The following is a 576716-nucleotide window of genomic DNA, read 5'->3' as shown; positions in this document are numbered from 1 at the left end:
TAAATCATTCCTTCCTGTTCAAGTATTCTTGCTGTATCAGGAGGCGGAGGCTCCTGCCAATAGAAATTGGGGATCACTGTTTCAACCCAATGTGTTATCAAAATATGAAGTGCCAACCCTGAATTATTCACTACCTCAAACTTTACTCAGACTAAAATTACCAACTTTAATCTCTTTTTCTGTTAACCAAGAATATATCTGGGAAGCTATTAATATTCATTAGGTAATTGGTTAGCTTCCATTTTCTGTCAGGAGACATCAGGAGGTTTTAATGTTGCTAAATGTTAGTCACTCTCAGGAAGCCCAGTTGTGAGTGGGCCATTAGGCAAAGTGACAAGAAGAAAAGGAAATGCATCTTGGATGTAATTATCACTGTGTTATAAGATTGGGGAGAAATGCAAAAGCATCGAAAATAACATGTAAATTAAAAAAACCCATACTCTGCCACATGAACTGTATCCAAGAGGAGAGACACACCATCAAGGAAAAGATTAGTACATTGGAATTCCGGAAAGCAAAAAAAATTGCACAGGAAAAGATTTCATGAAGAAGTAAAAAGGAGCAGCCACAATTTGGATGAAATTATTTTAACACATGAAAAGTGAAAGATTTGCAGCCTGTGAACAAATGATTTATATAAATCTGAAAGAATAATATTAAAGCAACCAATATGAAAAACTGGCAAGAGTTTGAATTCACAGGCAGGATAGTCAAATGGCCAAGATGACATATTCTGCTTCAATAGTAAAAAGCACTATAAATGCAATTAATTAAAATGACATTTAGTAGATTCACAATAAACATTAATACAAGTGAGTAAACAGTAAGTCTCCTTCAGTACTGGTATGATTCTAAATTGGCCCACCAACTTTGAGATTTTTACAGTAAAATAAATTGTTTGTAATACTATAGTTTTCCATACTAGCAAACAATCTAAATTTATAGTTTTCTATACTAGCAAACAATCTAAATATCCATCATGTATTTAAATCTTAAAATAGACATTTAAGCTTTTGACAAAACTAATCATCAAGAGAAGAATACACACCAAAATCTGGTTAAGATGATTTTAGAACAGAGGCAAGTGATTAGTGTCAGGAGAACTATTTGAATAGTACATCATGTGTATCTGGATTTTTTTAATGTTATTTATATTTATCTGAAGAACATGCTATAACATGCTAAAACTTATTTAGGCTAGGTGGTGTTTTTTCTGAGTGGTTTTTTTTAAACTTGTGTACATTTTTAACAAATTAATATTTTCTATATGTTTGGAATATTTTCTAAATTCAAAATCCACTTGTATTTTTCACAGCCCCTGTTGCATCATTTTCAAATTCTAAAACTTATACCTAAAAATAGCATTCCAAGTTCAGGCTACCCAGCCTAAATTAAAACTAAGGCTAAAACTGTTTTTTTCCAGTATGCATTTTGTGAACACAGACTAATATTTTAAATTACATTGTAATGTCATCCTATAGCTGTCCCATATTGTTTTTATGCCATTGACTCAGTCTGTAGATTCACCATCTCTTCAGTACTCTTCTCATCCTCACATGACATAGTGTGCAGGTACAAATCACTTTTTTGATCTCCACTCATAAAGTGAACATTGGTAGCTGACCCGGATATCTGCTGTTGTGTAAGTGCCATTCCAGGGACATTGAAAAGGAGGAATAAGTGACCTAAATTAGGGTTCTGACCAAATTATTGCTTTGATACTTGAGCTTTTAAGCTAATATAAAAAATTAATTTGTCATTAAATAGTGGAGTTGAGTCTTTTAGTTATAAGTGAAAATTTCCTAATAACAGAATTACATCAAGAAAGATTAGTATTACATGAAATAAATCCTAAATGTGGAATGTGTTGCAATCAGGAAGAACAATAAAGTGTACATACTGAGTTAAAAATCAGCAATCTTTACTATGTATAGAATTCTTCTCAAACAGTGGTTTATTTTTTCCTTGATAAGCAGCATATGCTGCAAGGTAACTGCGTTAAGACAGTTGGCAGAAGTAGTTTAATATGCTACATTGTGTTCACAGGGCATAGCCTTCATGATAGACTGTTAGAATGAATGTTTATATTAAAGTTGACCATTCTGAGATCATAGAGAAAAGAAAATTTTGCTTTTCTGGAAAAAACCTTTTCTGAATATAATCTGTAATGCATGTTGGCTGAGTGTGGAAATCTGATCATGTATACAGGCTTAGAAAAACCCGATCTCTGTCCTAGCTGGCCGGTACCAGCAGAAATATGGAGGAAACATCCATTGCAGAAACAAGTTGGGGACCAGGAATAGCAAACACAACCCAAAGCACCTTTGTCAGACTTTCTACCTTCAAAGGGTGTTATGATGACTCATTAAAGGGATGTTGCTGGGTTCTACCTAGAGGAAAGAGTACATTGCCCTTTCTTCACCACCTGCCTTACGCTTTTATACTGTCTGAGTAATAGATACCAAAGGATGCCTAAGCACTGGACAGTGCCACTAAGCAAAGTAAAATTCTAAGGCTATGATCTAGGCTCAAGGAAGAATAAGACAACATCTCTGGCTTTGGTCATTAATATAATACAGTAAAGCATGTGTTTTTAAGAAGGCCCGTTTGTTTTTAAAGAAGGTGTCTATAGAAAGAAACCCTAATTGGACATATTACCCTTATTATTGCGCAAATCAAAAAAATCTTAGTTTCTTAATTCACTTTAACAGCCTGTCACCCAAGTTTTCAGTTTAGTTTCTGGGCAATCACGTCTTTCTTCTCAATTTCAACTAAAATATGCAGCTGGTCTGAATCGCTTTGAATCTTCATTCTGTGATAAATATTTAAACCTCTCCTTGTTACATTTTCCCCATGAATTTGTTTCTGAAAAGTCACTAAATTTCCTTTACATGATAGCTATGAAGTGGCAAGTGGGTTAGCAGCTCACATAGCTCAAGCCAGACTGACCTTTTATTCAGTGATTTGTTCTGGGAAATAGAGTTTAAAGGATAATGCATGTTCAACTTAAAGTAACATAAGGTGAGGGCAAATCATTCACTAGATTATTAGATGAAAGATACAGAAAATAACACAACAGCATCCACTAGAATGCTTATGAGAGGGAACCACATGTCTATCTACAGATACGTATGGTGGGCAGCACTGAGGAGTCCAGAATACAACTGGTACTTGTGCCCTGAGTCACATATGTATTTTGTTTCCTATAAATCACAACTCTGAAGGCTTATCATTTTGGAGAATTCATACAGGTGAAGCAATTTGAAAGTACAAAATGCTATTGAAAAATCTATTATTGCTGGAGATAAGCATAAAGAAAATATGAATCTCTTGGGGAAATTTCCAGTGACCCTACAGAGCAGAACCATGAGTTAAATAAAATATGTTTTATTTAGGAATGAAAATGACCCTGGAGAATGCTATAATATGTCTATAACAATATAAAGTAACAGTAACACTATCCAATTAAATCCATATAATACTTTTGAATTTAAACTGGCAAATATCAATGAAAAATAGTCCTTTAAATTGTAGCACAATGCAACAAAGCATTACCTTGAATAAATTATTTAAGAGCAGTGCAATATCATGTTAGGCTCATTGGCTGCAATAAAGGAAATTATTCTGATTTATCTTTGTCTTCAAGTGAAACAATTAAATAACTTTTCATTATTTCTTCTTATTAAAATTCACTTGACAGATGGATTATATGGGAAAAACATTTGCTTTTTACAAAGCATTTTAGTGATGTGGTATGCCTAATTTTTCAAGTAGATCTACTGGCAGAGTCATAACTTAGTCACAGCTCTCCTGACTCCAAGGTTAGAATCTTTTCTAGAGACTGTGCTGACTGTGATGATGGATTAGAACACTCTCTCTCTCTCTTTCTCTCTCTCTCTGTCTCTCTCGCTCTCTCTCTCTCTCTCATACTCACATACTTGCAAATGCTAAGTAGAGGGAGATTTTCACTTAGGACATGATGAGACAGAAAATGAAGTCAGTTGTTTTACTGAAAAAAAGTACCAGTGTTTAGAACTCTACCTCTCACCTGTATATGATCACTTGTTTGTCTTGTGATTATAAATCCTACATATTTATTAATAAAGAGAAAAGAGATTAGGTTGTGAGGATGAGAGGACCCAGTTCTATAGGACATAACAATTCCTGACAGGGAGAGTGATCTCAATACTGTAGACTAGTTCAGATCACATTTGTAAGACTAAAGTCTTTGTGTTGCATGACATGAGTTACCAGGCCATGAACAACTATTTTCCCTGTAAGTAGGCATGACAATTCTGAACGTATAATGGAAAATGCAAAATGGTGAAGGTGAGAAATGTACTTCTGTCTCAGAAAGGAGATCGGAGACACTGGCTGTGTGTATTGTGAAGGTTAATTTTATGTGTCAATTTGATTGGGTCGCTGGTTGCCCATATATTTGGTCATATGCTATTCTGGGTGTGTTTGTGAGAATATTTTTGGATAAGACAAACATTTGAATTGATAGAGTAGATTGCTTTCTGTAATGTGGGTGGGCTTCGTCCAATCAGTTGAAGGTTTGAATAGAATGAAAATCTGGTCCTCCCACAAGTAACAGAAAATTCCTTCCCCTTGGCAGCTTTCAAACTGAGAGCATTTTCCTGCCTTCACACTCAAATTGAAATATCAGTTCTTCCTAGGTTTCCTGCCTGCCTTTGGATTGGAAACATCAGCTTTCCTGGGTCTACAACTTGTTGACGTATCCCGCAAAGCTGAAGACTTGCCAGCCTCCATAATTGTGAGTCAATTTTTCATATATCCTATTTGTTCTGTTTCTTTGGAAAACTCTGACTAATACATGTATTTCTATATGGGGAGAATTGTTTATGTATTACAGAATTTTTTTCTGTTGGCAACATCCCTCCTCCTCATTAGATAGTGCATGTGTTTGCTAGTTACTGCTAAGAAAACAAGTGAAATAGTTCTACATATCTATGCACCTGTATCCTCATTGAATGGACAGTCTCCTAACCTTGCCAATAGACATAAGATCATTAAACTCTCCATGATACCACATAAAGAAAGCTTGCTCAACCTCCTTAGAAAGGTGTTTACACAAAATTTGATTTTCAGATTTCTGATGCCAGATTGATTTATTATGCTTCAGATTTATTTATCATTTAGGATTTATTTTGAGGAATCCACTAATTTTAACATTTTAATAAACATTCCTTAGACTGATCCCTACAGAATCATTAAGAATTAAACAGACCAAAAAAAAAGTAGGTTTTTATTTGTGGAGTTTTTTGTTAGTTTTGGGTTTTGCTTATTTCTAAACACATGTGCAAAAAAACACTTGAGGAGAAAGAAGTTTATAACATGTATGAACTGTGCAGAGAGTCATTTTGAAAAGACTTTCCTGTGTAATACAACTGACTTCATACAAATCGAGGACAAAGAATGAGCAGGGAAAAAGACATTGCTGATGTCTAAGAAGCTACATGAATGCCTGAACAAGATAGGGTTTGCTTATGCATGAGTCATGGTTTCAATATGAGGTTATTATAATAGAATCTGTTGTTTAATCAGACCAGCATGACCTCTTATAACCCATGGGTATTTGTTAGTGGGCTGCCAGTCTTAATATATTGAAAGCTAGAGCTATAACAAGTTTCCTCATATGGCCCTGAGACTCTTGAATGCCTCTACAATCCTGTCTTTACAGAATCAAATGAGAAAAGTTCTCTCTTCTTTCTAAGATGAAAAACATTTAATTTTGTAAACCTGTAACCATCAAAAGGCACATCACTTCCTCACCATTTCTCATCCTGGCAAGAGGAGAGAAAATACACAACATTCAAGCAGATAAATAATAAAGAGAAAGGTTCTTGGTGACATCCTTCAAGGCCTGGAATTTTTCGTGTCAGCACAGTCCCTGAACATCAGAGTCAGCTGACACCACACTTTTTATTCTAAAACAACTATAAGTTCAGTTCTGTTGGGGTAGACGAAACCCAAACACAGCTGTCTTTTAGAATGAAAAGCTAAATTATCTAAAGATGTGCTATTTTTTAAAAAATGTGATTGTTTTTCCTTTGTATTCCATACATGAGTGTATCATTTCTACATCATCTTCAGTGTGTGGGAGGAACTCAGGTCCTGGCATAAATGTCAGTAATTCTACATTTTCTTTTAGTGTCAAGATTCATGAAATACCATTTGTATAGTGTTTAAAAATGCACGAGTTATTCAACAATAATCGGAATCTGAGTTATTACCTCAAAATTCCTTTTTAAAAAGAATTTGTTTATTTAGGTAAAGTCTACAATACTGTATATCATTTAGAGGAATAGATACATTTTCCACATCCACCACCAAAGTGACCACTATCCTCCACTGTAGTCCATTGGGCCCCCTCCCCTAATTGTTTTCCATCATGCCAACCTCGCCTCCTGGTAGCCTCAATTGTATACTCAGATTTCTAGAGTTTCATTTGGTTTAATTTTGTATTTCATCTGAAGATTTTGTTTCTCTATATTCTATATATGCATGAAATCAGGTTTTTTTGTCTTTCTCTATCTGACTTATTTAGCATAATCTCCAGTTCCATCCATTTTGTCACAAAGTACAAAATAAGTAGTATTCCATTGTGTATAAATACCACAGCTTCGTGATCCACTCAACTGTCCTTGGGCACTTAGGTTGTTTCTATAACTTGGCTGTTGTAGTGTTGAAATGAACATAGGAGTGCGTATATCACTTTGAAATCATGTTTTGTATTCTTCCATCAGTTATCTAGCAATGGCATTGTTGGCTTGTGTGGAAAGACTTAAATGGTTTTACAAGGGAATTTTGATTAAAAACAAAGAAGTGAGAGTATAGAACATGAAACCCCAATAGCCTTGAGTTATTTATGGAGGTAGCTTTCTGTGACAGTGTTCTACTTGAAGTGATAGTCTTTTCTGATTAGAATATAGGTCCTGAAGTTGTATGATTAAGTGATATCTCTACAGAATTTCTTGAAACAGGAATGTTATCTGATTGCATATATGTGGAGGTGGTCTAACTCTAGGTTATTTTGGAGCTGATATTATATTTATAATACTTCAAATCATGTTCTGGTCCTTATTCCTTTTACTATCTCCAGTTTGGAGTATGATACTGTCATCAGTTGGGGAGGATACAAGGAAACTAAAGGGAATTTATTATTGGACACTCCTGTCTCTATCTGAATAATGAGGTTGAGTGTTACTGATAAGAATACATTTTATAGATATTAAAATGAGGATTTAAAAAAGCAACTTTGTACTCATTATCCCTCTGGTGTAACTGGGTCATAAAAAAAATAAGTGTTTATATAAAACCTCATGATGCAGTTTTGAATAAAGGGAACAACATCTTTTTCTTTTTGAAGCTTTATTTTTATTTATTTATACATACAAGAACTGGAGTTTAGGCCAGAGGTGCAGGGAGTGAGAGGATTCACCAGACAGAGTAGGGAGCAGAACAGGCAGAACTACTGAAATACACTGCTGAGGGGAGCAGCGGGCAAGGCAGGAGAGGTCTGCTGCACCATGTAGGTAGCTCCCTGGGCAGGGATTGAACTCAGGCCACAGGAGCAATAAATAGCATGATAATGCTGAGACTTAAGTCCTGCACCGCCAGGGAGGCCCAACAACCTGTTTTTATAACATCAAAATTGTTAGAACATTTATCAAAATAAAATTGATAATCCTTTCCAGAAACAATGTAAAAGGATTTGTAACAATCTTTAAAAGTGATTTCATTCATGATGGGTCCTAATCAAAGCAAAGATTATGGAGTATTACTTCTTTGAGTATAACATTTCATTAGAATTTCATTACATGAGGGGAAATATATTTCAAATTAAAATTGAATTAATCTCAAATGTCCTTATATTCTTAACTTTGAATTCAAATTTCTTTAAATCACTGTTTATATTATTTTCCTCTTATTTCTTTGAATAGATTTTTAAAAATTTATAAATTAACTTACTGTAATGGATAAATCTTATTTGTATAGAGAAGTTAACTCTTATATATACATGTAATTATTTCTGACAATTATTTTTTTTTTTTTACTCCAGGTGACTATTTTAGTATTGATAATGATATAAAGTAATTTAGATTTTTTTTCATGATGGAGTGAGTTTTAATGAAGGATATGATTGCCAGCTATTCTGGGTCACTGATCCATTTGTAAATATGATCTTTTTTTTTAACTTATTGACCAGAAAAATGCACATCTGAACCTTGCATATACACCATTTATTGGGCACACTGGTGATTTAGAACTTAGATTTAGAAATGATTTAAAGTCAAACCTTTTTCAATGTTAATTGTAAAATCTAATCGCTGCCATCCTTATTTGATATTCTATGTGGATGGACTCAAAAGTATAAGGTAACTCATTCTGAATGATTAATGAGTTGATTAGTTATTTGATCAATTTCTTAGGAAGAAAGAAATACAGTAAGTGTTCCCTAGGCCAGAACTCTGATTAGAAAGACAAACACAATAACTTATTTTACAATGAATTATTAAAAAATGGTCATAATGTTCTAAGAGTTAGAAACTCTACTTAAATAGAAAAAACTTATATTCAACTCATTTTTGTTTTCTTAGAATATGCAACTTTTATACTCATAGTGTAATTGGAAAAATAGGTTTCTGTGTCAATGGAAAGAAACTTATTAGGTTAAAAAAATGACTATGAACTTGCTTACTTGGAGTGGCATCAATTATTGGACATTTTCCTTTCCTCAAAATGTTTGCATTTATAAAGAGCCAAAGACTGAAAGTGCATGCAAGATCACAGATAAATAGCCTTTGATGCTCTGTTCATTAAATTTTCTCTTAGATTTTGTAATTATATCTTATAATATGGGTTTCAGAGTGAGACATGTTAAAATAAGGTCCTGGTTCTACCAATTGCGATATAACAGCATACATTTTCTCATCTGTTTCCTCGCTTGTGAGATGAGTTTCCTTTCCTAAGATGAGTTTATGTGCTTCATAGGACTTTTGTGAAATCATGAATAGAATAATTTTAAGTGTTTATCCCAATGCTGGTAACATGGCAATCATTCAATATGGTAACTAAAAATAGTATTGTATAGTATTATTTTTGTAGTATATGATAACTGCAATATTAAGCTAGTAACAGTGTTTGATGCAAATGCAGTCAAAATTCTTCCAGAACCTTTTCTAATAAAATTATGGATAGGTAGGTAGATGATTTATTAACTGATTAACAGATAGACAGACAGCATGTTTATATGTGATACAGTGTATGTTCTTAAAGTATGGCCCTTGCATCTCTGGAGGTCTTCCAGATTCTCTCATGGAGTTAATGACCTTAAAACTATTTTCATCATAGTACTAAGACATCGTTTGTCTTTTTCATTCTTGTCTTCTCACAAAAATAGAACTGGTTTCAGAGCTCAGAAGTCAGAAATAGGTGTAAGAATCCAACTGCTTTCTATTAAGCAAGACATTCAAGAAATTGTGCAAAATGCAATGCAGTGCCACTATTCTCACTAAATTGATATGTTTGGGGAAAAATAGCTATTTATATGAATATGCTATTAATGTAAATAGACAATGGATCCTTAATTGTTGCTTTAAATGATTTAACATATACACATATTAAATATATCTGTATTTCTAATAAAATGAATAGATATAATACACATACTATATCTTCGATATCTTGAAACTAAAAAGATTGGGAACTTCTGCTCTACAGATTACTTTGTCTTGTGCTTTTTATTACTTAACAAATCATCAAGAACATTTATCCATCTCCTGTTATAATACCACCCCTGCATTTCATTTCTGTGTGGCAGAGAAATATCTTTTGTTTATATATTCTCAATTTATTTAACCCAACTGTGATAGACTGATTTTTTTAACAGAGAAGATGACTGCAGGTTAGAGTATGTTTTCTTTGGGCAGAAAGAAGAATTTACTTAAGTTATAAGGATAGAATTTTCAGTGGGGCTTCCACTGTTCTGTGTATTCAGTTTTTTTTTTAAATAATAAATTTTATTTTTATATTCCCCCATACAATTGCAAACGCCCCATTCTGACCCCAATCCCTCCCCTCCCGCCCCCCACCCCCCAAAAAGTGTCTCTGGTTCATAGTTTTTTGTTGATTTTGATTTTCACTTTCTTATATTCATTTTCCTGGTCCCTTACTTAAGTTTTCTAGATTCCTGCTATGAGTGAGACCATCCGGTATTTTTCTTTTTCTTTTTGGCTTATTTCGCTGAGCATGATCCCTTCCAGCGCCATCCATGTTGCTGCAAATTGCATGTGTTTATCTTTTTCGAATGCTGAGTAATATTCCATGGTATATATGTACCACATCTTCTTGATTCAGTCATCTATTTTTGGGCATTTGAGTTGTTTCCAAAGCTTAGCTATTGTAAACAGTGCTGCTATAAACATAGGGGTACAGGTGTTCTTTGGAATTGATGTTTCTGTGTCCTTTGGGTAAATACCTAGGAGTGGAATTGCTGGATCATATGGAAGCTCTATGTTTAGTAGGTCCGGAAATCTCCACACAGCTTTCCATAGTGGTTGGACCAGTTTGCACTCCCACCAACAGTGCAGAAGAGTTCCTTTTTCTCCACACCCTCGCCAACATTTGTTGTTGCTAGTTTTTTTAATATGTGCCATCTCACTGGTGTGAGATGGTATCTCATGGTAGTTTTGATTTGCATTTCCCTGATGACAAGTGATGTTGAACATTTTTTCATATGTCTGTTGGCCATTTGCATTTCCTCTTCAGAGAAGTTCCTTTTTAGCTCTTCTGCCCATTTTTTGACTGGATTATTTTCTTTGTTGTTGCTGAGTCTCATCAGCTCTTTGCAGATTTTTGTGATCAGTCCTTTATCATTAGTGTTGGGTGCAAAAATGTTCTCCCAGTTGGTGGGGTTTCTCTTTGTTTTTGTTATTGTCTCTTTTGCTGTGCAGAAGCTCTTTAATTTGATGTAGTCCTAGCTGTTTATCTTTGCCTTCACTATCACTGCTTTGGGTGATGTGTCTGTAAAGATGTCTTTGATGTGCAAATCCCGTAGTGTTTCGCCTATATTTCCTTCTATGTATTTTATGGTTTCAGGTCTTATGTCTAGTTCTTTAATCCATTTTGAGTTGATTTTTGTGTATGGTGTGAGGTAGTGGTCAAGCTTCATTCTTTTGCATGTAGCGACCCAGTTTTCCCAGCACCATTTATTGAACAAACTTTCTTTGCTCCAATGCATAGTCTTTGCTCCTTTGTCAAAGATTAGTTGACCATAAATCTGTGGGTTTATTTCTGGATTTTCTATTCGATTCCATTGGTCTGTATGTCTGTTCTTGTTCCAATACCATGCAGTTTTGATGATTATGGCTTTGTAGTATAGTTTGAAGTCTGGGAGTGTGATGCCTCCATTTCCTTCTTTTTTTTTCAGTAGAGCTTTGGCTATTCGGGGTTTTTGGTGATTCCATATGAATTTCATCAATAATTGTTCTATTTCTTTGAAGAATGACATTGAAATTTTGATTGGAATAGCATTGAATCTGTATATTGCTTTTGGTAGGATGGCCATTTTAATAATGTTTATTCTTCCAATCCATGAGCAGGGGATGTCTCTCCATTTCTTTGTGTCTTCTTCTATTTCTTTTAACAGTGTTTTATAGTTTTCTTTGTATAGGTCCTTTACCTCTTTTGTTAGATTTATTCCCAAATATTTGATTTTTTTTGTTTTGATAATAAAAGGGGTGGTTTTTTTGATTTCTTCTTCTTCAGATTTATTGTTTGTGTATAGGAAGGCTACTGACTTTTGCGTGTTGATTTTGTATCCTGCCACTTTACTGAATTGATTGATGAGTTGAATTAGTTTTTCTGTGGAGATTTTGGGGTTCTCTATGTATATTATCATATCATCTGCAAATAGTGATAGTTTGACTTCTTTTCCTGTTTGGATTCCTTGGATGTCTTTCTCTTGTCTTATTGCTCTGGCTAGGACTTCCAGTATTATATTGAAAAGCAGTGGTGAGAGTGGACATCCTTGTCTTGTTCCAGATCTTAATGGAATTGCTTTCAGCTTTTCACCATTGAGAATGATACTGGCTGTTGGCTTGTCATAGATGGCCTTTATGATGTTGAGGTATGTTCCTTGTATCCCAAGAATTTCAAGGGCTTTTATCATGAATGGGTGTTGCACTTTGTCGAAAGCTTTCTCAGCATCTATTGATATTATCATATGGTTTTTATATTTCTTTTTGTTGATGTGTTGGATAACGTTGATTGATTTTCGGATGTTAAACCATCCTTGTGTCCCCGGAATGAATCCAACTTGGTCGTGGTGAATTATCTTATGGATACATTGTTGGATTCTGATAGCTAAAATTTTATTGAGGATTTTTGCATCAGTATTCATTAGGGAGATTGGCCTGTAGTTTTCCTTTTTTGTGTTGTCCTTATTCGGTTTTGGTATTAGTGTAATATTGGCTTCATAGAACGTGTTTGGTATTGTCCCTTCCTTCTCAATTTTTTGGAAGAGTTTGTGAAGGATAGGCACTAATTCATCTCTGAATGTTTGGTAGAATTCATTTGTAAATGTGTATTCAGTTTTGTTTTGTTTTGTTTGGAGCTTTATAGCTGTCGAATCCCTGGCTAATTTGATAACCATGAAATGATACTGGATCAATGGAAAGACAGTTATTAATTAGGCATTTTTTTATCAGCTCTAACAACTTGTGTAATAATGATAATTATAAGGCCTCCCCAGTGGCGCAGTGGTTGAGCGCTGGGTTGCCAAGCTGGATTGCGATTCCCAGCCACCAGGCGAGGGTCCCACATGGCACACAGACCTCTTCTGCAGCCCGCTGCTCCCCTCGGCACTGTACCTCGTCAATCTGCCTTCTGTACTCTCCCCTCTGAATCTGGCGAATTCTCTCACCCTCCCGCGCTTCTGACTGTACCCAGTGCTTCTATAAATAAATAAATAAATCTTTAAAAAAAGATAATGATAATAACTATAGGGAAAGAAACCAATGGGAAATACCAAACACAATTGCCCTTAAGTCCATGAGCACCTAATCACTGTACATTAACAAGAAGGGTCCCTTCCATTTCACTAAGCACAAGCTGCAGTTTAGTTATGAGCATTGTTCAGTTATACTTCATTTAATGTTGAACTCTCTAAGTCTTTCACTGTCAGTATTTTTCATACATTTAAGGAAATTGAGCATGTTATCCTGGTTTTGCAGGATATTGTATCTCCATGTTAGCAATCTATACAATAAAATCCAATGTTATGGAGAGAAAGCTTATTTTTTGTAAATAATATAACCTGACTTCTGTTTTTGAGGAAAATATCTCCTTTGCGTTTATATTAATTTACTATTAACAGTTCTAACAATTGAACATGTAGTGAATACAAAGTTATTCTCTTAGAGTTCTAGAATTCAGGATTCTAAAACCAAAATGATAGAATGGCTGCATTCCTTCTGGAGAATCAGGATGCAGTATATCTTGTTGCATCTTCTAGTTTCTGGAAAACACCTGCATTATTTATTTTAGGACCCCTCCCTCTATCTTTGAAACACATTGATCTCTAGTGCCATAGTTATCTCATTTTTCTAATTCTGACACTTTTGCTTCTCTGTTAAGGGACTTTTAAGTCACTGGGTCCATCTGTAGTTTCCAGGGTAATCTCCCAATCTGAATATTAACATCTGCAATATCCTCTTTCTTGTAAAGAGACATATTCACAGTTCTGATGATTAGCATGTGATGATTAGTATCTTTGAGGGCAGGTGAGGTGGAATTATTCTCTCTACCAAAAAGTTTAATAGGCAATTTCATTGGAAAAAAAGATATATGAAAACTGTACCGATGTATCTCATTGCCTCTTTTAAGTACATGCTATGATATATATTAGATTTCCCTAAGTACCTGTGAATTAGAATGATTGAATGCACTTTACTACTACAAAGTATGGTAGTAAATAAGAAATATCAGTTGATTTGCCAGAAAATAATTGTCAGCTACAGAAATCTTTTTTAAACAGTTTTTTGTTTTGTTTTGTTTTGTTTTTTTGTGGGACCCTCGCCAGCGGCCAGGGAGCAAAACGGTGCTGCAGAGGCTGCAGGCAGCCTCACAGCCCAGCGCTCAACCGCTGCACCACCAGGGGAGGCCCTAAAAAAGATTTATTTTTATTTATGCAGAGATGAATTGAGAGGGATGAGAGGATTCACCAAAGGCAGAATAGGGAGCAGAACAGGTAGATCTACTGAAATATACTACTGAGGGGAGCAGCAGGTAAGAAAGAAGAAGTCTGCTGCACCATGTGGGTTAGCTCCCTGGCCAGGTATCAAACCCAGGCCACAGGTGTGATAGCATGGTAGCACTGAGACTTAACCCCTATGCCACCAGGGAGGCACCTACAGAAAATCTTGCTTTTGAGTTTCATTTGCCTGTTTTGTTGACATTTACATATATGAAGAGAGAAAGAGAGTTTTCATTGCCATGAAAATCACTATATTAGAAAGAATGATATAAAATTCTTTTTCTGCAAAGAAAGCATAATGTTTGCAGTACAGGAGTTACCTATGTTTGGACACAAATACACAAATAAATAATGTCATAAATCCTTGCACAATAAGACATCTACAAGGAAGCATTTTCTAAATGTAGAATAGCAGTACAAACAGTGCAAAATGAAAGTTCAGAGATGAAAGAAATCTGTTGTTCAGAAGTGTTTTTGAAGGTCTGTGTCTGCAGGGGAGGTCCTGGTAATAGGGTCGGGGTTTGGCATTGGAGGAATTCCCAGGCACATGTAACCACAGGGAGAGGCAGGGGATGTTTGTGACATAGTGAACTCTTGATTGAATTGGGTGATTCACAAGAATATTGAGAAATGAAGTTCAAACAGTAACTTTTGGCCAGATAGGAAAATGTCAAATGACAGATACAGATTTTGGATATTACTATTTAGATATCACGTAAAGATGTAAGAAATATAAAGTAGCAGAGAAACAGTAAGCTGAAAGTTAGACCCTTTGAGTTTTGTTAGTGGGGTGAGAATGGCCACTGTTCCTGTCTTTTTCTGTTTCTGTTATTTAACCAACAGGACTACCGACAAAACAAGATTTGCTAGACCTGTTCCCATATTGGTTTGAGGATTATCTGAGATGGCACATGCTAAAATGTTTTACATCTGTAAAGCAGCATACAATTAAGTGCCTGATTAATGTACTAAGTAGACAATTGATACTCTGACATAAGCAGATGCTTTATTTGCTCCATTAATAGTTGACACAGATGCTTTTTGGTTATCACATTGTGAGCAGGCATATAGGGAGTGAGGAGAGTAAACGAAAGCATTTCTTCTTCTCGTAGAGAGCTGTAAAACAGTAAATTATTTTATCTCTCAGATTAAGAAAGCACACAAATAAACAAGGTCAGGATAAAGTTATATTCTAATGAACCAGATCTTTACAGTGAGTGCTTATGATTTGATTCAGGACTCCTACTAAATTTGGTATCCTCATTCAAAACTGTTTAACATCAAATATTTATGCTTGTAATATCTTCAGTTCTATGTTGTCTCTTGCTGTTCTGTCTTCCATTAGAAACTGTAACAAAAGAATAGATGTATATGCAGATACAAATTGGTAGAGTCTTACATTTTACCAGTTCAAGAGGTAACACTTTTGAGTTTATGCCTACCAGAAAAAATGTAAATTTATAGTGCTGTTCTTATGGGAACCCTTGAGTGGAAATGTTCCTTCATTAAGAAAAAGGAATGTGATCAGCACATTGGAATGTAAATTTCATAGGCACAAGGGTTTTCTTACAGTACTTTAATAGACCTTAACTTCATGGTTCCTTTAGTTTAAGAATTTATCAGGCATCAACAACAATTCCAGGCACTTCCCACAAGCCTATAAATAGATAAGAAAATATTAACAAGGTACAAGAGATTGCCTTTAGATTTTTGAAACAAATCTATAAATCACAGTATTAAACGAGGCATGATTTACATTTCCAAGTGGTAAAAAGCACCTTTGAGATTGTTCTCTAGTTTTATTTCTAGCCCCAGCCCACTGTCAATCTTGGCCACTGAAAGAACCACACATGCACAGGATTACTTCTTTCCTGGAACACTAGACAGGTTCCCCCCTGCTTTGTACCACTTTCAGATTACTTTTCAAGTAACTTTCAGATTGCTTTGTTTTTGTGCTTGTTTGTTTTGTAATATAGTGAACTGAATGCTCTCCTGGGTTTGTTCTCCACCCTGATACCAGTCCTCGATTTACTGCGCTCTGTTGTTTGGCTCTAGATAAGACAACATTTGGGGGCTATCAAACATAAGAAAGTCATTTGAAAAGAATTTGGAAAACTGTTTAATTACCAGTGTAAGTTGTTCCCATTTGTAATGGCATCAGCACCAGCCTAGTCTGGCAGTTCCTTGGATCCATTCTCAATACACACAGGAGAGTAAGATTAGAGACAGCAGAGAGAAAGGGTATAGCCCCCCCAACCCCCAGTTCTTAAGAAGTGTTTTTGTTTATATTAGACTTTAAAAGTTAGGAGGTAGAGGGTTCAAGGGTGGTGCCTCAGTTGCCTCATCCAAAGGTAGTGACAACAAACTGTCAAGATCAAGAAGATAATGAATATGAGATAATAGCTGAAGGTAAATGGGCTATGTAGAAATGCATTCCCATTATTAGGTTTTTTGGACAATGGGAAGAAAAAAGAAAAATGCATAAAACAAAGGAATAAGTGGGAACATTCAGTAGGATGTGCTTATCCTCTGCATTGGAGTCAAAAACCATAAATAAAATACCACCTCCCTTTGCAGCCCTGTCATCCTTATATTATTTCTAGTTGCTCTGGTTGCAGGGTATATTGGCTCACTGCATGTATTTGATTTGTGATTCAGAACTAGATGATGAATCAAGAAAGTATTCTTTTGCCTGAAGTTTCTGTGACTGAAAACGCACTTGGAAAAGGCATGACTTTTGTCCATCTTTCATGGTAGCAAATTTAGTGACATGGGCAATGTAGTAAAACGAGGATGAAAAGAAGATGAGACACAGTTTGGTATCTAGAGACCAAGTCCATCAGACCCACAGCAAGAGAAAAAATCACAAAGATTGCTTTGTTGTGTTTTGTTTAAAGAATTTGGCTTTGAGGATATTGGCATTTTTGCTGTCACCACAGGAAAAATTTCTTTGGGAAAAATATCTCTTCTGGTGAACAGTGCTCAAGGTGACCTAATAGGTTTACAATTTAAACAAGAAATGTCAACAGCTGAAATGAGGAGAATAATGTTGATACCTCGGAGAAGAGAACACAGGGATTTAAAAATAAATAAGGTTGGAGATTTTGATGGTTGGCACAATTTCCTCAAAGAAATTATGTTCAATTACAGTTCAGACTTGGACATTATTTTATGGTTTGTAGGTGGGTTTTCAATTCTCTAATCAATAGTAACAATCCAGTAAAATGGATTCTTGCAAATTGTGAGGCTGAAAAGATGCCACTACTTGTTCACGTTTCTGGAGGAGAGGGAATTTTCTTTTTTCATGCGTTTGTTGGGGGAAGGTTAAAAACATTAAAAATAACCTCTAGTGGTATTAAAGCAGAGTACAACTAGTCTTTAAAATTTTTCCTAGTAGGCATTTCATGACATGGTTGCCCAGTGACTGAGCTGTAATATACCCTCAGCAACCTTCTAAGTAAGGGGCTGTTTTGACTTCCATAAAATGAGAAAACAGAGGCTTAAGAGGTTGTTTTTTTCCTTCTCTACATGTTCAGAAATTGAACCTACACTGCTTGACCCTAGGCCTCAAGTCTTTGATTATGAGCATTCTTTAGTTAGTTATCTGGGCTCTGGATATTTTTATTATTTTTGTACTTGGCTACACTTGGAAAACTCTATATTATACAAAATTAAAAAAGAGGGTTTTCTTTATTGCAAGACTTTTGATTGTAGATTGTCAAAGGGGTATATTTCATAGCATTTCCCACATGGGTGTAAGAAAATCTTAATTTGCCATGCATCTTCAGGGACTAAAGAACAAATTTTAGAAATGTCACAAGTGGTAGCTAAGTGTGAATATTAGTTGCTTTCAATATCTTAACTAAACACATAGCAAAAGTATAATTTCAATAACCAAAGAAAGTTGGGAAGGCAATAGATATTTATGATACTTAAGCCTTACCATTTAAATTTACCAGGTGAACTCATGAAGTAACTCAGTGATTGATAAATAGTATTGATTTTCACCAGACTCTAGTTTCAATACCCAGCCCTGCCACTTACAAGCTATTTAATCTTAGATAAATTATTAAATTTCTCTATACTTCATTTTTCTCATCTGCCAAGCACAAATAATAGTCAGTCTCAAAGGATATTGAGGATTACATGAGTGAATATTCCTAAAGTATTTGTATCAGATTCCCTTTCATGCAGTAACATCCATGTAGAAATTTATTAAATCAGTGATAACTTATCTTGTGGATCTGTCATGGATTTAGGCTTTAGTAAAAATAGGAGCCAAAAATTAATCCAGAGAACACTTTATTTAAATGAATTATAACACCTTCAAAAAATAACAATTAGGTGTCTATAGGTTTGATAATAACTTCCCTAAAACAAATATAATTTCACTAGATTTACATGATTCTAAGAACATGATTTGAAAGACTGAATCCTGTCACTTACAAAGATCAAACAAATTATCTAAATCACTCTGAATTATGTGTTTTTCACTTATTCCTCAGAAGAAATAGTCTTACCTAATATTTAACCTTGCTCTTTAGTATATTCCATGCAATGCAGGTAATGCACTTTACCATAGTAAAGGTATTAGATAAATCACCAGCACTCTATTCTTGTGAACAAGATGATGCTGTTGCCTTAGTAAGTATTAGGGACATGGCAGTTCACTGGTCTCTTGCAATACTGACCATTTAATACTGAAATGAATACTACCATGTTAGAATTCATAGTCTTAGTCTCAGAAGCCAAAGCCCAGTTGGTATCTAGTGACTGAAGTATGTGTCATATAACACATCTGTTCTAGAAGGCTAAGACCAAGGCATTGATTGATATATTTAAGTTTTTTTCTCCAAGAAGCTATGTGAACAGCAACATAATTGTCAATAGACTTGTACTCTAAAATTATATGAAAATAGAATACCAATTCTAAATAAGAATTTAAATTTTACAAGTGTATGTTTTCATAAGTTCCCATTAACTCATTTTACTGTCAACTGTTGAGTAGCTGAATAATGTTTCTATATTGTTTACAGTTTTCCTTTATTTTCTCTTCTAGAGATCTAGTAGTTTTTATCTGCTAATAGGTTAGTAAATCTTTTAGCTGATTTATTGCTATTTTAAAGTAACTGAACTAACTAAATTATTGGACTTTAAGAGTTGCCTGTTAAAGCTTAGCGAAAGTGAATTCAGGATGCCTTTGCCCTTTCTCTAGTTCCTACTTAATTCAAATTAAATTTAAACTCCCTGATGAGAAGATAATATACTCTTCGTTCACTTCAAATACCATTATTGTATTTTTCCCACTGTAGAAATGTTCTGTATGTGATGAGGTGGGAGTTCTTTGTACCACTGTATCACATCTCAGATGTCCACTGATTGTGCTCAGCTCTAGAGATCTGTTGTTAGAGGAAGTCCAGAGTATCTGTGATTGTTAGGTGGCCTGAGATGGCAGGAAACTGGTCTTCCAGTTAGAAGCTTAAGTTGTCTTTTGCCAGGTCATTGTCTATATGTACGTCATGATACATCCTCTGCTAAGAAGGAGGCTCAGCTAAATGATCTGCAGAACCATTAACAGTCAGATTACTTTCTAAAATCTGCTCTAATTTACTCACTAAGCAGTATTTATCCCAAAACTGCTGTTTTTTTTTTTTTAAAGAAAAGTGTTATTAGAATCTTTACTTTGTGTGAAAGACCTTTTATTTTGACACTCATGGCTAATTCCAAACACAGACATGGAGAATTCTTTAGGTCACTACATAGAGTAAGAATTTACTGTGTGTATCATTCAGCTGATCTAATAGGTACTCTGGGTACCTACACAGTAAAGGCAAATACACAAATTCAGGCAGCTTACAAGTATTCAGCCTACTGAGCAACCTGGCCAGATGACATTGGCAATATATGGCCTCTTTTTGCCAATGCTTCCTTTCCCTGGAAGTCTACAAAGAGTTAAATCAGTTGCCACAAAGTAAAATTAAATTTGTTGTAAAAGCTGTCACTGTAAACACAGTATTGCATTGTGGGCAGACTTTTGAAATTATGTCATAAGTTTCTTTGTCTATTAAGAGTCTAGAATACGTGATACATCTATTAGTCAATAATTTTCTATTGACAGCTCTGTATATCAGTCCTTTGGTTTAAGGCTTCTAAATCAGGTTTCTTATGTGACACATGCTTTAGTTACTAGCTACTGACTTGACTTTGATCTTTGAGACTAAACCTGGATTCTAACTCTATAGTGTTAATTTCAGGCTCCACCCACTACTTTGCTCTAAATACTCCCTTTGCAAAAGGATGCCTTTTAAGTTGATCATAAGAGAAATGCATAAAAGAATAAAGAAAAAATGTAACATCTACATATGTTAGGCTTCAAGATTCTGACATAAAATACGAAGATTAGAGCTAATTATCTCTTAGTTTTAATATTTTAATTCATATTCATTGAAATAAAATACACATTTAAATAATATAATTTTGACATATCACCCATAACATACTAACTGCATGCATGTAAAGTCTGCTACAACACATATGTATTGAGGTCTAACAAATTGTTTGGTGGTTGAGGTATGTTTTTGTTCAATAATCAGATCATGTCACATACAATGGGGAAAGTTAAAGCCTGGAGGGGGCTGTTATAAACTACTAGTAAGGGCTTTACAAAACTTGATTTCTCTTATAGGAGGAGGCTGGTTTCAGGCTAAAATTCAATATCTCTTTTCTCTCAATGGTCCCAATCTCCTTTCTGGAGAAATATAATATAAGGAGTCACATTAGGAAGTAGTAAATGTGCTGGATTTCTGATTTGCCAAAGTGTTCTGGGAAACCACTTAAGTTCTCTTAGCTGCAAATTCCTTATGTAAAAATTCACATGGTTGGAAATAATTTCAAAAAATTTTGCAAAATCAACAGTCATTGAAGTAATATTTTAAATGTGAATAAAGTATTTTTTCTTTATCTTTATTCCTCTATGCATTTGTCTCATGATCAATTAAAAAGTCATCCTCTTACCCTGTGAGTGATTGGAGTAGGTAGTAAATAGAGCATGAATGCTGTGGAACTGTTATTCAGTCTTATACTCATCAATCAAATTCAAGTCAGTAGCTAGTGATTGAAATTTCTGATTTTTGAGGGTTTTTATCATAAATGTATGTTGAATATTATCAAATGCTTTCTTTGCCTCTATTGATGTGATCATATGACTTTTATCATTCTTATTGATGTGGTGAGTCACATCAGTTGATTTTTAGGTATTGAACCATCCTTGTGTCCCTGTAATAAATAATAAATCCCATGTGATCATGATCCTTTTGCTGTGTTGTTGAATTCCACTACAATTTTGTTGAGGACTTTTATTTCTATAGTCACCAGGGAGATTGGTCTGTAACTTTCTTTTCTATGTGGAGTCTTTGTCAATTTTGTATCAGAGTGATGTTGTGCTCTTAGAGTATGTTTGGAAGCTTTCCTTTTTTCTCAATTTTTTGAAAGAATTAGTTCATTATTGAAGAACAGGCATTAGTTCATCTTTGAAAGTTTGCTAAAACTCATAAGAGCATATTATATTGTCTGGGACCAGGCTTTTGTTTTTGGGGAGACTTATGATTACTGTTTCAATTTCCCAGCTGCACAGCCCTGTTCTAGATGTGTCTGCTCCCTGCTGATGCCTATCCTTGGTATTCCTGAAGAAAGCAATTGCGTAAGGATCCTGTTCATCACCATCTTCCACCTACTCAATATTTTTCCATTCTTTAACTGACGTTTGTTTTCTTTATTTTATATATGTGTATATATACATGCATATATATAAAATTCATATACAAAATGTATGAAGAGTTCATGCAACACATAATAAGTTAATTCAAGAATGTTTACTACATCCTATTGTATCAAGCTCTTCATGACTACAAGTTTAAGGAAAAGTATAATTGCCAGAATGATTATAAGTAAATGTGTTATAGTACATATTAATTTTATTCTTTCTGTTTACGTAAAATACACAGTTTACAAACCAATCAATTAAAATTAGTCATGCAATAACTGAATTATAGAGGTTTAATGTTATTGTCTCCATTTTTCATTTAGAAATGAAACTGCAGAACTTGTCATACTTCTATTACAATACACATGTACGCTGAAACAAACTTCATTGCTCTTAATTGAAATTGTATCCCATAATGGAGAAAAAATTTAAAAGTAAAGCAGCGTACAGGACTTTGGATATTATTCTACACAGTTTTATGTTGGTACTGACTCCATGAACTTTCCTTACTTCCCGCATATCCTGAAACCTTCAGGTTTAACACCGTGCCCTTTCAGTAAGAGATATATAAGTGTAATGAGCCGTTAAAAAGAGACTTTCTTCTCAAGAATTATTTTGGGTAAGGCTAATTGAAACTGTAAAACATGCAGAACTACACATCTGTTGAAAGACCAAGGGTGATATTGTGGTTATTGCTCACAGGCGACTTGCCTTGAAAGGAGTCTGAAGGGGTGCCAGGCTCATAATGATCTGGGTCTGGCCTTCTGTGATAAACCATATCACTTCTTACTACTTAACTCAGCCAGCATTAATCCAAACTCTGGGAAGAGAACATTCTAGAACTTCACCTAGGTTCTTTTATTTAAGACACTCCAGGTAGGGGGATATAGCCTGTAGCCACTAGAGGGCAGCAGAGAGCCAGGAGCAGAGGCAGAGGTAATGATGCATTGAGAGTTGAAACATCAATCCATAAAGAAGAACCTGCTGTCAGCTATCTCAGCCCTGAGTCAGGGTCCCACTTCATTGAAGAAAAGAAAAATAAGTGCTATCCTCAAAAAGAGTTTCAGATCATAATATTCTGTGCATCATGATGCTTATATAAAGTTTGAAATACCAAATGAGATATGTTACAAAGAAAATGGAGATAATAAAGACTTAGGAATTAGACAAACGTTGATGTATTTAACTAATATTTGTTGATTGCCTGCTACACACGATCCAGGATTTGTAAATAGATATAATAAACTCCACGGAAGGAAATTGGCATAACAAAAATAATATTTAAGGCAAATTCTCATGGAAGTAGAGATATACATAATTTTAATACTAATTTGGACAGGGTAGAATTTTAGTCCTTCCTGGGAGACATTATTCAAGATAATAATAGTTAACAAAAAATAGGAAAGGTTGAGATAATAAGAACTAAGGAGAAAAGAATAAATTATAATGAAAGACAAAGAAGGAGACTGCAAACCTGAACAGCATAAAATGCATCTGAGACATAAATGAGGGAGTAGGCACAGTAAAACAAATAAGTAAGAACATTTTGGACCTACTAATTACATAACTGATAACCATCCAGAAAATTGAATCTGTAAATTGGAGTAAAATCAAGGGTATTTCTCTCTCTTTTTTTTTTTTTTATTTATTTATACAAGCACTGGGTGCAGTCAGAAGTGTGGGAGGGTAAGAGAATTCACCAGAGCTAGAGTGGGGAACAGAACAGGCAGACGGACGAAATACACTGCTGAGGGGAGCAGCGGGCGACAGGAGAGGTCTGTCGCACCATGTGGGACCCTCGCTGGTGGCAGGGGATCGAACCAGTGCTGCAGAGGCTTCGAGCAGCGTAGTAGCGTAGCGCTCAACCGCTGTGCCACCAGGGAGGCCCAAGGGTATTTCTCTTTTTAAGTTAAAAGGGGAAGGAAAAGAAATTAAAGTAACAGATGAAGTCAATGCTTTCACACACTTGAAACTGAAAGGAAAGAGAAAAACAAGTTTGTAGAGGGGTAACATTTTCAGAAAGGAAAGTGAAAATTTTAACAAACTGGATCCAGTCATTGGCAAGATGTATGTTAAAAGCTTTACAAATTCAACTTGGATTTATTTTAGGAAGAAATAGCTAAAATAAAAACAAAAACATAAACACAAAGCTCGTTGTGTTTAGAATGCTAAATAACAAATTGAAACTTAGGCTAAAACCATCCCCACAGGATCACATTATAATGAAGACTTTATAGTACTTTCAATATCTAACTGGATGGAATCCAAAATGGCCTAACTTATACAGTTCTGGGCTATTGTGGTTTATGGGCGTAACAAGTTTCATGTACTAATTGTGTTTGGTGAGTTGGATATAGCACAGGTAAGAAATGTGTTCATAGGGGGCATTTCATCAGGCTGCTTGGAGAACTTATAATAACAATAGATCGCATTTATAGACAAGTATTTTCTCTTCAGAGCTCTAAGCACTCTATCTTTCTCTGAAAGTTCTACATACTTATTAACTCCTGCACTACCCTTGAGGGGAGAAGGTGGTAGATATTGTTCATTTTCTTTTTTTCTGGCAAAGATACAAAGAGGCAATCTAATGTGTTTATAGAGACACAGCAGGGCAGTACTTGATTAGCTTAATCTGTATTTATGAGACAGATCTCATCAGAGTGCCAGCATCTGCAGGAAGCATGATCGTTCAGCCTGAAGAACTGATTTACCTACTGATTATGTAGAATGGAGGGAAAAGATCATGTGTTTATAACTTTTTTAACACAAAGCTGCATCATAAGAAAAGTCTTTTTTTTCCCCAAAGATTTATTTATTTATGCATTCAAGAGTTGGGGTGGAGGCCAGACATGTGGTGGGTAAAAGGATTCACTAGAGATAGAGTGGGGAGCAGAACAGGCAGATCAACTGAAATACACTGCTGAGGGGAGCAATGGGCGAGTCGGGGGAGGTCTGCTGTGCCATGTGGGTAGCTCCCTGACTCTATTGAATCCTCTCACCCCCGCATCTCTTGCCTGTGCCCCAGTTCTTGTATGCATAAATAAATAAATCTTTGAAAAAATGGGATGATTTTAAGTTATTATTGCCTAAAGTTTATTGTTGCATTGGGAGAATGGGTGGGGGACTCTTTTTTTTTACTTTATGTTTTTTGTACTTTATTAGCTTGAGGTTAGCCTGGTACAATGATTTTTTTGATCCTTTCTTGTTTTGTAAGGGAAATCAAGCTAAGAAAGGAAAAGCCTCATGCCAAGAAAGAAAAAATAAAAGGCAAAATATGAGAAAATCCTACTCATAAAGGAGAGTTTTTTTCTAGTTCATTAATTTTCCCTTGGAATCAAATAAGTAAAAGCAAATTAAATATTAGAATGGAATGAGTACAAATAAATTAAAAATTAGAATTTGCAACTGAGCATCTTCACTTTTCATTTTTGTTACTTTCTTGCACAACCAAGACAGTGGTTTTTCACTCATATCATGAACAGTGTTCTGAATATGTGTGAAATATAATAGAAAATAAAAATAAACCTAACCTTTATTCTGTTAATAATTGGCATCAAAAAATATCATGTTAATACATTGTTATTGTATGTATTCTGCTATGTATGTTTTTTTTAACATTTCAATATTTTTTTTAATTTTTTTTAAATATTAAATTTTATTTTTATATTCCCCCATACAATTGCAAACGCCCCATTCTGACCCCAATCCTTCCCCTCCCGCCCCCCACCCCCCAAAAAGTGTCTCTGGTTCATAGTTTTTTGTTGATTTTGATTTTCACTTTCTTATATTCATTTTCCTGGTCCCTTACTTAAGTTTTCTAGATTCCTGCTATGAGTGAGACCATCCGGTATTTTTCTTTTTCTTTTTGGCTTATTCCACTGAGCATGATCCCTTCCAGCGCCATCCATGTTGCTGCAAATTACATGTGTTTATCTTTTTTGAATGCTGAGTAATATTCCATGGTATATATGTACCACATCTTCTTGATCCAGTCATCTATTTTTGGGCATTTGGGTTGTTTCCAAAGCTTAGCTATTGTAAACAGTGCTGCTATAAACATAGGGGTGCAGGTGCTCTTTGGAATTGATGTTTCTGTGTCCTTTGGGTAAATACCTAGGAGTGGAATTGCTGGATCATATGGAAGCTCTATGTTTAGTAGGTCCAGAAATCTCCACACAGCTTGCATAGTGGTTGGACCAGTTTGCACTCCCACCAACAGTGCAGGAGAGTTCTTTTTTCTCCACACCCTCGCCAACATTTGTTGTTGCTAGTTTTTTTAATATGTGCCATTCTCACTGGTGTGAGATGGTATCTCATGGTAGTTTTGATTTGCATTTCCCTGATTACAAGTGATGTTGAACATTTTTTCATATGTCTGTTGGCCATTTGCATTTCCTCTTCAGAGAAGTTTCTTTTTAGCTCTTCTGCCCATTTTTTGACTGGATTATTTTCTTTGTTGTTGCTGAGTCTCATCAGCTCTTTGCAGATTTTTGTGATCAGTCCTTTATCATTAGTGTTGGGTGCAAAAATGTTCTCCCAGTTGGTGGGGTTTCTCTTTGTTTTTGTTATTGTCTCTTTTGCTGTGCAGAAGCTCTTTAATTTGATGTAGTCCCAGCTGTTTATCTTTGTCTTCACTATCACTGCTTTGGGTGATGTGTCTGTAAAGATGTCTTTGATGTGCAAATCACGTAGTGTTTCGCCTATATTTCCTTCTATGTATTTTATGGTTTCAGGTCTTATGTCTAGTTCTTTAATCCATTTTGAGTTGATTTTTGTGTATGGTGTGAGGTAGTGGTCAAGCTTCATTCTTTTGCATGTAGCGACCCAGTTTTCCCAGCACCATTTATTGAACAAACTTTCTTTGCTCCAATGCATAGTCTTTGCTCCTTTGTCAAAGATTAATTGACCATAAATCTGTGGGTTTATTTCTGGATTTTCTATTCAATTCCATTGGTCTGTATGTCTGTTCTTGTTCCAATACCATGCAGTTTTGATGATTATGGCTTTGTAGTATAGTTTGAAGTCTGGGAGTATGATGCCTCCATTTCCTTCTTTTTTTCAGTAGAGCTTTGGCTATTCGGGGTTTTTGGTGATTCCATATGAATTTCATCAATAATTGTTCTATTTCTTTGAAGAATGCCATTGAAATTTTGATTGGAATAACATTGAATCTGTATATTGCTTTTGGTAGGATGGCCATTTTAATAATATTTATTCTTCCAATCCATGAGCAGGGGATGTCTTTCCATTTCTTTGTGTCTTCTTCTATTTCTTTTAACAGTGTTTTATAGTTTTCTTTGTATAGGTCCTTTACCTCTTTTGTTAGATTTCTTCCCAAATATTTGATTTTTTTTGTTTCGATAATAAAAGGGATAGTTTTTTTGATTTCTTCTTCTTCAGATTTATTGTTTGTGTATAGGAAGGCTACTGACTTTTGCGTGTTGATTTTGTATCCTGCCACTTTACTGAATTGATTGATGAGTTGAATTAGTTTTTCTGTGGAGATTTTGGGGTTCTCTATGTATATTATCATATCATCTGCAAATAGTGATAGTTTGACTTCTTCTTTTCCTATTTGGATTCCTTGGATGTCTTTCTCTTGTCTTATTGCTCTGGCTAGGACTTCCAGTATTATATTGAAAAGCAGTGGTGAGAGTGGACATCCTTGTCTTGTTCCAGATCTTAATGGAATTGCTTTCAGCTTTTCACCATTGAGAATGATACTGGATGTTGGCTTGTCATAGATGGCCTTTATGATGTTGAGGTATGTTCCTTGTATCCCAAGAATTTCAAGGGCTTTTATCATGAATGGGTGTTGCACTTTGTCGAAAGCTTTCTCAGCATCTATTGATATTATCGTATGGTTTTTATATTTCTTTTTGTTGATGTGTTGGATAACGTTGATTGATTTTCGGATGTTAAACCATCCTTGTGTCCCTGGAATGAATCCTACTTGGTCGTGGTGAATTATCTTATGGATACATTGTTGGATTCTGATAGCTAAAATTTTATTGAGGATTTTTGCAACAGTGTTCATTAGGGAGATTGGCCTATAGTTTTCCTTTTTTGTGTTGTCCTTATTCAGTTTTGGTATTAGTGTAATATTGGCTTCATAGAACGTGTTTGGTATTGTCCCTTCCTTCTCAATTTTTTGGAAGAGTTTGTGAAGGATAGGCACTAATTCGTCTCTGAATGTTTGGTAGAATTCATTTGTAAATCCATCAGGTCCTGGGCTTTTGTTTTTGGGGAGGTTTTTGATTGCCATTTCAATTTCGCTGCTTGTAATTGGTCTGTTTAGGTGTTCTATTTCTTCTTTATCTATCTGCTATGTATGTTATACATAAAGATTCTGAAGGAAATGAGAAAAAAAAGTTTCTTTCGCTGTATATTTGGTCCATTAAATAATCGAAGCAATAAGAAATTTGCAGCTAAAATAATGGGTGAGAATTTTTGTTCTACTACTAATTATGAGACCTAAGAGCAATTTAACCCTTCTGAGCTTACATTTCTTTTTCATTCCTTATCTTTAAATGAGAATAATAAGTTATTCCCTGCCCTACCTTACTCTCCCTGTTATTACATACATAAAGCTTCAGGGCAAGAGTCCTTCACTATTAAGAAGGGCACTTCTTCCAGTCTTAGCTGTCACTGAGTCCCTCTATAATCTCAGGTACACAATATTCCTGACCCTTCCTCAGTTTGCTTACCCGTAAATGGAGAACAGAACTAGGTATAGCTTACTCCTCTTCAGGTTTTTTATTTGTTAATTTGCATTCAAAGTTATTTCAAACTTAGTGAAATATACATAATATTTAGCCAACTCATGATAAAAACACCTCCCATATACCCTTTACACAGATTCGCCAATTTTTAATGTGTGCCATAATTGTTTTTATCATTTCCCTTGCATATAGGGATGTAGGTAATTTACATAAATATATAGATACAATTATTTCTGTTATCGTTTATCCATTTCCATAAATGATTTCCATTTATTTATACTTCATGGAATATTTCCTAAGGTATAAAATTTGCAAGTTGTTTTTCTTAAGAAATAGCCCAAAAGTATTTTATAAAAGAGCAATCTTCACAGGAAAGTATGGAATTATATTTTTGTGGATTTAGCGATACCTTATCTAGAATATAACTAGATGAAATCTAATGAGTTCCAGTTCTCATTTATAACAGGTAGAATTAAGTATACAATTTCTAGTAGTTGAAATCGGCAATGATTTAGACTACTGGATAGGGAGCATATTTCATGCATCAAATACAGTCATTGGGGCTTAAGTTGATCAATAATAATAGCATTTTAATCATATAGGCAAATGATCTATTGTAATAAAAGATGATTAGTTCTGAGAATGCTCTACTGAGCTTTTTCCAGTGGCATCATGATTTTTGGTGTGTATGTAGTCACCTTTTTTTTTAAGATTTATTTATGCATACAAGAACTGGGGTACAGGTCAGCGATGTGGGGGGGCAGTGAGAGGATTCACCAGAGACAGAGTGGGGAAAAGAACAGACTGATCGACTGAAACACACTGCTGAGGGGAGCAGCGGGTGAGTCAAGAGAGGTCTACTGTGCCCTGTGTGTAACACCATGGCCTGCTGAGAATTGAACTCATGTTGCAGTGGCTGCCACGAGCTTCATAGTTTGTGTCTTAACCCCTTGCGCCACCAGGGAGGCCCTATGTAGTCACTTTAACACATCAAATTTGCAGAATATATTTAATAATCCTTTAATCAGAGTATCATCAATTGCAAAGCATGTATATCTCTGCATAAGCCTTTAAAGAGTATAGAAAATTATTTACATGCTACCCACCAATGAGAAACAAGTAGCCGTAGCCATGTCTGGGATGTTTACTTGAATTGAAGTCACTTTCAAGGAAGGTCTTAAGTATTGATGACCTTCTATTGAGACATTGTTAAATGCTAGCTATCACACTCCATAAAAAAATAAAAATAAAAAAATCACACCAAAAAAAAAAATCTAGCAAATTCATTTGAACTGGAACAATAACTGAATTAGCTCTTGAGAGATTCACTCCACAGGAAAAGAAAATGTACCCACTACCCCCTCAGGATGCCAAATTTTGATGTTGACTATTGTTTCCTTTTCAGTTGCCATAGTGAATGATAGCCTGGATTGCTAAGATTCCATGCAGAAAGAGGCTTTTTATCTTTTTAAAATAAACCTTGATTTCCAAAGAACAGTACTATATGTAAAATATAGTATTTTGAAGCTTTCAGGATTTTGATTATTGATATTTTCTGGAACATGCTTACATGTTCTTTTACTAAGGTTTTTTTTTTTTTCTGAAAATGCTCTTACTGATTTAATACATTATTTTAAAATTACATTGTGGGGTGGAGAGTAAAAAAAAATCACATTGCAAAAATTGTACTTCTAAGTCTTCAACCACATCAGTTGCCAATCTGCAAGGATCATCCTAAATGCAGTGATAATAAATTATAGTTAATAATTCTGCAGATAATAGTTTAAGGCCTCTTAATAATCTGCCAAAGTCTCTATTTTTTCATAGATATTATTTTATATTCTTAAATTCTACAACTGTAGTTTATGTTTTGAAGCAAATACATATACCTGGCCTGATCATATGTTCTCTCTGTTATCTGTTATAAAAAAACATACTAACAGACATTTTTGTATTAAATGATTTATATATGGCACAACCTGAAAACTATCTCATGGCAGAGACTCTTGATAATTCCCTTCTCTGGTAGAACTAGAATCCTCAATTTTATTTATTTTTTTTAAAGATTTATTTTATTTTATTTATTTATTTATACAAGCACTGGGTACAGTCAGAAGCGCGGGAGGGTGAGAGAATTCACCAGAGCCAGAGCGGGGAGCAGAGCAGGCAGAAGGACCAAAGTACACTGCTGAGGGGAGCAGCGGGCGGCAGGAGAGGTCTGCGCGCCATGTGGGACCCTCCTCTGGTGGCTGGGGAGCGCCGGGGATCGAACCGGCACTGTAGAGGCTGCGGGCAGCTTCTCAACCCAGCGCTCAACCACTGTGCCACCGGGGAGGCCCCAGAATCCTCAATTTTAATATGGGTAACTGACCACCAGAATAAAAACTAAATTTTTAGGCAACTTTCAAAGAGTTTGGTCATAGAAGTAACTTCTAACATGTTAAATGAGAGAGAACAATGTATGCAACTTTTGGGATATATCTTTGAAAGAAAGTGGTGCCAATTTTTTTTCCTATATCCACTGTGCTCTGGGAACATAAACATATTAACTTAAGTGCAATTTGGGACATAAGGCCAAGGGCTACAATGCAGACATGTTAAGTCAAAAACCTAAAAACAGCCCGTCTTTGAAAAATATAAAATCCTAAGTTGCCTCCATCTGGATCTAGTTTTTCCCATATGTGAAAAAAGAAATAAGTTCATATATCCCTTAACCTATTTTGTTTTTATATTCTAAATAGTTTGTTTTGGCGTAGTTATGGATTCACATACAGTTGTAAAATTAGTATAGAGCAATCTTATAAACAGTTCAGACATTTTACCTCAATGGTGTCATAAACACAATCAGGAAGTTGCAACTTTATTTTGGGTCTCTGTTACAAACTTATTTGATGAGTTGATATTGTTCTGGAATGTACATTTGGATCTCTATTACAAATTTAAACCACACATTTAGCCTAGCTGTTATACTTAATACTACAAACTACTAGAAATAAACACAGGATTAAATATTTAAGTCTTTTAAAAATACTTGTCTTTGCATAAAATCAAAGAATTATCAAAATAAAAAAAAAAGAGTTAACACAAAATGAGAGTATTAATTTCTCATTGAACTAGTGGAAGCAAAGTTGGCCTGGGTAGAGGTAATAAGATGCCAGTCTCTATAAATAGTGAAAGTCGGTTTTACTGCAATCTACAAGCTGAAGATATTGCCTGTCGTCAAAAGATGGAGACTGGCTGAATCTTCAGTGAATGGATAGACCAAATTAATCAAGGCAGGAGGGTTGGCCCAGAAGGAAATAGCTGTTCCTCAAGGAATTCTGATCAGCTACCGTGCCCACCCACAATCTGGGGACCCCACTTTCACAATCTGGATCCATCAGAAACCTCTGAAGTATAAACCATTTACATAAAAATGATTTGAAAAATCAGCCCAGGCTAATGTTCCTCCTCAGTCTTCTGGAATAACTGTCTGTCCTTTTAAAAGGAGCATGTCCTTAATCCAAGCCTCACAAACTCTCATCACACAAGAGCTCACAATTGGAAAGTACCATGTACATGAAAAACCAGTCAGCCATGAGCAAGAGCAGAGTCAAGAAAAGCAAGATTACATTTTATATTAATTTCCAGGGATGCCTTTACACATTGCCAGGAAGTTGATGGCTTAAAACAACAGAAATTTATTCTCTCCAGACCAGCCATCAGGGCTGCCTGCCTTCAGAGCAAGTTTTGTTATCTGAAACCAGGTCTTCACTGATGAAGTAGTTGATACAAAAGTAGTTGCAGGCAACAGAATCTTAAGGTGGGGGAAAGAGAAAAAAAAAAATCTCTTTTTCTGCTTTGAATGGCATCCATTGTTTGTGGTGGACAGTGTTAAACATATTACTTAAAGTTTCACCTATGAATGTTCGACTCTGGCAGGCTAAGTGGTAGCTTCCTATAGGCTTTAACAACCAGATGACATTGGAAAAACATTGAGATAGACTGTTTCTAATAATACTGAATATATCATAAGAGTGAAAATAATAGATTCAAGGTTTTAAATTTTTGACTCAAGGCACAGTCATAGAGACAGGAAATGTCTAGGATCCCTCTAATTTCTTTCCTTAATTAGCTAGAGGGCTAATATAGACAGAGATCAAACAAAATCTGATCCTGTGAGATGCAAATTGCAAGAGACTAAATCCACAGACTCGCTAGGACTCTTCTATGCAAGTTGATTGGGAAAAGAAAATATCCCCCAAAATAGAATTTGATATTTGAATGATTTTAGAAGTGCAAGAATTCTAAATGCCCAAATCCCAAAATGCCTTACAGGAAAGCCAAAAAACATCCCTTTATCACTGAATACAGATCTCTTTATTAGAGGGCTAAAATGACCTCACAGGTCACCTTGGAAGGGAATACCAATTATCTTCTTGCTCTACCACTACTATCTAATTTCCTCCAGAACTATATTTAGTTTCAGTTCCCAGCATGCCACAGAAGCCAATTACAATATCAAGCTAAGGAGAAGAATATTCACATGTCAAAATCATTGCAAGACTGTGGTAGATTGTATTTCTGTTTAAAATATTTTCTAAACCCTTTCCCTACAGCAAATTAGCACACCCCTATCCACTGACTTATGTGTAACCATATGACTTAATGGGGCAAATGAAATGCGAGCAGAATCAGTGTAAACTTATGTAAAGCTTTGCAAGCCTTTGTGTGGTCTGCCACCAAGTGTCTTTTTACCTGCCACAAAACCAACAATTCACTAAAGATCTTACTCCCACAACTTGGACTTTGGGGTGACGATTACATAAAACAGACTGTGGTCAACCCACAAAGGAGACATAACATGAGAAATGTTATTACATATATTGTATGTAAATGTGTATGTTCACACAATGATATGTAATCATAGTATAACTTAGCCTAAACTGACATTCAAATATTTATATATTTATATCAGCCAAACTTGATAAGGGGAAGAATACATTTTATTGATAGATCAGATTACACTGATTGCTATATCTTATCAGAAATTGACACTTCTTATTCAAACATAAGAGAATGCCTCCAATGTGTTCATTGAATTGATTGGTGATCTGTCAATATATATGAGAGAATTTCTATTATAACCTTATTCAGTATAGAGCATATATGTATATACACATTGATTTTATATATATTTATATATAGTTAAATTGTTTTCAAGTATAATCTGCTACTCACTCCATCATGTCATCTCACAAAGAGGTGCAGAAGAACCCCTTTAGAAGAGTACAGCATCCTTGAAAAATCTATAGTGACTGCATATTAAAATGTGAAATGATGCAATTGAAATAACATCTCTTATTTCATTGTGAATGTTGGTATTTGAGAATAGTAGATTCCTTGTAACTTTAATTGTCAGAGGAAAGATAGTCATGATTATAGTAACATAGCTGGAATGGAAGTTAAACGTTTAATCCATTGGTATCTTTGATAATGACTCAATAATTGTGTATTTCTTGAACTAACATAAATGGGAAGATCATTAACCTACCTCTGCTGCTTAATTAACATAACTCTTGATGCACAAAGGGTTGTCTCCATTCAGTGTGATATTATTAATATGGTGACTATGTAGTTTAATTTGGATTTAAATACTTTTGAGATTTGAAGATAGAACACTAGGCATGAAACAGAATAAGCATTTTCACTTCATGACACTGTGAAATGTCTAGTCAAGGTTCTTACATGGCCAGCTGGGAATTGATATTAGTGCTCTGTCTATAAAAAACAGATTTGAAATTGGTCAAAATGTAGAATTAGCCATGCATAATAGAGTAACTTATATGCATAAGCAAAAAATAGAAAATATTTCCATATAAGTGCTTTTCCTATGTGCAAAACTACTCATAACATTAGAGTTGAAACATCTAAAATATTTTATCAACTTAAGTGGAAAGAATTCACTAGATGCTTATTTACCATTATTATATTTGAAAATCCTAATCCATTCACAGAGAAAGATAATGTTATTGTGCTTCCAGTGACCTCATGCAATACTATAATATATGTAACTTGTTTTTTGAAATTTCTTAAATTTTATTATAAAAGAAATTATTGCTCATTTTTATCCTGCTAACAGTGCTAATGGGCTTTCCCCCATCCTGATAAAAATTTAAATAGAAGAATGAAAATATATTTGAAATGCACACTTTTTTTTCAGCTCTACTGCTTTTATTCTTTTTAATTTATTGTTTATTACTATTGAAAAACTCATGCAATTTGCAGCAACATGGATGGAGCTGGAAGGGATCATGCTCAGCGAAATAAGCCAGAAAGAAAAAGAAAAATACCAGATGGTGTCACTCATAGCAGGAATTTAGAAAACCTAAATAAGGGACCTGGAAAAAGACTAATTATAATAAAGTAAAAATCAACAAGCAACTATAAACCAGAGATAAACTACGGGGGAGAGGGGAGAGGAGGGAGTAGGATCAAAACAAGGGGGGTGGGAATTGTATGGGGACTATACCCAAAATGAAAAAGCATACATTGTGCAAAAATGAAAAATGATGTAAAAATATATAAAATATATGTAACTTGTTTTTTAACTGAGTTTACATTAGTCTACTATACTATGTATGTATGTAGGAGTACAGCTTCATTTTCTTTTGGTTTATCTATTCCTTTGCTTTGTTTCTTCATGTTCTACAGCTAGATGGAATTATCCAGTATTTGTCCTTCTTCTGACTTATATCACTTACTATAATCCCCTCCGGTTATATAGATAGCTGAATAATGTTCCACTGTATATGTGCTATGTTTTCTTACCAAACTATTTGCCAGTGGGCACTTGGGTTCTTGCCATATTCTGGCTATTGTAAATAATATTACAGTGAACATAAGGTTGCACTTACCTTTTCAATTAATGTTATTATATTTTTCAAATTGATACCTAGAAGTAGAATTACTGGATCATATAATAGATAATAGATCTACTTTTAATTTTTTGAGAACCCTCCATACTATTTTCCACAGAGACTGTGCCAGTTTACATCCCACTAACTGCACAATCATTCCTTTTTCTCGACATCCTCACCAACATTTGTTGTTTCTTTTTGATACAAACCATTCTAATAAATATGAGGAGGTGATTGTGGTTTTGTTTTGAATTTTCCTAATAATAAGTGTTAATGGGTGTTTTTTCATATTCTTGTTGGCCATCTGTTTATTTTCTTTGGAGGAATATTCAGATTTTCTTGTTTTTTTGTTGTCGAGTTGTGTGAGTTCTTTATATATCTTAGATAATAAACTTTATTGGATGTGCGCTGTGCAAGAATTTTCTTCCATTCATTCAGTAGGACTTTTTTTGTTTTAATAATATTCACTTTCACTGCATAGGAACTTTTTTTTTTTTTTTGTGTGTGTGCAAGGCACTTTTTTTTTTTTTTTATAAATTTTATTGTTATATTCCCCATACAATTGCAGCCCCCCATTCTGACCCCAATCCCTCCCCTCCCGCCCCCGCCCCCCTAAAAGTGTCTCTGGTTCATAGTTTTTTGTTGATTTTGATTTTCACTTTCTTATAGTTATTCATTTTCCTGGTCCCTTATTTAAGTTTTCTAGATTCCTGCTATGAGTGAGACCATCTGGTATTTTTCTTTTTCTTTTTGGCTTATTTCGCTGAGCATGATCCCTTCCAGCGCCATCCATGTTGCAGCAAATTGCATGTGTTTATCTTTTTTGAATGCTGAGTAATATTCCATGGTATATATGTACCACATCTTCTTGATCCAGTCATCTATTTTTGGGCATTTGGGTTGTTTCCAAAGCTTAGCTATTGTAAACAGTGCTGCTATAAACATAGGGGTGCAGGTGTTCTTTGGAATTGATGTTTCTGTGTCCTTTGGGTAAATACCTAGGAGTGGAATTGCTGGGTCATATGGAAGCTCTATGTTTAGTAGGTCCAGAAATCTCCACACAGCTTTCCACAGTGGTTGGACCAGTTTGCACTCCCACCAACAGTGCAGAAGAGTTCCTTTTTCTCCACACCCTCGCCAACATTTGTTGTTGCTAGTTTTTTTAATATGTGCCATTCTCACTGGTGTAAGATGGTATCTCATGGTAGTTTTGATTTGCATTTCCCTGATGACAAGTGATGTTGAACATTTTTTCATATGCCTGTTGGCCATTTGCATTTCCTCTTCAGAGAAGTTTCTTTTAAGCTCTTCTGCCCATTTTTTGACTGGATTATTTTCTTTGTTGTTGTTGAGTCTCATCAGCTCTTTGCAGATTTTTGTGATCAGTCCTTTATCATTAGTGTTGGGTGCAAAAATGTTCTCCCAGTTGGTGGGGTTTCTCTTTGTTTTTGTTATTGTCTCTTTTGCTGTGCAAAAGCTCTTTAATTTGATATAGTCCCAGCTGATTATCTTTGCCTTCACTATCACTGCTTTGGGTGATGTTTCTGTAAAGATGTCTTTGATGTGCAAATCACGTAGTGTTTCGCCTATATTTCCTTCTATATATTTTATGGTTTCAGGTCTTATGTCTAGTTCTTTAATCCATTTTGAGTTGATTTTTGTGTATGGTGTGAGGTGGTGGTCAAGCTTCATTCTTTTGCATGTAGCGACCCAGTTTTCCCAGCACCATTTATTGAACAAACTTTCTTTGCTCCAATGCATATTCTTTGCTCCTTTGTCAAAGATTAGTTGACCATAAATCTGTGGGTTTATTTCTGGATTTTCTATTCGATTCCATTGGTCTGTATGTCTGTTCTTGTTCCAATACCATGCAGTTTTGATGATTATGGCTTTGTAGTATAGTTTGAAGTCTGGGAGTCTGATGCCTCCATTCCCTTCTTTTTTTTTCAGGAGAGCTTTGGCTATTCGGGGTTTTTTGTGATTCCATATGAATTTCATCAATAATTGTTCTATTTCTTTGAAGAATGACATTGAAATTTTGATTGGAATAGCATTGAATCTGTATATTGCTTTTGGAAGGATGGCCATTTTAATAATGTTTATTCTTCCAATCCATGAGCAGGGGATGTCTCTCCATTTCTTTGTGTCTTCTTCTATTTCTTTTAACAGTGTTTTATAGTTTTCTTTGTATAGGTCCTTTACCTCTTTTGTTAGATTTATTCCCAAATATTTGATTTTTTTTGTTTCAATAACAAAAGGGATGGTCTTTTTGATTTCTTCTTCTTCAGATTTATTGTTTGTGTATAGGAAGGCTACTGACTTTTGCGTGTTGATTTTGTATCCTGCCACTTTACTGAACTGATTGATGAGTTGAATTAGCTTTTCTGTGGAGTTTTTGGGGTTCTCTATGTATAATATCATATCGTCTGCAAATAGTGATAGTTTGACTTCTTCTTTTCCTATTTGGATTCCTTGGATGTCTTTCTCTTGTCTTATTGCCCTGGCTAGGACTTCCAGTATTATATTGAAAAGCAATGGTGAGAGTGGACATCCTTGTCTTGTTCCAGATCTTAATGGAATTGCTTTCAGCTTTTCACCATTGAGAATGATACTGGCTGTTGGCTTGTCATAGATGGCCTTTATGATGTTGAGGTATGTTCCTTGTATCCCAAGAATTTCAAGGGCTTTTATCATGAATGGGTGTTGCACTTTGTCGAAAGCTTTCTCAGCATCTATTGATATTATCATATGGTTTTTATATTTCTTTTTGTTGATGTGTTGGATAACGTTGATTGATTTTCGGATGTTAAACCATCCTTGTGCCCCTGGAATGAATCCAACTTGGTCGTGGTGAATTATCTTATGGATACATTGTTGGATTCTGATAGCTAAAATTTTATTCAGGATTTTTGCATCAGTGTTCATTAGGGAGATTGGCCTGTAGTTTTCCTTTTTTGTGTTGTCCTTGTTCGGTTTTGGTATTAGTGTAATGTTGGCTTCATAGAACGTGTTTGGTATTGTCCCTTCCTTCTCAATTTTTTGGAAGAGTTTGTGAAGGATAGGCACTAATTCGTCTCTGAATGTTTGGTAGAATTCATTTGTAAATCCATCAGGTCCTGGGCTTTTGTTTTTGGGGAGGTTTTTGATTACCATTTCAATTTCGCTAATTGTAATTGGTCTGTTTAGGTGTTCTATTTCTTCTTTATCTAGCTTTGGGTGATTGTAGAGTTGTAGGAATTTGTCCATCTCCTCTAGATTGTTAAACTTGTTTCCATATAACTGTTCATAGTAGTTACTGATTATTCTTTTGATTTCTGCTGTGTCCGTTGTGATTTCTCCTCTTTCATTGATGATCCTGTTTATTTGTGCTTTCTCCCTTTTTTCCTTTGTGAGCCTGGCTAGGGGTTTGTCTATTTTATTGATTTTTTCAAAGAACCAGCTCTTGGTTTCATTGATCTTTTGGATTGTTTTTTTAGTTTCAATTTCATTTATTTCTGCTTTGGTTTTTATTATTTCTTTTCTTCTACTGGTTTTGGGGTTTTTTTGTTGTTCTTTTTCTAGATCTTTGAGCTTCGAGATTAGGTTGTTTCTTTGCGTTCTTTCTTGTTTCTTGATGTGAGCTTCTATTGCTATATATTTTCCTCTTATTACTGCTTTTGCTGCATCCCATACATTTAGGATATTGGTGTCCTCCTTGTCGTTCAATTCAAAAAATTTTTTAATTTCTTCTTTGATCTCCTCATTAGTCCAATGGTCTTCCAGTAGTGTGGTTTTTAATCTCCATGAGGTAGGAAAGTTCCTTGCCTTCTTTTTATGGTTTATTTCTAGTTTGATGCCTTCATGGTCAGAAAAGATGGTTGATATGATTTCAATCTTGGTGTATCTGTTGATGTTTGTCTTGTGCCCCAGTATGTGATCGATCCTGGAGAATGATCCGTGTGCGCTTGAGAAAAATGTGTACTCCGTTTTTTTGGGGTTTAGTGTTCTATAGATGTCTGTTAAGCCCAATTGCTCTAGGTCTTTATTTAGAGCTTTGGTTTCTTTACTTATTTTTTGTCTTGTTGATCTATCCATTGTTGATAGTGGTGTGTTGAAGTCTCCCACTACGTATGTGTTTTCTCTGATGTCTGTTTTCAGAGAGGACAACAGTTGTCTGATATATTTTGGTGCTCCTTCGTTTGGTGAGTATATGTTAATGAGTGTTATTTCTTCTTGAAGTATTGTCCCCTTGATCATAATGTAGTGACCATTGGGGTCTCTTTTTATCTTTTTGAGTTTGAAATCTGTTTTATCTGATATAAGTATAGCTGTTCCTGCTTTCTTTTTTGGTCCATTTGCTTGTAGGATTGTTTTCCATCCTTTAACTTTGAGCCTATTTTTATCTTTTGTAGCTAAATGTGTTTCCTGGAGACAGCAAAAGGTTGGGTTTTGTTTCTTAATCCAGGCTGCAACTCTGTGTCTTTTTATTGAAGAGTTTAGTCCATTTACATTTAGAGTTAATATTGATATGTTAACATCTGTATTTGCCATTGTGTTTGTCTTTCCTTTGATTTTATTTATTTATTCTTTTAATAACTTTTTTTTTTTTTTTGGCCTTCTTTCATTGTTATTCGTCGCTCTGAGGTTCTGGCTTTAGGACTCCTTGTAGTATTTTTTGGAGTGGGGGTTTAGTTGCAATGAAATTCTGGAGTTTCTGTTTGTCTGGGAAGGTCCATATTCTTTCTTCAAAGAGGAAGGAGAGCTTTGCGGGATAGAGTATTCTTGGTTGGCATCTGTTTTCTTGGAGTCTGTTGACTATGTCCCTCCACTCTCTCCTTGCCCGTAGTGTTTCTTCGGAGAAGTCTGATGTCAGCCTGATTGGTTTTCCTTTGAATGTTATCTGTTTCTTCCCTCTTGCCAGCTTCATTATTTTTTCCTTGTCCTGGATTCTTGGGAGCTTTACTATTATGTGTCTTGCTGTATTTTTCCTTTCGTCGTGGAAGTTTGGTGTTCTTCTTGCTTCTTGTATATCAATTTTCAGCTCCTTCTTCACATTTGGGAAGTTCTCTTCAATTATCTCTTTGAATATTTTCTCTGTTCCTACATCTCTCTCCTCTCCTTCTGGTATTCCTATAACTCTTATATTTCCTTTCCTCATGGAGTCAGATAGTTCCCGAAGTCTTTCTTCGTTCCTTTTCCTTCGTACTTCTCTTTCCTTTTCTGTTTTGGTTCTTTTTATTTCTGTGTCTTCAAGATTACTTATTCGTTCTTCCATTTCATCTATTCTGCTTTCATTGCTTTTCCCAGAATTCTTTAGTTCTTCCATTAATTCTTTGATCTCCTGCATTTCTTTTACTTCCCTCTTTAGGGACTCAATTTCTTTCTTCTGACCATTGTTTTCCCTCTCTAGGGACTCAATTGCATTCTTCTGATCGTTGATTATTTTTCCCTTATCATTGTTTTCCTTTATGACTTCTGTCAGTTTTTTAATCACGGCAATTTTAAATTCTCTTTCTGGAAGGCTCAGAAATTCTTCCAAGTTATTGTCGTTGCAATCTGGGGGCTGGCTTTCTTTTTGTGGTGTGCTTTTTCTCTGGAGAGTTGCTAGGTTGCGTGTGGTTCTTCTCCTCCCTACTGTCTGTTTTCTAATTTGCCGTATGCGTTGGGACACTGTGTTGTTGGGACTTGCCGGCATCTTGGGTGGGCTTCTCTGTTCCCCTCTGGTTCTTCCAGGAGTCATCTGTCAGTTTCAAGCAGCCTTTACTGGAGAAAGGTCCCTGTTCTAAAATGCCGATGTGGGGACACACTCCCCTGTGCGCCTGGTCTGCCCCGGCGGTGGGTTCCTGCTCCCCTCTGGGCTTGGACTGCAGGCCAGAGGGGGTCTGGCGTGGGCGAACTTCCCCCGCTCACCTCTGGCTCCTGAGGAAGCCTTCTGCAGGTAGTCTTTACTGAAGAAATGTCCCTGTTCTAAAATGGTGATGTGGGACACACTCCCTGCGCTTCTGGTCTCAGGCACACTCTTCTGCGCGCCTGGTCTGCCCCGGCTGTGGGTGCTCTGCTCTCCCTGTGGGCTCAGACTACTTGTTCAGAAGGGGCCCGGTGTGGGCTAACTCCCCAGCTGGCCACTAGCTCCTTCAGTAGCCTGTGCTGGGGTCAAGTCGCTAGGTGGCACCAGAGATCTCTCCTAGAGCCCTTGGGGAGCTGATTTTCCACCCCGTGGGACAGGGAGCAGAGCGGGGATGGTAGGGTACACCTCAACGGCTTTGGGGTGCTGTGTCTGCCTTGTGCCCCACCGTCGTGGGGAACCCACGCCCCTAATTTCGTGCCCCGGGTCTCAGTTCCAAAGCCCTCAGTTCCAGGACGCGGGCTGTAGCCCAGATCAGTGGCGCGGGAATGGCGCCTTTTGAATCCCGCTCCCCTGCCTGGGCGCCTTGTTCCTGCTCACTCAGGGAGGGCCTCCGCCCGGGTCTCAGTTCCAAAGCCCTCAGTTCCAGGACGCGGGCTGTAGCCCAGATCAGTGGCGCGGGAATGGCGCCTTTTGAATCCCGCTCCCCTGCCTGGGCGCCTTGTTCCTGCTCACTCAGGGAGGGCCTCCGCCGTCTCCCCGCAAGCCTAGGTCGCAGGCGCGGGGACCTGGGCAGCTGCAATCCGAGCCCGCTTTCGCGCAAGCTTACCGGGCGGCTGGGGCTGTGTGCTGGTGCTGGTCCCTCCTGGTGGGCGGGGCTCTCTTTAATGGCCACCTCCGCGGTGGATCCTGCAGGGTTCGCCTCAGCTCCCGTTCACGGGGTGTGGTGGCTGCAATAGTTCCTTTCCACTCACAGTCCCGCTTGCTGCATCCGTTTTTCTTGTTGGGCGTTTTGGTTTGTTGTTTCCCTCGTCTCTGCCGGTCTCGGAGAGTGCCGCCTCTGTGGGCGGGGGAGGGGAGCAGGGTTCTGCGCTTCCCTCCCTTCTCGTCCTCTTTTATGGCAACTTTCTTCTTCGGGCAGTTTGCTGGAGTCGTCCGTTTATCTTCCGTGTCCCAGTTCTCACTGGGACCTGCCACTTTTCCTCCCTATTAACTTTTTTTAATGGGAGATCTTACTCGCAGCGTCTCCTCGCCGCCATGTTGCTCCGCCCCCTCTGCATAGGAACTTTTCAGTTTGATGTAGTACCATACGTTTATTTTTTGCTTTCATTTCCCTTTCTCTTGCAATCAAGTCCCAAAGACAATCTCTAAAGCCAGTGTCAGGGAGTATATTTCCTATGTTTTATTTTATGGCATAAGGTGTTTCATCTAAGTCTTTGATTCATTTAAATTAATTTTTTGTGTATGGTATGAAACAGCAGTGAAGGTTCCTTCTGCAGTGACTTTCCAATTTTCCCAGCACTACTTGTTGAAGAGACTTTTCTTTTTCCTAATAACTTCTTACACCAAAATTCTCTTTTAATGATTTACATTTTGAAAACTAAATTCACACTCTTCACAGGAAATAATTTAAGTAGAATAACTGGCGCAGACTTCTTGAAGGACACAGAATGGGATTTTAAACTTTCAGAACCACATTCATCTGCCTGCTACTGCACAGCAGCTCAGAAAATATATAAACTTTATAAATACTGTTTGTGAATGTTACACTGTGTCCTTCAAATGTATATACAACCATTTCAGAGAGATGCAGGAGTGAATTACTGAAAACTTTAGACTGAAGTATAAGTAGTCACTCAAGTGTTGCTCTTGCTTTGCTCTTTTTTTTCTTTTGATCTGTAATAACTCACTTCATATAGAAAATAACTTGTTCTGAATGAGCTTCTCTAAGTATTTTGAAGACTTTATCTCATGCCACCCACTTAATACCACATCTCCAAGTTCTGGCCTTGACATATTCATTTTCAGGATATAGCAGTGACTGACAACTTCATCATTATGATCAGGCTGACTTTGTGGAGGAGAATAACAGGGCTGAAATGCAGCCACATTCTCCCATCCCCACATCATTTTTCCCCCTGCTTGAAGTGCAACATGAAATTTCATTTAATCATTATCGTTTCTTTCTAGATTGTCATTATTTGTTTTAAGATTTCTTTATGCGTACAAGAACTGGGGTACAGTCCAGAGGTGCAGGGGGGCGGGTGAGAGGATTCACCAGAGACAGAGTGGGGAACAGAACAGGCAGACTGACTGAAATACACTGCTGAGGGGAGCAGGAGGCGAGACAGGAGAGGTCTGTTGTGCCATGTGGGTAGCTCCCTGGCTGGGGATTGAACTCGTGCTGCAGAGGCTATGGATAGCTTCATAGTGCTGTGCTTAACCCCTTGCACCACAAGGGAGGCCCTAGATTGTCATTTAAAATGCAAAATGTCCTAGGAAAAAACTGAGTACCAAAAAATCTTACAATTTTTCAGTCACTTTCTGTATACGATAAGAAATAGTCAAAATAGTAAACAAGCTTCATCTCTTAGTATCAAGACAGAACTTCAGAGAGGAGACAGGACCCTAAAGTAGTGCTGAAAACTAAAGAACATTGCATTATTTCTCAGAGTCAGACTATTTATTATTTTTGTGAGTATAATAGCAGTGAGAATACACTAATAACTGTTCTTTTTTTATATATATTTTTAAATTTATACAAAAACCAGGGTACAGGCCAGATGTGCAGGAGGGTGAGAGGATTCACCAAAGACAGAGTGGGAAACAGAACAGGCAGACAGACCTCAGACACTGCTGAGGGGAGCAGCAGGCAAGATAGGAGAGGTCTGCTCGCCATGTGGGTTGCTGAGGCCGGTGGGGATTGAACTGGCACTGCAGAGGCTGTGGACAGCTTCACAGTGCTGTGCCCAACTGCCTGCGCCACCAAGGAGGCCCAACTGTTCTAATTTCTGTTCAGAACTACCTTCTGTCTGTCTGTTAGTGATGAGGATATATTTTATTGTTTTCTTACAAATGTTCTCTTTGAATATTAAGAGTGTATAGCAACAGTATTGTTAATATTGAGTGGCCAAACATTAGAAGATAATCTAATATACTTGCATCTGCTCATGGTTGACAGCAATAAGCATCCTAACACTAAATAGTGAAATGTGCACAGTGGGTGTGGACATTGCTGCAGTCTTAAGTGGCTCACTAAGTCTTGATTGTTATGTGCTCTGTACTTTATTCAAAATAAGCTAGCAGTGAGTGATTTTGAGGGTGGAAGATTTGGTGAAAGAGGAATAAGTTTCTTTCCAGAAAATGTTCAGTTGGAATAGCAGTTGCATTTTCAAAGGAAGAAGGCAAAAAAGAATATATTTGCTCCAGCTTTCTTTTGAAAGCAAAGTTCCTACAGTCACTTGTCTTTCCTCACTGTCCTGGCAGACAAAGGTTTGTCCTCTGCTGTGTCTTCGTAAACATACTTCCAATTATGTCACCCTCTAATCAGAACTATCTAATATTTCCCATCATAGTTTTTGTGAAGAATAAAACCAAAATTTTATATCTTATTTCAAGACCTTTGATATGCTTAATTTTTAAGAGCAGTAATGAAATTTGGAATCAGTTTTCCCCCGAATCTTGAATTTAAGAACATAGCAGTTTCACAAACATACTTTGATTTATGGTCACTTTTCAGATCTACATTCATAACTGTGTATTTGGCAAGTTAATAAACTTCTCTGTTCTTTCTCTTCATTTATAAAATGGTGATAACAGTACATTTCTTAGGGGTTTTTTGAAGATTAAATAAATAAAGTATTTAGAATATGAGCTAGCACATAGAGTGCTACCTTGGCATTACTGGTTATTAAAGCTAACCTCCAAAGGTCAAAATATCAAATAAGTATTTTTAAAAATAATTATTATGACAAGAATAAACTGACCCACAGGCAAAGACTGCTAGTTGCTTATCCAATGTCAATTCTGCCCTTCTGACTAACGGTATCTGATTTTATTCTGGGAAACAAAAGAACTGAATAAAAGGTTGTATTTCCTAGTCTTCTTTGCATCCAATAAAATATAAACAGAAGCCATCAGATTGGGAATCGAGTATACTTTTTTTAAAGATTTATTTATTTATGCATACAAGAACTGGGGCACAAGCCAGAGATGCAGGGGATGAGAAGATTCACCAGAGACAGAGTGGGGAACAGAACAGACAGACTGAATGAAATACACTGCTGAGGGGAGCAGCGGGCGAGTCAGGAGAGGTCTGCTGCACCATGTGGGTTGCTCCCTGGCTGGCCGAGGATCAAACTCGCGCTGCAGAAGATGTGGATTGCTTCATAGTGTGGTGCTTAACCCCTTTTGCCACCAGGGAGGTCCCAAAATTAAGCCTCTATCATTTAAAAGCCTCTTTAATGTGGATTTTGAATGTTTGCTACTAGAGTCAACCCTGACAGATACAGAGGCCTATGGTGATTTCACTTGGCCCGCAGCTGCAATAAAGACTGATGATTGAGTGAAAACAAAATAAGCCTCTAAAATAATCTAAATTCAGAATTTACCACAAAGCTTTCAATGAGAAACATTTTTCAGTTGGTTATTTTGGGGAGGTAAGAAGTTTCTCTCTGTTTTATGACTATGTTTCTCCTCTTTATCATCAAACAGAATTCCTTTTGTTTATTTATGAAGCATATAGCAAAATTGAGTGCTTATGCTTAATATTGTTTTTTCCAGTGTTATGAGCCCTCAGCTTTGATCAGAATTTTTGTTACCACTGCATTCTTAGGTCATTGTGCAATAATTAACAGTGGACTGTCACAGTGCTTATTATGTTCACAGTCATAAAAATACCATCTCGTGTGTGTGTGTGTGTGTGTGTGTGTGTATGTGTATGTGTATGTGCATCTTGGCAGTGAATGCATGTGAGAGTTAAAGATTAGGGGAAAGAAGCAACAGTAGCTTTTCTTATGTGTTAGTTTCAAGGTTCTTTTCAAAGATTCCATGAAATCTTGACTATTTAAATATTACTTTTATATTATTTTATATTTTTATTTAGTTTATGTCAAAGAAATTTTACATTATATATATATATATATATATATATATATAGTGCTGGCTTCCAGTAACTTCTAAGATTTATCATTGTTACACTACATGTAAACCAACAATGCAGTCTTTCAGATACTTAACACAGAAATGCATTTCTTATATAAACTTGCATAGGTCCAAAGAAATCTTTTCAGTATGTGTAGTGAAGTGCTTTAAACACCAATATGACATGATGTTATAGGCACATAGAGAAGACAATAGTTAATTTGGAGGGAACATTACAAAGAGAAGTAGAATAAATCTCTTTGCTACTGGAAATACACTTTTTAAAAAATCTAGAAAATTATTTGTATTTCAACTATTCGTTTATGCATAAATGAAATAAGGACCTTGAGAAAAACTGTCCAATAGAACTCTCTGCAGTGGCAGATATAATCTGTGTCTGTGCTGTTCAGTATGTCAGACACAAGCTCCACGTGGCTTTGGAGTACTTGACCTATGGTCAGTTGCAACTAAGGAGCTCAAATTTTAATTTACCTTTAGTTAATGTAAATGGAAACACCCACATGTTGCTTATTGCTATTTTTTGGGTAGTACAGGCATAGGGGACATTGTGAGAGTTTTATAATCTTGTGTCTAGTTTCTATGATTTTTTAAATATATTTTTATTGTGGCAAAGCTAGATATTCTAATAGTTAACATTAATACCAGACCCTAGAAAGTTTCTCAGCCTCTTTTTATTTTTTGTTTCAATATGCTTGAAATTTTTTAAAAATACAGTTGGGTAGAAATAGGCCCATATTAAGAATAGTTAATTTGAGTGAAAACAGACAAATTTTTTCTTAAAAAGAAAGTGCATGTTATAAGATGTTACTTCAAAAAAAAAAAAAGAATTCCAAATGAAACTCCATGTTAGATGTGCAGAAAGATTTTTTTTTTGTAGATCCCCACCATATATCATAAAGTTAATTTTCTAGGTAAGAGTTCTCCCTAATAGAGTATGATATGATTATGAAAATCACTTGTAAATTACTATTATACTATTACATATTGTTATAGTTGGTAGCAAACATCCAAAAAGTTTGATAGTTGTTGATTACCATTGCTATTAAATACAATTAAAGAAGATTTAAGAAAACAGCTTCACAAGGCCAGTGGCATGAACTAATTCTTGTCAGCAAGACTCTTAAGAGCTGTTAATTCAAGGCTTTTAAGAAGCCGGAATAAGAAGAAGATTGTAATTGCACATGTATAATGACAGATGACTTCATGACAAATGTAAGGTACAATTGATCCTATAATATTAAGTAAGAACCACAACTTGTAAATCTGTTCTTAGCAGTCATTAGGCCCAAGGTGCACGTGCTACCTGGTATTTCGTAATGTTGATGAGTGAGTGATATAACCAACCTATTGCATAGTTACAGTTGGTTTAGTTGTATTCATATGGAAATAAAATAAGACATCAGCCAACACAGAGATGATGAGAAACCTCTACCTTATGAAAAAGTCATGAAAATGAAAATGAAAACATAAATATAGGAAGCCAAAATGCAAAAGCATTAATTTTTTTTTAAGCACTTGTGTGTCAAAACTTCTAACTCACACCTGCTCTAAACAGCATTTGCCATGTTTTGGAAAAATGCATAAAACATGCAGCAAAACAACAACACATCAATCAAAGGTATTGACACAGAGAGAGCATTATACAACAAAAAAGAAAAAAAAAGTGAAATAATGGTTTCCAGACACCACATACTAGGCAGAGTAGGACAGCGATTCTTGAAAGAAGGAAGTTGACATGAGCCCTAAGATTGCCCCAGTTTGGTACCGAAGGGTAATTTTCAAGCCTCAGCACAGGACCAGGGGGTAACTGGGCAATCCTCTCAGTTAAAGAGTCAAAGCTTGGTATCTATGGCAACCAGTGTGACTGGGGTTTGCAGGACAGAATAACAGAACCTGGAGCTCTGCCCAGAGACTCCCAATGGCCTTGATAAATGAGTATGATAAAAATACCTGAGGCCTAAGGATGAACTACCTAAAAGAAACAGGACAGGGCCTCCCTGGTGGCGTAGTGGTTGAGCTCTGTGTTGCGAAGCTGTCCACAGCCTCTGTAGCGCCAGTTCAATCCCTGGCCACTGGGGAGGGTCCCACATAGCGTGCAGAACTCTCCTGCCACCCTCTGCTCCCCTAAGCAGTGTATCTCATTGGTCTGCCTGTTCTGTTCCCTGCTCTGGCTCTGATGAATTCTCTCACCCTCCTGTGCTTCTGACTGTACCCAGTGCTTGTATAAATAAATAAATAAATAAATCTTTTTAAAAAAAGAAAAAGAAAAGAAACAGGAGAACCCAGAGGTCTTACATGGGCCTTGGGATTATTTGTGCTCTGCAGCCAAAGTGAAAAATTGCTCTTGTTCTTTCCAGTTTTTTGACAAAGAAGCAGTGTCAGATTTTCTTCCTAGTGTCAAGCTGTATATCCCCCTGTCCCTCTCTGCTCAGCCTGGGACACTTTGGCTGAAGGGTAAACTGGGTTCTAAAGCCTGGCTTCTGTCTTTCAGTTACAGCAACTGCCTTTTGTTCCACTTGATCCACGCTTTCTCTCTCTGCCTAGGATGGAAAGGTATGAGACTCAATAAAAAAAATATATTAAATCAATGAGTTCTAATATAAAAGTGAAGAAAATAATGTAGTAATTGAATTTCTCAGAGCCTTGTCATTTTTTCAACATGGTGTCCTTTAGCCAATATTTTTATATCTGATTTAGTTCTGCAGGATTGTTAAAAAAAAAAAAAAAGGCAAAAACTAAAACTATGGCCAACCCAACAGCAACAAAGACATCTATTTACTCTCTCCACATTTTGAGAACTCTAAATAGATTAGAGAACTGTTATAGTCAAGACATACTTAATTTAATCTTCATAACATACTTAATTTAATCTTCATAACAAACATGACATGGTTATTACGATGAATTCCATTGTGAAGGTAAGGTAACTGAGACCCAGAGAAGGTAACTGATCTATGCAAATTCATGGAGTTTATAATTCATGCTGGTATACACTTTGTCTTGGTCCAGAGTCTCTCTGGAAGATTTATGGAAAAATCTTCTAAAAGTTACTTTTTAAGCCAGTGAAATTAATGACCAAGACCAGAAAGGAATTTGTCTCTGAAACAAAAGTGGCAGAAAAGAATGTCTACTTCGAGGGTTCAGCTCTCAAGCACACTCATTCATGGATGATCATCCATGACATGATTCACCTTAGAGAGGTAATCAGCATCAGTGAGCACCACAGCATTTCCTGTATCCCAGGTTATGGGCACTGACTCCCCTGACTATGAGTTACCGACTAAGTTTTATACCCTGTTATCTATTGTTCCTTCCTTTAGCTTGACTTTCATACATAACTCAGGGATTTTATGAGTTAGGGAATGGAAGGCTGAGGTATCAGGAACACAGGTCTCCTCTTCATCACTGATAATAGGTTTTGATTAAACACAAACGGAGTAGAAGTCTTTAGTCTTAGATTCTAATAATTCCAAGGTATTTTATTTTTCAGAATTCATGTTTCCCTTCAAGAGAAATTTATGACTCACCATCTGCCTCCAAGTTATTCTAGCATCTCCTCTCCTCCTCTTTCCCCAGCTCATACAGTGTGTTCTAGCACACCAATCTGCTTCCTGTTCTCTGGCATGTCCTTGTATACCTTGACTTCACATCTGCCTCTCTACAGTAATAAAATTTTTGCTTCGGCTTTCTGAGATACTAATGATGTACTAAGTGTAGGCTAAAATTTGATTTCTTCTGTGGTATTCTGGATAGTCTGGGGTAGAGAGGACCTCCTTTCTCCATCAGAGGGTTATCTACTCTAATTCTTAGCACATTATGTTATAGACATTTATTTGTCTGTTTCTTAGAGTTTGAATTCCCTTTTCCATCTTTGAATCCCATTGAACAGCACTTGGTTGACATTCAATAATGAAAGATGAAGCCAGCCAACAAAGAGTATTTGTTGCTCTTAGTCTTCAAACTATTACAAACTTCTGAAAGTTGCTTGAGTTTTTCATTCCTGGATTCTCCTGGATTACTTTTGCTCTTCTGATATTCATGTTTTCATACCATAAATGCTTCTCTGGTATGTCTAAGCATGACAATCAGCTGAAATGACATTAGAAAGTTATTTCTATTAGAGTTGCTTGTCTTAATACAAAATGTTTAAAAGTAATTAAATTAAAATAATATAGGAATGAATCTGCAATATACTTTATATCTCCAACCTGAACATCTTCCTTAAACTAGCCAAAGGCTTCCTTGGTATTTCTACCTACATGCTAATAACTTCTTAAACTTAATAGGTCCCAAACTGGGGCCTCCCTGGTGGCGTGGCACAAGGGATTTAGACGCAACCTATGAAGCTATCTGCAGCCACTGCAGCACAAGTTCGATCCACATCCAGGGAGCAACCCACATGGCACAGCAGACCTCTCCTGACTCGCCCGCTGCTCCCCTCAGCAGTGTATATCAGTCAATCTGCCTGTTCTGTTCTCCACTCTGTCTCTGGTGAATCCTCTCACCCCCACACCTCTGGCCTGTACCCCAGTTCTTGTATGCATAAATAAATACATTTATTTTAAAAATAAATTAAAATTTTTTTTATCTTAAAAAAAAAAAGAGGTCCCAAAGAGAACTAATCTTCCCTTCCACATGTACTTGTCCTCCAGTCTTCTTTATCTCCATATTCTTCACTTCGAATTTTTCACGCAAAAACCTGTATTCACCTTTGACTCATTTCTGTTTTTCAGAATCATATCCAATTCATCAGGAACTCCCATCAGCGCTTTCAAAGTACATCTAAATTCTAACGATCTCTTACTACTTCAGTTAGCAACTCTTTTCAAGACACCATCATCATCTCCCACCTGCATGACTGCTGCAGCCTCCTCAGGGTCTCTGGTTCTTGTTGTCATCCTTAATCTCCTGCCCCTTAGTTCTCTCTCCACATGGAAAGAGAGTAATCCTAGAACAGTGGCAATTAGATGTTTTTCTTTTTCTCAGAGCCCTCCAAATATTTCATGTTGCCTTGGGAACAAATCCAGTATTTTCTCATGGCAAGTCTTTCGGGTCCAACAAAATCTAGCCCCCTTCCACTATTTTCCTCTCTGACCACATCTCCTACTGCTTTTCCCTTATACCATGCCCTTCTAACCACACCGGCCTCCTTGCTTCTCTCATGCAAGTCAGACATGCTCCTACTCCAGAGTGCTTGTCCGATATGCTTGTTTTTCCTGGAATTCTCTTCACATGAACATCTGGATGGTTCACGCCTTCATTTTCTTAGGTTTTTGTTCAAACTCAGTTTCTCGTGAGATTTTCCTGGTCACTCAATCTGAAGTTACAACATTCCCACTGACAGTATCCCCTTCCTTATTTTTCTTATTAGCTTGTCATGTCTTAGCATTATCACGACCCTTATCATACTGTAGATGTTTACTGTACTTATTTACTTTGTTATTTCTCCCTCCAAACTAGAATACAACTCTATAACATGCATTTCTATGACATGGATTTTTTTTTTTAATTTCCAAAGTGTGGTTCTAGATCCTATCTAAAACATTGCCTGACACAATAGCTACTCAGTAAATATTTGGACAAAAGGATGAAGTTTATAATATGCAAAAATAAAAAGTTTAAATTGGGTTGCTTAGGGTATATTTTATGAAATATAAAATATTGCCCTATAAAATTTTCATTTTGGGACTCAATTTTCCTATTAAAATTTGTTCAACTGTTGTACATAAGAAAATTGTTGTTTCTACCTCACTCCTCTTTTTGACCAAGTACAAAAAATACTCATTCCTCAAATATATTTTTCAATAAAATGTAAAGGCAATGTGTCAAATATATAGGCAGATGATAACAACTCTTAATTGACCTTGGTGAATAGGAGAAATTAACCCGCCTATTCAGATTACTCTATAAGAATATCATCAAATTTGACAGAATACTCCCAACTAAATTTGCTAATGCAAATCTAAGTATAGTCCTTACATTAAGACACTAGAATTATGATTTATCTGCATTATTCAGATCACATAAAGAATGTTGAATTCCTTTCTCAGTGTTGTATTTTAACCAGAAAGGGCCAATTTAAAGTACATGTGGAGAGTGTAATCCAAGAAACTATAACTGAACAAGCCTTAAAGACTGAAGTAAAGATTAAGCAGAAACTTGAAAGTTGTTCCTCACTGTAAAATGCTATATCATATAGAAGAGAAAAGAAGGCAGATCAAAAAAAAGAAAATTCACACTGCCAATAAATACAGGAAATATGTCTGACTTTAATAATCAACAGGGACATACATGCAAATTAAAATCACACCGACCATATTGGGGGGAAAAATTAAATCTCATAGTACAAGTGTTAGAAAGATTTAGAGCACATTCCTTTGTACCCTGTCAGTGGGAGCATAGATTGGAATAATTACTTTAGAGAACATTTTGGTAGTTTTTAGTAAACCTTAGGATGCATCTGTCCCATGATAGAGAAATTGTACTTATTTCTGTATATTTCAAAGAAATATAGTCCTGACCTAAATAAATTGAGTCCTGCCTTCTATAAGAGCATTGCAGCTAGGAACCATGTAGACAAGGCTGTGATCGTTTTCAGTGTTTGAAACATGAGAGATGTTGTTTTGTAAACATGATAAGGGTCAGGAATGACCTGTGCAAGTACAAGCTGACAGTGATGGAAATTCCAGGCCAACGAAAGGATGTGCTTTCTAATACTTAGGTCTATCTACTTCTGGCCCTTTGATCTTCCTGTCACATGAGAATTGAAACATGTTCTAGATGATCATCACTAGGGAGAATTATGCAAACAATATATGATTTGGGTGGAGATTAGACTGCTAAATTCTAATTTTGACATTCTGAAATCTTGTGATCTAAGGTTTCTGTTCTAACCAGGCTTAAGTAACATGACATTACTCATTCTGAAAATTGTCCTTCCTGCTGTTTGAACATCCCGGCATGTGCGTTGGACTTGTCCTACCTTGTTCCCAATTTGAAGCCCCAATTTAGTTGTTAGTGTCTTACGGCTGTGCAACGAGTGCTGCCATCTAGTGGATGCCCTTTCAACCTAATGGTTGAAAATTTATATCAATTATGTCAAGAAGCTTAGCTGCAAGCATATTGGAATGAAGATATTTATATACTTCTCTCTGAGCTTAAATTATTAATTCATGAGAAAAGTATCTTTTATTTATTTTTTTAACAATACTTTTTTTTTAAGATTTATTTATTTATACAAGAACCGGGGTACAGGCCAGATGCGTGGGCGGGTGAGAGGATTCACCAGAGACAGAGCGGGGAACAGAACAGGCAGATCTACTGAAATACACTGCTGAGGGGAGCAGCAGGAGAGACTGGAGCGGTCTGCCGAGCCATGCGGGATTCTCCCCAGCTGGCCAGGATCAAGCCTGCGCTGCAGAGGCTGCGGACAGCCTCACAGCACTGCGCTCAACTGCCTGCATCACCAGGGGAGGTCCCCAAATGGTAAGTTTTTTTTTTTTAATTTTTTTTTTAATAGAGGCATGTTTATTTATTTATTTATTTGTTTGTTTGTTTGTTTATACATGCACTGGGCACAAATGGTAAGTTTTTAAAGGATACTTTGGGCCTCCCCTGGTGGCGCAGGCCGTTGAGCGCAGTGCTGTGAGGCTGTCCGCAGCCTCTGCGACACAGGCTCGATCCTGGCCAGCAGGGGAGAATCCCACAAGGCGCGGCAGAACTCTCCTGTCTCTCCTGCTGCTCCCCTCAGCAGTGTATTTCAGTAGATCTGCCTGTTCTGTTCCCCGCTCTGTCTCTGGTGAATCCTCTCACCCTCCCACACATCTGGCCTGTACCCAGTTCTTGTGTGCATGAATAAATAAATCTTTAAAAAAATAAAAACTTACCATTTTCTTTTTATCCTACCAGATGATTATAAAATGTGAAATTGAAGTAACTTCCTTGCCACTTATAGTTCCTAAAAGTACATGAAACTATCTTGAAATACAAACTATTGGAAATGGATTCCTACATTAAGCAAACTTAAATAGGTAAAATAAATGGAAAACAGGAGAAGAAAATAATAAATTATCGGACATTGGCAGGAATATGACATTGCCAAGAACAAGTAAAATATAATAAAGACAAGTTCTGCTTGAGATGCTTTGTCTATTCAGGGAAAAATAAATACTGTCCAAAACAATTTTTCTCTGCATAGCTTCAAGAAAAAAAGGGTGGAATAAGTATTGAGTTATTCTCTGGTTGTTTGGCTGTACATGTTATGTGTAGGAAGCAATGATAATTTTCTTTGATAAAATACCAGTGAGGGAGGCATAGGAGCAGCTTCTGGTGATGGTACGGGATGGTCTTATGGTGTTTATTCATATATGAGTTCTGACTGCTGGATGCTCTAATGCTGTAGAAATTCATCCAGTTGTGTCTTCATGACTTTTACAGTTTTTGTGCCTATATTTGAATAAAAGTTAAGAATTAAATCATGAATAGTTTTCATGTAATCCAATAATATTTGAAAATTTGATGCTTATTGTCATAATAGCACATAGTATTAGTGGGTCAGTATATTTACTCAATGACTAAATGTTTGACATTAAGTGCTTCAAGTTTGTTATTGTTACATAAGCAGTATACCCCTGTATACTTACTCCAGTGTGGAGCTCCCTGGTTATTTCCTTATCATAAAATTCCAGATGAGGAAATGTTTAAAAGTTAAGAACTGTTTTTCAGAAAACATTGGTGGGATACTTTATATTTGGCATGAAGTAATAAATTGCATTCTGCAAAACTGATGCTCTTGAAGATATTATCTCTAGATTATCTTTTGAACAAAACCATAACCCAAAAAGGATGGGATAAATGTGGAGTTGCCTCATGCTGTAGTCAAAAAATCCTGAAGTGTATTTATTTGTTTTAAAGTATATTGCCTTTGGCATTAGATTTTTCCATCAAGGGTTTATTCAAGGCAACAGTGCATGAAAATTTCCACATTATAATCTTCTAAGCAGTCTTTTTTTGAACAGTATTACAATAGATTTCCATTCAAGGCAAGGGAAAATGCCTACTTTTTCCAAGCCCCAATCATATTTTATATCTTTTTTTTTTTCATTAACCCACCTCTCCAGGCAGCTAATTTGTTTCCTGTTCCTCTTCCATGTCACCCTCATTCCCATTTCCATGATTTTATTAGTTTTGTTCCCTGAATCCAGATTTTCCATTTTCGACCAAACCACCCATACTTTGAAGTCTAGTTCAAGGTCTGTCATCTTCACAAATGCTGTTCTGATTCTTGCCATATTTGGACCAATTCTTTACTGAATGTTTCGAGCTCTTGAGCCTAAACTGCTAATGTGCCATTTGGAAGAAGCTAATGTGCCATTTTAAATTTCCTTTGTTCAAATCAAATAGTGTGCACAGACTTTATCTTCTTGGTTAAAATGCATTAGCAGACATAGCTGTCTCATTCACACCACTGTTTCAAATCCCAAGCGAGAGTTTAGTTCAGGTGTTATTTTTAAGAAATGGTCAATTGATCAGTTATTAAAGATTTCTCTTCTCACATCAGCTATACACATTGGAGTATTTTACAGTGAAACAACACAAAGATATATTTTAAAGTATGTGAAAATCATGCAGTTTTAAGATTCAGTTTGGGTTATACTTAATAGACACTGTTTGCACAGGAAATCTGCTAAATGTGCTCTACCCCATGTGGCAGCCATAAGCCACAGGTGCCATCGAGTGCTTGAAATCTGAATCATCCAAATTCACATGTGCTGTAAGTATAAGATGCATGTCTGATTTTTAAGTTTTAGGACAAAGATATAAAATATCTTATTAGTGACGTTTATATTGATGGCATGTTGACATGATCTTGTGATAAATTATATTATTAAAGTTAGTTTTTTGGTTAAATGTGTTTTTTTCCTTTTTAATGTGTCTACTAGAAAATTTAAAGCCATGGTTTGCATTATATTTTTATTGAGCAACAATCCCTAAGCCCTTTGAGGATATAATACATTATTAAAATATGAAGAAATATTAGAAAGTACCTATTAGATTTGTTCCTATCTGCAAACAGAAATTAGAAAAATCCACATAGAAAAGAAAAGCTTGCTGGAGCAGATCATAGAGAACTAGAGTTAAGATATGAAAATGTTTGTCACACTAGTTTATAGAACGTCTGGCGTTTAAGTTCTGATTGTGAATATATATTTTTCTTCCTCCTGAAATATTTGCTGCATATAACTCCATATTGTTTTCTTTTTTTCTAACTTTCTGGTGGTTCTGCAAAAGATACTATGGAAGATTTTTAGTCTTTATTTTATCAAGAATAAAAACTGGAGATGTGAATATTGAAATTAAGATTTAGATGAGTTTCTGGCTTTCTTTTGGAATATATCAAACCACTTCTTTGAGTCTATTTTTTATACAAATATTTACTGTTCTGTTAGATTATGACAGCTCCATCATTTAGGTTTTCTTCATACTACCTGTATTCTTCTTATTTCAATTTATATTTGTCTTTCTCTGATTTATTTCATTCAAGTTCCATAATTTCTGAAGTGTATACAAAGAAAAAATGATTTTTATATTAGGCAAAGGAAAAATGTGTATGTGGGTATGTATATGTGTGTAAAATCCTTACTCTTAGATATCACCAAATTGTATTTATTGCCATTACCTCTAGCCTTCCCTTTCAGTATCAATTCACAAAATCCAGGTTATCACCTTTATTTCTCTCACTAAGTTCACCAGTTGCTTTTAAATTGTGGATTTCAAAATACTTTACTCAGCCTTTTTGGGTCATATCATATCATATCATATCAGCCTTTTTGGATCAGATCATATCATATCAGTTTCTCATATCATATCATTTTCTCATATCATATCAAGCAGTTCTCTGCTTTCATATTTCTCCCTGCCTCATCATTTCTTCTTGATCTTCTTTGTGAAGTTTACATGCCAGAGATATATTGACAGTTCTCAAATCACTATATTTGGGCATCCTCTCTTGAGAGGTAGATTGTACATACAACCAACGAGTAAGTTGTTGTGGAACCTTATATAGAAATGAACACACCCATGTCTGAATTCATCTTTTTGCTAACAATACCTTCCATCCAATTACTCGAATCAATTGTCTGCAAGTGATTGTATATTCCACCCTCTTCCTTACTTATATTAACTCCACTCTTAACCTGTCACCTGTCAATTTTAGCTCTTAAATATTTTAAATACTCATTTCCTACTTTTTATTCCTTCTCATCACTGCTCTAGTGAAGGTTCTCATTATCTTCCTCTTACAGTACTGTCATAACTTCCCTACCAAATATATCATCCTACCCACAATATATCTTCTATTCTTTTTCCAGCATTAATTATTACAACATGAAAAACTACTTATGTTTTTCCCACAATTAATTTATTTAATGCTTTGCCATCATCCAGAGCAGTATTTCTCAAAGCAGTACAAACCATCGCCATGAGAATCACTAGATCAAAGATACTGCAAATGTGCTAAGAGTTTTATAAATTCTCCAGGTAAGAACATCACGCATAATACAGTTTGAGGAACACTTCCATTGAAAGAAAGCAAGACATTCATTGCTCTTCACTGTCTGATTGAAGTCTCTTTTCCTAATCTCTTTATCATTTGTTCCAGCAACTGGCTTGCAACCCTCTGAAGTGACTGTTTTCTCCCGTAAATTTACTTCTTTGCACAAACTGATCTGTCAGCCTGAAATCCCTTTCCATACTTATTTATTGGCCATTGATATTCAATCTTCAAACCCAAGCATTTGCCGTTGGGAGTTATTTTGAATTTTTCTGTCCTTAATGTCTAGCAAGCATCTAGCACAGTAGCTATACAAAAGCTACCCAAGTCCACCATCCTCTACTGCAAATCACTCGAGTTAATTCCTAAGTTTCTTATTTATGTTTATCGTCTGAGTCCTTTATGCCTTTCCTTCAACTTCTCATTGAGTGCAAGGATTTTGTTCTCTGCTCTATTTCCTGTAACTAGAATTGGGGAAGACACACAAAAGTGTGTTGACTGACTTAAGAATTTAATGTTAGAACAAACAGATAGCATATCCTCAAATTTCATGATGGATGAGGAAACAACCAACTCTGGAGAAAGAACACTATGATTCTAAAGAGTTGTTCCAGGCCAGACCTTTTATTTTTAAAGCAGTGTGAACCCATCTCTTAGTGAATGCCTTAAGCTCTGAGTTTGCTAAATAGGAAAACAGAGACTTTGGAATGTTTGAATGGCTCTCACACTTGTCTGGGCTTTACAATGACGTTTGGGGATAAAATTCACTGAGCGAGTGTGGGTGTGAGGCCCCAGCATCAGTGGGCCTGAAAGCCTCACAGTGATTTCAATGAGCCAGCAGGTTGAGCTCCTTTAAGTAGGTGAGGGCATGGTATAGCCTGAGTTTCCTCTGTCCATGACCTGAGTTTTCATGTGCAAAGAGTGACATTTACTAATGTTTTTATGTCCACTTGCAACAGCTAAGTGCTTTTCACACGCCGTTATTGTTACTGGTAAAAATATTATGTTAGTTTGCTTTAACCTGTAGTCTGAATAGAGACATTTGAAACTGGCAAAATTTCACATCATGCACATCTGGGGAGCCAAACAAAAGCATTCAGGTGAATGCATTTTGTTTTCATTTCTCCAGACACACATTTTCCCACCTTTCCCTGAGCTGAGAACAGCATGTTCCTGGACACCTTTCAGAATCTTCATCCTAATACCTTTCTATGGGCCAGTGGGTTCCATTAATATGGCATTTGTGAGATGCCGAGCAAGAAAAAGACAAACTGGCCCTGACTCATTCACAGACCAATAGAGCCAGTTGCTTTTTTATCTCTCACTATGATTCTGTCACTGCAGAGTAAGCCTGTGAGCTGAAACAGAGAGGCAGGAGGAGCAACAACACAAAGACTCAGAGGAAAGCAGTCTAAACCAGTGTTGACATTCCAGCAGTGAGGAAAGAGTCTGAGGTATTTTGAGTTTGTAGAGAAGAGTCCAAAAAACAAAAAGCAGTACTATATTTAGTTAATCTAAAGAAAAGTCAGCATTTCTTACCCTATAGTCAAAATTTTCCATTTGACTCCAGCCTCCTTTTCCAACCTTTTGATTTTTTCCTTGCATTGTAATATCCAGACAAATTGAACACACTTACTAGTAGTCTCTATACAGTGTGTGTTATTTGTTTTGCGTTGCTGTGCTCACAGCCTAAAACCTACCTTTCTCTGATAATGCAGTCTCAAATCTTAGCTCTGCTTCAGGATCACCCACAAATGCCTTCATTCATCTACCCAGGTGCCATGCAAGCCTGTTCCAAATGGCATGCACCCTCTTCCTGCTCTTAATGTCCATGGCATGCTATGTGCTGGGCACTATTTAGAATTTTCATCTGACTTTTGGAATGATGGTTTTATCTTTACATATATCTCTGAGTTCTGTCATGATAGATTCTGAGATGGATTCATGTCTGTAGCTTCCTCAGTACCTAACTCAACATTTGAATTCTGGTTAGGCACTCAATAAAAATGACTAATGAAAGAAAGATGATAATAAATGTTATTTTTAAAATGCATGTTTTTTTCCCTCACAAGAAGGAAAGCACTGACTCTTGAAAGAGTATAGGAAGTCCCAGAAATTCTTATGTTGCCTTCAGAATAAATTTTTGATGTAGAACACATATGCATACATGTGTAGTCAAAATCATAAATGTAGTTAGCATTTGTGATGCTACAACTTCTATTCATGGTGTTTTATGTACAATATCTTTTTAAAACTTGACAGCAACCCCCGAGAGAGGTATTATTCCATTTTAAAGGCAAAAAGCTGAAGTTCAGGAAAATGAATAGTCCAAGGTTAATATAAGGTTAATAAGGCTAATATAAGACTTGAAATTGCCTTGTTGATCCCTAAGTCCTTGCTTTTTCCATCATGCTGCATTGTGTTGCATCAGACAACACCACACTGACAAATGGGAGTCATGGAGCAGGCTACATAAAGTAGGATGCTGCTGAAGAGCAAGATCCTGGCCCTTTTATTGACACATGTAATTGATTGTAAGGAGATTAAGGAGATTAAAGAAAGGGGAAGGGTGTAGAAGATTAGGGATTGTGAGTCTGCCATCCAGGCACTTCTAATTTACTTGATGATACACCCTAATCCCCAGCCATGGTTCTAATCTTATCAACAAGGTGCTCCACTGATCAGCTTCTGGGGTCCCTTGTCATACATCCGTCCTTGGCCCCCCGGGCATTCCCGGTCATACCTCATGATGTATAAATCGGGAGTATATGTTATGCATGGGTCCTCAGCCCCCTGGGCATTCTGGACATACCTCCTGATGCACATGTTATGGTCCTCAGCTCCCCGGGTGTTCTGGACATACCTTGTGATGCATAACCTTCCCTGTGTGATCCAGCTTTGTGCTCTTGTTTGATTTGAAGGGCTTAAGGGTTGGGCTCCTGTTCCTAACTGGCAGGACCACTTTGACCTTGTTTAGGTGACAAAATGGCGGCCGAATAGGCTGCCTAGGAGTAGCAGACCCACAGCATTTTGTGACTGTATGTAAATTTGAAGTGCCAAAATTCCTTGGGATTGCTAAAAAATTTCACCAAATCCCTAAGGTTTTATAGAATACTGTCACTAATGTGAGATCAAAATATATAAAACAAGACTTCCCTATCTTATATAGAAGAGATGCTTCACTTTCAGTGTTATATTCTTGTTATATATTGAAAAAAAGCAGATAATTACAACCAAAGCTGCTATTATGAAAATGCACTATTTTTGAGTTGTGAATCAATTTTATCAAATATGTTATAGCTTATTAAATAAATAGCCTTCTTGCATTTTGTTTATTATATCCAGAGTCAAAATTTTTTTCATTTATTTCAAAATACATGCAAATAAAAAATAGGAATTATTTAAAGGTATATGGTGTACAAAAAGCTCTCTTGAATCCTGTTCATAAAATGAGTCCTGAATTTTAAACATTTAAGTCAGGTAATCAGAGTATGAAAAAATGATTCTGGCCTCAATTTGATAGCTCTTGTTCCATCTTAATATCCTTTGGCAATTTGGAACAGCACATTTTACTTATGTTAACCCAAGGCCATTCTAAGGTTGATTGGCATCCTAGATTGGGATGATTTTATTTTGACACAATTTAGTCTAGCTATGCCAATTGTCTCTATCTGCTGATGCAATCACCCATGTCAAAGGAGTATTTTCATTTGAAGAAAAAATAAGAATGGCTGAGTAGAAATAGTTTTGCAAGTTTTAAAAATATTAGGTCAAACAAGTAGTTGAAGCTTCTGAAAATTGACAGTGATAGTATCGTGTAAAAAAGATACCAGATCTCTGTATATAACTTCCTTTTGTTACTTCTCAAATTTTAAGATGAAATAATTGCTTGGTTTTCATAGTTTTTAGGGACTGTGCTTAGACAATGTGCAAATATACAGAAGTACATAGCGTGGCTTCATATTACTTCTGGAGTAAACAAAGAAAATATAGACTATAACTATTTACCAGCACAGAGTTTTCAAATATGTTTGAAAGTTAAATTGTTTGGCACCACAGCTTTATAGAATGAAAATTACTCACAAATGTAATCTAAGCTTTACATTTGTAAGTACTGGAGAATCAGACCTGCATTTTTTAAATGCATGCCCTTGAGAGACTTCTATAAGAGAAGGAATAGCAGCTCGAGTGTGTGAATTCACAGTATGTTGAGACTAGCATCTGTAATTATTCCCTGCCAAGATCTGTCAGTGCCCATAAGCAAGTGGCTCCACTGTGAGATGCAGATTCTATAAATGGTGTCCTTTTAAACAGACACATAAAAATTTATATCCATCAATTTCAGGAAATGATCTTTACTGTAGTTAAACAAGTAATGATTTCTCTAGGGTCTAGAAAAAGGCAAGGTCAAAATATTGTGCTTTTCAACAGACCAGTGTATTTTATTTTCCCCCCTGGTATATAAATTGTAGCATTATAATGCTAATACTGAGCCCCTGGGTAGGCACTTGCATTCCCTAGTACCATTAAATATTTTTTAATCCTTCAAAAATAAAATCTATGCTGTTTGTTTCATGCATGGTTCACTTATTCGAAGTAAAATAATGTGCTTGAACAAGACTTTTGAAAATGGATTTGAGAAATGTCTTTTAAAACTTATAACACAGTCAATCCTAGTTAAAAATAAATCTACAAAACATGTGTATGACCATTTCAAAGAGTATCATATCATTTTTTGAAGCACTAAATAAATTAAGAGATTGACCATGTTCATGGATGTAAAGGTCAAAAATATAAGAAAAGTTCCTTCTCAGTAGAAACTCCAAAAAAGCATTATTGCAAATCTGGCAATTAAAAGACAAGCCTCATAAAACAAATGCTTCAGACCAAGCAGTTTTTTGTGACCCTAAGTGAATAGCAGAAGTAACATTATGTGAATTTTCAGGATAGATAATAAAAGTTATAATATGAACCTTGCTTGCTAGACTCCTAGCTTTTAGAGCTGTTAGCTGTCATATGAACTATGCAATTGCAGCAAGGCATCATGTTATCAGGAAGTCAAACTAGCCCATGGTGAGTGACCCCATGGGTAGTCAGAGAGGATATGAATGAGAGTTGCCCTGCTAGTTCCCAACTGCTCCATAACCTTCTATTTTAACTTATCACTATCTCACTGCAGCTGCATCAGAGACTTGAGCTAGAACTGCCTGCCAAAATCTTTCTCAAATTCCTGACCCACAAAAATTATAAGATAGTAAAATGATTCTTGTTCTTTTTAAGCCACCAAGTATTGGAATGATTTGTCATGTAGCAATAGTAGCTGATCAAGAGTAGAGGCTATAAAAGAGAATATGCACAATTAGCATTGACTGAAGTATCAAAAATAAAGGAATATAAAGTCTTACCAGGAAGGGATAATTCAGCACATCATATAGAGCATGCAATTATATGATAACATAATAAGCATTAGTTGAAAGAAATAATATAGATTACCTATATAATTGTGTCAAGATCACCAATAGTAACTGAAAAAAATCAAGTTAAAATATAACACCCAATATGGTCGTACTTGTGTCAAGAAATTCTACATGTCTACATGCGTAGAAACCTGTTTGAAGGTATATAAAGAAAATTTTTTAACAATGGGTATCACCTGGGAAAGGAGTCAGGTTGAAAAAGATGGAATTTGAACAGTGAATTTTGTGATGTAATCAAGCTGGAAGTAGGTAAACCCTGTGCCATTCGCCAAGTCCACCTTGCTACATGTTTTTGTCCAGTATAGCGAGAATACACCTCCATGCATCTGTTCAGGTACTGCTGCAGTTGCCTTTGCACTGCAACTGCAGGGTGGATTAGTTGCCACAGAGACTTTGTGACCCACAGAGTCTTCAATATTTACTATTTAGTCCTTTGCAGAAAAAGTTTACTGCTTATTGAGATGATTCTTTGTTTAAATTTCTCACAGTGAGAACACACTGTTAGATAGTTTACATGTTGTTAAAATAGCTTGTATGTTGAGGTAAAAATACAGTTTGCTTATGTCTATGTTGTGTGTGGTCATCCACAAACTTAATTATCTCTAGTACTTAAAATAATACAGGAACTTTGAGATGGGAATTTACCCCATCTTTCTACCACACGTCAACCACTACCAATATCCTCATTTTCCAGTTTCTCCTATAGAAACCCAGCACAAAAAATAAAGGTCTGTGTGAAAGCATATTAAATTCCAGTGTTAACTACTGACTAACAATATTAAAGCCAGTCCTATTGGGTGTCTTTACCTTCTTTGGTTTCTGTGAATTGGTAAGGAACCCAGTAGTAGCCACTTAACTCATCTTTCCTGTCTAAGGGAGAGTGAAGACCTCTGAGCTTTGATATCTGTGCTGTTGTACCAAGGCTTTATTTAGCTCATAGAACAACCTAAACATTATATCTTATTTTGGTGGATAAAGGAAGGCTAGAAATAGGAGACAGCACCCTACCAACCCTTAACTCCATCTCTTCTTAGTTGAAATGAAACCTTAATATTTTTATTTAAATATATGAAATTCAGAGAGGGCAGTAAGGTTTAGAAATCAGTTATTATAAATCATGGTAGTTTTTTTTAATGAAAGGGCATGTATGTTTATGTTTTATTCAAATGAATATTGAGCAATGGTTCTATGGTTTGTATTAAAGTTCTAGACATCAGAGACATTATTGCCAGTGAATATTAATATGGCATTTAGTAACTTATTTCATGATTGACAAATTGTATCGCATCTATTTTCTTATAGTACACATATAAAATTTTAAGATTATTTTAATTCTTTATTGTTAAGTAATGTAACTCCAGTGTATACCTGTATAAAGAATGTCTTTTTTTTGTACACACACACACACACACACACACGCAAACCCCAAATCATGCAATTTCAAATTTCCATTTTAACATTATACATAACAAAATGACTTGTACTAATTCTCTTGCTCTTGTGTTACCTTAGAAGAAACATTTGTATTTTGCATATGGATCACAGAAAACACAAAATCATACACATTCATTTTATGAGGACACATACTAAGACTAAAACATATCTTAAAATAAAGAAGTCACCATAGATTGAAAATATACTTTGGGGTTTATAGTGAAGTTTATAAGTTTATACTCAAAAGTTATGTTCCAAACCATCTAGTAAATGTGATAAAAAAACGATTAATTGCACTGAGTCCATGTTAATGTAGTATCAATAGAAGTTCTACTATAAATAAATTCAGTTATTAATTTATGGTATCTCTTGTTCTCTATATTATCATAGAGAAATAATACTTTGAAGAAAATGGTACTGATTGAGCAAATTTTCTGAAAATAATTTCATAAGAAGTCTGATTAAAACAGAGACTTTACAAATTTTTGTTCTATGTTGTTTTCTTCTAAGTAATAGACATTTTGTAGTTCTTTAGTGGAATTGCTTACTCCATAGTGACCCAGTTATTAAAAAAAAGTAATAAAATATGTTTATTTTTTCTTTCCACTAATTTTTACAATTCTGAATACAGTAAAGAAGCATAAAGTATAAATGTGCTTAGTAACTTCTAAAATATTCTTGTAATAGCCTATAACTGAATTCTTCCACAATATACTTCCTTTAACTTAAAAGTAGAGAAGTTAAGATGATCTTTATTCTGCCTATTGTCACATATTTCCCATGCCAGTCTATTTAGTTATACCATGTTTTTCTTACTGAGGTAAATTGAAGAATATTTTATTCCTTTTATTTTTTAAATGCCTTCCCCTTCTAAATAATGGAGGGAAATTTATTAATTGCCACAAAATTTCTTCCTACAACAATGAGTGTACACAATTAAAGCAAAATAAAGTAAAACACATGGCAAACTTACAAATGTAAGAATGTAGTAATCTCAAAACCAAATTCTTGTCATAACTGTCACAAATCAATCTTTTAATAATGATCCATTAAATCAAAGATACACACATTTTATTTATATAAAGGTTTTTAAGAAAAACTTTATAATCCTATAGCTGTAATATTTAAGTTAATATGTAATTATTCAACATAGCCCAAATCAAAATCATTTATTTTTCTTCTAAATCAGACATATTTTAATTTTCAATTAATCATTCTGAATAATATCATATTTTCAGATGGTCTTACTATTTTCAGTTGTATTTATTGAAAATAAATGACTATCAGCTGTAAAAATTTTATAAACCTTTGATTTTTACACACTGATATAAATTACTTAGAAAAAATGAATTGTTGAGTCCAAGACACCTATAGAAAAGATAAGTCTTTTTGATTATAATATTTTTAAAAACTCAATCTTGCAAAATCACACATTACTTCTCTTAATAAATTTCAATGTTTTTTTTTTAAAATATATTTGTTATTTTCTAAAAGGAAGACTATGAAATCTTTGTGAACTGGAACATAATTTTTTTTTTGTTTGTTTTGGTGGGACCCTGGCTGGCGGCCGGGAATGAACCAGTACTGCAGAGGCTACAGGCAGCCTCGCAACCCAGCGCTCAACCGCTGCACCACCAGGGGAGGCCCAAACTGGAACATAATTTTAAAGAATCAACAATTTTTACAGGGTCAGAACCTGATGCTTTGAGGAAAGGCTTGTATCAATACTTGTTCCCTTTTTTGGAGATTATTGTAGGAACATTTGAGAAATTCCTGAGCTCAAACATACCAAGTGAGACTGAAATAAAAGATTTCTCCCTGACATTGACTCCCCAACTTTAAAAGTGGTTTAACAACAATCTAAACATGCTGATTTTATTGCTTGCTGCATAAAACAGCAGGCAGATCACATCAGCATAGACTTAATGGTGAGACACAGCAAGACTAAGAATTGGACATGTTGATGTAAGAAACAAAAAAATTTATGATAAAACAATTTGGGGGAAGTACATCCTAAGCATTGTGAGATATGCATATTGAAGGGCACTCGGGGTGGTACAGCAGACGCTTTTTCTCTATAATCACTCCTTTGAGTGATTACAAACAAAGAGATTTTATTGGTGGCAGAAAAAAACCCTGTTCTCCAAAATTTCTCAACCTAGTGTTTAGAGCTAAATTAGATTTTAGGTTTCATCCTATATTTCATTATCATCTTGACAAATATTCAAAGAAATGTAATTTGGTATAAAGATCAAAACATCTATTTTCCTAAATTAACTAGTAACATATTGTTGTACTAATTGCACCTTTTTTTTTAAAGATTTATTTATTTATGCATATAAGAACTGGGGTACAGGCCAGAGGTGGGGGTGGGGGGTGAGAGGATTCACCAGAGACAGAGTGGGGAACAGAACAGGCAGATTGACTGAAATACACTGCTGAAGCAAGCAGCGGGTGAGTCAGGAGAGGTCTGCTGCACCATATGGGTAGTTCCCTGGACGGGGATCAAACTCCTGCTGCAGTGGCTGTGGGTAGCTTCATAGGTTGCATCTTAACCCCTTGCACCACCAGGGAGGTCCTAATTGCACCTATTTTTACACCTATAGCAGGAGTATCTGTAAGTAAGCCCATTTATTTATTTCATAAATGTTTATTTGGGGCCTACATATCCCATGTAGAGAATTGAAATCTTGAACAAAACAGACACAAATCCTACTCCCAAAGAGGGTATGAAATATTGAAGAATATGGATATTAAGTAAATGACAGTGAATTTTATAAGCTGCTATTAATAATGTGCCATTATCAGTTCTCCACATTCAACTTTTTTCAAGAAGTCATATTTACTTTCTGTCTATTTTTCCATTAAGGTAATGAACATAATGTAACTATGCCCCTACTCTCCCAATTATATATTCATTTTTTTCCAATAATGAGGACACTGAAATGGAGTGAAATGACAGTCAAGAGCGAAGATGGGGTCATACAACAGCTTTCTGCCTATTAGCGTGTCGTGCGGCAGAGAATCACTATGGCATGTTCCCACAGTTCTGCAATAATACACTCATGTAGGTCAAGTGGGAGTGGAGAACATAGCTCCCCAGAGGGTGACTGAGGAGGAGAGATGAGATTGTATTTATGTGAGAGCATGGAACTGTAGAATACAGATGGAAATAGAAGATATGTTTTACTCACCTCACAGCCTCTTGTTTATGTACATAAAATATACAGGCCAGAATATGCTCAACTCTGCACTTAAAAGGACTCACTCACATCCTCTAAGTCCACCTAGTTACCTGAGTTATCTTTTTTTTTAATTTTTTTTAAAGATTTATTTGTTTGTGTGTTTGTTTATTTATTTATTTATTTATTTATACAAGCACTGGGTACAGTCAGAAGCGCGGGAGGGTGAGAGAATTCACCAGAGCCAGAGCGGGGAGCAGAGCAGGCAGAAGGACCGAAGTACACTGCTGAGGGGAGCAGCTGGCGGCAGGAGAGGTCTGCGCGCCATGTGGGACCCTCCTCTGGTGGCCGGGGAGCAGCCGGGGATCGAACCGGCGCTGCAGAGGCTGGGGGCAGCTTCGCAACCCAGCGCTCAACCGCTGCGCCACCGGGGAGGCCCAACCTACCTGAGTTATCTTAAAGGGAATTGCAAAAAAAGAAAAACCTACAATTTCTTCTAATAGGTACTACTGGGGATAAGGGAGGGTGCATGGAGGAGTCTAACATATTAGTGATGAGGACGGACTTTTTTCTGTCATTTATATTTTCTCATTTAATCTCTACCCCAACTGTATGAGTTATGTATATTTATATTCATTTTATAACCACAAGTAGGATAAGAGATTTAAAAAATTGTCCAAGATAACCAAGAGTAAAATTTTAAGCCTGGATGTGTCTTATCCTATTATAATGAAGGACTAAAATATTTCAATAAATACTTCAAAATTACCAGCAAGTCAATGCATAATGAATATATGTTTTTCTTTCCATAGAAGGCAGAACCTGACTGCATTGCCAATAGTAGATTTTAGACTTCTGTTGTGACTTAGCAAACCATTCATTATTCAGATTATTCAAATTGTAATAATTCATTCCTTAAATTTTTGTTCTAGGTGTTTGTTTCTGTGTCAGATTCATATGAGATGACAAGAAATCTATGCTAAACTCTGCAGTGCAGAATCATCACTCAAAACTACCAGGGTTCATTTTGCCAGTTCAGCAAATTACAAGTGATAACACCTTATATGCTTAGGCAAAACATTTTAACTTAAATTTACATATTTTAAAGCCACATATTGATATAGCTGGAGATTTTTTTAATAGGAATTAACATGAAGAAACTGATAGTTTTTCTGCCAACTTTGGTTTATTGAAAATTAGTATACAACCAGCAACCAACTAGTGTTGCTAGTTTTTAATACAACAGAAATTAATATCTATGCTAAAGAGACACAGTCTAAGATAAACACTTCATTGGTCTATGCAAGATTTTACATTTTTTTCAGAATTTCTATTATCCTAACATATATTAAAACTTCAGCAATTATAAGCCTTCTTGTACCAATTCAATAACAGGCAGATCAGCAGGACAGAATAGAAAGTGCCCAATGCCTGTAAGAATAAATACAGATCCAGAATGAAGTAAAATTATTTCACTTGGAAGGTAAAATGTTCAATTTTTAAACAAATTATGTTAGAACAGTTGTCTAACCATTAAGAAAAAATGTTAGAATCCTAGCCTACACTCCAAAATAAATCCCAGATATATTAAAAATGTAAAGATTAAAAAATAACTCTGAAATGCTAAAGATGAAATAAGTGATTGTTTCTGTAGTATTCAGATATAAGTTCTGTGAGTGTTTTGAAAAAATGATAGATATCAGATAAACTGAGTGAGGACAGACCTTGGAGGTGGGATTAGATTCAGTATAAGAGACTAGATTCAACCCTGCATCTCCTCTTTGGCTGCTCATGGATATGTGTCTGGGGTTCCATGGGCCATGCCTCTAGCCTCTAGTGCTAATTGTACCACATCAGGAAAGAAATCTTCTCTCATAACCTTTGATGTAAGTGACTGAGAGCAAGGACACATTAGAACTTAATGTCACCTTATTACCTGCAGCCTTGCTAAGCCGCAGATCTGCACACCCACATTTATTGCACACTCACACACATATCTTTAAATCTTCCACATATCAAAGCAATAATATTTGAAAGTGTTTTTAAAGTCTCTGTGTGTAGCAGGTTTTGAGTGTAAATCAGTCCCTCCATAATCAATAAATCATGCAACCTAACAGCTTTAACTCCAAGAGATTTTTAATGTTTTACTCCTTCAAATAAACATCATGACCTTTTTGAATCTCTTCAATATATATTCTTTTTTGTTGTTGTTGATAAAGGTTGTCATTCAGCACCTTGCTGAACTAGTCCCTCTCCTGGAAAAGTGAGCCCATAGGTTGATGATATTCACAATGTGACTTCTGAGCCAGCAGCATCAGCATCACCTGGGAACTTGTTAAAGATGCAGATTATTCAGGCTCTTCCAAGACTACTGAATCAGAAACTTTGGGGATCTGGTCCAGAAGTCAGTAGTTTAACACACCATCCACGTGACTTTGGTATACACTCAAGTTTGATTATCTCTGTTATAAGTATCCTGAAGGCAACCAATTCATTTTGATGCTTACTTAACCAGCCATAGAGATTCCTGATCACCAACTTCAAACATTATCCCTATTCCTCTCCTATGAATTATTTTGGTTTGCTTTTATTTATAACCCATATCATTATTGACATCTTATTAAACATTTGGTTTTTATCTGTTTTGTCTTCCCTAATATGACAGGAAAGAACATTGTTTTTTCACTGTTTTGTGCATAGCATCTATAATAGTGCACAAGAGGTATTTAATATATTTGTTTTCTGACTGAATGAATTGATGGATGCATTCTGTTATAATATGGCTGACCTAACACAACATTATGGTACATCAAACTAAGAATCTTCTCGAGAGATCTGATCCTGAAGGAAGAACCAGGAACTATAAATCTGACCATCTAAGAAAATAGGTTCGAAGACAAATTGTTAAGTTTAGTAAAGGAAACCTCAGGTCTAGGAGTCCAAAAGACTATAGTTTGAATCCCTAATTACTAGTCTCAGTTCCATTAATATCTTTGAGTCACAGTTCTTTTACTTGGAAAATAAAGAAAATAAAAGTACTTAACTGAGTAATTATGAGAATTCAAATGATAATTTCTAAAAGTGCTGAGTACAATGACTAGGGTATTAATATTAGTGCAGACAAAACCTTTATCCAATTTTTGAATCTTATTTTGAGCTTATCTCTATACAGAAAACATAACATTAGAATATAAATGCTGTCTTGAAGAATGGAAGTCAACTTTTCCCCCTTATGATCTTAATGTTCCTACACTCCTGAAAATCAAAATCTCCTAATGGTAATAAGATTGGCACTGTATTTCCTTTAATAGACATTGAGAACCTTCATATAATTTATTTGTTTTGAACAATCATAAAATATTTACCTAAATCATAAAATAATGATTTCTCTGAAAATAAGTTGTGGCTATAAAATATTATGCTGACATAGATGATGCTTAGTAAGTTTTTGTTAATAACACATTTTCTAAAACTGTAAAATATTAATCTTGATTATGAAAGTCTTACCGGTTTTTCCTCATCCCCTGCAAAATAAGCTATAGGTACACACAGATATAAATTTAAAAATGTGACTTCTCATTTTTTTTCTAAAAACAATCACACTCAATGCTTTTGTTTAGTGAAATGTTATTTGTACAGTTGAAACCTCTAAATGGTGGTATTATTTCCATTTGGGTATCTAACAGATATTCCAACATTATCAACTTATTTTGTCTAAAAGGAAGTTTTGTTTCTACTAAAAAACCTTCCTTCTCATTCTCTCCTGTCTCAGAAAATCACACCATCACCCACACAGTTCCTGCAGCCAAAATTACAGTAGTCAACCTTGATCTCTCGCTTTTATTCCTTCAACTACTATCCAATTTAAAAGAAAGTCTTGTGGTCTCTGCCACAAAAGTACATTTTGATTCATTATGCTTCCAAGCCCCTATCACCTGGAAGTGGACTATTATAATTGATTCTGAATTGATCTTGTGCTTCAACATTTTCCATATAAAGCATGCTTCACACAGCAGTCAGGATGATATATTAAAATTCTGATTATATTATATTAAATAGTTATTGAGAGTTTAATATATGAGAATACTGTGACAAGCATATTACTTCTTATTTGCTCCTCAAAGCAACACTAACATTTGATCCCATTTTACATATGTGGAAACTGAACAAGTTCAGCCAATGTAAACAATCAACAATTCAAACCCAGGCAGTATAACTTGAGGGATCATATCATTAAGCAATATATCAAGAGTTTTTGATATCATTCCTCTCCTTAAATTTTTCAATGGTTTTCAACAGTTCCAACACACAATAATGTGATTATCATCCACCTCAAAGTTGTATTTTCCCCCAAAGATTACTCAACAAATCCTCAAAAAAAATTATCTGTGAGTGGAAAATCTAAACAATTAATTCTTTGAGGATTCACAAATAAAAATCATATATAGGGGAAGCTGATATTCACATATCTATATTTTATCTGGCATTTACATACATATTTTAAAAATATGTGTGTATATACATTATTTCAGTGCATATGTATTATTTGATAAATATGTATATGTGTATGTAAATATATGTGTATTATATACACACACAATTATATATGCATGTCTGTCTCCAGTGGTTATATCTGTCTATATCCATATCTATCTATATGTCTATCTATCTGAAAATCTGTAAGGGACAGGGAGAATAAGAATAATTCCTGGTGTAAGTGAGATACATTGTTTTAAATGTTAGAGCTTTTTCTGGCAAATAATTTGCTTTATTTAGAATCAAAGGGGAGAGCGGCTGATATGTATGGTAGGAGTGGAGGATAGAGGATCTGACACTCATAAAATATCTCATAATACAAAATTTTCCTTCCCAAAAATACAAAATAAATTTAAATCACTTCCTCTAATCTAAAAAGAAGAGACATACTCAAAAATATCTAGGAGCAAAGAGTGAAATCCATTTTATATTACTCTTATTTTTAAATCTTAGGATCTATAGGCTGTCAGTTAGTGTATTAAGTGCTTTTTCATGTTCTATTTAAAATAAAAATAGAATGCATACACTCAGGGAGACACAGAGTCTTAAGGCTTTAAATAGGTTTACTTTCACTCTGATTTATTCTCATCTCCCTAAACTGAATTTATACTTGTTCTCCAAAATGATTGGCATCTAGAGTGACCCCTAAAGTTTAAGGGAAGTCTCCTAGATTTGTTTCAATAAGCTCAGTAATCCAATTAATTGATGGTAATACCTTTAAACCTGTAGAATACAACTCCAGAAGAGTCAAGTCAACTCAACAGCAGCCTGGAGCAAATGCAGTGCAAACCATAGAGCTCTCCATGGTCCTGCCCATTATGCATGGCTAATGTATCCACTTGTCTCAGACAAGGAAACATGACATTTATGTGGCCACTTAAAGATGTATTGAATCCTACTGCTTTGATTTAATAGTTAAACTACCTCACCCAGTTGCTTTGAATTCTAATCTCATTCATTTTTTTCAGAAGGCCTCCAATCAATCTCATAACCTATTGTATACTTTGTGAAAGATCACTAAAAATTTGAGAAAGCAGTTATAAACGAGACTAGAAGTCTATTTTGGAGAAATTTCACCGTGGTATATATAGTATCATACCCATGCAAATAATTAAACTTAAAATGAGAATGACACTAAGTTAGAAAAAATTAATGGAGCGATGTGCAAAATATGTGGTGGCACAAACATAAATTTCTAAAAAATAACATTAAAAGCTAAAAATGTGGAAAGTTGTGCACTCCGGTGCAGATATAAAACAATCAACTAACATATTTATCATATTTTTTACCACATGTAAAATTACTGGAGCGTATCATCCAAGTTAGGACAAATGTATCACTTCTCTGATTTTTTTTATTGGTATTAAGATGGTTTAGCAATAAGCATTTTTCTAATTTTTGTCTAGAAGTTGCCATTGTTCTTGAAGTTAATTGCTGTACTGGTTTTCTAGGTTGCTGTAACAAAATACTGCAGACTGTGTGTAAGCAATAACAAATTATTTTTCATTGTTCTGTAACAAGAAGTCCAAAGTCAAGATGTCAGTGTGTTTGAATTTTCCTGAGGCCTCTCTCCATGACGTATATGATTGCCTTCTCACCGTGACCTCACATGGTCTGCCCCTGTGTGTGTGTGTTTCCCTAGTGTCTCTATGTGTCCAAATTTCCTCATCTGATAAGCGTACCTGTCAGATCAGATTAGGTCTCAGCCTAATAGTCTCATTTTGATTTAATCACCTATTTTAAGGACCTATCTTCAAATACACTCACATTCTGAGTTACTGGGGGAGTTGGGGCTTTAACATGTGAGTTTGAGGCAGGATACAATCCATCCCTTAATAACTGGAAAAGAAAAAAGCAGTAGGTTTTATTCAATTTATTCCCCAGTTTTCACACTGTGTCTCTAACTTTCGCTCTGGATTCTGCCCCCAGGAGCAAGATACATGTCTCCAGATGTTCTCTTCACATTTTCAAAAGCTGAACATAAAAATGTCTGCTAGTTTGACTTCACTGCTTAGTGTGATAGAGGATCTAGAGACTTTTTCAACTTCATCTCAATTTCTGCTTAAGAAATCTTATGTCAATCCTCTTCTTAGTCCCAATTTTAGAGCCACTTGAAAAGTTACAAGTGCTGTAGACTTTTGTGAGTTTGGGTTGTGACATGGTATTGATTGCTTCTTAGCTTTCTCCCTTTCTGGTTTAGAGATCAGGTTTCTTATTGAGTCAAGATCCTTTGGTCACCTGCTTCTTAGCATCTAGATTGCATCACTCCTACAGCCTCTTCCCTTCTCTTTGTCATTGATTAATTTGTTCATTTTTCAAAAACTCTTCCCCTGTTTGATACTGGAGTAGGGTTTCTAGAAGTAAATAATTATTTTTGTTATTCAAACTGCTATCTGGTCACAAGTTATATTAAGATATTTGTAAGTGTGAATATTATACACAAAATGGGTATTATTCATGAAATTCCTATTTATTATAAAATACACATTTGCAGTATGATAGTTATGTTTGGCATTCAGTGCACATTATAAAGTATGCCTCATAATTAGGTGAAGTTAGCTTTTCTCTCCTTTTCTATAGTTATTTTCAATTTAATTTCTACAATTGTTAAAAATCAGAACTATGTGGGAAAACTAGAGGAAAGGTGTTTATTGCATAGTCAAAGAATTGGTTGCAACCTTTAGAATTATTATAACTTCATTTAAGTTTACTTTATATCTTTCATGTTTTATATTATTGATAAAGATACTATTAGAGAGGAAAAAATTAAAATTGGGTTTTCCAACTCAATATTTAATGTTTATTGAGAGCATGAATAAAAGGAATAAAATTCTTTATATTATTTAAATTTTATTTGTGCTACCAATTAATTTCATACTTAGAAGAGCTAAAATTTTTTTAAAAAGTCATTAACTAAAGGAGCAGCCACTATATTATGCAAAATTATGCTAGCTAGTCTGGTTGGTCCAATCTGGAATTATATGAAGAATTTCATGATCAAATCCTATAGTTTGCTTGGATTTCTCCTAAAATGTTTCCTGAGATTATTTCCATAGATAAATATTTGAGGGTTACGTCAATCCAGAAATAATATACAACATAACAACACATTACTAAATAAACAAATGCAGTTTGTGCCATTGATTTTGAGAACATAACAATCTGCTATATAATATGCATATTTCAATTTTAAACTTTTGCATGTTTAACCTGAAAACTTCCAATTGTGAAAGCATAACAATCATGTACATCAAAAGAATAAATCAAACTTTTCCAAAACTGCCAGGCAAGCAATTCTAAAAGATGAAAGAGAGAGAGAGAGAGAGAGAGAGAGAGAGAGAGAAATAGAGAAATAGAAAGTGAAGATACTAGTGAAAAGGTTGTTGTGATGTGTGGCAGGAAGCTAGGAAAATGGGATGAAGATAGATAAAGAAGTGGTCATATAGGTACTCCCATATATAGGTCATATAGGTCATATAGGTACTCTGCTAGGTACTTACTAGCAGAGTAAGTATTTAGAAAAGCCCTGCTGTAAAAACAGTGCTTGGAAACATTTTTGTTATTGACACAACCCATTAATGTGATGAAAACCAAAAAATTATTAGAATCTAGTTTGATAATAATACTGCATATTATTTCTGAGAGGAAATATATGAATAGAAAATATAGTTTGCTCATCCTGATGAAAGTTCCCTATTTGAAGATCTACTTAAAAAATAAATCACTTGTATTTTCTAATATCACAATTAAGACAAGAGAATTTTGATACATCTGCTCCCTTTCTTTTATTTCTTTTGCCAAAAATATGACAAGTAAGAATTTCCACTGAAGATGAGTGTTTATAACATATTGAAACAATTATGTTCATTTTCCTTTTCCATCCAGATGGATTCAAGAAAATGGGTATTAGAATTTAAAAAATCATGGTCACATTTAGATGATGATTTATTGAACACGAGTTAAAGTCTTTCTAAGGACAAGGACAGCCTTGGCTCTCACAGTGACTTCTGAAAAACCTCCAGGAAAATGTTCAGAAATAAATAAATGGTGTGTAATAAAATTCCCCAAGATGCTTCAGTACACCCTACATTATGTAACTCTATATTTTCACACGAACATTCCTGAGGTTGCGTGAAAGACAGAACATTGTGGGGGTAGAAAACCTTGGAATGTTGTGAAACTGACATTTCTATCACAAGAGTAACTTTCTGTGCGCGATATTTAAATTTCCATCAAATCAGGCCATTTGATGAGCTCTTCAAAATCTCTTCTAGGTCCAAAATGGCATTTCTTCATCACCTTTATTTAGAGAAGCAAATAGTATCTACATTTTAATATAAATTTAAATCATATTCTTAGACAGTTTCCATAATTTGAAAATAGGTGAGTAACAGGCATGAGTTATTGGTGAGTGGGCAGATTCTCAAATCTCATTCATTCTACTTGTTCTCCAATCCCCCCCCCCCGCCCCCCCAGCTTAGAGCAAGTGAAATCAGCCAAAAGGGTCCCGGGGTTGTCACGATTTCTTTTCTAAATCACCCCTTCATTGTAGCTCCTCCATTAAGATGTCTTCACATGCTAACTTTTTAACAAAGTTAATCATCTCTCATCATCTATTAAGTCAACATTCTTCATTAAACGTATTCATGACATGTTGCGTATCTGGAAAATTTGGAAAATGAGTCACTGAACTCGTTTCCTATCTTCAGTAATCTGGAATTAAAGGCTGTCAAGGTAGGCAGATGGGAGATCAAAAGAACACTTCAGGAAAAGCAAAGCAGGTAAGCTGAATATCAAAGAAGTGGATATACATGCTAATAAATATCAGAAAATGGATCTCATAAGATCATATGACTGTACTTTTAAAGATTGTATGAATATTAAAAAAGAAACCAGAGATAGTATTTAGGTCCGAATTATTGGTCCTGCTCATGATTATTAGGAAAGTTATCTAAGATTGATTTTATCTTTGACACTGTCAGCCTCACATTCTTGAAAAGTTGTTCATAGGGTGCAATATGCATGAGGACTATGATACTTAAAAACTTAAATATTTGAGTGATTGTTTTTTGACATAGAACCTAAAAGACACAGCTTGTGTATGCAAGACCATTGAAGAGTCAATGGGTAATTATACCAAGGAAAAAGGAAGTTACATTGCAAAAGAGAAGAAATGGATTAAGAAATTACAAACATTTTCTTTGAAAGTTGCAAAATTAGTTCAAAATTTTAGAAAAAGTTTGCATTTTGAAAATGGTATTTACTTTTGAACATAAGTTGAAGAATAATGGAAAGCTGCCAGGAAAAAAAGTTCATTATGAGGAGAAAGACATTGAAAGCTCTTATGCTTCCTGTTTCTCTGGACTCTCAAAGCTCCAGCATTAAAGGAACAATGGTCCTTAAAAGCTGAAACTAAGGACTCTTTGTTATGCTCCCTGCCTGATTGGGGTTGAGGAGCAGGTTCTACCCAGGCACTGTAAGACTGTGAGTGGGAAGTGCTTTGAGTTCTTAAAAGAGATATGTTTTATAAATACTATTATTATTAAAGCTGTTATTAAGGCTGATCCCCTGTTTTAGCTGAAGCGTTTCTGGAGACAGTGGGTGGGCAGCAGCCCGCTTTACCGCCCTGCCTCAGCACTTAACTTCCTCTACTTTCCTTCATGCTCAGCATTGGAGGTCTATTGTTTTGTGTTTTCTTTCTTAAGGAGCTTATCCTCCCTGTTTCTCAGAGAAGGTCAGTCCCTAGAGAGGGAGACAATCAGGCAGGAAATCTCAGAAGAACAAATCAAAGTAACAATTTTAGTAAAAATAGCTGGATTTAGCCCATGATAAAATATTGTGTTTGGGTATTTTTTTTTTAATGGAGTTTGCCTGGTGCACACATTCATGAGTATGTGCCTTTCCTACACAAACAGGGACCCAAAGGTGGCAGCTGGCAAGGAGATTAAATTTGCTGGCTTTCAAGCATTAAATATTCAAACATTCTTATAATTCCTCTAACTGCCTCTTGACCACCTGCCTTAGACTGTCAGATGAGCATTAATGGGTTGTATCCATCTTAATTTTTTCACACGTGGTTTGGCACATGTACAAGTTCTATGTACCCAAGACAGCCCATTTTATAGAAATGTTTTTGGATTCTCTCATTTCCCTATTTAAAAAAAGTGTTTGTAATGTCATTTATGCTGTCCAAAATTTAATGTCCTCCCACACACATTTTAATTGTAGCTTACACCTGGGAAGACTCACAATCATAATTGAAGCATATGTGGATATAGGACAAATATGCCAGCAGAGTTGATGCCCAAAGGAATCTCTAAAATGAGAAATTCACCTTAGAAGATTTAAGGTCAGTGTTGAATCCTGCCATGTTTAATCACACTGACATTTATAGAACTGGATATTTTCTAAATTTTAGACACTGTGAGATCATTATTTCAAACAGCACCCAAAAACTCATGAAATTTGTCTTTTACGAAACATGAAACAAAATAGTTCTTAGAGTAGCGTTTGTCCAATCCAAAGGAAATGTTCTCATGCCCCTCTGTATTCTTCTGGACTGGCAAGTAATTAAACAAGCATTAGGCAGGTTGATAAGAGAAAAGGTAAAAAAAAAAAAAAATTAACAACCCATATATTCTTGCATACACGGGAGAGACCCTGCATGACAGATACATATTTTGGAGTGGGAGATTTTGCTCCCCTATACATTTATATAATCAGTTCCAGGTCCTTGAGGGGGGGATTTTTAAAGGTCATCAGTCCCAGCCCTCTCAGTTCAGAGATGTAGGAACTGATGGCTGGAAAGGTGAAATTTCTTCTAAATGTCAGACTATTTGTGGCAGAGTGAGGACCAAAATCTGTTTTCTGAATCAGACAATTTTCTGATCACAATACATCCTTGTTTCATTGTTTTTGAGATATGAGAAAAAAATTCTATAATGAAAATGAAAGTTTTAATATTCAAACAAAACAGCTCATTTTATTAGTTTTTAAAGAAGTATTTGGGGGGAAAAAGTATTTGGGAACTCAAGTTCCTCTTGTTTTAGATTAATATACTTTTATGACAACAAATATAAGATGAATGGACAAATTTTAATAAAATAGAAAAAGGAAAAGTATAGAAAAATATACAAATTAAAAATTACCTTCCAGAAAGAAACAATGTATAAGAACAAATAATCTCCTACCCCAAATTATGACCTCTTTTGGCAAGAGGTCATTTCATAGGAAGGTCTCTTTTTTTTTATATTTATGTGCAAACTTCTCTAGGTAAGAGTCTCTCCCAGGAACATCTGATCTTATCACATTTTAATGGAGAAGGCAGAACTTAAACCTGCATGTCTTTGTCTACTGTACCCCCTCTACTGTACCTCCTCTCCCCCAAACTCCCTAGCTGGCCCTCTCTCACCACCAAAGACCTCTATCTTGCTAAACTTTTTTAAGATGGCATGTAAAGCCATGTGGTGAATTAGTCATGCTGTGTCTCTCCTATACACAGGAGGTATTATTAAGTCTTCTTTTTGACTTATTTTCTTATCAGTCTGTCTGATGCTTATTTGATTATTTGCCAGCCTAGCAGAATCCCAGAGGACTACAAAATGATTTCCTTTGTATCCATACATATACATGTACAAGTAAATAACATTGAGTTGACGATGGAAAAACATTTTATACATTCATTCTGTCTTTTAACTTTAGTTCATGAACATTTTCCCATGTATATGTGTGTGTATATATATATCTATATACATATTATATATATGCATTATACTCATTTGATCAAAATGTCAAACCATATCCCATTCTAGGTATATCATATTTCACTTTTTTTTCTTGTTTCCAGAGGGACATAATACCTATTATGAGACAATAAAGTACAGCATCTAAAAATAAATTAATTTGCATTTACACAAATGTCTAAAACTTGCATTTTGATTTTGTGGTCATTTTTACCTGAAAACCTGTATATTCAGAATTGAACCCAAGACAGAGTGATTATTATTCTCTTATCAGGAGATATAAATGGCTGTAGGGGAGTCTTATGATCAATAAGATAATGAAACATATATATGTAATATGTATTATATTGTAAATTAAGTGAAAAAAATGGCAGTGAAATTGGGAGATATAGCTACATTTTACACAAATAAGTCAGAGAAAAAAGAAACTATAAAGAGTACTGAAATAGATTTCACTTCTGAAGAAAATGGTATTCATAATGTCAGCAAAAATGTCATTGCATCTATAATATGTCAAGCATGGTGGGAACAAAAAGGTACTTGAAACATCATTCTAGTCTTCAAATAATCCACATCCTAATAGGGAATATCAGGATACCTGAGTGACTACAGTTGTGTAATCTATCAATGATTTTGTGAATATATTCACAGGGGTGTAGAATGACAGGAATGATGAATTAATTTTTATTCACACTGGGGGAAGGGTGTAGAAGATGTCCCAAGAGAAATTATTGAAAAATTACTATCCCGGGAATAACAGATAGGCTCCTCAATGAAGCTCTTATTAATAGATAATACATGGCTTGTTGGAAGATAGCATTCAGTTATTCATCAGTCTTATTCTACAGGAATTTGTAGAACCTATGCCATATGTCAGACAATTTCTTAGACATTAATAATATAGCTGTGAACAAGACAGTCAAAGCCTGACCTTCAGAAATGAAAGCGAGAGTGAGAGTCTTAAATCTGGAACTCAAGGTGAAATTGGGCTAGATATGTAACTTTGACAGGGAGTCATCATCACATTTTTTTTTATTTAAAACCACAGCACTAGATATACACATGTTGAACTAACGAGTGGTACACTTGAAATTTATACAGTGTTATAAACCAATGTTACTGCCCCAAAAAGAAATAATAATAATAAAATTATTTTACTCTACTAAAAAAAACATACACTGAGTAATATCATCAAGGAAATGGGGGTAAAAAACAGAAGAAGGAGAGCATATGAACTTTAGGGTCTATAACATGTAAAGTGTATAAAGAAAAACCAGAGTTGCTAAAGGAGACCGAGAAGATATGGCCAGTGAGTTAGTCCAGGAAATGTCCAGAAAAACCATGGTAGTGAGCAATCCCAGAAGACCAGGAAGAAAGTATTTCACAAGGAACAGAGTTATCAACTGAGTCACATAGTTTATCACATGAAACTGGGACAGAGAATTTACTATTGGTTCTAGCAATAATCAGTTTATTGGTTACCCAAAGATTTTGGATGGACTGTATATATCATTTTAAAGTCATCATCCATAGAAATCTTTTTTTTTAAGATTTATTTATTTATTTATTCTTATTTATTTATACAAGCACTGGGTACAGTCAGAAGCGCAGGAGGGTGAGAGAATTCACCAGAGCCAGAGCGGGGAGCAGAACAGGCAGAAGGACCAAAGTACACTGCTGAGGGGAGCAGTGGGTGGCAGGAGAGGTCTGCACGCCATGCGGGACCCTCCTCTGGTGGCCGAGGAGCAGCCGGGGATCGAACCGGCGCTGCAGAGGCTGCAGGCAGCTTCTCAACCCAGCGCTCAACTGCTGCGCCACCCGGGGAGGCCCACATCCATAGAAATCTTAATCTTACTTTACAAGGCAATAATTGCACAACATCAAATGATGTTGAAATTTTGAGTAAGATGAGAACTGGTTGTTTAATATTGTGTTTGATAAAATGGCTGTCACTGAAGCCAAATATTGGGTTGGATAAAACAGCTGTCATTGAAGGTATTGACAACAAGGTTTTCACCGGAGTATTGGAGAAGAAAGCTTGATTAGTTTGAGAGAGGATGGGAGGTGGGACATTAAAGACAATAAAGAATGTGAAAAACAATTTCATAGAATTTTTAAATAACAGACCACAGAATACAAAGGAGTAAGATAGGCATGATAGGGAACAACCAGTTTCCCTTATTCAACCACTGCTATTGCTCCTGGTTATCCTTGTTTTTGTTTTGTTTTTTCCTTTCTCCTTTTTTTCCTAAATCCCCATGGCAAATCACAAGCTTACCGAAAATCTCTTGCAAAGAGCTGTTCTGACAGTTATGGGACTGTCATCATGCCAGTAATACCAAACAGTAAGAATGAAAAAGTTGAAAAATCCCCACTCTCCTAACAAGCACTTTCTTGGGAGTTAGAGGTGAAAACAACTACCTGAGCCAAATTGCAGGTCGTCGTCTTCTGTTGTCCTGCTACTTTGACCCAATGTGCTACCTGCTCTTCAGATCATTCCCAGAATGCTTCATTGAGTAAGGCCTTTAACCTCTGTTCTAGGAGAGAGACTTACCCTCCAGGAGGGTAAGTCCTGGAGAGAGACTTACCCTCCAGGAAGGCAGATAAAGATGAAAGTCATTCCTCTTTGTTTCTAATGAAAACAATTATATAAAGAGGGAAAGATTCATGAAAAGAGAGTGAGTAGATATTGCTGTACTAATGATGGTGTATCCAAAAGACAGGACCCAGTAAAAAGGCAAAAAATATTAGAGGAGGCAAAAATAGAATATGTTTGCAGATCATAAGAAGATTTGCTAGTGGGGTGGTAAGGAAATTCTCTTCTGAGAATTGACTTCTGAGAATAAAATAGGCTTCTATTTGTTCAATGAAATAAGGGAGTTATGACATAAGAATGAGAAAAGAGGAAGGGAATGCTGGCATTTTAATGAAAGACGAAGAGGCAAGATGATATATTCTGTGTCATTAATACCTAATATGTTGAATTATGATGCTGGAGTATGGACTTGTTAATTGACTGGGAAAAAATAATAGGCTTGAAAGGCAGTGCTGGGAGAATGATTAAAATAAAGTGCTGAGAAACAATTTAGATTCAGATGGCAAATACATTGAAAAAGTGTTTGAATGTTATTTTTAAACCAATGAGGACACACGATTTTAAAGAATTACAGATTAGATTAGATTATAAATGTGCTGTCACATAATTTTTTGACAATATGTTCTTGAAACATTTATTCAGTTTTCTCTTTAAATATTGGTGGTTATCACTCTAAGTGTAAAAAATAAATAATTTGTATAGATTCTACCTAATTACTATTTGGTATCTGACTGGTAAGCCAAATAAACCAATTTATTTAATGTATTAATTACATATTTGTTCATATATTCCTGTGAAAATGGGAATATTTGGAAACAAATTAAGTTCTATTATTTCTAAAGAAGTATGACTCAAAACAGCATGCCTTCCTGAAAAGAAAAATAACATACACTAATTGCTGATAACTTGGAAATAGAAAAGTTTACAATGAAAAAAATAAAAATTATATATAATCCTAAAATAAAGATATAAACATTTTAAGTTATAGCATGTTCCATTAATGTGTCACCATTCGTTAGAAAGATTTTTGTACATGCAAATTATATTTGTAAAATTTATTAATGAAAATTAAAGGAATAGAAGAGGGAACACATAATTTCAACCAAGCAGATACTTTTAGAAATTAGACAAATGAAGCAATTTATAATTGTGACTCCAACATGCAAATATTTGAAAGGTTTTGTGATTACCTCTCTGAATAAAGTTCATCTGTCTACTTTCCACCACTTTAAATCTGTCATGACATGAACCCAAATTAAAATAACCTTTGATTCTCCCTGAATCATAGGAAAATATGTATTATATTACTTTGGGAAACCTCAGATCAAATAAAATCAGGTCAGGTTAACCATATGGCAGTGTTTTTTTAAGCTTCCTGCAAGTCCTTTGATCAATGCAGCTTATTATTGTGATGTAGGTTAAGGTTTGCTGAGTTAGAAATTGTATGAACTGAACCAGGGATTTGGTACTTTTTAGTAAGCTTTATTTTTTTTTTAAATGAAGGCAATGTATGCAGAACAGGAGACAAAATGGTTTAGAAATAATTTCTGAACCTACTTTTTCTTTTCAAAAAAACTTTTTTTTCTGGATTCAAATGGTTTGGAAAAATATAGCTTTAGGAGAAAATAGTTTCCCATCAAAATCACTTATCCTCAAGGTAACTGCCCAGTTTAAAATCTTAAGACAGAAAACCCTTAAGTTTTCCTGTATTTTTTTTTGGCCTGAAGGTGAAATCTGATATTATAATAAGACAATCTATTTTGTGTGTGGATTTTTTTCCTCACTTGTCAAATTCAGAGTCTTCAAGTACCGTAAGATCAGCATCTGCCCAGAAAATACTGAGTTCAGAGAGAGAGAGATCTAAGAGTAAAATAAAGATTTCAACTTAATTGTATCTTGCTTCAATATCACCCTACTGGGAGCTTAATTAAGAGTCAAGCATGAAGAAATAAATAATTATCGAAAATTTGTGAAAAAGATTACTGTTTCTCTTTTAGGTAGCATCATCCTAGTTTTAAATGCTGGACACATATTTGGTTCTTATCACAGGGTTGATGAGAATAAAGTCAGTTTACTGAAGGGTATTAAATCCAGTGATATTTTTCTTTTTCCTTCTGACTAATATCAGATGGTTTCACTTATAGCAGGAATACAGGGGAACCAAATAAGACATCAGTGTAAAAAAATAATAACAATACAAAAACACAACAATGCAAAAGCAGGCAATTATAAATCAGAGACATCCTGTAGGGGATGAGGAGGGAGAGGGATCAGAGGGAGGGAGAGAGAAGCACAGGGGACTGTGGTGATGGTGCACGGGTACATTGGTGAAGGAAATTCTATGGGGACTCCACCTGGGGAGCAGGGGAAGCAAATATTGTTTAAAAACTAACAATGATGTAAAATAAATAAACAAACAAAGCAACCTAGTGATTAGTCAGCCACAGATGATAAAGTGAGTTGTCAAAATGTGGAACTGTAAGAAGTCAAGCAAAAGGAGAAGCTTTGATTTTAGTAGATTCTAAATAAAAGAACATTGAAATTTTGAACTGAGTGTTAGCCAGAAACCTGGAGTGTGATCTTAAGGAGCAGGGACAGTCCACATAACAAGGTAAGATTTTATTTCTTCAATAAATCACAGGATGAGCTCAACTTATAGTTCTAAGGGTTTCATAATGAGAAGGGGTAAGTAAGAAATTCAGAACAATGAGATTTTAGATGTAGTTTAAATCTCAAAAGAATTTCAGTGGAGAAGATATAACAGAATACATCGCCTTATGAGTCAGTAAGTTTAAAAATAACTAAAAGTGAAGGAAAGTCTAATATGTAGAAGAAATATTTTTGATAATCATTGACTCAAAAAGGAAATCAAATATGAAAATTTAAGATCTTTGTAGTTTATAATTAAATGTCAAGTATCTATAAATCAATAAATCAAATGAAGAATAAATGACTCATTTCATATGAAAAAATAGTGTAATCCAGGCCTTAATATTAAAAAAATCAGAAAAGCATCAAAAACAAAGTAAAGAAAAAGGAATGACAAAAATAAGGACTGATCTAACTAGAAAAATTGTATGAATTCAAAACCAAATCTTTGAATGGTTGAGTTAAATATATTAATTATATAAACCTCTTAAACATCTGATTAGGGAAAATCGACAGAAAAACAGGTAGAATTAGAAATATTCTTTAAATACATAATACAGATCTTGACAAAAGTAAAGGAACTACAGGAAATTATTTGCAAATCTGTTTGAAAATCTAAAGGAAATAGATTATTTCCCAGCAAAATATAAATTATCAAAATTAATTCAGGAAGTGAAAACACTTGAACATGTTCATTTCTGTGAAAAAGTTGCAAAGGTGATCTAAACATGAAAAAGACCAGGACCAGATCTGTTCACAACTGTACCTTATTAAACTGTTAAATAACAGAGCATTCCAGGGCCTCCCCTGGTGGCGTAGCGGTTGAGCGCTTGGTTGCGAGGCTGCTTGCAGCCTCTGAAGTGCCAGTTTGATCCCCAGCCACCAGAGAGGGTCCCACAAAAAATAAATAAATAAATAAATAAAATAAAAATGAACCATGGAAAATGTTGACTATCTTTAAAAAAAAAAAAAAAAAAAAACAGAGCAACCCAAACTTATTACAACTCTTCCAGTCAAAGACAAAAGGAAAGAGCTACAATTTACTTTATAAAGCAACAAATATTCAAACCAAAACTTGTTAGAATATCCCCCCAAAATATGGTATTTACCTACTTCTTTTATGAATACAGAGATAGAAACTTTTTTTTTAATTTCAAGCAAATCCTCAAGTATCTATACATCATTACAACATAATGAGGAAGGCTCAATTCCAGAAATGTGAGTGGGTGAAGCAATAACAAATTGATCAATATGATTTATTAAATATGTAATCCAAATTTAAAAGATACTTGCATAGATGACAAAAATTTGCTAAAATCAGAAGTAATTTCTATAAATATAAAGCATAAACTACATAAATATGACTAATTATTAAAATATAAAAATTAGAAAATTTAAGTGATGAGCTAGTAAAATCATTTAAAATCAGGAATTGAATAAGGTGACTCTTCTCACCACCATTATTTAAAATAATCCATGATTGCTCAGCAAAATAAGTCAGAAAGAAAAAGAAAAATACCGGATGGTCTCACTCATAGCAGGAATTTAGAGAACCTAAATAAGGGACCAGGAAAAAGACTAATTAATACAAAGTAAGAATCAAAATGAACAAGCAACTAAACTATAAACCAGAGACACACTGGCGTGTGTGTGGGGGGGTGCATGGAGAGGAAGGATTAGGGTCAAAATAAGGGGGGCGCAATTGTATAGGGAATATAGCCAAAATGAAAATGCATACATTGTGCAAAAATGAAAAATGATGTAAGAATTATATAAAATAAAATATTAATAAAATAAAATAAAAAATAAAAAACGTAATTCACCTCAAAAAAATAATCCATGAGTAACATTTTTTTAGCTATACCATCAAATGTAATAAGGCAATGTAAAGAAAAAGTTTTATATTGATATAAACCATAAAAAAATACCAAAAATTATTAACACCTTTCTTTTTATAAAACACATATACACATAAATACAATTTTCAAATAGAATACCTGTATGTACATTTCTAGGACAAATGTAAATGAATATACAAAAATATAAGAATTAATAAAACAATATTTGGTGTTATAAGGATAAATAGGACTATTCTAACTTCTTTCCAGTACCTGGTTCATTGAGATTGAGCACTTAATGATGCCAGATATATAATACATTCTTAATTATATACACTGAAGGCTTAACCTCATCAATGCTAGAAAGTTACTTCAAAGATTTTTATCCTAATACTACAGAAATCATTTCCATAGATCAAGATGAGGACCCTAAACTCATTCTTCAGGCACCCCTAGCTATAGAAATCTCACCTCTCAAAACTGTGTTCCATACTGAGCTAAAATGTCTTCCCACAATGTCTATCCATGACCCACAGCTCTATTCTTTGAAAGCTTATAACACCTCCTTTAAACAGCTATCCTCTTTCTATCTTTCATTAACATTTTGTCTAGTATCAAATCAGGCTCTAATTTCTACAACATAGTCAGAAAATGCTACTACTGCCTTTGCTATTTTTTTTAAATATCATTTGTGAATAAACAGATTTTTTTTTTGCACAGACTTTGTAGCTGAGGCTCAATGATACAATGCTTAAGAGATGGAACCTACATCTGTAGAATCTCTTATAACTGTCTCTGTCTTTTGCTTCACCCCTTAGTATTTTCTAAGCATGGCTAACTGAGGCAAACTTGAAAATAATATTCCATCTAATTCACTAAGACTTGCCATAAGGTTCAACATTAGGCACTCATATTCTTTCTGTTTTGAGATAACATAGGAGAATCAGTGTTTGAAATTACATTAGGAAAAAAGTAGGGTGCCAAATTAAGGAATGCCCGAACTGATGATGAGGAAGAGGAGGAATAGGGTGATGAGGATGCAAATGCATCCTCTTGTACACTAACATCATTTTTAAAAGTGAGACATTTTGAATCAAAATACAAAGGAACTCAGTGCAAGTTGACGTGTCATCTAGTAGTTTTAGAAAATGTGTCTTCAGGGCCTCCCTGGTGGCACAAGGGGTTCTCTGCACTATGAAGCTGTCTGCAGCCACTGCAGCACGAGTTCGATCCAAGGCCAGGGAGCTACCCACATGGCACAGCAGACCTCTCCTGTCTCCCCAGTGCTCCCCTCAGCAGTGTTTTTGGTCAATCTGTCTGTTCTGTTCCCCACTCTGTCTCTGATGAATCCTCTCACCCCCCACACCTCTGGCCTGTACCCCAGTTGTTGCATGCATAGATAAATATTAAAAAAAAAAGAAGAGGTGTCTTCAGTTTATCACAATGAGTTGAGTAGGTCAGACTACAAAATCTACTTCAGGTGAGAAGAGTACAAAGAATGATAAGTCCAGATACAGTTACAACTGAGGCAGTAAGTAAGTAGTGCAGAGGACATGAAAGAGATCAGGACACAGGGAGTGTGTGCAGTGTCCTGCTGCCCCCATTTCTTCATGGAAGCTGGTACAACACTCTGCCTGGACCCAGTGCTCCTTTGATGTAAAGACCAGTCTTCACAGGGCCCCTTCGAGCTGTGGGCTTCATGCCCTTTATTTCATCCCTGTAGTTTGGAGGAAGGGCCACATCTGTATTTAATGATTCATCCTATGATAACTTGGGGAGTTGGATTTTATGGTCCTGAGACATACTTCCTGTCTGTTTGCTCCTACTCCAAAGAAAATACTCCTCTACTCCAATAGACAGAATTTTAAACTTACGTAATTGCACAGCTTTCCCTTTCTCAGAAGTTTTGCCTTGGCTTATCATGCATCAATTCTGGGAAGTCATCCTCTTTCTTATAAGTGAGAGATTAAAAAAAAAAATGTACCTTTTATCAGTCTCACCCTCTACCACCCAGCCTCTAACAACCACTTTCCTACCTGTTTCTGTTAGATTTTTTGGAAAAATTCCACATAGAAGTGATACCATGAAGTGTTTGTCTTTCTGTCTGACATCTCATTCAGCATAATGCCTTCCAGGTTCACCCATGTTGTTGCAAATGACTGGATTTCCTTCTTCTAAATTATAAATAAAATTTTATTTCCCATGTTTTCTTTTCCCTTTCATCCATCAGTGGACACTTAGGTTGTTTTCATACCTTGACTCTTCTGAACAATGCTGCAATAAAATTGGGAATACATGTCTCTCTTTGAGATAGTGATTTGGGGGTGCTTTTTTACATATACTTTAAAAATGGGATTGTTGGAAACCCAAATGCCCAAAAATAGATGACTGGATCAAGAAGATGTGGTACATATATACCATGGAATATTACTCAGCATTCAAAAAAGATAAACACATGCAATTTGCTGCAACATGGATGGCGCTGGAAGGGATCATGCTCAGCGAAATAAGCCAAAAAGAAAAAGAAAAATACCGGATGGTCTCACTCATAGCAGGAATCTAGAAAACTTAAATAAGGGACCAGGAAAATGAATAACTATAAGAAAGTGAAAATCAAAATCAACAAAAAACTATGAACCAGAGACACTTTTACGGGAGCGGGGGCGGGAGGGGAGGTATTGGGGTCAGAATGGGGGGCTGCAATTGTATGGGGAATATAACAATAAAATTTATAAAAAAAAAAAAAAAAAAAAAAAAAAAAAAATGGGATTGTTGGAGCATATTGGTATTTCTAATTTCCTGAGGAATCTCTGTACTAGTTTCCTTGTGACTGAACCAATTGACACTCTCCACATCCTCCCCAAATTTGGTATCTATTTTCTTTTTGATTATGTACATCTTAACAAGAGTAAGGTGATACCCCATTGTGGTTTTGATTTGCAGTTCCCTAATGATTAATGATACTGGACACCTTTTCTTCTACCTGTTGGCAATTTATAAATAATAAAAAAATATTTATTGGGATCTTTTGCTTGCTTTTTAATTGGGTAATTTGATTTTTATATTGAATAGTATGAATTCTTTATATATTTTGGAAATTAGCCCTTTGTCAAGTAACTGGTTTATATATATTTTTTTTTCCTGTTCCATAGATTGCCTTTTATGGAGGCGTTTTAGGTTGAGGTAGTTCTACCTGTTGATTTTTGGTTATGCCACATTTGCTTTAGGTGTCAAATCCAAAAATCATGACTAAGATCATTGTAAATGAATTTAACCCCTATAATTTCTTCTAGGAACTTTATGGTTTCAGGTTTACATTCAAACATTTTAGTGTTGATTTTGTTTATCATACATTGATTTTGCATATGGTCTAAGACACTCATCCAGTTTCATGTTTTTGCATGTGTCTGTTCTGTTTTCTGAGCACCATTTATCAGAGGTACTATCCTTTCCACACTGTATATTCTTGACTATTTTCTTATAAACTAATTGACCATATATGCACAGCTTTATTCTAGGATCTGTATACTGTTTCATTGATCTACGTGTCTGTTTTTATGCCAACATCTTAGTGTTTTGATTACTCTTTTTTGTAATATAGTTTGAAATCAGGAAATATGATTTATCTTCCAGTTTTGTTCTTTTTCAAAATTGCTTTGGCTGTGCAGGGTCTTCTGTGGTTCCATGCAAATTTTAGGACTGTTCTATTTCTGTGAAAAATACAATTGGAAGTTTGCATCCTACAACTTCACTGAATTCATTTATTAGTTCTAACAGATTTTTGGTGGAGTCTTTGGAGTATCCTATAGTACTACCATGTTGTCTATAGAGAGAGACAATTTTACTTCTTCCTTTCCAGTATTGGATGCCTTTCATTTATTTTTCTTGCCTAAATACTCTGACAGAGTTATTCAGCAGTACGTCAAATAGAAGTAGAGATTGTGCACACTTGTCTATATCTTAAAGGAAATTGTTTCAGTTTTTCACTATTGAATATGATAATATCAGTGGTTTGTCATGTGTGCCTTTGTTATATCCAAGTGTGTTGTCTATAGAATCAATTTGTTGATAAGTTTTTTTATCACGAATGGATATTGAATTTTGTCAAATGCTTTTTATATATCTGTTAAGCAATCATATGTTGTCTTTGGAGAAAAAACAAAGGGTTAGAGGTAAATCAAACCACAATAAACCCTAGAAATATGACCACAGAATTGAGGCTACCAGAAGGGGAGGGGGAATGGATAAGGGCAAACTGGGGTGGGAACATAATGGACTATTGTGGGGGATTATGTGTGCCTTGGTGATGACTGTGGTATGGAGAATACACCTGAAGGGTATGATCCTATACTTCTAAATCATAGACAGTGTTGTAAACCTATGTTGCTTCAATTTAAAAAAAAATTAAGTATATTCAGTCCCCTATGGCATTTGCTAGTAAGACATTGAACAATACCGTTTACTATTCAGAGTACATACTAAAATACCAATAGTCTATATTGAGACTATATTTATGCCTTCAATCAGGAGTCTGGCTTTATATGCAGCTAAAATTTCTTTAAATTGCTGCATTTCAATGTAGATAGCAAAATCTCTGTTTCAGAGATATAAAAATTAAGTGACTTACCAAAGATTGAAGAATAATAACCTAATAACTCTGGCAGGGATATGTCATGTTTTTACTCTGTAGTAGGCATTATTCTATGCAATATCAGTTTATTAAATTCTCATAAAGACTAGTTTATATGAGCTCTTACTGTAATTATTTAACTGATGGAGCAAGGAAGGCACATAGATGTTATATTTGCTTAAGCTCATTTAGCAAGTGAGGTTACAGGGCTGACATTACGATCCAAACCTATACTCTCTGCCCTTTAGAAGTTTATAATTAATGGTGAATAACAACTTATAAATGTAAAGTATACAGAAGTAACATGGAATATCTCTCTCACCCCTCACCACACATACAAACACACACACGCAAAAACACATGCAAACACACTGTCCTTGAGCTTGGTGTTCAGACAAATCTGAATCAGTTAACCTTAGTTTTAATGATTTATTCATCTCAGAAGAAAATAAAGTATCAGTTTTATTTTATTTCAGTTTTACCAATTTTACAAATTCATGATGATAGAATATTCATATACTATCCTAGATGCCTGCTGGAGTGCTGAATAAATGATGGGATAAATACATGATTTAATTTTTATAGATTCCAAGATGGCTTCTGCCCCATTTTGATCCAGGGGCAGCCAATACTGAACTTCCCTCTCCACTGTACCCTGGAACAGGACATATTGTCTAGATTCTGAAAAAAAAAAAAAGACATTTGAGATATAGTAGAAAGTAATATGGACATGATACGTTACTATGACTGTGAGGATCAATCTTGTGGGAGGGTGTGCTGTAGGCATTTTAGATTGCCCTAAATATAGGAGATGATTTCTTAATGATTTTTAAGATCTTCAACGTCAGTGATCAATGGTTCTAAAATAAAAACCTTTCAGAGAAGTTTGCCAATTTATCTCATTTTTGCTACCAACTAAAATTATTTTGCAAAATGTCTTTGTTCCAAACAAAGTGTACTTCATATGTCTAATTTCCCTTCCCAAGTACCACTCTGCCAGCAAAATCTGTGCTTATGAATTTTTATCTCAGCTTAGTATTGGGATCGAACAAGAAATAAATAGGTAAGAATGTTAGAATACATTTCTATAAGATATTGACAGTAATGCCCCACATAATCTGAAATATCCAGACTCCAACACTGTATAATCATGAAAAAGAGATTAAATGGTTGTTTCCTGTAACATGTAATTATGTTACTTTAAATGAGTCACCTTTCCACACTTACATGAGTAAGATAGATTTAATTCTAAAGAGTCAAAGATACATGACATAGCCTTTGTTTATAAAAATTAATTTCAAAATTGAGTCAACTATTAGAAATGTTACTTTTCCCCCCACATTTCTGTTCATTTAGTAGACTTTTTGTCTTTTTCCTTATGAACAAATCCTCCACATCTGGTAAGGCAAATTTTTGATAGTAAAAATAATACAAGTATTTTCTCCTTGTGTCTTCTTATTTCCTTTCCCACACATTTGTTTGGATCTTTACAATTTTGCACTCTCTAAACAATGTGCTGGATTATAGTGTAGAAAAGAGAGAGAAAGGATGAGATAAATTGCTCATTCCTTTGCTTTAATAACAATTTCTTTTCCACTTAAAAATATTTCACAAGGAAGGATGTGTACAATAATAAGTATTTTAAAAAAACAACCATTGAATTAAATTACACTGTTGTAGGGAGGGAAAAAACATAGAGCTCATGGAGCATCCTAAATATCTATTTGAACAATGTCAAGGATTTAAAATACTTTTGTACTGAATAAAATTTACTGACACATCTATCAATAAGAATATTTATTTTACACTAAAATGTTCTGCCTTATTTGTAAAAGTAATACATGCTGGGCTTCATTGCAATTTTCTTTAAATATCTGCAGTTATATACATATATATACATCTATATAGAATATGTGTATATATTATATATATATAGTCAGTAAAAGATTGGTTATTACTAAAAGAAATGAAACATGGAAAAGTAACAAAATAAACTTAAAACTACTCTTTATTCAACTAAGTTATGGGACAATTAAAAAAAGCAAGAAAGAATGGGGATGACCATAGAAAGGAGGAAAAAGGATGAGACCAGTTCCTAATGAATTATGAACCTGACAAGAGACTTGATGGAAAAACTGATGTCAGTGGACCAAGGCAGCAGGTAATAAGAGATAAGTGAGTTCTTAACAGAATCAGTAAGAAGCTTGGAAGTTAGGACACAGTAGAAGTAAATATGGACACATGGGAAAGACCACTAGTTTTTAAATCTGGTGCATAATGATCTTAATAAATAGTAATGAGTGAATAAAGTGAGGAATTTCAAAAAGTGAAGATCATCTTATTGTGCATACTTTAGATTGTAAACAAATGTGATTTCTTTTTCTATACCTGAAAGAAAATGTTTGACTACATGTCACACAATTACACAAGGAATAAAAAACACACCACATGTGATGGACCTGTTTATTTTAAACCTTTAATAAAGATAGTGTTTCATTTTAATACCTTTATTATTTTTAATACCTTTATTATTTAGTTTTTAAGAGCTTCTGAATTGATGCCCTTCAAGTAATAACCAGCTTTAGAGGATGTTAGAACCAAATAGACTATAAATGAGTTGAACTGGTAATATTCTTAGCTTGAATTTTTCACCCTGTGCAAGAAGACTCTAATTTTGAATCTGACTGATATCACCGACATACATTTTGTTAGCAAAGGGAAGGAAAGTGTGGGAAGCAGGAATGAGTGGAAATAAAATCAGCTTCATTTTGCATCATATTTCTCCTGTGAAAAGCACTAGTCCCATTCATGAACACAATCCTTCTTTATTTTATTGTCATTCTGATCTAGTTAGGGATTGATGATATTGTATTCACAGAGCAGGGGTAGAATATGAGGCACCAAATCATTGTGGTTTTTCATGCTCAAAATGTTGCCGTGTCAAAGTGCTATTAAGTGACTCCTAGTAAAAGTGAAAAACCTGGTATTCTTTTGCAAACTTTTGTCTAAAGCTTTTATTACTGAAACAGTAATTACCTAGCTTCAGTTTATGTGAAGTTTTGTTATTAAAAAAATAATGCTTCATTCTGATTATATATATAGATTTTTACATTAATGTTAGTATCAAATTCAATATTAATCTATAAAGTTTCAATATATTTATTTAAATATTGGGAGCCAGCATCTTTCCTCTTTCTTTAATATTATATTACTAATATATTTTCAGTAACTCTTCTCACTATTTGTCTCTATTTTGCTACTGTATTTCCTAAGCATGCACAAAAGCAGAGTAGGAATAAGAGATAATAGTAGATAGACAATAAATAGACACAATGCAGTGGGGTTAAACTATTTTGTAAATAACCCAGACACAATTTAATGACTATGTAAAATAAATTTTAGAAATTTGGAAAACAATAATTTTCAAGTTTTCTGCCTATTTTCTGCTTTTATATATAAATCAAGCGTAATATTGAGGTGGCAGAAAGAACCATTTAGTAAAATAAAATACGTTTCACCATCTGATATGAATCTAATGTACAGAAATGATGTGTGGCTCTCTAGTTTCTACTTTCAGACCTGGTTTTATAGGAAATTTGTGCTTCCTAGTTTGGCTTGTATCTGTGACTTCTTGCCCACCAAAAATGAGTCAGACTAGATTGAATAAGTGAATTCAAGATGGAAATACACTCATTTCCATGAAAAGGATGATAACAGATGATTCATTTTCCAACAGTTCCCAGGGCAAAATTGGCCTTGTTAATAAACATAAAATATAATAAACTCATTTCTGTAGACTCTAAAGGACTATGCTGATTTTACCCCCATATATGTATACAATGCATATCATAACCAGAATATAGTTAACGTAAGACACATGTATGTTTCCTGAGACAAAAAAAAAAAAAGATCAGTCATCAGAAAGAAAGCTGATCATGATATTCATTATTTTATAGGACATATACTGGATATATTATACCAAAAATAAGTTACCATCATTTTTATATTTGCAGAGATCTGAATATTCTTATACAAGTTTTTACTTGTAAAATAGTCATGATGATTCTAAAGAGAAATTATCATTTCAGCATTAACCACAGTTTTGAATTACCTTAAATTATTTTCCTTCTTTTTTAGCTTCCAAACCATTGAAAAAAATTTTGAAAGAAAATTCAACACCTCACATTTTTAAATATATTTTCTTATTAAAAAAAAAAAAAAAACCTAGGGAGTCTTTGGCAGGCTTGATAATCTTCAAGCAAAACCCAGTATTTCTCAGGAAACCTAAGCTTTATTTTTGGAAAATCGAGTCAACATGCTGTCAGTTACCTCCTCCAAGATGCAATTACAGTCAGCACTAAATAATTTTGAGCTTCCGGCAAGAGGCTATATTCAAAAGGTTTCCACAGACCTCTAAGCAAATTCATTTCTTCTACATTAACTAGCATAGCAAAACCTTACCCAAGCTATTTTCTGAGAGTTAGATGTTGGTAGAAAAATTTGGATATTAGCTGGGTTATATTTTTGAATAGTGCCTTCAAGAAGAGAAACATTAAGATTAATTTTCCTTATATACATTGCCAAGAAATTCTTTGTCACCAGTTTTAATTTTCTGAAAAGAGAAAATCTAAGTCACCTCTAGTTTGTTGTAACTTTTACTACCACTGTCTTACTTTTCACTATGTGTACTTAAATTGCACAATCTTTACCTAACTCCCAGATTCTTAACAATGTATGTATCCCCAAAAATATCTCAAAAAAAAAAAAAGAGAAGGTATGAGATGACTCCTGTTATTCCCATGGTATATTTATGGAAACTAAGATAAGGACATAAAAATTGATTTATCAAATGTCTTAAAGATGTTTAGTAATATAAGTGGCAATTTCAACCCTTGTTTTCTGTTAAATCCCCAAATACAATTGTCTTTGTCAAACCAGAAGGAAAATGTACTGAGAAGACATTTCAACAAATGTAAGAAAGACTGTAATTGATATCTATAGCCTCTGTACTGAGAGGTACTGCTGAGATCCCTTTTCTGAGGTATGGCACAACAAATAATGCAGAAACAAGTTGATTCCAGCAAATACTAGATAGAATATGGTTAATGGATTGATTAAATATAAAAATTTTAAAGATGGGCTTTAATATAACCAAGTACTATTTTGCATTGATCCATGCCACATAGAAGAAAAACTGGAGATATCGAACTAGATGTCTTGCAGATAATAATTTGATGTTCTAACATTCTACCACTCAATAAAATGATTTCACTTTAAATGTCTTTTCCTACTACTCTAGTCACTCTAGGTTCATCCCATTAAGCCAGACAGATAATGTGCATGATCAGTAACAATACTGAAGGATAGAAAGTGCTATTTAGTGTCAAGTTCGTACCTGTTTCCAACAAAGACAATGTTCTACAATGGGTGTGAAGGGAAACCAGTGGAAAGTTAGTATGCTTTATTCACTGTTAAGTGATGCATTGTTAAGAAATACCTGGACAGGTATTTCACGAGGGTATTATATGTGATTTATAATATGAATTCTTTCCTCTAAACACAATGCTTATGTGAATTTAGTACTACTGCCCCACTATTGGATATGATGGTAGAATGTTTAACTTTAACTTCATTTATGTTTATTCTGTCATGGCTTTCCCTGCTTTAAACTAAGAGGTTTTATATATACGTCAGTTCTTACAGGGAAGTAAAGTTGATTCCTCAAAAAACTCATCTAGAAATAATGAACTTACTATAAGCTAGTTATACCTCAACACCATAATTCCAGCTGTATATGTTCCATTTAGAATTATACACACACACACATGCAGATAAAAATCCTTCCTAATAAAGATAACCACAATCTACACAAATTTTGTATATTTTTGTTTACTTAATTTAGAAATTTTGACGGTCCTTAAAATTAAATCTTATCAATAAAATCTAAAAGAATATGGGCTTCCCTGGTGGCGCAGCAGTTGAGCGCTGGGCTGCGAGGCTGCCCCAGCCTCTGCAGTACCGGTTCAGTCCCTGGCCGCCAGCGAGGGTCCCACATGGTGTGCAGACCTCTCCTGCAGTGCCTGCTGCTCCCCTCAGCAGTGTATTTCATCAGTCTGCCTGTTTTGTTCCCCGCTCTGGCTCTGATGAATTATCTCACCCTCTCGTGCTTCTGACTGTACCCAGTGCTTATATAAATAAACAAAGAAATCTAAAAATAAATAAATAAATAAATAAATAGAAAAGAATCTTAAAAAAAAAAAAAAAGAATAGAGAAGACTGGGCCTCCCCTGTGGCTCAGCGGTTGAGTGCTGTGTTATGAAGCTGCCCCCAGCCCCTGTAGCACCGGTTCAATCCCTGGCTGCCAGGCAAGGGTCCCACATGGTGTGCAGACCTCTCCTGCTGCCCACTGTTCCCCTCAGCAGTGTACTTCAATCCTTCTGCCTGTTCTGCTCCCTGCTCTGGATCTGGTGAATTCTCTCACCCTCCGTGCTTCTGACTGTATCCAGTGCTTGTATAAATAAATAAATCTTAAAAAAAAAAAGGTCTTAAATGTTTAAAAAAAAAGAGAGAGAAGACTTTGAATATAAACTTTATCTTGATTTCATATAGAAAATATTTCACAGAAAAGGAGACATTCAGGAGGGGCGGAGCAACATGGCGGCGAGGAGACACTGCGAGTAAGATCTCCCATTAAAAAAAGTTAATAGGGAGGAAAAGCGGCAGGTCCCAGTGAGAACTGGGACACGGAAGATAAACGGACGACTCCAGCAAACTACCCGAAGAAGAAAGTGGCCATAAAAGAGGACGAGAAGGGAGGGAAGCGCAGAACCCTGCTCCCCTCCCCCGCCCACAGAGGCAGCACTCTCCGACCGGCAGAGAGGAGGGAAACAACAAAACAAAACGGCCACCAAGAACAAACGACGCAGCAAGCGGGACTGTGAGTGGAAAGGAACTATTGCAGCCACCACACCCCTTGAACGGGAGCTGAGGCGAACCCTGCAGGATTCGCCGCGGCGGTGAGCGAACGGCTCCGGGCGCCATTAGAGAAGAACAAAGACCCTGGGAGACACGCACACAGCCCGGGCTGCAGGTAAGCTTGCGCGGATAGCGGCGCGCTCGGCGCACTTGAAAAGCAAGTGCAGACCAGGATCGCGGCTGCCCAGGTCCCGCGCCTGCGACCTAGGCTTGGGAGACGACCTAGGCTTGCGGGGAGACGCGGGAGGTCCTCACTGAGGTGAAGGTCCCTCCCTGAGTAAGCAGGAACCAGGCGCCCAGGCAGGGGAGCGGTGCAAAAGGCGCCATTCCCGCGCCACTGAACTGGGCTACAGCCCGCATCCTGGAACTGAGGGCTTTGGAACTGAGACCGGGGACACGAAATTAGGGGCGTGGGTTCCCCACGACGGTGGGGCACAAGGCAGACACAGCACCCCAAAGCCGTTGAGGTGTACCCTACCATCCCCGCTTTGCTCCCTGTCCCACGTCCCACGGGGTGGAAAATCAGCTCCCCAAGGGCTCTAGGAGAGATCTTTGGCGCCACCTAGCGACTTGTAGCCAGCACAGGCTCCTGAAGGAGCTAGTGGCCAGCTGGGGAGTTAGCCCACACCGGGCCCCTTCCGAACAAGTAGTCTGAGCCCACAGGGAGAGCGAGCACCCACAGCCAGGGCAGACCAGGCACGCAGAAGAGTGTGCCTGACACCGGACGCGCAGGGAGTGTGTCCCACATCACCATTTTAGAACAGGGACATTTCTTCAGTAAAGACTACCTGCAGAAGGATTCCTCAGGAGCCAGAGGTGAGCGGGGGAAGTTCGCCCACGCCAGACCCCCTCTGGCCTGCAGTCCAAGCCCAGAGGGGGAGCAGGAACCCACCGCTGGGGCAGACCAGGCGCACAGGGGAGTGTGTCCCCACATCGACATTTTAGGACAGGGACCTTTCTCCAATAAAGACTGCTTGAAACTGACAGATGACTCCTGGAGGAACCAGAGGGGAGAAGAGAAGCCCACCCAAGATGCCGGCCAGTCCCAACAACACAGTGTCCCAACACATACGGCAAATTAGAAAACAGACAGTAGGGAGGAGAAGAACCACACGCAACCTAGCAACTCTCCAGAGAAAAAGCACACCACAAAAAGAAAACCAGCCCCCAGATTGCAACGACAGTAACTTGGAAGAACTTCTGAGCCTTCCAGAAAGAGAATTTAAAATTGCCGTGATTAAAAAACTGACAGAAGTCATAAAGGAAAACAATGATAAGGGAAAAATAATCAACGATCAGAAGAATGAAATTGAGTCCCTAAAGAGGGAAGTAAAAGAAATGCAGGAGATCAAAGAATTAGTGGAAGAACTAAAGAATTCTGGGAAAAGCAATGAAAGCAGAATTGATGAAATGGAAGAACGAATAAGTGCTCTTGAAGACACAGAAATAAAAAGAACCAAAACAGAAAAGGAAAGAGAAGTACGAAGGAAAAAGAATGAAGAAAGACTTCGGGAACTATCTGACTCCATGAGAAAAGGAAATATAAGAGTTATAGGAATACCAGAAGGAGAGGAGAGAGAAGTAGGAACAGAGAAAATATTCAAAGAGATAATTGAAGAGAACTTCCCAAATGTGAAGAAGGAGCTGAAAATTGATATACAAGAAGCAAGAAGAACACCAAACTTCCACGACGAAAGAAAAAATACAGCAAGACACATAATAGTAAAGCTCCCAAGAATCCAGGACAAGGAAAAAATAATGAAGCTGGCAAGAGGGAAGAAACAGATAACATTCAAAGGAAAGCCAATCAGGCTGACATCAGACTTCTCCGAAGAAACACTACGGGCAAGGAGAGAGTGGAGGGACATAGTCAACAGACTCCAAGAAAACAGATGCCAACCAAGAATACTCTATCCTGCAAAGCTCTCCTTCCTCTTTGAAGAAAGAATATGGACCTTCCCAGACAAACAGAAACTCCGGAATTTCATTGCAACTAAACCCCCACTCCAAAAAATACTACAAGGAGTCCTAAAGCCAGAACCTCAGAGGGACGAATAACAATGAAAGAAGGCCAAAAAAAAAAAAGTTATTAAAAGAATAAATAAATAAAATCAAAGGAAAGACAAACACAATGGCAAATACAGATGTTAACATATCAATATTAACTCTAAATGTAAATGGACTAAACTCTTCAATAAAAAGACACAGAGTTGCAGCCTGGATTAAGAAACAAAACCCAACCTTTTGCTGTCTCCAGGAAACACATTTAGCTACAAAAGATAAAAATAGGCTCAAAGTTAAAGGATGGAAAACAATCCTACAAGCAAATGGGCCAAAAAAGAAAGCAGGAACAGCTATACTTATATCAGATAAAACAGATTTCAAACTCAAAAAGATAAAAAGAGACCCCAATGGTCACTACATTATGATCAAGGGGACAATACTTCAAGAAGAAATAACACTCATTAACATATACTCACCAAACGAAGGAGCACCAAAATATATCAGACAACTGTTGTCCTCTCTGAAAACAGACATCAGAGAAAACACATACGTAGTGGGAGACTTCAACACACCACTATCAACAATGGATAGATCAACAAGACAAAAAATAAGTAAAGAAACCAAAGCTCTAAATAAGGACCTAGAGCAATTGGGCTTAACAGACATCTATAGAACACTAAACCCAAAAAAAACGGAGTACACATTTTTCTCAAGCGAACACGGATCATTCTCCAGGATCGATCACATACTGGGGCACAAGACAAACATCAACAGATACACCAAGATTGAAATCATATCAACCATCTTTTCTGACCATGAAGGCATCAAACTAGAAATAAACCATAAAAAGAAGGCAAGGAACTTTCCTACCTCATGGAGATTAAAAACCACACTACTGGAAGACCACTGGACTAATGAGGAGATCAAAGAAGAAATTAAAAAATTTTTTGAATTGAACGACAAGGAGGACACCAATATCCTAAATGTATGGGATGCAGCAAAAGCAGTAATAAGAGGAAAATATATAGCAATAGAAGCTCACATCAAGAAACAAGAAAGAACTCAAAGAAACAACCTAATCTCGAAGCTCAAAGATCTAGAAAAAGAACAACAAAAAAACCCCAAAACCAGTAGAAGAAAAGAAATAATAAAAACCAAAGCAGAAATAAATGAAATTGAAACTAAAAAAACAGTCCAAAAGATCAATGAAACCAAGAGCTGGTTCTATGAAAAAATCAATAAAATAGACAAACCCCTAGCCAGGCTCACAAAGGAAAAAAGGGAGAAAGCACAAATAAACAGGATCATCAATGAAAGAGAAGAAATCACAACGGACACAGCAGAAATCAAAAGAATAATCAGTAACTACTATGAACAGTTATATGGAAACAAGTTTAATAATCTAGAGGAGATGGACAAATTCCTACAACTCTACAATCACCCAAAGCTAGATAAAGAAGAAATAAAACACCTAAACAGACCAATTACAATTAGCGAAATTGAAATGGTAATCAAAAACCTCCCCAAAAACAAAAGCCCAGGACCTGATGGATTTACAAATGAATTCTACCAAACATTCAGAGACGAATTAGTGCCTATCCTTCACAAACTCTTCCAAAAAATTGAGAAGGAAGGGACAATACAAAACACGTTCTATGAAGCCAACATTACACTAATACCAAAACCGAACAAGGACAACACAAAAAAGGAAAACTACAGGCCAATCTCCCTAATGAACACTGATGCAAAAATCCTCAATAAAATTTTAGCCATCAGAATCCAACAATGTATCCATAAGATAATTCACCACGACCAAGTAGGATTCATTCCAGGGGCACAAGGATGGTTTAACATCCGAAAATCAATCAACGTTATCCAACACATCAACAAAAAGAAATATAAAAACCATATGATAATATCAATAGATGCTGAGAAAGCTTTCGACAAAGTGCAACACCCATTCATGATAAAAGCCCTTGAAATTCTTGGGATACAAGGAACATACCTCAACATCATAAAGGCCATCTATGACAAGCCAACAGCCAGTATCATTCTCAATGGTGAAAAGCTGAAAGCAATTCCATTAAGATCTGGAACAAGACAAGGATGTCTACTCTCACCACTGCTTTTCAATATAATACTGGAAGTCCTAGCCAGAGCAATAAGACAAGAGAAAGACATCCAAGGAATCCAAATAGGAAAAGAAGAAGTCAAACTATCACTATTTGCAGACGATATGATATTATACATAGAGAACCCCAAAAACTCCACAGAAAAGCTAATTCAACTCATCAATCAGTTCAGTAAAGTGGCAGGATACAAAATCAACATGCAAAAGTCAGTAGCCTTCCTATACACAAACAATAAATCTGAAGAAGAAGAAATAAAAAAGACCATCCCTTTTGTTATTGAAACAAAAAAAATCAAATATTTGGGAATAAATCTAACAAAAGAGGTAAAGGACCTATACAAAGAAAACTATAAAACACTGTTAAAAGAAATAGAAGAAGACACAAAGAAATGGAGAGACATCCCCTGCTCGTGGATTGGAAGAATAAACATTATTAAAATGGCCATCCTTCCAAAAGCAATATACAGATTCAATGCTATTCCAATCAAAATTTCAATGTCATTCTTCAAAGAAATAGAACAATTATTGATGAAATTCATATGGAATCACAAAAAACCCCGAATAGCCAAAGCTCTCCTGAAAAAAAAAGAAGGGAATGGAGGCATCAGACTCCCAGACTTCAAACTATACTACAAAGCCATAATCATCAAAACTGCATGGTATTGGAACAAGAACAGACATACAGACCAATGGAATCGAATAGAAAATCCAGAAATAAACCCACAGATTTATGGTCAACTAATCTTTGACAAAGGAGCAAAGAATATGCATTGGAGCAAAGAAAGTTTGTTCAATAAATGGTGCTGGGAAAACTGGGTCGCTACATGCAAAAGAATGAAGCTTGACCACCACCTCACACCATACACAAAAATCAACTCAAAATGGATTAAAGAACTAGACATAAGACCTGAAACCATAAAATATATAGAAGGAAATATAGGCGAAACACTACGTGATTTGCACATCAAAGACATCTTTACAGACACATCACCCAAAGCAGTGATAGTGAAGGCAAAGATAAACAGCTGGGACTACATCAAATTAAAGAGCTTTTGCACAGCAAAAGAGACAATAACAAAAACAAAGAGAAACCCCACCAACTGGGAGAACATTTTTGCACCCAACACTAATGATAAAGGACTGATCACAAAAATCTGCAAAGAGCTGATGAGACTCAACAACAACAAAGAAAATAATCCAGTCAAAAAATGGGCAGAAGAGCTAAAAAGAAACTTCTCTGAAGAGGAAATGCAAATGGCCAACAGGCATATGAAAAAATGTTCAACATCACTTGCCATCAGGGAAATGCAAATCAAAACTACCATGAGATACCATCTTACACCAGTGAGAATGGCACATATTAAAAAAACTAGCAACAACAAATGCTGGCGAGGGTGTGGAGAAAAAGGAACTCTTCTGCACTGTTGGTGGGAGTGCAAACTGGTCCAACCACTGTGGAAAGCTGTGTGGAGATTTCTGGACCTACTAAACATAGAGCTTCCATATGATCCAGCAATTCCACTCCTAGGTATTTACCCAAAGGACACAGAAACATCAATTCCAAAGAACACCTGCACCCCTATGTTTATAGCAGCACTGTTTACAATAGCTAAGCTTTGGAAACAACCCAAATGCCCAAAAATAGATGACTGGATCAAGAAGATGTGGTACATATATACCATGGAATATTACTCAGCATTCAAAAAAGATAAACACATGCAATTTGCAGCAACATGGATGGCGCTGGAAGGGATCATGCTCAGCGAAATAAGCCAAAAAGAAAAAGAAAAATACCGGATGGTCTCACTCATAGCAGGAATCTAGAAAACTTAAATAAGGGACCAGGAAAATGAATAACTATAAGAAAGTGAAAATCAAAATCAACAAAAAACTATGAACCAGAGACACTTTTAGGGGGGTTGGGGCGGGAGGGGAGGGATTGGAGTCAGAATGGGAGGGCTGCAATTGTATGGGGAATATAACAATAAAATTTATTTAAAAAAATAATAAAATAAAATAAAAAAAAAGGAGACATTCAGAATCAATGCAAAAATGAAAAAAAAAAGTGCCTTCTTAGTAATCTGGGAAATGCAAATTTCAGTCATGAAATGATATTTTACACCCACCAGCTTTCTTTCTTTTTTTTTTTTAAGGAAGTTCTGCTTATAATGCATGTTAATTGGTGGGAGAGTAAATTAATACAGAACCTTGGAACATAATTTAGTATTATCTTGTAGATTTATGTATGCGCAAATTTGGAGCTCAAGAACTATGTCTAGGTAATTAGAGCCCTGTAAATATATATGTGGTATTGCTGGATCCCAAGTTACAAGTATTCAAAATGACTATAAACATAAGATTAAATATATTTTGGCAGAGTCACATGATGGAATACTATTTAATAGTGAAAAGGAATGGTCTGCTATAGATGTGGAAAACAGAGTGAATACATGTTTCCATATCAATGTCCACTTAGAGTTTTAAAGAGAATTTGTTAAAGTTTAATCCACATGACATAAAATTAGCAATTTTAAGTGAATGAGTCAGTGATATTAATGCATTTACAATGTCAAGAATCAACATCTTTATCTGGTTTTAAAGTATTTCCTTCACCCTAGAATCAAACCTGTACACACTAAGCAGTTTTGCCCCTTTTCTTCCCTTCCATCAAACCCTGACCAACACCAGTCTTCATTCTTTTTCTATGGATTTGCCCCTTCTGGACATGTTTTAGCATTTATCTGCATTTCATTCTTTTTATGGCTGAACAATATGCAATTGTATGTATATACCACAACTTGTTTATCCATTCATTTGTTGACAAACACGCGTGCTATTTCCACCTTTGGGCTATTGTAAACAGTGCTGCAAGGAGTATGTGTACACGTGTAATTGTTTGAGTACCTGTTTTCATTTCTTTTGGGTAAATGTCTAGTAGTAGGATTGTGAGTCACATGGTAATTTTCTTTAACTTTGAAAGAATCAGAATGCTATTTCCCATAAGAGGTGAACAGTTTTTTATTTCACTAGCAATGGGTGAAGATTCCAATTTCTGCATATTCTGAATAAAAATTTTTATAGTATCCCCTGAAAATTTTAACTCTATAAAATACAGCAGTTGAAGTATTCATTGCTTTTAAAAACAAAAACAGTCAGAAAACAAGAAAAAATAAAACAAATACCAAACCACATTTCCTGTATCATTCTCCCCAACTCAGCCTCTCCTCCTGTGTTTTAGAATTCTTTTTTGGAGCATAGTCACACATAATAGGTAAATATATATTAGAATACTCAATGCTATTAGCAGAGTGCTAATATAATATAAAAAGAATTGTTTTAAATTTAAAATAAAGTATGCATTCTGGTGGGGTGTTTCTATGAGAAAGATCTAGAGATTTAATTGACGACTCATTGACTGAACCAAACTTAAATGTCCTCTCTCAGTTAAAGCATGCTTACAGCATTTAATGAATCAGAGTTTACTCTTTCAAAACCTTAATTGCATGCACAGTGATGAGTAACTTTCTTTTCACAATCAAGATACTCAACAGACTGTGTTTGTTGAAAATAGAAAGTTATAGAGAATAGGAGAAAAAAGAGAATTAGCAAAGATGATAGAACTAATAGAGAAAAGTAACAGTCCTTTAGGTTTTGTTTTGGTGAACGTAATGCTCTCACATTTCAAGGATTTAAAGTGGTTAAATAAATCAAGCACACACATACAATTGATCAAAATTCTCTGAATAAACTCATATACAGCTTAACTATTCTAGAGAATCTATTAGTAGATTAAGAACTGCTGAAAAGATTTGGAAGCAAACAGACGTTGATATACTAGATAAAATCTGTGCTGATCATTTTTCCAAGTACACGTACCTCATTTCACAAATATCCTGTGAGATAAGTGACATCATTATTCCAATTGTACAGTTGAAGTAAGCAAGTCTTAGTAAGTTTAGATTACTTCTATAGAGTCACACATTTTGAAGGCACACATCAGACTTCAAATTCAACCCATCTGGCTCCAGTATCTATGTCAGTATCACCTAAAATAAAAAGATGCCATCTAAACTTTTATGCCCCCACTGCCATGATCATCATTCCACATTTATTTTTAAAACAAAGGTAATTTCATTTCATTTTTCCCAATTACAAAGTAATATTTTATCAGTTTAAAAGAGATAAGTATAAAGAAAAAAAGAAAACCTACAATGCTATCACACAATGAACATTTCAATATGTAGTCACATTTTTTCTAAGGATGTGAAATCATATATTTTGAGAGAAAGAGAGACAAGTATGGTAACCCCCACATACAAAATACCTGATAGTATTAGCTCTTTTTAAAAATTATAATCATTATTATGAATGCCTGTTGCTATACTTCATTTATTGTCATTGCCATAAAATATTCTAGTGTACAGATATATCACCATGTTTTCATCATTTCTGTTACTGGTGGATATCTGGATTGTTTCCAAGTCTTTGCAAATAATGTTACTATAAGCAAGTCTTGCTTTAGATGTACCTTGACACACATATTATATCCTGGTTCTCTGGGTTGGGAGGAAAAAAGCCTAATTTATGGTTTTCAATCATGTTCTAATGTAAATGCACCGTGGTGAGCAATTTAAGATATTACTGGTTCATTGAAAATTTTCTGAAAATTCAGCAGCTGGTTGTATGTCAGTACAGTTGACCTGAACACACCATTGTCTGAGCATATTTATATTGCAATAGATTATAGATCATGTATGTGATTAATTTTAGTAGTATGCTAAATAGTTTTCCAAAGGAATAGTACCAGTTTATACCCCTACACCAATACATGAGAATTTGTATTGTATGTCAGACTGTTAAATTTTTGTCATCCTAGAGGATATGTGATAATATATCATTATAGTGTTGTTTTCCCTGATTACCAGTGAGCTTGACCACCCTTTAATGGAATTATGGCCATTTTTTATATTCTCATGCCTCTTCAATCATGTGCTTATTTTCCTCTTAGTTGTCTATTATTTTCTTAACCAACGTTAGATCTTTGGTCTTTTGGATACATCAATGTTTTAAGTGTTGAGAATTTCTTCACCAACAACATAGCTCACATTTTCACTTTCTAAATGCATAAGATTGCGTTTTGATGAGCAATCTTATGTACTCAAATTAATTCATCTTAATTTCTTGATTAGAGTTTTGCTTTGTTTGATACATAGTTTAATTATCTGAGATCATGAAGATGTTCCCTTTTATTGTTCCCCAATACCTTATTATTTTGCCTTTCATATATTGGAGGCATTTTTCCACATAAAAAATATTCTGGGCCACAAGTGCAGGGATAGAGGGAGGCCAAGAATCAGGCACCAGCCAGACTGACGGACTCACTCTGAGTCCCAGATATGCCACCCCATAAGGGCAGAGCCAGGCGGCCAGGTCATGACCCTCTTCCACTTCAGATACTGCTTTGCCCTGGCTCCTCCTACTTCATTACGTACAAGTGTTGTGGCCTGTTCAAAGACAGTGTCATAAGGAAGTGTATCCAGGCTGAGGTCAACTATTTCTTGATGCAATTGTACAAGATTCTTTATTTTGTCTATTTTTAACCTCGGAAGTCAACATCGATGCTTTCCATGAACAGTTCAAGGCCAATCTGAATGTGGCCAACCTTACATGCCTAGCCCTTGGCATATCCTGGGATGCCATCAAAGATGAGTACAAGATCATGGCTGCTGCCCTGGACTGGGCCACCACCCAGCTCATCAAGTCCAGCACATTCTACTCTGGGTTGGAGCCCAGACATCAAGTTTGACTGGAAATACATCCAGATAAGCACTGACTCCATCAGTCTGGTTCATTGCATCATCACATCTACCTAGGCCTGGATGATAACTTGCTAAGACCTGTTCCACACTTTCTGTTTGGCCGTCCTGCTGACGCACCTAAGTGTGTACAAGACCTTTTGTTAGGGAGACCTTTGTCCACCTCTGTTCCCTGGGAAGCAGACAGCATTGCAGGCTCAAGGACACCACCACCGGCGCTAGTCCTCTGCCCCCCGGCCCTCTAAGATGGCCTTTTCAGTGTGCACCCCAAGACTTGTTTTCCCAAATATGCACATACCTGTTTTCTCCCTAGGTTTTGGTGAAATAAACAATATTTGGAAAGTAAGAAAAGAGAGATTGTTTTGTATATGACATGCAGTAGGAGCCAAGTTTTATTTTTATGGCTGTAAAATGCCCCAGCATGATTTACTGAAAAAAATATTTTCCTTCTCCAGCTCTGGAGTAGTACCATTTTTATAAATTAAGATTCCACATATGTTTGGGTCTTTTTCTAGGATCTCTATTTTATGCCACTGCTCTATTTGTCTTTCTTTACATGTACATCATACTATTTAGAGTAGGTTTATAAAAATTCCGGAGAGAATAAGCCCACTCATTTTGTCCTTCTCCAAGAATATTACGGCTACCTTAAATTTTTTTAAACACATTTGAGATGTAATTGAGTTACAATAAAACTGCTCATAGTTAATAATACATTGAACCATGATTCCTGTTTACAGTTAACAGTAAAAACATTTTCCAACATCAATGCATTTCAATATCATTTTAAGATACACAGTACACATTATATGCATGAGCTGTTTAATCATCCATTCACTAATTCTTTCCAAGAATAAAATATGACAATAAAATTAATAAATATAACATATAATCATTACCTTGTATACTAAATTAAAATACCAATATTAAAGCCATCAGGCTCATCTTTGTGCAAGAAACTTTGATATCACTCTGATCATTTTCTTAGTGTATTACTAAGAAATACAAATATGGGTAAATAAAGCTGAATTTTCTAGATAAAAGGAAGTGTTGTTTTTAGACTTTTCATACACATTCTCAAATTGATTTCTAGAAAGTATATGTCTATTTGGATTCCTAAAAAAGATTAATACCTCTGTTTTACCATCCCTCATTACTACTGAATGACATTTCCTCAAATCTTTGTCAATGTGATAAACAGATATTATATTTATATAGTTCTCTGTTTCGTATGATATTGATCAATTTTTTATGTTTTTGGACTTATATGAGAATTATTTAAGCCCTTTTCAAGTTCCCTTTTAAATATATGTGTTGTTTTTGAATTAGGTCTTGAAAGAAAGAAAAAAGAAAAGAAAACATTGAAAAAATATTAGTATTTGCTAATGAATAAGGAATATATTAAATACTTTTTTTGTCCAAGATTCCTTATACCTTTCTTTAAGCATCAAAAAAGAGCACAAAGACAGTTTTCTAAAGTTCTCATTTTCTACAGTTTTGTTTTTCAACATGAGAGAGTCAATTTTCAGGAGGAGTACAGGTGACGGCAGGAGAATACCCAGGAACTGTGACATCCACCCTCTGCTTTGATTGCTCTTTCTTCATTTGGCATAACCTCCCTCCCCCAATTTGGTGCTCAGATTTTTCTAGATCAGGATGTCCATTATTCCTTGCTTTTATTATTCTATTTCTTACAATTTAAGCGTGTCTTCCTGCCTGTCCTGATAACAGTACTAAAAAATCTAGGCATTGCTAAAGACTCTTTAAAGTTATATCATCTATAAATAATGTCATTTGGGAAAATCACTATTTAACTATTAGCTAATCAGTGAGGTCCCACTGCAACTCCACCTGGAATGTGCTATTTTAAGAGTTGCCCCTTAGAGAAACAGATTTCCAAAACAATCAGAGCATCTGCCTGTAAGACTTTGATTTATGGCATTTATTTACCACTGGTGGTCTTTTCTGCATATCTCCTTAATGATATTGCATGTTCTTTACAAATACACAGATAATGATCACCCTTATATACCAGGCAATTTCTAGGCCTGGGTGTAGAAAAGAGAAAAAAAGACAGAAAATAGCTATCTCAATTTATAGACTAGTTGTCTCTGAGTAGATGGCTTCTTGCTTTACTTCACTTCCAACTACCCTGGAAATAGACATTCACATAACTGAGATGTCTACAGAATATCTAACTTTATGTAATTCCTCTGGCCTATTTTTTTCAAATAATCCTAATTCTCTTTATATGGAATATCTTATATATAGAATAGGTTCAAGTTTCAAATTATGCCTTTAGATCAAGGAAGATTTGAGATAGATTATTTTTAGTGTTTCATCTGACAAATATTTATGGGTGGAGTTTTATGGGATAGTCACAGTGAAGACATGTGAGGGAAATTAATGATATGAAATGAAACTGCTATTAAAAAGATATCAGTTAATATTTATGGAACACTTACCATGTACCTGGCATTTATCTAACCCATCTACTTACAATACATTACTATGTAAAATAAATACTAGAGAAAAGCTAAAGACAGAGGTTTGAATAACTTGTATTAACAATGCTGAAGCAGTGCAAAGATGGTTGGAGATGGGGCTGGGCAGGTGTTAATAGCAGGACCTGGATTTGATTATGTTATGTTATGATTGCAGATATTGCTTAAGAGTGTTCTAGAGTTTGTTTTCAGACCCATTTAAATTAGTCAAAGTCGTCATATATCTAGTCTAATGTTAAAAGAATGGATCATTGGAATTCCAAGGCTTTCAAGACTAGATGAAACCAAGTGAAAAAATGTGAAAATAAAATGTGTGTTTCACAAAAAACAATAATTGTTTTGATCTTTTATATAGTGACCTTTATATTTTCAGGTTTATCTAAATATCCTGGCAAGCACAGTGCTCTTGGAATGTTTTACTTTGAGGAGCATTCCTCACTAGGACAGCTACCAGCCAAGTGGGCTGCATACTAATAAGTGTTTAGAGCCAACTATAACTGATTGGGTCACTGGAGGCAAACCCACAAACTGGATATACAAACCTTCACCTTGGAGAACTGACTCCAACTGTCAGTCTTATCCATGTCACCCTTCAGGAGCTGTTACCAGGGGTGGAGGGACGTTGTCTGTGAAGAAAGTTACTGTGCGATAGGAGAACAGAAAGCAACCAAAAACATAATTAAAACTCTTTCAGAAGCAGGCCAATGACCATTTACGGAGCATTTTCTTTGTGCCAGGGGACCTGTGTTGAAGGTAACAAGGGCTTGATGCTGTCAGATTGTGCTGGAAGTGCATATGACTGCCACCACTGCATCCTACCACAAAGTGCACTCTGTCTACATTAGTGTCTTTTTCATTGAAAAACTCATCTTAAAGTTCCTGTCTTAGTGAAAAGGAGCCCCAGAAGTGGAGTTCCATGAAGACAGGGAAAACTAGATTTCACATCACCAGTCTTTCTCTGAAAATTCACCATTTCCTGGTACTGATTCCGATCACCTGTCTCAGACAACTCCAGTTCTTCTTTTATTTAGATGTGTTAATCCAAGCTTAGATAAATATGATGCTTAAAATGAAAACATTTTGTTGGAGTAGGGGGGCATCTGAAGAATTTGTTGAAAGCAAAAGGATAGCTAAAGGCAAAAGACACACAATAGGTAGCATCACTCTAGAACATCTGATTTACAATGTGGATTTTGCTCACTTCCAATGATTTACCAAATGGCCACCTTCTTCTAAGCACCTTCCTCCAAAACAGAGCTCCTCTTGTCTGTATCATGCTCAGAGTAACAAGTCTCAATGTTTAATAGTTCTCCATTAGTTATCTTTTTTCGTGGGGTAAGTGATACCAAAATTAACCTCCCTATCTCAATGTGTTCAAATATCTAGGATCTTCATAGGACAGTTACTTGTCCATGTGGTATGGACAAGATTTATGTAAAATACACATATGGTAACTAAGGGAACAGTGGAAAAAAGCATGGAAAAGAATGCATTTTAAAAAAATATTTTTTTTTTATTGAGTTAATACTGCTTTACATGGTTGCTTCCATAATAAAAATGTAGCATCCCCCCCTTCAGGCACTTTTTTGCTATCTTTTCCTTACCTATATTCTCAAATGTTGGACAGCCTTTCCCCGCCAGAAAGTGGGCTTTGGGAATATCACCAGAGGCAATTTATGCTTTCAGCTTTTGTTAGTGTTCGGTGATATCATTGTCTGAACAAGATAGAGCTTAAATGTGATATGCAAACCACTATTTATGCCCTTTAAATGATGACTGAAAAGAAAATTATTCAGCCACCTGCAAAAAAGGTGACTGATTAAAGTGCTGGAGTGACTTATCCCTTAGTCTGAACTGGTCTGATAGTCCTACAATGTGGAATAGAAGTTAGAGAAGAGTCTATAACTGCTGGGCCTGAGCATGTAATGAATATTCACTAACATAACTGTAACTCTTGCAACTAATGATGAGCTATTATGTGCACTAAAAGAGAAAGTCTTGAAAGCAAAATGCAAAAGCTGTTAATTAAAAACAAAACATCTCAAATACAGAGTGTGAGGCAGTTATTGAAATTGTAACAGAATTTGAAAACAAAGATCGAACCTCTGGAAGCTATTTAGATAGGGTTATGAATATTGCAATTGGTAAGAAGAACAAGCAGTATCTAAATTTACATAGGTGTCTAAAGAATTATCTTACAACTCAGACAGTGATAGAAAATTGACTTCAGGGATATAAGGAACAACTGGGGCTGAAACAGCAGAGCTGAGGGACTGTAATCAAAGAAAGGGGATAAGGGAATTACTCATAGGGCTCTTGGTGCGGAAGATCAAAGCCCAGGATAGTTCATTTCTACTAAAAATCTGTGAAAGTAACAATATTAAAACGTGAATTGTGACTATGAAACTGGGAACTGTTGAGGATAGTCAAATATACGAGATGTTCAGTTGCGGGGCTGGGAAAGAGGTGATGAAGGTTTAATTGTTGAGTATGAAAGTAGAAATAAGATTTCAAAATATTTTTTTTCCTTTTCAAGCAATGCTAAAAAGTGAAGAGATACTCCTTCTGAATCAGTAATAAAGGCCATTGTGGTTTTCTCCTACATAGTCTCTGGATTCTGCTATATAGACTCTGGATTCTGAATGGATTGTTTGAGACATGAAGGAAAATATACTCTCTCCTGGTTAATTGTTCTTATTTGTGTATTCATTCCCAACCCCTGGGCCTAGTTCTAGTGACCTATTGACCTTGAATCTTTCCAGCTCAGTTTGTTTTTTTTTTTTTTTTTTTTTTTGCAGCAAGAGAGAGACTAAACTCCATTTGACAGATGCATAAGTGAGGCCAAATTTTTCAAATTTCTCAAGACCATAGAGTTAAGTTCTGGCAATCGTCATCTCTGTAAAAATCACTATCTGCTGTGAATAAAGCAGTGTGTGATCCTTACAAGACAGACCACTACTAAATAATCTCCCTCGTCATTCAAGCTAGCAATATTACCAAAGAATCAGAAGAAGGGAGGAAACGGTATGGAGAAAGTGGGGATTGGGCAAGCTTCTAAAGGGCAGGAATAATTTGAACGTAGAGAGAAAAGGATCCAGGCTTGCAGCTCAACTGATCAATGTGGTTGAAAAATCATTTAGTTAATGGAACAATAATTTGTAATGGAGAGATAAGACCAAGGAGGTACCTGAGATGTGCTTTCCTGTAAGACAGAGGGTTTCAAAGCTTAGTCATGGATCTCAGAAAAAAGTAAACAAAAACAGAATTTTCATTTTTCCCAGTAGGTGTAAATGTCAGTTAATGTTGCTGTCCAGTTTCACTATTTTCTAATGGACAACTATTACAGTCTTTTTCATGCCCTATTTTTTCTCCTTGTAAGCATTTAATCCTTACCTAACTATTCTTCTCTGTATCTTTTTCCATGGGAAATTTTTATTTCTGAGGATTGTTTTATTTATTAAAAATATGCAACATTCATTTTCTAGAAAGAAAATTAAGGTTTAAACATCTACCATTTAGGTGAAAATTTTGAAATGTTCCCTTTGCTCCCCAATCAATTATAAATTTGCCAAATGGTAGGCAAATTAGGAGAAAATGAGAATGCTAAACTTTGTGCTACATTAATTACTTTTATATGCAGAGGGATTTTTTATATAATTTTCTCTGGAGTGCTAGAGCTCCAGGGGAGCTACTTCAAACTGAGCAATTATACTTTTATTTGTTTTATATTTGAAATCCTAAATAAGTGTCTATTTGGGGAAAATGGTTTCAATACTAACCCATTGTTATTCTGCCCTGAGTTCACAACTGTCTCTCCTTAAATGTTGTTTTTAAAGGATTGACATGATGAACTCAAGCTTTCAAGCACATCATCAGTTAAGTAAACTACACTTAATGACTAACTCACAGATCAAGGTAGATTTTTTTTCTATTTGAAATATTGTTAGAAAAGTGGAACAACAGACCTGAAAAGACAAATAACATGTTAAAGTCATGCTAAAGACATGTAATAATTAATAAGCAGAAGAAAATCTCAAAATTCTGTTAGTGTACAATTCTTAATTTGGATATTAAGTGTTGTCATGTACATATGCAGAATTTCTAGTATGAACACTGAAAAAATAATACTTGTTAAATTTCTAAAGAAGTAGAAGGTTACAACTGAATTAAATGAAAAGAAAAATGCAACCAGTCAAAGGAAAATAGGTGAGAAAAAGAGAAATATGTCAATGGAAAAATAAACAAAAAAAAAAGATAGAAAAAATTTGGTATCATTATCCTAACAAATTAATGTAACATACTAGCCAGATCACAAAACAGATATTGACATTTAACCCTGCTACTATAGAAGACAGTCAGGGAAAGCTCTGGGCATCCAGGATGCCTGAGAGAGACATTAGTAAGAAGGAAACACTGGAACACTAGAAGCTATGCAGATGCACTAGCAGAAGCTAATGTAGCCGAGCACACTGCATAAGTATCTGGACTTGAGGCAACAAATTATGGCCAAGCAGGTCGCTTCCATTTTTCATCTGAATAATTAACTCACCACCATTTATGAAGCTTACCTTGAACCTCATTGGTCCATGAGCTTGACTGGTTCATTTATGATCCAGGTCCCAAATACCAAAGAGAAGCCTAGTGCCTGCACAGACATGACCTGCCCTGAGGTCAGGGCAGGCTTGTGGGCTAGAGGCAGCTTCAGTGGGATAGAGGCACACAGCACCCTGTACTCCTTCAGCAGGTGGGGTGTAACAATGCATAAAGAGGAGGGATGTCACGGATCCTGCAACAGCTCTGGAACACTGGAATCACTCCATGTTGGACCTCCACAGGCCTCTCTGCTGGTGGCTCCAGGGATCCCCAGCACTATAGTAGGCCCAGTGCCACTATAATGGGGCCCAGTGCTCCTCTAGGCGACCCCAGGCCAGGACCCTCAGGTCTTGAGGTTTATCTCCACCATCACTACCGCCATCACTGCTGCTGCTGCCTGAGCTTGCTCTAGCACTGGCGACCTTACCATTGCAGCACAGTGGGGCTGCAGACCTTGGGGCACCATAGCATGGGAACCACAGCCATTTACTGCTGCTGAGCTCCTTTGGGGCAGCTCACTCTGGAGGCAGCAGTCCAGTCAATGAAAAGCCCACCACCCCCACAGCTGCTTACAGAGCAGCCTAAGCCAGCCACAGCTGGGGAAGTGGATAGAAACCACCGCTTCCACTCAGCCTCCAGGAGTCCAGCTCTCAGGTGCAGGCCAAGGTAAAGCTGCTCATGCCCCTGGCCTATTGGCGCTGCGCCGCAGGATCCCTGTTACAAACTGACTAGAAGATCCAATGGAGCATTTCCTCCAGTGTCCCCGTGGAACATCTAAGAACTGAGCCACCTCTCAAACTAAATGCTGGCACTCTGTGCCCTAAGCATTTCTTTTCCGAGCTACATAAAAATGCAAAACCACAAATGGCAGAATCCTTTGCTAGCTGACTCATTTCCTTCATGTTAAGGTTATGAATATGACATAGCTTTCACTTAAATATTAAATTAAAAATTGAAATGTTCTTTATCTCAGAGATTTTCTTTTGAGGCCACATATATATTAACATTTCCTTTCATTTCTCCTTGACTGCTCTCTTTACAAATCCTCAAGCAGGGAAGAAGCTTTCCTAGATAAGGGTTTACAGGTTTGCCATTTGAAAGACATTAAGTAAATTTCCTCTTTTCCTGAAAGCATGCATCTAATGCTATCTTCTTTTTCTCTTCTGCTTTCAGAAATCTTTTATTGGACAATTCATTTGAATTATTAGCTAAATTGATTATATTAAATATGGTAGTATGTGAATGTGTGCCTACAGATGTCCTTTACTGTTGCAATTTTTTTAAAGATTTATTTTATTTAAATACAAGAACTGGGGTACAGGCCAGAGGCGCAAGAGGGTGAGAGAATTCACCAGAGGGAGAACAGGGAGCAGAACAGGCAGATGGACCGAAAACATTGCTGAGGGGAGCAGCGGGAGAGGCAGGAGAGGTCTGAGTGCCATGTGGGTATCTCTCTGGCTGGCTAGGAGGCGCTAGGAATCGAACCCACGCTGCAGAGGCTGCGGACAACTTCACAGCATTGTGCTTAACCCGCTGTTGAGCGGGTAGGAGGTCCTACTGTTGCAATTTTATCAAAAGTTTTTCAGAGTCTCTTTGCACAATGGATGTTCTTCAGTGGACTTCTCATAGAGTGAAATGTAACTTGCATCATATTTTCCCAGACTTTTAGGACTCTATAGTGCCTGCAAGGCACAGGGCAGGTTCTCTTATCAATTCCAGAGATGGTCAAGAAGAGTCCTGAAACTCTCAGTGGCTTTTTCAGGCTTTTAATGATCTTTCTACACTATTTGTAGTGAGGCAACCAGGTGCAGGGCAGGCAGGGGAGCCTGGGGTCCAGGATGCTGGCAGGCCTCCCAGCCCCCACGGAATCTTTACTCTCTGGCGTTTTCTCCTGGTATCCTCCCCTCCTGGCCGTTCTCCGATGCAGCTTTTCTCACCACCTGGTATATCCTCAGCCTCCAGGCCCAGGTGTGCACACCTATGCCACCCACACCATACTCCAGGGTTCATAATCCTGCACCCTTGCAAGGCCACAGGTGCCAGCCATAGCTGCTAATGGCAGGAACATGGAGGAAATCTGATAACTTCCTTTTACCCTACAGACTCCCAGTTATATAGTAGCAAAATTCCAAATATTGTAGAAATTAATTGGTCTTCAGAAATTAAAAACAATTATTAGCTTGAGTGGCAAAAGATGCAGTATGAGTATTTTTTAAATATTTTTAAATTGACTCCACCAATTTAAATTGACTCCATCTGCCCCCAGGCCCCATCCCTGCCACCCTTCCCTGATTCCCTCTGACAATCATTATCTTTGTCCTCTTCTTAGTTTACTTGGTGTGAGGTGGAGGAAGGAAGGGGGTTGTAGGGTCAGGAAGGGACACAGTGCAGGTTTTCTAGGATCCCATGCAGACCTGGTAAAGGAGGAGTCAGAGTCCTCAGTGTTTTTTTGCAGGTCTTTTATTGGGGGTTCACCAGGCATATGGCAGGCAGGAGTGCTGGGGGGCCGGGAGGTTGGCAGGCCTCCGTGCCCCCAGCCCCCAGCAAGTCTCCACTCTATCTGCGCTCTCCGGCCTTCTCTCTGCTTCTCTGCTCTTCCATTCATTCTGCTGCTTCTCGGCATCTGCTGGCGTCCCCATGATGCCGCCCTTAAAGCCCAGTCTCAGCCCAGGTGAATCCCATCTACCTATGCCCACACCCTACTCCAGGTGCCGCCATCAGGCATGCATTCAGGACCACAGGGTTCCGACATCTATCCTAATGGCTGGAGGGCAGAAAAGCCTGATACCTTTTACCTTACCCTACAGGGGTCTAGGGCTTTAATATTGGATTTTCACTTGAGGAGTCACAGTGGACACCTCTACCTCTGCTTTGCTTGCAGTAAGCTGCGTTCTATGCTTAGGTTGTCTTCACGCCCTCCCCGCCTCCCGATGTTCCCTTCTCCTGGGAATCATGATCCATGAGGCTTAGGCCTCCCAGTGGGAAAGCAATATTCGGACCTCGAGGCTCACTCTCTCGGAATAATTTGCACCTGGCTCAGAGGCAGTGCTGGCGTGCAGTGGGCGCACTTTTGCCTGCTTCTCACTATGGCGGCCACGATGGCCCTCCTGCTCCGGCTCTGGCCTCGGCTACGGCTTCTGCAGGGCTGGGACGGGCACGCGCCCTTGGTTTGCCTTCCCCGAGGATTTGTGAGTTCGCTCTAAAGTCCTTTCTGGTATAGAGCTTTTTATGGAGTCTGGCCTGGCTCCACAGGGCTTGACTTTGATCTCTATCGGGAGGGAGCTTTCGGTGGGGATGCCACCCCAGTTGTAGGGTCCACAATTTCCCAGGTTGGAATCTGCTGAGGTGCCACTGCCCCTACTTGGGCTCAGACCCTCTCTTGTGTCAGGAAAATTTCTCCAAGGAATTTTGCAGTGTCCTGGGTTTCCCTTGCATGACTTGGGAAGTCAACCCCCAGCTTTGACAAGCTCCCCCTGTCCTCTATTTTTTCCCCCAGCAGCCACCAACCTGAGTTCTTGAAAGCCCTGGGGCTCTCCTAGAGCTGTATAGCTGTTTCAAAGTGTTGGACTCTTCTAGGTTTGCATGTAAGTGTTTTGTTCTGGTTGTTTTCAAGGGAGAGGGTCTTCCAGCCTTTTTATTATACCATGTTGTGAGCAGAGTCTCTCAATATTAGTATTTAGGAAAGAAATGGATGTTGGTTGACTGCCCTGTTACATGCACCCACTTTTCCTCACCTTATACAATACAATTTAATTCTCATTATCAATCTTGTGAGTCTTTAAATTTTTCTCTTTACAGTTAGAATTGTATCTGCTAGTGCATCTGCGTAGCTTCTGTACAAAGAAAGCAGAGGTAGGGAGATGCGGTTTCATGCAAATTTTACAAGTAAAAACTGAAGCAGTGAGAATCAAAATCAGATTTTTATTTCCTGTCTTTTATCTTTTTATATAATCCTTCCTATCAAAGTTTTAAATTTAATTCTGGCCTTCTAGTCTACCAAAGCAAAAATAAGGACATGTAATTCTTATTACATGAAAAAAATGAATGTTTCACAAGACATCAAGTGAGAAATATTTTTGTACTACCATTAACTTATTTATTCACTTGTTTGTTGACTCTCTTTCCTATTAGGTCTCTGGCTAATGTTTTATCAGGTTGTTCATTTTCTGATTGATACGTTTTAGGAGTTCTTTGTATTTTGGACAACCACCTTCATCTGATTTATGCTATCTTTTGCAAATATTTTCTCCCAGTCAGTGGCTTGTCATCTAATTTTCTTAACATTGTCTATCATAAGCTGAACTTTGAAATTTTAATGAATTTTCAGCTTATCATTTTTTTTTTATGGCTTATGTCTTTGGTATTATACCTAGAAAGTCACTGTCATACTCAAGGTCATCTGGCTTTTTTTTTCCCAGAAATATCTGGAAAGAATTTACCTATTTTAGAATTAAAGTGGTGACTACATTCTCTAGGGAAAAAATTATAATAAGATAAAAGTCTTACATATTGGAACTATTGTTTCTTTGATGGAAAAAAAACACTTTTTCTCTTCAAGAAAATGTGCAAGTCTTCACTTCAATTGCACCCATTCCTTTAAAATTATTTGTTTTTAACTTATCTCTCTTTTGCTCTGTGTCTGTCTGTGACATACACATTATTTAATTTTTCTAACTGATGCCATTAAGTAAGTAGGCGGCTGATTTGAGAAGACAACTGACATTTAACATAATAAAGATAAAACTAGTAAGTAAAGATAAATTTCACAAGTCTGTGGTAAAGGGAAGACATGGCAAAAGGAGGCAGAATATCAATAGGAATAAGATAAATTTCTTAAAAGACAGAACAGCTAGGTATATATGATTTGGAAACAATTGGTGTCACCAGAAATCATAGTGTTTGTTATATTTGGGACTCATAATCATTGATATTCTGACCAGAGTTTAATACAAACCTCTTGCATTCTCTGCTTCTGGTGCCACAAAACAGCAAGTTCAATTAATTGTGATAGGGCTGGAGGGGATGGACGGAAGCTAGATGAGGGAGCAGCAGTTAAAGAAAAATCTATTGATATTATAGATAGTAAAGTAATATTACCAAAGAGGGTGGTATTAAGTGAAGTCTATAGAGAACATAAAGAAGGTTAAAAAAAAAAATACAGGTGAAAGATGGAGAAAGATCCCCAAACAAAATTCTCCAATTTCTGGAGACATTTGGCTGCAGTATCTGTCACTCTCTGGGCTTGGAACTGATTTAGCTGAATGAGAAGCCCCTCCCTCTCTCTCCCTTTTATTTTGCTTTTATCCCATAATAAAGGAGTCATCTTTCAGCAGCGGTAACTTTTCTTTGAGTCCCTCTCCACTCATTTTCCCCTTCTCTTGGCTTTCCGTGGTTATCTTTTGCTCTTCTTTCATACTAAAAGCCATGACAGGATTTCAATTTGGTATTTTTAGGCATGAACGCATCAGGAGACATTAAGAGTAAGAGACTACTAATCTTTGGAACTACCACTGACACACACTGATTAATTATTACTGTATGATGCCACTTAAAATATGGTGTTGCAAGACAATCGATGTAAAAGAAGAAATATTGAGCCGTGGAGGGAAGAAATGTTTATGGAGCTGAAAAAGTCAAGGAAGAATCTCATGACAACAGTAGAGTCCAAGAGTTTTGATGTCAGAGAAAGAAAAGTGTTCAGTAGTAGAAATGAACATTGAAAGTCAAAGTTAGGTCCATTATAGTTCCTATATTTTGATTTAACCATAATTTGAAAAGCAATTCTAGCTTAGTTTGCATATTTTTCTCCTTTTGACTTTTAATCTGAGACATTTATTATGTGCTTTATATAAAACTATCTTTCTTCCATTTCCCAATATTTTCAGATGGAACTCTTAACTAAATTTCCTTCACTAGGAGTCAGAATGATGACTTTTGCTCCCACTTGTGGGGGCACATGACATAAGATGGTGTTTTGAGACATAGGGATTTGAAACATTTCCCTATTTCTATTTTATGTCCCAATTTAAAGCATGCATTTTTAAGGAATATCTCATTCAAAGCTTAGAAAGTTGGGTTTGATGGAGATATAATGAAATGGTAGTGTCACCAGACTAGACCATTGCCCCAAGATAAGGTTCAGCACTCCTGCTGAAGCATAAAAGGAGGGACAAGGCAAAACACTGATTTTCCAAGCAGGAGACATGTATTCAGTGACAATGTCTTATCACAATTAATTTACTTTTAGTATACAAATGAAGAAGGCAAGAGTAATTGCAGCCCCTGCAGATTAGGAAACATTGTTCTCCTGGTTCCTTTTTTCTAGACAAGTACAAATCGCAGTTGGCAGCTGCTTGCTGAAGTGAGTGTTTAATATTTCCTTCTGTCTAAAGTTTATGTCTCTCCCTCTTTTCCCATTATTTTTTAACAACATTGTTTCTTATTCTCACAACAGCCTCTCTCTCAGCTTCTTCTCCCATGTTCTTCTATTTTTTTTTTCATTTACTTAACTAAGACAACACAATGATTTCCAAACCTGACTGTACATCAGAATCAGAATATTTGATTAGGAATAATGAGTTTTGGACACTCCCCCAGGGTATTCTAAATTCAGCAAGATTTCACTGGAATCTGATGAATATCAGCAGTATTAAAGTCCATGTTTTTTGAAAGATTCATATATGATTATTATTTGCAGTCAGACTTAAAGATCCTTAATGAATATTCTTTGAATTATCCCTAGTCAGCTTTCTATTGGTTATTTAAAGCGAGAGCAGCTCTGAAATGCAAAATAGATGTGTCATCCACTTCAGAACAAATGCTCCCACACAGAGGAGTGCATCTACCTGCTCTCTGAACCCCCAAATAGCATGTGATCTCAGACATAGATTCCACATGGAGTGTTTTTTCTGATTCCCTATAGTTTTGATGAATGCAAGATTAATCAGACAGAGGGCCTCCTGCCCAGAGAGGTCATTTTGAAAAAAGTAGACTTTGCAAAGTCTCCATTTCATCAGGAGAGAGGCTTTTATAGATGAGACAACTGCCTGCTCCTTTCTTTGAGATTCACACCCCTTCTTAATCTTATGCACAATTAAGAGTGATATGACCTTCATTACCTGTCAGTTTTGTGGTGGTTGATGGAAACTAAACTTCTGGTGGTGACAACATAGTAGACCCAAATGTGGACTACAAAGTCCTATACCTAAATGATATACAATGTCATACCTCAATTTATATATATTTACAGCATGTCCTTAAATAACATGGTTTTGTTCAATGTCATTTCCTTTTAACATAGATGACAGAAAAAAAATCCATCTTAGCCCAAGTGGAAAGAAACTGCATTCATTATTCAAAGATCCACTTTAGTTCTATGTATTTTCACTTAAATTTGTAGTTTCCAAGAACCTGTTCATGGCATTCCATGAGGACTTAATGAATATAAAATGTGATAGCATATGAAAATTTTACAAATTAGAAAAAATTTGAGCTCTTTTACCTATCAGTACCTATTAAAATTTTAACTACAGGTGTGCTTTGCTGTCTTCTGGAATGCTGTTTTCCGAATATTAAAATAAATTCACAAGTATAACAACTTAAATGAGGATGTTTTAAAAAGGTAGATACTGTGCTTTGCAACTCTCTCTTCAGGCATTTCCCAAAGTGTCTGGTAACAGTCTGGTAAGCACAGAGGCATCCTGGCTCTTAGCAGGGTGGTGCTCCAGTGAGTGGAGCTCAACCTGAAAGGGCCACACAGGCCCTCCTGCTAGGGCATGAGGCACCTGTAATTGCAAACTATTAAATGACCTGAGAGCACCGTGTGACATCACACCAACATTTACAATGCATTCAGAAAACTGTATCATGATACTTTATAAAAATATTTATGGGACAATGTAAGGATGTTTTGGAAAATATGCATGCAGCTTTCAGTAGAGTGAAAATAGAATTCCTATATGAATTTTATAGACAAAAGGAAATGCAAATACATGTTTGTATTACCAAGTAGTATCTATTTAAATTTTATAAGTATAATACAAGTTTTAGACGTATAAAAAAGAACACTTAAACTCCATGAGCTACATTAACATTATTACTTATATGTATTGATAGGCAAATTAACTCATCTTTATTAACTATGATATTTATAATACAAATTGAGAGGTCTTGTCTGAATTAATCTTTTTTCAAAATAAAAATAATTTTATCTTTTTTCTTAAAAAAGAAATACATAGTCATGCTCATTTAAAAAATAATTTAGAAAAAAGAATAACATAAGCCCTTCAAAATACAGTACCCAAAGATATCCACATCTCCCACAACCATATTTCTGAAACACACTGCTGTGTCTGTCATGTTACAATTGTTTGTGAATGATTTTTATTGCAATGTTGTTGCTCTGCTACCTTAAAAGCCTATTAAAATTTTAAGACCTATGAAATTTTAAAAAGGAATATATAAAATTGACAAAATTATTTCCCTTTTGTATATATCCAATTAAGTTTCCATTTTGGATACATCCTTCAAGACATTTTTTATGTACATGCATACACATATATGCACACACACAGGGATTAGACTGTTTCATAAACTTCTTTCCTACAACAACTATATGGAGAGCAATATGGAAGATTTGTCCTTGAATACAGACATGCAAAGTCACTCAAAATAAATACAGAACATTTCTTCTTATGGCTGACTTATACTTTGTTTGACAAATATACTAATATTGAATATTTAAAACACTCTTACTTTGTCACTGTCAAAATATGTATTTACAACTTTATCATACATATACCTTTGCTTGCCTGTATGCCTTCTAATCAAGATATAGTTCTAGCAGAAAAACTTCTTGGCCAAATTTTAATTTCAGAAACATATTTGCCCTACAAACATTATGTCTAGCCTTTAAAATTTGCACTGTCTCTGTGGCACATGAGAAGAATGAGAATTAACCAGCTCAAATCACACAGCTATTAAAAGGACTGAAATCTGGATTCAAACTAGGATTAGTCAAGGTGGTTGCTGATTTCATCTAAAAGGTGTTTAGAAAAATGTATTAAACTCAAATTGACTTGATACAATCAAGAATTAAGTCCAATGATTCCTGCCTGCCATTTAAGATAACAATTTCCAAAGAATGACTCCCAAGACCCCATGACACATATAATAGGAATCCCAGGTCTTCACAAGATTTCTGATGAGTATTGAATATTCTTTGATTATCACTTTCTTAAGGGTGAGCTCTGCAGAACTCTTCTTCAGCATTGTTCAATAGCTAGTGTGTTTTGGCACCACTCCTAACCAGGACTGGACCCTCAGATTCCCCCAAACCGCAATAATACAAGAGAGTTGCATGTTAAACGAAGACAGAACATTACCATGGAGGAAGGATAGAATGGCTAAAATAACTAATTTTAAGACTAAATACAACCCAGCTTTTATTTTAAAGCTTTGCTCTTGCATTCTTTCTAACTTCTTACTGTCCATCTTTCTCCATAAACCTAATTCTGGGGCATGATCAGGTCCTCCCCCAATGCTCTCCCCTCCCATTTGTTCCTCTCCTGGCTGAGAAAAAGAACTGCTAGAGAGACTTTGTAAAACTGTTGTCACCCAGCCTCCACCCAGATGAGATAAATTAGAATCTTTAAGGAGTGAAATCACAAAATGAATATTTTTCTCAAGTTCCCTTATTATGGGCCTCCCTGGTGGTGCAGGTGATTGAGTGTGGCACTGTGTAGCTGTCCGCAGCCTCTGCAGTGCCGGTTCAATCCCCGCTGGCCACGGAGCAGCCCACATGGTGAGGCCGACCTCTCCCTGTCGCGCCGGCTGCTCCCCTCAACAGTGTATTTCAGCCAGTCTGCCTGTTTTGTTCCCCACTCTGTCTCTGGTGAATCCTCTCACCCTCCCACACATCTGGCCTGTACCCCATGTGCCCTAGCACATGATCTTTTCATACTTGAGAAGGTGATTTTCTAAATAATTAGGAAAATAAAATTTTTCCTAAGGGAAAATCTGCCATTCCTTGAAGGCATCTGGGTCAAATGCCAGTAATACTCTCAAACTACAGAGGTTTTTCTATTTCTAGTTCATCTGTGAAGTTGTCTTCAACATTTTTAGTAAAAAATAGCCATTTCTACCGTCAGCAGATCCCATGATATTTGTGACACCACTGGTGGAAAAAAAAAAATCTATTGAAGTTCAAAAAGTCCAAGTTCATCAAATTCAGTCAAATTCCTCTACCAGTGACCATAAGGTGGTGGTCCTGGACTTAATCACAGGATTTAGGGGTATAAACTGGTCAAGAGCCTTAAACAGAATTTGCCTCATTATCAAACGTTGCCCAAAAAGGACTGGCCTCCTTCAGAGTGGGTTCTATGTAAGTTTTAATAGAAATAAACATGTCTTTCTTCTCTCTGATTTTTTTCTTTCATTTTCCTGCCTGTTCCCCCTTCCCTTGCCCCCATTATGAAAGTACCTTCTTAGGATTTTCCAGATTTTTTCCCTCTATAAAGTCACAGGATTAGGTGACTTCAGCCAGCAAGTGGAATAGCCAACTGTCTGGCCTGTCAAAGAAGCTAAGTCCTTCTGTATCAGTCACACAGAGTAAAAGGTTACTTTTGTATAAAATCTCTAAGGCTGTTTTTTCCAGTCATTTCACATATTATCTTCTATTTATTTTGCAGAAGATCATTTTATCTTCCACAATCACATTTTGAAAACTGCATTGCGGTGTCTGTTGTGTTATAATTGTTTGTGCATGGCTCTGTTACAGGGTGGTGGTTCTGTTTCCTTAAATATTTTTAAATATTGCATCTGTATTTCAGAAAATAAGAAAGGAAATGCAGAAATAATTAAAATAGATTGCAAGGATGTGAGGTAAGAGTAAACCATTGACAACATAAGTCATTCCAAGTTTCAGATAATCTAACTAAGGGATTATTCTTATTTTCCTACTTCTTCCTTGGTTTCCAACTCCAAATGGTGGCAAATTTTAGATAATGGTATTCTCAGTAAAAGAAAGAACACTCTTGTATCAATGTCAATGTGTAGGCTTAATTTTTTTAAGACTATTTTTTGGGAGGAGTTTCAAGTCCACAGCAAAATAGCACCATAGAGATTTCCCACATAGCCAGTAACTACTCACATATATGGTTTCCTGATTATCAGCACTAATCAGCAATGGGTTGCATTGTTCCCAAATATGAACCTATTTTGACATATCATAAGTACCCATAGTCCATAATTTACCTATCCTTCTGGTAACCTCTTATAGTCCAAAAAATTATTTTTGTTTTATTTACTTCATATGCTTATTTATTTCCTTTGTATACCACATATCAGTGAAATCATACAGTGTCTTTTTCTGATCAACTTATTTCATCAAGCATGTAAGTCCATCTGTGTTGCAGCAAATGGCAGATTTCTTTTTTATAGCCATATAATATTCCATTATATATGTACCACACTTTCTTATCCTTTCATCTGTTGATGAGTATGTAGACTGTTTCCAGGTCTTGGCTATTGAAAATAATGCTGCAATGAACATGGGGGGTGTATATATCTCTTTGAATTAGTGCTTTTGTATTTTTTGGTGAATAGACAGAAATGGGATAACAGAATTGTATGGAATTTCTATTTCTAATTTTTAATGAGTCTCCATATTCTTTCCATAGTGGTTGCACCAATTTAGACAAAATAAACAAAAGTTTGAAGAGTTCCCTTATCTCTATATCCTCTATGAGAAATGTTTCTTTTTCTTTTTTTTTTTTGATAATAGCCATTCATTTTACATTCCAACAGCAACGAGTTCTTATTGCTACACTTTTTAGACAGTCCTTGGTGTTGTCAATGTTCCAGATTTTGGTTATTGCAGTAGGTATGCCCCAGATTACCTAATGGGTTTTTCCTAAGGCATTGAAGGTGAAAGTCTCAGAACTCTAAATGTAAGACATGAATTTAAAGATATCTTTTAAAATTCTTTTATATTTCTACTCAATATAAAACTAAATTCCTATCAGAAACTACCCTTCCATGTTTCTCAGCCATTTGTCCATGAATGTATCCTCTTCCTTGCTTTATTTTTTAAAATTCTTTCAATCATTTAACCGAAAGTGGAAATGCCTCCTATATTTAAGGAACTCAAGTAAAAGACTGGCTAAAATTCAGATCTATGAGCAGAAATGTCACCGTTCTTCATTATCATATACAAAACAACTGACAATGCTGACACAGAATTTTAACTATTCACTTCTCATTTGGCCTAGTAACAGATCTGAGTACATATTACACTGAAAAGATACAATCTAAAGATTATTACATATTTATTTTGATGTCTCATCATAGATTGTATAACTTTTTTTTGGTGGAATTCAAATGCCCTATGCCCTGTACCACATTCTGAATAACAGTCTTATCAAGTCCCTGTGTTAAGTGAGTAAGGCATTATCTTGTGACAGATTGCCTTGTATGCCCCAGAGCTCTTGCTACTGCAAGATTCTATAAGTATCTCCTAACCTTGGACATGTCCCTCTTACAACTCAGTCAAGTTCTAATGGCAGTGGGGAGGGAACTAAAGACAATGGAAAATGAGTGCCCTTCTAATGCAATAAAGGGGATAAAAGAGCAATTAGACAATTATACCAGACATCTGGAAGAGTGTAATTATACTTAAACAGAAATACAGTATAACTGGAATCTGTAGACTCAACCTGCAAAATTTGAATATTTGAATGTTACTTTTGTATATCTAAAAAAAAAAGAGATATTTCAAGTAATCAGTAGTATTCATAAAGTGTTTAAAATTCTTTCCTGGATAACTCATTTTAACCAAGCACAATAAAGCCAAACCAACTTCCTTTCCCTTGGCATATTAAAGACAGTTCCGCTCTTAGTGACAAATCTCCTTTTGAAAAGTAATTCAATTGAAATATTTGTAAGAATGTTTGAAACACAAATTTTCTCCCCCCTTTCACTTCTCCTCTTTCCCTTCTCTTTGTCTTTTCATTTCCTTCATCCCTTTGTACATCTGCACCAAACACTACGAAGCACCTTGAAGAGAAGTGATTAAGAGCAAAAAAGCAATGGCAGATGTAGCCACAGTGACTCAGAGGAGGCCCATGTGGATTGGAAAAGCTCACATCTCTCATCAGAGAGAACCAAAGCTAAGGAGTCATGGCCAATAATATCTTTCAGATATAGTCTTTCTAGGTATTACTGTATATCTATAAACATGTGAAATTATTTGGTCAGTTAGTTGTTGGAAGTTGTTGTTCTTATTTGGTAGTGTTAGGGTGCAAGGGATTTCCTCAGTCTGGATGAGTAATCCAAAGAGCATCAGATGGGTTAGCAAAAGAAAAATCAACCTAATAAACTATGTATGGAGAATGTACATGTTGTTAAATTCTAAAGAAAAATGGAGTGGATGAAAAGTATTTATTCTGTGATTAAAGCATTAAGCACCTGGAGTATAAAGGACAGAGCGGGGAGACTTCACATGACAGACAGGAGGGGTGGCCTTGTCCTTACTCTGAAAGTAAATATAATATTCTCTGAGAGGATGTTCATTGTCAAACCTATCCCTGGTTGATACCCCTCAAACTATATTCTTGTAGGTCATAGAAGGGGGAATAGTGATTGCTTTTTCTATTAAGAAAAGAGTAAAAGACTAAAAAGTTTCTAGGGTTTTAACTGCTCTTAACTCAAAATAATCTGCATTCTTTAATTAATGATAAAATACTTCACCAGACTCACAGTCTCCATTAACCTTTAGTTCATATCAAGGTGACACTTATTGAAAAAGGCCTAATCAGGGCATGACAACATACAGTCTCATTTTTGGGAGACTGTCCCCACAGTAGTGATACTAATTTATTCTTACCTGATAAATCTGCTTACATTCCAAGTGTAAAATCAAGGTTGAGTGAGCCCCAAATGCATTTTTAAAGCATTCATTTTCCCAAACTGCAGCTTCCTGATGCTACAGTGGGTAGACATATAAATAGCCAACAGATAAAATGTGACGGATAAGAAGAGAGTTCATGGAAAGTTTTCTCTAGTCGATGTTTTTACTTTTTATCCTTTAAAGGCCTTGTTTTCTATGCTTGCACTAGGGAAAGGGCCAAAGAGTAAAGATGATTGCTTACTTATCAGTTTTTTTGATGTTGTCCCCTATTCTGTAACTTCTACAATATTGCATTTCAAAGTAGCAACGTATTTATCACCATAGTAAAAGCATCAAAAACAATTAATCATGAAAATTAACTATAGCTACAAATAGATAAACAGATATATATATATATATATATATACACACACACACACACACACACAGATATATGTGGATTCAAATAGAGAGAGAGATTGAGACTCATATTGCAGGACAAATTCTCTTCTAAGGGCCTCTGAATCAGATGTGTATTCATCAAGAGTCCATATAAACATAATGATGATAGTGGGTAGCAAGTAGTATTGGGAATTTGAAATGTGAATGTCATACAAGTCTCTGCCTGCTACTTTTTGGTTCTTTGCTTCTTCCTCATCTTGAAACCATGGGAAGGATCTAGGCAGTTACTCAGGAAATCTATTTTCTTATCTTCCCTAAAATCTCCCCCCAACTTTAATCCTCTTTTTAAAAAAAGACTCGTTTATTTATTTATGCATAGAAGAAGTTGGGTGTAGGCTAGATGTATGGGGAATGAGCGGATTCACCAGAGACTAAATGGGTAGCAGAACAGGTGGATCTATGAAATACACTGCTGAGGGCAGCAGCGGGCAAGACAGGAGAGGTCTGCTGTGCCATGTGGGTTAGCTTCCTGGCCAGGGATCAACTCAGCCTTCAGTGGTGATAGAGCTGAGACTGAAACTAGGCCACCAGGGAGGCCTAACTTTAATCCTCTTTTTCCTGAATTAGGAAACACATCCTTTGCCTTATTTCTACCTCAACATAAATTATGTTGTTTTTATGGGACGCAGGGTAAGCGTTCTTCATCTACAGTCATCACTGTAGAGTTCTTGTGATAGAATGAAAGGAGGGGAGATTTAAATGTGATTTCTAGGGTAAAAGAATCAATGAAACTTTACAACTGTGGGGCATAGGGAGAGAAAGGAAATCAGTAGTAAATCAAATATTTTGTCTTAATATCTAACTAATCATTGCAGAAGTTTATAATATAAGCAAATTGCCTTAAAAAAAGACTTCAGTCACAATTGGTTCATTGCAGAATTGTTTAAGTGGACAATTTGATCTAGTCTAAAGAAACCATCATTAGATATTATTAGTAGATGTAAAATTAAAGAAAGATAGTGGTTCAATTATCCAACAGGTCTTTTTCCACTTGCCTTCAATTTCAACCTTTATTTACTCAGACAGCAGTAAAGAACTTTATAATAGAATATTTTGATAGAATTAATTTAATTCGTTTGATGAAATGACAATTAGTCTTTCTTGAACAGTGATGATTTTCTAAGTGAGATTAATGAAAATCATAATAACTAACAATGCAATCACCATAAGCTTTTATCATTTTTCAACTTTCCCAGAATGTAGACTACAAAATATCTAAATATACTTGTTTATTTTAACAGCAAAATAATGTCCTGAATTTGGTGTTTGCTGAGGTGAAGAGATTGAATACTTCTGACCAATGCCTGGAGTTTTTTCATTTCACACAATATGACTCATTATGCTTGTGACCAAAGTAATTTCTGTAACTGGGGGCTGACCTCAGGAGGAATATGGGGTACAGATATTTCTACTTAGTGTTCTGTCTACTTATATTACTATGTCTTTTAGAAGGATGGCACATAATGAAACAGAATTCTTGTTCTGAGAATGGATTCCCCTGTGTAACCTGGATCAAATTAATTTACCTTAATATCTTCATTTACAAAATGGGCATAATAATATCTTCCCAATAGGATTTTAGTAGGAACTATGAAAAATGGTTTAGCTCACTGACCAGCAGATTAGAATCTTTAAATGAAAGTTATCATTATAATCATTCCAGTATTCTCTTGATTGATGATCATGAAGATTTTTTTTAGTTTTCTGATTGAACTATTATGATCTAGTACCAGTAAGGACAAGTCTAAAGAGAGAGTTATTTGTACAGCCTCCACTGCCATTTGCTATATTGCCTATTCTTTATTTGGATAACAAACCTAAACCAATAATGGCCACTTCCCAATTATATTTATTGTCCCTCCTTTGAAAATGCAATCAGAGAAAAGACATATAAGCCATGATAGTAATTACCAGATTGCTTATGACAGATAAAAAGCACTAATTTACAAATGACTGAAATAATCATCAATAGAAAATTTTAAAAACTAATTTTACTTCATTCTCAAAATAGGAAAAATATAAATCTTAAGGAAAATGAAGATTATATGCTTTGCTACAAGATAATAAAAAATCATGAAATGCTTAATACAAAAGTTTTAGGGAAGAAATTGTATGGGATAATACTATTAATATTTTAAATTAAATTTTATAAGTACATCATATATAGCACATGCATACATATATACTTTATCGTATAGAATTACCATATTATGTAAAGATTGTGTTTAGAGTGTAAGAATAGAGAATATTTTCCTTGATATTTTGCATACTATTGTATTATTGTCCTGTGTTTTAGAAGTTGTAGCACTTAAGAATCCTTATTCTCACTCCACAGGGCAAAAAATAAATCATCCCATCCCCCTCTGAGTTCTTCTCAGGCTGGACAGATAATAAAAGCAGTGTCAGATAGGTTACCAAAGGAAAACAGTGAATTCAATATCATACATATGGAGAATGCACATAAAATCTAAAGAATAATAGAGTAGACTAGGAATATTTATCCTGTTTTAGGACTTGGGACATCAAGGAGAGGGAAGAGGCGACTTCACATAAAAGACAGGAGGGGAAGAGTAGATATGAGATAGAATATGTCTACTGATAAAACTAGAGCTGGGTGAGACCCTTCCAAACTATATTCTTCTGGGCCATAAAAAGGAGAACACCGATGGCTTCTTCAGTTAGCATTTACAGATCTCTTCAGTTGGGGAGGGGCTAAGAATTTGGATATGAATGGAAGCTTCTCTTAGCCTTCTGGGCCCTTAACTGTTCTTAACCCAAAACAATCTGCTTTAAGTAATGACAATAGATCCCCTCTGTCTCACAGAGTCTTCACTGACCTCTGGTTCTCATACCAAGGTGCCAAAAGGCCTTGGCTGGACCTATTAAGAAAAATCTGACTCTTTTGGTGGTAATTGTTAGAGGGAAATGGAGGAGTAAATTCCTAACCAAATGGAGAATGATCTTAACAAAGGTGGAGTTTTCTGGACTCTACCCCCCCATCTCCACATCACCATCAAGATCTTCAGAGTCCAGCATTACAAATCCCAGCATACCATGAACCTTCCTGAAGTAGGAGATTGGGGGCCACTGAGAACTAGGGAAGGGGCTGAGGGGCTATGTTGGACTTAAAAGACTGAGCACATACCCACCCCTTCTCACTTTTATGGCTGACTTTGGGGTACAGCCTTTTCTCTGCACTGTCACCTTCTGCAGGTAAGATGGACTGCAGCTGGCTATGGGCTGGCCTATAAATTCTCTCTTGCTCCATTCCCTTTCCTATATAAATAAATCCTTTTTTTATTTCTCTCTGTGTGTCCTGCAGTCCTAAATATGGGTGAGGACTCACTAAATGAGCCATTTCCTATATTTTTCAGTTTGTCCTACTTCAGACTGCACCCTGAGTAGGAAAAATAAATAATTCTAGTAAAAGTAAACCACTCCCTTTTAGATGTCATGATGCCTCTGCTTACTATTTCATCTTTCTTAAGGGGTTGACTAATCAAATCCTCTAGAGAAACAAGAATTTAACAAAAGATAGGGTACAAAGCAAGATTTAAAAAAGGTTCATGTAGAGGCTATAAACGAGATTTTACAAAGGTATGTAAAAAGTGATAATTATGACTAGAAAGGGTCTTGTACTCAAAGGTGTTTATCTTTTAAATCCACATGGAATTATAAAGCTAATAAATCTATACTGCCTCCTTCAGGTTCTTATGAGTAACAGCTACTAAAAAAGCTTCAACCAATTTAGGTCTATTATATCCCTTGTAAGAAATTTGTTTTTTTATTTGTTTATGTATTAAGTATTTATATATTTATAGATAACATTGGTTTTCAACATTGTATCTTATTCATAGGTATATGTTCATACTTCATCAGATGTTTATTACCTAAACACCCCCCTCCCACCACTAAGGCACCCATAGTCTTCCACCATAGTCCATTGAGCCCTTTCCCCCCTTTTTTCTCTATCCCCCCCCTTTTGGTAGATTCCATTATTTATTTTTTAAAAAATTTCAACCCTCTCTATCTCTCCACTTTCAAACTTTATGATTATCTGAGCTCTGTTGAAAGAATTCATGAATTATTCCAAGAAATCACTTGGTTATTTGGAAATCTAAAAATTTATCATTATTTATACATTCATTTTAAAAATTAAAAATGTTTATATTATGAACATTATTTGATAGTTTACAATCAATGAAATTTTTATTTAAAAATTAAATATTCGGGTCCTCCCGGTGGTGCAAGGGGTTAAGACGCAACCTATGAAGCTGTCCGCAGACTCTACAGCATGAGTTCCATTCCCCAGCCAGCCAGGGAGCTACCCACATGGTGCGGCAGACCTCTCCTGACTCACCCACTGCTCCCCTCAGTAGTTAAGTCGATCTACCTGTTCTGTTCCCCACTCTGTCTCTGGTGAATCCTCTCACCACCCCCCCACACCTCTGGCCTATACCCCAGCTCTTGTATGCATAAATAAATAAATTTTAAAAAAATTAAAATTAAAAATTCAAGAAAAATATGGTATTCATACAACATTTAAAATATATGTCCTTCTAAATGTTTCTATTTCATACATCTGGATTTTTTGTAGTGTTGTCATCATAACAATTTCTTTTTATTATGGCTTATATCTTGCATATTAAAATGGGACCACTGACACATTTTAATAACTATTCTATTCCATTATGCTTATATGTCATGGCTTATTTTACCATTTTTCTGGTTAGACAGTTCAGTTGATTTACATTTTTCACTATTATTAAATAATAATATAAAATTTCTGATATATAAAGTTTTTTAAAAAGTGGTATTTGTTTTAACCTAAAGTGTCCCAGAAATGACAAAAGTATGTGCATATATTAAAGATCTTAATATATGTTGCCAAATTGCTTTCCAGAGTAATTTATTCCTACTTACTATATATGGATAAGCTTGCTTCTTTCTGATTATTGACTTTTAAGGGTCTCAGGAATTTTTAAAAATTGCTCTCAAAGCAAGAGCTTTTATTTTTTGTATTGCTGAACATTTTTGTATCTTACTTTGTACCAATGGTATTTTGTTAATATCATAAACTGATGAACTGTCAAGAGAGTATATTCAGTTGTCAAAAAGTATAGTCTCCAAAACTGAAAGAAAAAAAAAAAGCAAAAGTGAACCTTATTTTTGGTGCCTCTGCCTACCTCTATCATTTCTCATTTTTAAAATTAAAAAGATTTAATAAGTAAAAGCAGAGACATAGGCAGAGAATAAAGAATAAAAGAAGTTTCAGAGAAATATGCTACACTGATCAATGCTACAATTAATATTTAAATATATATGTATGACTAGTTTTATATCAGCTAGTATAAGAATATATTTTAGTGTACTAAATAAAAGCTCCATATATATGTTTTTTTCTTTTAACATTTATCATTTTTAAAATTTTTTAGACAATATTTGCTTCTCCCCACCCCCTCAGATTGATTCCTCCATATATGTTTTATAACTCAGGATAGAATGCAAGTAAAATGAAAACCAAAAAATTAATAATAGTGATATAAATAAGAAACATTTTTTAATATTAAAATACTGGTTCTTTTAAAAAAGTCAAGGAGGGGAAAGAAAAACATAAAAGTAAAAAAGTCAAGCAAAAACAGCAGAAACTAAGTGTGATTTTATATTGAAGACTCAAAATAGATCAAAGATTTAAATATAAGAACAAAAACTATAAAACTTTTAGAAGCAAACTGGCAAAGTGATTTCATCACTTTAAAATCAAAAACAGAGTAAAATAGAAAAACTGGACTTCAAGATTAAAAACTTTTAAAAAATGCTATCAATAAAGTGAAAAAACAACCTACAGAATGGGAGAGATATATACAAATAATATATCTGATAAGGTTTGAGTATTCAGATTATATTAAAATGATATGAACAGACATTTCTCTAGAGAAAATATAAAGATGGCCAACAATCACATGAAAAGCTGCTTTGTATCATCAGTTTTTAGAAAGATGCAAGTCAAACTATGATATGTCACTTCACACCTACTGGCATGGCTGTGATAATAAAGACCCTATGATTAACTCTCCTCCTTAGCCCCACCTATTATGGTCAGAGGCTCTGTGTCCAACTCCAAGCTCTGTGTTAAACAGATTAGTTGCACTTTATGTTTATCTTCTTTATCTTCTCTAGGAAAGGTGTTCTATAAATATTCCTATATCAATTAAATAACAGCTTTCTTATGTTTTGATTGCTGACATTTAAATGGTCCCTAATTAGGTTTTGCTTAAAGGAAATCCATTGGCTATATTTCTATCAGTATGTATTTTAATATTGCCAAATATAAGCTTTTAAGGTTTTTTAGGACCTCTCCACAAAACAGGAAAAATATCACTTTTGTAGCCATTTTATAATGCAATTATTTTACTGAAAAATTGGTGACATTGAACTGAAAGTCCTAGTTCATCTTGGGAAGAATTACTTTTGAAAGTCAAGAATTATTTTTAATTCAAAAATTCTGTAATTTGCCCCTTTTTTGATGAAAGTAATAAGAAATGATACAACATAACCAGTTCTAATTTCGGAATTAATTCTCTTAGGCAAAATGAGATTCTGACTACCAGAGAGAAAAGATAATTCTAAGGTAGAAATTGGCATTTCCAGTGTTATTAATAAAGTGATTTGCTTTTGCTCTGGTCTCCACCTGCAAGACAGTATTTAATTTTCCTATAATGCATGGGGCTTTACAGGGAAAGTTCTACTTATTGTGGTGATAATGGTAATGGTAGCTGTTTTTAAAATAATTAATACTTATTCATGAATGCTACCCAGTATTCTTTAAATTCCCAAAGTCATCAAGGAATGGCATTCCTACCATTGCACCCAGTATTTGGAGGGAGGGAGGGAGGGAGGGAGAGAGAGAGAGAGAGAGAGAGAGAGAGAGAGAGAGAGAGAAAGAAATTGGAAAATGACTTTATAGGGAACTCAGAAACTTGGTGGGTTATTTGCTCCTAGATGCTATTGTAACTCCCTGTGTCAAAAGAAAGCTATAGGTACACATCAAGCATTAAAGAGCCAGTTAGAGTTGTTGATGTGAATACAAGATGGGGAGATGTGATTCATCACAGAGAACAGGCCTAGCCGTCTTTTTCCTAGAATAACGAGATTCTTTCTTCCATCAATATCTCTTTGGTCTCTCTTCGGTTTTAGGTAAGGACTGTGATGATCGGATCACAAAAATTTTATGTACCCAAATGGTGCTGAGATGCTTGCCTGCCAGGTCAGAGGAAACATGAGATGATTATGGCTGGTGGTGAGTTTTTTTTTTTTAACTGTTTAATGTCAAGATGCTTCTCTCTCAAATAGAAGGCTATGTGACTATACTATACATATCCCATGAAAGAAATTACTCTGGATAAAAAATTGTGTTTTTATTTTAATTCTTTATATATCTTTCTCAGATTGGTTATCAATCTTCTTGGTACACATGAAATATAGTCCACTGCCATTTTGTCATGCAATAACTATTTCAAACACCAAAAATGAAAATTAATATTTAATTAATAATTTACTTAGTAATAAACTGTGTACCAGATCTGTATTTGCTACTAGGGTAATGGAGCATGGGCTTTCTGAAATTAAATAGTGATGGTGATGGCACAGCACTGTGGATATACTGAAAATGGTATAAATATAGTGGTGTGTGAATTATATCTTAATAAAGGAAAAAAATAATTGAAAGGATGCCTTTGGAAAGTCAAGGATGAAAAGGTGGATCCAGGGAGCTCAAAATTTTACAGTTTTCATCACTGATAATTAGTTCTGCAGCTTAAACAGGTTATAGTTATCATGTTCATATATGATATCATCTCACTAAGGATAATAAAGGCCATTCTGAATTAAATTTGTATCATTGCAATGTCAATAAAAAGGTTTTAAAAGTTTATTTATGATTCTTAAATAACAGGATGTAAATTACAAAGTGATTAGACAAATTGACTTCAGCTATATTTATAAATGCAAATGCATTCACATTTAAGGTTAATACTTAAGGTTAATACTCCTCTGAAACTTTCTTGCTTGACTTGAATATTCTATTGATTTGCTGTCTCATGGTTTACTAGTGTACTATATAAAGACTTTAATTTCTAAAGAACATTGTTGTTTATTCTAGAAAATCTGTGTGCCCTATAATACATGAAATTTTAATTGAGACATATGTTATATAATAAATAATCTAGCCTGGCATTGTTCTATTTGCTTACATAACAATATCTCAGTTGGCTATACTCATTCATTGTTAATTAGAAAGGGTACTGGCAGTGTTTCCATAATATTCTTAGCAAATAAAATAAAGGAAAATCAAAAAGCTTAAGAGACTCTGAACTATTCCCAGAAGTACTACTTCAGTATTTAAGTATAAAATCAGTTTATTTTTGGATGCTGGGCTCTCCCCTTAAAAACAAGGGGAAATCTGCCAGCTTGCTAAGTGTACATGCATCATCGGGAAGAGGGAGACCCACAAGAATAGCAACATAGCCAGGCCAGGAACTATATAAATATTCAAGCTTTCTAGAGAATGCCTTTGAGAAAGTCTTTTTCTTCCCGTTGAATGTTTTAAAAAAAAATCTTTCAGATATATGAGGACTTTAAATGTTGTCTTGAAGAATTGCAAATTTACCTGCAAATTTAGAGGTGTGGCATGTAAAGGATGGCTATTTTAATTTTGCAGACACTGATAATATTTCATGTTTATCTTGTTTCATAGTCCCCAGTTCATAAAGTCCAGGTTTTTCATTTGGTATTTGAAGGTCTTTCTGGAGCTTTAATGGATAGCTTTTGTTCCAGTTGTCAAGTGGTAGAAAGAATTATAATTCTTATGGATGTTGGACTTAATATTAACAATTTAAGGACTGATTTTAAAATTCAAATTTTCAAAGAAAATTAGTCAGATGTTGATGTGGACCTGTAAAGAGTATTCCTGAAAGAACAAAAGTGTAAAACGTATAGATGCTTGAGACCAATTGGGTAAGTTATTCTCCTTGAACTATTCCGTATCTTTATACCCTTCCTCCATCCTACTCCATGCCCCAGAATTGCCTTTGAGCCCACAAGAGGCATGGAATTGAAAGCCAGAGGACATCTGGTGAGATTACTTATTCTCCATCCCCCAGCTCCCACCCTGCTCAGACACACTTTGGCTGTGGTTGTGAACCTTTACTGAAAAGCCCCAGTGAGTTGACTCCTTCTACATCTTCAGCTCCAACTACATTTCTCTCAACTTACAGTTCTCTCTGGAAAGAAGATAGAGAAGCTGGCAGGGACCAGATCATAAAGGGACATAGATGCTATGTTAAGGAATTTATATATTTTTGAATATATGGGTTCACTGAAGTATGTTTAATTTTAAAAAGTTAAGATTTGGCTTTCAAAAAGACAACACTAACAGCAATGAGGGAATAGATAGAAGAGTCTATAAGAGGAAACGTCATCTAGAATTGAAAAACAAAATTGTGATGAAGTCTGTTTTGAGTGGATTCCCACCATCGAGTTAATTAGCACATCCTTCATCTCACATATTGACTGTTTGGGGCGTGTGAGGACACTGAGTTCTACTCTCTAGCAAATAAAACTCACAGAATACAGTATTTGAGGAAGACAAGTACTGCATGGTCTCAATTATATTTGGAATTAAAAAAAAAAACTCAATGATACACAGAACAGATTGGTGGTTGCCAAAGAGAGGGGTGAAGAGTGGGTAAAACGATGAAGGGAGTCAGGAGAAACACACTTTTGTGCCTTTCAATTTCCAGTTTTTATGATATGCTTGAAAGACCTTCAACTTAAGATGACTGCAGCAGTAGGTTCAGGTTGCCATAACAATAAGCCTTGCTCTTAGGTTAAAAAACAGAATTTAATTTTCTGACAGTCTGGAGACTGACAGTCTGAGGTGTAGCTGCCCACATGGTCAGGTTCTGGTGAGAGTTCTTTCACTGGCTTGCATATAACACCCTTCTCACTGTGTTCTGAATGTGTTTCCTCAGTGCCTGTGTGCACACACAGAGAAAATGCTCTCTCTCTTCCTCTTCTGTTAAGGCCATCAATCCTATCAGATTAGGATCATAACCTTACGATCTCATTTAATGTTAATTACCTCCTAAACATCCTGTCTCCAAATACAATCACATTGGAGAACTGGGTTTCAATATATGAAATTTAAGTAAGGTGCAGGTGGAGGGGAGAGAGAAATGGGGGGACAATTTGTGTCACTTCTGATTCGTTCAGACATCTAGATATTTAATTAATCTGGAATTTTATTTTCACACCCATGTAGAATTAACTGCTGAAACATAGATTTAGCTTTTTTATTTTTCCATCTTTATATTATTTATTGAAGAACTCATTCTTATCTCACTAATATGAAGTGTCAATATTACAATAAAATAATTCAACGAGGGCCTCCCCGGTGGCGCAGCGGTTGAGCGCTGGGTTGCGAAGCTGCCCGCGGCCTCTGCAGCGCCGGTTCGATCCCCGGCTGCTCCCCGGCCACCAGAGGAGGGTCCCACATGGCGCGCAGACCTCTCCTGCCGCCCGCTGCTCCCCTCAGCAGTGTACTTGGGTCCTTCTGCCTGCTCTGCTCCCCGCTCTGGCTCTGGTGAATTCTCTCCCCCTCCCGCGCTTCTGACTGTACCCAGTGCATGTATAAACAAAACAAACAAACAAATAAATAAATAAAAACATGCCTCTATAAAATAAATAAATAAATAAATAAATAAATAAATAAATAAATAATTCAACGAATGCATGAACTATCTGGATTAGCTTCTTGTTCATTGATTAATTTGTTCTAGCACTTATGTTTTAATTCCTGAAGGCTTACTGTATACTTTGACATTTGTCAATCATTATAGTGGCTTTAAAATTTTCCAGGATATTTTTATCCAAATTTATTTTTTAGATTGTATTTTTTTAATGAGATAATGTTGGTCATAGCACTGTATATAATTTAGGGGTACATGTTTCGCACCTCTTCAGACGCATGTTACCATACCAGGCCCACCACCAAAGCACCAATAATCCTCCACCATATCAAATTTAGAATTTGCTTGCAGGATTTCACTTAAGCAATAAATGATTATTGTGAATTCCAGACATATTTTCTATTTCAGTAAGCTAATAGTTTCATCTTATGAGCCTTACCTACTTCAGGCAGGACTTCAATTTGCTGCAGTGCATGTGGCAGAAATTTACCACCCCAGCTACAGTCTCTGTTTTCCTGTGTCATCGGGCTTGTTCTAAGTCAGCATCCTCCCTTATTGGGTAAATATGGCTCCCCAAAGCTTGAAGATCCTATTATAAAACAATCCCTCTGAGGAAAGTATCTCTGTTCCAAAGGTTCCTGATATAATCAATCATGATCTTTTTTCCTTTGCATGAGTAATATGTCCTGCTCTGAGCTAATCTCAATCACCAATGAGATAGAACATTTGGACTGATCAAGTCCAGACTTGGGCCCAGTACCAAATGGGTTGTGTGAACGACACAAAATAGAAGTGGAAGAGATTATTCTCAAGGTAAAATCCAGATGTTATTATCAGAATAAGGGAAAACTGATGCTATTAGTCAAAAGTGATATATGCCTACTATATCATCATGGTACCTTATTTCCTTTATTACTTTCTCCTTCCTTATAAGTGATTTAACTCTCTAACTTGTATGTATTTTTTCCCTTTGTGGTTTCACATTCTAATAGAAAACCCTTCAAAGAGTCACTTATTAATATTTGACTGCCCAGAATCTGAAACTGCATCGATAATGAGAGATTCTCACAATGTTATGAGTCTCATGAAATCAAAAAGAGCTAAATCCTAGACTCTGGCAACTGATTCATGAACAACCAAGGATGTTTTCACCAGGGACATTGAAAAGGAATAAGAAATAGATGCAGATTATATTTTATCTTGTCAATTGATGGTGGGCTTTGGTAGCCAGTAACAATGGGGACAATAGTGATTCTAGTTTCTGTTGCAGGATGAGTACCACTGTGCTAAATAAAACTCCTCTTGTAGGACAGTCACAGCCAGAGTGCTTCCTTTGATTTCTGCCTGTTTCCTGAGCCCTATTGTTCAATTTTCCCATTAGGTATCTAATATCCTTTAAATATTTGCATTTTCTGGCTAATTTAGCTGGAATGAATTTATAATACTTCAAGCAAAGACCCTGACTGATAATAATTTAAATTTTGTACATATTTCTATCTATATTTATCACTCATAGAATTAATTTAAGTGGTAAAATAGATTAGATGAAATTATGATAAACAATTGACATAAAATTTGTTGAAATAAAGAAGAAATTTGTCTTTGCAAGACTACCAAATAACATAAAAACAAATCTGAGTAAATGTTATGAAAAAAAATAGAATTTTAATCATGGACTGGCAGAAAGTGAACAGAAGGAAAAACAAAACCAACACTTAGATACATAAAAACTTGTATGAAGTTGAAGATCATAAAAGAGAAAGGCATTCAAATGGGACACCTGAAGGAAATAAAATAGAAGTAAAGATGCAATAGGATTTGGAAGTATGTGCTAAATGGGCGACAGATAAGATCAAATGTAGGTACTGAAGATAATAATAGCATCGGAAGAACTAAAACAAATATTAAAGCCATGGGTTAAGAAAACTTTGCTAAAATAAAGATTTGAATTTATGTTTACCTTTCACAGAAAGGTTTTCAGTTTACCTTTCACAGAAAATAGTGAATTATCAAGGCTCAAGAGATATATCTTGGTAAAATTATAGGAATTTATTGCTAGGACAGTTAAGCAAAAATTCAATATATTTTAAGGGGAAAATAAGTTGTCCTTAGATTTCTGAATATACAATAACATAGGAACAACATAATATATGTTGTCAAAGAAAAATTGCACTGGATTTAAACTGACAAGGAAGATTTTATTTAGGACTGTTGCCTTTGATAATGCAACTCAACTTTTTTAAAACAAAAGGTAGGAAGAGTTTTTAAGCACTCCACATTTTTAGGACAATATTAACAATTTTTACAATACTGTTTTCATTAACTGAACATTTTGTTGTAATACGTAATAAGGTCAATTGTATGCCATCAAACATTTTTCCTGAAAAGTTATTTTTGTTGTTTTTACCCTTTAGTGCTCTCAGATGAAATGTACAATTATAGAATATTCTGTGAAGTTCCACCAAACAAAGCAATCATTCACTACTGATTTCTTAAACTGTAATCAGTTTATTGATATTAACAATAAGTTATAAGCTTAAGCCTAATAGCTGATTATGATACAGAAATAACTAATGATAATATACTGATGTTGGCAGTATTTAGTTTTGTGTTTTATTTTGTAATATGGTATATTTTGTACTCTTGTTTTCTATTGTAATTCTGAAAATGTTTTGACATTTCATTATACATATTAAACACTTATATTTTTTAAAGATTTATTTATTTATGCATACAAGAGCCAGAGTACAGGCCAGAGATGCGGGGGGTAAGAGGATTCACCAGAGCAGAGTAGGGAACAGAACAGGCAGATTGACCGAAGTACACTGCTGAGGGGAGCAGCGGGCGAGTCAGGAGAGGTCTGCCGCGCCATGTGGTTTGCTCCCTGGCTGGCCGGGGATTGAACTCATGCCGCAGAGGCCACAGATTGCTTCATAGTGCAGTGCTTAACCCCTTGCACCACCAGGGAGGCCCAAGCACATATATTTTTAAGGCTTTATATTAATGTTTATTGTTACAAGATATGTCACATAATATTTTTAGTATCTGCAAAATTTCTAAAATTATAGTACTAGTAAATGGAAAGTTGTAATATCGACATGAAGAGTCAAAATAAAATAACATTCAAGTCTTGTTTATAAATTTTGTTTAAAATTGACTCCCTTTTTTTTAGGTAGATAATCACACAAACTGCAAGAAATTAAAAAAAGTCCTTAATTTTGAAGACTGTATTTTTGCTTACAAATATTATCATGTTGGTGAAATGTGTGAATCTTGAATTAACCTTTATTTGAAATGAACACTCAGCAGATGCTCATTTGATAGCTGTTTGAATATGTTTCATAGATCTAGCTAAATCTCAGTTAGCAATTAAATCTATTATATAAACATACTGTATACTAATCAATTGGAAACATAAGGACTTAATTATGAGGGAATTGGAAAAGTATAGCAAAGACATTCCTCTAATTATTTTCATCCTTAATTTATTCTAGCATTATTATAAATAGAAATGTATATAATTTCACACATTCATTTCACTAAAAGAATATGCTATCAAGTTCTGGAGAAATGCAATTCAGCATTAACTTACATAGGTTTGCTTTTTCTTGTTAAGTTCTCCGTGAAATGTTACCTATTTTCTTTCTACAGAGAATGATGAGTTTATTAACCTGAATTCTTCCAACTGTTTTTAACATTATAAATCAACAGACTTTGTAGTCCATAGATAAACTCTGGGTTTCTCAGTTCCTCACCCCTACAACTGCCTTTTTTCCCCCCTTAAACAAATACCGGATACTGAGTTAAAGTACCCTTGAAGGTACATGCCAGGATGATATTACACTATATCAGTAAGAGTTCCATCTTGAAATCCAAACTATCAAAATAAATATGTACATGTACACATAGAAGAATCAAAAACTAAGATTGGCTGATAAACTCAGTTAAATTTGACTTTCAGAGCCTCCCCTGGTGGCGCAGGCGGTTGAGTGCAGCACTGTGAATCTGTCAGCAGCCTCTGCAGCGCTGGTTCGATCCCGGCCTGCCAGCAAGAATCCCACATGGCTCGGCAGTCCTCTTCTGTCTTACCCGCTGCTCCCCTCAGCAGTGTATTTCAGTCAGTCTGCCTGTTCTTTTTCTTGCTCTGTCTCTGGTGAATCCTCTCACTCTCCCGCACATCTGGCCTGTACCCCAGTACTTGTATAAATAAATAAATAACTCTTTAAAAAAATAAATTTGAGTTTCAGATAAACAATTTTAGTATAAGTATGCACTATTTGGAACATACTAATAACAAAAATTATAAAATTACAAGTTGTTTTCTAAAATTCAAATTTAACAAGGTATCAAATATACACATATACACAATTGCACACACAGAAATAGCAGAGAAAGTTATGTTTTACCTTAGATTTATCAATTATAAATCATGTTTTTCTAATATCTGTGTCTTCTTTATGAAAATTTATGATTATTATTCAAATCCATATCCCTATCCAGAAAGAATGGATAAATTGGCAATCTAATTATACTAATTCTGTTTTTTGTAATTCTTTTGTAATTTAAAGATTTGATTAAGACCGCAATTAAAAATGGAGCTCATATAAAGTATCTAGGAATCTTAGTCATATAAAATGAAGTCTAAAACTAGTAAATTAAAATTATAAAAGGCAAATTTCATTTATTAATTGAGATATAGAAACTCAGTGAAAAGGAATAATTTTTCAAAATATTCCTTTGTAAATAGTCACCCGCATTTTTAAATTTAGCTGTTATATTCTCAAAGATGGAACATAACTTCCATTTTATTGTGCCCCTTCTCAAGAATAGTAAATGTTACTCAAAATCTCTACTGTTAAAGGAATGGTCCTTTAGACAGAGACTATGAAGTACTATGTGTGAATTGCTGTTTTTGTTTTTCAGATTGTGCTTTAAAGTAAGTCTTAGAATATTTGGATAGGGTTTATCTGTCACAATTATAGATAGTTTTGGCATTGAAACCTTCAAGTGACACATAGAGAAAAAATTGCAGCTCTATTTACATATTGTTTAATAAAAAACACTAATATTTTTAAAAACACTAACCTACTATAAAAACCCACCAGGATTTTTTCTGTATTTTATTTATAACTTCTAATTATTTAGCATCCTTCTTTTCTCTCTTATCAGAATGACAGATAAAATGATGTATTCAATGATTTTCAAAGTTATTTTTTCTAAATATTAAGCATATATAACAAAACAAAAATCATATATATATTCTTCAAAAACATTTTCAAAATATAAACATACAGATGAGTGGATCAAGACAATGTAATACATACACACACACACACACACACACACGATGGAATACTACTTAGTGATCAAAAAAGATAAACTCATGCTATTTGTGGCAACGTGGATAGAGCTGGGAGAGATGATGCTAAACAAGATGTATCAGAAGGAGAAAGACAAATACTTGGTGGTGTCACTTATTTGTGGAATATAGAGAAACAAGACAATGTCAGATAAATCCAAATTCAAAAGTTAACCCTTGGAAGCAGACTCAAACGGAGACATTCAGAGGAAGAAGGGAGGAGGGAAGGGTGAGCGCAGTGAGGAGGGAGCACAGTGGACTACAGTGGTGGACTAAGAGTGCTTTGGTGGTAGGAGAGCTCTGGTAACAACACTGGAGTAGGGGGATCCTATACTTCAAAAATACAAATAATGTAAACCAACATTACCCCAATACAAAAATAAATGTAAAAAGAGATGCATGTATATAAATGCAGAATAATCAATCTCAGCACTTAGTCACAATGCTTGTAAATCAATTTCTTAGCTGTGTCTGTCTTACATATAACATTAGGTTTGTTCTCAAAGAATGCATTTTAATATGGTTTTAGTATTTTAAATTTTTTATAAAATTAGTACAGACTTCCTCAGTGGTTCAATTTTATATTCAATGAATTTTAATTGTTTGCTGGCATCTTCAATTGACTCCTCTCAGAGGGTAATAGTTGTCATTGTAAATCCTCTTGTGACAGGTGCTGAGATAGATACCTGGCAGTCTCAGAGCAAATTATGCAAAAAAAAAAGAATATCCTTAATTCAATTTTAACTAAAATGCATGAAATAGTGTCACAGGTCCTATCATTTTATCTTCATTCAAAGAACTTTTCAGATATGTTTACAATTCAAAGCTCATCAAGTGTTTTTTTTATTATGACTCATTTAAATATTCATCCAGATTACATCTAATGGAGCTAACATGCTATCAATTTTCATATGTGCACAGGAACCAAAACTTGAAATTAAAACTTAATAAAATTTATAAGAATTATTATTTGATCTTAATGAAAAATGATAGTGACATGAAAATGCAATTTTTTTCCAGTTCTATGTGTAAAATGATTGTTTTGGAAAGACAGTGATTAGCTATTGAAGTAGCTATGAATGCTTATCATATTTATTTCTTGTTTTTCATGTGTCCAGGGGCCTCTACAAAGAATCATAAATGTTGAAAAATGGTTTGTGCAATGTAGCATTAATCATTCATTAACTTCCTTGAGAAATGCAAATTTCATACTTTTTTATTTTATGGTCATTTTGATGCTTTGAGCTCATGGATGCTTAAGGAAAAACATTCAAAAAGAGAGAAAGGAAGTATTGTAAATTCATACTACAAAATCACTGTAGTAAGAGATTTCAGATGGCTCTCTATAAGCTCTTTGGCAGAACCACTTAGCCTCTATTCCCTGCACATAGTTCACATACAATTAACCTGTAATTGCCCGTATTTCCTACTGGCCCTTCACACTAGCTGCCTGCAGGCCTCATGCATCTTTAAGTCAGCAACAAGACACATGCAACAGGCCACAGCAGCAGAGTGGAACACTTCTTCCACCAAAACTGAGGCCCCAAGCTGTACTTTGCCCTGGCTTTTCCTGCCAAAACACACTTTGTTTTATCTGCATGTACCTGTCAGTTAATACTTAAAAGGGAAAGAGATGTCTGTTTAATTCTGAAAAGATTTGGTGTAGGACAGATGGGTCTTTGTTAAGGTTTAATGATCTGTTCAAGTAAGAAATCTATTTACTGTGCACATGTCTCTAACATTTGAGATGAAACCATGGCAGAGCTAGAAGTACAAAGTGAAAGAATACTAAATCTGACTTATTTTAAGGTGACTACTAAAAACTTGCTATTTTAATGTGATAAATGCAAAACTAAACAGGATGCACAGGAAAAAGAAATGAACTAAAACTATCCCATGTAAAATAGGATGATGGTCTTCCTAGCACGTAACCAGTATGTGTCATCATCTGGGGATGCAAATTTAAAAAGAAAATAATGCCTCTCTCACCCTTTGAAGTCAAGGATTACTTATTCCCAAATTCTGTGAGCATTCAGGAATGTGTCTAGAAATGTATGTTGGCTCCTAGTGTGGTGTCCAAACATCTTTCATGGAGTCTTATCACTTCTTCCCTAGAATGGGTGAAGATATTCCATCTGTGAGCAAAGGTACTGCTCTTCATAATATCTAAATGGTAATAGGTTACTGACCTTAGACTCATGCTTGAAGCCACGAGGCCAGGTAACAACTTGACACATACTTGGTGTGGTTTTTTTTTTTTGAGCTATGTTTCTCTCCATGCAGTAGGTATTAAATGATCTGACCCATGGGGTGTTAAATGATAAGTAGGGGGCTCAACTATCTTTCTCACTAGAAATATTTAGTCTTTCTCATTTAAGGTGTTTTATCACAAAAAATAGAAATATGAAAATAACTCACTCTTGCCCTCCAATACTGACCCTCTTTTACATGATTCTTCCTTTCAGCTATCCTTGTTAGAGTATTAGCTCTTCCCTCTTCTTATTGTAGAATAGTGAGATCCAAGTTTGATTTTTGGTGCTGAATCCTCTAAAGTGACCTTTGAGTCTGTTTTACTTCCAGACCATCTATAATAGGTTGACTTGGTGGTGGCATTCCCATGGGATCCAGACTACATCCTTGGAGTGCCCCAGGAGGAAATAGAGTAAAAATCTCATCTAGTCATTAAGCATGACTTTGTCTTTCTTTCCTTGGAGACACTGTGATGAAAGGGACAATCCCCTTTCATCCAACAGCAAAATAAAAATTTTCCCATGTCTCTTAACCAAATAGTTTTGCTAGTCATTGACATCCTCAATACCTTATAAAGAATTCTGACATTCATCAGATGATTTCTGCTAGACAGCACTGGTCTAGCTAAAGAAGCACTGGCTTCTCAACAGTCTTATTCTTTTGTTTCCTGGCTAGAGACTTTCGCTTCGGCGCTTTGAAAATAAAGTATTCTGAATGCAGTGCTGTGCCTGGACCACCAGGCTTTAGAAATGTTTTTCCTCTCCAATTTCTACCCCTCCCCCCATGCTCTGTAGAATCTCTATCATTCTGACATTTAATAGATTAATAGTTAAAAAGCATAATTCATATATAACTCCTTTGTAAAGTCATTTCTATTCCCTAAGGTAGTTATTTATGCTAATTCTGTGCATTATGCCCACATTCAATGGTAGGTATATGACACTACACTGTAATATTTATTTACACATAATCTATTTGCTTGCCTCCAATACTTGAGTTCAGGGACTATGATAGATAGATATAACACAGTACATAGTTTTCGATGAATTTTTCATGAACTGAATAAAATAATATCCTTACTGTCGCCTCATGGGCAGCAGCATTGGGAGTGGTGTGGGACAAAGGAAAGAGTCTAAGTCCAAGCAGTGAGAGGCCTAGAGGGGCTTACACCTTAAGGGTGCAGCCCCAATCCTTGGCCAGTCTCATATTTATTTAGAACCAGGTTCAGAGAAGATGGGCAGGTACGTGGTGAAATGTACATGCATGAGGGTGTGTTGTGGAGGATGTGCCGTTGTGTGGTGCAAGCTAGGGTGGAGTGACCCGATTGTTTGGAGGGGCTCCATAGTTCCCACTAATCAAAGCATACTATCCCTATTCCCTATTCTTACCTAACTTACTGCTAATCTTTTTTTTAAAAGATTTATTTATTCATACAAGAACCGGGGTACAGGCCAGATGTGTGGGAGGGTGAGAGGATTCACCAGAGACAGAGTGGGGAACAGAACAGGCAGATCCACTGAAATACACTGCTCAGGGGAGCAGCAGGAGAGACAAGAGAGGTCTGCTGCACCGTGTGGGTATCATACTGGCCAGCTGGGATCGAACCCGCGCCACAGAGGCTGCGGACAGCTGCACACTGCTGCGCTCAACTGCCTGTGCCACCAGGGAGGCCCTGCTAATCTTTACAAGTAAAGTGTTCTAGCTGGTCTTGCTTATCTGGCCATCATGTCTGCCTGCTGTTTTCAGAGTTCATTCTTCCTATCAGGCCTGTTGCCCTGGTAAGAAGTCACCTGCTTGACTGTATGTTTAGCTTGACCAGCAGGACCTCTGGGCACCAAGAAAATAGCTCCAACAAAAAGAGGGCTGGGGATTCCACACTTTCCTGTTAGTAATTTGAATTAATTAGTATTACTGTATACCATGTTATCGTTATAACATAATAGTGACATTGAGAAGTTACAGATACTAACATAGCTAAAATAATGTATTGGTTTAACAATAATGTAGAAAGTTAAACTGAACATGGTTATCCACAATTATATAATTATCATGAACTATAGTTGCTTTTACATAAAAGAAATAATTTTACATACAAGCAAGAAAGCTTTTCTGAAAGTTAGTAATTGCTGACAATTATTTGAGTACTTAATATTTGTGTGGCACTGTGTGAAATACTTTAAATAAGCTACCTCATTCCATTTAGAACAGTTGCAGAAGGGTAAAGTCAAAGTAACTAAAATAGATAATGCTGTACTTACTAAGTGTTTATTAATGACTTATTCCTCCCCAAAACATAAGTTTATACCTGATCTGAAGTTAGTCCACAGCACTATCTTAGCACTCTTTTACCATCCTGATTGTATTTATAGGAGTTCAGGCTGCTAACTTCTTCAGGGAAAAGAAGAATTTATTTTAAAATGCGGTATCTCACTGGTCTACATTGTTAAAAAGATAAAATAGCCATAAAGAGATAAAATGATTCAGACTGTTTTCAGCAGATAGGTGATTTTCTGAACCAAAATGAAAGCATTCTAATTTTATAATAAAAAGGAAGGTAATTAAATGAGTTCAGTATTATATAGTGAAGGAAGCAGAACTTCGAAAGGCAAGAAAATAAACTCAGAAGAATTTGCAAATAAAATATCTATATTGAAAATTCTGGACAAAGATTTTTATAGTTTTGTGTTAGTTCCAATCATCTCAGGCAGTGAGGGGGAGAATTTTCTTTATATGGAAAAGGAGATAAAATAACAAAATGACTTAAATGAAAGGCTATAGCTGAAAATACATATAAGCAAATGCATGGGCACTGGAAAGAGAGGAAGAACAATTTGAAGAGGTTAATGATATGTCTGTGCATTATAAAATATATGGTTCAAATTCAGTTGTCCCCCTCCCAACACCCCCCCGCATGTCCACCTCTACCCTCATCCCATTCACAAACAAACATGGATGATACAAGCTGTGTAGGCATCTGCTTTAAACCTGTCAGTTTTATCTATGAGTCTTAGAATAATTCTTACAACAGAATTATGCTCAGTGAAATAAGCCAGAAGCAAAAAGGAAAAATATCAGATGGTTTCACTTATAGCAGGAATATAGGGGAACCAAATAAGACATCAGTGTGAAAAAAAAGTAGCAACAGCACAAAACACAACAAAGCAAAAACGGACAATTATAAATCAGAGACATCCTGCAGGGGAGGAGGAGGGAGAGGGGTCTGAGGGAGGGAGAGAGGAACAGGGGACTGAGGTGATGGTGCACAGGTGCCTTGGGGAAGGAAACTCTATGGGGACCACACCTGAGGGGGTGGGGGGAAGCAAATATTGTTTTAAAATGAACAATTATGTAAAAAATAAAAGAATTCCTACAACATTTGTGGCAATGGATGCATAGAGATTTCTGGTCTCTGAATTTGATGTTCGTTCTCTCTCTCCCTCTCTCTCTCTCTCTCTCTCCTCTCTCGCTCCCCCCTTCCCCCTCCTTCTCCCCCTGCCCCATCCATTTGTGCTTTCCCCTTAATGCTTTGTTCTATTTCCTTAAATTGAATAATGAAACATTTTTTCTCCATGCCCCCTGTCCAATCACATAGAAAACACCCTCAGCAAAATTCTCTTTGGGGGTGAGTTCCAGCTTTGGAATTTTGGGTCTTGATCTCTGTTCTCTTACCTCTAGAATGCTAACAGAACGGCCTATTTTGACCCAGTTTTCAACAAAAATTTATCATACATTTGTCAGGTGACTATTATGTGCCAAGCTCTTTCTGGCTCCTGGAAAACAGATGCATGAGCCAAAGACCACTTGCTTCTGCGGCCCGCGGGGGAAACTGGACGAGCTCTCTGGCACACTGCTGCCTAAGTGAGCAACAGAAACACCGGCAGATGCTGTGGCAGCAAACTTTCTGCCTTGGCAAGATCCAAGAGTGAGCTTTACCCCAGGTGTAGCCTAACATTAAAGCCAGTACCTGCCAAGCACTGGATATAAAGGTGCTGGTAAAAAGAATCCATGTTACTTTCTCTCTGTTCCATCTTTTTCTCCTTCTTTGTTCTATCTCCCTATGACCTCAGCCCTTTCTTGGTCTGTCCTTGCTACTAAACCTGTGTTGCTATCATATTGCCACATTCTATGTTCTGTCACTGCCTTTTGGCTTCCTTCTCACCCTCTCTCAAGAAAAGCAAATATAAATTGCAATGAAGATTTACTCTCGTTAGAAGAGAGCAAGAAGGAATAGGAAAAAAAAATGTAGAAAACAGAATATTTATCTTTATAAATGAAATAATTCAGATTTCTAGTTCAAAACAATTAATGATTAATGAAGGAAAATTTGAGACTCAGCTGTGTGCACATCTACATACACTCACGGCCACACACAGCCATCACCAAGAAAGGAAAATGGAGTCATTTAGAGCTGTTGCCCCTCCCCTGGGTATTATTAGGCTGGAAACTTAGATGCTGAAAAAGATGCTACTGTATCTTCATAGTGAATCATGCTGACACTCACTTACAGTGCCACACAAATCTCAACTTCATCCTGCACATTCAAGACCAAGATTCTGTTGTTAAGAGACTACTGCATTCTCTACAGAGCACTTCTATTTCACAAAGATTTCCCACATACTCACCTAAAAGTGTATTTTAAATAGATACAGCTGGTTCCCCAGGAAGGAGTTCAGTGTTACTAGTTCAGAATAGCAATGATAGCTTCTAGCTTCATTTAGCCTCACAGATCTGTTATCTGGAAAAAGAAATAAGAGGTAGCATGATACATACAGAGGTGTGTACAAAACTGCTTTTCCTGGGGGGCATTTAGGGAACTGACAAGCATTGTGTTAAATCTGCCCTATGGATCATAACTTCAACTAGAGAAATACTGTAGATGTTAATATCTAGAAAAAAATGATAGGTAAAAAAGAAAGAAAAAAGATCTTTCTATCAGAGAATATCTATCATGCTAAAAATAGAAGTTAAAGCCTTTATAGGATTTTCCGCACAGCCCTTTATAAAGGACATACATCCCCTCCACCTACTATGTAGGTGATGTATGTAATGCGGGTTATTATCATATGTGAGAATACATTTAAATGCCAAGTCAGCTCAAATAAAAATAACCAGACTATTTCATACCACTGCTATTAAAAATAAGGACTAGACTGCCACAAGATTGCTGTTTGGTCTCAGAATTCACTGACGGTATATAATGAACTAAGATGAGAAGATGTCTATTATAAATAAGAGCATAAAGTTAAAAAATAGCTTATTTCTTGGGTATGTTAAAGTGAGAGAGAGTGAGACAGAGATCGAGACAGAGGTCGAGTGAAGCAGTAGACACCAATAGTCTGTTTATAGACTTTTCTTCTAATAATCATGTATGTGGCAAATTAAATGACCTCCATATGAATTAATTCATAATGGATTGAAAATATCCAAGGGCAGGAAGACTTCTGGGAAGGTAGGAAGAGACACTTTCAGTACAGCACTGCTGATGGCCTAAAAGATCTTTGACCTTTTCTTCCCTTATAGTGATGCCAATATCTGCAGCAAGGATATTAGATCAGCAACATGAGAAATATTCTCTTTTCATTCAATGGAAGTGAATCTGGGGAAGTAATGCTAATTTACCATCTATGCTAACACTGATAGAAAAATCTAAGAGTCACAATAATGTGATTTACGTCTTACCGAGGAGCATTTATTCAAAGTTCCCGTTCATATTTTGTCCATTTGCTCCATTTTGTATTCAGTGACATTTGAGCCTTTAAAAGAAGAGTATCGGGGGGCTTCCCCTGGTGGCGCAGGCGATTGAGCGCCACACTGTGAAGCTGTCCGCAGCCTCTGCAGTGCAGGTTCGATACTGGCCGGCCAGCGAGGGTCCCACATGGCGCGGCAGACCTCTCCTGTCTCGCCTGCTGCTCCCCTCAGCAGTGTATTTCATCAGTCTGCCTGTTCTGTTCCCCACTCTGTCTCTGGTGAATCCTCTCACCCTCCCTTGCATCTGGCCTGTACCCCGGTTCTTGTATAAATAAATAAATAAATAAATCTATCTATCTTAAAAAAAGAGAAGGGTATCAGGTTTTCCTACACACAAGCATGTGTGTCTGCACAGGAGTAGAAGTGCTCACAGTTGGCACAGTTGGGGAGACACACACTTCAGCATTTCTCCAGACCCAAGGCTGAATTCCAGTAGACACCACACTGTTTAGCTGAATCTGTCAGAAAACCAACAATCACTGATTAGAAAAACCTTGTTTACCAATTGGGTGAAACCAGGAAGAGGGTTGTTGCCACTCCAGTGGCTTCTGTTCATCATCACCAAAAGGAGCTGTCACCAATGGGGCATAGGGCGTTACATACCTAATGACAGTGGTGCACTCCTTTAGTCACCAGGCACAGCCAGACGTGACAAGAGTCAGCTCTATTTTAGTACAGAATCTCATTCCATGCAGGTGAACAGTCTCCAGGAGGATCAGACAAAATGTATTCACTGATGGAAAGAGAAAACGACACAAAGTAAAAAGAACACAAACATAGCAGCAGGGACTGATATATATAACAAGGGCTGCACAGCGTCTCATGAGGTCTATTAAATAGAGACCAGCTCATGGGAACTTGTGGATAAATGCAGGGCAGAACAATTGCCAGATTATTCTCCATAATCTACCCATGCTTGAGGGTCCCCATCTCCTTGACAGGCTCATAGGGCAGAGCATCGTCAGTGATTGGCAGGTGCAAAACTTGCTGGGCTTCAGCCCTGTGGGTTTACCCTAATAGGTCACTGCCTCCTTTTTCACTGGTTCATTTGATCACGCTATCTAAAAATGCCACAAATGCTGTACCCAACAGAAGCTTTAAGAAGCTCCTCCTTCTTATCTCAAGGTTTAATGAGTTAAGTAAGAATCTGATTTTAATTTGATTTGAATAAAACTGATTACAAGAATCTGTGTTTTCAGTATCTTGGTTCTTTGGTCTATGGGATATTCTCTTTGATATACGTTCTTCTAGACCTGATCTTTCATTTACTGCTGTTCCCACCAACTCATGTACTTGAGGTCAGATTTATCTGAAAGGGATTTGGGCTTGTGCATCTATCATTATGCCTATTTAATTTCTTCGTAAGGATAGGAACAATGTGTTAACCTTATCAGTGAAAACTTGGCCCTCTTTATTATCAGATTTTCAGCTTCCATTAGGATCATAGCAAGCTAAGCTAAAGAGGGAAGAGGGGGGGAAAAAAAACCCTTTTTCTAAAGGTCAACCTTCTTAATTAAATGAAAACGCAGGCAACAGCATTAGAAAATGAAGTGAGTGTAGCCTGAACTCTTCCTGAGGAGAACTTACGGAGGATCCAGCTGATCCACAGAGAACAGTGCAAGGTGAATTATTCCCGGATGCATAAGAGGCTGTGGTGTTGAAGAGGTGGTTCCTTTTTTGCAAACAAATAGAATAGAATTGATCATGTATGACTAGCTTTTATGCTATGTGTCCAGCCCACCTCACTTGCACCTTCTTTTTGACATCCTGCACCACCAAGGCTGCCAGTTCCCTGACACTTTCTGCTTTCCGTCTTTTAGCTGAAACCAAGAGTAGAGAAATACATAAAGAGGTTATGGGCCAGGTTCTTTCACAGACCAAAGTTCCCATAAACCCTGTAGCAGATGTATCAGCCTCTCCATTTATAGAACAAACTGAAATTCAGAGAGGTTAATTATTTACCCAAGGTCACATAAGAAGGAAAGTATCAGGCTAGGTTGGACTGTTTGTTACCAATGTTCATTCTCTTTCCACAGGAGCTAATGTTTGTATTGCTCTGGTTCTGTTCCCTCTGCTTCCATCGGGAATATCCTGGATGGGTCTCTAAGGACACCACACCCACGCAGGTGGAGGTTCAGAGACTACTCTAACTAGACTTTCAATCTGGTTGTATCCTGCCCCTCCCTTGATTGTTGTTGACCTTGTTGCTGCTGCTGTTGTTTTTCAGTACATCCCTGATCCCTTCTAGCTATTCAGGGGTTCTGTGAAGCCCTCACCTGAGTAAGTAAAGCCAGAGGCTTTCAAAAGAAGAGAGGAAACTTAAAACTGAGATCCACAGTTTATTCTAATTCCCCTCCTTTGATGGCTATAGCATTCTTACTGACCCCTTAACATCGCCCTGAATAGTGGCATTATAACATTGCTGTCCATTTCAAAAAGTAACGAATTCTGGATTTGTGATTCTATTAATTGATTGCATTTATAATCAATTAAATAAATACATTGATTATAGTTCTTGATAAGTATACAGGATCTCTTAATTTGTTAAAATTATTGCATAATCCTGAAAGAGAAAAATCTGTTTTAATATAAACATAGGATTACAATTAATCATACTTAACCTTTGGATTTAAAGGCTTTTTCAGAGAATGAATATTTGGGGGGCACATTTGCTGCACTACACAATTCTGTGGGGCATACTTTACATTGAGCTCCAGAGGGAGCCATTGAGATTTATGATGCAGTGGCATCATCTAAAATAGAATGCAGTGAAGTGATAAAGTTTGAAGCAATGGTTTGCATCTTTGGTTGCAATTAGAATTGCCAAGGGAGTTTTTAGGACCAATGTCTGAGCTTCATTCTAGCCAATTAAGTCAAAATCCCTGGGGGTGGATCTAGGCACCAGTGATGTTTCAAAACCACTGGTTTATAGCATGAAATGTGGATATATGGGAGACCTGAATTTAAATCCCAGCTTTAAACTTTCTAAGCTTTATGTTCCTTATCTATATGTGAGGTCAAAAATTATTCTTAGAGTATTATGAATATAACCCCTAGCACTGCACGTCTCCTTTAGTAAGCATTTTTAATGATTAGCAATGATTGTTATTATTAAGAAACATATCTCTGCTGCTTTTATTTTTTTAAAAGATTTATTTATGCATACAAGAACTGGCGTACAGACCAGAGGTACAGGGGGTGAAAGGATTCACCAGAGAGTGGGGAGTAGAACAGGCAGATCCACTGAAATAAACTGCTGAGGGGAGCAGCGGACAAGACATGAGAGGTCTGCTGCACCATGTGGGTTACTCCCTGACCAGCCTGGGGATCGAACTCGTGCTGCAGTGGCTGGCTATAGCTTGATAACGCTGTATTTAACCCCTGTCCCCCCAGGGAAACCTGCCTGTTAATTTTTTTTTTTTAAGTTAAAGAGGATAATATACTACCAGTTAATCCATTTTTCTCTCTGAGATTCAAAGGTATATAAAATATCATTAATATAGGATGAGTCAGAAGATAATCCATTCAGTCTAACCTGCAAAATTCTACTAGACTCTGAACAAGGAGAGTCTACTAAAGATAACGCTGGACCAAAGTCTGGAATGGAAACTGTGTTACTGAGTTTTGTTCTTGGCTAATTTAGCTTTCCATTCTAACATGCTCTACTTTATCTCATACATCCACATTACTTCAGCTCTCTCTCAGATAGCACGTCTGCATATAGTGACCTGTTAGTTACCTCTGAAGAGCTCAAGTACTTCAAATCTAACCTTCTTCTAAGCAAAGTCCTTCACAATTCAAGCCCAAACCAACAGCAAATACTATTAATTGCATTTTATTGATTTACTATTTCTATACTTTTTACTCTTTTTTTTTTTTTGCTATGCTCCAAACTTTACTTTGAGAAGACAAATTACCTCTTATTTTTGTTCAAGAAAAGACTAAAACTAGTTAAACTGAACAAATGGAAATACTCAAAATTAAAATAATTTATCATCTTTTGTGGCCAGAGCAAGAAATGACAAGTACTAACTAAAGACATAGTCATCTATTTATTAAACAAAAATCGTGCCATGATATTATGGCAAAGGGATAAACATTGGATTATAGTTTTACAAATTTTAATGTTTATAAAAATATAAATTCCAAAAACAATTTTCTCTGCTGTTAGAAATAATGTGAACTTCCTCCTCCTTTCTGTCTGTTATGAATTAGAAATAGAGGTACCTATAAACTGTAAGAGATAGGTCAAATAGTATTCAGTGTGGTCTTTTGGGATTTTTATATGTTATCATGTTGTCTGCAAACAGTGATAGTTTTGTTTCTTTATCAATTTGGATTTCTTGTATCTTTCTTTTACCTAATTGCTCTAGTTAGGCTTGATGTAGTAACATACACCTGAAAAGTTATGAAGTTGTACTCCTAAGTCATATATAGTGTTGTAGACCAACAATACCACCATAAAAAAATACATTTTTTAAAAGAAGCCTAAAGGTAACATTTTACTGGATAGGTCAAATGGGGTAACAATTCAATTCTCAATATATATAAACAGATAGATATCAAAGTAACTTCTCTGACCACAATGGGAGTTAGAAATCCATTACAGAAACAGAACTGGAAAATTCACAATTTTGTAGAAATTAAGCAACATTTCTTTTTTTTTTTTTTAAGATTTATTTATTTATTTATACAAGCACTGGGTACAGTTAGAAGCGCGGGAGGGTAAGAGAATTCACCAGAGCCAGAGCGGGGAACAGAACAGGCAGATGGACCGAAGTACAGTGCTGAGGGGATCAGTGGGTGCGGCAGGAGAGGTCTGTCACGCCATGCGGGACCCTCGCCGGGGGGCCGGGGATCGAACTGGCACTGAAGAGGCTGCGGGCAGCTTCACAGCCCAGCGCTTAACCGCTGCACCACCAGGGGAGGCCCTAAGCAACATATCTTAACAACCAGTGAGGAAATTACAAGTACTAGAACTAGCAGCATTGTGGAATCTAGGACATGTGGGAATCACACAAATTAAGCCAAAATGGTTATTGAAGCAAAAACCAAAGTGAACTGGTAGAAATAGCTGGTATTACAATGGCTGTATGTCAAAATACCTTTGTTATTCTCAAGATATATTCTCTGAGAAAAGAAATGATCAAGGAAGACAAGAAGTGAGAAGTACAGATGAATAAATGAGGAAAGTCATGAGAAAAAGGAGAACTAGAAAGATGAGGGAAAAGCAAGACACTGTGGTGGTGACTTGTAATCAAGCGGTAATAAGCCTCTACATTGGTTACTTCTCTCCAGTTGCAAGACCAACTCTGGACACCTTTCATGTTACTTTTTGACACTTCACTTATCATTGCAAGAGACACTGCAGAACCTCTTCAGAAAACCGACAAATTACGAGTAGAACTATCTTAGAAAGGAAAATTGGGCACAAATTGATGGGTCATTATCTCTGATCGTGAAATAGACACATAATTAAGAAGGTCATCAGAAGAAACTTCCTGTGATTGAGTTATAACAGTGCCTCTCAACAGTGGTCACACATTAGAATCACCTGGGAAATTTTAAAAGTTAATATCCAGAACTTCCCCTAGAAATTCAGATTTAACTGACCCAGGTCATTTAAGCCTATGAGTTCCAGGGCCTTTACAATGGGAAATGGTTATTCCTTTCCAGACAGACCAAAAAGCAAGTAAGCCGCTGAAGTAGGCCTTGCTGTGTATGTTTTTAAACTTCTTAGATGATTATAATGTGATTTGGGACTTAGGATCATCTTTACAAAATTTCCAAAGTATGCTCCCAGCTAAATAACTAATTTTGACTGTTGTGAACTATTAAGCCTTTATTTCCTTTAAATCCAGGGGCATTTTCTTAATAGTCTGATCTATTCATCTAATATCATACAAACAATTTAGTAAATTGTTCTTAACAGATTTCAAAACACAGTGTAACAACTTTTGTATCTTCTTTTAGCCAGAACCTTATAAGGAGCTCAAGATAACTTGAACCCAGTCTTACAAGTGTTGATCCAAAGTCCAAAATCATACCTATTTCTTTGCACCTCTGAAAAGTCATTTTTGTATCTTGTCCGTCACAACTGATACTATGCTATGTGTATGGAATGAAAATCAGTAATTATCTGACCTATAATAATCTCATACTTTCTCCTTGATTCATGGAAAGAAACTTATTTATTCCAGAACAAAATATCTAGCATTACTATTCTCAGTACTAAAGAGGAAAGCTTCTGGCAATATGAAACATTCTGCTTTTGAGAAGCTCCAGTGAGGGTATCATATCTTCCCAAATCCTTACATCTTATAATAATAGACTGCTAACATTCTTAGTTGTCACCATAGCAAAGCTCTAAGATTTCTCCTTTTTTCAAATTCAAAGCACCTCATGAAGCACTTGAGTGAATGATGGGATTTCCCAAAGACAAGTTCAAGCACTGCTGATTATAGCCCCAGAATAGATATGCTGGAATGAACAAGTGGAAAGAATCCTAGAGCTGCATTCAAAACTAACTTGGAATGCTTCCCAACTGATGACCTTGAGCAGAACACTTAACCCTTATGAATTCCAGTGTCTTTACTATGGAGATGACAGCTCTTGCTCCAGCCAGACCACAGAACGATATAGAAAGCAAATCAAAGGCCATCATTAAGAGGACATTTTGTACATTTGAAAAGTGCAATGCAAAGGGAAATTTTTGTTCCTCTTCCTTCCACCACTTGTCTTCATTCCTTTCCATGAAGTACTGGGCTTTTAAGCACCAGCACTGCATACACAGCTCTGTGGCAGCAGAGGACCCAGAGTCTAAGCAAGGCACCCAGTGCAAACAGACTGAGGCCAGAGGTTAGCCTGGGACACAGGGACTAAAGAAGACAATGGCTTAATTGAGTTAAAGAATCAGAAAATGGTAAAGTATACCTCTACTATGCTTTCTAGAATTTCTTTTGAAATAAATCATTTAGGGCCTCCCGGTGGCGCAGCGTTAAGCCCTGGGTTGCGAAGCTGCCCACAGCCTCTTCAGCGCCAGTTCGATTTCGGGCCACCGGGTGAGGATCCCACATGGTGTACAGACCTCTCCTGCAGCACCCGCTGCTCCCCTCAGCAGTGTACTTCATCAGTCTGCCTGCTCTGCTCTCCGCTCAGACTCTGGTGAATTCTCCACCCTCCCACGCTTCTGAATGTACCCAGTGCTTGTATAAATAAATAAATATTTTAAAAAAATTTATTTCTTATAAGTAGTGTATGGGATTGATGACACTTTTAAGTTTTCTTTATGGAATAGTAAGGGCTTCTAAGAAGTAGGGACGAGGCCAATTAAAAAGGCTGTAGTAGAAAGCTCATTTGAAAAGGCTAAATTATATTGAGACAATGCACATTGATCCCCAGATGCTGAAAACATATGACCAATAATACAGAAACAGAAGGAAGGAAGACAGCATTAAGAAGTCCAATATGCTTACTGACATTTGTCTGATTCACTGTAAAAAAAAGAGCATGAGACTGTCTCTAACATGCAATCATAATATAGCATGAGCTAAAAGGAACCCTCTTAAAAATACCTTGATCTTGAATATTCAATTAAAGGTGAAATAGTGGAAATTTATTACTAATCTTTACTATGGGTAAAGAGTTGCATGGTTTTATCTCATAGAATTTGAGTACATTTCACAAGGTGATTGTTATTCTACCACTTCCCTGCCACCACCTGCAGATTGGAAACTGGAGACTAAAAGAGGCAAAGCATGAAAGTGCACAGAATCTAATGGATTGTTAGTTTGGTTCTTTATTATCTTATCCTCTCCTCTTGGAATCAAAATTTGCCTTGACCTAATAATTAACAAAGAAGGATTTTCATTTCCTTTTAATGAGCTGTATTTGTAACAAATATTAAAAATAAAGACTGAAAAAACTTTTTATTTCAAGTAGGTGGAAAAATGGAGGAAATTTATGGTCCAAACTAAACGCTTTCTCTTATAGCTAAGAAATCATAAAAATTGAATTTTAGTAGAAAGAGCAAGTTTCTAGGTAAATAATAGAAATAGTTGCAGTTATTAGAAAAGTCATATTAATTTATTAGAAGAGTAGAACAGGGCCTTCCCAGTTGAGCAAGTACTGTGAAGCTGTCCGCGCCTCTGCAGCACAGGTTCGATTCCCCACAGGCCAAGGAGACACCCACATGGCATGGCAGACCTCTCCTGTCTTGCCTGCTGCTTCCCTCTGCAGTGTTTTCAGTCCATCTGTCTGTTCTGCTCCCCGCTCCATCTCTGGTGACTCCTCTCACCCTCCGGCACATCTGGCCTGTACCTCAATTCTTGAATAATTAAAAATCTTTTAAAAAAGACAAATTAAAAAAAAGACTAAAACAGAATTATATTTAATCAATGGTATATTAATATGTCTGTTACAGGAGTACTTTTGAAATATGTTTATTTGGAGAAAGTATGATGCCTATCATTTTTTATTTTGCATAAATCTAAAAATGAAAATGTAAAGAAAATGTTTCTGCAATTTCTAATGCTAAAATAGCAGTGACTATAACTTTGATGGTATTAGCAACCTTAATTAAAAATTAAAAAGTCCTTTCATGATGATGTAAAACAAATCTAGCATATTTTTGAGTCAGATTGACATTACTCAAGACATAAGCATAACCTATGTTCCTTCAGTAAAATGCAGAATAGAATCTGTGAAGGAATATGTGATGTCTATAGTAAAATTAAGGTCAAGGACTTGGCAAAATATGTTATAGACTGTAACAGATGCTCCCAGATTAAATCACTTTTCTATTAAAAACTGTAGAGATGCTCAGTTCATAGACAACCTAAAATCACAGAATTGCAGAAAGAGAGGGTTTTTAGAGACTAGTCATTCACATGATTTTAAAGCTGAGGAAACTGAAACATAAAGCACATTCATTAGTCCAAGTTCTGAGAATTGATGTTGGACTAGATCTTTCTGCTATTCCAGGTTGCCTCTTATTTGTAATAAATCAAGAGATATTTTAGTTAAAATTATGTTTGAGTGAATTGTCCTGTGTGGTAGAAATAGATGCAGACTTATTAACAAAAACAAATCATTGTATTTTTCTGAAGGCTTTCTGATTCCTGCTCCAGGATATTGCCTCAATCTATATTTAATATTAAAATCCAAATTCCATGGAAAGCTACAGTCCTATAAGCATTAAAAGACATGAACTAATACAAAATCAGCAGCAACACACTTTTCAAAAATATGTTAGTATCATTAAGGATCAGCAAATGTTAGTATCGTGCTTGTCTATGGGTGTGGTACCTCTCAAAGTCAGAAGAACAAATACTTCCTCAGTTATCCAGAATTTGAGTGCTAATACTAAACTTGTATGAACCACAAAGGATTTGGTAACAAGTGGGTAAATACTTACACTAGCAAAATCAGAAATACTACTGTAAGTTTCACATCCTTTCTTGCATGGTAAAATCATGGTAACAATGGCGCAACAATATACTTAAAGGAAAGTATGTGTGTGTGTATGTGTGTATACAGAATACAAGATACTTGTATTCTGGGATTTGGCTTAAAGGACTGTCAGTGGGTGAGGAGCTAGGGTTACTTACTTTGTCTTCTAGTCCATTCTTAGTGTGGTCAGAATAACCATTTAAAATGATTGAAAGATTAAAAATCTTTCGAAATTAAATTGCTTAGAAGTATTCAATCATTGTCAGTTTTTCTTATGATTAAAAAAAGAATGCCAAACAAGTTCTTGTATAGACTGGTTTCTGCCCATTCACCAACTTTATCTCTGGGTACCAACTCCTTTGTCTTTTTGCCTATGTGACCTTCTTTTAGTTCCTTGAAAATGTTATTTTTCTCCGCAAAACCTGTGCTTATTCTGTTGCCTCTTCCTATGATTCTCCTTCCATTTATCCTGGTAATGTCTATTAAATTCAAGCAATAGCTCAAAAACCACTTCTTTGAGGAAGTTGCCTTTGAAAATCACAAGACCAGGGGAGGTCAGCCATTATATATTTTCATAACATTTTACAGCTACTCTTTATAGCATCTATGCCAATTCTCATCAAGTCAAATTGTTCATTTTTATATTTGTCACACCTTGAGAACTGGTATGATTTCCCAGTCTTTATCACCTTATCTCTAGTATTAGATAAAGTGACATATAGGTGGAAAGAACCCAATAAATGATTTTCAAATGAATTTGTAAATGAATAATAAATATGCATAGCTTCTGACAACGCATTGGGTATTAAGGGATTGTGCCTGGAATTTGGTGTGTTTAAAAATGAGTCTGGAGAAAGACTATAAAAGTCAAATTTTGAAGGATCCTAAATACATAATACATTTGGACTTATTCTCAAGTGTGATAAGCAGTCATTCTTTTTTTTTCTTTCTTAAACTTGGACTTTTTCAGGTTTGTTGACTGAAAAAAATCAATTGGTACAAAGAGAAGCTGTAGTCAAACAGAGCAATTTAGAAGCAAATGCAGTTAGCGGGCAAAGGCATATTAAGAGCAGAAGCTAAAGTCGTGCTGCTCAACGTGGTGCATAGCATAATCACCTGGACATTTCAGAAAGCTTGCAGAGCTCCATGTTCCTTGAAGTAGATATTCTGATACCCATACATCTGAGATCCACTGTAATATAAAGTTAAGGCAGTGGGATGTAGTCTTAAAAATGGAGAGTGATTAGAGGCAGAGGGTAGGGTCAAGGGAAAACTACATATCAACTTTCATATTATTGACAACATTTTGGCCATTGGCTAAGATTAGAAGAGATTATTAGCTCTGCATATTTATTAATGGGTTTACAGTCAAATGTATCCCCATTTCATTGGTGTCTCCTCTGCAATGTCTATCCCATTTGGTTAATAAAAACATGGGGCCCCAATTCCTCCTGACATGAAAACAGAGATAGTAGAAATGGGATTTTCTGATTCCCAGTGTATCATAAGTTCTTAAAAATCAGAAGTGATAAATTATATGCAGCTAAAGATAAAGGGAAACGATGGTGTTAATGAACCAGAGAGAGGCAGAGCTACAGGTATGGAGTATGGGCCATTTAACAAAGAAGGGCAGCCATGGCCAAACAAGGGCAGCCATGGCCAGGCAGAAATGAGTTGGTGCCAACCCCCGTCTTTTCTCAGCCTTCAGTATCTTTCCACTGCTTGTCATGAACTAAGCCCATTTGAAAGGCAGAGAGCAATGAAATTCAGGTGATTCTGTTCTTGAAGTCAATCTCTTAAGCCACAGAGCAATATATAGAGAAGAACACTAGGGAGGCAAATGAAGAATTAATAGAACAGGAAAAAAGGTTTTATGCAACTCTTTAAGAAAACCATGGGAGAATGAAGTTAGTAAACCAGAGAAGTGAGTTCAATAAAATCTTCTAAATGATGATAAGGGCCAAATAGAAGCAAAACTAAGAACAGGGAGTACTTGGAGACTGCAGAACCATGGACACAATGACAGGAACAGATGAAGCATGTGGGCTAAGGTAAAGGAAATATATGATAAATATAGATAATGCTCAGGTCTGAATATTGTGTCTTTCACATTGATGGCCACATCTGTATTTGAAAGGCTAATAATGAGCACTTTTCCAATCAAGAAGTCAAGTAATCTGAGCATTCACATCAGTATATGCAGTTGTAACTACAATAAAATGTTTTCCTATTTGGACAAGATGTATGTCTCACATACTCTGCTTCATTTGACTTAAAATATTGACAGCTCTGTGGTTCAGAGTGAAACCAAATGAATGTCATTATATCCAATATCTAATATCAATTTAAAGATATTTTTAGTAGCATGTGTAATTACAATGAGCTACAGAGAATATACTGTGTGTTACGCAGAGGTTAGCGGTTTACAGATCCCTCATCCTGTCATATGATCAAAAGTGCACATAAAACACATTGTAATGCACAATAGTCCTTTCTAGAAAGGAGCCTGAGACTTAAAGAGGAATGTAACACCCCCTCCATGGTGCAGACTTTAAGTGGGGAGACTGGTGTTCACATTGGGTCTCTGACTCTAGGTCCCATTTTTTTCTTTTTTAAAGATTTATTTATTTATACAAGAACTGAGGCACAGGCCAGAGGCTTGGGAGGGTGTGAGAATTCACCAGAGACAGAGTGGGGAACAGAACAGCAGATAGACCGAGGTTACACAGCTGAGGGGAGCAGTGGGTGAGTCAGGACAGGTCTGCTGCACCATGTAGGTAGCTCCCTGGCCGGGGATCGAACTCTTGCTGCAGTGGCTGAGGATTGCTTCATAGGTTGCTTCTTAACCCCTTGCGCCACCAGGGAGGCCTTCTAGGGCCCATTCTTTCCTTTTTATACCCTAGGCTCATGAAGCAATGGGGCCACCCATAGTGGGGCTAAAGATATGGTTGATGAGTTCCATGTTTAGATACAGTGGTGCTAATGGGAATGTACTTCTGTTTTTAATGAATTGAGAAAAACATATAAGAAAGAGATGGAAATGTTTTAGCTAATTGGTTCCGGGAAATGAGGTACTTTGGTTAAGCAAGAGAACATGATAGCCAATAGATGTTAATTACAGAGGGAAATGAGGCTCACCTAGAGTCCTGGGGAGCACTGATGAGCAGTAGGCTGGGCCTGGGAAGTGTGGTTTCAGCAGAATGGGAAGGGTGGAAGTCAGATGGCAGATGCACATATTGAGCTACGAGGAACCTCATGTGGGAAAGCACACTTTGCACGCCTGCCTTCCTGGCAGACCTCAGGTGTTTCTTCACATCTTCTATCTACTAGCTTCATTGATTCATTCAATGGCTTCTTTAATTCCAAGCACATCTGATTGCTTTCTACATTCTGTGCACATTTCTAGGTGCAGGTGGATATAATAATAGAGTGCCACACTCTTCCCCTTGTAGAGGTTTGGTTTTTTGCCTGTAAGAATTTTATTTTAGTTTTATTGATTCATTTTTTTCTTTCTCAATTTTTTCTTTATTGAAGTACACTGATTTACAGCACTGTATGTGATTTAGAATAGGTTCACCCATGGCCTTGGGTAAAGGAATATGGGTGCTTTGTTGGTGAGTTAGTGTGGGAACATACATCTGAGAAGGTGTGAATTTACCTCCTTGTAGAGTTTTACAACGTATGGAAGACAGAGAGCTTTAAACAGGCAGGAGTCATTTATGACAGGCGCTCAAATAACTGCTGAAGATGCTTTGGCAGCAGAGAGAAAAATATCTTTATTCTTAAGAGATGGTAGGATACAAAAGGGTATTCTCCCTCCCCATCTGTGTTCTTCTTAGGCTTAATGGACAAACAAATTAACATAAGACAGATTAGTATAATGTATGTATGGAGAATTTGCATAATTGTAAATTCTACAGATAATTGAAGCAGACAGGGATATTTATGCTGTTTAGGGTCATGGAAAGTCAAAGAGAGGTAAGGGAAGGGAGATTTTACATGACAGACAAGAATAGGTTACCACCTTCTTGCTCTGAGAGTAAAGATGAGGTTTCTTAGCTGGACAAGACAGGCTCACTGATCAACCTACAAGTGGGTGAGAATCCCCACCCCAAATACATTCTTATAGGTCATAAAAGGGGGAGCAGCAATTGCTTCTCTGATTAGGAAGGGCAGAAACTTAGGCTGTGATGTTCCCTTCTTTGATTAGGAAAGGTTAAAGAACTTAGTCAAGGACAGAAACTTCTCAGTCTCAAGGGATTTCATGGCTCTTAGCTCAAAATATTCTACATGCCAGAGCAAGGTATTTTGAGGAGACCAGATATGAGAATATCGATGGGGTCCATTTTAGGTACATTCACGTGTCAGAAGGGTTCCTTTTTAAGAACTTGGTTCTGAAGAATGAGAATTATATAGGTAGAGAGGGAAACATGAAGTAGGTTTTAAATAGAGAGTAAGACACTCAGAAATCTTTGAGGAAAAAGGCAAACAGTTGTGATCAAAGCAGAAGGTGCTTGTGGGACAGGGATAGAACAGGAGCCAAAAGAAGCAGGCAGGTGCCAAATGATGAAGGAACTTATATACCAAGCTGGGGAAGGTGAGCACAGCCACAAACAACAGGGAATTGCTGAAAAATTTAAATTATAGGCGTGATGACATCAGATATTAGCTTGGTAAAAATCATAGAGGATGCAATGTGGAGATGAGATAGGAAGGGTTCAAGGCAGGGGCACAAAAACGAGTTGGAAAGTTTGGTTCCAAAGCAGAGTGATTGTGTAGATGACTGATAATTACTGATATGAGACACAGAAGTGTACTGAGTTAGAGAAAATGAGAAATTGTCAATCTAATTATTTCCCCAGAAGGTCTCACCATGTCTCCTTTAACATGTTAAGTAAAAGAAGAGTGGAAAATATTTGTAACTAGTGAACAGTAGATAGGATAAGCTGTGCTTATTTTCTGACCCTGCACTGGGCATTGGCTACCGAGGGACTGGGTTTCTTATAAGTCTACAGACATAGGAGAGATGAACTAAATTTTAACTTCAGGGACAGTGGTGGTGAGGTCCATCCATTCTCACTCTGTGTCCCTGCCTGGTCTCTACTCCTAGAGATTTCAAAAAGCTAAGAAGGGACCACTGCATAGTCACTTAATGATCATCTTTAGCAGGGAAAACACCTAAGTTTCTGTTGGGAATCAATGAACTCACCAAGCATATGGCTTTGTCTTTGAAACTCTAGCCTTTTGCCAAGCAGAGTCTGTTATGCCAAGACTCACATTAGGCAGCATGCAGGAAGAAAAAGCAACTCATCCACCACTTCAGAATACATTTCTTACCTGCCCCTCTGCAGAGAAAGGACATTATTGATCTGATTAGGATATTCAATTAGCAGAGCAAACAGATTTATACACTGGAGGAAAAACTTTGGTCCTTGGCTTTAAGAAACCACCTAGGCAACAAGTGCTTCAGTTTCTCTGTTTCCCAAATGACCTGATAAGTAGTGCATAATTTAAATGAGTCTGATTGGGTGTGTGAACCACTGCTTCAAATATAAAGATTGTCATGGGTTTTTGTACATGTGTATTTTTCACTTAGATTGCTCCCACCCAAAATAGGGTGAACTCAGCCTGTGATAAACACCGTGCAATTCAAGCGAAATATACACTATCTCAATAAATGAATATTAGTAACTTGATAAAAATATAATATCACAGTGATTAAATAATACTTGATGATAAAATTATTTGGTTAGATACAATATTGCTCTATTGCAAAATAGCACTAGTTTTAAAACTTTCTTTTTACTCCTCTTTAGTAAGTAGGATTCTCAGGTTGCTATGAGTATCCGACTCTATAATTAAGCAGAACATAAAAATTGTGGAAGTTCATGGGTAGTTCATAGAAAAAGTGTGCACATTGATGAGGAAGCTGAGTGGAGATATGAAACATTTAGATCTAGGGACCTCTGGGCTGAGAACCGACAAAGGTCGGCCAGTTGAGAAAAATGAGTCACTTATCAAGTACAGTGACAACTTTTATAAATGATGTTTGGGAAATATGAACCTGCATGTTTAAGAAAGGGAAAATATGTACTCACTGAAACAGTCGATCAACATGCACATACTTAATACTTTGGTTAATTTTGAGTCTTTGATTAATTACACTCATTTAAAATTGGAAACAGTCGTGACTGTTCTACATAAAGAAAATACCTGAAAGGAAGACAGCATGAGAAGTAATATCTTTTCAAACCTGACTTTGCTACCTTGATCTCTATCAAAGTTTTGGAAAAAAACAGGTCATGTTGTGCAATGATATCCTTATTAAAGTTAACAAGTCACAAGAGGTCACTGGGGGAAATGTGGAAGAAGAAAACCTATCTTCTAAGTGGGAAAATAAAACTTGATTTGGGAAAATTGGTTTCTTTCAATGTGTGCCAAATTTTCTTAAAATAGACAGCCATTACAAAACCATGATGATATACAGACCCCCTTAATGATAAGAAATGAATCATTTCTTAACTGCTATTGAGCATGACAAAATTTTCAGACAATAATTTGGATGATTCTTTAGTGTCACAGAATTTATTCTATAATTCCTAATGGTATTATTAATAGATTTTATTATTATACTATTATTGAATGAGATGAAGTATGTCATTTTCTTAATAATACATTGGAGTACAAAGAGTATTTTTCATTTGGGAACCTGGCACTTAATCTTAAACTTTAATCTGAGTAGCTTGGGGTAAGCATTTTAAATAGTATAATCCTCAATCTCATATAAAATGGAATTAGTGACAAATTACCAGCTCTGATTTATTGGATTTTGAATTATATCAGGCAAAAATGAATGATAATAAAATCACTTTGCAAAGTCTACAGCACCCTATAAAGGAAAGGGTTAGTTATGTTTGTTGGCATTAATTGTATTCTTCAGGAAAAAATTGTCAAATTTTGAATTTCTTAACTAAAGGCCATAAGAGCAAAATTAATAGAATTCACATTCATCACAACCACTTGGAGCCATATTTTGCAAACCAACTTTTTTAGAGTTAAAAATCAATGTGCTAAACTTATGTTGTCACCCTTGAAAGGAAGTAATTAATGTCTGCATTGTATGTATTTCCATAAACAATTTATTTTTTAAAACCATGTGAAATAGCACTAAAAAAAGCTATGGTTGCAACATGACAGAGCATGAGCATAACTAATATTGCATACAAATATAATCTCCCAGTATTGGATGGAGAGCTCACTGCTTCATTGTTCTGAAAATGATAGGGTATGTTTCCTTTCGGCTAAGTCACCAAATTTTTTTTTAATTGCCCTTTAATAGAAATATACTGTATTTTTAGTCTAGCGAAAACAGAGTCTATGGGAACCACCTTCTTCTTTGGCAGTGGGAACTAGTATCTCAAATCAGACTATTTACTGGTCCCCATGGCAACAGTGTGCTTTATCTTGCATAAATCCTAATATCATGAGGACCCAATGGTTCTTTAGTGTGGTATTTCAGCCCTAAAATAGAAATCTTGATGTGAAATATAAATGTTTTAAATAGAATAGTTTTAAATACAATACTGCTATCAGGCTAACGAGTCTGATGTAGCTTCTTCATCAGATTTTCTTTTTGGACTAAACCCTCTGCAATTTCAGAGTAAAGACACTAGACCTGTAAAAGGTATGATTGAGTTAAAACTGTGTCTTTTTATTTGTCACTTGGCAGAGCAGTACATGGAATATAGCAATGGGGGGTGGGACTTTGAATGATTTCCCTACAAATGGAGCAACAACACTCCATGGAGACTCTGCCCAGGTGCATGGGTTGCCTAGGTTTAGGGATTCTTACCTTCTTGTATTCCAGGCTTAAACAAGAAATTAAATCCCTATAAACTTCAAATACAATGAGAGCTGATCACCTTCTAGGTTGCCAGATCACTGGGTAAGATTCCAAATAACAACACAAGAAAATTGAGTTATACCTATCAGTCAGTAATTTGGGATCCTCAAAAGAAGAACACTGGATGAATACAACTGGAGATACTGTTATTTTTAGCTCAGGGTCAGACCTGATACTTTTCAAGCCTACAGGAGTACACACATTTTAATAAAATTAGTGTCGCACGGAGGTACTTCCAAACAACTACATTATAAATTTTGTTTGAGAGCGAGTAGGTGGTGGTACAGATACTCCATTTCCCTTTGACAGTTTCCCCTCCAATGTTTCCAATGCATTAACACCCAGCAGGTGAAACTGAAATACTTCTTATACTTCAGAACTATTCCCTTGTAAGAGCTCAAATGATAGTTAAACCAGGGGTGAGTGAGCTGCAACTGGATGTGTCATTCATTGATTTTTTTTAGTAGAGATTTAACATTTCTATGCATTTTAACACCCTCTTTTCATAATGGAGGTATTGAAAGCCAACTCTTTCTCTGTTCTCTCTTGAAGGCCAGCTGTTCTTTCTCATTTTTTCAAGTACCTCATGAACAAATAAAGTAACTTGGCATTGTGTTAAGAAAAGTGTTTCAGTACTCTGAACTCAATGATTGTGCGCTGAATAATTTTCCTGTACCCTTTGCATTATAAAGCAACCAGATGAAAAAGAGTGTTGTACATCTAAGCATAGCACAGCAGTTCCAACAAGTGTAAAGTCTGCCCAGGCTCCAGCTTGCTTCCCAAGGTTCTAAAATAAGTGCCTTTAAAATACTGAAATTATCTAGTAGGAATGCTAGTTTGGAAAGATTGGGTAAAGAAGGCAAATGAATTTTAATCTCATTGTGGTTATAAGCTTCATCTTATCCTTGTTTGTATTCTGTGTGGGGACCACACAGCCTCATCCATGCCTCACACAGTTGTAGGAACCAAAAAAAGAAAAAAGTTTTAAAAAAAGGAAGCATTTCTGAATCACCTATGGTCTATTTTTGTAATATTAACGGGAGGAAGGTTTTTATTTTATAAAAGATTGTTTGATAAAGAAATCCTAAACTTTAAAGTATATGAAGTACAAAATTGAGGAATATTGCCTACAGTTTTGTATTGGTCTGTTTTTACGTGTCTGTGATATGTGTGTGAATATATATGATGTATGACTCTAGAATAATGAACTTTATAAAACACTTTGGACAATATATTTGTATTACAGTAAAGTTTAATGTAAAAAGGTATGTTAAAGTGCTTCTCAAACTTCTAAAATGGTATCAAAATACAAAACATTGCAGTTATAGTTCATTCAACAACGAGCAATTATTAAGCAGCTCCTATAGTCTATATCAATAAAGTGATTACATTGGCCGGGGCCAGGAAAAAGGAAATGATATTGCAGATAGCCATACCACCACAGAAAAGGAAGAACAACTAATATAAAAATTGATAATAGGCTGTAGAGGAAATGTATATGAAAGACCATTTAATATGAGGCTTTCTTCCCCATTGAATATAATTTGACTTCGGAACATTATTTTTTTTTCCTGAAAGAGTCATCTTACCATTGTAATTTCAAATCATGACAGCTCAGAAGCTGTCATTAAATAAGAATAAACTGAAGAACTTTTCCCCTTCTCCACAGATTGTATTGTATTCTGTGCATGCATTGAGCATGTGGCAGCAGAAATTCAAGTGAAATGAGATAGGTTCTCAATAACTTCATATCTGGAGTCACTATTGATTGTGTTTGTACTTATTCTTAGCTGTAATCACACAGTCTCACAGTTGGACAACACATCTCATTCAAAATAAACCTTCAGTTCTTGATTGCTCCATATCAGGTTGCTATCATTTCCAGCTGTTTCCTGATCAGAAAATATTGCTTTAAGAATTTGCCTTTTTATGTCCTTGAAACAAATATGCAACATTTTCTTGCACTTACCAGTGTTACTTGACTCTATAACACATTAAAAATAAGTCAGAGTGACTGTTGCTGGCTGTCACTGAAGACTTGTAGTTTCCATTTATCTATATCTGTGGATAAGAAATTTTAGTCTTTTGAATCAGAAATTCTTTCCCTCCATCATGGTTAAAATTTTATATGCAGAATGAAAAGGCAGAAGAAAAGGCAGAGTGATTTACTGAACTTGTTTCCTTCAGAGAGCTGTCTCATTAAAGTAGCTTGTAGAGGGCCTCCCCGGTGGCGCAGCGGTTGAGCGCTGGGTTGCGAAACTGCGCGCGGCCTCTGCGGCGCCGGTTCGATCCGCGGCTGCTCCCCGGCCACCAGAGGAGGGTCCCACATGGCGTGCAGACCTCTCCTGCCGCCCGCTGCTCCCCTCAGCAGTGTACTTCGGTCCTTCTGCCTGCTCTGCTCCCCGCTCTGGCTCTGGTGAATTCTCTCACCCTCCCGCGCTTCTGACTGTACCCAGTGCATGTATAAACAAAACAAACAAACAAACCAGCAAACAAATAAATAAAGCATGCCTCTATAAAAAAATAAATAAATAAATAAAAAATTAAAAAAAAATAAATAAATAAAGTAGCTTGTAGATAGTTCTAAACTACATTGAAAAAGATAAGTTTTGGTTTGGGGAATATGTATGTCCCTGTGTAATGTAGGCATTTTGTAAATACTTGCCATGCCTCTTTTTCCTGGGTAAATGAACAGCTTATATGACAGACATAATTTATGGGCTTACATGACTGTAATATCTCCAGACATGGCTAGTTCCTAATAAATGTTTAGTAACATGTAAGTTTTGCAAGGTCTCTTGACTTTTTTTTGGAACCAACAGCCAGGGGCTATGTTTTATGATGAATGATTTCTTGCCTTTTCAGCCTCACTCATCATCACTCATTTCTCCCAAGTTAGTACTAACTATACTGACTTAGCACAGTCAGCTTCCAAACTTGCTTGACATGATGCTGCCTCACTCATCAGTGCCTTTAAATCACTCCCCACCCCTGCAAATAAACATTCTCTGGGGTCCACGTAGAGTATTAAGATGCCCAGCGAAATAAGCCAGAAAGAAAAAGAAAAATACCAAATGGTCTCACTCATAGCAGGAATCTAGAAAACCTAAATAAGGGACCAGGAAAAAGACTAATTTTAATAAAGTAAAAATCAAAATCAACAAGCAACTGTAAGCCAGAGACACACTACAGGAGGGAGAAGGGAGTAGGATCAAAACAAGGGGGTTAGGAATTGTATGGGGAATATAACCAAGATGAAAATGCATACATTGTGCAAAAATGAAAAATGACGTAACAAAATATATAAAATAAAATTTTAAAAATCTGTAAATAAAAAGAAAGAGATAATGGTATTGTTACAGACACACCTCCATGAAGGAGAGGTGCCATTTCCCTGCCCCCACTTACATGCAGCTGCCTTAGAGTACAGGGCCCAGTATGCCATGTACCAGACTCCCTGCACAGGGGAGCTACTGGGAACTGGAGGCTAAGTTAAAAGCAGGCGTGTTCTGGCCCTCTGGTTTCTGCAGTCTGACTTGTACCCTGGCACTGCTGGAAAGAGACTTGGAGGGGACACATGAAGCAGAGATATGTAGGAGAGTTGGAACACACATGTGGATGAGAAACACATAGGGAGACTGTCCTTGGCAGAGACTGTGGTTATCTAGATTTCTATTTTCAATTTTCTCCTTCTGTCCCAGACTTGCCTAAACCCCTTCTAATGGTACCCTAACAGAAGCTTTCAAGCCTTAGCAACATCACTTTGCCTGTGTATTTGCCAATGAGGGGTTGGTAATTGGGCTGGGGTGGGGGGGGGGAATTGGGAAACTATTAATGGATATATCCTTTCTTCTCTTCTGTCTCTCTGTGCACACTAATTCTATTAAGGATCTTTCACACTAAGAGTCTGTTTCCTTTTTCTTTGTGCAACAAATGACTGGACTCCTTTTTAGAATGTGTACCCCTTAATTTGGGGTCTCTGGGTATCACTAAGTCATGTGCTAATATTATGGCTTTCCAACTTTTCCTCTTGACTTAATTGCCCAAAAATTTCAGTCAAAACACCTTGGAATTGCTTACCCTTATTTCAACTCATCTTTTTTTTTTTTTAAAGATTTATGTATTTATGCATACAAGAGCTTGGATGCAGGCTAGAGATGCAGGGGGTGAGAGGATTCACCAGAGACAGCGGGCAACAGAACAGGCAGACTGACTGAAATACACTGCTGAGGGTAGCAGTGGGGGCATCAGGAGAGGTGTGCTGTGCCATGTAGGTTCCTCCCTGGCCGGGGATCGAACTTGTGCTGCAGTGGCTGTGGCAAGTTTCATAGGTTGTGTCTGAACCCCTTGCACTGCCAGGGAGGCCCTAGTTCAACTCATCTTTTCAAGTTCTGCCAACTATAACTAACAACAACAAAAGCTTCTTCATTGTGCTTTATTTTTCACTAGTGTCTCTGCCTGCTCTATATAGATAAGCCTATGGGCATGGGCATGTTTAGCAAGACAGTCTACATAGAGAAACTACAATAGACTTTAAATTTATACTATTATAATTCATAAAGCCTCTTAAGCACTGATTTTTTTAATAGTTAATAACTGGTGACCAATAACCTTAATAACATTGAAATCTAAGTGGGCTAAAATAAAATTTATTTAGAAATGTATTTATTTAAGTATAGCACATTATACTAGACATTATAAATAGATTATAAAGTACATTATAGGCTCAGTTACTGAGGTCAGGAATATTTTAATTCACTTAAAATGAAAGTCTCCATTCCTAATAGAGAGGAAAAAAAATTGAACACTTTGTTTTATTTCTTAAATGAGATACAAAGTAAATTCTTGAGTAATTATAAAGCATTGCTCCATTCTTTTTTTTTTAAGATTTATTTTTATTTATACAAGAACTGGGGTACAGGCCAGAGGTGCGGGAGGGTGAGAGGATTCACCAGAGACAGAGCGGGTTGCAGAACAGGCAGATGGACCGAAAGCACTGCTGAGGGGAGCAGCAGGCAAGGCAGGAGAGGTCTGCCGCACCAGTGGGTATCTCCATGGCCAGCTGGGAATCGAACCCATGCTGCAGAGGCTGCAGACAGCTTCCCGGTGCTGTGCTCAATCCACTGCACCACTGTGGAGGCCCCCATTCTTTTTACTTTCTCTTAGCAGGAGTCTTTGTTAACCTCTAAGACAAAGGAGTATCACCAGGCACCTGTGAGGGCTTAGACACTTAAGAGCCCAAAAGAAATGTGAGACTAACTTGGGCTTTCTTATTATTAGTTTGAACTTTCAGTAATGTTGTTCAAGGGCTCATAGGTGAAAGTTTAAAAAACTGTTCCTTACAGGTCCTAGGACATGAGTTTGGAAAGAAGTGAGTGCAAGGGACCTTCATTTGTAATGGCACAAGTAGAGCAAAATAAAACCCTATGAAAAGAGCAAAAATGGATGAATTTACCCAAGGTCATCTCCTTGGATACTGCCAGCTCAGTTAGAGCCAGATTTCCAGTGAAGACTTCAAAGCCCAGCATAATGTAATCTAAAATACAAAGATTTACAAGTTATCATATATTTCACAATAAAGACACCAACGGTACCAAATACTATTTTTATATAGGTTATTAAAATTATTTAAGAGACCTCCTGGATGAAATCTGCTTTGGTAAATACAATTATTCTCTTTTCCAATGCTCTGGGAAGAATTTGAAATGTGAGTGATCATATAAGAATGGCAGATACATGACATTTTCATAAAAGCTGAAGCCCCAATACTACATTCTGATCAGAGATTACACATAATTAACCTCTCTTTCTCCTTCTTCTTTAATATGATTCTTATGAGCTTCAATAGTTAACTAGAACAGTTAACAAAAAGTAATCTGCTTTTTAGTGACAAGGAATACATTAAGTATTTTCCTCCAGAGCCTATCAAGTAAGAACCAACCAACCTCCTTCTCTTTGTAAATAGTCGATTTCACAAATGTTCTGGCATTCTATTTTCCAGTTGCATCAAATAAGAGAATTGAATATAATAAAATAACTGCAATTTTTATAGATAAATCTAATTTAAAAAGTCATAACTCTTCCACTTAACACATCCCAAACCAAAATGGTGCACCTGCCACCGGAGACCTTTGGATTTCCAGTATCCCTTCAATCATGCTAAGCCTCAGTCAAGATGGACTTAATTAGTCAAGCAGTTTCTGTACCATCTTGCTTCTCTGCTATTTCTCAAACTCTTCTGTCCACTGTTGTTTTTATATTGGTTCATAGCTTAAAATACGTTGTGGTTACTACATTATTGACCATCATTATCTCTTTGCACCAAATAGAGACACTGACTGCTAACTTTGTAAGCTTGTAGATTTCATTAATGTATTATAAGTTTTTTTTGTTTGTTTAATGGAAAGAAATAGCTGTCTATATCTTTAGAATAATATCTCTCAGGCAAATTGTGTGAGTTTGATATAATTCTATGGCTAGTAATTTTCAAACTTGATTCAGTTATATTAAAATCCAAGCATAAGTTTGGGAGCTCTGCTATCCCCAGTGCACATTAGAATTCATGAACTCTCAAATTTCTGCTTGACTTTTTTTTTTCTGACTTAATTTTCCTTCTTGTTGACCTTTTTTTTTTTCTTTCTGTTTCTTCTCCAAACTGACTGTCGCATATCTTTCTCTCTGCTCTGGTGTTCTATAGCTTAATCATAGAGATTGTGTTGCATGTGAGGTCGAGTGAAGAGTTTTGTAAAATGAGAAAAGGAGGAGAAAGTGATAGGACATGTAGCTAGATAGGACATCAGTGGAGGTTGAAGTTTACGCATCATCTCTGGGAAGCCCAAGATGGTTTTACTGCAATAATAAATATGGAAATTTGATGTTCTGATGATAGGATTATTATAGGTTTAATATTTTAGGAACACAATCAAATGGAAAAAGAACCCAAGTAGGGGGAGACTGGTATTAGAATGATCAAGTCAGAAGATCTTATCAGGGAATACATAATGAAAGCCTTGGGAATAGTGTTGGAAAGAAAGATTGGTTTCAAGAGTTATTTAAGTTGATCTTATGGAATTTGTGGTGGCTTAAAGTCAGGGAAAGGGGAGAAAAAACAGATATTACCGAAAAGCCCCACTTGAGACACTGAAGGGGGTCATGCCTCACTCATGAAGAGGAAATCAATGTGAAAGAGTGGTTTGAGTGAGAGTTAAGAAGTTTGGGACATGTTTTACTTAAGGTCACCACAGTACATCCAAGAGGAGAGGCCAAGCACAAATTGGAATCATATGCAGAAAACATAAGGTAGGGTGAGAGGAAGAAAGATAAATGTTTGAAAATTACTAGCTAATGCTTTGTACTTGTTACATGAAAATTGTTGAAATAACTCAGGAAGAGCAGAGTAAGAAATAAAAGAGAAAATAGATGTCTGGATTTTGTACCTGAAAACTCACTGTCTTTCAAACAAGAAACTAAAATTGAAAGTATCGGCCTATGTTTCTTATCAAGAAATGCCTACTCATTTCGGCCGACATTTTAGAATACACAAACATTTCATACATTGGATCTTCCTAACTTCAGTGTAGAATTCCCAAGAGGTTTTAAATTAAACCCATCAATGTGGCTACAAATTCTTTAAAAGAAAGCAGACTCCCAGGCCCTGTTATGTAAATGTGGAGTCACTGGGAGCTTATGCATTAACCACCTTGGATATTAGCTAAACAGTACCTTACACTGATATAATCCTAACAATTTAGGAAGATATATAACACACATTAATTTATGAGGTAAGTCTGAGGTGAGAAAGTCAAGTGTTCTCTTGACTATCAGAGGAGGAAGTAAAACTGTTTCATGACCAATGTGACACTGAAGATAAGGACCGGAGCTAAGATCTGGGCCCAGGCCCCCAACGTAAGTCTGAGTTCAGAGTTTAGAATTCCCTTTTTATGTGAATCAGGGATTCATTCCTCTCTCAGGACAGAGTCCCGAGGTGGGCAGTGTGGGTTGATACCAGACTGGACCTGGCAAGAACTGAAGTTCTTTCAGTCCTCCTGGTCCCACCTTTCTTATCTTGTTTGCAGGCCTTTGATCTGTTGCTGCCTCCAGGCCATCAAACAGCCTCTGCAGGTTCAGGCTTTAAGTTTGCCCTCTGGGAAGGAAATAGGTAGGAGGGGTAGAGGGACACAGAGGGGCAAAAAGTGATCTTTCACCTTTTTAATGAAAAAATGAAAGCTGTCCTGAAGACTCACCAGAACCCATGGCATCCTCCCTTGCTACAAGGGACAAAGAGAAAAAGTTTCTTTTGAATTTCTAAAATAGAAAAAGGCAAGGGAAAAGTAGGTATTGAATGACTCCTGAGTAAGATAAATATCTACCACGTCCATCAGAGAGGCTTTCTTAAACATTGTATCTTAATTTTCTACATTGAAATTGTTATTATATAGAACATTTATCATTATATAGAGAATAGGCATATATATATGTTATAAGATGCATTATGTGAGAATTATGCATTATGCATTATGTATTGTATACAATACATATGTGTACATATAAACATATATATGTATATGTGATTGGAGGGAGTGAGGGTGTGGTTGGAATGTCAATATTTTGAATAAAAATAAGAGTATTGCCCCTTGCTGTGGCCTTAGTACTTTTGCACACAGATTTTCAATCCAGGATTCCTTAAACTTGTCATTAATATGTTTTGTAATTTTCTCCCCATTTCTTTTATAGAGATTTTAAAACATATATACAGAAAAGAGGATAATATAATGAACCCCCTATTGCCACCTGCTACAGTTATTATTTTGCCAATCTCATCTATTCCTCTCATTTTTCCTGTGGAATATTTTAAGCAAACTAGTTGCATTTTGATTCTCCAAAATGAATTACACTTGCATGCCTCTTCTTCAAACAAGAGAACCTACAGGAGCTTTATCATAGTTTTGAAAAATATAGCCAAAAGAAAAATCTTTGGAAATTTTCTTCCTTTCCCTCAGATATTCATATACATAAATAGGTCCATACATTTATATGCATGTACGTATGCACACACATATCTTGTTACACAAGAGTAACAACTATGTAGGGAAAAAAAGCAATAAATTTTAAAACTGAGAAGCTCAGTTTCAAAGGAACTGGAAGGTTAAGCAGAGTGTCTGCAATCCCCTAAGGGGTACCTCTCTACTATACAGAATTTCCCACCCCCACTTAAAATTTAGGTCAGACTTATGTGTCATTTACAGTATCATTGGCAATTAACTAATGTAGCTGCTGGTACTCTATTCAGGTTAACATTCTTTAGTATTAAAAATAAGCTTTCTGGAGCTCAAACCATGTAGCTATGCAAACCATGCTAACTTTGTAGGAACTATTGCAATGCACTAAATGGAAAGCTGTTCAAAGAAGAACCTGCCTCTCCTCTGTTAGAGACTGTGATTACTTGCTTCTGCTACTACCTTATCGGCAATAATTCAGTGTTCACAGCTTCTCCCTTTTTTTAAAAAAAGATTTATTTATGCATGCAAGAGCTGGGGTCTGGGCCAGAGATGCGGGGGGGTGGGGTGGTGAGAGGATCCAGAGACAGTGAGGAACAGAACAGGCAGATTGACCGAAGTACATAGCTGAGGGGAGCAGCAGGTGAGTCAGGAGAGGATGCGCCATGTGGGTTGCTTCCTGGCCAGCCAGGGATCGAACTCGTGCTGCAGAGGTTGTGGATTCCTTCATAGGTTGCATCTTAACCCCTTGCACCATCAGGGAGGCCCCACAGCTTCTCCCTTTTAAATAAATGCTTATGTATTATTGACACACGAGCCATTCATTTGTTCAGCCATTCATTCATTCACTGAGCATCAATACGGACCCATATATATCACATCAATAAAATCTTTAAAGTTGAAAACCCTGGTAAGGAACCATAGTTGTGTCTCCATTTTCTTAAATCTAAGCAAGTTCACATTCTGAAATCACCTTGTGGGAATCAGGTTAAAAACAAATTGGTTTCTAAATGTCTATGGACTAGAAACCCCAGTCTGAAAAGCATGTTTGCAAAAAGACATAGTGACAGGATCATAGGCTAGGAAATGGGACTGGCTGGAAGGATCTCTATATGTGTATTTTTATCATTCATGTGTTGGATAAAGCAGAGAGCTGCCAGATAGCTTCTTTTCGACAGCTTGGAGTTACTGTTGGGAACAGATCCATGTATGGAAGCGAAAACCGAAAGGCACAGATAAGCAGAGATCCAGCTATGCAAACCATGTTTAGAGACACTTAAAGGACAAGTATCCCAGGTCCTTTCTTTCTGGTAAATTTGAAGAAGGCATTGTACTGCGTCTTTTTTCCCATCCAGCCCATGCAGACTGAGCAGCCCAGACTTGACAGAGGTAGGTACAGGGTTTTTGAGATGAAACTTATCTAAACGATCATTTGTGAATATTCCCTCCTGAGCTCTTGTCCCTTAGGGGAAGCCACCAGATAATATTTTGAATAAAAGAAAGAGTTGGGTTAGGGCTGTTGACTAAGAGGTATTTACAGTTCTGCCTTCACAAGACAGGGCAGCTTGGTTACAGAGGGAAAGTGACAGCACAGAATCGCTGCCAAATATAATCCTTTTGTCCAGGTCATTTGCCATTCAGATTCTTGTGGATGTAAATCTTGCTTGCTATGGCCAGCATGTGTGGAATGGGCCACAACTGCCCCAGGTCCTGATACTCACTGTGTGTTTCAAGTTGGGGTAGGGGGGGTTTTCCCTTCCCCTTCGTTACTCCTCTGAAGCCAGCAGAAACTCACATGTGAGGCTATCTCTTCCTTAAACGTAGGAAGAACTGCTTGCAAACGACATTATTATTTTTGGCAGCTGAAGTCATTTTTGCAGTGTTTCTCAGCAGATCGGAGGTTGATTACATCCTGTTCAAAGATTCTTGGGTTGCTTTCACAAACATGGGGTCTTGCGCAAGCCGAAATTGCTGAAACCAGCTGTGAGCACTGGACTTTTCTCAGTACCTTCTCCTTTCTTTTCCGTTAATACTGAAGACCTAGGAACTTGAGGGGAAATTTTCCAAAGATTATTATAGTTATAACATCAGTGATGTTTTGGGAATAGTAAATCGTGGCAGAATTAAAAAAAAACTTTGTGTCTCAGATGTTCAAAGTAAAAGTAGCAACGTGAAGACAAGAACAATACAGGTAACTGTGTGAATCTACTCTGTTTTCTAGAATGCTGGTTGGCCCAACCAAATTATATCCATTGCACTTTGAAATGCTACTCCTGCTAATTACCAAATTGTAATAATCTGATAATTAAAATAACTCTTTTAAAATTGTTAGCAAAATCTGTGAACTTCTGCCAAACGCCCACGAAAGTAAAGGGAAAAACTGTATGTCATAACTATAAAATGTGTGTTTCTCCAAGATTGGATTTTAAAATTCTTTAAACAGGGTAGTGGAATCTAAATTCAAGTTTACTTTGAGAATAGTGTGTCTATATTTCAAGTAAGATTCGAACCTGCTCATTTTACTATCTTTTCAATCCTGCCATAAGAATATAAAAGAGAAGAACAAATTAAATGTGATATTTTTCTTTCCCTGATGACAAAACATGAAATGTGAAATGATTAATAAACTAGAGTAAGAAAACAATGTGATAGCATGAAATGCTGACAATGGAGATGTTCTTTGAATAATTATATAGCTAGGAAAAGCAATTCATTTAAGGCATATTGATGAAATGACTTTCATTATATAATGCTTTCTTTGAAGATGTGAAAATTCCATAATACAAAAAAGTGGCAAAGAAAGAAAATATGGGTCTAGTTCCATAATACATTATTTTCATTAAATAATTATAACACCAAAATATGAATGTTTTCATCAAATTATTCATTTTCAATATCCTCTACACTGACAACATATTAAATTAACAATATATTCAAACTCACCCTTCCCACATCTCTAAAATAGGTTATTTTACTTCCTTAAAAATAATAATATTCTGAGACAGAGAGGAGAGGAGAATAAACTATGTTTCTTTTTTTAAACTAAAAGAGACAAGCTGTCATAACTTTAGCTAAAGTGGAACAGACCCTATGAAAGGATGGTTTTAAAAATACTTAATTAAATACTACATAAAAGCCAGCTTCCCAAAAAGAACAACACAGCAAGAGTTTGGGCAATTTTCAATATGTGAAAAGATTATTATAAATTATGTGACTAGTATTTGTGGTCAGATGTCACTGCATATGTTAAATTACCTACTACTTACCCATTTTCTTAGTGCCAAGTAAGTAAGAAAGTATGCCCTCTTCATGAGAAATGTCTGCTTCTATTTTTCTTTAGAGAACAAATTTAAGAAACATAAATAATAAAAAATGGCTTACTGCTATTTTTATATGTAGTATGTCAACACCTATGGAAAAAATTGACAGCCAAGATGCATAGCCTTTTGACTCATGACCTCTTAACTATTTAGTGATGACTATGTATGTAGAAAATCTGGAGGAGATCATATTTTCAGAAGGGAATTCAATGTGTTGACTATCTCATGTTTAAAAAAAATGATTTGAATGTTCTATGCTATAGTTAGCTGACATAGGGAGCAATCTCATGGTAGCCAAGTGTGGAAAAGTTGAAACTTGCACAAAAAGGCATAGAGGACAGATTTAAGGTTTCAGAGTCTATGACCTGGTCAGACTGAAGCTCCTGGGCCACAATGAGCAGGAGGGGCAAGTGCTGTGGGGACTTTGTCAGAGAACAGTAAACCTGAATATTGGGAAACAGTTTGTATGAAAGTGAGAGTAGGACTTACTTTTCCAGAAACATGGAAAATGTAGTACATGGGAAAGGTCATTAAGTTTCAAGGAGATGGTATTGTTGGTTACTCAAAATAAAAATTCCCTTTGTGAACTTGAAATGAAGTAAAGATTTCTCAGGTGATTAAAAGTTGTGGGATACTGAACGGTCCCAGAAGACCACTAAGGATTTAAAGAATTCTTAAAATGACAGAAGGTATGAGACAAGAGGAAAAGTGAGGAACTTAAAGAACAGGCCAGCTTTCTGCTTTCTCTAAGGTTAATCAATGGAAAGCTGAGTCCTTTGAATTCAGATAAACCTAGTTCTCTGAGAGCAACTTATCTACTATGCCAGACCTCTTTTAATTTCTTAATTGTAACATTACATGGTATTTTTAAGTGTCATGGCCAGGTAGTAGAAGAAAATTCCAGGCCAGAGAATTTTTAAAGTATGTAACGTAATGAGAGGGGAACAAGTTTTCCTGACACTTAGCATTGCTGAGAGAAAATGATCTTTCTTGTTCCATTGACTTCTTCCCTTGAGATGAACCACAGTTTGTGACTCTAACTGCACGGTCGAATCAGTTAGGTAGGTAATGTCCTCACAAACCCTCAATGAACTCCGTGTGCTCCTCGAGTCCTGACATTGGCAGTTTATTTTTAAAATACAATTCAATGAATTCTAACGTGCAGCCAGCATTGACAACCACTTCTCTTTTCCAATAATAAAAAGATAACCACTACAATTTATTTCAACAGGGGGAGTGAACAGAACCCCAGCTAAAGATGAAGGAAGTACTCTTTCCCAAAAAGGGCATTTCTCTTTAAGTATTATTGATGTAATCTTTGCTGATGGGGTTTCTGTACAAAAGTTTTAGCATATTTAAAAGGAAACTTTCTCTGTAATAAAGGATTGATAAGAATCTATTTGATCTCTCTCATAAGCCTAAGCCTGAAAACTATGTGAATGCTAGCCACAATTATCAAAAGGTAAAAATTATGTATATGTGGCATTATGATTCCTTACTACCATTGCTAAATGGAATCTTCTATTGTTTTAGCAAATCATCAAACAGTCATCTTGAAAGGGCATATTAATTTTGGATGGAAAAGGTTTCTAAGGAATAAGCAAATCATGCCTTTTTTGCTTTTCTAAATGTCAAGGACTTTTGGGAGAGGATGCATGATTTTATGCAGAAGATATATTAATTCATTACATATCAAAATATATGAGTAAGTAACAAACAGCTGAAATAATAGAATATATAGGACGCATAAAAGATTTCTTCCCTTTAGTGGAAAACACAGACTGGGCCTTCAAAGCCCTGCAAAAAACATTCTGGACTGAATGCTGGTGGAGACAACACAAATACCTCTACCTCCCTTAGATTTCAGCTTAGGGTAAAGACTACTCAGGACAATGGGTGGAGGCATTGATCTGAGTTAAGTCCGCTGAAGGTGGTGGCGGTCAGACAGATGGCATGTCATGGTGCTTCAGTGTATTGATGGCTTGGTGGCAAGTAGAGACTTCGGACAAGTAGCATCATCTTTGTAAACCTGGATTTCCTTCTCTGTATGTTGTGGTCAGTAACATAATGACCATGTCGAAGAGATTAAGTGGCAAAATTTAAATAAATTATTTAGCATAGGGGGGTGGCACTGTCCTTGTCAGTAATATTAAAATCAGATGGATTTTTCCTAACAGATCTATTTTCCTGTAACTAGGAATATTAAACAGAAATGTGATCACATTTAAATGAGAGTTTAGATGAATTCTTAAATGCCTTTCAACTCAAAGTTCTTAAGATCAACCTAGCACTGACATTGAGCATCTGGTAAATACTGTTTAAATTCACTTTGCTTAGTTAATTATGAATATTGAATTCTCCACTCCAAATTTTACCATGAGAATGAGTCTGGAAGATATCATTTCACATATAAATAAATAAATTCAATCTTGAATATTACTATCCATATAAAAAAATGTTGAAAATCAAGTCATACAATAATAGAAGAGAGGTTACCAGTAAACAAGAAATTTCTTCAATCATTTTCTGAACAAGCTGTGTTGAATATTTACTCTGTTTAGAGCAACATATTTCTTCTAATTGTTCATAAGAATAAAATACAATAGTTATTATGGCTCTTGTCCTTTCTTCAGGGGTTGGCCCTCAAAGAGGTAAATTATATCAATTATGAAACAGAATTATGAACTATTATCAACTGAAAGTTATTGAATTTCATTTAAAGAATATATAATTTAACAAACTATTTCTAAATCTTAAAAAATATCAGTGCTTTACCCATATGGATGAAATACATATTATGTAATAAACCTTTTTGGTTAAAATCTGAGTTCCATATTCAAATAAATCCATTAAATCCCAACTGTGCTTCTTAATGCCATATTGGGCAAGTTACATAATTATTTTGACGTGTTCAATTCTGCTATTTTCCAAGCAGGCTTCTAAGAAACTCATATATTAATCTATTAATTTTGACAATTCCCCTATAAGCAACCATTTTACAGATAGTGATACACAGAAAGATTAAGTAAAAAGAGAAGGCAGGAGTGAAATCTATACTTAGCCCCATATTACCCTAGCCCACAATTTCTCTTGACAAACATTTTAAAAACAGAAAGAAATAAATTAATGTACAAAAAGTATTCAGCACATTTTCTGAAAAGAAATAAAAATAAGATGTCATTTGTCTCATATTACTATCCTTTTCATCTGTTTAACAAATTTGCTGAATATTTTAAAGTGTTTCTAAATGTCAATTATATAAGAAATATTGATTTTTCTAGATAAACATTATAAAATTGCTGACTAGACGGTTTACAGAAATCAAAATTGTCACTATATTCCATCCTGGTCCCCTCTCTGTCATGTTACTTGTATTTCAGTGTGTGTGTCAAAATTTTTAACATCCTTCCTCCCACTCATCACTCTATGTAGCAAATATGATTTGGATAAAAATGAAAAAATGAAGTAAGATTCATTTAAATGAAAGCTAGGATTTTACTCAAGGACCTATGTCACATGTAAGTTGAATTGTATTTAAATTCTAATCCATAAATGAAAACTGAAGAACAAGAACTCCATTTGACAGTCAACTTACATTTTATATTATGCTCACAAGCATAGGACCTTCGGAAAATAAACATATAGTGTTCACCAATATTGTAGACTTATACATTTATGTTAATTTGTAAAAATTGTATTGAAATATATTGTATCTATAGCACAACAAATTACCAAAGTGGTCATTTGTAATTTTGCAAGGAATATAACAAACATCTTTTCTTGCCCCTTTTTCTTATTCATGTGTAGAGTAAGAGGTCAAATCCACATTTTAACACTCTATTTTCACCCTGCCACACTTTCAAGATTACTTATTTTTTTCCCCAGAGTTGATTTAGCTCTGAGTAATTTAAATTTTTTTTTTTTGCCTTAAAAAGATAGATATCTACTATGCTGCAGGCAGGGAATTGGAAAGCAAGTTATAAGATTTAATTAGGGACTTTAGAAAAATTGGTTTCTGTGGGACCCATAAATCTATAGGATCTGATAGGTCATATTTCTTGAACTATCAAGAATCAACAACCATATCAATAATAAACAGCCATAATGATTTATTAAATTAAATCATATAACTTCCCAAACAATTCACAGCATTGGGGAAAAAATATTGCTAAAAACCAGACATCCTAAATTTCATTATAAAGACATTAAACTTAAGTAACACTTAAATACTTAGATTATGTTCATTATTTGTGTCCCAACACCAGGGTAGAAGCCCATGTTTTTCTGGGTAACATATATAAAATAAATAACTGACATAGAGAATGTATATCCAAAGTTCATCCCTCCCCCTCTAATAGGCCATGTGGGTCTAGCTAAAATAAAATGTATCCAACAAACTGGATATTTTTATCTAGTTTTCAATGAAGGTATAATAAACATTAAATAATTTGAGAATCAGGTCTTCAAAAGTTCACCAGCGTTGTAACCTTCCAAGCCAGATTTTACAAAATGTGGCTTGAGAAAAAAATGTTCTTTAATATTGTTGGTGAAATAAAGTATCCTATTATCATAAAAAGAATGTATGGAATATTATATAAAATATATTTCTATCTCAGCTATTTAGAGGGCACACTAATATTACACTAGCTCTGAGATATTCTGCAGAAAGAGAATGTGGGTATGAATTTATTATGTTAAATGATGGAGTAGACTCCAGACAAGGTGTAGCCAGTTCACCACTCTCCCTGCCTTGCAGCATCCCTGAGGATATTATCAACGCTGTCACTGAGCCTCACTTACTCTCAGGGTCACTCTCAATAGCTTATTATTGGAAGCCCCTCTAATTGACCAGAGTTAATATATATGATGAAATGAAGCTGTCATCCAGTCATTGAAAGATCTTCTGGTATGAGTTAGCCTGAAATCAATCATTTCTCTAAAAGAATTAACTTGACACAGACCTATTGTTTTAACAAGTAGGCAAGGTATTTAATGGATCTGTATAGGTAAAGAGTAGAAGGATGCCTAGCTTCCAGAGTATATGTTTAAGCAACATCTTTAATATCTGCATGTCAATATATGTACACCTACTTGAAAAGAATAGAAAGTCTTTAGACTATTGTTTTGGTTGTTTTGTTACAGGTGATAAATGCATGAGTCCATTGTTCTCTTTTGAGTTAGATTCAACTTCCTGTAGAAGATGTTTGTAAATTTTTGTGTTTGTGTGCTTTTTTATTATGTTCTCAGAGTACCTAAAAATGAGCTCTGTCAGTGATCACATCAGTGTAATTGTGTGACTGCCACTCTACCAAACTCATTGAACATCTGGAGCAACACTGAACAACAGGAGACACTTTCTTAAGAATGTAGAATCTGGTGGGGCTGAGAGTAGAAACAGACTATAACAAAGAGATAATGACTGTGTTGCAATACAGTAAGTATGAGAGTTACTAGCACAGGCCAGTGGAGACGCAAAGTCTGGAGAAAAGAGGAAAATATGCCACTTTATGGTTGATAAACTGCAAATAGCTCAGCATTGCAAGTGGTGGTATTTTTTGTTTTGGTTTTTGCTCTTTATAGTTGTGTGTGTGTGTGTGTGTGTGTATGTATATGTTGAGATATATATATATCTCAGCATCAGTATGTGGCTATGCAGTTCAATGCATTTTCATAAATGGAATTCATCCAATGCCTATGTACCCAGCAGAAAGATCAAGAAACAGAACCATTATCAGCAAGCTCAGAAGACCCCTTACAATTGTTGCCACTTTCTCCCTCAATGGTAACCACCAGAGGTATCTCTATAGGTATTTTACTATTGCTGAGTTATGAGGGGTGAGCTAGACAGTGATAAGCCTGGAAAGGTAAAGGTAGGAAAAAAGCTCCTGTATCTTGTTGAAGAAGTGGTGCTTTGTTCTGAAGACAGTGGCAAAAGAGTGAGAGAAAAAAGGAGACCCATAGAAAGTGTGATCAGATTTGTGACCTCTTAATATTATGTCATATTACCATTTCCTGACACAAAGTAGATCATTAATGTTAATTAATAATTGAATGAAAAATGAATATTTTTACTCACTGTAAGTAGTGTATTTATTATTTAAGATCAAGTAAAAGTATTCAGATACTCTAATAAATCACACCTGTGCTAGGGTGATACAAAACCAGAATTGTAAAATGCCTACTTCATTCTCATTGTACGAATCAATCAGATGAAGCATGTAGAATGTTTAGTTTCTATTGCATAGTAATTAATTGATAAATATTAGCTGCTATTATTTATTCAGTAGGTTACTATATTCCCCAAACACTGTACTTTGGTGTCTAATATGAATAAGGCACACTCCTTTCTTTTGATAACTTTTTAAATTAAAGTCCAATGACATAAAGTTAAGAAGGGAACAATTCCAGATTTTGAAAATAAAACAATCAACTGGAACAAGATGAAGTCAAAAACAGGAGACAGATGGGAGAGAAAGTAGAAGTCAAGCAGAAATGTTCTTGCCTTCACAGGGATCTGATATATCAGTACCAAAAGGGAGGGTACACTGGGAAGATAATCCATGTCACCAATGAGTAGTAATTTTCTAAAGAAAAAATTAAGTGATTCTAACTGTATCTTAATTGTCAATGTTATGAATTGATAAAGTGTATATAGTTACATTTTACCATTTTACTCATTTAGGTCAAAGACTGAACATTGACAAAATCATATACTAAGAAGATGTAGACACCTTAATGGAGGTCCCATAAAAATAGTGAACTGGGATTTAGCAGTTTAGTTAAAACAATACTGACACCAAAAAAGGAAGCACAGCAGGATAAGATGGTAGAGAAAGAGAAGGGAAAGCACTTCAAGCTACCATGGTCAGAGGACATGAAATTTGAGTAGAAAAATAAATGAAGAAAGAAAACCCATTTGTGAATAGGTGGGGAGAAGATTTCCAGATGGTAAAAAACATCAAGTATAAAGACCTTGAGGTAGGATAATACTTAATCCATCTGAGGAACAGGAGGATCTTAGTGAGGTTGGAGAAGAAGTAGGAGAATGGTAAAAAAAAAATTACACTGATCTAGCTAGCAGCTACTTCATTAAGTCTTTGAAGCTCATGGTTTGGAAGCCAGTTAGGGAACTTTAATTATGAGGGTGCTAGGAATCCACTAGAAGATCATGAGCTGAGAAATGAAATGAACTAACTTGTATTTTTAAAGTTAATTCTGGTTCCAGTAGGGTTGATTAACTAGAAAAGCAAGCGTAAAAAAGCAGGTGATAATAATAAATACCTTCTAGGTTTTGAGTTTCTATATAATTGGTCACTAGGACATTCTTGAAAGTAAAAGAGGGAACTATTAATAATTATACTAGATCAACAGTAGTGAACTGGGATGTCTCAGGCAAATGAGGACATATGCTTGCCCTAATTAATGGGCTGTTTTCAAGCATAAATGAGTACTGAGTAGGTGTTCAAAGAAAAGAAACTAAAATTAATAGCTACCAAACTCTTTCCCAAATACTAGATTTATAACATATTAATGAGCTTTAAACTAAAAATAATTCTATGACAGAATAAGCTAGGGAGGGGCCTCCCTGGTAGTGCAAGGGGTTAAATCTCAGCACTATGAAGATATTCACAGCCACTGCAGCATGAATTCCATCCCCTGCCAGAGAGGTGACCCACATGGCACAGCAGACCTTTCCTGTCTCACCCACTGCTCCCCTCAGCAGTGTATTTCAGTCAGTCTGCCTGTTCTGTTCTCCACTCTGTCTCTGGTGGATCCTCTCGTCCCAAACCTCTGATCTGTACCCCAGTTCTTGTATGCATAAAGAAATAAATTAAAAAAAAAAAGCTAGAGAGTACTGGATTAAATTCAGATAAATTGGATAAGTTGACTGTTTATTGAAGGACTTGTTAGAGCTCTTACTAAGTTAATCTGCTTGGGGAATATCTGAGCACTGTTCAGGGTATTCAATATTTCCCAAAGTCATTTGTCCAAAAGTTTAATTTTTTTCAAGTACATAATTAATGTGTCTCTAAAGATCCATGCTACTCAATGTGGGGAGCAAACAATGGTCCAGGAGGCAGAGATAGTTCAGAGATACAGTGAAATGAATGATGAATGTGATTCTAAGATTTCACCCAAAAACTTTAGATTGCTGAGTAGATAACACAGTAGTATAAGGAAGTACAAACTGCAATCTAGAAGAAATGGCAGACTGATTCAACCGCTAGCAAAATGTTAAGGTTGTCTGATCACCCCGAGATGCAAAAAAGTCTTTCCCCATTTTTCTTGAAAATCTAATATTTTCTCTGTGCTTGTGGTTCTGTGGACTTGGATTCTAAGTATACTTGGGGCTTTTGGAAATTACAGACTTTTTGGTGCCTTTCTTCCTCCCCCAGAAAGGTATTGGGATCAGAGTCAAAGACAATGAGTCAACAAAACAGATTCTGAGTTGGCCTTTGACAGAGGCCAGCCAGATACATGCATGGAAAACTGAAGTATGTAAGGTATGAATCCAAGAAGATGAATGAGTATGAGTGAAAGTAACAAGAAACACCTAAACTAGTCAGGCACACAAGTGGAGTGTTTTCCTAGAATGGACCTATTGCTTGTAGTTGTCTTCACGTACACTCTGACTGGAATAATGTGGGTGAGACAGTGACTTTCACATGATCCATCTGCTTAAAGAGTACCTTTCTGAGTTTCTGTTTCAACCCAGTATTTGCTCAAGGGGGCAACTACTCTCTATATTCTTATAGCTACTAACAAGGGTGGCTAACACCCAAAGCAATTTCTGTGTGTCAGACACTTTTCTCAGTGCTTTGAAAGATATTAACTCCTTAAACCCTGACAGTAATCTTATGAGCTGTCATTAGCCATTATCGTCTCCATTTCAGATGAGGTAAATGAGTCAGGGAGGAGCTGTGTAATTCTGCCAAGGTCACACAGCTAATAGATAGTAGATCTGGACAAGTGTGGCTCCAGAGACATTATTATTATTATCCACTCCACTATGGGAAAATGCATCATAGAGATTAAAGGAGACAGGGGCCTTTTAAAAATAACCTAATAATGCTAGTTCTAGTCCTATGACTATATAGAATATGATTCCTATTCCAAGTGACATCTCTGAAGGCCAGCAATACTCCATTTCTCTCAGCTTTTCTCTATGGCTCCTGTTTTGCTCGTGGGTCCTTTTATGACAAGCATGTAAATTTTTGCTAACATTAATGCCTGGAATCTATTCCTTGACTATATACTAGTTTTGTCCACCCTATTATTTACTTTGTTGGTGTGTTGAGAAAGACAGCCACAGATCAATCAAGTAGTACTCTGCAGGTAATTTTAAAGGCATCAGGAATAGGACTTTGACAACTAACCCTATTAAATTTCATCTGTTAAGACATTTGTGGATCCTAAATATCAGCCATTCTGTTTTTATTCTTCAAATTTTATTACCTAGTGCAAACATAGTGAAATGGCTTTTGTATCTTCATCCAAGTTTCAAAAAAAAAAATCTAGCCAAAGCCAAGGATGGTGACCTGCAGCACACCACTCAATTTCTGTCCATCCCAAGTCAGCAATCTTTGAGCACAGTTGCTTAGTAAGAATTCTGTCTAGTTGTGTTATAATTCAGCTCATATTTATACATTTGACTCAACATACTTTTGTGTAGTTGTAAAAATATCCTGACAAAGATCAGAAATCATATGTCCAGAGTGTTTTTCCTTCCAGCTGGTTTAAGATCCCTGAAGTTTATGAGGTTAGGCTGATCTTATTTTGAACACTAGCACTTACAGCTCCTCTTCCTATTTCCAGTGCTCCTCATAAACTACTCATCTGTTCAATGTTTTCATTTTAAAAGTTTTCTTAGACTGGAATGTAATTTACTTATGCAAAGTCTCTGAACAAATGTTTTACCATTAATTTTGTCTTTGATCTATTATTTTTTATTGTCTACCTGCCCATCAACACCTCCAGTCTAATCAATCCATTATCACAATCCCAGAGACTCAGACTTAATATGTTCAGAATTAAAATCATCCATACTGTCTACCTGACTGATCTCTCTGGTTTATCTAACATTTTGACTATGCCAAAAAGTCAGTTTAGACTCTTTTCCTTGACTTGCTCTCTCCCCGTCATAGCATATCAGTCCCCAAACCTATCCTCATGAATGCCTCTCATCTCTATCACCCCACCTTTTATGGGAGCTATTGCAACTGTGTGCTCATAGACACCCTTCTTCTGGCGTGGCCATGCCCAGCTCTCCTCCATGTTGTTGCCAAATCGATTTTGCTGTAACACAATTTTCATCAGGCACACTCATATGCAAAATACCTTAATGAATCCATATAACTTCTCAGATACAATCCAAATTCAATAGCTTAGTACCACAGACCCTTGACGTTGTGTTTCTGACTACGTCTCTAAGCTTGCCTCTTGCCATCTCCCAGTAAAAATCCTTTGTCCCAGCTTTACCAGTCTACTATGGGTCACAGAAGTGGTCAGAATGACTCAGATCTCCTTTTTCGCATATGCTCATTATCTTCTTTCTTGACTATTTTTTTTTTTTTTAAACGCTTTTCACCTCGCCCTGCTGTTGCTTTGAAACTCAGTATAAAAACTCCTCTCTGGGACTCATCCCTCCTAATTATCCAATTCTGATTTATAGTCTCCCTGTGCACCCACTGCGCCTGCATATATCTCTGTGATAATACTTAGTATTTGTCAGTGTGCCTCCTCATTAGACTCTAAGTACCTTGGAGCTTGTTCTTATCTTACTCATCTTTGTATAGGAAGGGTTTGGTACAATATGTGATGTACAGTGGGTGTAATCCATAAGTGTTTATTGAATAATGAAATGAATAAGTCAAAATAATTTTCACTGGATAAAAAACTCGAAGATGTACTTTAAGGAGTTATATTTTTCTTGCCTTCCACATGTCCCAAGCAGGTCTGTCCCTTCTTGATTTAGCTCAAAACTGTATGCCATTTTAAGAATCCTTTTTATTCTTTACATTCTAAAGTCTACCTGACTAACTTATAAACAGAGTTTTATAAAATTACTCATTCATATGTTGAATGAGTTTTAGTGGTTGATTAAATCTAAAATACACAGTCAATTCATTGGAAGGTTATTCAACTAGCCAATCTCAAAATCTATCAGCTTCACTAGTCTCAGTGAGAGAACACACATGGAAGAGAGAGTAGTAAATCTTTCTCTTCTGGATGAATATTCTTTTTTTTATGGTATATTTTATCTTCTAATATTCACAAATAGTCCAAGAATAACTTTTTAAAAATCAAGCACTGTTTTATCTGTTTCTAAAGGGCAGCACCAGCACATGGTGGTAGCAAAAGTTTCCATTAGCATTTTTAGCAACATTATCCAGTTCTTGCGCCAACTGTTTGAAGTATTTGCCATCCCTTAGGATGTTCATGCTACGAATCAGTGCTGAAGTCGCTTTGGGTAATCCTTTTGCAAATGAATTTTAATCAGACGGTACCAAATACCACTTGAATAGTGTCTCCATGTAGGTATGGAAACTAGTCTCAGTTTACCAGTTGGCACAAACATATATGCCAAGTAAACCTAGTTAAATCTCTTTGTTTAAAGCAATGTGGATATTCCACTTAGATAGCACCTAAAAAATCAGACACCTCCTAAAACTTGACCTAGGCTTTCAATTCTTCCATTTATTCAAATCAACACATTTCTTGCTAGTAAGGATAAAATGATAATGAACAAGGAACAGGTGCTTTGTAAGAACTGAAAGATTTTTCCTTGAAGTTCTTCAAATATAGCCCATGGATCATTTTTTCATTTAAAAAAGGAAAAACAATATTGTCGAAGAACCAAAGAATTTCTGGCACCTAATGACTGAGTAATCATTGATAGTCCTTCATGATAAAGGGGAACCCTATCTATAGAGGATCTATGACTTTAAATTGGAGACAGTTTCAGTGCCTGAAAATTAAAATGGAAAACTACTACACTCAAAATTCTGAGTCTTGGCTTCAAGTTCCAGTTCTGTCACAAAGTAATTAGTTAAAAAGTGGCTAATGTTCTCCAGACCTCTGTTTCGTCTGTAGAATTGGGAGGCTGGACTTCTTAACCAACTAAATGCCTTCTTGCTGTAAAGTTCATGGTCAAAATTTGTTTGAGACAGTGGTGTAATAGATTTATAAGCAGGCTCTAATTTTGCATGTTGGTTTTTACTCACTAATTGCTACATCTGTGATTTGCTCCTACACCCACTCTTTGTTCTTGATACCGTTTATCGTCTTTACATAAATTGTCCTAGTCATTGTCATCTGATACCAAAAAAAAATCCTTGAAAAGAATAATAAAAGCACTCTGTCAGAATTTTTTCTGAGTTAGGACCCTACTTTTTTATCCTACATGTTTGCTATAGGGTATATTCTTCAAAAGATGCTTTCAGATAGGAGAATAAGAGCAAAAAATTCTAGTAGACTCTTATTTATTCAGCTACTACATTGTGAATGGACATGCCAGAATTTGAATGTATGACTCTCTCTGAAGTCCATGCTTTTTCCACCATGGTTGGTGACTGCAGCCTTAATTATCATGAACACTGAAGAAGAATCACAGCAATGGACCTCAGTGAAATAGTGTTGTTTTTTTTTTTTTAAAGATTTATTTGTTTATTTATACAAGTACTGAGTATAGTCAGAAGCATGGGAGGGTGAGAGAATTCACCAGAGCCAGAGCGGGGAACAGAACAGGCAGACTGATGAAATACACTGCTGAGGGGAGCAGCGGACGCGGCAGGAGAGGTCTGTGTGCCACGTGGGACCCTCGCCTGGTGGCCGGGGATCTAACTGGCACTGAAGAGGCCCAGGCAGCTTCGCAGCCAGTGCTCAACCACTGCGCCACCAGGGAGGCCCAGAAATAGTGTTTTAACTGGTACATAACTTAACATTTTTAATCTAGTGCTTATATTAAAGAAAAACAAGAATACCACCTTCATCTCCAAGAAGAATGACTTTTCACTACAGTTTTAGCGTCAATACTTCATTTGTAATGAATAAAGATAATACAGACTTTACCAGTTTGAACACTGTGACCAAGCATTTCCCCTTCATTCTTACCCCAGTATTTTCCCTAGAAAATCAGACAGAAGGCAGAAGCATTTGCTTCTGGTCCCAGCTCTGCCAATGGTTGACACAAATTACATTCATTAATGAGTGACATGAACTTTTCTGAATATCAATCAAAACCAAAAAAGATGGAGCTAAATAATATTTAGGTCTCATTTGGCTTTACATATTTATAACTTCTTTAATGTCAAGAGCAGTTTCTCATGCTTGTGCTTCCTTTTGGAACCTGAAGCTTATTTTTAGTGTTTGCACTAAATATGCTTTTCAAAAAAGCTATTGGATTGAGGACAAAAATGCCCAGGTACCTAAAAGAAATTACAAGTTAAATGCATGAGTCACCAAAAGTCAGTGGGACAGTCAGACCTGTCTGGTCTATTTGTTATTAGAATTTGGGCCAAATGACTTAAATATTTCATTGCAGTGATTGCGGAGCCTGCAGAGGGGAGAAATTTACAAAAGATTCAGATAGATTGGTCTGACCTTATGTTTTTCAAAGCTGCAATATTTGGAGTGGGGGAAAAAAGTTGGGGGAGAGAAAATGAAAGGGGAAACCCCATTAAATGATGAATATCATGGAAAAGATTGCTGGGTTTTGGTGAAGGGAAAACTTGGTCTAAGGTTTAGTTTCCCAAATCCCCACTTCTGTGATCTTGGTAAATTTATTTTCATTGTCTCGACTTTAGCTTTTTTGAACATTAAATAAGAGCTTGAATTGGCCGATGACCTAAGTCCCCTCACAACTGTTAACTTTAAAGCACAGGAGAGACACAATTTATGAAATACCCGTTTTTATATAGAGAGAACCTCCTCTGTGTTGGTTTTTCTTTGGCCTTACAACTTCAAAATAGAAGCTCTGTATTTCTGACATTGGATTTTTATTTCCCTACTTTTATATTGGTGAAATATAAATGTGGTAGCCAATATAGTGAAAAGCAGGATTTTCAAGACCAGATTTGAAAAAAAAAAAAAGTGCTTACTAATTCCTCATTGTTATTGATATGTAAACATTCTTATTCTGTGACTCATATAATACATGGTTTTCTAAATTTTGATTACCATCTTTTGTGTATAGTTTATGACTAAATATTTGTTATCAGAAAGTTTTATTGTGCTTTTCAATTTTTGCTTCTTTTTGCTGATGTTAACACCTCATGTTCAGTATCTTTGCCAAATTGAAATCAGGATTCATCTGAATAGTAGCTGTGAATGTGAATCCATCCAACTCTCCACAAATTATTTCAAAATATTACTATGTTATATTCAACTTTGCATTTTCAGCATACACATAAAATTTTGATTTATTGGAAGTTTTTATGTAGTACCTAAAAGATATTCATCTTTGTTTCCTAAACACATATTAGAATACAAGTTATCTAGGAGCTTCTTATCTGTCTTGAATACATTAATAGTTTTGTATTTATAGAAGAAACATCATTTATTCAGCCCATATGTGAGCAGTAGATTTAGATAAACCAATTCCCAGAGGATAGGAAAGAAATCAAGATCCAAAAACTTTACAATAAAATCATTCTGTGCTTCTTACCTTCTGAAATACTAAAAGTTTTGGCTTAGAATCCATATCAATAATCAAAGATTAAAGCAATAATAAGAACCCTATCCACATTTTCCAATGAGCCACATGTTTTAAAGTCAAGCATGTTGCATCTGCCTCGTGAATATGTGATTGCACATTCTAAGTGATTGATGATGTTGAAATTATGCACATTTTCATTGGATGTAAGTAAAATATATACATATTTTCACCAGTTTCTTGGTGGGAGAAGAACTTATACATATTTAATGTCATCAAAGTTCTCATGATGTGTCTTTTTTTAAAAAAAAAAAAAGATTTAATTATTTTTACAAGACCCAGGGTACAAGCCAGATGTTCAGGAGGGTGAGAGAATTCACCAGAGACAGAGCAGGGAACAGAACAGGCAGACTGATGAAATACACTGCTGAGTGGAGCAGAGGGCGTGACAGGAGAGGTCCGCCTTGCCGTGCCCTATGGGATCCTTGCTGGCCTGGCCGGGACTGGGATGAACTAGCACTGCAGAGGCTGCGGGCAGCTTCACAGTGCTGCACTCAACTGCCTGCGCCACCAGGGGAGGCCTTCATGATGTGTCTTGATAGGGGAGGAGGAATGGTGTTTTGTGTTTGGTGGTGAGCACAGCCTTAATGACACAGTGTAAAATGGTGCAAGGACATCACCATGCCTGCCTCCCCCGACTCCTTGCAACCGCGATGCTTTCTTTGTTTTTTTAATAGTCTTCCTCCCACCCACCAGCCTCTGGTAACCACCTTTCTACCCTATGTTACTCTAAAGTCAGCATTTTTTTAAAATTCCACATATAAGTGGGATCTTAGCAATTATGCCTATTTGTCTTGCTGTGTCTGTCTGCCTCATTCACTCAGCATAATGTCCTTTGGGCTTCATCCATGTTGTTGCAAAGTAAGTTCTCGAGATAGATGGATAGTGATGGGTGCACAATAGTATAAATATCCCTAATACCAGTGAAAACCGTGAAGATAGTACATTTCCTGGTCTGTGTATTTTTCAACAATAAAATAAAATAATTCATTTTTTAAAAAAAGCAGTATATTATCACGAGAAGATGAATGAGTTCTCTCACTTCATTGTGGGCTATAAAACCTGTGGGCAGACTTATTAATAAGGCACAACTGCACTGACTGGTCGGGGATTTAGAGAAGTGTTTTATGGATTAAAGATTTAGGAGTGCTCCTATGGGAGAACCTGCCAACAAACTTCTGCTCTTTTGCTGTGCTCAGAGACCCACGCCAGGGAAGATCGTCAGGAAGTCTTGTAATGGTTCTTAAAGCTGAAGCCTGAGAGTTCAGTATTATGTTTGTAGCAAGGACTCTCTGTTCTTTTACCCTCAAGCTTTCATGTTTCTTCTCCTTCTCCAACTAAGTGTTCTAATCCCATAGTGAAACTAAGTCTCCTCCCCACTTCCCCTTCCAAGAACATGCCACTGTGCTCTCACCACTAGAGCAGAAAAAGCTGCTCCAGCACCTTAAAGGAGCAGTGCTGAACAGAAAAAGCCAGCAGAGAACTTTGGGTTGTTGAAAAGGCACAGAATCATGACCTTGGGGGGAAAAGTTCCTCCTGCTTTCCTCTGCCCTGAACCCCACTTTATGAGAATCTCCCATTCTGCACCTGGTTTATATTTCATGATGACCTGAACTCAAATACTTTCACAGGTGTATATATTTTTGTTTGTTTGCAAGGCTTACGTAATCCCATTTAGACACAGCAAAATAAAAAAAATTAAAAAACCCAGCAAAAATTGAAGTAAATTAACCTTTGCGGTGACACTGAGCAGATAGATCTGACCTCTAACTATGTTTTTGTTATAACTGTTATAAACTGCCAGCAATGTATCACCTTAGGCAGGCTTCTTTAGTTCTTTAAGTGTAGGTCTCTTCTCTGTGAAAAGGGACCCTAATAGCGCCCTACGTTAATGCAACAGTTATAAGAAATCATGTTTGCAAAGCATTTAATGCTACATCTTACACAGAGTAAAGACTGGGTCAGTGACAGTTCTTATTCTTGGAGTATTACTGTTTATAATCAAGATTATCTTGTGGGATGCAGACAGTTCCATTTCCAAACCCCAACTTCCTTTTCTCTATAACAACAGTCCCCTCTCATTGCAGTATTGTGATCTACCTCGGTTATAGAACACTGTGCGTCCTCTCTGCACTTTCACCGAAATGTTACAGTGAGCAGATACTCTGCAAAGATATTAAGAATTCTAAGATGTGAGAACAGTCCAGAAAAATCTCCATTCCATCAAGAAATCAAATTGAACCGAATACTAAAGTGACACAAGGCTAGAACTCCTGTGAACTTCAATCACCTTTTTAAGTAAAGATGATTTGGGGCGGGAAGAAAAATGAGGAGATGAGTAGCTTAGTACAAAAATGATTGATTTTCTTGTCCTTCTCCGTGCCCCCTCCTGCCTTTGGTCACTTTAAAAAAAAAAAAAAAAAGCAACAGTTGGCTTTGTTCAAAAACCCACTGTCATATGAGACTTCCTTTTTGATCATTAAAGGGAACATGTTCATTCTTTCTACATGCTGAACAGACTTTTAAAAAAACACAACTGCAGGGTAAGCAGCTTGGGACTTGAGAGCTTTGCCTGCATGTCTGTGAAATGAAATGGCAAAAGTCAGTCCTAAGAGCGTATTCATGTGGCCCAATAACCTAAACTTTTTCAGTGCACTTCCCTGGCCTTTATTGTCTTTCACCAGCATTCTCCGTGAGCCTGGGGGAGAAGGGTGAGGAGAATTACAGATGAAAATAAACCTTCTGTCTACTTTATTTTCTGTCCATTGAAGGTGTCCCCCTTGTGGTAACAGCTGAGGCTGGTCTGACATTTCATTTAATCTTGTGATATTGTACACATGGCACAAAGACCTTTCATTTTCCATCTATCCACCCTCTAATAGCTCTTGCTTCTAAAAGGGTAAACTTTTATTCAAATACTCATTCCTCTCTGAAAGTTAATGCCAAACTCAAAGTCAGATATGCAGTCAGCTGGCTTTAAACTTTTTAACCTCATTTCTTATTATTTTTAAATTCTCTGTCCCTGGGACTGGTGAGATCGTTTTTCCATGAAGTAGTATCAGAGATTAAGATGGTGTTATCTGTCCATTAACATTTTACTTACTGGAGCATGAAAACGTGCTTAAGCACCAGTGTCTGTTTCAATGCTATGGCTGCCCATTAAGCATTCTCAATTATGCAAACCCCCCCCCCCGCCCCCCATCCCCCCTGCTCTGCTCTGCCTCTTTGGCAGCCATGGGAAAACCAGTCTGAGTCAGCAGGCACTGCAATGAGCTCCTTCACTCCTGTTCCCCTCTCCCTGGAGTCAGGGTAAACACTCAAGGAGTGAGAGTTAGCAGTGTTTGACTTATTTTAAGGAAGTTTTTCCATTGAACTGCTGGTTCTCGTTTTGAGTAGTGAACAGAAATCAACATTCCCCCCTCTGTCTACTGTCAATATATCTAAGTATCTTCTCCCAAACTGGACTTGTCAAAATTCATGTGCTGCTTAAGCAAATAAAAGGAGGTGCAGCAGACCTCTCCTGACTCACCCGCTGCTCCCCTCAGCAGTGTACTTCAGTCAGTCTGCCTGTTCTGTTCCCTACTCTGTCTCTGGTGAATCCTCTCACCCCTCCCCCATACCTCTGGTCTGTACCCCAATTCTTGTATGCATAAATAATCTTTCAAAAAATAAAAATATAAAAAATATAAAAGGAGACAAAGCACTCTGAGACATTAGTTTTATAAAGGAAATCCAAATTGGACTCTTTAACTGCAGAATTAAAAAAAGAGAGAAATGTGAAATATTACTCTCAATTAGTTACCTTCTGCAACTAAATTACTTTTGTTATAAGAACCTCTAGGTAATTGGGGTAGTGGACATAATGTATCAAGAGTGTTGAAAATATCAAATATGAAGGAAAACAATCTGATTGATGGTAAGGCAGTACTTCCTAGAAATCTTGTAAGATTTCTACATCTTACATATTTCATCTTGAATGCCACCTCCTCATAGAAACCTCAAAGTATACATTTTTCACCATTGGCAACTCGGTAGTCTGGCGTATTTCCTACACACAATGTCATTGAATGAATAATTGAAAAAAATAAGGTGGTTTATTTACACTACCTTCTCAAAAAGGATTAATATAACTTCCATTTAGAGTTATTTTATAGATCATAGATTAGGAGGATATTAATAAGGTGCCTCATTACTGTTTTATTTCTGAACATATCTTCCCATTTTCAACATATTCATTCTAACATTTACTCATGGATATGGTATCTTCTGTATTTCCCAAAATTGTAACAGTTTTAAAAATCAAACAGAGATTGTCTTTTTTAAATATTTGTTTCTTTATGTATATTTTACATCACTGTTCATTTTGTACAATGTTTGCTTTCTCCTCTCCGGTGCAGTCCCCATAGAATTCCCACCATCAATTCACCCGTGCACCATCACCATAGTCCCCTGTGCTCTTCCCGCCCCCAACCAGAGATTGTCTTATAGTTATAAGACTTTATAAAGCATGAGAGTTACTTGTTAGGAAGAGAAATATTATGATCTAATGGCAGAATTATCTTTCAGGACTAGAAGCATCCAAGCAAGATATAAATATTCTTGTTGACATTCTGTATTATTTCTCTTGTATCATGAGTGTATTTTTCTGGCTGGTAATCTTTGAATAAGTGCATTGATAATTTGTTTAAATCCTACTGCATAATCAATTCTATTGTTTTGTATCACCAACCTGGTCTAGGTGAAGAGGATGGCACAGACACCTATATCAATCCAAAGCAGTGGTTGATTGGTTCATTATCATTAACATTTATGAAAGGAAATGAATGGATAAAATATGTCTGTGCCTCTACTAATTATTGAACTATTCATTTTTTCTATGGCATTGGACACAGTCCTACTAATGAAAATTGTGCTTTTATTATGCCTTATGATCTCAGGATAAGCTGCCAGTGAGTTAATATTGAATCCTGGGATCCCTGTGTTTTTTTTTTCAACCTAGATACAAATGTAAATAATAGGTAGTTGTTAGTAGAAGTTTTGCAGTCACTTTAAGACATTAACATAATCCCAATTCAGAGAGCAGAATTCTGGGTGCTATATAATGATCACAGTGATTTGATATAAAGTTGAATCCTTTCTTCTGGCCCTTCACTTGGATGCAAGCTGGTGACTTGCAGGGTGAGGATCAAGAGAAGGGAGGATCATGGTAATCTCCTTGCCCACATGCACCCACACCTTCTCCCCTTTTCTAAACCAGAGTATGTGGAGATAAGAAATGCTGGGGAGCTCTTACCTTTTAATGCCATGGCTTCTCAGAGGTGGGCAGGCGTGTAAGTGTCTAACTCTCTCTCGGGAACTGTCTTGGGTTCTCAAGAGATCCCAGCGGGAAACTTAAAAGTAAAATTGCCAAGATGTAAGCTATGCATTATGTTTTCCTCTGGCTTGTCCTTTCAGCTCTAATGTCCTTTTGCTGAGGTCTTACCACACATGAGGTGACCCTAAATATAGAACCTAACATGGTCCCCACCAGCTCAAATCTAGTCCATAGGAGGCACTTAATACATCTTAAATGCTACCTGAGATTGTGCACTTAACTCCAGTCTCAGACTTTGGCCTCTTCTCCCTCTGTCCTAACTTAGGTGACAGTACCAACTCTTGCTTTATCTTTTCCAATATTTGTTGGGCACTGTGTTTCCCAAGTTCCAGAAGACACATTTCAAGCTGTCAAACTAGCTCTTAAAAGCCCTGCTTACTAGATCTGGGTGATGAGGAAAAAGTACATGGGACAGTGGAGTGCATTTATGTAGACCCATCAGGGAGGGCCACTCTGATTAGGTTACACAAGAATAGTATATTGTAATATTTTGGGAAGCTCATACCATCACTGGGAAGAGTGGAGAAGCAGGTGTGTGGCAAGGGTAGAAACAAGAGAATAAGTCCAGTAAGGTCATTGTCCGTCAAGTCCAGTAAGGTCATTGGCCCATAGCAATGGCAAGCATAAAAACCCACTTTTCCCATATTGGATAATGCTGGTCCTTGCAGGAGGTACTGCTGAGTCTGGAAATTGGATGTTGCTGCTGTTCTTGCACCCCAGGAAAGATGATCAATTACTCCTGCTGCCCATCTCACTCCCACAGAGAGGCAGAGCCAGGTACTTTGGGCTGATCTCACAACTGTGCCCATATTCTAGATGCCCAAAGGCCAGTGAAGCAAGTTATTAGACTTTTCAAAATTTATGTTGAAAAACAAGTTCCACTTTAACATTTATTGACTGAATAATAACTGAACAGCTACTCTGTACCATGCACAAATACACATTAGAGCTTGGGATTGAGCAAGATAATATTCTACAGGACAGTATGAGGTAATGTTAATAAGGATGCAGAGGGAAATAAAACATGCAAGATGACTGGATAGTGGGCAAAGGGAATTACCCCTATTCATATGATGGGATATCTCAAGTTGATCAAGTACTTACATATTAAAAAAACAAATGTCCTAATTCATGATAAGGTATCTATGGAAATCATCTCAACATAGTTCAAGGGAAAAATTCTGAAACTAATTTGAAACAGTATGATTAGAAAAATAATCCTATTTCCTCCCAACATGACAGTTTGTGAGGGATGATTTTATTTGGATTCATAATAATACATTTGTTTTTTTAAAACAATGTGTTGTCATATGTTGTTAGTAAGGTTTTACCTACCTGCTCTAGACAATGGAATCTTCTTTAACAGAAAGATGGTTGGGGTCAGCATTCTCAATAACGTTTTTTAATCAGTCAGGATTAATTTCAGAAGCAATAACAGAAACCTAAAATAAACACTTCTTAAATAACATAATTATCTGTCACTCATGAATGTAATCTGGAGATAAGCAAGTCAGGGCTGACACAATGGCTTTTTGATCACTAGGAGCTCTTCCGCTATCTCCTGGACCATGGTGGCTGCTCAGATGCCAGCCATCAGTCCTCGCTCAAGTTGGCAGCAAGGAGAAAGGGGAAGAGAAGGAAACATGTCAGCTGTCATTTAAAGTTTTCTGAAAGTTGTCACTTGACACTTGGGTTTCCATCTCATCAAGCAGAACTTCATCGTGTGCCCTCATTTTATGACAAAGCAGTACCCACTCTAAGAAGTTAAAATTGACGCGAATGCCACTAATTTTGGACTAGACAATTTATCAGCCTCTATCAGTTTTGTTTCTTTTCCTTGTTTTTTTAATTTCAAGGAGCTATTGTCATATGTAAGTTAGGATGATGTTTTCTCTCTTTGGAAAGTGAAGCTTTCTACATACTTCCTCATGCTGCTGGTAAATAAATCATTGCTATCTTACCCACCCTCCCCCTTGGCTTATTAGATTAGAAGCTTCTGGGGACCTGAAAGATATCTTCTTTTTCTTTTATCACCAAAGTCTGAATCAATTATTTATCATATATGTATTTCTATGTATATTTTGGAGTGATTGTGTAATTTATTTTTTAAAAAGATTTATTTATTTATTTATACAAGCACTGGGTACAGTCAGAAGCATGAGAGGGTGAGAGAATTTACCAGAGCCAGAGCAGGGAGCAGAGCAGGCAGAAGGACCGAAGTACACTGCTGAGGGGAGCAGCGGGCGGCAGGAGAGGTCTGTCGCGCCATGTGGGACCCTCGCCCGGTGGCCAGGGATCGAACAGGCACTGCAGAGGCTGTGGGTAGCTTCGCAGCCCAATGCTCAACTGTTGTAGAGCAACCCCGATACAAAATGGGGTGCCTGACTGTGGGTCCTCACCCTCACGCTTAAAAGGACTTATCAATGCTCTACTGCAGGCACACGCGAAAGGTTAATAAAAGGTTTATTTACAAGAAAAGGGGAAATGAGAAAATGTACAGCTCAGGGAGAAAAGTGGGAGACAAAGTTTTAAATGAGTCCTACCCAATCCGCCTATCAGGAATCCCAAATGGCGCTCTGAGAGCTGGCTGCAAGCCAGGAGCCGTGAAGCCAGGAGGCGATCTATCGCCAGCCGCCCAAGGCCCACTTGTTTGGTGTTTGGTTTTTATATCCAACCTGGCTGCCAACTCCACCCTCAGGTCCCAGCCACCCTCCCTTTGGTGGTGATGGGATTTGGCTTTCCCAATGTCTTGATGGCTTTAGTCTGGAGTGGGGGTGGGGTCCACAAAGCCTGTATGGGATTAGCTCAGGACATCATTTCCCCCTAACACAACCACTGTGCCACCAGGAGAGGCCCTGATTGTGTATTTTAAATTTAGATTTTAAAATATAAAATGTATTGTCATCTGCACTTTATTTCCTCCCGTGAAAGCATAACTAAGGATCCGATAGGGGAAATAAGGAAAAGTGTTGTCTCTCTGCCTTTCAGAAAGCAGGAAGTATCTACAAGAGGCATTATGTTGTCAGGTAGAAAAGAACAAAGTCTCTGGAGACAGGCAGCCTGGATTAAAATCCCTGTTCTGCCACTTGCTGGCCGTGACCACGCATTTTCTTTGTGTTTCCTTTCCTCAATTTCTTCATCATCAAATAGAGACAATGACAAGGATGGATGTCATGTTGATCCTCAGAAGTGGCGATGTCCTGGGAGAAGACTAGGCAGTATGTGCACATGATTATATATGCTTTGGCAACATTTTGAAAGTAGGTTCTTAGTTTTCTTAAATCAGGCCTTCCAAACTGCATAAACTTCAGGCCTATTAAACAACAAAAATTCAACTGAGTTAGTTTTAAAGATCTAATTGTCCTTATTAAACTAGTCATGAATGAGAAGGTACCCCATCTAGTGAGTAGAAAGGCACTGCAAATTGGTGTGCAAAGTGGAAGCATATAGTCAGAAAGAAGGTGGGGCAGGTTATTAGCAAAAGAAAAGAAAGGTTATTTCAAGGAAAGCCACCTTCCTTTAGGGAAAAACAGGGTGGGGAGGTGGGGGGGGTGGCATTCTCATCAAGCAGATCAGCTCACTTGTGCTGAGCAGGAAACACCATAGTGGTTCATTTTAATTTCGATATTTGGAGAGACTGAAACTACAGTTAGGTCAGGTATTAAGTTTAGGTGGGGTTTGGTATGGAAGACTCCATTTGGGTCTGTGGTTTCTTTTTCAACAGTTATTACAAAACTGGAAGTGCCCCAGGCAGGCCAGCACTGAATCAGAAGCCATGGATGACACTGCCCCAGGGGGAACCTTGGATTAGACTGACTTTAAGGCAGTGGTGTGGGCCAACTTAATCAGAGATGCCCAGGCAAGCTTTTTTTTTTTTTTTTTTTGAGAGAGAGAGAAACTGGAATCTAAGAGTTATTGACGGCTAGCCTTTTCTAGACACACGGTTAGATGGTCTACAAATGGGATCTCACAGAGTTTTTACAGTTCTGCAAGAAAAGTTGCACTTCTATCTTTGTGAATAAGAAAACTGAAGCTCACACAAATTAAATAATCTTGCATAAAATCACACTTCTCTATGGAGGAGTATACCCACAGACCCAAAATTGTTAAGGGGGAAACCCCATTTTGCATGTTCTAAAAGGTCCAGCCATCATTCACAAAGACCAAGAAAGCAGACCCTTAGTGTGCTCAAAAATATCTTCAGCTGTTGTGAAAATTTAAGGAGAGAGGGAGAGGAGGAGGAAGAAAATGAGGAGGGGAAGGAGGAGGATGTGGAGAGAGAGAGAGAGAGAGAGAGAGAGAGAGGATTCCAAATAACAGATTCCCAGTTATATTCCAAATATTACCCATCCCCTTGTGCACAAACACCCAGCCAAACAGTTTCATAGATTCAGTCCAATGTGAGGAAACTGGGGCCTCCCTGGTGGTGCAAGGGTTTAAACACTACACTATGAAGCAATTGCATCCTCTGCAGCATGAGTTTGATCCCGGCTGGCCAGGGAACAACCCACATGGCGCAGCAGACCTCTCCTGTCTCACCTGCTGCTCCCCTCAGCAGTGTACTTTGGTCAATCTGCCTGTTCCGTTCCCCACTCTGTCTCTGGTGAATCCTCTTACCCCCCCCCCCACCTCTGCCCTATACCCCAGCTTTTGTATGCATAAATAAAAAAATCTTAAAAAAAAAAAAAGTGAGGAAACTAAGACACCAAAGCACTAGAACAAATAAAGGCAGATACCAGCAGCAATCTCAACAAAGGGGTTAGCAGGTCCCAGAGAGCAGAGACAGACGGAGAGACAAAAAATTCAAGGTCTCTCTTATAGCCCACTACCAGGTCAAGTCATGACTGCCATTGTCTGTGCCAAATCACTAAAGCTGCCAGGACCAAGAACAAGTAGCTTCCCTGCATTTCTCTCAACCATATATCTCTTCTGCAAGTGTCTCTTCCCTTTCTCCTTTGTTCCACATCCACTATAGATCTGCTTCATTCCTCCCTCCTTCCACACTGCCCACCATTCAGGAAGTATAGTGCATGACATGCTGGGAGTCATAGTTCAGGGAAGATTTCCCAGTGGGGGCTGGGAAAGTGGTACCCATTTCTAGAGACACTGTGTATGAATCTCTTTCCCACCCACCCCCCTTCATGGAGATGCATGTGTAACAGCAGAATTTATTCCCAGGTGTGGCTGAAGTCAAAGTCTAGTTTGTCCCTCCCGATACCATGCTGCTTACAAATAAATTTTGGCATTTATTTGTGTTTGAGGTGACATTCAAAGCTTAAGTCTTCAAAAGATTTAATATGATATACTTCAGAACCAATGAGTTGCCCTTTTTAAAAAAACATTCATTGCTCTCATGGTAGTTCATGCACTTTAAAATACTAAAGAGCATTTGTTCATGTGCAAACACAAACACACATGCATGAATGGGTGTGTGCATGCGTGGGCACAGGCACAAACACACACAGGGTCATTTGCTTTCTTTTGGAAAATGACTCTCACGCAGTTATGTCTAAGGAGCTTCTTCACCTCCCACATGAAAGGATATCACTGTAATTAAAATATAATGGTTGTGATCTTTTGCATTTTAAAGTCATTTGTGTTTAAACATAGGTAGAGTACAGACACTGACAAATCTCTTCAAAATGTAAGATTTGACAGTGGGTGCTAGTTTCTGAGGCTGTAGGGACTCAGCCTTGCCCTACACAATACCGTCTTTATCTTTAAGCAATTATGTGAGCTCATTTATTTCTGACAAGATAGGGACTGGGAAAAAAGGTGTATTTTAGAGTGGTCAGTGCATCCAACAAACTTGAAAAATTAGGTCTCTAAGCCCTTTTCACCTCAGCAAGACTTGTTGGTTAGGATTCAGCTAATACACTCAACCTCTTTCATCTAAGCAAGGTTAGGGCGGCTTAATTTTTGGCAGCAAAAAGCAGTTCATTTGGGGAAGAGAGCAATTTTTGGCTTCCTCTTTTAGTGTTTCATGAGGTTTTTTGTTTTAGTTCTAGAGAATAAATATTTGTGGCCTTTGTACTGGCACCAGAGAAAATCAGAATGTAATTTGAAAACCAACAACAATAAAACTGTAGTTTTTATATGGTGATCTTTCCTTGTTATGTTTTTCTGCCATTCCTCAGTAAATTAAGTCTCTGTGGAGACTTTATCACTGGTTCTCAGTCAATCTTCATAGCTGTATCAATAGATTGTGGCATCAGGAAGAAATTACCCTGGTACATTGATTACTGATACGTGGGTAGAGACTATAGCTACCCAGCTACCAACTGGGCCACTAAGAAGAGATAAACAATATAAGCAGTGTTAAATAGTTTTGTATTATTTTCCTGATACTGATTATTTTAAAGGTTTTTCTACCAATTCAGAAGTGTTAAGATACCAAAGCACCTTCTGATCAAAGTTAAGATGGAAACATTCATTTATTGTTAATATTTTAATGATGATTTTTCCAACCAGAAATCATACCAGTGTTAGAAGAGACAAGAAGACAAAAACCCTACTTATTGTTCAGAAATATTTGCTCTTTCTAACCAACTGTTAGGGGGAAGTGATGTCCTGAGTTAATCCTATACAGGCTTTGTGGACTCCACCCCCACTCCAGACTAAAGCCATCAAGACTCTGGGAAAGACAAATCCCATCACCACCAAGGGAGGGTGGCTGGGACCTGAGGGTGGAGTTGGGCAGCCAGGTTGGATATAAAAACCAAACACGTGGGCCTTGGGCTCGCTCTCTGGCTCCCGATTGCTCGCCTCCTGGCTTCACCGCTCCTGGCTGGCGGCCAGCAATCAGAGCGCCATTTTGGGATTCCTAATTGGCGGATCGGGTAAGACTCATTTAAAACTTTGTCTCCCACTTTTTTCCCAGAGCTGTACATTTCCTCATTTCCCCTTCCCTTTGTAAATAAACCTTTTATTAACCTTTCACGTGTGCCTGCAGTAGAACATTAATAAGTCCTTTTAAGCGCAGGGGTGAGGACCCACAGTCAGGCACCCCGTTTTGTATCGGGGTTGCTCTACAACACAACCTGAGAAATTTGTATGCTTCCTCATCTGTAGACCGTGTCCTTGAAAAATAATGGAATGTCCAGCTAAGTGACCAAACAACCAATTTTTATAAGCTTTCAGAAAATGTATGAATTCCCTAAACCTGAGGGAAATTATCAGAAGATAAATAGCATGCTAAGAGTTTGGGGTTCAGGTTGTAGTGGGATGATGAATTTGCTTTATGTTATGAAATAATTAGACAAAAAAGGTAGTTTGAAATTACAAGTTAAATATATACACAAAAATACAAATTCTGACATCTCTTGAATATTTATTTTAAAAATATACTCATTTAGAATTGAATCCCCACCAAAAGGGACACCACATATTCAGTCAAATATATTTTAAGTGTTTACTCAACAATAACCACATAACTAAATATTGCATGTACTGAACTAGTCATCAAATATTGCATATTCTGAACTAATCATCTGAAGGGATTATACTTTAAAGTTTTGCTACTAAAGATTCAAATTAGTTAATAATGAAGTACAAAGTCCAAAAAGAAATTGATGCAAATTTCTTTCAGAAACTTCATCAAAGTATAAAAATCATTATTGAAATCTTCCTGTTTCTGAGATCCTTTGCAACTCTTTAGAGTTTGATTTTTCAGAAGGGAGAAAGAAATGCATTAGAGATTTATAGAAGAGTTTTTCCTTGAAAAAGCAAACTACCTGAGCTTTTTATCACTCAACAGTATCATAGAGTTTTAAATGAACTGCACATTTGATAAGCTAACACCCGTGGCTTTAAATAATTGTGGGTTTTGGTTTTTTGTTTGTTTGTTTGTTTTGCATTTTTAAATGCAGAGATGACTGCCTACTGCAATTGGTCAGGGTGATTTAGCTCTGTAAAGGTCGTGCTGAATTCAGTTGCCCTCAGCAATATGTCAACAGGGCATGAAAGACATTTGGTCTGAAGCCTAATGCTGTGTTGATCATGACTCAAATAACAATTGTCCTCACCATGGCAGGTAGAACTTCCCTAAACATATAGCTTGTTTTATTTTTCAGGAAAATGGTACTAGTGAGTGAGAGTGTGTTTGTGTATGTGTGTGTGTGTGTGTGAGAGAGAGAGAGAGAGTGGGTAGATTGAAACAGCTGGGAGAGAGTAAGTGCTTCTGTCAACTCCAAACTAGATATAGCAGAAGAGAGAAAACCAGAATAAAGATATTACTGCTCCAACAGTATTAATGAACAGAAAAAAAGGGAGAGAATAAAACAACTCTCCACAAACTGTTTTATTGGATTTTCACAATTTGATGTCACACGTGAGGCTGAAGAAGGCAGACTAGGATTATAACATGACCTTCCTTACGCATCTTTTTTCAGAGAAGTTTCAGTACATTGTGATCAATCCTCTGATCTTTCCCTGAGCTGAAGTTCAAATAGTTTCTGAAAAGTACTGAGTCACAATTATTCTGGAAACTCACTATGCCATATCAAAATACTCTAACTCATATATTTACTGAACTTTTTTTTTAAAGATTTTATTTTATTTGTACAAGAACCAGGGTACAGGCCAGATGCACAGGAGAGGATTCACCAGAGACAGAGCGGGGAACAGAACAGGCAGATTGATGAAATACACTGCTGAGGGAAGCAGCGGGCGAGACAGGAGAGGTCTGCTTGCCATTTGGGTTGCTCTGAGGCTGGTGGGGATCGAACCGGCACTGCAGAGGCTGCGGACAGCTTCACAGCGCTGCACTCAACTGCCTGCGCCACCAGGGAGGCCCTATTTACTCAACATTTTATGGGCCTTCTACAACTTTGTGAACCAGTGTCTTTGCAGTCAATTCCAAAGTTGACTAAATCTCCCCATACACCAATGTGCAAGTATGTGTCCAGTCACACAACACACACAACTCAAGGGCAAATTACTCATGTGGCTTAAGTGTACAGAGCAGAGGAAAATGCAAATAAGATCATCTTCAACCAGAGAAAGAAAAACTTCCTATGTCTACTGACCCCTTTCTTCCTTCAGCAAAAAGTCAAGAGTCTTTTGCATTTGGGTGGTGTCCAAAAAGTTGGGGAATCATTTCTAAGATATTGTTTAAACGGTAAGAAATTATCCTCATTTTAATAATATGTGACAAATAGGAACAGGGCTGGGGAAAGGAAGAGGTAGGTCATTTTACATGGAAGCCACCTACAGCAGAGGGGTTTGAATCGATCCATTCACATGTATTCACAGGGTTCTAGCAATAGGGTGCTGCAGAACCTCAGTTCTCAGACTAGGGCTATAAGTTCTTCTATCTTTGAAGATAATGAAGACTAGACTGGGAGTCTCCAGACATTTTCTTCAGACTCTGTGGGAGATGAACCTCCAAAAAATTAACTGAAAAAGATGTTGCCCAAGAAATTCACCTAAGCGTTTGTTTAATGAGCTTCCCATTCTCATTTTCTGAGTGTAGTATTATGTTTTTAAGCATTGAATGTTACAAATAATGCATGCAATGTCATTACCAATATTACATTTGTGCTAGGTGCACAATGCACCATAAGTATATCATAACCCTACTTTCCAGACCAAAATAACTGAGAAATAGTTTGATAACTTGTATCCATTGATTTAATGATTTACTCATCCCTTCAAGATTGAGTGTGTATTTAATATGTACCAGGCATTAGGTTTGGTGCTCTAAATGAAAAACTGAACAAAACAGATTATGGAAATGTGGTTATATTAGAAAACCTGATATGTGGCTGCTATGCTTAGGTACTCAGATTTCCAAAGAATATTGTATATCCTCTATCCTAATTAGCTTCCTGGAGGGAAAATATTGTATATCCTCTATAAATATTGAATATTATATATCCTCTATCCTAATTAGCTTCCTGGAGAGAAAATAAATGGATGTTTCCCATAATATACACTACTCTTCTTGATACAGTTATAAACACCCAGGTCTACTCTCTATGTGTGTGTCCCATTTTCTAGAGGTTTTCATTCATAGGTTTGGAAAAGACATTAATTAAAGTCCTTTCTTAGGAGGCAACCAATAATCTTTGTGAAAGAAATGATTGAATAGTCTGAAAATGACAAAGAAGTCTCATTCCATCCCTGAAGTCAGAAAGTTGCTACATAGCCCCTGGAGTGAACCAGTAGCCCATTAAATTGTGTACAGATGAAAACCTTCCCCAGAGGTAGAGTCTTATGTTCAAACCTCAGAATTCCTGAAAGTATTTAAGAACCCAAACCCCAGTTACCTAAATTATGACATAAATAGGTGACCATCTAAATTCTTTTGATTTATTTTTGTTCCTCAGTTAAAATCCTACATTTACAGGACTTACACACACCCCTGATTTGTCAGGCGGTTTTACTCACCATTCTTCCGTGAGCAGCAACCATTCTAAACAGATCAAGCTTCCTGCACATTTTAGGAGGCAGTTTATTAGCCCAGGTCTCCACAATTTCAGTCTCTACCTTCCCTGGACTGTTGTCCTAGAAAACCGCTGGTGGTCCTTGAAGAATCAGGTTAGTCATCAACTTCTCTTGAAAACTCTACTTGATCCTCCACATTTCCTTTTTCTCTGTGCAGTGCCAGTCTTCTTCTCCTCTCTGTTAGCAGAACATTCAGACCATGGCTTCCTTCTGCATTTGCTTGTCTGTTCATCTGTCTTCCCATACCAATATGGAGACTCCTAGAAGGCAAATATTTTACTTTTTCACCTCTGCCTTTCTCCATGGACCCAATAAATGTTTGTTGCTTGATTGAATGATTGGAATTTAAATGAATTAAAAGCAGCCTCCCATGTTTACTCAACATCTTTTCTTTAATGTGTAGCGAGAAATAAACAGATATCCTCTAGATCCTGGAAAGTTCCAGTTGCTTCCAGTATCAGGAAAATTCTAGTTGCTTAGGGACCTACCTCTCCGTTGCATTCCACAGAGGTAGTTCTCCAATGTGAGGTAGAGAAGGAGAGTATAAAGCCCTCACAGGGTAAGACAGCTACTCTTTCAGAGTCTGATATTGAACTCTCAAAACCATTCCTTATGCAGTCATTTCTTTCATGTGTCATTATTTCCCGCCAGGACATGAGACTTCAGCACTAACCCATATGAATTGGGCCTGAACCACAATGTGTCCCCACATCTTTTATGTCTGTCCTATGCCTAATATCTGCTCTTCTTCAACAGCCTGTGGACTCTTCCTGGCAGCTCCTGTCTTCAAGCATGCATTACCCAGCCAGCCTTGACTCCATTTCTCTGTGTAGACTAATATAGGCTGTGTAGGCTTCTCCGTGAAGCCTCATCCCTGCACTTTTATAGGTATTGAAAAGCCACAGCAATATGCAACCCTGAACAGAAAGGCACCCTGCCTCTCCCTTCTGCTAATTCATTTCCCAGTAAACTCTTCTGTTAATGTGCTTAGAAAATGGCATTTTCTGTTCAATCAATTACTCTAGCTAGTCGAGTTTATCTATGTGACCACAAATTAATTTCTGATTCTAGAAGAACATGAGGCATTGTGCTGAATCCTAAAGGATGCTCCTTTTTTTTTTTTAAAGATTTATTTATTTACATAAGAACTGGGGTATAGGCCAGATGCACAGGAGGGTGAGAGGATTCACCAGAGACAGAGTGGGGAACAGAACAGGTAGACTGACTGAAATACACTGCTGAGGGGAGCAGCAGACGAGGCAAAAGATGTCTGCCACACCATGTGGGAATCTCCCTGGCCGACCAGGTATTGAACCTGTGCTGCAGAGGCTGTGGACAGCTTCGCAGCTTCACAGTGCTGTGCGCAACCTGCTGCACCACCAGGGAGGGCAGTATGCTCATTGTAATTAGTTTTTCTTTAATGATTCAGATGGCTTTGGGGACCATACATTAATTTGGGGTTATCATTATAAACATCAATTATTTTCCCATATGGGAGAGATAGTTAATATAATGTTTCAGAAAATAACTACTGAAAAGCTACTTGTTATTTGGTGAGGTTTTAGTTGAGTATAGCAAACCAATTTCTTTGTAGTTGATAAAGTGCTTGTTCATGAGAACTTTATTTTTGAAATATGATGCCAGAGAAGGGTGAATTTTGAGTGGTGATGGAGCAAAGAACCTTGTCTATGATACCAAAAGCACGTTTGCCATGGGGACTAACTAGAAAGTGAGTAAGAGAAAAATAAAGGCAGGGTGAGTACTTAGGTAGAAAATACATTGTATGGAAAGTAATGTAAATGAGACTTGATAGCAGGCTTAGAGGCCCAGGTAGAGCTTTAAAGCCCAGAGCCAGCTAGTGTATCTGCTGCTTACTTTTCTAAACCTTTGCATCACCTGGTTCCCAGGACATCACATGCCCCTTGTTCTCAGAAATCGTGGCCATTTGTTCTGGCTTCCTCCTCTGGACCCTCCTCCTTTTCTCCGCGTTTAAATGTCAGAGTGTTCTGGGCTCAGTTCTCAGATTCCATCCCTTCTTTCTTGTCTCTCCTTATTTGATTCTACCAATGATGCTGTGCATTTTTAACAACCACGTACATCATAATAACGCTCACATTTTCATCTCAGGCTGCAACCCTGGTTACCAACTCATGTGCTCAATTGAGAAGTCAATATCTAAGCATCTTTAACTTAGTGCATTAAAAAAAAAAAAACCTCTTTATTTCTATGCCCCGGATCCCTAATCTTGGTAAACTGCATCCGCCCAGTGCCCAGTAATTTATCAGAAAAATCTACTCATTGTTGTTTACTTTCTTTTTCATATATTCACCTTTTGATCTGTACGTGAATTCTTGCATCTACCATCCATATCGATCCCACGTTGGGCCACTTCTCCAGCACTGCTAACATCTTAGTGAAAGTCTCCCCCAACTCACTTTTTTTTTTTTTTTTTTTTTGATGCTTACGGTTATTCTTTTTCCTGGTCCCTTATTTAGGTTTTCTAGATTCCTGCTATGAGTGAGACCATCCAGTATTATTCTTTTTCTTTGTGGCTTATTTCACTGAGCATGATCCCTTCCAGCTCCATCCATGTTGCTGCAGATTGCATGAGTTTATCTTTTTTGATTGCTGAGTAATATTCAGTTGTGTATATGTACCACATCTTCTTTTTTTTTTTTTAATTTTTTTTAAAGATTTATTTATTTATTTATTTATACAAGCACTGGGTATAGTCAGAAGCGCGGGAGGGTGAGAGAATTCACCAGAGCCAGAGCGGGGAGCAGAGCAGGCAGAGGGACCGAAGTACACTGCTGAGGGGAGCAGCGGGTGGCAGGAGAGGTCTGCGCGCCATGTGGGACCCTCCTTTGGTGGCCGGGGAGCAGCCGGGGATCGAACCTGCGCCGCAGAGGCCGCGGGCAGCTTCGCAACCCAGTGCGCAACTGCTGCGCCACCGGGGAGGCCCCCAACTCACTTTTGACTACTCTCTCTGCTTCTATCATTCCCCTGGACTGATTCTTCACAGATCCTCCTTACAATACTCTCCTACTAAAAATCTTCCAGTAAGTAGCTTCTGTCTCTCTTAGAATAAATTGTAACATTTTCTCATGATCTTCAATCCATTTCCTATATTTCCATCACTTGTTTATTTGACTTTAGCCACACTGGCTCTTGCTGTTTCCTTAAACGTAAATAAGTCAAATTTCTTCTGACCTCAGAAGAGGGGATGAGGATTTTCTATATTTCCAGGGGTCTGCTCTTGATTCAGAAATAGTTTTCTCCATCATGGTATTCAGATCTCTGGGCAAGTTACCTGCTGAGGGGGATGTGACCACCTGACCTAAATCCTTTCTTTGTCACTATCTCCATAACTTGCTTAACTAGTAAATCTTTGTTTATTTTTAGTATTCCTCAGCTGAAGACAAGTGTATATGGGTAGGACATTATTTCTCTATCCCTACATATATACCTGCAGGTGTCAAGAATTTAGCTTCGTTTTTGCACATATAGGAAGGCAAGGGACCCTGGACAACTGTGTGTGGTAACCCTGGGAAGCTAAGACAGCAATTTGCTTTAAGCCTTAGGTCCAGAACTTTCATAGCGCTCTCCCCCCAGCCCTGCCCATTTGAGAAAAACAAGTAGAAATATGTTATTGCAACCTCCAAATACAAAAAAGTCAGAGTTCCTCCAAGAGAATCTTATACTTGTATGGCAAAATTACAATGTTCCACGACTGGTCTCAAAATAATTTAATTGATTTGTAAATAATGCTTTTAATTTCTCATTACTTATTTATATCCATGCTTTGAAACAAAACAAAAGCTCTTAGAGATAAAACAAGTCTGGGAATATGTTAAGGTTGTTAAACTATATTTTGAACAGAAAGTTAATTAGAGGAGGGAAATTACCCAAAACCCTTAAAAGTTCTGAATCACCATAGAAAATTATGTTTTAGATTGGAAACAGAATTGAAAATAGAAAAAGTAAGGCTTCTGTAATTATCTAAAGGAAGCCCTAAGTTTTATTTTGTTTTACCCTAGTCTCTCATTCTAAGACAGCAGTTCTCCAAACAAGATCTAGAGACCCCTGAATATCTCAATGACTATTTCAGGGGGCCCATAAGCTTAATGCTATTTCCATAATAATGCAAAGATGTTATTGGCCTTTTTGATTCTCATTTTATCACAAGCATACACTGGAGTTTTTCAGAAGCCACATGTGATATTGTAACAGATTAAGTGGAAAAAGAGATGAAAATCCATTGGTCTTAAGCCAAACATCAGAAATATTTGCCAATATGAAGACAAGAGCATTCTTCTCACTAAATGTGTAAGGGATATACTATTAATGTTTTTATTGAATAAATAAATAATAACTATTAATTTCCATTATAATAAATGTTTATAGAGATAACCCATGTAGCAAAAGCTCTTTGGAGCCTCACTTATTTTTAAGAGTAAATAAGGTCCACAAAGTTTGAGCACTGTTGAGCTAAGACCAAAAGTTTCAACAGATAAGATCCTAAATTAATATTTTATGAATTAAATTTAAGACAATGATGACATGGTTAAATGTATTTTAACATTTATCACCATAGATAAATATATTTCTCAGGAATCCATGACAATCAAGATTTTTTGCATTCATTATTTCTGCCTCATCCCACAAATGTTTTTATCATAGACTCAAATAATTATTTCTGGTCATTTGCACACACAATTAATTAAAGCTTTGCAACCACGAATCCAAATGGAAGCCCATATGAAGTTTCAAGTCTAAATGTGACCTTGAGCAAATGCCTCCAGAAACTACCTACATTTACTCAACCCTTCCATGCTTCAGTTTTGTTTTTTTTTAACTCTAATATGTGGATAATATTGGTACTTAAAGCATTGGTGAAAATATTAAGTAATATCATACTTATAAATTATCAGGACAGTCCCAAGCACATTTAACAAATGTTAGCCATTATAATAATAATTCATATAGAAATGTTAACTACCATTATAATTATTATGAGGACATTCTAAATATTAGCAGGAACCTGGGAGGAAAAAGAAAAACTGACATTAAAAATCTGAGGAAGCTTTGGGATTTCAAAGTCATTAGAAGTTGAAAGTTAAATTTAATCTTACCCTTGAAACAGTACCTTTTTCTAAAAAATCATTCATGTTTTCATTCAAAAGTAAGTCTGATACTCTATCCATGTGATAAGGCTACATTATACAGATTAAATATATATGTCCCAGAGAAAAAAGTAGAGTAAACATTATGAAGAGTAGTAACTGCAGAAAAAAACAATCTGTTAGTCCTAAATATATCATCTCCTGATAACATTGTTTTTTCAAGCCAAGAGGCCATATTTGAAATCATACAATGAAAGAAACTTTGTCCTGACAAAGAATACTGGTAGTTGATGACAACCAGCCTTGTAGGCGGGCAGTCTATTGAAAGAGCCAGTTCTTATCATTTGTCCTAGAGAGTGGACAATAGTGAGGATGGTCTTAAATGGAATGTCTTATATTATATAAATTATTTTTGTATTAGCTCTATGACTTGGGAAAATTAAATTTGGGCACATTTTCTTTCATAAGTTGGTTTATATCTACATCTTCATTGAATATCAATTCATGTTAGAATTAGAATCATTACATTGACTTTAAGTAGATGTGTCAGAAGATAGTCATTTGCACCATAGTATTATACTATGGAGAAAAATAGAGAAGAAGGATAAGAAATAGTATGGATGTGAGAGATGCTAGTCAAAAAGTGAGAGAAAGATATTGCAGAAGAAATAGAAAAGTCATGAGTAGGACTTCGAGGGAGGTTTACACTTGCCCATTGACTGAAATTTGCTGTCTGGAAATACCTCAAATACATTTAATTGATTCATAATTAGGTGTTCATTATGTATGTCTTTAATATTTCAGGCTAAATATCCTCAACTCTTTCATCATTACTATGTGATTTGATTTCTTGACCTTCTATGTCTCATGTGTCTCCCTTGAACATACTCATCCAGGACCATTACAGTCTAAAAGACAGAGTAGAATGGGAAAATTCATCACCACTACCACCATTTTGTTTGGAGAAGGGGTTCTTCCTTCAGGACACCTTCATGATTCCCAAATCTGAGTTATGTGTCTCCTATGGGAATTAGGTTAGTTGCATTATGTTCTATTATAACTCACCTGAATCTTGGCAGTGTTCCAAAGAAAAGGTAATATGTATATTCCATTCCATCCCTTTGTGCCTGACACATAGTAGGTGCTTAGTATATTTGTTAATTTAGATGAATTACTATCCCTCACAAATCTAGTAGTCTGATTTTAGTCTCCAGTGATTGGACATATAAACTCCAGGGGGACAGGAACTTTTATTGTGCTTAGGGCTATATCCTCGACCCCTAGAATAGACTCGGTACACTGTCGGCATGCAGAAAAAAACTTCTGGAGAACTATGAATCTTTGAAATAGTCAAGATGTGTATTGGGTAACAACAGTTAGGGCTGTGTTACTGGCAAATAATTTTAAAAACTCGGCCTATTAATAGATAGCTTTATGTTTTACCAAGTCTTCCTCATGTGTATTATATATAACCTTGTCAATTCCGTGGGGCAGGTGGGGTGAAATGCCTCTTTTTCATTTCATAAAGGGAGCAATTTTATTAATCACGTAAGTTAAAGATTCACTTGAGTGATAGATTTTGTCAGGCTTGAACCTAGATCTTTCAACTCAAGGTCTTATGTTTCTTTGCTCCACAGTATTTAAGTATATGTCTAGCTCAGGAGGATCATGTAAAATGGGCATTTCCATGCCAAATGTGAGTCAGAAGTCCACCATTGTCTGCACTTGACTTTCCATACTACCTTGTATCTTCTGCACTCTTACCTATGCTTATAATATCCCTGATTTAGAGATATGATCAAGTTTGTTCACAGTTAATCTCAGCTAATTCCTTTCCCTGAACAAAGGATGTTCTACCTCACAGACTTGAAGCATTATGGATGAATAAACATCTTTTTTTAATTTCTTAAATCTTAAAGATTTGTCAGTATGATATAGAAACATGGGTACTGAACTTTTTAAAAGTTTTGATTTAAAAGTGAATTTTGCCCTATCTTGCCAAACTTAGCTGATAGTCTCACTATGTATATATATTTTTTAAATCTGTTTTAACTCATTGCAATTTCAGTGATCATTTCAGATTTCCCATCAACTTTATTGCTATGGGGTGTATGAATAAGATATTTCCAGACAGATGCCTTAGGTCAGTATTTTCTTATTTTAATAAAAAGTATTCTTACTCTACGTGACTGATGCAGAAACATTATATTTGGCAGCAATAGCAATTTCATGTGCTTGGCTCACAATTTATTACCATCTCAGCACATAGGGTGATGGGAGATAAAGTATGTGCCTATTTCACAGGAGTCTAAATTATGGTAGAGCTATGAAAATTTAGACATTGACAGATAATCTATTCTAACAGAAATGCAGTTGGAGAGAATTAAGTGAGATATTCTCTGTATGGTTAAGTCTTGTCAGAGAAGACTTTCAATGCAGAAAAGAAGTGAATGAGGTAAATACGGGAATGCAGTGGGCAAGCAGGCAAAGAAGGGGCTGTAGAGTAAAAAGTTCTGGGTTCAAGTACCAGCTTAGGAGCTTATTAGCTGCATGAATATGAACTTTCTCACATGGGCTGAATAAGGTTATTATACTTATAGCAGGGAGTAGTTCTAAAGATTACATAACATCATGTGTCTAGAATCTCTTTAGTACGTTAGTGGTGGTGATGGTATCTGTTTGAGAAACTAAGCTTTCAGTATAAAGCTTCCAGAAGCTGTTCAGTATAATACCAAAGATTTCACAGGTGTTGAGACGAATCAAATCTAGACGTAAAAATTTAAAGGTTGAATGATAGAAATTATAGTAACAGCAAAACCACCTACCTATTTTCAATCTGCTCCATCAGATTCAAAGAAAGAAGAAACAGTGGGACATATAAATAGCAATGAGCGAAAAATCTTATTTCCAAATTGAAAATGTATTGATTGGATTTTTGCAATTAAATATATGTTTTTATTGTTGATTAAAAATAGTCCTTAAATCATAAAAAATAAAATTTCATTTTCATTTATATTGTTAATTGTGAAAATTACTGAAATAAAGAAGAGAAAATAACTCAAATGCCACTATTCAGAAATCAATAAAATCTAGGCTTTCAGAATTTTTCTATGCATAGACCTATATGCATATACCTATACCTATCTATTCATCTGAAGTTACTCTTTTCACAAATATGGGATCCATTTATAACCTACTTTTAGCACAATATATGCCCACGTCATTATAGCTCTATAATCTCATCCGTTTTTAGTGTTGTTTTTCAAAAGGGTAATAAATGGATCAAAATGTGGATTAAATCACAAAAGATAAAGTGGGATAAGAGAATTTGTAGGTAGGTATCAGTGAAAATATTCAAGTCAAACTTTAGGATAAGTAAATAGTTGATGAGAGAAAGTTCTTTTAAGAATTACAAATTGTAAAGTAATGATAGAATGGTTACAATTTGAAATCTACAATTAAGTAAAGGCTCTAGGCAAAAATCATCACTGACTGCTGAAAACACTAGTTGGGGAACTGCAAAATATATGATACACAACATTCCTTATGACATAGTCATGCCAGTTAAGCATCTACATTTACAAAAAAGACTAGTGGCAGACATCCATGAAAAGGAATTACAGCAATGCAATCAGCAAATTCCAGAATGTATGAAACTTGACAGAACAAAGGACTTGATTTCTTAAGACTTAAAATTGCAAGAATAAAAAGAGACAAGGACTTTATAGATCAAGACAATTTGAAAGACATTTCAAACCTATGTAATATTTTAATGTTATAATGTTATTTGGATCATTATCTCACAAGCGAAATGCAAGCATTGTGAATGATACAATCAGAGGTATTTCTTCTCTGGATATTTGATAAAACTAAGGAATTATTATTACTTTTTAAAGAATGACAAAGTTGTTGCAGGTATGAAAAACAGAGTCCTCTTTTAGGGAGTATTTACTGATAAAATAATGTGATATCCAGGAGTGACTTTAAATAATGAAGCCTAAAAGGTAGAGGGGAATGTGGATGTAAGGAGATCGCCTCTTTGTTACTGGTGAAGATGAAGCTGAGTACGTGGGTTCCCCAGTATACTTCCTTTGCTTTTGTATATGTTTGAACTTAGCATGATTGAAAAGCAAAGGGAGTAAGTACTTAAGGACAGATTACTATATACAAAACATGTATCTGGGAACACACAACATATAAGAAAGCTACTTTCGATTATTAAGAAGTTAAAAATAGAAAATTGTGAAAATCTAAAAATAGTGCTTCAGAAGACTCTGCATTAAATTTAATGGAAAATGCTACCAATTATGCAAAAAGACATGAAAAGACTTCATAATCAAAATAGTGGAGTTTAGCTTAGCAATAATAGTACACAGTGAAAAAATACACAAGCATGACTTGTTTTTTAAATAAGTAAATGCCACTGAAACGTTTGTTACCACAGTCATTTTCCAAAGGAAACAACTGACTGTAGTTTGAACAAGATTAAGAGAATTCTCAGCAATGGAGGGCAGTGCTAATAATCCTGAATCCCTGCTCTCTTAAAAGGTATAATGTGATGGGATGTGAGCTTTGAAACCAAAAGAATAAGCTTTGAGACTTTGTATCATGAAATCTCAAGCTTTAATGGGACAAAATAGCAGAGCTCAGTTCCAAATTCCTGTTTTATAGATAATCAACTGAGATTCAACTGAGATCTAAAAAGTGGAAGCAATTTCCTTTATTTTGTTGTTATTATTTTTATATCCGAAAGGGTAGGTTTATTATAAAAAGGGGGAGAAGAATAAAGGACACGTGCATAGACACAGGCGGGCAGAAAGAGCTGCCCTTGAAAGGGACATGTTTGCTAAGAAAGAGGCCTGCGTAGCCTCGGGTGGGCAGAAGGCCGTCTGCTGCAGTTTGCTTTAAGTTACACCCATGGTTGATAGTAATTAAATTTATGTTTACCCAGTCACATGCTCATATATGAACATACCTTTATTCCAGTTTGGTCATCAAAAATTACTTTATGAAGATTACAGAAGTGATGGGAAATATACTAAATTCAAAAATGTCACAGAAAGCCACCATTTTTTTCCCCCTTTGGGAAAAAGCAGCAATGAGTTAGGATTTAATTAATGTAGACAACATTCTAAAGGAAATAACAAGGACAGAAATTCAAATGCAAAGGCATTCATTGCATGATCTTTAATTAAGAAAGAAAGGGGAGAAAATCATGATTCTATAGAAGAAATACAGGGAGACAAGGAGGCAACTGCCAAAGTTTTTAATTGAAAGGAGAAAGATAATTTGGAGAAGTGAATGAAGGAGTTTAGATGTTTGCCCTCCTTCTAGCCTTACTTGATAGCTCTGTCTTCTCCCCCCGAGAAGCAAGTCTCATCACTGCAATGCTCCCTTTCTTAGAAGGACTGTGCAGCTATGGACCTAGAGTCATGCTCTTCAAGGCAAATTCTTCCCTTTTGAATAGTTCCTTTAGTAGTGGGGTTGGGTTTGAATCTATTCCTCATCACACTCTCAGAATGTCTTGCAGGAGGACATTTTCAAGATGAGCAGCATAGACTTAACAATGGAGTTTTTTGGTCAGGTGAAAATTGAAGGCCGAAGAGTTCTCTTGAGGGTCAGATGTAGGGCTGAGGGGGCATGAGAAACTACATAATCTAACTAGCTTAGCATCAACCCCACCTTGGGGACCCACTCCAGACCTTTCAGAAGATTTAATTAGCTGCCCCCGCCCCACCCCCATGCCATGTACAGCAAATGAAGCTGCTTTAGAGAACCCTTAGCCAGCTTCTTTTCTCTTCCACATAGTCATTTTAGTTCCCCAGTTTCTATAAAATATAGGATTAACTAATCTCAGTTTCTAAGCATTATAATATTTAATGCTCTCTTGGACCATTTATCAATGTGTTGATATCAAGTAATCATCAGAAGTTTCTTCAGGCACATCAGACATGTGCCCAAAGAAACTAAGCATTGTCCTTTGGAAATAGAGTACAAGTCACCGTTTCCAGTATCTGTGCTTCTTGGGAAGGATGATGGAAAAGGACACATTCACCCAACCAACAGGGACTCTTAGAAATAATTATATGCACAGCATGGGCCTGAGCACCCCGGAATGCAAGAAGGTACACAATTGTATTCCTTCTATTACAGAACACTTTTTATTGCACCAAATGATTCTCACAACAATGTTAAAAGAAGCAGACAAGTGATTAGCATTTACAATTTACTGGGGAATTTACAATTGTGAAGGCTAATCACTTGTCTATTTCTTTCAGTATTATCATTCATAGTGGTAGTGAGTTCACCAGTAACCAGTTGGTAGCAGATCTAGAACTGCCCATTCTTTCCACTCTTCAGATATGTGGCAGATGGCAGACCATGCAGTTGCATATAAAAACTGCAGGGAAGACCTTTAAGTCATTTTCCAATAATAGCCTCCAGTGGAGTCTGGAGAAGTATTTTTCTGCAGTGGCTCCCTGAAGGGCCTATCAATCTAGAACATTTTCAGTCACTTTTCATTACTAAAAGAGTTTCATTCTTGTAATTGACTCATTGCTATCTGTTGTTAAATTTTACTTTCATAATCGATTCAAATTTCTCTCCCAACTCCTTCTGTGAGATGACCATGATCATCTCCTGACTGGTCCCTATGTCCCTGACAAATACCACTTTAATATCTCATACTCTGACAATGCATCTTTGCAAAACATACATCTGGCTACAGCACTCACTAGCTGAGAACTTTCAGTCAAATTCTGTCTGTGAGACTAAATTCCTAGAGATCAAAAGTTGTATGTAATTTATTTTTTAATCATCACGGGACTTGTCGCTATGAATGGAGTATTCACTCACTGTTTGCTGCCTGACTAACTTAAAAATTCAGCCAGTAAATCTACCACAAAATTTCTTTTAAATGATTGTACCAGAATGAGGCATGTTTCATTGATTGCAACATTTATTTAACACATATTTATCGATTACCTATAGGAGTTAGGTCAGCACTTTGCTATGCTGAATACTTTCCCTCCAACACCTCCCTCTCCTTGAGCAATTTCTACATTCAAAGTATTTTTTGACAAAAAAATGGGAAGGAACAAAGCTTCTTTTAGATCTTTAAGATACATAATTCAGGTATAATTTTCAGGTTTCAAATCTAACACTGTTTACTCACTAGATGGTTCACACTCTGCTTTTAGCCAAGAGCCTCAAGTAAACTTGAAATTAAGATTATAAGATTTGGCAAGTAAAGGACCATTCGTTTAACCAAAATTAGAAAATAAGAGGTCATATATTCTCTCAGGAATCCTTTGCAAATTTGCAAATGGTAAATTTCCAATAATTGGATATTTAGCCACCATTTAAAATCATATATGTGTGTGAATTTGTGTGTATATAAGTGCGTGAGTGTACTATGTGTATTGTATCTCAGTTGATTTAGGAAAAAGAAAAATAACATAGGGAAAAGGTGTGACAAAATGCATAGAAAGAAAGGCTGGACTAGCAAGTCACTCATATGATTCTCCTCCCTTCCCAGCAAAGCTGTTTACTGACTGTGTGACAAGAGGTTCCCCCATCAGAGCTCACTTTGTTATAGAGCAACCCCGATATTAAACGGGTTTCTGGCTGTGGGTCCTCACCCGCGCGCTTTAAAGGGACTTATGAATACTCTACTACAGACACACACAAAAGGGTTAATAAAAGGTTTAATTACAAGAGGAAAGGAAATAAGGAAAATGTACAACTCAGGGAGAAAATAGGGAAATAAAGTCTTTAATGCGTCCTACCCGATCCGACGACCTGGAAACCCAAAGTCACTCCCAGAGCTGGCCGGACGCTCCGAGCTGGCCGAGAGCCCAAAAATGGAGAGCCCCCCAAAGCCCACGTGTCTGCCTTTTGTATCCACCTGGCTGCTTAACCCCACCCTCAGGTCCCAGCCACCTTCCCTTTGGTGGTGATGGGATTTGGAGTTTCCAGTGTCTTTGGCTTTGACCTGGGGTGGGGGTGGAGTCCACAAAGCCTGTATGGAATTTGCTTTGGGACCGCCTTTTCCCCCTAACAACTTGAGTGAAGGTCACCATCCAATTGTGTTGTTAAGTTGCTTTTCTCTAAGAAACACAAGAGGTACACTCAGAACTCTTGCAGCAACTCAGCTTTAAAAGGAATACAGCTATCATATGTGCCACCTCTGGGGGCTGCTGGTCATCTTGGATCAGCTTTTGGATTTCTATCTTAAGAATATGCTCCTGAAAGCAAGGTGCTGTCTGTGTGGCATGCCTCTGCAGCAGCACCTGATGAAGGCCAGTGCTTGAATTCCTAAAGGAACCTCAACTCAATAAAGATACAAATAATCAAACAAACAAAACACTGGTTTCTAGCATTTCATCTCTTTGGAATGCTCAAAAGCGGTGTCATTGTCCATGAGAAGTCCCAACTTCATTCAGGTCTCTGAAAAACTGACCATCTGCACTATTCTTGTTCCCTGAAGGCTCTACTTTTCCTGGCTTCACTTCTTTCATAACATCAGCTCCATATGATACCCTATAATGTTAGTTGTTTACTCTGCTACTGACTTGTTTTTCTAATAGAACAAAAGTCCCAGGAGGGAGGAACTTCTGTGGATGTTTTCATTTGTATCTCCAGGGCCTGGGGCAGTGCCTGGCCAAAGTAGGGTCTGAGAAATATTTGTTGAATAAATCCATGAATGAATGAATGAATGAACAAATGAATCAATATGGCTGTGCTCAACTATGTTTTTTGGTCTCTGCACTGGCCAGCTTTTTGGCTTTAATAAGACCTATTTAATGGCTGACATTGAATATGTCATATAATTTTAATATCTGCACAAATAACTTGTCGATTTTGGTGTATACTCAGAAATTCTGAAACAAATCCACACATGAATATACCTTGATTCTTGAAAAATAGTAAGTGAAAAGACAAGCTTAGTACCCATAAAATGTATGCCTAAAGGACTCTTCCTAACAAGAAATAAGAGATCCTCTGCCATGCTTTCAAACTGAGCCAAACAAAAGCTTATAAGTAATTCCCGAGATAACTGACAAAGGGTCAGCTTACAGATGCAAGCCTGAGGCTCAGTCAGATTGCCATCTCTGTGTGCTCTGGCCTCCTGCAGTGTCACAGACAATCTGTCTGTCATCCCAGAGCAGGTGGCTAGGCAGGATTGTGGGTGTGGATATGGTGATGATGTCAGTTGCAAGCCAAGGACTACACTCCAGCTACACAATGATGATCACTATTAAGTTACAATTTGCATTGGACAAGGGCCAAAGAGTTTACCTCATTACCAAAATGCATCTTCTGTCCACATAGGTAGATCTTCCTACAGGAGACAATGTATGTTTTACTAACTCATCTACCAAGCACCAAAAACTGTCCTAGGTGCTGTGGATCAACAATTCAACAGAAGCCCTGCAGTTGTGTCTTCATCATATTTTTCCCAGTCACATCTTTCAATCTGCTTATATTTTTTGTTCAGGTTAACTAAAATACCCATTTGTGCCTCACAGAGACTCAAAAAAGTCCTCAAACATTTTTAGTCCTCCTAGCCAAAAAAGCCCCCATTTTTATATACTACTAAATATCAATGGCTCTGCAGAATAAAAACAGAATTATGCCACATGTAAGGAGACATTTTTCATTATCTTTACCACTAATTAGCTATTTGACCTTAGACCAGTGGTTCACAGCTCTGGTTTAGCCTTAGAACCACCCAGGAAACTTTAAAGAATACAGTGTCCATAATTCTACTTCAGTGAGAATAATCTCAAAGAGTAGGCCTGGGCTTCAGTTCATATTAAAAACTGAACATATTATAGTAAACATAACATTAAAACAGTATTATATTACAATATAAATACATTTATATATTATATAAAATACAACATGTTATATTAAAGCAGCACCGCTGATACTTTTGTGTAATAAGGATTGGATGGATACTTTATGCATAGCCAGGGTTGAGAAAATGCCTTTGTCCTGTCATTCTCAATGAAGGTCATCATAGCTCTTGTAAATATAATAGATCCTAAGGATTTTTTTTAGGTAAAATGAGATTGTAGACATCCTATAATTTTAATATCTGCACAAATGACTTGTCAATTTTGGTATACACTCTTACAAATTCTGAAATAAATCCAAAGATGACTAAGATTTTTGTGTGATAAGATTTTTTTTAAAGAAAAGGGAACATAGAATGTAGTTTCTGAACTTTTCTCATTCTTGATTATAAAGGAAACTTTAAGTCACACTATGTAAGTGTCTGAATTTTTTAAGACACATGAGCATAGAGTTTCATAATTTCCAGACACTTCCAGTGGCAGCAGAATCAGCATCATCAAAACCATGGATTAAGACACCCATAACGTCAGTCTATTTCCCCCTAAGGTATCTTTGTTGAGGCCATTTCCAAGGGCTACTGGGCACTGTGCTAACCACTAAATATTGGCAGTTCTCAGAAGCTTCTAATCAGTTGCCAGCAATTGAAGAGGGAGCCGTATATTATAGGGGATGCCATAGTAAAAAGATTTATTGAGAAAGCTGGAGTGCCTTCTCTCAGGGACATCACTCAGAACTGGATTGTAAGGAATAATTGCTTGGTACAGAGCACCTCAGGGGCTTCGCTGGAGTTCCTCTTGATGGAGAGTCCTTGAATCAATGTTGAGGAAAGTTTGCACAAATCTGCTGAAAAGTTTATGTCCTACGAAGAAGGTCCCTTCCTGTTAGTAGAAATAATGCAGCAAGCATTATCTTCCTTGTAGTGAATTTGTTGAAAATGACCCTGGCAAATTATATCCTCAGATTATAATGGAGATGGGATCAAGTTGATACCCAGACATAAGTGACAAGTAACTGTGATCTAGCAAAGAATGTGATATACCCTTCCTCAATCACATACCCACTCTCTATACTTACAAAACCAGAAAATATACATAAGCAGCTTCTTTCATTATGTAGAGGGGAAGTACTCTCATAGAGTAAAGGCGTCTATTTTCCTGGATTGTGGATTGCATAGAACTCTGTATAAAAAATGGTAGCATAATCATTATTAATAATGAGATGGCTTTGTTATGTAGAACCTAAATATAGAAACCTTTTTTTACTTTATGCATATCACTTTTATAGAGCTTTACCAATGATAATGATAACAACAAAACCATTTATTGAATAATTAATATGATCAGAAACTACATCAAGCACAAAATATACATTTTATCTGTCCTATAGCTCCTTAAGGAAATTTATGATCTAGTTTTTTCAGACAAAGATAGTATGACTCAGAGAGGTTAAGAAGCTTCTCCAAGGTCATGCTGCCACTGGTGAAATTCATACCCAGATTTTCTGACTCCAAAGTCTTAACTCTTCACAAGTCTCTGCTCTGTTCTTTTTTATTTATTTATTTATTTATTTATTTATTTATTTATTTATTTATTTTTTGTGGGACCTTCACAGGTGGCCGGGGATCGAACCGGCGCTGCAGAGGCTGCTGGCAGCCTCGCAACCCAGCACTCAACCGCTGCGCCACCAGGGGAGGCCCATCTGCTCTGTTCTGACCCAGATTAATAGTTCTGTTGAGTTACTCATTGGCAACTTGATCATCAGTGAAATTGTGGGATATGAACTAGAAATGTCCTTAACAAGGGGCAGAAATGGAAAGTGAAAGTGCCGGGTTGGACCCTCAGTGCTCCAGTGCAAAAGTGCAGGCCCCTGATATCCAAAGAATGACACAATCAGAGGAAGTGAGAGATGGAGCACAGAGTTGGATGGGTCACAACTGTAAGTCTGCTGAGAAGGCTGCTGACGCCCAGTAACAGGGCCCAGTTGCTGGACAAAACTCAAGGGTGGTGTTCAGCTGGCCAAAATAATATGGAGAAGTAAAAGTTTAATTGTAAGGACAAGACCGGAGAAAGGAGCAACAGTGGCACTTAGAAGTCAACAAAGATTTTACTACAGTCACCTCTGAAGCAAAATACCTTAGATCCAATCAGCAGCAAAGAAGACCTTATGACCATATGGAGCCAGTGGGCCACCTGAGGTTTTCAGGTGTGGCAAAAGGACTAATGCTAAGCTCCACTTGCTGACCAGGCTGGGCGTGCTACAATACTTTTTTTCTTACGTACAAATCAGTATCAGACTGAGCCCATGAATGAGCAGGTAGGTGAGTGGTAGTAGTGAAGGTTGGCACAGTAGGAAATGAGGTGGGGGAATGAATAGTGCTATACAGATCTCCATATTCAAACGTAGAACATTCCAGTGGAAACTTTCTGAGGCCCAAATGGCTTAAAGCAAGGAAGTCATCACCATTAATGTATATGAAAAGATTTTGAGCATTCCCAGAAAATGACTTTTCAAATCATACCAAATAACAAAACCTAAAATATCACTAGTATATAACTAAATTGACATTAATATGCTATACAGTCTGCATAAAGTAGATCTTGGGGAAGGAGCTTGGAGGTGCTGCTCATGCTGTTTAGAGTACATACTGCCTTTGGAAGGGCTACAGGGGAAAAACTGCTGAATGCTAATTTTGTTTTGTTGTTGTTGTTGTAAAGCAAAATCCTCTTTGTTTTCTTTCAGTTAGCAAAAAACAGGTATTAAGATAAAGCGAAGTGGTGTAACTCAAACTTTCATAAAGTGAGTGTTACCTGTATTATGAAATCCAAGCACTGAAAAAAAAAACAGGAACAACAAAAAATAAAAAACACAAAATCAGCGGTGCCCCTTACCTAAGTAATTCAAAGTCAAAATATTTATTTTTTCTGTAAACTGGATAACAAAGTAAGTCTTAATTCACAATATTTATATTTGGTTTGGAAATGACTTTGCTGAAAGATCCCCTGGGGGACTGTAGGGAAATAGTTGATGAAAATACAAAGCTTCCTTAGAGCATAACCAGGCTTAGTGATAATCTCAGAAAAGACCCCAACTTTGTCATTCCTTAGTGCTTGGAACAAAGAACAGTGACCCAGAATTCTGGATCTCAACTCTAAAGGAAAGAATGGCAATCAATATTCGATAATACAAGTAATTTGCCTTTGGAATGAGAAGCACCACCTTCCTGCATACAATATTTCATCTTTGCAAAGCCACCAGCAGCAGCCTCACTAGTTCCTTACCTAGAGCCTAGTGCCAGCGATGTAGCCTTTGATAATTCTTGCAATAAAAATTCAGTCATGTATGACATTTAGGAGGGAGCAAAAGGTTTGATTTGCCTCAGGGCCCTGGGATCCTTATAAAGATACCTTTAATGAAAAATGAAAGGCAAAAAAACAAAACAAAACATAACAACTGGGGGCTCAGAAATTGAGCCAAATCAAAATGAGTGCCAAATCACTAGGCACTGGCCTGCCTTTTAATGGTTTTAGGTGAAGAAAGAACCATTTAACGTAGGCTTTTCCCCAAGAGGCCAAAAGGAACCTAAATATCAGCCTAGATTGGAAAAAAGGAAGAATAAAGAGGCCCAAGATGTAGCTGTGTCGTCAGCTGTGGACAAGACTTTGGGCACCCATGGAATGTAGACTGTTAAGAACAGGACTTCGTCACCCCATGTCACACGCATGTTTACATTTTCGAGACTATCTGAGTTTCACTAAGTGGTCAATTATAGCAATAACAAGCCACACCCTTCCACAAAATCTATTGCAAGGAGATAGAGTTCATTTTCATTTTGCCTTTTCCCTCAGCTCTTTCATGTGCCTTTGTCCTATTTTCTATGGGTGGAGGCTTTAGTTAGATGCTTTTCTCTGTCTTATTTAGGAAACAGTCAAGTTTCTAAGTCCCTTTCTAAGCCCCCACAATGAGTCAAATATCTGCCTCTCAATCTCCCCTGAAGTCAAGCCCTTAAGTCAATTTTTGCTGAAAACAGCCACAGAGAGCTGGCGCCCTTCTGTGTCTCCCTGCGTGTCGTTCTGGTCATACCCACTAGCCAGCGCAGCTTAACATGCAGTGTCTGGGACCATTAGTTGGATGCAGTTGAACCTTGCCAGCTAAAGTGCAGTCCTATGCAGACAGCACAGACATCACCTGGAAATTTGCTCAAAATGGAGACCCCAGGCCTGCTTGCCATCTACTGCCTAAGAGCCTAAGAAAGGCAATTCCCAGATGCACGCTTAGTTTTGAGGAGTATTGGCTTAGAATAGTAGTTCTCAGCCTTGATTACCGATGGGAATCAACCAGGGAACACACACACACAAAATGACTGATGCCTAGGTCCCACCTCCCAGTATCCCAAGTAAATCTATCAGAGGTGTGGCCTAAAACCTGGGATTTTTAAAAGCTCCCCAGGAGATTCTGACAGCTTGAGAGCCACCAGCATAGAGGCAGAGGAGAGCCACTTTGCCCTTTCTTCTCTGTCTCCTAGTCAAACTGGGGGATCGCTGGAGGCAGGAGCACATTTCCTATTACCTGGCTGCCTCAGTGCTGCACTGTAAGTACCCGGTGAAATCTGCTAAGGAACTGGTTTCAACCTTGGGCTCTGCAGCCCCATCCTTCTCTCACCTTCCCTGTATACTGCCCCTGAACCCCCAGACCTTGGCAAACCACATGAGCCATGCCTTTCCACTGGTGCTTTAAAAAGGCCAACTCGGATTCCCATTTGAGAGCTCGAGCAACAGTGTGAGGGTGGAATGCTAGAATCTGCATTTTTTAACAAGCTTCCCAGGTGTGTCTGATGTGCAGCCAGGTTTGTGAACTCCACAGTAGGTCTAGCCTTTTATCCTGCCAAGTCATTAAGGAGTTGGAAGGATGAATGAGCTGTCAAGAGAGCAAAGGGCCTGGTGCAATGCTCCTTTATTAATTATGGGGAAGTGATATATTGGCGATGATAATGCTTCTCTTGGAAAGGGGAATGAATGGTTCGTCGATTGCTGCATTAGATCGTTCCCAACTCAACCTAATGCTCAGCTTTTACTCCTCTCTGTCGCTTAAAAGCTGCATGGCATTCACATTAAACAGCCTATTGGTCTCTATTCCCAGGTGAACTGCAATCTATTGAGGGAAATACCAACACGGAGAATCTTTCAGAGCTTTTGGCTGGGAAATACCTTTCCCTCCCCACCTTCCCCCGCCCCCCTTATCTGCTTGTGTCAGCATTTACAAGTCAACGTATTGCTGTGGCTGTCTGCTAGGCAGGAAAACCACGGAGTGAGCATTTAAAAGAAAAGCATTGTTATGCCCCCAGATCTTTGGCTAAAAAGCGCGCTACCTTAGCAGAGGGGTAGAAAGTGGAAGAAGAAAGATCGATCTGGATTAACAATTTCAGAGGTGAGGAAGGGGTAGGCGAGTGGGGCTTGGCTTCTGACTGTGGGTGCGTCGAGGAAGCTTGAAAAGAAAAGTTGCAGCGCCTGTGTGCGCGTGGACTCCATGGCCCGGGTGCGGGCGAGCGCGCTGGCGCGGCGAGAACGCACTGCGGGGCCCGGGAGTCGGGAGGAAATCGGAATTTTCTCTCCCCGGCAGCGGCAGTGAGGCTGGAAGGGGCTCCCCTCCCGCGCGGTGCTCCAGAAGCCCGCCGGCTGGACTCCGGGCCGGGCGCGCGGGGCGCCGGGGGGCGCGCGGGGCGCCGGGGCGCCGGGGCCGAGCGCGTGCGAGCGCGTGCGAGGCTGCGGGCGGCGGGCTGGCGGCGGCGGGCGGGCGGGTGTGCGCGGGAGGGCGGGGGAGCGCGCGCGCCGCCCGGGCCCCGGCCCTCCCAGCCTCCCGGCCTCCGCGCCTGCCTCCCGCCCGCGCGCACCGGCTGCCCGCCGCCGCCGCTCCAGCTCGCGCCGGCGCTGCACGGGAGCTGCCCGCCGCCGCCTGCTTTGTGCTTTCCCCAGAAGATGGGAGCGACCTCGTCCTGCTCAGGAGCGATCTGAAAGGAGGGAGTGCGCTGCATTTCCTACTAGTGTGGAGGAACGGGGAAAATCCGTCCACACTCCCCCTAACCAGGTAGGCTCTTAGGATGGGCGAGCGGAGGGATTGGGTCGGAGCCGCCAACTATTTGCCCTTTGGGGCTCATCGGGCTGCACGTTGAGCCAGGACCGATGTGTGAGTGTGTGTCCGTGCGTGTGTCCCTCCCTCCCTACCCATTTTCTGGGGTGCCCGTGCTGCTCGGGGAGTGAAATTGCTAGGGCTGGTGCGTCTGGGCGTGAGTGTGCCTGTCTGCCAGTGCAGGCTGCCTGAGGAAAGAAAGGGCTGCCGAGGAGAGATGCTGCACCCCGCACCGCGCTCGCCCCTGAGAAATCAGGGCGCGAAGAGCTAAGTCCACCCGGAATGCAGCGCTGCCGGGGATCCGGGCGTCCGCGGTCATCCCTTCTCCTGGTAATCCCTGGGGTCTTCCCCCAAAGGCCACACTTGTGATTCTCTTTTCCGGCTGGCGCTGGGTGCGCCTTCCCCGCGGACTGCGGAGAGAGAGGGAGGTGTGGCCGGGCAGGGGGAACGAGCAAAGGAGAAATGCATCCGGGGAGTGGGCTGCGGGGTCCATTCTCCGGGCACTCTGCCCAGGTGGGTTGGGGATTCTGCACGCATAGGCATCTTTCCTCAAGAAATGCGAAGGCAACTTTGCAGCTGCATTATCTGTCTCTGGAGCTTTGCTAGGTCTTGGGGAAAAATGGTCTGTATTCTGAGATGTGAGGATCTCCTTCTTGGCTCCTCCTTAATGAAAAGAGGGAGGTCTTAGGGGTGGACGGTAGGTGAAAGAAACCAAATCAGCCCGTGGGATGCTTTTAAAAATACAGCATGTGTACATCTTTGCTTTTTAAAATCTCACCCCCCACCCCACCCTCTCTGTTGACTGATGAATGGCTTGGGCTGGCAATTCGTATTTCCCTCTCCAGACAAAGTGGCAGCGGTTGGGTTGAGAGCAGCGTGATCAAATTTAACAAAGAATTTTTTTTTTTTTTTTCCAAGAGAGCATTGTGCTCGGTGTCCGCAGTCATTGGAAAGAAAGTCATCTTTGCACTAGGTATCTGTTTAACCCCTCTTAACCTGGCTCTGGTGCAGGCGTTCGTTCCTTATCTCTCTCCTTTAGTCAGCCACTAGTGGTTGTGACTGTAACAATACAAACTTTGTCCTGTTGGAGGTGTAAAGACTAATCAGAAGGAGGTGTAGTGAAGAAGGTTTTTAAAAATGACATATGTGGTAAAGACAGTACAGGCATCCTGATCATGGAAGAGCTGGCTGAGTAGGTGGAGACTCTGATCAGATTTGGTTAAAGGCGTTCCTTGAGTCTCTCCAAATATGAGCAACTGAACATCCACAACCCAGCATCTGTCTGAAGATTTCCTAAGGGAAATAGGGGGCAACGGGGGGGGGGGGGGGTTCTCTTTAATTCCTACCCAGGACCAACCCCCAACACACTGTCACTCTTCCTCTATCTCATTTTCTCTTTCTCTCTCAAAGCTACTTCTGCAGCAAACAAGGAGGGTGGAAAATGTATCTGGGTATTTCATTCATGTTAGAAAACAAAACAAAACCCCAGAATAGGAATGATTTCTTTTAGTTAGGTTCCTCTTTCAAATCCTGCGTTAGTTGCATTTAGCTCTGTGGGTTTGCTTAATTGAGAGGTCCCATGGGTGGAAAAGGAGGAAGGGAGAGCTAGCTCCATCTTTGGGGCCTTCTGAGTGAGAAGCTGGGGGAAGACCCACTTGTTTTATCAAAAAGCAAGGTGTGTTTTCTTAAATGGTTTTCATTTTATAAATTCTGCTTGCACAAAGGATTCCATTGAGATCTAGGGCTCTTAACTAAAGATTTCTCCCACCTACTATAAAAGGAACCCAATTTCCCCCCACACCCCCCAAAAAATGGCTGTTGTCTTTTATTAAAAATGAATTGGTTAATTCCTGGGGGAGGGGAGAGAACAAACTAGACAGAGGTAAACCATTATTCACTGTTGAGCTGTGCAGGGGTTATGTGTCCATGACAGTCAGACTTAATTTTCTGTCATGAAAGATTAACAGGACTGGAAAAGGAAAGTAAAAGATTAAAAGAATCCGAAAGCTCATCTCTCTCTCCTCCCATTTCTCTATTATTTCTGTTACTTGACCTTTACTATTTCATAGTTTCTTTTGTATGATTTTGGGTGAAGAACTAGGTAACCCTTTTGTTGGCCCTGAAAGGGAAGGATGCAATTGCATTTACATTGAATTCACTCCAAATAAAAATGCGGAAGGAAGGTGAAGTATAGTCAGTCACACCTATAGGACTATTTGCAGGAATTACATTAATTGCTCTTTCAAGCTTACTATGTTTTGAAAAAAGAAATTCCAAGAGAGCTTCAGCATTTGTTAGCAAGCTATATTTAACATGTTTTTTATCGGACAAAAATAGACTTTTATTTATCTTGCAAAGTAAACGTATGGTTCCTTCCCTCTAAGTACTTAATCTGTTTCTTTGACAAAATAAATGGTGATGAAAGCTCTGCACACCCCATGAAGTTGCATTCCCCTTTTAAAGCAAATTAAAACATTCGTTTAGCTCATGGATATAGTCCTCCCAAAGCAAGTGCATTTTAGGACTTTACCTTCTGTTTTTCATATTGCAATTCAGTGAGATGAACTCTTTCTCCATGATGCCTTCAGGTAGAGGGACAATAACATGAAGTAGGAAGCCAGACATCTGCTCCATCTATCAGCCTGGAGATAAACAAGATCCAAATTGAAATCGAAATTAAAGCAGGAAACAGAAATATAGAATTAAAAGAGGATCCTAGAGCACATAGCTTGCATGTTTCATATTTTTGCAATGTGTATATTGTTTTCAACAGAAGATTAAATTGTTGCCTACATTTCCTAAGAACTTAGGAATTCACATGCCGCTATTTCTCTCTTCTTCCTGATTCTTTCATTCCTTTTTTTTTTCCTCTAAGGATAAATGTCTCTTGCCAAAACATCATCCAGTATCATCCATACCTTATAGTTAGACCCTCTCATCATAACCTCTACCAGCCTCCCATTTGACCACATTCTCCTGCTCCCTCTTGTGGCAAATATTCTCTTTGACTTTCCCGAGATTCCAGAAGCCCATCTAACATCACAGAGAGCTCCCTGAACTGCCTATCACTCTGGCTCTAATTCTCAGTAGTAATTGTGGCTAACCATTCTAGTGGGTTGCTGAAGGAGCTGTTTCCATTTTTCTCTTTGTAGAAAAGACTGTCTCTCCCCTGGAGACATATTTGAGATTTAATGGAAGTAAATGTCAGGCTTTTCTGACCCATTTGGATGGACTAGATTCTGGGAATGGGCCTCATTAAGGACAGTTGGATTATATTCGGTTTTCTTTCTCTTCCAAAAGACACATTTCTCGCTTCCTGTCCATCTCTCCTTCTGTCTCCCTATTCCTGTCTCAGTATATCATACACAAACACATCTCAAAGTACATTGTACACAACTCTTATTTTGAAGCCTTAAACTATCAATCATTAGATTCTCAGCAGGATCTGTCAATCAAACAGCTATTGTTCTGAGCTGGAAATTCCTAGGGTAAACTACTCTTACTGGTCTGTTTTCAAGAGGCTTGCAGAATACAAATGCAGAGCTCAGCTGCCTTTTCCGTGTATGGACTCAACTTGGGAGAGTTGTTCACAGCCTGTGCTGCCTCCGGTGTTGCTTGTAGGTTTTTGCTGACAATTGCATATTGAGCCCTCATGTTTTATATCTACAGTTGTGATTGTCCTTTGATCTGCCCAAGCCAGAAATATAGTAAGTGGTAGACAAAGTTTCAAGAAAATAACATTTTCTCTGATCCTGAAACTTTCTACCAAAAGTGAGAAGCAGAAGAAGAGCCTAAGGAAGGAAAAGAGTCCTGATTGGCAGCTGCAGCGAAGAAATATGTTTGTGGTCAAGGACAAGTAAATGAGGATCAGCAGTTATACAGTGATTTGAGGAGGGCTAAACATTTCCCGGTTCAAAGCATTTATCCATCGGCCAAAGGAGGATCTGAAATTCTTAGAGACATTTGTTTGAATAAAAGTAATTCTGGTAGACCACTAATGAAATGGTAGCTCTCTAATAAAATGCAATGATGTTCCTTAGAAAGAGCTACTATTTATTTTCATAAATCATTAGCATCTGTTCACTTGTTAACTTGAATGGTTCATCAGATCAACTAACTGAAAAGTCCTGAGGGCCTGGAACACAGGAGAATACAGAGTAAATGACAGAAGTTTGAATCTAGGTTGATGTCCAGTTAGTGTCCTTAGAGGACCATTTTGGGGACACTTAAGGGACCCGAGACCCATGGGAGGTGCTGCTGGGGAACAAGTTGAGTAGATAGAGGCAAAAATACACTCCCATATGAAAATTCTGGGATAGCAATGTTTACACAAATTTGATGCTTTCTTGGAAATTTAGCTTTTTTACTTCTGCGAAAAGACTATTCTGTAAAATATTCTTAAAATCTTGTCTATCTTCTACTATATCATTTCTTAATATTCATACTAGAGACAGAGAAAATGCTAGTATGAAAATGCTAGTTCAGGCCAATGATTTCTTTCTCATGTAGTAGATATAGAAAAAGATATAAATGTTAGAATTCGTCTCAATTTAAGAAAAAAAGACAGAAAACGCATTCACTTTGTAGATATCATTGCCTGTGAAGTCAGAATAATTAATGATTTCCTGGTTGATATAATGTGAGATGAAGTCAGGCAGACAAGATGGTGATTCAGCGATTTACTGCAACCCAACCGTGCTATTTATTGAGCACTCAGTGTATGCAAGGCACTGCACTGGGCTTTTTAGAAAATGCAGATGATGAAGAGGAGTTATTTGACATTTTGGAACACCCAGTATGTTCCAGGGACCTGTCTAAACATGCTGTTATGTTTTCTTACTCAGTACTCACAAAAATCCTACAAGGAATTGTCCTGATTTAAAGAAGACCATGACTCAATTAAATAACTTGTCCAAGAGTTAATAAGTGATGATATCAGTTTTTGAGGCTGCTCAAAAGCCATGCTCTTTTGGCCATGTTCTCTGTTCTCAGGGATGTCTGGAACACCTACACACTGGGCTGAGTGAGATAGAGTGGATCAATGCAATAGTCTAATGAGCAAAGTGCTATAGAGGAAAAGGCTTCATGGAAGAGGAGGCCTTTTCATCATTCCCAAAGAATGAAAAGGATTTTGAAACAAATATAGATTTCTCCCTGTATCTAAATATCTAAATGTAGGGTGTTCTATGAAATCTTCCCTAAGCCAAAATGGCATGAAGTGAAAAAGCAATTCCCAGTCATTTACATGGAAAAACTTTTGAACATTCCCAGACCCAGCATATAGCTTCCAAAATCATATCAAATAACACACAAAACCTAAAATAATTAATAATATGATACAGGCATAACCTGTATAAAGTAGTTCCAGTGAAAAGAGTGTGGTGTGGAGCTCTGGATGGATATTCAGGGTGCAGGCTACCTTTAGCTCGGCTGCTGCAAAAGAAATGCTGTACCCATTTTTCTTTTTGTCTGTTGTAGTAAAAGTCAAATTTTTCTTGGGATTTCTTTAGGTTTCTGAAGCAATACTAAATATAGGTCTCTCATTAAAGTGAAGTGGCATGACTAAAACTTTCACAAAGTGGGGAGATATCTGTAAAACCTGACTATTGTCAAGCATGTAGCCCACCTGCAGTTAATTTATGATAATGACAACCTTAGGGCAATGTTGGAGCCATTTATGGACTCTTCAGATCAACTCTATCCCAGTCAGTTCCATGCTAGGAATATATGATCTGAAATATATGATAGCATAAGCTATTACCAAATGTATTTAACATTTTGCAGGGTAAGTGAATTGGTCAGGCTTTTTATGCCTGATAAGAAGGCATAAAAGCCAGTAGCCTCTGTGGCTATCGCCTTGATCGTTGTAACACAGAAGGCGCTTCAGAGCGTGGGCACATGTCACGTGTGCCTGATTGTAGACACCTGAAGTATGGGTGTGCACGCATGTGTAAATGCACACCTGAGGCTAGAGGTCAGGGGTATAAGGGCAGCATCACTCACAGAGGGGAAGACGCCAGAGAGAGTGCGAGATGAGAAAATGTGCAGACTCACTGTGAGAGATGGGGGGCTTTCCAGCTTCCAGTCAACGCCCGCTTTTCACCTGGTTGCCCAACAACACATGTGAAACCAAAATGCATGATGAATTTCGAGCCCAGCCATGGAGGAGAGATGCTGTGTCAGTCCTGCGAGGTGAGGCAAGGGATAACACCCAACCCAACTGCCTATCTATTCCTCCTTAAATTTGATGATTTTGTTTTCTGTGCCATTTTTCTTTACTTCCAAGCATGGAATCATTCTGGTACTTTCTGTCTTGAATTTCTTGAGCATCTCTAAACTCTTCGCCTCTATGTCCCCTGAAAACGTGGCGCTCCGTGCTCCGCTTGGCTGTCTGCTTCATGTATAATAGCAGCCAGTACTAACAGTGGGTTTAGAGATTGAATTGCTTACTCTACATCCAAGCCTAAACTTCCTCTAGATTGTAGTAAAGCCCCAAAAGTGAGTGGCATTATCCAGGGGCAAAAGGAGAGGGCAAAAGAATTTGGAGAGGTATTTAGTCATATATAAAATGTATCTCAGAAATTCCAAGTCATTCTTCCCAAATAATCCACCTTTCAAATGTTGGAGGATAGGAGCCACCTATAGCTGAAATTTGCGAGTGTTAGGCAAAGCTGATGGTCTTTTTTTCTCCTGCTGGATGTACAGCTGTCAGTAGCCCCCTCCCTTTTTTTTAATTATTAAATTTATTTTCTTACATTGTTGTTCATTTTTGGACAATGTTTGATTTCTTCCCTCAGATGTAGTCCCTGTAGTTCTCCTGCCACCATCACACCCATGTACCATCACCATATCTGTGTGCTCTTCCTCCTGTCTTTTGAGCCCTCTCCTGGCTCTTCTCCTGCTGCATATCTCAGATCTCTGGTCATCTTACATTTTTTGTTTTTTTTCTGACCCTTTGTTTAGTCTCCCTATATTCCCCCTATAAGTGAAACCATCTGATATTTCTCTTTTTTCTGTCTGACCTATTTCAGTTAGCATAACCCTTCCAGCTCCATCCATGTTGCTGCAAACGGCATGAGTCTTTTTTATTTATTTATTTTAAAGATTTGTTTATTTATTTATACAAGTACTGGGTACAGTCAGAGGCGTGGGAGGGTGAGAGAATTCACCAGAGCCAGAGCGGGGAGCAGAACAGACAGTGACAAAGTACACTGCTGAGGGGAGCAGCGGGCAGCAGGAGAGGTCTGCGCTCCATGTGGGACCCTCCTCCGGTGGCCGGGGAGCAGCCAGGGATCGAACCGGCGCTGCAGAGGCTGCGGGCAGCTTCGCAACCCAGCACTCAACCGCTGTGCCACTGGGGAGGCCCCCATGAGTCTTTTTTAAAAGAGCTTCTCCTTATCAGTTCCCTTGCTCACTCAGGAAGAGACATCAGAGGTCATATAGTTGTTGTTAACAAATAAGCAAATGGAAGCCATCTGAAATAATACTTGAATTTAGATCTAGGATTCTAAAGTCACTTCATCAGATTCACCTTTTTTCATTGAAAATGCATAAGGCCTCCAGAAATATGCCTGTGTTCTGGTCTCACGAGTCACTTGGTATCTGGAAATGATTCCCCAGAGTGGAAAGACAATTATGATTCTTGCTTCTAGATTGAGGATATTGACTAATAAGATGAAGGACTAAAGTTCTCTGAGGTCAGTGACCATGGGACTTACAATATTTATTTGAATTCAATGAAAAGTGTATTTAACATTGTGCAAGATAACTTCTCGGTACCTCACTTTTTTTTTTTTTCCCCATCATTAAATGGTAAGAAGCCTGTTGGATCTTTCTGAGGAATAATGAATTAAATACAAAATTTACAAATATTGTAAAATATTTGGGAGAGTTTCTAGCACAATTAGTTTCTAGCAGCATTAGTTCTTATTACTTGAGATATGAATGCTGTTCTACCCGTGCCTTTAGATGAACAAGCTAATTGTGTGTGTGCTTGCTTTAGGGAAGTAAAGGGGAAGGATAAGTACCCACATAATGACATACATCAAGGTAAAATAAGTGTCTTTTTAAATGATCATCTAGTAAATATTTTTGACTTTGTGGACGACAGGATCTGCCCCATTTACTCAACATTCTGTTGAGCAAGAAAGCAGCCACAGACAATCCTTAAAAGAATAAGGATGCTATAAGCCTCTGCATTACCGATTTCATCCTGGCCGGCCGGCAAGGGTCCTACATGGCGCACCAGACCTCTCCTGTTTAGCCCGCTGCTCCCCTCAGCAGTGTATTTCGTCAGTCTGCCTGTTCTGTTCCCTGCTCTGTCTCTGGTGAATTCTCTCATCCTCCTGCGCATCTGGCCTGTACCCCGGTTCTTATGTAAATGAATAACTAAATCTTTAAAAAAAAGAATAAGGATGCTGTATTTCCATAAAACATTATTAATTCTGAAAATGATAATATAATTTTCACCTTATGAAATAATTTTTCTATCATTTAAAGATATTTTACACTTGATCTTAGCCAAAAGGCCAAGAAGCAATAAAAAAAGATATTAGAAAAAGTAATTCTCTGGGCCTTAAAAAAGTAGGTGACAGGCTAACCTTGACTCTTGGCCATAGTTTGCTAACTCCTGCCACACTTGATGCTTTGAGAGACATGAAAGCAATGTCCATGGGCTTGAAGGACCCTTGTGATTGAGGTTGTTCTGGTGGGAGAAGGCCTAGGATCTCAGGGACCTGGGCTAGGAGCCTAACACCATCACTTTGAGATGTGGGACACTGAAAAAGTCTTTTAAGTTATCATGGCCTGTGCTTTCATGATGGGAGAAGGGGAAAGAGGCAAGGTGAGATGATTTTTTAGGGCCCTCCTAGGAATAAAAACATTTTTATGAGAAGACATTTAACATTCCAGATGGATCCTGGAAGACAAGAAGAAAACTATGAAAAAGTAAATTGTGGTGATGTCTGGGTGATTTTCCTTCAGTAGCTCTGCTAGTGGCCAGGAACAGCAAACCTGGGCTGACCTTAAATACCACCGTGAGATGAAAATATCATAGCATCGGGTCATTAGTTAGCAAAATTCCCTGAAAAAGAAAAAGCAATTTGTCTGAGGCCACATGACTGATCATGAGACCTGAGACCAGCACTCATTTCTTTTGGTCCCCAGACCAATGACCTTCCATCCTCGGTACGGCCCCAGCAGTGCAGTAGAACGCAGTTAGCCCCTTGGATGACTGTGACCTCCAAAGGAAAAAACCTCATGTATATTACAGAAGCTGCTGTAAGTATTTTCTAAACATGATCTCATACCCCAGCATGTGTAAGAAGGTAGATCTGTGAGTAATAATGTACAGAGAAGGGTAATTGCAAAAGTGTCGGCCTAAGGCCTTATACTCCAGCAACTTTTTGCCTGGCTTTCTGAGTGTCTTTAAAATTTCAGCATATGTATTATTTCTTCATGAGAGCCTTCCCTACAACAAAGTAAGTCAGGTCCTCCGTTTACTCTTGTAGGACTGTGTTTTCCTTTGGTGCATTTATTGGTGTTCATATTTATGTTTCTTTTGGGGACAATTAAAATTAACATCTGTCATCTGTCTTCCTGGCTGGATAGTAAATTCCATGAGGAGGTTGTCTGCTTAGTTTGTAGTTCTAACCATAATGTTTTATACATTGCTAGACAAGTAATAGACATCCAGTGTTTGTTGAATGAATTAATATTCTTAGTCTCTGATATTGATGAGAATGGGCTTTGCTAAAACAAAGGTTTAAAAGTCAAAAGTTACTATCTATCTTCACTTGCTAGTTAAATGATTAAAAGACTAGTATTTTTTTCTCCACTGACTTTGTTTACTTTGCCTTTTTCAATGGTTCTTTTACAATTATCACCAATTACCAAAAAAATGATAATAGCCTTGGCATAGCCACTAACACTAAAATCATAAGACTTAAGTCAATATTCATTCATTTATTTTTTAAAGACTTATTTATTTTTATACAAGAGCTGGGGTACAGGCTAGAGGCGTGGGAGGATGAGACAGCGGGGAGCAGAATAGGCAGACGACCAAAGTACACTGCTGAGGGGAGCAGCGGGCGTAACAGGAAAGGTCTGCCATGCTATATGGGAATCTCCCTGGCTGTCCGGGAATCGAACCCATGCTGCAAGGCTGCGGACAGCTTCACAGCTCTGCACTCAACTTGCTGCACCACCGGGGAGGCCCAAGTCAATATTTAAATAATTCTTCAACTATAGGTATACAAGATTGATTTTAAGGGCATATTCACAAATACCTAATCTAGTGGAGAACTTGTGTAGTTCATAAAATGTACTAAGGGATTTTTGTGAAAATTTCATGTTTTCTCATAAGCCACTCAATGTATTCCTCTAAATTCTAAAATTTGGCTATTTTCTTTCTAAGCTGCTTCCCTATTAAACATTATTCTATGAACATACACTCTGTTTTAGAGCCTTCTCATGAAGTACATTGTCAGGAACTTTTTGTGGATAGTATATTAATGAAAGGACACCATTAAGTGAGCATCTATTGAGTTTTAAAAAAATTTCTTTTTACTCCCTACTTCTGTTCTCAAGGGCATCTTATTCATTCAAGAACTGTAATTTGAGACTATGCAGAAAAATTTAAAAGACTTAAAAACTTCAAGTTGATAGGTTTCCATCTCCTCAAAAGCAATCTACTTGAAGATGAAGTTTAATGACTCAGAGAAAAAGCTGATGAAATCCACCAGCTTCTGTTCAGATAACCAACATTTTCCTTGTTATAAGAGATCCAAAAAAAAAAAAAAGGCATTCTGAATGTTCCTATCACATAATTTGAAATTGGATTCTGTATTTAACATTCCTAGTTCCAAGAGGCAATTAGAAAGCAAAAGAGAGTGACGGCAAAGGTTTACTCTTGAGTTAAGTGACTAGGTGTTATAGGTGATACCCCATAAAGAGCCTACAACTTAAAGAACACAGCTTTTCTCACCACCCAATGCTTGTAATTTGGGATTTATGTATTTTCTTCCATGTATTTTCTTCCTCTATTAAAGGTTGTGCATAGAATCTGGATAGAAGGTCTCTAAAGACTTTATTTGTCCTGGGTCTTTGTTAAATGTCTGTGTAGTATCCTAGCAATCCTCACCTGTTCTACTTACAGACTGAACGAACTCTTGGTAAAATTATGCAGTACTAAGTTACTCTCTGCTTTAGTATCTTCTGTCTGGCCTACTGTGATCTATTAGGGTTCATTCTTTTCTGTTCTCGTCTCCCCTACCTCCCACACATATACCAAAGGATTCACATTTTAAAGCTACCTGGAGTACCAATGTGTGAAGGAAAGCCCATCTGATATATTTCGTATCAATTTCTTAATGATATTTTAATAAACACTGTCTTCTAATTTTCAGGTACTGCCTTCCATCAGATCCTTTATTTAAATGCTCTGCTCTTTAATCTCTATTTGCTAAACAAGGGTCTCATTTTCTGCCCCCAGTGTGTAAGGTTGAATATCAGAGAAAGGTTACTCTTACTCATCAAGGTGGAGACTGAACAACTTGTTATCTGAAATTATTATTATTGTCCATTACAAGGGTCCAAAAAAAGTCACAGATTGAAGAGCACATGCTCCATGAGCTCCTTTGGGAAGCTCATTACACTAGAAATCTCTCAGTTGCAGACCTGGAGGTTAACAGTCTGACATTTCTAGAACCCAGGTTGTATTAACTCAAGACCTCAAGTGCATTCATCTGGGAATTGGACGGTCCACTTTGAGTGTCAAGGTCACCAATAGTCTCGCTGCCCAAATTCCTGTAAAGCCTTCCCTCTTCTGAGATTCTCTAGTAATGTAACAATTCTCTCTTCCAGAAATGGGACTCATTCCTTGACTTTGGTAATGCTCCACTAGCATGTGAGCTTCTTTGGATATTACCTTAATCATCTTTATAACAAAGTATTTGACACACACTTGTACTAAGAAAAGCTTGACAGATGAAACCACGAATGAATGTTGTTGTCCTATTTCTCTGGATTAATTACCAGTTTAAAAAATTAAAAGAATATAGCTTAACTCCAAGAGCTATATTGAGACTCTTGAAATCATATTGATTTATTATTATTACTGCAAAGCATTAACTTGTTATGCTAAAATTCCGTATCATCTCCCCCAGCTCCACCAATTAATCTCTTTTATTTTTGTTTTGCTTGTTCACTGCTAAGATTTTTTTCTTCCTATTTTTCATAACTAAATGGGAAAATGTTGAGATTGTTACATGATTGATTTTAGATCTCAGATTTTAGCTTACGATCCCCAATGGATCATGTTTCCCTCTCTGTGATGACTTGGACGAACCTCCCTAGGGATTTGGGAGGCATGAGACAGGAGAGGGAACCTTCTATAACTCATGAAAGGTTCTTTATGGGATAGTGCAGCCTGTACTAATCTATTCAGGTGAGGCAATTATTCTATACTGACCTGATCATGGAGCGCTTTGCTACCACAGATGAGTATTTTTATTCATTCATTCATTCATTCATTCATTCATTCATTTATTTAAGATTTATTTATTTATACAAGCACCAGGCACAGTCCGAAGCACGGGAGGGTGAGAGAACCCACCAGAGCCAGAGCAGGGAACAGAACAGGAAGACCGATGAAATACACTGTGGAGGGGAGCAGCGGGTGCAGCAGGAGAGGTCTGCACGCCATGTGGGACCCTCGCCAGCAGCCAGGGATTGAACTGGTGCTGCAGAGGCTGCGGGCAGCCCCGCAGCCCAGCACTCAACTGCCATGCCACCAGGGGAGGCCCACAGATGAGTATTATTAACAAACAAGGTTTTACCCATCATTTGAAGTACTATAGTATAATGCAAAGGGCTGGATTAAAATCCTAGTCTATTACTTGTTTATAAGACTTTGGCCAGTTTACTTTTGTGAACCATAAACCTTTCTCATTTAAAAAATGATAATGGTAATAGCTCCTTGAACTATTGCCAGAAAGATGAGGGATAGTGAATATGAGGATGTCAACATTGCAGTTGGCACAAAGCAAGTGTTCTGTCAATGTTTCAGTCATTATTGTCATAAATCCCCAGTCCTGGACCTGGCATAACGAATCTGAGGACCACCCTAGCTATTTCACATGGAACCCAATATTAGCAGAGCATCTTCCTTCTGAATTCCTCTTTGTTTATTTTCTACTGGAAGACTCTTTATTCTCCAGCTTTCTTCCTCCTGCCCATATTTCTGTCAGTAGGATACAAGTTAATAAATTTAAATTGTACTTTTTCTTATAGGCTGCCTGTGTAATAGAGGTGATTTTTGATTGGTTTCTAACTAGTATATTTTTACTGTACTACAAGGAGAAGAGATAGATGCTTGCTTGATGATGTCCAAAATGCTAGCACCTTTTCAACAGGCAGATGAAGCTGGCATTCTAGAAGAAATCATCAAGCTAGAGCTAGTGTGGGAGGACCCATGTCCAGTGGTTGGGGAAAATGTCAGGACCCCAGCTGAGGTCAAGGTGGAGGTCAGTTCTTTCTGCTGGGGTTTCTGTGCCCTGGAACCTGAATCACATGTCCTCTTTTCCACCTAACACTAACAATGGCATTTCTGTGTGTAATACTGTCCTTTGCTCATTTTAGGGGCGTCCATTTCACATAGGAAACATTTAAAAATAGAAATGTTGAGACCCAGTTTCCAGATAGTAATCCACCACCAGATAGTCAGCGAATCAGGACATGAACCTGTGGGAATGACTGTGTTGTTCAGTAAGCATGTGCTATGCATTATCATCAGTGTGCGGGGCTCTGTTCTGGGAACTGGGAAAATATCAGTGAATCAGAGAGAGATGAAATCCCTATGCTGACAGCTTTTAAATCTGTCAGAGAGAGGAATATAATAATTGGAACTGCTTATAAATTGTTTAGCATATACAAAACAGTAAATGCTACATGGACAAACCAATTAAGGAGGAAGATCATAGGCTACATCTCATGAATTTTCTGTAATGTCTTCATTATCCTAAATCCATTTTTTTTTTTTTTGCCACATTGTCTGACACTTAGCCTGCTGTTTCCTTTGCTAAAAGTTACATGGGTATTTTCTGGTCTGGGACAGGATCCTGACTCCAGTCTTAAAAGTGAAGGCAAAAGAGCTTGACCCTTTGCATGACCTCCTACTGCTGTCCCCCAGGGAACCTTTCCTAGGTGATTATATAGCAAAGAGGAAACTCTCTTTGGAAAACAAAGCAAAACCCAAAAGAAAGAAAGAAAAGACAAGACAATAGTATAGCCACTGAGCTCTTTCTGAAGTCTGGTCTCACTCTCAGGCCTGGGGTGGGGAGCCAGAACAGTCACATGCACCCTAGATGGGATGGGCAGATAAGGAAAGCCATCCTCTGCCATCTTCTTTGTCTAAAAGCATTTGGAAGTGCTCGCCTTCATAGTGGGCAAGGATTTATGGTTGCTTTAATGTTGCCTTAGGAACAGATTAATTGCTAAGCTTTGAGGCTTTTAGTCAGCAAGAATTATATAGAAGGGAATTCCAGGTCCAGATGAAAGTCAAGGAGTTCCTTGGAATAACCCCAGCTGCCAATCAACAGAATGAGATTAGGCCACTGCCTGCACTGGGTTGGCAGGAATGCCAGCAGTTTTTCACCTCTCCAAGTTAGATCTTGGTAGTCAGAACTGGCTACCACCTTCCACAGGGCCCCCGCTGCTCTGTGCCTTACTACTCAGCTTCTCAGGCCTCGGCTGTGGGAGACTCTTCAGCATCATTTACAAAGGCAGCTCGATAAAGGTCTCTCTCTCTCGCAGGTATGTGTTTCCATCCTTGGTGACCACGGCCACCTCCTTTATACAGATGGCTGGTCTTCCTCATCGCACATCTTTTCACCATCCTTGGTTAATACCATTCAGGTCTGTAATCTGTAGGTTCTGGGAATGGTTTGATTTAGATTTACTTTAAAATAAATCTGTCCCCTCCTTATTCAGGAATATCTTTCCCATCTCAGCATTATAAGGATCCTATATAGTCATTTAATTGATCTGTATTTCATTTGTGCTTTTCTAGGGTTGAAACATCATTTTTGTATCTATGTATATAAAATTGTCTCATGTTTGATTGTTAGTGAAATATTTGTAACAGGGACATGCTTATGTTTAGTGATTTGGCCAATCAGCTGTTAGATTCGTAGAAGCCAGATGCTATAAGCTGAACGTATCCTCCCGAACTCATGTGCTGAAGCCCTAATCTCTGATGTGATGGGGACTTTGGAGTCCTCCTAAAGAGCTTAGTGTCTCTACAAAAGATTCCAGAGAGCTCGCTTCCTCTGTCCGAGCTCTCTGCCTTATGAATACATAGACGAGAATGACCATCTGCCAACCAGGACAAGATCCTTTTCCCTGATCTCAGATTTCCTCTCCTCCAGAACTATATAAACTGAATTTTTGCTGTTTAAGTCAAAATAAAATAAATTGTGAGCAAAAGACAATAGGGTATTCTTGCTACTGTGCTGAAGACACATTCGGAAGATAAAATGGATATTTCAATGTGAGAACTGGCCATAGATGTAAGAGTAATCTGAAGCCATCATGAAAATCAGCCCATCCCTTATTCCATAATTCAGTGACTCAGGGCAGGATATAAGAAAGCTGGGAAGCAGATCAATATGTCCACAGCATCCACTCTTAATTTCCTGCTTAATTTTCATGGAAGTATGTATTGGAAGAACTAGTGGGACCAGTCTAGGAGAACTGCTTGAATTTGATGACATGGGAAAAACCATAAAAGAATGGAGATGAAAGAATAAAGGGACCCTCATTAAATAACACCTTGCCCACATCCTCATGAGCATATGGATTTGGTCTCAATTTAAGAAACTGAAGTCCTGAGAGTAGTTTCCAGTTGCTTTGCTAGCAATAAATTTTATCAGTATATTGTGTCTAATAATTTCACAAGTTGTACTGCCACCTATAATTGTGATGTTTTTGAGTTAAGTTCAGAAGCCCACCTCCTTTTCTCTGATGATGGATTTTTTTACTGCTCTTTCTGTCCCTGGGTATCTGGTATCCTTTGGCTTATGAATGTATTATGAGATGTGGGCTGGCGCAGGGTAGGACCTGTTCTTGACCAACATAAGAGCTTATCCTAACAATATATGCAGGAAGAGGTAGCCAGGTAATTGCTAAAGACCAGAGTAAAGGGCAGCTGTTTCTAGGAACATGCCAGCCCATATGTTACACCCCAGCTAGCGCTCTTGTCTATTTGAGTCTCTAATCCAAAAGATAAAAGCCAGGCTGTTTGAAAGCTTCATAGGACTTTTGCTAACTAGGCCATGCATAAAAGAGGTTTTGCAATAGTCTCATCCATGCAGTTCTCTAAGATTACTTCACACTTTATCAGGAGTTATATAATAGAGGCGTTAATATATATCTGTTTCAGAGACAGAACAAGGTTTGACACTCAGTTCTGGAGTTTCCTATCTGTATTACCTTCAAAAAGTCCTAAAGCTCTATGAACCTCAGCCACCCCACTTCCAAATTGGGCTAGTAATACCTACTGTATAGAGTTATTGTTAGGGTGCTGTGACCTGCACAAGTCTAGGGGGTGCCATTCACACAGTATAATGGGAATGAGAACACTAGGAATTTTATGACATGGTAGTGCCACTTACTGTATTAGATGTAACATTTGTAAAGAATTTAGCATGTGTCTAGAACTGTGTTTAAGAATGGGATCCAGAGTTCATTCACTCAGGCAATTGACAGTGATTTGCCATTGTGCCATTTGGAAGCTGGCTTCTAAGAAGTAAAGTAGTTTTGGCTCAAATAACAATTTGCACAGACTTGGGAGTAAAAAGTATTATCACAGTCAAGGAATAGAAAGACTTTTCATATTCTGGAGCTTAGAGGCCAGATCTTGAAAAGGTCTGAACATCCTGTTGAGGAGTTTAAACTTTCTCTTCAGGGCAGCGGGCAACCAGTAAAGAGTTTTAAGAGGAATGACAGTTAGATCTGCACTTTAGGAAGTTCATTTTGGCTAAAAACTGAACGGAATGATGCGATCTGGCAGTAGTTTGAAGGGAGCCAGTAATATCAACCTTGGAGACAGAGACTGGTTTAAGTCTCTGTTTTGTGTTTACTCTTCCTGTTCTGTGTGATCCCTTGCGAGCAACTACTTTTACCTTATTGATTTCTACAGGTTCTCTAGATATGATAAGTTGCAAGTCTTCTAAAAGTGTCACTGCAAATGTTTCTCCTTTTAACACTTTAGATCTCTACTGTATCATTTTATATACCTGCTGCATAGACACTGGGGGATCATTTATAAATCAGATTTCTTTATGACAGGCAAAGGCTGATCTCCTTGTTTCTAACCTTGCCCTGACAGTCTATGTTCCACTGAATCAGCAGAGGTCCTTTTAAATAAAAAATCACTAGAATTATCACATCACACTTCTGATCAGAGCCTTGCTATGATTCACATCCTTCCCCCACCCCCCAATATTCACTGATGAATTCTCAGAACCTACAAGAGAGTCGTGTGGGTCATCCTAAAATATGTGTTGGATGGCACTCATGTATTGATGGAATAAATTGTTGCTTGAGGGAGTCAGAACTAGATATTCCACTGCTAGTTACAGTAGTAACAGGCTAGTTCAGTGCCATCCTGTCTTTAAGCAGAGAACCCATAACCCATCCAATATGAACAAATAGTTGGTGACCATGAGCTTTGCATATTTTGAAAATGTATTCCACTTTTTGCCTTTTATTTAGAATGGAATTCTATCATCACACCACAGCCTTCTGTTGGGTCTTCTTTAAAATGTGAAGACTGTCAAAGAAGCTTATCTCTCAAAAGTGATGAGCTACAAATTGCTTTCAATGAATGGTGGACTCCCTGAGAATCTGCCAGAACACACTGGGCCAGACGGGGTTCCCTTGGACCTTAGTGCTATTTTCAGTATGAACCAAGATGACCAACATGGGCCAGAGAACTAGTGACCTTGGGGGTGACTCTTGGCCAAAGCAAGACTGAAAGATTCCAATCCAGTCCCACCTGTAATTGTATCAGCCATAAGGCTATGTTCTCATTCAGGACTCCTTCCTGTCATCACTTTATCTGATCATAAATGACCCTGCATACAAGACCTTCCAAACTTGAGTTACCCTGACTGGGAACAGACCTTCATCTGCTGCAGATCCCTAATAGGGGACAAGGGTGTTGTAAGGCCCCACCTGGTAGGTGAATTAGGGCCTTGGTGGCTCAGTCCAGCACTTGGCTTTGTTATGCTCAGTGACTCTGTTGCCATGTCCCTAGCTGCTCCAGCCCTTCATCATATGTATACTCTGTGGTCACTGAGCACATGCCACATGAGCTCATGTAGATGGAATTATTGCTTCAGCTTTTTTTTTTTTTTTTTGGTCACTTCAACCCTCTGTAGAACTAATATGTGTTTTAGAATGACCATGGAAAGTATGACATGGACACCAAGAAGGATCATTTTATGCTGTGGAGGCTGATTTCATAGCCTGGCAGGAAAGAGTCTTACAAGTACGCCTGGTCACCCACTTTCCTTCTGTGGGCTGCCTGGAGGTACTACAGCATAATAGGTGCATGCATGTGAAGGGCCATGTTTGAAAAACCAGATGTGCAGCTGCTAATGCATCAGGAGACTTGGTTGAAAATTAAGAGGACATGTACTCTTATCAAAATATGCCTTTAAGAACTGTGCTTAGTCTGTGGAAGTAATGCATTCAGCAGAATTTTTTCTCTTTAAGTACAAATACTATTGAACTTTGATTACAAGCAAACTTGAGGATTTTTCGGTTTCTAGCAAGTTGGAGTAATAGCACATTATTTCATGAAATGCAGAGACAGGTATGCCACAATTGAAGATCATCACTAAGTCTTGTGTTGATAGGATCTTTAGGGTCTGAACTTCAATGCATCGGTTTTAATAATGTGCTTTTGGTGATGAGACAGCTTCTGGTGTTAGAGATCATACTAACCAAATATAAAAAAAGTCTGATTTACCAATAATGAGGACTTTTAAAAATGTTTGAAAAGTTTTTTTTTTTTAATTGGTTTGTTTGCATGCATAAATGTGTATTCAATAAAGCAAGGCTACAGTTGAACTTTTCATTTTCCATTGGGCCAATTGTGTGTGAATGGGGACTCCATATAGGAAATCTACCAGCAGAGAAATTGATTTTTAAATTTTACAAAGGAACTTAATCATTGATGGATTCTTGGAATAATGGTTTACCATAGAATTTTGGGATAGTCAAATATGAACAAGTCATTGGTAAAGCAATAAAGAAAAGTAATTAGTCATGCTTTGGATCTGGCTCTAATGATTTCATTTTTCTCTTCCACCCCATCTTCTTTCAGTGTAGGTTGTGACACTTGGAAGTCCGCCATTGTACAACATGCTGCGATTAAATCTCTCACCTGTCTTTTCCATGGGATTTCATCTGTTAGCCATTGTGGCTCTGTTATTTTTCCATGTGGACCATATAAGTGCTGAAACAGAAATGGAAGGAGAAGGCAATGAAACTGGTGAATGTACTGGCTCATATTATTGTAAGAAAGGGGTGATTTTACCCATCTGGGAGCCCCAAGATCCTTCCTTTGGGGACAAAATTGCTAGAGCTACTGTGTATTTTGTGGCCATGGTCTACATGTTTCTTGGCGTCTCTATCATCGCTGACCGGTTCATGTCCTCTATTGAAGTCATCACGTCTCAAGAAAAAGAAATCACCATAAAAAAGCCCAATGGAGAGACCACCAAGACAACTGTGAGGATTTGGAATGAAACAGTTTCTAACTTGACCTTGATGGCCCTGGGTTCGTCTGCGCCAGAGATTCTCCTTTCAGTAATTGAAGTGTGTGGCCATAACTTCACCGCAGGAGACCTTGGCCCTAGCACCATTGTGGGAAGCGCTGCCTTCAATATGTTCATCATTATCGCGTTGTGTGTTTACGTGGTTCCTGATGGAGAGACAAGGAAGATTAAGCACTTGCGTGTGTTCTTTGTGACAGCAGCCTGGAGCATCTTTGCCTATACCTGGCTTTATATTATTTTGTCTGTCATCTCTCCTGGAGTTGTGGAGGTCTGGGAAGGTCTACTTACTTTCTTCTTTTTTCCCATCTGTGTTGTGTTTGCTTGGGTGGCAGACAGGAGGCTTCTCTTTTACAAGTACGTCTACAAGAGGTATCGGGCAGGGAAACAGCGGGGAATGATTATTGAACATGAAGGAGACAGGCCATCTTCCAAGACTGAAATTGAGATGGATGGGAAAGTGGTCAATTCCCATGTTGACAACTTCTTAGATGGCGCTTTGGTTCTGGAGGTTGATGAGAGGGATCAAGATGATGAAGAGGCTCGGCGAGAAATGGCTAGGATTCTGAAGGAGCTCAAGCAGAAGCATCCAGAGAAAGAAATAGAGCAATTAATAGAATTAGCTAACTACCAAGTCCTGAGTCAGCAGCAGAAGAGTCGAGCATTTTACCGCATTCAAGCTACTCGCCTGATGACCGGAGCTGGCAACATCTTAAAGCGGCATGCAGCCGACCAAGCAAGGAAGGCTGTCAGCATGCATGAGGTCAACACAGAAATGGCTGAAAATGACCCTGTTAGTAAGATCTTCTTTGAACAAGGGACATACCAATGTCTGGAGAACTGTGGTACAGTAGCCCTGTCCATTATCCGTAGAGGTGGTGATTTGACCAATACTGTGTTTGTGGACTTCAGAACAGAGGATGGCACTGCCAATGCTGGGTCTGATTATGAATTTACTGAAGGAACTGTGGTCTTCAAGCCTGGTGAGACCCTGAAGGAAATCAGAGTTGGCATCATCGATGATGATATCTTTGAGGAGGATGAAAATTTCCTTGTGCATCTCAGCAATGTCAAAGTATCTTCTGAAGCCTCAGAAGATGGCATCCTGGAAGCCAACCATGTTTCTACACTCGCTTGCCTGGGTTCTCCCTCCACGGCCACCGTGACTATTTTTGATGATGACCACGCAGGCATCTTCACTTTTGAGGAATCCGTGACGCATGTGAGTGAGAGCATTGGCATCATGGAGGTGAAAGTCTTGCGAACATCTGGAGCTCGAGGAAATGTTATTGTTCCCTATAAAACCATTGAAGGGACTGCCAGAGGCGGAGGGGAGGACTTTGAAGACACTTGTGGAGAACTGGAGTTCCAGAACGATGAAATTGTGTAAGTTCTTTTTTTTTTTTTTTAATATATGTGCATGTGGTTGAGTGAGTTTGCGGATATGAGAGTGTGTGTATGGGTTTTTTATACTAAAGGGGATATAAGGCCTGGAATAATTTCAGACTGTTTCAAAATATCAGTCCTCACTTCTATGCCTCGTCTCTGTTGCTCTATAAAAAGACCTTAATCTGATATCAAGATTTGATTTTTACTGTTGTGCTTTTGTATATTTGAATCATATGATAGGCTATGATAGAATCTTGGGACCAATATATCAAGCCACTTATGATGGAAAAATGTGTATTTTGTTTTGAATCAGATACTATACATGCACAGAAAAAAATATTATTTAAAACCTCACATTAAGTTACTAACTTAACAAATTGGGTAAACCCCCAAAAGAAACATCTCTACAAAGAATTTCCTGGCTACCAGGGTTGACTGAAATGATTTCTGCTGTTTTTGACTTGACATTGTGTTTTTTTGTGACAACATAACATTTCATTTTAAATGCTAATGCTTAGTTATAACTTATTGATGAATTCTGCCTTTTCAGTCTTGCGACCACATACAGCTCTTACTTTTTCCCAGTCTGGCTTTTTTTTACATGATTAAACAAACTCTTTTATCCTGCTGATACAGTGATGGAAAGAGAAATAGAATTCTGTCCAAGCATCCTGATTGAGTATGTCAGTGAAAAAAAAGTGGAGGACAATGTACTCTTCCTGTTGGCATTTTACCATAACACTTGCCAGTGATGAAACACCAAGTGCCTGGTTGTGTGAGGAGCCTTCCATTAATAGCTGCTATTTAGATATTTCTCCTTCATTGCCTATGAGGGAACATTGCCCTCACCAAAAACAAACCAGAAAATTTGACCCAATGGGCAATGTCCAAACTGGACAGATGGAAGAAAGGAAATTATTTATCCTATCTGCATGGCAACAAAAGACACTAAAATGAATATGTTGGTTGAATCATTGGCAACTTAGGAATTTCAGGAAAAGAAATACATAAAATAGTTCTAAAAATGATTAGTTCTTGTATTAATGGCATGTGGTATGTCAAATGGCAAGTGTATTCTCTCCAAGATGAAATATCTCCTACTGAAAGTATAGGGAAAATAAGAAAAGGGGTGGAAGGTGGGCAGAGGGAAAACTTTGTTTCTAAAAGAACCTTGCAATATCTTTATAGTTCTTCATTATTGTATTATAGAGATGAGCAGTAATGGAATACAGCCCAATTACATCAAGCAAAGTAGAGTTTATAATATCCACCTTCCAGGGTGTGTGTGTGTATGGCTTTTGATGAATATCTAGTTTATGTTGGATCTTGTGTTGTTAGTGTTCCACTTACTGAGATGTGTGTTATTGGGGCAGTTATTTTAATGAAAGAGTAATATAGTAGCAGGTAAATAGCCTGCGTATCCAAGGAATACATTTTCCAAAGGCCTTGTATTAAATGTGATCCTGCCCACCTTATACACATAAGCTTTATTCCTTTGCTAGGATTTTTTCCTTATTATATTTTGTAAATGTTTCAATTATTGAACCATCTTGTATTATATGACACTCATAATCCTGTTCTTAAAGGAGTGCTGCAGATTAGTAAATGAACTCCCAACAGCAGTCCTTTAATATTACCAAATTAGTGTTTTGTTCTTTTTTTTTGTATAAGTACTTAAGATGTTTTCTCATGAAAATTTGGTCTTACTTTCTCTTATAGAAATGGCTCTATACGTGTTATATGAGAGCAGACTTTTCCTATCAATTTCCCTATATATTTTTTTTATCCAGGACTTTTACCAAACCATAATACATTACCATCTTTTGGGCACAGTGTAGAAGAAAAAATGTAGAAAAGACTGGCAGCTACTTGATGGAATAATTTATTCCTCCAAGCTCCACTTAAAACACTTATCCTATGTCATTAAATTGATTAAATTCTTGCTAAATAAGGAATATTGCCAGATTCCAATTTTAGAAACTTAGATTTCTTGTGAAAATTGGTGAGGATTGGTGGAATTATTGGTAAGCCATCCTTGATTGTGTATTCTTAGGAGTGTTCTACATCCATAGCCACTTGCTAGTTTTCTAAAACTCTCACTGTTTTTATTTGCTAAGTTGGCATTTAAAAATTTAGAAATGGCAAAGTATTTTATAAGTGGAATGAAATTTCAGCTCAATACTTTTTCCTTTCTAGAACTTTAATTTTAAAGCGTTTTCATTGTGACATAGGGTTTTAATACTGAACAAGCTTTGTAGGTACTTACTAGGTCTGTTGCTGCAATGAATTTGCTGAATTTGTTCAGGTCAGTGGGACTTAGTCTTAAGCTAAGTATCAAGGATTCAAACAATGTTTATAAAAATAACATAATACCAAAGATCCTTTATTCTATTTATACATGGATTATTTTTTCTCTGGTAGTTATGTCCAGGTCAGGTCCACACAGATCCAAGTGAAAGAGTTTGTCATGTAGCACAATCCAACTTGATAGACCCGACCCACTTATTTTAAGAATGAATATATATCTTCAGCTGATTGCATAGTTTATCTTGATATAGGACTTTCTTAAAAACCTTCAATATATGAGTAAAAACTGTTGACACCTCTGAACCTTATTAAATACTTTAAAATATCTTTCTTTTTTCACTGCTGCACATAAAGCCAGAAGTTAGGGTTCTTTCCAGAGCACAAAAAAGAGATTCTTGTAAAAAGCTTGGATTTAGGGCTTATTTTATGAAACCATTAACAAAGGTTGTAATAGGGTCCAACTTCATTGCTTCTTTGATTTGAAGAATAAGATAGATTACTATTCTTTGATCTTATTTTTCGTGAGGAAGTCAAATTTATAAAAATGTACATACTCATATTTTTGTGTAAATGTATTGAATTATTTCAACTTGATCTTTTTTTAAGATCAAAATGTTAATTGACAAAAATACTGATAATTGGTAAGTAATACTTATATTCTATAATTAAACATTTTAGGCAAAACATTTTAAAATTGTAGTATAAAAAGCCATTAAGTAGATATAATTAGCAGCACATGCTTTTGCATAAGCTCATTCAGTGACAAATATTAAACTCATGCTAGCTAATCTTGATTTTAATATGGAAGTCTAATGTTAACAGATTAAAAAATAAGTTGAAAATATGCTGATTTGATTTGTGGTTTGGTAGATGACATCTATAAATTTGAAATGCTGCTTATGGTATTCTTTAATGATGCTAGTTTAGTGTTAACAGATATTACAAAGTGTTTAGGCTTCCAGGGTCTAACATTGGCTTAACTGCTCTGGAAAGAATTGTATGGGGAATATAAAAATAAAATTTATTATAAAAAAATGATTAATGTGGATACATATCAAATTTTATTATTTAGTTATAACCCAGTAGTATTGTTTTTGGAAGATGACCCAAATAATCATGAACATTTACTATATATTCAAGAGGCAGAATTGAAAAATAATGTATGTAGGTTGGAAAATTTACATAATAGATTGCTAAGCAAATCAGTTTGGGGGATGTTCCTAGCCACAACATAATATATCAAACCATAAGTCCATCTATTTTCTTTAACAACTATTACATTTTCAAGTATGGTTGTAACATCATTAACTCTAGGAAATAACAATATACCAGACATCTTGACAAATATAGATTTTGACACTAAGTATTTACATCTTTTTTTTTCCAAAAAGGAAGAGAAATGAAATAAAATTTCAGGATTATATAGGTTTTATGGAAATATTATATTTAGGGATAATAAGTACTTTATTTTTGTTATTTATATTACTAGCAGTCTTCTCTTGCTGTGCAGAATTCCAGGGAATGAAGATCTATGAGAGAGCAATTCATTTCTGAGAGTAGAAAAAATACATAATACAAGAAGGCAGCCAGCTAAAACAAAAAAAGAAAGATGAAATAAAATTTGAAGCAATCACAACAGAAGAATGATTATGTGTTTTGGGCAGAATCAGAAATGATAAAAAATACTAGAAAATAATGTTAGATAAGAACGGTTATTAGCATATGCTACCATGAATCCAGCATATTTAAGATTTACTTTATGGTAGAAGAATTTTATCTGGTATGTTTAACTTATTAAAATGATGGAAACAAGATATTTTACATTGACATAAAATTTTCCTGGGTAATGTGCTAATGTAACTAGTTTAGATGGAATAATTTCAGGATTTTAATGGATTTCTGCTTTAGTGGATTACCCTTTCAGATTGGAATATTTCTCTCTTAGAACCAAACCACATGTAATATCATCTGCAAGCCTAAATTATAACTATAAGAAATGTTTTTATAAATGCACATTTTTATGAATGCATAATAACTGTTATAAGAATAAGACAGGGTATGAGCCAAAAAGCATTTATGACTTCTTATTCACTACTGCCAGGATCCAAAATTGATTATTTGCAAATGGGTTGTTTACCATGTCAACCATATTGCCATGTTTGTTGTTATAATCTCATTTTTCCACTGCTAATTAGAGTTTGGGATTATAATAAAATTATGTGAAGAACTGTTATTGTGGCAAACAAGGAGATTTCATAGGGTAGACACATTGAAGTGTTTAAATTATGGGCCCTTAGCTAAGATGTCTTTTAAGACCATTATAGACGGAGCTGATAGCTTTACCGATTTCAGACTAGAAAAGAATTATGTATCATTCACTTTGCACACACTTAAAAACTAATGGTTTATGCCCAACTCTGGGCTAGTCGTTATGAAAGAAACAAAAGAAATATGCTCCTTATACTTTAAAATGGGAGTTGATGAGTAGCTCATATTTTGATAAGTACTAACATCATTATGAGACATGGTGTAAGCTGTTGATAAGCCTTAATTTGGGGCAAAATATATGCATTTGCTAATGACAGGTAGAAAGCATAATTGGAAAGAAAAATGTGATGAGTGTTTTAATATGGAATCATATCTTGGTAAACCTCAGAGTATGGATGATTTCAATAAATAGGTGATTATCAAAATTGATGAAAAACTCACTGTACATTCATTTACTATAACGGGATTTTACATTATTATGAGCATGTTTAAATTTATCTCAGTTTATCTTCTTAAGCCATTCACAGAAAGACAAATATTGCATGATTCTACTTATCTGGGATATTTGAAGTAGTTACTTGTAGAAGTGGAGAGAGCAGGACTGTGACTATCAAGGCAGAGGGAAGGAGAAATGGGGAGTTGCTAATGAACAGCCATAAAGTTTCAGCAATGTAAAATGAATGAGTTGTGGAGATCTGCGAAGCATTGTGTTCTATACCTAACAATATTGTGTACTGTACACTTCAAATCTGTTATAGGGTAGATTTCATGTTGAATGGTCTTACTATAATAACATAAAAATGTAAAAAAAAAAAATAGAATGGTTGACCTAATTAAAAAAAAAAAAAAACAACTTAGGCACTTACCCCTCTGGACCACATTGTCTTTTGTAGTTTTTTAAGTACAAGATTTATAGAAAAATGTTGTATTTTTATTTTTATACTTTTTGAATTAGTCTTGGTCTCTAAGAATTGTCTTGACTTACTTTACCTTTTAACCACTAGAGCAGTCCTGAACCGATTTTGTCTCCAACTCTTACACATTTCTTTCAGTTACGACTGTATAGCCACCATATTGATAAAATCTGAGCAGATTTTTCACTAAATTGTGAAGTGGAAGAGATATTCTTGCCTTTTGTTTTAGTGTTTTCTCTGAGGACACTGACAACCCAGAGAAGAAGACTTAAGCACATTTAATTATTTTGAATGGTGCAACCTTGAGGGTGTAACATCAGTAATGAGTTACTAATTGTCAAGCTTCTCTGTCCTTGAAAGCTGAGGTGTAGAAAATGGTCCATGGATTATGAGGGGAACTGAAGAGGTTTTATTATAAAATATCTCCATGTTCTGTAATTGTTACTGAAATCTACTCTGTGGAGATCACTTTTTGGGATAGGAAAGCTGTTAGACCTCAATTGCATTTGTAAAATGTCATGCAACTCTTAAGGATCATCCTTGCAGCAGTAGAGTTGAAGTGGCTCTGGGCCTGCAGCAACTGAGGAAGAGGGGATGGCCAAAGGTAAGGTGGGTGTGGCATTGGAGGCGATCTTTTCAATGGCTTTGGGTGAGCCAGCTGAGGGAGCCCTGGGAAAGGTGCTGGTGGAGCAGGTGAGCAGCTGCAGCAGCTCTACACTGTGCCTTGTGCTACTGCATTGGTAGTAGGAAAGCCCAGAGTCCTTGATAGAGGAAGCAAGCAGCCCACGATGTGGGCAAAATGAAAGGAAATCTCCTTTGCTTCCTCTGCTGGCTCTGACATGCTGCCTATGTAATACCACATCTATTTGCCACAGTGGAACCTGCCAGCTTATTCTTTTCATAGGTCCATACAGCTGTCTCACTGTAGAGCCAGACTAAATAAACAATGCCTTTCATTTCCTGTGTTTCTCCTGAGGACTTGTGCTCTAGATGACATTTTCTTTCCCTTTTTATGGTGTCTCTGTAGGGCCAGATGGGTGAATAGGCATTGTATTCTTTGGTGACAGTCGAAGATAGAGAAGAGATGGGCAAAAACTGAGCCAACAGCAGAATTTGGGTCTTTTGTCTTTCAGGCTGGTGATAACAGGGCAACAAGGGGAACCTCACTGTATCTGGTGATTCAGATATCAGCCTGGATATTTTATTTCTGCATATCATTTTTTTAGGCTTAGGTATGAGAGATCTGGAATTCTGTGTACCCTTGACTTTCTGTGGTGACTGTTGAAACCAAGGCCACCACATTTTTCTATATTAACATCCTGTGTTAAAAATGGACTTAGGAGGATTTGGATTCCACACCCAAGTTTGAGCTCTACCTCTGTTTCCTACTAATTTTGTGACTTCTAGTGAATTACTTAACCTCTGAGCCAATTTCCTCACCTGTGCAATGAGGATGATGATGAAAGAAGTGATGATGATGTTGGTAGTAATGGTGATTCTGGTGGTGACAGTGGTGGCTGGGGAGATCGGTGGTGGTGATGATGGTGCTTGTGGTGGTATTGGAGGTGATGGTTTTGGACATCATTTTCTTGTTGTTTGGATGTGGTGGTGGTGGTAATGGTGGTGATGATGAAGGTGATGGTTATAGATTTGGTTGTAGTGTTGAGGTATTGGATATGGTAGTGGAGGTAAGGGTGGTGATAGTACTAAGATGTATTAAGATGCAGGCTGCTGTTTTTGTTATAATACTTCTTTTTTAAATCCTCACAATAGTTAACTTACTCATTTTGAAGATGAAGAAATTGAGTAGCTAACTTTTGTGGGTCATGCAGGTAATAAGAGGGGATCTAAAATTTAGAATTATTGCAGTTCTATGTGACTGTAATCTATATGCTGTCTTGTGATGGGCTGTTCTCCCTTCAGTTGACTCTCAGAAGTGGGGAAGAGCATGTATGAGGTTTATGGCATAGTCATCCTGACTACAAGTGCTTGTGAAGTTCAGAAGATGAAAAACTAGTGCAATAATTGATCTTTTCTAAAATTCCTGAATGTGCCTTACCCAGATTGCACCCCACCCCCACTCTCCATTAACCTAGAGCAGTCACAATTAACAGAGTTTGAGAAGCAAAAGAAATGTTAAATGCTACATCCCTCCATGTGCCTGACCTGTCCAACATTGTCATTTTCTCCCTTATAGTATTTATTTCCCCTTGTTCCTAAATAAAAAAGAAACTTCTTTATTAGTCGCTTTCTGTCATTGCCTGCACTAGCCCTCGAGCATTTAACTTCCTTATATGGCTGAACAATGAATGTAGCTTTTCTTTATACTTAAAATAGTAGTTTCTTGGTTTATCTTCTTTAAATATATTACAAGGCAATGTAAATTAATAACGACAGAGAATCAGTAACAGGCTGTTTATTAGCGTGTGTCAGCACTGCCAACGCGGTTTAACAAGTTATATTCTTTGCTCTTGGAGGTCATTAATTTAAAAACTCTTGGAGGTCACTAAGTCAGAATTAGTGACCTACAGGGCAAATCATCTGATAGAAGGCTACCCACCACAAGGGGAATTTTTAGATATTAAAAGTCCAATTTCAAGTCACTCTTGCTTCTGAACTACATTTCTCAAGGGGATGAAAACTGCCATCAGAACAATTCTACCTAAAATCAGATGACTGTCCAGTGACAACTTGTCTATACCAGATCAGTATTCATGTGTGTATACTTTATACCAGATCAGTATTCATATGAATTTCATTTTAAGCAAAGTAGTTTTATTTTTACCTTTTCCAGGTGAATTATTGGCCTTTGGAGTAAACTCATTGGCAATATGTTTATACATATAATGTATTATAAGCTTTAACAGAAGGCTCCAACTCTTCCCTTGCGAAAGAGAACTTTACACACACATGTACACACATACACAACTCTTTATCAAGATAAAGGTAGAACTTAAAATTAGTCCTATTTGAGTGGAATTTAATTTTAGGACAACAAACAAAAACCTTTCTTTTTTAGTTTCCAAAAGACAGCTTTCATTCTTGAACACTAAGTATTGCAATCTTGATTTAAGATGAGTTACTCATGTTAAAGTCTCTGAGATTTGTGTATCAGCTGTAGAGGAGGAGGGCTAGAGGTAAGGGGAAATTAAATAATTCAGGAGACTGAGTAGGATCAGGAAATGGCAGTGAGGGCAGGAGAGAGGGAATTGGGAGGAAGACAAAATGAGGCAAAGCTGGGGAGTTGCAGAGAGACTGAAAGGGACGCAGAAGGAGGAAGCCAGAGAGATAAAGAACAGGAGAAAATGAGGGAGCGTGAAAGGAAAGAAGGAAGGGAGAAAAAGGCAAAAAGGTGAGAGAGGCAGATGTGATGGATAGAGGAGAGACTGATAGAGAGACAAGAATAGCGGGAGAGGGAGGTACGTGGAAGCAGGGAGAGTGAGAAAAGAAAGTGGAGAGGCAGAGAAACAGGGAGAAGGGACAAAAGACAGAGACAGAGACAAAGAGCACACAGCTCTGATTAGATTTTGGCTATTATGAAAATGAAGTAAAGCCTGAAATTTGTTCAGATTTTTGCTCAAGCAAACAGAAGACAGTATAATAGTAAAAAAAAATGAACATGGGATTCACCCAAACTACTCCTTTATTAAAAATAGACAGCAACACTGTCCTGGAAATCAAATGTATATACAATTGCCAGAGGAAACTTTGGAATCCAGCTGGGATGGTATTTTGATCTGGGTCTTTGGTCCTATGGTAAAGTTTTCCAGAAAGTCTTGAATTTTGAGTCCTATATCCAGAAAGTCTTGAATTTTGAGTCCTATATCTACCATATGCATATGTGTGTGTGTATATATGTATATGTACATATAAAATAGGAAAAATACATGTGTGTATAGGCTATTTTAGGCCTCTTTTTCCAACCAGGCTATCAGTGTGCTTGACTCCAGCTATGTTTATTTTACATTTGTTGCTTTCCAAACGTGCACTTAGAATAAGAATGGTAGGTATTCATTGCAGACACAAATGAAAACCTCAGAAGTCTAGTGCTTAGCACTTTCTTTAGTGGAATGGGCTTGTGATGGTTGTTGCAGTTATCCAGAGTTACCTGCCACAGGAACACAGTGACTGAGAGCATGGACTGGGGCAGACTAGGCAGGGTCTAAATTCTCGTTCTGTCACTTGTAAATTGTATAAATTAATAAGTATTTTACCTCTCTGTGTTTCAGTTTCATTATTTATAGAATGAGAATAAAAGTACCTATTTCAAGGGATTAAATCCAGTTAGCCAACTCCTGCCTAGTAGGTGCTCAGGGAATGTTAGTTGTTATTGTTGTTGCCTCTCGTTAGTTTCCAGGTGGTTGTTAATAGAAGGTTGATCTAGGTTTGCTGGGAATTAGAAAAAAAGGGCTTATTCTCTTATCTTCCTTTTCTTAAAAAAAAAAACAAACTATTAAATTTTGTGTATCTGTGTGTATGTGCTTGTGTTTGAGGAAAGGGGTTTTTAAGACATATTGCTGTCTTCAATTCGCCTAGTCAAAATGATAGCTATAGAATACAATCAAAATTATTGCAAGAAACTGTTGAGAATGTGCACTATCAATACAAAAACTCAGTCTTCATTTTGATGGGGGGAATGGGGAGGTAGGAGACATAATATAGAGACCAGGAAGGTGGGGCTAACAGAGAGCTCGGGTAGAGTCAGAGATGAAGGACTTTCCCTTTTACATAACTATGCTATTTATGATGTTCCTACATCTCCATTTCATCCTTACACCACCTTTGAGGCATTAGCACATCTATTTTAGGGCAGAGGGATTGCCACAGTGATTAATATTTAGTAGGAACTCAACAAATGGTGTTTGGATAGCAAAGAGAAAGAAGGAAGCAACAAAAACTTTTACATATGGGAACTCTTAAGTTTGAAGAATTAAATGAGTTATTCTGAACAGGAGAAACTGTAAGAACTAAATGAATTAGTCTAAATGGCAGAAACCAAGTATATTGACAATTAGTTTAGTGATATTGACATGCCACTAGGTGCTTAGTTGTTACATCTAGGGTCTGTCGGTATCACCTTCCTATGTCACCAGCAAGTCAAACTCAGGAGAAATTGACAAACTGGATCCCCACTCCTGGCTCCCACAAACATTTTATGACATGGATTCCCTTTATTATCATTTTGAAGAGTATTTTAACAACTTTCCCCTGGTATTAAATTGTCCAAAAAAGAAAAGAGAGTTTCATTTTGATTTCCTGTGTTCTGTATCTCCTCACTTCTGGAGGAAAGCTGTGATGATAATATAAATATACCTGAGAAGTTTTTATAAGATACATAGTTGGGAAGGTTTATGGCTAAAACAGTAAGGATCACACTAAACTCTACTGAAGTAGTGGAATGTCCACTTCCATTATGACTGCTATGAAATGAAATTCCCCACATGACAATGTCAGGATTCCATCCTTGTTCTTACCCCCCAAATAAACAGGTATGTGGAATTGTTTGATTCATTTTCCTTTAATGTCAATGATGCTTTAAAAGGATCCAGTTACCATGAATCCTAATCATGCTTCATATGCTACTTTTACCCCTAGGGCTCTGAAATTATTTTCATTTCTCAACAACTTTGATTTTTGTTCCAGTCATGTATTAGTTAACCAATTAATTCAGCAAAATTATGACTGTAAGGGATATTCCTAGCATGTTGACTGATTCCCTGATAGAAAATAATCCCCAAATAAATATGTTCATCTAAATTTTTATAGGTCTTAGTCTGATCGGAACCTCAGATATAAATTAAATCTTCATGCAAGAAATTTCAGTGTGTTAAAATACAGTTAGTGTAATTGCTTCTCCTTGAATTTATTGAGATGATAAATTCAGCAAACATATTTCCCTAAATTCAAATGCACATACTAATTCAACTCAACATATATCACAGTATATATATATCTGTCTTGTGAAGAAAAGAAAAGCAATGAAATATGTTTTTTTCCTTATTTTTGTTTTAGTAAATACATAGTTTTAAACATAATTGCTTTTAAAAGATTACCTTTAAATTCTTCAGCAAAACTAATCCTAACACTTGCTTTTAGAGCCAATTGAACTTTGTGTTAGATTGAATATTAATGTATTTTAGTTGAATTTTTCTTACTTTAGCCCCCAGTTCCCAATGTTACCTCATGGGGCTAATCCTCCCCAAATTTATGTCATTATTTTGTGTTCAAGTGTGTTGCACTGAAGTCAGTGAAAAAACACAGCTGGAAGAGCCTTCTCTGTATTCCCTTTAAGAATCAGTCAAATGTCAATATTCTAAGAATTTTAAAATGCTTATTTACAGATCCTGCCTTTGACCCCTAGAGAAAAGTTGGTAAATTAAAATTTTTATTTTGCATCTCTCATTTTTTTTTAACTTTCCCTGTGGAAAAATGGAAAGCATAGGACAAAGCTAGATTTTGATAATTTCTCTCTACTAGGAGGCTAATAAGTAATAAGATAAATGAAGAGGCAACAGAATAGCATGCGAAAGGAATAAGGGTTTGGACCCAAGTTTTCCGACCCAGTTTTGCCATTCACCACACCAGCAGCTATGGGTAAATCACCTCATATCTCTGTACTTCAATTTTCTTGAAGTAAATTCTCTAGACAATAGGTGAAGTAAATGGGTTTCTTCCATCTTGAAATTGCCATTCTTTTGAAAGAATGCATTTAAAAAAAGATTATATAACACTGAATAAGAATTACATTCAAGTATTTGAAAACTTGATTTGTGTTTTTGTTTTTTAAATCGCTCCTTGCCTTAGTTTTCTTGACAGTTATAAAAAACTGAAACATATTGAGACATAATAGATAATATGCATAAGAGCAACTTAAATTCTTTCTTTGTGTGTCAGATAACTTTTGAACTTGCAAAATTGTACAAATCCACTGGTCTGATCTTTTAAAGTGTTCATATCCAAGTTTGTTTCAGTGTCTTATATAAATTGACATTTCTGTCACAATGAATCTAGATTAACCACATAATTTATTATCCAAATTGGAATAAGTGCTTTTGTAGGTGCAAGGGGAACTGTTAATTTTTCAGGTGAAATAATTAGGAAGTGTGGCAGAGTTGCTCTAAACTTGGACTACTCTCTGTATGTGCTGTCTCAGAAGATTAATGTTTTGTTGAAGACATTTATAATAAGAGAGCAATAGTCATAAGAAATGGCTTTGTATTTGATGTTTCTGTCTGTTTGATTCACCTAGGAACATCCTGTTCATTAGGTTTTTTTTGTTTGTTTGTTTGTGAGTTTTAATGAAGCTATTCACAAGTCATCTTAATGCAACTTGGCTAGTATATAGGTCTGCTGGAATAGAGACAGATATGAGGAATTCATTAGATTAGAAGCAATGGGAAAGGGAATCCATTATGTCTAAACCACAACTCCAATGGCTTGCTAGTCAAACCACACTGGTAGGACTTTTTGTTTTTCACGTGGACTAAAAATTGGTTTTTCTTTTGCATGTTCAGGGAAATTTTTGAGTTGCAGCGAAAGCAAATCTGTGAATTTTAAGTATGTGCTGTCTCTGTAGCAATTAAGATTTTTTAAAACAAAGTCTCTGAATTCCCTTCCGGTTCTGAAAAGAAGTTATTCAATATCATTATACCCTTCTGAGACCCAATAACCTTGCCTTGCTTATCTAGGTTGGAGCCTTATTATTCAAGTCAAGAGAAAGCCTGGTGCACTTTTAAGTCACCGTACCTTCCTAGGCTCTTCTCAAAAGCCTTCTTCATGTGTTCCATGAGCACTCCTCAAGGCCCTGTCCTTAAATAGTCCTGCATTCCCTCCTACAACAACCAACTGAGCCAAATAGCCCTTGTTCTTTAGCATCCAGATGACACAAAACTGTCTGTGTTCCTTCTTCCCCAATGTTAACCATCTGCAAGGAATTTTCCTCAAATTGATGCCTGCTGTCTTATCATAAATATACATTATTGCCTTTTTTAATTTACCCAGTAGTAGCTTTTTTTTCATAAGAATGACAATGTATGAGTAGAAAGAACAGTATATTGATCTTCAGGCATAAGCCAATTCAATTCCAATCAATTTAGCTCTACCTTTTCTATAATGAATATATTGACTAAATATAAAGGTATGAGAAAGACTGTATTGGAGTAAAAAGAATACATTGATCTCTAGGCATAGTTAATTCAGTTCCAATCATGATAGCTCTATGTTTTCTGTAATAAGTATATTGACTCATCACAAAGGTATGACAAATGCAGCTTATTAACTGATTTTATAGAGGGGAAATGTGTTACAAAAGTTCATAAATAATGGATAAACCTCCAAGAGATTAAAACAAGTCCTCATTTAAGCATAAGCATAAAATGGAGTGGAAAAATAATTAAAGAATTGAACATCTTAATTAATGGAGTGATAGGTAATTATAGACTAGTCAACGGGAAAATGATAAAAAATTTAGCACAAGGAAAAATCAATCATGCAAGCACAGAAACAGAATCATTAGACCTGGAAATATTCTGAAGTATAAAAAAAAAATCTGATTTTTATTGACCACAGTTGAATGTCACTCAACCAAAGGTTCATGTAGCTCTAGATAATGGTCCTAATGTGCTAGGCACAGAGCATTTGCCCTGTGACATTCAAACACACCTTGTTGCTACATCTCATGGGGGACCTTGAATGTGGATTCAGGTGTGTGCTGTTAATTGTTTCCCCAATGCCTAGCTGTCTCAGTGACTGGAACCTCAACATTTTCCACAGTTTTGGTCTCAATGAAGAATATTTATTCCAACATATTCAACATCTAAAATAAGAGTCAGAAAAGAATGCAGTTTCATTCATTAGTACATTTGTAATCACTTTGATTTGTGTTTCAGTTTATGAAATACTTGAAGAGGCATGAACAATATTTTTATATTAGAGAAATCAAGATGTTAATTTTCTGTTTCTAAATTATTCTTGCAATTAATGTACCATTTAAACATTAGGCTATTTCTCTTGCTCATTTCTCTTGAATTTTCTTTTTCCTTTGCTATAAAATATGGTCCTGGGCCTCCCCTGGTGGCGCAGGCCATTGAGCGCGGTGCTGTGAAGCTGTCCTCAGCCTCTGCAATGCCGGTTCAATCTCTGCCAGCCGGCGAGGGTCCCTCATAGCATGGCAGACCTCTCCTGTCTTCCCCGCTGCTCCCCTCAGCAGTGTATTTCATCAGTCTGCCTGTTCTGCTCCCGCTCTGTCTCTGGTGAATTCTTTCACCCTCCCATGCATCTGGCCTCTACCCCGGTTTCTTATAAAAGAAATAAAAAAGGTAGAAAAAATAAATAAAATATGGTCCTCAAGGAAAGAATTTTCTTAGGCATTCCTAGGTGATAAACTGATCTCTGTTATCACCCGCAACATCTAGTGAAACACCTCATCACGTGCCTATTAAAAGTCAGTTCATAGTTCATGAAAACATAATGCATCTTCTTCTACTTAAATCTATTGCACTCTTACATATTTATCCAGGGATTAGAAAGTATAAATCTCTGCCTTATAAACAAAGGAAGTCTGAATGAAACTTCATGATATACTTTATACCTTTGTAGGCCTTTGAATCCTTCTTAAAGGACATTGACCTATATCATGCTGTGCAATGATATTGTATATAATAAAGCCTCAAACAAGATATAGAACATGGCTGTTTGCACTTGACTTTAATTGAAAATCACATGGTATTTGTAAAGAAGGGACAAATACAAGGTATTAAGCAAATCAGTGTGGTAGCATCTGAATTCTTTCTTTTTCTTTACTAAAAACTAAAAGATCTGATTGTAAAGACTCTACAAGAAGATAATTTTCAGAATCAACAATAATCACCAAAGCAGAAAAACTGCTCTAGATTAGATTCTGGATGTGTAGATCTGTAGATATCATTTAAATAGAATCAGTAACAAGACATGTGTCCATCAAGTTTTCATTCTTAGTAAAATACGTTTACCGCTTCCTACTTGGTGTTATCATGATATATACTGCATTTATTTTTATTGTGACTGACTTATACCTTGGCAATTTTAGTAGCTGTGATTTTGTTTTACATTTTACTTACCAGTAAATTTACCAGGGTTTTCTGACACTGTTAACATTACGTATGTTGTCTTTGACCTATGCAGGCAGTAGTGTCTAAGAAGCATATTTTAGCAAGAAAACAATTTGAGTTCTGTGATCTTAAAGTAGTGTTACATCCTTGTAGGCAATAAATAGCTCAATTAAGAGGACCTCCTCCTTGGTAGTGTTAAATTTATAACAAGCACTAAAACTAGTTAGTTATCCCCAGATTTTAGTCCAGTGTCTGATGCACTGTGAATGGATGATCACAAAATGGATGAAATATCCCTATATGTCAAATTATCTCTGTGTTCTTAGGGTTAAGAAGTGATACATTCATGAAAACTGGTTCTGTAAAGGGTAAGTCAAGTACAATATATTGTCAGAATCATGTCATGTTTCCAATGAGGATATAAAATTTCATAACCAAGTGTCACAGTTATAAGAAATCACTTTCTCCATGACAAAAATATATTCTGATATATCGCTAAGCCGGCTGTTTTCATGAAAAGTAGAGCATTGTTAAGACCAGAAATTCTGGAACTGGATGGTTTGGTTCAGATATTTACTTGGAAAATGATGTTGGGTTATTTATTTAAAATCCCTCTGTTCCAGTCCCCTCATCGATTAAGTAGTATAAATGATTCTATATCAGTGATTTTTATGAGAAATAAATGAGATATAGGTAAAAAATTAATACTGTGCCTGGCACATGACAGAAACTTAATCCATGTCAACCATTGTTAACATATTAAATTTAAAATAACTCAGACATCTGTATAAAAGCAATGTACCCAATACATTGAAAAGATAAGGAAAAAATTGTAAATAATCTCACAAAACAGACATGGTTACCGTTTACATTTTAGTAAATGTTATCTTGCGTGCTTTTGCTGCTTAGATATGTGTTAAAAGTTTTTCTTATCTAAATAAAATTCTTTGAAATAAAACCTTTTACTAAAAGTAGCTGAATAATGTTCCATTATATACCTGTAATTTAATTGATGAGCCCCCCCATATTATACTACATAATATTATAGATATTTCATTTTGATATTATTTTTCTTTGTTTTTATTTTACAAATGTTTACACATAATGAATGTCATCGTGAACACTGGCATTGGACAACATTTTAGATAATTTCTTTAGGCGCTTTCTTAAATTAGAGTAAATAGGCCAAAATGATTTGACAAGTTAAGACTTTTAATTATTTTCACCAGATTATTTAAGAAGACCTGTATGATTTGTATTTTAATTCCTATAAAATATTTTAGATGTGGCTGATTATTTATTTGAAACCTCACCAGTACTTATAAATGGAAGTGTTTCCTTTTAAATTTTTCTGCTATTATTTATTGAGTTTCTACTATGTACAAAACCTCTTGGGGCCTTCTTGGCACAGCTGGGAGTGCATAAGTCTCATATTCTGAAAATATTGTGCCAATCTGTGTCATATTTTAAATTTATTACCTTTGAAATATACCTGAATTGCAGTATACCATTATCATTCAAGACCCTTCTTAAATTCGTCGTTTGAAGTTATCTTCAAAGTCATAAATATTTATTTTAAAATGTTCACATAGAATTGTCTTGCCTGATTATTCACTTTATTCCTTTGCCAAGTAACTTGAGGTTAATTCCAAAATCAAATCCATTCTAAAACTGCTCATTATTTTTCTTAAGATTTTTTTCTCAAGTTTGCAATTGTATCACAATATTATAGAAGAGAAACCATTATTGGGCTTGAAAAATCTCATTTTGAATCCCATTTAGCATCGGCATAGCCTGTTTAGTACTATATGAACTCTTAAAATTTCCTTTTTCTGAAAAATGATGAAAATAATTCTTAATCAGAGTGCTCTGAATAGTATCATGAGAAAAGGCACATGAAAATGCTCTGTTTATATGAAAATGGTTTCTAGTAATATGATATTTGATAGTGTATTTATGTTATATAATACTAGTACTATTATCAAATATTGAATATAACATAGATGAATTCAAAGAATGTGAAAACATGTTAAAATGGCATGTTGGAATTATGATTATTATATTTAACAAGAAAATATCCCAATTTTATCTTTCTGTAAATAGACATATGTGAATTTTCTTCTTTCCTGTAATGCTCATGTACATTAAATTGTAGGTTGAATAGATAGCCTTCTTTTCCTGGTTACCATCTAGAAACCTTTAATGCAAACCAAATAAAATTTTTTTGCAACATGATCCCTAATATTCGATGTTGGTTTCATGCTGGTTTGGCTTATAACAGGTCAAATTGAAAGATTTTACTGGGGGTTTTATAAAGCAAAATAATTTAGTATCCTAGCATCCTAGTTTTTTCATTACCTTATTTCATTGTGCTCAGATGGGTACGGTAATCATCTCACAAACCATTCTAAGACTTATTGCCTAAAACTTTAGTGAAAAGAATCATGCATTCCTCCACTTACCCTATGATTTATTGAAAAGCTAAACCAGAAGGACATTATTTAATGGATTTCCTCTAGTATTTGCTTCCAGAAATTGCCTGTTCCTTTTTTCTTTTTCTCTCCCTTTTTATTTTTCTCACTCTTAGCTCATGATTACTTCTATGCATTGGGTGGTTCACACGCTCACAGAGCTCCATCTTGCTCATAAAGGTGTGGGAGATATGGAACAGCACCCTCCATAAATCAGCAGTTTGGTTTACTGATAGACAGTTGTGAAACTGAAGGCAAAGAAGAAACAAGGGACATACACACCACAGCACTGTCATTGCCACTTTTCCACTTTTGATTGCTAACAGCCACTTTCAGGTGATGTGGCACGAGAATACATCATTTCCACTGTATTCCATTGTATTGCAATTGCTCCCTAAAACCTGAGATTTCTCTTATTTCTTTCCACTCTCCAGCCTCACTATTTGCCACCACCTCCAGCTCTTTTCTATTCAGCAAGTAGATAGCAGATGGAGGTGGAGCTGTAAGAATTGGAATATTTTAACTTGATCAACAGAAGCTCTGATGTGGTATTTTGTGGGCATGCTTCTGAAGGTTTGTGGATCTAAAGTTCTTTTGGGGGGGTTCAAGTTTATTTCTGGCCAGCTGCTTGCTTTGGGCAATTCTGAAGTAAGAGTTCTTGACAAAGGGCCTAAGAATCCATTATCTTTTGGCTAACAAGCAGGGGAGAAACTGATTTTTTTCTATTGATTCCTACTGTATTTCTGAAGCCTGAATCTGCAGATTTGTTTTCCCAATAGATTTGTTTAAATTATCAAAAAATAATTTAAAAAGATTACAATTTAGTACTTAGAGATGATATTTTAGTCAACTAATAGGCAATTTCAAATAACTACCAGGAGCCAAACCAGTGTCACTATTTTGGGGAGATTTATTCACTCTGAGGAAAGGATCTCTGCATTCTTGGCTCAAGGTTTCAAAAATAGGAAGAATTTTATAGGCCTTTTTTTAATTTGTATTTTGCAATCATCAAAAGTAATGTTTCATAATTTAAGGCATGTTAAAGAATTATAACGTTTTTTTATCCCCATGTAGTTGCAGTTGAGTTACCAAGGAAAATTTATTGTTTAGACTTCATAAAGCTATAAATTATTTTCTATATTAATGTCTTTTAATTTAATACTGCGGTTAAAATTTGCTCTAATGTTGTATTTTTCAGCATAGCAAAAACGCTCAAGCCCAAGGGATACGTAATTTATGTTGTTAAACCATCAAGCGCTTGAATTTAAGTAACTATAGCCTCTTAAAAAATATGGGCCTTTGGTGCAGTTCTACCACTTTTGTGAGCATGGGGCATGCTTCAGTGTGCAGTGGCTTGATGCAGCGTGCAGCTATGTCATTGCAGTTTCAATTTCCTCGTTGGGCCACTGGCTTGTCATTCCCTTATTTCCCAAAGCTCTATAAATACTCTCTCCCTGTGCCCAAATCCAGAGAGTTGAATTATATTTTATCACGTCCTCTGTGTAAGGTGTGACTCCTCTTTCCCAATCCCTTGGCCTGAGGGGGAAGTTTAGAAAGGTCATTTATTCAAAAGATATTTATTGAAGGCACGCTAAGTGTCACAAAGTTGGGAATATAGGATAAATAAGATACAGAAGATCTTTGTTGAAAGAAGCTGACAGTTTTTGCAGTTAGAGCAATTTAAACTCTATGTACTGAAAGTGGCAGGAACTCCCAGTGTAGACTAGTGCTGTTTATGGAGGGTAGGGGACTTACCAGATAGAAGGGATAGGCTTCTGCCCCTCACCTCTGTAAGATGGTGGTGAACTATTAAATATTCATCAAATTAAAAATTCCAAAAAGGGATTAAATATTCATAAAATAAAAATGAAGAAAATGACCCATGCAAAAGGTAGGGAGACAGCCAACTCGCAAGAAAGGAGAAATTGAAATATAGAGTGAAGAAGATACAGCTAGCATATTGATGACAGATAAGGAAATAGCCCAGAGAAATTTAATGAGTGATTGACTCAATCACAGTTAGGAAAAGACAACACTGGGCCTCGAACCCTGGAGGCTAACCCTCAACCTACTTGGTTCATTGCCATCTTGAAGAAAATTGTGGCGAAGAAACCAGGAGTACACAGCACAGAAGGATTGCTTTCTGCCTCTTTTATGTATGCAGTTAATCTGTGACACAGACATGGGGAATATGTATCATATGCTAACTTACCTAGACCCCAAATGGTAAATGCAGGACATTAAATCTTTCTGTGGATGTCTCTGAGTTTCAGAGATGTGACCCACAAAGTGGATTACTTGCAACTAACAGAGAATAAGCTGATGATAGTTAAATTGCAGACTTGGTAGAAATGCAGAACCACCCCAACTCTGTCTTTGTGACCAAGCTCTCAGCACCACCCATGGAGCAGCTTAGGCAGTGGAGGCTCCTATCTTGCCCTCAGTTCCACCAACTGAATTCTTCAGTCCATCCAGGAAATCACCCCACTTCTGTAGCTTACTAGGCTACCTACCACAGTCAGGCCTCACCACAGGTAGAGAAAAGCTGTAGGCAAAGATAGCTTTCTAACCCATTTAGAAGTTTTAACAATCTCTGCCTGGCATTTTTATATCCAATGTTATATTAAAATTGCTGCAGGAGTACCCTGGCATCTTGCCAGAATTCTTACGCATTCACAAAGACTTAGAAAGTCCAAGAATGCATGAAGCTCCAAGGGTAGTGACATTTTCTGTAATAGTTATATTGCATATCAAAGGGAGCATGATCCAAATTTTCCCTGAGCTCACATGTAGCACAATCTTTGGATTATATGTGTGTGTGTGTGTGTTTTAATTTGAAATGCATGCTTGAAAAACTGAAATTTCTATATTTATGTACATATTTTTGTAAATATGATGATAGATTAATTCAATATAAATTGGATTTTCCTATGAGTAGAAAACATTTAGAAGCTTCTTGCTATAGAAAAAAGTTGATATGTGTGTAGCATGCAATGGTCTAAGATATTGCATAAAATGAATTTTGTCAGGTGTGTGAGAGTTTTTAAGTCCTTGGCTAACAGATTTTTCAAACTCATGCTAATCATTTTCAAGGAACCATGCAACTTTGTAGAAACCTAAATTTGACTGCAGGTCAAAGCTTGTTAATATAATCAGAATAATTTAAGACTAGTGTTTTGCTTGTATTGGCCAGAATAGGGAAAAAGCAGAATGGAGAAGGAAAAAAATATAGAACACCCATTATCTCAAGTATCTACTTTTCCACCAGAAAGTTAATAGCTCAGTAGCCAACAGATTTATTTATGTTTTTCATAGTCTGGAACCTCATTTCTTCTTATATGCTTTGAACATATATATATATATATCACTCCTAGACTTTGGTCTTGTTTTGCTCTTTTTCTTGCCCTCATTTAATTCTAAATTCTTTATGATTATATCTATGATGAGAAGGAATTTGAGAAAAAACATGCTCAAGTACAAACTTTATTAAATTCATTAAAGATTAAGACAGTTGAAGAATTATCTCATCTTTCCTATTCTGATATTTCTAAAAACGAAATATGCCTAAACCAACAATACGTTATCATGCAAGCTGTGCAATGCAAATGTAAAGAGGGTGAAGTACCTTCTTTTTGTTGGAATTTGGAAGATGGATTAAGTATGAAATCTTCCAAGAATTGTAGTTTATAAGACATGCTGGAAGATGGGCCAACTGTTAGATCATGATGTGTGTGTTTTATTTTAAAGACAACCTCTATAAAAATATATTTTTTAAAAAGGCAACCTCTTAAAAGATGGAAACATCCATGTACTTTCCTTAAGCAATCTATATTTATGACATACTTTGGCTTTGATCCATAATGTTTCCCATATTTTTTTTTACAGTAATTGCTTTAGCAAATGTAGATACACATCCCACTCTGTTGCTAAACCACTAATTATGCCATGACATCTTCACTCAGCAACAAAAATGGGATTAATTTATACTTCAAAATGTTGTTATTCTGTCCAATAATTGGGGCATTTCTTATGGAAATTGAGATGCATGTTTCCCTAGCATTTTCCACCTTCTTTTGTATGAGCTCTACTTCATTTACATTATTGACTCCAATTCTCTGTTGAAATGAATTCATCCTATGGGGTTGGGCAGGGGGAATAGCATAAATTACAGAATTTTCATGGGATTATAAATCCACTTCTGGATACAAGTATTTGACAAACAGATAATTGCTATTACCCATAAGCTTTCATCAGTTTTGAAAAAAGGAGAAATTCAGTCTTTTATCAATTGCTTGCATGTAGCTTGTCTATAAAACAACAAAGCACCATGACACCCTACTTTCAGCATTCATTTGAGCAATATTGGGGTCATTTTTGGACTATGTGTTTAGCTTTTCAACAACCAGCTTTCTGGTTAATTATGTATTTCAAGCTAGGAAGCAATATACTTGTGCCAGCTTGAAGTTGTTGAAATGCTTTTGTTCTACTTTCCAATCATGAAAATACAAAAATATCACCCTAAGTCAGACCAATTGTCCTTTGAATCCACGTTGTATCTTGTAGTGAACCTAGGGGATGCATGGCTAGTGAAGAAATGATTCATTTAATGAAATATTTCTTGGCTTTGTTTCCTCAACATGCACAAAGTTTTAGGATACTGAATTTTCTGAAATATGTAGCTGTTGCCTAAAATTATCCAAAATACGTATCCTGCAAGATAGGCAAAAAGGCACATAACATATGAAAGCAGAAGTAATTTTAATGTTTACAAATGAATAAAAATATTGCAGAGCTTGGTGATCATAGGCATATATGCATAAGGACAAAAACAGAAAAAGATTTGTTGTTAGATACGTATATAGAGAAGCATTTCTTCCACCAAAGATTGACAAGTAACAAAGCTGTAGAGAAATTTGTTTAAATTTATGAATCTAGTTTATCTCAGGCCAATATGTTCTATTACATACCAGTGGATCTGCAAATCTGTGATAATCATAGATTTATGAAAAGTTAAAAAATCAAGTGAAATAGTGACACTTAATATTCAAAAACAACAAAAGCTTTCCACTTACTTCCTTTAGGCCACATATGGCCCTGTCAGAAGTTTATTTTTACTTCGGAGACATATTTTCATACTCTTGCCTTCAGAGACAATACTATTATTATTCCTTATTAGTTACACATTTGTTTTGGATGCCAATGTGCTTTCTATGAATAGGTTTTGTACTGTTTGAATCTCACACAATAAATGTTCTCTTACTTATCTGAAGCTAATGTTGAATTTTAAACTCTCTATGTATGAACAGAGGATAACAGAAAGAGGAATTCTTAACAGATCCCTGAGAAGATTGCATAGAATGTGAGTCAGTTGGCCAAAGAATTTACTGTTTCAGACAGATTAAAGGATTTGACTGAATTTACTCCTATAGCAAAAGTGACGGCAAAGACCTAACACTTCTCACTTCTCAATATGTCATCTTCAGTATGAAAAACTACAGATGTTGGCTTTGAAGGGAATGAGGGATTTGGAGTTAGTTGGTCTCTTTTCAAGGGGAGCCATTGAGAAAGTTCCCTGGGTTCTTCACACTGCTAACCCTGGAGCAAATGCAATTCCTCCTTAAGTAATTAAGAATCTACTTTCTTTTTAATGCTAGGGTTTAATGGGAGAATTTTTTTTGCTTTGTAAAATGTTTGCTTTGGAATAAGGGGAGTTGGCATGCTATACTGAATAACACTAAATTGCTTTTTATTTTTCAAGTTTCCTCAGTTTAATGTTTCCTATTCAGTGAGGATTAACTTTAAATGCCAATTTAAATCCAAACTTAAGTTCCAAAGTGATTTCATGTGGTGCTGTTGATGTGTACTGTGCATAGAACCTGTGTTGTATACATCTGAGTGTCAATTATGAAAAGCACAAATGCCTAATGAGGGGAGCAATTCATGGCTTTACTTTTGTGACTCAGATCTGGAGCAGAAAGTCATAAATAAAAATCAAATGGTGCAATTGTGTCAGTAGCTAATAGCAAAGACATTACAATGAGAGAGGCAATTTATTGAGCTCAGATTAAAGGAGTGTGTGAAGAGTATAGTCAAGGTGAGGATCTGAAGCACAACTCCTGGACAGCACTCGCCAGCTTTCTTTTCACCTTCCTGTGGTAGAAAAGATCGGGTGGAAGCTCCGCAGTGTGATGTAGTGAAGACAGTTTTTTAGCACTGGGAATGTGTCAGCCATTACAAGGGGGAAATGAATACTGGTCTGGGTTTGGCAAAATTCAAAATGGACTTGAGTTTCTGTTTAGCAGTTCTGTTGTAACTAGTAAAAGCCTAAAACTGCACATGTAGAAATTCACATATGAAACAATCTATACATGCATTTGTTAATATCTGACTGCATACAGTTTTTCAATAAGTGCTGACTTCTGTAGTTAGACTCAAGCTCAGCAAAGATAGATTCAAAAATTTCACTCATTTTATTGAACTAATCACAAATTTAGAATGTTACAGCAATGGTTAAAAGTCGACACAGATGATTCTTCATCAATATGGGCTACAGAGTTCAGTTAGTAAAATGCTATATTAATTGTTAATAAATCTACTTTGGCTTAAGTGATATTTTTACATTTAATGTGCAGGGAAAAACATATTAAAAACTCAAAAAGTTTGTTATTTTTCCAACCCATTCATTCAAGAATAAGAAGTTCTTTCACTGTACAATGTGTTTTACTAGGCATTAAGATGAGTACAAAGTTAAATTTATTATGGGAAAAGAAATGTGCATAAATGTCTAGAGTGAAAAGAGCTATGATTAAAACACCAAGAAGGAAAAACAGATAATGTAGAGATTTAGACCACAAAATATGTAAATGACATTCTAATAATTGAAATTGGGCACAGAATTTCAGGTGGCAAAAATAGCAATGAGCAAAGACATGGGGGCATGGAAACTTGCAGCATGTTTAAAGAATGGTCTCATATTCTTTCCCTAAAATATAAGATTATGAAAATAAATGATGTGTGGAAGATAACACTGAAAAAGTTGGGTTCAGCTTAAGTAGACATTTTAAAATTCAGAGGGCAAGTGACTGAGCTCTTGGAACAGGAATTTAGGGTTACATTCATGTTCTGAGTGCTAATCAGATGGATCTTTAGTTTCGACTTAGTAGTGGATTTGGATAAGAACTGGATAGGCACTCAAGCATTATAAAAAGGCAAAATGCAAAGAAGGAATATACCCAACAGTCATGTGAATTAAGAAACTGTAGGGCTTATCAAATGATTAGAATTAAATAACAGGAACTATAAGGGATGTCCAGAAAGGAGACTGAGGCTTAAAAGGGGAATTTTAAGGTGTTATATCTTAGAGATGAAGCAGTTCCTGAAAGATACTTGTGCATGCAAGAGAATGGAGGGCGAATCATTTCAGAGCCAGGATACCACCAGGTTATAGACTCTGCAATTTGAAACATACATTTAAAAGCAGAAAATACCAAAATAAACCATCTTATTTTGTAATCACAGTGAAATTTATAAGCATCTCAACCTGAAATGCTGCATTAATTACAAATACATGCATGGAATACAGTTAAGAAGTGTGCTTTAATTGCTAAATTTCATTAAGAAATATAGAGTGGGGGATAAAGATAATTATTAGTCATCAGCTATATGTGGTTAGGGCAGGGTAGTTTTAACCAGTCATTTCAGTGTTTGGAGTGATGAGAAATCTGTTGATGCAGAAGTGTGGCTCTTCAGTGGATGGAAATGTAGACTATCCTTCCAGACTATAGAGAGAGCTGCATATGAAACTGAGTCCTAGGACTCAGAGATAATCTTACCCTGTAGGGAAAGAAAGCAGCTAGCAAGTGGGCAAGGTAAGGATATAGACAATTATGAATACAAGCTTATTTTAAAGGCTAACTTCAAAAGATACTATGTGTCATCTATAGAAAGTAGATGAGGGAATGAAGGATTTTCTGGTGTAGCAGAGAAAGTTGCAGTTGTAGAAGCAGGCAACGGTTGATAGCTCCTACTAACTGGTGATTCCATATTTCTTCTACTCACTGCAGAGTACCAAAAGTTGCCTGAACTCCAGAGTTCAAGCAGGACCTGGTTCAATAACAAATTCATTGTGCTCTGCGTAGTATGATATGAAATGAGGACCTCCAAAGCCCATGAAATATTCCTTTATTGAAAGAGATGTTTGAACACATACTGAAATCCATACTGTGTTTGGATTTTGCAAAAACCTCAGATTTGACATATCGCCTATATTACCTGTTGTATTGAATTGTCACTTATCTTTGGCATTCATAGAGGGCTGACAATACTCGGAAGCCATGGTGGGGGAGGTAGCAAAGCAACATGACTCAGAAACTAAGACAGGTCAAGATCTATCCTTTTGAGGGACACTGGATTGGAGGTCAAAGGATGCCTTCCCGATGGCCAGTAGATAGGTTAAGTCTTTAACATCAGGGTATTTGGGGGAATATTTAACTTTCCTTTTGAACTCAGAGTTTGTCTTCTTTCTTTTCTTCACAGGAAGAAAACTGCTCCTAGGTATGAAGTGGCCTAATTACAGTGCTAATAGTAATAGCTCGCACTGTAACAATGCCATTGTGTATAAGCTCTGCTCACTCTATTCAGACAATGCAAACCTGCCACAGAGCAATGGCTCAGATGTAGCAGAAAGAACAGTAGAACATTAGACTGGTATAAGAAGATTTATCACTTGTTTCTGGGTGATAAGTTCTTTATCTGAGAAATAGCAGTCATTGTGCCTGCTTCACAGATCACTGTGAGCTTTCCCCATGATGGTGAAAATTCATGCAAATATCAAATACCAATGTCTTCCTCACCAAGGCTACCAAGATTAAAGCTACCCCTTTCTCTGCTCTCCCCTGGACTTCAAGTGTGGCTTTGAGGTTAATACTCTCTGCCCTTCTCCTGCTTTTCCTTATTACAAAGAGAGTTGGCACTCGGAACCTTTCCCCCATGCCAGTTGGCAAAGGCCTTGGAAGGCAGATGCTCCGTTTCTGACATCACCTCCAAAATCTTTCCCAGTTTTCTGAGAAGAGTCCGTCCTCCCCCTGCTGTGTAGGGAACTGGACACCTTTCTCTCGTGGGGCACTCTGTCCCTCTCCCCTCTTCCTCGCTCTGCAGTGGACACTTCGGTCACCGCTCGCCAGCAGGACCTCTCATTTCCTCTCTCCCTTCTGGGCTTTTTCCCTTTTCTTCCCATCTGACCCATGAAAATCTTACAAATAACTTTGACTTAAAAGCCTAGAAGAAACAAAAGATTGGGAAAGAAGACACTAGTGAACGTGTGGTTTGATTTGAAATGGATTTGCTCTCTTGCCAGTTACATTTTTGACTGGCACAGTTTCTGGTTTCCCTGGTGACTTCTCAGGTGGCCCTACTGCATCTTCTCTTTTTCTCTGCTGGATGAGTCTTCCCCTGAATTATCCACCCTTATCTTTCAGTTAGTTCTAGCATCTGCCTTCAGGACTGACTCCATTCTCCTTAAACTTATGGGTGTCTATTGTGAAATAGAAGTGACTGTAGTAATTAATGATGCAGGTTGCAAATTGGCTACAGAATTTAGAAAAATGGTGGTTTTGTGCAGTCAGTTTCAGAACTTAAAATAGTATCCCAGTTTTTCATCAGTGATTTTCTTTTAAAATGTCCTTGGTAAAAGAGAGAGGGACTATTTATTTAATATTAGTGTTTCCCACAGCAGAGCTTTTTTTTTTTTTTTTTTGGAGACATACCAAGTGAAGGGCCCTAGGGAGCATGGGGATGGTTTTTCATTCTGGTGAAAGATAAAAAAAAATACAATCTTTTAACTTTTGAATCCAGACCCCTAGAGATTGGGCCATTCAGGACCTGAGCACAATTCCTGCAACTGACATCTCCTCCAGAGGATCTGCAGAAATCCTGCTCTGGTGCCCTGCCTGGGAACCTCTCATGATCTTATCCTGCCAGGCCTATGCTCCTGCTGACATTGTCCCCCCCAACAGTCGCTGATCCCAGGGCAGGAATGTGAGGAAGGGGAGGTGAGAGAAGAGTTCACAAAAATCCATTAGCCAGTCTGGCTTTGGGTTTCCTCGAGGTATCTTGTTAGGTACAGTTTGCCTTTTGCTTTCTTTTGGTGAAGCCCAATCTGGTAGAGAACCTTTCAGCATTTCTGCACTTTGGTCTAACTCAATCAAAAGGAATGAGGTAACATGACATATGGTGGGGAAGGATCTAGATACAATAGATACAATGTATTTGTCAATATCTTTGCTCAAGAGGCCACTTACTGGTTGTGCAGATAAACTTCTCTAGATAGCCAGCTATAGTGGAGGCCAGATCAGTCAGAAGAAATGAAAAAGCAGATCAAGACTAGAAAGAGTCCCCGAGGCACAATTTGTGCTTTTCTTGAGCCTGGAATCTGGTTTGCATTGAGAGTAAACTGGAAAAGAAAAAGTGGCTCTATATTTTAAGAACTAAAAGGAAATGAGTGTTGCTACGTTATTTTCTCTCAGTGATTACAGAGGGGAAAAAAATGCTGTTTTGCCAAGCTGGCACCCGTGTCAGATGAACAGAGGGTCTTCCCATTCTGTTATTTCCTGGCAGTTGAAGCATCCGTTGGCTCAGCTGCTTCATCTCTAAGTTCAGTGTTCCACAGCCATTCTCCATAAGGCAGCAGCTACCCAACTATAATAAATTCAGTGTTAGGTCGAGAGTCAGAGCACACTGTGTCCCACTTTAACAAAGTGCTCTAGGTCATGTGGCCAGCCATAGAAATTTGTGCAAGGCTGGTGACTCCCAGAGAACACAGAATGTTTTTGTGTGATCCATGATCTGCCTGTCAATTCACAGGGTGGTTGCCCTGGTGAGATCATGTCAGAAAACTTTGTTTCACCTTTCTTAGGGTGAGACTTGAGCATTGACATGCTTATGAAACTACATAACTGATTCTAATATGCAGCCAGTGTGAGAAGTATCCTCTGGAGTGATCAGGCTCAGCAAATGTATCGGGGGATGTAATAATGACAAATATGAAACCTTCTAGTGCAGAGATGGTGCTCATGCCCATAGTCCATTGGTGATGCTCCTTGCATCAATTTTCTACTAGTAAGAGCATTTTGGTGGCTAATTCTCATCCCTAGCCCTCTTTGTAAGCACTGGAGAACTTGGTTAAAATAATTTTGATGGTGGAATAAGACAAATAATTAATCCTTGTTGTAATTTATTGAATTTTATTGACTTTAATGCTTATTTTTTTTATCAACTGAGAAAACAGGACTGACAGGCATAAACAAGTCCATCAAACAGGCACATTAGCTCATGATAAATTTATACCACTAATACTGAACAATCGATTGTAGCTCAGAAAGAGAGGAAGGGAAAGAGTGGGATTGGAATCATTATTGAATACCTACTGTGTACCAGGAATTGCTTTAAGCACTATGTATTAACTTTTACTTAAGTGATAATACAATATTTCAGTTTTCTTCTGTTCAATAAAATTTAGTGATCCGGTTTTTACACGAGTATTGAATATGCTTATCATCATCTCTTAGTTAAGGAAATGACCTTAAGATACTACTTTCCTAAGGCAATAGAAATTGTATATTCAAGCCCTGGTCCTCCAGCTTAGAACCTGCCAGATCTTTTGCTACTGAGAAAGTAAACCTTCCTAACACCATTTGAAAGATCAGTTTCTATAGATTAGCTCATGACTGTCTTTGAAAGTCAGGAAATCATCATTGGGTTACTTGTCATTGAAATAGCAAACTTTAGTTTCTCTCATTTCCCTTCTCCTGTGTTATGCAGTTATTAGAGATGACAGTGACCAAAATGATTCTGTTTAATAGAGATAAAAGTTAATTTACATTAATATTTTTTCTCTTTTTAATGAAGCACTAGTTATTAGAAAATTTTAATGTTAGTCAGGGGCTCTCCTCACACTTTTTTAATGTCAATTAATTACTTTATCCAGGCTGTGTAAGGTAACTGAAAAGATACTGCATGCCTGTTATCCTTTGATGCAGTCTTGTTTAGCAACTCATTGCTTTCAAATCTCTATCATCATTTTCTAATTATCTTAAATTTGTATTGTACTATTAGAACAGAATGCATTATCATATCATCATCATTATTATTGTTATTATTACTGAATATTGCATTATTACTATTAATACCGGCAACAGAATTCAAGTTTGGACTACGAGTGGTTTGCAGACTACCAATAGATTTATGTAACCTTCAAAATTCATGATTGAGTGTTTGAACAATTGACATCTAGAGAGAAGAGATGCATTTTAGATTGCTGCTGAATTAACAAATGATCTGTGTCTGTGAACTGAGAGGCTAACGTAAAAGAATGGTCTTGTTTAATACAATTGAATGTATGATTGCTCCCAATTACATGTTTCTTACATTTCCCTTAGAGACCAATTGCTTAAAAAATCATTTTTATTAAATATTTTGTTATTGTAACATATGAATTCCTTTAAGAATGCTTTGAGCAAAACATTAAAGGTTTCAGGAAGTGTTAACTTTCTTCCTGATAAATCCTTGTCCATTGCCATAGTCTTAGGAAATGCTTAGCCAGGTCTTTGTTTCTAGCAAAAAATAATAGGAAAGATGCTGAATTAAGCAATATGAACAAAAATAAGGGTCTGTTTAAAAGGCAGTGTATGTTCATTCTCCATTTATGCTATTGATAAAAATTAGTGGCCCACTAAAAATGCTTTTAAAAAGCTGTATAATATGCTAAGGAAGAAGAAAAAAAATGGAGTCACATGAAATGCTAAATTAAAGCCCAAAGGCAGAAAAAGAGTGGAAGAGAAAAATTGGACAAGAACAAGAGCAACAAATATAAAATACTAATCAGTATAGTAGCTATTACTCTAATTATATCAATAATCACTTTGAATATCAAAGATCTAAATGCACCAATTAAAAGACAGAGATTGTCAGAATGAATCAAAACTATCATCCATCAACTTACTATCTGTAAAAAGCCACTTTATTTTTATTGAATAAATTGGATATTTAACAATGGAGAAAAGATGGTCTGTTCTCATGTACAGCAGGTCTTTCCTGCAGGTGTCTATGTGAGCTGGGATCCCATTCTGTAAGGTTTCTGGGTATGGAACAGTTTTAGGTCACCCCACATCTCTGAGCTTTCCTTTCACATGTCTTGATTTTGAGTTCCCATTGCTCTGGTAATAAGCAGACTTTTCTGAAGTTTTAAAATCCTTAGTTCCACCATTGTTTCCCTTTTTCCCTTATGTCTTTCTTCTCTTAGAGCAGTAAGTAAATCAGAAGTAGGTGGCATTTCCCACTAGGGATTGGAAAGACAAAGAACATCAGACACAGGACAATCAGTGTAACTGACTTGAAAAGTTGGAAAGAATCTGGCCTTTCTAACTAGAGTGTTATTGATAAAAATCCAGGTTAGCATAGACTATTGTCATAAAACAACAGATAGTTATGTGTGTAAGCATCTCCTGGTCTGAATAGCTAGACTAGATCAGATTTAAGAGCTAATCTACCTAATACTAGAAAGAATTTAGTCGGTCAGAAGACTCAAGCAATACTTTTTTATTTTGTCAAGAACTGAACAGTTGATTTTGGTTTCTGAAGATTTTCCTACTTCATATCTTTCTTATACCAAAGGATTTTTAGTTTGGTTTTTATTGCTGTTTTGCCCTGCCCTGAGAGGCAAGTAAGTATATGGTGGTAAATTTTTTTCTTAAGAAATATTTCTAATTAAACCCATGTTTTCTGGACATCAATGGTATTTGAAAGCTATATCCAATAGAAGAGTTAGTTTAAGCAGTGAGGTTGTTCTGTGAGGGAGGTTGAGGATCACTCTCTGCTGGGAAACTTGGTGGAGAAGAGAGACTTTACCTCCTTAGCTCCAGAATTTTTTATTTTAGTGTCCCATTTCCTATCTGGAACTGAGGGGTAGAGTTCTTGGCACAAAGGATACTAACAATTAACTTTCTGGGAATCTTCATGCAATGACAACTTCTGTGGCCTTCAACTTCCCTTAGCTAGCATAATGGGTAGATTAATATGTTTCTTCTTGGCAAGAATGGAGAGTAATTTTTTAAAAGAAGGAGGAAAAAACATGTCGTGCTAAATCAGTGATTGCTATGGCAACAGTTACTCTACATGCTAGAAAAATAGAGAAAAAAATAGAGTCACAGTTCTCTGGAAAGGAAGAGTATAGACATTGGTTCACAGGGTTTTTTCCCCCCACAAATCAATAAATGTATATTTGACATTCACTATATGCTCAGTATAATCTTACCAAAGAGGATAGCAGAAACTCGATGATAAAATTAAATCTGACACTTACATGTCTACTGAAGAAAAGTCACTAAACAACGAAGAGTATGCATCGTATTTTAAATGTGAGTTAAATTTCACTGCCGTGAAAAATCCGCACTGGAGAAGGCAAGCATTTTCTTAATTTAGTGAGTATAAACATGCAAACTGGAGCAAATTACTCTCCCTAGAACAGCCCCTTCCCCTCCCCCCCCCCACCTCCCATGTAGGCTCTGCCACAACATGTGCAGCTGAGTTGGGTTCTAGTTCTTAATGTTTAGGTCAGGGTTTGTCAACCTGAGTATTGTTGACACCTTAGCCCAGATAACTGTTGCAGGTGCTGTCCTGTAAATTCTAAGATGTTTGATAGCTTCTCTGGCTGCTACTCACTAGATGCCAGTACCATCCCCCAAACTGTGAAACTAAAAATGACTTTAGGCCTTGCGCATATCACCTTGAGAAAAACTGGCTACTGGTTTAAAGTAACCTAGTTGTGTTTTCAGGGTTTGTGATAGCGAAAGTAACCACTGTCGTGCCAAGGATAATATACATAAGTATGAATGCAGAACTTTTTTTGGTTGACTGAGTGATTTAGGTGATGACTCTCAATGAATATTAGTCCATTGTCTGATGATAGAGTCTATTAAAATCACTGATTTCCCCAACTGTGGTATGCAATTATGTTACAAATTCAATTTTGAAAAAGAATATGGGGATAATATTGCACGTCATTTCTTTATGTTATATAGTTATTCTAATTTTTTTTTTTTTTTGCTGGAAGCATCTTCATGTAGGTTTATATGGAACTGCAAATAGTTTATATAAATTCAAGAATATATCCAGAATTAAGACTTCATAATAAGAAAGAGTGTAATAATATTTACTTCAAGTTGAAGTACAGATTGTTTTTATGGATTGAAAAAACCTGTGTGTTCATAGGACAGATAAACATTTAAAGCATTGAAATCCTTCCTTTGAACCCATAATTGTTATTTTATAAATTTTTGATAAGATTTTGTAATATTAGTGCTTAAGTGACCACACACAAAGATTGCTAGGTTTCTTAATGCTCATGCTCAGAAAAATGAGTCGTAAGTACAATAGTATATTCTTGGATGGTGTTGGGATTTTTCTCTAATTAAATAATACAGGACTGAGTTTGGAAGTATGTTTTAATCATCACACTTCCTGAATTTTCAGAAACAACAGTAATTGCCAACGTTTGTGTTTTGGATATTGTGCTTTACATTTTATAATTCTATAAAAAAGTTATCAAATATATTAAATGTGGAATGTTAGACAGTTTATATATTTCTTTAATTTGCATGAGTTTATATATGAGAGCTAAAGATGAAGGACCAATAAGACTAATTAGTACTGGCACTTATCTGATAATGTATTTCTCCTATTCATCTTTTATCTCCTGACTCATGCTACCGAAAGAATATGCATTTCTAGTACACTATAATCATTAGGGCTTTCACAAGGCACAAACAGTAAGTATTTAACTCCATGTAGGGTAAAAATAAGTGAGCCCAGAGATAGATAGTATAATCTGCCCCAATATTTGTAAACATCAATGCCAGGAACCTTCCTTTGCTCCATAAATCATATCCATGAGATTTTCCTTATCCTCTTGTATATTTATCTGTTTCTTCTAGTAATTAATCATTAGTATTTCATTACCAATAAAAAAGAGTGTATGTGAAGGAGGAAGATGGGGTAGACAAAATCTTGGAAAGTTTAGGATGTTTCAAATATATTTTAGCAAAAGCATAAAGCAAATGTAGTAACTGCTGCTTATTATTTTTAAACATTTTGCACTTGCCTACAGCAATTGATGACAGCTTGCTTTGTCAGGTTACCCATTAGTGCCACCTGTGTTATGTGTATGCATAGGGTAATTTCAGTTAGCCCATATTCATCAATAAATGAGCCTAAACACTTTTGTGTTCTAAATTTACCAAGGCAGCTCTCTTCCTTTTTTGGAAATCTTTATTAAGAAAGGAGGTTACTAGCTGTTTTGGTCTGTTTAGAAATGCCCAGTACCAAGAATAGATTGATAGTCTGTTGAAATTTCCTCTTACCTAAAATTCCATGATAAAAGTCATGATAAAAGATCTTTAGATACATAGATTAACTTTTTAGAGATGAAAAAAATTTATACCAAAAAAATTATAATTTAAACTCCACTTCTTTGCTCCCTTTCACCTAGTTAGAATACCCCCAAACTGATATGGGTGTTAGGAAAAGAACAATACTGGGGGATTTTGCTTTTTCAATTGGAGGGCACAGGACAATGTGTTTTCAGATGAGTCATAAAGTAGTCTACATGGTAGATACAAAGATTTTTGTCACTATATTTCCAATCACGTCTTAGCAATTCCATTTTAAAGCTCACAATGATAAATATTTTAAAATGTCTGTTGTATCTACTGGGGTGAGAAAACCCTGAAAACTTAGAATTGACCATAAGCAGGAAGTGCTTTGAATTCATGATTTGAGATTGCCACTAAAGGGTTGAAAAACTGGGTGTTCACATCATTCTCTTGATACACAGAGTGTTCACCAGGGGATTAGGGATAAAGGATTTTGATTGCTCTTTGAGAGGCTAAAACATAAAGGAGAAAACAAAATTCCTCTTCATACTAGCCAGTTATTGATACCCACAAATTCTATCAACAAGATCAAATATGAAATGAGAATATTTTAGATGAAGCTTCAGACCATCACTAGAAACACTGTACACACACACCCACTATATACAGTTTAGCGAAAATATGAAATTACGCATTATATGTATTATATATATTTCAGTTTGATTTGTCATTTGATTTAATCCAAGTTCCTGAATACAACAATACATTTAAAATAGGAAAACATTCAACAAAGATTGTCAAAGACCAGTGGTTAACAAAAACCAAGGTGACTTAAACTAATCATGATATTGTTGCTCAGATGTGTAGGGTAATTCTCTTTTGCCCACTCTCATCAGTAAATCAGCTAAAATGTTGTAAAAGGATTCTTCCTGTATCCTAGAAACTTGAAGTCAGTATTAAAGCAGAAGTATTACAGTATTTTTCTCTACCAGCAATTATTATTATTATTTTTTTTACAGTGCAGTGGAATGAAAATTAGGATACAGCTGAGATAAGCGGAAGCCAGAGGACATTATGCAACAACAAATACGAATTTTATGTTACTGGGGACACATGCACATATTAACATGATCCATAAAACATTTCCAAATGACTTCTGTATTTTGTACCAATTCAAGTTTAAGTACTTTTATGCATTTAATTACACTCTCAAATGTAGTGTTCTAATCAATGTCTATAAAAGCAGTCCCTAAAGCAAGTTATGATGATTTCCAAGTGCCTCTACTCATCAATAACATAAACATTTATTTATCAGGCCTAAAAGGCAACATTTTTCATGGTGACTTTCTTTGGAAAAGAGCCATGTAGTATTCAATCTCAATTTAGAAACATCAATTGGAGATGTTTCCAAAGATTGTGCTTTCATCTATACACATGCACTGTTTGGCTGAATTGATAATTAGTGTGAGAGAGTCCCCTTGTTAATATTCCTCACTCTCAACTAATTTCTTAAGGATCCTAAGTTAATATCCTGGTGGTAACAGAATAGCTCAGCATAATCGGCACTAGTTGTATTATGAAAACATAGCCATAAGTTCTATGGCGCCCTTTTATAAAGAGGAAAACAAAGAGGAACAATCAATTCCTCTTGTACAGATTGACTAAAAAGTTCTGTATGTGGTTTAAATTAACTTTACAAAAATGTGGAAAAATATTTGAATTTTGAACACTCCAGATATTTTATGCAAAACTTGTTTCTTCTCAGATTTAGTCTTGTATGCTGTATTAATGCCAATTTTTAAGTAAGAGAATATATAAAAAGAGGACACATTTTAAAAAATAGAATCAAACATGTCTATATTCATAGCTGACTCAGTCCTTGCTTACCTCTGATTTGTCAAGCACTAGATCCTACATTCATATGTTATAACATGCGTAGAACCAGAAGACAATCTTAGATTGAGTATTGGGCAATATAAAAACAAACAAAAAAATCTGTCAAATATTCAAATGCATGGAAAAATGAACCAATCAAAAACCAATTATAATTCTATTATAATAGAAACTTGTTCATTTTCCAATCAAAAACCAATTATAATTCTATTATAATAGAAACTTTGTAATTCTGTGCCTAGTAGTTAATACAGATTTCAAAGCAAAAATTCTAAATAGTTAAAATAAATATATACTATACTAAAGCAAATATATATATAATTTACTAATAATTTAAGAGAATAATTAAAACTTTTACTTAAGTGAAAATTCACATGTTGTAATTCCATTTTCTTATTTGCTTAAACCACACTATAACATACAATTTTCAGTGTTTTATTTTTAAACATTTTTAAAATCAAATTGCATTATTTTTATTGAGTTAATGTGGGTTTGCAACACTGTATATGATTTAGGGATATAGGCTTACAGCTCTTCAGATGTTTCTTTAAACATAGTTGCAAGATAATCTAATTGCAGAGTTTATCCACACTGTTTCCCAATCTTTGAAAATTGGCCAACATCAAATGGTGGTTTGTTTAAAAAAAAACCTAGTTTTAATATTTACAAAGCATTCTATTAAATTGTCATTAGAATAGCTATCTTTTTAAGCAGTTATATTTTGTTAGTTCATATAATATTTAATCAAATCATGTAATATCAGTAACAAAAGAGGCAAAACAGATTTGGGAATGGCCCTTGATAAACTAGTTCTACCAGCCAGGCATACCTGAAAATTGCCTGCTAGATTGCCTGAAAATTGATGTGCAAGAGGACATTAATTCATCATCAACTTCACTGTAAGTTCATTAAGTAGAACTGAGTTAGCAGAGATTCTACAGTCAACTCTTGAGTATGTACAATGGGTAGGCTCCATGGAAGCCATTGGGTTTAGTCTAGCTTGATGAACTCTCAACATAGTGAGAAAGATATTTAAAGAAATAACTACAATGTAGTATTAAGTGCTAAAATATACTCATGTGTAAGTGTTTGAGATTGGAAAGGAAGATTAGGTTAACTGGAGACAAGAATTGGCCGTAGTAGAGGATATTTCACCTGAATATTGCGAAATAAATAAACTTTTACCATACCAAAGAGAGGAAAATCTCTTCTAGAAATGTGGGTAGAGGACCAACAAATGCATAGAAGATACATAAGAAGGGAACATAGCTGTGAAATTTGTCCCACTGGAGCCTCTAACTGGACAGCTTAAAATAAGTGTTATGGAAGGACAGAGAAATGAAAAGATTAATTTCAGCTAGATGTGTATATGTGTGGGTTGAGGATGTGATGAACTGCAAAAGACTTCCTGGAGGAAGTGACACAGCATTCATCATGCAATAAAGCATTTCAGGCCGGGATGTTGTTACTGTAGAACACAGCCAACTCTGTGTCTGATGTTTGGAGCAACCTCAGAGGTTGCTGATGTGGATATACAACTTAGAGCACTTGACTAGCCTGCTTGATGGAAAATTTTCTCTGGTTACATTTTTTTTTTTTAATAGGAAGCACAGAGGTTCAGAGGACCCAAAGACTCTGGGTTTCTTCATTCTGGGAAAAACCTCAAAGTTAGATACAGAGAGGTGTAGACACTTGATGAGTCAAAGCTAAGAGGAAAAGAATTTGGCATGTCACAGAAAGCGAGACATTTTTACTGCCCTACTTTGGGTCAGATATGCAGGGTGATTTGTTGAAAGTAGCACATTCCCTAAAGAAGTAGGACACCTGGTAACCCTTATTTGAGTAGAAAGGCCAAATCTGGCCATAGCCAGATTAGTAAGTAAATTTTGCTGTCCGGAAGTTGTGAAAAACCCACCCAGATCACTGTGAATACCCCTTACTTAGGAATCGATTAAGCATAATCATTTAAATTCTAATAATTGTAGCAATAAAATAACGAAGGCACTCATTACTTGCCCAGTTACTTTATTTTGTTTTATTAGGACGATGAAGTGCTTTAAGGGCAGTTGGCAGATCCCACTTGAGCAGAATAATTGCTAATCATTTTAGTCACCTTCAACCCACAAATCAAAGAATAATGTAAACATCTGTCTTCTAGCCCTTGGTTAGAAAAAAGTGGGATGACACATATAAGTTTTCTTTTTCTTTGTGAAACTTTTTGTGAAGACTATGAAGTATCAAGGAGAAACTGAATCATGCAATCACAGTCACACATCTACCCCACGTTAATGTCTGCGCTGGTGGCATTTCATATGCTTGATTTATTTTTTCAGCAGTGTTTTGTAACTAGATTGTGGAGGCAAGGATCTGGCATGCTTGACATATACTTGAAGCGAACTCTTATTGCCTATCAGCATGGCTTTGTGGCCCTTAACCCCGCCAAAGCCTCAGTTTTGCTATGTAGAAAATGGGCTCAAGAACATTTGTCTGCTTACCTCTTAGCATTGTTATTGAGGTGGAATAACAAAGAGGACGTTGGAAACTGGAAGCACTAACCCTGTTGAGAGCATTAACATGACACCCACTGTGGACATAATGGCACAATTATAGTGGCACAAAATGCTGGTGTGTAGTATCGAATGTGTAAACATTTGTTAATGTTTACTTCTTAAACACTTTAGATCTACAAGAGCAATTTTTAGTAGGTCCATATTTGCAAAATATTTAAGTAGCTATTAAGCTTTTACTGGGGGTATATATTTTATATTAAATTTATCTCAAGAACTTTAATATTTTTTTTCAAAAAAAGAATTCAAGTCATCTCTATAAACCAAAACTTCTTTTTTTAAAGATTTATTTATGCATAGAAGAACTAGGGTGTAGGCCAGAGTTATGGGGGGGAGTGAGAGGACTCACCAGAGACAGAGTGGGGAGCAGAACAGGCATGTCTACTGAAATACACTGCTGAGGAGAGCAGCAGGTGAGACAGGAAAGGTCTGCTGAGCCATGTGTGGGTTAGCTCCCTGGCTGGGGATTAGCATGAGAGTACTGAGACTTAACCCCTACACCACCAGGGAGGCCCTAAACCAAAACTTCTTGATAGCTACAGAAGTTAACAAAGTGTAGCACACTGTAGTCAGAGTGTGGTCCTCGCAACAGCATCATCACCTGGCACCCAGCAATCCATGTGTTCACCAGCCCTCCAGGAGGGACCATGGATATGGAAACAAATAACAATAAGAAATTTCAACATTTGCATTTATTCATTTCTTTGCTCAAAAATGTCTTTATAAAGCAACGACCATGATGCAGGTGCTGATCTAGAAAGTGGAGGCTGGGCAGAGAAAAAGAGAGACAGAGAGCTTAGGCCTCAGGGAGTGTCTGGGAAATAAATAGTAAGCAAATAAATCAATGATGTAATATAGGGCAGTGATAAGTGTTATGAAGATAAAGCTGAACATGAAAGACTAGAACATGAAAGACTACTATTTAGAAAACGTGGCCAGTGAAGGTCTCTCTGAGGTGACATTTGAGCTGGGCCTCAGTGAAATGAGAGGCAAGGCCATTTTAGAAAACATGTGAGTGCACTGGGCCAGAAGAAGAACTTAACAGGGGCAGGAGGAGCATAAATGGAATGTAAGACTGAGGTCCTTTCAACCTTGGACTTCATTGTTACCTGGCAGTTTCCATGGACTAGAAAATCTGCAGAGTTTAACTGGACCTCCTCCTGCTTAGGCACCCACACACCGGCAAAGTGTTGGCCAAGACTGGGGCCTTAGCTCATGCTTAGGGTCTTTTTCAAAATTCATATGGTTGTTGGCAGAATTAATTCAGACTTCATGGTGGCATGCCTATTCCAGGCCAGCAGCAGGATTTCTGAGTATCTTCTTTCAGTGAAAGTCTTGATTCTTTTTTTTAAAGTTTGCCTAATGATATGAGGCCCACCCAGGAAAAACTCTCTTTAGTTGAACTCAAAGTCAAGTGATTAGGGACCTTCAGTATATTACATGTTCTCCAGCTTTGCCATGTAATGTAACCTAATTGGAGAATGGCCTCCCATCACCTTTGCCATATTCTGTGGTCTGTTGGTTAGAAGCAAGTTTCATCTGGTCTAATGCTCATGGGTGACTAGGGGTCATTTTAGAATTCTGCCATTCATACCAAAGTACTTGATAACTTTGGTAGTTATCATTTAGATGTAAGAGAAAAACTATATTTTTGTAAATGAAAAGTGCCCATTTAGTTGGCTACAAGAATTTCTGGGTCCCGTGCCCAGCACCTGTGAAACAGTTCTCACTCTCAGGACATCATCGGTCTAATGTCCCCCATTTCATGGGGGCTCTGCTGCCTCACTCGATTGTGTGGATACCTGATCCAGCTGTCAGACGGTTACATCAGCTGCAGTGTGAACATTTCTTATGAGTCACATGTCAGAGTGTTAACGGAATGGTATTTCCCTGAGTTTACAATGCCTATTTTTGTGTCTGCTTACCAACAAATGTTTAAAGTTTAGCAGAATTTGGTGTGAGATTTGCCTTCATGGGACAGACCCCTTGGTAGTGAAACTGTAGGAGAAGAGACCATAGTAACTGCGACCTACCTCTAATCCCAGGTGAGGAAGAATATTTACCAAAATATTGAGAAGCAGATTGGTGAAGTCCGTTTATAGAAGAAAGAAATCCTCAGGGTGCTTTCATTAGACTTTGTCACATGCTTGAATTTGCTAAGAAATACTAGAAGTCTAGGTTAACAGTTAAATCACAAATCCGTATAGCAATTAGTGAAACTTAATAGCACGATAATGATGTTGGAAAAAAATGTACTCTGGGGGGAAGTTTTAAGTTGGAAAGGCTATTTCTTTATTCAGAGTTCTAACTATCTTGCAGGAGTCAACCTATAAACCTGAACATCTGGCTCCAGATATTTGCTGACGCTTTCAGTTGTTTCAGTTTCTTGAGAAATTTCTTTCACCTTATCTAAAACCTGTAGTGACCTTTTAAGAAAATAATTGACTAGAAAACTCATATCTGATTCTGCTTAATTCTATCTCTGATAATGATCTGAGAGATATATATGATATTTTGAGGTTTAATGATGCTATTATAGTTTTTTGTTACTATGTTGAAAATAGAACATAGGTTATTTTTCTAAAACTATCAAGTTATCTCCTTTAAAAATGAGTTGCAAGCTCTCTTGCCTGCTCATAACAATGCAGGTGCCTCTCTTTTTCTCTTTTGCTAATAAACCTGTCCTTTTAAAATGTAAAAATAAATAAATAAAAATTAATTGCACTATGCTAAATGTATATAATGTAAGTTTGTTAGAAAAGTCCCCCTGTTCCAGACTCCATTGTTTTAAAATTCTCTAATTGAATTGGAAAAACAAAACCAAAACAAACCAACAGGCAGGGAAATAGTACCAGTATTTTGAGTCAGTTCTTCTTTGAATTCATCAAAATCAAATCTACTGATTGAATATTTGCTGTTGTACAACACCCTTAGATTTTCTCCTTTTTTGTTTATTTGTTGTATTGTGACTGTTAATTAACTGATTGAAAAATCCTTCAATCTCTAAATTTCTTTAAAATATCAAGTGTGTCTTGTGACCACCATCAGCTGCAAACACAGCATCAATTAACTTACCAAAACAGTGTGTTTGGTGATTAATCCATAATGACAGGGTTGTTCTCCCGACTGATTAAATTCATTATCAAGCAGCCAGAGGTAGAGCACTTTCCATGGAAGATTTATTGCTATGGAATTACCTTTTTCTCCCATAATAATGAAGCCAGATCTGGCAAATAAGAGAGAAAAAATTCAAGAGACTCTTTTTAAAAAGACAATGGTGGGATGTTTTTAAAATGGTTAGTCTATATTTTTAGTGTCTGAAATCTGAAAAACAAAGTTCCTCCCTAAGCATATGGCATCGTGAGTCTTTCACAATGTAGTTGAAACTGATTTATTATCACAATGTAAAGTAATGAATCTCTACAAAGATTCTGTGTGTATTACTCAGGAAGAGGACTGTCCTCATTGTTTTTGCCACCACCTTGGTTCAACTTATCGCCAAAAGACTGAATTTGAATAATAACTTTCAAAATGGTTTCTTTGCTAGCCTCTGCAAGCTTTCTCATGCCTAAGTGAATCTCCCTTGCTGTGATCTAGTTTTCCCCTTACAAAACTTATACTCTATAATTCAAAATTATTTATACACACATATCCAGAAAAGCCTTAAGGTTCTTCTAGATCTAAATTAAAGTCATTCATTTCATTCATATTTTTTAAGTTTTCCTATTTTTCTGAGCCCAAAGTGACTTTCCCAACCTCACTGTCTATATGATTTTCTGGCATCCAAAGAGCACTTTCTGTAATTGAAGATTTTTTCTGGATATTTGTTTTGAACCTTCAGTGAACTTGGTGCTGGAGGGTTGTGTTTCCTACTGGGTTAGGCAAGGAGCATTTCTGTAAACAGACCACCACCTCTCGATTTCTTGGGATGACATGAATTAATTTCTTCCATCAAGTTGCCTTCCAAAATATCTGACCTATATTCTCTTGAAAATATAATGAAAGAGAATACCTAAACCTATTGTTTTAGGGACACTGTTAAGAGATAAAGATCATGAATAGCAGAGGAGGTGGATAAGCAGGTATGGGAGTATATAGAAATCTAATAATCTTAGCCTCTTGCCATTGATCCTAAACTTGCTTTGTTTATCTGTTGTTTTGTTTGTTTATTTGTGGGCCAGTGAAATGTGAATTCTCCAGACTGTGCAGTCTAATAGTGAATCAAGTTCTCTGAGCATTTCTTCCCTTATCTGTAAATTACAAATGTTAATAAATAACTATTCCAGTGGATTGTTGGGCAAGGTAAATAGGGTAATGTGTTTAAAATAACTTGCAAAAATGCCTAGCTTAAAGTAGATACCCAAGATATCTTAGTTTCCCCCCACCCCAAAATGTGTATTAGTCTCGAGGTCATTTTAGGGGGAGAAAGGGAGAATGACTCTAACTTATTCTTGGTTAGTTAGAATGTTATTCATACTGACATATTCATACATACATTTTTGAGTATGGGAGATTTAAACACAACTGTGATTATCTACTTTTGAAGAAACATGCTTTTGTTGAGATCGACCCAGGCCAAGGACCTGGGTGGAATATGGGTATAAATCATTCAAGACAGCTTTCCCTGTTAGTAAAGGGGCAGTGTCACAAATGCTAAGAGAAGTAAAATTTTGCAATTCACAATCGCCTTTTTATAAATGCACTCAATTATTACCACAACAACAAATGTAATAATAACAGGTTTTTAAAGAGACATTCTTCAAAGCAAAGTGTTGATGATAAGCATTTTGACATTTCAGAACTACTTCCATATACAATTGATACCATAGTTTTGTTATTTTTCTAAGTTGGTTGGATTAGTTTCAGTGGGCCCTATGACAAATGTTGGTATTTTGTAAGAATTCCTTTTTTCCCTTTAGCATCCTTCCTCTTTTGTATTCTACTCCCTCAACAACTCAGCCCATAAACCACCTGGGATTTTCCTTCCATTCACTAGTAGGTGAGGCAATTTGCTATTCCTTCCTATGTTAAGATCAAAGCCAGAGATAATGACTTTCCATTGTTACACTGGGGAAATGAATGAAGCAACAAAATATTATCCTATAAACAATGGCTTGTTAATTGCAGGGGAGGAAGTATCTTCAACAAGATTCCCTAGAACCCAAACTTACTCAGGAAGTGCCTTCAGCCATAGAAAGACTATAGTTAAATGTGCTATTTCCAAGAATTCTTAAGTACTTTTAATAAATATTCTTGAATATTAGCAATATTTGAGAATGTTATCATTTATACAATTTATAACCTGAAGGCCAAAAGTGTAGAGAGAGGGGAGGAAACAGAATAGGACGAGTACTGCTTATAAGACTGGCTACAAGAAAAGTTACTACCTCTTGCCTTTTCTGGGGTGGTAGAGCCACAGAATAGAGAATTTTGCTGTCTTTGTGGTTTCACATAGCAGTTTTGTCTGTGGAGAAAATAGTTCAGCATGATAAACAGTGAGATTTCCCAAAGGAAAGGGAGCTATGGCTTCTTAAAATGGAAAGTGTTACACGTACTTTAGTAAAGCTGATTAATGATTCTTACTTGTAAATTTTGCCAAGGTTAACATATCTCTGTGGTAGAACATATACACAAATTATAAGAGACATGACATCTGAGTTCTTCCTTTTTTCTTTTCTTTTCTTTTCCCTTTAAGAATTCTGTGACCATATTTAGCCATGGTATCATTTACAGTCTGTAGAACTCAAGTTTTCTGTTTAGAATAATAGATGAAAGTCTGGAATTGAATGTGATTATTGTAAATATTTCTTGATTTCTGGTAGCAAGCTGTATAATCCTTCCTGCATTAAGAGGGACTTATCATAACTTTCTTCTTTTTAAATTACTTGGCTTTTGTAGCCATGTCTTGGAAAAGCATATAATTTGCTCTGAAAAGAATAAACAATACTTGTAAATTAAGGAATTGGTAGGACATTGCATCTCGATTTCATGTACGAATATAGTCCTGCTTTTGGTTCTCAATGCCTGCCCAGGAGACCAACTCCGGACATCATTGTGTTGTGAAACTGTGTTGTCTGACAGCAGGGCTGCTGCTAAGGCAACTAGCTATGTCACATGCTTGGAACTGCCTGCCAGAGCCAGCATTTTCCACAGAACAGGGTCAACTCTGCAGAGAGACAATCTTGCAAACAAAGAAGTATAGTTTTACCTTTTTCTCTTGTACCCGTTTAAGTATATTTGTCTCTCTTTGTTCCATTTCCAGAATCAGATAAAACCTCATAATAATACAAAAAGCTGGGATTTATTGAGCATCTACTATATAAAAGTTACTGTGCATTGTGCTCTACTTTATCTCATTCACTCCTTGCAAAAATACTAAGAAGTTGAAGATACTATTTTCATCTGTTTAGATAAAGACACTAGGGAAATATCTTGAACTTTTCATCGGGAAACTGAGAGTTGGTAAAATTAGAGTTGAGCTTTGCCAAACACCAAAACCCATGTTCAGAATCATTGGAAATTGTATGACTCAGAAATCAGGGCTATGACAGTTGACAGGGCTACCTTGGGCTTTTTTTAAGTACTGCTTCCCCCCTTAATATTTTTCCCTAAATTCTGCCCTATTTCTAAAGTGATATTTATATCAAAAACAAAGATGAAATTTAATGTAAGAAATTTTTATCCACTTTATCAAAAACTGATTTCTAGACTGTAAGGAAAATGCAAGTCTACACCTGAAGTCCAGTTTCTTATGTGAAGGCCCTAAAAGAAAATAAATTAGAAGCTTTACAGGGTGGGAGCAAGGGCCACTAGCACTTAGAGATCCTTGACCACTGGGGACAGTTTTGTTAAAAAAAAAAAAATCCCTCTAGTTATTGCCCCCTTAAAACAAACCTTTCTGAAACTGTCAGGACCCACAGAGAGAGAGTCTTAGCCTCCCAAGTCAGAAAATGAAATTCAAATTATCTTTATAGCAATGGAAGTCTAAGCTGTGGTATCAGCTACCTGTGTTTTCATTAAAAGCTAAATAAAATGCACTAAATTAAGAATCATGAACTTTGGGGTTAAGTCCCTCAATATCCCAAGTTATTTAATTTTTCTGACCTTCAGTTTCCTTATTTGTAAAAATGAAGATGACAATACATATATGATGTTAACAATACTGCCTATAGCATATCTGTCATAATTAAATAAAAATGTAAGTGTGAAAGCACTAGGTTAGTATTAATTTCTTGAGTTTGGACCCCAAATACAGTAGAGATGCTTTCTTTCATTGCAACGTATTTTTCAGTTTAAGGTGCTATGTTATTTTAACATTTTGTAATTCATCAGGGTTAAGCATGCTTTTAGCAAGAATCTCAAGGAATCTGCTGAGAATAAGAGATATGAAAAGTATAATTTTCACCAAAATTGCATTTTACTTAAGAATATATTAGGCTATTAATTACAGAGGAAAAAGCAAAGTCATTTTTAAAAACACTAGGCCAGTGAGGCTAACTACAAGTTTGGGATAAAGTGAAGAGGGAAAGAAAAGAGAGACATTTGAGGACCTTTTTGATAGAAGAAGTTGGGAGAGACTTTGCAGGAGAGATAGCTGGAAATGTAAATTATTTCTTAGGGGACTAGTGTCGATGTTTGTTTAATTCCCAGGAAATACTTGAACCCTAAGAATCACCAACTTATGTTATAGATTCAAAGAAACTGTCAGACTCATTACTCCTGTCCAAACAGGAGTAGAGAGATTCCTGTCCTTAGATTTAATTTGTATTATATTTCTGTTGAATCTGTTGCCCAGAATTTATATCAATAATTTATAAATGTGCAGTTATTAAAATGTCATATTTCTTCATTTCTTGTTTTCTAAGAGTATAATAGCTTCACATAAGGTTTTATGATTATCTCAATTTCTTTACATCGCCACTGGAGCCCTTAGTTTCATAGATCTTTATCGTTAAAGAAATATTATAAAGATATCAAACCAAAGGGAAAATTTCAAAAGATTTCTTCAAAGTTTCCAGCTAGTGTTTTGCCTCATTTCTTTTCTACCCCTGCTGTAATAAAGTACATTTCCTACTTGTGATGTTCAGTTCACAAAACTGTCTACCAGGCTGAACCCACAGATGATTCCCAAATTGGCTCCAGCCAATCCCTCAACAGTTTAATCAGAAAGACATTTATAAGAGCTACTAAAGAGAATCCAAATTAACTTGTCAGAATCACATACTCCATGGTGTTGGTGCTAAGACGTATTGAAATGACTGTCTGTCATGGATAGAAGGACAAGGAGTTTGTGCTGAACAATCTGTGATCCAATAACCATTACCAAAGAAACTGAGATTAGACTGAAGTATAAACAGTGAAACATCCCAGGACAACTGTTGCCTGAAAAACAAGACAAAATTCCAGAAAGCTGCACTGCTAAAACAATCTACTTTTTATTAGAGTGGAGTTGTCGAAATGCCTCACATTAACAATGACGAGATTATGTGCAGATGCTTCTGTTCCCAACTTAATCCTTTATGTCTTCAGTTAATGGCTGTCAAGTTGTTATATCCCTGAGCATCTTGGAGCTTAGATGAGGACGACAATGTGAGGGTGGTAAAAATAGCAATAAATAGAAAATGTTTCTCACTTTTCATAAAAGAGCAGGAGACTTATCCTGAAACTAACAAATTCCATTTCTTTCCAATAAAATTCAAAGTTAGAATATTAATGTCAATATTAATTAAGGTTAATATAGGAGTATATTAAATATAAATTATTAATAAATCAGTAAAGGCATATCAGTTGCATTCAAAATTAATATTAATCAGATTATTAACATTATAAATGCCAGTTTAATGGTAATATTAAGTTATATTTATATATCAATTATAATGAATTTTTAAAATTCTATCATAGTTTTAAATTATGTGTTGTAATTATATTGATAGTATTATTGATACAATATACAATATTTAATTAATATTAGATTATAGAAAGAATTTGGGATAAATGTAAATACCTAAATTTCAGTTTATAAAAGAGCACCAACTGTACAGTAAGGATGTAGAAGGCTTAACTTGGCACCAGTTTTGTGAATAAGATATGGAGGTTTTATTGTGTTCGAACTCATGTAAGTCTATGGTCTAATGTTTCTGTGAACAAAGCTAGTGTAACCCTAGACTGCATTTTAACAGAGGCAGTGTATCCAGATCCTTAGATGTCATTGTCTCCCTACACTTTGTACTGGGGAGACCAAAGCTTGAGTATTTGATTCCATTTTGGACCTGCATGTTCAGATGTCATAGACAATCTAGATGCCTCTAAATGAAATGTGAATAATTATGGCAGAGAGGCACAGACTTATACCCTGTGCACACTAGTTTCACATGAAGTGGGTGGCTGGTTTTCAACAGGATAAAGAAAGAAAAGACCTATTGTCTAGTTTGGTAAACTTTTTACAAATAGTTACTAGAAACCAATAGAGCAAGGGCACACAGGGGATCGGATTGGTAAATCAAGAAGCCACAGCTTGAAGGTGTGTCAATAGGGGAAAAGGGAACATGTCCATGAATGCAGAGGACGATGCAAAGGTTAGAGTTGGATGTTAGAATAGTTACTGTGTAGTGTCAGAAAAGGTAAGCTGGGGCCAAAGTTAGGAAATTCTACATGGGCTGAAAGACATAGACAGAAGCAGATTCTGAATTTGATGTCTATGAAATAAACGAGGCAGAGAACAGAAGGAGAAGGAGAGTATCTTAAGAGTACAGTACCAGAGAGAGACCTGGAACTGTAGATCCTAAAGAGGACCCTCTGCCTAAGTAAGCAAAGCAGGAGTTGATATGAACTTTTACCCCCTGAATGCTTATCTTTGAGAACCAGTGTGCTGGCAAGGACATGGCTGTCTGGGGAGACCTTACACTTCTGCTTGTTTGCTATGAGAAAAATTCCCATGAATTTGCTTAGAACCACAGTAATTCACTTCTCTTTTTTGAGAACATTTAAAGGTCAGATATTAAAGGTTACTCTCAGTTGGATTTTAAGATATTCAGTTTTAATATTTTAACTGAAATCTGGTAGAGGAAGCCCGTTTAAGAGGACTTTAGATTGTTTAAATGTGTTAAATACTATCATTGGATTGCTGCCACACACTTAAAAAAATTCCTTAGCAATTACAAAATATTCTCAAAATGCAAGCTATACTTTCATCAACGTTATTAACTGTCATTTATTGAAAGAGATAGCGACAAATACATAATGTTAGGGAGACATCATAGTTCTGAATGGAGCAGTTACAAAGTAAAACAACATCCTGAAATTTGGGGGAGCAAAAAAAAGACCTAGTTTTTAGTCTGGGTATTTCTACATGCCATCTAACTGACCTTGAGCAATTTATATAATCCTCTTTAAGCCTGTTGACTCACCTATAAAATGAAGATAAGCACATCTGCAGAACTGCGTTATTTGTGAAGATGAAATTAGAGAATCAACATAATTAAAATCTATTCCACACTTTATAATTTTATAAAGCATTCTGACATATTATTCCATTTGATATTTATAAATAACCTTGTGAAGCAGTTTCTATTATTACTGGTTTTATATTCCTATTTTTCCAATGAAGTGACTACCCACAAATCACTTATTGAAGTGGTACCATTTAACACGTACCTCTAAACATTTCTTTGGTGATTATTATGTGAAAGAACCACTTCAAGAAACATTGGCAACTATAATAATAATAAAACTGAGTGTTAGAAGTGCTTATGATAAGTTGCCCTGGGTATTTATATGCATTAGCCCATTTAATCATGCCTTTATGGGATAGGTACTTTTTTTTCAATCCTTGTTTTGAAAAAGAAAATATAGGATAAAGGAGGCATACCCATTACCAGTTTGTAGGGAGCCTTTAAAAATGTACAGTTATAACAACATAAAACTGAAGCAAATTCACATCAAACTATCAAAATATGATATATCAATGTATAGGTGGTAGAAGGGCTACCAGTTTGGGTAGTAGGAAGTCCTAATTCTTAATCTCACTTTCAGGTTTTCAATTTAGTTGTATGTAAAGTGTGAGTATGATACTGTTCCTCACTACCTATCTGAGATTCAAATAAGTTATAACAGCTATTTGCAAACATGGCCAGTATGGGTCAAGCCCAGGGGGTGTCAGGCTAAAAAGTAACAAGGCAGACAATACATCAATATCATAAAATAATTCAGTTCCTTACTTGATCTCTTCATTCAAGAGACATGTGCTGCAGCAATAAACTTAAAATCCCCCTTTTCTTCTCCATCTGTCATCTGCACACATCCTGAAATTTGCTCTTTCTTCTCTAAATTTAAAAAAAAAACCTCTTTCCTTTTAATTTTCCCCATAAAAAATAACCAAACAAAAAAGCTGGCAAGCAGGGTCATCCTTGGAGAGCAGGGCCCTCTTGAATGGTATAAGAAAGGCTGGGCTAGGATTAAATTTTTTTTTAATTTATTTTTTCCTATTGTATATTTGTAAATGAATGGGGGGCAGCAGTAATAAGAACAGCTGGTACATTTGTCATCTGCAAAATTAAAGTAATCTAAGTTTACCTAAAGATGAAAAAAATTTTTTAAATATTTGGTGGACATACACATTCTGGAGCAAAATAATTGTCTAGGGAGAGGACAGACAAAAAGATTCAATTTTATTGGCTTGTAAACTTTTTAGATGGAAAACCCTATTTTATTCTTCTTTCTATATCCTCCACCTTTGTTGTTTACTTTCAAATTTGTGAATGTAAATTAAATATACATTTAAATTAAAATGTAAATAAAATCTAACTTTTACAATAAATCATCTCACCCCCCTACCCCAATACGCCTCAATGAGTTTAAAATTTGATAATGTTTAATACCTCATAGCTAATGAGCTATTTTTCTAAATTCCTTTTTTTTGCATCCCATCACTTATGCATTCCTTGATCATTGAGAAATATAGTACCAATTGGTATCTTCAATCATTTTTAGTAACTGTCGTTTCTTTTAAAAATCTGAAAAACACGCTGTACTAAAAAAGAAACCATTATCACATGGTTGCACATTTTTGCTGTTTTATTGAGAGGGAAATAAAAACTGCTCTTACAAAAACTGCCCATAAGTGTTAGGGTTACAGAGATAACAAGGTAACCAAAAACTCAGAGTAATTCAAATTCAAACGCCTTATATTGTGCGCACATTTTTTCTTCCAAAACTCACTAGCACACATAAACGCTACCAAAAAAAAATCTTCCTTGGAAAATTTCTTGCACCACTGAACAGGCAAATAATATGACTGTCTAGAATCAATCAACCTTAAAGAAATGAATCTTACAGCTGGAGCCCCAGTACAAAGCTACATTTGCTGCACTAGGGTGCGGTCCTAATAACAAACATTCACAAATGACCTAAACCAAACCCATGTCTGAAAACCTGCCAAAGAGGTGCAGATCCAAAGGAAGCCTCTTGTTCTCATGGGGTTGTTTCCATGTTTATTTTGAGCTATGTATTGTCTATGGTATAAATAAATAACTACGGAACAACTGACATAATGGTAAGATATACTTTTTTGAGTTTTTGCTTTAGGGTGGCTTGGAATTTAATGACAATAGCTTTTATTTTTTAATCATTTACCATGTGTCAGATGTCGTGCCAGGTTATTTATTTGAACCAACTCTAATCAGCACAAGGACCCACAAGCGAACTCAGGAGACTGTTGTGTAGCTGATGTGCATTGAAAACACTTAGTATAGGGGTGACATGGAATCAGCGTTTGATTGAATGTTAACTACTCTTCTTCACCTTCATCATCATCATTATTTCAGTGGGTGGAAAAGATGGGCAGGAAAAGGACAATGAGACAGTTTTTATTGTCTGTTCTTTCATATCATTTTTGGAGATGAGCTTCAACTTTAAATTCAAGAAAGAATATACGTTGAATGGATGGCTTATTGAAAGTAGGGCTTTGTATCTCTGAGTTTTATCAGACATGGAGAGAATGATTGTAGCACTCACGTCATACCAGCCTTCACTAGTCAAAGCTCTCTGCTTTTCCTCGATCCAGGTACATATGGATGCTGAGGAGTCCTAAGTAATTAGTGCCTCTTAATGTGGAAGCAGAAAGGGAATTATTTTGGATATGGATGGGAGCTTGTTATGTTTGTCCTAGTGACCATGTCGGAACAGAATGAGAATTTAGTGAGCTTGAAGCTAAGACAACTCTACTGCTTGGAGAGATTCAAATAATAAAAAAAAATTCCTTTAGTTTTCTGTCACTCGGTCTTCCAGAAAGCCATCCAACTTGGTTAACATGGTATAGTATTAATAATTAAATATTAAGTTGTGGGCCGTAGAGAGTTTCACAACTTTGTAAGCTAGTAAGTGACATGATTAGGATTTATTTTACAAATGATTGTAACATGATGTGGAGGACTTTTTGAGGGTTATCTGGAAAAAAGAAACCAGTTTGGAAAGTTATTTAAAATTTATAGAGCGTGGCAATAGTAATGGAGAAGTGGACATGAATTTAAAGCATAGTTGGAAATTTAAAGCATATTTGATGTCTGACGGGAGGTGGGCAAGTGAAAGAAGGAAGCAGGAGAAAGCTAGAAGTAAAGAATCAAACATGATTCTAGAGCTTCCACCTTGAATAAATGTCCATTGAGTAAAATTGGAAACTTTGGTGTGTAAGGAAGTCTGAGCAGGGTACATGTTAGGTTAGCTTGGTGTTTAACCTCAGAAATCTAGGAGACATTCAGGTAGAGGTGTTAACTTCCCCCTTATTAGTTAAAAGGTAGGAAGATAGTGAAGATGTCTTATAAATTCTAAAAGTAACAGAATACATTATCTACATTGTGAATTTACTCCCAGTTTCCAGATGATTTGATCTTCTAAGAGTAAAGAGCCTGAAAGAAACACAAAGTATTAGAAGAATTTTTATTTTTAACTTTCTTTAAAGTTCCCCACCTGAATAAGTTTGCCCAGACATTGGTTTTGTCTCTGACTGCCATTTACCTGGAAGCAACATGAAAGTGGGCCAGAGTCTCTTCAGTCATGTCTCAGCCTCCTTTCATCTTGCAGAAAACCAATTTCAGACCATCCATACCAGTTAACCCTTGACAAGCTGATTCAAGTTATTGTTATATTAAATTTAAGTGAAATGAAATTGGATATTTTTGCTAATATAACAAACTCTGGATAAAGTGTTTGAAAGTAGGCAGCAATTTTTAAGATAAAGCTATGTGTAATTCCAAGAATCTTATCTTAGGTGAATTTTAAGTTAAAAATGCCATATTTTATCTCTTTGTTTTGTGTTACAGAAAAAGAAAAACTCCCTGCCCCCAGTATATCAATTCCTAATCTTTTCATTTCAAATGAAGTATATCTGAACAAATACTGTTGAATAACTTTTTTATTTTATAACTTTTTTTTATTCATTTTTTTACATTCTCAAATAATTACCTTTTGTTATTCTTTTCCCTACTAACTTCTCCATCCTTCATCGCAATATCCTTATTACCAGTTTTCATGATCTGGTCTTAAGAATTTTGGTCTGAATGATTTTTACTCATTCACTTTGCACTCAGTGCCTATTCTATGCCAGATAAAATAAACGTGTGATTCCTTAAGGAGCTCTAATATGTGTATGGAAATTTTAAAATATTGAAAGAAATGAAATGTTCACTTGTAGACCCATATTTTCCCAACAAATATTCCAAATCAGAGCACTTTGTAATTTTACACTGGAAGTATACAGCAGATAGAAAATGCCTGGATGGTTGGGCATAACCATCCAGTTCATTATCTGAACTGTTCGCAGGCACTTAATGCTCAATGTGCTTCAAGAGTATCTGGGCTATTAAGCTCCATTAGTGAACAAGAGTCTCTTAAATTCACTGTTAACACCCCACTAGATAGTTTCTGCTGCTGGGAGATCTTCAACTTTCTAAGCCCCTTGCTTCACCCTTTCTCCTGCTCTATCTGATGTCATCAGAGGCAAATGATAGCTTCCTGCCAGTGGACATTTCAAGACCCAGGAAAAATGTGCTCTTTGCATTAAATGAGATTCCCACAAGATCCATAGGTCCTTTTTGTCACTTTGCTCTGATTTTCTGAATGTCTGAATCACAAGTTAGCCGTGAATGATTCCCTAGATTCATAAGGAGATGCCGTGGTAAACCTAGAAGGGGTGCTGAACCAATGGCAGGAAAGCAGACTTTGTCCTAGTAGTGGAGAGATCTGGAGTTAGATTCCTTAGGATAAGCCTTTTCGGCTGTGTGACTTTGGGCAGGCGACTAACTCTTTTGTGTTTTATTTTCCCACTCTATAAAATGAGCAAATAATAGAAAGTTACCTGACAGGGTTACTGAGAATAAGGCATATATAAAGTAGTACAAGTGAAATGCCTAGAACAATGTGTGGTACACAATAAGTTTTTAGGAAATATTAACTATTCTTATTAATCAATGAAGGGCAGAATAACCATCTGTCATAGACAAAGAGCTCTTATGTAAATATCTGTTAACCACATATAAATATTTGTCATTTGGCATTTTTTTTTTCAAGCTCCAACTTTGATACCACATACTTGAGTCAAGATACAACAGGGTTGAAACTTGGTTTTTACCTCTTATGGGCAGTATAGACCATACTCATTCTGCCTGTATTTATTGAACATTTAGTATGTGCTAGGCAGTATGATGGATATTAAGATATGGTAAGGGGCAAAATCAAAACAACATCTGTCTTCGTGAGGCTGCAAATAATGTCTTAACTACTTGGAGCCTCATTTTTACCTATATCTAAAATGGGAGACTAATATGACCCCATGCGGTTTGGGGGCAGGATTGAATGAATTAAGCATATAAAATTCCTGGCACATTATAGTGAGCTCTGAATGTTAGGTCCCTTTCCTTTTCTCCTCCAGAGCAGCTCTTTACAGTTTCCGCACACAGAGTTGATACTCATTATGCTTCTGTTGATTTAAATTCAATCCTGATTAAAATATATTTAGTGTTCCCACCAAAATGCAATTTATTCATGTGATGTTGGCGCTTGAGTTTTAAGAAAACCCATGTAAAACAAAAGCAATGCAGCAGTGTTGTGTGCTATGTAAAGCACATGTTGTTTTTTGCTTTGTACTCCCACTGCGCTGAATTCATCCCCTGGCATCGGACTTATATGTCATGTTGTGCAATTCCATTCCTGCCGTTGTTTTCCCAGCTGGACTTCTGCTCTATGTAGGATTCAATGTCAAATCCAAGTCAACGCTACGGCCTGTTGATGTTTTTCTCTTAAATATCAAGTAGTTCCCAACTTTACAGCCACATTGATCTTCTTTCTGTTCCCCCTCACTGTTGTGTTCTGTCCTGTACTGAGGCTTTTGCACAAGCTGCTCCACCCCCGTCAGCCCCACCGCTGCACCCAGTGCTCTTATTTGCTTCTTAAGCACAGAATGCCTCCCTCAGTGAAGACTGCCTCGCTATTCCATCTATGTTCTTTCCTTTATCAATCTTGGAGAAGCATGCCATCTTCAGAGAACCCATGTCAAGTTTGTCACTATAAATTCATTGGTTTGATCATTTTATCAGCTTCTGACTGCCTAATAGATTAAGAAATCTATTACAGTAGGGACTCTGTTTTTTCTCACCTTGGCATTGCTAACAGCATCTAGAATTCAGTCATGATAGGGGTTGTTGAGTGGATGGATGAATGAATGAATATATGAAGCCACTGGATTTGCCTGAATTCACTTGGTTAATCCTCAGTTCAAATCCACAGAGTAGAGAATAAATCAGATGAGACAGGCCTTGGTGTCAAACTTAAGATTTTCTTACTCCAAATCCCTTGTTCTTTCCTTGATGCAGCAATGAAAAATAAAATAAAAAGTGGGGAAATTTTTGATATATACTTTGCCTTTTATGTTCTCAGTACCTAAAACTATAGTTCTGTTCTTTAGCTGTCAAGCTAGCTATAAAAATAGGTTCTGTTGGGGACTGCAGGTATTTCTGCAATCACATTTTCTGGACATATTTAAACAAGGCACCATGTGGTAGGCTTTTAAAAATAATCCTTTGCTCATATTTTAATTTTAAAAATATATGCATTTGAAGAATGATGTAAAAGCCTCAGCTAGTTACTGAATTTTGTTTGAATGAATAATGAATGAATGGGTGGATGAGCAAATGGATGAATGCTGTCCTCAGCCTTCCTCTGGTTCCCCATTCATAACAGTGAAGAGGGCCGGTTGCTCCCAGCACCTCCTCATTTTTGCTTCAGTTGCATATATTGTTTGGCATTCACTGAGTAAAATAATTTATAATGGATTTCCTTTTATTCCCTTTTTATACAAACATATCAAGGTAAAATATCTGGCAACAGAGGAACCAGGCAACGCAAAAACAAAGATTTATCTTCTGAAAGTTTAAGCCTCCTTAAAGTCGGGGAACAGAAGAGATAGAGAAAGGGGGAGAAAGAAGATATCAGCTGGACTTTCCTTAGCACATAAGCCTGGGAGTCTGAATCAATTTGATTAGTGTTCAGTGATGTGGCTGGCACTTTATCTGCTGGGTTTAATGTGAGGAGATTGGTTCTACACTGAGCACAGAACTATTGTTGTTTATATCCTTCCTTTAAATACACTTAAATATCATTTTAGAATCTCTGAGATGATTTAAATATATTTAAATATCTCTCGGGCTGTCATTTCAAGGGTATGTGATCATCATTAAAAATATACTCTCCAGGTTATTTGCTTGGATGAAGCAGGAACTGTTTTAAGTGCCACCTGCCCCAACAGACATTCACAAAAGTTCTCATGGTGATGCTCTGTGGATGTAGCTGGCAGGCTGATGGGTGTGTTGTCGTTATATTCTAAATATGTATGGACTGTCCTTGTTTTTAACAGGGCAAGATGGTAGGTGACAGGAAGCAGAAAAGACACAACATGTCTTGTCATTTTTTTTTGTAATCAAGGCTTAAAGAGATGTAAGGTTTCTGTTTCTGTAATTAAACTAGAAATATGACTGCTATTGTCTCACATTGTTTTCTTCCCACATGAACAAGACTTTTAGAATGTGGGAATGGGAGCGTTGACAGCTTAAAAAGCAGGCAAATTCAAACAGAGGAAAGTCTTATCTGTGCTCCAATCTGGCCTCACTGTTGGGCCCTTTTTTGTATATAGGAACTTGACTACACTTGAGACCAATATCATATTATTTTAACATTATCCAGACTTTCTTTGGGAGGTAAATTTTAAAATGCCTTTATAATTTAAAAAACATCTAAAAGGTATTCCTATGATTTGTATTTAAGATATCATAAATGCATTATTGACTTTTTTAAGTAACTTAGAAAAGCTGGATTAGATTTTGTGTAACCTGTGAAAACAAGAATTGTTTCTTTATACCTTGATTTAATCAATCAGTCATAAATCTTCCTTTTATTACCTTTGTATACAAACACAGCCTGTGAGGCGGTCAATGAAATAGATGCGGAGATGCTAGAGATTGATGGGGAGGAGACATACAATAGTAGACGTACAATGCCACCTATCTGTAGTAGGTGTTCTTTGGAATTGGGGTGTGGAGTACACATTATCCGGACTGAGATGAGATGAAAATCAGTAAGACTTCCTGGAGGAGAAGCCATATGAGCCACATCCATGTGGAGTGTGGCACTACAGTCAGAAAAAAACAGCATCTGCACAAACAGCAGTGACTTTGTACTAGCCTCAGCAGAGCAGCTGGAATGTTACAGGCTTAGCTCATGCTTAGGATTGCAGAGTAAAGGCCTCAAAGTACCAAGCTTTTCTAACAAATCCCACCTCAGGGGGTTGTAGAACCCAAGGAAATTTTAATAATGCAGTAGTGACATGCACAGATCAGAATCTCTGTTGTAATGAAATACCAGGAAGAACAAATCCCATAGAAAATAACCACCAGTGAGTTTCTATTGACATTTAAATGAAGAACTAGATCTAGGACAGGTGTTACTTGTGTGTATCCCATGTGAAAGCGAAGTTGGTTTCTGACTGACTTTTTGACCTGATTCCAGGGTAATGCTACCCAGACAGGTAAATCCATGACAATCAATAAGGAGAGGGTGAGCTCTATATCCAAGATGAACGGGGATTAGTGTCAAGGTCTCCATGATGTCCTTTGAGAGAAAACTTCATATTTCTTAGAGTATTTCTCTAAGAAATATAGAACTTGTCTCTCACGCCCTTCTGCTAGTGTGCAGGAGAATGACCAAATCACTGCTTGCTGAGCTAAAAGCAGGTGGCCAGGGGATCTTCTGTGCCTTGCCATTTCCCACCTGCCAGAGAAAGTGATATCTTTTTTTTTAAGATTCATTTATTTATGCATACAAGAGCTAGGGTGCAGGACAGAGATGTGGGGGTGAGAGGATTCACCAGAGACAGAGTGGGGAGCAGAACAGGCAGATCCACTGAAATACACTGCTGAGGAGAGCAGCAGACGAGGCAGGAGAGGTCTGCTGTGCCATGTGGATCACTTCCCTTGCCTGGGATCAAACTCATGCTGCAGTGGCTGCCGATAGCTTCATAGAGCTGCATCTTAACCCCTTGCACCACCAGGGAGGCCTGAAAGTGATATCTTAAAATGACCTTGTAGGATTATCCCACTTCAGAAATGAGTAACCCAAGACTTGAGACGCCCTATGATTAAGATAACACAGTATGTTGTCATAATTCAAATTCATCTGATCCCCCAATTAGGTACATTTCTCCCCACACTGCAATTAGCCACATTGTCACAAATACTGAACCCTTCACTCTTTCTTTTCTGGGAAGAGGGTTCTGCAGCCAAATTATGATTGCAGACACGGATTGCTTTAAGTTATCCTGATTTTACAGGCAGTGAAGGCTCATGCAATAAAAGAGCATGCTCATCTTTATGTAAGCCAGTGCTTCCCATATATTTGACAACAGAACACTTTTCCAAGAAGTACTTATTCATAGCTAATAGAAATTTTATTGTGGGTAACACTCTTTAAGAAACACTTCTCTGTACCGTGCTACTTGTGTAATCTTAAAGTTTTCTTACAGCATTTCTGGAGGCAATTTGAAGGGGAGGGATGGGCCATTGGAGCGCTCAGTATATTTGTCAAAAATAAACTACAATATGAGACTAATATGATACCGTATGTCAATTATATCTCAATAAAAAACAGAATTAGCAAAATAAAAAAATGAACGACAATGATACATAAAATGAGATGTCTACAAATGGAGTTTTATAAAACACATGTCTGCTCACATGTGAATTTTCCTTTTCTCTCTCCCTCCTCCCCGTCTGTCTTTCCTTACTTCTCTCCCTCCCTCCCTCTCTCGCACTTAAGATTCACACAAATTACAGAAATGTGGATATAATATTTTAGAAAAAGAAGAAAGAAAAGACAGTTTACCCAGGCAAGGTCCCAAAATAGCATGGAATGTAAATTGACAGAATAAGCAGTACTTCCTGCAGTGCTCTGGAGGCTCACCTTCACACGCGCTGCTGTCGCCACACCAGTATAAGGGCTGACTCTGAGATCTATGAAGTCTTCTTGGTTCCTTTGTTCCTTTTTTTTTTCTTTTTCTTTTTTAATGTTTTATTTATTTATTTATTTATTTATTTATTTATACAAGCACTGGGTATAGTCAGAAGCATGGGAAGGTGAGAGGATTCACCAGAGCCAGAGCGGGGAGCAGAGCAGGCAGAAGGACCGAAGTACACTGCTGAGGGGAGCAGCGGGCGCAGCAGGAGAGGTCTGCGCGCCATGTGGGACCCTCGCCAGTGGCCGGGGATCGAACTGGCGCTGCAGAGGCTGCGGGCAGCTTCGCAGCCCAGCGCTCAGCCGCTGTGCCACTGGGGAGGCCCTCCTTTGTTCCTTTTTTACATCCATCCTCAATTTTAGACCATGCGTAAGCAGCATTGGTCTCTGTCAGATGGGATGTGACATGAAGGTAAGAATCTGTGCTTTGGATTTAAAAAAAATACTTTTTGCCAAATATGGAAATTAAAGGGAGAATACAAATAGCCTTTAAACATATGATCATCTCACACATAATAATGTAAATTCAAACTGCATTGAGAAACTATTCCTCATTCATAAACTGGTGAAAACTCAACAACCTGACGTCATACCCCCTTCCAAAGCTGGGAGAAAACAAGCACTTATACATTTCTAGGGGGAGTACAGAGTAGTATAACCCCCCACAAAGGGAGATCTGGAAACAATTAACAGAACTGCAGATGCATTTGTCCTTTGACCTAGCAATCCCATTTCTGGGACTCTGTCCTATATAAACATCTGCACAAGAATGAAGTGACTTACATACAAAGCTTTTTAATTTGGTATTTTTAACTGTGCCAGCACTTACTGTGCGCCATGTCAGTAAAATGATACTCTTATTAAAGGCCTAATTCCTTGGCTTCTCCTACTGGGAAAAAGGGTTGGGGTAGTGAGGAAGAATCTCCTACTGTGATGTTTCTTTCCTTTCAAAGGGTTTTTACCTGTATTACCTGTATTGAACAGGTAGCAGGGTGGCAATTGCAAAGGTGCCATTTACCACCAAATGGCGAAATGGAAAAGGGACAGAAGTTTCCAGCTTAGAGGGAACCTTGGGAGGGGAAATAGAAGCACGTGTGGGCACTATTAAGGGAGAAGGGCTCACTGTGGACTACATCATTTCCATTCCTTCTCAGCTCTCAGGTCTAGAATCGGAGCATACCCGAAGTGTACCACGGCTGGGGATTCTTCCCACAGTTCACAGACTTACAGAATAATATTAGAATGTTGGACTCATAAAGTTAGAATGTTGTATCCATGTGTTAGTGGTGTTATAATGGGACCTGAGAGGAAAAATCTTAGGGCAGAAATCCTATAATAAAAGAAGGGCCATTTTCCATAATGAAAAATCAGCAGACCTTGGAAAGACTCCGGAGGATGTGGGAGGGACACAGATGAGGACAAGTGTTTGTGGCTGGGTGACCGGGAGGAGGATGGGGCCACAAGAAAGGGCCCTAAGGGGGTGGGCTGCTTTTTGACATCATCTTTTCTTTAGCTGTCAAAAGTTGGCCCCCAAGGAGACTCAGAGACAGCCAGTGTGACAGTAAGTACATGAGGAGAGAAGGATTTGGGCAGGCAGCTGAATGTTTTCTGAAGAAATTCGCAGAAAAATTTGTAGTCAGTGGTGAAAAAGGTTAACTCCCCTGTTCTTCTAAGTAACTCCATATTTGATGATAGAAAGTTATAGATGAATGAAGTATAAGTCAGAAACTGAACACAAAAACCTGGCTATGAAATCTCCACTCCTTCAGGAAATCAGAGATAAGGACTTAAAAACAAGGTCGGGTGTGGACCTTCTGTAACTGAACTGCTCACCCTGCTAGCTTGTAACACCCTCCTGGTTTCCCACAGATCCATCAGATAAGCCACAAAGGGTTGGAAAGTTCTTACATACATGGTCTAGGGGTGCCTGGAAAGAGGGGACTAGCTCACCTGGATTCAACAGACATATATTGATGCCTGTTTTTAATATCCTGGAATCCTGGTGTTCATTGAAAGCAATCCTCTACACTTCTGGAACTGGCAGATTGTATGAAAAAAAATTTTTTAACTAAAATGTGACCATATCAGTAAAGTTACTTAAACCATTCTTTTCCCATAGCCACAATTGCATCCAAGTTGTGTGCTATAGTTTTCAAAACCTTTAGGAAATTAAATTCCACACCCATTTTTGATAATGAGTTCTGGTGACTCATAGGCATCTTTGAAAGAGAACTCACCAGCCTTTGGATAAGGAATAGAAATGCCAGTCCCTAATGGAAGGAAGAACATGGGAAAGCAGAACATAGCTCTTTGAGGCATTCATCGAAATCTGACACTCCCCAATAAATATAATGGGTTATTCCTAGCTTTGGAGAATGGCATTTTAGAGATAATAATCTTAATTTTCTGTGCTAAATTTAGTTTCTGCTACTTTAATTCCCTAATTGAATATGTTCCTAGATTGAATTGTTCACAGGATACACTGCCTCCAAATTCCAATACTCTGCAAGTTTCTTCTCTGAATTCTTGTGAATAAATTTTAAAAAACAAGTTTTCTAAGCAAATACAAATGTTGTACCTATTTCTAAAGAATAATTTGTCACAATTGCTAGGTATAGTTAGTAGATTAATGTAAGCAAGGCATATTTTAAAAACCTTTTTTTGATTCTTTTGAGTAAGTCTTGAATACTTATTTTACATAGAATGGGAAAGATATTTGAAAATTTCTTAAATGTAAACCCAGTGTCTGCTTTATGATGTAGTTAAGATATGAGCCCTGATATAAATGACCCCTGATATATATATAACTAACATATAGATACTTATGATTAAAAAAAAAAAACCCGAGAGGTTCCATTCTCAGACAAAATAGAATCAAAATGCCCTACCTGAGATTGTCTAAATTCTCTTAATGTATTAAATATAACCTAGAAGAACATTTAATCTTGTGCATTACAGGTAATGGGCTAAAGCGGTATCTGTGATGTTAGATGTACCTTTCAGCTCTGTCATGTCATATCAACAGGTTCTGTAACAGGTCACAGATGTCTTCAAGCTCAAATTTCATCATCTCTAAAATGGCAACTGTGATAGTATCTCTTTCACAGTAATATGTTGAGGTCTAGGGATCATTTATATATAAAATACCTACCAAAGAATCTCTCTTTATAGGTACTGAAAAAAATGGTCATTTATACTTTTTATCCAAAAATTAGTTCCTGTGACTTTATCATTTATTGCATCATTCTGTTTTGTACAGTAAGAGATATATTATACTGAAAGTAATAATATGTATGTAAAATGAGTGTCATGTCAACTTTAAAGGTAGCATAATAGTTCAGCCATACTCAAATGCTGTCTGGCTGGGTGAGGGAACTCTGCTTGGTGGGGGATATTGTGAAAATATAAATGGTGATTCAAAATAGATACGATGCATAGCAATCTCAATAACAGCTTTGAATGAATTTTGGCTTGTTTCGATGAAATGGATCCTATACGTCTAGATCATATACAATGTTGTAAACCAATGTTATCTTAATAAAAATAACTAGCTATATAGCTACCTAGATAGGTAGATAAAATAAAACCTAACAGGAGCTCAGTATGAAAACATACAGACAAAAATAAATATAATGCATGTGATATATGAACACATGCACTCCTAGTGAGGGGAAAATGAAAAAAATTAACTAGTAAAAAAAGATGATTATGTTGTACATTTAGGAAAATGCATTGTCTAGAAAAAAAGAACAGATTTTTTCTTTGATTTTTGGTGGTCTTTGGAAGTCATATTCATTAATTTGGAGCTCCATTGTGATTCCAATCTTGAACTAGAAGCAACTAAAACTGTTACTGGAAAAATGCTGTATTTTTTTTTTTTTTGTCTGTGCTCAGCCTTTTTTAAGATTTATTTTTATACAAGAATTGGGGTACAGGCCAGAGATGCAGGGGGTGAGAGGATTCACCAGAGACAGAGCAGGGAACAGAACAGGCAGACGGACAGACCAAAGTACACTGCTGAGGGGAGCAGCGGGCGAGAAAGGAGAGGTCTGTCCCACCATGTGGATTTCTCCCTGGCTGTCCGGGAATCAAACTCGTGTTGCAGTGGCTGCAGATTGCTTCATGGGTTGCGTCTTAACCCCTGCGCCACCAGGAAGGCCCTTTTCTCAGGCTGTTTTGACTTATAACTTAACCTGAAGTTTTTGGAATTATCACATATAAGAATAATATTAAAAGGATAGTATTTTCTAATTCAGTTGTTTTCTGAATTCTTTTTTAAGACTGCCACTTTTGCAAACAGTGCTCTTAAATAACTTTTTGTTCTTGATACCTGACTTATTGATGACTTCTTAAATGCCAGGCACCATGTTACAGGTTTTCATCTGCCAGCTCCTCAGTGTTGCTAATACAGCTGTGAGGTAGACATTCTCGTTACCCCCATTTCACAGAGGAAATAACTGAGGTTCATGGAGGATCTTATGCAAGTCAATTAGTTACCAAGGGAAGGAAATAGGATTTTTATTTGTATCTCTCTGACTTCAGTTGTGAGAATAAAATCCTTTATTCTTTTCCCATTGACCTCAGGAGTATTGTTTTTTTTCCTAAATGGCATTCTAATGGTAATTCTCAAATCAGTCATTCATTCACTCACTCATTCACTCATTCATATTCTCTCTCTCCCTCACTGTGATTCAAAATGTTTTACAAAGTAAAAAGAAAATCTTAATGTCACTAAAGAGAACTTTATTTTTTCACCAAATCTTCTACTCTCTGATATGGGTGTTAATGCCCATTTAAAGTTAAGAAAAATATGGATTAGAAAATTTAACTAAGTACTTGTTTGATGTTAAATATATAGCAAAAGATGAAGCAAGGCATTGAAATAAAGGTGTCTGCTTTCCAAGCCCTGAATTTTCATTGTTCCATCCTGACTTCTTTGATAGTATATGCAGAAACCCTGTGGTGAAGAAGCTTGGCTTATGGTATTCTCAAAGAGATTCTATTCTGCCTTTTAAGTGGTTAAATTTATAGGTTAGAAGAATTGAGTTATGGCTTTCATTGCTGTAAGAAGTGCTGAGGAGGCTCTGGTTTATTGTTTACTGAAAACTCCACACCCAACAATGCTAGTTTTAAATGATCTTATTCTATCTTGAGAAAATAACTTGCCTTTGAAAAATAACTTGCTTGAGAAAATAATACTTGCTTTTCCCTGAAGAACTAATAGTAGTGATAGATATTACATCTATCATTACTAACTGAGTGTTTCTTTTATGTCTTACACAGTATTAAAATTTTCACATGCATTTCACCCATTTAATGTTCTAAATATGCTATGTAGTAGCTATTATAAATTAAAAAATTAGTACTAGGAATCTCAAATTAACCTTATCTAAAGCAATTCTTGATTTATACGCCTCTTCTCATCTATACCTTTATCACTCTCTGGGTTTCTGATTTCCTTAACTATAATTTGCTCAGAGCAAAAACTTAGCAATTTTTTTTCTCTTTGCACATAAATTGGTAAACTTTTCTTCAAAAAAAACCTTCCTACCTGTTCATCTGTCATCACTCCGACAGCTTGCCTAAGCCATCACCATAACTTTCTAGTCTCCCTGGTTCCCTTCTTGGCTATAAAACACTCCCTCCTGAAAGCTCCATAATGACTTCTTTATATAGCAGCTGGAATGATCCATTTAGTTCCAAATCCTGGTTTTCTTCTCCTTAAACATCTCCAGTGTGTTCTTACCATACTTCAAAAAAAAAAAAAAAAAGTGAGACAGTGGGCAAGTATCATATGATGCCATCTTTATGAGGAAGTAAAAATCATCACTTGCAGAGGAAAAGAGATGAATGGTAGTTACCAGGAGTTGGGGAGGTACCAGGGGAGGAGAAGGGGGGAGGTACTACTACTACTAAAAAGTTGCTATGTTTCAAACTTTTGAGATGAATGTCTTAGAGATCTACCTACTATGCGGTATGCTTCCAATAGTTTTTGTGTACTTAAAGTTTTTCTGGGAAGGGGGATCTTTTATTAAGTGTCTTTATCACATGCAGACACAAAAATTCTTACCATTGGTTATAGACTCCACATGATTTAGCTCTACTCCTTTACTCCCGTATGCCTCTTGACCACATTGGCTTTCTTGGCACCAACTATTCAACACTCATTTCTGCCTCAGGACCTTTTCACTTGCTATTCCTTCTGGAAAGTTATTTCCCCAGATAGCCTCCCATGTCATTTCATTTAATTATTGGCTCAGATATCAAAAAGCCTTTACTACCGGGCCTCCGCAGTGGCACAGCAGTTGAGCGCTGGGCTGCAAAGCTGCCCGCAGCCTCTGCAGCGCCAGTTTGATCTCCGGCCGCTGGGCGAGGGTCCCACATGTCGCGCAGACCTCTCCTGCCGCCCGCTGCTCCCCTCAGCAGTGTATTTCGTCAGTCTGCCTGTTCTGCTCTGACTGGTGAATTCCCTCACCCTCCCGTGCTTCTGACTGCACCCATTGCTTGTATAAATAAATAAATCTTAAAAAAAAAAGCCTCTACTACCCACTATGTTCAAAATTACACCTTCACCATCACTCTTTTTCTATCCCCACTATCCCACTTTATTTTTCTTCATAACACTGATATTATTTTATACATGTATTTATTATTTGATTTCTTGTTCATTGTGTATGCAATATTTGTAACAATTTTTAATATACACTAGGCTCTCAAAATTAAGTTAACAGTGTATAAATCAATGAATGAATAAGTCCTACAAAGGGTAAGTTTGCTGCCACATTGTGAATAACCAGTAAATGGCTGAGCCGGTATTTGAACCCAGGCACGTTAAACCACCCCAAATCTATCTGCAGTGTTGTCTCTAACCTTGATGATGTGGACGTGTACCTGTCATCTATGGTATCTTGATGTGTATGCAGAGACGTGGGAAATAGGAAACAAAAGTAAGTGTTTTTCCATCTCTTGACCTGTTTGTATGTGGGCTGATTGCTCAGGGGAGTAAAAACCAGACTGGAACTTAGTGTAGCACAGATGCTGCCTGAAAATATGCTGAGATTATTGCTCAATTTAAAATTACTTCAAACTTGAAAGCTCATTGAGCTCCAAGATTTTTCCTTCCTTCCCTTTGTTTATTTTCTGTAAATTTTGGTGCCTTGAGACAGGCTGCAGATGAAACAATTTAGCCATACTTCTACGTTTGGCACTCAGGTGTCTTTCCCTCTCTGCTTTCCTGTGTCCTGCTTTCCATTTTGGGGACTGCACTTGAAAGACCAGACTTGTAAATTCCATTATAGCAAGAGTTCTGGTAGAGGAGAATAAAATATTGACTCAAACTTGCTTTCTTTCCAGAAAGGAGCACCATAACTCTGAAGGCAGGCGCTGTCCCTGGGAGGCATGGTGTGGACCCCAAAGTAGAGTGTGTTCCAGCACCAAGAGCCGGGCTCATTCCCAGGGGTTCTAACTCAGTGAGTCTGGGGAAGAGCCCTATAGTTTACATTCCTAACACTTGCCCAGTAATGCTGACCCATTTTCACATGAAGTATACAATGTGCTTTCTCATAATACAGGAAGAAACTGCCAGTTACAACTTTAGGAAAAGGACAATAAAGAGAAGGGTCAGCCATTTGGTCACTCATTCACTATTTGCCATCAGCGAACTAAAACAACCCTGAATGTAAAGATATCTAGCCAAGCATTCCAAAAAGTGATAGAATTCAAAGTTTTAAGTCAGTTCTTGTGAGTCTGATAAGTGGGAAATTACAAGAAAACTAGGGATTTTCAAAAATGCAAATTTTCTACTCATTGTAAAACATACGAACTTAGACATGGGGATACTCAGAAATTTGCTTCACTTCTTTGTTTATTGACTAACAACTTGAGGAATAAATCAGTGTCTCTATCCATCTCATAGTTGAAAGGTATCATCTTTCATGTTCTTAAAAGTCTGGATTTTTTTCTCTGACATTCTCCTTGGGTAACATGGCTCACAGCAATCTTCTGACTACTTTCCACATAGGGACAAATTAAACATGTTCACTTCCCCATCATACTCCAATTTCCTTTGCAGGCATATGGGAATATAATTTATGAAGCACCTCTAACAGTTCTTAAGCATGTTTATTTTGAATTACGCATGTTGTCAATGATGTGACAGGATTGTAGTGATTCCTTTTAAGCCCTGTGGTCAGAGGTAATGGATTTGAGAAGCGTAGCAGGACCACAGTGAATGCCTTCTGCTGTGCATGGGTGGGGACCAAGGGGGATGGAGAGTATGTCATCTGCTAGTCAGTCTCATCACCATGAAACATGAACATCTACTGCACTGCACGATGAAGATTATCTTCACTCTGGAGGAGCAAACAGGATTGGAAAAGCGTAGTGAGGATGCGCAAACTGAACCAGATACAAAATTTAAAGACCCAGGGCTTAAAACATCTTGGCCTCTTTGGAAAAGAAGCAGACAAACTCTGAAGGTGACCCCCAGAGCTCTCGAGGTATTCCTCCTGACCTGTGCTGCTTAGCTCATAGTGTGGGTGTCAGGGCAAGAGAGGTGGGGGGAGCATAGATGTGTTCAAATCTCATCTTTGAGTGTCAAGTTTGAGAATTGTTGGGCTCGGTCTGGGAATCTAGGTCCAACTAGGAACATGAACTAAGGTCAATTCTGAGCAAGAGTTCCCTGGTAGGCCCAACCTCACCATTTTAAAATTGGTGTACAGTGGGCTAATTGACCAAGCTTGAGGCCTCTAGGAGACCTAATATTTTGTGATTTTTTTTTTTTCCTCACAAAATTTAAATATCTCTTCATAAGGTTGCTTACTCTTAATGACTGCTTTTTTGAGTATATTTTCTCCAGATGTTTTCTTAAATAGTACACTTAAATAGCAGATATGACTGTTTTACTACAAAATGAACTTTCTCAGTCGAAACCACGATTGCATGTCTGTGGTCCACACCTGGGTTGATCTGGGTTTCTTGTTCCTTTCTTTTGTGTCATGGGGGCTTGGGGGGGAGGGTTGGATATCAATTCTTTGCAAGGTGTCCTCGGAACCCCTCCTTCCATTGCAACCTGTGAATCCCTCCCTCTGATGCATCTTCCCTCTCCTACATTGGTATAGACTTCGTCCTTCATATCTTCACATGTTGCAGAACATCCCAGACATATGGCTTGTGGAATCAGCAGAGCCTACTTCTTTGTATTGTCCCAGGAAAAGCTTGTTGATTTTGATCCTTAGCAGCTAATAACAGTATTTTAAATGACTTATGTGGTGTGCTTCCTGCACTGTACCTACTGCTTCACAAAATGACTTTTCTAAAACCTTGGTCAATAACTGCACCAGAAACTTTCCCCTACCCACTTCTCCCTCTTCCCACTGCCATATCCCAGATTCCTTGGTTTGTCATTGGAAACATCCTGTCTTCCTCATATTAACGTGACCTTTCTGGGGTCTCTCCCTGTGCCTGACTTAGGTACTGGCATGTAGTTAACTCTCAACTAACTATTCAATGGTTTCATATGTTCTAATCACTAACATTTCAATAATAAAAATGTCAAAGAATATTACTGAGACTCATCCAGTCTTAGCAGAAACTTACAGTTTTTCTGTGATTCCAAATATCATCGTGGTTTGAAAAATAGACCTAATATCCCCCCAAAGCAGTTTCCAAATTTATTTATTTCAATTTATCATGAATATCTTTATTCTTAATCAATAATAAGTATAACTACAGACATTATGGTGTATTCACAAGTGCTTTCACTGATAATAACCTGTGCTTTTTTTAAAAAAAGATTTATTTATGCATACAAGAGCTGGGGTACAGGCCAGAAATGTGGTGGGGCGAGAGGATTCACCAGAGGCAGAGCAGGGTACAGGAAAGGCAGATTGACTGAAATACACTGCTGAGGGGAGCAGTGGGCAAGACAGAAGAGGTCTGCTGCACCATGTGGGTTGCTCCCTGGCCAGCCAGGGGTCAAACTCTTGCTGCAGAGGCTGCGGATTGCTTCATAGTACAGTGCTTAACCCCTTGCACCACCAGGGATGGCCTAATCTGTGCTTTTTAAAACAATAGTTCTAGTCACCTCAAATTTACGTTTGCAGGTATTTAATCCTATGGACCCTAGTAGATACTACAGAGACTCTTTATTCCTAGCAAGCCTTTTATCCATCTGTTCCCAATCACAGTCTACTACTGTAAACAGCGTCCACACTCTAAGCCTAGTAGACAATTTTAGAAGGATTCACTTAAAGGCAAATCTACTCAAGAATAAGAATGATGCTCTTCGCCAGTAGTCTGTGCATTGGGATTTGACCCATTGTTGCTGTTGTGGATGTCAAGAGTAGAAGTGATATTAATCATATTTATCCCATAAAAAAGGAAGGTTCAGAGAAGCTAAACTTTCCCAAAGGTATGATGTTAATGTGTGTGAAATCTAGGACTAGGATGCAGTTCCAGCAGCATGATATTTTAACTGCATGTTGATGCTTGCTGGAATCTCCTATGTCCTCAGAGCCACAATAATTTGATTTGTTTTATATATTTTTTAAAGATGTATTTATTTATGATTATAAGAACTGGGGTACAGGCCCAGAGGTGTGGGAGGTGAGAAGACCCACCAGAGACAGAGTGGGGGAATAGAACAGGTAGATAAACTGAAGTACAATGCTGAGGGGAGCAGCGGGCGAGTCAGGAGAGGTCTGCTGCACCATGTGGGATCTCCCTGGCTGTCTTGGGATCTAACTTGAGCTGCAGAGGCTACAGACAGCTTCACAGCTCTGTGTTCAACCCAGTGTGCCACCGGGGAAGCCCTGATTTATTTTATATTTTGAAAGCACCCAAACTTTTTTACTACTTTTAACAAATAAATCATCCTTGATTTGTAGAAGGTAAGTGAAGGGCACATCTTGCAAAAATTGCAGTCATGAAGACATTTTATTTTATGAAATAACCTGCAGAAATGCTCTGAGCTTCCTCTCAGTTTCTTGGTTTAGACTGCAGAGTCACTAAATGAATTACAGTTGTGTGGTTCTAATTAGAAGATACTCAGAGCCAGGTAGGAAGGCAACTGTTCATCCACCAACATTTTTTTTTTTATTTATTTAGCTAAATTTGAGTCATACTATGACTATCAAGGTAACCACTTCTGAGTGCTCTGTGAGTGTCTTCTTGAAGATGAATTAACCTGATTCAGGGAGCCAATGAATGGATGAACTGACTTTGCTATATGTGATAAAATAGGCACAAAACACCACGGAGAACATAAAGCAAAGCTAGTACTACACCAAACAAGGAAATCAGCGAAGTCTTTGCCCTCCTCCATGCAACTCCATCCCTTTCTACTCTTAGGCATCAGCTCCTTCGAGCACTTTCTCCCATCATGATCACATAAAACTATTCATAGTATATTATAAGATGAGTGGGAGTAACTCGGAAAGGTGAATTTTCTCGAAGGAATTTGAATTTGTATAGAAATCAAAACAATTAGCAAAAAGAAAAAATATTCAAACATTGCTCTCCAATGAGCATTGGGAGGGGGAGGTGGTTTTCCCTCTCATTGTCTATGGAAGAACTCCTTCAGTGTTTTTCCTACCCTTAAGACCTATACTGCTGACTTGCATGATGAGTTTTTGCATTTCCCTACACTTACCCTGAACTTGCAATTTAGCAAGCAAGAAATGGATTGCCCCAAGCCACATTAGGAATTAAACTGATAACCTTGAGTATGGTGGAGTCCTCCTGCTATATAGCGGACTGCATAGCAAAAAGTCCTAACCCTAAATCTGGGCTTCTCAAGGAGAGGATAGCAAGTTGTGTTTGACCAGTCCAGCCTTCCAACTCTTTTATTGACTAACTTGCTCAAAAATAGGATAGGATATTTGAAATGGACATGTTCCTCATGACTATTAATGGTGTATGATGATCAGAATCATAGGCAGTCATTTCTAACATCTAAAGTGTACCTAAAGTATCTTGATTCAAAAGCAGTTGAGCAAGGATGCAAGCTATCACAAGCACTGGGAATTTCTCTTGTCTTCATGTGAATATTTCTATTCTGTTTTCCTTCATGCAATTGTTTTTTTCTCGAGACATCCACAGTACACATTAAAAACTCTGAAAAATCATGAAGTAGTGAGGTATATTCCACTCTATTGACATAGCACTTTCAATAGAATTTGTAAAGATTTATCTAATACTACACAATAAATTTATATGGATAATAATGTATGTTCATGATTTTATATCGTAGCATCTATCAATCTATCATCTATATATATATGAATTCAAAATTGAAAGTATTCCATAATATTTGTATTCCCTTGCTCCAATTCGCTGCTAATAATTGAACCCTTTTCAAAATTTCCGTGTACATGTGCCAACCATTCATTGGTTATATATAAAATGACAAAACAAAAGCACAGATTGCATTTCATTCCATAACCTACATCATTCACTTCTGGAATAGGCTTTCATACATGTATGTAACTTATCTCACATGATGCTTCAATTATTCTCTTTTCAAATCTGGTGTAGTGAAAATGGTAAAATACATGATTATAAAACAAATTCTGTAACCAAGAACATATACAAATGATGGAATGAATTTTCACTCTGACTTTAGAGATACCTCACCTTCTCTGTAGCTGGATTTCCAAAGCTCATGAGGGAGATATGCAGCACTTTGCTGCTACCTGATGGAGTATAAGGAGAGAACCACATTACTTTACCTAATCACGGCCATCTTCAAACAGGACACTCTAATCCAAAATAAAGCATGTACCGCTTGTGAGGCAGCAGTCACTGCAGATAATGGCATTTTAGAAATTAATATAACCTTTTATTTCCATCCTTACTAAGAATTAAATAAAAAACCATAAAAGAAAATGCTGGAGGCACTCAACAGACATTTGCCACTAATATAAATCACCATGGTTTTTAAAATTTGGACAGATTTTGTGTTGTCTGTCTGAGCTATCTTATTTTCTCTGCCATGGAAGATCAGAGCAGTGCACTATTTAGGTTTTCTAGGTCACTGGTCTCTGCTTAGATGTGGTCCTAATGGAAGATCATGTATTGATTTCAGAACTTAAATTTTAACATCTGCCTATCATTTCAATGATTTTAATATTTATATTTACTTATATTTATAATATATAGCATATTTCTAAATACATCATGTTTGTATATAGTTACCACAAACTTTTGTTGATTTCTTGTAATGCATATAGTGCAATGTTTTAAGACCTATTAGGAAATTGTAAAAGTAGAAAGTCCAATTACTGCATACAATTGTCATCTAATTTCAAAATAAGAATCATCACCAGTTTTTGTGATGGAAACTTGTTTTATTCTGCCTTATTGATGGAGATATAGGTGAAGTCTTGTTAATTGTGCTTCTCAGTAGTCATTCACAGATACTGACTCAATATTTTCAGTATGGTCTGATGTCATATGAGAAAGTTCACAGAGTAGTAATAGAATCAAAAGTCATGACTTGCAGGTCAAGAACTTTGACTTCTGTTGCATTTGATCCCAGAATAATCTACAATCAGCAGGCCCAGTGTTCTCAGGATAGCTGGTATTTGTTCATATTATCCAGCTTATACAAAGGCACACAGACATACACACATATGCTGTTGTTTGTTTTGACAGGTTAGTAGGTGCCAAAGTTATTTTTATGTTCCAAGATTTATCTTACCAACAGAATGGCCATATTTCTCTTAATGTGATTCCATGATTCCTCAAATATCTCTGACTTCTGGAAAAGTTACCAGATGCTGCCCCACTAAGATTATTCATTGGTTAATTTTAGCCTCACTGAAGAGAGAGCAAGAGAAAGAAAGCTGGACAGAGCCCCACTTCTGGATCCCCATATTTCCTAAGTTCATATGAGCTGGGTTATGTTATTCAAGTTGTTTTACCTCTCTGAGCCTCAAACCTTTCGTCTGTAGTCAAAATAAAGCATGTAATTTTTTTTAAAAAGCTGGCAAGACTAGGCCTTCCCTGGTGGCGCAGCGGTTGAGCGCTGGGCTGCGAAGCTGCCCACAGCCTCTGCAGTGCCGGTTCGATCCCCGGCTGCCGGCGAGGGTCCCAGATGGTGCGACAGACCTCTCCTGCCATGCCCGCTGCTCCCCTCAGCAGTGTACTTCATCATTCTGCCTGTTCTGCTCCCTGTTCTGGCTCTGGTGAATTCTCTCACCCTCGCGCACTTCTGACTGTACCCAGTGCTTGTATAAATAAATAAATAAATCTTAAAAAAAAAAAAGCTGGCAAGACAGATCTAAAATAGGTGGTTTAGGATTATTAAATGATAGATAAGAACTGATAGGTAAAAAGGAATACAAATAGTTAATGTGTATGCAGTACTTTGGAAAAATTTACAATAAGGAATGAAATGAGGAAAATTCTTAGAATCATCAGGATGGTATATGTCCCCATGAATAGAAGGAATAATTTAATATTTTCCTAGAAACATAAGTAGTAATACAAGAATATAACTCACAAGGAAAATGATCAAAAGGAAGCCAGGGTGCTTAGATCCAAGAGACTAAGGAGAGAGAGACAGAAAAATAGGAGATTAGTCCATACTGAATAATATCACTATGTGCCCACTATTTGGATCTACTAACTAATGTTGCATATTTAAGCATAAGCTGGATGAAGGTGGGTAATTTGTTGATTTTCTTGCTTTTTTACCTGACTTCCTTGATGGGTCATTTTTTGAATCAGATACTTTCTTAAAGTTTAGAGAATTCAAGCTCATGGGATAAGAAAATAAAACTGTTCTTTATGAATCAGCTATCTGGAGCAGCACTGTGATATTTATAAAGCAGTATCACTACTCATGGTAATGTGTCCTCTCTTGGAAAATCATCCCAAATGAAATATTACAGTTCAGGTACAAACATCAAAATACCATTCTGAGAGCAATTTCTTTCTCCCCCAGTCTTAAAGTAAAAGGAAGAGAAAACTTAACTTTACATTTTTAAGATTTATAACATCTGGAAAATATGCCCAGCATACTCATTAAAGCTGAGACCATGGTCATGTTTATATTTAAATAGAAGCAACAAAATTTGCCTGGTTTCCAGCTATCTTTAAAAAAAAATGGTTGCTTATATGTTTTACATAAAATATTCAGGATTTCTCAGACATCGCTAAGGTCACTGTTGGCTGACTACTTATTAACTACACTGTGTCAGGTGCATCATATTTAATGCTTACTCTGCCCCATGATGTAAGTACTATTATCCCCATTTTCCAGGTAAGGAAACAGAGACTTAGAAAGTTAAGTCATCTTCAAATTCAAATCTCTGACACCATGATTTTGCCATGGACTTCATGTGATTATTTTGCTCATTTTTCATTTAAAGAGGATGCAGAAATAAAAGTATTAAGTTATCCTAAAATGGAACATTCTGGCAGTACACAGAAGTCTGTGCCTGATTTGGTTTTGAACCAAAGTGACCCTAACAACCAGTATCTATGATAGCATCTCCAGAAATGGAGACTAGTCCAGAAGCTGGAGGAGTCCCAGTGGAAAGGGTCAGTTTAGATGACCTCCCTTAGGGATGTAAAGTTATTTTTCAGAGAAATTTGGTTAAACAAGATTTATCTGGACTCCAAGGAGCCCTCTGGACTATTTTAGACCTTTCAGGGGGTACTCAGAACTGACCTCCTATATAGTTGGGCATTCTGAACTTTATTTGGTGAACATCATTATGAACTGCAGTCAAGAATGGCTCCTGCAGTGTCTTTGTTTTCTTGTTTAAATCCTCATTTATTGATTGATTATCTTTGTCATCTGAGTGTATGAATATGTCAGGCACTGGTATAATAATGTGATATAAATGTGTCCCCTGACATCAAGTACAAGAGATGTGTGCAAACAGATAGCACAGTGTGATTGTTGCTATACTATAGATGTTCTCATGTCCTTAAGATTCCACCCAGAGTGGTTCTAGGGAGACCAAAGTCAACTTTGAGATGGGAATTTTAAAGATGAGCCATTTGCCCTTAACCATGGCAGAGATTTAGTTTGTAACCATGGCAAGACATCATAAGGAAACAAATCCCAAGATTTTCAAAATAAACTCTACCATATCTACCAAGATAACCCTATCTACATATCTACCAAGATATACTCTCTCTGTGAAGCCTTTCCTTTTTCCCCACTCATACTCAAGTACTTGAGTCATATAAAAAGTAATAGTGTTTTTCAAACATCATTCAATTATCTCTCTTAACTTTTTTCCATGGGCTCATTCCACTTATAGCAATAAGGTCAGATTCCCAAAGAGGCTATTTTGTCACCAAGCCAACTAATCATGAAAGAGACAGCGCCTCAAAGCACATGCATTTCCTGTTGAGAAAAGGATCACCTTATTGCAAATCGTTTATCAATTCTATGAGTCACGTTGTTTGTATCAGAGGGCTTTTCCTGGGCTGCGCCTTAAGTCCATGGGAAATGATCATTACTTATCTTTTAGGGATATCACAGTTTTAAGTTGTATGAGAAGACACTTTTGTATTATTCATATGACTTAAAAGAATATGTAAGTAAGGACAAGGGATCTATCTTCATTGTTCTTCAAAGAAGTTTGTTAAATCAGTCACTCCTATCGTATTTTCCTGTGTATACACTGTTCACAGATTTAACCTGACAACACAATGTAAATTTAATCATTTATAAACTAACTAATCCTGCTTAATTATAGGGAGTGTGTTTCCAGGTGGAATCATATCTGCATTTGAAAGAAATCAAATATAGAGTAGATGTTAAGTCTTTCAATAGTTATTTATGCTTTGGTATTTTAGGAAATTAGAAAAATAAATGAACATGTCACTAATCTTTGTGAGCATTTGTCTATTTATTTTGTCTTTATAACATAAAAATTTTTTTTAATATTAAACATTTTAATTAGTGTAAAAGATGACAGGAAAATTGAAAAAGGAATACAAAATGGATGGAAAAATGGAAAATAAGTAATAACATGATAGATTTAAATGTAAACTTATCAATAATTATATACATTAAATGTAAAAGTTCTAAACACTTGATTAGACTACAGAGACAGTTTGAATAAATAAAAATCCAAAATTCAAATTTAAAAAAATGCTACAACAGTCCAAAACTGTGTCATTGTGTTTTTTTTTTACTTTTTTTTTTTTAATTGTGATCTGAATAGGTTTTTTTTTTAATAAATTTTATTGTTATATTCCCCATACAATTGCAGCCCCCCCATTCTGACCCCAATCCCTCCCCTCGATAATAAGAATCCAAAACAACTGATAGAGGATGACTGTATAGATGTCATATAGCTAGATTTTCTATGGATGATATATGTATCTATCTCTCTGCTTACCTATAATCTCTCTCTCTCTCTCTCTAACCTGACTTAGTTAGAAACTCATCTAAGATTCAGAATATGGCTGTTTACAAACCTGGAGCGCTGGTGCCCCCCTGGAGGTGAGAGCCATAAGTTAGTATAAATAGGGTTTTAAGCTTTCTTTTTTTTTTCTTTTTTAATAGAGGCATGTTTTATTTATTTATTTATTTATTTGTTTGTTTTGTTTATACAAGCACTGGGTATAGTCAGAAGCACGGGAGGGTGAGAGAATTCACCAGAGCCAGAGCGGGGAGCAGAGCAGGCAGAAGGACCAAAGTACACTGCTGAGGGGAGCAGCGGGCGGCAGGAGAGGTCTGCGCGCCATGTGGGACCCTCCTCCGGTGGCCGGGGAGCAGCCGGGGATCGAACCGGCGCTGCAGAGGCCGCGGGCAGCTTCGCAACCCAGCGCTCAACCGCTGCGCCACCAGGGAGGCCCAGTGTTTTAAGCTTTCTGCTGATAGGAGGGGTGAAAGATCTTTCCTAGAGAGCTTGGGGGAGACAAGGACAAGGCAGGATGGCATAAAGTGTCTCTCTACCTACTCATCTCCATCCCAGAAGGATGAGAGATTTGTCTTAGGCTCAGAACAAGCAGAAGGACTGCTTCAGCAGTTCTTTCTCATTATTTTTGTTTTAAATGTTCCAGACGCAAATTAAATATCTTTTTGCTTTGCTATTATGGTGTTACTTTCCTGAAAATAAGACATCATTTGGTCGGCGGTTTGAGAATTCTGTTATTATAGCCCTCAACTTTGATTATTCGTATTTATGGCTGAATAAAGATTTTTTTCAGGGCATTATAAGGGTTTCCTTTTTTGACTAACACTTGCCCTTTGAAAGCATTGAAGAACTCAACCTCCTTTCTCCATGGTAGAATTACAGATAAAGCTTTTGTTACTGGTAGTAGTAAAGTCAGGTATTAAGAATGTGTGTATACACACACACACACATATTATTTGTTACAACCTAAATTGTATTCATAAATTAATTTTTCTGGAATTATTTAAAAAATATGCACACTGGCTATAAATATGTTGTCATTGGCCACATATGTGACCTTAAATTACACCTAAGACACCTATAAATAAAACTGCAATGACAATGTTTCATATTAAATCATTAAGTGTGTTCTAATGGACTGAAAGTCATGAAAACCCTCTAATATTCAGCACATAGTATTTTAACTTTCCTCCATCCACAACTTCATATTGGATTAAGTTCAGGGTTGGGGAAGGTTGACGGATTAGCTTTTCTGGGGGAAATGACTCACTTCTCTGAACTTCATTTTATTTATTTCTGAAATTAGGCAATTGGGCAATCAAGAAGGCTCTTTTTTTTTTTTTTTTTTTTTTTGTGGGACCCTTGCCGGTGGCTGGGGAACTAACCGGTGCTGCAGAGGCTGCGGGCAGCTTTGCAGCCCAGCGCTCAACCGCTGTGCCACCAGGGGAGGCCCTCAAGAAGGCTCCTTTTAACTAACTCTAATATTCTATGTTTCAATGACTATATTGATGATGGTGCAACAAAATGGGATTTTCATTATTATGCATACAGATATTTTTATAATGTAATGATTATTGACTCAGGTAATAGAGGACAAAAATGCCAAAATAGGGCCTCCCTGGTGGCACAGGCGGTTGAGTGCAGCACTGTGAAGCTGTCCGCAGCCTCTGTAGCACAGGTTCTATCCCGGCCAGCGGGCAAATATCCCACATGGCGCGGCAGACCTCTCCTGTCTCGCCCGCTGCTCCCCTCAGCAGTGCATTTCGCCAGTCTGCCTGTTCTGTTTCCTGCTCTGTCTCTGGTGAATCCTCTCACCCTCCCACGCATCTGACCTATACCCAGGTTCTTGTATAAATAAATAAATCTTTAAAAAATGCCAAAATAAGACTAAATTTAGGGAGACCCTAAAAATCAAAATTGTTTTATTCTTCTTTATACTAATGAGGCTATAAGGGTCATAAAAAATTGTTTTCCTTAACAGAGCAGAATAAGTTCAATGGGAGACCCTGAGATTCATCTCTGTAACATTGGTTCCTCACTTCTGATGAGCAAAATTCTGGAATAAAAAAAATTTAATACTAAAACAGTTTTGGTTTTTTTTTTTTTTTGGTTTTTAATGATTTATCATCCTAATCAGCCAAGCTTAATTCCATTTGGAACTGCTAAAATTCTAAAATAGCTTAGAAACATTAAAAAAGGAAGAGTGAGGAAGGAAAGTCTGTACACTATTTTGCTATTTTGGTTTTCATAGAATTATGTGATTTGCTAATTTATTTTTCTATCTATCAAAAATCTTGGGCACACCCAGAGGGCATGTTATAAGCCCCCCTGTTCTCCCTCCTGACATTTTGGTCAAAAGTATTTCTGTAAAATGGGGGCCTCCCTGGTGGCGCAAGGGGTTAAGACACAACCTATGAAGCTAACTGCAGACTCAGCAGCACGAGTTCAAACCCCGGCCAGGGAGCAACCCACATGGCACAACAGACCTCTCCTGACTCACCTGCTGCTCCCCTCAGCAGTGTATTTCAGTCAATCTGCCTGTTCTGTTCCCCACTCTGTGTCTGGTGAATCTTCTCACCCCCCACACCTCTGGCCTGTACCCCCATTCTTGTATGCATAAATAAATCAATCTTTTAAAAAAGTATTTATATAAAATATATAGCTTTATTTATCTGATAACAGATAACCCTAGAATAGCTAATTAATCTAACTTTACTCATGGAAATGCCAGAATGATTCAGCTGGATGGTTAATTTTGGTCATCTGGGATTGTAAGCTAATTTCAGTAGACTTTTAAACAGGTTTGACATTCCTTTCCCATAAGAAAGCCTGTATATATTTGACCTTTGGATTTAAACCAACTCTGTTCTTGCTGGAAAGTGGTAGAAAATTATATCCCTAACCCATTTTTGACTCACTAATCTTTCTTTTCCCCAGCATCACTACATAATGCTAAAGCATAAAGTTAAGAGAAGGGTTAAAGTAAGGAAGGTTAGAGAAGAGTGAAGTCTTTTCAGTAAATGTACTCAATTGGGAAAGATACCCAAGATGACACAGGGCAAATATAGCCCCACAGGCCTCTTGGAGAGAGAGGATAATCACTTTGCTGTTTGAATTGAATTATGTGGTAAAGGGAAGGGTAAATCCAGAGTCAGAACTAACAGAGCCCAAATTCAAGGCCACTTAATGCAAAACAAAGCTCTTCAGCATTCTGAAAAAGCATTTCCTAAACAGCCTACTGCATGTGGTACAGTTGAGATCCATCCCTGAACCATTAGAAAGGCATAAAAAGATTTAGAAATAAAAAGTGTATAGTGTTGCCAAGTCACAACAGAAATCCTTTAGCAAATCTCTACTTAGAAAATCCATCATAAGGAAAATAATTAGGGTCCCACACAAAGCCCATTCAATTCAATAGAGTTAACTCTCATGAAATTCCACTAATAAATAAGGCATCTTCTGATTCTGTTAGGAGTCATTGTGGTAGGTTGTATATGCATCAGGATGCACCATAGAAGTAAATCAGAGAAACACAAAGCATAGCTGGATATTGCACAAAGTATTATCTTGTGTGTGTGTTTGAACTAGATTATCCTGAATATTCTGTCGAACATAAAGTAAGAAGCACTGTCCAGAATATTCCATTTTTCAGTGTCACTAATGGTAGGAGTAATTAAAAAGCACGCTTATTTGAGATTGTATCATGTGTTAGACGTTAAGCTTAGCATGATATATTACAGTCCCTCAATTAATTTTTACAACAATCCTGAAATAGAGAAAACAGGTATAAAGAAGTGAGGTACGTTTCCTAAGCTCACAGCGTTGGTAAATGCTTGGCAGAGCAGGTCTTTGTACTCCTGTCTGGGGACCTGCAAAGCCGGTGTTCCCAGCCAGTCCATGTTTTCCTCCAAATGATAATAAAACTTTATTTCACTTGGAGATATACTATTTTTATTATCTTGAGAGAGCGTTTTATCCATTCTATTTGTGGATTTCATTATATCCGTTCTATTTGTGGCTTTCAAGTGTGTGTGTTTATCAGGTCTGTTCAATAGATTCCAAGTTAATGAATTATGCCCTTTGTCCAGAATATCTTAATTTATGGAATCATAATCAGTCAATCATTTTGCAGTCGAAGAAGAAAAAGCAAATATATTTTCTTTTTTTTTCTTCCCTGAGCTAGTAATTGGTGAGATGATTTTACTTGCATTTACCTTTGTGAAAATAAGCAAGAGACTGAGGGCATGAAGTATTCGGTGTTCTGTCTTTTCTCTTGGGGACTGTAATCTCTTGGTGCACATATACCAGATTGGGGTCACTGTCTGATTTTTGAGTCTGGGAAAACATCAGATACCACTCAGGTTCTAGCTTTCTAGTTCATTTTAATTTATCAAATGGAGTCAGCTTTAGAGATTGCATTTAGCATTCACTGGTTGTTTTATTCTTTGCATGCATTTAATCCAACAGCATATGTGGTTTTTGAACACGTGAGAACAGGAAGAATCACAGGGAGAACTTGTCTTGATGAAACGTGGCCATTTAGCCCCTCATTTTAATGTGTTAAGTCTTACTTCAGGCAAAAGCAGTTGCTGCCATCATGTTGCCTGTGTTACACACATGGAAAAAAATACAGTGCCACCTCATCATGAATCAGGGAGTCGGAAATAGGTTTTGGGAATAACCCTAAGTTTTAATAAATAAGGCTGCATGATCCACTCAAAAAATATCATTTTAAATTACATTTTCTTAAGCTATGGTGTCTACTTTTTGAGAAACTCTCATATTCCATACCTTTTTTAATTTAGAAACCTTAGTTTATGTTTCTGATGTTTTAGCTCCTACTCTTTAAATAACTTGGTTTTCTTTTTCCCCTTTTTATTAGCTCAGTACTTTCCCAGGGTAAGTGATATATAAAGTTGGAGCATTAGTTGTAAATTCCCTTCCTCTGACTCCTCTCTACATCAGATATATCTGGAGACCAGGGCCTACCACAGTGTGTTAGAACACTCATCAGCATCACATGGAAGGACATGGGCTTGGGAAGCCTGGGAACCTTCTAAACAGAAAATTCTCACTTTAGACCTAAGCAAGGGCTTAGGATGGGGACAAAAGAGCCTGGCACAGGCTCGTTACAAGGGCATATTTACGAGGGCGTACAAGGGTGAATTTACAAGGGCGTATTCTTATAGCTGACGAACCAATCAGTGACAAATATTTAGAGTTCTTGGTCCCATTTAAAAAATATGTCAAAGGGCTGGTTGGAAGGATAATTAAAGGCTTTTCTCTTTCCTTTCCATCCTTCTCTTCATACCTTTCATATAAAGATTCTACTGAACATCTTCCTGAAGAGTTTTAGGTTCAGCTAGTGGCCTTCTAACAGCCTGGTAGCCCACAGTAGGAGGAAGCCCAGTCTTTGGCCAGAGAGATTAAAATATCTAAGCACACCTGAATCTACTGAATTTCTTAACTTGGTCTTCAGAAAGAGAACATTCTAATTACACAGGCAAAATGTAAATTACCTACTCTGTGTTTTGGAATACAATAAATCAGAATACAGAATCCAAACTGAGGAGACAGAAGTCTGGGAAGACTTTCTGGAAGTGATAACATTTGGTTGGACTGAAAGATAGTATAGGACTTCAAGGGCCAGACCTTGTGAGAGGTATCCTTAGAAGGAAACTGTATAGATGAAAGATTAAAGTTGGTTGAATTTTAAATAGTCCAAGGTGTGAGTTTATGTGGGGTGTGTTTGTGTGTGTGTGTGTGTGTTTGTACACACTTGTAGTGGGAGGAGATGAAATTAGAGAAGTGGAGTGGATCCTACAGGACCATTAATGTGTTTGAATTTTACTCTACCAACTGACAAGAGCTATTGAAAATTCTTGGGTAGGGCCTCCCCGGTGGCGCAGCGGTTGAGCGCTGGGTTGCGAAACTGCGCGCGGCCTCTGCGGCGCCGGTTCGATCCCCAGCTGCTCCCCGTCCACCAGAGGAGGGTCCCACATGGCGCGCAGACCTCTCCTGCCGCCCGCTGCTCCCCTCAGCAGTGTACTTCGGTCCTTCTGCCTGCTCTGCTCCCCGCTCTGGCTCTGGTGAATTCTCTCACCCTCCCGCGCTTCTGACTGTACCCAGTGCATGTATAAACAAAACAAACAAACAAACCAGCAAACAAATAAATAAAGCATGCCTCTATAAAAAAAAAAAAAAAAAGAAAATTCTTGGGTAGACAAGTGAGATAATCTACTCAATGGTTTAGGAAGGTACTTGATAAAGGTGTGGAACATAGATTGAAGGGGATGAGGCTAGAGGTAAACAGATCAATAGGAACCCTTGTAATAGTCTAGGTGAGAGATATTGATGACCTGAGAAAGGAGTAAGCTGGACATGACTGTGAAGCTGGGTCCGTATTTGGAAAGTGGATTTCGAGTGAACTATGAGGATTTAAGATACATCAGAGCTGTTGTGCTTCTGAACTTTGATGCTTTCAAATGATACGGTGAAAACTGGAAGAGTTCAATTTTGAACGGGATTTCAAATGCTGCTAGTAACAGTTCAAAATGTATGTACCAGACTAAAAAGTAGAATTGAGAGCTGGAAATAGAGATTGAGGAGTTAGCAGCAAAAAGTAATGGCTGGAACCATGAGCTCAAGTGACATGACCTGCAGAAAGAATATCAAGAAAAAAAGGCTCAGAAGAGAACTTAAAAAGTTCTTATCTAAAGGGGTTAATGGAGGAAGAGGAACTTGAAAGAGGAGGACTGGGTAGGAAAAAGGAAAAAATAAATCTCGTATCACATCAAATGTACCAAGGGAAGAGAAAATTTCAAGAATGAGAGTATTTATTACTAGCAAACCCTGTGGAGTTTATAAACTATATGGATCAGGCTAATGAGTTAAATTGACTCACATGGTATTTTTTTCAATCAGGTTATTATTTTAATTGAGATAACATTGATTTACAACACAGTGTATTTTTAGGAGTACAGGTTGAGGCACAAGAAATTCCTTGAATTGCTTAGTTTTAGATATTACCCCACCTCAACTCATCCAAACCAGTCAATGTCCTAAGACTCAATTAAAAGTTAAACTTTTTTACCCAATCCTACTTAATCTGATCTTGTTCTTCTCTGAATTTCTGAAGTTGGTATAGTTAGTTCTTTTCACATGTGTGTGTCTTATTTCCCCAAATAGATTTTGTGATTTTCAAGGCAAAAACTGAATTTCAAATTTATTCATCTCTACCTCAACGTCTAGCAAAGTGCTTTGCATGAAGAAGTGCAAAAAGGGTTTTTGGAAAAGGCTGAGGTGAAATTTGGCAATATGTAATAGTGTCGCAAAACTGCTACCTCCTTTGACACATTAATACCTATTCTGGCACTATAATTTACAGAAGTTATCTGAAATGTGAAAATGTCATATGTATAAACAAACTTGCCAGAGTTCTATTCAAAACAGTTCAAAGGTCCAGTAATGTAACAGTGGAATATTTATGGGAATTGTATAAATATTTTAATATTTTAAAACTATGAAGACTATTTCCCAACTTAGAAATGTGCTATTTTTTTTAAAGCTGGGCACTAAATTATTTGTGTGGTATAATTTAAAAATATATGCAATATGCATATGGAAAATATTGGGAAAGAAAAATTATAAGACAGTGATAGAGACCCTAGAAGTAAGACTGTAGAGTTGAAGCTACCGGAGAGGTAAGGGGTGAGGGTAGAGATCAAGGTGAGAAAGGGTACAGTGGTCTGTGGGGGAGGACTCTGGGTACTTTGGGGATGGGTGTGATGTGGTAAATACACCTGAAGAGGTATGAACCTGTTCCCCTAAATCATAAACCAATTTTACCTCAATTATAAAACATGTTTCCAAAAAAGGTAGAATTATAAGTGGTTTCTTTTTCAAATTTCAATCATATTATTATAATAAGTGATCTTATATAAAAACAATGTTTTGTTCACTACAAAGGACCAAATCTGTGCTATGAACTTGCAAGGTTACTTAGGCCATTAGAGCTTTCTCTTAATGAGCCAAGTTCTTCCAATCAATAGCTGTGCACTCTTGTTAGGACCCTTCTCTTATTTCCACACAGTGTCCTATAAGCCCACTTCGTTAATCCTAATAGATCAAATAGATTTGATTAAGGCAGCATTTAAAGTATAGGTCCTTCTGGAAATGGCAGGAAAGGTGTACTCTTTAAATTATATGAGTCACTGCCAGGCTGTCAGGATCCATTAGTTGCCCCAATAGTGACCTGCACCATTGATCAATATCACCAATTTGTTTCATCTCATAATCTTGGATGAGGGGACCATCTTTTTCTTTAACTGTTGGCAGGTCTAAAGTTAAAAGAGAAAGAAAAAGGAAGAGGTGCGTTAAGAGGGTGGATCTCCGAGAATGGGAGGAAGCAAATGGATGGACTGTGAAAGAAATAGTAAGAGACAAGAAAAGACCTAGAAGAGAGATGAATGACTTTTAACTCTAAGATTAGTGTGTCTGCCTCTGATGTTCTTTCTTCACCTTTTTAAAAATCTCTTCCCTGGTGTTCAATGGGGCTTCTCAAACAGAAGCACTGTATTTTCAAAAGCTGTTACTATTTTTGATCTTTCCTCTAATCAATATTCTGAGATGGTGTTAGCGAGAAAGAGGCCTACTCTTCTGAATCACAGAGTACACTACGGCAGAAGTAGGTGGTTTAGCATCACTGGCAAAGACAAGTATAAAATAATGAGGGTAAACAGAACTCTGGTGAGGGGAAGACAGAATTGAGAGCATAGGCTTCTTGGGAAACTATGGTGCTGTCTCTAGGTACCACCTACCATTTAAAAGTTCCCAATTCTGATTTTGAAAAGGCTGGTGCACATGAGTGGGTTCTACTGACCTGCTAAACTAGACCTGCCTGAAATTCAGAACAAATGACCCTCAATTCCAGCATCACACCAATTGCACAACTGCTGAAAGAAAGTTCCAGGCCTCTGCTGGAACTGCAATTGCACACCTGCTTGTGTGAATTGGTTCTGGACAATACAGGATTGCAGACCTCCCCATTTGGCCTACTGAATAAGGCAGCCCTGCTTCTTGACAAGATGTAGCCCCATAGGGTGCCCTGGCACAGACATTGATATTCATTTTATTTCACCCTTTTACCCCTTCTAGTTAATCTATTAAAGACAGTAAATTTAAGAGATATCCAAGTGAGGAGGTTCTTATTTTCCATGACAATAAATCAAATTCCTCTTGACAATAAATCAAATACCTCTTGATTTGGGTTTCCAAACTGAATCTGACAAGAACTAAGCCAATATTTTTTAAAATGCCACTTTTATAAAACCGGTATCATATACATATGACATTATATGCCATACTATATAATAAAATGTAAAATAGATGCACCCTTCTTATGTGTCTGCGTCAGTCATAAACTGAATCATAGATTTCCAGCCTTTCTCAGGTAGTTCACTAGCCAGATAATTGCTCTGCTCTACTGACTGGAATGGGAAAAGGACCATCCCTGGCCTAGACTAGGACTCCCTGCTTCCAGGGACCTGATAGTCCTTCCCAGAAATGTTCTCTTTCTGACCTACCTGGAAAGGTCAAGTGTTTTTTCATTGTACTTGCTAGAAAAGGCAGAGTTGTATTTTCCTCAAATCACTTAGCATCAACCTAGCGCCTTACAAGTAAACACTCTGCTTGCGTCTGGCCACGGAACAAAACCTGTAAGTTCTTTTCTGTGAAAAAGAATTCATTGCAGTTTTTTTCTACAGAGTTAGTGTAAGGACCAAAGTAGTCTTTAAATGAATAAATCAGGTTATCATTTATTAAGAAATGAGTGGGAAGTGGTGTGGCGATTTCCTGGGAATAAAGAAAGGGAGGGAGTGGCTGGAGCTTGTGCTGAGCCATAATCAGCATCTGGAGGGAATTGTAGGGAGGAAATAGGTTAAAAATTGTGGTACAGACTATGAACCACGGCCTTCCCACGTCATCTGTGTGGTGTTCTCTCCTCTCCTCACACAGCAGGAAGTGAGGTAGTGTCAACATTGTCACCTGAAAGCACACACACCCGCAGACGATACTGAGAACATGCTTTTATGACAAGGCACCGGTGTTATGACACTTCCTGTTAAACCAAGAACTTGGCGAGATACTGTCTTTGCAAGTAATCAAAATCATATGTTCCTGATAAACTTCAGACTTGAGATGTTTATGTTTCTACTTGAAAGAGGGAGTGTGGGAGAGAGGTGGGGGAGGGAGAGACTGTCTAATAATTCTACTAATTTTCTGCAGTGGGTAAAAAAAATGGACATTTTGTAGGGAGTAAAACCTTAATTTGTAATAAATGAACAATCTGCTTTACTGTGAATCATATTTAGAACAAGGATTTATGACATTTCCCCTTATAGTGATAACAAAGTAAAAGAATATTTCTCCAGAGTGAGAAGGGGGGAAATTGTGTGTGTTCCTAGTTAAGTGTACAAGAGGACATTTGGATAACCCTGCTATGTGGATCTAGGAAGTGTCTCTGACATGCCCTCATCCTAACTTTCAGTGGATTTGACTTGAACATTCAGTGAATTTGTGCAGAATCAGATAAAATTCCCATTCTTTGATTTTTTTTGGGAACATCTCTGCTATTTAAAAATGTAGAGGGCCTCCCCAGTGGCGCAGAGGTTGAGCGCTGGGTTGCTAAGCTGCCCGCAGCCTCTGCAGCGCCGGTTGGATCACTGGCTGCTCCCCGGCCACCGGAGGAGGGTCCCACATGGCACGCAGACCTCTCCTGCTGCCCGCTGCTCCCCTCAGCAGAGTACTTCGTCAGTCTGCCTTTTCTGCTCTCTTCTCTGGCTCTGGTGAATTCTGTCACCCTCCCGCGCTTCTGACTGTACCCAGTGCTTGTAAGTATAAATAAATAAATAGAATAGAATAGAATAGAATAGAATAGAATAGAATAGAATAGAATAATGCTCTTAAATAAATAAATAAATAAATAAAAATGTAGGCCCTTCTTATCTTCTCACTTACACTATCAATTAACGCCACCTCTTTACTATCAATCCAGTGTCTGTTTAAGAGTAAAAACTTCGTCATTAATTCTTTTGAGATCATCATATTTCAGTTATGTTTGGTTTATGTTCAGGATATGTCCATCCCATTTTTATGTAGTTTATTTATAAACTAGGTGACTACAGGTCTCACTTTTCAGGAGACAATCTTGGTTTACACGTATTGTGATTATTAATAGTGCCTCTTTTTGGAATACAAATTATTTGGTAACTCTACTGATAAATCAAATATGTGTGGAAATGAGCAAAATATTTTATATCCTTTTTTAATTATAATAAATCTTTAAAAATGAACTTATAAAAATATAATAACCTTTCATAGTTTTCTTATACCCATTCAAAGGTGAAATAAACTCCTTGATTAGAAGCCTAACTCTCTGACATCATTTCAGATCAGTTAAACAATCCGGATTGATTCTAAATCCCTGTAGCTCATTTAAAGTCTACTTGAACACTCCCAAAAGCTAGTTGGGTAGCAAAGTGTTTGCGTGTGTGTGTGTGTTTCCCCCTCCAAAAACTCAGCAATGGGACAAATAATCATAGAGTTGCAGCTGTTTTGGTCATATGATCCTTCAGAATGCCACTCTGTTAATTTTGCATTATGCCACTTCCCAGTACTTGAGTTTTGCCATACAAGTATTTGTGGAATGAGTGTTAATGGAGTTTTAAATTGGGATTCTTAAAAAGAAGAGTATGACAGACAAGTAAGCCAGAAATCCAGGCTTGTTTTATGTCAAATGGATTGATCACTGAGAATTATTTTAGCTAAGGAAATGGACTTTTTTTTTTTGTTAACCAGGTGAAGAAATAATTTGAGGCTCAAGAGTGACAATTTTATTTGCAAGACCGTTAAGCTTTTCATTGGCAATAGTTGTTATGGTAGTCGTCATTTTTTTTGGTTTGTAATTTAAATCCTGAAAAAGAAATATTGATAAAAATGGGGGTAGTTATTCATCAAGTAGATGCTATACTATGTATGTCAATCTTATAACTTTTCAGGAAAGTGACTGTCTATTTTGTAATTTGTCTATGATAAAGACACTAAAACCTCTTGGAAAAGAAAGCTTATAAATGTCTGCCTATGCGATATTGCTTTCAAAGAATTAAGATTATTTCTGTCTTGTAAACCAATGTTACCTCAATTTAAAAATACAAGTAAGAGCTTCTCTTGTTTGTCAATAACCTTTGAATCCACTAATTAATTTTCACAGTTATTTAATACATTGAGCTTTAAGTTATAAAAACTCAAACTAAAATTTTAGTAGCAGGGTAATAGAAGATGATTCCTTTTCAAGCAATACTAAATATGTCTCAAGTTATTTAATGTTATGGATTATAAAATCTACCATAAATAGTTCTGCAGATTAAACAACAGTATCATGCATAATATATGAATATATATGTCCCAATACATGAAACTTGGCAGCACTATGTAAGTGACACTTATATAATCATCTTTGTTTTTATTTTATATTAAATTGATGTTGTCCAAACTTGACTTAATACCAACTTGTGAAGACATTAAAATGAGAAAATAATAGTGGCCCTTTTCTTCAACAAATATTTAGACATTACCCAGCAAAGATGTTCAAAAGAATCAAGGAATGGGGTAGTTTTTTGGAATAACAGGCGGGGGGGAAGTATAAAATGGTTCTATACAGTTCAAGGGGCTTAGTTTGAATATGGGGTACCTCAAAAGTCCTGTTCTTATATTACACAGAGCTGTGAGCAAACTCTCTAAAATTGTTACTGATAAAATATTTTAAGACTCATTTAAGTGAAGTGTAACAAGAATAAAGAACATCAAAGAAATTGATTTACTGCTTAAGAGTGTGAATTTTAGGACTAATTATTATATCAACTCTAGTGGCAGACATGACAGGCCCTTCCAACTTCTTAGAGATGCAGTAACAAATGCTAAGGTTAGTACTGACAGGATTCCTTAACTAGTGCAGACAGTGGATGGTAATAAGCACTGTCCATTGATGACCAGCAGAAAATATCAGTTTTTCAGGGAGTTCAGTACATGGGAGATAGCCCTGCACCCCATGCATTAGTGGGGGCCTCTGGTCTGCCTTCAGATCACTTCCTGCATGAGCACATCAATTCTGAGGCACAACTTCTTTTCTCACAAGTAGAATCCCAGTTACACCGGGAAGTGATGTCAGTGATCACAGTGTTCATGTATGTCTTAAATAATTGACTTTTGTGAACCATACATCAAAATAGCAGAAAAAATCAATTATGTACTTTAATAGATGCTTTCTATGCAGTGTTAAAGTTGTTATGCAATGAGAAAAAATCCAGCTATTAGGCATGTATGACAGAAAGAAATAATATATAGTGGGAATTTGGAAAAAAAAATCGAGTTTCATGTTCCCTCTAATTGATAGAGAGGAATTAGAGACAAGACACCATAAATGTATGCCCTTGAAAACAGATGGGTCAAAGCTAATACAGGGTTTCCAACTCCCAAACTGGAAGAATTTTATAGACTTTCACCTTTGCTTTGCATGGTTCCTTCCACTTAATAATCCTTCCACCTTCATGTTTGGAAAGAGCAAGTCCAGGGGGACAGGCTATTAGGATGATGGGATGAAAGATGTTGATGACCAGCAACCAAATTGGCTGGTTTTGTTTTGAGCTGTAACTGATAAAATGTTCTGAGTGCACAGGGAGGGAAGGGGTCAGCCGTATTTGATTTTAATGTGTTTTCATTCGTTCATCAAATGCTCTTTTGAGGAGACTTAAAAGATGAAGTTTAAAAAAATATTGAATATGGAAGAAAATGTCCTTTTTTCAGTGTGAGCTGCTATGCTGGATGATCTATTTAAGATCAAGCCAGTCTTCACTCTTAACAATGAGCCTCACATCAAAGTGATTCAAGAGGAAATGTTCGCAGTTTAAAGAGACCCACATTGCTCATCTGAAAATGATTTCTTTATTATTCAATACATTTCTGAACTCAGGCAGATTCTATTCAGTTTTATTTTTAACATCAAATTGCAGTTTGATGTGGATGAGTTTAGGGTTTTCCATAGTTTGAAACATATACGAAATGCCAAGAAAACAAACTTTATGTTCAGAAAGCATCAGCTAATCTCTGGTAAAGAGGATCAGCCAGCTAAGTGCAGAAGTGCTGTAGGACATAGTGGTTTGGGGAATTGTGTAACATTGGAGAATAAGGTCTTCAGTCTGACCAATATTTTAATCAGTATTTTGATGAAGACACTGGACATTTATTAAGTTTGCATTGACTAAAAGAACAATTATTCAAAAATTTTGCTAGAATAAACTGAATACATATGTGCAGGTCTACTAATGTGTAATGTGGCACTTCAAAATAAAAATGGCTGCTATTATGTAGCGGTCGACTTAAATAATAACAAGATGATGCTGATGATAATGAAAGCAACAAGTAATGTTTATTGACTCCAAACTCTATGTACAGTTTTATAATTTATTTACATACTGATCCTCACAGCTTCTTACAAGAGCTACTATAACCCCCCTGTAATGGATAAAGAGCCATTTACTTATTCAGGAAAACTTTGATTGAATACTCCCTATTTGCTCAAGTATCGCAAACACTAATGCATTGAAAGTGAATAATAGAGAAAGTCTTTCTTAGCTCTGAAGCCTATTACACCATTTATCTTCATGTATGTTAAGTGCACTTTTTAATGTGTGGCACATGGTGAGCATTCAGAAAAATAGTATTTATTTCCCAGTGTTTTAAGGCTGACATAGATAAAAAAAAAAAAAACAACAAGACATTTTAGTAAGTTACAGCTCATTGGATATTTTAAATAACTCAAAAGTTATTTTAAATAACTTTTGAAATCTATATTGATCAAACATATTAACTTTGGAGGGGGCAGGAGTGTTGAGAAGAAAGTTAAAGACTCAGCAGAAACCTCAATGTTCAGCTCACATCAGGAATTTCACGTCCAGGTCTTAGTGCCATTTTTTTCATAAGGACGTGGACAACAATCCCCGGAGAAAGATGATAAGAATTATGAAATATCTAGAATTCATAGTCTGAAAGAAAGAATTGACATGGATGTGGAAGAATTAGGACCTAGCACTTCACAATAACTTCTTTCAGATATTGAAGGAGTTGACCTTAGGAGAGTGGCTTATAGTTCCAGAAAGGCAAAATGATGGCTAATGGAAGAAGGTTGAATGGAAAGATTTCTGCTATAAGCACCTTTATGACAGGCAGAACTGCTCACATAAGGGATTATATTATGGGCTGCTTAGTGAAGCATGCATTCTTTCATTCATTTAATTGTTTATTCAGGAAACATGTATTGAACATCCCCAATAAAGAACATATGGCTTAGAGAGCAATCACTGTTGCCAAATCTGGATCAACCAGGTAACAAAATAAGCTCCAAGAATTAATTGAATAGCAACCATCAAGTTCCTGCTGCAGAGAACCAAGAGATGAATAAAACCCTGATGACGTGAAGTTAGGCACAGTCTCCCTGTCTTCATTAGTCCAGCTTCCTCTGAGCAGAATGCAGTAAAGCAAAATTCAGTAGTCAATATTGAATGATTTGTGTCATTCCAAGTGGTTTGGCTTGCTGGAGAATTCATAAGCACCTACTAATTGTCCACTTAAGAAACTGGAAATTCTTGGTGTACTTTGAATAAAAAGTGGTGTACTTTTCATTAAAAAAAAAAAAAAACCTGTCACTCTGATTTTTCTCTAATGTGAAATAAGCCATTCTCAACCCCAACAGGAGTATACCTACATTACCTACTCATCTGGGCATTCCTGTCTTACCTTCCAATCTAGTTGCCTGGAAGCTGAAAGCTTTTAAGTAGACATTTTTTATAATAGTGACAAATCCAGAGAATCATGTTCAAATTCTAGTGATTATGATATTCACAGGAATTATTTACCCCAAACACCAATTTTATGTCCCGACATCTCATTAAACAATTGAGGAGAACTTTCCCAAGTGCTTTGTGTGGAAGGCACAGATACAACAGTTAAGCTCCTGTCTGGTCAACTCCAAGAAGACTGAATTTCTATATATATGATTTTCTTCATCGATTATACTCAGTAGATGAAAATAATAGCATTTTTTTTTCAGATCAATTCTCATAAATATATAGGATTGTTTAGACTGCGATGGTCTACATTTGCATGATGCATTAGACTCCTTGTGGTTGCAGACAGTTTTACATAGTGGCTGAGGGTGTGAGATTTGGAACCAGCTAGTTCTGGCTTCTTTTCTTCTTGGTTAAGTAACCTTGGGAAAGTTACCACATCTTGGTTTCCCTCATTGAAAAATGGGGATAATATTAAAAATTGCTTCATCAAGTTCTTGTGAAGATTATTAAATTAGCTAATGAAGTGTGTGGAAGTGGTTTAGTATATTCTGTGGTGCAGTGGAAGCATGAAACCTAAACCAACCACTCCCAGTCATGCTGAGTCTCAGTCACCCAGATGTATTTATAAAGCATACAGATGCCCTTCGTCCTCCATGAGAGTCTCTGATTAGTTTTTTTTATGTCTCACTTTTATTTTTTTAATTTTTTATATCATTATTCATTTTTAAGCAATATTTGCTTCCCCCCACCCCCTCAGGTGTAGTCCCCATAGAGTTTCCTTCCCCATGCACCTGTGCACCATCACCTCAGTCCCCTGTGCTCCTCCCTCCCTCCCTCCCTCTTATCCCTCTCCCTCCTCCTCCCCTGCAGGATGTCTCTTGTTTATAATTGTCCATTTTTGCTTTGTTGTGTTTTGTACTGTTATTATTTTTTTACACTGATGTCTTATTTGTTTCCCCTATATTCCTGTTGTAAGTGAAACCATCCGATATTTTTCTTTTTCCTTCTGGCTTATTTCACTGAGCATAATTCCTTCTAGTTCCATCCACGTTGCTGTGCATGGAATGAGTTTATCTTTTTTTGATTGCTGAATAATATTCCATTGTGTATATATTCCACATCTTCTTGACCCAGGCATCTATTTTTGGGCATTTGGGTTGTTTCCAGGTAAATAGTGCTGCAATAAACATTGTAAATAGTGCTGCAATTGTAAATAGTGCTGCAATAAAAATAGGAGTACAGGTGTTCTTTTGAATCAATGTTTCTGTGTCCTTTGGATAGATCCCTAGGAGTGGAATGGCTGGGTCATATGGTAGCTCCATTTTTAGTAGACTAAGGAACCCCCAGACAGCTTTCCATAGTGGTTGGACCAGTTTGCACTCCCAGCAGCAATGTAGGAGAGTTCCTTTTTCACCACATCCTCACCAACATTTGTTGTTGCTTGTTTTTTTGATATGTGCCATTCTTACTGGTGGAAGGTGGTATCTCAATGTGGTATTAATTTGTATTTCCCTGATGATAAGGAATATTGAACATTTTTTCATATGCCTGTTGGCCATTTGCATTTCCTCTTTGGAGAAATGTCTTTTAAGTTCTTCTGCCCCTTTCTTGACAGGATTGTTTTGTTTGTTTGTTTTTTTCGTTGAGTCGTGTGAGTTCTTTTATGTCTTTGCAATCAGTTCCTTATAAGTTGACTGGAGTGCAAAGATTTTTTTCCCATCTGATCAGGTATTTTGGGGGTAAGGCTCACACCTTCATATTTTGAATCATTTGACCAGGGAATATTCATGTACATCAGGGTTTAACAATCACTATTTGATGCTCTTGATTTGTTTCTCTTTCCAGACATAGCCCAGTTTCAGCAAATTTACTTTGCCACCTTAAGATAAAAAGAAAGAAGAATAATGAGACTTTCTTCATGATAGCACTGGTTACCATGGGTCCATATTTAGCTATCCTTGCCAGCCAAACCATGGCCCAGCATCCTGTTACTCTCCCACTTTTTCAGCTCTGACCCCTCCATTCAGTGCACGCTGGGTATCTATAGCAGTGACGTCACGGAACTCCAGACAGTGTGGCAAGGAGTAAAGCAAATGCCAACATCAATTTTCCAGTTAAAAATAAAAGGCAGTTTTTAAAAATTGAGGAAATATCACAATCCACTGTCTTATGTACATGCTGCTAGGATTTTGAGACTAAAATAGTTCTCTTAAATAAGAATCGCTTAAAGGAATAGACTTACAGGGTTTCAAAATTTTATATTCAAACTAAAATTGAGCTTGTTTCATTTCTCTCTGGTTTCTATCTTTTACAAAAATCACACTGCAAAATAACATTTTAAATAAATATTCCTGTCTCTTCAATTACATATTCTACTTTTTAACTATTGGCATATAACCATGTACATTTTTCTTTAAAAGATATTGGGTCAACTCATAATTAAACCAATGGGTGTGTAGAGTTGTATGTTTGCTCTGATAAAATTTACTTTCAGTTTTTATTGATGTGTTGACATGAGTCAGAATTCTACTCCAGCCTAAACCCAAACAGCTACTTTCCTTAACTCAGAAAAAATATGAATCATAAAACCAATATGATCCTATGATGTACATAGTTTATTTTATTACTACTGCCTGCATCAATCTGAAAAGTGACAGATACTGTCTGTCTCCAGCCTGGCAGAAGTAACAGTGACAAGCTGAACAAGAGGAGTTAGAGAATGTTCTGTCTGCTTGAGTGAGAGAGGATTAACCTTGACTCTGCCAAAGATATTTTCAGAGAAGCTTAACTTTTAAATAACTTACAAATTTAATTCTGAGAGAATTTATTTTCATTGTCACTAATACTACTAAAATAAATGTTATCTGTTTAATAAATTTTTGAGCACTAACTGCATGCCAGTGAACAAGGTCATTTCTCTGGCTTGTGGAGCTTATGTTTGAGTAAAAGGAAGCAAATGAATAAATCTGGTGAAAACAGAAAACAGGGTAAGCAGGACATAGAGAATTTCAGGGATGTGGATGACTGAAACCTGGTTGTTTTATCTTCATGAGATGAAATTAGATGAGGTGCTGAACTACTCTTGAGTAGTATATGAAGAAAAAACAGAGAGAGGCACAGAGAGGTGCTTTAGATGACAGTTATATTGGGGCTCTGCATGTGAAGTGAGTCTCAGTTGGAAATATGCTCAGAGAAGATCTGAGAGAAGCAGAGGTGAGGGGACTGCATAAAAATAATATCAGGCAAAAGGATGACATTGGTCGAATATATTATTATGCTCATTTTTTTATGCCTCATCTTTCTGCTGAATTGTCTTTTTTGTCCGGGGAACTTGTGAGAAAAACAAATTCTCAGATCCCATCCAAGACCAACTGAATCAGGGGCTCTGGAAGTGGGGTCCTACAATCTGTGTTTATAGGCCAAGAGGTAATTCTGGAGCCTTGTTTTTATAGGAACGCCTAATGTGTTAAGGAACTTGATGCTGTGTTCCCACTCCTTGTCTAGGAATAATTTCATTAAATAGACTGTTGACCAGCTCCCAGGAACCCTTACCTAGGAAGCTCTATGAAGTTGTCTATAGGCTCTCTGAGAATCTCATGGTGGGTAAAGTCTCTCTTGCATGGAACCTGGATATACCATTTCTTGTTCTTCACTCCACATTATAAGTAAACCTACTCAAATATGAATAAAACCACATAATTCTAGAGACAGGCATAGAATTGAGAAAAAAAAATGATGACAAGAAATGACTCAATCAAATGAGTTAATATGGGAAGCACCTGCAGAAGTAGAGTCAGGTTGAGGTTCATATCTGCATTTGGTACACAGCACTAAGGTTTGTGTTTTAAGGTAAAAACTTTTGTGTCCATGTGAATGAACACAAAAGCCCTGTGTGTGTAGTAGATGGAAACATTTAACAGCAGATCTTACTGATGTTTGTGAAAGATTTTCCAAAATACTAACAAATGGTGTCCTGACACTCCTTCGCTGTCACTAAGCTTCCAGCATCACTGGCTCATTTCATTTATGTTGCCTTTCTGTGCACAGATTATCTTTTTTTAAAAAAAGAATTATTAATTTATGCATACAAGTATTAGGGTATAAGCCAGTCGTGCTGGGGCTCAGAGGATTCACCAGAGACAGAGTGAAGAGCAAAACAGGCAGATCTACTGAAATACACTGCTGAGGGGAGCAGTGGGCGAGACAGAAGAGGTCTGCTATGCCATGTTAGTAGCTCTCTGACCGGGGATCGAACTCATGCTGCAGTGGCTGGGGATAGCTTGATATCTGAGATTTTAATCCCTAGGGAGGCCCTGTACACAGGTTATCTATAGGTTCTGTTTTTCACTGAAAGATCAGAGTTATCAAGGTTTTCAATTTAATAGTTTAATAGAGTATGAGAACCTGAAAAACCCTATATTAAATAAAGTCTAAAGGCTATTTAAATATCCAAATTATGACTGGGGCAGGTGGTATCAGGAGTCTCAAATTTGGTACATTTTTAAAATGTACCAAATGTTAAATGGAAAACCCTGAAGCTCTCAAGAGTCAGTAACCTTGAAAATACAGGTAAATCTGTTCAACCCAGAGCATTTTAACTCATAAATATATCTGGATGATGGTGGAACAGACTCTGAGAAAAGCCTAATTCAGTACATAGAAGATCACACTAACCAAATCACCAGGGTTATTCTCTGTAATACTCCTGATAAGGTCTTTTCTAAATTTATATTTAAATTTTTCTAAATTTTTTAAATTTATATTGGTTTCTATAAAAATATTTATAGAATCCAATGCTCCCTTGTCTCTTTTTGTTATGATTGACTTTTAGTAATTGATATGGAACTATTCAGGTTCTAGACATTCTTTGCCAATTCAAAAGGAAAGCATGTTTCCAAAAGAATTGAACGGAATAAGTTGACTTAGTGAACTACATATACTCGTCATGTTAATCTGTAGTTACATATTGATTTCAGAATCATTTTGTTTAACCCTTGTAATGATTTAGTACTAACTGTCTTGATTGCAGTGTAATTCATTGACATGTATGTAATCTCTCAGGTGCCTTGGCAGATATATCACTGATAACCAGTCTAAATGACAATAGTATCAAAGAGGACTTTTCTGAAATAATGATCACTTGGTAAAATATTGACCTCTGTAATTCTGTAAAAGTGCAATTTGAGATCAATAGATGTTGGTAAACAATTGACCATCAAGGGACATTTAAATGGATATGTGTAGTCCTAGAACTTATAATTACGTTCAGTATTTCAGGCACTAGTATTATTATTATTTGTACTTCCATATGGCCTATGTAACAATTCAGACTTTTTTCATAAATTAATTTTAAAATGCTATTTAGTCGTTTATATGGTGGGAACATTTTCTTTACAAAGTAATATTCTTGAATCATTCTTAGCACTATCTTCAAAGAAGCTTTGTGAGTAGAAAATGGTTTTGCTGTGAAAATTTGTGATCTCAGCCAAATTTTCATCATGCTACAACAATGAAAGTGTGCTTCTAATTGTAATGTTTATAATGAACTATGCAGACTTTTATACAGACCTTATTTATTAATAGTTAAGAAAATTCTGTGCTCATCCACAATGCCCAGTCATAGGAAAAAAAAATAAATTCTCCAAATCCGTTAAGTCTGAATGTCTCTAGGTCTTTTCTAATGGACGGCACACATTACTTTGCCACACTTCTCTTTTCACTATGGTGCCATATTGAGGAGTTCTAGGCATACAAAGAAGTTGTCTTGCCAAAAGAAGCTGACTTCCTTCCTGGAGGACAAAGTATATCCATATCATAGTTTTTCCATGTAAAGTTTGAATACAGTACCTGTGAATTCTTTTCTACATTGGGTTCTGTAGTGCATCATTTAAGTTGTCCTGTAATTGGTGCAATTACTTATCTTGTTTGCATGCCCAGATTTATTTCTTGCTATACCCCAGTGACAAATGTTCTCATGGCAAGAAACTTTTGCATATTTCTTTGTTTCTTAATGTTTTACAGTTATGTACCAAAGGTTACATAGAATCAAGGTAAAACTTCAATATATATTTTTATCTCTAGGATCCTGTTATTAGAAAATGGTTTTCTAAGATGATTGTTACCCTAGTTTCATGTAAAGGCTTTAGATAAATATTCCAGAAGGTTGTTTTTGGATAAGAGAGTGCCATTAAAGACATACAACCCATTTCTATTTTTCTTTATCTATTTTAATTGATTCTTTAGTCAGAGATCATGATTTGGGACCACACTTTGACATATCAGCATTAAAATTGTCTCTACTTTCCCCCTTTCCTAAGGTTAGTTAAGAACTCCCAGTTGGATCCTAGTAAATGTACACAAAAGAGCAGTTGTAACAGATTTAGACAATTGAAATTCTAAAGAGTGTTCTTAGAAAAGAAAATAACTATTTATTTACCTCATTCAGTCCAGTCTAATATCAAGGAGGCAGCAACCTTGACCAACCTTCTGTTTATTCAGAAATCACTTTGTTTTGGTATTTAACAGTAGCTTTAGAATTTAAACTGTGAACCATGTTATTATGCTGATAAGCATTATTTTAACAAACCAAAAAGGAAAAACTTGATAATCTCTATAGATGTAGGAAAAACAATAACTAAATCCAATATCCACTCCTATAAAAACTTTCAGAAAAAGCCAGAATATGAAGGGAAATGCAACCCAATAAAGGACATATATGATAGCTGAAAATTAACACCACACTTAACAGTAAAAGACTGAATGTATTTCCCCTAAGATCAGGAGCATGGCAAAGTATCTAATCTCACCGATTTTATTTAACTTTATACTGGCGATTCTAACCAATACAGAAAAGGGTATAAATCATACAGATTAGAAAGTGAGAAGTAAAACTGAATTCGCAGACATAATTATCTGTATTGAATATATGTTATTGTCTTTGTTGCAAATGCAATCTATGAAAGTAAAAAAAAACTAGTAAAGTTTAGTAAGTTTGCAGGTTACAAGATCAATATGCAAAAATGATTTGTTTTTCCATATACTAACAATAAATGCAAATTGATATTGGAAAAATAATACTGTTTACAATATCATCAAAATATGAAATGCTTAGGGATAAAAATATGACAAAAGACAGATAAGAACTGTACACTGAAAACTAAAACACTGCTGAGAGAAATGTTTTTTTATAACTAAATAAATGTCAAGATGTACCTTTCAAAGAGATTCATTATTCTTAAATCACTTTCCAAGTCTATCTTGAGGTTTAATATAATCCCATCAAAAAACTCATGTTTTTGGTGGAAATTGTTAAGTTCTTTTAAAATGCATGTGAAAATGCAAAAGACCTATAACAGCCAAAGAACTTTGAAAAAGAAGGGAAAAAATAGAGGGATAGCATCAAGACTTACTTTTTTACTGCAGCAGTTAAGATAGTATGGTAACAGCATAAAAATAGAAAGATCAATCAAATGAAATTGAAGAATTTAGAAAAAGATATATGAACAACTTTTTAAAACAAAAATACAAAAGCAATTCACTAAGAGAAAAATGTTCCTGGAAACTGAAAACCCATATGGAAAGAAAAAAGTGAATGTTGTCTATACCTTACACTATATTGCAAAAAATTATATAATTAAAAATGAATCATCAAATGAGATTCTAAAACTTTTAGTAGAAAGCAGAGGAGAAAATCTTTGACACCTTAGGTTGGGTGAAGATTTCTTATGTACCTCACCAAGATCATGATGTATAAAAAGCATTGATAAAATTTAAAACTTCAAATCTTAGAAGTTCAGTGAATGAAAAGATAAACATCATTGTAAGAAAATATGGGCATATAATTTATCTAAGAAAACAACTATCCAAAACATATAAAGAATGTTCAAAATTCATTAAGAAAATATGCCATAAAAATTGGCAAAAGATTGGCAAAAGATTTGGGCATTTATTTCACCAAAGAAAATAGGCTGATACCCAATAAATTTGAAAAGATGCCCAGCATTATTAGTCACTGAGGAAATGCAAATTATAATTCCAATGAAAAATCACTATGTACCAAAGAGAAGGTTACAGTTTGAAAGTCCATATCAAATGTTTGTGAGTACATGAAATAATAATTATTTTGATTCACAGTTTAAATTCCACTGTTATTGAAATATAGTTGATATTCAACACTGTACGTGTTTCAGATACACATCATAATGACTTGTCATATATATTGTAAAATGATGAAACAATACATTTGGTTAACATCCACCAAGGAGATTATTTCTTAAGTTAAACATACAACTAGCATATACTCCAGTCATCGACTCCTTTGTATTTACCCAAGAGAAAAAAAAGCATATATCTACACAAACATTTATATATCAGACAAAGACAAACTGTAAGACTGGCCCTTGGAAGCAGACCTTAGATCTGAAATTCTCAGGAGAGCACTGGGGGTGAGAAGCAGAACAGGGGTAGAGAGTGGTGAAGGACTATGAGCACTTTGGTGACAGAAAAACTATGGCGACTGCACCCAAGAGGAGAAATCCTATATTGTGTAAAAATAAACAAGGATGTTTTAAAAAATAAATAAAATAATTTGCAACTAACTAACCTAACTCTAGTTATGTGCACTGGTATTTAAAATTAGTTTTTTTTTTGCCAACAAGTACTTGCAATTTGAATTAAAAACTTCTTAAATCTTTAAAGAAAATCCAGATGTATATTAACAAGTGAGTGAGTGAACAAATTACGATATATCCATGTACTAAAGAACTGTTTAGGAATAAAAAAGAATGAAGTATTTGTGCATGTAGCAACTATGAATGACTCAAGCCAATGAAGCTGAGTGAAAGACGCAAACTCAACTCCCCACCCACCCAGGTCTGCATAATGGATGATTCCATTTTTTTAAAAGATACTGGAAATTCAAACTAATTTATAGTAACAGAAGTAGCGATGATTGCCTAGGAAAGGGACTGATAGTTGTATGAAGAAAAGTTAGGAGTGACAGATACGTTCATTATCTTGACTGTGGAAATGGTTTCACTGATATATTTCAAAACTTAATAAATTTGTAAAATTGAATACTTTCATATGTTCAGTTTACTGTACATATGTTCAGTTTAATTATGACTCAAGAAAGCTGTTTAAAAAATATAATAATCCTTGCAAAGATGAAACTAATTAGGAAAATTATAAAACGTAAACCAACCAATATCTGCTACAACTGATAAAGACTAACACTTTGTCTGATATGCCATAATTTCAAATGTAAAAGTTTGTGCTTCTGCTTTGATTTATGTCATCAGTTTAGTATCCAATCCTGTATTTTTTCAATGAATGTGATCCAGTGGCTTCAGAGTTAGAAGTCCGGTTCATCCTTAAAATACCTGAGAAATACACAGGCAATCTAGAAGGAATGTCTTTGTCTCTCTCTCTGCAAGTGATAGAATGCATTTTCCTGGACTGTTGTTAGAGGTTATGCACTGCAAAAAACTAGGGGGCATCAATAATATAATCTATGATGAATATGGTGGTGCCCTAACAATTGTTCTTCATGAAGTCACTAGTAGTTGGTCCCTGGAAACATAAACATAATCTGTTCTTGTAGATTTCAACTTCATAAAGGGAATGGGGTCATTCAAAGTGCTCTAATAAGAGTCCTTTCAGCTCACAGTTTCTATGAACTAAAGATGGGTAAAAACAAGATTAGCAAATGTGCCCGTGGAAGTGAAACTCCTGTAAACTTTGCAGCAGAATATAGGTATAATACCTCATATATCCAGTCAACAGCCTAGAGCTTGAGGGTAAATCCTAAGCTGTGAATTTGTGTTGAGTCTGGAGAAAAGATGCAAATTTGAGAAATCCAAAGGAATGAAATGGAATTGTAACCCTTTCAGCTCCAAAGGCATAAGAAGGGTTTAGGAAAGGTTGTAGGTCAAAATCCCACAGATTTGTTTTTTTCACAGGAAAGAATGTAGAATAATTATTTTCTGAGTCTCTGAAGATGGTAGCGACAACTTTTTTGTCTTTGTCATAGATTCTAAAAGATATTTTTGTAGGAACAAATAATAATGAGCCAGTCTTGCAATCATATATTCAAAATGAAGTTTATTTTTAACATTTTTTAATTACACAAGTAATCTATGTTCACTGTAGAAAAAAAAAAGAAGATAAAAATAAGGGAACAAAAAAAAAACACCACAAAAACTAAATCATCTTATAATTCTACTACTTGGTGACATAATTCTAAATATTTTATGAATGTCCTTTCAGATGGTTTTTTTGTGTGTATATATATATATATATATATATATATATATCTCCAACACTCTAGGTCAACAAATACACATTTTAATGCTTTCATTTGTCTCAGTATATGAATGCAAAAATAATCTGTAAGCTGTTATGTTCTGCTTAATTTCCTTTTTATTTTTATGAAGGAACAAGATTTGTTCTATATCATGATTCTTGCAGAAATTGATTAAAATGTTGACATTTTCTTTTTTAAATGGCAAAGTGTTTTTATAGTCTTGGCTTTGGAACTGTTAATTTCACAACGCTATTGAATACTCAACACCCTTTAGTGGTCATTACATGATATTTATGTGCAAATTTATGGGCATTGCTGTGCAATAATAGTGCAGAATTAGGCTTTTTACCCTGTTGACCTCTTAGGAAGTCTCATTCATTCATTTTAGTTTCTAAACCTATAAATAGATACTCATTTGTGAAATTTATCTAAAATGTAAAGCAACCACTTATGTTTAGACACTCAACCAATAAGGGTTAAGTCAAAGGACTGCAAACATTTTTGAAGTTAATGTAAAAATATCTAATACTTCAGCTGGCTCTTGGATAATGTGATGGTATATCAGTAATTGCCTGCTAAGCAATTAGGACTGTGGCAGTGAGTATTGTGGAAAATGTGTCCTACTGAGAGGCTAACGGCATAATTCCTAAGGAGCATGGGTATGGTCTCTTAGCCTCTCTGAGACTCAGATTGTTCATCTTTAAAAGGATGAAGTTGGAGAGAATAGCTTTAACTTTTCCTCTAAGTGCAAATACTCTGTGATTCTGTAACAGAGAACTCTGGAGCCTATGTCTTAGCCAGTGCTGCTGCTAAGGATTTAAGTACTTCATTTCTGGCTAGTTGATTAACATCCCTGCCCTCTGACTGCAACCCTGCTTATTGCTCTTTTCTCTTGTTTGGTTCCTCTCTCCAAACTCAGGTCTTAATTAAAACCCTTAAATCCTTTCTTTAACTTGCATTTTCTTTCCTCACTCTCCAATTATGCCGTTTCTACTTTGTGTTCTGTAAAATCTGCCATTTCCCATTGGGCTTACCCAGTGGTTTCAGTTCTGTGACCCTTGGTCTACACTATAAATGTGCTGCCTGTGACCATGGCATCCAGAGTCGGCCATGGGGTAAGCTGGCTCTACACCATTTCCATCATCTGGAAGAAGAGAAAGCCTATACACCTAGCTGTCTTGCACATAGTAAATATTAAAAGATGTTCTGCAATATGAACTTGAAAACAGACTAAGTGAAAGAAGCCAGTCACAAAAGACCACGTATTATGTGATGCTTTTGCTATGCAATATCCAGAATAGGCCAATACATAAAGACAGAAAGTAGTTTAGTATTTGTCAGGGGTTTAGAGAAGGGGAAAATAGGAGTGTAAATGGTACAAGACCTCTTTTTAAATGTCCTGAAATCAAAGATTGATGCTGGTTTCACAATCTCATGAATATACTAAAAATCACTGAATTATATAAATTATTAGTATGGATTTTATAATATGTAAACTATATCACACTAGAAACTGTTTCTTTATTAAATAAAATATTCAGGCAGTCTTTGATTTGCACAGTATGAATTGTGAAAACATTTGAGAACATCTCAATAAGCAAATTTGGGGAGACATTTGGACAATGTAGATACAGCAACAACACGGGGGTTTTTAATGCATGTGCCTTCCAGAACTTTAGGTGTTTTTTCCCTAGGGAGGAGTTCCTCTTGATCATGTAGAGAGAGCAGCAAGTAATAGCTACCACAGATATCCACACACTTTATGTAGTTTTTGTCCAAAACAGTGGAAGTGCACCTTAACTAGGAAGGTAAGCAGGGAAGAAATGAGATTTTGTCTGAAGCACTGTCACCTTGGTTTCTGTCCCCTCAAAAACTAAATTCAGGGGGAAAATGTCAATAATAACAGAAATATGCTGATTTTACCAATGGAAGTTCATTTTTCCCCCCACAAAATAATTGATTCAGCTAGATTTTACACTGCACATAGGAGTTTCAGGTTTAATAAACATAAATTCAATATCTCCGGTTAGTTTAGGCCCCAACATTCCACAAGACCCAGCGCCCCACATAGTTTGGAGAGCCATCTTCCTTATCCATTTCCCTCAGGAAGGTTATACTCTGTCATCTTACCTTCTGAGGGCTTGTCCTATTTTTAAAGGCCTCCAGAGAAGATGCTTCTTCAAAGGGATGGGATGACAAAGCGATTGCCTTATGCAGCTTTCCCAGGGGAACTAATCAGCCAGGCGTATCATCTCCATGGCATCTACCTGGCTCTCTCCTCCCTCCCCCCACAGGACTGAACCACAATCAGAAATAATTGTGAGCCCCATATACCTTTAGCAGTTTGTTTTTTATTTTGTTTTGATTTTTCCATTCCATCTGCTTACTGAGTGAAGTATAGCACTGCCTTACCAGCAATGATTCCCAGAAGTCTTGGTAGCTCAGAGCCTGAGTGTTTCTTATTCTCATTTTCTGCTCAGCAGAAATGACCCGGGATCACTCCACCCGAGGAGTCACTGGTTATTTCTCATCACACTCTGAATCATGCGTCCTGTGACTCTGCTGCTCCACACACCTGGTCTCTTCATGGCAGACATGAAAGGTGTCTAGCTCAGTCTTGGCACTTTGCAGAAGAAACTAAGATGAGAAAACCGCTTACCCGGGATGGTCAGTAAAACAGTGACTGAGAATCCTTGAGTCTGTAGTGGTGTGGCTCCATACTCTAAGCATGCCCCATGCCAATTTGTTAGGTTCCTTTCACCACTGGAAGAATTTTATCATTTTGTTGAGGTAACATTGATTTACATCATTATTTGCATTTTAGAGGTATAACTTCTCCCCCTTCAGTTGGTGGTTATTACACCAAAGTACCCACAGTCCATTCCTGTGGTCTGTTAATCCCCTCCAGCTCCATCTGTGTCGCCACAAATGGTAAGCAGTTATCTTTTTTGATAGCTGAGTAATATTCCATCATGTATATATCCTACATCTTCCTGATCTACTTATCTGCTTTTGGGTACTTACGTTGCTTCCACAGTTTACCTATTGTAAATTGTGCTGCCATGAACATAGGAGTGCATGTCTCTTTTGAATTAGTGTTTTTATATTCTCAGGGTAGGCATCCTAGGAGTGGAATTGCTGGGTGGCGGAGTAGATCCACTTTTAATGTTTTGAGAAACCTACCACAGCAGGAATGATTAAGATAGCATCACTGCAACAAATCATAAGGTACTTTCTACTTAGAAAGTAGCAAAAATCAGTTACCACAAAAGAAGAGCAACTCTAGCCTTAGCCTGACCAACAAATCCACATATTGGACCAAAATGTGTTTCTTAGGCTGGAGAAAAAGGAAAAAAAAACTTTTCTTGAATGGTGTTTGTTTTGATTTCTCTCTCTCTTTTTTTTTTTTTTTCTGACTCAATGCTTTGGTTTTGTTGTTGTTGTTGTTTTTCCCTCAATGAATAAGACAGAACCAGCAACTGTCTGCTTGGGGAGGGGTGCTCAGGATGTTACATTATCCCAGCCCAGTGCCATCAGTGGCAGCTGTCACAAGCTGCAGCACTCACGCTCCATTTTCCTGCCTGGAGATTTCAGAGCCCTTGCTGCTGTCCCATGCCATAGAAAGGCACTCGCTGATAGAACATGGGACAAGAGTCTTAAGTTGACATTTGTGGATGTCTCATTTATGTGAACAAAGTATGTTATTATTCAGGTACCTCTGGTTACCAGGAACCTTGGCTGCCCATGCTAGGAAATTTAAACAGAGACTGCCCCTCTCTATCCAGTTTCTGATAAGAAAGCCAAAAGGACGTGTTACTCAAGGAATTTTGGTTTTATTCGATGGAGTTCTTTATATCATGATTTTTCTAAACATTTAAACAGAAACAGAAAAAAAAAATAAACTTTGCTTGGTAGATGTAGGAATACGCTTCCTAAAAAAAATCACTCATGTCCTCCAATTCTTTGCCATATTCCTTCAGCAGAGATGAGTGGAAAGTATTAGCCTCCCCATTCTCCTGACAGGAAAGTTGGAGCAAAAATCTTTTTTCCCTAAGCCAACCAGCCATGAGCCCGGCCTCGGCTTCAGATATGCTGATCTCCACTTCTGGGCAGGAATTAACATTGGGGTTTAAATTAAGAAACTGTATTCTGAAAGGAAAGGTTTGCTGTTAGTTGGGCAGAGGCTTACTGACTTTGGCAACCGGACCGAGTGTCACACTTTCCTTTGGCAACTGTGGTTATTCCAGTCGAAACGGTATATATATTTCCAAGAACTTTCCCCATGGGCCTATTTTTGGCTTCCATTTACAAAATGTTAAGGGATAATAACATCTACCAAGTACGTGTCTAAAACTTTGCACTGAAATATTCCATGCACGCACCCCCCCCCCTTTCTCCAAACCTCTTCTTTCTATTTGTCCTCACATGCCCTTGAACCTCTGTGTTCTCCAGCCACAGACTTTTTGTTCTGCCTCAAATCCTCACTGCTTTCTATTCCCGCCTCCGTATTCAAATAAATAACGTAAACATCTTTACCTTATGACCCATTACATGGTCCAAGTTATTTATATCTTTGCTCTACCCTCAGATGTAAAGACCACAAGCCTACAGATCTGCTCCTCATCTCCCTTCCAGCAATGTGGGCTCTCCCTGGCTCCCCTAGTTCTCAGGTTGCAAGCTTATCTGCTTGCTGGCTTTCCATCCCATTTTGGCATGGTCTGATGAGATGCATCTGTGTAGAAGCATGGACATCTCAGAACAGACAGTGCTTAGAAATTTCGTCTTCACAAAATCTGTAGGGGAAGGGACACAGCTGCTTGAGAGTATGCATTGAGGTGGACCACACTACAAAATGCATCGTTTTGCTTGAACTCTTTTATAGAATTACACGCACACACATTCCTTTGTCATTTTCTAATATGAACATGCATAGAATGCCAAAATCTCAGTATAATTATAATGTCCATTTTTTACAAATATTCATACTCCACCTGAACTATTCTGAAAGAAGCTTTTTTCTTCCTTGTTAAAGCACTTGGTAAATATATCCATGGAAATTCATTATTTCAGTGAAATAGCTTGATATTTATCTTTGGAATGTGAAAGTATCTTTTCCACTAGATGAGGCCAGAAAGGTAAATTGTTATAGTGACCAAGCAATGTGAGGACACTAACAAGTTCATTTGTTTATCTAACAAGCTTTTCTTAAGCACTTACTATGTGCCAAGTGCTCCTCATACACTCGGAAATGTCAGTGATCCCTTCTTATAAACAATGTGTAGGACACTGTCCCTTGATCCATCATTTTCATTATTATGATTCTCAACCAGGGGCAATATTGTACCTAATCCCATAGGGCATTTGGCAATATTTGGAAACATTTTTGTTGTTGTCATCATAACAAGTGAGGAGATACTACTGATATCTAGTGGGTAGAGGTACTAACATACAGTGGTTAGAGACCAGAGATACTGCTAAACAGCTTACAATTCACGGGACAACTCCTCTTCCCCTCCCAATAATTGCCAGCCCCAAATATGAATAGTATCAAAGTTGAGATACCTTGCCCCAGCCTGTGTGCCCCTGCAGACAGGGACTCATCACAATCGTCTTTGTATCTCCACTGCCACATAAGTTGAACATCCCATAAGTGGTTGCAATGATAACAAGGTTGAAATTCCAAGAGTATAATGATGAGCAGTCTAGAGTCCTTTTCTTAGAGTTTGCTCTTCAAATTGAGTCCGGGACCAACAGAATTGCTACCACCTGTCACAGTATTAGAAATGCATAATTTCAGACCATACCCCATGCCTCCTGACTCAGAATCTTCATTTTCACAAATTTCTCAGTTGATTCATATGCACATTAAAGTTGAGAAATGCTAAGCAAAAGGATTTTAAAAGATTTAAATGATCAGGGTAGGTAAGAAACAGATGTTCAGAAGCAAAGGTGTAAGTTCACCTGGTAGCAATGAGCAAAGGAATCCCATCTAGATCCATCTCTGGAGCACAAGGTCTAGGGGAGCATGGCTGTAGCCCAGAAAATAGCTTGAGTGAGGAACTTTAGAGCCACAATCGATTTTGCAGACAGAGTGTAGAATCTACAGAAGAAGGCAGTGTTGGTGATGAATGAGCAGATGCTGAAGCCCAAGTGGCAGTGGCTAGGTCCAGGAAAGGAGTAGGACAAGACTCCAGGAGTTGGTGTTGAGGAAGACTGCCAAGCAGCGCCAAGGAGGCTGACAGTGCGACATGACAGGCCGTGTGCCAAACCCAGGAGGGCCAGAGCTCTGAGACTGCGGGGGTGAGAGGCAGCATCCCAGACTGGCCACGGGCTGTTCATTCCATTGTCTGGGTAGCTCTGGTTCATTAGGGGAATTGAGTTACTCAGAACCCTTATACAATAGTTCACAATCTTTCCAGAACTTGATAATGTGGTCATTAACATGGGGATTCCAGGAATGCCTTGGATTTGAATTCTGTCTGTAGCAGGCTGATATGTCTGGAATCTGGATGTTGAAAATTGCTATTCCAACATCCTCCTTATTTCCTTCACGGAGGATCAAGTGGACTAAAAATCTGAGTGAAAGGGCAAATATGAACCAGACGGAAGGAAATCTCTTAGGGGAGAGTTCTGGTAGCATTTGTCAGATTTCCCAGAAGCCCCTCTGTATGTTTACCTGTGGTCAAAATGTGTTTGAACGCTCTGGCATTATTGAAGTTTATGAGCGATATTAAAGAACTCTGATATTGTGCTTCTGGTATTTTTGTTCAAAAGCCACTGGCATCCTTTTTCAAGATGTTGATTCAGCCCAGCTACCTTGGTAAATGACACCTTGTTGTTCCAGTGCTCCTAACAGCCCAGCCATGGTGGCCTAGAATGTCTCATGTGCTCTGAATGATGATGGAAAGTTGTCATCTGTACAGACTGTGGTTGAGTCAAGACCAGTGTCCCTTTCTCAAATACCTGGTTTCCCTTCCCTGCCTGCAGATTAACTTCAGCAATTGTCTGTGTTTCAGGATTTATGTTACACTTGAACCACATGGGTCTGGAAAACTCAGAGTCCCCTCTTATTGCCAAGAGGATAGTTGCTTAATCTCCTGAGAATACACCATTGATTCTCTGTGTTTTCATAGCAAATTATACTTCTGGATTGTGTCCCCAACTTCATTTCAGATTATTGTGATAAGGCCTTATAAGTCAGTTCATTGCTATACATACATTTTTTTTTCCTAACACCTTCAGGAACACATGGAAACATATGCAACCCGATACCTAGAGACAGCCCCTCTCCCCAAAACTTGAGATGGCCCAAGAAAGGCAAAGTTGAGTTAGTACATATTTTATCTTTAACATGGGCCATGATTGCTAGAACTCAGTGTACTCTGTCCTTGCAGACCATTCAACAGCAAAGATGTTAGTGGGTACTAAACAATATCTCCTTCCACCTTCCCACACTTTTTTGGTCCTTGAGACCTCTGATCTCTGATCAGATGAACAGAATGAGTATCTTGGCAGCTAAGCAGGTAATGATTCTTGAAGTAAAATTTCCTTCTCTTTTAGAAAGACCCTCCTGCTATTAGGGTGATCTGATGGGGGTACAAAGCTTGAAATGCTGCCAGTTTGTAAACTGAGTCAACATAGCATTGTATGGCCAGCTGAGGCCTCTCTCAACAACCACTTGTCCAACAGCAAATTATGACAGGGTATAGTCACAGTATGCAGATTAACTCATTTTGCTAGTGCTTATGGTCTATAAGAAAGGAAGACTTTGATAATGCCTCACTGGTTTTGACTCTTAGATGTTTACATCTCCATGGACTCAGTGCTAGCAGGCACTTTTCAGATCCTGGGCCCAAGTTCAAAATTGTTTGAATAAGGAAACTGAGACTTTGAAGGACAGAAGATTCTAAAAGTCACACATTTGAATTTTGAGTTCATATTTATTTTGAGTTTATATGTTAATAATATGAATTCATATTTACTACTAGCTTAGATTTGTTCTTTGGGCAAATCATATCCATTCCTCCAATCTTAGTTTCTTTAAGATGAGCTTTATATTCATCAAAAAATAGTTTATAGGGGTGTTCTAAATTGTAAATGAAATAATACATATAAAATATTTAACAGTTGTCAGCACATAAAGGTCAACGGACAAAGGTAGTTATCTCTACTTTTATCATTGTTATTATCCAAGGTCATGGAGCAAATTAGTGCAAGAGGATGAAATCTGGACCACCTTACTTCCAGTCATGTGAACTTCCTTGACCTCCTTTCTCCCTCTGTTCCTACAAAATTATAGGACCCAATCACATTTTCCTATCTCCACCTTGAAAGTGTCTATCCTCTAAGATGATTAAATATGGATTTTTTTGTAAATATGATCATAGTTATCTTAAGTCATCTGAGATGAGTTTTGGTAACCATTTGGACCTTCATTTTGTTAGATAGGTTCCTAGAACTCTTTAAGATCATCAGCAAAAAGTGTCTCTGTGGAGCAAAATAAAGAATGAACACTGCTGCAGCTGGAGTAAATTCTCAGAACAATACTATCTTCAGCTTTCCTGATGGGTTGCTATACCCACTTAGCCTCTGGAGATATGTCACTTAATCCTTCAACTGTGGTCACTGTCAGAGATTTGGAAGACCAGGCTTATGGTCTGAAATCTGAACTCAAGTTCTAGGCGACAGTAAGTTCCAGGTCTTATAGGGCCGTAGCTCAGAACTTGTGTCTAAGTAGGAAGAATCCCTGGACTCAGAGGAGCACAGTGGGATTCAGAAGAATTCTGGTCTACTGTGCATATCTTGGGTCAGCCTTATTTTGAGTAGATGAAAAAATACTTTATCATGAGCCAGTCAAAAAATACAACTAGGAAATGTACATTGTCTTTTCTATGGGATAAAACGTTCTAGATTTCAAGCACTCAACTTTCTGAAGCAGTGAAACATAGGGTTTTGGAATAATCTAGACATGGATGTAAATACTGGCTCCACAATTTACTAGCTGCACGACCTTATGTTAGTTATGTAATTTCTGTTTGTTTTCTCATCTGTTAAATGGTTGTAATAAAAAATAATGACTTCATAGATTGTCTAAGGATAAAATGAGATAGTACTCAGCACAGTGCCTGACATATGCTGGAGGAACTTAAATGAAGTGTCCTAGATTTTATTGTGAAAGCAATTAGCACATGGGGAATTAAAAATCCCTCTTGTTTTCTGTATCTGTCGCCAAAGCGAGTAGTAGGCGTTATGCTTACCCCTTTGGGAGTATTCGAGCTATGTGCTCACTTCCTCTCCCAAGGGCCAGGATTTTAGTGCAGGAATCTATGTGCACAGGGATGCAGAAGTTCAGAAGACTCAGGAATGCTCACAGGGAGATTCTTCTAGAAATTTTGTCATCACTGCCCTAAACTGATTAGTGTATGGAGAGATCTACTCCTTGGTAAGTCACTCACTTCACTTTTCTCTTTAGCACAGAGTATTGCCCAGGACTTACTGTGCTAAAACCTTCTTCTGCTCAACTGCATTTCCACTTTAGAAGATGTTTGGGCAAGGCAGAGGGGAACTCTTGCAGGTACAATGTACAGCAATGGCATTGAAGGCAAGGTGGATGCAGGCAGCAGCCAGTCCCTAGTTCCCTATATCATCACCCTCTCAAGTCCAAATGTTTCAAGATGACCTCTGTGACACCCCCTCCTGAGAAGTGAGCCAGCAATTTGTAACATTCTTATACCTCTTTTCCCTTCATATCACATCCAGTGTAGGACAGAATTCACAGATGTTGCAGAGCGCTCTAATCCATGACAACAAGCCAAGCAGGGGATGAGTTTATCTCTCAATTTCTATTACAGAATGAGGGAATGAAAGGGGAGATAAGGAGGAAAGCCTGATTGCTGACAGTGCAATCTTGTAGCTAAATGTGTCTTTAATAAGTTTGTCCCTACTGCAGAAAGCAGGCAAATCACATAGGCAATCAACTCCTTTCGTGGGTAATGAATATGGACATCGTTTCCAGGATCCTGGTGGCAGGAGATGTGGAAATGAATTGTCTGTGACACAGAGCCCCAGACACATTAGCTGCTAGGTCCACCAGAGAGGTGGGTTTTACAATGACTGCCGACCTCAAATTCAGGTCATTTGGTGAGTGGTGCCTCGAACAACTGCCTTATTAGAGAATCAGGAGTCTGGAACTTTAGTTTTTCATTGCTCTTTGTGTAGCCTAGACATTTCCCCCTGTAGATCCAGGTTCATTGCCACTCTCTTTACTCCCTAAATATAGCCTGAGAGGAACTGGTGGGTGGTGGGCATTGGTGGGGGTGTGGACAGAAATGAGATTCAGGGCAGAGTATGGACTAACTGAATAGCTTCTGTAATCATCTGCATCATTCATCCTGAGTGTTATGGAGGAACATTTCCAAGTTCTAAATAAAATATCATCCTTTATTTCACTATCAGTAATGTTGTATAGTTATATTTAACTTTCACATAGACTTTTACAGTTTTCAGCATGCTTTTCTGTTTGTTTTCACATCTTCTTTATAATAGCACTCCAGAGTATACAAATTATTACTGTTTTACAATTTAGCAAATGTTGACCACATGTGAAATCATAGTTTTTAATCTCTTTCAAAATAGAGTAAGTGGTAGTACTTATCTGGAACGAATATAGAAAGATTAAACTCATTCATCAGTGTGAGGGACAGCAAATGTTGGTGAATATTGTCTGCATGTTTTTTTTCTCTGAAACTAATGCCTCTATCCATTCCCCATATGCCTCATCTCCTCCAAATTATCACAGTGAATAGTTCTTTTTAATAAACACAGAAAGATATCCTTCTTAAACCCCATTAAACTAAAGTTGTTGAAAATACAGCATGCACAGTTTTCCCATCCTATAGCCATATCCACTAATGGGAAGGAAATAGTCAAGCAGTCTGTGTAACTCCCAGAAGGAGGGTAGGTGGAAGTAATTTGCTGGACAAAGTAGCCAATTTGTGTTTGATGTGTGTGCCTATTTCTATCACCCACACACTAATTGGCCTCAGTAAAAAGCAGTAGGGATTTTTAAAATATGTATTTCATAATTTTCACAATCTATATGAAGCTCACACTTAAATCATACATCTCTTAGCTGTGCCCAGAATTTTTCTTTTTAAACATTAAAATAGAGCTTGGGCTATAGCATCTGCATATTTCAGGTTGCTCTCAATAAAGAGATGTCATTCCTAGGAATTTGGGGACCTACTCATTCTGTCCTTGGACTCTCCTGGTTAAGAAAAAATATACCTGCAGTACTTACTAGCTGTTTGTTTGGTTAGAATCACTGTTAATATCCTTCAGTTACCACAGGGCATGTACTCATGTAGAATGCAAATCAGATCTGACTAAATGGAGTAAGCAGAGTGAATTGCCTTATTTCTTTGCCAAATTGGATAAATTATTGGGCTGTCTAACCACTACCCAAACCCAGTTTCAAGCTCTGTAGGGAGTGAGGACAGTTATCAGATTATCACAATGGAGCTTTCTTTCTTCACCACCAGCAGCTGCTTTTCCTCTGACACCTTCTCTTCTGGAGAAGTGGGAGAGGATGTTTGTCTTTAAGCCTTAATCATAGCTGTTTCCCTGTAAATAGTATATCCGAAATGCAGATTGTTTATGAATGGATTGAGAGTAAAACTGAGTTTGATTTATAGGACTAATAATCTTTTGATCACATTATCTCTATACAGGACATCAAAATTCAACATCAACATGTCAGGACCATGGGTGGCTTTGTATCACATTTCCTTCTTATGATCAAAATCTGGTGGACTCTAATTCTGTCTTTTATTATTCATCACATAGAAAAATTTCATAGCCTAATACTAAATATGCAAACCAAATATCAGCCAAAAAAACAGAACTTTCTTATTTCTTCAGCCACATTGGTAGACAGTTTTTTTAAAACTACATGAATCTTTTTAGAATGAACACATTATATACCAAAATTACAACTTCCATTATGATATTTACTTTCAATATATTATTTTTAAATCCATGATTAATTAGGTAATTTTTTATGTTTATGGATTTATTGTAGTGATCATTTTTCTCATATATTTATATAGCTCTATGTACATGTGCATATATATATATGTAGTATATCTAAAGAAATTTGGGATTAAATCTGAATTTCACATTGTCTTATTTTTCCTCTCTTCTTTTTATATGTTTCACTGTTAGACATCTGTTTGGGCCTGTACATTTGCTACATATGGAATATATGTACATGTGAATATAGACAACATAGCATTGAATATTTTTATAGCACCCTTTCATTAGTAGAAAACAAAAGATAAGCAGTAAGTGTTCGTATCTTTTTAATTGTTGCATTTAGGGCAGAGGTGGTAATCGATCAAGGATGTATTTAATTTTATTTTACCAACTTAAGAAGCATACCATTTATTTGCCATTTAAAAATAAAAAATGAAAACAATTCAGAAATTTAAAAAGGTAAAAGATGAAAGACCACTTTAAACCTCTGCTTACATATTAGAGTAACTGCTGATTGATAGCTCTGGACCTTTTCTAGGCATCATCTGCATAGGTAGATATACATATAGAATACTGTTTAAGTAGACCTATATTTGTCATTATGCAACTTGGGTTTTTTTAGCCTAAAAATATGTCCTGGATATTTTATCAGCACATTTAGGTCTACCTCATTTTTTAAATGTATGCTAAAAATGTTTTAAACTCAAATTTATCTACTTAACATCTGTGTAGCCTTCCACAAACTGTTTCACCTCATCTTTAAAGTGAGGACAATAACAAAAGATTTCTATATATGAAGATGAATCAAGTAATTGTGTGAAAATCTTTAAAATAGTTTCTGGCGGAGAATAAACAATGTATGTTAGGGGCAAGAAATCCCATATTGATGGACTAAGTTGTTTCTGGAGACTTTGTTTTAAAAAATGCCATATTAAGAATTTACATGCACTATGAACGATCTGTAAGATAATCTCTTCAAAGTAGAATAGCTAGAACAAAGTACATATATAAGTAATCTCCTTGCTACTTTGACCATAAAGTAATCTCCTTAAATTTTCAGGCATATGAGCAGCAAATTCTGGTAGGTTTCCTTCTAACATGTCAGTGCTTTTCTCTCAAAATATTAAACAGATTGGCATGGATTCTGGGGCTTCCCTGGCACATAAACCTCATCTAATAATTGAAAATACCCTGAACTCTGTACCAGTCAATACTGTTTCTAAAGTAACATCTGGATACCTTGTTTTATGACTGATTCAATAGCTGTCAAGAGTTTGACTTTTACTTTCTTTTTGCAGACAGATAATTATGTAAGTGAAGATACCATAGATAAGCCTGTAAAATCTATTTCCTATATATGCCACTGACTGGATGACACTCAGCTGAGGACTTGTCAGTTGCTTTCAGGAAACCAAAGAGAAAATAGAATCAAATGCTTAATTGTTTTTGATAGGTCAAAAACTTGATCGAATTACTTCCTCTTCCCTTCACTTGATATCACACAGTGATTTTTCTAGTACTTAAAAAGCTCTCTAAAGGTAGATATTGATATTCTCTAGTTAGAGTAGGAGAGAAGTATATAAATTTCATCTGAAGTACATGGTTCTATTGAGAAAAATGTGATTTTAAAATATGAATCATTGAAAGTTCTACTATTGTGTGCTGACTCTAAAACGCCAGGTTTAGATTAAGGCTAATTTAATTGAGCACAACAACGAAGGTACAACTTTGTTTAAAATACACCGAAACCTGATGTACAATAAGATTTAGGAAGATGAACAGTAGGGGAAAATGAATTCCAGATGAAGAAAGAGCATGTGCAAAGATTTCATGGCAGAAAATAAAAATGATGTACTCAAAGACTGGAAAATACTGCCACTGAACAAAACCAGGGAGAAAGTACCCCAAAATTAAGATAGGGAAGTATGTAGGTCCTCCTCTAACATGATTTATGATCTTTCGTCAGTGAGGATGAATTTCCACATGCCTATTCTCTCTGCCCTTCCTGAAAGTCTACTAGATGAAAAAATAGATGTTCTTATTACTGACTTTGGCAAGATAATAGAACATGCTTTTTTATCCCCTGTTGACAGTCTTCAAGGTCTAACATGCCCTGGTCCAACCCTTTCTTCAGAATGACTTAACAAACGACAAATCAAAATGTAGTGTTGTGTTGAGAAGGGAACCATTATTTTTTGAAGTCAATTTACAGAAGGCTTCCAAGGTTTTATTGATCTAAAAGATTACAATCACTCCTCTGGGTGTACTTCTCTCTATTAGGTCTTCAATCCACACCGCAGCATGTTCTGAAATGAGTTTTCCCAGGATAGATTTGTCCTCCTGATGGATAATCATGCAGATCATGGCACATGACCAGAGAACATATCTATGTGTTCTCTGGCAGCGTGACCTCAGATCCAGCTCAGATACTGCAGAATAAACCCACACCCCCACCTGGTTTCCCTGGTCGTTTGGCAGTTTTATTGCTTAATCCTCCAAAATGCCATCCCATCATGACACAGGGGAAATAAAAATGAGAGAAAGGATTGTCCAATAGTCTGACTTGGCAGAATAAGGCATTTGAAGATTCTTCTAGAGTATGTAAGCATTGTAGGTAGAAAATTCCTGGAAAAAAAAATGATTTCTTTTTTCATTGCCCTGATGAGAGCAAATGAGTCTCAGCAAGAAAATTCCCTGTAGGTTGACCCCATGATTTTGTTTTTCCTCCCTCTTAATATCCTTCCACAGGACCACATGTAAAGCTTTTTTGAAGTTTATATTCATTTTACTATGTACATGCAAAGATCTACTATGTACATGCAAAGAGCTAAAGGTGTGGTGCTAGAGATTAATGTTATTAGCTCTTTGACATGTTTTGGTTGGAGAGCTATTTTTTAATGATTTACAACTTGTAAGAATTTAAGAGCTGGTGAGTGGTGAAGAGGTAAAGAAGCTGTCTTTTCCAATAATCAGTTTATTGTTGTGACTGAGCATAACAATAACCATTCAGTAAAAACTGGGTGAAATCCATTTTAGCTTGTTTTATAAAGTTATGATAAAATTTTCTATTAATTGAAAAATTCAAAGGACAAAATGCTTTATCATAAAATAATAGAAAGGCCTTTTAATGGAAATGAAAAGTTACTCTTTAAATGCTAAGACCATGAGTTCTTTAGAGGTGATTAAAACAATATTGCTCCAGAGTGGGGGTGGGGAGTGGAAGTAGGGAGACTGGGTTGTCATCAGGCCCTTTTCAAAATGCAGATCCCCCATCATGACATTTCTAGAAGTGTCCCCACTTTCCTGCCTCTTTGAGAAAAAATATCCCTGTGATTCCTCTATAACTGGGGGTGGGTCCTATAGTGACAGTGGAGCCTGGGGTTTTATCAGAAAGCTGCTAGTTGGGGATCTAGAGTTTCAGCACAAAAATGACCTGCCTATCCAGAAGGTATAGAGTTGTTTTTTTCATTTTTTTAATAAAATGTTTCAAAGCCATGAAATCCTAAATTCCTAAAGTCAGCGATTTAATAATTCGAACACATCTTCCGTTTGTTTCTTGTGACTTTATAGTGTAGGTTCGTAGGTCTGTGTAAGAAACACTTATAATGATAAAAAGTGCAGGTGTTAAGCAGGTGTAAACTTTTTTTCCTGCTGTGTAATACATGGAATTTTTCTGTTTACACAATATACCCAAAGATTCTATGTTTTTGTCATAGGCTCAAACCATGGAGAAAATATCAAAGTTGCTTGGGGAGTCAATTAGGGTTTCCAGTTGCTGGAAACACTTATGCTTTTGTTTTTGTCTTTCAACTGCTGTATCAAAGGTGAAAGCAGGGAGAGACAGATAGGGCCTACTTTAGAGTATCTGTGAAAATAAAGGAAAAGTTACTACTTATTATTAAATGTCTTTATGGAATCTTTAGGGTCCTTAAAATTTTGATGACTAGCACATAAAATTATTTACAGTTAAGGTATTCTTTTGGATTTTAAAAAAGGCTTTGCTGTATTTGAAAGAATCAGTTTCCCTTTGCTATAATTCTTATTTTTGCGCATCTAACAGACTCATTGGACAGTTAAACTGGAAAATGAGAAAATAGCAAGATCTTTCAAGGAATACATTATTGTAAATCTGGCCTGATTCTGCCAGTCTCTTTCCTTAACAGTTCATCAGTTTGGCTTCCTTCCTCATCTCTGGGAGAGGGTAAAGTGATCGCTGTGGAAAGAACATACGTGTAAAATATCCACACATTGTGAGAATCACTGCTATGTATGGATCGAATAAGAGACGAAAAATTGCCTAAACTATGTTTTTTCACTTATGTTCTAAACTAAGACAAAAAAGAAAAACTTTTAAAATGAATTCTTTGCCTTTCATATCCGATTCTTCATTTGACAGACATGTATTGAACTTGGATATGATCTGGGCACCATCAAGAAACTGCAATAAGGAAGATCACAAATTCCTTGATTTAACAACTGTCTAGTTAACAGTCATATTTGAGGCCAAACTATGGTCAAAAATCCTCTGTCCAGGCCTTCCCCAGTGGCACAGCAGGTTGAACACAGCACTGGTTGAATGCTGCAGCCTCTGCACTGCAGGTCCAAATCCCAGCCAGCCAGGGAGAAACTCACATGGTGTGGCAGACCTCTCCTGCCTCACCTGCGGCTCCCCTCAGCAGTGTCTTCAGTCAGTCTGCCTGTTCTGTTCCCCGCTCTGTCTCTGGTGAATTTTCTCACCCTCCCGCGCCTCTGACCTGTACCCCAGTTCTTGTATAAATAAATAAATCTTTTAAAAAACCCTCTGTCCCTCAAATGCCTTCCAACTCATACCCTATATTGTCCCAAAGTCGCTGATCCGCATTATTCCAGACCTTTTATTCCTCCAATAAAACGTTTCAAGTCTTCACCGAGGGCCAACTAACTACTAATGTGTTTGTCTTCCATAGCTCATTTCTTTAAACCCCATGTCTGATACTAATCTATTATTTTATAGGTGTTGTCTTTTTTTCATGTTATCTTTCCAAGTTAACAACATATATTTTAATATGATTGTCTGGAATCAGTAGCTCAGTGCCAAAGGTAGACTACAAATAAGGTATTTAGGCTTTAATGCAAGCTGGAGAAAAAGCTGTTAATGTAATTAACAATAATGTATTCCTAAACAATAATGTATTCCTGAAAGTCCTAGAGCCTTTAGGAATTCTCTCCTCTCAAATTTCAAGATTTCAATTTTGAAATTATGTTTACAACTAGGAAGGGGAATTTCACCCTTTGCATTATACCATAAACCATGCTAATAAATTTTATAACCAGAAACATTTTTAGAAATAATTTAAGAACATTTTCATCATATCTATCAAAGCAAATTATACTTTGCGAATCAGGATTTGGCGAATCTACCTGCCTTTTACTCTTTTAAAACATATATCCCTATAATTTCTCCAAAGGGGGAAATAATGCTGCTTATGATTTTATAACACAGTTGAATGAAAAAGTATTGTATTTGAGCATTAAATCTTGCTTTTAGACAACAATATGCTTTTATAGAACATATAATAATGTTCTCTAATATTTACTAGAAGTATCTTAGAAGTACTTTTTGAGGTTCTCTGAAAAAAAAAAATGTGTTTACTTTACCCAGTGATAGTCTGATCAAATTCTCCCCCCCAAAGAAAAGTCCTGATGGTAGTATCATCTTGTTCCATGATGTGTACATTTTCACCAACATGAATTTACTGAATATAGAGTTGGGAAGAGAGCTATACTATGGATACTTAACGTCCAGTTCCAGTAAGACCCATGAGTTACACACATCGTAACATTATCCTCAGCTAGGAGGTTTCAGGGGCGGGGCAAATTTTAGCCAGGTCCTGGCCAACAAGACCATCTCATCCTGATGAGCCATCCCAAAGCCAGAGCTTCCCTGGTGGAACTTCTGTTGTTTCTCTTCAGTTGAATGTATGTGCCCAAGGCTGTTTTAAAAATGCTAATCTGTGTGTCAGATATTTTAATGACAAATGATTAGCTTTCCTAAAGAAAAGTGGTTCTGTTAAATAAAGGCAAAGCAGAAGAGAGGTTCATTTGTGTTTGATGCCCTAGGAGCTATTCTCCAGGGCACATTTCGTTGTCTTTTTAGATGAAAATTCACGAAAACACTGTCATGAATTCAGACCCCATGGCAGGTTTATTGTCAGAACAGACCACCTTGCCTTAAGCACTGCATATGGTTTTCAGAGTCTGCAGGAGGCTGTGGGGATGAGGACAGGGGAAGGGAAAGCAGAAGTGGTTTCTAAACTGAAGGACCAGGAATCACTTTCACACTAAACTCCACTTCTTTTATTTTTCATATTGCTTCAAGCCACCACCCATTAGTTTCAGCCTCTTGCATGCTCCCTCCCCCTTTCTATAATTTCTGCAGGAAACCGGATAAGATCTAGGGTTTGGTGAGGCAGTGGTGTCAGCAGTGAGCAGAGAAGCAAACAAGACTCAGAAGGCAACCAGATCGTCTCAAGTGTGAATATTGCGATCCCCTATTTCTTTCTGACTGATTGTGGGTCACTTGGTTATTATCATCCCTTAGCTCTAGGCAAATCACACTCACCATTGGTGGGGTGATATAAAACAAAATTTAAATTTAGAACAGTTGTGATAAAATTGCATTTGCGAGACAGAATACAAAAGAAGAGGAGATCTTAAAAAGGGGGCACCATCAAGAAACTGCAATAAGGAAGATCACAAATTCCTTGATCTAGCAACTGTCTAGTTAACAGTCATATTTGAGACCAAATTGTGGTCAAAAATCCTCTGTCCCTCAAATGCTTTCCAGCTCCTACCCTATATTGTCCCAAAGTCACTGATCCCCATTATTCCAGACCTTTTACTCCTCCAATAAAATGTGTCAAGATTTCACCGAGGGCCAACTAACTACTAATAAGTTTGTCTTCCATAGCTCATTCCCTTAAACCCCATGTCTGATACTGATCTATGATTTTATAGGTGGTGTTTATTTTCAGGAAGGAGGAGGAGAAGTTAGAAACTGGCTTCCTAAACATGTCTCATAGTCTGTCTCATAGTCTGTGACACGATTCTTTTACACAGTGTTCACTCGTACGTATCTTTTACATGGTGTCACTGAAAACACAGCTCTGTCATTATATAGACCTCTCCTACTACCACGATGAAAAAATCAAAGAGAGTACCAGATGCATTTTGTAGTGGTTAAAAATATATTTTTTAATTAGACCTATATTCAAGATCCCATTTTGTCTCTTACTAGCTGTGAACATCTTGAGCTTTCATTTCCTCTCTTGTAAAATGTGACAAGAATACCCAATTCACAGGATTGTTCGTCAGCCCTTAACAAATGTCTCTCAAATGAAAAAACTCTGCTCACTCTCTGGAATCTGGTTGACTATTTTTCAAAGACCCTTTTTCAAAAAAGTTGTTCTCACTGGCTTAAAAAACTTATAATCATGTGTCCAACTCTGACAGTCTCTGATTATTAAACTAAGGCATCAAAACACATGAGTGAGAACTGAGTAGACCCCAGAACCTGCCCACATCACCATCCCTATGACAGTGGAGCTACTCACTCCCAGGAGTGCTCCTCTGAAGAAGTGCAGGTAGCATCCTCTGCTGCTCAGCTGCATGGAGCAGCACTTACCATGGATAAGCAGTTGTTTGCAAGACTGACATTCACAAGTCAAGTTCCATGGGGAAGGGAAGCAAGGAAGCAAACCACGCTGATTGGCTTAGTATAAGATGAACAACAGCAATAATAAAAGACAGCATCATATATATGTATGTATCTACACATATATACACACAAACACATATATATGTATATTTTAATGGAAAGCATATGAAAACAGTAAAATTTTATACAAATGAAAAATTTGTTCTCAAAATTTACCTCACAAGGGTGTGATAATATTGGCACTACTGTGTAATGTGGCTGAAACTACTGCTTCTCTTAAACCTCTAAAATTATATGAACAACAAGAAGCCTGCTTTTTCTGGATGCTGCCAAAAAATCCATGCATGGATGGCCATGCAGTTTTGCTTTTCAGAAAAAAAAAAAATGTAGGGGAAGGAGTGGAAAAATATGCCAAGCCACTGACTTCTAATTACCTTCTTTCTGCCCAATCACAGCTTTCTATTCTCAAAGCCTTCCTTGTCCATGAGAGTCTCACTCATCCCATCTTCAGTGTCTGTTGATAAGAGAGATGCTGAGGAGACTCTGGGACATGCAGATTCTTCCTGAGATGGATGGAGTTGTTTTGCACATGGCAAAAAGGACAGCTGAAGTGAAGCCCCAAGTGAGGATCAGGAAAGCTCTGCTTGAACTGGGTACAAGAGAAAATGAAGAAGCAGCCGTTTTTGTTCTTTGTGCTTTGCCTTTGTGTCTGTTTTCTTTCATCACTGTGGAAAATGCTGTCACAGAGCCTGTGTGTTGGGGAGATGCAAATCTTTCTGCAATCATTGGCAGCTGATGGCTCTTGTGTAGGTGTTTTTGAGAGGTTGTTCTGAACAAACACGGTTAAAGTGGTCCCTGATGAACCGTATAGCATTCTCCAGATAACTTTATAAGCTCCAAATGGCTGTTTGTTATTCTCTTTTATAAGTCACTGCCTGTCAGAGCCACAGGTTTGACTGTGTGTTGAACCCATCTTTCAGGCTTATCAAAAAATCAAAGATCACCATGGCATCCAGCTCTTACTATGACACCCCATCTAACTATGACAACTGAATGAGATGTCATGCAGTCAGTGGAGAGAACAACTTTACTACATCTTCACAGTCATGCCCTGCTGCTCGCATTGGGGGAGAAAATAGAGTCTTAAGTTTGGGGACATTATGTTGTCTTGTTTTCATGGAGTTGGTCAGTTATCCTAACATCAAGTTGCAACCTCAGCAATTTCTAGAATGTCTTGCAATCTGGCAGAGATGTTAGCTTAATAAAGTTGTTAGCTTAATGCTTGACAAACAACCAAAGCATTTTTGAAAATGAGTGAAAGATAAAATTAATGAAAATGAGCTCATCTCCAGAAGTCCTTGAATGAAACCAAAACAATTCCACCCAGGTATAGCCCATCACTGCATCAACAATGGAGCAAGTTTAACTGTAGGGGGTTCAGGATTCATGGGGAGGTCAGGGGTATGGGAAGGATGTCTGCATCTGGTGGACTTGTACTGGATCTGAGGTCAAGTCTCCCTTGCAGCCAGTCTTTTAATAGTTCTCTGTTACTGGGCAGGGCTGGAGACAGAGATGATGATCTTTGAGATCAGCAAGAGCAGGATCTCACCCTCCCCCCAAAAAGTTATAGTATGCTTTTCCTATGGCAGTTGACCAAATCCACGCCACAAACTGTGTGAAAATGAAACTGGCACCACCACGCATTGCAGTTGTTCTCTTGAAAGCAAATATTTTAATTCCTTGGGTTATAATAATAATAATTATAATATTAAGTTAATTGTATGTGCCCAGGTGCATAAACATATGTACATGTGCAAACTTTAAAACTAGACATCCGTTGCATTTCAGTAAGCATTATGCTTACAATAGGATACTTAATATTCTGGCAAGTGCAGAGATACAGAAGATATAGCCTTTACCCTCTATTGAGTGTGAAAAGACTCTTCTTTTTTCTTCAAATGTAGGTCAGTTTTGTTGTATTTTGTACCTGTGGTGAGAAAGCTGATTAATGGTTCTTATTTCAGATCAGAAATGACTGCCCACTACTCCTCCCAACTTAAGGATTTTCAGAATGTTTTCCTTTCAGATTTAGTTAAATCCCCCAGTATGTCTCTGAGTTAGGTAAGAAATATGAATGCTCTAGAAAAAGAAAGAACAGAAAAAGTGACATGTGCTTACATTTCATTATTTTGTTATTAAAAAGAGCTAGTGTAACATCTCTAGTCATAAAGCATATCTAATGTACTATTATCACACTTACTTTGATGAATTAATAGACCCCTGTGAATCACCAGTTTTGTGTGTTAGATTAGGATAGATGTAGGAGGGCTTTATTCCAGCCACAACTCAAGTGAAGACACAGTCTCAAAAGAACCAGGATGAAGAGTCACATCCAAAGGATCAGGGAACATTTGGCTTTAATAGCCATCATTAGTTGATACCAGCTCTGACAAATTCCCCTGAGAATTGATACTGAAATCTATTCGCTAGCCTTTACTCCTCTACAAATGAATCAGTTTTAGATGAGGGGCTTCCCCTTTCCAGAAATTCCCAGCTCCACTGACTTAAACTTTCCTCTGTAAATTGCCCACAGGGAACAGACACCCCACACCTTCTCTAAAATGAATCTCTAGCAGATTAGACCAGGTGACTGTCTCTTCAGAGCCACTTCCACAAATGTTGCTGGAACTCCAGAAGAGTCATGAGACAGAGATCACAGCCCTGGCTGATTTGACTTGCCACACAGTAGCTATTCTTGGCAAGGAGCCTATGAGATTTTCCCCTGTTTATAGCACCTTTCAACTCAGATGCTGAGAATGCTGACCAACACTGATGCTTTTTTTGTTCGGATTGCCTTTTCCAGAAACTGCGTAGAAGGCAAAACGGTTCCCATTCCTCATTCCAGCCATGCCATCTGAGAGTGCATTTCCCAGACCCTTTTTTCACCAGACCACAAGAATGTCTTGAGGATGAGATTCTTTGAAAAAACTGAAGGGAAAAAAAAAAAAAAAAAGGAAAGACTTTTCTTCCCCTGCCCCTGGGAATGAGGCCATGTTTGCCATAATTAAAGGATTCCCCTTGTTAATCAGTGGTTGATTGGGTGCTTTTGTGGTAAAATCTCACTGTATTTCATTCATTCATTCCATCAAACCTATGTAGGCAAGTTATAAGTGTAAGACCAAATGGGTGGTACAAAGACTTATCATCCTGCCTCAACAAGGTGTCTGTCCACTGAGGGAGATAAGCATTAGAGCATAAAAATATGCATAATACTCTTGCTAATGTAGATATAGACAATGCAGAATTGATTAATTCTTTCTGAGAAACTGCAAAGGCTTTTTCTCCTCTGCAAAAGCTTTTCCCCTTCTACAAATGCTTTTTCATCTGTGCTTTTGCACAGATCATTCCTCCCATCTAGAGAATGTTTGCCTAGCTAGTCTCTCAGGGCCTTCATGGACACCATTCAGAAATCCCCATTTAGGAGTCTTTCCTGACACTGGTCTGGATTCATTTTTATTGTCACTCCTCAATTTGCTCTGTACTTATCTCTATCCCAGCAGTAATTACAGTATATTTTAATTGTTTGGTATTTGACTTACTGACTGTATGAACTCCTGAAGGCAGGGATTAAATTTTTTATTTCAGCTTTGCTAATGCCTAAATATCATTCCATTTTCATTACAAAGAATTAATTAATTAAGCATGATATTGTTGCAACCTTTGTGCTTATCAGAATTTCCAGGTTAGAAGCAAAGCTGATATTTGTGTCTTTTGACCACCAGCATTTTTACATCAAGAAAGGGTAGTAGGGCCTCCCCGGTGGCGCAGCGGTTGAGCGCTGGGTTGCGAAGCTGCCCACAGCCTCTGCAGCACCGGTTCGATCCCCGGCTGCTCCCCGGCCACCGGAGGAGGGTCCCACATGGCGCACAGAACTCTCCTGCCGCCCGCTGCTCCCCTCAGCAGTGTACTTCGGTCCTTCTGCCTGTTCTGCTCCCCGCTCTGGCTCTGGTGAATTCTCTCACCCTCCCGCACTTCTGACTGTACCCAGTGCTTGTATAAATAAATAAATAATAAATAAAATAAATCTTAAAAAAAAAAGAAAGGGTAGTAGTCTAAAAATGGAATACATATTTCCATCTACACATGTGAAAAGTTCTCTGTGGGGCTTTTCAAAAATGAATTTCTTTTCCATTAGAACAGATGTTTTATCTTGTAACTATGAATGGTAAAATTAAATTTTAGGTCTTTTAAGCAAAAGAAAGTAAACTTATTTTCAAATGTTTGATTCCTCAGGTTTTATTATCATTAGATTCTTTTATAATAGCAGACATTCATATTTCAGTTGGGTTTACATTGTCAATGATCAAGTCTGCTTTTGCAATTTACATGGGCCAGAGATAATCCTAAAATATCTACAACCACTCTCTAAAAAGCTAAGATTTTCAACTCTAAATTCGCAATATGGTATTCAGTATTCTCCAAAGCTTGCAATTCAGAGTGTTTTATTCTTAAAAAAAAGAAAAGAAAAGTGGGCCCCACAATTATAAAGATCATATGTTCCCCATGGTCTCACATACAGATGCAATTATGAATTAATCAGAAAACATTCTTTTTAATCAAACATTTATATAGTACTTTCTGTGTGACAATTCTAACATTTTGCCAATATGAATCAATTTAACCTATAACAAGCCTATGATATTATTAACAGCATTTTATACATGAGGAAGCCAAGGGATAAAATGCTAATGTAGGAGGATTTAAGGATGAACAAAGACTAAATGACAAATGCAAGCAATAGGAGAGTCAAGAAATAGGGATTTTTAGTGAAGTCTGCACATTGGAGGCAATTTAGAGCCAAAACACGAGAATGTGTCAGTTTTTCACCCTGGTAACTGATTTTACTTTGTACTTTATCCCATTTTCAAAGCTGATGTAATGGTTTCTCTGAAAGAAGGTTGGAATAGGATTTCCAGTACACCCTTGGGAAGAGATATGTCAAGCCCTATCAAACATGAAATCAGATATAGCACCTCCAAAGTCATGTCCAACTGCAACAAAAGTTGGTTAGATTGTCCTAAATAGCCTTGCTTTTTCTTTCAATGACAACATTAAGAAATTGTTCCATTGAGTTTCAGATGTTACAATGCCCCAAATTAATATATTAACCACATCCCCTTAAACAATTTTTCTCAGTTTCTGGCACTTGCTTTTTTATTTAAGAATCATTTTCTGTTTCACCAGCATCAAATAAATCACTTACTTTAAAATCTGTATTCTAGATCATTGCTAAATTGTCCAAATGCCCTGTGTAAGCCTGAATGCAGTGAGGCTAAAGAGTAGCTTGAAAAATAAAAAAAAAAAAATGCTAGTTGAAGGAAAAGCTGTCTAAAATGAGAATGAAATTAATAGCAGCCCCAGGAGGATCAACTTCTGGACTCTCCGTGATCTTGGGCACAAGAGACAACAGCTGTAAACTGCTCATAAATAGCTGTAGACCACACATTTCAAAACATCTCCATCAATGGGAAAACAGTTTTAATTCTTAAAATTACGGACTTGCTTTAGGGTTTTGGCCTTGTAAAATAATCAAGCTGTCACGTCTTAAAAGTCTGAGCTCAAATTTAAATTCCATGGCTCTGGAGTAACCATGAAAACCCAGAGCAACTGATATTTAAGCATCTGGGTTTTGAAGACAAGTAAAAAGAAAATGTAGGGAAATCGCTGCAAAATAAGAAAGAGAAAATAAACTGTAAAAAAGGAATTGATGAAATTATATAATATTTTAAGGACTTAGACATCAGGTTGGTGGGGGGGAGGGGAATCTGTTTTCTTCACTGGCATCAGTAAAATAGTAGGAGCTAGATGTAGAGAGGAAAGAGAGAGAATCACCTTGTCAAAAGTCCAGACATCCCATCAGAGTGTGCCTCTTAGCAAATAGAAGAGAAATCAAAATGCTCTTCATCTCTAGTCCTCATTCCTTGTCACTGAAGTGTATTGCTTTGCCCATAACTGGCATTTGATATGTAATTTTTGTACTCGTGAATGAGTAATACACAGTCATTCTAATTATCATCATTTTGTGGTACCCATTTTCAGAGACACAAGTAAACAAATTATAGATTTGATGGCTGCCATAAGATAGCATTGTGTATTTTAAAAACATAGAAACAAATGAAAAAATAAAACAAGATTATAAAAATTAAAATTTACTGAATGACTTCAGGGAGCACAGAGATACCTGCCAAGTGGCTGGTCAAATGCTAGTTTCATCATGGAAACTTCAGTAAGTCACTTCATCATTCTGTGCCTTGGATTCCTTGTATGTATAATGGAAATAATAATATATTATGAAGTTGTTGTTAGAATGAAATAAATGAATGGATACAATGCTTGTATATACTTAGAACAGTTCCCAGAACAGAGTAAATGACTCTATGCATCTTTATCTTTGTTTTTATACTTAGTATTTTATTTAGTCAAGTAAAAATTTTTATTCAAGTTAAAAATACAAGGGTTATTGATTTTATTCTAGTTAATATATGCTGAATATTTATAATATTTCAAATACTATGGTAAGTAGTTCACAGTGATGATTTAATTTTCATGACAAACTTCTGAAGCAACTATTATTAGCATCTCTGTGAGAAAACTAAGACACAGAGGGTTAAATAACTTGTTAGAGTTACAAAGCCAGTGAGTGTTACAATCAGAATATTCTGGTATGTGTTATTGTTATTATCAGCCTAAACCATACAGGTCACCACCAAATTACAGTTTTTACTTTTTGATGGTGTGAAAGTGATAGGCATTCAGTAGATACTGTATTGGGAAGTTTGAATTTTAATCTTTTCTGGGCTGGTGGTGTGGGAGAGCAGGGATATGGGGTGATATGGGGGAGCAGGGAGCCACAGCTGGGTCAGCTACACCATCTCATGAAAGAAATCATTGAGATGCTACAGACTGTTTTGCACTTTCAGTATGGATTTCAATAAATTACACGAACTATTCGTCACTGTGCTATAAAATAAACTTAATGTTAGATAATTTTTCCATCTATAGGCAAATCTAAGCATTTTGAGCAGATTTAAAGTAGTTTGGGCTAAGCTGTGATATCCTGTGGGTTAGGTAGTAGATTAAATACAGTTTCAATTTAGTATGGGTTTATTAGGATGCAGCTTCATTTTAAGTTGAGGAATATCTGTATGTATCTTTGTTAGCTTTCTCTTCTTTTATCCTTTTACCTTGTACTTTGAGATTCAAGAACATCATTAGTTTTTATTTGCACATGACAATATTTTTAGTTTGAGTAAGTTCAGGCTGTTGGGTAGGCTCTAATTGTTCTTTTACAGACTTTCTGACCTAGGTCATGTACATCAAAGTAGCTTTTCAAAGTTGAACCACCACAAAAGATAAAGGTTTGACCATAAAGTTCCTTGTAAATTGGGCATGGTCAGTGTCCAGAATAAATCTCCTAAGGTGAGTCATTTTAACCATGGGAGAGATGCCTAGTAACAAAGCGGAGAAATATTCTTGCAGTGTGGAATAAAGAAGTCCAATAAAAGTCATGGCCTCTTAAAAAATGTATTTTAAACATTAAAGAAGTAGTAGCTTCCTGGAACTATCAACACAGTGACTAAGACAAAAAGAGAAAAGTACTTCATCACACCCCCATCCTGCATATTTTATATCATCCACTTTGCTGGCCTTACTATGAGTAGAAATCACTAGATTGCTTTGGTAGCTGAGAGCCTCTGTCCTTTAAAACCATAATGTTCATGCAGAAAGAATGAACTGAGAATCATTTTCTATTAGCTAGAGAATAATGCATAAGGAATAGACAGACATGATCTGAAATGAGGAAAATGCATCAGATCTGTTTAAGGCTCTTTTATTTTCACCCATTGTCTCTTTATGGCTTAGAGATTGAAGTAGGAACATCATCTTGGTGCTTGTTTCCTCAGTTTTCACCACGTGCCAAAACAGCTTTACCGACTTCCCTCATAAAGAGAGCCATTTAAGGAACAGACAGTTACATGGAAGCATGAGGACAAGGCATGTCTGATTGCTGTCCCACCGCTCTTTTGCTCTGACTTTATAACAGCTGGAGCGACGTGAAGGGAATGCAGCTGATCATTAACTCCCACACTCAAACTTTCCAAATACAGCACATATGCCCATAGAGATATGCCCTTAGAAAGCCATCAAACTAGTAAAACAGACCAGGAGATTTTACATTTGATTTATACAACTAGCTCTACAGATCTGTTTGCAAGTTAGAATGTAAACATCCTTGGTGCTCAGTCAGCTCTCATGAGTGACTTCAGGGTCTGTAGCAAATAATGTTTCAGTGAGTCCAACTGTACTGTGATATGGACAGGAATTCAGTCCTAGGGGCGTTCAGCCCACACATCTTGAAGGAGGTAACCATCGAGCAGAGAAGTCTACCTCCCCACCCCCAACATCCATCCAAGCTGACCTCCCACTAACACATTCAGACTCACAGCAGGGATGGTCCCGGTGCCTTGCCTTATTATAGTGTATGTCGGTTTACAAAGCACCTGTCACAAAATTATCCCATGTGATCCTCACAGCAGTCCTTTAAGGTAGGCAATGGTAGGATCCTTGCTTTCATTTTAAAGCCAGGAGAAACCAGGTTACAGAGAGCTGTGGCTTACTCAAGTTTGCATAAAGACCAAGTAAAAGGGGAAAGTCTCAAACCATTCTTTCTGGTTTAAATCTATTTCTATTTCCAGCCAACCCACTACTGTGGATGAAGGTAGGCTGTACCAAGCAACAGAGAATAGATTATGTTGCTTTTAGAGGTGAGCCTTAAGAATTTTTTCCATAGGTAGAATGATCATTTACAAAAATGCATGCACTTATTTAAGGTTTGAATGACATTTGTAATCACCAGCTAATGCTGAATCCCTAACATAAGAGCAGTTCTTTCCTTTGTTCAGATAATAATGATTTGAGTTAATCTGTTCTTAAGTACTTCATGGTCAGAATTGCTGACTTCATTGCAATGACAGGTATAATCTTCAGTCATCCATCTATTCTTCTCTTGCTTGTTATTACAGGATAATAAACATTATACTACAATCATTTCCACATAATTTAAATGTGCTCTAATTATAAAGCACAAGTACCTGCTTCCTTTTCTACTCATTGAAAGTAAGGTGAGATTGGAAAATTTAACCATTTGTCAAATAGTTGATGCTAATATGAATTTTCTTTGTATTTTTAATAAAAATTCTTTAACTGTTACATTTTTGCAGTAGAGAAAGGAGTAATTCCTATTTTCATAGTCTACCTACAACTTGTGGAAAAAGGTACTTGTGCCTTTATAATTTCATAGTATATGTAGCGTCAATTTAATATGTGGGGGAAAACAGATGGAGCATGCACACAGCTTCAAGCTTTGCCCATTTTCAGAGGGTCCCTCTGATTGCCAACCTCAGATTGGAATGAGTGTGTAAGAGCATTTTGAGTTTTATGTCCTTATTGTCCTTTTTCTATGGGAATACATTACTTTGTTATTTATATTTATTGAGTCATTTTGATACATACTGTCAGTAGTGAAATTAGATTTCCAATGAAAGTAACAAGAATTCCTACATCTGGATTCTCTGTAATACAAACAGAAGCCTATTGATGTAATCTTTTGTAAAACCTGTATTTTTTCCCTTTTATTTTTAATTATTTTTAAATTTGTATTGAAGTAACATTGGTTTATAACATACAGGTTGCAGGTGCACAAACTTACATATTGACATCCTTATAGACTACATTATATTCACCACCAAAAATCTAATTTCCATCCATCACAAACAACTGACCATTTTACCCTACTTACACATCTTGCTTCCCCCTCCTTTCTAATAAGCACTATTTTTTTTCATACAGTTTGAGTTTGTTTTGTGTAAAGCCTGTATTAATAAACATATGTCAGATAGTTAAGAGAGTTTCATATTTCTTGATCACATTCCCCCATATAGAGTTGATCAGTCTCTCCCCTGTTTTCTGCTCCCCTCCATGATTTTGAACTGGCTGTGATTGGCAAGTCTTGGGGTATCATTTCCATCAACCTTTGGAATTGGGTTGGACAACTTAGCTTTGCTGTTTCCAGTTTATGTTTAATCCTAGGAATTGTGTGTTATTTATGCAATGAGAAAATTTAAATAAATCAATACATATAGCTGGGACTAAAAATATAAGATACTGTTTCCTTGATTGAAGACAATGATATGAATGTCATCACAGGATGCAAAGATCTGGGAGAGCAGTAGAGCAAGGCTGTTCTGTTCAGGATTGCCCTATATCTCCCTGTGGTCCTCTCATCCCACACTTCTCAGTGAAAGAAATGAACTGATGTGACTTACTTTCTGAAAACAGAGGTACGGTGCCTTCTTTATAGAGAGGACGGAGGATGGGAGAGACTGAGAGGTACTTAGCCCCTGCCCTGTGTACCAACATACATCAGTCTTGGGAGACACAGAGCCTCTCAGGGAGGTAGGACCCTCTGTGCTCTGGCCAAGCCAGGAGACTGTCGGCCCCCCTGAGCCGAATGAAAAGAGGATCATGGCATAGTAACCATTTCATCCTCTGTCCTCATTGCTGGGCAAGTGCACCTTGAAAGAATCATCAGGAGTTTTGCCCAGCCTGAGGCCTTGAACCAGAGAGAAGAAAGTTCTATGGACCTAGAATTGCTCTGATAGCATTTAACAATGCTGTTCTGTTAATTGCTTATTACTGAACCTCTCTTTTAAGGCATGAAGAAGTATGGGTTTCAATATTAAAAGTCCTTAATTGAGCTATTAAATAACATCTAATTTGGGATGCTGTATGAAGTAGTTGAAGCTTTTCATGTTGTTTATACTTCAAATAAAGTTTCTGATATCAAGCATCCCCTGCCTGCTAATTAGTGAGCAGGGCCAGGATTTCTGTACCTTACGTGGCTTTTCCTACCCTCATCCATTCACAGGAAGCATCTCCTTGTATTGATACTTCCTAATTATTAAAAGTGTTTGGAATATGTGCGTTTCCCACGTGGAGCCCACACTACTCTGCATAACACATCTGGTAGCGTGCACGGGCATGTCAGTGCTGCCTATCTGATTTGCCATAGGCAGCAGAATGAGCTCAAGGTTGAAATTAGCTTGGGCTAATTTAGAAGCATTTATTTAGCATATGTTCTCTAGGTAAAACAGTTGCAAGCACAATCATAAACAAGAAGTGGAAAATGATGAAAGGATATTGCCAGGGTTACTATCACCTATTCTGACATGGCCAGTGGTGTGATATGCTAGACCCCATGGGAGGGTCTGCAGAGGCCCGGTGACCCTACGCAGCCACACAACCTTCTCCATTGTTGGTGCCAGGATCATGTCACTTGACTCCTTCATTACGAAAATCCCTTGATGATCTAAAGAGCCTCTGTTACTTTAATATGATTTTGTTTTTGTTGAAAATATACTCATATGAAAAATGACAGCACAAGAAACTTCCCAAACTAACAACATTCTTATTTTAAGAGTTTTGATTTTACACGGAGAAAGGGAATTGATCCTGGCATAAAAAATTGGGCTCTTGAAGTTCTGTGTAGGCACAGTGGTGGTATTTTGGGGCTCTGCTACTTTCCTTATACCTCAAAAATAGTGTAGCTTACATAGGTGCATCCTTGGAGGATCTACAGTCATTTATCATGTAGCTTTGAACAGTTGCATACTCTACACTAGGGACTTTGAAGGTATCTTAATCAATTAGGGGACTTTCAGGCTTTCAGACATACTGAAAGGCCAGTGGTGTAAGACATGCCGTTTATATCCTCCACGCCTCATGCCCTGGGAGACTTCAGCTCTCTTTCTGTACCTCTGCTTACTGGGTGCTTTACAAATAGCAATAGCCATAGTGACCCAGAGAGGTAACTGGATGGCATCAGGGTTGTGGGGAATAACAATCTGTGAATTCTGCTGAGCCCAGTCCCCACCAGCCTGCATGCTCCCCCAGTAGTGTCCAGCTCTGAGCATGAATTGAGAGGTTCATATGCAGACAAAGTTTTCTCCTTGTTATAAAATTCTTCACACAGGTCTATAACTTCTATAATAAACTCAGTCCATAATAGAGTTGAGTTCTTGAAACCTGGTGAATGTTCATGACTGTCTACCCCAGATTCCCTAAGTCTCCTGGCCTCAGGCTCATCATCCTCATGGTCTCTGTAGGAACCTGAGTGTCCCTAACCTCTTGGACATCGTGAGTTCTTATTTGGAGTTCTCATGCTTGCCAAATTGTGTTTCTTAATCTCATGCTGCTCTCTGAACTGCATATGGGGTTACTTTGGTGTAGAAATGTGTTATTTGAGGAGGTTAATAGCTTTTAACAAGTTAATTCCACCATGTATCTTTTTGAGAATGATTTGCTTTATGTGTTTTCTTGCTATTGAAACTTTCTTCCTTAAAATCTGAACTTTGCCTGACCTCTCTCAGCTCTGGGGCTGTCACTCACAGAGGGAGGCAGGAGAGCATGTGCCCTTTCAGGATGTTGGGGTTTGCTGATACAATGGAATAGTTTCCCAAAAAATAGCTTACCAACTGTGACCTATTTTCTGCCCTTATATACATGCACAGGGATCCAGATGGTGTGATTAAATATAGCCTCTCCTGGTTCTAAAGGGAACACTTTTCAGCATGAAATAGGGAGAATTAGCCATATGTTTTCTATTAACATTAATAGGGGGTACCAAGGCATTCCCCATGTTCTGAACTGTATATACAACCTGAAGGCTTGCCAAAGGGCCATTTCTTCCATTTATCGACCATCGAGCTCCTCATATTGAATAAGTGCATGAAAACTTTCTTGCCTCAAGAATATGCATTTAGAAGCAGCTGAAAGTAATACAGCTCTCCCAAGCTTCAGATTGCCATAGAATCACCAAGCGGGTTACTAAAAATGGAGATTCCTGGACCCCCATTTTCAGGAATTCTACTGTTGTGAGTCCAGAACAGGGCCCAGAAACCTCCATCATTAACACCCCATAACATTTGTACCATAGTGAGGAGTTTGGGAAAAAAACATTTCATCTCTTCTAACTTTTGATTACTCATTTGATTATAAGACTACTAATGTCAGCAAGATATATTTGTTTTCAGGGTTAAGTGTAATAGCATTTGTAAAATGTCCATCACAAATCAATAGTTGTATTTTCTTTCCGCCATTCATCCTGGTGACTAACATAAACACTCATCAGGAAAGGCAAGCTGTTTTTCATGAGTCTCCCTCATGCCATCCTGCTGGCTGGACACAGGACTCTCAGGAAAACAAGCAGGAAGGAACTTGCTGGTCATAGAGGAGGAAATCACTGCAGAACAGTTCCCCCAACCCCCTTGTTACTCAGGGTCAACTATACTTAGCATTTTAAGACTGATATTCTTGGAGGAAACTATGAGACTCGAGGAGAAGAAAAACATAGAACACAGAATAGTGGCATGACAGGAAAATATTAATGGAAAATTGGTCCTTTGCTGTGTTTGAGCCCACCTGCTAAGTAATGTTACAAGCACTTTATAATATCTATATATCTACATCTATATCTCTTTATATATATGCCTTTAATTTTGGTACATACAAATTACAAATAATAAGGTTTATGGATGAAAAATCTGGAGACCGAAGACTCCTCTAGATGACTCAAACAAATAGTCTTTCCACTTCAAGGGAAGGAGCTAGGATCTTGTTCATCAGTTTGGTTTTCCCATTTTATATTCCATTTAATGAAAGTGTTTCAGCATTGATGGTAGTAGAAGAGACCTCATCTTTTGTAGTCTATTTTAAACAAATTTGCCTGCCTTTATGCCCAGCAAGCCCGAATGAACTGAGTTTCCCAACATTTGCTAACTGATGAACACACACACACAAAAACACAAACAAAAAATAGTGTTACCCATCTTTTCCTTCCAGGGAGCTTAACAAATACGTTGTACTGACAGGACCGTTTATCCTTCATCATAGCAGGTCAAGCTATTTACTGAGGAGCTAGCCATGCCTGTTAAACAGTTAGTGATGGTAGAAGCAGAGGACTTATTTCATTCACAGCCCACTTGAGGGATATGGGCATGCCTAATGACACAGGAAATCGTGATCCATAGGCATCAACCTGCAGCTTAACCAATATCATTAGCCTGATGAGAAGAGAGTGTGCAGTGATCCAAGGAGAGGGATGTGGTACAAAATGTACACAGGCCCATGGATGGTTGAATGATCTCAAATGTGGAGTTGGTAATTGACCAAGCTGACTCTACTAACTGTTCCCTTGGTAAATTTTGTCCTAGAAAATGGTAGAAGATTAAATGGCGGACACCATTCTCACCACCCTCTAACTTCCTAGTGTCTAAAAGTAGTGGCAGACTCCCCCCCCCCGTATTTTCAGAGTAGTTTCATACTCTACTCTCTGTCCTTGCCATTTGAGGTCTTTACTCCAAACCTAAAGATCACAATGTGCACAGGAGATACAAAGTATTTCCTTCTTATCAAATTATTGTGGGCCTTAGCCTAGTAGTCTTAGGGTGATATGATTGATAATGTATGTTGACCTTGCTCTAGGTAGAATTGTTCCTCAAATAATGGTAGACAAGTTGGGCTCAGGCTGGCAGGCCGAAAAGCAGGAAGCCCAGGAAATAGTTATGCAGTTTAAAAGAAAGAAAGAAGCACACACAGTAGCCCAGAAGAGACAAAGCAATTTTTTAAAATGCACATTTATTTCAAAGTAAGTTAAAATCAGCTACATGTACCAAATTCTAGAAACTTTCTGAACTCATTTGTCTGGGGAGATAAAAAAAAATAGGAATTCTAGATTCTTTATATTCTCAATGTTGAAGTTAGTAGTTTGTTTGATTTAATATAAGAAAGACTCCTCTTGGGAAATTAATTTGGCCCATTTATGTTAAATGGGTCAAACTGAATAAACTGGAAGGTTTGGCCTTAGAAAGTTTTCACAATGGTTGTTTCAGTATATAGTAAGATTTTGTCTTTCAGTAGATATTTTTTACTTTGACCTGGGAGTTCCCTCAGTAAATAATTTCACACTGTGGGAATGTCTTGCTCTCAAATCTTGTTTCCAGTAATGCATGAGGAGAGGCACACTCTAAGTAAAAATTAATTATTTCTCAACATCTAAGCAGCAGCCTGAGTGCTGCCTTTGAATTACTACCTTTGGTCCCAAGGAACCAAACATTTAAAAATTGATTTTGTACCTATAGAGTTACAGGCTTTTGATAAGGGCCTCCCTGCATCCATGTAATCTTCAGATAATGAGCCTAGGGGAAAGAAAGTTCTGAAAACTAATGGATATTTTTAACCACCTTTATTATCTGTCTACCTCTCACCAACCGTTTATTTACCTTCCATTGACCTTTGCTCAGAGAATTTTCTTTCCATGTCTGTGAAAAAAAAAATAATTTTTTCTGAGTCAAAAGATAAGCGCAAGAAAAAAGTCAATTTTCTCTTGAAGAACTTACCCCCACTTAGTGTTTTACTTCTAATAAACAATGAAGATATCTGTAAGGTGATTCTGAAGTCATTGACTTTAATACCGTAAAACTTGAGTTTGAACCCTGGATATGAATAGTTTATATTTTGAGGCAAGTTAAGATTAGCCAGGTTTTGCTGCAATAACAAACAACTTAAAAAATCTCAGGGACTTGAAACAACAAAGGTTTTATTCTTGCCAACAGTGCATGTCCATCACTATTTGCAGGGAGCTTTGTTTCACATTGTCTTCACTTCAGGATGCAGGATACTAGACAGTTCTCTGAAACACCACTGTTTATGTACAAGGTAGGGATGATGGCTTTGAAAGGCTTCCACCATGGAATACTATTCAGCAATCAAAAAAAAAAGATAAACTTATGCCTTTGCAGCAACATGGATGAAGCTGGAAGGGATTATGCTAAGTGAAATAAGTTGGAAGAAAAATATTAGATGATCACTTATAGGAGGAACATAGGGAAACCATACAAGGAATCAGGGGGAATAAAAGACAAAACTAACAGGCAAGCTATAAATCAGAGACTTTCAGCAGAGGAAGGAAAGGGGTCAAAACAGGGGAGGGAAGAGCAAAAGAGACTATGGTGACAATTCATGGGTGCCTTTGTAGTGGTAATTTGATAGGGGTTACACCTGAGAGGAGAAATAAAACTTTGTACAAAAATGAACAATGATATAAACAAAAATTTAAAAAAGAATAACGTTTCCACCCCAAAACAACACACCGGTCTCATTTATATTTCATTAGCTACAGCAAGTCACATGGTCACATCTAACTTCAAGAAGAAAGTGAAGTTTAATCCTTCCTTAGGGCCAAAAGTGCTGAAAATATTAAAGTTTTCCTCCTTTAGACCCCAATTTTCTTACCTGTAATTTATATATATTGCTCTTCTCTGAGTGCTATGATTTATAGCCTTTAATGAGATATGTGCTCTATCTGTTTTTAATGATAACAACTAACACTTATTCAGTGCTAAATGTTTGACTTACTATTAACTATGCACTGTATTATTTTATTCTATATTCCAAACAGCCCTATAACTTATCATTATGCCCATTCTACAGATGAAACTTTTGCTTAGAAAGTTTAAGTAACTCTCCCATAGATCCACTAGCAAATAATGGAGTTATGTCTAAGTGATCTTTGTCAATTGGCTCTCTACACCTCGTCCTTCTCTGTAGGTTGTTCAAACTTTAGATCATTTACCGAAGTGAAGGGTTGTTTATATTATGGAAGCACTTTAGGGTTGGCAAGACCATGTCATGAAATCTTTTCAGTGTTTAAATATCTTACCTTCTTGGGAATTTTAGAGGACAGTTTGCTGAGAAGAATGTTACTGCATTGATACCTGAGTAATTCTTGCCACTTCACTCTGTGCTTTCCCAAATTAGTTGGTGAGAGGGATGGCAGGAGAACGATTTTAACAAATCTTTCATAGTCACATAATTTGGTTAGAACAATTAGGCCTAGAACTGCTATTTTATAGTCCAGGCCCACCAGCTCCAATCATAAATCACTACTAGAAGGGGTTCCCAGAGGAACCCATCTGCCATATATACCAGGAATCAAGAATAGTTTTGAAACTGTGGGCTAAAAAAATATTTTTTAATGAAAAAAACTGTATTATATTTTGTCTTTAAAGAAGACGATATTTTACAGATTCAATGCTATTCCAATAAAAATTTCAATGTCATTCTTCAGAGAAATAGAACAATTATTGGTGAAATTCATATGGAATCACCAAAAACCCTGAATAGCCAAAGTTCTCCTGAAAAAAAAAAGAAGGGAATGGAGGCATCACCCTCCCAGACTTCAAACTATACTCAAAGCCATAATCATCAAAACTGCATGGTATTGGAACAAGAACAGACACACAGACAAATGGCATCGAATAGAAAATCCAGAAATATACCCACAGATATATGGTCAACTAATCTTTGACAAAGGAGCAAAGAATATGCATTGGAGCAAAGAAAGTTGTTCAATAAATGGTGCTGGGAAAACTGGATCGCTACATGCAAAAGAATGAAGCTTGACTACTACCTAACACCATGCACAAAAACCATCTCAAAATGGATTAAAGAACTAGACATAAGACCTGAAACCATAAAATACATAGAAGGAAATATAGGTGAAACACTACATGATATGCACATCAAAGACATCTTTACAGACACATCACCCAAAGCAGTGATAGTGAAGGCAAAGATAAACAGCTGGGACTACATCAAATTAAAGGGCTTCTGCACAGCAAGAGACAATAACCAAAACAAAGAGAAACCCCACCGACTGGGAGAATATTTTTGCACACAACACTAATGATAAAGGACTGATCACAAAAATGTACAAAGAGCTGATGAGACTCAACAAAAACAAAGAAAATAATCCAGTCAAAAAATGGGCAGAAGAGCTAAAAAGAAACTTCTCCAAAGAGGAAATGCAAATGGCCAATAGGCATATGAAAAAATGTTCAACATCACTTGTATTCAGGGAAATGCAAATCAAAACTACCATGAGATACCATCTTACACCAGTGAGAATGACACATATTAAAAAAAACTAGCAACAACAAATGTCGGCGAGGTTGTGGAGAAAAAGGAACTCTCCTGCACTGTTGGTGGGAGTGCAAACTGGTCCAACCACTATGGAGAGCTGTGTGGAGATCGCTTGACCTACTAAACATAGAGCTTCCATATGATCCAGCAATTCCACTCCTAGGTATTTACCCAAAGGACACAGAAACATCAATTCCAAAGAGCACCTGCACCCCTATGTTTATAGCAGCACTGTTTACAATAGCTAAGCTTTGGACACAACCCCAATGCCCAAAAATATATGACTGGATCAAGAAGATGTGGTACATATACACCATGGAATATTACTCAGCAATCAAAAAAGATAAGCACATGCAATTTGCAGCAACATGGATGGTGCTGGAAGGGATCATTCTCAGCGAAATAAGCCAGAAAGAAAAAGAAAAATACCGGATGGTCTCACTCATAGCAGGAATCTCAAAAACTTAAATAAAGGATCAGGAAAAAGAATAACTATAAGAAAGCAAATATCAAAATCAACAAACAACTATGAACCAGAGACACTCTATGGGGGTTGGGAGTTGGGGAAATGTGGGATTGGGGTCAAAATAAGGGGGTTGTAACTGTATGGGGAATATAAAAATAAAATTTTAAAAAAAGAATATTTTTACCTTATGACTAAAATGGTTTAAAAACTGGTTCACCACAGCATATTAGGAAATATTTGGTATTTTACTCATTTGATATACAAGTCAGATATTTCTGGGATTCCCAGTGACCCAAATACCATGTTTATTGACTAATCCGCACTCCACCACTGGTTTTTGTCATCATCAAGTCTTAAGAAAGTCCATATCAACTTCTCACTTGGAGAGGAATGGGAACCAATGGATTAAAGGAGGCCAAGTATTCATTTGTTCCTTCTTGCAGTGTGCCAAGACCTGTGTTAGGGATGGGCAATACAGAAATGAGTAGAGCAAACTAGTTCCTTATCTTCACAGAGCTTGTATTTTACTTGTGAAGCAAGCACTGAACAGGACTACACAGAGGAAAATTATGTTGTAAAATGTGATAAGAGCAACAAAGGAATGACTTCCTCATACCCCAAAAGCCTCAAAGCCTCCTTTTATATCTGCCCAACCATCATTTTCTCTTTGTGTTAGGCAAGAAGACATGAGAGCAAAATATTTGTATGTGTTCAGTATCCCAATGCAAGACCAAGTTGTATTACCATGCAGTGCCCATTCCCACATTTTCCTCTTTAAGTAATTCATTCACACCTGTATACAAATGAAGACCTGCTGTCTTGACATCAGAATAGTATGGCATCTTTCTCTGCCAAATATCTTATGTAAAAACTGCCTCATTTTCAGGGTCCACCAGATCTCCTCTCTTAAACTAACATTGCCTAAATCTCTGAGACATTGGGATTGATGTCACTCAGAATACCTTCAAACTTTCATCACATTTTGTTTGAGCTTTTTAACCCCAGGAGAACCCCAGTAAAATACCAATAGAGCAGTTTCTAATGCATTCTGTTAGCTCATGCCCCTGATTAGTATGAAGGAGAAACCTTTCAGCCACCAGGGAAAATAACCAATAAATAGAATGTGAAAGGAGCTGAGAAATGATTGCCTCTGCAAGCACAAGCTGTTCGTGTGTGTGAAGAATACTGATGACCTGGGCTTCCCTTGTTTCCTACAGAAAAGTGGCTCCACAGGGACTTGTAGGTAATTGATCTTGACACTTCTGGTGATCATGCTCTAGACTGGCCTTCCAGTTAGTGTGATAGAATGGTCAGCCTTTAGGTTTCAGAATATTCTCATAACCAATATTTCCCAAAGCACAGCAAGAGCCATTTGACCTGGTTCTGTTGCTATCTTCATGTGCTCAACATATTTAGATTGTGGGGAAAAAAAGAGGTATAGGAGACCATCTATTTACCTTCCTGTCTCTTCACTAAACTGCATTCCCAGCTGTGGCTACATTGAGTAACCCATCCCTTTTAATTTGTGGGAGGAAATAAGATGAAAATTTCTTGAATTCTGAAATATTTGCTACATACTCTTAGTCGTGATTATGAGGGAGAGAAAACTGTGTGCCTAGATATATAAAATGAGCCAGATATATAAAATGAGCCACTTGGTTCAGAGATTGTGATTTAATGGGAGATCTAAATAAAAAAAAAAATCTTCTTAGAAAGGAAAGGTCAATGCTTCAGTAGTTCGTGTCACAAAGTGATCTTTTCAGTCTCTGGTTTACTGGAAGCTTGAATGCATATTATTACCTTTCCGCCACTGACTGTGGATAGAAGCGATATAAATTTCAATATCTGAATTTATTAAATCATCAGTTTTGGCAAGAGAGACTTCTAAAAGGAAGTTCATCTATTTTGGTCTGTATTGCTAATGCTTTTGTTTCTGGTCAGATTAGGTCAATCAGGATTGGCTGGAAGTTTATGGGACAAATGGATGTTAAAAATTTATTTGATGAGGTTGGTCAAAAAGATGATTTTTATCTTTAAAGTTAACACCAAAGGGCCTCCCCGGTGGTGCAGCGGTTGAGCGCTGGGTTGCAAAGCTGCCTGCGGCCTCTGCGGCGCCGGTTCGATCCCCAGCTGCTCCCCGGCCACCAGAGGAGGGTCCCACGTGGCGCGCAGACCTCTCCTGCCGCCCGCTGCTCCCCTCAGCAGTGTACTTCGGTCCTTCTGCCTGTTCTGCTCCCCGCTCTGGCTCTGGTGAATTCTCTCACCCTCCCGCGCTTCTGACTGTACCCAGTGCATGTATAAACAAACAAACAAACAAAATAAATAAATAAATAAAGCATGCCTCTATAAAAATAAAATAAAATAAAATAAAGTTAACACCAAAAACTTGCCTTCCAAAGGCTATAGACCTCTGGGTTGTTCATTCTATAACTGAGATGAGCTTTTCGATCTGGTCCTCCCTTGTGGTTTGATCTTGACAAACAACTTCCAGAATTGATGAATAGAGTATGGGGAATAATTTGCTTATGCTATAAAGAGAAATGAGAAAAAGAGACAGATAGAATCAAACCTCTTTCACTTTCTTGGGCTAAGGAAACAAATCACTATTAATATGTAAATGTTAAATTGCAAATCCATTAAAGTGTTCAGATATAAGTATTGACACCCTAGTTTAAATTCATCCATTGAATTTGCTATCAACTTTTCTAGGTATGAAGCATAGAACACAATGTCATGGTGGGAAAGATGGTTGGAAAAGGTCTTACTTGTCATCCATTTAAGCTTCATCTGGTGAGAGGGTACTCTTGGCTTCATCTAGTGGGCATGAAGGTATTGAGTGCCTTGAGAATAAGATTAAGCCAAGAAGCATGATTAAAGGGATGTTAGAGCTCGTTTACTCTGTGTGCTAACTTACATGATTTGCCATATTTCTAGTAAAATGATATTGACTTTCTAAAAATGGAAATCTACTAAAATAAAATGAGGAGTTTTTATATGCTGATGATACTAATGACTGCCCAAGCTCTATCAAAAGAAGATTATGAGAAAAAGGGTTCTCGTGGATCTAAAGATTAAGAAAAGGTTAAAGAAGTGAATGGGAATGAATTCTCACAAGTGACAGAAAAAAATGACTCTTCAAACAAGATAATAAATAACTATATGGTAGCGGCTCCTACTGCTAAGTGGATCTTGATGTTGGGACAGCAGTGGGTGAAGCTGTTGAAGGCAGTGAAAATCCAGATCTTAGCCTTCAAGTCGCCAGTTTGTAATGGAAGAGTCCTGCCTTCTCATTTTTGGAGACATTTCAGCTCAGAATGTCAGCTGGAGCTACATAGACAGGATTTCTCCCATTATTGAAAAGGTAGATTATGTGACCTCTAGAGTTGATTTCAACACTTAGCAACCCAGACATCTACATTAGAGATTGTCTACAAATTAATGACTTTAACACCTTCCTTCTGTCTTACAAATACTTCTCTCAATTTGTGAAAATGTATCTATACGACTGTGCCAAATGCTAAAGAAATTGGATTCAGAAAAGTATTATCTCCATTGCTTTTTCTTATGGTTTGATTACAGCCATTACAGACATCATCAGAAACTGGATTTTATATAGAAAAGGTCAAAGTCCTTAAAAGACACTTTAACCATGCCCAGAACCCCAAACAGGATCTTGAATGAGAGGGATGAAAAGATGGTAGGTAGGAGCCTTTGTGTTGAAGATCACATTTCAAATTTTAGGACCAATGTGACCAATCACCTAAGAAGGAAATAACGATTTCAGTTCTTTTAGTTCATTTTGGTGTCTGAAGGCAAGCGGCTTCCTGAGCTTCGAGAGGAGCAGCTTTCCCTGATAGTACCTGCAACCCACCCCAGAGACTTGTTCACTTAATGAGCGACAGATCATTCCACATTTCCTCTGACATTGGAGATGTCAGTCTTGAGGCAGTTAGGAAAACAGGGGTTGTGATTTGAATAAAAAGTCACAGTTAAGAATTTTTTTTTTTAATGTGCTTTTTCTGTGATGGTAAATCACAGGCCTGTGCAGGGGATAATAACACAAAATGTTTGACAGCTTTTCTTACAATTGTTTGGCATTCTGTTTGCCTAATTATTGTCAGCATCACCCACACTGGTGAGTTGCTGTTGAAGAGAACTCACAGTGGCTGTCAGTGTGTGTATCGCCGTCCTCGGCCCTCCTGGCTCTCCTGTGACTCAGGTTACAGGGGTAGAGCTGATTGGTGCTGTGTAAGATGTCTAATGCTTCTTGGAGGCCTGTGTCCATGTTGAGATGTTGTTGTGCCATCTGACCAGACAGGAAAGCAAAGCAAAAAAAGTTGGAGAATTTCTGAAAGGTCATACCATGAAAAGGATACTATAGTTCAATTAGGATTTTTGACACACTGAAGGAAGTGCAGAGAAATCACTTGCTTTATGGGTATGGGTGGAAAAATTATCTATTTATGCAATCACCCTGCTTTGAAAAGGATGGGCTGAATTGCTTTAATTTACTTCAGTAAGGACTTGATTGTCCCAGGGGGACATACATATGCATATCTACATGTCTACACACATACATACACACACATACCCCACCCCCACTGCCACCCCAGCTGCAAGGAAGACAAAGCAGCAGAATGTGATATGTCAGGATTCCCTGTACCAGGAGGCAAATAGGAGAGCTAGACCCAGCATGCCCAGCCTTGTGGATGCAGGAAGTGCCTTTGGTAGCCTTGGGCACCAGTAGGCCCGGGTGTGTTCTGGGAAAAGCCCAGGCCAGAACCCTGGAGGATTGGTCTTCTGGCTTCTCTCCAGGCTTTTTTGTTTTCCCCTGACTGCCTGGCCTTTTAGCTTTAGGAAGTGTTGAGTGGTGTCGAAAATAAGCAAAAAAATGACCAAGCCCATTTGTACAGCAAAAATGTGCCTAAAAGGTAATGTATAATTTAAGACCAAGAATAAAATATCTCTAAATATACCAAATAGAATACTTTAGATGGTAAAGACAGAACTAATTCCATTATATAACATCTGAAGAGAGAATTATCATTTACATTCATTTTAACTTACTTGTCACATATATGTGTGTGTGTGTGTGTGTGTGTGCACGCTAAATAATAACTAGCATATATTCTGGAATTCCTGAAAATGTATCTTGACCAATGAGTCTTTGTTTTAAAAAACATGAGAGTAGCCCATTAGAATTTAAGCCTTCATGCCAAAAGTAATTTCATATTCCATATCTCCCCTGCCTTTGGCAGCACAATTTTTTAAGACTGTGTTCACATGAGATTCAACTAGAGTGGGTCAGACCAATATCATGGGGGTTCATTTTGGGAATCAAATGTCATAAAAATGTTATGGTTTTGAAAGTACTTACAGGGTCAAAAGATAACTTTCATACAGATATTGCCTGTGTCAGTACCCCATGTTGGTGACCTGTGATGTTCTGTGGCTTCTGTTGGGTTTCTAAGTTCCAGCGTGGCACCAAGAACAGCTCACAGGGCCGGTCAGCTCTGCTCTTCTTGTTTGCAAATAGGGAGGACTATACCATCACCCTAATTTTCAGTTCTGATACACAGCAACACAAGCTTGGTACCAAAGATCCAGTCACTGCCTCCATTTTTACAGCAGAATTTTCTCAAGCTCAGTGTAATCACATTTCCTCAACCAATCGATGGGAAGTTTATGGCTTTTTGCTTACTTTTCTGCTAGTCTTGCCTCATCAATATGTTTCGGGAGCTGTGATATTCTGCTCTTAACAAAGAAAGCAAAGGGGAGACCCCCTCAAACTAGTTCCTCTCTTCACTTAATTGTGCATATAGTTTCCATAACATAGTCATGCAATTTTAAAGCTGGAAGTTCTCACTTTATAAATGAGAAAACCCAACACCAGAGAGGTGATTGACAGACCCAATATTCCATAATTGCCAAAGGAGGCACAGGACGGAAGTCCCCTGATGCTCATCTCCTAACACTACCCTGTACTCTATGTCAGCCTCCTTTTGCAGTAGAGTTCCTCTGTATACTGGATGGCTTGGGGAAATGTTTTACATGTTTCCTTTAACTGCACATGATGTGAGCTAGTCCAATAGCTGGGGGCCCAGTGAGCATCTAGGACCTCCCAGCTGAGGATCTGGATCACTGCCAGGCTGTGTCTCCAGCTGGTTTTCTGCCTACTCACAGCAGAAAGGGAACAGATGGTGAGGATATCATCATTTCCACCATGGAGGTGGGGAGAGAAGAGACACTGTTTCATTTTCATTTGTTGCGAATTTCTTGTTGTTTGTCATGTTAAAATTCTCTCACATTTACAGACATTACCCGACAGCTAGGAGGACAGAATTCTTGTTTCAAGTGCAGTCATGAAGAGATGGCATCCAAAAAAATCTGGTATTTATTGAGAAGGAAAGGGGATGCAAAAAGGCAGAAAAGGGAAGTGTAGGAAGACATGGAAGGAAGTTTGGAAGAGAGATGGAAGGTTCGGAAGAATCAATGACAGGACTCAATCCCACACTGTTAATTAGAATTAAATGGTGTTTTTGTACATCAGCCCAAATGGTCACTCTTTGATATAATTGTCTCCTCATTAACATTTGCAAAATTACAGTTGCACACTATGAGCTCTCAAGAGATGTCAATATTAACATATTGAGACTATCGATCTTACAAAAATGAACAGAAACTAATATGTTGGCAGGTCCCCTAAGAGTTTGGTGGACCTGATACATTTCAGACTGACCACACTACATTAGGATGACCTTCTCTTGAAGTGTGTACCTCATAGGTCAATAGTGATAATGTTCTCATGGGAAATTTGCAATCAAAGAAACAAGTACATTTTTAACATATTTCTGTAGAGAAATGATAATGTTGAGAGTTCAAGACAATACCTCGTGGCTGCATTTAAGCTTCATGTTTTCTGATGACCTTTCTGCAGAGACTGTCTGCTTGATGCAGCATTAGGACAGCCTGCAAAGAAAAATGCATGTTTATCAGCTCAGGAGTAGTTTGATAGAAGAAGGATGTCTTAATTAATTCAACATGTCAACTCTGAGCATTGAGTGTTGGCTGCCATCTTACAAAGCAGTGTTCTTTTTAACCCTTACAATGTGGGAAACTAACTCAAGACCCGATCTCATTTCTAACGTTATTTAATTGATGAGTTACTAATCAGAAATATTCTAATTTTTCTTTTACATATAACTACCAATGTGAACTTTTGCCTTCTTATGAAGTGGAAACTTTCCAAAGAAATAAAAACTGGTTTGGAATCTTATTTTATCCCCCTTCAAAAAAAGCAACTTTCATGATGACAGGTTTGAAGAGACACATTAAAAAAAGGCATTTTCTTTAAAAAAAAAAAAACTTGCAAATTTACAGATGTAGCAAACTGCTTCCTATCTTGGTTTTGATGAACTTAATTGTGTTTGGCTCAAACTCTGCAAAAGAATGAACTGCAAAATTTAACATCTAACACCACGTTCACACTAATAAACCATAAATTATCTTTGTACAGCACATTTTAGAAATTTGGAGATGAAAAGAAGGAAAAAGCAATCATCACTAGTTGTGCATACCCATCATTACTGATTATTCTTTGCATATTTATTGTTTATTAAAGAATTTTACAGATATGTAGCCAGACTGCACATATAGTGGTATAAAAACACAATGGATAATGAAAGCACTTTTTCAATACCACACACTAAACATCTGGAGGAACAGGGATGACCTATAACTTGGCTGCTTTTCTCCATAATGCCGCTTGTGTGTTGAGTGACTAAAGAGAAAATAATTGCATGTGGAAATATGACGGGATAAGCTATACTTCTAAGCTATACTTCCAAAAGAGTGACGCTATATATGTCACCCGAGGCTTTCTGGGGTTGTCTGACCTCTGTCAGGCAGACTCAGTTACTCACCTTCCCCCCCAATTTCCAGACATTGTTCCTGCCTGAGAAACAGAAAGTGACCGCCTCCTCCCTCAGCTTATCAAAGAGCAGAGGCTAAAAGGGACTCTTGAGAAAACGCACAGGCCTTCCAAACGTTATTTCTAAGTAAGTGAGTGAGAAGTGAGAGAGGGTTTGCTAAGTTCATCTCTCAGGGCTCAGCTGGCCCGCCTTGGAAGAAGGCTTGTCTATTCCTGTTTTTCTCTCTCTCTGCCTGCCGCCTCTTCCTGCTCTTCTGAAAAGAAGCATGCCACACAACAATGAAGAGGTTTTCCACATTTGCCTTATTGCCAGCCAGCTTCTTCTCTTTGTTTAAGTCTGTTTACACAGTCTCCTTGGCAACTGGAGGTAGAAGTTGATATTTTTTGTATCTCTGACTAGCAGGTTTGGTTTTCCCTTTGTCTGGAGCTTATCCACCTCACACACACAGTTTGTTCTAGTGAAAGTTTTTTTTTAATTAAAAAAAATTATTTTAACACCTTAGTATTTTAGCAATATCCCTTTCAGACAGCCAGGATTTTAGGGTGTTCTTTTAAAATAAAAACTTCAAAATGATTCTTGAATAAAGCAACTTCTTCTTTATTAAAATTTGCAGATATATAGCTCTTCCCAATCATATCAGTACACACTGGAGATCAATATATACTCTCAGACCAGATATCTTCTTGTGATGATTTGAGGCAAGCCATGAAGCAAGGAGAGGACAAAGCCTGAGGCGGGATCAAAGGTCCTCCCTTAGTTCCAGGATCCAATCAATGTGGCTTCTGAGCAGCCACAGGCCCAATTATAGTTGAATTATTTCAGCTGTGTTGTGCTAAGGCACTCCTGGGAAAACATCTCATTTGTCTTTCCACAAGCCACATCTTAAATATGGGCCAGGCAAGACTTGAACCATACTGGTTCTCTTGTAGCACCACTGCAGTAAGGCCCAGTCATATTCCAGCTACATATCTATTGAACAGATTAAAATGGACTGAACTAGTCGTTCTTTAGAGGTGAGCATCGGGATTATCTGGGGAGCTTTCTCCAAGCACACAGCTCCCGACTCTGTAACTAGCTTCTCCGGTCATGGGACCACGGCATGTATATGTTGAAAATCTGTCCAGATTATTTTTTAAGTGCTAGTGGATAATCATCATATTTAATGACAATGATAATGTCATTAAACACCTATTATTTGTCAAGGTTTTAGATTGTTTTTTCCCGTTAGTAGTATAATCTCTTTGTGATGCATATAATATTCCCAATGTAAACCCTAAGAACAATATCTCAAAGATGTTAAAGTCATTTATCTAATACCATACAGTGATAGAGCAAAAGTAGATTCAGATTCCAAAATCCTCTTTCCTTATAATATACGAAACTTCTCCCCCTGAATAATAAAGCAATATTTAACAGTTTTCTGTATTTCCAGACATCTTCTATTCTGCTAACATTAACATGTTTTACTTTTTTATGACAATGTTCCTCTAACAATTTAGATGAGGAATTGTTTTATAGGTTAAGTCAGACTACAGAGCAAAGACTTCGCTTGAATTACGAATTAGTTTTAGAAATATGTGCGTGCGTGTGTGTTAGACATACATACATTCATATATATACAAAGGTTTCGAGAATAGGTAATTACGTCAATAATGTAGCCTCAACACCTTTCTTTGAAACAATTATTGCTACTTATCAAATACATTTTTTCCAACTAAAATCTACAAATTAAACATCAGTGAGTCATTTCCAGTGAAGTCTCCACCCTTCCTTTTCTTGAATAAAGTCTGGGTATATAATCAAACTGAAAGTATTTCGAACCACATAATGCAATGCATAATAGTTTGTTAATATTCTCACTATTTAAATGATGCTTTGGCAATTTTTACTACTTATAACATGAAAAACATATTGCAGTTATTCAAGACAATGTAACATTCACACTGACTTGAAGTGATGTGTTTTTAATGTGAAGTTTTTTAAAGCTGGAATATTTTTGGAGGAATCACAAAGAATAGTTTTTCTGAATAGGGTGGGAATGGGGCAAAAAGAAGTACCTCCTCCTTCTCACGCCCCCTTGTTGGAGACTGTGGCAGGATAAGGTTTAGCTTCTCCACCCATTTGAGAAGCACTAAGGGTCATGAAAATATTATGGAACATGGTGAATTTGCAGATGAACAGTAACAAAACAGTAACTGAGATCTGAAAACCATTGATGTTGTGGGGCCAATTGGTTTTTTTCCTTAACATTTTTCCCAAGTTAAAGGTACTCAAGATTTTGCAATCAGTGTTTTACTTATTTTTAAAAGTTTGAAGAGTATGTGCTCTCAAGAATGGATAGATATCTCTAGATCAATCAACCTGTTTTCTTTGACAGCTATCATCCCAGAGAGGAGCATACCAAATTCATTGACCTGCTTAAAATTTCAGATCCCAGTGCCCAGTAATCAAGTTTTCAGATCTAGTTCAGATCTTAACTTTGGTTCCTTCAACAATTCTTTTTTCCTTTAAAAAAAATATTCAACCACTTATAACACAATGAAGAACATTTGGAAGGAGACATAATTCCATCTCCAGAGCAATAGACCTTGGTGAAAGATGGTTTTCATCTGTGTCCTTTTTCCAGAGATATTTAGCAGAACACAAAGGACCCAAGGACACAATCCTAAAACAATTGGCAGGCTGATCACATCTTTAATTCTGCTAGACATCCTGTTCTCACTGAATGTCCCTAGAAATAAAGATCTGTTTTGCCCCGTGGTGATGCAGAAGGAAAGCAAAAGATATCATTGGCTGTAAATTTGTTTGTTTGTTTTGAAATTTGTTATGGCCAAACGGTGACTTTACAACACAAGATAAATAATGCAACCCCTTGAAGACCAGAAGAGATATGAGTCCAATGATTGGAAGTAGATTTTTCCCTGTCAGGGGCCTTCACTCCTCTTCCTGGCTGCTTCCTTTTAGTTTGGTTACAAACAAACACCAGTCTATTATACCCAGGCTATATAAAACTCAAATGAGATTTGAATATAGATTATAAAATTGGGAGGAAAAGAAGGATTTTTTTAATTTAACATTCTGTGACTTCAATAGGTAAATCTTAAAATTAACTTCAAATGACTGGGAAAATGCACCTTAGAGTTGGTGCATTTTTTTTAATCCATAATCCAGAATATTCAGTTCTCTTAATATGCCTGATGTCATTAAACACTTTGAAATTTTTTATTTATTCATGCCTTGGAATGTGATGTTCTAAAAATTCTGTAAATATTGTTGTGTGATAGAAAATGAAGATTAAAAACAAATCAAGTAATTTGTTTCAAGGACCCAGAATCACTATCTTCCATCAAGGTTGGAGGTCAGGAAACACACTTATAAAATATTATTGCAACATTTTATTTGGAGTTGAGCATAGCTGACTTAAGTTTATTTTTGCTTCTAGGTCTATAACAGGTAATAGTCTAAAAGTATTGAATGTGGAGTCAGAGAACGTTTACCCAGATCTACCATTAACTATAAGACCTGTAGCAAGTCACTCAACTCTGAACTTCAGTTTAATTCCTAAGGTTCTTTTGTCTTGTACTATCTAATTATTCATGCAGTTTTATTCAAATTGAATGTGTAAATTTGTACTATCTATTAACATATTAATGAAAAATGTGAAACTGTGTTATAAGCTGCAGTAATTATTTGTCATTGCATGCAGGCCAATACAATTAATGTGACATATATGCCCTAAGCCTCCCTTGCCTCATATTGTAGAACCATCTGGTGCTCTAGCATATGCAAGAGTTTATTTAAATAATCTTATTAGTCAAGCCTCAGTCCCATCTCTACAAGGACACACACACACACACACACACACACACACATACACACACCTTTGCAATCACATGGCAAAGGAGTTGAAACAAGGCCCTTGGGGCTGTGATCTAATTTGGAGTCTCACTGGTCAGGACCATGAGGCCCTAAGCTGAGTAGAGCACCTTGCCTGTAACTGTCATGCTTTCGGGAGACAGTGGACCACCCCATTCCAGGCTAAAGACAGTCAATGCCCTGAGCTTGGAGAACCCACCAAGCCACAAAACCCTCACAGAGCTAAGAATCTATTCTAAGATTCCAGCTCCCCACTACTGTCCAGAAAGATGGCCAGATTCTCCTCCAGTACTGACCTGTAAAGAACACATTCTCGTCTTCTCACTCCAGCTTTTCCCACTAAAATGAGTGTTTCAGAAAGTACATTTCAGAAGGATATACATTTCAGAAAGATGGAAGAACCTGAGGCAATAATGGAAAAATGCTCATTTTTTTTGTTGTTGTTGCAGAAATCTGTTAGCAAGCAAGCTTTGCCAGGCACTGACAGAGAGATGGTGTTTGCACAACCCTAGTCGCATCTGATCATTTCTCTTTAAAATGACAGAATTAAAAACAAATAAAAAATTCCTCTGTGGGGCCGTAATAGAAGCCCATGAACAAATAGTGAGAATTGTTTAAATTGTATGTTCAAGGGTAGGCAAACCTCCTGTGAACAGCTCTAGATTGAAAGCATATCAAAGAAGTTTGCATTACCATCTACCTCCTGAAAGAAATGAAGTAGCAGTGACTTTTCCTGATAAAAGATCTTTTGGGTGAATGTTTCTGGAAACACAACACACTCAGCTGACAGATCTTCAAGATGGCACATGCCGAGGGATCCATTGTGAGCAGATGGATGAGCCTGATGCCTGGGCCGCGTTGCTGTTACCCAAGGTTCTGTTGAACAAAACTCGAGGAAGAACTGCAGTGGACACGGTCTGTCTTGGGGACCGGTTGGAAGCATTTACAATGAACCATATGGAAAAAAACTCAAGGAAGAAAACTGTTGCCCTATTTGACTGGTCAAAAGTAGCAGGATTACTAATAAACCCCAAAAAGAGCAAGCATTCTTAGAGAGTCAAAACCACAGTCTGCCTATTTCAAGTTTCCCCTGTTCAGCAAAGTCTGTGTGGAAGTGTATCTTATAATAATGTGGATGTAACCACTTCTAGGGCAACTATGAATCCTCTCTCTGGAGCTTGTGGTTTATTCTTTTTTTTTTTTTTTCATTTGCGCTTGTGTGTATACAGCTTAAACATTAAGTTAGTGCCTAGCATGGAAAAGAGTTGCTTAAAACCTACTACAAACTCTAAAAGAAGGAAATTTGGGCCTCCCTGGTGGTGCAGGCAATTGAGCGCAGCACTGTGAAGCTGTCCGCAGCCTCTGCAGTGCAGGTTCAATCCCTGCCAGCAGTGGAGATACCCACATGGTGAGTCAGACCTCTCCTGTCTCACCCGCTGCTCCCCTCAGCAGTGTATTTCAGTCAGTCTGCCTGTTCTGTTTCTCTCTCTGTTTCTGGTGAATCCTCTCACCCTCCCGCATATCTGGCCTGTACCCCGGTTCTTGAATGCGTGAATAAATAAATCTAAAAAAAAGAAGAAAATCATCAGAGTTCAAAAAAAAAACAAAAACTTAAATAGCTATATTATAAACTAGTTTAAGACAGGTCATATAGCATAGTGACCAAAATCATAAGCTGCTGAGAATAGGCCTGGAGTCCCAGCTCAGCTACTTACTGTGTAAGCTTGGACAAGTTACTTGACTTCTATAAACACCAACTTGTTCATCCATAAAATAGGTTTTGTGAAACAAAATAAGGTAGTCTGTATAAAGGTAATAGGTATAAAGCATTCAACATTTCTCTGACAGATAGCACATATATATTACCTATTACATAATAATATATAAGCTAACATAGACACAGTACATGACATTTCATTCAAGATATTCAGGATTTAAAAAAAAACTTTTGTTTGTGTTTATCACAATATGCATCACAGGAGAATAGCAAATAGTATAAAGAAGTGATTATTTTTAAAAAACAAATCAACTTTATAAGTAAGATGAAAATATTAATGTGCAGATGTGTCTGGATTGGTTGGTTTCTTCTGTTAAATTAGGTGGCTAAATGGGTCCTGTGCACCAATGGTCCTTCTCCAGGCAGGAACAAACAGGGGCCTAGAGCATCAGTCAGCACCTCTGAAAGTTTGACCTTGTCAGTTTCCATGCTTGCTAAATTGTCCTCCCAAGCACTTTGTCCTGAGATGTTCCACTTACCCATTTCAGATTTGCATACTATTCTTCCAAGGTGGACATCTGGCCTATGGATTTTGTCACAAGCAAAAAATGGCTTGAACATATTTCTTAACTTACAGAAACGTAATGTGTGTTTATGGGAGCTGGAAAGCCGTCTCAGAGGGAACAAGCACAGGCAATCCAGAAAAGATGGGTGTCACATCAGGGAGCCAGAGCAACAGAGAACTGCACGTAGGGTAGAAAGCCAAGCCTCTTCCACGTGCCACTGCCACTAGACTGTGTCAATTGGAAGGGGAGTGATTCTCAATTTGTACTGAATTCCTCTTCCTTTGATCTTTTCATAGCCATAACATATGGTGCGTATCATAGCCCATTTCAGCTTGCTCAATTATTGGTTGCCTATTTTTAACATAGTCATTTATATAATTCTTTCAAGAGCCAGGAAACTACCTTTGAACACTGTAAATAGTCAAATGGTCTTTGATTTACTAGATTCCTTATCACTTGGCAAATACATGCAGCAGACATTTTCCAGGGACTGTGTGCCCCAGTCTTATCCTCCAGACATTCCTTTGTTAAACAAAACTCAAGCAGGCTGGAGCTGCCACTCCAGCAGTTGTCCTTGGTTGGAAGAAGCCTCTGGATTTGGAGCGCCCCCCTGTGGCTGCTTTGCAATGTAACTGCTGACAAGGGTGGCACCCGCACAGAGCAAAAGCCCAGCTAAAAACTAAGGTAGAGTCTATTCATTCAAAAATATGCAGCAGGAGGAAATGGTCTTGATCATCTGTAGATAAGCTGATAAAGCTGAGGTAGAGACTATTCATTCAAAATTATGCAGCAGAAGGAAAATGTCTTGATAATCTGTAGATCAGCTGAAGTTGACTAGTACTTTTTTTTTTTTTTTGGTTTTTCATATTATGCACAACCCTTGCCTACTCCACTCCAAAATCAACATTCTGTCACAGCAATTGCCAGGGGAAAACATGGGGTGGAAAAATCAGAATAACGTCTTCCCATAGGAGGAGATTATACAGGAAAAGTCGGTGTACAGCTCCCAGGCTGGCTTCCCAGGTTGGCAGGAAAGGCTGTCATTACCTTGGAGTCATTGGGAAATTTAAAGAGATAATAGTTGTGAAATGCACAGAACCAGAGTTTTCCATAGGAGGTGCTCAGTTGAAGGTGGTTAGCCTGTGGGATGTTTCATTTACACTGAGCCTTTCTTGATCCACTGCCCATTGCTAATCCAAGAGCTCAGAGCTTCTACTTTCTAATCCCCTGGTGAGGAGGTCTGGAAGGCTTCAAAATTTCTACATAGGAAAAGCTTAGAGGTAGTAGTCTAGCTGGAATGCAGTGCTCACAGCTGCGTTTTCACAACACTTGCCATTAAATTACTCAAATGTTCATTTTTCATATCAGAGAAGGGGGCTGCTACAGGGAGAGTTGACCCTTCCACTCTAGAACCTTCTGCACTCAGCAATTACTCAGAAATGTTGCAATCTGCCTGCAAGCTGTTCCCATTCCACCCACTTTCCTCTTAGGTTGCCCCTGATTCAAGTGTTCCCCTTGAAGTGTTCACATATGTTTGCTGTCCTTCACACTGACCCATCAGCTGGAGACCCTGGAGTAGTCCTTTGGAGTTCTTCCCCACTTGAATTGAATACTGAATTTAGAATTTCCTCAATAACTAATATTGAATTTAGACTGTAGCTATGTTTGACTTGAGAGATTTTTCTCAATAAGCAGGACTTAGTCTAAAGAGTAGAGGGTTTCCTTAATTTTCAAAGCATCTCAACTACTTTATAAGAGAAACTAAGGGCCGCTGTTCCTCTCTGGCTTTCAGTGGGTATTTGGATTCATGTTTGTTGAAAAATCTTAATGAATGACCTGTCATAATTACATTTTCTCAAAGATCCCAGATTTAGGAAAATAATCTTAATAACTGTGGAATAAAGTACAGAGCCTCATTTACTTTGTTTTTACAAAAATGGAGGTAGCACCAAATATATTCTACATTTCACTTTTTCTTTCCAGTTTGCTTAGACACCCTAAGCAAACTTAGAAATTCTTGAAACACAGTTATAGTCTTTTCTCTCTTTGTCTTCAGCTTTTATTCAGCAGTTGTAGGCACAATATCTTAAAATCTCTGGTCCATGGTTTGCTCCTAGGGAAATGGATAAAATGTTATCACAAGTAAATGTTGAAAGAGGTGCCTGATGCATAGAACCCGTGGCATTTGTGGGTCTTTGACATTCAGGACATGATCTGCACCCATTGTGTTTCCTGTGAGGAGCTTCACAAAGGGAAAGTCAAGTTGCTGGGTGCAACCATTGTTCTTGTTAGTGGATGGAGATTTCTAATTATACCCTTTTCTGCTCAGAGCACATGCCACAGGGAGAAGCTACAAAAACATAAGCAGTGTGACAAGGAGGATCCAGGACAATAATGAGATTATAAATTACACAAAGCAATTTCACCATTGATGAAATAAGCTTTATTTACAAATATGGAGTGAAATTAGACATTTTATCCTTATGTTTTTGTTTGTTTTTCTAAAATGATATTGACAAAGATTCAGACAGGCCTACTTAAACATCTTTGACGTTTTTAGTTCTTGGCTTGCAGTAAAATTCTAGTAGATTAATTTCTCCTGAATATTCCCATATGCATTTTCTCTCTCTCTCTGTCTCACATACACACACACACACACACACACACACGTAACTTTTTCTTAAAATCATAAGGCACTACTGCTATATTTAACAATATATGTAATAAAAATTGAGGCATCATAGTACAATTATTTTCATTCCTTGGAAGTCTGCCCCAATAGCGAGCCATCAGGAGTAAACCAAATGGTAGTGGAATGTTGTTTGGATTATGGAATTATGTTTTTCCATTTTATTTTTATATTGTTTATTCCAAATATGCAAAAACATTAATTTTTAATTAATTTTTAATTTATTTCAATTTTTATTGAAGTAACATTAGTTGATAACATTCAGGTTTCATGTACACATCATTATTAATTAACATTTGTATATACTACATTAAGTTCACCAATAAAAGTCTAATTTCTTCCTTCACCTTGACCCTTTTTACTTGATTTACCCTGAATCTTTCCCCTTTCCTTTCTGGTAACCACTGATCAGGTCTTTTCCTCTAAAAGTTTCTCTTTATTTAGTTCATTTGTTTTGTTTCTTTATCTACCACATATGAGTAGAATCATATGGTGCTTAGCTTTCTCTGTCTGACTTGTTTCATCAACCCTAACACCCTTTAGGTACATCCAGGTTATTTAATGGCAAGATTTCACCCTTTTTTAACAGCTGAGTAGTAATTATGTGTGGGTCTGACTGTGTCTGTTTGTATCATTTCTTCTTTATCCTGTCATCAGTCAATGGGTACTTAGGTTGTTTTCAGCTCTTAATTGTCACAAATGATGCTGCAATAAACATGGGGGTGGGGACTGCATGTATCTCTTTGAATTAGTGTTTTCATATTCTTCAGGTAAATACCCAGGAGTGGGGTAACTGGATGAAATCTGTACTTTTTTTTTTTTTTTTTGAGGAATCTGCATCCTCTTTTCCATAATGATTATACCGATTTGCATTCCCACCAACACTGTTCAAGAGTTTCTTTCTCACCACATCCTCTGCAGCATTAGTTGTTTCCTGCCTTTGGTTAATAGGCAGCCTTGTACGCGTGAGGCAGTATCTCATTACGATTTGGTTTTCACTTGTATTTCCCTATTAGTAAGAGACAATGAACATGTTTTCATGTGCCTGTTGGGGATCTGTGTGTCTTCTTTGGAAAAATGCCTATTCAGGTTCTCTTCCCATTTTTAATTGGTTTGCTTTGTTGTTTTTGCTTTCTCTTTGTATATATTTTTTAAAGATTTATTTATTCATACAAGAGCTGGGGTATAGGCCAGAGGTGTGGGGTGTAAGAGGATTCACCAGAGACACAGTGGCAAACAAAACAGGCAGATTGACCGAAGTACACTGCTGAGGGGAGCAGCAGGAGAGGCAGCAGAGGTCTACTGCACCATGTGGGTTGCTCCCTGGCTGACTGGGGATAGAATTCATGCTGCAGAAGCTGCAGACAGCTGCACCACCAGGGAGGTCCTCTCTTTGTATATGTTTTTAACCCCTTATAGGATATATGACTTGCAACTACTTCTCTCATTCAATAGGATGCCTTTTCATTTTGATGCAAGTTTCTTTCACTGTGCAGAAGCTTTGCAGTTTGATTTAGCCCCACTTGTTTATTTTTGCTTTTGTTTTCCTTCCCATTGGAGTTGAATCCCCAAGACTTCTCTAAGGCCAATGTCAAGGAGCATATCTCTTATGTTTTCTTTTATATTGTGAATTGTTTTGGGTCTTATATCCAACTATTTAATCCACTTTAAATAGAAGTTTGTGAATGGTGTCAAATAGTGGTCTAGTTTCATTCTTTTGCATGTGACTGTCTAGTTTTCCCAATATCAGTTTATTGAGAATTTAGCAATGTCAATTCTTCCACTCCCTTAGCATAGAATATCTTTGAGACTTTTTTTTTTTTTGTGGGACCCTCGCCCGTGGCCGGGGAACGAACTGGCGCTGCAGAGGCTGCGGGCAGCCTTGCAGCCCAGCGCTCAACTGCTGTGCCGCCAGGGGAGGCCCTGTTTGAGACTTCTACTACCTCTTTCAATCACGTCTTACAGTTTTCAGTTTACAAGTCTTTTACCTCCTTGGTTAAATTTACTCTTAGATATTTAATTCTTTTTGATGCAATTTTAAGTGGGATTGCTTCCTTGATTTCTCTTTCTGCTTGTGTATAAAAGCACAACATATTTTTGAATATTCATTTTGTTGCCTACCACTTTACTGCATTTGTTTATCACTCCTAACAGTTTTTACTAGGGTTTTTGCCAGTTTCTATGGACCCCTTTAAACGCACAGGCTCCGGATAGGTGTCATAGGCTCTGTATTGGGTCTATGACAGACTATCTCCATAGTCTATTATGTTGAAGGGAGATTACAGAATTTGGATGAATAGAAAGATTACTCATGGCTCAAAGCTGGGGGGTGGCAGACATGAGGTGTAAACGTGTAAATGTCATAATACATATGACATCCATGTGTTTTATTCCTACAGTGTCTTTTAACACCTGTGAAAAAAGAGCTCACATACACATTTCCATACTGGAACAATATGCCTGGTACATATTGAGTGCTCAGTAAATATTTATGGAATGAATTGTTTCAGTAATAGAGATTGGTAGAAATTTATGTGTTATTTATCTGCATATTTAGGCAAATAAAAAGTTTATGAGGCATACTCAGGTGCAAACATGTGAAGAATAGATCACTTCTCTGAGCCTTGCTGAAAATGGCAACATTTTTTTTCTTTCTCTAATACTTCAGTGGATTTCAATTCAAAACTCTTCTTAACCAATCCAAATAGTATCACTTCCCAGCCATGGTGTTACATTGGGTCCAGTTCAGACGCCAAAAGCTTAAACCAGAGGAAGCCAAAACAATCACACTTGAACAGTGAGAGTATTTTCCACCCATCATCACCGCATGACACACTGTCTCAAGGGCCTCCTAGAGCTTGGGGAGTCCTCTGCTCTGCCAGAGACTCTGCTGAAGGCCTGCCGTCATCCCTTAATGAGAGTTACATAATAAGTACTCTCTGTCTCTGGGATTACCCATTCCCCAGTCATAATTTACGACCATGAAGATTTTCTTTCCCTGAGTATAATGTCATAACTATGTACTTAAACTAATTGACTGTAGTTCCAACCACCATCAGATAGCCTTGGGTTAAACCCCATTAATGGGATTCCCAGGATCTTGACTGGGAGTGAGCTCTGGCTGCACAGTTGGCTTCATTATGAACCTGGAACATTTGATTTCCATACCTTCCTAGCAGAGAAGAGGTGAAGCAATGATTATAAAAGAGAAAACTCTCCCTTCTCTTATTACATGAGATATTAGTTCCCTCCATGGTATGAAGTAGTAATCCCCATGCAATAGTCATATTTAATGAGGAGATACATACATTAAGGAGGAACTTAAAATTTTATTTCATTTAGCAAACTGGACTAGCTCCTTTGAAGACAAAAGTGGGCAATAAAAGTCCAGATGTTCAAATTCAGAACTTGACTTCCTTCCTCCATGAAAAAATCTACCAGCTAAAAAAAAATAAAACAAGTAATTTTATTTTTAGCTTTATATATTACAAATATTTGTACCAAAAAAGTACAAAAATGCAAAGTGCTAATAGTTTCCTCTGGTTGTATTGTTAGATGGATTTTATTTCCTTTTATGTGTTCATGCATTTTTTAAAACATATTATTTATATTTCAGAATTATCTTTGTAATAGGAAAAATCTTATACAATGCTCTCTACAAGATGAAAAGTTTTATCTGAAGGAGAGCCTGTACTTCTAAACTATAACATAATAAACCAATGTTACCACAATAAAAAAAATAACTTTTTTAAACCTAATATAAAGAACAGCTTTAAAGGTCAGCGAGGATGACTGTACTTCACAAGACAGCATAGCAATTGATTGTGGGACTGTGGTAAGGAGGGAAATCAGAGACTTGAGTTCTTCTTTAACCATGTTAACGTTTATCCCTTGGATAAGTCATTTAACTTTCTTAGACCTCGGTTCCTTCATCTGTAAAGGAAGTAGTCTCACTAGAGGTCTGCTAGGTCTCTCAGCTCTAAAAACATTGCAAAATCTCAAACTATTTACCACATAACAACAAAAAGCCCAAAGATGACCAAAGGTAGGAAAAATGGTCCAATGATTCAGTGATTTCAGCATGAACCACCCGGGCAGCTAATGTTCAAATAAGCATCAACCAACAATCGGAAGAGTCAATGAAAATGGGCAAACTTAAACACTAAGGATCCAGCCTTTGGGTGCTACACATAGCTTGGAATAAAACTCCTTTATGTTTCCTTTTTGTGTGCTTGACATTTACTGACTTATTTCCTTTGTAGATGAAGTTTGCCACTGTGGTTTTAGGCAGATTTTAGTTGCAAACTTCACTAAATAATTTAGAAACCTCCATAAAATTCTTTTTTTTTCCTGCTTCAATTTCATTAAAATTCATCTAGAAAACTATATGGTCTCAATAATAGAATTGTATCTTATGTTTTGGAACTGTTTCCATGACAACGGTGACAGGTGCAAGCTCTGGTGTATGCATATGCATATGTTCATTTAAAAGGTTAATGCAATTATCACTATAAAGGTAAATTTCATTGCAAGTACCATCTAAGTACCTCCATTGTTACTCTTAGGGGAGGGTGACTTCTGTACATATCATATACATTAATTTTCTCCAGAAGAAAAAAAACTCATAAAAGACTTGATCATAAAAGGAAATCTTTGACCAATACTTGAGTTACTTTATATAATATAATCTCATAGAATATACAGATTCAAAGAATTTAGAAGACTTACTGCATAGTTGTTTGGTTGTTACTTGGGAGATATTGCCAGTAAAAAATAGAAGAGAAAATTGAACTGTAACTGAAAATTATTAGCACTGCTCTGCAAAGGCCATTCAATTTGAGGATTTGAATTAAATCTCCTTCTAAAAGTCAAATCCCACACTTTTAGTCTCAGTCTCATGGATTAGATAGATTCTATCTAGTCGGCATGTTACTCTGAATGTATAAACCTTGTTATTTCTTGAAAAAAAAAATAGTTGGAGAATAAAGAAAAAAATAGTCACCTGTCCCATAGTCACATTCTCATTCTCACTTAAGATGATACAATTTATGGACCTCCCCTGGTGGTGCAGCAGTTGAGCACTGGTCTTTGAGGCTGCCTGCAGCCTCTGCAGCACTGGTTCAATCCCCTGCCACCGGTGAGGGTCCCACATGGCTCTACAGATCTCTCCTGCCACGCCCGCTGCTCCCCTCAGCAGTGTATTTCATCTGTCTGCCTGTTCTGTTCCCCACTCAGGCTCTGGTGAATTCTCTCACCTTCCGGTACTTCTGACTGTACCCAGTGCCTGTATAAATAAATAAATAAATCTTTAAAAAAAATGATACAATTTGTCTGTAATCAGAGTTGCTATGTGTCAACAAAAAGAGGACACACCTGCCTTTATACCTCTGCTTTCCTCTGCCTTCCATTACATTCCTACAAACTAGGTATCCAAATAGAGTTGAAGGTTAGAAAGAAGGCAGAGCACAGTCTCTCAGGTAATGTCAGGGTTTCTGTTTACATAAACCAATAACTAGACTCTGACACTTTGTCTACCTTAACCTTAATGATCTATCACTCTCAAACTTTACTCCTTGAGTGGAGTCTGTAGTCAGCCTACACCTTCCTGGTCTGCTCTGCCTTAGGACACAGCTGTATTCCACCACTTTATAAACTTCATCTCAGGAACATTATCTGCCTCCTGCTGACCACCCTCCTGTCCCTGTTCTTATGCCTCCCACATTACAGCTATCCCAGACCAGAGCCCAGGGGTTGCCAGGCCTGGCTTTATTGTTCCTGGCTTGGGCCAGATTCATATTCAAGCAGAAATGCTGGAAAAAAAAATGCTTCTGAAGAAAGTTGCTCTCACATGTGGTGATAAAGATGGGTGCTATTGACGTAGGTGTTGCTGACTTTCGAAGAGAAACACACACTCAACAGCAGCTAAACCTGAAGGGTTTGTTTTCTAAGGGAGATTTATGTAAAAGGCATGAGAGAAGATAATTTCCCAAAGCTCAGGGGAGGAGACCAATGTAAGGAGCCTAAGAATTAATTTTTAGAGAAAAATAAGAACACAAGATTCACAATAGATGGGAAAGCCCATCTGAAGTGAGTCCTAGAAGAATGAGTATTTTGAGCTTCAATCAAGCAGAAGAAAATAGGGGGATGAAAATAGAGAACTGATACAGCCATCATGAAGGAAATAAGGTGCCAACTCTCCAAAGTGTCCCCTATGAAAATAAAATGGGAAGATTTGCTGATAGCACTGAGACCACCATGGAGGTCCCAAAATGGAAAGATTTGAAATCCCGAGAAATCATAAAGATCTATAGATGTGTATCAGGTACACTCATGTGCACTATGAAATGCTAATACCAGAAGGGCAATAAATATTTTCCATTTCTTAGATTTAGATACATATTAGGCTTTTCAAAATTTAGCACAATTTTCACTCTATATTTGTCATGTCATCTTTTTCAGTTCACAAAATAATTATGCCAAGAACCAATACCTCTTTGATAAGTGGCATTTATTCTGGAAACACTGAGTCTTCCTTCCTTATCTTGGGTCCAATGTGAAAATAGGCTTGGAAGATTTTAGCAAGTAGCAATGGGTCCAGTTCAGAAAATCAAACAAGACTTGGGAGAGTTAAATAACTAATTTCTAAAAAAATTATGAAGTATTTCAAAAAATTAATTTCTAATAGATTAATTTTAAAAATTAAAAGTTGTATTACTTCATAATATAAGATTGTATTAACTTTTAAATTATAAATTAATTTCTAAAAATATACAGCCATCAATAACTAATTTCTATATTTTTCTCATTTAATATTCAGATTCAGCTTGAGATATCACTTACTATTCCCACTACACAAATTAAGGGTCAAGCTTGACCTTCATTTCCCTCTTGGTTTGCTGATATAGTCCGAGCATTTCATTACTTGTGTGTCAGAACAGGTTTGTTTTAAAGTACTTATAGCCACACTCACCATTTCTGCTTCCCACATATAAAAGGGGTCTCTTCTAAATGGAGAGAATGCCAAGTCATCCTTTTAATTTGCTTATGAAACTACATTTAGCTATTGTTTTTGTAGGCTAGGAAATAAATGTAAAATTTGGACTAAATGTTCATTCTAAATAAGTCAATTAATTATAATTTCAGAGGAAAATTGGATAATACATAAACATTCCCCATTCATTGAACCATTCAGAATCAGTACCTGCCTATCATGTACATTGTTTTGAAGTAAAAGCTGAGGTGGAATGTTTTAATTGTCCCAGTTGCTGAGCTAAGATAGTAAAAATACATAAGGGCAAGTGTTTACTTGTGGTGGATGTAAATAGTGCTTCTCATTTGACCTGAGATGAAAGGTATGAACTGTGAACTGTAGGACGCAAGCTATCCTCTGTACTGGGCATTAATGGAACTTGAATGGGGTAATGAGGGTCAGAGCATTCTAAGAATGAGAAAAGCACATACAAAGGCATGGCAGCAGGAAGGTAGGAGTGTCCAGTCTCTGTTAGGGCCTGAGGATTTGTAGATAGAAAGGGAGGCAAGACATAGCTCGCAAAATTTTTAGTTTTTAGAGTACCTCATAATAATTCCTCCTGTTTGGAGCTCACCTTAAACTAGTACACTTTTTTGGTGACATGAGGGCTTGCCTCTGAGGCTAGAGGGCAGCGAAAAAGCTCCAGAATGAAGATCTAGAGATATACTGCAGCAGCAGCTCTGGTGTCAACTCTGGGACTTGTAACACATCATCTTCTGGGCCTTAGTTCCAAACTGAATGATAAGAATTTGGGTTTAGTCCATCTCTAAGATTTTTCACAGATGGAGAATAATACAAAAGTCCTACAAACAGGACAGGAACTTGCCTGGTTGGGGGATCAGTGTCATGTCTCCACTCTCAGATGTTCATATTCATAGCATCAGCCTACATACTTTTTCTTAATGTGGTTTCTTTTACATGTGAATATTTACTCCTCTTACCAAACACAGAATACAATGGGGCAAAAGATAATGCATATGACAAATCACACAAATATTGCCAGGCTATTTCCAGAGCATTCTTTAAAAGCAAACCTTTCCAGAAAAAGGATGCCTCTGTGAAGTAGCATCACAATAACATGGCAGTGCTGTAGAAATGCCTGGTTGTAAGTATTTGTTTGGGAGATCTAGCAGTAGAGTCTTGCAAATAATAGCAACTCTTGATTGACTCAATAATTGACATTTTGCAGCTGCATAGAAAAACAAAAATGAGAGAGATACAAGGATGAGTCCTGTCAGCTTTGCAAAGAAGGGGTTTCTCTGACAATTTTCAAATGTTTCCTGTGTTCAATTAATTCCCAAGTTATGTGATTTGTATTCTTAAATGTTTCTATTGATGGGAAACATACATTCTTATGTGTCTACTCTTTATAATTATATTTATGAAAATTCCATTGATGCAAATTGGCAGTGTCAGAGGCCATTTGCTATCTCTAATTAGTACCTTTTTTACTTCAGTTTTATTGCTGTTAATTGCACATGGAACACATCTAGTTTATTTGTGAGCAATGACAAGGTCGGTAACTTTTGGGGACATAGCATGACAGTTCGACTTTATGGTTCTGATTATTAGGAGATATATATACACAATTTATTCCATGTGAATACTTTAGCATGTAACCATTATGAAATTATCCTTAACTGGCACAAGTAGCCTTTCAATAAGTGATGACTTAAATACATTAACAATTTCTTATCCGACTTGGGGTTAATAGAAAGGAAGCACAATACATTTTTTGCAGGAAGAACTAAAGAGTACCTTTCAAATATATAAAAATATTTAGCAAATAACATAACCATAGGTAGAGCTTTATTCCACCCTTGCCCCATGGTGGGTGATAAACTCTAAGGACTTAACTTTGAGTATCAAAACAGGTTTGTTTTAAACTGCTTCTAACCATGGCCACCATTTCTGTTTTCCACATAGACGTGTGTGAAAAGCTCCCTGCCACCCAAATATTTAACGAGGACTAGAATATGGAGCTAGTAATGGACTAGTAATGGCGTTGGCCTATGATGAAGACTTAGGGGTCTTTTCATTAAGTGAAGCTCAGTGATGCTAATCCACTCCTCCTGACATCAGGCTCCACAGCAGGGCTTTTGACATCGGGGATTCAGGCTGCAGCCGTTTGCTTCTACTGTGGAATTCCCCAGCTTCGATTCTCAGGCCACTGCAGCTGCTTCCAGTTGGCTGTAATTCCAGTTCCATGCCAATATGGACAGCAGCATTCTCTGCAGCCTTCGCTAGATCATTAAATATCCCCCAAAAGCTAAAACAAATTCCGTCTCTCTGCTATATGTATATAAATTTTGTTGAAGAAATATTTGATTTTTGTTTGGTGTGCACGCAGCCTGTATGGAGCATAAAACTAATATCTACTGCAAAAGGGGAAAAAATGGACATATGCTGCCAATGTTTGGGTATTTCCACTGAGATGAAATTATGTACAGGATTATTGAGTTTCATAAGTTCTGTATCTCATAGTAGAAAATAGGGTTTGTCGGTGCCTTTATACTAAGGATAATAAGACAAACTTTTTTGATTAAATAACAACATCTAAAAAAGAAAAGCAATGTAAGTATGCATTATGAACATGTGAGTTACGTTCCTCTTGGGGGTTATTCATCCAGGAATGAATTCTCTGTATGAAATTTAATAACCATTTCTAGCCTCTATGCTCTTGAAGGCAGGGAGCAACTCATTGTTCTCTGAGCTTCCTAAGTAACACAGAAATAAACTAAGTCTAAGCAGCATGACTGTCTCCTTGGTCACAATGCTTAGCACCACCCTGGCCTTCTGCAGAGCCTCTTCTGAGTGCAGGGGATCAAAAAGAAAAGATACAATCCCTCATTCCAAAGAGCATTGTCAAGAAGATAAGCGAATGGTTGTGTATGGTATCATTAGGGTGTAAAAACAAAGAAAGAAAGAAAACATTTTGTAGCTACTAGGTATGGGCTCACTCAACCCCATGCTTCTGTTGGCTGGCGAGAAGAGTTAAGGATGACATGGTATTATGGCTAGGGTCCCTATGGCTGATCACTTTGCTATGAAAATTATACTGACATCCACAAAACAAAGAACTGTAAAGAAGCTTAAACTGAAGTGTTGAGTTAAAAGGCATGGACTCCTTGTTATGAATAAGAGCTCAAAGAGCCCATCAGAGCTTTTGACATCCAATTAGAATAATTAAGAATGGCCCAATGGAGAAAGAGGATCTAGAAGTATAGCCACCTACTAACCCATTTAAAACTCAGTGGCTGAGTCCCATCAAGCAATGTCTCTGTTTTTAAAATTTCTCTTAGTTGTGATCATTTTCTAGCTCTATGTTGCTCAAGAGCTACTTTGATATAGGATGGTATTAGGTCTATTTTGTCTACGTGTTTATAATACCTCCTGATTATGACGTCAACAGTGTTAGTTTGCTTGCCTTCTATTAATAGATGCTCATTAGTGGCAATTCCATTAACTAATTTCAGGATTATACTAAAAGCTACTGAGTAAACTTTTAGACCATTCATTAACAGTTGGATGCCTGCATTTGCTACTCTTATGGACATTCAAGTGTGGACACATTAGTCAAGGATGCTTCCACTTCATCTCAGGAGGAAACAAAATGAAAGTCAATCTAATGCCTTCACTGTTGGTTCTTCTCTGTCCCAGGGTGGAGGGGGTAGGGCAGAAGATTCCAGCCCTTTCTGGAATTGTGTTTAGCCAACTCTTCTGTGAAGGAAAGATCCAGAAGCAAGGTCTTATGCAGAAACCAGATTATTCTCATGTGTTGACATTCTAGTCTTTCCCTCTACCTGAACAGCTGTGTGGTTCCTACATGCACTCTGTGATGTCCCAAGCTTCCATTTCAATTTCTTTTGGACCACACAACTGACCTGGGAAACCACAGAAGTGTGCAATACAGAGAATACATATGGCATATAATGCTTCCAAACCTCCATCCTCTTTTGAGCCTTGGAGCATCTTATAATGACAGAGATTTAATAGACCCAGCAAGGCTAAGTTTGAGTAATTATGTGGTAAAGGTTGAACCAGCCGCATTTGCCACCCCTTGCCCTGCCTATTACTCAGCACTCTCCCCTCTACTTATACAGTAACTGTCATATCAGGATCTGAGGACTTTTAGAGGAAAAACAATAAAACCAACTGTCATCTCATGTAATTTAAAACAGGTAACTTAGCCAGAATAATTGGAAGTGAAGCTGACTTGTGGATTTATCATAAATCTGTATGGAAAAGAGAATATTGTTTACCATCTTATTGTTTGCTAAGCTGGTAGAACTCACCAATTATGTAAAAGCTCTGCAGAGCCTAATATAAATAGAGCAACTAACACTGAAGTTCACCATTCAAGTGATAAAAGTACTTGTCTATGTCTAGCAGTTCTTAGAATTATACCAATGAATCTGTTTATCTAAGCTTGTCCAAGGTAAGGTGTGATGCTTGGGAAGTACTGTCACCAAGAGACATCTTTGTTTTTTGTTTTGTTTTTAAAGATTTATTTATTCATGCACACAAGAGCTGGGGTACAGGCCAGAGATGTGGGGGTTGAGAGGATTCACCAGAAACAGAGTGGGGAACAGAACAGGCAGACTGATTAAAATACACTGCTGAGGGGAGCAGTGGGTGGCACTGAAGACCTCACCAAGAGACATCTTTGAAAAGGGTGTCTACCTTCCCACCTCTCTCTGTCAGCTTACTAACCCAACTATCCCACTAAACCACCAGCTAAGAAAATATAAAGACTTTTATAGACATAGGCAAATACACCTTGAAGATGATCTCCTTTCTGACTGAATTTTCATGGTGAGCCCCTTATGTAGTGATAAGTTACCCTCCACAGGGTATAAGAAAGAGTCTATACAATTCATTATATCCTGATTCTACCCTGTCTCCAGTGTCTTTCCTCTGTTACCAAATTGTTTTGTTTAAAGAACGGGGGAAAAAAGAATGAGGGAAATGGCATTTGTGTTGAAGAGAGAACTTTTAGTATCCATAAATATGGCAAAAAGAACTTTGTGTTAGTTACTTTAAATAACTATATTTTTTTCTCACTTTATATTCAAATACAGTCTGAGATATTGTTTACCATCCCACTGTACAAAGGTAGAAACAGGCTTAGTGAGGTGAAACGCCCGTAGGCACACAAGTAACCAGAATTGAAACTGCTGTAGTTTCAACATATTCATCTGCCAGCAGATACTTTCCTTGGTGTCTGTCAGAAAAATTACTAAAAAGAGAAAGTGGAAAATGGTTAGAAGCCCTATGGTCATCTACTCAAAACTTAAGACTTTAGTCCTTCAAAGAAGCTGTTGTGTTAAGTATAAAAGCCAAGAAAGCAAAATTACAGATCTGAGTTCTAGTTCTCTGCAGTCAGTCAAAGGTAAACTCCAGTTTCACCTTTTGGAAAAGAAGGGGTAATAATTCCTGCCTCATCGAGTTGTGTGTAGTAAACACATAGTTCTCAACCCTGCAGTAACTCAGAATCTTTTGAGTAATTTAAAGAAACTATGCTTGTATAGCTTTAACCCAAAATCTTAGGAATTTGATTCTCTAATGGGTGGTGAATTGGAATATGCAAGCAATGTATGTATTCTTTTGCATTCATGGGTGAGTGAGATGCACTGTGGCTGGTAATCACTGGATTATATGAGGTATGTGAGCTTCAAGCCACTTAGCACAGAGCCAAGCACAACTGAAATATTCTTATTCTTCAGTGGTAACTCCTTTGACACTTCCATGGAATTCTGCTTCCTTTCTCATAACATCATGGATTTGTACCTCCTGTTATCTTAACGCTTCTAAATAGAGAAAACAGAGACATTAACCTAGTGGCTTTTGGGAATTAAGGAAGACCTAATTCCCAGCATACCTATAAAAGGGCAAAGTACATATTTGCTTCTCTGATTCTATCTCTTGAAATCTGGCATTAATAGAGTCTTGATTGTTTCAACTCTACCTCCCACCCAAGGACCCAACTAGTAGTCAGCCTCATTTCATTTTAAGCCCACATATTCGCTGTTCAGTTAGAAGAGTAAGTTGCTAAATGATTAGTTTCTCCATGTCGTTATCATTTCCCTACCAAATAACATCATGTATGAGTCCCTTCAAAGTAGAAATTCCAGGCGCTTTAATATCTTTGTGGTGGACATATTTATGATTAAACTACAGAAGGCCTGCACCAAATAGGGGGCTACTTGTGTAATTTCTAGGCAAGTCCCTCTCTGATTTTTTGAGGTTCTCCCCTGCTTCCTCTCTGATGGTTACGTAGAGAGGGAAAACCTCTTGGTCATCATCTCCACTTCTCCTATTATAAATTAGAATACGCTAGGGCCTCCCTGGTGGCGCAGTGGTTGAGCGCTGGGTTGCAAAGCTGCCAGCAGCCTCTGCAGCGCTGGTTCGATCCCCAGCTGCTCCCCGGCCACTGGAGGAGTATTCCACGTGGCGCACAGACCTCTCCTGTCGCCCGCTGCTCCCCTCAGCAGTGTACTTCGGTCCTTCTGCCTGCTCTGCTCCCCGTTCTGGCTCGGTGAATTCTCTCACCCTCCCGCGCTTCTGACTGTACCTAGTGCTTGTATAAATAAATAAATAAATCTTTAAAAAAAAAACTTAAAAAAAAATAAATTAGAATACGCTAACTGCTAATACATGGAAAATGCAACAATCAGAGAAAACATTATTATTGTGATAAAAATATTTACTAAATACAATGAATGAAGCAGGCATTTAGTCATTTCTACACATAATTCATTGCTTGCTGCTTTTTTTCCTGGGACAAACATTTAGTATATTGGATATTAGGATGTAATGATCAATAGAACACCAGAGATAAGTTGCAAATAGATCTTTTTTTCCCCCACAGTCATTTCCAAAACCCAGGGAGAGAGATATGCAAGAGTTTTCATTTTGCCCATAGGAAAATAAATCGTTCAAACAACGATGACTAATACTTAAGAGCACCCAGACATTCTTTTAAGAAAATGTCATTTTTAAAAACTATTAAAAATGAAAGGGGACTATTCCTGAGCTCTTTTCCCTCTTGGTCCAGTCTGAGCCTGTTACAACTCTGCACCATTCTTGTAACCATCAGGCAGCTTGTCAGGAACAGGATGAACAAAGACAGCACTGGAAGGAGTGAGATGAATGTGGAGAGCTCCTAGCCAAGAGGAGAGTTTTAATCGCCCCCACATCCATGCCCTAAAATAGATGCAAAATTGCAAATGCTTATATTTCATTGGCCAGGTTAAGAGTTAGCAGAAATTAATAGCTGAGTGCTTTTTTCTTAATGGAAGTACTGCTTTGTCAGGAAAATGAAACACAAGAGCTACAAGCTTAAATCAGTCTCCAGATCGTCTGGCTAACTGACCAGCAAGTGGCAAACCAAATGCAAAAAGACCTGTGCCATGCCAGCAGCCTGGGTTCGGGCGTCCCCAAGTGCCACAGGGTGATGGCTAAGCACCAAGTTTCAGCCTGACTCACTAATGACCTCCTTTAGAAATAGTGCTGCTCTTCCCTGGCTTGGGAGGTGAAGCAGCCAAGTCAGAGATGTCTCAGCTATCAGCTTTGCCTCTCTGGTGGAAGTTTTGAAGACTGAAATCACTTTTTCTCCTCATTCTTTTTTTTTTTAATTTTAATTTTTTTAATTTTATATATTTTTTTAAATTTTTACATCACTGTTCATTTTTAAACAATATTTGCTTCCCTCCACCCCCTCAGGTGTGGTCCCTGTAGAATTTCCTTCCCCAAGGCACCCGTGCACCATCACCACAGTCCCCTGTGCTCCTCCCTCCCTCCCTCCGATCCCTCGATCCCTCTCCCTCCTCCTCCTCCCCTGCAGGATGCCTCTGATTTATAATTGTCCATTTTTGCTTTGTTGTGTTTTGTACTGTTATTATTTTTTTTTACACTGATGTCTTATTTGGTTCCCCTATAGTCCTGCTGTAAGTGAAACCATCCGATATTTTTCTTTTTCCTTCTGGCTTATTTCACTGAGCATAATTCCTTCTAGCTCCATCCACATTGCTGCGAATGGCATGAGTTTATCTTTTTTGATTGCTGAATAATATTCCATTGTATATATATGCCACATCTTCTTGATCCAGTCATCTATTTTTGGGCATTTGGGTTGTTTCCAGATTTTACCTATTGTAAATAGTGCTGCAATGAACATAGGTGTAAAGGTAGATCCCTAGGAGTGGAATTCAAGGGTCATATGGTAGCTCCATTTTCAGTAGACTGAGCAACCTCCAGACAGCTCTCCATAGTGGTTGGACCAGTTTGCACTCCCACCAACAGTGCAGGAGAGTTCCTTTTTCACCACATCCTCGCCAACATTTGTTGTTGCTTGTTTTTTTGATATGTGCCATTCTCACTGGTGGAAGGTGGTATCTCAATATGGTTTTAAAATCTTCCATCTCCCTTTCCTTCCAGGTTTTCTCCAGTTTCCCTCCTTATCCCCCATCCCTTTTCTTTCTCCCATTCCTTTGCCTCTTTCTATTTTTCCTTTTACTTCAAAGAAAAACCTAATTCATAGTCAGAACTATTCTCTAGTTCAAGACAATTGCAAGCCAGTTGCAAGACCACAGGATCAAAGACTTAAGAGGAGCCAAGAAATACTGGCCTTGTTTGCCGGAGAAGAAAACATGAAGCATGAGGGTTAGTAATGCAACTGTCTCAGGAAAGATAATCTTATCTAATTGGGGCAATTTCAGTCAACTTCTGCCTAACCAAATTTTGACAGATATATCGATTTACCAAAATCAGCACATAATAGGAAAGTTAAATCACATTTTTCAAGCCATTTTATGCATGTGAAACTGAGTTATAATCACATCTCTCTTACTGACTTTGTAAAGCTCAGATAATGATTTGACTCCTTTGTAACTGTTTCTAATACTTAAAAGCCATAAGCTGATTTAAAAGACCCTTGCTTTTTTGATAGCCTAACAAGTTATTAGACTTAAAAGCAAAAGGGGAAAAAACACCTAGTAATTGTGATGTTTGAGAACTTTTTAAAGTGCTGCTAAATTTTGTATTATATCTGAAAGCATCACTAAAGGACACTATACTTCAACTCCATGTCTATTTCTTTTGGTTAGGAATACTTCAAGAACATTGAAATAGAGAATTTCTGATCTCGCTAATGATTTCTTATAGGTTGAGAAATTAAAGAAAGTGTTAATGATCTTCGAAAATATTTCAAAAGAACTCCCTGCTATCCTGTCCACATCAAACTTTGCTATGTACTGACAGCTGAGGAAGAGGCAATGGCCGTGATTACTCCTTATAAATCTCAGCCAAGGCCTGAATTTTAATTCCATTCAGGAAGACTACAAGGTCAAATGAGAACTGTTCTTCTTCCCTTTCCATTTCTTCTCATTCTCTGCTACTACTCCTCTGTGCGCGCACACACACACACACACACACACTCTCTCCTGTACCCCCACACACTCCTACCTGGGATTCATCTCTAGTAGTCACTCCCTCTCTGAATCCCTGTTCAAGGGTGCATAGATTACCCCCTCCCCAAGTTAAAGGAATCCTATATACACTCTTTCTTAACTTTTCCAACAAATATTTTTTTATGAATATGGAGATTATATCAGACCAAGGAGGCCAATTGAGGGTTGCAGGTGGAAGATTTGATTTTGTTGGCTATAGAGGAAAAGCCCAATTTCCTCTGATGAACTGGCAGATCTTGCTTTCTAAGCCAAAACTTTAGTGTAAGTTTTTAAAAAAAGCACTCTGGGGTAACTCCCTGCCACAAAAGCTAGGCACACAGCCAGGATACTCTGGGCTCATCAGCCTCAGGGTGAGCCAAATTCCCAGAACACACCAGTCAGCATTTTTCATCCAAAGATGGGGGTGTCCTAAAATCTAAGATAGAAGAAACAAGATTAGCCATCTCTGAAGCAAAGAAGTTAATTGGTTTTTCCTCCCAGAAGAATGTTTTCATCTTTTATATAGCATTATAGACTCTAGATAAATGCATTCATCCATAAAAATCAGAAAAGTACATATGCCTAGAGTAACATTCTCTTTTCCCCTTTGCTATACACACACACACACACACACACACAATTCAATAAATAACAATGTATGGTTGTCATTCTACTTGGTCCTGTGGAATTTGTTGCCATTGAGAAATAGTCTTTCTAGCCTTACATTTTATTCAAAAGTGCTATGCCTAATTTATTATCACTCCCTTATTCACAGAGCCGTAATTACACACAATTTATAGTGAATTTATCAAAGTAAAACAAAGCTACCATCCAGAAATAGGACTTTTTTTAATGTCAATCTAGTAATCCAGGTGTCCTACTAAGTAGCAGAGGAAGCAGTAATGATCAAGTGAAATCGAGGTTCAGAGTAGCTCTTAATCAAAACTGTTGTTAATAACAATATTAGAATTAAACAGATTGGCATGTTAACTATTAAGTAGCTGAAATATTATTTCCCATAACATCTGAAAGTTGTGTTTCTTCACTACCACACTGAGGCAAATTAGCTGCTCCCTTCTTAAAATTGATCTGTAGGCCTGGCTGTTAAGAGTTACCTTTATGCAACCCATCTACCACGTTTATTTATTTAGAATACAGAAGTTTTCACTATTCCATAAACTCTAAATTAAGTATATGCTTATCTAACAATATTTTCCACTTTTTAACCCTGTTGCTGTGCAGGTATATCTGAGATGGGCTTATCTCTTGAGTTATATAACTGTATGTAAAATTAGCATTTTATGTGTCAATGCTGTGATTAAAGTCCTCAAACTAGTGGTTTCACAGGCTGACAGGTGGGGTAATTAAACATAACCTTTCCTTGTGGTTCCTTTTGGCTCCTGCACATAGTCTGGGGTAGGGTTGGGATCACAGTTCAGTCAATATGGGAATCCTCTGAGCTATGAAGAACAACAAAAGCTGTAATAGAAAGGCTCCCAAAAGATGACTTCTAGTTATCTAAGCAGAAAGAACTTGATAGCAATGATGAAAAGCATTGAAAAACCATCTGGGACACAAGAGAACCCTGAAAAAAGCTGAAATCCAGAGAAGAGGTTTGGGTCAAGAAGTAAAATGTGCGAAGAAGGCTTACATGTTAACAAATTGTTAAGCATTAATACCTAAATGCAGGATACTTTATTAGGCATCAGATCAGGGCAAGGCAGTTTGGTAGGATCTTGAAAAACAATGGGAATCTCCATTAGTTTTGGAACTAGGAACTATGGAATATGATTAGAATAGGCTTTGAGGAAGGATAAAAATAAGGATATCCTTATAGGATAAAAATAATAGCTAGAAGGGCCTCCCCAGTGGCGCAGCAGTTGAGCGCTGGGTTGCAAAGCTGCCTGCAGCCTCTGCAGGGCCGGTTCGATCCCCGGCTGCTCCCTGGCCACCGGAGGAGGGTTCCACATGGCGCGCAGACCTCTCCTGCCGCCCGCTGCTCCCCTCAGCAGTGTACTTCGCCCTTCTGCCTGCTCTGCTCCCCTCTCTGGCTCTGGTGAATTCTCTCACCCTCCCACACTTCTGATTGTACCCAGTGCTTGTATAAATAAATAAATAAACAAACAAACAAGCAAATAAAAATAATAATAGCTAGCATATATTGAACTCTTTCTATGTAGCATACTCATAGAAATGTTTTAATAGGACAAGAGAGGAAAGCCATAAAATTCTCAGACAAATTAGCCCTATCCCGCAATGGGGAAATATTCCTAGTGCACTGCAAAACTCATTTGCAAAAACACACTTAGTATGTTTTCTAACTTTGTAAGCACTTCTGAATTTGAAGGTAGAAACTGGTCCAAGTTGGTCCTTTGTGCCATAGGAATTGATCCTATAAAATCATTGATATGTCCATGGAAACAAAAATCAGGAGAGAGAAACCAAGCTAACAGCCTGCCCTGTATGAAATTGAGAGCAAGAGGCACAATGAATTGGTCTCTGAGTAATTTTGTCTGTCAAACCTCACACCACAGGGATTGCTTTCTCTGAAGTTAGAAGTTCAATATATAGCCGTGGTCTGGGAGCTATAATGAACTTGAGATGTCCACAGAAGCAGATGATGTGATCCTGTACCACGAAATTAGTAGGAGTATCTGAAGGTGGCTTCCTACTTGGGATGAGACTCTATACACCCAAATATCTTTCCTTTTACCCACAATTGCCCACTCACAATGCCCACCATCTGTTATTTCTTTGAATGTTAGCCTAGAAATCCCCTGGAAGATAGTGATCCGTTCTATGAGGTAACATAATAATGTACAACTAGATGATCTGCTAAACAGCTCTGGACACCTGGCTTGGAAACCATAAAAGATAACAGATTTATTTAGGGAGAGTTGAGGGGTTGAGGACAACTCCCTAACATGGCCCACAGATCTGGAGGGAGGTGGTTTGATTTCTGCTCCATTGTCCTTGGACGACTGGGTAGATAGCATTAGAGCAGTGGAGACTGAAGGAGTTGGGGAAGCAGACTTTAGAGATGGGGAAGAAAACTTCACAGGAGAGGTTATAACTTCCTCTGCCAGCATCCTATCATTGTGTATTTCAGTCTTGAATATGCATGGTCTCCTGTGGCCATGTGTGTGCATATTCATGCATGAAAATATACAGAAGACAGATATAAAAGTAGATACACATACCGGCTCCTAATAGCCATCAACCCAGGCTTCTCCAGCACCATGGTCATTATTCCAACCACTGGCAGCTTCACTCAGGCTTTCTGAGGATTTCTGTATATATGTCATCTGTAGCTGTTCATTTTCCATGGCCCATTTAATTGAAAGGTGGTGTGGTTACTGTTTTTCTTTTAGGAAAGTGGAGTTTATTGCCCTGCTGTCTCTGGAAATTAGCCACAGCTTGCAAATTTGGAACACCCAAAGCAAGCGTGATAAATTATCCCCAGTGTAATATCCCCAGTGTTTCTGCCAAAAGAAAGTCTTGGCAGCCGAAGAGAGTTGACACAGCTCTCTTCTCTGTCCTACCAGCTGTGAAGTGCACTTTCCCCATCCCACCCTCCCACCAAACCACAGAGTAAAATGATCACTTTTGAAAAACATTTAAGATGGAGGGGAAAATATTGCTCTTGGGATTGTTCCCCAGATGCTAGACTGGTGTTAAGGAAATCTGTGAAGAAAAGAAGGGACCCCCCCCCCAATTTTCCTGTGTCTTTCTGCTAACCTGCTGCTAATGCCCCAACCCAGTTACTCGCATATCAGTAAATAATTGCCTCCCATCGTACCAACCACTTCAGGCAAGAGCCATCTGTCATTCATTTGTATTCACCAGCTACAGTTGTGTATTAAGTGAAATATTTAGCTGTTGGTGGGCTTTGTCCCATTTTGAAAGACCACAGCATTAACTAGCAGGTACATGGCTCTGGGAATCACATACTCCATCTACTGGGCAAATACGTTCTGTCCAGGAAAGGCTATTTCCCTGGGCTGCTGTGGACTGTGTGTGTGTTCGAGGATAGGCTGGGGTAGTACAAGGAGTAGGGAAGAAGGTGGAAGCAGTTTTAAATACATATCTTTAACTTTTAATGGTAGGTTTTCACTCCTGACTCATTTTGTGATCTTCCCAGCAAATTTTCTAAGATGCTGATAGCACCAGGAACCGAAATTTGAGGTTGAAATTTTGAGATGCACTCACACCAGTGAGAATGGCACATATTAAAAAAACTAGCAACAACAAATGTTGGCGAGGGTGTGGAGAAAAAGGAACTCTTCTGCACTGTTGGTGGGAGTGCAAACTGGTCCAACCACTATGGAGAGCTGTGTGGAGATTTCTGGACCTACTAAACATAGAGCTTCCATATGATCCAGCAATTCTACTCCTAGGTATTTACCCAAAGGACACAGAAACATCCATTCCAAAGAACACCTGCACCCCTATGTTTATAGCAGCACTGTTTACAATAGCTAAGCTTTGGAAACAGCCCAAATGCCCAAAAATAGATGACTGGATCAAGAAGATGTGGTACATATATACCATGGAATATTACTCAGCAATCAAAAAAGATAAACACATGCAATTTGCAGCAACATGGATGGCACTGGAAGGGATCATGCTCAGTGAAATAATCCAAAAAGAAAAAGAAAAATACTGCATGGTCTCACTCATAGCAGGAATGAATCTAGAAAACTTAAATAAGGGACCAGGAAAATGAATAACTATAAGAAAGTGAAAATCAAAATCAACAAAAAACTATGAACCAGAGACACTTTTTGGGGGGTGAGGGGCAGGAGGGGAGGGATTGGGGTCAGAATGGGGGGGCTGCAATTATATGGGGAATATAAAAATAAAATTTATTATTTAAAAAAAAAAAAGAAATTTTGAGATGCAAATGTGCCATTATTTCCAAAGTCAAAAGGATGGCCTAAAGAGAAATGTGAACTTGGTCATCTACTGTAAAGATTTAAAGCCTGCACAACACAGTTCATTGCTTAAATTCTGGCCAGTATTGACCTGCAGCTAGTGATGATGTCACTTGCTCAAATCAGGCACAAGTGCTCTGTGGAGTTGCCCACTGGCAGCTGCTGGTCCTGACTTAGCCTTCCCTCCCCATCCCAACTCCACCTCTGCACATATACTGTCTTGCCTAAAATTGTGGGTCCATGCATAGGACTCTCCTCGCAGCTGCTGGAAGAAGGTGGCGATGTTGCATAAATAGGAGCTCTGAGTTCAACCCCTCTGCCCAAGAATTTTGAATTTTAATGATTCCTAAAAGAATGAAAGGACCCAGAAGGTCTTTACTCTTGTTTTTTAAAGATTTATTTATGCAAACAAGAAATAGGTTACAGGCCAGAGGTTGCAGGAGGTGAGAGGACTCACCAGAGACAGAGCAGAACACACAGATTGACTGAACCACACTGCTGAAGGAACAGTGGGTGAGTCAGGAGAGGTCTGCTGTGCCATGTGGGTAGCTCCCTGGCTGGGGATCGAACTTGTGCTGCTGTGGCTGCGGATAGGTTGTGTCTTACCACCTTGCGCCACCAGGGAGGCCCATGTCTTCACTCTTTAGTGCTTCTTCCTTTTCTGATGCTCCTAATGCCTTCAAGACGCTGCATTTCTTCTGACTAGCATGTGGTGCTATTAGATGGTCACCAGTAAAAGGAATTCTTTGTATCTCTGCTCAGGTTGCCTAGGATTTATGTTCCCTCTTTATCCTCTTTCTTTTTCTCTTCTTCCTCCTCTTCATTCCTTATTTAAATTCTATCAAATCTTTATAGATTTTAAAAACTAAGACAAATGCAAAGTGTTAAAGAATATACTACTGATCCGTTCACAATTTCTTATTTCTGCTTTATATTTTGTTCATTGAGTGTTGATTATGCTTGGAATCATGGTATTACATAGGCACTAACTGGTGATAACTGTTCCATATCTTTTTCATATATCACTTTTTATGTCTTTAATGTTTTAGTCGAGTATCATTCCAACCATGTGAAATTCCCCAGTGGATTCTTTTATGGCTTGTCTTTTTCTTCCCATGACCTAAATATGAAGGTCTTCCAAGATGCTGTGTCAGCCACCTCTGTGCCTCAAGGAGCTCTTTCCATTGTGAAACCGACACCTAGGACTCCTACCTAGACTGACGGTTTTCCAATCTCTGTCTTTTGACCCAATCTATGCTGTAAGCTTCAGGCCAACATTCTTAGTTTTCTATTGGAAAAGTCCAACTATAGGTCCCATGGGGTCTTCAAAATGACAAAGTGTCAAAAACAGAATTGAAAAGTCCCAACATCATTAAAAAATTCTATAGGGCAGACTACTATCATTATTCAGATGTGCCAGTCTACATGAACTTCAGATCTAATGAGTATCTACAGTAAAAATGAGAAGGACCAAGGCTGCCATGACTGCTACAAGATTATTAAAGAGGTGTCCATGGGCCCCACATCCCAATGTAGATCCACACAGTGGCAGCCACTCTTTTCATATTGGACTCGATGTGATTATTTGGAAACTGGAATGACAAAGAAAATGCCTACTTAAGAATGACCTTATTTTCCCAAAAGTGAAAGACCACTTAAAAATAAGAATTTTGATAAAATCTAGCAAGCCATATGTGAGCTGGTCCTCACCATCTGTAATTACATGGAGCCTCACAGTATTAATGTACCTCATAAACTTACCCATTCTAAGAAACTGTACATGACAAAAGGGACAGAATTATGAGCAGATTAAGGTCAGGTAAGCAAGAAGAAGGACTGTAAAGATCAACAAGCTTTCCAAGTAAACTATGTGGGGAGGAGAGTAGAGAGAGCAAACTGTTGAGAAGCAAATTCAAAAGAGTAGGGAGCACTGAAGGTCGCCAAGCAATTCCAGCGCAGGTACAGAAATGACAATAAATGCTGTGATTACTCAGCATTCATCAGATAATGCTAAATTGCTAGTTAAGCAGGGAAATCATTTGCATTTCAGATTTACCCCTTCTCCAACTTTTATTTTACATCAAGGGCCCTTTTAAGATTACTTAATGGACTTTTTTTTCCTCTTGCAAATTGCAGAAGCAAGTGTACACACCACATTTAATAGTGACTAACACATTTTTAATCGACTCCTCAATTTCTTGGAATCTGATGCGATTCTGATGAGTCCTGTTTAAGAGTCATGCTGGTCTATTCAAAAGACAAACCCTGGCAGATAGCCTCAGAACCTTTTTAAAAATGAAGCCAGAATGTGAACAAGACATAATCCTACATGGGAATATGAAGAGCTAAGAGTTAAGTGGAAAGTCAGTGAGTAGGTGTCTTCCAGAGTTCATATTTGAGAAACTCAGCTTCAATCTTGGATCCCTAATCCAATGGCATGGATTCCTAAGAACTTTAGTTATCACATCTTTTTTTTTTTATTTTTTTTTATTTTTATTTTTTTTTAAATAAATTTTATTGTTATATTCCCCATACAATTGCAGCCCCCCCATTCTGACCCCAATCCCTCCCCTCCCACCCCCGCCCCCCTAAAAGTGTCTCTGGTTCATAGTTTTTTGTTGATTTTGATTTTCACTTTCTTATAGTTATTCATTTTCCTGGTCCCTTATTTAAGTTTTCTAGATTCCTGCTATGAGTGAGACCATCCGGTATTTTTCTTTTTCTTTTTGGCTTATTTCGCTGAGCATGATCCCTTCCAGCGCCATCCATGTTGCTGCAAATTGCATGTGTTTATCTTTTTTGAATGCTGAGTAATATTCCATGGTATATATGTACCACATCTTCTTGATCCAGTCATCTATTTTTGGGCATTTGGGTTGTTTCCAAAGCTTAGCTATTGTAAACAGTGCTGCTATAAACATAGGGGTGCAGGTGTTGTTTGGAATTGATGTTTCTGTGTCCTTTGGGTAAATACCTAGGAGTGGAATTGCTGGATCATATGGAAGCTCTATGTTTAGTAGGTCCAGAAATCTCCACACAGCTTTCCACAGTGGTTGGACCAGTTTGCACTCCCACCAACAGTGCAGAAGAGTTCCTTTTTCTCCACACCCTCGCCAACATTTGTTGTTGCTAGTTTTTTTAATATGTGCCATTCTCACTGGTGTAAGATGGTATCTCATGGTAGTTTTGATTTGCATTTCCCTGATGACAAGTGATGTTGAACATTTTTTCATATGCCTGTTGGCCATTTGCATTTCCTCTTTGGAGAAGTTTCTTGTTAGCTCTTCTGCCCATTTTTTGACTGGATTATTTTCTTTGTTGTTGTTGAGTCTCATCAGCTCTTTGCAGATTTTTGTGATCAGTCCTTTATCATTAGTGTTGGGTGCAAAAATGTTCTCCCAGTTGGTGGGGTTTCTCTTTGTTTTTGTTATTGTCTCTTTTGCTGTGCAAAAGCTCTTTAATTTGATGTAGTCCCAGCTGTTTATCTTTGCCTTCACTATCACTGCTTTGGGTGATGTGTCTGTAAAGATGTCTTTGATGTGCAAATCACGTAGTGTTTTGCCTATATTTCCTTCTATATATTTTATGGTTTCAGGTCTTATGTCTAGTTCTTTAATCCATTTTGAGTTGATTTTTGTGTATGGTGTGAGGTGGTGGTCAAGCTTCATTCTTTTGCATGTAGCGACCCAGTTTTCCCAGCACCATTTATTGAACAAACTTTCTTTGCTCCAATGCATATTCTTTGCTCCTTTGTCAAAGATTAGTTGACCATAAATCTGTGGGTTTATTTCTGGATTTTCTATTCGATTCCATTGGTCTGTATGTCTGTTCTTGTTCCAATACCATGCAGTTTTGATGATTATGGCTTTGTAGTATAGTTTGAAGTCTGGGATTCTGATGCCTCCATTCCCTTCTTTTTTTTTCAGGAGAGCTTTGGCTATTCGGGGTTTTTTGTGATTCCATATGAATTTCATCAATAATTGTTCTATTTCTTTGAAGAATGACATTGAAATTTTGATTGGAATAGCATTGAATCTGTATATTGCTTTTGGAAGGATGGCCATTTTAATAATGTTTATTCTTCCAATCCATGAGCAGGGGATGTCTCTCCATTTCTTTGTGTCTTCTTCTATTTCTTTTAACAGTGTTTTATAGTTTTCTTTGTATAGGTCCTTTACCTCTTTTGTTAGATTTATTGCCAAATATTTGATTTTTTTTGTTTCAATAACAAAAGGGATGGTCTTTTTGATTTCTTCTTCTTCAGATTTATTGTTTGAGTTATCACATCTTTATGGCACATATTTATATAGGCATTCCAATTGTTTTCCTTACTAGATCACGAGGTGATCAATAATTGATAATTCCAAGTATTTTTTAACGGAGAAGTTTAAAAGACACTCTCTGGATCTCAGTTTACCAAAGGAGTAGGTTACATTTGATCAAAGTTGGCAAATACATGTTCTCTCATCTGCCAATTCAAATCAATCACTAAGGATTGCCTGGAGGTCTGGGTAGAAAAAGATTTCAATCCCTGTGGAAACAAAAGGCAATTTTGATTAGTAAGCATTTCATGGTCTGTCTGCATCTCCCTGGTCCATCCCCTCTCCCGCTTTTCTAGTTAATTTGATCAAGCTTTGCTCAGATGTCCAGTACTTCCTTTCCTCTGCCCTCATTCTCTGCAGATGATCTTGTTTCCTGTCACCCTGAGAAAAAAGAAGCAATGAGAATAGAACGCCACCACCACAGCCACCCAGCCACCCCCATCTGTACTACACAGTCTGCCTTATTGAATGTTACTATTCTGCTCTAGGCACTATTGCCTTTTCCCTGTAACTACAGCAACCACTTTGCTACCATCCTTATCTACATGATCTATTCTCAACAGAGCAGCCACAGCAACCCTTCAAAATTTGTGTCAGATTGTGTTCCTTCTCTTCTCAAAACATTGCTTCCCATTTTCACTCAGAACCGAAGTCCTTTCAAGAGTCTATGTGACCCATATGAGCTGGCCTCACCAACCACTCTTCTCTTCTCCCTGCTCTTACATCTCACACTTCCTGCTGGATCGTTTTTTCTCCAACCACAGTAACCCCTTGACTTAGAACTATATATGCTCTGACTGAACATTTTTCAACTCTCCCCCAAGCCCCTCCCCTCAAAATCTAGATGGCTAGTTTCTTCATTGAAGATTTTTCTTAAAGGCTACATTCTCAATAAGGCCTACTTTGACAACACTAAAATTAGCACCCCCAATCTGTTGCCCCTTATTTTCCTAATTCTCTTTACTTTTTCCATAGCTCTTCTAGCATACAATATACTTTTATATATACATACATAGTATGTATCTCTCCCACCTCAAGGAGAAGGCAGGGACATTTTTCCCCTTTTGTTTTGTTGGCCTATTTTTAGCTCCAAGAATAGTCTCTGGCACATAATTGGTGTTTGTAAATGATTACTAACTGAATGATGCCTGGCATGTGTGTGGGAAGGGAGAATGGAAGCAGTCATCTCTGGACTAAACAATCTCAAAGGCTTTCCAAATCCGACATTCTCTGATTCTTTTCCTCTTAAAGTAAGCATTCATTTATTGTTCAGAATTCTAAATTCTTTGAAGAAGTTTAAACTAAATGGGTAGATAGCAGGGGGGAAAGACGTGTATTGGTTTCTCATTGCAACTCTTGCAACTCATGTTTGCCTTCCACTGGGTAAGAGGGGTGACTGCTGAAGACCCTGAAAATGCCACTGCCTCTCAAATTTGTGCACTCTCCTGTTTGTTAGACCATCTATGCAGAGTTGAAGGCAATGTGACAAAGAGAAAACTGTTGCTCTATGTATAATTTTACTTCCAAGTATAGTAACCAAAGGAAAAAAAGGGTTCCTGAGCATTCCCACGGAAGTGGCCACTCTCTCCCTCCCTTTCCTGCTTGGTACCAGAAAGACTAACATTCAGAGAGTATTCCTCTGTCTTTCAGTTCACTCCCCATGGGTATACAAGTGCTTCATGATTACTAGGAGTGATTTAAGTAATTACCAGACAAATATGTAAAAGAACTTTACATCTATTCTTGCAGAAAGGATTTAAGACAGAGAAGAGGTAGATCTTTGAAACCTTGACTTGGGCAAGAGGTATATGATTAGAAAGCAAGAGAACCACAAGACAGACTGAATTTACTTCAGCACTCACTGGCCCAAGGCATCACTTCAGTCTTCCCATTGAGCTAGACATTCCTACCATCCTTCCTGTTCTCACCCCTCCCCTTTCCTTCATTGTCTCAACTCTTGATTAACTGTGGATAGGGGGGGAGGGTGTGTACATTTGTAATGGTTCTCTGGAGAGCTTGGATGACCTGGAGAGAGGAAGTCTTTCCAGTGAGATGACTATGAAGAAGGTCCACTTGAGAAACAGAAGGTTACTCTTACTGTTGCCGATTTCAGACTGCTGCAACATACTGTAAAAAAATCCCTACCACATACTTCAGGGCCACGTGCTCCTAGCTTGGCAGGGGGTTTACACCAATAAGGTCAGTTACAGACTTATTCTCACTACATTTCAGACAAGAGGTGAAGATGCAATCTACTCAGTTCTTTGTTGGTTCCTCGTGTCCCCAGGCCTTTTGTTGGTCCCATTATCAGTACAAGGTAGATCCTTAGTTACTTATTCTCAGTTTGGTGACTTCTCTGAAAACAAAATAAAATTATTTTCTTTTTCTCTCAAATATTTTCATTAAATACATTTTTTTCCTCAATGAGAATTTTGTCTTGAGAATTTTGTCAATGAGAATTTTGTCTTGAGAATTAAAAACGACGAAACACTTTTGTATACAACTGATTTTTTTAAAAAATAATAAACACATTTTTAAAGAAAAAAAAAAGAGAATTTTGATGTTAACCAATAATCAAGCACAATTCATTCTTTGGTCTTGTTTCCAAGTAGGAGAATATAATCACGTTCAGCATGGGCCAGTTGTATACAGCACAACTGAAGCAGAAAGTTGACGGTTTCGGAGAAGATGTATTCAAACCCAAACGTTCACATCACGCCTTAACACACTTGACACATTCTGTAATCACTTTAAAAGAATCAGCAGTCTTGGGCCTTCCCTGGTGGCGCAGCAGTTGAGCGCTGGGCTGCCAGGCTGCCCGCAGCCTCTGTAGCGCTGGTTCATTCCCCAGCTGCCGGTGAGGGTCCCACAAAAAAAAAAAAGAGAGAATCAGCAGTCTTAAGAGTTGAGCCTTATTTTGACCATAGCACTTTTCAGATCTAAAAAATTTATGTATTTTTCAATAAAGGAGGTTTTTCTTAATAGAGAGCAGACTGACTGTCGCTCGTTTACCTTTAGGTTAATTCTCCATTATGAATGGCGATAGGTTCAGATATGAAAAATGAAGTACTAAACTCTAAAAAAATTAAATGCCAACAGTGGGAGAAAACGGCAAATTTCACTACTTTTTCCTGCATTGTCCGCTATGTCAGCCCCCTAGTGAAATGGGGCTATTATATAATTGAAATGTGGCTGATCCATATCAAGAGGTGTCGTAACTGTAAAATACACACCAGATTTCAAAGATTTAATATGAGAAGCATATGGAAAATAGCTCACTAACATATTTTATATTGATTATATGCTATGCTAATTTTGGGGTATTTAGGATATATAAAATATATAAAATATATTTAGGATATATAAAATATATTCAAGTTAACTTTACCTTTCCACTTTTTAAAAAAACGACAGGTGGATGACATTGTATGTCTAGGCTCTAACCTGTCTGACCTGTTGGAAAGGTAGGTGACTTTCTCTAGTTAGCTCTAAAACATGACTCCACTCGCCCTGCCAAAGGGATGGAGTCATAATCCATGGTGTCTCACTGGTTGAGCTTTGTACATTTAATTAGCTAATGGTGCGCTGGCTGAAGAAAAGGTCCATATGGTTGTTATCCTTTCAGTTAAGGGCAAAAATGTGTAGTTGCTTCTGCTGAAAACTGAGGTGTGTAGTTGTTATTGTGGTTGCCCTTAATTGGTATGGGAAAATAATCTGATAACCTATAGTTGCTTTTCTTTAAAGATGGGGAGGGGTGGAAGGGAAATGATATATTTAAAATGCCTTATAGCTTATAGAAATGTTCAGGCATTAGAATTTAGAATTTTCTGTAAATGTTGCACCTGGAATAATTCCACAAATCTTATAAATTAAGTAGTCTAAACCAATCTTAGAAACCAACTACTGTACAAAAATGAGCAATAATGTAAGAAAGTAAGAAATAAAATAAAAGAGAACAAAGTCTCCCAAGTTTAAGATGCTTCCTGAATGGACATTCAAGCATAGCACCTGAATAGTCACAGCAAGGAATGGCTTTCAAAGTATGTAGTATCTTTCAAATGTCATCTAAAGAACACACAGATCTTTCTACATTATTTCCCTCCCTCTCTTAAACTTGATTTGTAAAATCACTTTTAACCTTCCCCATGTTATAACATAGGGATTTAAATTAAAGGACCCCTTTCCATTAGCAGCATTGAATTTGTTAATCTTTTTTTCCCATTTGTTATTCTATTGGTTTTCTCCATATGTTGTAATTATGTATTTTTGGCTAAGACTCCTCTGAGCTATTCTTGCTGTCCTTTTGGGCAGCTAATGGAAGCCTTAGCAGTAGGCATGCTACGGAATGGCATTTTTCAGCCCAGTGATTTGGGAATAGTTCATGGATGTGGAACATTTTCTGTTCAGATTTTTCTGGCAACCAAACCCTGTAAGTGGAAAGAGGCTGTGGTAGTTCAATGTTAGGGGGAACAGAATGCCCGATTTCTAAATATATTATGGTGATGCGCTCAGCCATAAACTACCCCAATCTTCTATGCCCTTTAATTTGTTTTTCTCTGGATATACTTTGAGCCTCTTTCCATTTGCTAATGAAAGCTGTGTCTCCAGGTTTATTACCTCTGGGATCAGGAAGGCAGAGTTTCTAATAAGTGACATTTGGAAGGAATTGCAAGTAAACAGTGCTTAGGGGCCTAAGCAAAGCAGCACTAACATCAGTCAATTAGTGAGACTAAGAGAAGGCTGCCTGAAGTTATCCCTTTGTTTTGCTGAATGCAAGGAGCTGGCATAAAAGCAACATTTCCATGTTTTCATCTGAGTCAGTTCCAAGCATAGCATGACTTTGGAGTCACTGAGTTCTTTAACCTAGTATGTCAGCTCGCATGGCTCATCACGCGAGTCCTTTTTAAAGCATGCCTAACGTTGCTTACGTAGATGCCATTCTAGTTGGCAGTCGCTTCCTCTAGCCAGCCAGATAGTCTATTGAATCTAGAGAAAATTTGTTAGTCACAAAAACATGCTTTCAAAACAAAGAGCAACTGAGTATTTTATATCTTCAAATGTATGGCCGTGTGTATTTGTGTGTGTACCCAAAACTTGTTTCCACTGTTCTGTCCTTAGAGGAAAGGTTTTTCAGAGATTAGATCAGCACCATGCAGAGAGCAGGATGGAGATAAATCCAACGTCAACTCAGTGTAGTCATGATCTACCATCAGCGTAGATCAGTAGTTCTCAGTGGGGCCTCTAGATCAAACTTTATTCCTAATTCTCCCCAACATAAAATACCTGCTTTAAAAATCTCTGGTTTGGAGGAATAATATTAAATGTATCACAAAAATGTAATTTTTTAAACTCAGTTTTGTTTTGGTTATGGAGCCAAATAACATTGAATGAGTAAGGGCAACACTGAATATACCCCCACCTTCTATTCCTTGACTAAGTCACATGAAACTGAAAAGCAGAAAACCACAAACCTTCTAAGTTAAAACCCATGGGAAGCAGTGATGGCATTTATCTTATTCGTCCTAATAATCCTGAGGGAGAAGTAAATTATTTATGAATTATTTTTCTACTTTTTTTTGAGGGAATGGGGTCTCCATTCAACAATGGAATATTTATGAATATTTTGGTTTAAAATTAATATTCTACCTTTATTTTGAATTTTGCTCTTTTTTTTTTTTTGTTTAAAAGGCAAAAACCAAGAGAGAATCAAACAAGAAAGGGGTGTTGTGAGGAAACAAAGAAATGCTAGCTTTCCTTATAATGTTAAACATAAAGCTTCTTTTACTAATCTTACCTATAATTGTTTGTTTCATCCTGTGTAACTATCTAAGTGGGTTTTTCCAAATTGAATCTTTTCTGTGAACATACTTATTGTAGATAATTGGAAGCATAAGGTCAACTAATAGGAAAATTCCTAAAGTCAAGAGAAAAAAGTTCTTTCTTTCTTTAGGTTCATTGCAATAGTTTGAAGAGTTTTAGGAACTTGGTCAGCAAGGGCTGCCCATTTTTTGGCACTTTTCCATGGGAGTCCCTGAGGATGATGTTTCGTCAGTGCCTACAAGTTTTGTTCTCTGAACCTATCATCAAGGTCACAAAGGAGATAAAGCAAGAGGGACTGTTGCAAGCAAGGACAAGGGAGAGAGGAGGAATTGAGCTTTTAAAATTATGGGTTAGGGCCTTTCTGATAGCGCAAGGGGTTAAGCACCACACTATGAAGCAATCCACAGCCTCTGCAGCACAAGTTCAATGCCCTGCTGGCCAGGGAGCAACCCACATGGTGCAGCAGACCTCTCCTGTCTCACCCACTGCTCCCCTCAGCAGTGTATTTCAGTCAGTCCACCTGTTCTGTTCCCCACTCTGTCTCTGGTGGGTCCTCTCACCTCCCTCATCTCTGGCCTGTACCCCATAAATATGCATAAATAAATATGCATAAATAAATATATCTTTAAAAAAATAAAATAAAATCATGGGTTATATGTGCTGAGTCCATAAGGATTTGGACCCTGGTCTTGGAATTTTTATCTTCCAAGTTCCAAATGTTACATGGAAAAGATAGTGCGCATTATCTTCAAGCATTGGACCATAACTTCATTTTAAGTTACCAGGGTACGAAAAGGAAGGGCAGAGCAAACAGGCAGCAAAAGAACTCTGGCTATGAAAGCTTTGGCCTTATTTGTGCCACAAGAAGAAATATGTAATTTCCTCCAGGAATCAAAGGTATCGATAAAAAGTATTTTATATAGCAATGGCTTGAAATATGCTGCAGAGAGATATGAGGACAGGTAGATTGTAAGCCAGCTAGTGAGTACCCTGAGAAAATCTTACCTCCTCTTATAGTGTATGCTTGGCAAGTCTTCTGGAAAGATCTAGCTCACCCTCTCCATGACAGTGTGCAGAGGAACATTAGTGTGATATATTTAAGGGTGATGTAAGCTGACTTTGTTATAAAAACAATGTAATTTTAACATTGGAATGACATCTGGTCTGTGTCACAGCTCTATCAGGATGAATGATAGTAGTGGAAAATAGAGATCTGCCTTTGCCAAATACGGCCATTGATGAGTAATGCTTTATTCTGCCCCTCGTTCCCCTGTTCAGATGGGAACTGAGAACAAGTGCCTAATGTAAGTCCTGTCAATTTCCAAGTGATCAGTTACCATGTAAAATCAGCAACATGTTTCAAAATGCACAAAGTGAATTTTCGTAGTTTTGTTTTTCTAAATGAGGAGAGGAATTTTGAGGACACAGTTTCCTGGCAAGTAGTATAGGAGAATTTGCTCTGCTTGCTTCCAAAATCTGAGTTTATATAGTCCAGGAAATACAAAGAGGGATTTGTAATTTGAACAATTTTGCATAATCATTAAGACCTTCCTTTGTTGTGTAATCTTTCTTTTTGAACAGTGTCTGTCCATTAGAAAATAATCCTTATTGGCTACTAGCATTTTGATTACCTGTGATATAGGACAGACTACACTCATGCTCCTTGTTTAGGCCTATTCTCTGTAGTCCAACCATGATGGACTGAGAGTATCATGTATTGGCCTAAAGGCGAGTTAATTAAGGAAGTTACACAGCCCCTGCCCTCCAAGCTCCATCCTAAGCAAACCCATGATCCAACATTAATGCAGTCAAGGTTTCCAAAGTAAGCCATTTTCATCTCCACTAAAGCAGTAAAATGCAAATTATATTATTTTAATTCCTCTACTTCCCAGGATTTCAAGTCAGCTCCCGCACATACTCCAAATCTGATGACTAAAAATACGAAAATGTTTTTAACCCCACTTTGAAATAAGATCAGGCTAATTTTTGGAATCTCAAAATTCAACAATTTGCCATTGTATTAACAGCCAATCCCTGTATTTATGTAGCACATTACAGAAGACTTTTAAACCATAATGCCTCCCATCGAGAAATTTACAAAGGAGAATCATGTGGTGGGCCTTAGAGCAGATACCAGTTCAGCGCCTTCAATTTTTACCTCCTTCAATTAACTTTCCCTAAAGCTATGCAGTCCCTCTTGGGGGCACAAAGCATGGAGCACAGAGGAATCCCTTCAATCCCATATTCATAATAAAAAGGACTAACCAACCGTTGAGTTAATGTGAATCTTGTCTTAGTAACGAGGACCTGGGAGCCATTTTATAGTCATTCCTCAGTGTAGTTAGCGCCTTAAAGAGGGCAACTACCTGGTATCATGCAGTGATCTCATTAACATGCTTTCCAACATGCTTTCTGATTTGGGGTTTTATCCTCCTTGTTTTCCATGTCACTGTGGAATTTTGTTCACAATGGGTTACATTCTATATTTATACTCTGAATTGGTTTTGCTAAATGCAGTCTTTTTTTTAAAAAAAGATTTATTTTATTTATTCAAGAACCGGGGTACAGGCCAGATGTGCGGGAGAGTGAGAGGAGTCACCAGAGACAGAGCAGGGAACAGAACAGGCAGATTGACCGAAGACACTGCTGAGGGGTGCAGTGAGCGAGACAGGAAAGGTCTGCTCGCCATGTGGGTTGCTCCGAGGCCAGTGGGGATTGAACAGGCACTGCAGAGGCTGTGGACAGCTTCACAGCAATGCGCTCAACCTCCTACACCACCAGGGAGGCCCCTACATGCAGTCTTTAAAAAAAATTGCAAGTGATATTTATAGAAATTATATGTTAGATATGAAGCCAATTATTTTCGGGCACCTCAGAAATCATACGACACAAACTTGCCATGTTGATATTTACATATCATCTTTGTTGGTTAGGGAAATGCAGGTCAGAACTCTGTGGGTAGCATTCCCTGAACAAATTTCCAGATTCCAAACACCATTATTTCTCAAGGGCAGAGGTCTTTTGCTACCATTACCTTACCTTCCAGAAACTCCACCTTTCCTTCTATCCCTGTGTCTTTCCCATTTTTATAAGGTTCCATTTTACTTTCATTAGCTGACCATAAATTTCATTATACAAGTTAATACATACACAATGATTTTTTTTTCAATTACTGGAAGTAGAAATACATTTCAGTATGTAAATTCATAGAGAAATAGTTTGAAATATCCCCATATTTACTGCTGCCCACAAGTCCCTCTGAAGTTTGATCCAAATCTTCTGGTCCTCTGTTGCTCCCCATCTGGCCAGTTCTGACCACTCACAGGGGTCATTCTGACCTAGGTTCAATTTGGCACTGTAGGTAGCTGAGAAAACTTAGAGATTCAGGACAGAAACTCTGCTTTCCCTGCACAGAAAGCCTTTCCCAAGGGACATTATGGGTAAACTTCCTCTTCGGCACTAGACTCCATCTTGAACTTCACAGGACATGCAACTCCCTGGCTTCCACAAGATGGGGGAAAATATGTAGCAAGATAAGAAATTTTCCAAATAGGAAAGTCTTGGAGATAACCCGTTTCACTCTCAATACTCAGTTCTCTCTCATTCTGAAAGCCATCAATATTTTTGACAATCCTTGTTTATAAAAGAATTTAGGAAATGGAAGTGAATGCAAATGTACCCATCAGAGACAGAGCATACAAGCCAGAGAAGGCCATGAAAGAGAGGTCTCTTGCAAAAAAGAGAAAGCACCTCATTTTATTGTAACTCCTGCTTAATTAAATGCATTTCCTAGGCTGTTTTATTCATAGAAGTCAATGTAAGTTAGGGAATAATTGATTGCTCAGAAATTGGCAAGTACTTCCTAAGGAACATTTTTCTTTATGATGTCTTTGGCATTTGTGGTTTACTAGTTCCATTTCCAGCCTTAGACATTGCACCATAAAATTATAACTCTATCCCGAGGCACCAGCTGTCATTTCTGCCAATATTCTCTGGCTCAGGGAAAACAGCACAGTTACCCGCATGCATGGAAAGTGGATCCCTCAGTAAATGCTAAATTTATCAAGAAGGAAATCACTACTGAGATACACTGACTATTATTTCATCTGGCCCCTGGATAGGAACTGGGGCAAATGACTTTGCATGGAATTATGTCAAATAAATCTAGTCCAGTCCTACAGTAATAAATATCAGATTTAATTTCATGGTTGCTGATATCTGTGATATGTACAGGAACATTTCTATGAGATCTTCTAATGGACAGTTATACAAGTTATAGAACCAATTGATCTGCCATAAAGAATATTCCCTTCTGCAGAATGCTTTGCACACTTAGTAATTCTATGAGCTAATAAATGGATTTTTACCACTGGCCAACATACCAAGAGTAAACTTGATGGAAAATTTACCTGCTACTTTACAGTGAGAAGAATCTGCAAGAGCCACAAAGAACCACCTGTTGCTTTTACCTTGAATATATGACATCTGATTGATCTTGAAAAGAATACATTTCATGAGCTGTTTAAATGAAGTGAGGCAAAATGAAAGGCAAGTTTTCAAAGATATCTGCTCTTGAGCCCTTTAGCCTGGGAATTGGAGTCAGTCTTGTAAACTTTTCCTACAGTCAATTGATGGATCAATGCATTAGAATCATTAAGGGAGCTTCTTAACACCATAGTTCTCCCCCACTCACCCTTTACCTACACATCCAGATATTCTGGTACTATGGAAAGAACAAAGAATCTGTAGGAAATGCTAGTGGTCAGCTAGTTCTGAGGAAACCCCTAGTCTAATACTGTGTTTCTTCCACAAACTGCAGAACTCACAAATTCAGACTCTGATTTCCCAAAATACCATTAGTCTTTTTCCACTGAGAATTTATTTATTGGACCATGTTTCAGTTTTTACAGGTCACTTCCTTCAGGACAACTGGACCTAACATACGTGATCTCATTCAGTTTTCACGTGTTAAAACTCTTTAAGAGCACCAACAACTTCACTACCTCATAATCTTCCTTTCTCCCTCCTTAAATCACTGTAGAAATCAGTTCTTTAACTTTATTTCCATACTCTCCTCTTGACCCAAACTATGATCTCTTTTATTCTCTACAATTGTAGGTCCTCTGATTTTGACATGTCTGATTTTCACATGTGATTTTGACATATCCCACCTGTGGGACACGTGAGACATGCTCCCCTAACCTTCAAGGACCCTACAGTTTTTTATCCTTTCAGTTTTACCCCTCCCCCTCCCCCACCCCCATATCCCCTTGTAAGTGCACATGCATGCGTACACACACCCACATACACACACACACACACGACCTGCTGAATAGCTTGAAAACCACTTTTCTAAGTGATAGCTCTTTCACTGTATCAGGAAAATGATATTCCTTTTACCCTTTCCACACCCCAACTTGTAAATTTCCATTTCGTTACATCATTTGGGTTATAATTCTGTCACCAATCCTTTTGCCAATATTACATAATATAATATGTGAAAAGTTTTCCTTCTAATTCATTAATCTGAGACTTCTTATTTTGATAATTTTATTTTAAAAACTTAATGCACATGCCCAGCTAACATTTTGTTATAAAGTTTGCCAACACTATTTACAGTTGATAAAAATGAAATATGTGCTCAGATCTAAATTTATGGTAGATAATTAGATTTTCTGTTCATGAAAATAAATTCAGTTTTTTATAATCTGATATTTTCTCCAGCAGAATGTATATTTAACTACCTTCATCTAGCTATAAGAAATTGATCATTGCAGGCAAAAGGAGGAACTCAGAGACAGCATTTCATGGAATTTCAATTTGTTTTCTCTAATACAGAGACAAGTTTTCAGGAAGGAAATATTGCAGAAGGGAAATTAAAACATTAAAGCAGGCCTCCCCGGTGGCACAACGGGTTGAGCACAGCGCTCTGAAGCTGTCCGCAGCCTCTGCAGTGTAGGTTTGATTCCCGGGCGGCCATGGAGATTCCCACATGGTGCAACAGACCTCTCCTGTCACACCTGCTGCTCCCTTCAGTAGTGTTTTCCATTGTTCTGCCTGTTCTACTCCCCACTCTGTCTCTGGTGAATTCTCTCGCCCTCCCGTGCCTCTGGCCTTTACCTCAGTTCTTGTATAAATAAATAAATATATCTTTAAAAAAAATAAAACGTTAATACAATTCCCTTGCATTTATTCAGTTTTGGCAGATCTAGATTGAAGGCATCTAGAAGAACACACTGCTGGATGGGTCCCCAACTAGATATTATGAGAGGGACTTTAGGCTCTGGGGATAGAATTTTCTCTGTGACTCCTTTCCCAGTCTCCTTTGCTTTTTTCATCCTTCGACAATGAAAACTTTATCACAGAGTTACACTGTCTTCAAGGTGAAAATTGATCTTTGAATGTTCATGATCAAGAAGGCCCATGAGCTCTTTATTACAGAATTGTGTCCCCATGGCCCACACTAGTTAGCATCTGTCCTCACCACCAACTCTCTTAACTCGCCGTCCATGGCCCTCCTCCACAAACACACCATAAACAGGAGACAGACAACTCAGTAACTCTGGAACATGACATGCCTTTCCATTTCTGTTCTTTACATCAAGCTTTATTTTTTTCCTTTCCTACTTTGAGCTTGAAGTGTATTTCTGCCTAGCAAAACAGCACTTTCTTCAAGCCCCAGCCTGATCATTCCTGCCATTTGCTAATTTCCCTACCCTCTCAGCAACCTCTGCACAGAATACATACTTACATTTAGCACACATGGAGGTATATGTGTATGAAATCTTTGGTTTACGTGCCTGTCAATTCTGTGAGTTCACATTCTAAGCTGTGAATTCCTGTTCCTCAGTCTGACACATAGTTGGATACTCAGTGAAAGTTTGTGGGATAACCAGGTGAAATAACATGACTCTGAAGTATATCTGTGTGGTCCCTTGGACTTTCCTGACATGGTCCAATTCATGAATTTGAATCATGTGCACACTGCTCATTTCACTCATTAAGAACCTTAGCTTTTCATCTGAAAAACATATTGGGCTGCTTTTTACTGAGGCATCAAAGAGACCTTGATGGATCAGCACAAACTCAAGTTCACATCCATGGCCATGAGAATAGCTGTGTCATCACAAAGGTGAGTAGGCAGATGCTGGGCTGGCCCTGAGCTCACTGTCCTGGGGAATTTCACCAGGTACCTCTGGTGTCCTGGCCCTGAAGACATGGTGACTCCTGAGTTTTGATGACTCAGCCAGAAGATTTTTGACGTTATTGGGGACTGTGTTTTTATGGATTTTCTTCAATTCCACTACCAGTCTTACCAACCTTTGAATATCTCTACCAGGAAGTCTGACTTTATGGAAGAAATTTAGTTAAAGGTATAAAGAAGGTTTTGATTAATTTAGAAACCCAAAGATAACTCAGAAGATAATTCGTGACTGTCACACCAAGATGACTACTTATTATAGAGGGGAAATTCATAAATAACTTTTAAGGGGTTGTCTTGTTTTAAAAGTACAAAAAACAAAAAATTCTTATATCTACTGAAATAGGTCCTTGAGCTATGCTTTTATTATTACAAATAAAAGAAGTTAATTCCAATACTGCATGAGTAAAGTTAATAGAAATGTTAAAATCCTAAAGTATAGTATTATAGTAAATATTTAATAAAGAGTATGCATTCTATCAGTCAATTGTATTTGCTGCCAGAATTTCTAAGTTTTATACATATATACACTAAATATAACTCTGGGAAAAGATCCATCGATAGGTATCAGATATTAGTGCCTTTCTGTTCACAGAATAAATGCCTATTTTCCACAATACTGAAATATTAATATCAATACACTGTATGTTTTAGAGTAGAAATGAGATTTTACTGGAAAGATTGTTGGAATCAAGAAATCTAAGTTTGTTTGGGTACAAAATGAAAATAGTAAGATAAGGATGATAAAAGCATTTGAACATTTGCAAATTCTTAAAGTGTGAGAAATTCTTTCATGTACATTATTTCACTTGTAATTCCTATCAGCCTTGAGGCTATCATTTTACATTTGATGACATTGAAATTTAGAGAGAAAGTGACTTGACCAAAGTCACACTGCTAACAGCTATTACACATATACATAAAAAATTAATCTTATGTATATTTATATATACATTTTATATATTATATATAACTATACACTTAAAAGCTATGAATCTGTATTGCAAATGCAAACCTAGATCTCATTTGCCTTCTTTAGCTGTGAGTCTTTGACTAAAAGTGCAGACTTTTTAGAAAATTTGTAAAATAATACAAATCCTGAAACAATGACTTTTCCCTGTAAGAAGATTATGTCTGAATCAAAAGCTGAAATAATGGTGAGGATTTGCTTTTTGAACACTAAACTGTGAGCTACATACAACCCATACAAAATTTTAAAAATTTTTCAGTGCCTATTTGCAGATTTTCCTCTACCATCAGTATGCACTTTAAATGCAACTCATCAGAAACTTGTAATTAATCCCAAAATTGCTTACCAAGTACTTTCTCGCTTTTTGGTCTAGTGGTTCAATTTTGTTAAACAATGTCATTATTTGCATTCTATAAATCTGCTCTGGTTCTATAAAGTCTAACTGGGGAAAGCTTGTATTACAAACAAGAAACATAAAAGGGGGGAACAAAACACATTTTTAGTTCAAAACCAATAAACACCATTCTGGTTTTTGTTAATTTTGATTTTAAGCTTTAAGTTGTTGATATCAATAAGAGGCTAAATTGTCTTCCTGCTGATTTTCTCTTGTGCTGATTACCTATTAAGTGCCTTGAGTCCCTCCTGTTAAGAGCTCCAACCAGTTAACTGTTTGGTGATTTTAAACCAAGTAGAATACCTGGAAGAGATTTAAATATCCAAATAAGTGCTGTAAAGTTCAGCGGAGAGTCCACCGTCAGTAACTCATTCTGTCTGCAGGCAGTGGAAGCAGCAGCAGAAAGAGGGCCCTTATGCTTCACTGTAATCGTCCTTAATTCACAGCTTCTATCAAAGTCACTTAAAAAAAAAGATTATTTATTTATATAAGCACTGGATACAGTCAGAAGCGTGGGAGGGTGAGAGAATTCACCAGAGCCAGGGCAGGAAACAGAACAGGCAGACTGGCGAAATACACTGCTGAGGGAAGCAGCGGGCGCACCAGGAGAGGTCTGCGCAGCATGTGAGACCCGCCTGCGGCCGGGTATCAAACCTGGCGCTGCAGAGGCTGCAGGCAGCTTTGCGGCCCAGCGCTCAACCACCTCGCCGCCAGGGGAGGCCCCAAAGTCACTTTTTAACTGTTTGTGATTAGGACTACTCAGGAAGTAGTGCATCATATAGAGGCTCACTACTCAGTGTGTTTATAGGTTTCTGTGCCACATAGCTAGAAAGTCAGTTACTTCCAGAATTACTCCATTTGAATCAATAAATGGATAACTTAATGTATGAATGTATTTTTAAGGGGAAAGAATTGCACACAGTTGGTGATCATTTCCATCTCAGTACAGTGGAGGATAGGGGCGCACCCCAACCCTGGTAAAAAGAAAGAAGCGAAAGATGCAAAGATATGTAACTGTTGAACATGATACCCAAAAAGCTGGGGAGACTAGGAGTTAGCTGTGATTTATTCTTCATTCAGTATTTCTATAGATGTGTAGATTCTAGTCAGGTGATGATTCTGTATCATCCTCCTTACCTAAGGACATCCATGTTTCCCTCATCTGGATCATTTAGTTTATAAAGCATCCATCGGCAGGACCATTAATGATGAAATGACAGCGAGTTAACAAAGAAAATCATGCATGTCCTTCTGGAAGGGAAAGGTTGACTAAAAAGAGTAGCGAATTGGATTTCAGCAGTGCCAGAGAAGAGGAATACCAGGGTAATACCAGTGTAAATGAATGCCTGTTGTGGGTTCAGAGTCTGGAGAGATACTGGCGTTCTCTGGTTTTGAGGCACTAGTTAATTTCAGTGAGTCTCAGTTTGCTCATCTGTGTAATGTATAATGAGAGGTAAACAGGGAGATTTCTAGGATGGAGGTTTGAGAGACTAGAAAGTAGCTGGTGCTTGGGAAAGCAAGGACTGAGTGGGAACGGAAAATGACAAATGCTATTTTGATGACAAGCTTGGGAATGGTGATTGGTAGAAGGGCACTAATCTTTGGTAATTTTGAGTTATTTACCATGAGAAATTGTTGTGGAATGAATGCAGGCTTAGTGAGGTAGCCAGAATAGTGTTCTAGGGAAACAACATTGGCAGTTGACTCCTGAAGAGCTTTCCAACAAAATTAACCAAAGGTTAATAATGTAAGAGGGGAGAATTTCTCCTTTAAATTTAAAAATAGGGCCTCCCCGGTGGCGCAGCGGTTGAGCACTGGGTTGCCAAGCTGCCCACAGCCTCTGCAAGCCAGTTCGATCCCCAGCCACCAGGAGAGGGTCCCACACAGCACACAGACCTCTCCTGCCGCCCGCTGCTCCCCTCAGCAGTGTATTTCGCCAGTCTGTCTGTTCTGCTCCCAGCTCTGTCTCTGGTGAATTCTCTCACCCTCCCGCACTTATGACTGTACCCAGTGCTTGTATAAACAAATAAATAAATCTTAAAAAATAAATAAATAAATTTAAAAATAGACATACCAGTTTTCCATGGGGAAGAATACAGACACAATCTTTAATAAAGTCCTATAATCAAAAGGGTTTGATACCCGGTCGCAGGCGGGTCTCACATGCTGCGCAGACCTCTCCTGGTGCGCCCGCTGCTTCCCTCAGCAGTGTATTTCGCCAGTCTGCCTGTTCTGTTTCCTGCCCTGGCTCTGGTGAATTCTCTCACCCTCCCACGCTTCTGACTGTACCCAGTGCTTGTATAAATAAATAATCTTTTTTTAAGTGACTTTGATAGAAGCTGTGAATTAAGGACGATCACAGTGAAGCATAAGGGGCCTCTTTCTGCTGCTGCTTCCACTGCCTGCAGACAGAATGAGTTACTGACGGTGGACTCTCCGCTGAACTTTACAGCACTTATTTGGATATTTAAATCTCTTCCAGGTATTCTACTTGGTTTAAAATCACCAAATAGTTAGGTTACCACTAGGTAACCACTTAGGTTACCACCTAAGTTAGGAGTCAGTGAGACGCCAAGTACGGAGAAGACTGCAGGGAATATAAAGTCTAAGAGCATTAACTCCATATAGCACCTCCATAGGACAGCAGCAAAAGCTCATAATATTTTTGACTTCCTTTATTTCTTCCCCTTCCATAAAGAAAAGATCAGTCTATTTAGATAGGGACAGTGGAGAGAAAAAAAGGGCACACAATTCATGTGTAAAGATAGTTACAACATTGCAGACATTTCATACAACATCTTGTGCCATTTTAAAGGAGAGTTTCTAAATTTTTGCTAATGTCATGGGAAATGTTTGAAATGTAACATTAAATGAAAAATTGTGACAGTAAATTTTATTTACACACCCATAATATGGTTCAAATTATGCAAGTGTGTTTTAAAGGCTGAGGGCATGCATTCTAAAATGGTAAATGGTGATTTTTATTTCTTTTTCTCCATTTCTGCATTTGTAAAATTCTCAAAAGTAAACAAGTGTTGCTTTAATCAGCAGGAAAAACAGTAAGAAAAACAACACCCAACTTCTCTGAAAGCAATGCATATTATTGTAATTGTATTTAGTAATAAAGCCCATAAAACACAGCTTGCTCATAGAAACTATTGCTGGTTCTGCCAACTTATGACGTTTCACAGAAACTGGAAGAGAAGACTATTCAGCATCAAATTTCATCCAGGTTATTCGGGAAAGCAGTAATCAAAGATATACACTGAAAATTTGATTTTTGAAAGTCTATATTATTGATTTCTACTTACTGTCTTTGATATCAGTAAATTAGGTTTGTTAATATGCTTTCGTTCCTAGACTCTTCTTCTTGTTGTCTATAATAATAATTATGATATCCATTATTTACTGAGTGCTCTATACCAGGTCCTGTTCTGTTGTCCCACATAATCCCCTCAACAACCTCACCATATAGATACAATTATTCTATTTTTTTTTTGTAGATGGGGAAATGAAGGCATAGAGTAATTTTTTTTTAGATTTATTTATGCATACAAGGGCTGGGGTACAGGCCAGAGATATGGGGGGTCTGAGAGGTTTTACCAGAGACAGAGTGGGGTACAGAACAGGCAGACCAACTGAAATACACTACTGAGGGCAGCAGCGGACGAGACAGGAGAGGTCTGCTTCGCCATGTGGGTTTCTCTCTGGCCCGCCAGGGATCGAATCCGTGCTACAGAGGCTGCGGATTGCTTCATAGTGTGTTGCTTAACCCCTTGCGCCACCAGGGAGCATGAATTACAGGCAGTTTGACCCCAAGAGTCCCAGTTTTTGAGTTGGCACAATATTATCCATAGACATAACTGCAATAACCAACATTCATTTAGCACTTAATATGTGCCCGGCTCTGTGCTAAGCGTTTTATATGTAGTATCAAAATTACTACTCACAAGCAGATGAGATAAGTATCCTTCCTACAAGCTTGACAGAGCAGGAGCTCAAGTCTTCAAAAGAATAAGAAACTCACACAGGGGCAGAATCAAGAATGCTGCAACATAATAACACACTTTAGAAAGTCATTTTACCCCACCAGTACTGGGGGATCACTCTCTGCCATGCTCACAGATACCTGTGTTGTCATAAGAGTTATGTTATTTATGAACTTTGAATAGCTTAATTGGCTTCCTGGAGTGCTTCGCAGATGTTACCTTCAGGATAAATAAATCCAAACTGCCTTATCAACCTATACTCCACTGAGTTAAGTAGTCTATATATAGACTGTGTGTGTGTGTGTTTGTGTGTGTGTATTTAACCATAGTCATCCACTGTGACACGCAAAACTAAAATCCAAACATATTTATAGACTACATATACTATGAAGGAAGATTTAATATTGACTTCTTAATCTTACATATCAATAAAAAAACAGTATTAGACATGTAATAAAAAATGTAAAATTTTAAAATCAGTATCAGTTCACTAATTATTGGCTTATTTTAGCTATAGTCAAGAGAATGTGTGACATCCTGTCATTTTTTTGTGTGTGTGGGACCCTCACTGGTGGCCAGGGATTGGATCGAACTGGCACTGCAGAGGCTGTGGGCAGACTCGCAACCCAGCGCTCAACCGTTGCACTACCAGGGGAGGCCCGACATCCTGTGTTTTATAATATTTTTATATGAATGCATACGGAGAGATTGATTTGCCATTGAATGTTTTGTGTCTATAGAAAAAAGGAGAGAAAGGAAAGGTAAGATAGAATATGAATCTTAAAATGTACAGAAGTCAGATTTGTTTCCTGATGTTCTATCTTTCTGGTATATTCCAATAGTGGTATATTTCCATTGTTTTCCAGGAAAACTAATTTGAACAAAGAATCTTGATCAAAAGGAAGGACTAAATGTAGACATAAGCTCTGAAGAGAGTTTAATGACAATCCAAGAATATTTTAAAATGTTGACAATAGAGCTTTTGAAAAGACTGTAAAACCAACAGTTTCTCTGAAATTCAGTAGCACCAACTTCACTTAATTGCAAAATCTTTAAAAGGGCATTGGCAAATTGAGGACTGATAGAAATTTTTAAAATGGAACCAAAGATGTTTGTGTTCAACTTACAGAAAAGATGTTTGATACCACAAAGAACTGTTAATAGTACCCTCAACTTTGAGGAATTTTTTAAATACAAATTTTTCTACAGAATCTAGATCTTCCACTCCTTTTACTTAGTGTGGTGAAGTACAAGTTAAAGGCAAATAAATGGTCCTAACCAGTTAAGGAATCAGTTTTAAAATTCTGAGACACCGCCATCCCTTTGTTAAAAGTGTCTCTCTTAGGGCCTCCCCGGTGGCGCAGCGGTTGAGCGCTGGGTTGCGAGGCTGCCCGCGGCCTCTGTGGCGCCCGTTCGATCCCCGGCTGCTCCCCGGCCACCAGAGGAGGGTCCCACATGGCGCGCAGACCTCTCCTGCCGCCCACTGCTCCCCTCAGCAGTGTACTTCTGTCGTTCTGCCTGCTCTGCTCCCCGCTCTGGCTCTGGTGAGTTCTCTCGCCCTCCTGCGCTTCTGACTGTACCCAGTGCATGTATAAAAACAAAAGACAAACAAACAAACAAATAAATAGATAAAACATGTCTCTGTTAAAAAAAAAAAAAAAACAAAAACAAAAAAAGTGTCTCTCTTAGAAATTGCTCAGTGCCAACATACTTAAACAATAAAAGACTTCTAGGCCAAAGTCAACTCTGATCTGTTTCAACATGGTGCCCAACGTTTGATTCACTTCGTTTTTCACTGAATTGACAAATTGTCTCAGCAATTATGTACAAGCCCAGCACCTTATTACTTTACCCTACCTAAGAAAGAAGTTTATTCACTGAGAGGAGTGAAACAATGGAAAGGTATAAATTTTATATGTCGTAAAATTATGGTCAGTTTTTAAATACATTCTTATCATTTTTTTCTTAGTAAATTGCACTCAAGTGATTTTTCATATTAGCCTGACATAGGGTAGAACTTGGGGGTGGTTGGAAGTACAAGAATTCCCCATGTATTATTAATCTGAACAGTTACTCGAGGATCCCTGCAATGTCTCTTTCAGGTGATGATCAAGCAGCATGTCTTCTAAGGAGGGGACAGTAGTTTATAGGCTTTTGGCTTTAGTGGGGGTTTTTTGAGACTAAAGCTGATAATTGATTGCTAAAAGGAGAGAGACCCAAGGAAGATAATTACATTTTGTTTCTATTTTGCATTAAAAAAAATGAATTTGTTGCCATTTGATTCAAAAATAAACAAAAATAAAATAAGACAAGTTTATATTGGAAAACCCCCATTTCAGTGCCATGTAAGACTCTGCTGGTATCCCTGAGAACAGCAGGATTTTGACTGTCCCTGCCTCTTGCCCTGCTTGAAGCAATGATTTCAATTACCACTTGAAAATGCAAAGACATGAGTGCAGGGATGACAAGGCCTCCTGGAGAATTACTTTGGTTCAGCTACTTTAGCAACTCTTATCTTCTGGAGTCTATTTAAATTACAGAATAGCACCATTCCTGTTTGTCAGGCTCAGCTTCCTAGCAGGAGTCCCAAGAAAAGTATGACTCAGTCTCTGGTATCCAGCTAAGTGGTGAGGGGGTAAGTGGTAGAGCAGAGGCAGGAAGCTGAATAGTAGCTCCTGCACCCCTTGCTTTTTTGAGTTCAGACCTCTACTTAGATGCTCCATTATGTATGGGGTATGATCCTAAGCTATGTATAAGAGTGAATTTAAGGGCACTGTCTCAAATATTTCCTGACCCCCACCACTATTTGCCTATTGTCTCTCTTAGTGACTGGATGGTCAGGCAAATAGGAATGACAATGTAAACCACTCATTGTCAACCAATAGCAGTAGCAGTTCCTGACACTTGATAGTCGTTTGCAGAATCATCTTGCCTGCATTTTATTATTTGATCTTTTCAGTAATCTATGAGGTTTTGTTACTCAGAGTTGATGGATGATGACACCTTGATTAGATTGTCACAACACTGCAAACATCACAATCACCATGAAGTGGCTTTTATTAACCCCATTTGATATGTGATAATGTTATTGTTTACAAAGATGCTCGAAATAGCCCAAATACTTTAGCAAGAAAGTGGCAGAGCAACATGAGCCAGGATAACCTGAGTGCCCATTTGGTGCTCTTAACTTTTCAACAAAGAGAAATGAGAGTCTAGTCACCATCAAGCTGTCTTCTGGGATCACCTAACACGGCACGTGGAGCAAATTCCAGAATGAATCTAAATTCGATGTTTCCTACCAACCATCTGAAAATAATGCAAAAATATTACTGGCAATACCAAGAATAGCATTCTGTTCTTATCCAATTTGGAATATTAATTAGAGGGGAGAGTTGATTTGGGTCATAATGGAAAATGACAATATATGCTTGATCTTCTCCTCTTCCCCTTTTACTCCAAATCACCAAACAACTCACCCAATCAACTTTTAATGGGGAAAAAAGCTTAAAATGAGCCCAAAGTTCAAACCAAGTGACACAGAGGTAGCTCATGGCAAGCATATACTTTCATGTAGGTAAAGAGAATTAAATGCCAACAAGGGTGCCAGAAAAAGCCTTAGGAGATGTGAAGCTTGTTGGCTTTGGGAGGGCAGCAGTCGCGACCTATGGTTATGGTCCTTTCTTCTCTTTTAAAATAAATACCATGAAGGAAAGGTTGCTCCTGACATTTTTGTACTACTTTATACATAGGGTAAAAGAACAAGCAGGGGACTCCAGGCTGGAGGGAGGGGCACCAGAAATGTTGAGATGTGAAAGCACATCATCAGCTCTTGGCCCTGGAGGAGGCAACAAACATTCTGTGAGAAACCTGCAGAAGTGGATGCACTGAGGAAAACGAGCTAACAGACATATCACTGCCACTTACCTTTGATGCAAGTGGATTTCACTGTCTCATGACCAGCATTGTTCCAGTTGTCTAGCAGGATTAGCAAATTTGAAACTCTCTACTGAAAACCCCAAACATTCTCACAACCTTTTCTATGTCTTTGTATGGATATACCACATTGTGTTTATATTTCAGTTGTTGGATTTTGGGTTTTTCTTCTTTTGGCCATTATGAATAATGCTGCTGTGAAAATTCATGTGCAAGTGTTTGTATGGACACATGTTGCAAAATTTTCATGGGCGTAGCCTAGAAATAGAATTGCCTGGTCATCTAGTAAACCTATTTTTAAACTCTTCAGGAATTGCTAGACTTTTCCAAAATGACAATACCATTTCCCATTGCCATTACAAGTGTAAGAGAGTTGTAATTTCTCTACATTCTCAAGAAGACTTGTTATTATCTGTCATTTTGATGGTAGCTATCCTACAAGGTGTGAATGTCTATATCATTGTGCTTTTGATTTGCATTTCCTTAATGGCTGATGATGTTGAACATCATTTCCTGTGTCTAATGGCCATTTGTTTAGTATCTTTGGAGAAGATAATAAAATTCAGATCCTTTAGCTATTTTAAGTTTTTTTCATGTCTTTTTTTTTAATGTCATGTCTTTTTTGAGTAATAGGGGTTCATCCTAAACTTTTAAGATCAGGTATAGGGTGGATTAAATTTCAGTCTTGCCTCACATAAAGCTGTCACTTCATTGTCAGAGTTATGTGGTTGTTTCTGGGTCACTTCTGTCTTGAGTCTGAGTCTGATGGTTTACACATGGAAAGGTTTCAGTTCTACAGATATGGACTTTCATTGACATGGCCCACAGGCTTAGGGGAGGGTGTCCTGACACATTATTGTCTTTTGTGGCAATTGGAACCATTCATTTTTCTCCTCTACAGATATTATCTCTGTTGTATACAAACATATCACCAGAGTTCCTATCACTTTGTTGAGAAGTAAATCACTTTGCATGAGTGTAAACTCTGCTGCCTGAATACCGAAAGTGTTTTCTCACTTATACTATTAAGGTTGCCTGTGGAGACCAGCATTTCCTGAGAAGAGAAAACAACTTTAAGTACTCTCTATATAAACACTAGTGAAGAACAAAGCAAACATGTTTCTCCCATATTTCAACCTAGATTGCTAATGAGATCTAAAATTGAGTTTTGACAAAGACACACTCAAAATTATATCTTTTTAGTTTAATACTTTCTTTTAAACATCAGGCTATATCTTCCAGCTTTTTGTGAGCCAGTTCTGAGCCTTGACTATGTATTAGGATAACCTGAAAAACCTTTAAAAACTCTATTCGTGCTGGGGCCGCAAAAACCGAGTTTTATTTCATTGATCTGGTGTGGGCCTGGCCAGCCCACAAGCGCTACTTGTGAATCTAACACGAAAACTTCCAAAGCATAACCCAACATTTGTCAGCTTCTTAATGACTATCCAATTTAATGAAAGAATCCATTGTCCTCTCTGGACGATTGTTTCTTAGATTTTAACATGTATAGGTGTCATCTGGGGTCTTGTTGAAATGCAGATCTAATTTGGTGGGTCTGGGTGGGTCCTGAGATTCTGCAATTTTAGCAGCCCCCAGCTGAGGCTGAGGCTACTCTCAAAGTTCTTAGAGTCAGAGTCTTGAGCCCCTACACATTCACAGCACTTTTCAGTTAATCCTAATTGGATCTTTATGACATCAAGGATTTAACTCCTTAAGATATCCATTATTGAATATAATATGTGCTGTCTTTCTTTTAAAAATAGAATTGAATTTCTATCATTTATAGAGAGAGGCGGTCTTTGTTAATGTAAAGAGAGAACAACCAACCTCTACAGTAATTTGAAATAATGATTCAGATCATTTAAAGCCATGATAAAAATACTGCACAGTGGAATGGATTTCATAACTTTCATGAGGGATCCTGTGGATCACATAATCGAAAGGTCTAGGTGTTAGGAATCAGTCTCAGGAGTCTCACCTTAGAAGTTACTTAACATTCCTGAGTCATTGTTTCCTCTGTAAACCTTTGGTACTTGTAAGGCTGTTATAAAGATTGGTGAGTTAAGAAATGCAGTTCTCTAATTCATCTTTTTCTCACTTCTTCCTACATTAAGGGTAGCCTTAAGGAAAGGAAACCACAGAAGGACATTTTGAGGCTGACATTGAAAAAGAAATACTACTTTGGTTTAATAATGAGAGAGACTAATGATACTAGTAGCGATACTACTTTTGAAAAGATTTTCTCTTTTTTAGCTCCCATGAATAAAGCCACCTCTTTCTTTCCTTATTTACCACCTTCCTGAGTCATCACCTGACTTAAGAACTCTTTGTTAGACTCCTTCAGGGTGTTTGGGTCCTTTCAGGTAGCAAGAATAAGAAGTAGAGATGTTGGTTTTTATCATCCAGTTAAAGCCACTGTACGAATCAAAAGGAATCACCTGCATTTTTCCACTAAATAAATTGATCTTTACCAAATGCTTCTTATCTAGAAATGGAATCAAATGTATTTCCATACAAATTTTGGATGGTCAACATTGAGAAATATTTTAACATTATAAGATTTGTAACTGCTTTTCTAGAAAATAATTTTATAGTATGTTGTTCAACTTCAGAGAGGTATAAAATAAGGGAGAATGCTTAGCTTCTTTTATGACATCAATTTTTCTATTTGTTTCTTATCAGTGCAATAATAATGCAACAGTTGTCACTGAATGAAGAACTGTGTGTACCTGACTGTTCCAGCCTTGTTTTGGTTAACATGTCAATTTAAAGAAATAACAGCTATCTGGCTGTTCCCATTGGTAAATAGAACCAAAAAAAGAATAGTCAAGTGAATCTGTGTTCTCAGGGAAAGGAGGTTCTTGTCACGGTATGATTATGGGGTTGGTGTGGCAACAGGGAAAACTGGAGGGAGCACCTTTAAAGTCCCTTCAGCTCTGGAGATGCTAATTCTCTCACAGAACTCTAAGGAGCAGATGCATGCTTCTACTGATTTTTAACTAGTGCCCTGGAGTCTTCACCAAATCTTCCCAATTCATGTAATATGTGATACAAGAATAACAGTCCTTCTCATGCAGTGGGCTCTGAACATGAGCAAAACACATCCCAAGGATGTATTCTTTTAAAAAATATCTGGGTTGATTTTACCTTTGCCAGCTGTGCTAGGGGGCCAAATAGTTCTGTTTGGATGCAAAAGATGAACATCACCAATCCCTTTTGATTTTCGCTTCTCTTGATTCAAAGAGCTAATTCATAAGGACTGACTTCATTCTGCCTCTTTAAATTGACTGAAATGTCCTTTAATAATCAAGTCTATTATTAGCTTTACTGTGCAAGAAGAGCAAAATCAATATATAATTTAACGACTCCTCCTGTCAGAGCCACTATTGATTGTATTACTAATGATTTTGAAATGATATGCCATTATGCAAATCCCATCTATTTTAGATGTCTCTGCCAGGCACCTAGAGAGGTACTCTTCCTTTATTTGACCTTATGATACTGATTGATTTAGAGGAGTTGTACAACTATAGTTTATGCTTACAAGGCTGTAACATGCAAACATTTGCTACAAAGAGGGTAGATATTTGGCAGGTTTTTATAGGGTAAATTTGATCTCCCTTGTAATATCAACTTCAGTTCTGAAACAGAAAAGACATATATGATCATTTCTTATTTCCTCCTGTGCCTTCTGTAATATGTTGTGGGTATTTTTTAGATATTGAGGAATGATCAGATATACAGGTTTAGTCCAGGAAGACTTAGTTTTCTTATACTAAGGTGAATTATAGAAAATTGCTCTAGAAGTTGGACAGGAACTATTCACTGTACATATGTAATTAGACTTGTCACACTGTGGCTAGTTTTGTAACTATTTACTCTAAAAAAATATTCCTTTAGTCATTTATAGCTGCTTATCTAGCCTTAGTATTTAAGTCCTTGAGAACAGAACTAAGAAGGTACATTCATGAGCTAATTTAAGAATAGAAATCAGAATGTGAGCATCATGCCTGCGTATTCTTTAACCGAGGAGCAGAGAGAAGTTTATGAGACCTCAAACATCAAAGACCAATTATTCGATCTTGTGTCTACTATGCTAACCCAAGAAAATAAGACTAAAGCATTTAACATTAGGAACTGGGAAATTCAGAGAATTTAATGCAATGTCTATCCATGGCCTTGTTCATATCTGGAAAGAAGATTGATACTCTGCCATGCATATATCTAAATGAAATCTGATGGCTTCAGTCTATAAAACTATATATCTATAAACTAATTCCCTTCCAGAAGAACTAGAAATGTCCATCAAAACTTAAAGAGGTCCATGGCATGGAAATAGCATCAGTATGACGTCACTGTTTGAAAAACTAGTGAGAAATGTTCTTGGCCAATGTTACCGAAAAGAAAGTTTCAAGGACAAACAAGTGTTTGGGGGGCTTTGAGTATATTGTAATACATGAAGTGATGAAGCCCTTATTAATTAGAAGGTAACATTAGATTTATTTTTGGAGATGTCAAGCTTTATGGGAAGTTGAGATTTGCATAATATTTGCATTTGTGCTACCTGCCTGTCAGTCACTGACAACCAGAGGGCCATAAGGCAAGAAGTGCTGAAGGGTGGATTACAGAGAGAATTCTTAAAACGCGATGGTGTGCGGTGTGACAGTGGTGTAGGTGTTGTGTTTAATCAAAGTTGAGAGTCAACTTGGGGAGGGAATGAAAGTAGCTATAACATCATGACTCCCCCCTCCCCTTTCAAAAGAGCTCCTGGGAGAATGAATACAGCTGCCATCTTTAGAAAGACGAACAGAACATGAGCCCCTTCCCCTAGGATCTCAGTGGAAAATCACTGTCCTGGATAAGAGTTTGATTCCAGGACAGTGAGAGGCATAACATAAAATGCCTTATATTTACATTGTGATGTTTTTATGCATTTATGATCCCAATAAAATATTATAATAAATATTTGGAAATACACAAAAGCACAATGAAGACAAAAGTTTCCATCTGCCTAATAAATAACCTCTATTAATATTTTGATGTGATTTATCATTTATTCCAAATGGGTGAATACCTGCGCTATTCAGGTATAGCGCAGACAATCCTACAGTTCAGGCATTAACAAAATAAATATATTTTTCTTTTCTTACTATGACCTGTGTTTTTCTGCTTTTCTGTCTCATGGTGATAATAAACCTATTAGCACTGAGTGCTCTGTTTTGCCTAAAATAATTCTGTGGCCTTGAGCAAGGGAGCTATGCCCCGAGCCACCTCTCCAATCTCTCAGATCAAACCCAGGCCAGTCGGGAAGAGCAAATTCAGTGCAAAAGTTTCTCAGTTACCATTTGTCTGAAAGTACAGCTCCTTAGCCTTGATTTCCTCTCTTCTATGTTCCTTGCCTTTTCTTTTCTTGTCCCCTTGTTCGTCAATTTCTATTCTTCTCTATTTCAGCAAAACAATATCAGTCAAGGTAATTGATGATGAGGAGTATGAGAAAAACAAGACCTTCTTCCTTGAGATTGGAGAACCCCGCCTGGTGGAGATGAGTGAGAAGAAAGGTGGGGGCGCTGCTCCAGGGCTGAGCCCCTCAGCTTCTGCTGGCCTGTGCCACCCCTGGACGCCTGCACTCTTCAGAACATGACTTCCACGCACACATCCTTCCCGCTATGCAACAGGGCACAGATCTCACCTGGGGTCACGGGCTGGACGCTCATGAGTCCGTTTTGGCTATTGTGCACATTAAAGATCTGAGAACAAATTTCCAGTGCCATCAATTAAACCTCCATTTCTGGGCAAGTTGGTGCAGATGCTTGCCAGGCCAAAATGAAGCCAACTTTCTGATTCCTCTTTCTAATTTGGGGTACCTCCTGGCTGCTAATTGAAGCAGGAAGAATTTGTAAAAGTGTAAGTTAAAAACAGAAACGAAACGGAAGCCAGCTCAGAGGACCCGAGATGCCCTTTTACATACTCCGGGAGGTGATGTGCTGCCGGTTCTCCCTCATAACATCACAGCAACATTCAGCTTGGTGAACACCTAGCATGAGCTTGTGACTCCAACCATTTGTTTTGCCTTTGTCTTGTGTTCCCACAGGAAGATCATTACCATTAGAATATTTGACCGTGAGGAATATGAGAAAGAGTGCAGTTTCTCCCTTGTGCTTGAGGAACCAAAATGGATAAGAAGAGGCATGAAAGGTGTGAGAGTATACAAAGACATACCAGCGAGAAATTGTACTCTTCTCTCTCCGTGTCTCCCTACTCTCACACTTAACTCTCTCCTCTTCCTCGGCTTCCAAGTACTATACTTCATTTCCTTTGAAGCTTTAGCAATTTCATCTCCCTTCCCTAATGCACAAATGCACCAAGAAATGCCCATTTTCTTCAGGAGATGCCAACTAACCTTGATTGCAACCAGATTTAACACACACCTGAAGAGATTTCTGTAATTCAGAGGTGAAGACATAAAAGAATGATTTATGTCCTTAGTTTTTTACTACTCAGGGATAATTCTAAAATTTGGTGCCAACTACAAAATTTCCCCTAAAATGCTAGTGATAAAGACTCCTTGATACCTGATAGTAGATGACTCTAATAGCGACTAATAGTAAATTTTCAAAGAATCTAGTAATTAGGTGCCTTTAAAGAACTCATTTTTGAAATGTTGAATAAAAACAAAGGTCCTTAAAAGGTAGTTTATTTATATTATAGTATTCATATTCACATAATATTTTCATATCAAATATGAGATTTGAAACAGATCATTTATATAACCATAGTCACATCAATTTTTTTAGTAGGGAGGTTAGGGTTCTTCAGTAGGAATTTAGCCCTCACTTAAGGTTCATTCAGCCTTATTCTCCAAAATATTTTATTCCTTATAAAATTGACAAAATTCTAACAACTATAATAAAAGAAAATAAGTATCTTTATGACAATTTTTTGGTTGATCTATACTTACATCTTCAGAAAATATTTGAACAAAGAAGTCAAATTCTCTCCTCTCTTTGATTTGAAATCTATTTTATGTGGCCTTTATATGATAAAGAACAGGAATTTTATCTCAGTTTTATAGATAATTCTCTGTTCTGAATAACTATGAGGTCTTCCTGTAACTATCCTCTAATAGTGTTCATTTTAAAAGAAATCACCACATACTTGATTATACATGCAAATGAGCACATCACATATCAATGACTTATTAATTGCATATAAACAATATACAGTGTAGAAGATGAGAACAGTATAGGAGATGACTAGATAAACACTTTGCAAGAGATTTTTACTTTTACACATATGGTAAAAGTCAAATAAATAGGTCTAATTCCTATAGAGACCCAATATTAGGAGGAATTTAATTAATCCCACATTTGTAAGAACTCACTGATCTCAAAGTGCATCAGAAAAAAAAAAAAGTGCCTGTCCCTGACTTAATTATGTTCAAAATGGTTAGAGGAACCTTTGGAGTGATGAAGAAAGAAACACTGGGGACCCATTTTAATGCAGCCTATTTCCATAGGCAGTAGGCGGAAGGAAAAGACACTTTAGAAAATTGTGCTGATTTCTTACATAGATGGGATCAAAAATGCCTCATTAACATACAGGAAAAAGCAGTTACTTCTAAGTGTATTCCTCCAAAGAACTGTCTTTTATCTAAAGGAACAGCATCTTGGATAAAGTTCTTTCAATTAACGTTTTAGTAAAATAAGCCCTCATGTAAAAGCAAATTAAAATTCCTTGATAGCACTACCCCGTGTTCTACCCACCAAGTGGATTCTTGTCACTGCAAATAAAATTACTAGCTGGTTTTAGAAAGTAGTCTGTAATTCCACCATCATCAGAAGGAAGCCTGGGTCTGAAAAAGTGACCATAGCATTCCCATCTATAACTCTGGGAGTCATTTATTTGTTCCACTTAGCCGGGTATCTCTCACCAAAATAAAGTGCTACAGTATAGTTGGGGTTTAAAGCACATAATCTGAGAGATAAATGATGTATGTTCCCCTCACCCTCCCCGCCCTGTCTGTTTCTACAGAATTATGAGTCCACTAGAAGCTTTCTATTCTAGTTGTCCAATGACAATGTGCAGAAGTCATTGATAAGGACACACAAATAAACACTAATTCTTGGGACTCAAGTTTTGAGGCTTTAAAAGCATTGGTGTTTCTTGATGGCCAAGATATCAAGCAAATAGAACCTCCAGAGAAAGCACATGAGCTTTATCTGAAGCCAAAAGATATTTAGCTGCTCTCATTTAATGAAAAGTACAATACTTGAGATCCCAGATGCTTTAAGACTCCCATTATTGAATTAACTACCTCCCAGGCAATATTTAATGATTAAGACTCACTCCAACTTTAGGGTTAGTTTCATAAAATGTCTTATTAACATGATATTTGTGTGTGTGTGAGACTGTGTGTATGTACCTATACACACACACACAGTCACACACATTTGCAGACATTTCTGTTGGGATGCGTTATTTGAAAATATTCCCAGTGCAACATTTCCTCAGGGTGTACCAATATTTAGCAGTGGCTTCCTACCGCTGCAATCAGATCTGGATTTCTTTCTGCTAATATTCCTCTTACTTTCATTATTCATCTGGTCTCTTATTCTGTGTTTGTCTTTGTCTTTTCCTTCACAGCCCTGTTATTGAATGAGCTTGGTAAGCATTTCATTTCTTGCATTTCCTCTCCATTTTTATAGGCTATTTCTCCATTTCTGTCAGGTGATACAGAAGCCTTCTGATTTTTCTTTTATTTCTATTGATTTACTCTAAGATTGTTGTTTAGGGCCATCGGCCTCATTTTTGTGAAGGTTAGATAGTTTGTATTCCAGTTTTAGCTTAGCATACCTATGTTTCAAAATCCTTGATTTCTTAGAGTATGCACAAGAAAGAAATTTGTGCAGTAAATTTCATAAATGCAAAAGAACAATTAGTGATGAAGTCATTATTGATATTGATGTTCATATTTTTCATAATTGTAAATATAATTTGGCAAGTTTTTAATGCCTTGGACGGGTTGCCAGGCAGTCTGAGGTTACTGGTATTTATTATTTAGAGTGTAAGTTAAATCAACCATAACTCTTCTTTCTTTTTCTTTTTTTTAGGTGGCTTCACAATAACAGGTATGGATTTTTAAAGTTTAAAGTCATCAAATTTTATTTTTTACTCTGTTCTCTCCATAAGTTAATTACATTTAAAAAAATCACTTCTCATTTTCATTTGCTTTAACGAAGGAAAATACCTGTATGGTAAGACCATCTTTTTTTAATGTTCCTAATTTTCCCCAAAATATCCTTAGACAAAGCAAACCAAAACCACGTCTTCTATACCCTGTATTAACATTTAGCCATGACACATGCTATGCTCTTGCTGATTTTACACATTTAACATTTTACACATTAATAAAGTGTGTGTTGCAGTGATTTATGAGCACATTTGTACAGGAAATCTGTAATTGTTCACATGTTGACACTGGTCAGTGTATAAATATTCACAAAACACCAAAAATATGCAGTATGTCCAGCTAGAAGTTCCAGAAAGTGCCAGAATAAATAGGATATAATGGCTGGCCTCGAGGATGCTGAGGCTGACATCTAAGACTGTTCCATGGCCCAAGTGCAGGATCCTAAGAATAGATAATGCCCTGTTAAGAAGACAGAGAGTACCTTCTCCCTACCCCACCATCCAGCTGAGTACCTCTTTGGGGACTTAGGCTTTAGCATTATTAATAAGGTGACAAGTGATTTGTCTGCCACTTGGAATGCATTGCAATGTGCAATTGAATAAAAAACTCTAAATGCCAGTCAAAAGAGTTGAAATACCTTAAATTCAGCATGGTCCCCAGCCTGTGTTGATTGTTAGCACAACTCTACAGCTGTTGGTTTTTTTTTTTTTTTTTGGTTTTTTTTTTTTTTTTTAATACAGAAAGAAAACATCCCTTTACAGTATTCTCTTTTTGAAGCACATATTTTCTTAGCCTATTAGAGACATCTGTGCAGATCTAGAGAGGGAGACAAATAACAAATATCACTCTGGATTATTCTAAAGCTACAGGTTGAAGATGATTCTAACCCCCATCCTAATGGCCTTGGCATTTTCCAAGATACAGTATATATATCAACAGTCTAATTTCCCCCCCCCTGAAATCAACTAGCTGAACAAAAATGTTTAGAAAGGAGATATTTGCAACAATTCTAATTTTGAAAATAACATGGTGGGAAGTAGGGTTAACTTCAACCACTGTTAGTGTAAACTCATGTTTGGGTAGTTCCAACACATCTGTCCAAAGTAAAATGTTCTGAATATAGGCAATTTCTTTTGGACTACAGCTCTCTGCTGCTCTCTAGACACAACATTTAATGACAAAAATGATTCATAGACTCTCAGAGACACAGAATTAAAAGGGAGAAAACAGGCCAAGTCCTTGTAGAGGGTATCTGAAATCTGATTCGTTGGAGCTCTCCCAGGTCAGATCTCCCTGATTTTGCACTGCTGAAAGTGCTATTTTGAAGCCAAGTGCAGGAATTTACATTTATTTTTAAAACTTACATCTTTTCTCATAACAACGTTTTAACTTGTTGAAGTCTTCTCAGAAATATTCAGATTCTATCTTCCAATAAGCAAGTTATCACTGTAAGATTTGAAGAAAGTGGGAATGTGGCAAGTCAGCCTTCAGAGCTTTCTGGAGTAATATAATCTTAAAATTAGCCATTGTAGAAATACTACAATATCTAGCAGCACCTTTCAGCCCCATGCAGTCTGATAAAAAGACCTTAACTAAAAATCTTTGGTTTTGGAGTGCCTGGTTAAAATGCATTGATGTGTTTGGATATCTTCCTATTTTTTTTTCCATTGGCTTGATCAGGATTTTATTTTTAGAAACTTGCTCTAATAACACTTGCAATAGCTTCTCTGTTAGTACGCAGGTAACAGGGCCCTAGTTTTCCTTTCTCAGCAGTTACTCATATCAAGTTCTAGATTATCTTTTCAGTAATGTCTAGCAATGCCCTACATTTCCTGCCTTAGATATATCTTGCATCTCATACAAACTCGTTTCCTCAAAAGGTTTCTAATATTTTATGTACTTTATTAAGTTCTTTTTTACCATTGACATTTTAGTCTGAAATAGAAGTTTTTCTATTGTTACCACCTCTTCAAAAAATTTTATAATTGATGCAGTTAGAAAAAGAGACTGTTCCTCCTGGGAATTTCTGCATTGGCCAACTCCTCTTATTTTACATGACCTGTCTTCTACTTAATCAAGCCAGAATACTGGGGTCTGGCCAATCTACTCAGCCCTGGAGAAAGTTGTAAAACTTATATCAACCCCGTGAACAGCATATCTAAGTCCCAAAGAGTTTTCTTTGACATCAATTTGAGCCTTTGAAGTCAAGACTTTGAGAGGCAGGGGACAGAAAGGAGAATTAATCTAGCCCTTGGACTTTGCCTGCAGTTTTTATGTGGTCTTATGCAGCTGAGTGTGAGAATCTAAATTTGAAACAGGTTATACTAAAATCGAAAATTTCATGTGGTCCACAGCCCAATACCTGTATTTCAAAGATCCCATTAGTGGTGGACATTAAGTGCTGGAGGTGTTTTTGGAAATGTAGTATTTTTAACTATGGCTCCTAGACCTTGCCTCATTGAAGGACTCTGTGATCTCATTCCCCTTGATCTTCTAGGTGCAAAACATGATCATACATTAAACATTATGGTGCTTTAGAGTTTGTAAAACATATTTTTTATTATGCCATTTAATCTTCAAACTTATGGAGCAAGATTTTATTGTTCTCACTTATAGGAGAGGATATGATGGTTCAAAGAGTTAGTTAATCCCAAGTCACCCATCCAGGATTCAGAACTTGGCCTTGTGATTTTTATTTTTTTTAATTGCGGTAACATTGGTTTACAACACTGTATGTGATTCAGAGTTATAGGATCACACCTCCTATGTGCATGACTCCAAAGCCGTGCAATGCCTATTCCATCCACAAGCACTGTTTTACTTCCATCTTCCCAGTCTCTTCATTCCTACCTGCAATGTAATCTTTTTTCAAAACCAAACCAAGCTATGTCTCATACAAATTCTGTTCAAATGAAAAATGAGGGGGACCACTAAAAGGAAAAACTAGAGGACATAAATTTGAATTTTTTTGGAAGGGGTGTCCAAGTATGAAATAATGTTCACCATCACTAATTTTCAGGAAAATGCAAATCAATACCATAATGAGATACCACCTCATGCCAGTGAGAGTGGCCTATTTAAAAAAAAAAAAAAAAAAAACAACTGGAAACAACAAATGCTGGTGAGGCTGTGGAGGAAAAGGAACCCTCTTACACTGCTGGTGGGAATTTAAACTGGCCCAGCCACTATGGAAACTGTATGAAGTTTGCTCAGAACACTAAAAATGGATCTACCATATGATCTCCAGTGATTCCACTCCTAAGAATCTAGCCAAAGGATACAAAAACACTAATTTGAAAGGAAACCTGCTCTCCTATGTTCATTGCAGTTACTATTTACAATGGCCAAGATATGGAAATAACCCAAATGCTCCCAAATTTGAATAATTTTAATAGGATTAAGTAGCCTAACTTGGCTTGGAGAAGAGAGAAGCATGTTTGAGTCCCCAGACAGGCACCTGTAGAGTTCTCTAATTAATTAAAAGTATAGAGCAGCCAGTGTGTCTCTTTGAGAGTCGCTCTTCCATATTATGCTCCTCATGTGATTGTCTCAGTGAGGCACATGACTCTTAAGGAAGCCAAGCTATGAAAGTTCAAATAGCTGAGAACACTTCAATCACATAAGTACATAAGTTAGAGGAGCAAATCCCTTTCAAGTTCACATTCATTTTACAATTGAGCAAACCGAGTCTTACAAAGAGAAATGCCTCACCCAGGTTTAGATGATACATACTAGGCGTAGTCGGCACAAAGTCCCAAGTCTCATGATGCCCAGGTCTGTTCTAGGTAGTTCTCATCAAAATAAGGGGAACCAGTCAATTAAGGTAGGAGTTCAGTGAACCCCCTAGGCCAAGGCAAACCAAACCGGTGTTTTCATGGCTTTCCCTGGCCTACCCTAACACCATATACATCATTCTCCCATTCAGACACCCAGGAAACAGTAATCACGTACCCTGTTATCACATCACTTGACCCTTAAACATATCTATGCCTTAGAGCAGATACTGCTATCCCACTTAACATGTGGGGAAAACTGGGGAAATGGCATGCTCAGGGCTATGTGGTCACCATCAGCTTTAAAAACCAAGCTGCTTGTCATCACAGCAACTGCATCTGCTGTTTCATGCTGCCCTTATGGAAGCAGAAACCTCTAGGAGATGGATATCTCATTTGGACACCTGCAGGGATCTGACTGCATACCCCATAATGGGGAATGTGCTTCATTCACATACTCTGCTTTGGCTGGAAGAGTACTCGCCCCCTTTGTGGGCAGTTACCTCCTCCTGGTGACTTCTGCAGCCTGCATAGGGGCAGCCTATGTCCATTGAATCACGGAACTAACCTTGCCTGTATGTGTGTATCTGGGTTTGATGTTTCTCTTACTAATTCCACAAAGCTGTGCTCGCAAACCAATGCATTCCATTCTGCTGATTTTCCACCTGTCCTTCTGCTAGGCCAACCAGTCTTCAGGAAGGTTCATGCTAGAGAACACCCGATTCCTTCTACTGTAATCACCATTGCAGGTACTCATTTCATCATGGCCCTGGAAACCTAGTCTAATTAACTGGAAGCTCACTGCCTTCAAGTGTTTCTTTAGGTCTTTAGACATTAAAGTAACACAATTGAATCCCTGTTGTCTCTAAAACATTATTAATTAATGCAGTGACCTCTGTAGCAGCTGGGGGTATGATCAGCAACAAAGCACAACCAAGTCAGGGCAGGACAGCAGGAGTGGGGAAGGAATGGGAGGATCTGCATGAAAGTTGGATCCCTCTCAAGTTCCAATATAGTCCGATTTCTTGCAAATCTTGCTCTCAAACATGGGTCTTTCCTCCAAATTATAAGGAAGTTACCTTAAAAACAAGTTGTATTTCTTCCCAGAGCCTGCCTTCCCTGCCTCCAGGCAACATGTTAACCATGTATACACAGATGAAAGTATATCTGTGGGATTTCTTCAGTGGGAAACATTGACAGGGTGACTAGAGGATTATACGACTGTCCTTGCACTGAGTCTATGTGAGGACGTGGAGCTTGGCTCTTCAGCCAAAGCCACCGCCCATCCTTGCCTTTCTTCATCCTCACATCCCACAACCCATTCAGTAATAATGAAACACAGACCTTACTATACAGTTGTTCCAGAATATTCCACATGGAAAAAAATACTAGACTCCATAGTCTCTGATCAGATTAGACAGTCAGGTGCTGAAAACTGTCAATAGATCTCTGCTTTCTGATTTGTCAGTACAGCTCTGAGTAAAGGCTTGAAATAACCTTGAACAGATTGTGCCACTGCTGGCCATGTTACCCTTTCCAAATTCTATATCATTTGTTATGGTTAATAATTACAAATACATTAGTGATTATCAGCACTTGTTCCTCCGGTGCGTATCTGCATGGTGAGCTGGGCCATGCAGGTTGTAAGGGGAGTCCTTGTTGTAAGGGGAGCTCTTACAATGATGCTGCTTTAAACGCAGCCCAAGCCAAAAGCACTAGAAGCAGTGTTTTCATAGTGCTGCTGTCCTCAGATCCAAGGTTCCTACCTGTTTGCTTTTTTACTTGTCATTTGAAAAATCAATTAGGAGAAGGGAGGTTCCCTACTGATGATTACATCACAGGATTGCGCTCTGTCTTGTCAATACTGATTTTAACGGTGGCTGTTAATCAAGCATTTGATCTTTAAGTTGGATTTGTTGGTTCAGGCTGTGATGTTATATAATTTATTATACTACTCAATAAAATATGGCACATTTAAAAAGTATGTAAATGTGCATGTGTTATATATATATCTAGATAGATAGGTAGATAGACATAGAGACATATAGAATCAATTTTCTCTAAAAAATAAAACTAAAGACCAAACAAAACTAAAACTACAGCAAAACTAAAACTGTATCTCTGTGCATAAGAAAATTAAAATGACTTGACCATGGTAACATGGACTGCATTGGACCCAGTGCACAAGTGAAAAAGAAACATATATCAGAGATGATTAAACAATGTTAAACAATTTCCCTATTCAACAAATGGTATCCAAAGAGAGAATACTTTTAAAAGATTCACTTATCTCTCTTTGCCAGTCTTAACACCATACCTATTCATTATATAGCAATATCATTATATAGCAATAATTGTTAGGATTTACCCAACTGCTTTCTCTCACTTACATACAAAAATGATTATCTCTTAAATATTCGTGACACATATTAAGTCAAAATATTCCTGACCCTTCCATGATATCATTCATTCCTGCTTCTCTCTGCCTGGAAGGTACCTCTTAGGCATTCTTACCCCCACATTCCCCTGGCAAGCCTCTATACCTGCTTAAAGGCCAATTTCAGATATCTCTCTTAACTGCAGCCTTCTGCAACTCCCTTAGACAGAGCAAGCTGCTCCCCATGCCTGGTTCCTCAGCCCATACCACACTCTTCCAGAAGCTGCCCCCCCTATATTCCTTGCTTCCCACTAGACCACGAGTTCCTGGAAAATTTGGAGGAGGGGGAGTAGTACTTCAGCTGTGCTGACATATTGTAGGAGTATAATGACATTTGCTAAATGAATAAATGATCTATTTATTCATAGAGCAAATAAGAGAGTTTTCTAAAAGTGAGTCAAGAGGCACACGACATATTTATTGAGCATCTACTATATTCCATTTATGGTCATAGGCTAGGGGGGATGTGAGGACAGCTCAAAAAGCAGAGATTTATTGTTCTATCTCAGCAAGTTTACATGCTGGATATTTTCATACAAAGGTAATTTATAAATAAAATTTTTTATTAGAAATGTCCATGTTCAATAAGCATAATGTGTATAAAGGAGTTAATTCATTGTTAACACATTTGTTCTAAAACTAGTGAATTGAGAAATATATCATGCAAGAAGAGGTGGGGTTTTGAAAGGTAAGTAGTGTTTAGCTAAATAAAAGTAGGAAAGTTTTTCCAGATGGGTAAACAATGGGATAAAAGTATGAACTTAAATTCAAATCAAGTTTGGCACAAAAATATAAGAAGTGATAAAAACAATGTTTTTATCACTTCATAAGTTTTTATCACTTCATAAGAACTTTAGGTTCTTATGAACTCTGTTAAGACTGTTTCCTAAATTTTAGTCTCCTCCTTGCTTCCTTTACAATATTTACTTTGGCTGCATATGAACTATTATTTATTTCAAGTCAACTTTTAGAAATTGTTTTTACTCATGTGTTTATATCACTAGATTTGCTTTTTAAGAAAAGTTTGTCATTAACCAAATGTAAGACTAGTATCATACAGTCTAAATAGAAAATAAGATAAAAACATTTTAGAATGAGAAAATATGTTATTCAATTCTTTCTAGATACTGTCAAGTATTCTATGGCTGAGAACTATTTTCTCTTTGTTAAACAATGTAAAAACTTTCTTAAACTGGTAGAACAAGTTATAGGGAAAAACAGCAGCAAACCAAGCAGTTCTTCTTGATCAGAAGGACTGAAGGATGGCTGAAAGGGAATAACCTTTCACACACTGTGACTCAATTTCATTTACTCCCATGTCCGTTTATTTAATACCATGTTCCAAATCATTTCATTCCGTGAAATGCAACATTAAACATTGCCACCCCATCACCTTTCTTTTGTAATTTCTCCTTCTACCAAAATTACTTCGAATCCCATTAAAAACTTACCATTTAAAAGCAAACTACAGAAAAAGGAGCCATAATAAATATTCTCTCCCAATGACTTTGCAATTCAAATAAAAATCCAACTTGTAATATTTCTTCTTCTGAAAAAATAATTCTTATTTGATAGACATCTCTAAAACAGCCATGTTCAGCCAAGGCTTTGGACAAAAGGCACTGATATAACCTGCTATCATGAAAATTACCAATAACATTGTCTTGGCCTCGAGATCAGAAAGCAATGAGAAAATATGATTGGTTTGAGCACTGAGTAAATTGGAATTCACATGTCTTGGCCAACCCCCTTGACTAGGGCAAATCTTGGGGATCTCAATCAGAACCTTCAGTCATTACTTCCCAAGCCTGTCAAAAGAATACTGCCATTTTACAATTATCTGCTAGCCATTCAGCAGTTTCTCACCAGTCCAAAATCACTTATTTTTATTCTTCATCTAATTTTTTTTTTGGTGCCCTGTAATTATGGTGAGAAGACAAGAAGATTCTGAAATATCCTTTTAGGAAGACGCTATAGAAGACGTGCTAAACAGTGCATTGGTATACTACACTCAGCATTTGCTTTCAGTTGATTTTGATACTTGATATAAAAAAAAGTGCTGCCAGTGCCCCTTAGCCTCTTTGCTCCCTACTCTCATGGTAATCTGGTCCAGGAACCAGTTCTCTCCAGCATTTGCTAGAGCATAAAATGGAGCCACCACAACAGCATCCCTTAGCAGAGCAACACTGTGTATCTTTGGAGGGGATGGAGGTATGGACTCTTGTAGTAGAAATTAATGCCTAAATGCAAAAAGCAAGAAGTCTAAGCTGAAAGTCTCATATTTCCTCACTCAACAGACTCCTACTGCAGGCAGTTTTCGGGAAGGTCCTAGAAGCAAGGGCACGGGATTGAGGTGTTTGTATATCACAGACTACCTTTTTGGAGATAACTTTCGTTCAGTTTGACTCCAAGGGGAAGTGGGCTGTCTTGTTTCAGCATCCTGTGCCTGGAGGCCAAAGGGGCTGGGTTATTACAGAAACAATATTTGGCCTTCATATGTGCTTGGCCTTTTCAGTCTGGGGTTTATCCTAGTGACCTTCTTGCAGAGAGGAGCCAACTGTGAGCTTCCCCTCATTAATGAACTCGCAAGTCCATTAACATTTTCTCAGCACCCACTAGCCTCTGCTGGAGTGTAAGCTCCATGGTTCTGGAAATAATCATGTTCCCGTGGTGAGTAGTACTCATTCCCCAAAGGCCTTGCCCTCACCCTCCCTGTTTACCGTGGGATTAACGTGGTCAAGGTCTTCCTAACATATCTCAGCTCTGCCCCAGAAAGAGGAAGCACTGGATCCCAGACATCTTACTCAAACAGGAATGGATGTTTGCTTCTTGCAGCAGGGCCTCTTGGCAAGGGAGAAACTAAGATCAGAATTTCTTTCACCACCTTTGGCCTGGAGGCATTCTCTTTTTCCTCTAGAAAGTGGGGAAGGGGAAGTCAGATTCCTGTCCCTGAGGTCACCCTAGCACTTTTCATTGTATTTCCTTTTGGTCACATGTTGAAGGAATGCATCCAAATAGGCAGCTGAGCCAGGCCACCGGGATAGCTGGGTGGTTCCCTCAATATAGACAATGTGCAGGCAGTGTGTTTCCGGTGATAGCACCCTAAGTGACTTTTCCTGAGCTTCACTTTGACATATGCTTAGGTTGTGAAACTTTCTAATCACTTGATGTCACAGCAATGTGCTACCTGACACCCAAGTGTCTCTCTGATTCTCCCTCCAGCTCTACGTTCTCACCAAGGGACTTGTAGTAAGTAGGTTATTAGGGATTCTTTCCTTTTGGGCTTTCTTGTAGCAGGACCCAGAGATTTCCAAATAACATTGGGTATAGGGCTCACTTTCTTGCCCTTCCCTTTTACAGAGGAATGTGATGATAAGCAGCCACTGACCAGCAAAGAAGAAGAAGAGAGGCGCATTGCAGAAATGGGGCGCCCTATTCTGGGAGAACACACCAAGCTGGAAGTGATCATTGAAGAATCTTACGAGTTCAAGGTACGCTGCCCAGCACTGGCCACTGTAGAGGCCAGGCCCCTCTTGGAACCAAGACCATTCACAGTGTTGGCTCATGCTGTAAGTCCATCTGGAAAGAGAGACAGATGTAATTTCAGGAACTAGCTCATTTACTGAGAGGCCTTCAGAGCAGGATTGGAATTAGAGAGCTAGTATGAGAACCAAGAGTTCCTGTGAAATAAATAGTATCATCTCAGCATGGGGTCAAAGTTGCCCCAAAGGGAGGACTTTCAGGGGATAGCAAGGAAGAAGCCAGAGTAGATTCTAAGAGATTATGTGTGGAAGAAACCAGGCTCTACTGAAAAAAAGCTAATAAATCTGTTAGAAGCAAAACATTCACGCTGCTGAAAATTAGGAGGCTTTTGTTTGGGAAGGGGCTGATCAGCTCTCCCTACACAACAGCCATTGACCAGCTCTCATTTCTCCTTAATCCTCCCCTTCAGATCCTGGCACATTGTAACACTGTCCACACACTGGAGGTATTGTGATTCTAACCAGAGAATTTGTAATTGAGCTGAAAAAATTAGATCCCCAGTTCTCTAGATGAGGAAAGCTGTTTTTCAGAAGTTAAACACATGGGTCTTGGGCCTCCCCTGGTGGCACAGCGGTTGAGCTCTGGCCTGCGAGGCCGCCTGCAGCCTCTGCAGCGCTGGTTTGTTCCCTGGCCACCAGCGAGGGTCCCACAAAAAAAAAAAAAAAAAAAACCATGGGTCTTAGGGCAAGCTGAGGACTTGGAGGTGAAAATTCCTACCCAGCCATGACTACTCCCTCTGCCTCAACCCCACCTCCCTTATGTTCATCCTCACCCACATAAGACTGCCATTATTGAAGCCCCCATTGGAGCCACATCTTAGTTCTGCAGTGGGGTATGAAAAGGAATATCCTTTCTCTGGCTTTCCAGAGAAACCCGGAGCACAGCATTATTCTCCCCATTTATTTTTCAAAAGCAGAATCTGCTCTTGTCTGAAAAACCAGAAGGATAGTCTCCCCAAAAGGGAGAATCAAACCACACCAAGTTAGAAGCCTTGGTGTTTTATCTGAACTTCACTTAGTCATGACCTCTTTCCTTTAGTTGAGCCATTAATTATGTTTCTTTTAATTTCATTTACAAATTAAGGTGGCCGATAGGAGACAGGTAGAAAGAAAAATGTCTTGGCAATTAAGTAGCATTTTTTAAAGATAAAAATGCAATTAAACTTTCCCTTCAGATGACCATGAATAAACCTGTTAACTGTTCCTTTCACTCATTCCCAGAGAAAGAAAGAACCCAGAGGAGCACTAGGATCAGAGATTTCTAGGTATATCCTAGTATCAGAGCCACCGTTGTTTGATCTGGAACCTGGCTGGGTGCATACACATGACTGGTGCATGCAGGGGTTCCCCGTGATTCCAGAAATCTCAGACTATGCATTCCTAAGAACCAATCTGACCAGGGGTGCCCAACTCACTGTCCCCCGTGCACCCTCTTTCATGTGCAAACAGAGCTACTTGCTGGGGCAGAGATCATACATCTTGGCATATCTAGAGTACACTTCCTCATGGGGAATTGTGCATTCTCTCCCTTATGGGAAAACCCTCAACCTCCCCCTCCCATGCACACCTGACTAGGAAATGTGACTGTAGTACTTTCCTGTAGGAGCACTGGATTGGGTCAGGCTTGGCACAGACTTCCAGGTAGCGAAAGTTTTCTCAAGTCCAACACTCCCTCTGGTAATCACTCCAGTTACCTGAGTCTTTGAAGCTCCCCCAAGTCTCTAGTTGTTGGGGCTGCTAATCTTCCTAGTATAACTTTAATAGACCGTTTTCTCTCATCTCCTGAGTTATCAGTGCAGTAACTGTTAACGCCAAGGCACCCCTTGAGAGCAAGTTTCTGAAGGGCCCTCAAGTATCCATTGTGGTATCATACTATTTTAGAAATTTCTTTTCACAGACCATAGCTATCTCAAAAGCTGTTCACATTTCTCAGAATTACATTAGGGCTCCAAATCTGGCCAACACCTTGCTATGTCCCTCTCCGCTTTGCCCACGGAGTTCTCATTTACAAGTGAGAGGACTTGACTTGACTAGCATGCACTGCTGAGGTTGAGGCTGTCACAGTCACAAGTGTAGAACAGTGAAGAGCTGATCACTGGCATTTTAGGAACCTCCAGGTAAATATAAATGACATTGTCCAAGTTCAGGTGTCTGAACTTCAAATTACTCTTGATTCATGCCCCTCTTCTCATAGGTCAAGGAAAGACACAGACGTAAATTAAGTCCTAGAAGAACCCAGGTTATCCATCTATAGTCTCCACAGACGAAGTTTACAACTATCCTGGGTTTTACATATATGAAGTGTAGTTTAGTTTATCTTAAAACTTTGTTCTTTAGTCTGTGTTCACTGCTAGAGCTTTATCTGTTCCACTCACCCAGTGATGGGATCATTGGCTCCTTCACAGAGGCCTGCCCCAAGTTTCCATTGCAGTTAGGCAAGTTCAAGGACATTTCTTGTGACACCCTACATAGAACTTTGAATTGACATCAACCAAGACACTCAGGGTGCTTGAGGAATTGTGGCTGAGTGGAGAGGACCAACGCTCATGCTCATCCTCTGCTTCCAGTTCAGGTAGCCGAGCACAGTGACGGTTACAGCTATTCTCAGAGACTCCAGTTGTTTTACACATGAGGCTAGATGCTGAAAGGTCACTGCCCAAAGGACAAACAATCTATCCAAGAATGATATTTAAATTACAGAGTAGGCAGTTAGAGCTGGGCCCTTTTGTGTTCATCATCACCTCAGTGTTTCAAGTCAGTTCAAATGACTTAGGGAACTGACACTCTTGAAGGTCTGAGTTAGCCCTGGCCTTGTGTACAGGAGCTTCAGGTCACATTTTCCTTACTCCTAGCTAGCTGATAATGTGCCCGCTCTCTCTCCCAAACCATAGTCAACTCAGGTACACTGCATTAAACATATATACAGATTTTGACTTAAGACAAATAATACGTGTTTTCTGCCTCTTTGCAATTAGTGGGAATTCGAGGATGCCCTGACAGTAAGTGTGGATGTTTGGTAGACTAGTCACTGTGGTAGTTTCCCTGGAGAGAGCAGCCTCATGTCCTAGGAGTGACCCTCTTCCCTGTAGTTGCTATGATCTGTGGTAGTGCTTTGGGTGCTTCTGCTTACTTAGTTTTCTTGTGAACGCTTGGCTGCTCCTCTTGTTACATTAACTGACATTTACAAAGCTAGAGAGCACTAATTGTACCAACCCAAGTGCTTAAAAAAAAGGTCTAAAGAAAAGCAAAAGACTCAGGGCTAGCAAAGCAGGAGGACATTCAGTGCAAGGTAAATTACGACATGCCCTAAGCCATATGCATTGATTTCCTTTTGGCATCTTGTCTTTCCTTTGCACCAGTGAGAGTGAATTCTCTCACAGCCACCAGGCTGACAAAATCAGAATCCAAAGAAAAATCCACTTACTGATGATCACACAGCAGCAATCCTGAGACTCTTCTGTCTGGTTGCATTTCCTTGACAAACAAAAATACAATAATAATAGTTTTTCATTTCATCATCTACCTGCCACATCCAGTTATTCACAGATACACAATGCTGAGCAGGGCATGTATTAATTTGGTTGCAGACAGCACACGATAGATGAAGCCAGTGAAGAGGAAAGTTCATAAAGCATTCAAGGGGAATGGATAGGCTTCTGCAACATCTGCAACATCCACTCTTCATTGGCCATTGGGCAGTGAAGGAGGCTTGTATTTCTATGAAGAAGTTTCCATTTCAGCATGTTTCCAAGTAAAGACTATGCTTGTTTGCATAATCATAACAGTGTTTGATGTCAGTACTGTTGTTCTGAGCCTAACATCTGCTACCCTTTATATAACTCTGGGGTTTAAAAATCAGCGAGGTCTTAGATTTCACCAAGTCTTAACCAACCCAGCAGTTATTATCTTTTTTTCTTTTCAACCTTTCTAGAGTACTGTGGACAAACTTATTAAGAAGACAAACCTAGCCCTTGTGGTTGGGACGAACAGCTGGAGAGAACAGTTTATTGAAGCTATCACCGTCAGCGCTGGTGAGTGCCTTTCTCACATGTTAGAAATGACAATGGCCCATGTGAGATTTTCCTGCTGTGACCACTTAGTCTATATCATAGCACCAGAGAACTTCCATGAGAAAATTAACAGATAAATAAATTTTTTTTAGCCTTTATGCACATTTTGGAGACTCAGATGTTCTAGATGAAGCAAATGTCTTCAAACATGACATTCTTTGGATGTTGCATTTTTCATACTGGAAACAGACAAGATAAATGACAAGAATTTTGTGTCTCTAAATTCCTGATTGCCAATCATGAGACTTTATCTAGAAAATTCCCTTAAAGCTAGGCAGAGTGGCCAAGCCATGGACAGGAAGGAAGCAGCAAAATCATCGGTGGAAAAGGATATTAAGACACCTCACCACTGCCATCTGCATCATTTTACACTCTCTTCAACAATGTCTAGCAAATAAGTGTCTGCATTGGCTCTAGAAGTGGAAATAGAATCACATTCTGTTTCTTCCTGTCTGAGCAAAGTGTAGAGCTTTATTTAGGAAAATCATACAAAATCAAATGTTTTAATACCCTCAGTTTCTGAGGGAATTAAATATAGAAAGAAGTGGCCCTTTCCTGCACTGTCCAGCCTCGTCCTCATCTCTTTATACTCTGGTCATATAAAAATAGAAGTAAGTCCTTCTCAGAGATTCATGAAAGCAACAGTCTCCTGGGATTGTTTTTCCCTGTTCTTCTGCTCCCTCTATGGTGTCTCTTTCTCTTTAAAGATCTCCGTAGGCTCCTGTCTACTGTTGCAGCTAATGAACAAAGCTAGAGTTTCCTAAATAGTGATTCCCAAACTGTAAAATATGGAAACAGCGTCACTAGCAGTTGGGCCATGACTTCTAACACAACCCCCTCTTTCCAATCTGCTACAGAATAATTTGACAGATCTCCCAAGTGCTGTGGGAACAGAGGGTGGTTAAAAAAAAAAGTGCCTGTTTATTATTAGTGCTGTTTATAATCACACTTTGGTTTCTTGCAACTGAGTATACAGTAGGAATTTATGAGCATTAAATGGTGGGTAATTGCTTAGAAGAGTAGATTTGAAATTTATACGTAATTTCTAACAGAGAGGAGGAGATTCCCTGTCTTTGTCCAATTGGGCTGCTATAACAAAATACCACAAACTGAGAAGCTTATAAACAACAGACACTTATTTTTCACAGTCCTAGAGCCTAGAAGGCCAAGGTGAATGCACTTGGTATCTATGCAAGTCCTCTTTTGGTTCACAGACAGCTGTCTTCTCCTTGTGTCTTCACATGGGGGAAGGGTTAAGGGACCTCCCCAGGGTCTCTTTTTTAATGACACTGACAATCATGAGGACTCTGCTCATTTCCCATCATCTTACAAGAGCCACACCTCCAAATATCACACTGAGGGGTAGGAGTTGGAGGCCAGGGTGTGAATATTCAGTCTATGGCATTGCGCACTGGGGCTGTATTTTTCTATAAATATAAGAACAGTATCTGAGGCTATGTTCCCTCTTCCTAGAGAAAAAATTGAAAGGACAAAGATGGCTTTGAATTGGAAACTGTTAACAAGACCTAAGAGTAGTAAACATTAAGCATAACCAAATTGGTTTATGGGCTTTGACATGTCGAATTGAAACATTAAAAGCAACATAAGCCTTAATGAACCATTCCTAATAGTCTCCAAGTTTCCTTTGACTGTGAATACATGAGCATTTTGTATCCTGGGCACATACTGAACATCATTCATTCATTTTTGTACGTGACAATCGTTGGTTCAAGGGCTACCATAGTGAATGAAACAGACAAATACCCCTGTCTTATTGGAGCTTATATTCTATGGGAGGAGACAATTAGACAAACAAGTCAAATAAACGGTGTGTATGTATGATAGTGAGATTACCGTGGAGAACAGCAAAGCTGCAGAGGGAACAAGAAGTATGTGTAGGGACTGCCATGGATGATGGTCTAGAAGATTCCATCAGAAAGCACATTTATGCCACATTTGCTTTTCTAGAAGTGGAGTGACTTTGAGTTGTTTCATTCATTCATTTTTGTAACTCTCAGGGACAAGCATTTTATGACAGCTCATGGCAATGAAAAAGGGTAACTTTAAACTGGGAGATTGTGCTGTGAATGGGTTAAAGCTATGCACCTGGGTAGCTTAGGCTACAGAGAAACAACTATAAAAATACTAATTCTTCCTTAAACAGGCAGGTTTGGGTTTGCAAACAATTTCCTAAACTATGCTGAATTCATTCTGCTCAAAACCCCAGGAGGTAAGTATTATGATCATCCCTACCTTAAACAGGAATAATTGAGTCTCAGCCAGGCAGCATGGCCTTGGCATGCAGCTCAAAGCCCTGATCTACCAAATAATAATCCAATGTGCTGTCCATTGCCCTTCTGAGAAAGTTCAAAGTGAGGCAAGCTGCTCCCCGCCTTGTCTCATTGAGTGACACCAGCTTGTCACTCCTGGTGCCAGTGTTCCAATGCTTGCTGTGGTGCTAACACCTGCGCCCATCCATCAGAGAACTGTAAATGAACGAAACTCAAATCCTCTGGTGTTCTTAGTTGTCATGAGATCTATTATGTTTTGTGTTTCCAAATGACTGCTTGGAAATAAGAGAAAATTGCTTGGAAATTTGTAGGCTGCGGGGTAAATTGGCCTTATTTACAATTTTGAGACAAAATATTAGAAAACCAAACCTATATTTTATAGGCACTAAATCACATGACGGACAGTTAGAAGGCTCAATATTTGTCATTATGATTAAATTTAAGTGTCTAAATAATTCTAGTATTCTTAGGGTGCTAAATGGACAAAAAAAATTGTAAAGTGGCATTTATTGAAAACAGACTTTCATTGGATTTTAAGATTTTATGGTTAAGTAGTTGAGAATCAGAAAGTTTTGGCTTATTAAAAATATTAAATTGCTTTCAAATAGCCCTACTGGGATATTTTTTCCTATGCAATTTTCTGTGCAAAATTGAATCTATATATCTTTCTAAGCAAAAATAATTATTTTGTAAATATGATTTTGCTTGTTTCTCACTGATATTTAAGCTAGTTTTGAGCTTATCCCCTGGCAGTCTTTTCCCTTCTATGAATTTATTTCATAGCCCAGTACTCAGGTTCCCATGACCATAATGTTTCTGTGAACCAAGTTCTTAAAGTTCAGTGTTTGAAGGGTTAAAGGACTTATGAGACTCTGGAGATTAAGTAGGGATTAAGCAGTTAGTTTCCAGCAGGTCTCCTTCTATTGCTTCCTGGGTAGAATATCAGGAGCAGTAACATGCAGCTGTTACATGGCTGTCAGAAACTTCCAAGGCAAGTCCAATACCATCATTGCTTTTCAGATGTGCCAGGCAGAGGTACCTCTAAGTGAAGCTAACACTCGCTGCATGCCCAGTTTGAATGCACCCCATGCCTCATTCCCCTAGTGTCTCCACTTAGGCAGAATAGAGGGTTTACTTTAAGAAATTGTGTACTGGTGGGGGTGTCAGAGAAGAGGGCAAGCACTGATTGGGTAATGAGAACCAAGATATCAATGTCAAGTCCATCACATCCACACTGCTGTTGTTCACACCAGTCCTTGGCCATGGCAAGGTAAAGGGGAGAGCCATAGCCAGCTCAGCTTTGGAGTCAGATTTTGGTTTGTGTCCCAGATCTCCAAAAATCCCTGGGTCACTCGGCAGACTACTTCATCTCAAAATCTCAGTTATCTCCTATGGCAAATGTAGATGGAGTTGCTGTCAAGATAAATCCAAGTAATACATGTATTTCACAAGGCCTGTCTATATATTTGGGTATCATAATTGGTTGTTTGGGGGGCAAATCATCTTGAAGATTTCACAGTAAAATATATCCAAATCTTGTATAAAATGCAGTATTCAGTTTAATTACTAAAATGACTAAGTGACTAAAAACACTGGTTTTGTGCAAGTACATGTGCCACTTCATAGCTGAGAAAACTGTCAGAAAAGCTATGTAACTTGCTCAAGAAGCAAAACTGGCACCAATAGTACCAGCTACAAACAAGCCAGGGTTCTCTCTAGTGTGAAGAGTGGATCCCCTTGCATTGCCTTGGGCCTGAGGACACACCAGATACACACATGCATATACACATATATGCATGGGTTTGCGCAAACATGAGCAGAGACACGTACAAGCACATGTGTACACACAGAGAGACACAAATCACACACACAAGGACATGCACCTTATAGGACATAAATCTAGCTATTTGGGTAATTCAGTTGCAATTTGAAGTCTGAAAGGTTTTCTTCCCTTCATATTTAATTCCCCTAAAGCCTCATTTGTAGTTCTTTAGAGAAGATGCTGAACTTCCTACGTGAATACATAGACTTTCCTTACCTAATAATCTGTGATTTGCTTTCAAAAAAATTCAACTATTGCCCTCCTTTTTACTTGATCATTTTAAGTATCCAGCACTAAGGATTTTTCTGAAATTTTTCACTTTTACATAGATCCTGGATACATACCTGATGTAGTATCAATACTCACATAATGAAGGACCCTTCAAAAGTGGCAAAGAAAAAAAAAGCTTGGCCAAGTACCTAACTTTCTGAATTTGAGTGTAACCATCAGTGGAATGAGTGGGCTGGAGGGGTGAACTCTAAGATCCCACCCAGCACTACAGACTGAGAGCTGTGCCAGTGTGCCTGGGTGTCAGCAGTAGGGACGCACAGCCTGCCCGCCTACCAGGCTTGCCTACATTAAACATTTGGTACAAAGACAGCTTACAGTCACCTTCTATTCTCCCAAAAGGAGAGGAGTGAGATTTTCTTCAAACTGTAGCCTCCAACAAACTGAGATGGTGATTCGAAAGTGCCTTGTTTTCTTCCTGCTCCTTAGGTGGAGCACAGAAATGCCATGGAATCCTCTAGAAGGGCAGGCACTGAAAAAGAGGCCAGATCAGTAGTTGCAGCTGGTCTGGCCACACTCACCTCATTTCACAGTAGATCCCATCAGTGACCCTACTTCAGCTAAACAAAGTGGAATGCAAGGGCTTCTGAGCCTGCTGAGGCAACATGGAGACCAGTTCAGTTCAGGGCTTGCTCTGCCATCAGTAGTTCATACTGTATGGAGTAATGAATGCTCTCAATTAAATTGAATTATTTAATAGAAAAGCTGTCAACTCAGTGGTGCCCGGGATAATTCACTTGAAAATACTGTCAACCTAAAGTTTGATCCAATCTGTAAGTCCTAAATAATAAATAATAAAAATGGTACCTCAAATAAGTTTCAAAGGATTGCTAGCAATCTGGTCTAAGCAAAAATCTTTCTAGCATCTCCTCTATTATTGAACATCTTTACCGAGGAGACACTCTCATTACTTAATGTGTTAACTCTGGGTCACATGAAAGTCCCATTTAAGCAGTTTACTGTTGAGAATGCAGTGGTCCAGAGTGGATATATAACTTATTTAAGGTCACAGCTGGTAAATGGCTAACTAGAATATGAAATCCCATCTTTGTGAGTCCAAAGCTGGTAAGCTTGTAGTGTGACCCTAGTTGTCTTTCCTACAACTTTAATTCATGTCTTAAATGGCTCCTTTTCAGATGAGTTAATGCAAGACAAAGGGGATGAAGGTGAAGCCTTTTACTCTCAGTTACACATGGTTAGTTACTCTCAGTTACATATTTGGGAATTGCTCTGTAAGTTTTTAGACTGAAGTACAGAAGCATCAGAAAAAATATTAGTCATGAAAAGTGAACAGGTTTAGCCACTCCAAGGCCTTTAATCCCATCATGAGAAACTTACAGGGACTAGGACTTCCAATTCTTTTTGTGATTTTGGAATTATATTTATATCTGCTGCTAGAAATTAAGTCAGGTCTTCTGAAACAAAATGGAGTCAATGCCCATTTTTTTCCAAGCTCCTGGTGTTCCCCTGTGGTATTATTGGTTATTCAAGTATGTTTTGCATGCTTTGAGTCACTGGCATGCTTGAACTAATAGGAGTATCAATTATTTTAATTTCTAACAGGAGATGTAAGAAACACAGCTGTCATCCAACTTAGCTTTTGTTCCTTTTTCCAGTAATAGCTAAAATTCACATTTTGTTTTACAGAGTGCATATAATATGAATGATAAGTCATTTAATGTAAAAATTACATATTGAAATGTTTGGCTTCTCTGGAGTCTTGTGTTCAAATGGTCGAAGAGCTCCCAACTAGTTATATAGATCTAACCTCACCTGAAAAATTAGGGAATTGGAATAGATGTGTTTGGAACACAGAAATATGAAATTGTTCTCTAAAGGACCCTTAATTTTCAGTCATAAATGTCAACTTGCTTTCCTTGGTACTGATATTTGAAATTCAAGCCTCTGACTTTAATCAAGATAAAATATCTGCCCCAGAGTACATGTTAGATAAATTGGGTAATTATACTGACTTGGCCAAAGCTAATTTAAGACATCTAATGCCTAAGACACACTGTCTAATGGTCACATTAGATAAATTCAGTAGCTGCTCTCCCTCACTTTGAATTAAATACCAGAAAGTAAAGCTTCTTTAACTTATTATCAGAGCCCCTTTGAAAACTACTCTCACTGTATTATGATTTAGATAGAATTCTAATTTTTACCTTTAATGTAATTGAAAAGTATTCTGTTATCTTTCCTTAAAGTTAGTTATTTATGATGTCACTTACTACATTTAAGGAAAACCTCTTTTAGCTTAAAGATGTTTTGTTTTTCCAGCAAATTAATGTTTATCATCTCTGTAATTAGAAAATCTTAGCAATATAATTCAGTGCTTTCCTATTTGCTTTGACCATTAAAAGTTTAGTCAATTATTATTTGCCCAAGTGTTCAAAGTTCACTCAGCTCAGTTCTGAGAGCATCTGCTTAATTCAGATATTTTTGTCCTATTTTACCTTGAATTATCTTATACTCTATTAATAGGTACCAATCTTCTGAAATCCTCTCAGAAGTAGAAATAATCAAAATTAAAATTCCTTTTGTTAAGCAACAGCATGTATGTCCTGTTTACCACTATTTCTTTGATATCTAGACAGTGTTTGGCATTGATTATTCTTGAGTAAAGGATAAATGAATTTAGATATGAATCAATGTTTTCCAGCCCACAGGTAACTGATTTGAAAGCCTGTTTCCACTCCATCATACCACCACATCAGATCTAGAAACAAAACTCTATGTAAATGGATACACACACAGCATGACCACGTTATAAAAGAGTTCCAGGCATGTGTAATTCACAAGAGTAAATGCATAGCCATAGGTCATGCAAATACATATATGCCCATATTTGTACACATAAAACATATTTATTTTTGCATGTGCAAATTGAATATGCAAATCTATAATTAAAATGGCACTTTCTGTCAATTTTCTCAGTGAATTTTTACTGTTATTTAGCTGATAATCATGATCCTAACTGAGATAGAAGGAAAATAAGGAGCATGAGTAAGAAAGAGAATGACAGTACCAGAGAGAAAGTTATTTATGGGAGATATTCTAGGGCCATATTGATAGGTAGGCAAAACAAATCTAGAATGAATATATATCAACTTTAATTTGTCAAAATGTTGAATCAGGTAGATTCAAGCCCAATTTTGGAGTGAGGGAGGTCATCTCCACAGGGGATGGTGTCCACGAGGGCAGGAGAAACAAGCAATTATTTTCTGGCCCCTGGATGTTCTTTTAGCTGATATGTCTGAAAAGAATATTGGCTGGTTGGGCTGTTTTTCTCGTAAATTGCTTATTACAAAATCTTGAGGAAAACGCTATGTTGAAGGGTTCCAGAATGATTCAGCGCTCTTACTTGTAAGCCTGAAGTCACGTCTCTAATGCGGCTTTTGTCTGGAGAAGCAGCAGCTCCGCTTTGCAAACAATGCGCCATCACTGGATCCAGTAGTTCTTTTGTTGGCATCAGCTGCTGCTATGTGAATACAGTTTTAGTTGTTGCTTACAAATCAGTGCACAAGGCATGGGGGGGGCTTTTCAGCCTCAGGCAGGAGCCTTTGTACACAGTATTCAGTGGAGGAAAACATTTCAGCATAATCCAAAGAGGTAAAAGGAGGAGAAAACACTCCCTACCCTCCCACCCCCCACACACACAGAGGAGCCTCATAAAAGTGACTTGCAGCATTAATTTTTGTGTTCACAGCCTGCCTTCTTGATAAAGACCTTGTCATTCTGACCTCTGCCATCAAAAGTCACTTGCCTGAACCGACAGGGTCAACACACACACACCCCACCTGTGCCTCTTTCCTGGCTCGCCAGCAGTTCATAGTGTCCGCCTTGAGCGTTGTCTTGAATCCTGGTAGAGCATTTCAGGCCAGCATCCTGGCATGGACCTGAAAAGTTGCTTACTGATTCATTATTCTAACTGCTCCTTACTTTGATAAACAGGAAATGGAGATCAGAGAGGGAGAGTGTTTTACCCCACATCACACAGAAACTGCTTTAGAATACAAGGTTCTCAATAGTGTGCAGCTGTGCTCACATTTTCTTCTGGAGTTGGCCTTAGTGGAAGCAAAGCATTTGCCCTTATCTTGTGCCTGGTGTTACCTAAAGAACTCTGGCCTCCTGTGACATGATCATGGGAAGCAAAGACTGAAATTGCTGGGCCAACAACTTAGTGGCCCTGCGGCACTGAATGCGTGCATGGCACCTCCATGGGTGAACAGTAGCTTTGTGATCACGTGAACCCACCTGTGCAGTAGGTATTCATGGCCCCTTTCATGAGACAGGGAGACAGAAGTTGGGCTTCATACCTGGCCACTGGTTCTGATTCCAAAGTCAGTCTTCTTTCCGTCTTGTCTCACCTGTGCCTCCCAGAATCTAATAATGCCCGCAGGTGTAGGCTTATTTCTATTCTTCACGCTTTCTCTTGCTGCAGAGTTTGTGTACAAGGCAATTCCTGGCAGGGGTGGCTTTCCTCACACCCATACATTCTTACCGTCAGATCTTAGTTCATAAGTCCCTCCTCAGAGGGATTTCCCAAGCAGCCCCATCACTATCATGTTACCTGACTTCTTTGTCTTTATAGCCCATATCACGATCTGAAATTTTCTTATTGCCAGAAATGAAGCCCTCAGGGGTCTTGTCTGTCTGTCTTTGCAATGCCTAGAACACATAAATTATTAATAACTATTCACTGAGGAAACTAGTCCATTCCCTTTGAAGATTTATGAGAGATATTGGGTTAGGTTTAGCCTAGGCTTGTGTTACAAAATAGTCACCTGAAATATTCTTCGAGTTCAAATCTATAAACTTAATAGGATTGGCACTATGCCTTAATCAAATAATGAATACAAGTAATGACTTATTGATGAGAGAGAAAGATATTTTTTTCAATGGTTTATATAAAGAAATACCATAACACCTCAATGCAGCATCATTACTTATGTGAAATTAAAAAGCAATGACAGAGAAACAAACTTGATTATCAACATCCACCTCAGCCATCCTACACTCAAAAAAAAAAAAAGTCTTCACGAGCAGTAAGAAAATGAACATGCTCCCTCTGAATTCCACTAATGCGCTAATCCTGACATCCAAAATGGACTTCACTACATGTAAGCATATAGCTTCTCTTAAAATTTTCATTTATCTTTCCAAAAGCATCAAAGACAAAGTTATAGAGAATCACCACAGTGAATCTGTGAGGTGCCCAAGAACATGTAAGTGATGGAAGTCTCTTTGTTGATAGTGAACTTTATTTACTGAGATCTCATTGAAAATCATACCGAGAAAAGGAAGGAGGGACAAGCAGATGTGGGGGGCCCTGAGTAATTGCAATCATTCTGTGTCGTGCAAGTGGAGGCCATGATTAGAATCTCAGATACTGAACTTTCAGCACCACTTTGCTGGCAAATCAACTCACAATCCAATCAAAGATCAGAACGTGAGCAGAACAAAGACACTTTAGTTGCTCCTAAAGCCAGGAAAGCAGCCATATTGGAAAGGACCTCCTCCAATAAACTGAAGCCCTGCGCACCTATACATTCTCACCGTCAGATCTCAGTTCATAGGTCCCTCCTCAGAGGGACCAATAAACCACTAGTCAAGGATTTTCCTGAAGTTCATAAGAAAACCAGACTTTAGAAAGAAGACCATTGGTAGACCGAGACCAGTAGAACCATTGGTCTCGGAAAGAGTATCACTATTTTATACGTGATGTTATATGCAAAGTGTTATTTTAAGGAGCATAGTTATTTCCTAATTATACTTTTTCATAAAAGCCATGCCAGATGAGCTTAGATTTTATCCAAATGGATTTTTGATGGACAAATTACAGAGATTTTTTTTTTCCTAGAAACAATGGGTCGTGTAATTGCTCTGAAGTAATAAGATTTTTAAATCTCAAACTCTGAGTGTTGGTTTCATTTTAAAATGGAGAAAATAAGACCATTTTATCAGATTGCCGAGATGATGATTAAATGGGAGGTATGTGTTTACCCAATGTGCATAAAGGTCAGCCCTTGGAAAGTGAATTTGAATTCACAGCTTAATCACAGAAGCATCTTAAGAGAATCTTATACCTCTCTGCATGCAGGCAGTCTTTGTACCTATCTACTTTGTATTTGAATTTCAACATTTTCCTAGAACATAATATTGATTTGTTTGTTGAAAAATGACAGGGCTGTTGCTGACCAAACAGTTCCTCCAAGGCTCGGCTTCCCACACTCTAGCAGGCTAATTCAGACAGCTGCTGATATTTACAAAGTGTTATCAGAGGTCGCAAGCCAGTCTTAGAACTTGTGTGCCCCGACACTACCCACCATAACTAGATCATCCACACTAGCTTAGTGTCTATGCTACTTGTTGAAGGCTTATTTTGTTAGGTGCTCAAGCCTGCAGGGAAGGTGTTTCTATTACAGGATTCTAGAATTCTGTTCATCTTATAACCAATAACTAATATAGAGATTTCAAGATTCTTAGCATGACATGGAGTTATTTTGCAGAAAACAAATTACAGAGCAAAAACACACACAACCAATTATATCAAACTCTAATCATTTAGGAACACTCTGTCCATATAGAATTCTTAGAAGAGAGGCTAAGCACTCACATTTAAACTGTTTTGCTTTGCTAATTATCTAATTTGCATGGAGCTAGAGCTCCTCACTGGATCTGTTTGTTGTTGCAGTGGCTATATTTGCTGAGAAATATTTCTTTTAAATTAGATTCTTCTTGAACTGTATTAACCATCCTTACCAATTCCATAATGACCTAAGCTGGGAAGCATTCTGTTCTTTGTGGAAAATTTCACCCATAGGTTCATTTGTTCCAGATAGGGCTGAAAGGTCTTCACTGAGAGTGTGTGTCCTCATGTCCCTTCCAATATTGTCATGGGTCACCTGTCCTAATCCCCCAAGTATGGGCTGAAACTGGCACTGGTCCTGTGGGGCAGAGTGCTTCCATCACTGCCTCTATTTGGAAGTAGAGATTAAGAAGTCCTACATAGGTGTCCTCTCCACCTAAGAACAAGTCAGCAGTCCAATTTGGAAATATATAGCCATCATGGACTCCTATTTCATGCACAGTGGTGTTGCTATCCAGTGCCTTTATCCAGGGAGGTAGAATGAAAGCTAAAGACAAGTCTCTAGGATTAAACTACATTTTACTACCCATGTAGGAGCCCAGGCACAGTAGGCTCCAAGTATTGAGTCTCCTCACTAATTCAAGCCTTGCTACATGGTGAAGAACCTCTCTATATATCACCAGCTGGCTGTCAGGCTTTTGGTAGCAGGGGGCTAGGACAGTATAACCGGAGACCAACATTAGGGCTCACATATGCCCCAAGGACAACTACCCACACCAAAGCAGATTTTTCATGATCCAAACACATTTTGAAGAAGGTTTCAAGGGGGAAATTTCTTCAATGTATGATATCAAGGTACAAGTTGCAAATGACGAAGTTTTACATGGGCTAAAAAGACAGTGACCACTTCACTCAAAGAGTATAATAAGGATTGATGAAAAATCATACAGTTTTACTACTGAAAATCATGTATGTCAGTGTGAGAAATGGAAGACAACCTAGAGGTGATCTTAAGACAGTGAGTTGTTGCTGTTGATTTATTTGTGTGAGTAAACTCTGTGTGTGACCGTGTGTGATGTGGCTACCAAATGTCTAGTGTGTACATAAGTGAAAGTGATTTTGTCCAGAATGAGAAAGGAGAAAGACCTTTCCCAGGGTAGTTACTCTGAGTGCCTCTTGGAGTTACATTTAGCTCCACACACCCTATTCTGACAATGAAGGACCTGGCTAGCCAGAGAGTGCCCAGAGGAGAGTGACTGTCCTGACCAAGGATCTTGGTGCAAGGACTAGGGTGAGAGAGAGCAGCCAGTTGCAAATTCCTGGAGCAATGTCAGGTGGAGTGAGACTGGATTTACTCCATATGGTTTGAGGGGTGGGACCCAGACAAGTAAATGGGAACTCACAGTCCCAATGACAGTCAGAGCTTCTAAAACTTTGTGAGATCATGCACTCTCTAATAGCTTCAAGTGTGGCAGTGGTGACCATTTGGCAGAGAGACCTTTGAAAGAATTTTCTTGTTAAACAGGGAGTTAGCCTTGGCAAGCTTCTACAACCCTCCTAGTGCTTTAAGTCCAAGAATTTTCTAATACCCATATGTCTCAGATAGGAACAAATGCCTGTATATTTTTCTCTGTGCTTTGGCAACTCATCGATCTAGACATTTGAATAAGTTTTGTTTTGAGATCTCTTGTGATAAGGAATTATCTTGCAATATACTGGGAAGGGAAAATGCTAACATCTTCCACTTTGCATCAGAGAATGTGAAAGTACTTCCCAACCTTTAGATTATAGAAAAATGTTTATAGCAGCTCTCCAAAATCCAGAATAAGAGGTAAATTCTTTGGAAGTGAATCTTTAGGTTACTGAATTTAGTGGCATATAGAAACTGTTGTTAAGGGTGGAAAGAAATGGATAAGCATTTTTTCACTAGAAATAAGATATAAGTAAGACAAAGAGGAAACAGAGAAAAGATTACAGATTACTGTGTGAGCAAAACAATAAAAGCCACTAGGTTTAAAACAAACTCTTGCATAAGAGAGAGAGAGAATACCAAGATAACAAAGAACAAAAATTCATCAACTGAATCACAGTTCTTAGTTCTTTTTTTTTTTAAGTAAAAAAGGATAAATTAGCTGATTGCTATGTTTTCCTTCATTTTAAACATTTTATGATTCTGTCAGAACCTTTGAAAGCAAAGAGAAATGGAAATTACAGTAGAACTGAAGAGCAGTACTTGATTACCACGTTTTGGGTTACAAATTAAAAAAAAAAGGTGAGATCTATGGAGGAGAAACCTAATCAGTCAAACTAGATCATTAATTTGTTTGAAGGCATCAAATCTTTGTGCTCAGAAACTAGAATACAATTGAATCAACCCCACTTGGAAAAATAAAGGAATAAAATTTTAGAAGGAAATTATACTCAAAACAATGTGTGCAGAATGTAGAAAACCACCGTGGTGATGTAACTTCACATTGAATGATTTGTATATTACACAGGGCTTCTGAGTGATAATTGCTGGGCTCAGAAGATCACATGCATGGCAGTGTGAATGGCCATATCACTACCATCTACCATCTACCATCCTGCCATCCTCATTCTCGTTATCCTCATAGCTGGAGGATGCTCTTGCAAAGCTAAAAAAAAAAAAAAAAAAAAAAGGACTAATTACACATAAATGAATGCCTAGAAGGTTTTAAAAGTCAAACTCTTCCTCAGATTAACAGCAGTTTACATTCCTATAATGCAACCAACCCATACCGATAGGTTCTTTACCAGTTCTAGCAGCCATGTTGTCTTCATGCTCTTCGCTGTTCGTCGTTGCTGTACTCCGTCGTGCTCTGCCACTCTCCACCGCACTTCTTGGTCCAATCCACTGCACTCCTCCATCCTCTGCACCACACCACCACACTGCACTCCGCTGCGCCCCCCTTAAAAGCCCAGCCTTAGCCCAGGTGAATCCCATCTACATATACCCTCACCCTACTCCAGGTGCCCGCTATCAGGCATGCATTCAGGACCGCAAAGATCTATCATTAATCCTAATGGTGGGAGGGCAGAAAAGCTTGATACCTTTTTCCTTACCCTACAATTCCCCAGACTGCTTCCATTGTAGACTTGTGATCATTTAGGGAAGTTTCCCAAATTCTAGAGTGGAGAGCTACATGCAAATCAGGGTGTTTGATTTTTGATTCAGAACTGGGAGGTTGACCTTTTTCAACTAGAAATGAAAATAAGAACTCTCTACACTCTGAAGTAGAAATTCCAAAATGCTCACAACCATCATGCTCTCTCTTTGCTTTATTATCTTTTTTCCTCTACTTGGTTGGTCCCCAGGGGCTTGAAAAAGAGCATATGGCTGACTCTGCCAAAAATATATCAAGTCTAAAAAATAAACCACATCTCAAAAAATAGAACCTAAACGTTATTGATGGTGTATCAGTGTTTTCATACTCCTAAAAAAGGCAACAGTTGTGATAAATATAGCACTAGTCATTAGAAGAATTCTCAAATTCAAACTGAATCAATATGTAACAGATGCTAACCTCAGCTCCCTTCAACAAGAAAGACATCATGTGTAGTAACATGTTACCCGAGCTGTTAGATCAAATCCCAACTCAGCCACTTAACAACTATGATCATTTCAGAAAGTCACCTTAATTCTCTGAGCTCCAGGTTCTTCATCTGTACAGTGGGATTAACAATGTATACCTTGCAGTGTTTTTGCAGGATTAAATAAGATCAGGAATGTGAAAAAAAAATTAACTCAGTACCTGTCACTTAGTAGACACACCAGCATGTTCTATCCCTCTGTTCCTTTCTTAAAATCAAACAGCTCCTGAAAACTATGGTGATAATGGTTCAAACAGAATGTAGATTCTGCGAATTCAGGATACTCAGGTCTTATTGATTTACTGCCTGCCTTCTGACAAGTAACAGTGATAGAATGTGGCAGTTTCACAAAGGACTTGGACATTTCTTCTTCCAGTCCTCATCACGACACTGACATGAGTTAGAAGACTCATTTGACAGATAGGAACGGAAGCTCAGAAAAGTCAAGTGTCTTACCCCAAAGAAGTCATCAGAACCAGAAATTAATGTAAGTCTTCTGGCCTAAATGCCCACAACACCCCAACCACCTCTTTTCCTGGTTTTCAAAGCTCTCCCTGAGGACAAACCCTGAACACCTTTAAAGAGATATAAAGTAGCACCTGGCTTACTTTAGATGCTGCAGTGTCTGCAGCTGCCAAGGCCAGGGGCTTGTTTTCGTGGTCATTAGTGCTGCTGACACCCTTGTTCTCCTGTTCTAGAACAGAATTAGCACCAGTACTAATATCAACAGTTGAAGCCATGATGGTCTCCACTCTCTGTGGTTTTAATGATTTGGCTATTTTGCAGTTATATTTAGGAAGTCTAACATACATCAAGGAAAGCATTTAAAAGGCCATGGGAGGGATTCATCAAATCGTTTATCTTTCCATTAGTGCAATCCATAAAGCTGAAAAGGATTCTGAGATAAGAGTATACTTCACTTGGCATCCTATAAGGGGAAACCCTCCAGCCTGCCAGTTTCTTTGCCTACAGAGGAAGGACTTGGTGGAATTATGTAGCATCCGGTAACCCTGAGCTGGAAAGTATACAGAACCGGCAGATTACTCTCTCCTTTTCATTCACATAAAAGATGTTCCCAGGTGTTATGTTGTTTTTAATGTTCCACTGCTCTTTGCAAGGAACAGACTTAAGTATAGTCCAGATGGTGATAGATGAATATAATATTTCTTTGTCTTTCTCCAAGACTGGGTAATTATGCATCAAGCATGGCAGTCAGTGGTCATCTGAATATTTAAATAATATCTGAGTTGGAAATGGAAATATACAGAGTAGTGTGGTCTCTGAAAAAGTATTGAAAACCTCATCTTTCAATCAGATGGACCTCTATTCTGGATGTAGGCATTAAGATCTATAAAATTTGGGAACCAACAGAAGGAAATCTTTTCTCTCTTTCCTCTATCATTCACACACACACACACACACACACACACACATTTTGAGCCACACACTTATAGATCATGAAGTTAATTCTAGAGGGCAAAGTTAAGTTTTGACTTCAAAATTCTAGAATCTAACCTTAGGACCCCGTATGTTGACTAGGCAATTAAATAGTGAATGGGAAACACGTGACAATCCTAAGGAGAGGAAAATAATTATAACTACCATAATAATTATCTTGAAATACCCTCAAACACTTTGCAGAGATGATCTAATTATTCCCCCTGCACAGCTCTCATGGAAAAGGTGTTATTACTTCTATCTTGAAGACAAATATAATATCTGCTCTCAATTCATAAGTGTCATTTCTCCTGAAAAGATTCATTATTTGTTTTCTTATTCATCTTCACAATATGAGGCTTCGACACCCCAAATTAAGTAATTTTGTAGAGTTGGAGGCAGAATAATTTGTCTTTGTGTGCTTTGTGTGACTGATTGATTAGAATTCAGTGACTTCCAAACTTTTAATCATATAGCTTATTTTGAAATTACAAAATGTCCACCTGGCAATTGTAGTTTTTGTCATGAGTGAGTTCTACCTGGAGCGAAAGTGGAAGGTTAAAAGGAAATGGGAGAAAGTGAAAGAAGAAAAAGAGAAGAAATGAATAATGTAACGAGCACAGAACTGCTAATAGAAACACTGAGCGGTTGTTCCTCATCTCAATGATGTGGCGTGGGAGTGTCCCAGGGGCCCAGTGTGCCTTTGCTAGGGCTGCCATAACAAAATGCCACACACTGGGGACCTTGAATAATAGAAATCTATTTTATTACAGTCTGGAGCACAGAAGTCATCAAGATGTTTATAAAATTGGTTTCTCCTGAGGGCTCGTCCCTTGACTTGGGAGAAGGAAGGACTGCTTCCTCACCACCTCTCAGCTCACAGGCCTTTCCTCTATGTGCACACAACCCTGGTCTCTCTCCCTGGCTCCCAATTTACTTTCCTGATAAGGATACCAGTCAGATTGAATTGTCCGCCCCCCCCACAGTCATTTTCACTTAATTCTCTCCTTAAAGGCCCTATTTCTGAATTTGGAGGAGACACAATTCAGCCCCAAACATGGACCTTTATTTAAATCATCTTCTTTCAAACAGAAGACATTTATATGGAAATACATAATAACCAGACAGCATGAGCACTATAGGAAGGGGTTGGTAAATATATAAACTGAGGTATACATTAAAATTTTCGAACAAACATGAATTCCGTGTGGGCAGTGCCAAACCAAAAGTGGTGAGGAGCCCCACTGTAGGAGCTAAGGAAAAGGCTTTTACATACTAGACATGGAAGTGAAACAAGGGAGTGATCCGATTTCCTCTAGCTTAAGCAGTTACCTTATTTGGGAAAGTTGAGGTAGCTGAGCTTGGCTGTTCTTAAATTTTGTTTTCTCAGGTTCAAGTGTGTTTACAGGAACTGACTGTGGCTTGGATTTTGCTTTGCTTATGTAGGCTACCAAGGCATTAGAGCCCCTCAGTCTAATGGCCTCCTCGTTTAATTGTGTTGATCTGGTTGGCAGTACTTTCCACTCTAGTGGGTCCACCCTGTTCAGTCAGCTAACCTGATTCATGTTCCCCACTTAGTCCCCAAAGATGATTCCATTCATCTTCCAGGAGCTTCCTCTCAGCAGATAGCTGGAGATCCTCCAGTGCCTGAGAGATGAGGCTGCTTTCTTCACAGAGACCCAAAGCTTATCTACATAGGAATTCTGATCACGTGTTCACCGGAGTGGGCATTTGCCTCCTTTTTCTTCCTATAAGATGATAGGTGAAAAATCCAGACATCCCTCTTTTCATGTTTCACGAGAGGCACTTTTCCCTCAAAGCTGCTCTCGAAGAGGGCTTTCCCAATTGTGAGCTGCACCAGATGGCCTCACCACAGAGTGTCTCATGAAGGGCACAGGCATTTGCTATGCACCTGCAACATCAGGTCACACAGTCAACAGGAACCTTGCCAACCTTTCCTGCTACCAGCTGCACTAGTTAAAGGAAAGCAGATCTCTGGTGAATATGTTTGGGAGCTGGGGTGGTACGCAAAGTCCTCAAGAAGTTTTTCCATAAAACATATGAATATATACTTGCCACAACTTAAAGAAGAATTGACATTCAATACCCAATTTTAAAATATGTGAGTGGAGGGCCTTCCTGGTGGCCTAGGGCTTAAATCTCAGCCCTATCACTAATAAAGCTTGATTTGGATCCCTGGCCAGGGAGCTAACCCACATATGGCACAGCACACCTCTCCTCGCTCACCTGCTGCTCCTCTCTGCAGTGTATTTTAGTGGATCCGCCTATTCTGCTCCCTACTCTGTCTCTGGTGGATACTCTCACTCCCTGCACCTCTGGCCTGTACCCCAGGTCGTCTACGCAAAAAAAAAATAATGTGAGTGGGAATTATTATCATGTTTGTAGGGTAAATTAAGATGATCTGGCTTTTGTCCTCTATGGCTATCACCTGCAGCTTTGATCTTGTTAACGTAGAAGTTGCTGGGTGTAGGGCACATGTACCTGATTATGGACACCTGAGCATGGGTGTTGTGTGCGTGTGTGCAAGTGTGCACACCTGTGCCTAGGAGGGAGGGGATAAAAGGGCAGCATCACTCAGACAGCTACGGCAGAGCTGCCACGAGAGGAGCCCACGAGAGAATGCCAGTGAGAGCCTAGAGAAAGCTCAAAATTTTCGCTAGGGGCTGGGACATTTGCCAGGCTCCCGGCTCCCCTGCCCTCCCTGTGTCTGGTTGCCCCATAACAATTGGTGGCATAGAAAGCTCTAAAGCCTGAAAAAACCACCAAGGACCCTGGGACCCTCCCGATGCCTGAATCGATAGAGAAACTGCCCTGTGGTTGCTGGCACTACAGCGTGTGGTTGCTGGCACTACAGCACTACAGATGAAGTCTCTGTTTTAGAAAACGATGATTTTCTGGTTCCTTTAAATAGTAAGTTTTGTGCATTTCTTTGTGCTTTGATAGTATGATGTAATTTGAAAATTGTGATATATGTGCATATGCTATGGAATTAAGTCTTTAAAGTTAGTAGAGATTCATACCTGTATTCATCCGGACTTAGCAAGCATTTCCCCAGCTTTTCCACGTGCTGGAGATGGGAGTAAATACTAGGGACACAAAAACGAACAAATTCCTCCCTTTGAAGGGCTCATAGGCAACTGAAGAAGAGGAGGGTGAACAAGCAAATCTTGAGACTGAGTCTCAAATTACTGCAGGGCTTGTTCAAACAGAGATTGCTGTACACTGCCACCCACTCCTTTAGTTTCTGATTCAGTGGGACCAGGAATTTGCATTTCTAACAACTCACCTGGTAATGCTGATACTGCTGGTCCAAGAACCACACTTTAAGAACCACTACTCTAGGGTTATGGAAGCTCTGAGGAGGGGTTCCCAGCACTGACTGAAAGGCACGGCGGGAGAGAGTCAGAGAAGGTTTAAAAGAGGAGGTGAGGGCCTCCCCGGTAGCGCAGCAGTTGAGCGCTGGGTTGCGAAGCTGCCCGTGGCCTCTGCAGCGCTGGTTCGATCCCCGGCTGCTCCCCGGCCACCGGAGGAGGGTCCCACATGGCACGCAGACCTCTCCTGCCGCCCGCTGCTCCCCTCAGCAGTGTGCTTCGGTCCTTCTGCCTGCTCTGCTCCCCGCTCTGGCTCTGGTGAATTCTCTCACCCTCCTGCGCTTCTGACTGTACCCAGTGCTTGTATAAATAAATAAAAATAAATCTTTAAAATAAAATAAAATAAAAGAGGAGGTGAGTGGGGAAAGCTAAGGGGGGGGTATGCCAAGTACATCTTGTTCTAAAGGACAAAAGTAGGAGATGGTACTTTTTTTTTCAATGTAAATAATTTCACTTGGCTAGGATGAAGTTTGAGTTTGAAATAGCTGCAGGAGATGAAGCTGGAGAAATGTGCAGGGCCCAGAGGCATGACTGAGGGCCCTGTTTGATTCCTCTATAGAGTCCTGTGGCTGATTTTATCACCATAAATCCCCCAAAGTTGACCTCCCAACCTGAAGAAAAGAACCTTGGTAGAGGAACTCTACCCAGTTACCTTTCTTCAAGTGGGTCTCCTTTTTGAGCCTAGCACAGGGCTTTCCAGCCATTTGGAAGAAAGCCATTTCTCTGAGCTGACAAATCTCACTGGTGTAATAGAACTGGAAACCTGATGAGTGTTAAAGTTTGTGCCACTGGCCCATGCACCAGGGAGTATGTCAATGCCTTAATTGCTTAATGATGATTGGCTTTGGAAGACACTAAGCTTCCCCCACCTCTGATGGCCTCCACGGCACTCAGGGGAGGGATGAGGGCCTAGGAAGGAGGGGTTGAGAGAGAGGAAACCCCACAGCGTGGTTGATGAAATGTGCTCCATTCTTTTCTCTCTAGGGGAAGATGATGACGATGACGAATGTGGAGAGGAGAAGCTGCCCTCCTGTTTTGATTACGTGATGCACTTTCTGACTGTGTTCTGGAAGGTGCTCTTTGCCTTCGTCCCCCCTACAGAATACTGGAATGGCTGGGCGTGCTTCATTGTCTCCATCCTCATGATCGGCTTGCTGACAGCTTTCATAGGAGACCTGGCTTCCCACTTCGGCTGCACCATCGGCTTGAAGGATTCTGTGACTGCCGTGGTATTCGTCGCTCTTGGGACTTCAGTGCCAGGTAGAGAACACATTCCTCTATGATTATTACCCCAGAAGTTGAAGCTCACTTGCCTTTCTGACCTTTTCTTTCCTATAATTTCAAGGGTTGTTATAACAAAATAGGTCTATGAAAGATGAGAGCCTGGAGATTTAAGTAATGTCACTTCCAGAACATTGTCATGGCATTTCTCAAGATTCAAAAGCTGTTTGGTCTCATCATGATGACAGGAAAGAATTCCCAGGGGGCTGGAGGGCCTGCATGAAGGGGACAGTTGATGTGCTGGATTGATAGATCAGCTGCCCTTTACAGTTAGCACTTTCAGAAACACAAAACAAAATTACAAAACCCTCTTTAACAGGAAATTTCCTGCCTTTTGAATAGTGAAATTTGGATGATTTTCATAAAACTTGATTTTTGGCAGGTAACTCTGATAAATACAGAAGACTTGCTACAATATTCTGTGTGGGGATAATTAAAAGGAAGTAGACATGAGTCAGGACAGGAAAAGTTATCCTTTTCCAAGATATCTACTTCATGGACATCGGTTTATGCATTCCTCATAAGCTGACTTTTTTCCCAGCCTGAAACTGTGGTTCCTATGTTTGCTCAGTTTTCTGAGTAAGACATCGTCCTCCCGAATGTAATATTGATAGCAGTAATTTTCAAACTGTAGTAGGCATCAAAGTTAAGTGGAAGCTTGTTTTTAAAATGCAAATGCCTGACCCCACCAGTGGCCTATGAAATTGCATATAGAGGAAGGACCCAGAAATGTGTATTTAAGCTCATCAGACTTTATTGTGATTGACGTTTTTGGCCCTACTTCCCAGGACTCATTGACATCTTAAACGCATAGCCTTGTTTGAGTCTTCCACGCTACCAAGTTCAGGTCAAGGACAAGAATTACAGTAGGCTTGGGAGCAGGTGGGACTGGAGGGGAACATAGCCCTGCTGCAGTGGCATTCATTTTCCACGGCCTTGAGCCTGCTGCTGAGAGTCTGCTAATACTCATAATCACAACTCTGGCTTTTGGTTTTGCGTCTAAAAGCAGGTACAGTTCCATTCGTGTGTCTCTTTACAGGAATTTACTAGTTGTTCTTTTCCATTCAGTTAATTATCTCAGTGACTGTAGATAAGTTATTGAACCTCTCTGAGCCTCCATGTCTTCATATATAAAATAAGTATAACCATACTGAGCTTGCAGAACTATAGTAAGGGCTGGTGAAAACACCTATAAATTATGTATCTAGTAAAACATCTGCAACACAGAACGAATGCAGTGAAGGAGCAGCTTTTGTGATTCTTATTTCACTGAGTAGCTGAGGGTGGTCTGGCCCACATATTACGGGCTACTTCATCCTTGAGTGACCAGGGGTAAGGTGTCTAAATTTAGATGTGTCAGCCATAGCACTTGATATTATCCATCTAACTGATCATTTGGGACTCATGATTAAGAGGTCTGGCATGATTTTGGTGTGCAGCTGAGATCATGAAGAATCCAGGGGGTTTAGGAACTACTTTTACTCCCCACGTTAGAGCAGAGCTGTGCAAAGCCTTCTGGTTGACTGCTGAGCCTCAGAACTCAGACTCCCTCCCAACCCCAGCTGTGTTCTAGCAATTCCACATTTGGTCTTCATTTTGAATTTTTTCTAAAAATGACCAGAAATTAACCAAGCATGAAGTAAAACTCCACATACTCATATTTAAATTTGCTTTGTTTAGAGAATACATACACCCCCAAAGGAAGTAAGCATTAGGATTTTCCATTGCTCTATCAGAGGCTGTCATAGGAAGTACATGTGGGAACCACTTTTCCCAATAGCCTAAGTCACTGTATCAAATGGTGCCCAAGTCAGCACACACGGTGAGCCATGACTTCACCCCTGGGGAGAAATGTATGCATGGTGATGACGGAGGCAAAATTTGGTCTCTTGTGGCAGCTATGCAAAATCAGTCTGTCTTTCTGAAAAGTCAGCAATTGGCCCTAACAAATCCATCTCTTGCTTTCAACAGGATTTTATAAAAGTGCTTTTTCTACATCAAACCACTGTTCCTGAAAATACTGTTTTCTAATTTCCCAACCTTTCATCTCAGTACCTTGAAAGTGGCTCTTTTTTTATATATACCAACCTTTCAATGTGGCTCTGTGTATCCCTTGTATCAGTAAACTCTTAAAAAGTGTTGCGGTCATATGATTAACAAAAATTTTCTGTAACATGAAATGAACATGTGGTAAACTTTACTGTTAGAGGAATCATTTGCTCTACCACTTTTAAAATCAGCTCAGAACCCAGGCAGGGGTATCAAGGGACAAGAAAATCTGTTGGGGAGAATGCACCAGAACCATTAGTTGTCAAAATGGTTTCCCTACACTGCCATAAATTCTTCCCATTGGGAAACAGATATCTTTGCTCTGTTATTGGGAGACTTCCTATAATTTGTTGTAATAACAGTGCAGCATGCTCCCAACAACCACGGGTAGTCTCAGACAATCATATGCATACCCCCCCTCCAAAAAGAACTGTGCAAATTGAAGATGATGTTGCATGAACATAATATTTCTGACTTTATTCCGTTCTCATTAATCCTGCTGATTCATAGCAGTGCTTTATCATAGGTCCTCACTCCTCAAAAAAAAATAAAAAATAAATAAAAAATAAAAGGCTATTATCCCCCAAGAGAAATCTCAGTAGTTACAGGCAGAAGAAGTAAAAAGGAAGTGACCTCTCTTCACTGCTAGCCTGCCACCAGTTGGCTTTTTCTTTAGGCTGATGTCTTGACACTTTCCCTAATGTATACGGGCTCCTGGCTCTTGTCTGATATGCTGCCGCCTCTTTCTAGGTGAGACTTAGATTCCTAGCTTGTGACAGCCTGATGGGCATTGAACACTTCCTCACTAGTCCTCCTGCCTTAAGGCAGGATAAATGTCTACATGTTTCATTAAAAGTCTTCCTCACACCAACTTGTAGCAAATACTCACTGTAATCAACTGGCAGAGGATTCAGAAGGGTCTTCACACCCCTTAAGGTATTTTCAAGAGCTTAAATATCCATGTCCCTTAGTGGAGGAAGAGCCTTTCTGGATCACCTTCTGCAGAGCTACCTGACTGGAAAAAGGGGGGAGGGCCCTCCTGAACTGTCTATCTGCCTGCTTTCCAGCCCCCTCTCTCCAGGCCCCTGCTCTTACTTGAGCCACCACCCCAGCCTCTGTGGCTTAGATGTCATCTACTTGCCTGTGAGTACCAAAAGCATCCCTCCATTCTCAACTTCCCCCTGAGTTCTAGATTCATGTACCAACTGCCTTCTCTACATTGATGCTGGATGTGTAATTTGCAGCTCAAAATTACCATGTCCAAAATAGAACTGTTGATTTCCACTGCCTGACTGCCTTGTCCTTCAACGAAACCTGTTCTTCCCGGATCTTGCCTTTCTCAGGGCAACAGTATCATCACCCACCCAGGTGCCCTTCTTTCCCTTTCTCCTACCCCACGGCTGATTCATGGTTAGTTCCTGAAGCCCTTTCCTCTAACATACGTCTTGATCAGACCCACTTAACTCTAACTCAGAGGCTTGCGGTAGCCTCCTATCTGTCTCCGTGCTTCTGCTAGAGGTGGTCTGAAGATGTAAGCCAGACGACACACCTGCTTCGCTTCCCATGGCTTCCTGCTTCACTCAGGATAAATTCTGCACACAGTGACCTACAGGCCATGCCTACCATCTGTTTTGTTTTCTTCCTTGCTCTTCAGCCACGTTGGCCTTTTTACTGCCCTCCACACACCAAGTCCCCTCCTTTCTCAGGTTGCGCCAGCTGTCTAAAATACTCTTCTCTTCCTTTACACAAGAATGGAAGTTTCTCTTCAATTATCTTTCATCTTAAACGTCAGTTCTTCAGTGAGATCTTCTTAACCAGGCAATGTAATGTGGTCATCCAGTTCCTCTGTATTAAATCACCCTAGTTTCTGTATTTATTACTTTCTGTAGCTTCTCTATTTATTACTTTTGGCTTATCTTTGAATGTTACTATCAACTAACTCTCCCCACCAAAATGTAAGGTCCATAGGAGCAGAAACTTTGACCTTTCAATTTTCTTTCTATTTAGGAGCCCCTATTCCTAGAATAGTGCCTAGCTAACATAAGCAATGCAGTTGTTTGTGTGTGTGTTTGATATATAAATGAATATACAAATCAATCATTTGCACATGAGAGTTAGTTCACTTGCAACAGCTTTTTTCCTAATGCCTTCTAAATCACTATGAATTAAAATTGAGGTAGGTGAACAGAATATATTTATGGTGTGGCTTATTTTTCAGAAATAGAAAAATCTGTGGCGGTTATTGTAGTAAAACGATGCAAAAGTGAACAAGAGCGCTAGGGGGCTTAGAGCAGACCCATTGCTACTCTTTCATAATTTTAGCTGTGGTGGGAGGAGAAAGAAAGCTTCTGTCTCTGTGCTCGTCTCTCCTAAGATCCTTGCTTCCGTGTCCGGAATGTGCAGACTTACAACTTGGAACTCAAGTTCTTGGTCTCTGAGCAGAAATAGGAGTCTAGGAGCAGGATCACTAGATGTTACTCTCTCAGGCACCTGTCAGTCCTCACAGGTATTTACCCTCAGCTCACCCCTTATTTAACCACAGAGATGGGGTCAGAAGGGAACACAGTAGCACCCCTCCTGAAACCCTTTTCTCAAGGAAAATTGTACCCAGCCATTCTGAATTCCACTGTCATCTGAGAACAGGAAAGATTCAGAGGAACTTAATCATTTCCCTTCCTGCCATCTGCTTCATTCATGTCGATTTGGTGTTTCCATTGCTGGGCTCACACATAGATGAACTGTTTAACGGCCTCCATCTCAGAAAAATGACCAAAATCTTCTCTTAGTGCCTTGTTAATGAAGATGCATGAAGTGGGGTATAAAAGATCATGAGCTTTAGAGTCAGGGAGAGCCAAGTTCAAAACTACTCACCCCGCTGACTAGGTGTGGGACACCCTAGAGGCAAATCCTTAATTCTTCTCAACCTTAGTTCCTTAACCTAAATAATAGGGATGAGAAAAATCCCTCTTACAATCTCCAGGTCTGTGCTAGCATGCCTTTATAAAGTACCCAGTGCAGTGGTTGGCACATAGCTGGCACTCCAAAAAAAAAATTGTTCAGTCTCTTTTCCCTTCTACTTCAGCACACTGATCAGTGGCTTTGGGTTTCCTGGGGTATTTAGCTCAGTTATATTGCAGCCACTGAAAATATAGCATATCAAAAAAAATTCTCAGCCTTTCTTCATCATTGTCCTAAGTTAAGAATCCTGGTCAGGGGGACATCCCCAAGTGCATTCCTATGTCCTAAGGTTTCGCTGAGTCTCTGAGTGTCCACCTCTGAACAATGGCATTTCAACTCAGCACAGGTCAAAGAGGAAGTGCTATCGCTGCTGTGTATATACATATTTAATTGGATGATTAATATCTCACATTCAACTTAAATGGAAATGAAAACAAAATTATGTTACTCCAAGCCAAGATTTCCCAGTGGTTATGGCATTAGTTGCCCCAAGGGGATCCTCAATGGAGCTCAGATATTCTAATAAGCAGTCAGTTTCTTTTTCACCAAGAAAGGTCAAGACTATTGAAAATGGGCACTCTGATCTGTAGTCAGACCAAGAAGCAAAGCCACACGGCCATGGCCACAGGACAAGCGCTGGGCTGCCCTAGGTAGCCCAGTCATTCGGATGCTTCCTACCTGCCCTCATCTTACCCTCACCCCAGTGAGGAGCCCTCTGGAGCTAAAACACTCCGTACTTTGCAGAAACTTTCCCAGGAACAGTTAGTGATGTCACTAAAGTTAGAGGAAGCCTAAAAATTGACAAAGAGAGAAACCAAGGGAGATTAGACACCAAATTTCATAAGATTTATTCCCTAAATGGCACAAGAACTGCCTGTTATCCTGAACTAAGACCATTGACCATAGGCAGCAGGCCCAAAGCACTTTGTCAAAACAGGGTATGTTCCTTTTTGAAACTTTTTGTATTCAATAGTTCTTTTTTTTTAAGATTTATTTATGCATACAAGAAATGGGGAGTACAGGCCAGAGGTGCAGGGCCGGGGTGGTGAGAGGATTCACCAGAGACAGAGGAACAGAGCAGGCAGATTGACTGAAACACACTGCTGAGGGGAGCAGCGGGAAAGACAGGAGAGGTCTGCTGCACCATGTGGGTCACCTCCCTGGCCTGGGATCGAACTCATGCTGCAGTGGCTGCAAACAGCTTCATAGTGCTGCGTCTTAACCCCTTGTGCGACTAGGGAGACCCCTGTATTCAATAGTTTTAAGGGATTTTTTGCTGGCAGTTATAAGCCTTGACTTCTTTTTCTCAAGGATAGCACTGCATGGGTACCTGGCATTGAGCTCAAGGATGGAGGGGTCCAGGATAATGGCAGTGATGTCATCTACCAGGAGGTGGTCCAGGGAACAGAGTACTCAGCATGTGCCATGCCTGATCTGAAGATCTGCAGAGTCAGAGGAATAATGTCCCAATCCCATATGGGCCACTTTCATTCAGTCCCATAAGTCACTGTGCAAGAGAAAGGAGCTAAAAATATTCATTCTAGTCTTATCTGAGCCTTCTGACACATGCTCGTCATTTAAAACAAGGACACTTGCAGAAACACATTGTGAAGGGTATGTGTGTTGTATTTGGAGTATTAGTGCTAATGCATGTATGATATAGGAGTGAATGTGAATTTCCTCTTCAGTCTCAAGGTGCAAGGGAGCAAGCATCAAGTGCAGTGTAAGCATTAGCCCTCTTTGGTCCATGGGTTTCTAATGAGTGACTTATCAATAATGTTGAGATGATATGTTTCATGTCTCCCTTTTCACATATGAAAATACAGCATGAAAATGAAAAAATTCAAGGACCACTATTTTTTTTCTTTCAACTACAGACTATACCCTGCATTTTTTTATCAACTTTATTAGACTTAATTTACATACTGTAAAATTCATCCATTTGAAGTATACAACTCAGTTTTGGTTTTGGTTTTGCTTTTTTTTTTTTTTTTTTTTGGTAAATTTACTGTGCTATACACGCATTATCCTAATCCAATCTCAGAATGTTTTACCTAATAAGATCCCTCTTGGCCTTACAGGTAATCCCCATTTCTACCTCTAGCCCAGGTGCCACTAATGAACTTTCTGACTGTAGATTTGTCTTATCTCAATTTCTCATGAGGGCCTTTATTAAAATAAGTGGCATAAGTTTGCAACTTGATAGTAACTATACTTGCTATAATATATAATGTAGAAATTCATCACTTTTGGTACTATTTTTTAAGTAATTTTTATTTTACCTATTGCAAAATCTTGATAGGCATTTTAAAACTACAAGTATAAGATATGTTTGGTCTGTACTACTTTGTACCTTTTAGAGCAATCCACTACCCTCCTTCAGTAGTAACCTTCGTTCATGTATTAGGACTTGCTGTGCGGAGACTATCATACAATGATACTTAGAATTAGCACTATGAATCTTGGGGCAACACCCCCTATTTAATGATATATAAATGCTGAATTGACCGACTCAGGCAGTTGGTTCATAACACAGCGCTAAGGGGGGTAACTCATAGGCTCAGTTTCTCACTCTCAACCACGGCCACAGCACGTGACCCCATAGATGCTGGACATTGGACTCTGGATAAATACAAATCCAGGGAAACCACTAGGAAGAGATAAGAAACAAGGCTCAGTGAAAAGAAGCCAGGTGCATGATATCTCTGTACAAAGAATGCCACATTGTTACTAAATTCAAAAGGAAATAATGTGAACCCTACAGACATAACTTAATTGCCATGCCATGGGCACCACATGAGCACCAAAATGAATTTAAAGCCCATTGGTATTTTTAGAAGAGAAGGCAAATAAAATGCTAACTCAATTTAAAAGGCAAATCTTGCATGTGACTATAAAAGAGAACTGTTGGGGTAGTGAATATTATAGATATGAAATCATGGTACTTGGCATTTGTGCACAGTTCCAGCTGGCAGGCCACCGTCGCTCCTCAGCACACAGACCTCACATCCTGCCTTTCCCAGGAATGAAACATAAGCTATATATTACTTGTTTATACTCTGCTTCATTCCAGGAAAGGATGTAAACCTAATAAAAGGCCTTATATTATTCAGCTACCTCTCCTGGCACTTGATCCAGAAGCACCAAATCTATGGTGACCATATTTTATACATTTTGTTTAGCTCAGTACACATAAGTCCTATATTTTGCGCACAAGGAGAAAATAGCTTAGTTTGGCTCTATTATTTACAATCAGGAAATCGTGTCATGCTAGCTTTCTTCTCCCTCTCCCCCGCCCTCCGGAGCCCAGGGGGCATTTTGGCATGGTCCTCCATAAATTACAAGCTATTCTTGGGTTATCACTGTAAAAAATCATGGGTTGAAACAGCAAGTAAGACTTACGGTAGTTCTAAACTAAGAGGATCCCCACTGGGGTCCACAAATCAGCCTAGCAGAGGACTAATTATACTTCATTCCTGAGTGACAGTTGCTAAACAACAAATGTGCAAAAGGATCTTGAAAAATGTCCTTGGAAAGGTTCTGGGTATGGTGACCCTTCAGATGGCTGAAAAATGGCAAAACAAAAACCCTAAACTATCCCACTTGCCTAACAAAGGAGGGTAGGGTAGCTCAGCGGGTTCATAGGGAGCTTTGTCCTCTGTGTGAGGCCATTAGAGAGGGTCCCAGGGACTCCTTCTTTTTCCTCTGTGCATTCAGAGTTTCACACCTAAGGAGAAAAGGAGCAAACCACTTAGAAGCACCTGACATCAAAAGCTTGTACTGTATGGAGTATTCCTGGCTTGAGAGAAAGAGTTAATTAAGCCTTATCTTCTACAGCTCTGCTATACCTGAGCTGAATCTACAGCAGAATATTAATGACTAGTAACACTCAGGATAAGAAAAATAACTATGTTCTGACAGATGATACAAAGGCCAGAAAGTCCAAATGGAGACTTTGAGGCAATGAAACATTCTCTATCATCAAATATTCAAGTGATCTTCCCTCTACACTCATCATTAGGCATTACAAAGGAGAGTGATACTATTTTTAAAAAATAAAGGAGCAGTATAATCCAGTTGCAGGGTACTAGCTTCAGAGCCAGTATCTTCAGCATTTATCTTTTTTGATTGCTGAGTAGTATTCCATTGTGTATATATCTGCATTTGTTTTCATCCATTCCTTCTACAAACATTGATTGAGCACCCACCATGCACTAGGTACTGTTCTCCATGGTGGAGGTGGAGGGATAAACAAGGTAGACATGTTCAGTCCTTTGAAGCTCACATCCTTGTGGGAGGAGACACTCAACAAAATATGATATGATTTCAGATATCAGTGAGGATGCACATGGTTGAAAAGAAAATGGAATCGTGGAATCAGGATATTGAGTGTGTGTGTGTGTGTGTGTAAAGTTATTTTAATAAGGTGGTATGATTCCCGGCACAACTAATCTTTAGCAAATTACTAATCACTCATACCTCTGGTTATCTCAGTGAAGATTTTCCCAGGCAGCACTAAGCTTAGAAACTGTGAAAGTTGATATATATTATTTATATACTTTTTACATTGTACGTTCATTGTCCGCTCAGGTGTAATCCTCATAAAGTTACTACCACCAAAACCCTCCTCAACCGTCATCATAGTCTCCTGTGCTCCTTTCTGCCATGTTTTGACCCCTCTTCCTCCCCAGCTGAATGTCTCCTGTTTATAGTGAGCCTGCTAGTTTTTTTTTTCTTTTTCTTGATCCCTTGTTTATTTTCCCTATGTTCCTCTTATAAATGAAATCATCTAGTATTTTTCTCTTTACTTCTGATTTATTTCACTGAGCGGTATCTCTTCTAGCTCCCTCTAGGCTGATGCAAATAGCATGTGTTTATCGTTTTTGGTTGCTGAGTAGTATTCCATTGTGTGTATATACCATATATTCTTGATCCAGTCACCTGTTTGGGGCATTTAGGTTGTTTCCATATCTTAGCTATTGTAAATAGTGCCGCAAAAACATAGGAGTGATGGTTTCCTTTCAAATTAATGTTTTTGTGGCTGTTGGGTAGATTCCTAGGAATGGAATTGCTGAGACATGTGGTAGCTCCATTTTTATTAGTGTGAGGGTCTTCCACACAGCTTTTACACATTCTGTATTCCCACCAGCAGTGTAAGATAGTGTCCTTTTCTCTACATCCTTGCCAGCATTTCTTGTTGCCAGTTTTTTTTTTTCCATATGTGCCATTCTCATTGGTGTGAAGTGGTATCTCATTGTGATTTTGATTTGCATTGCCCTGATTATAAGTGATGTTGAACATTTTTTCATGTACCTGTTGTGCATTTGCGTTCCCTCTTTGGAGAAGTCTTTTTAGCTCTTCTTCCCAATTTTTGACTGGATTGTTGGCTTTGTTTTTGTTAAGTCCTGTGAGCTCTTTGTGTATCTTTGAAATTAGGCCCTTATTACTTGTGTGGATTGTAAATATTTTCTCCCAATTGGTAGGGTGTCTCTTTGTTTTCATTGTCTTGTTTGCTGTATGGGAGATTTTAGTTTGATTCCAGCTGTTTATCTTTTCCTTCACTTTCTTTGCTTTGGGCAATGACTCTTTAAAGATGTTTCTGAGATGTACGTAATGCAGTTTTCTTCTATATATTTTATGGTTTCAGGTCTTATGTTCAAGTCTTTGATCCATTTCAAGTTGGTTTTTATGCATGGTGTGAAGTAGTAGTCTAGTTTCATTCTTTTGCATGTGCCAGTCCAGCTTCCCAGCACCATTTATTGAGAAGACAGCACTTGTTCCATTACATATTCTTTGTTCCTTTGTCATAGATTAGTTGTCCATATATGTGTGGCTTTATTTCTAGGTTTTCAATTTGATTCCATTGTTCTGTGTGTGTGTGTGTTTGTTCCAGTACCATACTGTTCTGATTACATACCTCCATTTCCTTCTTTGTAGTCTGTAGAGCTTTGGCTATTTGAGGCTTTTTGTGATTCTTATGGGTTTTAGTGTTGTTTGTTCTATTTTTTTGAAGAATGCCATTGAGATTTTTGTAGGAATTGCATTGAATCTGTAAATTGCTTCAGTAGGATGGCCATTTTGATCATGTTAATTCTTCAAATCCACAAGCAGGGGCTGTTTTTCCATTTCTTTGTGTCTTATTTATTTTAACAATGTTTTATAATTTTTTTGTATAGGTCTTTCACCTCCTTTGTTAGATTTATTCCCAGGTATTTAATTTTTTTTTTTGGTACAGTTATAAATGGAATCTTTTTTAAATTTCTTCTTCAGAGTGATTGTTTGCATTTAGGAAGCCTTTATTTTTGTGTGTTGATTTTGTATCCTGTTGATTTTGTATCTTTGCTAAACTGGCTTATTTTTTTTATTTTTATTTTCATTTTGAGATTTATTTATTTATACAAGCACTGGGTACAGTCAGAAGCATGAGAGGGTGAGAGAATTCACCAGAGCCAGAGCGGGGAACAGAACAGGAAGAGTGATGAAATACACTGCTGACGGGAGCAGTGGGCATGGCAGGAGAGGTCTGTCTCGCCATGTGGGACCCTCACTGGTGGCCAGGGATCGAACCGGCACTGCAGAGGCTGCGGGCAGCTTCACAGCCCAGCGCTCAATGGCTGCACCACCAGGGGAGGCCCTCAACTGGTTTATTTTTTAATTAGTTTTTCTGTAGAGTGAAAAAATATTTTTTTCTTAAACTCATAATTCATATAATACACTACCTTTGAATTATCCAGTGTTTTCCTTCTCTCTCTGACAGCTATAACTATCATGTCATCCCTACCACATGTGTTCTTACCAGACAGTATCTCAGGGTCTTGGGGTTTTCTTCCTGACACCCCTTCCCCTTTCAATCTGAATAGTCTGTGTTAGTTAGGATTAGGAATATCCAATAAATGATCCACGCTGAGATATCAGTGATATAAGATGATTTCGTTACAGCAGAGCATTTGCATTTAATAGAAAAAAGTGTTTCAACGGTACCACATTTGCAAAGCTTCATTTTTTAAAAGGTAAATTTGTATTATTCCTCTCTTGGCTACCCACAGCAGCCCTGGGAGTTTTGCAATCTGTGTGTGTTTTCAGCTTCACAGCCTGTTCAATATCAGGCAGGAACAGGTTTGGTGAGGAATCATGTAACTGAGCCCATAGCATGAGCACTCAGCACCAGGAACCACAGGATGGGAATGCTGATCTCACCCCTGGTGTCCCCCAGTCCATCTAATCCCTAAGGAGCTCCAGATTCCCGCCCCCCCCCCCCCGAAAAAATGGGGCTGGTGGTTGCTGTTCACCACCAATCCCCCACCCCAACACACACTTAGAATTATCAAGAAGAGCAAACAATGTAACATCTATGGAAGTGCTCTGAAAATTATTACATGTTATGAAAATTAAGAGACAGATGTCAAAAGACATTTCTTTTGCACCATGTAAGAGCTGTGCTGGGTGCCTGGGAGAGAGACAAGGACAAAACTTTACAGTAAGGCTTATCTTCATTGCATATTCTTAGCAACCTGGATAGACACTATAGCTTATTTTCTGGTCTTTGCATTTCAAATTACATCTCTAGTCAGAATCCAAGTGCAAATGATGAAAGATGGGCATTACAATCCTTCCCAGTCATCTCAAGGGCACAAATCTCTTAACAAGCTTGCAAAAAGTACTTTCAGGTCAAGTGAATATGCAAAGCAATTTTGTAAATTGAAATATATTTTGTAGGTCCATAAAATATACTGTTAGTAAATGAAACATAATGTTTCTGTACCACAAAATACAAAACTAAGAGCAAGGATTTGGATCCTGTTCTATAGTCCATTGACAGGAATGGTCGGAAAGACACTAAGAAACACATCATTTCCCTTCACTGCCAGTCCTGGGCGAATGTTGCTAGAGGGGGAGTTTGTTTTCTAGGATTCTTGTTCCACTTTGTGGGCTGTCCTAGGCATTTGCTGACTCTGGACTCCAGGCCAACTCCTGAGGGCTAGGAAGTTTCTTTATTTCTTCCATTCCTCCTCCCTTTTTTTTCACACCAGTGGAAATGTACCTACTCTGCAGATTTATGTCTGATGCTTCCATCACAGAATCCCCAGTGTGACTACTAAAAAGACCTGCAAATCAACCTACCTCTCCTTCCCTGACCCACTTATGTAGATAAGACTGTTTTTGTCTTTTTTTTTAGTAAATATTAACCTTTTAATAACACAAATAATATATTCTCTGTATAAATAAAATTAGTCATAAGCATGAAGTAAAGAAGAAATCATGCATTCTGCAACCCCACCATTTATTTTCATTGTTTTTTTTAAAGATTATTTATGCATACAAGAGCTGGGGTAAGGCCAGTGGTGCGGGGGGTGGGGGTGACAGGATTCACCAGAGACAGAGCGGGGAACAGAACAGGCAGAGTGACTGAAATACACTGCTGAGGGGAGCAGTGGGTGAGTCAGGAGAGGTCTGCTGCACCATGTGGGTAGCTCCCTAGGTGGGGATCAAACTCGTGCTGCAGCAGCTGCAGATAGCTTCATAGGTTGTGTCTTAACCCCTTGCACCACTAGGGAGGCCCTTATTTTCATTCTTACATCTTTCAACCTTTAAAATTCTGGGATATTTAAGTAAATGTGTATACAAACATATATTTACCTATACTTTTAATGGCCTCATACAAGTGTAGTTACTTTCTCATTTAGCAATGTGTCATGAAGAATTTTCTAAATGTATCCTTTACGTTGTGATTTTAGCAGTTGCACAACATTGTTATCTGAAGTTGGAATTTATTTTATCAAAGATGATGAACAATTCAATCGTTTGTTTTTCTCTAACATTAAAAATACTACTATGATCATTCCCATATGTAAAGTTTCACACCTGCCAAATTACTTCTGAATCCCCAGAAGAATTGCTACCAAAGATTTTGTAAAATTTTGATAGACACAAATGCCTTTCTGATGCATTATATGATTGATCTGTAGGAACGAGCTAATGGGGGAGGGAGGGTTTACACAAAGCGAAGGCAGGGTGGGAATAGAATGAGGGGAATCATCAGAACTTTTCAGAAACCCAAGTCTTACCTGTCCTCAAGTCTCATCTGCTGTCTCAGCCCTGGGTTGAAATTGTATGAAGTGACCTTTTTATCAAATTGCTTCCATTTGCCTATTTTTATTGGTGTTCATGCTTTCCTGAACTTATCATGAACAAAGCAACCTTTCCAAATCCAGACTTTGGAATCACTGCCATCCCACCAACCTGGAAATTCTTCTGTAGCCCATGAAAGGGACCGAGACGTAAGAGTGAGGATTGCTGTTTACATTATTCTCTCTCTCTGACTTATTTTTTTTTGTCAGATCCTTCTCGGCTATCTCTAGTTCCAGTGAGAGTTGGAACACCTATGTCTTTACCATCTCTGGAACACCTATGTCTTTACCATCTCTTTGAGGAAGGAGATTTGAGAAGATTCAGATAGGCTATGGATGTTCTGGAAATAGAACAAAGCACAGAAGAAAGGACCAAGCTTCAAACACAAGGGGGGTTAAGAGTAAGAACAAGGGAAGTAGTTGGGAAGGAAGAGCATCTGGAGGACAGTTTCATTTTTGAGACACACAGTTGTAGCTATATGTTAACCAGCCAACTGGCCTGGAAGATATGATAAGTAATTCAGGTATTGTTTTAGTTTTAAATCTGTCCTGTTTTCCTTTTCAAAATTAGCAAAGTGTTGTTTGACCTCATCTTAACAACCTTCTTGAACTCTGTATTTAAAGAAAGGTTCATTACAAAAAAAATAGTAAGTTAGGGCTCAAAATTGAAAATATAAAAGACTTGATGTTATTTTAAATCCATTTTTACATACTGAAAAGACTGTAAATGTAATGCCGGGAGAAACCAAGACTTAAGGACTCAAAAAATTGCTTTATCAGTCAATGAATTCTACTATTGTTCTAAAAAATGAGGGCCCTTCCATGAAAATTGCATTCTTAATCTGTTTCTGATCCATGCCAATGTAACATTTTGCTAGCAGTCAGGCTGATGTTTCTATAAAGAACAATTTTACTCATTTTACTTCAAGTAATCAGTGTTTTAACATTGTGAAGTTAGTTAAACATGAAGCTTCTGGACATTTGCTTTGAACCCTTTGTCCATTTTCAGATTTAAGATGCTCCAGTTATCTAGCCCTTGAAAATACATCAAGATTTTGTGCATGAGCTCACAGCATCCCCAGACTTGTGGTTAAGCATGTGTGGTCCAGCTGGGGCCTTACTCTGCTCACTGGCTGGCAAATCTTTTATACTTGGGCTAAAATTTTCACATCTATAAAATGTGGATAACATTAGTATCTTCCTCATACAGTTGTTTTGTGGATTATATGAGAACTTAGATATGGTGCCTGACCTAGGAAGTCTCATGTTAACTATTGCTGTCCAATCACCACCATCAATTCTGGACATCAAGACCAGGCTTTTTTCTTTCTTTTTTTTTTTTTTTTTGATTAAACTTTTTTCTTACATTGTTGTTGGTTTTTGTACAATATTTGATTTCTCCATTGAGGTTTAGTCCCCATAAACTTCCACCACCACATCACTCGTGAACCATCATCATACTCCCTTGTGCTCTTCCCTCCCCTTTTTTGATGCATCTACCTCCCCCTCCCTTGCTACATGCTTCAGATCTGCAGTTTGCAAGTCTTGTCTCTCTTTTTTTTTTGACCATTTGTTCAGTTTCCTATATTCCTCCTATAAGTGAAACCATCCAATATCTTTCTTTTTCCTTCTGATTTATTTCACTGAGCATAACCCCTCCCTACCAACTCCATCCACATTGCTTCGAATGGCATGTGTCTATCATTTTTGATTGCTGAATAGTATTCCATTGCATATTATAATACAGCTTCTTGATGTATTCATCTGTTTTTAGGCATTTTGGTCATTTCCATATCTTAACTATTCTAAATAGTGCTGCAATAAATATCAGAGTGCAGGTTTCCTTTCAAATTAGTGTTTTTGTGTTCTTTGGGTAGATCCTAGGAGTAGAATAACTGGGTCATATGGCAGATCTATTCCTAGTGTTTTTGAGGAACCTCCACACAGCTTTCCATAGTGATTGGACCAGTTTGTATCCCCACCAGCAGGGCAAAAGGGTTCCTCTCTCTCTACATTCTTGCCAGCATTTGTTGTTGCCAGTTGTTTAATAAGGGCCATTCTCACTGGTATGAGATATCACATTGTGCTTTTGATTTGCATTTCCCAAGAGCAGGCATATTTCCCCATAATCCTACATAATCTCTATTAACCCAAAATAACCTGGCTGAAGGAAACCATAATAAAATAAAATCATGATAATTTTTTTAATTTATTTTTTACATCATTTTTCATTTTGTACAATGTATGCATTTTCACCCCCAGTTATAGTCCCAGTGAAATTCCCAACACCCATTCACCCATGATCTATCACTATGGTCCCTTGTGCTCTACCCTCCCTTGTTTTGACCCTACTCCTTTCTCCCCCACTACAGAATGTCTCTGGTTTGTAATTGTCTGTTGATTTTGATTTTTGCTTTATTACAGTCACTTTTTCCCCCTGATCCCTTATTTGTATCCTCTACATTCCTCCTATAAAGGAGGAATTCCGGTATTTTTCTTTTTTTTTTCTGGCTTATTTTACTGAGCATAATCCCTTCCAGCTCCATCCATGTTGCTGCAAATGGCATGAGTTTACCTATTTTGATTGCTGAGCAATATTTTATTGTGTATATATACCACATCTTCTTGATCCAGTCATCTATTTTTGCGCATTTGGGTTGTTTCTGTAGCTTACCTATTGTAAATAGTGCTGCAATAAACATAGGGGTGCAGGTGCCCTTTTGAATCAATGTTTTTGTGTTCTTTGGGTAAATGCCTAGGAATGGAATTGCTGGATCATATGGAAGCTCCATTTTTAGCAGACTAAGGAACCTCCACACAGCTTTCCATAGTGGTTGGACCAGTTTGCACTCCCATCAGCAGTGCAGGAGAGTTCCTTTTTCACCATATCCTCGCCAACATTTATTGCTAGTTTTTTTAATATGTGCCATTCTCACTGGTGTAAGATGGTGTCTCATTATAGTTTTGATTTGCATTTCCCTGATTACAAGTGATGTTGAGCATTTTTTCATATGCCTGTTGGCCATTTGCATTTCCTCTTTGGAGAAGTTTCTTTTTAGCTCTCCTGCTCATTTTTTGACTGGGTTATTTACTTTGTTTTTGTTGAGTCTCATCAGCTCTTTGTAGATTTTTGTGATCAGTCCCTTATCATTAGTGTTGTGTGCAAAAATTTCCTCCCAATCAGTGGGGTGTCTCTTAGTTTTGGTTACTGTCTCTTTTGTTGTACAGAAGCTCTTTAATTTGATGTAGTCTCAGCTGTTTATCTTTTCCTTCACTATCACTGGTTTGGGTGATGTGTCTTTAAAGATGTTATTGAGGTGCATGTCATGCAGTGTTTTACCTGTATTTCCTTCTATACATTTTATGGTTTCAGGTCTTATGTCTAGTTCTTTAATCCATTTTGAGTTGTTTTTTGTGCATGGTGTGAGGTAGTAGTCATACATTCATTCTTTTGCATGTAGCAACCCACTTTTCCCAACACCATTTATTAAACTTTCTTTACTCCATTGCATATTCTTTGCTTCATTGTCAAAGATTAGTTGACCATAAATCTGTGGGTTTAATGCTGGGTTTTCTATTTGGTTCCATTGGTGTGTGTGTGTCTGATCTTGTTCTAATGCCATGCAGTTTTGATTATTATGGCTTTGTAGAATAGTTTGAAGTCTGGGCATGTAATGCCTTTATGCCCTTCTTTTTTTTTTTTTTTTTTTTTTTCAGGAGAGCTTTGGCTATTCAGGGGTTTTGGTGGCTCCATATGAATTTCATCAATATTTGTTCTGTTTCTTTGAAGAATATCATTGAAATTTTTATTGGAATGACATCGAATCTGTAAATTGCTTTTGGTAGGATGGCCATTTTGATAATGTTAAGTCTTCCAATCCGTGAGCAGCGGATATCTTTCCATTTCTTTGTATCTTCTTTTATTTCTTTTAACATTGTTTATAGTTTTCTTTGTATAGGTCCTTTACCTCTTTTGTTAGGTTTATTCCCAAGTATTTGATTTTTTTTTGTTTCAATAATAACAGGAATGGTTTTTTTAATTTCTTCTTCATATTTATTGTTTGTATATAGAAAGGCTACTGATTTTTGCATGCTGATTTTGTATCCTACTACTTTACTAAACTGGTTGATTAGTTTGATTAGTTTTTCCATGGAGTTTTGGGGGTTCTCTATGTATATTACCATATCATCTGCAAATAGTGATAGTTTTACTTCTTCCTTCCCTATTTGGATTCTTTGTATGTGTTTCTCTTGTTTATTGCTCTGGCTAGGACTTCCAGTATTATATTGAAAAGCAGTGGTGAGAGTGGACATCGTCTTGTCCCTCATCTTAAGGGAAATGCTTTCAATTTTTCACCATTGAGAATGATATTGGCTATGGGCTTGCCATATATGGCCTTTATGATGTTGAGTCATGTTCCTTGTATCACGAGAATTCTGAGGGCCTTTATCATAAATGGATGTTGTACTTTGTTGAAAGCTTTCTCAGCATCTATTGATATTATCATTTTTTTATATTTATTTTTGTTGATGTGATGGATTACATTGATTGATTTTCAGATGTTGAACTGTCCTTGTGTCCCTGGAATAAACCCTACTTGGTCGTGATGAATTACCTTATGGATACTTTGTTGGATTCTGCTAGCTAAAATTTTATTGAGGATTTTTGCATCAGTGTTCATTAGAGAGATTGGTCTGTAGTTTTTTGTGTGTGTGTTGTCCTTGTTTGGTTTTGGTATTAGTGTAATGTTGGCTTCATACAACGTGTTTGATATTATCCCTTCCTTCTCAATTTTTTGAAAGAGTTTGTGAAGGATAGGCACTAGTTCCTTTCTGAATTTTTGATAGAATTCATTTGTAAATCCATCTTGTCCTGGGCTTTTGTTTTGGGGGAGAGTTTTGATTACCATTTCAATTTCACTGCTTGTAATTGGCCTGTTTAGGTGTTCTATGTCTTCTTTTCTAGCTTTGGGTGATTGTAAAGTTGTAGGAATTTGTCCATTTCTTCATAATTGTTGAATTTACTGGCATATAACTGTTCATAGTAGTTTCTGATTATTCTTTTGATTTCTGCTGTCTGTTGTGATCTCCTCTTTCATTTGTGATCCTATTTATTTTTGTTTTTCCTCTGTAAGCTTGGCTAGGGGTTTGTCTATTTTATTTATTTTTTCAAAGAACTAATTTTAGGTTTCATTGCTTTTTTGGATTGTTTTTTTAGTTTCTATTTCATTTATTTCTGCTTTGATTTTTATTATTTCCTTTCTACTGGTCTTAGGGTTTTTTGGTTGTTCTTTTTCTAGTTCTTTGAAATGTAAGATTAAGTTGTTTCTTTGGTTTCTTTCTTGTTTCTTGATGTGAGCCTGTATTGCTGTGTTTTTTCCTCTTACTACTGCTTTTGCTGCATCCCATACATTCTGGAAAGTTTTGTCCCCCTTGTCATTCAACTCAAAGTATTTTTTTTTAATTTCTTCTGTGATCTCCTCATTAGTCCAGTGGTCTTCCAGTAGTGTGGGCTTCAATTTCCATGAGGTGGGAGGGTTCCTTGCCTACTTTTTATGGTTTATTTCTAGTTTGATGCCTTCATGGTCAGAGAAGATAGATGGTATGATTTCAATCTTGGTGTATCTGTTGATGTTTGTCTTGTGTCCCAGTATGTGATCAATCCTGGAAAACGATCTGTGTGCACTTGAGAAAAATGTGTACTCAGATTTTTTGGGGTGTAGTGTTCTACAGATGTCTGTTAAGTCCAAGAGGTCTAGATCCTTATTTAGAGCTTTAGTGTCCTTACTTATTTTTTGTCTCATTGATCTATCCATTGTTGATCGTGATGTGTTGAAGTTTCCTACTACATATGTGTTTTCTCTGATGTCTGTTTTCAGAGATGATAATAGTTGTCTGATATATTTTGGTGCTTCTTCATTTGGTGAGTGAATGTTAATGAGTGTTATGTCTTCTTGATGTATTGTCCCCTTGATCATAATGTAGTGACTCTCTGGGTCTCTTTTTTACCTTTTTGAGTTTGAAATCTGTTTTATCTGATATAAGTATAGCTGTTCCTCCTTTCTTTTTTGGTCCATTTGCTTGTAGGATTGTTTTACATCCTTTTAATTTCAGAATATTTTTATCTTTTGTAGTTAAATGTGTTTCCTGGAGACAGCAAAAGCTTGGGTTTTATTTCTTAATCCAGCCTGCAACTCTGTGTCTTTTATTGAGGAGTTTAGTCCATTTACATTTAGAGTTAATATTGATACGTTAGCATCTGTATTTGCCATTTTGTTTGTATTTTCTGTGGTTTTATTTTTTTGTCTTGTTTCATTCTTATTCATCCCTCTATTGGCTCCGGCTTTAGTACTCCTTATAGTATCTTTTGGAGTGGGGGTTTAGTCGAAATGAAAATCTGGAGTTTCTGTTTGCCTGGGAAGGTCCTTATTCTTTCTTCATAGAGGAAGGAAAGCTTTGCAGGATAAAGTATTCTTGGTTGGCATTTGTTGTCTTAGAGTTTGTTGACTATGTCCCTCCATTCTCTCCTTGCCCTTAGTGTTTCTTCAGAGAAGTCTGATGTCAGCCTGATTTATTTTCCTTTGTGTGTTATCTGTTTCTTCTGTCAGCTTCATTGTTTTTTCCTTGTCTTGGATTCTCGGGAGTTTTACTATTATGTGTCTTACCGTATTTTTCCTTTCATCATGGAAGTTTGGTGTTCTTCTTGCTTCTTGTATGTCTAATTTCAGCTCCTTCATGCTTGGGATGTTCTCTTCAATTATCTCAAATATTTCCTATGTCTCTCTCCTCTCCTTCTGGGATTCCTATAACTCTTATATTTCCTTTCCTTGTGGAGTCAGATAGTTCCCAAAGTCTTTCTTCATTCTTTTTCCTTTGTACTTCTCTTTCCTTTTCTGTTTTGGTTCTTTTTATTTGTTGTCTTCGAGAGTACTTATTGGTTTTTCCATTTCATTTATTCTGCTTTCACTGCTTTTCCCAGAGTTCTTTACTCCTCCATTAATCCTTTAATCTCCTGCATTTCTTTCATTTCCCTTTTAGGGACTCAATTGCATTCTTCTGATTGTTCATTTTTCCCATATCATTTTTGACTCCTTTCTGTTTTTTAATCATGGCGATTTTTAATTCTCTATCAGGAAGGCTCAGAAGTTCTTCCAAGTAACTGTTGTTACGTCTGGTGGTTGATTTTCTTTTTGTGGTGTGTCCTTTCCCTGAGGACTCGCTTGGTTGCTTGTAATGTTTCTTCTCCATGCTGCTTGTTTTCTGATTTGTTCTGTGTATTGGGACACTGTGTCACTGGTACTGGCCGGCATCTCTTTGGTGAGCTCCTTTGGGGATATCGGAACCTGATGACCCAATCAAGTCCAATACTGTTACACCAGAATTGCAGTAGGGCAGTGGTACTATGGATATGTAAATGGGTGCTATCCTTGAGAATCCCCTCCCTCTGTATTTAATTCCAGAGGTAGGTATTGAGGTCTCATAGACTGCCCTGGCAGTGGCTGGATCACCCCTTGGGCTCCAAATCACTGGATCCCCCACTGGGGATCCAATTCGTGGCCAGTCTCAGGGCCTGGCTTGTGCAGGCTTTCAGCTCACCTCTGACTGTGGGGACAGCCCTTTCTCAGTTCCACACAGTTTTGGTGAGGTCCGAACACAAAGCTCCCTGTCTTAAAATGGTGCATCTGGGAGGCATTTCCCTGCACCCTTGGTCTGCCTGTTGCTACTTTTTTTAATATGTGCCATTTTCACTGGTGTAAGATGGTATCTCATTGTGGTTTTGATTCACATTTCCCTGATTACAAGTGATGTTAAACATTATATCATATGCCTGTTGGCCATTTGCATGTCCTCTTTGGAGAAATTTCTTTTTAGCTTTCCTGCTCATTTTTTGACTGAGTTGTTTACTTTGGTTTTGTTGAGTCTCATCAGCACTTTGTAGATTTTTGTGATCAGTCCCTTATCATTAGTGTTGTGTGCAAAAATTTCCTCCCAATCAGTGGGATGTCTCCATGTTTTGGTTACTGTCTCTTTTGTTGTACAGAAGCTCTTTAATTTGATGTAGTCTCAGCTGTTTATCTTTTCCTTCACTATCACTGCTTTAAAGATGTTATTGAGGTATATGTCATGTAGTGTTTCACCTATTTTTTCTTCTATATATTTTATGGTTTCAGGCCTTATTATGTCTAGTTCTTTAATCCATATTGAGTTTGTTTTTGTGCATGGTGTGAGGTAGTAGTCTTACATTCATTCTTTTGCATGTAGCAACCCAGTTTTCCCAACACCATTTATTAAACTTTCTTTGCTCCATTGCATATTCTTTGCTTCTTTGTCAAAGATTAGTTGACCATAAATCTGTGGGCTTATTGCTGGGTTTTCTATTCAGTTCCATTGGTCTGTGTGTCTGATCTTGTTCCAGTACCATACTGGAATTTAATTATTATGGCTTTGTAGTATAGTTTGAAGTCTGGGCATGTAATGCCTTTATGCCCTTCTTTTTTTTTTTTTTTTTTAGGAGAGCTTTGGCTATTCAGGGGTTTTGGTGGCTCCATATGAATTTGATCAATATTTGTTCTATTTCTTTGAAGAATGTTATTGAAATTTTTATTGGAATAGCACTGAATTTGTAAATTGCTTTTGGTAGGATGGCCATTTTGATCATGTTAATTCTTCCAATCCATGAGCAGGGATGTCTTTCCATTTCTTTGTGTCTTCTTTTATCTCTTTTAACATCATTTTATAATTTTCTTTGTATAGTTCCTTTACCTCTTTTGTTAGGCTTATTCCCAGGTATTTGATTTTTTTTTTTGTTTCAATAATAAGAGGAATGGTTTTCTAGATTTCTTCTTCAGATTGTTTGTATATAGGAAAGCTACTGATTTTTGCATGTTGATTTTATATCCTGCTACTTTAACAAACTGGTTGATTAGTTTGATTAGTGTTTCTGTGAAGCTTTTGGGGTTCTCTATGTCTATTATTATATCCTCTGTGAAAATAGTGATAGTTATACTTCTTTCCCTATTTAGATTCATTGTAAGTCATTCCCTTGTTTTATTGCTCTGGCTAGGACTTCCAGTGTTACATTGAAAAGCAGCGGTAAGAGTGGACATCCTAGTCTTGTTCCAGATCTTAAGGGAAATGCTTTCAGCTTTTCACCATTGAGAATAATATTGGCTATAGGTTTGTCATATATGGCCTTTATGATGTTATGTTCCTTGTATCCTGAGAATTTTGAGGCCTTTATCATAAATGGATGTTGAACTTTATCGAATGCGCTCTCAGCATCTTTTGATATTATTATATGAAAATCATGATAACTTTAATATCAGCATTTCCTTTGCTGTCACCTGAACAAGGATATCTGAAATAGGTAACTTTTATTATGTATATACTAATTCCCAGGCACTACACTAAGCTTGATTGCACTAAATCATTTTAACAGTGATTTATATAGGGACCTGTTTTTTCTTTATTTTACAGATGATTTTTTTAATTTTTTAATATATTTTTTAAGATTTATTTATGCACACAAGAGCTGGGGTGTAGGCCAGAGATGCAGGATGGACAGGGGGTGAGATGATTTACCAGAAACAGTGGGCAACAGCACAGCCAGACTGAATGAAATACACTGCTGAAGGGAGCAGCAGACGAGGCAAGAGAGGTCTGCTGTGCCATGTGGGTTAGCTTCCTGGCTAGGGATAGAACTTGTGTTACAGTGGCTGCCAATAGCTTCGTAGTGCTGAGATTTAACCCCTTGCGCCATCAGGAAGGCCCTATATTTTAAATATAGTACTTCCTTTTTACATTGATTTTTGGAAAATATTATTTCTCCCCTCAGGTATGATCACTATAGTTCTCCCACCACCAAAACACCAGTAGTTCATCACCATATTCCCTTGTGCTTTCCTCCCCTCCCCCACCCCCAACTTTTCACTCTCTACCCTCTGCCCCTCCCCTCCTGAACACCTCATATATCTACGGTCAGCCTTCAAGGTTTGTCTTTGACCCTTTGTTTGGTTTTTCTGTATTCCACATAAAAATGAAACCATATTATATTTATCTTTTTCATTCTAGCTTATTTTATCATCAACACTTCCAGCTCCATCCATGTTGCTGCAAATGGCGGGTTTATTTTTTTTGATTGCTGAGTAGTATTCTATTGTGTATATATACCACATCTTCTTGATCCAGTCATCTCTTTAGGGGCATTTAGTTTGTTTCCATATCTTGGCTATTGTAAATGGTGCTCCGGTAAAGATAGGGGTATAGGCTTTCTTTTGAATTAGTGTTTTTATGTTCTCTGGGTAGATCCTAGGAGTGGAATACCTGAGTCATATTGGCAGATCCATTTCTAGTGTTTTGATGAACCTCTACATGGCTTTCCAGATGATTTTGTCAGAGGTTTAGAGAGAGTAGATGTCCTGAGATCACAGAGCTAGTGTACGGCAAATGGGACGAGGACTAGATCTAATCCCCTAGCCTAGGCTCGTCACTACCATAACTAGATGCATTATGCAGGCCTCAGTGAGTATGATGGGCATTCTTTTGTATAATTGCCCCCACACACACACAGGTGACCATATTAGACACAGTAACCTGAGCTTACTAAATACCTCCATGCCAAGCAGAACCATTAATTCACATGAACCAAGTGGGAAATGCCAGTTGCCATGGTCATCATCCAGCGGCCTGTTTACCCAGTAGACCTGAGCCAGGAGAGGTCTCTCAAATGACTATTTTGTTCTTCATTGATCAGCAATTCCACCACTATCATTTACATGAACCTTTTTAAGTGGGAAATAAACGAGCAGCGAGCAGTACTGCAAAGTGGAAGTGATATTGTGGTTTTTGGAGTCAGTGGGTTTGGAGTGTGGGGTCCTTGGGTTCACTCTGGGAAAGGTTTCACCACAGCTCCCATTTCAGTGGTGCTCAGCAAGTTTCCCTGGTGAGTTTCTCCATGAGACAGAGACATTAGTTATATTTAAAGAGCAGGTTTATTAGGGAAAGGGACAGAGGAATAAAGAAAACTTGTATAGACACAAGCAGGCAGGAAGAGCTGCCACAAAAGGGACAAGTTTGCCGAGAGAGGCCTGCATGGTTGCAGGTGGGCAGCCTTGAGGAGAGCAGCCTCCGAGGAGGGAGGTCAGTGAAGAGAAGCCCCGGCATGGTATAGGTCATGGGCAGGCGGGAGGCTGCTGCCCTGCAGAGGGAAAGAGTTGGTGAAAACAAGCACCTGCATAGACACAGGTGGGCAGGTGGAGTGCTGCCCCAGCCTGTGCAGACACTGAACTGATACAGTCTTCTTCTGTTGGGAGGGGCTCACTCCTTGTGAGTCTTCAGTTGGTTGTTAATTTTGGATAACTATGCAGAATCTGAAAGGGACAGGAGATTCCACAATGGGCTCAATCTCCATTGTGGATGTGCCTGCCCTTGATACCAGCTTGGATGTTTTGTAATCTAGGAGTCCATGCCTAAGGATACTAGTTTTCGCAACTGTGTGGTCTGTGCCTGAGTATCTTGGTTTCCATAGCTGTGTCAATTGCTGTTAATTTCTACCTCCACCTCCTTGTTAGCCAGGTTTCTGGTCTTGTGGAGCACCTCCTTTTCAGTTTTTTTTTCTATTCTTGTCCTCCATCAATACCGGTGTGGAGTTGTCGTGTTGCAGAAATAAATTCTAGCCTTTTACCCAGGCAAGGGAAGAACAAGCAGTACTTCAGGAATGGTGGGGTCAGGAGAAGCTTTATTACTCATGCATGAGGTATCAGACCTGGGTAGTCCTATAAGGTCTGAGCACCCGTCTACAGACAAAGGGTCTCTTTTATACATAACCATCTTACATTGATAACATCGGTCAGTGAGCGCAAAAGTTCTTGACAAAAAGGGGGAAAAAAATGCAGATATCCGAGGATGGCCTTAAACATCAATCAGCCTGGCCAGTGGTTCCACTGTGTTAGAATGTCACCTCTTCTAGATATGCTTATTAAGGAAGCAAACTTGTTATTTACACCTACTTTGCATTATTTTCTGTACCAGGCCTGTGACTCTTTAGCAGGAAACAGGAAAGATTTCATTTGCTTAGCAGTTCCCTTTCAGTTGGGTTGGGAGACTGGGGTCCTTGGGTTTATTCTGGAAAGGTATCCCCTTTCGCTGGCACCAGCAAGTTTCTTTGCGACCCAGAGATGTTAGTTATAACCAAAAGGGCAGGTTTATTATAAAAGGGAGAGAAGAAGAAAGTGCAACAGGGTGGTCCCCAGGAAAAGGAGAGGTTCCAGGTTCCCTGAGCCACCCAGGCGAGGGTAGTGCTGAGCAGGGAGGAAAAGCTGCTGGAGGGGAGACTAGAGTGAGAAGGAAGCAGGAGGGAGACCCAGAAGGTGACCTGAAGAAGGCACAAGGAACAGAGAGACCTATAAAGAAGCTACGCTTGCTCCTTGGTCCTGGACTGGTTAAAGCAGATGTGGGTGAGAGACCCTTGGGGAGGTTAACAATGATAGCTTTCATCTTGGTTTTGAATTTGCTCTTTTCCTCCCAGACTTGTTTGACTGCTTCTGATCCTTTTCTATGCCCCCCCCCCGCCCCCCACACCCCACACACACACCCTTGCTGGAAGTTGCTTTAGACTTGTGGCAGACTTTCAGGCCTTGATTTGGGCTAATCCTGTTTGGCTGGACATTTACCCACAAGGGGATGGGTAACTTTGTGTGCTTAATTTAGAAACTATATTTTCTTTCTTTTCTGTATTACACAGTAATTGTATTAAAGTTCCTTTCCATTAAAGGTCTTATATGTTTTGTCTTGATGCAGCAGATGGCAGAACCTATTTAGATCAGGCAGGTTTTGGAGTTCTGGGATGCCCCAATCCCTATCCTGTAACAAAAGAACACTTGCATAGACACAAACAGGCAGGAAGAACTGCCCTGAAAGAGACAGGTTTGCTAAGAGAGAGGCCTGCATGGTCACAATGGGGAGGCCTTGAGGACAGCAGCCTCTGCTGAGAGCACTGGCATGGTACAGGGAATGGGGGGGCTGGGGCAGGAGGCTGCAGCCCGCCATAGTCTTATTCTCCTTCACTCATTACTTTGTGGAATGGTTTGTTTGTTGATGTTGAATAACTATTTAGATTTTGAAACGGGCTGGAGATTTTACAATGGCCTTCAATCTCCATATCTTCACCTCCAGGTCTGTGCTCCTGACACTCCTTACAGCATTGTGATACTGCTTGGGTCTTGTGCTTTGTGATCTAGGCACTGATGCCTAATGATCTTAGTTCCTATAAGCTGGGTTAATGGCTATGTTAATCCCCCCCCCCCCCCACCTCCAGCTCTTGGCATTGTGTGAGTCAGATTTCTGATCTTGTGATGCCTCCTTTCCAGTTTCTCTATCCTCTCTGGGAAGTACCTACCCTGCCCAAGCATACATAACCTTGTCTGCTCCAGAACCATATTGACCCAGGTCTCAGACAACCAGGCTGGGACACTGCTGCTTTGCCAGGCCTAGGGTGGGAATGACCAAGTCATTGAATGGAATAAATTCCACCCCAGATCAACTGTCTGAGTTCTTTGAAAGGTTCAAAATGTTTTTGTTGCCATCAAAGAGTTAGAATCCAATTTTAGAAAATTGTAGAAAATCCTATGAAGCAAGCTGTTTGAACAAGGAAGAGGAACCTTAGGTTCCTCCCTGGGGAGTTTATGAACATCATCCTGGAAAATACATTCCGGATGTGTTTAGGAGTGGAGTATTATTTTCTTTTGAAAACATCTATCAAACTACAGTTTGGAAAGTCAATCCAATAGCACTGTTGGTTTGTGCTCATTCTCTTCTCTGCCTTGTGATCCTTAAAAATAACCGCCTATTATTTTTCTTTAAACTAGAATTAATCTTTTTCTGAATTTGAAATACACCAGGACTTCAGATACATAATGGGAATACTGTGTCCCAGAGTTAACATATGAAGATAACTAATTTCCTATTTGATGGCAGTTTGCTTTTTGTTGATCTGCTTGTCCGAGTTATTTTACCTTGATTAATCTGGAGAAGCTACCCATGCCCTCACACAAATGGAGATTTGAGGGCTCTGGGTGATTAGTGGGTCTCAGTCTGACTAGGGGAACTATGGATGTTATGAAGTCATTTTTGGAGATGTTGGGTTTGGAGAGTGGGTTCCCTGGGTTAACTCTGGGAAAAGTTTCGCCAGAGCTCCCCATTCAGGGGCACAGAGTAAGTTTCCCAGGTGAGGTTCTCCACGAAACAGATGTTATCCAAAAGGCCAGCTTTACCTTGGAAAGGAAGAGATGGAAAAAGAACATTTGTATAGACAAAGTGAGCAGTGATAGCTGCCCTTTGGAAGGGGTAGCCTTAAGTTTTATTGTCTTCTTTCATAGGGAGGGGCCCATTTGCATGGAGTGGTTTCTTTGTTGTTGATTTTGGTAACTGTAGAATTTGAAAAGGACTAGAAATTTTACAATGGCCCTCAATCTCCATATCTTTACCTCCTTCTGCCTGACACACTCTACAGCAGTCTGGCACCTACTTGTATCTTGTGTTCTAGATACTGACACCTAAGGATTTTTTATTTTCCAATAGCTGGGTAAATGGTTATGCCAATCTCCTCTTCCCCAATCTCCAGCTAACATGTGAGCCAGGGTTCTGGTCTTGTGGCACCTCCTTTCCAATTTTCTATTCTTATCCTCCGTCACTTAAACACATCCCAGATCAGGAAGCAGAAACTCAGGGTGGGACTAGCAAGTTTCTATCCTTGAAAAGTTCCCTGGATGAGTCTGATGTGTGGCATAATTGAAACAGATATTCTGATCTGCCACCATGAGTCTTCTGGAGCTTTTTGCTTAGCCTGTTCTCTTCTAAATATAGGTCATGTCATTGTCTCCCTGTTTCACTCTCTTCAGTGACTTTTATGAGCAGAAATTTTAAGTGTTTTTCCCTTTTTCAGCTTTTACAACTCCTCTCCTAGCTGGTCATTAATCAATCAAACCCCAGTAATCCTCTGACCTCTTAAATGTCACTTGGAAGCCAAATAAGGATTCTTTTCATATGAACCAGTGGAGTGTGGTTTTCATATTTACTTAGGTCAAGAAATGTCACAACTAAAGACAAAACATGTCTAAGTTCCTCAGTGACAGTAGAATTAGCACATAAACAGTACTTCCACCTGAATCCTGAATGAGCAAGACATAAAGCACATAAAAGTAAAAAAACAGAAGGGAATACACATACAAAGAAAGTATATATACATGTATGCAAAATACATATTTTTAGTGTGTGTGTTGTTTAAGCAAAGATGCTTGCCTTTCAGCCATGCCTAAGATTAGCTCTTTAAGCAAGAAAATTCTAATGCATTTTTATGGCTTAATTTATATGGAATTTTCAGGATTTTATTTTGTGCAAACTTTTTATTAAAACAAACATATTTAAGTCCACAAATGAAATACTTTGCATCAATTATAATCCTTATAGAAACACTAAGGTAGAGTCTAATTTTTTAGGCAAAACCATTTAAAAATGTTTAAATTGTGCTAAACACATAACAAAACTTGCCATCCTAATCATTTTTAAGTGCTTCATTTTCACAAAAAGTCTCCACACTTCTTACCAAATTGCAGTTGAAGCTCTACACCCATTAATAATTCCCTGCCCCGCCCCTTTCACTTTAGGTCCTGGAGACCAAGATATTTTAAGAATAATTTTATTTTCTATCACATTTTTAAAAGCATGGGATCATAAAGTTAGGAGAGTTATAATACCCTTTAAAGTCTTACTAACATTAAGAATCATTAAGTCAGAATTTCTTACCACTTATGATATCTCTTGGGATTGCTAATAATATCAAACACTCATTATGTGCCAGGCCCTATTCTGAGTATGGCTCATGTTAACTCATTTCTTTCAGAACCCTATAAAGTAAGTAAATGTCTTACCTGGCAAGTGGAGGAGCCAGAATTCAACTAAGTTACAAATTTCCCTCCTCCCTTGGTTGTTCACTATAGCCATGCCAGAAATAGGGTTGAAAAAAATAAGACTACAACAGAGCATGGCAGTGGGATGGCCTTTGTCAGAGGGCATCACCATTTCTCAGAGAAATCAGCTGCCCTTCGCTCCACTTAGCTGCTTCCCTGAAACTCAAATATCTATACCTCCCGGCAAGCCTCCCCCCAACTTGTGAGCACTTGGAGCAATATCCCCATTTTCATACCTTAGAGCTAGTTATTAAACCTTGGTATAGAAAATACCTAAGGCACTTGTTTAAATGCATCCTCCTGCATCCTCTGGTTAAATGGGTTGAGGGTAGAGCCCCAAATCTTTTTTGTTTGTTTTTATTTTTTTTTTAAGATTTATTTATTTATACAAGCACTGGGTACAGTCAGAAGCACGGAAGGGTGAGAGAATTCACCAGAGCAGGGAACAGAACAGGCAGACGGGCTGAAATACAGTGCTGAGGGGAGCAGCGGGCGCAGCAGGAGAGGTCTGCACGCCATGTGGGACCCTCACCAGTGGCCAGGGATCAAACCGGCACTGCAGAGGCTGCAGGCAGCTTTGCAGCCCAGTGCTCAACTGCTGCACCACCAGGAGAGGCCCCCAAATCTTGTTTCTAAAGGGCTCTCCCAATGTTTCCAATTCCAGCAGTGGGCACACTTGATTGACATAAGAGTGTTTGAAACTCAGGCATTGCTGCCACCATCTGTACCATGGCTTCATTTATAGAAATAGATGGTTGGCCAGAGTGATTTCAAGTCACTTATTTTGCTGCCATTTTTCGTTTTGCGGGTGATGACTCTGTACTGTGGTTTCATTTGATCAATGGCAATATCTTCAGGTCTAGAGGTCTAGGTCTTTCTTCCTAGGATCTTGGAATATTTCATGTAGGTCCTTATTCTTTAAACTGAGATTATCTTTAGTCGATTCTAATGAAGGGTGATCATGTGCAAACCTCTACAAAAATAGAAACATCATACCATTGGTGAATTTAGTAACTTGACAGTCTGTCCTCCACCTCAACAGTAAAGTGAGGGAGAATCTTAGAGATAGTCTAGTCTAAATACAATGGTTTCGATTTTCAAATTATTTAGCTCAAAGATGCTTCTTCATACATTGGTAAGAAAAACAAAAAAACAATACCAGACAATGTTGAATGGAATAATGTTATTTGAAGACCCACTTTGGTTATACATCATGTCACTTGAAGTTGCAGTTACCAAGAATCTAAAAATGATGCTGAGTGAGTACTTACTGTACAGTATTTCGGATGAGGAAACCAGAACCTAGAATGATGAAATCTTGCCCTAAAACATACAGATATTTAGAAAAACTAAGAATCTCTCCTTGATGAGGTTTAGCCCATTGCTCCATTGGGAAAATGCTGGTCTCTGCCTTATGTGGTGGGTGACTCGCAGGAAGCAGACAAGCCTCACTGAGCAGGCTTGATGCCAGTTAAAATCACTGTCAGTTCCTGAGCTTGGGTATTGAACAGCTAGTCCCCAACAGGACAATCAGAGTCAAGAATAAGTCAACTGGGATCAAAATCCTTGTCCTAGATAATACAAATCCTATGTTACTTGCAGGACTATAGGAGCTATCCATTTACAGAAGAGATGCTTAAGGTTTAGTCTGTACATAGCGATAAAATTTGAAATAGTCTTAAAAGGGGCAGGAGTTGACCTATCCCTGCGTATGCACCAGATGACTTGGGCAAGGTTATACACTGTGAACTTGAGAAAGGTGTGTAGAGAGTAATATGTCCTGGTTCTGTGATGTGGTTTAATTCCCCTTCTCCATGCCTACCAAAAAGATCTTCCCTGTTACTGATTTACAGTCACAAATACTAAGGATCAAAAGTCTAAGACTGTAAGACTAAAATTTATTTGGATGCAAGAAGGGAGTTAAAGCAAAGATTCCTATTAGAACTTGGCCCTGGTGTATGTGTGTGTGTGACTGTCACCATGTCTCACTTTGCGCCATGATTTACACCGGAAAACTGATTCATATGTTCGTATTTATGGGACAAGCTCTGAATATGCTTGCAAGTTCTGAGCCTACAGAGGTAGTGCTTTCTCTGATTTCACTTTGGAGATGGTGGCTGAATGGTTTCTGCTTTGTCCAGCCACAGCTGGTTATGGACAATGTCCAGGGAAGGGCTTGGCAGTGCCTAACACTGGTGTGGAGTGTTGCTCTATGGGCTGAGGCGCAAAGCTATGATAGAAGATCCCATTGCACTTTGGAAAAGAGTTGTGTCCATTGGAGCTAAGGTTAAGGATTGAGATTTGCATATGTTTCTACAATTTTTCTGATGTAGTTTTAAAATTGAAAAGACACAACCCCTGCTACATAACCCAGGTAAATAAACCCAGCCTCAAAGAGGCACCAAACATGCTTTCATTTATGTGACAAGCTAGTCACTTTGGCACCCAGAGGAAGGCATTTGAAGAAGAAACTGAAAAATGGCTTGAGGGAGAGGAAATTGCCACAGACTCAGGTGTGACCTGTATTTTGGGCAAAAGGATTGGTTTTGGGGATCAGGGTCTTCAGACCTAGGAATCTTTGGTGCCTCATTCCCTCCTGGAGCAGCAGTAGAGTTATCAAATGGAAAATCAGTTTTTCTGAGCAGAGAGATGGGGTACCCAGAAATCCAATGTGCCACATGCCAGCAGGTAAACAGGTGTGTGCTGGGAAACAGCGCCAGGTCACCTGGGGTTGCAGGAGGGAATGCTCTCCCCCCCTCCCTGCTAATGTGGCCATCTGCTCCCCACCAGCCAGCGCCAGCAGCCACATCAGCTCAGGCTTTCCTTGGTGGCAGTTGGGCCACTTCCTGATGCCTGAGACTTTCTTTCCCCTCTCAGCTGCCTGTCCTTGAGGCACAGCGAAGCAGGTTTGGTTTGTTGTGGTTTTGTTTTTTTGTGGGTTTTTTTTTTTTGATGTTGCGGCTTCTCTTAATAACTCTTAATAATAATAAAGTGCAATTGACCATGAAGATGTGTCCTGCTTGGCCTTTGCTCCCCAGTTTCTGCAATAGGACTGAAGGATGCGGTGTGTGATCATGACTGCACGCAAGACACGGTCCAGGGCCGAGGGGAGAGAGCAAGACGCCCCTTTCAGCCTTTGCTTTCCTTTCTCTCTGCCTCTCACTGCCTGTCTTTCTTCTGTCTCTCTCTGATTCTGTCTGCCTCTCACTGTCTGTGTCTCTGTCTGCAGTTCTCTCTATCGCACACTCCCTATCTCTGTCTTTCTGGCTCTCTATCTGTTGGCCTATCTCTCTGCTTCTGATCTCCATGTCTCTGCCTGTCTTTCTCTTTCAGTCTCTATCTTACTCGGTCTCTGATTCTCTCTCTTCTCTGATCTCTGACACTCTGTGTGCCTCTTTCTCGCTATCTCTGACTCTGCGTGTCTCTGCTGTCTCTGTCTCGCCTCTATCTCTGTCGGTCTCTGTATCTCGTTCTGCCTCTCACTGCCTCTGTCAGCCTCTGCCTGTCTCTATCTCTGACTCTTTCTGCTCTCTCTCACCTCTCTGATTTCCCTCTGACTGTCTCTGATCTCACTTCCCATCTCTCTCTCTCTCCTGTCTCTCTCTCTGCCTCTGTAGGTCTCTGCCTCTCTCGTTGTCTCTGTTTCTCTCTCTTCTGTCTCTCTGTTGGCCTTTGTCTCTGTCTCTCTGTCTGCCTCTGCCCCTCTTTCTCTCACTGCCTCTTACCTCTCTGTGTCTCCCTCTCTGTATCTCGTTCTGCCTCTCACTGCCTGCCTCTCATCTCCTTGTCTCTGCCTGCCTTTGTCTCCTGTCTCTATCTCTTTGACTTTCTCTGCCTCTGCCTCTGATCTCCCTCTGTCTCGTCTATTTTTGTTTATCTCTATGTCTGACTTTCTCTGCCTGTCTGTTGCTATCTGTCTCTCCCTCTCTGTCAGCCTCTACCTCTCTCTGATCTCCCTCTGTCGACCTCTGTATATTGTTCTGTCTCTCACTTCCCATCTCTCTCTCTCTGCCTCTGCCTGCCTTTCTCTGTCTCTCTGATTCTCTTCTCTGTCCCTGACTGTCAGCCTTTGTCTCTGTCTCTCACTGCCTGTCTCTTCTCTCTGTCCCTCTCTCTGTTCCTGCCTCTGTCTCTCTAACTGCCTCTCTGTATCTTGCTCTCTGCCCCCTCTCTCTCTCTGCCTGCCTTTCTCGCTCTCTGTCTCTGTTCCACTCTTCTGTCTCTCACTGCCTGTATCTCATTCTGCCTCTCTCTGCCTCTATCTCGCTCTCTGTGTCTGTCTCTCTGAGTCTCTCTCTGCCTGTCTGTCTCTCATGTCTCTGTCGGCCTCTGGATCTCGTTCTGTCTCTCACTACCTATTTTTGTTTCTCTGTCTCTCTCTGCCTGTCTCTGTCTCTTGTCTCTGACTCTGTCTTTCTTTGCATCTCTGTCTCTGTGCCTGTCTCCAATCTCCTTCTGTCTGTCTCCGGATCTCATTCTGCCTCTCATTGCCATCTCTGTCTGCCTCTCCCTGCTGTCTGTCTGTCTCTCACTGCCTAGTCTATTTTTGTTTATCTCTGTGTCTGACTTTCTCTGCCTGTCTGTTGCTATCTCTGTCGGCCTCTGCCTCTCTCTCACTGCATATGCCTCTGTCTCTGACCTCCCTCTGTCGGCCTCTGTATATCGTCTGTCTCTCACACTGCCTCTGTAGGTCTCTGCCTGCCTTTCTCCGTCTCTCTCTCATTATCTGTTGCTCTCTCTTCTCTATCCCTGACTCTGGCTCTCTTCTTTCTCTCTGTTGGCCTTTCTCCGTCCCTGCCTCTCTATCTGGCTCTCTTTCTGTCTTGCCTCGCTGCCCGCCTATCTCTGTCTCTCTGCCTCTCTTCTGTGTCTCACTCTTTCTATCTCTCTGTGTCTGTCTCTCCGTATCTCGTTCTGTCTCTCACTGCGTGCCTCTGTCTCTCTGCCTGCCACTGATCTCCCTCTGTCTCTGCCAGCCTATCTGTCTCTCTGCCTGTCTTTTTCTGTCTGTCTCTGCTTTTCTCTGCGTCTCTGTATCTCCCTCTCTCGCTCTCACTGCCTCTCTGTCTCACTTTCCCTGTCTCTCTCTCATTGCCTGTCTCCCCTCTATCTCTCCCATCTCTGTGCCTCTTTTCTGTCTCTGTCATTCTCTGCCTGTCTCTCTCCCTCTGTTTCTGACTGTCCTTCTGTCTCTAGCTTGCTCTCTTCTGTCTCTATCTCTGCCTGACTGTCTCTTCCATCTATCCCTGTCTCTGCCTGCCATTGTTTCTATCACTGACTCCCTTTGTCTCTCTCTCTGCCTCCATTTCCTGTTTCTCTCCCTCTTTCTCTGTCTGCCTCTCTCTCTGTCTTTCTTTCTTTCTGTTCTCTCTGTCTGTCTTTATGTCTCTCTCTCTTCTGTCTCTCTCATTGCCTCTCTGTCGGCTTCTGCCTCTCTCTGCCTGTCTCTGAGAGTCTCTTTCTATCTCTGCCTCGCCCTGCCTGTCTTATCTCAGTTTGCCTCTCTTCTTTCTCCTGTCTCACTATCTGTCTGTGTCTCTCAAAGCCTGTCTGGCTCTCTCCTATCTCTCTTTGCCTGCCTCTCCAGCTGTCTCTCTCTCTGTCTCTCTCTGGAAAAGACACCGGGACACACAATGTGGTTTGGGGTGAGAATGGGGTCTAAAATCAAACAGATTTGATTCAAAAACCTGTTCTGGCCACATCCTGTCCAAGGGGGATAAGTCACAACATCATTTTCCTAAACTGTAGAAAAGGAATAACGTCTCCATGGGGCTAAGAGGGTGGAATGAAGACACAGATGTAGTGTGGAGGGCATGAAATAAGCCGGCTTAGCCTTCATTTCTTGCATTCTAAAAATGGCAGTAAAATCAGCTGTCATCAGAGAGGCCGGAATCAATGAGACACCCCACAGGGCTGACCAGCACCCTTTCAGAAACACTGAAGTTTCCAGTGCAGCAGCCTCTGAGCAGCCTGAATCCTCTGCTCACCTGCATTGATGCAAAAGAACCTCCAAAGTTGGTTTAAACTTACTTGCTGTATGTAGGTTCCCTGTGGAGAATTTCCAAACAGGGATGCCAGGAACAGCACGGCGGCGGAGAGAAGAAACTAGTTCAGGTAGCAACCAGATACCACGGGACTACAGCGTGACAGATTCCCCTTGGTAATAGTGTGGCTGCTCTTACTGGCTTTACAAATGTGGCTTCACTTTAACAGTTAACAGCTACTACAAATGTACTGTGCAAGGTGTTTTGCAAAGGTAGCTGACAAAACGTGGTATCAGTAAGTAGGAAATCCTGTAGAAAAGCATGTGAATGTCTTGCAAGCTCTGTTAGAAAGGGATGCTTAAGAAAGGGAGCTATTTCAGACCCTACCTTTGTTTTCAATTAAGCGATCTAGTAAGCACTTTGTTGTCTTTCCAAAATAACAAGAGCTACTCTTACTTTGTACCAAGGAGCATCCTGAGTATTTTATATGACACTTCAGCTTACCTCTCAGGTGGGCGCACTGTGCCTGTCTCACAGCTCGGGCGTCCGTGTGGAAGGCAGGGTCTGAAACCCTCTGGCTCCAAGCACTCTAAATCTCCCTGTACTTTACGCATCAGGAAGTATCAATCACTCTTGTCCCGCTCCCTGTAAAGATGCATTCAGGAGTGTAGGTGGACAGAGCTGGGAGATGGTCTTGGTACCCAAGGCGTCATGAGCAGCAGTCACCTCAAAGGCGGGAGACCTGCACTCAGACCCTGACACGCTCCCTCTTCACTGTGATGTTGCACCCACGACTTGTCTCTGAGCCCAGCATCCTCGTCTCTAGTCCCCTCTCCTAAGAGAGTTGTTGTCACAGCTCTGTTTTCCTGTTCTCAAGTCTGCCTGTCTCTCTCCTATCTCTGTCTGCCTCTTTGTCTTTCTCTCTCTGCCTCTCTGTCTGCCTCTCCCACTGTCTCTGTGTCTTTCTATCTCTGTCTGCCCCCCTCTCTGTCTCTCTGTTTTCCTATTCACACAGCTCTAGGCAAATGTCAGCTGTTATTATAGTTCAACTAGTTCCAATTCCACTATTAACTTGTTCCTGAATCTTAGAAAATCTCTCTTGGCCCCTTAACTCTCTGAACTACACACAAGAATTGACGACAATGTCTTTCAGTCAAACTCTCCAGTGGCCATTGTCAACCCTTAGTTGACAAGAGCCCTTTGCGATGTTGAAATAACTTCTGGGCCCCAGCATTGGACACTGGGCTCCCAGGATTATGAGCTCATGTAGCCAGACGGAGTCATGTAATCTGTCTTGAGAAGGGGGCACCAGGGATTCTATTGTTGGTGGGTGTGACCACTGCTGGAAAACCCCTCCTGCAAGCTCACTGATGACAAAGAACCGGGGCGTCTCTGGGTAAAGAGCTTGACCGAGTGAGTTCACAAGGTAGTCAGTAACTGCCAGCATCGACCCCTCAACTCCAGTGTACAGAACCTTATTCTGACAGTGTGGCGGGGACTCACCTGCACATCCAAGCCTGCTCCTGGCCACTGGGTTTCATTCCAGAGAACACAGCTGAAGCCTATAGAACACCACACCTCCACCAGGTGAGCTGAAGGTCACTGCCTTCTTCTTCTTCCTCCACAGATACATTCGCCAGCAAGGTGGCAGCCACCCAGGACCAGTATGCAGACGCGTCCATAGGCAACGTCACAGGCAGCAACGCGGTGAACGTCTTCCTGGGGATTGGCGTGGCCTGGTCCATCGCTGCCATCTACCACGCGGCCAACGGGGAACAGTTCAAAGTGTCCCCCGGCACGCTAGCTTTCTCTGTCACTCTCTTCACCATTTTTGCTTTCATCAATGTGGGGGTGCTGCTGTATCGGCGGAGGCCAGAAATCGGAGGTGAGCTGGGTGGGCCCCGGACTGCCAAGCTCCTCACATCCTGCCTCTTTGTGCTCCTGTGGCTCTTGTACATTTTCTTCTCCTCTCTGGAGGCCTACTGCCACATAAAAGGCTTCTAAAGGAACAATCAGATATAGTAAATTTATATATATATACATATATATACATAAAAATTATGTATAACGAACAGAGGAAACTGACATCTGTCATGTTCACTTACCTGCTGATGGAACCCAGCTTCAGAAGCATACTCTGTACTAGGGCGAAGTGAGACCCATCACCACCCATCCCCAGGGGCATCGTCACACTGACCAAGGCATGGAGGCAGGGCCATTTTGCAGCTCAGCCTGGAAGGGCTGTGTTCTCTCCAGATTTGCAAACCATTAAGTCTTTGTTTTCTGGGGTTTTTTGGCTTGTTTTTGGTGGGGGCTGGTGGTTGATGTTAGACTTTTATTTTGTCCTGTTTTGTTGGGAGGATCTGGGCTTTTGCTTTTTCTTGTGGGAGATAATGACCATTCCAAATGCAAATGAACTTTCGGTTCAAAAAAAATTGCAAGCCATTGCAATGACGATCGATCCCTTTTCCCAAACACTTTAAACAGATTTTGGATTAAGAAAGGATACAGGCACAGAAGAAGAAAAAAGTATGTCTTCGCTATGTTACTAAATTTCATGTTTGTCTCTGGAACATGAGTACAGGAGAAAATGCCTCTAAGCGGGAGCTCGAACGAGGCCAGGAAAAACAATGGTTCTAGACAGGATCTGATGTTTAAGATGTGCTGCCTGGCACTCTGTTCAGATAAAGGAGTAATTTGCCTAGAGGTCCAAGAACATGCAAAACCCTTCCATCTCTCTATTTCTAGACTGATTAGCAAGCCCTGTGCCCCAGTGTTCTAGCCTGGCTGACTTACCGGTCCCCCATGCCAGCTGCTTCTCCTGCCCACCACCCCTCATGCAAACCGGAAAAATAACCCCATTCCAAAAGCACATTACCTTTTCCATTTGCATCAATATGTGTTCCAGTCCCATGTGGCTGTTGCCTGGGATAGTTCGTCCGTTTTATTTACAGAAGCATCCATGGCTTGCACAATCCCGTTCCAGTCATGACTGAACATTTGCTCCTCCTCCATGTGCCTGTTTGGGAATGTTGTCGTGATACCTGTTACACAGTGCATGGATGAAAAACAAACAAAACCAAGCGTATCTGTACATAGTAGAGTAGCGCCTATACTGCCCTCCCATTCAGCAATGTTGATTGGACACTGAAGAATAAGCAAGTTTTCCTTTCACCTGTGTTGTAACTTTTGTGCTATTGAGTTTGCTGGTTACTAGGGATAAAAGGAGAAAATGGCTTATGGATCTGCACATTCGTTTCTAAGAAGCAATAACTGCAATGTGGGAAGCTAAAGCTATCGAGGGAACAGCAGGCAGATTACAAAGCACCTTCATGGAAACGTAGCCACATGGAACACATGGGCCTCTGAGAACCACCTGTGGAGTCCGAAGGCCAAGGAGGAAGGCATTATAGAGAAGTGGGCATGTTAGGGCTTAGAGCGCCTCCATTTCCACAACTCCCCTTCCCCTAAAGTATTTATTTCACATCTGTTCTGTCTGGCACAGATGGTAGATAGTGCGGTTGGTTTTATTTTTTTATGTAAAGGCTATTTTGAGCCCTATTTCTTTAACCCTTCAACCCCTCTGGTTGTATCTGCAGTTCCTGCGTAAAAGAAGGTATGGTGACCAGTAGGCCCTTACAAGTGCATCCCCCCCATCTCTCCCCCCCCAACCCCCGCTTGACTCAGAACTAAAGAGTAAGCCATGGAAAGCAAAGATCGGTGCCTCCCAGGAGGATCGCACCAGGAGTGCTGAGCCCTGTAAAAGGAATAGTTCTTTTTCTTTCAAAAAACTGAAGAGTGTGCGTGAAACTAACATTCCAAAGTAGTGAGTCCACTGATGAGGAAAAGTGGTGACTTTGGTGACCTCTCAGAGCTGTCCCTGTGTCTGGGCCAGGCTGGAGACACTGCTGGCCCTCTGTACTGATTCAAAAAACTTAGGAAATAATAAATGCTGTTGAAATGTTTTCACTTCCACTTAGTCAACATGATCATTCCTTATTTAATAAACATTTGATGACTGATGAATAATTCAGTACTGGTCATCCACTCAATATGCCAGGTACGGTGCTACCTCTTGGAACTAAACCATGAATAAGATGCCCCAGATCCCTACCCTCAAGGAGTTCATGGTTAATACAACTGCTATGTCCATGAGTAGAAGTCAGCAGCCATATGGAAACATTTTTATCTTGCAAGGAGAAACACACTATGAATCCTTTATCATGAACACATTGAAAATGTATAAACACAACTGTTTAAGATTTTCTTTTACAGAATATAAAGCATAGGTTAGGAAAAGCATCCTTGGCCAATTTTGGAGATTAGGATTTTGCACCAAGAAAGGCAATCATGTTGATGTTCCAGATCATAAAGAAGACCCAATTAATGCCAGATTTTTCTGTGTTAGGAAACAAACAAATCTCTGCCCTAATCCCTGTACAACTCCTCCTGTCTCCTAGAGGTTCACACCTGACTACAGCTCAATACTGGGGGCCTAACTCCTTTGGGGGATACATTCTAACCCCCCCCCTTTGTTTTGAAAATTCACTTAACAGAAAGTTAGCCTAGAAACACCAAATAAATATAATCAAGGGGTGTGAGTGGTTTAAACATTAGAAAGATTTTGCACTCATTTTTAGCCATATTTGGAATGTCAATCTTATAGCAAATTTTCACAGAGAACATTAAGAAATTTTTGTGGTTGGTTAATTTTAATTTCAAAGCTTTTTGGTTTGTTTGCTTTTTAAATTTTCATGTTATAGGGAAGTATTTTGGTTGTTCAGGGTTGTTATTAATAATTATAGTTGTGTAAAATTATTTCATTTTGTTTGATGACTTTATTTTGTGTGTATTGTGCACAGTTTTAGGGGGGAAGTGCACTAATTGTGCTGTTCCTTATATGGTACACATTATTGACACAGACAAATAAAATTTCTAATTGTTTCTGATTTAATCACTCGTGATACAGCATACTCTGTATGGAGTGTTTTCTTTCTTCTCATTGTCATCTACTTCATTATTTTTCATTTTGATGTTTTGAAGAAATAAAGGCCAAAAGAGATTATTTTGCAATTGGTATCCTCATCCACAAGAAAGAAAAAACAGGTATCAAGTATTCAACTTTTGTGAACGTCAACCCTATTGTCATGTAATGTTTCCTTTCTAATGTCCCAAGAAAGAGAACATGTGCATATCTGCAACATTAAGATAAACTTCAATGTTTCTCCATTTCATTATTATTTTTACATCTTTTAGTACTGCTTTATATCTTTCTGCATCCAAGAACATGAACCCATAAATCGATACACATCGAACCATCTTTCAGCATGCAGAATATATCAAACCAATCAACAAAACTTTAACTAGCAACAAGAGTAATCTGATGACCATAATAGACTTGACTGTTAAACAGTCTTTACTTCAAAATTCAGTGACCCAATAATCTTCAACCTCCTAGTAGCTAATTTTATTTCAAAGGTTCTCATACAAACTTTCCGCCAGTGAAAATTACACACACACACATCTCCTTACTTTCTGTGATTCACAGTAAAAACACCAATTTTTAATTTTCAAATATAAAATATGTTGTTGTTTTACACAACCCTGAAGATCTATAAGTGGCTCTCATCACAATGAGAGTCCTGAATGTAGCATCTTTTCCCCAGTGGACTCACTATGCATAAAAGTTCACCACCTACCCTGACTTCTCCACAAGAAGCTCGATCTGTTGGTGGTTGCATGGCCCAGTGCCCTTAATTCCAACCTGTCAAAATAAATGAGATTGATTGGTTGCATACATCTAAGCACTTCATAGAAGCAATTGAAAAATAAGTTTCCTCTGGTAGGTGAGGAAGGCCTCCATTCTCTAATAGTGGCAAATTTCCCCTACTGAAGAATTTAAATCAGCCCCTAGAAGACATCTCAGTGTTTCCTGACTCAAGATGTAGAGTCTCTCTTTTTGATTCTGGTTTTCTATCTCTGACCTTAGGCAGTTACATCCAGAGCAAGTTTTGAGTATAGTTTCACAACTTTAAGAACATTTGGCCATTTTCTGATTGACAATGTACATTGGCTCTTACTCTGCCCGACATGTGGCATTTGACCTTAGTTGTAGTCATCATTTTACTTGGCCAAGGCATTCCAGCTGTTGATGAAGTTAAGGATTTCAATTGACAGATGAATGCATTATGTGGAAGAGACATACAAAATTATATTTACTTTACAAAGAAAGACACTACTAAGAGTGATTTCATTAGCTTTCATTCAGATCCACCTTCCAATTTTTATTAATGGATTTCATTTGTGCTTCTCTTTTCAACCATTATGTTCTTATCACATCTACACCACATTGTCTTCCAACCAGAAAATTTCAAGTGTTAGGCAGTCTTGACAGTGTTCTACTTACAAGGATAGTACAGGAAGAGGAAACAATTGTAGCACATAATTCATTTTTGGAGCTTAACCAGGTCGTGGTTAATCATTTTCCCAAAGCAGGGAATATCTTTTCTGTAGAAGAACTAAGAGTTCGGAACCCCAAAGGAGAGAGCATTTCGGCTTACCAGCCCACAAGAAATGGTAAGTATTTAGTTTCTGTGTTTTTTTGTTTTGTTTTTTGTTTTTTTATTCTGCCCACTAAGATGTCCAAAAAGATGCACTCAGAGGGTTTTCCCAATGTTCAGTTTTGTCGAAGATCCTCTGATCCAATCTCCTAAGGGACATTTAAAACCATGGTCATTGTATTAATTGTTTTTGACTTATTTGCCTTTATGGGAGAAGTTGCTAATCTGAATTAGTTTATCATCAGTGCAGTATGTCACAGCTGCTTGAACTGCTCATACTCTTTAGAATCATGCAGTAGTAAACTTTTATAAAGGTTCAGAGAGATGTCCCCTTGGGAATATGTCATCCTTATCTTTGTTTTCCCTAATTCCAAGCTGTGTAGTCCTGCTATGGCTACTGCCACCCTATGCATTACCCCTGGGTCATTATCACCTCTCAGCAATGGGAAAAAGGCTCATTTAAAAGTGCACTGGGCATAGGAACTTGACATAGGAAATTTGACATAGGAAAAATCAATTGTAATATTACCCCACATAGAAAACAGTCATGAGATTATATATCTCTATACATGTTTTTTTTCATAGATGATGCCCTACACCACCACACGATAGCCATGTTGTTGGTTTTATTCCTCTTTAAATCCCATTTTTCTTGCTTCACTGACCATATACCTAGCCTTTGATTCTATCAATATGTGTAGATATGGGTTGGGAGTAAGAAAACACACACACACACACACACACACACAAACAGAGCCCCAAATCCCATTAAAGTTTCTACAAAGGTGATATAGGTAATCAATACAGAAAAGCATAATATATAGTTTCCATACCTCCAAGAAAATATGAGTGGGTCAAATGCCTCTCTGGGGGTATTATATTACTAATATACAAATGGTTGAAAAAAATCATATTACTAATCAAGCACACCAAGAGAGATTTTAGCTAAGTTCATTGTTATGGAGTCACTTATGACAGTTAATGAACAACCCAGTCTTCTGGATTTGATAACTATAACATCAGCTCTATCTAGCCAAGTTCAAGAGATTTGGGGAGAGAGCAGAATAAATTTACTAGAATGATTACAGGGCCCTGTACTAGAAATTGTTTTTTCACCTAGAGGATCTAGCCAAGATTTTTCAGATCTCTTTCCTATATATTCTGAAGTTAAAAATAACCCACCCTTTAATTTACAGAACTTTATATTAACCTGTTGAAGCTCAACATTAGGACAATAGATAAATCCTTCTTAAAAATGTAAATCTCAGTTTGCAGTTACCCACCCTGAGACTCCATTCTTTCCAAATGGAAGGAATAGTCTATTAATCAAAAAAAAAAAAACCCTTTTCAAAACATTTTATCAAAAAAAAGCAAACTAAATTATATAAATATTTCAGACAAAAATGATACAATTCAGATAGCTAGTTTAAAAAAAATTTCTCTACTTTTCTGTACCTTAAGCTATACTCATCTAAACATTAAACTTGAAAAATACTTCAAGAAAGAAATATTAAAAGATTTTACATTCTAGTACTCATGTAATTGGGTGGTATGGAAAAAAAATAATTTGGGTAAGAATTATTGATGTTGTTGACAGGCATAGATTTTAAAATGAGAAACTGACACAAAGCAAATGTGTTAAAATTTCATCTCAGACTATGCCTTCTCTAAGATATTTGAAAATCATTACCCTTAAGGACGATAGATTCTCAGTTCCCAGAAACAACAATTAAAACTTGTATTCTTAGCTTTCATATGAAAATCAAAGCTGGACATATATAACTTTTTAATTTGGCAAACAGAAAAGTAAGCTTTGGCATCCTTTCCCATATTATTGAGTTTTTCTAGAATACATTAGGCATGTCATAAAAATGCCCTCAATAGTTCCTTTCCATTTTTTTTAAGCCATGAAGTTCCAAAATTTCACAACTTACTACCTTGACAATTCTGTGTGTCAAATTCCATTTTGGTATTGAAATATATTTTTGGAGTTGATTTTAATATTTAAAATAATTGGAACTTCAGGTAGAATATTAAACTTGAGTTTAGCCCAAGTAAATGATAAGGTCCAGATAGACCTCCAGTAGTTAAAATATACCAGAAACACTGGTATTTTCATAGATGGCAATCGGAAGTGCTTTCAATCTTTCTACCAATTTGCCATTTCAACCAGTGCAAAAGTTAAAAAAAATTAAATACTAATTTAAAGATCATTTCTGTGAGAATCAGACATGGTTTCAGCATTAACTCCTTGGTCTCATCTTTCCCTACAGCACAGAGATACAAATATCAATATAGAAATAGATGATGTGTCAAATAACGTGAATTGTATTTTTGGAGTCTAAGATTGCCTTAAAAGCACATGTCAAGAGAGTGTTCCTTTTTACCAGATCTCATTTATAAATGGAAAAAGGGGGTGAGACATAGAATAAAGCTCAGACTGATCTTTTTTTTTTCCTTTTTAACTGAAGATCTGAATCGAAAATTGTTCAAAACTGCAGAGAATAAAATTAGTCATATGTGTCCCTCGGAAAACAAGCAGAAATTCATTTTTCTTCTTTCATTTAGCAAATATTTTTGACAAAAAGTTTTTAAGATCCACTAGGACTCCATTCAGACTTTTCCAATTACCCTCTGCCTTTTAGGGAATATTGAAAACAGCTATTGAAAAAAATATCCTTATCAAGGTTAATTTCTGGTGGATTTAAAGGATGAGATTTTCAATTTTCCTTTGAAATACAGCACTATTCTAGCAGGATCCCATTATCAGTTGATTTTTTTTTCTAACTATATATTTTGGCATATTGTGAGGGAAGGAATGGATCCCCCACCCAGGTCTTCCACAAATCCCTAATCATTAAACCACCACTAGCTGTTGTTTATTCAGCTTATTCTCACTAAACCAACCCTTATCTTCCATATATACTGGTTGTCTTGTCCTAGCATTTTCCTTCTAAGATCTTACAGGGAAACCAGCCTTGTGAGCTAATTGGTAAATGAGAACAAGGGGTGCTGTTATAATGAAGAGTGGGTACAGTAGGGGGCAATAATGTTTATCCACGATATTAGAGCCTACGTAATCACTGCTTCATTACATATTGGGTCTTACTTGAGACACTATTAGAAATACTGGAAGGGCTTAATTTTATTGCTAAGTTTCATGAAAACTGTGGTGGTACAATTTTCAAGAAAATATTGCCTATCATATTTCCATCTAAAACTCTAAGAAACAGGTTTGGCTGCCATCAATAATACTGTAGACAATTTGATAGTCTGAACCTTCTTGGAGACATCTGAGTTATGATAAATGTATGCATGAGATTAAAACATTCCTGTGTTCTCAGGGACTCTGTATGTTACACAGATTTGCTAATGACTTTTTTTTAAGTTAGTGGCTTGCTTGTGAATTGGGAATATCTCCAACAATTGGCTTTATTTTGCTGAGAAATAACTAGCCCTCAGAGAAGCGGTGGGAAGTAGGGCTAATCCGTGACTGCCCTGTGTCTCTGTTGCCTTTTTCTGCTTCTTAATCCCTGGCGCATCTTTCAGAAACATCTGCATTTGGACAAAGAAAGACAAAAGGAAATGAATTGTCCTCCCTTTCCAAATGTACTAAGTCTGCTTATCACCTTAAAAATTTGTTTCCAATTTTTAAATTTAAACACCAAAGAGAGATTGCATTTAAATACCTAATCTGAGTAAAGACTGTATTTTTACAAAACAAGCAGGAAAATGTTTGCTAAGTATTGAGAAACCACTGCACTCTCCCCACCCACTGATACAGCATCAAGAGGCAAATGAGCAGTTAGGCAGTGGAGACAAATCATCTCATGTCACAGTTACATCACCACTCAATTACTGCCTAGGGTGAGAAACTTGGAAAAATACAGAGACCAACCCTAGTCTTGGCCCCAACCACCACCTCAGCTCACTTCCATGATGGAGATGGTCTGTGAACATCAGAACAGCGTCAGAAACTTTCCTTTATGACTTGATGTAAATATCACCTGTAGTGATTCCTTATACTTGGCACCAGTCTCTTCGGTTTGACTCAAACCTTTCTCAACAGAGTCATGCAGCTTTGTCACATGCCTGTTGCCTGCATGCAGAGTAAACCCATCTTTTCAAACAGTTGCCATGGACCAATTTTTAAAAACACTGAGGCAGCACAGTACAGCCAATGCAGGGGATCTAGCAATGGGAGTCTAACCCTTTCTTTTCAGCCAGTGCTCTGACAATCCACCCGAAGAAGTCATTTCAGTCAAATGAAAATAAAAATTGCTTTGCCTGTGTTTAGAATTCATACCTAATCAGGCTTGGATCTTCCACTAACCAAAACCAGATTCATGGATAGTATTATTATGACTTTACCCAAACTTGATTTGTTTTATGAAGAAACCAGAATTGGTTTGGGTCCCTTTAAAGAAACAGAAAAGATATCGAATAACATTTGAAAACAATGAAGAAGGTTCAGCACAGACTTCTGAATTATAGAAGAGGGCAGGGCTTCTGACAGACTCTCTTGATATTTTTCTCTTCCTCGCATTTTTTTTAATCTGTCATGGTTCCAATGGAATATTCCCCACACTTGTTTAGTGGGAGGATACTACATAATTCCAGACTCTACATCTTATATTTCCTAATTTTCCCAGTAGAAACAGCCATTCTAGAGTTTGAAATATAAAAGAGATAGGTGCATCATTGATTCACCCAGAAATTTTATACAAAAGCATGGATTATTCTGACTCTCTCTATATTAACATTGTACTCACCAGATTTTTCTAAGAGACTGCTATCCAGGAAAAAGACTTGAGGATCTATTTTGAACTCTTAATCAAAAGTTAGAAATTGCTTTGATGCTGGGAACTTAAATGTCATTTTGTCTTCCTGCCCAGTCCTTGCAAATCAATAAGAGTTGAGAAATGCAGAAAATGTTTGCATAGTGCAGTGCTGATCGATTGGAATTCAGATCTGGATACCAGAGCTAGATAAATATCAACTGGAAAATTACCCAAAGAAAAACAATCAGAAGTAAAACCAGGGCCTCCCTGGTGGCGCAGGTGGTTGAGTGCTGCGCTGTGAAGCTGTCCGCAGCCTCTACAGTGCTGGTTCAATCCCAGCCAGTAGGCGAGGGTCCCACATGGCGTGGCAGACCTCTCCTGTCTCACCCACTGCTCCCCTCAGCAGTGTATTTCATCAGTCCACCTGTTCTGCTCCCCGCTCTGTCCCTGGTTAATCCTCTCACCCTCCCATGCATCTGGCCTGTACCCCAGCTCTTGTATAAATAAATCTTTTATTAAAAAGGAAGTAAAACCAAAGAAGACAGAAAATTAGTAAATTTAGCAAGTCTGTCTTCCAGGATCTTGACTCACTTAACAGTTAAAACTTTTTAAAAGCATCCGTATAGTCAAGGCAAACGAACAATTTTGAAATCACATGTCAGAGTCTATTATATTTTCTCATACAATTCCATAACCCTCAAGCATTTATTTTGTGCAATGTGTCCCCCAAAAGGTATGATGAATTTAAGCTAATTTCAAGAAAATTAAGATTAGTCATGAATCTAGGAAGAAGTCCTGAATTCATGCCACCCTAATCAAATGAAACGTCCATTTTGGTCTAGAGACATTTTATCAATTTGAGACTGCTTGATGGGGCTATTCTGAAGTCTATCAGAAACTTTCCTTTCATAGAAATAGAAACACCAATTTTCTTAACTTCATATTCTTTCACCAATGAAAGAAATTAAGTCAGTCAACCAACCATCTAGAGTCTACGAGGGACCAAAGCTGTGTGAAGTTGACATATAGTCTTTCATTTAACATTTCAAATTGGGAAAATCTGACTACAAAGATCATTTGTGTCCTCATGGCTGAGTTTCTTTTAACTCAGTGTTGATACCCTACCACATTGGATTTTCTTAACTCTGCCTATTGTTCTTTTGACTTTGAGGCATTTGGCTGTTCAGTGAGTTAGGGCTCTGTCAGCCTTTGATGGCCAACCAGAGGAGAGGGCCTCAATACACAATGTTCTCTTTATTTTAACATCGAACAGTGACCAAAGAGGTGACCCAAAGTCTTTCCTCTTTTGCAAACTGGTATTTAATTGTTTCAGAGAATTATGAATCTTCAGCTCACTCTGGACTTGAATGTTGTCATCATTAACTGAGAGACTTCACCCATAGCTGAATTTTCCAGAATACATCAAAACCACATGAACCATGATTGCCCATTTTCATCCACTGGGGATGGGTTGAAGATTTTTTAAGCTGTGAATTCACTGCTCCTAATAATAACTGGTTGCACCAGTAGCAAGCCAATAAAACTGTGTGAAGGTAGACAGGAGTTTAAAGATTTGTTTTAAAATCACTCTTTGTGCACTGGGGAAAAATTCTCCCTTCCTTAAGGGGAATGAAAAGATTCTGCCTTTGGAGGATGCCTAACAATAGCAACTTAATGAGATTGGAATGGACTCCACATCAGTGACCCTTGCTCTTCTAAATGTAAACTTTTAGTCTGCACCGTTTCCTCACAATAACTCCTTTTACTTTTCATTCTTAGAATTTAATGGCAACCTTTTAGGAGAAAGAGACTGACAGCAGTTATTTTGTACTTAAGTGCATGAGTTATAAACAGGATGTGCATTGACTAGGCAGAAAGGCATTAAAAGGTACAAATATCCGAAAGGAAGTTGAAGAAAGAATGGCAATGACTTACAGATTCAACTGTCCCATTAATGTTTTCCTTGTTATGGAGAAAGTGACTACTTTAAAAAGATTTCACTAAGTCTTCAATCTCACCCCTAGCAATCATCTGGTTTACCACAGCCCAGATGCCTCATTAGTAATCTGAAATTTCACATGGTTGGAGAAAATAGAGCAAGATGATGAAGACATGGCCATGGGGAAAGAAAGAAAAAGTAACCATGGTGAATTCTGCTTAACTAAACAAATAATGTTGTAGTAGAGTAAATGGAAGCTTTCTCTTGAAGGAATCCCAGTTAGAACGTAATCAGAAATGGCAAAACCATTTCAACATCCTGGCACTAATATATTCCAGTTCTATGAGCACAGAGGCACAAAGCCAAATTTGTCAGGGACAAAGGTAAACGAAAATCCCTGACATTGCAACAGACGAAGTGATCTTGTCTCACTGTGGAGAGGGGAAAATTAAAATAGATAATATTTTTGTTATAACTATAGCAATTTCTATGATTGCCACTTAGGGATAAAATTACTTTTCCTTCTCTCATTTTAAATCTCTAGATAAAGCTGTTGCTCCATTGCAGTAGGCATCAGATTTTTTATTTCAATAAGCCCCTTGCATTGTATTTGACCCCCATTTCACATTTGATTAGGAAACCCTAAATCGGAAAGGTAGGTTTTCTTTTTTCAAACAAGTCTGAGACATACGCATTTTCTGCAGATGACTGCCTTAAGCCACCCTGGTCACTGCCAATCAGCCGTAGGTGTTTGCTCTAAGGTAGAGAACCTCTAAGGCTAAAGCAAGCCTCCCCCCCCATACACACAGTCAGCCACTCGCTCTCTTCTTCCTCAACCCCTGGTGCCAACCAGCCTATTGAATTGATCTAACTGCAATCCCCACTTACAGAGGCTGCCAGTTGTTCCTCCTCATTCTTTACTAATAGAATAGCTTCATGGAGGTTGTCCAGTTAGAGAGATCTAATCAGCTTTTCTAGTTCTGTTAAAAAAAACAACAGCTAGTCCACTTTGAGTGCCGAGGCCTAGGAAATGACCTTGACAACTGTCCTTCCACTGATTGATTGGCTGTGGCCCACTTGTTTTAGTGCTAACAGTACTGAGCTATCATTCATGACAGAGGCTGAAATGGTTTGAAACATGGGTGTGGTCTAAGAAAGCAAAAGATCACTGATTAGGAGTGAATTTGGTTTCCTAAGATGGTTTCAAAAGCTCACATCCCTATAAGACCTGGAAACCACAGACAACATGGTTGGCTCCCTTGGGAGCCACTCCCAAACTCTCTTGGTTTAATTGATGCAGAACTTCTGTGAAGAGTCAGCAAATGACTTGGCTTATAAAAATGTCTTAGAAAATGTAACTTTAACAGTAAGATGGCGGGTTGTGTGTGCACACATGGGTATATATGTTCTCACAAACCTAGCCTGAAAATGACACATACACAGGTACTTAAAACACCCATATATATTTTGTCCCTTCTTTTTGAGCAAGAAAAGTCTTCACAAATACCTCCAAGGAGGCCCAAAATGAAAGCTCAACAATGATATTCTTGAGAAAAACTAAAGCTGTCCCTCAAGATTCCATAGAAGGAAGCAAACTTGTCACATATTTTCGAATGACTGCTTTTTCTTGAATTGCTAGAAAAGAATAGCTGTGTATCTTCATGTGATCTACCTGCTTCTCTAAAAACTGTGTTCCTCTCTTGTTGCTGATTAAAGTTTGAGCACTTGGGTGTGTGCAGCTCCGGCTAATGCACAGTTCCTCCTGCCCCCCTCGTCCTACCCATCTCCATTTGCATGTTCTGTCTTTCGCTCACTAAGAGGATACTTCTTAGAATAATCAGCATTGTCAAGGTGCTTGCTTTGGGGACAGGAAATACACCTTTGCAGAGAGAGGCTGGATTAGATCAACTGGGATTTACTGAGATCGACAAACTTCACCTCCTTCTAGACCTTTGTAGTCTACGGTGTTGTTTTTTCTCTTCCTTAATACTCCTAGACCCCAGGTGAGGTTCAAATAAAGGCTTGCCTTTGCGCACTAGGCAAAGTTATTGGGTCAAGTCTTGAAACAAACGTAAACTAAAAATTTCTCTCAGACTGCTTAGGGAAAAAATTTCCAGATTCTGAAGACCCTTTTGTGGCACATGGAAAGGCCTTCACATTAGAAAGCCACAGACAATTATTTTTAATCCTTTCACAGTTTTTGCCTTTTTAGTGCCATTCATGGTGATCTTTGTATGTCAGTGGTGCAATTCAACACTATTCTAATAAGCCATAATAATAACTGTCGGCACAACTGTTACTGTGATAGGGACGTCCCTGGGTTTCCTCTATCAATTTCTGTAGACAGTAGGAAGCGCACACTGAGGAGACAGTTGTAGCTTCCTAGACAAGGGTAAGGGAGGGAAGGAGCATTATACACACTGTATAATGCTTGAGCCGCTGCTCTGGGACCCTGGAGAACTTTGAAGAGGAGAAGGGAGTAGGAAAATTCAGGTGGGGAACAAATTTAGAATTTCTTTCTTACTTTCCATGGCTACTGATGGCAACTTGTTGCCACTGAACGAGCTTGATGTGGATAACTTTACTAAGAAAGGGAACTTATTCTGAGCCAGCCTAACAGGCAACCCATAAAGAAAAGGGTGGCAGATCATTGTGCCAGATCCCCCCTCCCTGAGAGGTGATGGGGAGTCGTTGCCCAGGGCAAAAAAGGAAAGAATTTCCCACTCATATCCCGCATGCGTAGTTTAAAGGACCCATCACAAACAGCCTGCAAAGACAGAGGGGAGGAGGAAAGAATAGACGCAAATATGGGGAGAAGAGGCTCTTATCTTGAGAGATGAAGTAAGGCATCCTAACATTCCTCTAGTTGATTCTGAAGATGGTCACGTCTGAAGTTATTTCTTAAATAACTTGTTCCCTGCACTTTGAAATTCCAGAGTGGTGATATGTCAGTCATGCATTTGCATACTTAAAAGTTTTTTGGTTTTTATTCTTTCATGTCAGTGAATGTAATCTTGAAGACTTGCCAGTACACACACACACACACACACACACAGCCACACATGCATACATTAAGGTATATACATCATGTTGTTCATTTTTGTGGAAAATACAATGTATAAGAATCAAAAAGATTCCAGTAAATTCTTTCAGTGTATCTCAGTGATAATATTTTGTCATGAGTAAAGGTACTCAGACCCTCTTTGCTGACCATATTGTTAAAATTATGAACTTAAGCAACACTGTTAGAAATGCCTGTGTAAAATATCTTCTCTAGTATCAGTGTATCAATACACTTTGAATTTAACTTTCGAAGAGAATATGTGCTAAACCTAAATATTTTTATATATGTGGTGTTTTTTCCTATTAACCTATAGGAGTGAACAAGTTACCATATGTCTGATATCATCAAAAAAAAGGAAAATGGCCTAAATGAAATGTTAATAGTAAAGGAAGTTATTTATGTCTTCTGCCAAAGATGATCTGTAATGATCTGTAAAATGTGGCTTACCTTCTTTCCTTATGAATGTGATGATAAGAAATGCTCACCCTATCACGTATCTTTTAAAAATCACTATTTTGTATTTCTAAGGACCAAGGAAAACATTTTTTTCAGTCAGTATAATCCACAGACGCCTTGGAAATGAGAGGTACAATGACTTGGCTCAACAGGGTAATGCTAGATTAGAATTCCAACATTCGATGGTAAATTTATTAGTCTTTCTTACAATTCTTATATTGCACTAAATTACATTTGCAAATTCAGCTAATCCTTTCAAATTGATAATATTAATCACAAATCATATCAACTATGGAAGGCATTAAAGTGTTCCCTCTCAAGTCACTTGAGTGAATGGAAATTACCAACTAATTTTCCCACCTGACCATTGCATGTAAGTTAACTCAGAGGCCTAACAATGTTGCAGAGAAAGTTGCAGACTGTGTGCACGGAGGATATTTAATTTGTGCAGTTAGTTAGAACTAGCCATTTAAAAATATATTCAAATGTTTTGTAAATAAAATTTTTGATTCCTATAGTTTTGTTCAAACTGCTATCTTTTAAACTAATTAGATTTTATTTGTATTTTAAAAATAATTTGTCATAAGTTAGCTGTTGCTTAATGGACTCTGTGATTCAATGTACACTCAGCCATATTCCTGTGGGGAAATATCAATCCTATTGACTTTCTTGGCATGAGCCAGAGATTCAGTTTCTTTAAGGACTCTAAAGATGAGACAAATAAAACACCAAAATTAAATGCAAGTGAAGAAATTAGAAACCTACTGTATAAAATGTATTTTTAAAACCTTAAGATATATGTGATTTACACTGCCTGTTTATCTAGTCTCTTTGTGAAATACCCACAGCATAATATTTGTTAAGACTATGAAACACCAAATATTTGTGATGTTTGTATAACACCATTGTTATAATATGTGATTTCAAATGATAAACATCTTTGTTGTAATCACATGAGCCCACAGAATAAAACCCCTGCTGTTATGTACAACCAGCTCTCAGAATTCAGATTACCTACAGCTGCTATATCACCAATAAATGAGAATTAATTGCAAAAAATAATTTTTAAAGAATTTGAGTTTATGATCACTGTGCTTTTTCCTAATGAATGATTTCAGAGTTTTATTTTTACCAGAAATGCTTTCTCTCAGTTAGTAAGTACAACTACTGATTTCAAACACACTATAATTTCAATGATTTCTATATCCTTGATCTAACCACCAAAAAAAAAATGGAAGCGTGTTGCAAGGTGTGTCCTTACAAATGTACAATAAATGACTTTTCCTGCATGCTGCCTGAAACATGTTGTAATTTGAAATGTCTTATCAAAAAATTATATATTTCATAACCCAAAAATGAACTGGCAGTATTTCTCATGACTATAACCAATGGTATGTTAAAATCAAAATCAGAAGCATCGTCTGTCATACATGTATGTTTCATGTGATGTTTTATCTTGTTAAACTGTAATGTGTGAAATAGTCATTGCCTGAACTAGTCAACTCTGTACAAATCATTGTCTTAACTGTTTTCCTAATCTTATCATATTTCCTAACACTTAAATATAAATGTTTATAAATTAACCATTCATTTTTATCGACTTTTATGTATCTTCAATGTGACTCTTAACTAACCCTAAACCATTCTTCTGTGACTTCCATGGAATTAAGAAATTATTTTGTTTATCCTATGAAATTATCCACAGAAGAGTTTTGGCTTAAAATACAATACATTTGGCCCATGAAAATACAACTATCACTCACAGGACTATTCTCCTAATGTCAAATTTAAAAAATAAATTAAAATAAAGCCCCATGGAAGAGATTTGATCCTAATGCTACAAAAAATACTTGAAAGGTCCCCTCTTGAAACTTGCATAGTGCATTGGCTTTAAAATATTACCCTCAGAATTCTTTGCTATACATAAAATGCAACAACAGATCATAGTTCCTAAAATGATGCCCCTGTAGATTATCAAATAATTCCATAAAAGAAGATGAAAATGGCTGATGAAAGAATAAATATTTATCCACAGAATACCCCAGAAGGAAACATACCCAGGCTGGTTTCTCAGTGATAAACTTCCTTACATGTACCATGTCTGTTTGCCACTTCTCTAAAGTGTATGAGAACGCACTCTCCTCACACTCAGATTCATGTCCACCACCACATTCTCATTTTTCTTATTCAAGGAGATGCCCACACTGGCTTACAAGGTGAGTTGAAGCCATAACAGAGATAAGCGAGTCTCGGATCCATCCAATCTAAGGGCAGATATTAACAAGTTTGAAGAATGAAACCCAAATCACCAAGAAAACTGAATAACTTGGAAGAAGCAGAAAACCTATGATTCCTGCCATTATGGTGGTCAGGGTAATGAGGTTGGCAAGTGGTCTATACCTTGATGTTGCAGTCACAAATTACTTTTTGCAGTATTTGAGATTCCTCTGTACCCGTTGGGAGCAATTATAATGTGCCATTCTTGTATAGATATTCATTCATTGCCTCATTCACTGTAAACAGTTGCTAAGCTCTGGAGGTAAAAGTAGATCTATCCATACAGCCACACATTGCACAGGTTGGATACAGCACCCCAATGCTGATTTGTAGAGTCAGAAAACTCTGGATTCAAATTGCAGCTTTGTCTATCCTAGTCATCTTGTGAGAATCCCCTCGCCATTCTGAACCTCAATTTCCTCATATGTCAACTGAGACTAAGAGTGCCTGCTATTCGGGACTGTCCTGAGGGCTGAATGAAACCATGGACATTGACGAAGTGCCTGGCACATTGCCTGACATTCACAAGGTTCTCATTACACATTAGCTGCTATCTAGGTCTTGTATAGTATCTAGGTCCCTTATACCAGTGACAAAAACTCAAATTTGAGTCAGGCTCTTCTGAGACTTTTTCTTGATTAGATCCCAACAGTGGAGTCTATCCTTGGTCCTCTTAGCCCAGTTTTAGCAAAAATCCTGCTGAACCAGTTAATGAAAAATCCCCCACCCTTGACATCTGACCAAATTCTTCATCCCCCACTTTTGATATCTGGTCACCCTGTCTGCCTTCAACAAGGATCCTATTGAGTTAGTCTTGCAAAAACCCACCTAGTCTTAATGTTTCCTCTTGGTAATTTCCTGCTACCTTCCCAGTTTTAAATCCCTACCTGTCCTTGTTCTACTAGGATTGAACTCTAGTTATAGCTCTCCCTCTACTACAAAACCCCTTTGTAGTAGTTCCCTTCTTTAAGTCTTCCTTAGGCTCTTTAACAAGTGTTGAATAAATTTTCTCCAACACCAGCAACATCTTCCATGATGGAAGATAAAAAAACCAAATGAACTAAATTGTAACTCTCTTACTCTAGTAACTTTAGCTACTATTTATCAAGAGCTTGCTATCACCAGGCAACACACTAAATATTGTACCTAGATTATATCCCGGATCCTCAAAAGAAGAAAAGAAAACTTCTAAAACATCTAATTTTTGCCTCCTTTTATACATGAGAAGCATAGCTTAGAGAAGGCTAGTACTCGCACAGAATGACACAGTGGCAGAATCAGAATTTGAATTCAATTGTTTGACTCCAAAACACCAGTTTATGATCCTCTCTGCTTCTCTTTATCAATATTGAAAGTAGCTACGTGGATTGAGCTGAATCCCATGGTGACATAAAATAATAATATTTACCAATATATATAACCTATGCAATCACCATGATCCCAGGTCAAATAAAAAAACAAACTAGATTTATTGTACAACTCCTTAATAACAACTTCCTTTATTGCTATTGTCATAGATCTTATAATTTGTAACACAGGATTATACAGGAAGTCCTATCAATAAAGAGCCTTTAGCCACTATCCCACAGATGCCAGAAAAGCAAACTAAATTTTTTCATGGCTCAAAGTCACCTTGAAAACAGCTTATCCCTAACTCACCTTTAATATTTCAGACAACCATGGAGAAAAGATATATTTCTCTCTTGCTATTTGGCCAGCCTTATCTGTAAATATCTGATTTGGAAACAAAACTACAATTTCACTCACAAATTTAAACAGTTTTTTTTTTCTTTTAACAGAATAAGTTGCAGGATTATCCAGAACAACAACAAAAGGACAGGCTGGCAAATAATCAATGAATGGGAACAAATACCTGTCCAAAAATGGGCTTGACTTCACCAGGAATTCTCTTTTCTTGCAAATGACCATGTTGTTCTAAGACTGTCCATATCACTAGTGATGTTGTAGCACTGCGTCCATTATCTGTGAACAGCTGTCATTCCTCAATTTGACCTAATCTTTGTGTTTATTGGCTACTTTCCAGTTGCCCAGACAGGGAAAGACAATATAATTAGGCCCAGAGATTTGCCAGTAACTTGCCAATTTTCATTTAGACTCTAATAATTAAAGATGCTTAGTACAGGCACTCAGGATCCTATAACTTTACTTGCTTACATGTGTGGAACCTTTAGTAGCTCTTCCTTAAATCTATGCTTAGTCATCCAGCAGCAGACAAAACTTTACCCGATTTCAAGGAATAATGTGGACAGGCTGCAAGTATACAAGGAGTGAAAGTTCAATGCAATTCTTGGTTGGTACCTTAGCCAGATTCTTTTTAAATACCTCTGTTTTCCATATCTCATCTACTGGCTGAAAATAGTCTGCTATGAAATATTTTCAGAAATTCTAAGATGATATATCCACAACATGAAAGTTCACTATTGTACAATGGTCCCAGACATATCACATCTATTGAACGAAAATCACTTCATCTAACCAGTAACTCTGGCCTCCTTTACCAAGGTTCTGATATTGCAGGATATTTTTATTCTCTGATAGCAATGAGAACTTATTAAATAGGCTATAGGCAACAAAAGGATTCATTCTTTTTCCTGCTATATGTCACTGAGAACAAGGGACAAGTTTAATAGGAATCCAGGAACACAAACTAGAAAATACGATAGAAGGTCAAACACTCATCAAGCCACTGCACCTGTTCTGACAGCTCTGATTATTTTACTTTGTGAGAAGAAAAGTTAACAACCTTCTTTGGTTACCATGAGAACTAGAGGACAAACAACCAAGCAACTGTCCTAGAGGGAGAAAAGCATGTGGCCATCTGTTTTAAAATTCTAGCCAACAAATTCTAAGTATATGTAAGTCCCAGCCCTAAAGCAGCCAGTACCTAAAGCTACAAATGGGGGAAAAAAAAAAGTGTCCTTGATTAACTTGAGGGCATTTGTGTTTGGGGACAGTGCAACAAGGAATGAGGCAAAAGGATCATGGTTTCTGCTGTTATTGATTACAGAAAATCTGTATTTTTGTGATTGAAGCCACAGGATGCCTCATTCCTCACACATTAATGAGGGTTTCTAAACCATTAGTGAGAGTTCCATAAATTTTGAGGGAAAGATTAACTCCAAATTCTTAACTAATCTCTTTTTGTTGACAAGTCAGATCATGAAGATTTCTTTGAAACATCCTTCCCCCTCCACCACCAAAGCTTTTTTAGTTCACTAGCAGCCAATGACCAGAATGCTGTGTCTTTCTGAAGAGCATTTGAAACAGACCCCAGATACCAAAGAAATGCCCTAGTGCCCAAAAACAATTAAAATACACACACACACATGCTGTTGCTACAAGAAAGACAATACCAGAGCCTATTAGAACTGATGAAGGATGAAACAGAAAAAGCCACAGGCAAATGTCAGCTCCCACAAGGTCAGTCAACCAGGCACTTCATTTCATTTAAGCCAGAGGAAGCCTAAGATGGAGCAAGGTGTTTGGTCGCCATGGTGCTATACAAATGCCGCAGTAACCTCTGATACACCGCCCTGTCTCATTATTACTGTGTATCAAGAGCATGAGGTTCTGTCAACAGAGAGAGGCAGTTGCCTGACTCTGAGTCGGATGGACAAAGTAGTGCAATGGTTAAAAGATATTAATGCTAGAGGAGCCAGCCTGCTTGGCTCATATCATGGTTCCACTAAGCTACAGATATGTGATCATGGGCAAGTTATTTATCTTCACTGTGCCTCAGTTTCCTCAGCAGTAAAATAGAGTAACAGCACCTATCTCACAGAGCTGTTGTAAAGATGAAATGAACTAATAGACACAAAGCCCTTTACAGGGTGTGTGGCTTGTAGTGAGTACCACGTAAGCATTACATGGGATCTCTGCCACCTGTCAGGCAGAGCTGTGATCAATTCTATATGTTAGAGTAAAGCTGACATCACAGTGCAGTGTGACAATTCTTAATCTGTCTTTTTTTTTTTATAATTTTAATTTTTTTTAAAGATTTTTTTTTATTTATTTATACAAGCACTGGGTACAGTCAGAAGCGTGGGAGGGTGAGAAAATTCACCAGAGCCAGAGCGGGGAACAGAGCAGTCAGAGTGACAAAGTACACTGCTGAGGGGAGCAGTGGGCATGGCAGGAGAGGTCTGCCGCGCCATGTGGGATCCTCGCCGGTGGCCGGGTATCAAACCGGCGCTGCAGATGCTGCAGGCAGCTTCGCAGCCCAGCGCTCAACTGCTGCACCACCGGGGAGGCCCTCTTAATCTGTCTTTAAGAAAATGGAAGGAAACAGATTAGAAGTCACTGAGCCACAACTGGGAATAGAGAGAAGAATACAAAAGTAAAAGAAAGTGATGACATGGAAATGGAAGTAAACGGACTTATTTGAAGACAGAATAAGAAAAGGAAGAGGGAGTAAGAAAGTAAAATTGATAGGTCAAAGCATTGACACAGCATGGCTCAGAACATCTGCTTTATTGCTATCATAAACAATAAAAATATCCATAGTTCACTTTGATTAAGTATCGGTTACTACTAGGCACATTGCAACCCTCACAAAACAAACAAAACCCTCAGGATAAGAAATTACAATCTACATATTCCTAATGAAAAACTCTGAGGACCAAAGGGGCCCCTGATGTGTGAGGTTGACATGGCTACTCACTGAAGAGCCAGTATGAGGACCAGCCAGGTCCCTGAGCCGTGAGGCTATACACCCACCTGCTGTGCTGTCCTCACACACAGGCCTCAGGATATGGGGCCACTTCTGGAAAAATCAGAATGTGGAACAGGATGGAAATGGTGTAGCCAGAAAGAGATCTACTTCAGAAATGTCTTCTCCTGTTTGCATGGATTTCCTTGTGTTGTATTTTTTTATAATATGTAACTCAATCAACAGTGATACTCTCTTTTTGATAGTTTTGGTGAATCTACAGATGTTATTTTTGTTATTGGATATATGCAAACTTCCATATTGTCTCAGAAATTTGCATAATTGCAGAACCAGACCTCTGCTATGGGCAAAATATAAATAATCCTTAGATATGAGCCTCTATATTTTTACATCCCACATATCCAAATACTACATATCAAGCCTTACTTTTCCACATGGGGGGTAAAAAAACAAAAAACTGGAAGATTAGGTTCATAACCACAAACACTTATTCTTGGTAAACTATCACATTCCAGAAAACTAAAATGCATCATCATTTTCTAAGATAGTTTTCAAAAATGCACGTAAATATTTTTCACAGAAAAATCAATTATTCAATCACAGAAAATTACGTTGAGGTTCACATTACATCATAGTATGCTTGACAAAGTTCTTCTAAATTTTTTATAGCTCTTTCAATATTTTAATCAACTAATCAGAAGATAAAAAGCCTATTTACTGTGATCATAAAATTCAGAAAATGTTTTAGAAAAAAATTTACAGTATTCTTTGAAGAGCCCCCAGTAAAGATGCAGGGTCATTAATCATTCAAGGAAACTCAGATGTGTCCTCATCACTCCACTGTAAGGACATTGTACCATACCATGGTGGGCAGGAGCAAGTGAGTCATTGTTCAAAGTTGGGATTAATTTTCTACAACTGGCAAGATGACAAATGATCACTTACACATGCTGCATACTAAAAATCTCTTAAGAATAACATGTGTTTAATTAGCAAAGTGCTTTAAGGGTAATTACTGTGCATCAAAGACTGCTTATAGGAATTTAGGACTAACTCTACTACAAACTGGATAGAGCATTTTCTTTTGATCTACTTATAATTATAAACAATTTTCTCCATGTAATTGAATAAACAAAATTAAAGATGGGTTAGAAGGCTTTAGAACTATAAAAGACATGATTCACTTTTCTCCCCCCTAGAAGGTTTTAGAACTATAGAAGGCATGATTCACTTTTCGTCCCCCTCGTATGCCAGAATTCTTGACTTCTTCTGGTAGTGAATTTTAATAAATTGGCATATTTATGCATACATAAGATGTTCAGGAAATTAACCCAAAGCCTCAATACTCATATGTTTGACTAAGGATTGGCACTCACAAATTGGATGTATTGATGCATGAGTAGATAGATGCATGGATAGATGGAATTTCAAGGCATAGTTGGGGTCTGTCAATTAGATAGGACTACTACGGTAGGTCAGGTTACTGGAGCAGACTTTGGTCCCAAGAAATTAGAGCAGTGGTTTTTAACAATCACCACACATTAATAGCACTGGGGAAGAACTTAATAAAAACACCTGGCTGAGGACCCAAAACAAACCAATTAATCACTATCTTTATATAAGAGGATAGGCTGTGGAGTTTAAGTACAGATTTTTTTTTAAATTTCCCAAGGAAAGTTGTCAGTTTCTGCAAATAAAAATACAGCATGCCCAAATAAATTTGTATTTCAGATACAAGATGAATAATTTTTAGAATGTCTCAAATTTTTCTAAAATTTGAATGTAACTGGGAGGCTTTATTATATATGGTAACCATATCCCCCAGCCTACACTATTGAGAAACATTGAATTCTACTACATTCAAACAAGTGGATGGAACATGACATCATGAAGATACAAGAGCAACAAACTAAGATGTCTAGGATATTCAACATTTGGTAACTGACAGGGGACTTGGGTTCAGAAGCAGTACTCTATCCTAGGAAGACTACGGGGAGTGAAAGTTAATTTCCAGTTTCAGAGAAAGTGAAAAAGATGGGACCCAACTGTTTTCTATGATAATAGGGAGGGTGGGGGGAAGGAAGCTTACAGTTGTGCATACTGAGTTAGAGGAACAGAATTCATAAACAGGTATAATCCTTTACTTTAGTATCAAATTATGGTTCCAGGAGAGCTCTAGATTTCTCTGATAAGGAATGAACACATCCCAGAAACGAAGATGTGTAATTTCAAGATAGTTCTAAAGTGACCTGAGTTCTGTGATTGGAGACCTTTTGGGTTGAGGGCTAGACATTTCATTATGGCAGAATCAGTGAGTAAGCCAGCATTCACATGAATAACTCTTGAAAGTGTCTCTATTGACTAGTATTCATGTCAAAGCAACAGCCCAGATGAGAACAGTGTTAAGAGGTTAAGCCTGGAGCAAGATAAATGTCAGTCACTGCCTATAAGAGTTTCCTTTTGTGCTCTGAAAATGGCAAAATGAAAGTAGATTTTGACATTAATGGAACTATCAAAGAAAAAAAGAATTGAGTCTTGCTTCCCCCCCAAAAAAAAATCCAAAAGGTAACCTGAACAAAAGCATTAGAAATTATAATAGCAAAATATTTCTCATTTGAAATACCAATCTAAAAATATAGGAATAATCTTAACAATTATATGCATAATTTTTTAAAGCTCCAATAATTTCTATATATAAATATGAGAAAAGCAATGTTTAATGGGAAAATAAGAGTTTAACAAGTATTGCAAAATAGACAAAGTTTCTAAACTCTCTCTCACACACACACACATGCGCGTGCACGCGCGCACACACACACACACATACACACAATTAACCACTGTAAGAACCAGAAATATGTAAGTCAAAACCACGCATTCATACCCACTAATTCATACCCACTAAAATGGCAAATATTAAAAAGACAGAGAATGCCAAGTGTTGGTAAAAACTTGAGTAATCAGAATTTATGAATCTTTGGAATTGTAAATTTATCAGTTTGGAAAATTAGTCAGCATCACCTATGACATTTATAAGTATGTTCCTTAAAACCCAACAGAGGGCCTCCCTGGTGGCGCAGCGGTTGAGCGCTGGGTTGCGAAGCTGCCTGCAGCCTCTGCAGTGCCAGTTCAAACCCGCGTTGCTCCCCGGCCACCGGAGGAGGGTCCCACATGGCGCGCAGACCTCTCCTGCCGCCCGCTGCTCCCCTCAGCAGTGTACTTCAGTCCTTCTGCCTGCTCTGCTCCCTGCACTGGCTCTGGTGAATTCTCTCACCCTCCCGCACTTCTGACTGTACCCAGTGCTTGTATAAATAATAAATCTTTTCAAAAAAAAAAAAAAAAAGCCCAACAGAAATGTGTGTGATATGCACCAAAACTCATGCATGCATATTAATTACCCTAACTGGAAAAATCCAAATTGCAATAATGGTAAATTGTGATATATTTATGTAATGGGTCCAATGTAGAAATTTAAATGGATAAACTATAGCTAGCTACAATCAGTTGATGAACCACACAAAAATAAATGTGAATGTAAGAATCCAGACAAAAAAGAATACATTTCATAGACTCCATTTCTATAAAAATAATTTTGATACTAAGAGTCAAGACTGATCATTTTGAAGGACTATGAGGGGGTAGCAATTGGAAGGAGAGATTATGGAAGCATTTGGAATGCTGGTAATGTTCTGCTTACTGACCTGATGGTAGTTATGTGGGCATCTTAACTTTGTGATTATGCTCATTTTACTCTTTGTGTGTGTGTATATATATATATATATATGAACAAAGCTTTTAAATATTAAATGGTTGTGAGGGAATCTAAAGGAAGATTTTCATGAATTTAATGCATTTTGTAGAAAAACTCAATAGAGCTGTCAATTCTTCTTAACTGGTATCTAATAATCACAATCAAAATATCAATAATTTTTTAAGGTAAGGAGACGGTCAGTGTATAATAGTAAACTCCATGAAAAAGATAGAGTTAATTCAGGATATTTAATTCAGAGTACTGTAGTTGATGTGAATAGCTGAGCGAGAAACCAAATGGTCCAGAATAAACAGACTTCAAAAACAAAAGGGTAAGAGAGACTTGGCTCCCACAGGTAACTCAGTTTATAAACCCTGGATGAGGAAGTACATTGTTCCTCACTGTAACTGGTTACAGAAATTTCCATTCCTTTAAGATAGGAGCACCTTATAAGGTTACTTGTAACTGATTGGCTAGGAAACTGCTGCATTCTGATCATGTTGACATAGGAAAGTTCAAGTTTTGTTTAAGGTCAGAGGCAGCATTTCGGGGGAATCAGGGCAGTTTACATTTTGGTTATGTAGCTATCAGTGGTTGCCTTAGGGGTGTCTCAAATTGTGGCCTCCATTTTGGTTTTTCTTTAGTCAAATAATGACAATACAAGAACATAAAAATGTTAAATATATGACTAAGTATATAAAATCTATTGTTTAATCACAGTAATAAAAACAGTTTGGGATTTTTAAAGAAACTGTGAAGTTGACAAATTGAACAGAATTGAAAGTCCAGAAATAGAATCAATTACATGTGGAAATTTTTTTTCTTCAAGGAAGGAAAAACTGGCTTATTTAATAGTACACATTGAAACAACTGTACGTTCTCGTACATTCATCTCACAAAAATGTCTGTCTCACTTCCTATAACATACTTTAGATGGATTCAGATTTAAATAAAAACAAAATTTAAAGTACTAAGTAAAATTTCAAAGCATAAAAAAAATCACAAAAGAACAAAATATTTTCTAAGACAGAATCAGCAAATATCTTAAATAATAAATGATATCTTGAGTAACACATACAAAATATAACCTGTAGAAAAAATATTATAAACCTCAAAAATATTAAAAACTGGGGAAAGACATTTTCAGCAAATGACAATGAACTGTTTTCCTTAGAGTAAAAAAAAAAAAATGCTTTAAAACCAAGAAGAACATCAAGCCAATATAAATATGGACAGAGGACAAGAATCCCAAGTGGGGTTAAATACATAAAAATATATGATTCAAAGTAGTTAAAAATAGATTCACATTGTTGTGTGAAATAGATCTCCAGATATAGTGACTTTTTATATATGAAACTGTAAATTTCTACCCAATCAAAATGGCCATGCTCAAAAGTTTAGTAATATATAGCCCTGACAAGGTAAACAGTTACTCACATAACTAGTAGGAGTACAACTTAATTGACTGTCTTGGAATGGCAATTTGGCAACATCTTCCAAATTTTAAATGCATGGACTTTTGGCTACAGTATTAATACTTCTATATTTGCAAGGATACATTTTACAGTATTAATACTTCTATATCTGCAAGGATACATTTGTATATATAGCAGACATAAAACATATTTGGCTCAATATTGTTCATAGGACCTAGATATCCATAAATAAATTGTGTAATCTATTCACTGAAATACTAAGTAGCCCCTACATACAAAAAATAAGGTTCATTTGTGTATGGTTGTGGGTGTAACAATCTAGAACCACCACCAAGATATATTAGAATGGCATTCAACATACGGCCATTTGTGTTTATTAGCAGAAGAGATTAACAGTGGAGTGCTCGGATATACAGAGAATTTCTTTGGAAGATTTCAAAAGAAAGTGGCTTGAGATTTACCTCTTGGGAATGAAACTGGAAGATTAAGGGTAGGTCTGGAACACATTAGACATACATATATTTTTCACTGTAACCTCTTAGTCTGTAATCTCTTGTACTGTTTAAAATTTGCTACATCCATGTTCCACTAAACCAAGAACAGCAAAAAGAAAAAAAAAAACAAAAAACCACTTCTAAAACAAAACAGCTCTTGCTTTTAAATCTGCAGGAGTCTTACTAATCAGGCAGCCATTCTGCCTGGACTTTGCTAAGCAAAGGAGATGGAAAATTGTTGCTGTAGCCTTTGGTGATATGCCACACCATAAAATGGCCTCCAGACTCTCAGTATATGAGGGGAACTTTGTTAGAAAAATCCAATCATCTTTTGGTTCTTGATTGAGGTACAGTTAAGTACTTAGCCATTCTACACCTTTGTTTTGCCTTCATCTGCAAAATAGGAATTTTGATTTTGCCTACTTCAGGTTGTGTTTTTTTGATTGTGTGATTTAGCCTACTTCAGGTTGTGTTTATGACAATGCTTCATCAACAAATGCTATTACCATGTATTTTATTTACTTTGGTTTCCAAAGTATAGTCTTCCAAACCACTAGCTTCCCTGTATAACTAAAATGGCATCGGACGGGTGTCACAAAAGTGTCTTCCTTGCTTGTGCAAATAAACCAAGAGAAGCACAAATCATCTTTCTCTCATCTTATGTTAAATATGAGTTTTAACGGTCTCAACTTTCAGACATAGCAGGTAACTAAGGATGATCAAGTCTCAGCCCCATACCCAATGACCAAATTCATCTGACCTCTCAGAATACAAGGTAGCTTGTTTAGCATATTTGTGTTCACTATGCATCTACTTTCCCATTCCCCAAAGGGATACTTAGCAACAGTTTTCAAATCTTTTAGATTTGAAATGTGACATTTCTTGAATATCAAGTGACCTAGAGAAAGAACTTGTAACACGTTAATACATAAAGTAAATTAAGATGCAAAAGGTGTCTTGTTTCTTTTCCTACTCTGACTTCAAGTAGAGAGACCCTTCTGTAACTGACCCTCTCTTGCTCTTAACTCCAGCCAAGAACAATCCTTTCAGGTGCCAGGGCCTCCTAGGCTTCTGCTGGCTCAGTTTTTGATCAGGGCCAAGGTTAATTTTCTATGTGATTAGTCTTACTCTGGCATCTTCCTTACCTGTCCTGTACAAAATGCACTACTTTAAATGCTGATTACAATGAGCTATTCCTCCTGCCTCCCTTCCTAACACAAATATCAAGGTGAAAGCCTCTCCCAAAATGAGTCCTCGGTAGGAAGGAAGTCACATTATCCACATAGTTAGAAAAGTCTCAAAACAAGGGTGCAATCTATGTCACTATTTCAAATAATAAAGTATATTTTGGATTAAATATATTAACCTGAAATACCCACAATCAATGTTAGTTTGGATGTTCACAGGGGTCATATGATAGATTAGGCTTTGGACAACAAGGAAACCAGAAATTTAATAAAGATGTAGCAATTATTCCTGAGCTATGAACTCATAGCAGTGAGTTACAATGCCAGATGCCATTGTAAATAGCCTTTTACAAATCATTTGAAAAGTCAATGTAATGCAGTTATCACTAATGTGTGTGTGCATGCACACACACACACACACACATACCCCAAGTATATTAATGCTTTTGAATGAATATTTGTGAGGAAGGATGATAAATACCAGGGAAATCATCATAAATAGATTCAAAAGAAACTGTATCTGAAAAGCACTTAGATGGAAATAAAGATGACATACTCTGGAAAACTGTTAGATGACTCTAAAGTGACTCTACTGATGATGCAAATGCTGAATAATTTATGTGTTTAAATAAAATTATTTGTGAAACCTGAGAGCAGAAGATACTGCATGACTGTTTTATAAAATATACTCTTTTAATATATCTAAACAAATCAAAAATACATTTTAACTCTCATTTGCATCCTGTAAGGTTTGCATATTCTTATTGAACAAAAGCTTTGGTGCACTGGTGATGATTCCCACCAGGAAAATGAGAGATACTTTATTAGAAAGTGACATTAGTCATTTGAGGTCACCCCCAAATCATGTAGTCACATACATAGAGACCCACGGAGAAGGTGTTACTGAAAACTCACACACAGTGTTAACTGCAAGAGGTTGGACTAAAACCCTGGTCTCTACCTGGATCCCAGTAGAGAGGGATTCAGTCAGAGAGGGAGATCTTGGCAACAGCATAGTGATGAAAAGTGTAGGAAGTACTAAGTAGCAAGGACAGGAAGCTGAGGGGCCCTATGGTATGATGGGAAGAGAGTAGAAGATTTTTTTTCCCTAAGAAAACAATGTTCAATTTTTTGAACTAAAAAAATACATGTATGGGGGCCTCCCTGGTGGCACAAGGGGTTAAGTCTCAGCACTATGAAGCTATCAGCAGTCACTAAAGCATGAGTTCGAACCCTGGCCAGGGAGCTAACCCACATGGTGCAGCAGACCTCGCCTGTCTCAACCGTTTCTTCCTTCAGCAGTGTATTTCAGTCGATCTGCCTGTTCTGCTCCCCACTCTGTCTCTGGTGAATCCTCTTACCTCCCCCCACACCTCTAGCCTATACCCCAGTTCTTAGATGCATAAACAAATAAAATCTTCACACAAAAAAAAATACATGTATATAAACATGTAGCTAGGTGTCCTTTCTTTTGTGGACTAGCTCTTCCTCCACTCCATAAAGTATTTCAGGAGTGTCTCCCATGGAGTTGGGCCCTCAGTGACAGGAGAGGCTTGTGACTTGGCTGGCTCCATGAACGTCCTTTTCTCCTAAGTGCTACGAATCTGCCTGGGTCATGATCCAAGAGGGGCCAATTAGAATCCTTTGGAGAAACTCCTTCTCTTGGGTTTACAGAGTGGAAATAACAGAAACTAGTGATGTGATTGGCCACGTTTCCTGGCCAGTCGGAACATGTTCCAATCAGAAGCTCATGTTCCGTAGTTGGAAAAGGAGACCAGTACTCAAAGAGAAGTCAAGAAAGCTTAAACAGGAGAGCAGCTTCCTGTGAGACCCTTATTCTGTTTCTGAAATGATGTCTCTAGATTCCCTATTCATATAAGCTGCTAAATTATCCTTTTTTTCCCCAAATATTAATGAGGAAAATATAGAATGATCCAAAGAAGAAAACAGAAGTAAACCACAGTTATTACCTGAGCAAAAACATATACAACACACACACTCAGATACTGTATAATAAAAGTGAAAATATGCTGTTTAATAGAAGATGTTTTTACTAACAATATAACTATAATATATCTTCAAAGGACATTTTACTTCTCAGTAAGAGAGTTATCTATTAAAATATCTAGTCAGGGCTTCCCCAGTGGCGCAGCAGTTGAGCGCTGGGTTGCGAAGCTGCCCGCAGCCTCAGCAGCGGGCAGTTGCTGAGTTCGATCCCCGGCTGCCGGGTGAGGGTCCCACATGGCGCGCAGACCTCTCCTGCCGCCCGCTGCTCCCCTCAGCAGTGTGCTTCGGTCCTTCTGCCTGCTCTGCTCCCCGCTCTGGCTCTGGTGAATTCTCTCACCCTCCTGCGCTTCTAACTGTACCCAATGCTTGTATAAATAAATAAATAAATCTAAAAAAAAACCTTTAAAAAAAATAAAAGATAAAAAATAAAAATAAAATATCTGGTCATCAGTTTTTTAATATCTGTCAAACAATGAGTCTGGAATCAGATCACTAAGATCCAGCAAGGTTAGATAGGTGAAGTGAGACCAGTGGGTGAAAGATTTTAAATGCCACATGGAGAAGCAGGGGGCAGCAGTGAGCTACTGTGGACTCCTAAATCAGAGTCCTTCCCACCGCCATTAATCTATATACTCTGATTTTTCCCCTCTTAGGGCACCACTTGATATTCTAAAATGATCCCAATAATACAAATATTAACTTTATTTTCTTCATAGTTTCCTGTCATTTCCTAAAAAAGCTTTTATTTCTTTCTTTGCATGAAATGAGCTT

At 37.6% G+C, this 576716-nt stretch overlaps 1 protein-coding gene across 10 annotated transcripts; it reads left to right on the top strand.

Moving 5' to 3' along the window:
- Positions 1–255483: 255483 nt before the first annotated feature.
- Positions 255484–545307, top strand: SLC8A1 (solute carrier family 8 member A1; the record flags this gene model as incomplete). 10 transcript variants are annotated; one of them, XM_084235394.1, is made up of 10 exons in its annotated part: positions 255484–257297; positions 468944–469050; positions 472136–472156; positions 472603–472620; positions 472732–472746; positions 477136–477204; positions 482253–482383; positions 486366–486465; positions 506923–507198; positions 544931–545307. In XM_084235394.1, the coding sequence occupies 10 exons, from the start codon at positions 255499–255501 to the stop codon at positions 545305–545307; spliced, it is 2913 nt and encodes a 970-aa protein (XP_084091520.1). The 10 variants fall into 10 exon arrangements, with proteins under 10 accessions (XP_084091520.1, XP_084091523.1, XP_084091521.1 ...); XM_084235397.1 differs by lacking the exon at positions 472732–472746 and having other exon boundaries at positions 255493–257297; XM_084235395.1 differs by lacking the exon at positions 472732–472746 and having other exon boundaries at positions 255493–257297; positions 477121–477204.
- Positions 545308–576716: the final 31409 nt, after the last annotated feature.

This window comes from Talpa europaea, assembly GCF_964194135.1.
Source record: "Talpa europaea genome assembly, chromosome: 6".
NCBI classification, from domain to species: Eukaryota; Metazoa; Chordata; class Mammalia; order Eulipotyphla; family Talpidae; genus Talpa; species Talpa europaea.
Note: the sequence above shows the minus strand (reverse complement) of the source record. Positions and strands in the feature narration are given on the sequence as shown.